General features: G+C 40.1%; 3 protein-coding genes and 1 long non-coding RNA gene across 12 annotated transcripts in view; 1 reads left to right on the top strand and 3 right to left on the bottom strand.

Annotated features, from left to right (window-relative positions):
- SLC10A7 (solute carrier family 10 member 7) overlaps positions 1–177868 on the bottom strand; it is a 185449-nt gene extending 7581 nt beyond the window's left edge. For 2 of the 4 annotated variants that reach the window (XM_067551942.1, XM_067551943.1), the window contains exons 1-11: positions 177740–177868; positions 175512–175594; positions 169455–169591; positions 165804–165879; positions 125495–125533; positions 57162–57197; positions 44605–44688; positions 29750–29915; positions 25827–25878; positions 24368–24441; positions 690–835 (exon numbers count right to left, since the gene is read on the bottom strand). In XM_067551942.1, coding sequence (XP_067408043.1) covers positions 690–835; positions 24368–24441; positions 25827–25878; positions 29750–29915; positions 44605–44688; positions 57162–57197; positions 125495–125533; positions 165804–165879; positions 169455–169591; positions 175512–175594; positions 177740–177839 — 993 coding nt within the window. In that variant the 5' untranslated portion in view covers positions 177840–177868. Of the gene's footprint in view, positions 1–689; positions 836–24367; positions 24442–25826; positions 25879–29749; positions 29916–44363; positions 44511–44604; positions 44689–57161; positions 57198–125494; positions 125534–165803; positions 165880–169454; positions 169592–175511; positions 175595–177739 lie in introns of those variants that run through there. The other 2 variants (XM_067551944.1, XM_067551945.1) reach the window with 2 other exon arrangements.
- A 64316-nt stretch (positions 177869–242184) lies between these two features.
- Positions 242185–243682, top strand: POU4F2 (POU class 4 homeobox 2). 2 transcript variants are annotated; one of them, XM_067551999.1, is made up of 3 exons: positions 242191–242264; positions 242364–242420; positions 242743–243682. In XM_067551999.1, the coding sequence occupies exons 1-3, from the start codon at positions 242191–242193 to the stop codon at positions 243680–243682; spliced, it is 1071 nt and encodes a 356-aa protein (XP_067408100.1). The 2 variants fall into 2 exon arrangements, with proteins under 2 accessions (XP_067408099.1, XP_067408100.1); XM_067551998.1 differs by having other exon boundaries at positions 242185–242412; positions 242741–243682.
- Positions 243683–278841: 35159 nt separating this feature from the next.
- TTC29 (tetratricopeptide repeat domain 29) lies at positions 278842–473115 on the bottom strand. Of its 2 annotated transcripts, none has more exons than XM_067551997.1 (13): positions 472870–473115; positions 471213–471249; positions 468780–468877; positions 466671–466754; positions 442974–443197; positions 408494–408679; positions 393205–393417; positions 389323–389408; positions 370319–370410; positions 363874–363997; positions 358891–359122; positions 280011–280086; positions 278842–279085 (listed from the first exon to the last, which is right to left on the bottom strand). In XM_067551997.1, coding segments are annotated over exons 3-13 (1410 nt in total). In that variant the 5' UTR covers positions 468872–468877; positions 471213–471249; positions 472870–473115; the 3' UTR covers positions 278842–279084. The 2 variants fall into 2 exon arrangements, with proteins under 2 accessions (XP_067408098.1, XP_067408097.1); XM_067551996.1 differs by lacking the exon at positions 472870–473115 and adding an exon at positions 472469–472780.
- Positions 473116–474069: 954 nt separating this feature from the next.
- On the bottom strand, positions 474070–576505 carry LOC137155620 (uncharacterized). Of its 4 annotated transcripts, XR_010920582.1 has the most exons (5): positions 482599–482677; positions 480438–480464; positions 480178–480228; positions 479758–479816; positions 474070–474347 (listed from the first exon to the last, which is right to left on the bottom strand). It is a non-coding gene; the product is annotated as an uncharacterized lncRNA (long non-coding RNA). The 4 variants fall into 4 exon arrangements; XR_010920584.1 differs by lacking the exons at positions 480438–480464; positions 482599–482677 and adding an exon at positions 576409–576505; XR_010920581.1 differs by lacking the exons at positions 480438–480464; positions 482599–482677 and adding an exon at positions 547598–547653.
- Between the last annotated feature and the right edge of the window lie 211 nt (positions 576506–576716).

Raw genomic sequence — 576716 nt, 5'->3', positions numbered from 1 at the left:
GATTTGACCCAGTGCTTGGAAATGAAAAACCTCTCTGTATCCTGCTACAATCCTATGAACCAGGCAATGCTATATTTTTGTTTTTAAAACTTGACATGAAATATTATTCATCCCCCTAGTAATCTGTATATTTTTCATAAATATAAAGGAAAACACAATATTAGAAAACAATGAAAGTTTAAGTCCTGGATGATTTAATTCATTGCATATAGAGCTCTCATTTAAAAAAAAAAAAAAAAAAAAAACCCAGCAGATGCACAGGATCTCAAAATGACAGATCTATGATATCCCTCCAGAAGAGAAATTCCAAAGCTAGCTTTATTTGATAGAGATTGGCTCATGCTACAAAGTTCAGACCCAATAAGGGTCCTTCTTTTGGGGGTTTTCTGAGCCAGGTATCTGGCTTGCTAATGAGCAAGGAAGCAGCTGCATAGGTCTGATCTGGATCTGAACTTCTGAAAATTCTGGGATATTTGAAGCCTGGGTTTTGGTTCAGTCCTATCATGAACATTAACACCATAAAACAAGAAAGGAACAAAGGACAACCCTAGCCCAGGATCTACAATAAGAGTATTGAAGGATTTCAGAGTTACATTTACTTACTGTTAATTTTTTCTTACATTAAAAAAATAGTATGCTAAAAATACTATAAAAAGTACTCTAATATGTCTGTACGAGCAATTTCTTACCTTCTGTCTAGAAACCATCCAAGATTTTATTGTTGGTACCAACACACTGCCAAGAAGAATCTGAGCTGGGTGATAGATAAGTAAGGGGACGGAAATTAAAGACAGGTGCTCATAGCCGGCAAATACTATCTTCAGCATTGGAATCCCTGTGGGCACAAAGACAGCAAACTTAGTCTCTGACTTTGCTCTTCATCTCAAGAATCACTGCAAAGCATTTTACAATTTACTAAGATTTCAACCGGACAAAAATAACATTTCTGCAAGAATGAAGACAGGGAAGTATCTTGTGAAAGACAAAACCCCCCACAAGAATACACAACAACTCCACTGCAGAGGACCCCTTCCGCTCTGGCAAAAGGGAAAGAGCCTCAGAATACTGGAAAGGCTTAAAACAGAAGTTCCCTAATTAAGTCGACTTCCAGTTATCCAGGTATTTACTTCAAACATGTCATTGTTCAAAATGTTTCTTTTAAGACACAGAGAATTATTACTACGTTCCATGAAGCAGGGGTGCAGGCAGAATGTGTAACTATCAGTGCCTTGTTTGGGCCATATAGAGGATCATACATGAAAGTACCAACTATTTCTTAGGACAGCCTTGAGAATTCATCCCATTTTATCCCTGATTGAAATGTCACTCCAGTGCACTCGTACTGTGGCCTCCATCCTTCCAGACAAGGTGGGCTGGACAGATCTTTTTTCTGATTCCATCTATGTGGCTACTTAGCTGGCCAAAGGGTCACTACTGAGCTGGCGAGACTTCTTCACTTCCACCATCTGATGGCTTGGATCCACTAAAATGACCACTTCTAAAAACCATTAACCTCCCCCCTCATTCATGGATTCTTCGTCTTATTGTCCTCCCAGACCAAGTGCTGTCCCCCCCACCCCCCAGTTAGGCAGCACAAAACCTACTTGCCCCACATTCACAGCTCCAGCTAATCCTGCTCCATGCATGACACTCAAATCCAAAGACGCTGCCCAAACCCATCCTTGTTCATGATGTCTCCACAGCACTCCTCAGGAGCTCTTTTTAATCCACATGATCAGTTACTTTACATAAAATCACTAATACTGGTTCTGATCCTCTAAGCCCATACTCATACTAGTAGTCTTTACTTATGTGAGTATTTCCAGTGAAAAACCACTAACATAATAAGGATCTGCAGGACTGGGTCCAATATTATTAAACAAACACCTTCAAACAACATTATAGGTCTTTCATCAACCCAAAAAGGAAAAGCATTTAAAGTTGGTTTTGTTGTGCCATATCTCAATCAAAAGGATGTGAGTCTTGTTAGAATTCTGAAAGGTAGGAGGATTCATGGTAACTTGCAGTGGAAAGAGAGCTCGCCAAGGTGCATGCACTTTCCTGATCTTTCAAGGGCTTTCTGGGATTAATAAATACACTATATTTCGATAGACAACATATGATGGATACTTGCATTGCTAAGGAGTATAATTTGCTACACATGTCCACCATGCTGTTTTTTGCACACTGATAACAGTTTTATTGCCTAACAATTTGCCATCCAAAACTTTAACCTTGTTGAAGCATTAAAAAAAAAGATTTATGGTTCTCTAAATACAAGAAAGCAATGTGGAAAATGTCTTTATTGGTGAACGTACTATATTCATGTTAATAATAATAATTCTGTACATAGCATTTAGGTAGCACATTTTCATCCAGAGATCTGAATGCACTTTACGAAGGTGAATAAGTCCATTATTCCATATTTACATATGGAGAAACTGAAACAGAGAGCTTTAATGACTAGCCTAAGGTCACACAAGAAACTAACAACAGAAGCAGGACTAGAACCAACATTCCCTGACTCCCAACGTTTTCCCAGATCCAAAGTGACTGACATGTTCTTCAAAGTTCTGGGCTGAGAACAAACATGAGAAATTTTAGCCTAAAAGTTAATTGTTTGGGGGAAAGTTATAAGTCAGTAAAAAAAGGAAGAAAAATGAAGGCTGTCCTCCATACCTACAAAATATTATAAGTAATATGACAATATACTTAGACTGTTGGGTACTAAGTGATCCTTAATTCACGGATTGTTTAGACACATGTCACAACAGTAGCTCTTTGTGAGACATTAATGTGCAATTAGAGTAAAGTTCCATAATTTATCAAGAAAAGCTGACTGTGGGGCGGGGAGGAGAGCAAATATTCAGGTAAGCATTAATTAAGAAAAAATCCTGTTCATTTTTTACGCAGCTCCCGCTTACTGCAAACCCAACTGTTGCCAGCTTTAAAACGTTTGTAGTAAACATGGCATTGGGGAGTAACACAGATTGAATGCTCAGAAACTCACGTCAGTAATGGTGAAAACGAAGTGTGGGCAGTTTGGCTTTTCACTGACTAAAAATACTCCCTAAATTTAAAAAAATGTGGTGAAATACAAATGTGCGTGTGTAATGTGCCAAGGAAGGTTACTTACCTCATAACTGTTGTTCTTCGAGATGTATTGCTCATGTCCATTCTAATTTAGGTGCACATGCATGCCACATACACTGGTGCTGGAAGCTTTTCTTCTAGCGGTACCCATACGGCTGGCTCTAGCGCTCTCTGCAGCGGCACGTGTATGCACTCGTATATAGGGTGCTGCCGGCCCCCCTCCCTTCCAGTTGCTTTTTCCGGACAGAGGATGGGTTGTGGAATGGACACAAGCAACACATATCTAAGAACAACAGTTATGAGGTAAGTAACTGTTCTTTCTTCTTGAGTGCTTGCTCGTGTCCATTCTGATTTAGGTGACTCACCAGCTGTGTCTCTGGAGGTGGGCAGGAGTTCATGGTCATGAAGATTGCAGTACCACTCTGCCAAACCCCACATTGTCCCGAGATTTCTGTGTGATGGCATAGTGGGACGTGAAGGTATGTATGGACGACCATGTAGCGGCCCGACAAATATCCTGAATAGGCACATGTGCCAGGAAAGCCACTGAAGATGCCTATGCCCTTGTGGAATGAGCTGACAGGGACGCTGGAGGCATGACTCCGGCTTGTTCATAAAAGGTGCAAATGCAGACTATAATCCAGGACAATATTCGCTGCGAGGAGACTGGTTTGCCCTTCTTCCTATCATCAATCACTACGAAGAGTCGCGTGGAGTTGTGGAATGGTCTGGTCTTATCGATGTAGAAGGCTAGAGCCCTCTTTACAACGTGTGAGTGCAGGCCCCTTTCTTCACTAGAGCTGTGAGGCTTAGGGTAGAATACTGGCAGGAAGATGTCTTGATTAACATGAAAGTGGGAAATGACCTTCGGGAGGAATGCAGGATGAGGGCGGAGCTGGACCCTGCCCTTGAAGAACACCATAAGACGGCTCTGAGGTCAGGGCCTTAACCTCCAACACCCTGCGTGCAGAAGTGATTGCTACTAGAAAAGCCACCTTCCAGGACAAGTGTGTGAGCAAGCAGGAGGCCAACAGTTCTGAAGTCCTGGAGCAGTGATCCGGGACAGGTTAAGGTTCAGGTCTCAGCGGGCAACCGGCTCTCTAATCTGAGGGAAAAGCCTTTCCAGCCTTTTAAGGAATCTAGTCATCTCATGGGAGAAAAGATTTGCCCTGTATCGGTGGATGAAACGCCGATATTGCTGCCAGGTGAACTTTTACCGATAAAAAGGCTAAGCCTTCCTACTTTAAACGAAGCAAATAGTCCAGGATCACCTGTATAGGAAACTTCGTCGGCGATACATTCTGATAGGTCGCCCAGCAGGTGAAGCGCTTCCACTTTGGTATGTAAGACGCCCTGGTGGAAGGCTTCCTACTTTCCAGCAGCATTCTCTGGACCTGGGTTGAACAGTGGTGCTCTTCCCTGTTCAGCCGTGCAGCAGCCACGCTGTCAGATGCAGACAGGCTAGGTCCAGGTGAAGTACGACCCCTGTCCTGGGAAATGAGGTCCGGGTGCAGCAGCAGAGACCAAGGACGAGCCACCGAGAGATCCAACAGCATCCCGAACCAGTGCTGGCGAGGCCACTCCAGGGCTATCAGAATGCTTCATGCTTTGTCCCTCTTGACTTTCACCAGAACGCTGTGCACAAGAGGTATCGGGGGAAACATGTACACGAGACCCCTCAATCACGAGAGGAGGAAAGCGTCCATCAGGGAGCCGTCCTCCAACCCCAGGAGACAGCAGAAGCGGACACATTTTCTGTTTTCCCTGGTGGCAAACAGGTCCACCGAGGGAGCTTCCCACCTTTGGAAGATGCACTTGGCCACCTCCTGGTGGAGTGATCACTCATGGTGAGAGCGAAATGACCTGCTCAAATGATCTGCTAAGGTATTCTTCAGCCCCAGCAGATGGACCGCTTTGAGGTGGATGTTGTGCTCCATGCAGAAGTCCTAGAGACGTATGGCTTCCCGACACAGGGCTGATGATCTGGCTCCGCCTTGCTTGTTGATATAGTACACTGCCATTGTGTTGTCTGTGGGGACCCACACCACCTTGTTGGACAGATGTGGCAGAAATACCTTGCAGGCCGGCCAGATGGCCCTGAACTCCTTGACATTTATATGAACAGTTAACTCCTCCCTGGTCCGTAGACCTTGAGTTCTGAGGGCACGAAGGTGAGCTCCCCACGCCACATCCGAGGCATCTGAGACCAGGGACAGCGTCAGTCTTGGGGCCACGAATGGTATTTTTGCTAACACCTGACGATGGTTCGTCCACCATGACAGGGAGGTTAGTATGTGGGGGAGGGGGGAATTGTGAGAACCCTGTCCAGGGAGTATTTTGATGGGGAATATACTGTGGCCAGCCACATTTGAAGTGGCCAAAATGCAGGGTTGCGTGGCAGACCACATAGATACAAGCCACCATATGTCCCAGGAGGCTGAGACATACCCTCGCCGTGGTAATTGGGTGGCCCCGTAGGCTGGCTATAAGCTCCGTCATAGCTTGAAATCTGGTGTCGGGCAATAGTGCTTTGGCTTGGAGAGAGTCCAGGACCGCCCCCACGAACTCTATTCTCTGAACAGGCGTAAGTAACTATTTCTGTTTGTTTATTAACAAGCCCAGCGACTGACACATGTCTCTCGTGATTCATGTGTCGCGACAGACCTGTTTCCTTGGGCAGCCTCTGATGAACCAATCATCCAGGGAACAACTGCACTCCCCTGCACCTGAGGTAGGCCGCTACTACTGCCATACATTTGGTAAAAACGTGTAGGAGCAGTAGAAAGGCCGAATGACAGAACCGCAAATTAGTAATCTCGCATACCCACTGTAAACCACAGGAACCTCCTGGGGCCTGGGAAGACAGCGATATAAAAATTAGTGTCCTTTAAATCGAGGGCGGCGAACCAGTCACCTGGATCCAGAGAAGAAATGATGGCTGCTAGGGAGACCATGCCAAACTTTAGCTATTTGAGGAACTTGTTTAGGGCTCTTAAATCTAATATGGGTCTCAGGCATCCTTTTTGCTTTTGGGATCAGGAAATATCGTGAGTAGAATCCTTTGCCCCTCAAATTCTGAGGAACCTCCTCCACCGTTCCTATCTGCAGGAGGGCTTGTACCTCCTGCACAGGGAGTTGCTCCTGAGAGGGGTCCCTGAAGAGGGACGGGAAAGGAGGATGGGAGGGAGAGATTGAGATGAACTGAAGGGTGTAGCCAGTAGCCACCGTGTTCAACACCCAACGGTCTGACGTAATGGCCATCCAGGCTGGGAGAAAAAGAGGCAAGGCAGGAGGAGAACAGACGGGAAACTGATCTCGGGTATAAAGTGGTCGGTCGCCTTCGGGTGCACCTTCAAAAGCATCTCTTTCTGCCCAACGGATGGTGACTCAGGCCTGGTTTTGAGGTAGATGCCGGCGAATTGCCTCAGTGACGTTTGTCGCCTCTGTTTCTCTTACTATAGGTCTCCCCTCTGGACTGGCCTCTGAAGTGCTGCTACTGTGAGCGCCGTGTCTCCTTGATGAGGACTGGGTATAAAGGCCCAACGAGTGCAACGTGGCCATAGAAACCTTCAGACCATGCAGCTTGGAGTTGGTCTGATCCGTGAACAGAGCAGTGCCATCGAATGGAACGTCCTGGATGAACTGCTGGACTTCCATTGAGAGACCAGACTACTGCAGCCACGAAGCCTTCCTCATAGACACCGTGGAGGCCATTGCCCATGCTGCCGAGTCTGCCGCATCTGAGGCTGCCTGCAGGGTGGCCCTGACCTCAGTCTTACCCTCCTCCAGGATGGCCTCGAACTCTTGTTTGGAGAACTGGGGGAGGGAGTCAGTAAGCTTCTTGAGTGATTGCCAGATGTTAAAATTATATTGCCTCAGCAACACCTGCTGGTTAGATACCCTTAGCTGTAGGCTTGCTACTGAATACATTTTCCTGATGAATAAGTCCATTTTCTTTGCCTCTTTGTTCTTTGGAGTGGAACTCATTTGCCCCTGCCTGTCACACTCATTAGCCGCTGCGACCACCAGTGAGCCCGGAGATGGGTGAATATATAGCTGTTCGAAACCCTTAGCAGACACATAGTACTTTTTCTCTGCCTGCTTGGACATGGGGGCCAGAGATGCCAGGGTTTGCCACAAAGCCTTAGCCAGCTTCACTAACCCCTCATGCACCAGGAGGGCCACCCTGGAAGGGACTGCGGACACTAAGACACCAAAGAGCTCATCCACGGGTTCTTTAAGCTCCTCTGTCTTAAGGCCCAGGTTAGCAGCCACCCTTTTCAGCAGGTCTTGACGTGACCTATAATCATCCAGTGGGCAGCGTGTGAGAGGCCCGCTACTGCCTCGTCTGGGGAGGACGAGGAAGAGGAGGCCGGTAGCTGGGGGGCCGCTGGCACCTCTTCCCTAGTCGGGGTGGTCACTAACAGACTTCCCGACAGCGACTGTCCATGCTCCGAGTCGACATCCAAGGCCAGTGCTGAGGCGGGTCTTTTAAAGAGTCCCGGCACCGAAGTTCCTATATATGAGAGTGGGTAGGGCATTGTGGAATGGGGGAACCCCTAAGGGTTCCAGTATTGGCAAGGTCCAGTTCATTGTCCTTGAGGCCATCCCCCCATATGAGGCAGCATGAGGAAGACTGAGAGGGGCTTTGCAGCCTGCCTCTTTGGGGGGACTATAACTTCCTCCCCAAATCTGAGGAAGTATATCCCGGTGACCACAGGGTGCCGATGCCGCCCGCTTCTCCACGTCTCTGTTCCAGTGTTAGGGAGCAGTATCCAGAACTGGAGCGTCGGCCACACCCCGATCATGATTTGTCTTTCGGCTTCCTGTAAGGACTTAAGCGGTGCTGGGGCTCCAGTGACCTGCTCGTGCTGGCGATTCACAATGCTACAGACTTGGCGAACTTCGGGGTTCTGAAGATCGATACCGATGCTCGGCAGATCAGTGCCGATGCTCCAGGGATCAGTGCCTAGTGTCTGGCGACCGTCAGCCCGAACCTGATTTGTCCTGGTATGGTTCCAGTGACTGGTGCCGAGAACCCAAAGAGAGCCTCGAGGTTGGTGAACAGCGACCAGTTGACTGGGGATGAGGCAGTTGCACTGATGTTGGTGTCCCTTTCAACCAACCCCCGGCTGGGACGTTTACACCTCAGTGAGTAGGCCTATCCTCTCCAGGTGTAGGAGGCGCCAGCATGGCCAACGGGTCCTTCATTGCCTGGAATGCCTCAGGTGTGGAAGGTCCAAATAGGTGGCGTGGGCCTCTGTTGCTCCCTGGAGTCGGTGGCGGTGCGGGTGCCGGGCTTGTTGCCCATCTGGGCAGGGACTCCTTCTGAGCTGACTCTGGCTTCCCTGAAGTTTTCTTAGCCAGCTTCGGTGCGGGCGAGCACTCCCTCTCTTGAGTGTGCTTTCTTTTGGCACTTCTTCGGCACTGGGGATGTTGAGCGATGCCGGGTCGACTTCGACGCCGGAGGAGCACTTTTTAATGATGCTGCGATACTTGGTCCCAAGTCCGATCTCAGCTCTGACACTGGTCAGAGTGCCGCCTCCATCAGAAGAGCCTTAAGTCTTACGTCCCAGTCCTTCTTAGTTCACGGGTGAAAGCTCCTATAGATCTTATACTTCACGGAGGGGTGTGCCTCTCCCAAGCACCTTAAACAGCTCTGACGCGGATTGCTCAGTGGCATAGGCTTCTTGCAAGAAGCACAGGGCTTAAACTGTGGGGAATGGGACATGCCCCAACCCTGGGAACTTACTTATTAACTAACAGAGTAACTACTAAACAACTAATTTCAAACTATATACACTAGGAAAGCTAGAAACCACTAGGAAAACGGAGACTTGCGAGAGCAAGAGAGTTGTTCCAGCACTGTCACAGGTGGTAAGAAGGAACTGGAAGGGAGGGGGACCGGCAGCACCCTATATACAAGCGCATACGCATGCCTCTGCAGAGGGCACTACAGTCAGCCCTATGGGTACCACTAACGGAAAAACTTCTGGCACCAGTGCATGTGGCGCACACACACACCTAAATCAGAATGGACATGAGCAAGCACTCGAAGAAGAAATACTCAAAATGCCTTCAGTCCCAGTAAGAATCAAGCTGTAGAATGAAGCAGTCAGAATCAAGCTGTAGCTATTCTATGTAAAACATAGCCATTGATAAAAACAAAACTATTCAAAGATATTACTATGTACCAGGTAACAAAATCCTGCAAACTCTTAATTAGGAAAAAAAAACACACACTTTTTAAGGTTCAAGAGAAGAAAAGCTCAAATTGGAAACCTGTTGTGTTATATTGTTTTGCCCTCCTATTACCAAGAGCCATTCTGGCTCCCTTCGTTTAAACCTGTGACCCTCACGTCCCTTCCTGTTTTTTCATTAGTTGTCCCAAGCACTCAGTTGCGTTCCAGGCTCAGTGGCTCCTCCCCTTAGGCTGGGGGAGGGGCCTTTAGCAGTGGGCAGGCGTTCCTGGTTTGCAAACAGACCAAGAGCCAAATTGGTTTCTTTTTTAAATGTTGCAAAACAAACAACCAAACAAAGAGAGACCCCATCTCAATTCCTGGACTCAGCATGCTAAGTTTCAGCCTACAACGTATTGTTATGGTGAAGTTGTGAACTGCTGTTCACTAAGTTGGAACAGAAACACTAACTGAAACAGTAGTGACATGAGCAGGTGCTGCCATAACAAAAATAGTAAAGAGAAGGGGATGAATTTAAATCTTTCAGATGGATAGCAAGGAATGAAGGTGCTAAGCAAAAAGGATCTGGTTAGCTTTATTTTGGTCTGTCCGCTCCTGTTTTGCTCATCACTTAAAGCATGCTACTACTGATTCTAATGTAATAAGATAGCTTCAGCAAGATTAAACTAGTTCAGTATAAATTTGCACAGCATCAGAGCACACACATTAAAAAAAAACCCTGTTAGACACCTCTGGATTTTGTTAGCCTATGTGCAAATCCTACTTGATGGTTTAAAAGTTGTTGTAATCCTATATGCATTGAGTGGAGGATTTTATTTATTTATTTATTTTAAGAGTTATTGGGCCAGATTTTTCCTCAATCCAGTGGTAATCTGACTGACTTCACTGGCATTAGTCCTGATTTACACTGCTATCAGAGGGAAGGAAATCAGGCCTGTCCTTTATTTTTTGCTGGGATTTTAGATTCTTTTGTGGCTTGGCTGTATGAGCTCCATGATGTAAAACGGAGGTGGCCAAATATTCTGAAAGACACATGGTCAGGTACACACCCATTCACCTCCAAGGAAAGAGGGAGCCCTGGGGCCTGGTTAGATGAGGAAACTGTACCTCACAGGATTGGGAGATGAAAAGCAGAAAGATGGAACACCAAGGATTGTCCAAAAAATATCCTGGGGGAAAAAATAATGAAGAAACACCTAGACACCCGGTCTTTCTTTCCAGCTGGATTTTCCTTTGTTCTCCCTCTCCTGTGTGCTCTCATTGTTCCTGTGTTTCCTCTCAGTCTTTGGTTTCTGTATTCCCATGGGCTCTCCTTTTCTCTTCTTCTGGTCCTTGATGTTCTCCTTTCCCCCTAACCTTTCTGTTCCCGCATACTCTCTTTTCTTCCTTTTCTCCGTTCTTGCCCTTTTAACCAGTGTTCTTCTGCTGCACATGAGGGTCCCATTCAGCAGTGACAATCAGGTATAATTCCATTGCAGACAATGGTGTTCCACCTGTGTAAACAGGCCTTACGAGAGGACAGCCAGGCTAGTGGCTCTGGAGTCCTATTTTTTCCCTGATGTTTCTGCTCTTTTCCTATGTGTTCTACTATTCTTTCACTACTAACATTAAAGCATGTTGTGACAGAGTGTTAGGGACTTCAAGCTAACTCAGCTCTCTGGTCACTAAAAGCACTAGCTATTTCTCTTCTGGAGTGGATTTAATTGGGGGGGATTGGTGGTCAATGGCTTAATTAGACAGGAGGCTTAGGAGCTAATGAGAGCAATCAACCATCAGCTGGGAAGTTAAAAGGACAAGAAGGAAGCACAAGAGAGGCTGGCAGAGACCAGGGGATATAGGATCTCAGGACAGTGTGATCTTACGCTTTCCCGCCCCAGAGAGCGGCTTAAGGAAGAAGTTTACTTTCAGTTGTACGTGGTTACACAAAGCTGTATTGTGAATTGGTGGAAGGGACCTAATAAATAACATGGTGGGGACAGAAGCGTTCACCCTGGTTTGTGGTGTTTCAGCAGGTGGAAAAGGTAGCCTGTTACTATGTGGAGTAGATGTTAGTAGGAGAAAAGCTGCTTGCCCAACCTTCTTGGCTATCGACATGGCCAACAATAACAGTGGGGGTAGCTACACACAAGGCTACTGACTGGGTGTGTCAGAAAAGCTCTTTGTGCTTCCCTCAACTATGTAGGTATGCTGAGTAGGTCCCAAGATTGTAGTTTGGCCAGCCCTGATCTAAGGCTATTGCTTCCCTAGTACTAACTCAACTGAAATCCATTTATCCCTCCCCCAACCTTGCACCTAGTGTAACCTCACACATCTTTCCCTTCCTCTCTCTCTCCCCCCTAGTTACTTTCACATTTTCTAGTCTCCTTTATACAAAGCCCTATGAAAATATCATGCTGCACTTCGTTACATTTAGTTAACTGTAAAATAAAAAAAATAAAAAAAGTCCTACAAGATTTGAAGGTATTTTAAAGCAAATTTAAATATAGGGCTCTTTTCATCTAGCTATCATTGCAGTCATATAAATGAAGCAAATTAATTTTAATGCTCCAAGGTACTGATTCTGTGTCACCATGGTTGACAGGATCCAACCAGACTTTATGAGATGGCATTTGACTTTATGGAAGTGAGCACTATGCACGCATTTACAATTTTACAGGGACTTTAAGCTGTCATGCTGAAAAATGTTTATAAAACATTAATCAAAAAGTGCCTCTTTAATACAATGCATTGTCTGAAAGATGTTAGAAGGCACATATTGTAAATGGATTCTTTTTCTGACTAAAGTAATTTCTACCAAAAGCATTTCCCCACTGCTGTAGAAGTACACAGTGTGGATAGATAAAGAGCACTTTCTCAGCACATTACTACCTGATCCAAACACTTGGGAAATCACTAATGTACAGCATGCCATATTTCCATGTCACACATGACACATTTGTCTAAAATTACCCAACAGAGTTTGACATTGCAGCATATTCCATAGCAGAGCTTTCAACTGACATCTGCCAAGTAAGAACTTCAAGTAAGAGCTTTCTTCTTCTAACAAGCAAGAAAGAGTTTTCTTTTATCCTATACCCATGATGGAAAGGATAAAACAATAAGCACTAGAGCTCAGTTTTTCTATTTTAATATGTTTATTTTATGCTCCCTGAATTTGTAAGCTTCCTCAGCACTGTTTCATCGCTTGCTCTTTTTTATAGTACTGCTATGATTTGAGAGAACTTAATATAACATTTTATTACTATCAAAATATGGGCTATTATCCTTCAGCCCTAAACCCGAATTATTGCTAGCAGTTGTAGTTATTTTTTCTATTGTTTAGTTTTTTCCCCTTAAATGTCTGTATAACAATGTCTGTATATCTTAAAACTTTATCACTCATATTACTGAGCCACATTCCAATTCACTTGTGCAGTGCACATATGAGAAACTGCAGGATTTTTACTTAGAGAAACATATTTGGAACAACAGAAAGAGAATACCACTGAAAGCATGGACACACAAACCATTCAGAAGATCAGAGGGAAAAATAAATACCACAAAAGCAATGAAAATCATTAGAATACAGTCCTTGGTCTATGGATTTGTAGTATTCTATACTACTTATCTATACATTTCAAATGAGTCAATTACCATGGTATCTAAGAGTCATATGCAAGAAACAAGACATTACTAAGGTATGAATACTACTAGCTTCTCTGTCCCTTTTTAAGTTATATTGTCTTTCTGCAGGATTACTTTGGTGGTAGAGGAGGGCTGCCAGGCTATTTAGGAAATACCTGCGCAGAGAGGTGAGTCTTGCATTGAGCTCTGAATGAGAAAGGCAAAACACCAGCTCAGTTGGATTGCCAGTGGCAGGGAGTTCCATATCCAGGACCCTACCGCTAAGAACACACTGTCAAACAGCTTCTGAGAATTCCCCTGGTGGTTTTGCCAGCCACATCATCCCTGCTATGGCCATATTCTCAGAGGGTTGCAGAGAGAGAGGTAGTCATGGATATGAGTAGGTTCTAACCTATTTAGGATTTAGAAGACGAGAAAAAAGCTGTTAAAGCAGACAAGGACTTGGATGGGGAGCTGTTGTTGAGCACAGAGCCCTGCTGATGTACTCTGATCAATCTGTCTTGTTCAGGGGAGATATTGCATGTTGTGCCAGATGGAGCTTTCATCTGGTCTTCCTGGTTATCCAAGGCAGAACACGTTGCAATAGTTTAGCTTTGAAGTGACAAAGGATATATTACTACAGCTAGGTCTGTGTCCTAGAAGAAGGATCACAAACTTCCGGTTAGCTGTAGATGGAAGAAGGTGTTTCTGGACACTGTTTTTTTAAGACCCCAAGACTGCACACCACTTTGATGACATGAGCAGATGCCTCATAGCAGATGCACTCATGGAGTTTGCCAATTCCTTGACATTCTTTGCCCTCCTCACTAGTGTCACTTCTGCCTTCCTAGAACCAAGCTTCAGCCAACGACTCTTCACCCAAGAACTTATTTCTTTCAGATACTGGGGCAGCTGAGTGAGAACGAGAGTCCGCTGCCAATGAAGACATATAGAATTGGTTGCCATCTGCATAGTGTTGGCATGTCAGCTTATAGAGTCTTATGATCTCTTACAGTGACATGACAAATGTGTTAAATGGAAAAGGGAAAGGACTGAGTTTTGTGGGACTCTGCAAATCAGAGCATCTGGGGAGAAACAGCAGATGTTCATCACTGCCTCCTATCATCTTAGTGATGTTCCATCAACTATGTCCAGATTTGTAGCCTGGCCAGCAGCATTTTATGGCTGAATGTATCAAAGGTGGCTGACAATCCTAGAAGTATTAATGTGGGTACTTTTCCTCTGCCTATGGGCATCAGAAGATCCTCCATCTGTGGAATTAACGCTTTCTTGGTGCCATATCCAAGTCTGAAGCCTGACTGGGATGAGTCCAGGATGTTTATGGGAGATCAGATGCAGCTGGGGTTATTTTGCCGCTGCCTTCTTGATAGCATCTAAATGCTGCTGAAAGAAACCCTTTCTTAAAGTATTATAAGAGATAAGGGATTCAGTACATTTTCAGATCTCAATTCAGTTTCAAGAATGGGGAAGGAAGAGGGACAAACTGATGCAACAGCAAAAGGAAAAAAACGTCTAAGGAGGAAGATGCACAAGGAAATGGTGAGAGATTAAAGGAACTTGGTGGGACAACATGAGAAAGTCCCAAATGGGGGACAGCCCTTCTTCAGCTGGAAGTTTTGGCAGGCCTCCATTTATCCAAATGAACAAAACGTTTTACTTGTACACTTTGCATTGAAGAAAGGAAAATGGCCTAGATTCACAAAGATGCTCAGGAGCCGTGACACTCAGCTTTGCGGAACCTAACTTTTAGATGCCTGGAAAATGATAGGAACAACACTGAGCCTGAGTTAGTGCCTAACTGGGGAGAGAGAGGTGCCTTAGACTGCAATTTACAAAAAACAACATACCGGATTCCCTGTTCAAATCCCTTCTCCTCCTCAGCTGGAGAGGGAATTTGAACTGGGGGAGTAACCTAACCCCCAGGCTAAAAGTTGTGAGGGAAGGTCCTCTCCCTCCCTGCCCTCCCCTCTCCCTCACTGTCTTGTGTGAACCTGTCTGAGGGCCTGATCTGGTACCGGATCAGGCCCCACACGAGTTATGCAGGTAAACATCTGACTTGCCTGGTTTGTGAATTGTTCTGGGATTTAGGTGGGAGATAGGTGCTTGAACTTGTCCAGAAGCAGAAACATAGAAGCAGAGGAAACTTCTCACTGTGAAATCTTAGGTGGCTGAGTGCGTTTAGGCACCTACAGGATTCAGCAGGAGTTTTGTGAATAGCAGTGGTGCCTAAAGCTGGGATTTAGATACCTAAATTTGGACAATGTTTCTAGAGCATTCAAAATAGAGCTCTCGCATGTGACTTGGTGCCTGTTACCTCCTTTGAAAGCATAGCACTGCTGGAATACAGTTGAATCACTGAATAACCATCAACATATTATATTGACCTCAAAGTTACTTAGGGATACAGAATCACTTTTTGAAATTCAGTCCTGTCTGTGTGACTCATTCCAGTTGCAAGAGACTCAATGGGTCTGTGATACATATAAAGGAGAAGGAGGAGGAAGATTAATGAAGAATGAGACAGATATTTCTTTTGTCACGAACACTAAAAGAAAAGATAGAGAAAAGCTAGTGCCCTAGGCATGCTTTTACTAATTTTAGTTTTTAGTTGTTCAGGTCACTGGTTCACCTTGTTCATATTACCACAGAAATTAGAGACTCTGAAATGTAAAATGTAGTTACCAAGAAACAGTACATCTTCAGCTATCAAAGATTTAAGTAAATAAAAATGTAAGAGGGGGAAAAAAAGAAAACGTTCAGTTTGATCTATTTATGGTTTTTCAATGGGTGTGTTCATATTGGAAGTGATGTTTAATGAGTGAGCTGAGCAATCTCACCAAATGCTAACAATGAAACATTAAACACCAACAATTGAAGACTGTTGTCTTAAGACTCAAGAACGCCTTAACCTGTCTGACAATATTGTAGTACTAATTAGTTAACAGGGCATTCAAGAATGAATCAAACCACCATAAATCTTATCTTAAACACTAGCTTAGCTCTCAAATGGGACCACAGCACATGCATGGCAATGGGGCAGCTGATCTTAGTCTACTTCAGGGACTTTTTACTGCCTGTATATCAAGTTATAGTTCATACAGACAATACATACAGAGGTTTGTCTTGTACTTCATTACTAACATCAAAGCTATTGAGTTTTGTGTATTCAGTGACTGCAGAAACACCCTTTTTAAATCTATATTTCTAGTAGTCAATGCTTTTATGGAACAGAGCCACAGCAGGGCCTCAGATACTATGGTGATAAATGGAAGGATGCACAGAGAGATAGACAACATCCTAAAGATTGAAAATTTTATTAATTTGTTCTTTCCTTGAACACAATTATTCTTTTCAGTGCAGCTGATGCTGGGATCTGTGGTGGCATCAAAATTTTGGCTAAGTGAATTTCATTTAACATATTAAAATAGATATTATGGAAATACTTCTATGCATTATTCCTATTGTATTTGAATACATGCAAGAAATAAAACCCACAGTGATTATGTTCAAACTTCGTTCACGTCGTCATCTAGTTTGAGTGTGTTTTTGAGTACTTCCCTACTTATGCATCAATGAAAGTGAAATCATAGATATATAAACTAAACATCTTCTCTCTCCTCTTCCCTCCTTTATGATGTTTTTAGGCCATGAAAATGTCAGATACGAGAATCTGAAAACATTGGCAACAACTGTGTTTTTAATTTTCTTTTCAGCTTTTTTTTTGGACAACAAAGGAGGGTGCTGATGAAAAAAACAAAGGACAAAAAGATGTACTTTCCCCATCACTTGGACACAGACTTGGAGGCAAGAGTAGTCTATCCACAACAGAGAGAAATACTGTCCTATGTCTCTTTTCCACTCTAACACTCTGAGAATTAGGACAGTGATTAGGTAGGCAGCTCAGAGAGTTATCCCTTTCCAACCTCCCAGCAATGCTCCTTCTTCAAGGTTGCTACTTTTTCCAAGTTTTTTTTTTTTTTTTTTAAATCCTTGCACCCACAGCTCCAGAAGCTTCTGAAGTCAGCAGCTGAGACTAGCAGCCAGACGGTGCATTGAGAACAGCCCATGTAGATGTGACACTCTCACGGAGACTCAACAACATCTTCAATACTCTCAAGCTTTAGTATAGGTGACATTCGCAGCTTCTGCCAGCTTGGGATAAAGGGATCTTGAGTCATGTCCAAACTCAGATCTCCCCAAGGGTAACCTGTCAGTTATCTGCTGAGTATAACATAGTCTCTTAAAGTAGATAAATTAACTGTTTTTGGTGCAGAGAGAGGGTTGGGAGGGTTCTTATGTCATTATCATTTTACAGCTGGGGGGGTGTGGAATTTTTTTTATTATTATTATTATAAAGAGGTATGAGCTTGCTGTCATTAAAAATATGCAATCTGGTTTTTAGTGTCCGATCCAATTAAATGTACATCTGGTAAGACACACAACCAAATAAATAATTGGAAAGCTGCAACTCTGAAATGACAATTGTTATTCATCGATCTCTTTTTGCAAGTCGAGATTGAGAGATGTAAACTTCAAGTGAATGAGATCTCCTGGGTGAGATTCTTCAGTTCAAACACAGTAAACAACTGTTGTTCTCTGATGCACATTTTAGTACTGCTGGAGGCAAACTTTCTAAATATTAATAAAAAACCTACTACTGGCAGAGTGTACAGATGAATAGGAAGCACCGGGAAACAAGCCGGTGCTGGATTTCTTGCCCACATTCAAAGTCTAATAAAAAGAGCATATGTTTCAGGTCACATAAGAAGGGAGATCCCCTAATTTCCTACGAAGTTCCCCTTTCAGAATCATAAGAGATAAAAATTCAGTAAACCAAAATAGAGGAGGCATGCAATACCATGAATCTCATGTCAAACACAACAACAGAAGTGCTGTGTCCAAGTTCCACTAAGACTCATTTAGACATTTCTTTATTTGAATTACATCTACTAGCAGATTATCTTCCTGACTATATGATCCCACTGTAGCCCCTTTGTGCTGTTCCTGTGGTGCAAAGAGGCCACAAAGCTGACTTAAATAGCCAGCAGGTGGAGCTGATGGGAGAAAAGGTGATGTCAGAACATTGCTACTCCTTGAGGGTGTCACTAACTGGCACATGTAAAAGCAGGGCTGAGTCTGCTTTAATTTGTGCCTGGGCCCCATATGTCTTCTTGCCTGTTGTATTCTGTCACACTGAAATATACGGTAAATGTTCATTTCATATGTCAATCAAACTCCCAGAGGCTAGCCTGGCAAGCCAGAGGGCGCTTCACTTCATTTCAACAATAATAGATTAAAATATAAAACTATGATGTGTGTAAAAAACATACATGAACATGGGTCCAGAGTCACTGGCTGGGCTAGAGGGTGCAGAGCCCTTGTGATGGAAGTTTGGCTGAAAGAAAAAGTTGCAAAGCATCCACAACTTCAGCTGGACTAGGGTGTGTGTGTAGGGGGCTGGACAGCTAAATAAATGGGCAGGGCTGACCAGCAAAGTTGGTGTGATGATGGATGTGCTGATTCACCACATGCCAGCAAAGAACTTTATGCCTGATGTTGTGGCTAAAACTGCCTGCCATTCCTTGGGAATAACCCCTTCTGGGTGAGTAAGAATGCTGTACCCTCCTGCAAACTGCTGGCGCTATTTGGGGGGTGAAGGAGGGAGGGTGCAGAGGCTTATGTAGGAGGAAAACATTTAAGCTATCTCCAGCCCAGAAGCCTTGAAAATGGATTTGGTTTTGGTCTGTCCCCCCCAGTGGAGTAACACCTTGAAAGCATTGGCAAGTCCCAACCATCAAGTTCTGTCTCCCCTCAGAGTCTAGCAAGAAAGGAAGGTGGCCACTGGTTTTGGATAACGATGACTTGGTAAACAATATTGTCCTCAAGTACATATTTGGTAGAGAAACAAACAAGGCAGGGTGGGATGGTGAAGCGAATAAGTAGCCAGTCCAAAAAACTGACTGGTTATGCAAGGAGGTCTACATGTCTTCTAGTTAGACTAAGATAGTCCCTTCCTTCCTTGAAAATATTTTAACTTTTTTAGGAGACAACAAAAGGACTGGTTGGTCAGCCAGCCATGGAAAGGGAGGAGAGTCTATGAAAGGAGCACCAAAAAGGGAGTAACTTTATTCGGCTCCTTAATTACAGCAATGTAACTTGAGAGTGATTTCAATTACAAGAACAGAACTGTCTACAGGTAGTAGGAGCCTCTGTACATGAATTGGAGCCCTGGTACTGTCCTCTTGCTCCTGGCTCTCCTTTCCAACTCAGGCACTGTAAGACCCTCTAGCCCTAATCTTCTGGAATATGTGCCACCTTCCAATCACCCTGCTTCTCCCTCAAAGTAACTGTGGGTGGCAAGGGGTGAGGCACAAAAACTTTAAAAAAAAATTTTAAAACTGACCCAGGAACATAGATTTGAATTTGAAGAACCCACACTAACAGTAGGCATTTTATCCTTGCTATCAGCTTTTCATAGTTGTTTGCCTCTCAACATACCAGTTAGAAGGCCAGGAGATTTCTTACACAATCAAGGAAGGAAGATAGAGCTGGGAATGACTGAGCTATATTAATAGTCCTTGTGAGATGTCATACTTATCTAGGAATTCAGAAGCAAAAATGTATTCAACAGGACCCCTATGATCCTAACAATTATGGTGGAAATTTGGAGTACACGCTGGTCCAGATACAGCCTCCAGCCATCTGTTCCTTCAAATGCCATCCCCCTATCAACAAGAATCATCTCTCTCTTATGTAGGTTTCACCTAGATCCCTTTCTCAATCAGGTTAGATGAAAAGGAGATATAAAACTAAATAGCAGCAGCAAGTGGACGATAATGCAGCCTAAAATGCTGCCTCTTAGTCTTCATGTAAATATTGAACAAAAGGGGTAACAAGATGGCTCCTCCATAACCCCACACACAAAGGCCGCCGGAGAACATCAGCAACTGCACAGCATTACTCTTTAGGAACTCTATGTGAGAAGTCAATGGAACCACTCACATGCTTAAAAGTTAGGCACGTGCCTTACTATCTTGCTGAATCAAGACCACAGAGCACAATCCTGAAGTCAATGGGAGCAGAGAGCATTCAGCACCATGCAGGAAGTGCTCATTATTCCTGCTGGGTCAACCTCATATCTAATGGGTCAGCAATGGTTGATTATCCAAATTCACTCTGAGCTGAAACTTCACAATATTTCTGGTTTCACTGGGTTTCTTTTCTCTTATGCACTAATTACAAGAAGCCTTATTTTATTGCAGCCTGTAATCTATAATATGAATCCAATCTTTTGGCCTTTTTATATTTAAAGTATCTAGATTCTCATTGTAAAAAAAATAGGCAAATGCACCAGCATGCTACCTTATTTTTAAATTGTCTGAACACAGATTGTTCACTCTGCACTGAAGCAATAAAACAGTATATCCATTTTTATTAAAAAACAAAACAAAAAACAAAACAGGAAAACCCTCAAATGAAATTAAACCACAAACATTTCAAGTACAATTGACCAAAATAAATATACTGTTTCCTCCTAGGAATATATATGTAAACTGAAAAACTTAATTGGGTTTATTTAAGAATCTAAAAATCCATTGCATTATTGCCACCTAAATGAGAAAATGTACACTGCATTGAAAACAAAATCCTAATTCCATAAGGGACTTTTTAACAATCCTTTGTCAATCATATCTGCTATGCTGATGTTTTGCACCTGTGATAGCCAGAGTAGGTAGCAGTTATTTATTTTTGGATGGATAAAATACCTATAGATTATAGTTATGCAAATATTATGAAGGTTTAAATTAAAAACTGAATTAATGGTGAGTCTGCATTTTTATTTTTTTAAGTGGCAACTTGTAGCTAGTAATTCCCTTTCTATAAAAGATACAATAATCTCTCACACTAGCCAGAGACTATGTATAAGTGCAGGCAACAAACCCTGCAGTATTGTTTTAGATGAACCATACTGATCGCTCTGTACTTCCTTCAGGCCTCCTCTTTCTTGCTGAACGAACTCCAGGGAATGGCATCATGTCGGGCTTTCCAGATGGATTATGTGAAGCCATAGCTCAATGTCATTTTCAATAGCAAGACTCATAATTAAAGGTCAAATAGTCACTTCATCTGCAATCAATCAATAGAAGAAGTACTAATACTAAGTACTAATCAATCATTGGCAAATGCACTAATAAAAGCCATGAATCAAATGTCTGCATGTGTGTGTACTCAAATGTACTTTGTATATATGGGGAAAGGGAGAGAAAGAACAAAGTGAGGGGGAATATGCCAGAGGGAGTCATGGGTACCGCATTTATCTTCACTATTTGTAAGTTTATATCCCTAATTCACTAGTTAAATGAAATACAAATAAATATGTTTTGTGTGCCAACATGATGTATACTATTTAGAAACCACTGAAAGGCCCATTAATATTAAGAAATATTAATCAGTTTATGATATTGAATGAAAAATATAAGGGACCTAGTCAGTGTAATTCATCCTTACACATACATGCCCTGTGCCCTGATCTTTGAGGAAAAACAGGTGTGTCAGCTGTTCAATATATAAAATAAACCCCAGCTTATGGGGACAGCACTTGTCTGAGTGTAGAGTGAGCAATTTTTCATGAATTCAGCAGTGGAAGTGGCAGTTGGCCTCATGAGCCTGCACTGTGTGAGAATTAGTTGGTTTCATAATATGGTGTAGGAGCGATACCCTATAAAAGTATTCTTGTGCCTCCCCTATTACCACTTCTAAAGCTTTAAAGCTGTCCTCTCTTCCTCCTCCTCAGTTGGTTCCATTCTAAAATCCCCAGGGAATGGACAAGAAGTACCTACAGGAGCTTCACATGTCAAGCCGACAGAAACTAATTTCAAGCCCCAAAATAAAACTACTGCTGTAGGAAGTCACTTATATACTACCAGTTGCTTAGTGGCCCAGTCTTGAAGGTAAAGGAAAACAATTGCCCACAATAGACTTGAAACAAGACCCTGAACTGCAGATACTCTGGTGATGGAGACAGAAGTACTTAAACATGAGTGCAGTTGTTGTTACACGGTTTACAGTAAATATTCCTTGTAAAATGAGATGGAACAACAAAATAGCATGGACATCTTCTGCCTGTTACTGTTCCCGCTAAAGTCAAAAGCAAAACTCTCATTGATTTCATTGGGAACAAGACTGGGTTTCTGAGATAAGTAAACAAGGATCTGGTATACTGAATTGTCAGTCAAGAAGAGTTTATTGTTATAAACACATTACCCCTGCAATGCTGCCAGAGACAGAGAGAGGAGCTTGGGATAACTTTATAATAAATGTTAATTGCATGGGTTAGAGACTCCTATTCATGCCATGAGCTTTGCAATTTTCTTATACTAAAGCTTTGTTATCCAGATCTTTCTGATCAACTCCATCCACTTATTTATTTACATATCTATACATTTTTATGCAGCTCCCTTTGCTGTGGTATCTGGACATGTTAGCAATAATTAACAGAAACAAAAATCCAGACTGAGAGGCAGCCAATAAGCAGTAATTGGCAACTGACAAGCAGTAGGCATGCTTACACACACGCACACACATTTCCCTCAGACTTGCTAACCATGGGCTCCAATGAACTGCCAAAAGGCTCACTTTCCACAAACAGGGGTGCTCCGTTCAGAATGACTTGGTTCTGGTCTCACAACAAAACTCCAGGAACCACCAACAAAAGCAATGGAACAGATCTTAAGAGCAAACATATAACAAAGGGTCAGATGCAATCTCTCAGGTAGCTGGGTGCTACACTATTCAGAACTTTAAACAGAGTAAACTAGTGCAAACACCCATTATCTGCCCATTGGGGTGGCAAACTTCAGCAAGAGGCACCAGCTGGAACTTCCAAATGCTCTTCAAGGGTAAACCCCAGTGAAGCAATCTACCCCGAAGCTGACAAAGGCTAACGTAACTGTGGCAAAGTTTACACCCAAGAGGAGGGGCTGCATATTCTGGCCAGCCACCACCACCACCTATCAACTTGCACACCTTCTTGCCTGTGCTAGTTACGTTTATTAGTAGAGAGGAATTATATGAGTGCTGGAGCAAACAGATCCAAAGAGTCCTGAAGTTTTAGCTGCCTCCTGTTTTCCCACATCTGTTGCACGTGCACAGAGAGCACTACAAAATGCAACCATAACCAAAAGCACTTAGCTGTTTTAGGAAGAACAGTTAATTTTACTTCAGCAGCTGCTAGGAACTAGGAAGCAGATAGTTTCAGGGAGAAAATAAAAATAAAAAAAAGTGGATTGACTCACAAGCTTGTGGGGAAAAGGATGGCAAGAAGGAGCACTGATTCAGGGTACCCAGTTGTAATTCAGGTGGGGCTATGCTGGAGGGTTTAGCATGAGGACAACTAGTGATAGAGGAACACAGATTCCTCATTTTTTCTGGGTGAAAGCAATCCCCTTGAGACTTCTCATGTTTAAGTACCTATTGCAGCTATTTTATTTGCACAGCACTTATATGGGTGTGTGCAGTCTACACACAATCATATTTTCAAGAAAAAATTAAAATAATTGTATATTCTTAGGTAGATGAAATGGCCTTTGTTGTGTTATGGCTCAGTGGTATCCTAGGTCTGTGTGTAACTTGCTATAATCAGACATGTTGTACTGTGCTATTACTTATATGGAAAAGGAGTCACGTGTACTGTACATGATCTGAAATTATACTCAAAGCAATGCAAACTGATTTTATTAAAAATGAATTCAAAGTACCAAGACAGTTTAAAAGAAATCAAAATAAATACTTTCTGTAGATAAAAATGTAACTGTAGAAATGCTACTCAGTGGTTAAGACGATGGATACCATTCCTTCTAATATAGCCAACTCCATTTAATAACTAAAGTTTTATCTTTGACAGCTACAGGCTTGAAAAGGTTCATACTCCATTACATGTGCTGTATTTCATCAAACAAACATTTTCCAGTTTTGGAAAGAAATGAGAAAACATACAGCTACCAATAGTCCCACTGATTGATCAGCAGAAGATAACAGGAATAGGAATGGAGCACTATCATGCCGCTCTAAACATAAATATTTGTATGTCATAAGTTTCCATCAGACCATGATTGTGATCGCTAAGTAATTTTAAATGAAATATTTTTCAATAATGTTTTTGATGATGAATTGTAATAAATAAAACTCACAGTCCAAAGATGCTGCAGACTTAAGATAAATACAATAAAGCTGCTAAAACTAAGCAGAAAACAGAACTGTCCTCAGTGATCTATTTCTGTGCAAAACCGTTATCATTAATATACCACTATTATTACTGTGCCATTTCCATACGTGTCACACTGAAGCAAATACTACTTGGATTTAAAAAACAACTTTTTTCAGTAAAGCGAACTATAATGATTACTGTGATTGCACTGAAAAGCTAAACTTGATCTCTCATAATGACTTACCCAGGGTGAGGGATTTATGTGTGGAACAAAAAATGATAGCCACTGTGTCTGCTGGTGTGAAACCAGAGTTATTCCTAGAAAAGAAAGTATTAATGATCTCTTTTAGTAAAAGTCTGCTTAAAACATCACTGATCAAATGTACTACTTTAAGCACCCATACGCATGTTCATAACACTTTGATCAGCTCTATTGACAGAAATAATTCTACCCACAAGTGCACAGCAATGTTTGTTTTTAAATAGATTTTTTTTCTCAGTTGTGGCAAATTCTCTAATGGATAAATTCCAACAATTTAAATCCATCCAAGGTTACTTCTACATACACTGGGTATCACATTGGCAGCCAATTCCCCTTTGTAAAAACTGACCAACAGACAATTTATTTTCTTAGTGCATGATGCTATATTTATCATTCAAATAGTATATTGAAATTGGACTACAATAGCTATATGTAAAGAGATATAGGATACACTTTTATCTATTGAGAGAGAAGCTGGATTTGAGGTTTATAGGATAAAATTAAGGCCAAGAAGTTTGGAAAAGTGACCAACAGAGGCATGTTATTGCCCAGTAGAGGTCATATATTCAATCCAAATGGGAGACAGCTTTTCCTGAAACTCCAGATACATATTTATTATACCGTTTAAGCGGCATCCTACCCAAGGCTTTGTAAAAATGGCATTGTGCGGTTCTACAACTGGGGCAGTTCCTTGGTCCAGGAAAGATCCAACAATACAAAAGACACTTAAAACTGCCCTAAAGGATCATTTAGGATTCCCCTCTCACAGGGGAATACCCTAGAGGCATAAAAGTAGCATAGCTGGCTCTATGCCACATGCACCCTCCTCTCCCCATTTCCCTGGAGGTGGTGTTTGGGGCAGGGGTATGGCCAGTGTATGCTGTACTCTAGCGATCACCAATCAGCAGAACAGTGCCTTAGGGACTGCTTCAGACAGCAGAACTTAGAGCAGGACTGTGGCTGCTCTAACTCGTACCAGTGACCAGTTCAACTCCCAGCTGGTGCCAGAAATAGAAAAGATGGGAAGATGATTTGCCACCATTTTGCCACCTCTGCCACCTCAGCTGCACCAAGCTTGAGCTCCCCAAAGTCCACTGCCAAAAGAATTTCCATATTAAATCTGCTCAATTTATAAAAGGCTCTGCAGGACAAATTATACCTTCTGTTACACCCATGCAAATCCACTGCCTTCAATAGGAGTAACTGATTGGGACTTGATTAACAATTCTGTAGAAAATGCACAAGTAGGTATAGAATCCAGCTCCTTCTCTCTTAGCTGTGTTGCCTCTGCAATGTTCACTGGGGAGATGCAGCAAAAGCATCAAGAATTAGAACGAAGTCGCCCCTGTTTTGGAAACGTGCCCCTAAATGTATGCACAAATAAATGTACACATACAACCCCTACTGTACATCTCTACACAAAACATTGTAATCTACTTACCTTGTAGAAAAGAGGAAAGTTAGAAGCATGAAGCTCAGCTGAACAGAAAAGACTGAAAGAGAAACAAGTTTAGATTTAAGTTTACATGGTTAAAAATAAAGTTCATGTAAGCCTCTGTACTGTATGCTGTGTACACATCATTAACACCTGCATAAAGGGTCAACACACACACACATCTGATGGGTGGGCCAAATATACACATCTTAGGGATGGGCCAAAAGACTCAGTGAAATTTGATCCAGTCAAAAACATGGGCATTTGAAGGCTTGCAAAAAGGGCAATTATTTCCAAAGAAGCAACGGACATCACAATGTCTGAGGAAGCATTTCTAAAGCATGAGCTATTACTATAGTTATGGCAACACTTCCAGAAGTACTGCCTCTGAATAAGGTACTTCTTGACATGATGTCTCATTGACAAAGAATAAAGAAGTTGATTGGTGAATGCTATGCATCCATTTATAAAGCGATGCAGTGCTTTATGGGAGTGATGACATAGTGCAATCCTCTGAGACACTTTAGGTGCCAAATATTTTAATTTAGCCCATCTCTACTTAACAGATTGCAAAAATGATGTGTAAGTATGAATACTGCAGACACAAACATGCACATGCTCTGGTGTATACTGCCCTCTTGATAGAATGTTTGTACTTTCCATAGTTATTAACAAGCGTTATGAGAATCCTATATAAATATGTTTGCATTCCTATTGGAAAAAAGCCAATTCCTGAACCAAGTTGTGTACATGGCCTAAAACCCTCAGCAGTTGTTCAGCATAGCAGAACTTTGCAGGTATGGACATTTTTGAGAGTCCTGAGGGTGACCATCCTCTTAGCTAGCTTATTTAGTGCTTGTGTAGCAGCCCAATCCCCAAGCATGGAATCTGAGGCCACATCCCACCCAAATGCTATATAAGAAACGGGATGGTAGGGAAAGGCAACAATTAGCCTTCCCAGACATCTCAGTATGTGTGTGGGGGAATCGGGCTGGCTGTGTGACATTTGAAGAAAATTAATGATACGTGTGGTCATGCAGGCTAATTGAGTGCATCTACCTCAATGTGGGACTGCAGCAACTACAAGGGGGAGAATAGGACTGGTGAGAGACAAGACTAGGATCTGCAGAGAACTTTTAGGACAAGGAGAAAGCTGTTTTACATTTACTAAAAATCTGGTACAGATCCCCTCCCATGCAAAGCCTGGATATGTGATGACCATGATGAATACAAGGTAAGGCAAGGCAATAGTTTGGCCCTATCTCCAGTTTATAACTGGGCAGTACTATTGGCATGACATATTAAACCAAGATTGAAAGAATCTCTTAACTATCAATGACATTTTCCATTTATTATGAGAATTTCCTGAGATGAACAAACTACAATTTTTGTATCACAATTAATTTAGTACTTACTTCATAAACTAAGGAAGCAATCCACTGTTACTGAATTGTAAATACATTTTCCTTTGGCATAAATGCATTCATTTAACATTCATAGAAAACACATCCTTTCTGTAGTAGCTATACAGAAATGAACACTGCATGTTGCTACCAATTATCTGTTATGCATACTTTACTGAGGTTAGAATATTAACATATATGTTACCATAAAACAGTAATCTGGAGAATAATAAATACAATTTCCTCTTAAATATTGTGGGCTAAATTCACCACTGAAATAACATGGCACACAGCCAATGACTCCAATGCAGTCGTACAGACTATTCTACTTGCAGTCAATTTCATTCATCCATCTCATCAACTTTCCTTATTTTTCAATTTCCTAAAGCATGTCTTTATTTCTAAAGTGTTTATCTTTAACAAATTATAGATCTGCAAGAGTCAATGTGTACATTAATGTCTTTGCTAAGGAATTTTAGTTATGCACATTGGAATTGAATAAATATAGGACAGGCAAAAAATAAATTAAGTTGGATGATTTTCAAAATTTCATGAAACACAACGTTATACTGGAAGTTGTTCTTTGTACTGAATGTGGCACAAACAGACCAATCTTTCAAAACATTACTGTAAATAACAAAAAACGCAATGGAAGCAACTGGACCGCATGAACAGCTCCAGCCAGAAAGCACAATTTGCAAAGCGGCTTTGCCTGTTTCTCACACTAGCTGTTAGGCTGCCAGAGTAACATGAGCTTCTTTTATTCAAAGTTTCTTTTTTAATTTCTTTACATTTTAACTGAGAATTTATAGTGTTTTCTCCTGTATTTGCTCAGATTTGTGCATGGAAGTTGCAAGTATAATCATCGGGGGAGAATACTCCTCTTGGCATGCATACCTTTCATCTGAATACTTTTTGGTTTTGTATTTCTTTCTCAGCAATTTTGAAAAAGTTCATTAGATGTACATTCTCTTTATTTATTCTCACTTTACGATATCAATTCTGCAGTTTATAAGCATTTTATCATGTTGCATTAGTAATAAATACACAGATTAGACAAGGATTTATCTAAAAATCCCACAGCAAATGCAGCAGTTTTTACTAAATTCAGACTAATTGTTCAATTAAGTGATGGACTGTTTTTGAATTGAGTGCTTTTAAATACAAAGACAAGTTACGTAATTATTAATTTCTTTATAGATGTGATAGTTTTTTCTGTTTCCTTAGAACGAGTGAAAAAATATTTCCTTTTTGTATGTCAGGTGACAGACTATCTAAAGACCTTATACACTTCTGCAACCAAGGATGCAAGCTGGAATGTGGTCAATGGCAAAACTCCTTCTGATGTCAGTGGGGCAGAATTTCACTCACTGTATCAAGGACACCTATATACTAGAAGAAGGTGACTCAATGGTTTTAGACTAAACAGGGTTTTTGATCCAAAGTGCTGGCATTGGGAAATCCAAGTTACAGCCCCCTGCACTAATATGGGCTGTTTATCTGTGCACCGGGGGGAGGGGGTATGGGGAGGGGAAAGGAGCAGATTATGTCTATTGGGAAGGCAAATGATGCTTGAACACCCCTGCCTTTCCCTGGGATTTCTGACAGAGGAGGGGAGTTTTTAAGCTGCATTCAGGACTCCAGAGGAGCCCTATTAACACAGGAATCCTGAATCAGTGGACCTTGGAGTCTGGGCCACATGCCTTTCCCAGCCAGTGCTGCCCATTTTTAAGGTTGCACTAGCTGGCTACAGCTCCCCTGGTGGAATAGGACAGTGAGTGCTTTGTGTTAATGTGATGCTCTCTCAGGGCAAATTTCCACTGGCAGGGGGCCTCTGCTAAAGAAAAACAGTACAGACCTTAGTGTGCATGAAGTATTTAAAATGAATAATTAAATAACAACAGTGAGTGTGTGGGGCGGTGATAGGGGATTCTCCTGTTTTGGTTCTTAATGATCGTGTAATGTATTGTTCTCTTAAATATATTATTTAAATCTGATGAATAAAATAAAGGGCATCTAAAATGTGTAGTTTCTAACAAATTACTTCAAACACAGAAAATGTATCATCCCTTAAAACAAGGTTTGTAGTACTGCAAGGAAAGTAAAAACCAGCTTTTTATAAGTTATTAAAATAATTTTCTGTCAGTAATAGTTCCAACTGGAATCTACACTTCCAGTGAGGGGCGCCAAATCAAAACACGAACAGTCCTTTGATAGCTACAATTTCAACCCGATGGACATTACATTGGAAAACTTATTACTTACTACTTTAGAATGGAAATGCTACTTTGAGCAATCTCAAGTGTACATAACAGCAGGGTTCATACTTTTATGAGTGCCGTTGCTTGCTTAACATCCTAAAAGACATTTTTCCGATCTCTTGCTTGCAAGATACTTTAAAAGTACAAAAATCTAGCCCCACGGCCGTTAAATGTTATTTCTTTCTTTTTTCTTTCCAGCACACACTGTTCATTGCACACAAGAGACTAATAAGTGAAAAAAGGGATACTTTGAAACAGAACTTACTTATGAACACTATTATAATCAAGCTAAATTTATCAAGGTCAATATTTGGATTGGAGAAAGTGTCACAGAATGTTGTATAGATGATCATCAGGAGCACACAGCTGCTGATAGCACCAAATGGAGGCTTCTTCCTCTCAAGCCAATCCTTAATGTGTCTTCGGACAATCTGAAACACAGAAATCAACAGGTTGCCTCTTTTCAAAGATGCAAGAAGCCCAGTTGGGCATCACAAAATGAATCTGACAGCGGAAAGACATAAAGAGAAAAGAATAATTCGGATGATGGCCACAGAGGATTTCAAAGCTTCTCTGCCACACAACTCTTCTTCTGGGGAATTTAACATTTGTAGTGCAACTTCCACTGGGCATCCATAATGAGAGTATGTTTTCAAGTACATTCAAATCCATCCTTAATCATGCCAAATGTTCTTTGCTGGCTGTCACTGAGACATGCCCATTAAGCCTCCCCAAAGTTTATCTCCTCTGCTGATACTAATGGATGTATGTAATTATCACAGTCCCCTTTGCATCAACAGACAATTCCAAGCGCAACTTTGGGAATCTTAAAAATCTGACATCTTCAGGAATTTCATGACGGTAGATAATCGAAAGTGATCCATGGAACATTTTAATATTTAAATAGCTAGCAATGCACCAGAAGTTTTTAATTAAATTATAACTCATGCTTGAAAAGCAAAAGTGCATGTGTTGTGGGAGTTTAAATAATTCAAACTCTGAATATCTAGAGTTTTTGTAAATCTAAAGACAAATGCCATTTGCATGCTTTTAGAATACCAGAATTAACACATGAAAATGAACAAACCTACAGTGCTTCGTGTAACTTTTCTACTTTTAGGAAATTGAATCTGAAATTGTTTTGCAAGATTTTGTTTTAGAAACAAGTTTAAAAGTGAAAGTAACTTAAATTTTAAAATGATGTCAAATTGGACTGCACTGAGCATCTGTAGGGACAACATATCCATCTAAGCTTTATATGGTGACCTGCTTTTATTTTTTGCTTTATTTTACATGGTTTGAAAAACTTTAAAGTATCATACAGCAGCGACTTGTGTTAATTTTTCAACAATCCCTCTGTATTATCTGATTTCTCATGAGATCTCCCTACAGTCTGTTACCACAATCTTTCAGAAATTATAATGCAAGATCCTGGGGCATAAGGTGCTAAAGGTGTCGTATTACCTTCCCATAGTGAGACCATTGATAAACATCACTATTATTAACTTAACAATACAGAACATTTTAGAGGCATTCAAGATACAAATCAAAGCATCAGCACAGGTCCTTTTCACAAACTAGCAGCTAGGACTGGTGGATCATTTTTAGCTCTGTCAGTCCCTATCACTGGGTGCTTCAGATCTCTCAGTAAGGAAAGTCGTATAAAAAACTACCTATCTAGTGACTTTGGAAAGCAAATCTGATCAATTACATGCAGGACATAGGTTAAGAATTTTGAAGATGAAGCACAGGAATGCTTAGGTAATTAAAGATGGAGATCTCAAGATGTTTCTAAAATTTCTGCTTACATAAAAGAGACTACTTCTGGGAAACCATACGATAAAATGCTCAAAGACTTATTCACAACTCACAAACTTTGAATTTTATGCCTGTCATATGTAAAAGAGGGACCACAGCCCAATACTATGGCTATGCTTTTGGAAGTGCTGAAGAAGATCTTAATGGTAGGACATACAGAATTCCTGTTATCAAACCCTTTTAAAGCCCCTGTATAGGGATGACCATTGTTCTGAAGCTGATGGATGTGAGATATAAAACTTCAATGGAACTATATTGTGAAACAGATCAAGTCAAAAGCATCCTAATCTTTCCAGTCCTGGAACCCAATATGCAGAGGCAAGGTCTTTGACCTCTAACATGAGTCCTTGCAAAAGAAATACGCAAGTTTCCCCTAAGCTAAGGATTCACTTTTGGGGGAAAGAAAAGCTACTGAAGACCACGTACATATTATTTGAACTGGATAACTCTGACCTGGACCATGATAAGAGGGCACACTGAAAAAAGATAAGTCATGGTTACTAACTACACAATATACAGTTCTTATAGATTGCATTTATTGCTAAAACAACAGCAGAGGCTCTTTACTAAACTAGAACCAAAGTATGTTTGAGATTATTATGTTACATATGCAATCATTTAATATGTATATTAGACAAATATGGAAGAAATAAGGAAGAAAAAATACAATTACAAATCCAGAATATTTTCCCAGTAAATCATCTATTGTGTCAGCTGAAATTTCCATTGTGACTCTTCTAACCTTCCACGATTCTCTTCTTGGAATGGTCAGCAATTGTTTTGAGTGAACAAAACCAAGAGACAGTATTGGACTTTTCAATACATTTATTTATAAAATAGAACTGATAAGGCCTACAGGGCTAAATCCCGGCTTTAACAATTGCAGTTTCCCTCATCTAAACAGAGTAGCTAGGACCACTTTAAGAAATATAAACTCTAACTACATTAGATCAAATGTGTTAAGCCTCTCCTCACACATAGCCAGAGACTTCTACTGCTTCTCTCCCCCTCATCCCTTGTATTAATTTACAAGCAAAAATACAATTTCAAAAGCAGATTTAAAGGGTCCCATCTGATATTGTTGGTTTGGAAGGAATTGACATTTTTAAGATTATTTGAAGAGAGAAGGAGCATATACTTAGTCACTAAAGATGTCAGCAAACCTCCGCTAGATTTTCCACCGGGGAGCTCACTTCAATTAGTTGAATTAGACCAAAAACTCATATACAGTATTTAGTCATGTTCTCCAAAGTGCCTATTTTCAGTGCAAGAGTGTTTTTAATGCTTTGACTTAGAAAGCTCAATTTTTGAAGCCTCACTTTAAAACCTAAAATCCGGCAGGATTTAAAAAAAATAAGATTTTTACCAAAATAACTGCTCCCCCAAATGAACAAAAAGAGCAGCAGAGCCAGCCAGCCAACCTGGCAGATTGATAGTGATAGAGCTTTTCAGGCAGAATATCTAAGATGGGTTGAAATGCTATGACCAATGTGTGTTGAACCGATTAAATAAAGAATTCTGGAAGTAAATTAGAACCTATGTTAAAAGAAAATGTCTAAGAACAAAAACAAAGCCAACACAGAGATTTCTTCAAGTCTTGGCCTGCACTAATATCAGCAGATTCAGACACCATCATCATAGGCCACCTGAACCTCAGTGATGGTTTCAGAGGTGGGACAATTGGTCAAGGAAGTGTCTGAGCTAATACTCTCATGGACAAATGAGCTTACAGCCTGGAATAGAAATGTGAGGCAATGACATCCATAATAAATGGCCTAGACAAGCATGTTGATGGAAAGAAGTGGAAAGGACGGGGCTTTGTAGAGGTAAAACCCCACTTCTCCATATTAAAGGAAAATTCCCCACAAATAAAAATCTTAATTAAAGGCAGCATCTTGTTAAAGGAAAAAAGAGCAGGGATATTTGAGAATCAAATCCCATTGTGGAACATAAAATTGTTTGGCTTCCTTGCAGGCAGAGAGTTATCACATCCCTTCCTTTTTACAAGAAAACGAGTGGCCAAGTAACTTGCCAAACCTTAAAGAAAACACATTCCACACTGGAATGTATCATAGGATCCCTACATGAGATTGCAGTGGCAGTCTCAGAAGAGATGCTGGTCTTGATCCTGAAACCCTTACTCCTGCCTGTAAAACCGTGGAACCACTTATGTGAGTAGGACTGGATCCTGCAGATCAGAGGAGCTGTGAAGATTTTATCCAGATTTAACTCCAACCCCAAAGAGCAGGAGGAGGGAATTCTTGAGGCTTAAACAGTCATTTATAGATGAAGGCACGGTGGTGGGGCTCTAGCTGCCTGGCCAAACTGCAGTTCATGAAAAAAAGAAAAAAGAAAAACGTGTAGTTTTGGGGATATTAAATGCAAAGTTCCCACTTAAAAAGATTAAAAAGCACGATGTGAATGTTGCTGAAGAATCTACTGAAAAATTAGAAGATAAAACAAGATGTATGGCTTTAGCTGATCATACTACTTCGTTAGTGACTTAAAGCCACTCAAAGTTCTGAGAGCAGGTGCCTTTCCCAGTTTACTCTAAAAAACAGACCCATACTAGAACTGAGTTCAAATACACCCCCTTTCTAGGGTTCAGTTTTGTTAACACAAAAATTAACACAACACATTTCAACAGAAATCTTTTCCTCAGGCTTGACAGCTCCTAGGATTTCTCCTTCCAGACTGCTCAGCCCATACCCTTAGATTCTCTCTTTAGACAGCTATTCCCACATCCCTTATACCCTAATGGGCTAAGAGGTAAACTACTTCTGTGAGTTAGGACATATGTTATGGTGTGTGGTTCCTGCTGTTCCTTCATATTCCCCAGCAGGAACTGCACCTGCCACTCAATACAATGCCTCGCATAAACACTACCTGCCAATTACACATTAATACTTTGAAATGGCAGAAGAATCCATCATATACGTGGACTTTATGTTTTTTTATTGTGATTAGCAGTTCCTTACAGTTACAGCATATATTTAGTGAGATCTGTTAGTGAAATGCAGCTAAACTCTCCCTTCTCACAAGTGGAGGGCATACAAGATAACATATGAATAATTGTCTTACTCAGGAACGTTTTATGTGACTCATTAATGTTTGTTATTAATTGAAGTTAATTAGATATAGTATTTTTTCACATTATATAGGCAGGGGTGCTGGAACAAAATTTGTTTACAGTGGGGGTGCTGAGAGCCATTGAACCAAACTATAAACACTGTATATAATGGAATCCACTTCTAGGGGTTCTGCCACACACCCCGACTTGTTCCACCACCGACGTATACAGAAATGGAGCCTTCCTTGACGTTTGTAATACACTCTGAAAACTTTGCACAATAGGCCTCATTAACAAGTACATATATCTATAACTTTAAGATGTTTAAAACCTAATCAATAAAAGAAACTGGGGAAATGGCTATATAGTCATAAAACATTTTCCATATGTATGTACCTAATGTTTCAGCAGTTACAGTTTCACACAAAGCAGAATGTACCTTCTATTTATATCCAGTGCTCTGGGATTGATTTGTTCTTTTAAAGATCGTTTTAACCACATATCCTGCTTTAAACCTTCTAAAATGTCTCGACCTTGACCCCTCAACTGAGAGTATGGGTCATTATTCCCTTGTGTCTTACCAAGTAATATTGGATCATCGTTAGCCCCAAATCCAGTAGATGATTTTTCTTCTTGCTCACTTTCTTTCTTTTAAACCTAGGATTCCTCATTCTGAATTTTGTGTCAGTATAACCATTATTCAATATAATTAATAAATAAGAGGATCGTAATTTTGCATTACACTATGTGTTCTTTGCCTTCAAAAGCTCGTTTCAAAGAAAAAAAGATACTGTACAACAGTCCAATAATCTCACCACACATTCCCTTACAAGGTGAAGGTAACGAAGTTGGGAATAGGCAACAAATATTGGGGACTACATGCATGAAGGCACCGAATTCAGAGAGGCAGAAGATAATAAACTAAATTAGTAAGAAGGGACCAAGAAGGAAAGCAGATGGAAATGAGCGAATATATGCAGATAGAAGTGAGATTATGTAGGGTCCAGAAGTGTGAATGTGATGCAACTCCTTCATGTGTAATATATATAAGCGCACCCTCTCCGCCCCACGGTCTAGACCCTTCCCCCATTATTTTAGTATCTTTGTTTGCAACTTTTATCCATATAGATGGGCCCTTACTTCAGTGCAGAGTTCCATTCACTTCAATGGGACCCAAAGCAGAACCCTTCACAGGATCAGAATCTTTGTCTATATAGCAAATATTTGTGTTAATTCCTGTGTATTACTACACAAGCCACAGCCTTGTCCATCCTCTGGACTGTGCAGCAATTCATTAATTCTTGCAGCCTATAGAATTTTTTTAAAATATCAGTTGAGTCGCTTGCCTTTATTAGAGAGTTCAAATTCTGATTTAATGTCTTAGCCTAAAAATGGATGAAGAGAAATACTAACTGCTTCCCATCCTTCCTTTAATCTGAGGAGAAAAGGAGAAAATGTTTACCAGGCTCTTGGTTTTTTTTTTTTTTTTTTAAATCTCCTGGATACTTTAAATCACTTTTTTTTTTTTTTTTTAATATTATGTGCATCAATTTACTTTCATATGTTAGCTCTCAGTCAAACTTTCTCAAGGCAAGTCAAGATACTATTTTCCATGTAGTTTGGGCCCCATGGAACTCATTTAAAAATGACCTACTAAAATTTTGAGTAATTTAAAACTGCCATTTTCATAAAATTAGAAAGCAACTACATTTGGAAACAACATATACAAACACTCCTATGATATTTTATGGGTAAGTATATAATTTGTTATGACTTTGTTTGCATTTCTGTGGAGAATTTGTTCTGTTCTTTGTTAAAGGTAAGTGTCAGAAGAAAGTGAATCATGGTCTGAATCTGTCATCTCAATTTTCTGCAACCGCTTTTCAGTAGTGTTGATCTCCCAGAACATCATTCCTCATTCCTGCAACTCACCTGAAGCTTGGTTATAAAAAGTAAGGCTACTTCCATGTGGATTTAAGTTACAACTATATAATCTACTTGATAGACCGTTCCTTCAGATGAAAGTTTCTCTAACAGTTGTTTTATTTTCCATTTTAATCCATTTTTATTTTAAAATTAGATTACATTTAATTTACATTTGTCATCACATATGCTTTGTGCCACTTCACTAGTTACAGTACACACCATTTCCTTACCATTATATTTAAAAGTATTCATAGTCCAAATTTCACTGCTAAGATTTCTATTTTCAGTTCCATTGGTAGCACATGTATCAATACAGCATCCTTTTAAATTTCTCTTTAGAAATACACATTCTATGTGTTGGCAGAGCTACTGCTGAATAGTTTGAACAAGGATGCAGAAGATATTCTACAAGTGGAGGATTTTGGAACTATCACAAATCTTTTTGGTTGACTAGATTCCATGAAACATTACAGTACTTACACAACTAACCTCATTCTATAGATTTGGGGAAAAGTATTGCTGGAATCATAGCATTAATTTTAGCTGTAGTTAAGGTCCATTTAATGCAATGTGCCCACTTTATGCTGGCAGACAAATCACTGATAGGCCAACTGAAGAACATATAGATGATAATGTACAGACATGATTTTTATTATTTATTCATAGAAAACAGTGAGTTTTGGTGTGCTACTTTGAAGAATATTCAAACTAGTAGAATATAATGAAAGCACAGTGAAAATTCTATTTAATTAACATTTAATCACAAATCACTCTAATATAAAAACATAAAATAAAAGTCTGTCATAAGCACTTAGGTGTAAAGAAAGGAGAAGATCTGCAGAATGGGGAAGGAAATACTGCAACAGCAGTCGTGTTTCTGTTATCTATCATTTTTGGATGGAAAAAAAATGGAACAAAGAAACAATGATCTTTGGCCAAACTCCCCAAACTGAAAGACAAGATGAAACGGCTTGAGGATTGATTTAAACTCTACTTTGCTGTGTAAAAGTATTTTTACCACCCACTGTAAAGACGACAAAAATTATCCTGACATATCAATGTAGCTCATGAATAACAACCTTCAATAACCAGATCAAATGCAGTATAACACTATTAGATTGACCAGAATATATAAGAACTTCAAGACACTTAACATATATATAAATATTGTTATCGCTAACAGATCTCATAAAGCAGATATTCTCCTACCCCCTATATGTGTATGCAATAGGGGCCACAAATCTCAGATGTTATAAATTACTGTTCTTCAAGACAAATAAAATAAACAATATTAAACTAATATTGCCAATTAATTATAATACACACACACATGGTACAGAGCTGTGAACTACTGACTATGTTTGCTATAGCTCCAGAGGACTGGACCAATGTGAGCTCCATTGGAAGATCTAGGCTCTCATGATGATTTCATTAAAATATTGCCAAAAGATGACTAGCATAGTCCAGTTTTCCAGTCACCAGTGCTTCGTGCCTTAATATGAGGATTGCCAAACCTGTACACTCAATGTTATTTGCTTAACATCAGGAACAAAATACAACTTTAATAGGTTTTGAAAATCCAGCCTCAATTACTGTTATTTAAAATAAGCAGCTATTTAGTGAGCCTTGTTTGTTAACCCATGTACACTTCGGTCCAAACTTTCAAAAGGCTTCCAATTTGTGCACGAGACTGCACTGTGCACCAAATGGTCATCTGTGATTATTTTTCACGGTCTTCATTGCCCACAGATATGCATTCTTTTGACCTTCAAAATGGATTATAGTAATTTTACATTTACATTTTTTAACGTTACAGTGCAGTTAGTGGTCTATACGGGTGCTTGATTACTTAGCATTAGAGTTGGCCGGCAACTAGAATTCCTGTTCCACAGGAAATTCCAAAACAATTTTTTTTAATGTTCCAAAAAAGAATGAAAAAAGAAATGTCAAAATCTCCACAGCACAGGAATTCCAAAATGTCATTTTGACTTTTTCTAACCAACATTTCATTTGGACCTCCTCCAAAATATTTCCAACGCTTCCCTGAACCACACCAGCCTGCCAGACAAGGAGATGCTGGAAGCCTTCAGGGATCCTGGAAGCACCAATTCTGGGGCAGACCACTTGATGCCAGGAGCATGTAAGTCCTGGCAACATGTCTACACAGCCCACGGCAGCAAGCCTCCCAGCCCAGGTTGACAGATTTGACTTAGTGGGTCTCATGCTACTGTTTTAAAAATAGCTATGTAGACAGCACCTAGAAGTTGCAGCTCAGGTTGGGACTGTGGCTCTGAAGCCTAAGGAGGTTGGGCTTCAGAGCCCAAGCTCCAGCCTGAGCCACACTGCCTATGAAGCGCAGCAGGAGAGCTGAGAGGAAACCAGGCTAGCAGGCAGAGATCCATAGCAAATGAGCCCGGTGATATAGTCACGCTCTACACAACATTTCAATTTTGATGAATCAGCATTTTCCAATGGAAAAATACTTGGTCGGAAAATTTCTGATGCACTCCACTTAGCACTGGTTTCCCATTGATTTCTGGGTGCAATTCAAAGTGTTGGTATTGGGATATCAAATCTTACTACATTTGTTTTTTGGTCCTGACTACCTAAGACTGCATCTCTCCTTATGTATTCTCCCAGTTAACATTAGTATACACTAATTCCTTTAACTACTGTTACATCTTGGGGTTTGTTTGTTTTTTTAAATTAAGTGTGAATAAAAATATATATCAACCAAAACCAGCCACCACAAACTAATACGGGTGGTGAGCAAAACACACAAATAGATAGCCTGAAGGCCAAGACAAACAACCTGTTTAATTTCGCCTATTAATAGGCATCTGTCAACAACCACTGTGAACCTTAGTGGCTTTCTGATCACCTAGAGAACTTCTTGTTTTCAAACCTGTTCCTTCTGCAATAGCTTGTTCAGTTGCTGATATAGATCCACTATCTGGATGGAGCCTTTGTTTGCAGCTCTTTGCATTTTTCATTGTCGATGGCTGGATGGGCGTGTTTTACTTCTGTCTGTAGAATTCTGCACGTCTTTAAAAAACAGGGAACTAGAATCCTACTTGGTTTTGGTTACATATACTCTGATCTTCCTGAGCGACTGATCCTCAAGGTTTATAATATATGGTCTTGGTGTGGACAATACAGTGGACATGTTGGCAGGTTTCCAGCCACATTTTGCTTGAAATCTAATCTGTCTCTTTGCAAGGAGGTTGACTATTTGTTATTTGTGTTGTAGTTTATCATCTGTTCTAGCTTCCTGCCATACAGCTTTTTTGTAACTTCTCCAGGGTTGTCTTTCTCCCTATCAATTTCTGAGCTAATAAAGCATCAAGAGGCGTGTTGCAGTATTTTAATAATGTTACAGACAGATCCATGGATCCAATCAGGACACTCCCCACTTTTTTTAATTTATTTTTTTAAATTATTTTTTAAACACAGTACTTATTTAGGCTTTGGTCTTATATAAAAATCCATACCAAAAGGTGCTGATCCAACTGTCTGGGCACCCCTGACATACATTTAAAAAACACAACAACATACAAGATAGAAAGTGAAAATCAACCTAAGTAGCAACATTTCTTCCTCCCACCCCTAATTTGATCACCTGTCACATCATCAATACAACTGAAACTTTACCACTAAAATAAACAAACAAATCAAACACTCTCAACAGCCTCAGTCCTTCACCAATGATTGCTCAAACAGATGGGATTCGCAGCATGTCCAGAAGAAGATCAACAAATCTCAGCTATCCAAGCCTTTTCTGGGGCAGAGCTTTCTAAGGGAAAGTGGCCATTTTGGATAATGGTCTGTCAGCACCCCTCCTTCCTTTTATAATGAAGGGGATCAAGCCCAAGGCCTCTGCAGATCACAACTGTGGCAGTATGACTTGGGGAGAGAGGCAATCTCTCAAACAGGCAGGTTCCAAGCTTGCTTTTTTTAAATCAAGTTCTTCAAGCTGCTAAGTGTACTAATTTTTCTGCTAACTTGTTTTATTATGTGGAGTAAGGGCTTGAGGCGGTGGGCTTAAACTGATAAATTAAAAATAATTGCCAAAATGTGCCACTTCTGAATTGTGGGGTATCATCTTTTAATTCATCTGGAATTCCATGGTGAGCACAGGGTGATGTACAATGTGTGACTATATTGTTACTCTGTGTGTCGTGCAATCATTCAATTAAAAAGAACAGCAGTCCACAAACAAGAGGTAATCTTTCTCATTTAATTCAAAACAGCTCAGTCAGTCTCAGATGAAGGGCAATTAAGAACATCAGAGGGTGTAAGTGGTTTCTTGCATTCTGTTTCCTGCAATTATTGCAGGTTCTATGCTTGGATACATTACTTTCAATAATAGCACTAGTGCTTATCTAGAATAGGAACACCTTTGTCTCTGTTCCTACATTTTTCAGGAGTGAGATGGGCAATCTGGATTATACTTAACATTTCCATGACACCATGTTCTCCATACAGATCCCATCAAATGTAGTAACTTTATTTCTACAGTCCCAATAAGGTCTTGTGCTTAGAAGCACTTGGGCTATTTTTGTTGGCCTTTCATCTATAATTACTATCTCAAGCATTTGTAAGATAGGCTTATTTTGTGTTTCTTGTCTGAGCTTGTCAAATTTGTTTTGGAAATGGGTAGTACTTGAGTCACATTTACTTAAAATTCCTCTTCCTAAAGCATTTTGCTTTTACTGTTTAATGGCGCTCTTGAAAGTATGTCAGCCATAAATAAAACCCAGTTCTTGCAATAATTTTTGTTTTACCTGGTTATCAGTTTTAACACAAATAATATGGTATTTAAGTACTCTGATCTCTAATTAGTTCATCTGTTTACTGCTCTAATTCACATGACTTAGCTTTATTACACAGGTCTGAAATAAATGCTCAGTCTTCTTATCTGGCAGGTGGTTTCTTGTAATACAATGCCTCTTCCCTGAGTAATATTTATTTGGATCCACGTATTTTTGAAATTTTTAATGACTTTGTCTAGCACTTTGCAATCCTCTAAGGACTCCTACCAAAATGTCTCTAAGCCTGCCACATGTAGCCGTGTGGAGGATTTCTCCCTATTTAGTTTTGCCGAAATACCACTTACTTCCAAGCACATTTGCAATAGTGAAATCCCCTCTTTCAATTTTCTGCCAGGGACCCTGCAGGACTGATGGATTCATGACATTTTGCTTGCTCCATTTCTACCAAAGATTTAGTTTAATTTTAACAACATGTAAAGAAGGTCTGACACACAGGAATGCTGGTAAAAGATCCCCAATTCAAAAAAGCACTTATGCGTCTGCTCAACTTTAAGCAGTCAAGAAATGTAATAGACTTCAAAGGTTTGATTCTCATGCTTAAAGTTAAGTATCTGCTTATGTACTTCCCTGAATCAGGGCCTATGTCCTGACTTCTGTCATGTGATATGGTCAGGGTGACAAAAAGTTATACCTGTGTCACATGGCAGGGGATCAGTATTCCTCGAGTCCAGTGGCTATTGTTACCATGTGAGTCCTACAAGATCTTAACTGCTTCTAATGAGAATACTTCCATAGAACCTTTTAATGTGTACTACATGCTAGCCTTAAAATTCAGTTAATGTTTGTAAAATGATTTAATATTACAAGTGTCTACATGGCAAGTTACTGTGCAGCAAGCCAGAGTGTGAATCTACAGCACACCAGCTTGCCAAACAGCAATGCCCCAGGTGGACACTGCTACAGTATACTTGAAGCCCCAGAGTGTGGCTTGGCAAACTACGCTTTCAAGTGGTAGCATACCAAGCTGCACTCTGGGACTCTCACTGCACTGTAGCAGTGTCCACACAGGATGTTACTGTGCAGCAAGCTAATACGCTGCAGATTCACACCCTTGCTTCTTGGGCAAGGACTTGCTGCGTACACAAGCCCTTATAGTTTAAATTGCCTAAGACTTTCCATTAGAAGGTCCCGTTTTCACTTGCTTTTATTTTTGCCACACTAACTGTTTGGGTTGATATTTTCCAGGCCTCAGGCTGAATTTTTTTTGGAAAACTGCAGCCAAAATGGTTCAGCCATTTCTGAGACTAAAATTAGGGGAAACTGTGTTATATTGGCCATGTTTGTTTATTTATTTTTACCACTGTTTTATAGAGAAGTTCTAATGCCTCCATACTTCTAGAGCAAGGCCTTGAAACTTGGCAGGAGGGACACCCTGGTATTTGGGTGTCTCGGTGAAAGTCTGCTCAAATTTTATAAGCCTTAAAAAAAAAATCACACTTTGCACATGCTCAGCAGAGGTTTGTTAGAGGGTGTAAAAAGATTCCACCTGCATACTCTTTTCACACACAGCTCCTACATGCCGACTGGATTACACATGCATCACCCAACACAGCAACTAAATATGCTCCATCCCTTGGCTGTAAAGGCTGAATAGCACTTACCCCATAGTTGGCCCTCCCAGCTGCTAGAATTGCTGTGGTGCTATGCATCAGAAGTGAGAGACAAATGTCTCTTGTGCTCTCAATGGCCCCCTTCCCCTCCCAACTAGAACCCAGGTAACATGAAGGAAGAAGAGGAAGTAGTCTTATTCAAATGCAAAGGGGTACGGAGCAGAGGGCAATGGTGATGGAACAGGAGCTGAGGAGTGTAGGAGCAGAAGGGTCTATAACCACTACAGCATGCTCCTCTCCCAAACTTGGAGCTGACCCTAGGATTCCTCAGTCTCAACATCCCTTTGATCGCCAGAAAATAGCTGTGTATTCCAATGGCAAAGTGTGTCGCTCATCCCCCATCCTAGTTCACACAGAGGATAATTGCCTATTACTGTCACCAGATAATTAGTTAGCTCAACTGGTAGAGCTCTGTGTTGTAGATCTAAGGGTCTGAACCCTGCTGATGATCCATGTGGGGGCCATCAGTATGGTTCCACATGATGAAATTTTCTGTTTTTTCAGTTTGCTTTTTTGAAAACATAGGAAATTATATAAAATAATACATTCAAAGAAAGTTAAGGTTGCAAAGTCAAGCACTCAAAAGTTAGGAGATGCCTGTGCACAGGATGGACAGTGTTAAGGAAATGAACTAGAATTGTGTAGCATATATGGCTGTTTTCTGTAAGACTCTTGTCCATGTTTGTTGCTGAAGTTGGAAAGTTTATAGTGAAAGACGGCAGGGGATTGCAGGAAAAGAAAAGATAGTCTCATGAATATCACTTCGGAGAACTGGATTCTCTCTCTGCCTTTAAGCACAGTTCCCATGTGATGCTGGGCAAGTAACTTGAATCGAACTTTTCACAGGTGGCCATGTTCTTCATGTTCTTATTTTTCTTGGTGTCCAGGAATGAGGCACCAGTGGCCAGATTTGTAACAGGGCTGAGTTCTCAGAATTGCAGCTGAAGTTAATGGGAGTTGTGCTTTGAATGCATAAAGTGCTATAAAAGTGGTAAGTACTCTGAAAAAAATCAGCCTCTTTGGGTACTAAAAAACTCAAGTGCCTCAGTTCCCCATCTGTAAAATGGAGATAAAACCTCCCTATCTCACAGGGCTGTTTTAAAGATTCATTAATGTTTGTGAAGCACTCAGATACTACAATGACAAGTATAATAAAAAAAGCACAGGAGGAAATTAATTCTGTATTCAGTGCAAAGTTAAATCGTATGCTGTAAATACGGCAGGAGCCACACACTGAATGATGAGGCTAAAATGAAATATTGAACAGTTGCTCATTCACTGAGCACCATCCATCCTGTGCTCTGAATAAGGCAGAGGTTCTCTGGAAAAAAATTATATGTGATCACATAATTAAAGATTGTATTATAATGCATACACAAAAGGGCAACCTTAGTTCTGGCATTTCCTAACTTTTGAGTGCCTGACTTTACTACCTTCACGTTCTTTTAATGTAGGATTTTTTTTTAAATTAACATAATTAGTACAGTAGTAGACATTACACAGGGAGAACTTTTTCCATCATTCAGGTAAAGGGCACATGACAAAAGAACTATACAGTATTCTCAAAGGTCATTTTGCATGGGGCTGCAAGTTTCTCAATCGGGGCTGCTGTTGTTTCCCCACTTTATTATTTACAAACTCTTTTCTCAATATGCAATAGTATATGTCTGTGGTAGTGAGGGTCAGATGCTCAATCTCAACATAGATCAATGTGGCTCCAGGGAGTGCTGTAGTGTCTTCTCTATGATATTAGACTCCACTATCCTGAGGCTGTGTGGAAGCACACTATGTTGACAGTTTATCTTTAAGACACCCCTCTATCTTATTCTTAAAAAATTAAATTGCATATTTAAAAGAGACATACCTGTCCAATAATAAGAGGAACTACAACAGTCATAAACAGCTGTGAGAATATAGATGAAAAAGGCACAGAGGAGGATGATCCAAGCTACAAAATAAAAATTAAAAAAAAATGTTAATATTGATCCTTTCCTTAACATCTGTTTTGAACTCGGTAAAGTTCTGCAATATTTACTTAAATTGACTGATGTCCTAATGTATAATTTTACTTATGTGTGTACACACACACACACACACACACACACACACACACACACACACACACACACACACACACACACACACACACACACACACACACACACACACACACACACACACACACACACACACACACGGGTGTAACTGTTAAGTCCCATTAATACACATGGTATACCACAAGTTACAAAATTAAGAATGGTCTTTGCCTGAAAAGTTTATAATCTAAAACTTCAATCCTGCCAATATTTATCTACACATTTAATCCAAAATAAGATCGGGTGTCAATTTAAAGCGGATTAATTATGCCTGATTAATTCCATGTATGGATGCTCTTATTCTTGAATAAGAGTGCCTTATTCTGAATTAGTTTAATCTACTTCTAATTTGGAATAAGGCATTCTTATTCTGGAGTAAGAGCATCCACACATGAAGTTAACCAGTGATTCCTTCTACCTCAGCCTATTTGGATATGGAACAGACCCCTACTGTGGCACACACTGGGTATGCATGAGTCCTGGTCAGCTGCTCCACCTGTGACCCCACGTGGGACTGCAGTATCAGGGAGAATCTTGCCTGAACATTTTCCAAATGGGGGAATTCATTCTTTTTGCACATGAACCTTTCAACCTCCAATTTTAAGCAAATGTAAAAGGGAGTGGTAGACGCCTGGTTCCTTGCAGAAACTCCAACACAGAATAACCAAAACCTCATCACACAGTTCACAGCCTCCAGGTTGGATCTGCTCATCTAATGATCCCTGTAACAACTTTTGAAGCATTAAAAAGGTTCATAGATTTTCAAACCCTATTTCGACACCACTTTTGGGCTGGGGAGTTAAAAGCATTAACTACTGTATGTTTAAAGATACTTTTTCAAGTGAAAACAAAGATTTTAAAACTTTAAAAGTAACTTCTGGGATTCCCCCCATAGAAGAGTAAATCAAAATGGGTGGTCAGGAATCCGGGACCGTTCGCTTTGTTTCCTGAGGCTATAATACTTTTACAGTGACAACACTGTGTGTAGAACTATTCACTGACTTATCTGAATGTTTGAAAGTTTTATGTCAATTACACATATAATCACATTCCAAGTCAAGAATCAAAAGGTGTCTGACAACAGAAAATATTGCTGAAAAAGACAGCCATTTAGACACCAATATCTCTTCAAACTATTATTTCAAATGTAGCATTTCCTAGCACAGAATCTGCATTTTAAAGCAATATCAAGCTTCAGATTAAAAGCTGTTGTGGACTCATCAGCACAGATGTCAAGTTTTTTTAAGAAAAGGAAATTGAATTATAGATGGCGAGGGATGGGAGACAGAGAGCCATATCACAAACAAATTTTTTTGTTTCTGAGAAACAAAACTGTTTTATACAAAGCAATGATCTTTCAAATCAGAGTTTTAAAAGTATGACTCTTTCACCACAAATGTTAATAATCACCTTGACACCTGGCGCATGCACCTGGCTGGCTCTGTCTTGTGTCCTAATGCCTTTTTCTCCTAGATAGTTACAGTGCCAGCCTTCCCTCCCCCACTCAAGGTGCTGCCATTATTCCTTCCTCAAAGATAGACTCCTGGTTTCTTGTTTCCCTTTCCCGTTGTACGATGATGTTACCAGTGGGCTATATTTTATCACTGTCAAGTATCAGAAGCCTACAAGCTTAAATACAACAGGCCAGATCTTCAGCTGGTGTAAACTATCAAGTGACAAGTGAATCTCAGATGATTCAGATTCTGACTTCAGGTGATGCTTAGCTAAACCTTATCAAAACTATCCACACATATGTAGTATGCAAAATTAGATTGGAAATCTCACAAGAACACATTCCCTTGTGTAATCACCATCACTTGCTGCTTCCAGTCTTTACTGTACTTTGGCACTTGTGGTCTCATCTAGTAACAGAGAACTAACTAAAATGAAAAAAACAAACAAACCCTGAAATAAGGAGCTAGTCAAACTTTTCCAAATCTTGAAAGTCAAATGTTCTTTTTGAGTGATGGGCTAAGATTTGGTTCAGTTCTTATTTTAACCAATCTAGTTCATCCTATTTGTTGTGATGAAACAGGATTTAAAAGACAAAAAACAACACAAAAACATTCACCTTTAAACTAATAGCATTACATTATGTAAAACTCTTGTTAATGGTACAGTAACTGGATGTATACTCTCCTTAACATCATAATCCCAACATCTAAGAATGAGCTGCCTTTTCTTTTCTTTTTTAATTTTGAGAAAGGCAAATAGAAGGAACATTTCTTAAACAACTTTAGGAATAGAATAATATCAATCACATATTTATAGTTGTAAAAACTTGACTGGATTTTCTTATCATTTATGTAATAAGTTAAATGGAAAATAAATTGTGGAGATAAAGTTTAGCATTTAATGACATCTCATCACAAGTTACTAGTCCAATATTTTGAAAAAAGGACTTGTCAGTGTATTTTGTTTTAAAACATTAATTATTTATCCCTGCATGTGATTTTTATTTAATGGACATCTTGTTTACATGTACTGTATAGCCTGTGCTCGTCTGGATATCTATGTTTGAACATGGTGCTCATTAATAGCACAGGCTCATAGCACTAACTAGAATCCGACGTGGGGGCCCAATTTGAGTAGTCCCTATTCACTTAAGTAGCCCCATTGACTTCAACAGGACAACTCATATGAGTAAGGAATAAGCACATGAATAAGGGTTTGCAGGGTTAGGCCATAGTGGGAGCTAGTTCCAGACAGGTTTCTCCACACAATCCTATCGCTGTGAAGTACTTAAATTTGACCTGCAATGCACCTGCTTCTCCAGCCCTAGACCTCTCTGCTCCGGAGACTGCCAATTTTAACACCACCTGTCAAATTATTTAGTGGGTTTGTTTATAGTAGAGTTCACAGTAGAGACACTGACTGATCCTGAAGTGAAAGGATATATTTAACTTTTGTTGTAGAAAGAAATCCTCCTGGCATGAAAATGAGAACACTCTGCACTTCCAATCCTATCCTACCTCCACATGCCAGCTGGTCAATCTTCTTTTTTTCTGGCTGTGAGGGCAGATAGCACAGCTTGGGTATCCTCCCCAAGGAAGAGGTTGCATCCACAACTGCCACAAACTCCGAAGAAACACCTCCTACCAGTCGGACCAAATTACAATCCAACGCCACATTTGCTGCCCATGTTTAGTCCCCTTCAGAGGCATTCTGTGCTCTCCTGTACAGCATTTCTCTCTGCTTAGCATGCTTTTCCAGGCTGTGTCCTCATACTCTACTAAGTCTACTGCTAGCCAGCTTGAGCCTTCTCCCTTGCTATGCATCCTGACAATCTGCTCAAGCCTGACCAAAGATAACAAGGGTGGCAAAAGTGGTAAAGAAGACATGACTGACTGGAAGGGTCATTAGCTTTTGTAGTGTGTGGTTTTATATTTAAGCTTCTCTTCTGCCCCAGAGGTCCCATCCACCATCACTCTCTCATCTAATGATGCTTTTTTTCTGGCTGCCAGCCTCATTACACAAGGAAAGAAGAGGATAGTGCAACAGTGGATAGGAGAGGGATGTGGCCAGTTAAGCATGGTAGACAAAGAACAAGATTTATCACCTGGACTAACCCCTGCATCCTCTAGCCCCTTCCCTACCCCTAACCTGCCCTAAGTGTTGTGATTTGTATTTTATATCACAGTGGTGGAGTTGAGCAAACACCTGGCACATGGAAACATTTTCACGTTAAAAATACAAGGCGTGCTCTGGCTCTGAGATGGAGGGAGTCTTGTGCTTCTCTACAGGAATTACACTGACAGGTGCCAAAGGGAGTCTCATCTAGACTTCCTTGGCTGGATTATGGATGGGATGTAGGGATTAGCATGTGTATGTGTTGTTTAAAAGCAGAAGGAATTCCTGAGCCTCTATCTGGGACACAAAGGACCCCCCCACCAGAAAAAAAAAGCAAAAATAAATCCTTTCACATCAAAAATGAAACATTTCTAATAGACGCCCCAGTTTCCCCCACCACATATAGATATTTTTATGGCATTTATAGGATGCTACAAAATCCTAAATGTGTTTCAGCAAGAACACAGTACGGGCAACAGTACTAGTCAACAACAAAAGAAAGCCCAGAATAACCATCTTTTCCCTCTCTTTGGAATGCAGACTGGTTTGGCCTTATGTCTGACTATGTGACTGGGGCATGGAGGGCCAAAAAGCAAAAAGAACAATGCCCAAACTGGTCTGCAAACTGCTCTGGCAGGTCACATTGTATTCACCCCTTCTCCACTGCTTCATAGGTGTCAAAGGCACTTTGTGGTAAAGAATAGCCTGGATGCCTATAAGGCAGCTGGAAAAAAAGGAGGAAAAGTCGTAGTTTCCTCCAAAAGGGAAAACTGCTGCATAAGATGATGACAGGTCAGCCCTCACATGCTGAAGCCTTCAGCAGCACTGGCACTACTAGCCACCAGTAGGAGAGAAGCCAGGAGTTACCAATGGGACCAGAGCTACCAGTTGCAGAGGAACATCCCTGGAAGGGGAGAACCAGACAGCTGAGAAGGGGGAAAGACTGCCACACAGCAGGGGCACTGACGATAAGGGGATTAGGTGGCAGAAAGAAGGGTTCAACGCAGTTTTCATTTTATAGAACAGTATTACTATTTCTTTTCCTTGAAGAGGTAACCTTGATACTGATTGCTGAGTTTGACAAGTTATTCATGGTCCTCTCTCCCTACCCCATCAAGACACTCAGGGCTGGTCTTCAGTCAGTCACATGGTCCCTGGATTGGTAAAGACTAAAGATGAGTTCACATGCCCTAAACCTATTGCTCCAATTTATCTCCAGACTCAGAGACTGTTATCCAAACTAGAAAATCCTACCTTGTTTGACCCCTCCTCACCCCATAAAAGCCCCTACTGTAGTAAACTGTGGTCAGTCCCTAAATTCTAGCAGGGCTCAGCTGCAACACAACAAATGTTGAACTCATGTGGGCTGTTGATACTGTCCAAGTGTTGATACTCTAGAGAGACTACAGTTTGAAATACGGCTTCAAAGAGCAAGGAGAGAAGTATTTGACACTCATTGTCAAACATGTCAAAATTTTCTAGTGCAGGAGGATAAGCACTGCATCAGATCATAGTCAGGGCCTGAAACTTCAATTTTTAAATTAAAATTAAAGCTTTACTTCTGCAAAAAAAACCCAAAAAACCCCAGATAATCGAAGCCCACAGGTAGATCCTAGACTCAGATGAATGTGCTATAGAAAAAGCGTTGCTAATTTTGAATAATTAAGCAGTGATATATTTTATACAACATTTTTATGGTTGTTTTGATAACTCTTAAAAATTAAGGGAGAAAGTGTATTCACAATGCTGTCAGCTAAAAAGTGCTGGCCTTTGTGGTGCAGTGTGCAGACTCCTGCAATATTCTGTGAGTTTTCTCTTTAGAGGCATATGTATCCTATCAGCAATAAAGGCCATTTTAGCTTAATAAGGCAGAAAACATCTTTAAAAGACATGGAGAGTCTTTTAAAATGATATCTGGTATACAATTACAAAAGCAGAGCCAAGTGGAAGAGAAAGCCCTCCACATAAGTTTTACAGATTTTAGATTCCTCTATCTTTGCATAAGAATGGTTACTTACCTTGTAACTGTTGTTCTTCAAGATGTGTTGTTCATGCCCATTCCACAACCCACCCTCTATCCTGTCTCTATCCTCTATCTCTGTCGGAGTTCTGGCAAGAAGGAACTGAGAGGGAGGGCGGTCGGCAGTGACATATATGCGAGCGCATACTAGCGCCCTCTGCAGCGGCGCGCTAGAGCCAGTCCTATGGCTATCGCTGGGGGAAAATCTTCCGGCACAGGAGCATGTGGTGCGCGCACACACCTACATTCAGAATGGACATGAGCAACACATCTCAAAGAACAACAGTTATGAGGTAAGTAACCGTTCTTTCTTCTTCGAGTGCTTTGTCGTGTGCATTCTGAATGTAGGTGTGTGCGCGTGCCACATGCACCAGTGCCTGAAGTATTTCACCTAGCAGTACCCGTAGGGCCGGCTCTTTTCCAGGCTCTCTCTGGCTTCTTTGAGGTTTTCTTAGCCGGCTTTGGTGCTGGTGAGTGCTCCCTCTCCAAGTGTGCCTTATTCTGGCGCTTCTTTGGCACCGGGGATGATGAACGGTGACGACGGAGCTCCGATGCCGGCGGAGCACTTTTCAACGAGGCCACGGTACTCAGTTCTGAGTCCGATCTTGGCTCTGACACCGGTCTGAGCGCTGCTTCCATCAGAAAGGCCTTGAATCTTATATCTCAGTCCTTCCTGGTTCTTGGGCGAAAGCTCTTACAAATCTGGCACTTCACAGAGAGATGGGCTTCCCCCAAGCACCTCAGACAGCTCTGATGCGAGTCACTCAGTGGCATAGGCTTCTTACAAGAAGCGCAGGGCTTGAATCCTGGGCATGCCCCGACCCTGGGAGTATCCTAGCTACAAACCTAGCTAAGTACTAACTAAATAACAACTTTATAGAACTTTGAAACTATATACATTGGTACTGGATAGAACAGAAAACCACACGGAGACTTGCGAGAGCAAGAGAGTCGTTCCAGCACCATCATGGGAGGTAAGAAGGAACTGAGAGGGAGAGGGGCCAGCAGCGTCATATATGTGAGCACATACATGTGCTGCTGCACAGGGTACATGAGCCGGCCCTCCAGGTACCACTAGGGGAAAAATTTCCGGCACCAGTGCATATGGTGTGCACACACATCTACATTCAGAATGGACATGAGAAAGCGCTTGAAGAAGAATTTGCAATTATGTATGTGTGTATTAGTGGGTGGGAATCTCTATTGTTCTGTGCACCTCTCTCATCCTCCCAAAAAAAGTATAATGTAAAGCCATCAAAAGTTAGTCTGACATAAAGGCACAGAGAGTTTGATCTGAAGCGCACTGAAGTCAACAGAAAGATTTCCATTGATTACTTTGGATCAGGCCCATAGTACCCACTATCCTTAGTGATTAAGGAGGAGGCTAATACTATATACATAAGAGATATTATAAACAACAAGACAAAGAAAATGGTGCACTTTAAATCATTCAGATGAAAGAATTGATCTGTAAACAGTTAATGCAATATATAGACTTCTCTACTCCCTATAATCAACCTTTTGTCACACACCAGTGGCTTACATTAGCCACAACTTCCTTAACAATTTCTGTGTCTTCACAGAATAATATATTATTTAGCAATTCATTCTTCAGTTAACTGTCAATCAGCCTTCAGTTGCTAAGAACTCACAAAAAAATGAAGGTGTGTGTGTGTTCTATGATACTGGAAAAGGGGAGATATTTTACCAGGAAAAAGTAAAGTGCAAAGAAATCCAGATTGTTTTCCTGAAAATCTGAGAAATCCAGCATTTTGAGGAACAGTAGTTTCATTTAAAGACTGCTAACCTACAGCAAATGCTAGAAGATAATAAAACGTTAATATTTATGGCAATATCTAGTTTCATTTATGTTCGTTTTCAGGAGTCCTTTCCTCCAAGATGTTTAAGCTGAAGTTTTCTCCCCTTTACTAAGCCTAGATTCTTTCAGTATTTCTAGTATTTGTAGCATCACTATTCACAAGCACAACATCAAAATGACTGATATAAAATACAGAACTTAGGGGGGAAAAAATCACTGAATAAATCAAGCAGAAGGAGCAAGCTGATTAGGAAGCAGAAAAGCTTCTATTTCAGCACCTCTATCATGATAATCACCTTTGATAGAATGGCAAATATAGAAGTAGTACATGACAGTTACATGGAGTTTTGCTAAGTATATTTTCACAAATGTACATGCTAGGGCTTTTAGCATTCCATGTTTAAGTGGTGTTGTAGGCACACTTTGAAGACTGAAGTACACAAGAATGTAAAATACATACTTAGCCCAACATTTCTTTGGTGACTTCAGTAAAGATACATAGACTCATACATCTCTGTATTTGTTACTTTGTTATCCAACCAACTATCTTCCAACAATTAAAGAGTACCTAGCTCCTGTTCATTCACAACTGTGGTAATAAATGCAAGACTACAGCAGAGTTGTAATAGAATATAAAAAAGCGCAAAAAGTAAAAGTAATTTTTTTGCTTTGATACACATTAAAATGATCTGTTATACTGTGGTACCAAATATATTGTGATTAATCAGTTATGTTTTATTATGTCAGCACCAGTGCAACACTGTAGCAAAGTGAAATCTCAGAGCTATATTGTGTTCTACCCCTGAATAGGGGCATAAAAGCAGGGAAAATATAAGAAGCCTCTCACTTCAGCATAACTGCACATCCATCAAGGGCAAGACCAGAGAAGATAGTGGTGATAGCCCTGAGAGGAGGGGCAGAACCATGGTCATACAGAACACGGCACTTGTGGCATGACAGCTATGTTCTCCTTGTTCCCATGGGAGCTCCAAAAGACTGTTTCCCTGAAGCATCCAACTCTTCCCCAACCTGGGGCAGTACTTTCAGTGCACATTCCAGCCCTTAACAAAGATATAGACACATATATATACATACAGCACACTCATGCTATATTTATGATGTTGTATTTTAAGGAGACACAGGAGTGATGATGTGGTTAGAATTGTTCCTGGGTGTTGTGCTCTTGCAAGTTCTGTCTTTCAGATGAGACATAAAAACACTGGTGCTGACAAGTTGAGGTTATTAAAGAGATCACAGCACTATTACCTTCACAGCATGATGTTACAATTTGTTTAACTGTCTTTTATTAATGTAAATACACCCAGATGCTTTGGCAATGGCAACATATTTTTAGAATTCAAATGATAAACATTCACAAGAGTATAGGTGTTAGCCTTAGTGTTCCAGCCAAATTATAACTTGAGGGCTTAATTCTTGCACCCTTACTTAGGTTAAGTAGAACTGTACACTGCAAGTAAAAAAAACCTAGTCAACAAATACAATGCTAATCAACTTGAATGGGGATGCCAGATTTGGGATCCAAGTAATTACATTCTGCTTACCTAAATTATCTATGCGGTTTCTCTAGATATTGTTCATCACTTCCTAACACAAACTGTCATTCATCATTATTGTGTGCTATTAAAATTTGCTCTGTTTCACCAGAGAGAAGGTGGCAGTTATTTCAATATTCACAGCAAATATTCACAGAATGATTATTATAAATGTAACATCATTACTGCTACTGGGAAAAGTACATAAATTAGTTGAAAACAGAGAACAAAGTCCTAGGATAATCGTAAACATAAGGTAGTGCTCCATACCCAAATGATTGGACAAAGCCTGGGGAATTAAACTATGAACTCTCTAAATTTGACTTTGTGGCAATTATTTGTCATTAGTAGAGAAATTCCCCCAAAAAGATTTCTTCTAGTCTATGAAAATTCCTAGCTTACTTTTTTTCTCAATTATTTTTTAAAAAACAGCTTAAAAACCTGGCTCTTCAGTTTAAAAATCTTGATTATTGTGCTGTCACTATGGGTTTCACTTCAATATCTAACCTGACAAGGAGGGCAGGACCTTGTTGTGTATGCTCTAGTATATAGGGTCCCATATGGCATATTCCCATGTTAACTTGCAACCAATGGCTCTTAGTGTACTTTATGTTTCAACCCTTTTCTGCTCATCACATATATGAATGCAAATGTGAATATCAATTATGTATAGTTTATGGTACACTGCCCATTTATAATATCATCCTTGGGAATCCAACACACTAGATGTTTAAAATTACAGTTATAATGAGGACAATAACACTGGGGTTTAATGCAGCTGGAAGCCAAGGTTCAATAGCTTCCTAATACAGCGATAATCAGTGACGCTTATGAGGATTGATATCCTTTAAAATCTAACAAAGATACCTGCAAAGGTAAAGTCTGCTAACTTAGGGTACAACATATGAAGTTCCATAAAATCAGCCATCAAATCTCAGACCATTTTACTCAATAAACATTATATAACATAAGTTTGGTAACAGAAGTATTCTTTTCAGAAAATGTGACTGACAATGTTACATTTAACACCATTCATTTAGGGGAATAAATTATTTGCAAGAAATGTATAATTTATTACAAGCTTTCACTCTTCTTCCGTTTGTGTACTTCAGCATGTCTTTAACAACGTGGTTAAAATGATTCATGTTTACATTAATAGACATTTACAAACAAAGAAAGCAATTCAAAACATATATACTATCAGAAATTAGCAAAGGGCACATGGGGAAAAATTTAAACCATGACCACCAAGGGCCAAGCTATCTAGAGAAAACAAAGGACAGGTTAATGAATAGTAATTTATTTGTAATCTGGTAGAACACAGAAAGTGTTAGGACACTGCTTACATATACAAGCCCTTCCTTAAAGAGCTTACGGTAGTTTTGTAAATATTATTACTATAATATAGTATTCTAATTACAGTATTACTACTCTGTTGGAGCATGGCCATGGCTTTGTTAACACTAGTGAGCATCATAGGCTGATCCAAAGCTCAATGAAGTGCTTTTGAAAACCATTCAGTGCCCACTGAAGTCAACATAAAGACTAGCAGTGTTGGTTTAACTCTGCTCCCTTGGTGTTGCGTGTTTTTGAAAATTCTATCCCAAGTTAATAAAATACCAAGGGGCAAATCATCCCTTGTTACACACAAGTCTTTTTTACATCAATAAATCCCACAGAATCATGGCTCAAGTTTTGGACACTGTGAAAATTGAAGAAGTTGCAGCTTTTGCATATTTTCCTCACACACATACTTGGTTTAGACTTTTGTTAAGAAGAGAATTAGACTATTCTTTTTGTTCAGAATGGCAAACAGCTCAGAGTGATATAAATAGTAGTAGAGTAAATAATATGTAGTTAAGTGGCACTGTATTACAGTAGTATCTTCAGAACTGACAGGAAGTGCACAAGTCCACTCTATAGCTCCCATTTCTTCTTGCACATTAGAGACTTTTACCACTTGCTACAAGATGGAATAAAAGTGCAAACTTTTACGGGCTGACCACTAGCTGGCTGGAGCATTTTGTTATCTGATCTTTTATTTGCCCATAAAGAGATGTCACTGACATAAATCAGGCCTTTATCTTGTTTCAAAAGTTGTACTATTGAAAAATAAAATAAATTTCAGTTTTACAAAAAATGCACCTTTCCCCAGGTTCTGTCTCAAAAATATCCTATCTCAGTCGGGGTACAAGGGTTCAAGACTTCAGTTAGAAAGCAAAAAACATGCCCAGGTTCAAGGTGATAAAACAAAAGTTTTGTCTTTTTAAAACGGGATTTTCGTTTTGTAACTCCACCCCTCTGTATATTGCCATATACTAGGGAGAGCAGAAGAGGGACAGACAATGAAGAGAGCAGACCATCCAGAAACAGTTCCTTCCATCTTTCTTATAAGGAAATCAGATCAACTCTTTGTCTGTGAACAGGAGTCTTTCCTGACCTATACTAGAACACAGTTCACACACCATGAGTCCACACTTACAACCCCTTCCGGGGGTTTGATTTTCATAATACAGAAATTAACAGTAAGACAACAAAATTCAACTTAAACAGTCGCTACAGGCTTGGCCACTCCTCAGGATTGCTCAGCCCACATCCTATATCTCGTCTCTCCAGAAAGCAACATACCTCAGTGGTTCAGTAAAACCCATGTACCCTGTTGCCAGCAGGATCAACACCTGCTAACTGATATAAGGTATTTTAGGGGAACACCGGCAGCCTGTTACAGGGCCACTCACTGTGTAATGACTAACACACACCACTGGGAACCATGAACTGTAAGTAGCCAAGGCCCTGATTGATGACACACTACTGAGCAAGACTTGAACAAACAAGAGTCAACAAGATCCTTGTTAGTGGTGCCCAATGGCTTCAGTAATTTGTCATCCCCTTTCCAACCTCTCACACACCTCTAACACAAAAATACCCATAGGTTTTAGTTGCTTAAATGTAAGGCTGCATTTACCTGGCCAAGCCATCAACTGGTGTCAGGCTCATTTTTGGCTCATTAGGAACCCATGCAACCCCAGCATATGCTACAAGATAGCTCTCCTATTGGGGTAAGCATCTTGTCATTGCAAACATTTGTGTTTGGCTCAGCGTGTCTGATAGCATATGCTCTTGTAATACTGTCAGATGAGCAGGCTTACATTCTCTTATAAAAGGAAGCAGTGGGCACTGTGTTTGCTGTGACATTTTTATTTACTACTAGCTTGGAAGAAATTTGTCCCAAATACTGACCACAACCCCTTTTGAGTATCAAAACAGTGTGAAATCAATTAAACTTTTGCTTTAAAGTATATTATTTACTAAGTGGTAAATTACTTTAAAAAAGGGATTAAGTCTTAATATCAAAATACTCACAAAAAGCAGCAGTAGCAGTGGAGTTATTACGATACCCTGGAAGAAATAAAAGATAATAATTTATTAGCCAGGAAAACAGAATCTTCTCTTTGTCATCTTAAACCCTGATGCATGGAAATACATAGATTTTGTTAAATTAAGGTGAGGCTAAATGATAAAGAAAGGAGAAGTTTAGCTTTATTGCTTACTGTATAGATTCTTTAGCAGCTGTATAGGAATAATTTCTACTCACTGTAGTCAGAAGTATAAATGATAATCCTTAAACCTAATTAGCTCTCCTTTTTAGACTGAGCTCTTTCTTTCTCAAAACATACATGATATAGAAGTTCAGACCAGTATCCGGTATAAATTTCCCACCAATGTGTTGTACTCTAACTTTGTTAAGCTGCCCCTGTCAGGAAGACAGGTGGTTCAGTCCCATGCTGCCTAATTCGTGGTCCTCTCTTGAGGAAAGGCTCCATCAGCTGTGATGAATTAGGTGTCCTGATTTTGTAATGTAAACTAATATCTCCTAGGAAATGAGCTGAGATCTCAAAACTCATTTCACTTGATTAGACTACATGGGTCTCAGTGGAGGAAGGCAAGTCTTTCATCTAATTTAGTCACACAGGACCACCTCAGCTCTCCACATCCCCCAGGCAGAGACAGACAAAAGACTTTTTCTTCGCTGACAGGGAACAGGCTGATGATTGGATAAAATACAAGATCTTAAGTTTCATGAAAGCAAATCTTAAAATGAATTGTTAGGGTTGGAAGTTAACATGATAAGCTTCACTTTCATAGCTACAAGGGGTACTTCTCCCTCACCTCTCCATCATACTTAAATATTTTGTCATGATTTACTAAAAGCAACCTATCGTTTAATGCATTTTCATACACAAATCCCACTTAGAACTTCTTTTGTAAACTAAGATTATTTTCCTTCCCAATATTTATCAGATATCATCATTCCATTAATGAGACCTACTCACAAACGCGAAATATATTTTCCAAGGGCAATATGCCAACTCACTTATACAAATCTAGAATAATAGCTGAAACCAAGAATAGGTGGAAAAACTAAGTGAAAAAACACGTTAAAAGCAGTGCTTCCTTTTTTATTTTATTTTTTTAAAATCATAATGCAGCTTTACTCTGGCTCTTCAAAGCTGCTAAAATCCAATATAAAACTCTCTCTTTATGTGATGTATTTGTATTGCAGCGGCGTCGACAGGCCCCAAGCAGGAGAAACCATTGAGACACTTAGGAACAAACAGGAAGACACAGATCTTGCTCTGAAGTGTCTTCTTTAAAATAAGATGCAACAAGTGAGAAAAAACAAGAGGGGAGAAAGGACAAGGAAGAGAGTAATAAGGCTAACTGTACAAGTTGAAAGTTTCACATAATTTTAAAGTATTTCTTAAAATAAATAAATAATAGATTCTATTCTTGATGGCCTCTCAATCCAGCCATCATTTTGTTAGCTGACTCCTTGTGAGTGTCCCAGCAGAGGTGGATCCTGGAAAGACAGCCATCAGTGTCCCTCAGGATTACTTCAGGGATGACATTCCGTGTGTGAGGAGCAGCGTGGAAGAAAATGCAGCAATGTTTGTGGGAGAAGTAGATAAATGGATGTCAAGGATGCCAACATTTGTGGGGGCATGAAGCAGCAGGTGGGGAGCGTGGGATGCCATAAGAGCTGAGCAGATATTATGCAAAGTAGTTGTTACAACACCTAAAACGATAGGCTATTGAGAACAATCTTATAGGTAGGGAATGTAATGCAGTCATTCCATTATAGTAACACACTCCAGAGTTTCATTAGACTGTTGAATATAAGGGTTAGATCTCAATCTTCCCCTCTGCCTGCTAACAAATACTTTGCACTGCTGAAGTTGTGCTAAGTAGCTTTGAGAAACATCTCGCGCCACCCTTGACAAGCCTCCAGTGCTTGGGTCCAGAAGTGGGCATCATAGAGCCAGCTATGCTGACTCTATACCCCCTGTGATTCCCTTATGCCAGGGGAAGTCTCATTTAGGAAAAATGTAAGGAGCAGTTAAATTACTGTCCTTCTGGTCAGTCTGGGTAGGAGTGGTCCTTCCTTTTCACTTACTCAACTGTGCTCTTCAGGACAGGGCCCGAATCTTCCTATGGGTTTGCACAATACCTAGTGTAATAGGGTCCTTTGGGTGCTACCACAATACTATTGCTGCTGCTAATTCTAAACAGGCACTGTGTAAATAAAAATGACCTCTTTTATAATAATGTAAAGGTGGTGGTGGAGCTGGAGTACATGTCATTGATTCCTAACTGACTGCTTTGTTGAAAAACTGGCTCCCAAAAGGTAATTCTAGCAATTCTTAGGGTAAGTTTTATGACCAGCTCTGGTGATCTTAATAAATTCAGGAATGAGGTACACGTGGTTCCTATATCATCAATATTTATAGAGTCAGTTTCTGCCTTCAGTTCTACACAACTGAAACCCAAGGAAGTTCAGGGGAGCCACACACAATTATCTGAGGGGGTAACTGGCCCATAGTATTGATGGTAACCTTTTACTTAGATAAATAATGTCAGTTCCCGCACACACAAAGATTTAAATTAAAACTATGGACATTTCAGTTCAAACCATGGATCTTTTCATTAAGCAGCTCTCCATAATCCAAGTTCATAACCCAACAGTATGATATTTCTGAATCCATATCTATCACAGAATGAGAAATTAATGTGTGCCAATCTAAAAGCTACTGGTAAAGATTAAAGACAAAGGTTTCAGTTTAGGAGATAAAACCAAAACATTGTTTCATTCCAGAATAAGCAATTCAAAGAACAATAGGAAAGTAATAGCTATTCAGTACTATCCAATTTATATGTTACTCTACTGAAATGCTAATAGGTTGAATCAGAGACAGACATACCCTAAGTACAGGATTTGAACTATAATCTTAAATGGCTGTAGCACCAGTTACTGAATGCCACAAAGGAAACTAAAAAGGGAAATATCTCATTTCTAGTCCACTGCACACAAACACTGCCAAGAAGAAAAATCTAAATTTGACTACTCTTTTTCCTACCTCACTTTCTGAGCAAGTGCTGTCAAGCACATAGTGTATGGAGATAAACAGATTGTAGATTAGCACTTCCAGGAGAAGCTGAGCATCTGCCCTTGTGGATGCAAGGTCATTACACAGTTTTAGCATCCTCAAAGTTAGGGTGGAATGTTAAGCTCTCTCTCTGCAGCCCATAATGGAGTCTAAGTTGTAAAGTGACTGCCGTTTGCTATTTGCAGAAAAACTTTCAAGAAATCCATTTACACCTCTGATGTGAAACACTGACTGAATATATTTCAATGATTTTAGTGGGAGGGATGGGGGAAGGAATCACAGCCTGACCTGAAACACTGACACAGTACGATTCTGCATAGAACGGGTCACATTAGAAACCTGTAAATGCACTTCTCTCTACAGTAAGGATCACAAGACATGCCACAGTTAAGAGAGCTAGGTATATTTATTTATTTTTTTAAACAGAAAACAGGTACCAAGAGATTCATTTTACCATAGTTCCATTGCAAAGAAAATGTTCAAAAAGATTACACTGGTTTTCTATATATGCTTCCTCCAGCATAGCATGGTTGGATAGCAAGAGGAAATAGCATAAAGGATTGGCTTTGATGGCTAATCATTAGGAAACAAATATTGTTAATGGTTATATAAGGTGGGCCAGGCTTGTGCAGAAAGAATTGGTAGGCGTCCAGCTTGGCTTAACAAAGAAGTCTTTGGTGAACTTAAACGCAAAAAGAAGCTTACAAGAAGTGGAAGCTTGGTCAGATGACTAGGGAGGATTATATAAACTATATATGCTTCCTCCAGCATAGCATTACCCCATCTTGGTTACTGGAAGAGGTTTTCTTCTCTGACAGAACGTGTATATTCAATACATGGAATTGGCTGCAAAACTGGATAGCAAGAGGAAATAGCATAAAGGATTGGCTTTGATGGCTAATCATTAGGAAACAAATATTGTTAATGGTTATATAAGGTGGGCCAGGCTGCAGGGAGGCATCTGGTGGAAGTGATGTAGGGCATTACCATAGTGAGGCAATGAGTCAGACAGACTATTTTTAGATCTCTTTATCCATGAATTTGCCATGTAATTTTTCGCCATCATTACAGGCAGTCAGCGACACCTGAATGTGGGGACTATCACTCAACAAACTTGTCTTTGCACCTAGTCTTTAATTTGTCTTCAGAAACAGCACTGAAAAGAACAAAATTATTGGTAAACAAAGCTTTGATCCAAGAAAGCACTTAATACATGTGTAGCTCCATTGACTTCAATGGGTCTATGTATGCATAAAGTGCTTAAGTGCTTTGCTAGGATGAGGTATAACAGGATTAAAAATGGAAATGTCTTGTCTCTGACCACAGCGTCATTTTATTCAATGTACAGTACTGTTGAATGGTCAGTATTTCCATTAGTATGGAGTAGGTTAATGAAAACAGCTGTGTGTTGGAGCCAACTTTGTTGGCAATCTCAGCAGAGACCAATGACTGAAAGAGCTTGGAAACTGAATTACTGCATCCTCAACTCTCTAGAATGTCCTTTCAGGTCTGGATTAAGGCATACATTTGTTTGTCAAGGCAGTGTGGGAAAACCAGCAATGAATTTCTCAATCCACAGAACATGGACAGAAACACGTTAGATGCAATCTGGCACCATTTAAGGAAATTTATTACACCTGGCCACCAAAACAAAACAAAACAAAATGAACTTGCCCTTGTATATATTTATTTGGTTTTCTACAGTTTAAAAAAAGGACAATATCCAAGGCCCTAGGCATTCATGACACACACTCCCAAAACCCCCACAAAAATTAAAAGTGGCACAGCAGCCTAATCCTCAAAAATAAGAGAGTCCCCTCACACACATGAAACGCTGAACTCTTCCCTCACACCCAGATCGAACTCCTATCAAACCTCACCCTCCATAGAAACCAGAGCAAATAAATATGGCTCTCTGGGAGTTCTAAAGGTAAAAGGCCAAGGCTGGAACTTATTCAAGAACTGAGGGCCCTTCATGGAGTACAATCTACCGCCTGCCCCTGTCTTAAAACCAGGGGGATCCAACCTGAGCTCCTCTGCTGATCCCATTGCAATGCAATGGAGTAGGGAAAAAGATGGTGTGATCACGTCTTAAATTCCATATGGAAACCAATAGGCAGCTAGGACAGAACATGAAGCACCAGTGACAGGTGTTGTCACGGTAAAACACCACATGCTAGGTATGCTGCCATGTACTGCACCGGTTGAAATTTCTGAATTGGCTTTAAGCATACCCCATGTCGGACTGCACAGCAGTAATCCAGTCTTGTAGTGACAAAGGCAGGGATCAGTAAGAAGGTCTGCACCCAAAAGAAATGAGTGCATAATCTGTTAGCTAGAAGCAAAGAGTAAAAACTCTTCCGAGGCTCTGCTGCTATATGATCATCCTACATCCAATGCAGACCCCAAACTGTGATCATGAGTTACAAATGGTGGGTATGAACCTTCAGTTAAATGTGGAGAAGTCACCCCCACCATATCTTCTGGTTCCTTCCTCTAATTTATCTGCATCACGTCTGGGGGTCAGGTGCAACAGAGAAAAAGTGGGGTTTTCCGAAGTGTCCAGCATTCCCACAGAAATCAGGGGTAAAAAAACTTTGATCACCCTAATTTATGTATTTATTGGCTCATGTCTACAAAATGCTTTGGTCTGCAAACTCCAAATTATTTATGTTTTGTTGTCCTTGCTAAATTCCTAGGGGAAGGGGGAACTGAAGAGGAGGATTTTGAGTGGAGTAATTAGTAAAGTATATACAACATACAAAAAATATGTAAAAAGAACCTTATTTAGGCTACAGTCAAGCTCTTGAAAATTAAGTAATGCCAGATCACAGTTGCTTGTGCGACCTTAAGTCTGCCCTCTTGTGTGTCCATCCTGTGCACTGAAGAAAACAGAGGTTTAATGGAAAAAATTGTACATGATCATGTAATTAATGACTGTATCACAATGCAGAGACGCAAGAGGAATGAGTTAAGGCAACTGTAAATCTGGCATCTCCTAACTTCTGAGTGTTAAACCATTTTTAAAAATGGTTTCAAACATGTTAGTGAAATCGCTTGTAAAATCGGTTTAATACATCTATCTGTGAAATGGTCGAATCAGAAGTATGTCTGAGACTATTCTTGTGGGGATCAAACACAACGTTTTTACAGTGTTTAAAATTTGTGTAGCATGCATACAACTATGCATACATACAACCAGAATTTAAAGATAACTGTGGGGACGGGATTTTGGTACTGAACCAGGTCACCAACTTCTACATTAACATTTAAATGTTTCCTGCTTTCAATCAACATGCTAATTTCCCCACCTGTATTACTTCACAGATTCAAATCAAAATAGCTCCTTCTGATGTCTCCATTGCATCAGTCATTGCTCCCCCTTTGTAACTTCAAAGAGCCCATGCTTTTTTCTCCCTGTATATCTCTGCATTTGATGCATAATCACCTTTATTTTCCTTCTTTGTTTTCCAAGTTTATTACTTTCAGTATTTTCCCGAGTTACATACTAAAGGTTTTTAACATTCCCCTTCCACACATTTTTTCATTAGCTATTTAAAAGGAATGTGTTTGCTGAATTTAGAAATACTCAGTTTTGTTTTGGGAGTTAAGGGTAAAGCATTTAACTTATTTGCATATCATATTGTTTTATTCCAAAAGATTATTATGAACAGAGAGAAAAATAAATGCTTTATGAACTGACAACTTTTAGGGTAGTAAGTTGATCCAACTCCTCCACAATTAATATATCAAAATTTGAATACATGTGTGAATTGAATTTTATGCTCTTTTCAAAAATTGATATGCACGTAGTTTTCTGCAAAGGCTACAGCAATAAACACATACTTCACATTATCAGGACACCAAATTAAAAACGAATCTAAAAATATGCAACTATGCATATTCCTATATCAATTATATATAGCAAGTATGACACAGGCAACGGCAACTTTCCAAAGAGACTGATGTTTGGATTTTAATGACTGGATTGTAAAATTAGAGGTGCAATCTTGAGACAGCCGTCACTTTATTAGAGGGGACGTAATCTGCCAGGTTTAATTTCAGGCTGTGGGATTATGCCCTGGGCATGCAATCCCAATCAGATGTTGCACAATTTTTCATCCCCTGGGACAGCACACTGCAGTCTCCTCTGGGGAGGGGAAAGGATCATTAATATTACTATTCACATCAGATGCTGAAAGCACTACTAACATTAGATGGCAGACACTGATAGTGCTTCTATCATTTAATGACAGTTACTAGCTTTAGACACTAGATGTTATTTCTCCCACCAATTATTCACATGAAGCCCAAGTGCAGTCAACAGTGTTGTGAGAGACTGGTCAGAATTTGGCCCAGAACTGCTGGCCAGCATTTACAAGATGCACTTGGAAGCATAATGTGAGAAAGAAAAAAAATACTGTTAGTAGTTCAGGTTAACACTGGTACATTGATCAAGGGTTTGGTCTCTACTAGTAAAGCCAGAAAAGAGATAAAAGGTCTCCTAAAATGAGTTTGAGGAAAAAAGGTTTTAGTATGGTATGCCAACCAGCCAATGTGAGAATATAAACAGGGTATTTCAGAAATTTAAAACATAATGTGCCCAGTTTCCCAGCAGAGGGCATCATCTACACTCTAGAAATCCTTCTCTTGTACAGTGATAGTTTAAAACCCATGCCAGTAAGAAGCCTGAAGTTTAAAAATAAAGATGGAGTATCAACTTCTGTATATTTCTGAAGCTGATATTTTAGTGGTGTTCTGCCGTAGTCAGAATGACACACACAAAACAAAATGGTCCAAATCTGAATAAGAAGGGGAAGTTGATGTTCATTTCATATGTTTAGCATCAGTTAATATTCAAGATTGAATTTCAGATTTAGATTGTTAAAATAAAACAATGTAGGTCTGAAATTCAAGCTCTAATGTTAACATATTGAAGCATAACATTGAATTTTAGAGTTTCAGTTTAAAAAAAGAAAAGGATAAAATGTTATGTTTCAGGCAGCATGAATATTGAGAGAGTGACTGATAGTAGCACCAATCCTATGCTGTGATGGAGCCATTTTACACAGTTCTGCTAGTGCACAGCTGCTTAAAGCCAAATATCCAGTAGGAGGAGGATCTTCCAGCAGAGTACAGCCAGCAAAACAGTTCCTACAGCCAGTATATGGGATGTTGCTAAAGGAAAGAGATCCTGGTTAAATTTTCCCTGCACTTTGGCAATCTCCTGTTGCCATAGTGGCCCCTTAGTTCCACTGGCAGCTAGTGTAAATTAGTGTCCTTCACACTCACAGCTGGACCAGGATTGGAGCCACACTGTATATACAAACCTACTCCCTCCACTGGTTCTCCCTTGAACACCACATTAAGTTTAAATTTCTTGTCTTCACCTTCAATGCACTATACAATTCTGCCCGGCCTACATTTCTGACGGTTTCCTACCACCCTCTGCCAACCAGCCTCAACACCGCTTTCGTTTCCTCCTGCTTCTTCCCTCTGTGAATTTTTTTCCCTATTCCCGCTTGTACCTCGGCTGCCCTCATTGCCAGCTCTCAGAAAACCCTGTTCTTATTCAAACACTTTTTTGTGTAGTGCCCATACAGAATGAGTTTATTATAATTATATATGGCTAGCTTAGAGACTGTATTTATGTACCACCAATCCTGAAGTACAGAACACAGAAAGTCATTATGGATGAGAAAGAAAGAAATCTCTCAATTATCCCAGCCTACGGATTTTGCAGTGGGATCTGTCTTCTATCATTTAGCCTCTGATCCTCCAAGTTCTTCCATGCAGGTGGACCCTTGTACCCACACAGAGCCTCAATGATTTCAGTGGGGCACTCCACAGGTGCAGGGGGTCCACATGCACAAAGCAGCTTGCAGGATATGGGGTCTTCGATTGCCAACTCAAGGGCTGTCTGTTTCTCTGTATTGTGTACAAGTATTTAAATAATGTATAATAGCAAAACAATAAGCAACATACAGTGATGCAGAAGAAAATTAGGAACAAAATCTAAAATCCTGCTTTACTTGGAAGTGTCCTGTATTGCCTGATAAATCCTATTTTAAATTAATATCACAGTGTGATATTAAAACCAAAATGCAATTCCCAGCACCTTATCAATCACAAAATCATTACGTTAACAAGAAATGATTGTACACTAGGTGGTGCTGTGGGATCTTCCAGAACAACCAGTTCCTCCTAAGAGAAGTTTTTGCTGTTAAACTAGTCTGATTGTTGATTCCATATTTTGAAATTTATATAAAACAGTGTTAAGTCACTTCCAAGAGGTAACAAAAGCAATACAGGAATGAAAAAGATATGCTGAAAAAAAATGTCATGTTGGCAGATATTCCTTTTCTGGCAAATGAAATTTAACCCTCTTCCAGAATGTTTTCACATCACTCCCTCCCAAAAGAGAGAAAACAGCTTTCCTAATCTAATGATCACTGTAATTCAGTCTCCATAACAATTTAAACGATAATTCATACATATGAAATATTTGCTTATTAGCTGTGCTTAACTAAAATGAAGGTTATTGACAGGGTACCAATGAAAAGATTTTAGCAAATTAAAGTTGAACTGTCATTGAACTTTAATTAGCGTGTGCATGTGTGCAAAAAAACAACAAAAACAATCTCCCCACATATACACTTAGGAGAAAAGGTTTGTGAAAAATCATTTAACTGCAAAGGAAAAAATAAGCGTAATCCCAAAATTGAATCTATTTGCTTCTTTGTGAAACCTGCTCTTTATGAATGGAAAACAGTTCCAGTATTAATCATTCAGAAAGGTTCATCAATGTATTAACCAACGCACATTTCATTCGATTCATTCTATTATCAAGATGTATTATATTCAGACAGATAGAAAAGAAAAAAGAATCCTGTTTTCCTAAAGTCAAGAATTTTAATTATGCTAAGAATGAAACATTCCACAACCCTGTGAATGTGGCAGAAAATAAGCTATATTCAGATTATGGATGGAGAAGTATCATATCAATAGAAGAACTCAAAACCTTGATTCACCAGTCATGGATACAGGACACTACTTTAGCATTGTAAATGTCTCTTGATCACTTATTATCCAGAAATACTATCTAAGATAAAGCATTAGAGCACTGACATAATTACACGCACATTCACTGAGTGGAGCCCACATGTATGTGTGTTGTTGTCACAGAAACAGAGAATAATATAATTTATATATTAATTTATAATTGTTCCAAAAACAGACTAGACAGTTCATGTCAATTTTCTCAGGAAAAACTATCTGAAGCCCAAACTGCACCAATGAAGGGCTCAAACTAAAATACCATTAAGGAGGGGCTCATTGGAAGGTGATGAGTGCCCTCAAAACCCACTGGAGTGGATGGCATTCAGCACCTTTCAGAATCATGTCCAAAGTTTGCTAGAAACTTAAGCCAATGCTAATTAGTTTGTGAGTGATAAATCCATTTTGAGCTCACCCACATAGTCTTCTGCAACGATAAGTGCTCTAAACTGGTTAACAAAATGTATGACAAAGTTCACTTTGTTTGTTTTCCAGAATCTCCTATGAGGAGAAGTTATGATTTCCTTTCATAACTGGGCAATTCACAGATTTAAAAAACAAACAAACCCAAAACCTCAGTATAGTAATCCATATTGCTTGTGCTCTGTGCTGCCTGCCAGGCCCCAAGTCATCAATAATGAATAGAAATGTACAGCTACAGCAGTAGCCTGTGTCATGGGCTTGTCAGGGATTTCTGAAAAGGAACAAAAACACAGGTTTGCCATTTGACTGTATCTTCTTTAGCAAACACAGAACAGGAAAAAACAACAAAGGGGAAATTTGGAAAGGGAAAATATGATTAACCCATTAAGAACTAATTGAAACTTTCCTACACAAAACAAACAAAACTTCTTTGCCTGTAATCTGACCAATACTCTAGTAACTGTGGAATAGGCCTGGGAATCCAACAACAACAGTGTTCATTTTTGGGTGGAAAGATCAGTGTCGTTTTAAGACAATGAAAATATAGAGGAGTACACAAATGCACCATGCTTTATATGCAATCTACTACACGGAGGAAATAAATGCAATTTTCTTTTCCTAGAAAATCCAACAAATTCAGTCTTTAAAATAAAATCTTTTCTAAAGAAGAACCTTAATGTGTGTAAAAACACATAAAGCAATTAAAAGCAACAGTATTATTAACTGATCTACAAGCTGTAATAAATTTGAGAAGCTAGTCACTGTTTAAAAATAGATTTGGCTATTTTATCTCTTGTATTTCTTTCCAATTTTCCTAAACACATTTCCATAAATGCTGTGACTCTAGCATTATGAGAGTGATTATCTCATATTTTACAACCAGCACACACCAGCTGGTACACTACCAATCTATCCCCCTGGGAGGATGGGTGGGGGATAACAAAATTTCTACAGCAGGCACACAAACTAAATTTATTGAAATCCCAATGCAAATCCAAACCTTTGTTGCTTTCTGCACCTGAGTAAATTCCAGAAGATGTCTCACACTGTTTTCATAATGTTAACCTTAGTAGTCCCTGAGCTACTGTACTAGGTGGGTAAACATTCTCCATTTCCTGTGAGGTGCCAAACAAGGTTTAAGAAGCTACATAAGAGTCCTGTTTTCAAAGAGCTTCAAAGTAGTCTATTTTTGAAAGGAATGGAAATATATAAACACATACTTTAAAGTCATGTAACTGTGCATGAAATGCAATATGTTTCACTTCAAATTATGCTGCCATGTCCTGCTTTCTAGGTGAAAACATGAAATGAAGCAGCTAAATAGCAGTACATTTTCAGTAGCCTAATCAGTGCTCTGACCTAATGCCATCTTGTGTTGCCTTTTGCATTAATGGTTAATATAAGATATTATGCAGCTAAACTCTGCATAAATTGATAAACAAGAAGAAAGGTGTTGTTAATGATTTTGGGTAAGAAAGGGAAGAAAACTAAATTTCCTTATATCAGAAACAGCTGGCATAAAAAAAGCATGAATGAGAAACTATGGCATATTAAAGCAAACACCCACGCCCAAAGAAATATGATTTTGTTTAGATTAATTAGGTCTTTTCTCAAATTGTAGATCAGGATCATTTTATTAGTGAACAAATATCCTCATCCTGTCTAAAGTTTCTAAACTGTTTTACAGCAGATAAATAAGCCATTTCTCAAGTCTAACTCCAAATGTATTTTAGCAAACAGGGGTAGACTCAAACATCAAACTGATTGCTATTTATTTCAGTAATCCTACAAACAAAAACTGCTTCTTTCCTCTCTGCTTCATGTTTTCTTGATAGAATCATAGAATTGGAAGGGACCTCAGGAGGTCATCTAGTCCAACCCCCTGCTCAAAACAGAACTAACCTCAGCTAAATAATCCCAGCGAGGGTTTTGTCAAGCCGCAGCTTAAACACCTCTAAAGATGGAGACTCCACCACCTCCCTAGGTAACCCATTCCAGTGCTCCACCACCCTCCTAGTGAAAATTTTTTTCCTAACTTTAGACCTCCCCCACTGCAACTTGAGACCGTTAATGAATTAGCCCACCCATCTAGCATACTGTCTCAATACAGGCCCAGCAAATTTTAAATATCCTCATGTCAGAGAGTACCTTTCTGAATAACTGTAACAGCAATGTACTCTCAGCAATTTGAAACACACGCAAAAAGGTGTATTACCTGCTCCATACACACAAGTAATTCATGTAACCTTAAAGGAGAGTTTTTCATTCATATCTGGTGAGGAACAGGGACCAAAAAAAAAAAAAGCTAAAAAAAAAAGCAAAGCCCATTACTTTGCCAACAATGCCATATATTTATTAAGTCAGGTAAGAAAGAACAGGATGCTGGATATCTACCTCAGTTATGTGCATTGTTTTGGGAGGGCCTGTTTCCCACTATACATCAATGGAAAACTCGTTTATGGTACTATGGACCTATATATTTCACATACTTACTTGTTCAAGTAAATGTTTTCAAAATATAGATCATCCATTCAATCAACCCATTATATAGAATAGCTTCTCCCTCACCCAGCGTCCCATATCTCTCATTCCATCTCACCATGAAAACAGATAAACCTTGCAGCAAAACACTGAAAGTCAACAAACAGGGGCTTTATCATACCAAAGGAGTAAACTCCAGAACTGAACCTCTCATGTAAAATGCCCTGCCACCAGCAGCTTCTCTTTTAAACCTGTTGACTGTTATCTTGAATACTTCCACTGGATGCATGCATGGAGGTATCAGACAAGGAGAAAGGTGGTCCCTCAGCCATTTAGGCTGTTCTGTGTGTTGCAGATTGTTGAAGTCTCTCAAAGCACAGAGATTTCGCCAGAAATGCACCACACGTTGCCCTCATTTGGAACTGAGTTCTGAATAACTCTTACCAGGCATTTGGCTTTGAGTTTCAATTTTCTTTCCTGACTGAGCTGCTCAAACTTGCCGTTAGGAGGAACTGACTTTTCCTCTACCTAAACCTTAAATGGCTTGCCCTGAAACCTGGATCTTTGATTCAATAACATAAGAGAACATTTCCAGAGGGGGAAATTGTTACAGAAAATAAAGAAAATTCCTAGATGTAGGAGAGCAGAGCAGAGAGACTGCATGTCTGGGTGGAAGTGTATAAAGAGAAAATGCTTCCCTGCATCTCCCACAAGAAAGGCTTTTTGATTAGAACTTCCCAATGTCAAGATGGTATCTTGAGCTTTAGAAGGTGCTTCTTTTCTTAAAAAGAAGGAAATAGTGGAATGACTTTTGTTCTGGGAATTCTATCTTCCTTTTTTCAGGGCAATAGTCCTCTGTCTGTCCTACTCCTTTAGGAGATCTAGGTGCTCTAGCTATCTGTCTTCTTACTCCCTCCCCAGCCCCATACTTGAGGAACCACTGTAGGGATGAATTGCTGAAAATACTGCTCTGGAGATTCTTACCTGGAGTTATCGTTTGTGTGCTTACATTTCAAAAGCCATAGCCCTCTGCATACAAATCAATTAAACTCTATGCCCCTGCCTGCAAGCTTGGGCACACTTCTTTTGAGAGTGAGTAAAATTAATGAAGCAAATGACATGTGGCACACACAGTCATAGTACCATCTGAATTCCCCTTAACTAGATGTATGACGCATGTCCTAAGGCACTCAGGGCAAGGCTGAATTTTATTGAGGATTCCTAGGATTTTCTAACCAACAAGAGCATTTACTTGCCCCTATCTTTGTGTTCATCACTATTCATAAGCCACTTGATCCGCTACACAGCAGACTGTAAACTCTGCAGGATCCACTGAATGTATCACATCCTTTTATCTGCCTAGAGGCTACGTTTTTCAGACATGGTAACAAGTTTGTGCCCATTCCAAAATAATATGCAAATAAAACTAATTTTACTGCATTTGATATTAGAGAAATCAGGTTCTGTTACCTAATGACAATCAAGTATCACCTTCACCTACGGGTTGTTTGTTTCCACTTTGAAAATTACAAACATTATGTAACAGATTTTACTCAGTACTCGCTGTTAATGACTAATAGTTATCCTGTAGCTGGAAGGTTTAACCTACATACATGCCACTCGTGGTCCAAACATGGTGTTGGGGACCACTGCGCTGCTGCTGGTGTTCTCTCTCAGATCAGCTGTAAAACTCAGGTCTTGGCTTCTTGCATATGAAAAGTGCCATGGGACTTTTTAATCGGGATGAGTTTTTGTCCCAGCATTATGGTCAAATTCTAATTTGATGTAGGTAATTATATCCTGCCTCTTACAATTCAAGATGCAATTTCAACAGGACACAGTATTATTCTTGATTCTGTGTCCTAAATCTGAAACTTTGTTGCATGCTATTTAACATTTGTCATGATTTGCCCTGGAGATGGCTGCATGATGGTAATGAGAAAAGTGACTTTGTTTTTTATATAAATACATTTATCTAATTACACTTTTTGAAATCTATTTACCTATTATACTACTTATATAAAATACATTGTACAATACATACATTTTATAAAGTGCTTTGAGATCCCCTTTGGATGAAAGACACTCTTTAAACACTAGAAGAGTTCCAGAGGGGTAGCCGTGTTAGTCTGTATACAGCAAAAAAAAAAAAAAAGAGAGTTCTGTAGCACTTTAAAGACTAACAAATTTAATTTCAGCAGGCATAAGCTTTCGTGGGCTTCAGCCCACTTCCAACTGCATCTGAGGAAGTGAGCTGAAGCCCACAAAAGCTTATGCCTGCTGAAATTAAATTTGTTAGTCTTTAAAGTGCTACAGAACTCTCGTTTTTTCTTTAAACACTAGGATGTTAAAATGAAAGACCCTATTTAGATGCAATGTCTTAATTAATGCGTCTTTTCTATAGTAAAACGAAGTGGGTCAGACACGATATACATCATAAGCCTAGTTAGATATGAAGGGGAGAAAATCAGTATGTGGGTAAACAATAGTGTTTCTAGCTTCTTCTGGGTTTTTTCCTGGTGATGTGAATTTGTGTATATTTTAAGAGAACCATAATTTATTTATTTTTATTAATTGTTTTACATGAAGCATAAACAAATTGTCTCCCTTCAAAGTTGCATGCTCTGGAATGAGCTCCCAGAGAGTTTTACAATTTTTAGAAGCCTACAAGATCGTTCCACAAGATTTAACTCTGCAAAAATTGTAAACATGAGATATTTTTGAAATATTATATTTAAACCTGTTTTAATTTTAATATTAAATCTACTTTGCTGTTTTACCTAAAGCCAAATCTTTTCATTACTGATTGCCTGAATTGTCTGTCTGATTTCAGGGAGAAAAAAAAAGTCTGGGTAAACATTTTTGTTCTTTTCTAGGGGAAGCACGATTTTATTCTTTCTGATAGTATAGTTTAAAACACGAACTCAAAACAAGAAAATGTACATGTAAAATCTCAGTAAAGATGTGGACTGAAGCTTTATTCTGTTTGGTTTCAAATGCAGACTACCCTCTTTTGAAAGAGCCTGGGGAACCAGAAAGAGAAGAAAGAAAACTGTCCCCATGTGTCTGACAGCCTGAAAAGCAGAAACAGCTGCTTAAATCATGAGCTACTTGTCAAGTGGGTTTAAGAGCAAGGTGTCCAGTGTGCATTTCACAAGTACAGTAGGTGTCACTGCAGTTTATGGGTGATAAAACAGAATATATTCATCAAAAGAGGCATTAGTTAAAAATATATACATACACACACATCACACATATGTACAATCATAGTTAGAATTTAACGTCAGTATTATAATTAATCGCATTGGAAGAGAATGGTCTACCATTATATTCAGTTTTATGTCCATGGTCATTTAAGAATTCTTGCCCTTCATGGGCCCAACCCAGCAGCTGCTGAGCATCCTCAACTCTTATAGACAAAAGGAATTGAAAGCACTTAGCACCTTGCAGAAAGTGTCCTTAATGATAAGTGGCTTTAGTTGTATGGATCTGAACTAAAAGATTAGGCTCTTGACTCACATTTTTTGAATTTTGCCTATTCATATCCAGTGACTTATGGTGCAAACAAAATATTGCCATTTTTAAAAATTTCTGTCTCAACATGTTTGTTCCTTCCCTTCCCCCCCCCCATCTTCTTCAAGCTTTTCTCTTTTGGCATTCCTCTTCTTTCCCCCTCTTCAAAATCTGTCTCCTTTAAAGATTTTATTGATAAAAGAAAGAATGCTCCATGGTCCAAATTCCAATGGCCCCCACATGGACTTTATTTCATGCTAGGTGCAGCAAGACATCAAAACACTCCACTATTTTTTGGTCATGATATTTTCCCCTTCTCTAAACCTGTAAGAAACTCTTGTTTATTGTTGAGATCAGGAAACTCCCCCAATCCTCATTACCAACAGCAATACTGAAAAATGAAATCTGAGCTTGTCTCCAGCCTGTTTCCTCAGATCGTGAGCTGTGATGATGATTTGCAAACATCTGACATGGCCATTTATCCAACAAGTGTAGAGCTTCAAGATGAACATTTCCAGATTTGACAAGTAATTGCCATATTAAATACTGCATATGTACATTTTTCAGAAGTTGATGGCCCATCTGTAGAGTACTTATCACAATCAGCAATTACCATTCTGGAGAAGTGACTTTTCCTTCCAAGAGTAATAACATCTGCTTACATAAAGGGATATTTTGGCACACTGTCAAGGTCTTCTTTCTTCTGCCCTGCTGTCAATGCGCTAATCAGATATGCATAGCACCTACACAACTCCAGCATACTGCAGGTGATTACCCTTTCCACTAATCAAGGGAGTCTTTTGAACCTGAGAAACCTACAGTATACCACACTTGTTTCTTTAGCCCTCAGATTTCCTATATGCTCATTTCTAAGGAATTCACTGAACACTGGTTACCTTAAGCTACTCCTTCAATGAACACATTTAGACCCTTCCAAACTAAATGATTTTTGAGCATTTGTTTTGAGCTGAATTTAAAGGCACCTTTTAAACTTATGAATTATCAGTGTTCCAGCTAAAGAGTAACCCTGTTCATTTTTCCCACCAGTAGTTGATAAAATAAAATATTCCCCAAATGTTTTCTTCACATTTGTTTATACATGAAAATCAATCATCTTTAAAAAAAAAAAAATCCAACTAATTATACCTGTGAGTTATTAAGACAAGTAACCTGTGCTTTAAAAAAAAAAACACCTGCTCCAATAAACATCTATGGTTTGACAAACAGCAAAAAATACAGCTGATTTAATAAATGAGTGCTCAATCAATGATGCATTGAGGCACATGACAAAAGCAAGTCAAAATCCATTACATTCAAGAACCTCCTTTAAATTCCAGTTCAATGCACTGACCCTGTTGCTCAATGCTAAAGACTTTACAAGGTATTCAGAAACATTCAGAAAAGCTTTTGTTTTGGCATTCACTCAGCTGCACCTCACAATTAACACCGCCAGACTCCTTTCTAATCAATTATTTATTAAGATTACTAGCATATCTTTTGAGCGCCTTAACTTCGCATCAGAAGTGTGTGAGGGATGACACATGCATGTGTACTTTACAGAATAAAAGGCAGACTCTAAGCAGGTTTTAACGCTAAATGAGAACAAGGCTAAAAGAAGTGAAATCAACACTTTTAGTCAAAGTTGAGCTTCAGGCGAGCTGCAGGCAGTGCACAGCATGAGAGAATTTGGCTCCAGAAAGTGCCCATGTGTTGACAGCTGAATAAGAGTTTGAAGGCTTAATGGTAAGAAATGTTCCGTCAGTGATAATGTTACATGTTACTTTATTTACTGGGTTTGCTACTCATCTTCAACAATTCTGACAATCAATCAATGACCCAAATCATCTCTGTGAGGGTTTTATCATTAATTATCAAAATGCATTTATTATCAATATTACCATGGCTAATATTTATCCCAGCCACAATGAAAAAAGGAGGAAATAATTTTGAACGGAAACCCAGAAGCACAACTGTGCTAGATATTTAAGGATGCAGGAAATATGGAATGATGCCCAGATTAAAAAAAAAGATACCAACTAATTAGTGCTTTTCCTGCACAACTATTACTACAACTTAATATATTTACGAGGCAAGTTATTAATTTGAGTTGTGGTAGAACCTAGGGCTCCAATGTACTAAGCACTGTATATACAGATAATGAAAAGATGGTTCCTGCCCCAAAGAGCTTTCAGTCTAATGTGACCAGAGACAACAGATGAGGATAACCGCAGGGAAACAGTGAGACTATCATGATTACTGTAATAAGTAATCTACACACATTAAGGCCCTGATTCTACAAAGACATATGCACATCCCTTACTAAACTTTTGAGTTCAATGGGACTGCTCACATAGCATAAACCTAAGCACATGCATAAATCTTTGTAGGATCAGGGTCTAGCTGATTAGTCATTATCAAGTGTTTGGTGTGTATGTGTGTGTGTGTACACACAGGCAAATTCTAAGGAGAGCTTTGAAGGAAGATGATGCAAGGTAAAAAATTTTAAAGTGCCTAAGTCACTTAGTCCTAAGTCCTGTTGAAAGTCGGTGGCACCTAAGTCACTTAGGGCCAAATTTTCAAAGGTATTTAGGTGCCTAAAGATGCAGATAAGCACCTAGTTGCATTTTCAAAAGCGACTCAGCAAGTTCAGTGCCTAACTCCTATTATGCACTTAAATAATTTGGAAAATCTGGCCTAAGGCACTTTTGAAAATTGTACCCATAGGGGCTATGTGGATTTTTACAGAGTGCTCCTCCCATGCATAATGTACATTTAAACACTATCATTACATTAACGAACTCAGGCTGTGGCCTGCACTGCTGTAAGCTCTCTATTGTAGCTGCTTTAAGTCAACAGGCGAGACCTCTCTCATTGGCATAATAAATCAACCGCCAATGAGCACCAAGAAGCTCTCCCGCTGATATAGCGCTGTCCACACCAGCGCTTAAGTCGGTATAACTTGTGTCGCTCAGGGGAGTGGCTTATTCACACTCCGGAGTGACATAAGTTATACAGACATATGTGATAATGTAGACATAGCCTAAGACTTATTATTGTATACATTTTAAATGGAGGATAGAAGTATCAAGCACAGCACTGGAGCTCTAGAGGTTAAAGGACCCCACATTTATCAGACCTGCTTGATTGTCTGCAGCTCCGCTCTAGCTGTAGGACCTATGATACCTACGGCCAGATTTCTCGAGCCATGGTGGAGAAGGGCTATGAATGGGATACGCTGCAGTGCTGAGCTAAAATCAAGGAGCTACCCGAAGGCCAGGGAAGCAAACTGTTACTCTGGTTCAGAGCCAAAGAGCTGCCACTTCTGTAAGGAGCTGGAAGCCATCCTCAGCTGTGACCACATTTCCACCCCCAAGACATGCGTGGATACCTCTGCGGCCCCAGGACCAGCGGACACCGGAATCAATCCCAACAAAGAAGTGGTTGATGAGGAAGTGGACTTGGAGGATGACGCGAGCCGGGTACCTGTTCATTTGGTGAGGTGGGGAGTCAGGAGCTCTTTCCGACCCCGGAAGGTTGCAGCCAGTCCCAGTCCTGCAGCTTTAGCGTGCCAGATGCAGGAAAGGGGTGCTCAGGTAGGTCATTTTTTTTAATTGGATGCTGCTTGTGTATGTGAGGTAAAATTGTCCTTTGGTTTTTGCATTATAGAGGTGTTAAAGGGATAGAAATGCATAACAGTAGATGCGTTTTCATGTGCTTCCCATCCCCCTCTTCAGCTAGGCAGTGCAGGGGAGAAGCGTGTTCATGCACGCCGAGATTTCATAGGAATCATCAAGAGAGATCTCAAGAAAGCTTTCCTGGAGGTACTCCTGAATCCGCTAAGGAAGTTTCCTTGGCAGAGCAGCTTTGTTCCTTCCACTGTTGAAGGAAACTTTGCTGTGCCAGTTGGCAACGACTTGTACAGGAACCAAAGCAGCACACAGGCAAGCAGCATAGGGACCTGGTTTGAAGCTGCTCACATGGAGGAAATGCACCCTAGCATTCCTGCTTACTCTGAGTGGTGAGATATCGGCTTCTAGGGCCATCCACCTATGGAAAATGGTGGCACAATTTACCATTTTATCCCTCTCGACCTGCATCAAGATCCCAAACCTTCCATCCATAACCTCTCCCCCAGGTTTATGGCCCCGTCCAACCTCCTGGGAAAAACTTACCATGCCCTGCTTCACTGTGGAACTCTGCACTTACGAGGGGACAGTAAGACAGGTATATTTAACAGTAATGCATCAATGCTGTAATTGCACTCACAATAATGCTACTGTTCATTGTTTATTGTGTTTCTACAGATGTGGCCTTGGCAGTCAAACATCCAACACCCACTGAACAGCTGCGGCTGATTAAAAAAATGCTCAGAGGAGCAAAGAGATGTTCCAAGAATTCCTCCACTCCTCTGAGGGGGATAAGAAAGAAAAAAAGGGCATGGAGACATGGATCGCCAGGACAGAAAGGAAAACCAGGAGTGAGCAATGGCAGGTCATGAGCGTATGATAAAAGCCATGGAGGAGCAAATGGAGCTGCTGAAGCTGCAGACTGAAATCATGCGTGCTCGCCCCCTCCTTGCAGCCAATACAGAACTGCTATCCGCACCCTCCACAGACTATATCCACACATGCCTACCAAAGTCCCGGCCCATCTTGGTATCCTCTTCAGTCCACCCCTTCAGACAGATACCAGAACGATAGCTGGACTTACACTCAATTGTGATAGCTCATACTGCCCCTCACCGCTTTCTCCCCTCCAGTTCCATTTTTGTGTTTGTTGTCAATTACTGTTATTTAATAAAGACATAACATTTGAAGAGTATGTACTCTTTATTTGTCTCTTGCACACGCTGGTTACACCTCTCATTGATACACACTGCAAGCTGGATAGCAGTCAGCATGACACACTACTGTTTACAAAGACAGCTTATTGGGGCTCATCGTCAAAGAGTACTTCAAGGCCTCTCCGATTCGAATGGACCCCCATTGTGCTCCTCTAACTGCCCTGGCATTAGACTGCTCATAGGGGCAAACTTTTCACCCTTAGCTTCACATAAATTATGGAACACACAGCAGGCAGCTATAACCATGGGAATATTGTCCTCATTGAGGTCTATCTAGCCTACCATAAAGGCACCTCCAGTGAGCCTTTAATCTGTCAAATGTACATTCAACAGTCATTCGGCACCTGCTGAACCTGTTATTGAAACATTCCTTGCTGCTATACAGGTTACCCATATAAAGATTCATGATCCATGGTATTAATGAGTAGGCTGGATCTTCCAGGATCACTATGGGCATTTCAACATCCCCCCTTGGAATCTTTTGGTCTGGAAAGAAAGTCCTTGCTTGCAGCTTTCTGTACAGACCAGTGTTCCTGAAGATGCGTGCGTCATGCACCTTCCCTGACCAACCCGCGCTGATGTTGGTGAAATGCCCCCGGTGATTCACAGGCACCTGCAGTACCATAAAGAAGTACATCTTTCTGTTTATGTACTCCGTCGCAAGATGGTCTGGGGCCAAAATTGGGATATTCATGCCCTCTATCGCCTTGCCACAGTTAGGGAATCCCATCGCTTCGAAGCTATCCGCTATTTCACAAGCATTGTGCAGAGTCACAGTCCTTCGTAACAGGATGAGATTAGTGGCCCTGCACACCTGTGAAAACACAAAGCCAACGGTGGACTTCCCTACTTCAAACTGATTAGCGACTGACCAGTAGCAGTCTGGAGTGGCCAGCTTCCACACAGCGATCGTCGCACGTTTTCCACCGAGAGAGCAGCTCTCATTCTGATGTCCTTGCACCACTGGGCAGGAGTAAACTCCACACAGAGTTCCACGAAGGTGGCTTTGCACATTTGAAAATTCTGCAGCCACTGCTCCACCCCAGACCTGTATAACAATGTGATCCCACCATTCAGTGCTTGTCTCATGTGCCCAAAAGCGGTGGTTCACAGTGTGCAGATGCTCAGTGAATGCAAACAGTAATGCGGTGCTCTTCATTTGCATGAGGTCTGGCACCTCTGATTCTTATTTCGATCGGGCAGTCATGATATACTGCGCAACCAGCCGCGATGTGTTCAGAACACTGACAGCAACAGTGGAGAGCACTGCTGGATCCATCCTTTCAGACAGAGATGGCGGGCACTCAGGAAACCGAGGCCATTGAAATGCAGTCGGAAACCCATGGAATGATGGGACAGAAATCACTGCATCATGGGATGTAGAGCCTGCACCCATGATGCACTGCAGCCCAAATGACTTCCCACAACTCCTAGTGGCACAAAGTGGTGAGTTACACAGGGGGATAGCTGTCCACACTGCAGCGACACACTGAGTGCTGTGTTTATAGGCGCAAGTGCTGTAATTACAGTGTTTTTTTGATGACCGCTTTAACTTGCATCGACAAAACTTTCTAGTGTAGATAAGGCCTCAGAATCATGGACTGAGTAAAGACATAAGATTTCACTCATTACAACAATCTGTAACCCACTAACTCTCCTTTGGCCTATAACTGCAGAGTTGTTAACTGCCCACTTCACCTTTAGTCTTAACTCCTTACGCTAAACAACCTGTTCCTTGTATTTAGCTGTGACACTGAGTACCTTTCCAAGACCTGATGAAAAGCTCTGAGTAAGCTTAAAAGCTTTGTCTCTTTCACCAACAGAAGTTAGTCCAATAAAAGGTATTACCTTACCCACCTTATCATTCTAATATCCTGGGACCAACATGGCTACAACAACTTTGCAAACACCTATTCAGTATATACATTAATTAGTAAGGTCTTTATCCTTCAAACACCAATTACCCTGATTTGACCTGAAACCAATGGGACTTCTTTATAACAGTAAGCAGTAGACTTGATAGTATGCAGGAACAGGTGTCAGTTTTGTAATGGAAAATATCTGTGTAGTTTTTAAATGAAAATTCACCATTCCTTCACAAATCTTTACAGCAATATTTCTATGAGAATCTAACGTACTAAAACTGAGCATCTTGTATTTCAGAAAAAAGAAAAACTTCATTGGGAATTTTCTACAATCAGGTCTGTGGGGATTTTGCATTTAGAATAAGGCCTGAACACAAGTTGGAGCTTTGTAATGGAAAACACTATGGGAAATATGAACTACAACGTATGGTTTATCTTTTACTGGAGCTCATAGAATCTGCCCATTAGGCCTATTTCAGTGATAATTCTCATAAGTTTTCATTTTCAAATTCAGCAACATCTGCAAAAGAGATTAAATGATACTGCTAAACACACAGATGCTCTCTAATTGTGTATGCAACTGTGTCATCAGTGTGCATCTGAAAATGCTAAAAACAAGCAGTATCAGTAGCTGATTACCACATCCAATAAAAAATCAAATAAGGTAGAGCAAGGAATGCGTCACAAAAAGGTAGATGGAAAAATGTTAAACTGCCAACCAATTTAGGGAAGATAAAAACAATCTACAAAACAATTTCCTTTTTTTTTTTTTTTTTTTAAAACACATTTAATAAACTTTGGGTCAGAGTAAACAAAATACAAGAAGCTAAAAGAAAGTTTTTTAAAAATCAATTAAAATGAAGTCACAGGGAATGGCAGAAAATTGTTTCTGGCAGTTATTTGATATAATGTGGTTAATATTTGTAGTCAAGCAAATTAACACAATTTTGCCACTGTAGATTTACAGTCACACAATGTATAATGTCCAGGGATTTGTTCTAAAAGTCAAAGCAATATATTTTTAGTGCACAAAAACAGTCATTTACTCACCAGATCTACACACCATAAATAACTCAAAACTCCTAAAAATGGCTGAAATGTGTGTCTGTAGGTCTGAAATTAACTTGTTAATGGGTTCATTCTTAAATCCCATCCGGTCATATTCTACTCCTGGAGACTAACTTTGAAGCTCTTAGATAGAAACCTATCTGCTTATTTATCCATCTGTATCAATAGATATGCTTTTATTTCATATCTGCCTGCCTATCTGTATAATTTGTATGGTGCCACACTGCTATTGATTGAAGGAAATTCAGGCAAGGCAGTGTCAGCTTTTATTCCTATAGGGAAACCACTGAGCTGAATGGCAAGGCACTTAAGGTCAAATCAGGATTCATCTCGCTATTTTGCTATGTTAAAATTGTATGGAACAAAGGGAAGAAATGGTAGCCTTTGCAGGCACACAAAATAAACAGCAGCACGTCGACTTTTTGCTTTTCACCTTCTGTCTAGGGCTTGACACTAAACATTGGCAGGGAAATTCTTCTTTTTGCACCTTCTTCGCATATTACATTAATTTATTTAATTTTGATGAGGGGAACTGCATTTTCTTAATTACTTCTTGATTCATTTTTTGCTCTCTCCTCCCTGTGCCACAAAATAATCACAGAGAAAGCTGCTATACACAAACAGTGGTACCAGAAACACCTTTTGGGTCACCTAGCTGCCTATTTATCAATCCAGTGTGCTTTCACAAGTTATTAACTTCTCATCTGGTCCTTTTACTTCTGAAGCGGCTACAATTCTAGGCCTAAATTCTCACTTAAGGTTTGCTCACATAGACTTCATACGAAGAGATGAAGTTAAAACAAAAAGGGGCATATCTTTACAACTGTGGGTTTTGTTTGCATACTCCATTTCATTTTGGTGGTGAACACTGCAGATGGGCAAGCCAGTCTGTGCTTTACTTGTGCAGAGGAGTGCATAGGAAAGAAGATGGGGGACTTGTTACATCCAGAGGTCACTTTCATTTACAGTATCCACAGAGTATTTCAGTCTGTATTTGGAATGAGTAATGAATATCAGACTTGGGTCTCTGCCTGTTGCTGGTGGAGCGAGGAGTTGAGTAAAGATGAGAACTTCTGCTTGTGCTAGCTGGCATTTGATGGAACATCCGCAAGGAACAGCAGAGTTTCTAGCTCTGCAGACTACTTCAAGAAATATTCTCCCTCTGGTGCGGAGTCCTCTGCCTCCAAAGCCCCAGTTCACTAGAATGGCTGGGGTGTGGGGAAGCCCACAGGTCTTTCTGGTTCTCTGTTACGGGGCTTGTACATGCCAGGAATCTGCCAAACTGGATCAAACTGCAGCCACATAATGGTGATGGCACTGTAGTGCAAGGTTGTCCCTATTTGCACTGACATGGCTTTTTTGTGTACATCCGTGAGGATTTGGTCCCAATAACCTTAGAACTATGCGTAAGTTTGTTAATACTTAACATAAAGGCAGCCAAAAATGCTGAATAACTATGAAGCAAGTAACAGGTCATTAGGACAAAGCCCTGGCTGGGATGATTTAGTTGGGGTTGGTCCTGATTTGAGCAGAGGATTGGACTAGATAACCTCCTGAGGTCCTTTCCAACCCCAATCTTCTATGAGTCTATGATAAGCAATACAAAGCTTGAATAACTCATAGAAGCCAGAAGAATTTACAGAAAAAAAGATTGTGCCTGATAGTACATTATGATGGCAAGAAAGGGTCTGTTATAGTGTCTCTGGAGTTCTGTATGTGAAAAGGCTACCTGTTGACAAAAGTCATTTTTAAAAACCACATCCCTTTACTTGTATTACCACTAAACATTTTAGATTATTAAAACCCAGAATTTTCTAAGTCTACTTTAGTTCAACTACTTGTATTTTTGGTTTATTTGCTGCAGTTCTCTCAGTTTGGATGAGAAAAACAGACTAGTTACTTTCACTTATATTTACAGTCCATTTTTAGATCAATTTCACCTTTAAGTTCTCATGCATTAACACAATGATACAACATTTGGGTTCACAAACAAAAACACAGAAGAGGAATGCATATTTGTTTATGAAAATGTTTCCATTTGAACTAAAAATATTAATGGAAACGCTTTGTAAATTCTCCCTCTGTTTACATAAAACTTTTTTTTTTTTCAATCTCCCCTCTAACACACAGCTTCATGCCCTGAAAGAAAAAAAAAAGTTCTTCTAAACCTTATCTATATAAAGAAATACTGACAGCATAGTGAAAAGTTTAACAATGATTTTTATTATCATTGCCCTCAGTTATTTCTTATTTTTCTTGCTATTGTTAGGTGAAAGAAACCTATAATGGCTGATGGCTCTGGGATAAAAGCAAATGTGTTTGCATTGCACATGGAAGGCTTCTAATAATGTTTCATCAGCACAGAGCACATGGATAGCTCTTTTGTACCAACTCTAAGAAACATCATGAACTAACATCATTAAATTAAGATCCAGTGACTAACAATTTCATATCTTAACTGGTTAACATTCTGTTTTCATGGAGCAACATAATTTAGTAAACAATGATGCACACAACCTTTCATACAATGTTAACAGGTGGCACAGTATTTCCCTTTGATGTTTGCTGTGAAGTATGATTCAAAGAGGCTGTTTAGTTATTCTCTGTTGCATCTGTACTTTTCTCTTATATCAACTATTACATTAAAAAAAATAAAACAAACAAACAGGGTTTAACCTTATGGGATAAATTGTCAAATGGTACACACAAATTTTCAGAAGCATGTGCATGCATCTTGTGCATTTATTTTAATATGTAGCCATTCTTTGACTGATGGAAAATGTGAGTTGCGCACAAAAACTATTTGCAAGTCAAGAGATACTGCTGAATGAAGCAGGCGATTTTCAAAAGGCACAAAGGGCAGTTAGGCACCTAGCTTTCACTGAATAGGAGTTGAACGCCTATGCCTTTGAAAATCTACCTCTAAATTAGCTACTTTGTAATTATGGAGTTGAGAGGAGGTTGCTTATTATCATATTTTTTAAAATAAGTATTTTAAACAAATGAGGCAATTGTGATTATAACTCATAAGACATTGCTCGTTTCTAAAAGATGATAAAACAGTAATAAAGAAGAAGGGAACACACAGCCTCCGAACTGATGAAAAATAATAAAAGGAAAAGAAACATGAAACAACGTGACAGAATTAGGTATACATCAGTAAGTTTTATTTCACTGCAAGTGAAAATTGGTAAGGAGTTTACTGAGGAAATCTATTCTGTCTCTTTGAAGGGCCACCACATAAAATATATACAGAGTGATCACATGATTCAACACTAATAGCCAAGAATAATGGACATGCAAATCAGAATTCAATTACCTTGACTTGACTGGCTAAGACAGAAAAGATCAAAATGACCTTTGAAATGTTAAATATGGAGCCAGGAAGGTGGGGGACACTTCCAGAACTAGATGGGTGAGACTGCTAACAGAATGAAGGTCGATCATCATTTTATAGGGATTAGAGTCTATTTCAATATCTTCCATATCTAGAAAGTAAAGTCTCCTTCCTGACTATTAGATCAGACCAGCCTGAAACACTATTCCTTTCCCTTCTATCTTCAAGGAAGATATGCACAGTTCCCAAACCTGTTCTCTTTCAAGCCCTGATTCAAAGTTTCTCTCAGAGATATTTGAATTAATCATCTAAGCCGGGTGAAATTACTTCAACATTTCCACAAAATACCATTTGATCAGCTGTATTGTCTGGATGAAATTTCTTCCTCCCCGCTTTCCCGCCACTGTTACTGAGGTAAAGTGAGACCATCATACTGAGCTTCTCAAGTATTCAGATGAGGTATGTCACACAATTTTCATTTTTACAACAGAAGCATCATTATTGTAGGTGATTTGGGCCAAGGGGGTCACAGCATACTTTCCTCCATACTGGTCACTTTCCAATCAGAAGATTTAGTTCTAAATTTAATCAGCGCTAAGTCATCAGCAAGGGACTAGATAGCACCACACAAACTGCTGCTGCAGATACTGCTACTGCAGCTGTTTCTCTCTGCTGTAACTACATAACTAACTTGTGTCACCGATGTACATACACAGTGCACCTATTGGTAAGTATTATTTATGTGTTTCCATAGCAAGATGCTTCAGCCTCAGAAAGAGATTAATCAGTGTTTTTAAAAATCTATAATCTGATATCTATATTATAAGAATGACCAAGTTCTGCTGTCAGATATACATGTGTATCTCCCACTAAAATCAATGGAAGTCATTGATCACATCCAAAGGCAGAATTTGCCTGATCACATATTACAAACACTTTCTTGGGAAAATGTGAGAACAGTTCTCCAGTATCTAACTGTTGGTCTTATGCCAATAAAGTACAGACAATTACTGCAGTACTTCTTTCAACCTCTTGAACAAAGTACATTAGAACTGTTTGATCAAACCTTTTAGTGCAATATCTCATCAATTTGTATTCATTATTTATCATCATGCCTTTTGCCCTAGCAAAATCTGAGTCTTTTCCCTATTAAATGACATAATAAAGCACAGACTTTTCTATCTTAACTGTTCCCTGAATTGCATATGGAGGACCACGGACGGCCAACAAGTAATTCAAAGAATGACTAAATGAATGAATATCTTCATCTTTTAAAAGTGCTTTTCTTGTCTGTCATTGTAGCTAGCTCTCTCATCTCAAATCCTACCTGTACAATTAAAAGTTAGAGTAAGAATATTATCAAAGTAAGTTAAAAGAAATAATGGCAAACTGTCATATTAATTAACATTATACTGTAAAAGAGTTCCTACTGTCTGCATCAGAAATACCAATAAGCTTGCTTTAAAAAGAGATATAGTCAACTTAAACAAGTCAAATAAAAGTGTGACTTTTTAAAAAATTTACTATTATAAGCAACTCATTTGATTACTGTGATTGGAAGAGATTGAAAAATACCTTCTTTTTTTAGTTTGTTTGGTCTGTGTATTTGATAGCCCATTTGTGTATAGTCATTTAGTCAGTTTCCCATTTTATTTGTGGACCTGTCACACAGCAACAGGAAATGGATAAAAAAATTTGTTTTTTAAATTGGAGAATATGATTTGACCAGCTATAAAATGACAGGGGACTCAGGGGCAGGAGTAGAAACTTATTTTTATTCTTTGTATTATGGTAATACCACAGGGATCTCATGAGACAAGACTCAGATGTGTGAGGCACTTACGCACTATTATTAAACAGACAGTCCCTTCACCCAAAGGATTAATAATCTGGACTACAACCAGATACTAGATAGATAAAACCACAACAAGAAAAGTTATGTTAACACAACAGACACTATTTTATCTGATGTTTAGGTAGCCTTAGTTTATCCAGACAACTCCCACTTCTGCGACTGAGGGGACAGTCTGAACCCCCGTTTCTCTCACCCTGACTCCAGGATCAGTTCTTTGGTCCCTCTAAATTCTTTGGTCTATCCTGTGCCTTCTGAACCTGGTCACACTGGTTTACGTGCCCCATCAAAGGAGGTTGGGGATAGACTTTGCAGCAGTTGCTCTCTGCCTTGTCTTTTGAGTTCTGGTGAATGGTGGATATAAAAGAAGGTGATTATCTGCTCTCCTGTCCATGTGCCACTCAGCTCATGGCAATCACTACCCAGGCCCAGGGGGTTTAGAAGCATGTCAGATTCAGCAGTTAAATCCAATGACAACAGACCGGTGTCTGTCCAGAGAGCAGGATAGGGCCAGATTGTGACAAGCCTGAAGGGACCACCAGATCATGTATTCTGACCTCCTGCGCATCACAGGTCACTAAACCACACTGTTATCCCTGTAATAAAACCAATAACCTGGATTAAAGTACTAAAGCTCTCCAGAGATTAAACTATTGTGTGCCACGGGCAGACATGTCTTCCACTTCAGCTCTAGCAATAATTATATTCAACTCAAACAGCAAGACACAACACACACATTGTCAATGGGTTACACAAGTATTTGTGAGACAGCAGTGGAACACTGGACATCCGGATTCCTGCTCAGGGAGCAGATTGTGGTCTAGTGGTTACAGACAGAATAGCCATATTTAATCAACTCCACCCCGCCTGGGTCGTCCAAAGACACTGAGCCCAGGGCTTCTGCATGTAAAACATGAAACTCTACCACTTGAACTAAAGCACCAGATATCTTGGCACAAAAGTAGTAGCAAAATCAAATGTCTAAATGTGGCCTAGCTGTTAGAGGAAGAGCCTGAGCCAGACTGAGCTAGTGTGGGCTACCCAAGCACCTTATTTGACAGGTTCTTTCTGAAAGATTGTGTGGCAAGGTGGAAGAGACTTGGTTTTTTTGCATTAGAGACCTTGGGGTGTATTCCTAGGTTGGCCTGAGATGATCTGGTACAAGTACCCAATCACCTTATCAGTGAAATTGGGGAATGATGGTTATAATAGAATAGTAATTATAAAGGTGTTGTAAAGAGCACATAAATATTTACCATAGTCAAAAGCAGGGACTAGAAATCATGGTCTCTGGGCTTGTAGCTTAGTGCATCTTCCAGTAGGCTACAAGTGTTTCTCTTGCTGTTTTTGCATTCCAAGGATGCATGAAGGCTGTAGCTTTCCACATCATCAAAAGGCTGGAAGAAGCAACAGTCAAAGTTCTGTTACTTGTGATAAATTTGCAAGTTAGTAACACTCGGGATGGGATGCAAAGTGAAATGGTAAGTGAAAGACTAAGTGGGTGAGGGGGAAGAGAAAGTTTAAATTGTCCCCTGCCACAAAATGTCAGTCTAACCATTCAGCTACCATTAACTGACTCTTGAGGGGTAACAGCTAAATGGGAGTTTGTTCAATACACTAAATTATTTTTTTATTTAAAAAAAGTGAGTTAAAAGAGACTATTATACAAACTTGCTGCTGAAATGGAAGCTGAGTGTCTGTGGCACAAGAAGGGGAAGTAAAAGTCCAATTAATCCAGAGAGAGGGAAAAATAGAGGACACATTTATAACGAGGCCTGGCCAAACTTTTTTCACTAAAGATTTTTCCAATTAAAAAATGATTTTTACATTAACAAAAATCCTTTTTGCATAAAAAATTCACTTTATTCAAACATTCTGATGGAAAAATTCAGAATAAAACACGTGGTTAAATTTCAGTTTTTTAAACTGAAAAAAAATTAGTTTTTATCTATTTGGTTTCCTTGCTTCATTCTCCACCCTGTATTTTTACTTTCTTTTCCAGTGGAGGAAGAAAAAGAGGAAGAAAAAGGTGAGCAAAAATCAAAAATTGAAATATTTTGGTTTCTGAAAACAAAAACAAAATTTGATTTAAAGTTTAAATTGGTTTCATCTGAAATTTTTCATGGAAATTAATTTATATTTTTATAGAGCTCCATTTATCACTTTCTCTCAACTATTTCCTCTTAGCTTTCTCATAATGGAAGAATATGTTCTCAGAACTTTTTTTTAAAGTAAAATTAAGTGCAAAGATGAATGAGCTATAGCAAAAAGCCCCATCCTATAAGCCTAAGAGAAAACTGACAAAATACAACATGACTTTCCCTCTCCCCTTGACTTACCTTTCCTGCTCTTCCCTTTTACCCTTTTGTCCCTTACAATTCTCTCTTCCTTCTCCCTGGTCATAGATGCAGAAGCTTTTTGTCTGCTTTCCTCCTCTAACCTCTGCACTTGCTCCAGTGACCCCACCCCATTTCTTGATTTCCCTGGCGCCCACTCTCAACCCCTATCTTACTCTTCTCCTTAATCTCTCTCTCTCCTGTGGCTCTTTCAATTCCCATCTTTCCCCTCTTAAAAGCTTCCCCACTCTTAACCCCACTTCCCTCTCCCACTACTGCTCCATTGCCCTTCTAACTTTCATCTCTTAGCTCACTGAACATGCTGTCTACAATTACAGTGTGAAGTTCCTCTCCTTCTATTCTATCCTAGACCCTTCTCCAGTCTGACTTCCACTTCTTGCATTCATCTGAAATCACTCTCGCAAAAGTCTATAGTAAGCTCTTTTTACCGTAATCTCTCAACCTATACTCCAGCCTCATCTTCCTTGACCTGTCACAGTTGGCTTCAACACAGTCAACCATGCTCCTCTTCTTGAAATCTTGTCATCCGTTGGCTTATGTAACTGTCTTCTCCTGGTCTTCTATCTGCTTCTTTAATTACTCCCTCACTTTGTTCTTCAGAGGATCCTTCTCATCCCCTCTTCCACCTTCCTGTGGGGAGCTCCTCAACACTCTGTCCTTGGTTTCTTTTTCCTCTTCCTCTACACCTTCTCTCAATGGATAATCTCATTCACAAACAAATTATACTACATCTCTAGGCGGACAATTCACAGAACTACTTGTCTACTCCAGGTCTGTTCTTCTTTTGTTCAAATTAAAATCTCAGCTTGTCTCTCTGACACATTCTCCTGGATGTCTAGCCTTCAGCTCAAGCTCAACATGGCTAAAACAGAGCTTTCAATCTTCCCTTTCAAGCTCATTCTGCTATCTCCTCTCTCAATCACTGTGGACACCACCACCATCCTGCCTGTCACTTCGACCTGTAACCTGGATGTCATCTTTGACTCAGCCCTCTCTTTAGGACCTCATATCCAGGCTATGTTTAAGACTTGCAGATTCTTTGTGCACAGTTCCTCTAAGATACAGCCTTTCCTATCCATCCACACAGTTAAAACTCTCATCCATGTTCTTATAATCTCACCTCTCAACTACTGCAGCGTTTTTTTCTCTGGTCTTGACAAAGGCAGTCTTGCCCTGATCATATCCATTCAGAATGCTGTGGCAAAGATAATTTTCCTAGCCACTCACTTTGACCATATCACCATCTTTGAATCCTCCGCTGTCTCCCTCTTCTGTATTGTATCTAACATAAGCTTCCTTTCTTCATTTTCAAGGCCCTTCACGACCTAGCCCCACCCTATCGTTCCTCTCTCATTCAATATCAAAAGTTCAGCTCCCATCTCTGATCAGTCCACGATGCCAGCGTCCATCGCCCTCTTGTTAAATTTTCAAACAAGCTCCTTCATACTTTCATGTTGCCTCTCAGGCTTGGACTCTCAAGTCATTGAGTAATACTATCTAGTTTTTACAAGAAAAAGGGGGACAAAAATATCCTCCTCCTATTAGTGGCACTGTGGACCATAACCTTTCACTTTCTCCCAAATTGCTACATGCATGGCTTGAATATGAAGGAAGAGAAGGTGGAACCCTACATGCAAGAGTCAGAGTTTAAGGCCTGAAGAGACCATTAGATCATCTAATCTGACCGCCTGTATACCACAGGCCACCAACACTATCCAGCATCTGCGCATCAGATGAAAAGCAAGCACTCATTACTACCATCCAACTTCGCACAGAAAAAGGAACAAATTTACTGAAGGGCCTTTCTAGCAACTCCTGACAGACTCAAGCATCAACTACTAACACCACTAGAAAAAAGTCTCGACACAAGATTCTTCCTGTCACTTAAATAAAGAATTACATATGTAAGAAAATCTGTTATTTAATTTTATTTATACTAGTATTTGCTGTTTAAATTAATTCTAAAGTCTTCCGAAATCCTTTGAATAATAGCCAAACAGAAGTGGCTATAGCCCTTACAGGGGAGAATAAAGCAGGACATATTATATGCACCTTTATGATATGGGGATTGGGAGGAGAAATAATGGTTTTCCCACTATAAATCTTAATTCCAATTATCAGTTCAGTTCAATAATTTACACATTTGAAATTTGCAATTCTGTATGAAAATTTCAGAACAGAAGAGCTACCACTGATGCCAACACATTTGGAAGGAAATAATATTAGGTTTCTGAGCCTGATTGTACTTTGCAAAGGCAGTGACAAACACAATTCGAAGAGTAGTTTTGTGTTATTACATAAGACAAATGCAGTCTGACATCATCACTCTAATAAAAATTAAATTGCAATGAAAAAAGAACAAGATCTATCAACAGACTTGATTTCAGAAATAAAAGTCGTTGCAAAATGATATCCAGCCAACTAAGTGTTAGAGACATGGATTCTACATAGCTATACTTTAGCAGTTTCATCAAATAGTTGGTGAGTTGTCAAAGACGTGGGGGAAGGGGAGATATTATATAAAGTGCAAATGAAGTCCTCTCTTGTGAAAGTCAATACATCATCTTAAGCTGAGAAAAAGGTCCCTCAACATCCCTAACTACAATCAGTAATTGTCATTAAAAGCTCTCATTATACAGAGTAAGTGTAATTAGAGCATCTTGCCCTCACAGGGTGCAGCACAGAAAGAATGCTGGAGGGGTTCATAAATTAGTGCCAAATCAGTCTCCTTCTATCTACCATGCAATCTGTTGTGAGAGAGAAAAACTGTATTTACACACATCAAGTCAAAAGCCCACTGGCCCCTACAAAATTAGCCTAAACACTAACTGCAGTTATTTGAGGGACTCCCTATTTCATTATGTCTTAGAAATAAAAGGGATAAAGTTTGCCATCAATAACACTGAACGTATCTGCTGAACCCTGCAGATTCCAAGGCATTAATAATTCAAAATCTTGTGGGATTTTTGTCATGGTGGAGACTTGTCTGCAAACGGAGCTCAGGGGATGTTCAATATGATCTATTCCAGTATACACACACAATTGCTACATTCATCATGATGCAGGAAAAACATGATTCTTTCTTAAAGATTTCAGTTTTCTTTTCTTTTCTTTTTTTCCTTTTTTTCTTGTTCACACAATAAAACCTCTGAGCATCTAATAAAAATCCCAGGCCCTAAATATATATTGTCATTTAAATCTTACTATATAGGTTTATCCATCTCTCCATGTTCTCCTCTCTAAATCACTCTCATGCACATGATTTTGATTTTTATCTTCACATCATAAAGTGCAACTGGAATGTGTGCAAACGAGTTGGCTGACAGATGTCTTGGCTATACAATGTGGCACACTACTTTCTTGCAAGGGCAAAATTAATAATTCTGCATATAAAACAGATAGTTAGGTGTACAATTAATGGATTACTGTGCGTAAATACCTTTTTGCACATAACATGGTCTTTGATGTGCACAATGCGTGTGACTTTTTTGAGAAGTTTGTCTAGCTCTCACAATGCAAATTTTAAAATCATTCCAAAAACATCTCTAGCAACACTTTTTACAACATAATCATATACCAATATCAATAACTCAGGTATGCATGGCTGGGTCTAAATCATAGTTTCTGGGAGGCAAAAGAACTTCCCTACAAAGCTAAGGAACCATGCAATGCACTGTAGTTCTTCATTGCTCCAGTGAAGTTCCTCAACTACTTTTAATTATCTAAAACTAAATCTCAGTTTTAGAAATAATTCAGTAAAAGGATAAATAAGTGATCAGAAAGAGAATTTTAGACTGAGTTCACAATATATGGTTCAGCGTTTTATCTTTAATGCTGAATTTTTTTTTTTAAACCATGATTTAAAACAATCCATATAAAAACGTGGAGGATAGTCTCCATATATTTTACAAAATTACTGTATGAGTAGCCAAGAAACAGACTGCCTTTGAGTTCAGTTCAAGAGATTTATCATATAATGTCAAAAAAGCACAATTATTTTTCCTCGAGAGGGAAATTTACAACAGAATCAACATAGGAAGACTAACTCAAAAGTTCATCTTTGAAGCAGTAGCTGCTCTGTGGTTAGTAAACTGAAATGTTATGTTCATATTTAATATTAAACATACTGTATTATTGCATCTCACAAAACCATTCTCAAACTACACTAACTCCAACTGCTTGAAAAACAATTTTTAAAAAGTCTCATGCTTTAAATGCTAAAGGAATAGCATTTCTGGTTATGTTAAACAGGTACCTGTTCTGCTCTCACACATAGGTAAAACAGTCAGGTGGGGGTGGTTATGGAAGGTTTCAAGGGACCTGAAAATAATTTTAGCCGCAAACAACAACATAAACTACATCAATTTTACATACACTTAGCATAAGACTCTCACATAATGTATCTTAAGTCAAGTGGAGTTAGCAACATAATTGTGCTGTTGATGCTTTAGTTTACCATAATAATTTTAATTTAGAGATCTAAAACAGAGCAGACAAAAAGCACAGATTAGCTTGTCACTAAATAACTATTGAATATTATGCACTGCAACAATTTGTGATGCAATAAACACACCAGACCTCTTTGTACCAGTGTTCTGAGGGGTTGGTTTTCACCTGGATCTTAGACTGGTTGTTCCTATTCTGCCAGATCTTTATAAGCAAGGAAGAGGGATGGTGTCATTAGTATTCTGCGTGGGGGTAGGCAGAGAGGAGGACCGCTGATATAAATATATTATGATTTCTTTATGCAGGTCAGTGATATTAAACAAGCTGACCATACTTCTAGAAGCTGAGGAAGTGATACACAAGGACCAAAGAGTAGCAGCAGGTTCTGCCTAGTGAGCCCAAACTCCAGCTAGGCCCAATAAATAAATAAATAGCAGCAGAGTAAAACCCACAGGTGTACTTTTATTAATTGTGTAATTAAACTAATCAATTAGATAAGATTTATGGAACACATTGAAGTTTTATTATTTTGTCAGCTCCCTAAGTGCTGTTATTAAATCCAGTTCATACTTTGTCTTGTATATAAATCTACCTACTAGAAGAGGGACAATGATGTTGGCCTAACATATGCAGCTTATAAATTAATTCAGATGGTAATTTCTTGTTGGGTCTAATTTTACAAATTAGACTACTCTAAAAGGAGTGATTTGTTCCTTTTGCGCTGACTAGAGTAGTTTTGTTCTGCAAACAAGAACTAAAAATGGATGCAGTTTGTTTCTCAGAGTCAATGATCAAATTTAAAATTTATCAAAAATGCTATATATGTATTAAAGAGATAAGGTGAATGAGGTAATATCTTTTACTGGACCAATTTCTGCTGGTGAAAGAGAGAAGTTTCTGAGCTTCACAGAGCTCTTCTTCAGGTCTGGGAAAGGTAACCAGAGTGTCATAGCTAAATAAAAGGTGGAACAGATTATTAAGCATAAAAAGCTAACATATGTTGCAAGAAACCATTCAAAATGAAGTGGGTAATACCCATGCAGTCACAGGACAAAGGAGAGTTAGTGGGTTACTGATGGTTGTAATGAGACATAAAATCAGTATCTCTACTGAGTCTATGATTTCCGGTGTCTAGCAGAGTTATAAATTCCAGTTTCCAGGCTTGTATTTTGAAGGTATTGAGCCGTTTTCTTTTGAGGAGAAGGACTTGGGGCTCACATACAAAGTTATCGCTTCACAGAAAGTGTTCACCTAAGGGTGATATGGTGTTTTTCTCCTTTATAGTTTTTCTGTGCAATTTAATTCAAGAGCTTAGTGATTGTCTGGTGTCACCCACATAACTGTTCAGGGGTTTTTGATGCACTGGATGAGGTGTCACTGTGCCTCAGTGGGTCACAGCTAAGGATGTCAGGTTCAGGACAAACTGCTGAGAAACCCACCCCAGCCTGGTGGTTCTTCTTCCTTAAGATATATCAAGCCAGCAGCAAAAGCAAGCTTGTGTCTCACCGCACTGGTTAACCAGAAGTCAGAAACGCAGTCTCCTTAGGGATCCCAGCCCTTGTTTTACCACCCAGACACTAGACTTTATGATGAGTGGTTATTGAAAACCAATTTAATCAACCAAAGGGTTCTTCTGATCCCAAGAGATCAGCCACACAGCCAGGTTGATATATAAAACTCAGATCTTACCCAATAATCATGCTGCTGCCAATCCTTTAGTATCTAATATCTAAATGTTTGTTTATAGGAAAAAGAAATGAGAGAGATAAAACGGTCACAGATCACATACACTACAATACCACATACATACAATCATTGCAAAGTTCTTGGATCAGGTTTGTAGCAATGGTGGAATAAAGTGCCAATTTGCAAAGTCTCTGGAAATTACCCAAACAGCTTGGGGGTCATCAGTCCTTGTTCAGAGCTTCCTTGTTAGAAATCCAGTCCAGAGAAATGAAGCAGGAAATGAAGACAAAATGGAGATGGCGAAGCTGCCTTATATACCTTTGTTCTCCCATGTGGGTGGATGCTTTTAGCCTTAGCTTGTGGAAGTTTACAGACACAAGATGGCGTGTAGGGTCACAGAAGCAAGTCACATGCCCTCGCATGCTTTGACAAGTGATAGGAACAGCCATTATCCATATTCTGGCTAAAACATTTACAGGAAGGCTCACCGGGTGGGGAGAGGCTCTTTGATGGTCTACTGTGCAAGCTAAGTGTCCTTTAATGGGCCATTAACTTGCATAGTCAATCCACAATGGGCTGTCTGACTTCAATATAGATTTTACCTGATGGGTGTTACTCAGGAATAAAGCAGATATGTAGGGTGCCAGTACAAAACCAATATTTATAACTTCAGATACAAAATAATACCTTCAAATACAAAATGATATATGCACATAAACAGGATAATCATACTCAGCAAATCATAAATTTTCCATTGACACCTTACATGACATACTTTGCGTAAGTTTTGTTGCAACTATATAACAGTAGCAATGATGATATACATGGCTATATTTCAAAACATACAACATCATGAGGCATGCCACATGTTCTGATAGGCATGTGTATGATCCATGGATCTTGAAACATGTTTTTTGTGGGAGGTATTGATCATTGCAGCAGTGGAGATATTGATGCAGATTTTGTATCTATTCTTATGGCAGGGTATAGTGCTGCTTTGAGTTGGTGGATGTTGGTCTGTAGGGAGCTTGCTTCTGATGATGAACTTGGTGAGGCTGGGGGGCAATTTGAAGGCCAGAAGAGTCGGTAAAGATTTCTTTCAGGATGTTGTCTCCATCAACTATAGGTTTTAATTCTTTGATGATACCCCATATGGGTTCCAGTGTGGAGTGGTAGGTGACAAGTAGGTTTTGTGATCATTGTTCCCCCTCTCCCCCGTATTAAAGCAGTTTTTCTCAGGGACATAGGCTGCCTTGTTCTATCACATGATATACTTCTCTGGTAGAGTGTCCTTGTTTGGTGAATGTGGTTTTAAGTACGATAAGGTGGGTATTCTGGATTTTCTCCTCAGAGCATATTAGGTGGTATTTGAGTGCCTGGCTGTAGATAACAGATTTCTTGGTGTGTCTGGGGTGGTAGCTGGATTGTGGTGATCTAAGGATTTCTTACATATAGTTGTATGAACCAGAGGGTTCCACTGTTGAAACGGATTGTGGTGCCAAGGAAGCTGATGCAAGTTTGTGAGTGCTCTAAAAAGTGAGTATGATGGTTGTTGAAGCTGTGGTGGAAATCTGTATCTCATGCCTATCACATGTGCTCTAACACATTCAGTGCATCAAATGCCCCCAAACAGTTATGTGGATGAAATTAGACAATCATTACACTCTCAAATGAACTCACACAGAAAAATAATAAAAGAAAAAAACATCCTGGCACCTCTGGGTGAACAATTTTCACGAAACGATCACTCCATATCTGAGCTCTCAGTCCTTCTCCTCAAGGGAAACCTGCATAACAACTTCAAAAGTCAAGCCCAGGAGCTTAAATTCATAACTCTGCTAGACACCAAAAATCATGGACTCAGTAGAGACACTGGTTTTATGTTGCATTACAACAATCTGTAACCCATTAACTCTCCTTTGTCCCATGACTGCAGAGGCATTAATTGCCCACTTCATTCTGAATGGTTTCTTGCAACATGTGTAAGCTTTTTATGCTTAACAATCTGTTCCACCTCATATTTAGTTATGACATGCTGATTACTTTCTCACAACCCTGAAGAAGAGCTCTGTAGAGCTCGAAAACTTGTCTTTTTTGCCAACAGAAATGAGTCCAATAAAGGATATTACCTCACCCACCTTGTCTCTCTTATATCCTGAGACCAATCTGGATACAACAACACTGCAGTATACATATTAAGACTAGACTAAACTAGACATTTGCACCATCATCCTGTTGATCATTGAATTAAACTTGTTAGGCATGTATGTACCAAGCAATCTTCCCAGAGGAGCAGCAGCCACCCTCAGATATTTTGGTTTATATATGGGTCTTCCGATAATTGTGTCCAGCTGTCCTGCCTTTTCCCCTTGTGCTCCTGTGGGTACCCCACTGGATCGTAGCATCTCCATGCTTAGGGACACTGCTTTCTTTTATAATGGAGAGAAATTATGATCTTGAGGGTCTTGTATTGAGTTCAAAAACTCTGTAGGGCCTGTCTCTGGAAGCCACTCTGTAGTAGCCAGAGAAGCAAAGTGGGCATTGCAGCGGAGTGGTTTCCACCATCCAAAGCTAAAGATCAGGCTGAGAAAAGAAGAGCAGACTGGTGGAAGAGAACTTGGAGAGTTCAGAGGGGATCAGAGGGAGGAGAAGAGGAGTTCTGGGCAAACTGGTGACCCTTATAGGGCTCACAGTAATAAAAATGTAAGGCTCTCTGACAACAAAATGGCACAAAATACAATACAATGTGCTGTTTTGGGTAAGGTGCTTCATAACTTTCACATCTTCACAACACGTCAATAATCTGTATATTATTCTCTAAATTCATTTTAGTATGATGGATTAGCAGTACCACACAACAGTATTGTGCTTGTTCGCTTTGACTCCTACGGTATACTCTGGTATACTCCTATGTAGTTAAAGCATTTTGAAAAGTCCACCCAAGTGAACTTCATTGTTGTTATTCTTATTAATAAATACTTTGTATTGTGTACACAAATAACATTGGCACCGGATTTCTGTTTTGCGAAGAGTTGTTCTGTGTTTTTATACACAGTGTCCTCCTTTAGCAAAGCCACCTGCAATGGCCTCTTGTCATATAACAACTTGCCTGGGTTAATGATTTTCTGCACTAGCACTTTCACTTCCTTGTGACACAAACAGATCTCCTTCTCCTTTGCTTGTCAGAGCTTAGGCCAATGTCAGTCAGACCTTGGATTGGGATGATAACCAAGAGGAGTGAATCCTGGCACTGTATTCTTGGTGTTACTTTGGATTCTTTAGTCAGATTAATACATAATTTCCCCCCAAAAACTAACTTGCTCCTTTTAAAAAGAGAGGGATTCTGAATTCTAATATCTTAACATGTCAAGGGAAAACTCACAAAGTGCTCAATTTCAGATCTAACATCCACACTAATGCCAGACCTATTTCCGTACAGTATCAGAAGAACATATGATATAGTGTTTTAAGTATATAGGATACATAGTGTGTTTCCTGCATTAAGTGGAAAATAAAATAATGCATTTTATATGACATTCTGAATACAATTTAGTAGTGCTGCTGCTATCACCTGTAATATGTCACATACTAATGTGTTTTTGAAGGAATTAGCACATGTATGGCAGCAGAAGCTAAAAATCAAATTTAGTTAAGTACAAAGCAAAATATATCTGAATGGCTGTGTTATATTATATAGGTCTTATTTTTGCATGATGGGTAAAATGATAGGTCAGAATTTCAAAGCTTGTGCAAGCAGGAACTTGTTTCTGTACGCACATGCATCCAGGAGTGCAAGCAGCACACGTGCATGCATAGGATTTTCAAGGGAATGGCCTAAGTTTATGTAAAGAGCATGTATTTTGAAAGACAGATGTACAAAAATGGATAGGACAGAAGATGCAGCTTTGGAAATAGGCCCACACTGCCTATTTTCACAATTTTGCAGGCCATACTTAGGTTAAAGCTAGATGTGGTTTTGGAAGGCACAGGAGAAGATGGCCTTGAAACGGCCTATAACCTTTTCTGCTCAAGAAGCTGCAGCTGGGGGCCAGGGGAGAGAAGTGTGGTAAAGACAGTCAAGCAGGATGTAGGTCCCTTTGTGGGAGACAGTACAGCTCAGCCCCATCTACCCTGCCACACATGTAGCAGTGCTTTCCAAGGGCATATGATTATTGGGTGGAAGGGACTAGTGGCCTTTAAAATGACATGAAAGGATAAGCTTGCATTTTTATTCTTTTGAGGTTTAGGGATAACTTTGCAGTGGCTTAAGTGTAATAAAATATTGTATTATTTTTGTAAGCTGTTGGAATTCTTTGATAAAAGTTCTACAATTAGTCAGTAAATCTTTGTTTAGTTAAAATGAATTGAGTCCAGCCTATTATTTATGGCAAGTTTCAGCAGAACTGAGACCAGCTGAGTATTTCTCATTTGCTCTCTGGCTATGTTAAGACTTGGGGACAGGAAGGCCACAGAGCTAAACACTGAAGCCCCTTTTCCAAAATCAATGAGTTGCATATGTACTCAGTCAATATCTGGGCATGTCTAGAGCATGGACACCCTTTTTATAGATCTCACATTCAACCTTTCTGTGCACACATGCAGAGGTCTTTTGAAAACAGCCACAATTCTGGACAACTCCTATTTAAACACAGCAGGATGACGACCATGAAGCAGTAAAGGAAACTTGCATCACTGCATGTGGCTTCAACCCTTGGCCTCCATAGCTAAAAAATGGTAGCTATGGTCATTTGGACCTTCTGCTAATAGAATATCAGTGTATCCTTTCATATAATAGTATGGCCAGTGTACAAAGAATACCATGCAGCTGACTTCAATTATCATGTGATATAGCATCTCCCACTCCTGAGCAAGGTAATTAAAGAGCTAGTAAGGAATAGTTTCCAAATTTGGCTGAACTCCGTCAATATCTTTTACCCTTCCCAACACAATTTTAGACCTGGTTATGGCACAGAGAGGGTGCCGGTTGTACAAGCAGACAAGCTCCTCTTTGCCACAAACGACAAGAAAATATCCATACTTGTCCTTCTCATGTGCTCAGCTGTTTTCAAAACAATTAATCATTAAATGCTGTTGCTATGTCACAGTGAGCTAGACGGAGTCTACAGAAGTACACTGACTGGCTGATATCCTTCTTTTTTGACTTATCTCCCAGAGTCACTATGGGCAAGCACACCTCTGCATCCAGGGCACTAACCTAGCAAGATCTGCAAGACTTCATCGCTGAACTTCGTTATTCAGTATCTGTGTATAGCCATAGGGGGAGAAAGTCAGACAGCAGAAACTAAAATGTTAACAGTATGAGAAGATACTAGCTCTATATTGCTTTAACTTCCAAAACAGATAGCACCATCCTAAAGCTGTCCACGAGTGTAAGTAAAGTCAGACTGAATAAAATAAAGCTCATTAAAACTTCATCCATGTCAGAAAGTATTTTTCATGGGAAAAGAAAATATTTCAACGAACACCATAACATCTCATATTGAGGGCTTCCAATGGGCATGTATCTTGAGCCCTTCTGAGCTCCTCAGTGTTACTGGATATTAAGAGAGCTACTGCCAACAAAAATGCATTTCCCACCTCTGCCTGTCCAAGAAACTGCAGAAAAACCTCCATCTTGTACAGGGTGCAACAGCACAACAGCTCAGCAACACTAACTGCTGCAATCACATCCCTCAATTCCCCTGTAATGGCTTCTCACCAAATTCAAAGTCCTGATCCTGATTTTCAAAACCCTAACTGGGCTGTTCCTGAAGACCACTTCTCAGTCAGAGTTAAATTCCTGCCATGACAATTGTCTCAGACACTGCAGGAAGATAAGATAAAACACCAGGAATGTGGTTTAAACTAGACTGCACCTTTATTAAGTAACACACCATGAACTACTCCGTAATACTCAGCCAGTGCAGATCATCCCCCCTTGTAATCTCTTCCACCCGGTGGTGGGTTGCTTGTGGGTCAGTCCCTCACCCAGTTCAAATGGTCTCAGCCGACTGCTGAGCCATCACCCCTGCTCATACAAGGGTTGAGGGGATGAGGAAAGGGTTAATTCTCCATTGTTCCAGATATTAGGAGCCATAATCCCATTCCCCACCTTCTTTAGGAGATGCCTTCCCCTAATCCACTTCCCATTCTGGTTTATCAGGGAGCCAGCCCCTTACAGAATGAGTACCTGTGCTGGACACCTGTCAAGTTCTGATGATGAATTTTACAACCTGACCTGCCCACCAGGTCCCTAGGCTGCTGAGAGGAAGGCAAAAAACGAAACCTGCACTATCCAGCTCACTCTCTGCCCTCCAAAAATGACTAGCATGATGCCCACAACAAAGCCCCCAAATCCCAGTCCTACTCTAATCCCAAGGGGAGAGCTCTTCACAATTAACAAACTACCTGTCTTCACTTTCAAGGCCCTTCACAACCTATCCCCATCCTACCTATCATCTCTGAAGCCATACCAAAAGGTCAACCCTCAGTCTGTCTTGTTAAAGCTGTTCCACTTTGGATGAAAATACTTGAAAATAGTCATTGGAGCAGAGAAAAAGAGAGAATGACTCTACAGCCTAGTGGTTAAGGCACTGAACCAAGAGGTGGGAGACCCAAATTCATGTCACTTCTCCAATGATGATTTAATTATTTATTCATGGTGGAACAGCTTCTACAGGTCAGACTGAGAAGGGGCCACACCAGAATATCCCAGAGCCCAGTGGTTAGGACATGCTCCTGCAATATGGGAGAACAAAGTTCAAATCCCTGCTTAGAGGAAACTGAACCTGGCTCTCCCACCTCCAAGGTGAGTGCCCTAACCACTGGGGTAAAATTTTTAAGGAAAGTAGCGCCACGTGCTCATCCTCTAGCCCTTCATTTCCTTTTATGTTAAAAATGGCCCAGAAATGAAACAGTTCATTTTTGGTCAAATGAAATATTTGTCTTATTTTACAGTTCATCTTTTTTTTTTTTGAATATTCATATTTGTTTGGGTCAAAACTAATTTTTTGTCAGTTTTTTGGAGCTACCAGCAAACTGAAAAATCAATTATTCACCCAGCTCTACTTCTAACAAAGATGCCTTTTATTTAAAAAGTGGGGGCAGGAGGGAATAAATACACCAAGGAAATATATATTTGATGAAAAATGATGCAATCCAGGACACTAAATGTTAAGGATGACACCTAATTTACCAACTTGGGCCTCTTTCACAAAAGTTTTAGTGAAGGATCAAATATCCTCATTAACAACATTTTCCAGCTTTTGCTGATTTGTGCAGCAACACAACTAATATTTAGACACCTTTGCCTATATGGATTTTATATACACAAATGTATATTTGTGCTGTACATCTATATAACATGCCAATATTGCATAAGCATATGCACGGTGTATAAATCTATAATATACATATATCTAGATGTGATATCTGTTCATTTACTGGAATTAAATTTACAAAATGAAGTAAACTCTGCTTACTTGTTGTCAAATGCAAATAAAAGAAACAGGGAAAAATAGTTTAAATGCAAAAAGCGCCTTTTCCCTAACTGCTGAACAATCTCACATAATAAAATTAATAATTTAACTATCTGAAACTTCACATGCCGTCCGGACTGGGAAACTAGAGAAGTGTGCTGCTTGCCCGGAGCTAGGATTACAGATGTGACGGAGAGACTGCCAAAACTTATCAAGTCCTCAGATCGCTACCCCTTCCTACTTCTCCACGTGGGCACCAATGACACTGCCAAGAATGATCTTGAGCGGATCAGTGCGGACTATGTGGCTCTGGGAAAAGAGATAAAGGAGTTTGAAGCGCAAGTGGTGTTCTCATCCATCCTCCCTGTTCAGGGAAAAGGCCCAGGTAGGGACCGTTGCATTGTGGAAGTAAATGCGTGGTTATGCAGGTGGTGTCGAAGAGAGGGCTTTGGATTCTTCGATCATGGAATGCTGTTCCAGGAAGAAGGATTACTAGGAAGAGACGGGATTCATCTAACGAAGACAGGGAAGAGTATCTTCGCAGACAGGCTGGCTAACCTAGTGAGGAGGGCTTTAAACTAGTTTCGACGGGGGACAGGGACCTAAGCCTGAAGGTAAGGGGGGGAAGAGGGACGCCACAAGGAAGCAGAAGGAGAAGGGTGCAGCAGGGGAGGCCTCCTGATTCATACTGTGAAAGTAGGCCAATCGGCTACTTATCTCAAGTGCCTATACACAAATGCAAGAAGCCTGGGAAACAAGCAGGAGGAACTGGAAGTCCTGGCACAGTCAAGAAACTTCGACATGATTGGAATAACTGAGACTTGGTGGAATAACTCTCACGATTGGAGCACTGTCATGGATGGGTATAAACTGTTCAAGAAGGACAGGCAGGGGCGAAAGGGGGGAGGAGTTGCACTGTATGTAAGAGAGCACTATGACTGCTCTGAGCTCCAGTATGAAACTGGAGATAAGTCAGTTGAGTGTCTCTGGGTTAAGCTTAGAAGCAAGAACAATAAGTGTGATGTCGTGGTGGGTGTCTGTTACAGACCACCAGACCAGGAGGATGAGGTAGATGAGGCTTTCTTTACTCAACTAGGGAAAGTTTCCAGTTCACAGGACCTGATTCTCATGGGGGACTTCAATCATGCTGACATCTGCTGGAAGAGCAATACAACAGAGCACAAACAATCCAGGAAGTTTTTGGAGAGTGTCGCTGACAATTTCCTGGTGCAAGTGCTGGAGCAACCAACTAGAGGCCGTGCTTCTCTTGACCTGCTGCTCACAAACAGGGAAGATTTGGTAGGGGAAATAGAAGTGGGTGGCAACCTAGGCAGCAGGGACCATGAGATGGTCGAGTTCAGGATCCTGACAAAAGGAAGAAAGGAGAACAGCAGGATATGGACCATGGACTTCAGAAAAGCGGACTTTGACTCCCTCAGGGAACTGATGGTCAGGATTCCCTGGGAGGCTAATATGAGGGGGAAAGGAACCCAAGAGAGCTGGCTGTATTTTAAAGAGACCTTATTGAGGGCACAGGAGCAAACCATCCCGATGTGCAGAAAGAATAGCAAATATGATAGGTGTCCAGCTTGGCTTAACAAAGATGTCCTTGGCGAACTTAAACGCAAAAAAGAAGCTTACAAGAAGTGGAAGCTTGGTCAGATGACTAGGGAGGATTATAAAAACACTGCTCGAACATGCAGGAATGAAATCAGGAAGGCCAAAGCGCAATTGGAGTTGCAACTAGCACGGGACGTGAAGGGGAACAAAAAGGGTTTTCTACAGGCATGTTGCCAACAAGAGGAAGATTCGGGAAAGTGTAGGCCCCTTAGAGAATGAGGGAGGCGACCTAGTGACGGAGGATGTGGAGAAAGCTGAGGTACTCAATGCTTTTTTTGCCTCTGTCTTCACAGACAAGATCAGCTCCCAGACTGCTGTACTGGGTGGCACAGAATGGGAAGGAGGCGAACATCCCGCAGTGCTGAAGGAACGGGTCCAAGACTATTTAGAGGGCTTAGACATACACAAGTCCATGGGGCCGGATGCAATGCACCCGAGGGTGCTGAGGGAATTGGCTGAGGTGATTTAGAGCCATTGGCTATTATCTCTGAAAGCTCGTGGCAACAGGGGGAGGTCCCTGAGGACTGGAAAAAAGCAAATATAGTGCCCATCTTCAAAAAAAGGGAGGAAAGAGGATACAGGGAATTACAGACCGGTCAGCCTCACCTCAATCCCTGGAAAAATCATGGAGCAGGTCCTTAAGGAATCCATTTTAAGGCACTTGGAAGAGAGGAAGGTGATCAGGAACAGTCAACACGGATTCACCAAGGGAAAGTCATGCCTGACGAACCTGATTTCTTTCTATGATGAGGTGACTGGCTCTGTGGATGTAGGGAAGGCGGTGGATGTGATATACCTTGACTTTAGCAAAGCTTTTGATACTGTCTCTCACAGTATTCTTATCAGCAAGTTAAAGAAGTATTGGTTGGATGAATGGACTATAAAATGGATAGAGAACTGGCTAGAGCATAGGGCTCAACGAGTAGTGATCAATGGCTCCATGTCTAGCTGGCAACCGGTCACAAGCGGAGTTCCCCAGGGGTTGGTCCTGGGGCCGGTTTTGTTCAACATCTTTATTAATGATCTGGAGGGTGGGGTAGATTGCACCCTCAGCAAGTTTGCGGACGACACTAAGCTGGGGGAGTGGTAGATACCCTGCAAGGTAGGGATAGGATACAGAGTGACCTAAACAAACTGGAGGATTGGGCCAAAAGAAATCTCATGAGGTTCAACAAAGATAAGTGAAGAGTCCTCCACTTAGGAAGGAAGAATCCCATGCACAGCTATAGACTGGGGACCGACGAGCTGGGCAGCAGCTCTGCAGAAAAGGACCTGGGGGTAACAGTGGATAAAAAGCTGGATATGAGTCAGCAGTGTGCCCTGGTTGTCAAGAAGGCTAATAGAATATTGGGCTGCATTAGGAGGGGCATTGCCAGCAGGTCACAGGAAGTGATTATTCCCCTCTATTCGGCATTGGTGAGGCCGCATTTAGAATATTGTGTCCAGTTTTGGGCCCCCCACTACAAAAAGGATGTGGACAAGTTGGAGAGAGTCCAGCGGAGGGCAACAAAAATGATTAGGGGGCTGGAGCACAGGACTTATGAGGAGAGGCTGAGGGAACTGGGCTTGTTTAGTCTGCAAAAGAGAAGAGTGAGGGGGATTTGATAGCGGCCTTTAACTACCTGAAAGAGGGTTCCAGGGAGGATGGGGCTAGGCTGTTCTCGGTGGTGGCAGATGACAGAACAAGGAGCAACGGTCTCAAGTTGCAGGGGGAGGTCTAGGTTGGACATTAGGAAAAAGTTTTTCACTAGGAGGGTGATGAAGCACTGGAATGGGTTACCTAGGGAGGTGGTGGAATCTCCATCCTTGGAGGTTTTTAAGCTGAGGCTTGACAAAGCCCTGGCTGAGATGATATAGCTGAGGTTAGTCCTGCTTTGAGCAGGGGGTTGGACTAGATGACCTCCTGAGGTCCCTTCCAACTCTAATATTCTATGATTCTATGATTCTAAGTGCACTGCAAGCAGATCAGTGGCATTTTCACTTCAAATTTGTAGAGTCTTTAGTCAATACAGTTAATCTGAATTTCTAACACCTGTTTCAGTCAGCTGAGAAGTGCAATGATGTCTGTAAAATCTTCTTTCATCTTTATACTGTCCATCTAACAAAATGTATACGATGGCAGATAATTATTTTGCTTATAAAAGGATATGAAACTATTCACACATTTTTTGATAATTTCTTGAAAGACATTTTCATATGCTTGAAATTCCATGTAAAACAAGGTTACTTACCAGTAACTGATGTTCTTTGAGATGTGTTGCTTATGTCCATTCCACTATAGGTGTGTGCACGCCTCTGTGAACAGCTACCGGAACTTTTTTACCCTTAGCAGATCCCATAGGGCCAGCTCCAGCGCCCCCTGGAGTCCCGCGCACATGCCGCAGTATATTAGGCACTGCCGGCCCTACGTCCCCTCAGTCCCTTCTTTCCGCCAACTCCGGCAGCGGGGGGTTGTGGAATGGACATGAGCAACACATCTTAAAGAACAAGTAACCTTGTTTTCTTCTTCGAGTGCTTGCTCATGTCCATTCCACTATAGGTGACTAACAAGCAGTACCTTGGAGGTGGGCCGGAGCTAGCGGTGAGCTGCCTGCAGCCTAGCTCTGCTGAAGCCCACATCTTCCCGCGCCCGTTGGACAGAGGCGTGGTGGGACGTGAAGGTATGTACTGCCAATCTGGCAGCTGCTCTGCAGATGCCCTGCCCCGGCACTTCCACTAGGAAGGCTGTAGATGGAGCTTGAGCTCTGTTGAGTGAGCTGTGGTGGCACCCGGAAGCGGCACCTCCACCTGCTCGTAGCCGAACGCGATGCAGGAAGTTATTCACAAGGAAAATGCGCCGGGCGGAGACCGGTGAACCTTTCATCCAGTTGGCTGCTGCGACGAAGAGCTGCATCGCTCTCCGGAACAGCCTCGTACATCTGATGTAGAAGCCAAGGCTCCTCTCACGCCTTCTCTTCTCCTCCAAACCGTGTGGTTCGGGGAAAACACAGGGAGAATATATGTTGGTCACAATGAAACTGGAAAAACACCTTGGGCCAGAAGGCCCAGTGCGGTCTCAACTGAACCTTATCTTATAGACTACAGTATGAGGGGGGAGCTCCGAGGTCAGAGCCCTGATCCTGTATACCTTCCTTGATGGACCGTGGTCCCCCGTCCCCCCTCTGGGAAACCTCTTAGGCCTCCATACAGCCATTGGGGTGACCATTGCCTCTGAGGCCATCTGCCTGGAGCTCTGGCACCTTTCGTTGGTGGTGGCTCCCCCAGGTACTACATCCCCAAAGGGACACTGAGGCTCCATCAAAAGACCATGACTGGGGCTGCCCCAAAGGCTCTCACTGTGCAGTACCATCGCTCCAGAGAGCATCCCCTCAAAGTTGACGACCTTGACTACCAGTTTTGTCATGGATGCTGCGGGCGAAGCAGGCGTACGGACAATTCTCCGGCGAGTTGGGCTGACCCAAATGACATCCCAGTACCGAGTATGACCCGTCCATGCCCAGGGTAGCCAACTGATAATGCCAAGGTAGGACAGGCTGTAAAAGGACAGCAGATTCTCCCAGCACTGGTGGATGGCACTGAAGCCAGGCTTCCCAACCAGCCACAAACTGCACTTCTGAATCCCCACAGAAGCCAGTATACAAACAACACAGCCCCCTTTACTGCATTTCAGCTCCAGGCTCCGAAATCAGCACTAGGTCCAGTAAAGAGACCAGTTATTTAAACTCTATGCTCTTTACTCAAAAGGTTCCCTCTGACCCCAAGGGGTCAGCCACAGCACCAGTTCAATATTAGTTTGGATCTTACCTAAAATATCACACTGCCAGCCAATCCTTTGGTAACTAAAATTAAAGGTTTATTGTAAAAAGAAAGAAATAAACCACAAGAGAAATGTTAAAGGGTCAAAGCAAATCAGATACATACAAATGATTAAAAGTCCATATACATCAGGTTTCTGGAAGAAATGTGGAGTTGCAGGCTTGTACAGTTCCCTCTGGTACACATCCAGTACCTGGATGGGTCTAAGTCCTTTGGTTCAGTTGCACAATGAATTGATCCAGAGGTAGGTATGTGTCTGCAGCTGGACAGGAGCATAGACAAAATGGTTTCTCTGGTTTGATCTTATATACCCTCCGTCTTTGGCCATGCGGCCTGTGAAAACTTACAGGAGCTAAAATGGAGTCCAGAGACACATAGGCCAGTAGTCCAGAGTCACATGGGACAGTCCTGGTGCTTCATCAGGCTTCCTGTGGAATTTCACAGGAACCAAAATGGAGTCCAGAGTCACATGAGCAGGTTCTGGTGACTCATTGGTGATGCTGGCTTCTCCCCCTGGGCCCCTTGCACCTGGGAATGTCTTAATGGGCCATTAAGCAGGCTATTGTTCTTCAGCCATCCTGTCTGAGATGCCACTCAGACAGCACACTTTGAAATACAGATATATCAAATATATCTATAACTTCCATTTCACACCTCACACATGAACATAAGTATTATCATCTTACTTAGCATATTATAACCTTCCTAACAGTACCTGATATGGCATATCTCACATGAATTAATAAGATTTTGACATATTGATGTCAAACAATATAACCAATGCTCTCCCCGGCATCTACCCAGCATAGTCCATACTACCAAAGTCCACCGAGGACTTTGCGCTTTGCATGCATCTTGGCGCTGAGTCAAACTCTGGTGACCGGGCTCTGCCTGGCCTCGGTGCAGGGCGAACTCCTCGGTGCCGAGTCTGTCTCCGGCCACCGAGTTTGGTGCAGCCTCGGCGCGGGGGCAAACTCCTCAGTGCCGAGGTCTCCGGCAACCGGGTTTGGCACTGCCCAGAGAATTCCTCGGTACCGAGACTGTCTCTGGTGACCGGGATCAGTGCCGCATCCTTGTGGGCGAACTCTTCATTGCCAGAGCAGTGGGATGGACTTCCCAGTGCCAGGGGGTTGAGACCAGTGTTGGGTGGGCGACTTTGCCCTCTGCCTTGATGCAGGTCGGTCTGGCAACCGCGGTCTGGCAACCGTGACCTGGGATAACTTTTAGGGGAGCGTTCCTGCTCTACCCTACGAAACCGGTCTGCAGGAGATCTTTCTCCCCATACCGGGGATCTCCTGAGCCATTCAAGAGGTCCCACCGCAGCTTCCCCCGTAACACCAGCCCCTTCTCTCTCATGGAGCTATGGGCAGCAGTGGCGTATGCAAGGCCAACAAGGCTCTTGCCGCCCAATGGCCACCAAAGTCGACTGTGCTGGTAGGTGCCGAGAGGCTCTCCCACTCCCCGAGTCAAGGGAGGCTCCCTGGCTGGAGACGGTGGCTCAGGCAGCAGGTCTCCGTGATCCGACCTCAGTACGGATTGGTGCTCCACCCCGCCTGTGTCGACGGTGCGGGGGAGTATCCACGCTCCGAGCGCTGATTCCGTCCATTCACGGTGCTGAGTCAGGTCGGTGCCAACGGTGCCCTCTGCACCAACAGCACGCTGGGTACCGCAGCGGAGTGGGTTGGCTCAGAGCCGGCTCGGGGGCTCCATGAGCCAGGCTTTCAGGCAGATTTTCTGGAGGTCTGAAAGCCCTACCAATCCGTTCTTCTCCTTACGAAGGGCTTTCACCCCCACGCTTCAGGCAGTGAGGATCACTTAGCGGGAAAGTCTTCCCGCTGGAAGCACACGGCTTGAAGCCATAAGACCAGATCATACCTAGCTCCCAGTAAAGTCTCAGCTAGACTATCTCAAAGTCTCTAACTACCACTACAACAGTTATTAATCTAACTAACTAACTAATACAAAAAAATCATTGCTTAGAGTTCAAAACACAGGGAATTAAGCTCTTCCAATGCAAGCGCAGGCAGTTTCAGTAACCGTCATGGGTGGAAAGAAGGAACTGAGAGGGCGTAGGGCCGGCAGAGCCTCATATACTGCGGGATATGAGCGGGACTCCAGGGGGCACTGGAGCTGGCCCTACGGGATCTGCTAAGAGGAAAAAATTCCAGTAACCATGCATGGAACTGTGCACACACCTATAGTGGAATGGACATGAGCAAGCACTCGAAGAAGAAATGAAAGTTTTTGTTTTGTTTTGTTTTTTTAATTCGGGCTCTCATTATTAATGCTATCTAATCCTATGTAATATATTTTCCTTTCAAAAAGTTAACATTAATTTTACATATAGTAGCAAAAATGATGCAAAAACTACAGTGCAATTAATTAGTAAGGCCAGACAGAGTGTGCATTAATGGACCATTAGTGAATAGCCTCCTGCCTCCCAATGCATCTGAGGCAAACGGGCAGAATCACTTTCACCAACCAATAAGTGCACCAATAGTTCATTAGAGCATACTTATTGCTATTGCAATAGGGAACAGATAACAGATATTTAAACAGATATTTTTAAGGTTATGAGGTGGATAATATTAAAACAATCTTTCCCTGATTGGGTTTTGCATGGGTATAAACCAAATACTTCAGTGGTGGAATATCCTTCCCAAGCCTTTTTCACCAAGCCTCCTGCCCTCAACCCATTCAAATCTCTCTGCAAACTCACTTCTGTCATCTCATCTACATAATGCTTGTGTGAAGAACAAGAGGGGTATGGGAAAGGAAAAAAGAAATAGGGAAGAAAAATTAATCTGTCAAGATGTTCAAAAGCTTTACTAAGAAACAGTCATTGTACTTCCTCTCTCCTTCCCCACTTGTTTTATGGCCATGTTGAGTTTAGATTGTACGTTTTTCAGGGCAGGGACCATATCTTTACTTGACTTTGGAATTATCATTTTTTGGTGCTAGAGAAAAAAATGACAATGAAAGGTAAAGCACAAGTGTATTGGTAATTCTAAACGAAATCTCCCGAAAATAGCCCAGTGAAACTCAAAATGTAGGAAAAAAAATCGAGAAAAAAAAGAGAGAAAAGAATCAGTGATACACGAAATAGGAAGAAACAGCATCTTTGCAAAGGTGCATTGATTCTCAACTATAACAAAAGGTTTGAATATGGACTTGCTTTGGACAACAGAATACATTTATTGTTGGGATTATGCAGATTAAAGAAAGCAAGAACGCTATTATGTTTATATGGAACCTTTTCAGAGACATTTTATATTCAAGGTCAAAACACAACAGAGTAAGGCCCCATCCAGCAAAATAAGCACATGCTTAACTTTAAGCATGTAAACAACCCCATTGACTTCAATGGGACTACTCATAAGTGATTTGCTGGTTCAAGACCTAAACCGGGGGTACCCAAGCTACGGCCCCGTGGGCTGCATTCGGCTCTCCAACACATTTTGACTGGCTCGCTCCCCCCTCCCAGCCCCGCCTCTCTCCCATGTGGGCCCAGCAGCGCCCTGGCCGTAGCCATGCTGCTCCAGCCCACCATAAGAGCAAGAGGGAGGGAAGTGGCCCTGGCAGCTGAAAGTTTGGGGACCCCTGACCTAAACTAGTGCCCACTGATCGCATAGGCTGAAGCCTCAAGGAAGTGACTTCACAAGAGCATTTACTGTGAAGTTCGCCTAGTATCCTGAAAAAGAAGATACTTTGTGAGAAAACAAAAAATTATATCAAGTACAATTTCTAAATTACCCTAACCTAAACACAGAAATGCTTTTTTTAGGCTTTCATATATTTTCTTTCATCTTTCTTTTTATTCATAGATACATTTATCATCTTTATTGAAAGAATGGGAGAATATAATAAAGTAGTAGAGTAGTGCTTTGTAATAAATTATTGAGCCTATCAGAGCTCAGGAATTGTAATTTCTGTGTGGTCCTGTTTTGCATGAAATATTCAATTTTTCTTAGGTTCATAGATTTTAAGGCCAGAAGGGACCATTGTGATCATCTAATCTGACCTTCTGAGTAACACAGGGTATAAAATTTCACCCAGTAGTTCCTGCATCAAGCCCTTATCTTGTGGTTGAGATAGAGCATATAAAACATGATAACTATAGCTAGGAAAGCCTCCAGATTGCTAAATGTACTGACTTCTAATGGCATGTCTACACTGGAATAAAAGACCTTCAGCATGGCAATGGCTGGCTGGGGTCAGCTGCATCGGGCTCAGCCTGCAGGGCTAAAAATTACTGTGTAGATGTTCGGGCTCAGGCTCCAGCACTCTCCACCCTCCAGGAGTCCCAGAGCTCAGGCTCCAACCATGGCCTGAACATCTATACAGCAATTTTACAGCCCCACAACCCAAGTCAGCTGACCCAGGCCAGCCACAGATGTTTAATTGCTGCAAAGACATATCCTAAGAGTATACTTTTTATGAATTTATAAATTTCCAATTAAATACCTGCTCCAGGCCCTCACCACAATAGTGTTGAAAGATCACTTTTCATAATAATCATAGAATCATTAACAAAGACATTCTCTCCTCTCCCTCACAATAACGGATACCCAGGATGGTATTTGCTCCCAAATGTGAGCCATGGCGGTTGAAAGTTATAGGTGGTTTTGACATTGTGAAAAAACCTTTTTTTTGTGGGGAAGGGGGAAGAATGGAGGCTCTTAGCACCCATACAAGTACATGCCCTTCAAAAAAAATTAGTAAACTTTTGTACACTAAAGCTATAATCACCTTTTCATCATGCTTTCCTAAGATTGACTTTTTAAAAGGTCAGCAATAATAGGTAATATGAATTTCCAAAAGACATGCCAGTTCCCTGACAACCCTCTCTTGACTGCCAGTTTGGTTAAGGACTTTGGGGAAGCTTCTGATTTAACTTCCAGTGTTTCCATAAAGACAAACATTTGTCACCTTGACAGCAAGGTGAAAGGTTTGGAGCTAGCATGTTTATAGAACAGTGGCGTCCTTTTTCCTTCTATCCTTAGGGACCTCTGATTTTTGAACAGGCATTAGCAGAGCAGATAAGGATGAACCCCCCCCCAAAAAAACTGAACTGGACTTAGACAACACAAGCATGGCTCTAAATAGTTCCGGGGCAACATCAAAAAGACTTAAAGCATATCTGATTTTTCTCCCCCAAAGATTCAACTTAAAGTAATGGAAGTTTAGCATAGCATCTAATACTATATTATTTATATCAGCAAGATTGTTTGTAAGGGCCTGTAATGACACATGTATGTGTTTTATATAAACCTCTAATTTCTGAATTCATCCACCACTGTCTGTGGAACCCAACATCTGTGGCAGATGTAGAATATAGGCAAGCAAATTCACAACCTCCATTATGGGTCAGTGCAGTCAACTCCACAAAATACAAATCTGTCTTTCAACACAAAATCAAAACTGAGGTAAAAAACTAACTCCTTACTACACTAATGCTAAGCCCAGGATTTCAAAAATCAAAACCAAAAATATTTAAAAATTTTCTATTCAAATAGAAATAGGGGGGCTTGGGGATTTCTCCATTTCCTCCCCCCAACCCTTTCCATAAAAGGAGGGAAAGACGAGGGGGGGAAAGGGGAAAAAAGAGGTGGGAAACCAAAATATCAATTTTTTTTCATTTTGATTTGAATCTAAACAATTTTTCATACAGATTCTGAATGAAAATTTTCTTTTCATTTTTTAAAATGAAAACAAAATATCCATAATTAATTAATTAATTTAATGTTGGAAAAAATGTTTCTCAATTTTTTTTTTTTCCAGAAAATACTCATCCTCTTTTGTCCAGCCATAGCTGTAACTTAACTTTTATACCACACACACAGCCCTACTGGAATGCACCTCTGCTTGAAGCACTAAAGAAAATTTCAGAAAGGGCAGAACAAAGAACAAATTATCCCTTAGACCTTTTTGTCGCCTTTCTTGTCCTTCCATCTAAACAGCCTCATGGTGCAAAGATCTAATAAAATCAAATATTCTTTTTTCCTAAACCCATCTGTATGTAAGCAACAAAGCAATGATTATTTTCAAGATTCTATATAATTCCCAATCCTCTACCTCCCACCCCCTCCTCGAACAAGTAGCTAATCTATAAACCCTGCTATAAACACCACAGTAGACACATTCACACCTTCACTTTCGAGGCACTTTTGGAAGTAAAGTAAGACATCTTTCTGATTAAAGCTTTAACCAAGATACTCCTAAAGGCAGAATTACCACTGGATTTCTCTTAGTGATGGACCTTTACATTGACGCTGCAGTAAAATCCCCTCCATTTTTTGGTTCTTACATATGTATTTTAAATTCTGCCAAACAACTTATTTTTTGTGTTTAATAATAAGCCTGATCAAAATTTGTGAGCCTAAATTATCATCCTGTTTGAAATAAAGTGTCCATCTATTTTCCTGAATAATCATTAAAAACCCACGCTGCTGATCTGTAGTGGGTATCTGATATATCAGATTGTTGTGAACTGTATGCAAATTCCTTCTTAGTTTGTTTCCGCAAAACCTGACCAATAACAAGCTTTAAAATAAACCAAAAATACCCTGAAATTAAATTTGAAGAAATTAAATAAAAATTGTTCCTTTGATAAAAAATGTTGCTACTTTCACAGTAAAAGGGGCAGTATGCTGCTTGAGAAAATTTTGAAAAATGCAGTGCAAATATGTTCAAGCTGATGAATTTTTCAATTTATGACAAAAGTAATCTTTATATTACAAACTGATTTTAAACCGAATTTGTATGTACATACTAATATGATTTGCATGCTAATCCAGTAAATTTCTTGGTAATATAATAATATTAACACATCTATGTCTCCCCCTCCAGATGTTCTCAAGACAACAGCTACCATGAGTACATAACCTCATGCCTTTATTGTTTAGTAAAGTCTGGAAATCAAGCTTTCCATATCATCTCTCTAAAACCTATTTTCACAACAGATCTTTATTTTGTTCAAAACCACAGAGTTTTGGCTGTACCATAGTCAATCCTAAAATAGCTTTTAGTTACTGTTTCTTCACCACACTTCTAACTTCTCCTTATACCACCTGGTATGTGATCAGAGGGAATACACCAACTTTTTAATTTTAACATACTGTAAATGTTCAATTCTATTTGCTGCCCTATCCCTTCTTTTTATTCTACAATTTATAGATGTTCATCAGATTGGAAAATTAAACCAGGATGATCTGTCAATTAGAGCAATATCCTGGCAACAGCCACATTGAAGTCTGCCTGTGAAATTTCTCCCGTAACTTTCTTGTAATTTCTCCCGTAATTTCTCCTGATTTTGTTAACTCAAGCAATACTATTGCAGTTATTCTCTGCTATGGGGTTTCACTGAGAACTTGATATTCAGAAGGCCAGAAAATAGGAGGGAAAAAATCAAATTTCCTAGGTCAAGAAATAAATGTTGGAGCAAATGTCCCCAAAGTACTTGTCACAAGCTAGAGGGTTTCTTGCTAATTTTCAATAGTCCGACAAGTATCTAACTCAGGTGGGCCCAGTAAATCAACATGTCTACCAGTGACCTAAATGCAAATCTTCTTAGGTTATGACAGAGCGAAGATCCTGGGTGAAGTCATAGTGGCAGGAAGGAAGTGCCATTTGGTAGAAGCTGCCAGCCCTTTTAATTTGGCCTGCTGGGCCCTGATTGTCTGCCACATGCTCCCAGCCCTTCTAGCCACGGGAGAACCAAGTCACTGGTTCCATCACTGGTTGGCCCTGGAAGGCCTTAATAGGCAATCCCAGATGTCCAAAAGTTACTGCCCTTCTTTTCTTAAAAGGTGCTTCCTCAGGTCAGCTGGCCAGAGCACCAGGGTCTCCAGCGATGGGCAAAGAATGCCTGGTATACCCCATCACGGTACCACACAAAGAAAAAGCACTAGAAGGGGTTACTGACCAAAAGATATACGGACAGAATCCTGACTACAATTAACACACTTACCTACTGCATGAGAGAAATGGGGCAACACAAATGGAAATATCTTGAAAGACTTTATATATATAAAAAAAAAAAGATGATTGAGTAGCTTTGCACTGCAAAGACAACATGAAGAGAGTCATGCCATGGTCTTTTCCCCACCATCATTAACAAAACTGTTTAAGAGGAACTGGCAACTCAAGCCACATAAAATGAAGACAGATGAATGAAGTCATTGACAAGTATAAAAATCTAAGAGGAAAACTAAAAACCCAATAGGACTAGTCTAGGATCTACTTTATTTATAAATATTTGACTGTGGAGAACTCGAACAACTTTCAAGTAGATTAAAAATAGATAAAATCCATAAAAGTAATTATTGAAAAGCAAAGCTTTATTTTAAATAGCCTTATTATTAAAATGTTAGACAGAAAGAAGATTCAGATGATAAATGAAATATAAACTCTCCTTGTGCCAACAATCAGCCAGTTTATTTTCTTGTAAGGAAAAGTGGGTCTTCAAGAGGGACTCAAATGCAGAGAGAGGTGACCTTGTGAACCAGCTCAGGATGTGCACAGTGGAAGAAAACAGACATTTCTAGGATGATACGGATGCCAGGCAGTCAAGGTTGGTTTCATTGGTGGAGTGGTGACAGTGGGGCAGGGGTGACAAGACAAGAGGCAAAGACAGGTAAAACTGGGAGGGGCAGAATCCTGCAGGGCCTTAACAGAAGAGAAAATAAACTTGAATTTGATTCAGTGAAGGGTTGACAAAATGCTTGACGTGATCAGCTCAACAGGCAAGCAGGAACATCTAAAATATTTTAAAAGCAACTATTTGCATGGACTAGAGGGGGGAGCATGGGTGTCAGGGAAGCCAGAGAGAGGAAATTATAAAGTCAAGGTGGGAAAACATGAGGGACTGAATAGTAGTTTTAGCTGTAAGAACAGAAAGAAATGCACAGATCCTACAAGGTTTTGGAATGGTAACGTCTGAATGCAAGCTGGATGTGGGCAGCAAGAGAGGAAAAAGAGGCAGATGATCTAAAAGGTCATGGGCTTAGTGTGACAGGAAGAATGATGGCATTATTACTAGTGAGAGAAAATTAAGAGGTGTGGAGAGCGCTTTTGTTGCTTGGGAGGACTTTCTTACATCAGTCACAGTTGCATATGCAGTGATCCTCTTCTTGGCTACAGAGTGCCTGATTCACAGATTGTCCCTGGAAGTTATTCTGCCCTTGATTGCACTTATAGAGACGATCGAAGTCAGAGACAGAAAAGACCTACTTGGACATCTCCATGACCATGTAGGCTTGTTTCTGCAGTACTCCTCTAGTATTTTGTCCAGTCTTGTTTTAAAAGTTCCATGTGTGGAGTCTTCCAGAGTTTCACAAGGGAGACTATTCTACAGCACAGTCTAATGCAATTTAATGCCTGGGAGCTTTTCCTGATATTCAGTCTAAATTTCCCCTTTATTAATTCCATCCCCTTGCTTCTAGTTAAAAGTGAACCAGCCTATATAAATCCTCCCCATTGTCATTACACTCAAATATTTGCAGGCCATTATGTCTCCCACATACTCCTCATTCAGCCAACTACACAAAAATAGCACCTTCCATCTGTCCTCATAAATTGATCCTTCCAACTCTCCCCCCCAACCCCCGCAAACTATTTTCATTGCTCTTCTTTGAACTATTTGTCGATATCTTTCTAATAATGAGGTGCTAAGAAATTAACACAATATGTCAGCTGTTATTGAACCAGTGCTTTACAGACAGGAACGATCTCCATTCTGATATGAAATATGATGCTTCTACATATCCAGCAAAAAAAAGATTGCCTGCATTTTGGCTCTGTCACATTGTAAATTCACATCTAATTTGCAGTCTGCCATTATGCCTGCTAAATCTCTTTCAACATTACTGGCTTTGCAGGTTTCTCCTGCACAATATGTTTTAGGGGTTTTTTCCTCCAAAAATGTATCAGACTGTATTTTTCAAAATTAAATCTCACTTGGTTGTTTTCATTCTTTGTCTATACCTCCTTATAGATCCCTTTATATTATTTCTCTGGACTCATTAATGTTTGCAGCTCCTCCCAATTTAGAATCATCTGCAAATTTCATTAATGTGTGGCTTTACTCCCTCTTCTGGATTATTAGCAACAATGAATATTACTAGACCTAATACTAGTCACTGACATAGGCTGCTAAAAACTTTCCCAAAACTCAGTTATGGCCTTTCAGTCAGTTTTTACTGCATGTGAAAGTGTTCTTATCCAAGCCAAATGGAAGTAATTTTGAGCATAAGGTTTAATAAGATACCATACCCATGTTTCATTAAAATCCAAATATACATCACCCAACTTCTCTTGATCCACTAATTCTGTCAAGTATTAAAACACAAAAATCAGTCTCAGATGTGGTTAGTTTGTTTTTTTAATAAACCCAGGTTATTTATTGTTAATGGTTTCATTTTTCATTAGTCAATTGATGTTCAGTGTATTTTCCTTTTGCTATTGCTTTACTTTAAAAAAAATTACAAGGAATAGAAGTTGGATTTATAAGACAGTAATTGCCAGAACCACTCTCCTCTCAATTTCTGTCTTCCTTTCTGTCTGTCTGTTTCTTTCTTGAAGATAAACAGTACATTTGTACAACCCTAAAAACAATGTCATTATTACTCAGCGAGAGGTTTGGGCACAATGCAGCACCTCACCACACAGCTAGAACTGGAATCAGAGATGCACACCCGCTTTTCCTCAGTCTGCAATGGCTGCTTCTCCTCCTTCTCCCATTTCCACTAGGAGTAATGGGGTACGTGAATTAGCATCATTCACAGCCTCTTGCAGCAATGTGAGCATCCTGTTTTCATTTTTGACTGTTTTATAACTGATGCCCATTCTTGCCTATTCCCCTAATGTAAGTGCAGAGTTAATTATAAGTAAAAATACATAATAAATAGAACTAATCCTCTGCATATATATTTTTAATCTGAGAATTTCAAAGCACTGGATGATGTCGACATTCCATTGCGCTTTTAGCTCAATCCACCAAAAATCAAACAAGAGCAATCATGGTAAAAGAGGATTGAACGCTATTTCCAGGATACAGAAAAGTTACAGTGAGACAACTTAAATGGCTCGCAAGCAAATTTAACTTCCGTGGAATCCAAACCTTGTGTGCCTTATACATAATATGTGGTCCAAGGATTCTCCACTGCAGAGACCTGGCCTCGGCTCCCTAATGAAAAAAACAACAAACCCACCTTCTGAGGTTGAGGCGGCTTCCCAAGTGGCTGATTAACAGGAAGAGCTTCCTGAGGGTTCTGTGAGCTGCAGGAATCAAATTCAGAACACAGTCCAGCAGCATCATTGTGCTGCTTCACAGAGAAAAAAGAGCCGACTTCTGAGAATGCAGTGGCACACTATAAAGCAGCAGCAGCAGCTATACTTTGAAATTAACAAGTATGAATCTAGAATTCAGCACCTGTAGTGAACAGGCTTTCTGGCAAGTTCTTCTTGCAAGCAGCTAGGAAAAAAGCAAGTCCCAAAAGACTTGTGTTCCCCTTTTACACTGCATGAAGTTACAATAAGGGAAACAAGTATACAAACAAGTATTTTTCCGTTTTCTGGACATTTTTTAAAATGTAAAAAAAAAATTCAAATAAAAGAAAATACACACACCATCTGCTAAAACGTAATAAAATAAATTAATTCAGTCAATTGGTTAGTTCCACACTGCTGGATTTCTTTAAATAGTAATGAAATCATTGCTAAAAAAATCCATCATTATTAAAATAAAAAAAAGTTGGCTCAGCCTACCAAAATTTAATTTGTTAGTTGCTGGTCATCCCCGTAATTAAATCTATGTCACAAATTTGCAAGAAAAATGGACACTATGACTAATGCATTTACTTGCTGCACAAGTCCTGTCAAGCTGTGTAAAGCATTATGCTGCTAAAACTGAGTAGATAAGAATTCCATACATTTTTATTAACTAACAAAGATTATTGTGGGTGTAGGAGGCTACATTTTTACATACACTTCCAATTAAAATCTGAATTTAAAATACAATTATAAAAAATAGTGGCCTTGATTTGACCAGCTAAATTGCTGCCCTAAAAATAAAATAATGTGGGTGTTCATATTCAAGCAAGAAGAACAAATTCTGTTCACTTAAACAAAGATGGTTAAGTCCTGGGCCTTTTACCCATACTTGATTTATGTGAGGAAGATTTTTGCACTGATGGAGCATCAGTAGGGGTAGGGGCTATTCTTCACTCTGACATACTTCACCCAGGACACATGCCCTCATTTTCCCATAAGCTGCAATATAGAAATAGTTCAGTATAGGCTAGTCCAAGACAGAGTCGTAGGAGTTTCAACTAAGACTTTCATTTTTAGGTGGCCATTTCACTCGTTTATTCAGGGATCTGAAGGCTCCAGATCAGAGCCCTCAAGTTCCTTTATATTCCTAATTTTATGTCTCCTACTGCCAAGGATTCAGGATTCAGCCACAATTCTTTGGTCCAAGAGAATATATGACTGGTCCTTTGAAGCCTCTCATCGGTCCCAAAAAGGGATCACCACTGAGTGACGCAAGACAGTCCCTCACTTCAAGTGCTGAACACTACCCCCTACACAGCTTTCCAACCCATTGGCTCAAGAGGAAGGGAGTAGAAGAGGAAGAAGGGAATGACTAACCAACCTGGGTTCTACTGTGGCAGTGCAGAGTATTGTATGAAGCCACTCTCTCCACTAATATTTAAGTATCCTCTCCCTTTCACACATATATGGCATTACACTGTGACTGAAAAACAGAGAACCAAATTCAGCTCTGATCTGAGCAGGTGCATCTCCACTGAAGTCAATGAAATTGCCTCTGCACAAGCTCTGGATGTAGCTCTGGCCCAGGTTCTGGAGACAATTTTAAAGCCAAGAAGGAATATGGCTGTCCTCTGCTGATGCTTCAAGATAAACAAATCTGAATAATCACCTGTATGGCAAGAGGGCAGAATACTGGAGGAACATAAAATAGGACACAATCTCCTGTGGTACGAACTCCCAAATCAGTTATTAGCAGTCACATTACAAGTTCCAAATCTACCAAGCTTCTTTATGTACTGGGTGCCACAGCTAACCCAGAGAGATTCATTATGATCACACAAATGTGTTCCATCAAACTTCTAACAAATCTCAGCCAGAGTTATCAGATGTGGTACACAGCTTTGCCATTTATTGGTGTATTCCAGTAGGCACAACTGAAAATAACTAACTAACTAGGTGCAACAAATCCAGTCAGCCAAATCTATATGTATGATTTTTGTCATCCAGATTTAAACCGAGTTCTTTAGGTAAGCCTAGAGTACTTCAGTTCATTTTAAAAAAATACTAGAAAAGCAATTTCTAATCACATGTGGTGATCTGGTTTCAGCAGTTAATAATTATTAATGACACAACCTTCAGAAATGTAACAGAGGTGCTTATGTATCATGCTGAGGGGCTCAGTATAAGAACCTAGATAGATGTTTGAACTTTTAGACTATTTCCACTGTAAATCACCAACTTCTTTAGTTCAAAAAGTGTGCTTTTCTTTTAGATGTTGGAGCAATAAGCAGCAATGCTGTTGAACTCAACGGCAAAGCTATTGCAATACATTTGCATACTTTATAGTAGCAACCACTCTGATAACCAACCACTCTGTATTACTAAAATGCTATCAGATTTTATTAAAACCCTATCAAGGGGGAAAACTCGAATCACTTATTATGCTCCACAATTATTGCAAACCAAACTGTTAAAATGAGAGGAGGAGATAATGATATTAACTTCCTAACTTAAAGCAATCCTCTGTGGCATGATTCTAAAATATTCTCATGGTCTGAAATTTATGTAAATTGAATTCATCTATCATTAGTTATTACCAGTCTAGCTACATAAAAAAAAACAGTTTTCTGTAACAATTAGTTCTTTAAAACACTGTTTTAATTAGACCTGGGACATTATTAAACTAGCTATGAATATGTACAGTATCATTTTGCACATCCTGCTGCATGTAAATCTACAGGACTTTTTTGTTGGGGGGGGAGAGGAGGGAGGAAAGAAGTTGGTTCGGGGCACTGTTTTTCAAACTTTCCTCCCCAACAAAAGCATCTGGAGCTACTTGATCTAAGAACATGATGGCCCATCAAAACAGCCTTTCAAATTCTATTATTTGAATACCAAAACCTTGTTATTACGCCTGTAACAGGGGCCCTGCTCCACCCGTCTTCTTCCCCGCAGAAACGGCACACAGTCCTCCCGGTGTGGTCTCAGTGAAGTTTTATTTCAAGTCTTCTTCACCAATATCACCACAGTCCCCCATGCTCCACCTATTTACAGTGCTTGAAAAGGTTTAGGCCCTCTTAGCAGGACCTGAGGGGAACAGATGTCTCCCTACTCTGAGCCCTCTCTGTGACTAGCCCCAACTAACCCTGTTCCTCTCTTCTCGCCTCTCTTGCACTTCTTTCCTGTGCCTCTTTTATCAGTCCTGGGCTGATGGAGCCAATTGAGTTCATTACCCCCAATCAGCTTCTCCTGGGGCACTAATTAGCCAGCCTCTAACTGATCAGAGTGCAGGATCACCTGCTCATTCCCTGCACACACACACGCACACGCACACGCACACACACACACACACACACACACACACACACGTCAGGTCACATTTTAATATTCTAACATCATTAAGTTGAGAACTTTCCTACAAATCAGTACTTTTCACCACACATAGTGTATTTAGGAGAAAAACTTCCCAAAGTTCATGTACAATCCTTTTAGAGGAGTTAGAAGTCCAAGTAGCTACCCAAAAATATCAAAGTAAATCTTTCAAAATGAGAATTCTTCCAGACTTTTACAAGCAGCCTATGTTTAGTCTAATGACTAACTCCACAACGTGCAGCTTGTGGGCAGACTGCTCCACCACACAGAACCCCACTCACTTTGCCAGAGCTACATATGAATACAGCAATCTGCCTGTGTGCTACAAGCTTCAGGATTGGAGCCACAGTGAGCCAAATTCTGACCTTAATTATGCTCTTCCAGATCTTCCCGCTTCATTTTTAACAAGCATATACTGATATGCCTTACAGTATGTAAGTCTGTAAATACATTACTGTATATAGAAAACACATTGTCTGATACATAGCTTTAGTTATCTGTTTATATATCAATATCATGTTTGTACTTTGGAGGCATTTTGAGGTCAAGATTTCCAAAACAGAAGCATAATTCTAGGTATCCAAAGTCCATATTTAGGCACAAAGATAAGTCATCTGATTTTCAAAGGTGCTGAGCATTCAGTAGCTTCCACAGACTTTTTAAAATTAGGCCACTAATATTTACATGCCTAATTACAGATTTTTGAAAATCTCACCCTAAATGTTAGCAGAAAGCATCCATATTATGGATCTGATTACACATTGGTATAAATCAGGAGCAACTCCCCTGAAGGCAATAGGCATTCACCAGTATAAAAAGAAGCAAGATTGGAATCTAGCTACATGTGGCCCCACTTCTGCAAAAATCCTCTTTAATGGGACTAGTCACCTGATTAAAATTAAATATGTATATAAATGCTTACAAGATCACAACCCTTTCAGTTATATTATATGCACTTACTATATGTGACTTATTAATATATCATGCACATACACTCACCCATACACAATCACATTTTCAAACAGTAACAATATATTATACAGAAGTGAGAAATTAGGTAATCACTCATTTAGGGAAATTCAAAAATAATATTAGAAATATTAGAAATTATAATAATAATATTAAAAATTATAAAACTAAGTTCTATACTAGTACATTTGTGTCAATGGGGTAATATGCATGTATATGAGGTCAGAATTTGGTCTCGCTTCTATAACCAACATCTGTTTAAAATGTATTTTTAATTTGAGTGTAGAATTCTTAATATTCTTTTAAAATGTTAAATCAGTCTAATAATGAATTATATTATGGTGTCTTAGGGTCCAATCAAACTTCTAATGATGTCAATAGGCTACAAATGGCTTAAATGAGCTCTCAATTAGGCTCTTTGTGAACTCAAAGTTCTCCACTGCAGAGGAGATGGGAACTGCAGGGAATTTAGGTCTCTAGATAAAGAAAGAGAAATGTGACTATTTAAACGTTACTTTGACAAAAAGATTCCAAAAACCATGGAGCAGAGGTTTTTGTTTGTTTGTTTTTAAAAAGAACAGCATTACTAGATCCCTACTAACCCAAAAGGAGGGGAAACATTTGGAAGTTGACGTTTTAGATTTTAACAGTGGGTACATATACACACTACATATCGTCTTTAGCTAACTCTAAAACACATCCAATTGTAGAAACACTGTACACAACTGCAGATCTCAGCATCACTATCACTCTCTTTGCAGTGTGTTTTTCTATATACATATGGTTATATATATTTACACAGATACACTCTTAAAAAACCTTTTTTACATGTTTGATAAACAAACAGTTTCATCTCTGTAATCCCAATTTCACCTACATATTTTATATTAATAGTTTTGCTTTTCATTCAGTTCACACATCAGATTAGTTCTCTATTTGGTAAGGAGAGATTGGAACTGAAAACACATACTTTTAAGTATTTACATATTTTAGCAAAAACCTAAGTAAAGTAAAATCAATGATTAACTATACAACTCAATCAGGGAATCAATCTCATCAGTTTATATCATAGGATAAAAAAATAACCTATGTATGATACTCTCCACTGTGTCTCTTTCAACAACACATCAATACAAAATCTCTCTCCTTTCTTCATAAATACATTTATTTATTAGAAAAACAAATTTGCTTGGCCTTCTTTTCAGTTAGTTTTCTGACATTTTAGAGACCAATATGCCCACAAATATTGCTTTGTTTTTTAAAAGGAACAGCTTGTTTGATTGTTTCCTTGTTTCTAGTTATTTCAGTCTGATCCTCAGGGACACAAAGTAGAGTAGCTTTGCTGACAGTAAAATATGCTAAACAAATGACATGTCACTGAGTAAATTAGCATCTCCTTTCTGACCAGCCAGGTCAGGTTTTCTTTTCAAAGTCTATGGCCCCTTGATAGAACATAATGATTATCTAATAAACTTCCTTAGAAAAAAAATCAATATATTGACACCCATCTCTGAAACGTCTGCCTGCTAATAGATTCTGTTAGCCCATTATGGAGAAAATTAAGATATACTTAAGCATAATTTATTTACATTGATCAAAGATTATTCATTCACTAATTTTCTTCAGAATCTCATTCAATGAAAAGAAACAGCAGTATTTCTAGTTAATTAAAGAAGGGGTGAAAGAAATACTAAAATTATTCAGTTCTTTACCAGTTTAACTAAATGACTAGCTGTACAAATTGTAATATAAAAAATACAAAGTTATAGCACTAGGTGTAACCATTGCATTACTTACCAAAAAACTTCCAAAGGCTGAGTTAAATATAGCAGCTGCCTAGAGAGAGACAAAACAAGAAAATATCACTCAATAAAAATAACCATAGCAAAAGAACAGAATGCTATTCTCCCTCCCAACAAGTCTTCACCCCCTCCAAATACACACTCACCTGATTAAACAAACTTAGCCATTGCTTATAAAAATTGCCAGTGGCCTGTAGCTTATGAGTTCCAGCCTATCAGCTTATAAATAATGAACTGTACAAAGCAAGCAAGCAAACAAGATTGCTGCCGTATCTTATATTTTACACAATTATAATGGGTACCAAAATAATCCCCAACAGTGCCAGGCAATCTCAGTTTCACCAATTTTGCTATAATTCACGGACAAGAATTTTACATTATCGACCTAGTCATTTAAAAAAACCAAAACTCTTAAAGGGACCCAGGAGGAAAAGGAAGCTCTAATTATGTTGGACTAAAACAGACATATTTTAATAGCCCCCCTTACTAATTTTTCAGCACAGTATCTTAATGGGGCAAGCAACCTAAGCAGTTATGAACAATCACTTACTGACAGATGCAGAAGTTTCTATAAAATGAGCAATAAACTGCAAATAGAAATAATGTACTAAAAACAGAATAATACAGTTAACTTTGAGGCCAAAATGTCCAAGCATTACGTACAACTTAAGAGGCTTTGTAAGTAAGAAAACAAACAACTAATAATGACTTTAGAAGCCTTTTTGCTTACCTAAATATCCAGGAAAAATAAGATAGCAATATTAGCTCCTAATCTTAAATCACTGAATTCCATGAAGTTAAAACATAGGTCATGAAAAGCTTCCACAATTACCAAGAAAGGAAAGAAACTCTTGTATAGCATCCAGCCTGATGATAAAAAGCCATGAGACAAGTTATAAGGGACTGGGAAGGGTGGGGCGAGAACCTACCATTAAATGAAGATTCTACAGCAAAGTCAAATTAATCAACATGGACTTTTTCAGCCATAGTAACAAGTGGACACTAGCGACTTTACCAAGTTTGAATAAAGTCCAAATCCAGGCTAAGAGCTGTATCTGAACTTGCCTTCTGCTCCATAAGAGGATGCAATGAGAGTGAATGAGTAATGAGATCTTTGGCTCTAGAGAGCTTAGCTTTCTTATTCAAGTTCATAATTAATTCAAAGCTTTGATAATTTCATTAGATTCCTCCTCTGCTGGCCCTATCAATAAAAGATGGTACTGGACTGCAGCTCCTTGGTGGCCCAAACACAAAAACAAGCGCAGACCGGGAAACCTTTGCTTACTTGCTTGCTAACAGGGACAATGGCATATGGCACTGCACGTTGCACAGGGAGCATCTGAATAGATACAGCTAAATAAAACATTATAGTTGACAGTTGTAAACTACGGCACCACATTTTAACACCTCTTCCTCATCAGCATTTCTCTTTTGAACATAAAAAGGAGGCATAAGTCCAAATGGGTTTTCTTGGCAGAGATCACAGTGAAAGCAAGAATGAGCACTGTTTGTTACTAATTCTTCAACAAGTGTGAATTAAATCACGCTTTTTATCCCACATTTTGAAACTTTGAGATTGGTATTTTCATATGAAGAAATATAGATTACATATGTACAATGCACACGTGTGTGCATACACACATACATCATAACTACTGAATACATTGGGTATCTTTTGTGTATAACCTTTCTAGCTCACTATGATCACTATTAAGAACGAATCAACTTTATCAAATCCCTCCGTATTTCTTGGAAACGTGACATTCTCTGACTGTATGTATTTGATCACGTCAAGCTGGTGAGGCTCAGGGAGCACCTTTTTAATACATTCAGCCTCTGAACCAATGAAGGAGAATCTCATTTCATTTGTTTTTGTTTTTTAAACAAAAAAGCAAACTTCTAACCCTTTTTCTTGCAAAATTAACCTTCAAAACAGACTAATGTCAACTGATTGCCAGATATGAAAGGAAGAAACAGCTGGGCTCTGCTTCTGCACCAGAAGGCTGGGAGGAAACAAAGATCCCCCGCATTTCCCATCACATACACTGAAATGCAACCATCTCACTTTACATAAAATGTGTGTATTTCAAAAAATAATTTCATTAACCCTCCCCAGAATCCATAGACTGGCCCGGCCCTCATTGGTGGGATCATGGTCCAAATAACTGCTCAGCCAAAATGCTAAGGCCCACGAACTGAACCACTCACTCAGGCAACTGCTATCTTGCAGGTGAGCCTGCTATGCCACAGCAGCTAGTGCAAAAGAAACACCCGTCCTGAATCGTCCACTAGGAATCTTTGAATTTTCCTGCTGGGCACTCCCACAATGCATGAGGAGAATGACAGAAGCTGTACTGAGTGGCAGTCCTGCTGCTCACTTTTATGTCCATGAACACCTGCCCTGCCCTGCCCCAGAGCCTGAAGAACTGGTTCTAGGAGAGAATCTTGGAGCCCTATTTCTATCCCCTTCCTGACCAAGCCCCCCGGCCTGAAAAGACGTCCAACCCAAGAACCAAAAGAGGGACTCATTCCATAACTGGCCTCACAAAAAATCACCAAAGACGACTTGCTCTCCATCCAACCAACCACCGCCCAGGCAATGGCTACAACATGATCTGCCTGCAATACTTCTTCCAGCAGTATACCCTCATAGTAGCAGCTGTGATGGCAATCGGAACACCTAAAGACTGGCAAGCCCCCAGAGGAGCCTCCAGAAAGAGATAGGGAGAAGAAAATATGGTAGGGAGAGTTAGGAGTGGAAGGATTGAAGGATTGGGGGTGAGAGGAGAAGAGTATGAAATCCATGCTTGTTCTGTGTTGTTTTTAAAGCTGTATCACCAGGGGAAGGAAATTTTTTGAGGAAGTATCTTGTTAAAATTTTGGCAGCACCTCCCTACACTGGAAATGTTCTGATGCTGTCTTGATTAAAGGTGATCTTTTCAAAAGCACCTAAACGAAGTAGGCGTCCCACTCTCATTGACTTGCAATGGGTGCTGGGCAAGTGCAGTATTCCTGGATGTAAGTTAATATCCGCTTTTCTATGGTAACCACTTTGACCAGGAATCTATTATATAAACATGTAATAGACTCTGCCCCTAGGAGGTCCTGACAGATGCAAAGTATTTAGAAACTGACGATCATTTTTACAGTGATCCAAATGGTGATATGTATTTTTTACTGAAGGATAATAGAGTGGATGTGCAATAGACTATTCCAACACGTACTCATACTACTGTGATCAATTCCTGCAGCAACCCCAGCATTGACAAATAATTTTTTTTTTAAAAAGCACAAAGGTATGCTATTTTCAATTTTGAGACTAGATACCCACGTGTATGAGAGTTTTGAGGATCAGATCCAGTATGAAAATGTCTTAGCTCAACATGATACAAAAATTAAACAAAAGTACATTTCAATTGTTTTAAGGTGTAATTAAATGTAGTTATATACTAAAACCCAGTAGCTTGATACAGATTATATACCATCTACTGATCAGCTATTGACCTACTAGCAAAAAAATGCTGAAACTACTTATTAAATAAAGCATTTGTGTCTGTTTAAAATAAGGAAAAGTTCATGGAATATCAACTGATTGCAAATTCAAATAAAATCTGTCTGAAACAACTACTTCTAATGAATGGAAGTATTCAATGAATAAAGAAGCATGACCTAGCAGCAATCTGCAGATCTATGTTTACTCTCGGCTCTTCTGAACACTTCCTGCGTGACCCCTGAAATTAACCATTTTGTGTCTCAATTTCCCCTCTGTAAAGGGGAAACACCCCCACAGTGTGTTGTCAAAATTAATTCATTGTTTGAAAAGCATTTTAAAATCCTTAGATGGTGCAAATAAAGGTTAGTTTATTAGACACGATATAAATACAACATATTCACTGTCTGCTTCAAATGCGTCTTAGTTGTGATCACATAACTTTTTAACACTATTTGTTAGCAATAGAAAGCTCTGTGTCAAATCAACAGCAAGATACTTTCAAATGTACAAGCCATCTATTTAAACACTAAGTCAAACCATGTGCAAAAGTGTTCTATTTTGATATTAAATTCTATTTTATTTTACTCTGCCTCTAAATTTTAACTATATTACATATTTCGTACTGATGATGCAGAACTGCACTGTAGAAATTGTCACGAGGTTTAGGCTGCCTGGAGGGAACAGCTGGGGTCTTGGGAAATTTGGGAATTAGCTCTATGTTCCTACAACAAAGATCAGGAATGAAATAGTTTAAAATGTTGACATCAAACTGCCAAACTTAGGTTTCAGAATTCATACCCCAAAGGAGATGGGTGTTAACAGCTTTATTAGTGCTATTGCTTTTTATCTGCTACTGCAGATAAATGGAGAACAACTCTGCGCAGGACTTATACATCATTCGTTTTTTAAAAGATTGTTTTCCAACAAAAGGACTAGAAGGATTTTATATATAAAGACTTTTGATTTTTAGAGCACAATTCTGCAGCAAGAGGTAGATTCCACAGCAAATTCTGCAGATGCAGAACAATGAAATTTAAAGGGCCAAGTGACTCATAACTAAGTGGGATTCAGCCCTAACAATCACACATGGGCACTATGGGCCTCACAGTACAAAGAACAAAATATAGTCCCAGCTCCGAAGAGCTCACACCTTAATTTAAGACTTGGCACAATGAAGGAAGTAACAAAAGTTGGGAGAGATTGGGGAAAGCTGTAATATTATGTGGTTACTCAGCAGAGACTGGAGCACATTGTATTGTGGTGTAACCTTTACTTTTGTGTTAATATAATGGATGTTGTTGACCCATTTCTTATAGGCTTTTGCAGTAGAAGAGAATCTTAAGGGGGGATTTGAATGAGGTGAACAAAGTTGCTTGGTAGGCCAGCTCAAGAAGGGAATTTTATCTACACACAGGGAACAACATGAAAAAAAGGCAAGGACACGATGGTGGAAGACACAGATAAACAGGGTCAAGACTTGTCTGAATGGGCTGGCAATGTTCCTTTAAATTACCACTTCAACCTACTGTTTAAAAATAAAAATATCTTGACTCTATGTTGATCTTTATGGTTACCATAGCTTAACTCTTAGCCACTGTTTCCATTAATAAAATGATACAATTTTGTAGCAAGCTGTTAGCCACAGGTCTGTTACTGCAAGAAGAATATAAATATACTTGATATGTTTAATCTATTTGTTGCTGTTCATAACTATTCATTTGAATTCAGACAGAAAAAAATATATGTTCAAATTCCAGGTTGTAGGTGCTAAATTGAATCAGGTGTCCTCTCCTCTTAAGAAAATTAAGTTGCTTTTGTGCAAGAGAGTTTTAATGAGAACAGAACCTACCGACATTGATAAATGGGAATGACACCAGAGAGAGCATGTAAGCAGGACAATATGTGCATGTTACAGTCTTACAGCCTATTTTTCACTGACTATCCTGAATGACTTCGCTGTTTCTTAAGGGGCCTATTAATCTCAAATTTAGTTATTACACAACATTTATTTGAACATATATTCTGTGGATATGACAGTTAATAAAGGAAATCTTTTACAAGCTATATTTTTACATATTGTTCCAACTACAGTTTCCCGTCACTCTATTGTACTGATGGAATAACCCAGTTATGATGCAGCTTTAAAAAAGGCACATATATTCAGATTATTTTCTACGCATACAGAGACTCTTAAATTACTGTTAAAATGAATATAAAAATCCTGTTACAAAATGGCAAAAATAAAAGAAGATGGTGCTAACTACTCAACAAAACCTCCAGATGAACAAGTATCCCTCAAAGGCAAAGCAAATGCTTTTTAATATTTCAACATCGTTTTTTAAAAAATTAACAGGGGCCAGATTCTGCCCTTGGAGATGCAGATGCAAATCACATTCAATTCAGTGGGAGCTGTACATGTGCATCTTAAGGCAGAGTTTGGCCCCAGGTGTATAATTTCTTACTAGTAGTTCTTGCAAAAGTATTTAGCCACAATAAAGCAAGTTTTAATGGAGCCCAATTTTATATGAAGGACAAAAAAAATCTTAGGGAAAGAGACATACGGTTTCAAAACTGACAATAAAATCATTGTATTACTGCCATTTTTGATAAAAAATGGTATTACAAGGTTTTTCCCTACACACACTCTCTCTAGCCTTCTCCACCCCCAACTAAAAATGTCACAGGAGTTCTTACTTTATAATTTTTGACCCAGTACCATGTAATTCGTGGATTTCTACAGCAGAGGGGCACTGAATTCTGGGGCAGAGTTTCTTGATTACAAAAACGTTCAACCACTATCAGTTTTATGAAAATACTAAAAAATGTCTCACAAAATGCAACTGTAACAAATCTATATTGCTTATTTGCTTTGCAAGACAGGAATGCCACCCAAAGCATGCTGTCTTCTAAAACAACACAACATTGATCGCAGAACATGAAGCTGTGCATGATGAAGATTTGTTCGGCATTGGAAGAGGTTCTCATCAATTACTTATAAGTCTGTGCTACTCCACCCATAGGTTTTGTGCCAAAACAAGTGGAGGGTTTTACCAAATGATGCATTGTTGCTAACCACATAGTTCTTTGTGTAGAAATCATGCTTTTCCACTAGCTCAGATTCCCACACTGGTGGTTCCTTGAAATAATCACAGGCCTTTTTCAGTAAAACCTGCTTCTTCCTGCAAAGCTGTTTGACTAGGCCCCTATCTGCAAGATCCAAAATTCATCACATGGCCTTCTCTTCTACAACCTATTTCAAACAACTCTGCCATGCCAGATTTGGAAAGGTTTTAGTTCCCTAGACTGACAGCTGAGAAGTAATGTATCCAGAACTGGTGTATATATCTTTCACCAGAGGACTCAAATTATTTCCACAATATTTCCAGTCATCAGGAAACAGCTGAACCTTGGAGCATTTCAATATCATGTTGGTGTGTTGGAGCTCCAGAATCTGCAGAATTGGCAGCAGAGTGAAAACCAATCCTGTGTAACATTATTAAAGGGTTTTTATAGAAAGAATAACACCAGCCACTAAACATCCGTGCATGTAAACTATCTGCAGATCTTATTTGTGATTCACTTTTGTTAGTGACTGAAGACTTATTAGCTCAGTAGGCCAGGCAATAGCTGTAGCACCAAAACAAATGGACTGCTAAATGATGATTTAATAAAAAGACCCAGCTGAACAATGGTGTATAAGTTACTCTGACAACCAAAGGCTTTAGTCTAGTCAAACATTTTATATTTGTAAGAGACTTTCTCTATTTAAAAAATTACCTCAGAAGGTATCCTCAAAAGGATACCGAGCAATAACAACCTCCCAACCATACTTTTATTTAAGTTCAAATTTTCTGAGATCTTAAGCTGTGATAAAAATACTTAAAGGTCTTGTCCCCAGATCCTCCTGAAGACACATCATCCATAACATGATTAGAGGTCTAGTTAAACAATGCATCCTTCAACTCCAAAGAGTATTACTTTCCTGCTGCAGTGAAATGAAAGAACAAGGCCACTTTTTAAAACGTGCCCTTTTGCATTAACTCAAATGTTGTGTCTATACCAGTATTTCTCTACAAATACCCCACTGTCATACTACAGTTCAACTCTACCATTGGGAATGCTACTGTACAGCGTGCCAGGCATTTTAGCACTAGCTCACCAAAGCTTGCTCAGCACAGGATTAGATGGCATTGTGGTTAATTTGCTGAGTCTGATTTACAGCGGCACTCCCACAATTACTATCACTGGCAGAGTTGCACTGGTGGCAATGCAATGGTGGGAAATTTGGAGACAATCACTAGTGTACAGAAGGTCATAGAATGTAGTTTTTGCTTAATTACCTGCTTTATAAAATAAAAAGGTCAAATGAGCCAGTGAACAGATCCACGAGCCCTAACCTCTAGGGTGTGTTAGAATTTGTCAGAGGTCACAACTGAAATATATTAAGAGATTTCTATCTAGTCCCAGGTACAGTAGATGTCTGTTCATGTCACAGAACCAACACTAATTTGGCACAATTGTCCTTTTTTCAAGTGGCTTGAGGGAAAGCTCTAAAACAGTGCTGACTTGTACTGGTGGCCCCCTCAGTTTATGAGTCCAGCCAAAGCTCTGCACTCTCTGTAATACCATGAAAAAAAATTACATGCAAAAGCCCTTGCTTTCCAATAATACCAACAAGGCCAATACCACCACTTGAGGGACCGGGAGAGAAATGTATGTATATAATTTTACAATTTGAAAGGTGCTCCAGTGTTGCTGTGATAAGCATAGTACTGTATATTTAGGTTACATTAGCTAGAAAGAAAGCTATTCATGAAGTGTTAGATTATGGTTTTATATAGCACCTTTGCTACACCAAGTATCTCAAAGCATTTTACAAAGTAATGAGTTAAGCAGTAGAAGTACAATGACTGTAGGCAAATGGAATAACCATTTGCTCTCAATAATAGCTCTCTCTCAGTCTTGGGCACGGGAACCTGTTTCATTAAGAGAGAAAAGACTGGGCTAAAACACTGCCATTACCTTACCTTCACTCTCTTCTTGATAAATGCCAAAAAATCTTTTAACTTTTAGTTATACATCTATTCCAAATAGACAAGAGAGTCCTCAATTTTATCCACTAATCTAAATCCACATTGAGCTGCAAATGTCACCAATCAATATCAGCCAAATCTTGGTTGGGGACTGGAACTCATAGCCTCCTTGGTTAGCAATAACAGTACTATAATTTTTTTCCTTTATAATTAAAAAAATATTTTCTCTTATTAAATAAGTTTATACAACAAAGTTTAAAATCTTGCTTTCTTAAACCCAGTACATTTAGATCTCTAATACCAAACAAAATTCTAAAAGAAACTAGCTCAATAAAAACGCGTGAGGAGGAGCATAAACTCCTACCATACAGTTTCATTCACATCCTTTTGAAGGGAGTGGGAACCTGCTCCTCTCTGAAGAGTTGCCATGGTATTTGTCCCAAGGAACCTGGAAGCCTCAGTGTGGATTTTGCTCAGTAGAGCTTACATGAGAATTTCCACTAAAACCCACAAACACAACATCTGCACAGAACATGTGTCCAACTCACTCAGCTTTTATAGATTCCATCTACAGCGGAGCTGGCTGAAAATAGGTGTTTTCATCCTATGAGAAATTCCATTTTTTCAACATTTGTTTTAGCCCCAATTTGGGGCAAAATGACAACATTTTGAAATTTTTCATGGAACAGAAATTTCTTTAAAAAAATTTATTTTAAAACATCAAAACATTTTATTTCAGTTTGTTGAAACAAATTGATAAGTTTAATTTTGTTTTGACACTGAACTACACCCACTTAAGTTGCTATGGTGCCTCCTGGGAGTTGTTTGAGTGCCTCATTTCCCCATTCTCGTCTATGGACCAGGCTCCCCAGTCAGTCTACATGTCCCATGATGGAACTCCCATGACATACTTAGGCAATTCAACCAGAAGGGAAACTGCAGTGCATAGTCCAGTTGCAGGCAGCAAGCACACAAAGGAGAATGAGGACATGAGGTACACAAACTACAGTGGCAGCTGAGGTAGATGCAGATTAATGTCAAAGTGATCTGAAATAAAACATTTCAATTCCGTTCAACAAACTGAAAAGTTTTGATTTGGGTCAATCTCACTTGAAATTAAACATTTTATTTAGATCTTCTTAACAGAAAAGTGAAAAATTTCTGCAAAATCTAAAATTTTCCTGTGGATGTTTTGGGAAAAATGTCTATGGAAAAATTCCCAACTAGTTCTAATCTACACAGAGCCGGGATTTAATTTTCTTATATCTAACATCCAATCATTGAAGGCACTGCCAAAATTAGAAAGCACTTCAGCAAACTTTGGTCAGTTCCTCTGTGCCTCAGTTTCACCATTTATAAAATGGGCATACTACTTCTTTTCTATGTCACAGGAACGTTGTGAAGATAAATTTATTGATGTTTGTGAGGATCAGACAGTCCAGTCAAGAGCTCCATTACAGAACTCTGAGAAAATTAATAATTTTGTATTCGGTGCAGCATTTAAATATTTATGCAGTAAATAAGGCAAGGGCAACACACTGAATGATGAGAATAAAAATATCTATTGAGTAACTGCCCATTTAGCAAGCATCCCGTGAATGAGACAAGGTTACTGTAAAAAAAAAAAATAGCATGTGATCATGTAATTAAAAACTATTATACTACACAGGCACAATGGGGCAAAAATAACAATTGCCCATGCAACCTTCAATCTGGCATTTCCTAACTCTGGAGTGCACATCTATATAAAAATACACAGACTCAAAAATACCCTTCCATTAAAAGAACATTTAAGATCACAAAGTCAAGCACTCAAAAGTTGCAACAGCCAATGGCTTTTCTGTATAGCTTTATGTCCTGAGTCCAAAGAGGAAATAACTTCTTTTTAATAACATGGAATTGTCATGTATGTCACCCTGGCGTCGGGGAATATAACTGGAGGGCAGGAAGGAAGGGCTGGTTACATTTTAGCAAATTAATATTCAATAGCAACAAAATTCCCATAGTATGCTGCTTGCAGAATATTTAAAAAAAAGTTAGCTAGACACAAAGTAACTTTTCTTTTAAACTATTTTAATTAAAATATTAATACAAACATGCACAGAAATACAGAAATGCAAGATAAATTTACAGAATATAAGTCATGTATCAGAAAAATGTATATCTGACATGTTAGCTTTCTTTCGTAAAAAGTGATAACATGGTAAAAAGTGGGGCTTTTTAAAGTTAATAATTTCTTTGAGTACTCTGCTATTTTGTGTATTTTAGGGTGTACTAGAAGAGCGAGAAAAATTTATGAAATTCCATCTGGTTGGAATTTTGAACGGAAGTTTGCCATGTATCAATAAGGGGAATGGGGCACACTCTTCCTAACAAGAGTTTGCATAATATAGCCAATGAAACCAAAAATTGGCTGTTTTCAGCAGTACCAATCAGATTATTCTGATCTCTCAGTCACACACACACTTGTTCCAGGACTGAGTCACCATTTAGGAGATTCCAAATGCTGGAAAGATTCAAAGAAAATATCACTGGATAGTCACCACAGAGTCAACACAAAATTCAATTTGCTTCCTATGCCATAAAAAATGTATCTATATCTTACTATTACTGAAGTATCAACAAAATCAGAATGATGTACTTTCCTACAATATGTAAAAAATCATATCACTGCTGTAAGCTACAGTATAGGAATACAGTGGCAGAGTATGAAACCGTAATCAAAGTCCTGAAAAATACACCACTGTCAGCACTGTACACCGGTACCAGTGTATTATAGCACCTTGGTTCAAAATAAATCAACATAAATGCCTGCTTTGGTAAGTACTTCAAATTCAGCATGCATCAGCATTAGGAGGAGTGATGCTCAAAGAAATGAATCAGAAAATAAAGGGGTGGGTTATAAACAACAATTTAATTAGCAGATTTATACTACACATTTTCTAATAAACTTTTTATCTGCACCTATATGAAAACCCTCCTACAGACTTGCTTCCTTCATTTACATATCTGTGTGGGCCTGTTCTTTTTTCTTCCAAGCCCCTTTGCCCTTTCAATCATGAAGCATATTACTCCACTGTCAGTGCAAAGCAGTTACTAACAACAGGGAACCCAGCTGGGATAGGAAGAGGGCAGCAGGCTCATGCATTAACATAATAATCCAACTGTGTTCCCATAGGCCCTTAGGGCAGACAGCATATTAGGTAGGCCTCCTGTGCAGACCCTAGTGGAAGCTGCCTTATCACCTGCCTATCAACCTGTGGCAGTTACAGCCAATTCAATAGCACCAACTCCTGCCAAGCTGTGGTGCCCAATTACTTTACTACAAAAGACAGAAATCCATTTTTCTATGTCTATTTTATATACCTGATACATTTCCTTATTTATGATTTGAATATACATTTCTGCATCCTTTCCAGGGGACTGACTTATTACCTTTTAACTTTTGAAAGTCTAGGTGTCTAAAGGACATAGTGCTGCAGCCAGCAGAAATAAGACCTTGAAACAAAATTTCAAATACAAAGCACAGCTTTGAAATGTAACTTTCAGCCCCATATTTCCTGCCGATTTCCCAATGAACAAAAGGGGTGGTGGTGGTGTGTGTGTGTGTGTGTGTGTGTGAGTGAGTGTGAGTGTGAGTGTGAGTGTGAGTGTGAGTGTGAGTGTGGGGGGAAGCAAAATGTATGTATTGACCATTTCTTTTCAGCAAATAAAACAGGCTCAATAGTTTTTACATTTGCTACATCTGATGGCTTTCAGCAGCACAGCAATTTTAACATCATCTATGGTCCAAACTATGCTCTGAGGTATATGGCATGGCTACAGCTGGATAAGATATGGCCCTATCTCACGTTTCATGTGTGCACATATACACGTTAGGAATTTCTGTGAACGGCTACTTCAAACAAAAGATTTTTAAAAGACCACATGATTTATTGAAGGTTTTGCTTAAGACTGCACTCACCCTCTTTACCTTGACCTACACATTTGCTCTTCCTAGATCTACGAAAAAATTACCAGAATATATCTTTAAATAAACGGACCAAATTAAAATACTCCTCTTTCTGTGCTCCATAAGTTAAGCAGGTCTTCAAATGCATTATATAGTGTATTTAAACACTATTCTATTACAAACACTTTTGGTTTACTGTGTGTGTACTCTTTTTAACAAGCCATAGCACATATCAAATAGGGACAGGACAAGTGTGCAAGCCATTTAAAGGTATTAGTTATTACATATTACACAATGTGATCTTATAAAGTACTAGAAAGACATTTTGAATTCTAATTCAACTCAATTGATGAAACATTACAGTCTTCCTTCTGAACATATTTCCCTTATTTCCCCCTTACTAAAGGTACAGTGTCAAAGGTGTCTAACAGACACTTAATTTTATACTAATAAAATAACGTTTTGGGGACTGTGCAAAACCATGATAAGTACTAGTTCTATCAAAGACACGCTAGTCTTCACTAATAGAGTATTTTCAAGAGAAGCTTTCTGAAGCAATTTTTAGATTTTAATTTTTTATATATATATATTTCATTGGTTTTCATCCTTCATAGAAAGGAAAGGTTTTAAAAAGGATATGCATGTAGCAATAACATCCCAGAGAATAAACATATTAAAGAGTGCCATTACATTTTAACAAATCCTAACATAACAGGCTCAGCATTACCAATAATCCTCTATTACACTAAACAGTAGTAACTAAAACTAACCCTTATAAGAATGTTGACATTCTATACAATTGTAATTCATTTTCAAAATAGTACAGAGATTCATGTCTACCAATTTAGCCATAATAATCCACTAAAAAATGTGTAGCCATCAAAGTTGGGAAGGTGTGCTTCAGTCAGCAATAGCTCCATGTATTGAATCTATATATTTTAGATTGTACATTTCTTATAAGCTCAGGTCCTTAACCCATGTGTTTGTAAGACACCATGAAAATGTAAGGGGCTGCAAAAATAATAAATATCATCTGGAATTAACACAGGCAAGAATCTTCCCTTCAATAGCCTCAACTTCACACTAGTATTAGATAGGGTTGCCAATACTGGTTGGATGTATTCCTGGAGGTTTCATCACATTACATAATCTTTAATTAAAGATTAATCTCCAGTACAATCTTGGAGAATTTGCAACCCTAGTATTAGCCTTTGTAATGCATTCTGGGGATCTTTAATACAAAATTATATGAAAAATTCTTCAAGTAAAATGAGCTAGTTCATTGTCCTTCCAAACCTCAGAAATTTCTAAAAACAAGAACAACCCCTTCCCTAAATCCTCCCCACGTCTGTATTACACACTGATTTAAAAGCATATACAAAAATAGTGATCTCAGAAACAAATCTTTGTACACATATGAAACAGCATGCTTAACACTCCTATACTGCTGAAGGTCCTATAGTCTCCTCATTTGACATAATGCATTAAGGCACAAATCCAGAGTCCAGCACCAACCCCACAAAGCCAGACCATGTGTGGAAGAAACGGAAAGTGGAAGGGTACTGAGGAATTGACCCTAGGCTGCAGAGATACTCTACAGAGCTTACTCTAGCCAAATGGGGTCCTTGAACAGCCCTACCATATTACTTAGGGGAAAGAGAGCATTATGACTTTTCTGCAGAATTAGTTAGAACGGTAAATAGAGGTTTGCTCCTTCATAATCTCTATAAATAGAAATAGCACTGAGTAGCAGCAAATATGGAAAGAAAAATTAGGAAAAGGAATGGATGTGTGTTGAAAACTGATAGATTTGAAAAAACTCCCTGGAATGAACATCACTTTCCAAGGGAATAGTTCTCATTAATTTTCCTGCTCTCTGAGTTCTATTCTAAAAAAAGGCAAAAAAGTCCACAAATAAAACTTATCATAAGTTACATAAGATGCACATTACAGCAAAAAAGAAAATGATGTCTGGCAAGAGGCTCAGTTGAGTAAAAATCCATATTAATATAAACTTACAGTTTTAGCAGAATTTACATTAAATTAATATCACTCTTAAAACCGTATTACTTTGGTCAAAATATTAAATTTTCTATTTCTTATTTTTTCAGCAGAACTGTATTTTTTTTATAACTGTTCTATTGTAGAAACAGTAGCTCCCTACAGACAGATCTCCAGGGGACCAGGGACATGCTGTATATTATATATGTTTGCTATTTTCATATGGATTTAAACTCTATTTCCTTGGCTTCTGAGTAGTATTATGCATTTTCTATTGGTTTTATACTTTTAAGGTCACTAAATTCAACAGGAGATATTCCATAAACGTCTCCAAGACCAAATTTAGAACAGAAATGTCCATCAGCCAACACAAAAGGAAAATTGGGGTGTTAGCTTCATATGAAAGTAGTGCTCATCTAGTCAAGATGATTTTTAACCAATGAACATTCCCTACATTACTGAAAGAGCCAAGGCTGTAAAAGGGCAAAAATGAATACAAATGATGTAGTTCATCTCCCACTCCTGGTGTCAAAAATTTAATTTATTGAGAGATCAAAATCACCTACAGTATTAGGAGAATGCAGTCAGTTGGTCTACTTGGACCATTTTAATTTAGATCACAACTCAATCAAATTGAATGGGTCCATATCTTTCCCCCTTCCAAAACTTACTGGAATCCCACTAGCAAGATTCCCCTGTCCTAATCCTTCACATAATTCCCATGTTCATAATATTATTCTTATATATTTTATCATCATATAATGCCGAGATTACATCACTTAGTCCCTCTCTGTATCAGTGCAAGTTATTCCCTACACGTATTAATGTTTTCCATCACTTCCCTTGAGGGATTCTCTCACAGACTCCCAAAGCTCGTCAGGAAGGTTATTTTCATATTCAGACCAAATTTTCCCTTTAGTATTTTCATCCCATTACTCCTTGTTAAAATCTCTTTTTGTGGTAACTAAATTGCCTCTTTCATTTTTATAACCTTCAAATGTTATATCCCTCTTCTACTCTCCAAGCATCACTTAACCAAGATTTGTATATCTGGATCTTTATATATGTGTTTAATCTTCTCTCATAAAATTGGTCTCTTTAGCCCCTAATTTCTGTTATTCTTCTGCAAGTTTTCCCAAATTTTTCAATTCTCTCCTCTTAATTAAGTTCCCAGAAGTGAACATAAAACCTACATGCACTTGCATTGGACTATCCTGCAATGTGATGCTGCTGAATACATAGCACAAATTTTCCTTAGCCTTTACCAATATATTTTAAATATATTCTCTGTCTTATTCACCCAAATAATAAAGTGGCCAAGCCTCTTGAAACTCTACCTTCCTGTAAGTTCAAAAAAAGAATTCTTCACTAGGTTTCTTGGTTTACCAACTTCTGTTCTTTTTGTTACTCATCATGGCAACCCTAGAGGGCTCCAAGACTCCAAACTTTATCGTTTCCAATCACAGCTGATGTCACCAACTCCATCAGTTTCAGAATTCAAGAATGATCAAGTACTGGTTTAAGAGCCAGCCCATTCCAAAACTCCACTCCAAAACACAATGCCACATTTGTCAGAGACGGGTAGATCTTCTAGTCTGTAAAGCTAGTTATAGACATTTTTCTTTGCTACTTTCAGTGCCTCTGAGATTCATTCCCTTGCCAAGTGCATGGCAAAGGAGTTTGGGGCAAGTGGAAAGGTCACACACTGAATTTTCAGCCTTGCAGATGTAAGCCTCAAGCCAATCACTTCACAGGATCCCCCAGATTTGTCTGTACTGGTCTTGCCTGGGACCATAAGTAGCTACAGATTGCTACAAACACTGTAGCACCTCCCAATGGGTGGGGATAGAAGAGAGGAGGAAGACTCAAAACCAAAAGACAAACATTTAAACAAAAAGTGCAGATAGTTGAGCAATAATTTCATACTATCACATTCATAAAGGACCAGGAGTCAAAATGGTCAATGAAAAGGATTTCTTCAGTTGAGAGTAACGAGCCCAAGGAACCAAATAGCAAAGCAAGCAGTTCTGTGGCACAATGTCACCAAGCTTCTTGTTCAAACTTCCATTTTTGCCTGTTTTCTCCTGTGTGTCTGGATTTGAGTGGTGGAGAGGGAGTGGGAAAAAGAGGAAAAGCAGTCAAATGGGTGCAATCAACAGCAGCTGGTGTTTATGCTGTTGGATGGAGATGTCGGGCACATATGTGCAAAGAGTGAAAATGTAAACACAAGATATTCTTCTAGTAGACTCTGCCTATTTGGCTTTGTTCTCGAATACTATATTAGAGAGAATGAGAGAGATTGTCAAGTTTGAAACAGATAAATCAATTCTGTCCTTTAAATTACTCCAGGGATCTTTTCTTCATAGCTAAAAATGCCTAGTCATTCAAAAATGTCCCTTAGAATTGTTAAACGTGTAATATAGGCAATAAATTGCAAACACATTTTCAGTGTGACCAGAAACTCCCCTGCCCCCTAGTCCCAGTATTTACAGTACATTAACATTACCTTCCCCTAAATAAAGTGAAACTGTAGCAGTGAAACCACAGAAAATAAGTCACATACTCTTGTCCTTGATCACAATAGTTTATTACTTGAAAGCTAAGAAATGGTGTTGAGGCTTTAATTCTGCATGACAGGTAACATTTTTACTGAATAAAATAAACAATGTTTTGTTCTTCATCTTGATATTTTCATCTGGATGCTAACACACAGATGGTTACAGTCAGACTTCTCTCTCTCCCCCCAGGAGCAATCCCACTCTAAAAGCATTACAAGAATTCAGAGCTAGCACTCATCCTAAAATAATACAGACCCAGATTTTATATAACTCAAACAGGTGTTGATCACTAAAAAATGTTAATTAGCATTAGGAATATCTATGTGGGGAAAAAACAGTGATGTGCAGATATCCAGCCTCTGGGATTTGATCTGAATTCATTTTAGACTATGAGGCAATGATCTAAAACCTGTACTGAGCCAACTTAATCATTGTCACCTGCATTGGCTCATGGATGGCATAGTAATTTTTTTAAACACTAACTTACAGTGCTTTTAAACTAAAATATGATTATATTTTATATCCAAAGAAGTTGTAGTCATAAAAATTTTAGGCTGCATAATTTTGCCAACATATGTAATGTAAGCTTCTACACTTGCTAATTCTACTAAAAATAACAAAATATTTGTATCAGACAGAACTGCACTCATACTTAAATTTAACCAACAAAAGGGCTGATTAGGGATACAAATTTTCTCAGACTCTTAATAATGGGAAAGACACATAGTATGTACCCATAAGTAATTCTCAGGTATCTTTGATCTTCAGCCCCAAGCAATTATTGTTGCCTACCATACCCTGGCCTCTGGGACTCTGGCAGAACCAGACATCTGGCTACTTTGTTGTTTTAGACTAATCTCATCCCATGAGAGCTCAGGAAATGACACCAGGCAAGGAGTGTCCTGGCAAGGGAAAAAAACATTACAGTATCAGCAGATTCTTTGAGTGGACTAGAGTATCAAGACTGTCTTCAAATTTCTACAGGGGCCTTTTGGGCTGCTCTGTGGTTCAGTTTCGCTTTACAACAACAAAGGGGAATGCATATTAGATCTTTAAAGACTATCAATCACCTTTAAGAATTCACTGAGTGATAATAGTGGAAAGAGTACAAGGAAAAAAACAAAAACAAAGGATGAGTAATTTAATCAAGATTTTATTGAATGATCAACTGAAATACACACGATTGAATAATTCTTGTATTTTTATGTGTGTACACACACACACACACACACACACACACACACTCCAACTCTTCTTCCTTTTGTTTGGCTGGCTTTCAAGGGTTTTAACATTGCTGATTTGACTGGCAGCTATCATTAAAGTACACCTCTGTTTTATTGCTATGATAACCAATAATACTGTAGTGCCAGATTCACCATCATTAGATCAGAAGCTATGTAATTTACAATGCTTTGGGCCCACAGAGGCAGATGGATTGGCACAGGCACCAGTCCCAAGGTGTGATCCATTCATCCCCATCCCAAGGAACGTTTTCCGTGAGTAGAAGGCAGTTTTATTTTAGGGCTGGGGCTCCATAGCATCCGACAAGTAGATACTGTCTGGAAGAAGTGATGAATCAGCAGGTACTCCAACCTGCATGATCCCCATCCTTGCCCAACTGGTGGGTATTGTTGGATGTGGCTCCTCAGGCCAAGGGTTGTTGCGGCCAGCTTGCACCTCACTTCTAGCAGATTTTCCATTGTGAGGAGCTAATAGACTGATTGCACCAGCAAAATGCATTGGGCTCCTTCCCTCAACACCCTTCTCTGAGCTCTGGTCCTGCATTGAGAACGACACAGACTCAGAGGTCCCAGACAGTCGATTCTCAATGCCCAGATTTGGAAAAAGAACAAACCAAGGGGCCCAGACCTGGAGGATAAATATTTTGAAATTTTTGTTTTTCTGAAAGCAATAAGCATCTGTTTGTCATACAGTACCATGACCATTATCTTAGTTACACAATCTGAAAGACCCATCATGTTTAAAAGGGTTAGAGGAAAAAACAAAAAACAACCACATACCAACACTAGCACTTTTTGCCTTTTCTACTGTTTCAAAATGTTATCTTGATTTTATTCCTGCCTCCAGCAAATAGAAAAAAAAAAAAAAAAAAAAAAGGAAGTACTCTAAAGAAAGTCTGCAAGCTAAAACATTATCTCCAATCCTACCTATGTTCCACAGTTGCAGCCTATATTATTTAACTTTGTTTCTTTTTATTTTATTTTAAAGATGCAGTTGCTTTCTGAAAATCTTCGAACAAATTCCGTAAACCATCCACCTATATCAGAATTGACTCTTAGCTACATAAGTGTTAAGACAGATGCCTGAGAAACAATATAGATGGAAATAGTTTGAGAATCCTGAACTAAATCTTAGTGTGTACCACATCTTCAGAGACAAATTATCTCTGATATCTCCCTTTCATTCCTAGTCACATATACTGAAAGGGAAAGCAGCCTGACCACAAATTCCCTGTGTCATTCACAGAAATTACTTAAATAGAAAAGTATTAGGAAATCATTTTAATGCATTTTCAACTGTCTTTTAATGCAATTTAACCACTGTAAACAATGCAGTGTAAATTCAGTGCAGGAGAATGCAGAGCAACATGTACCTGACTAACTCTTTGAAGAATAAAGGAAACACCAGTTGAAGCTATTAATTATGATTAATCCACACTACCATATTACAAACCCATACCATACTTCCAAACAAAGAAATCATCGATTGCTGCACAATCCAAACTACAGTGTTACTGGCCCAGAAAAGGCACAGTGAGTGAAACCATAGGACAATATAATATTTGAAAAACAGTATGCCATCATATAATTAGAACTGTATCATAATGAATAGAATAATGTACACACAATGAGCAGAGCTAAGATTCCATGCGGAACTTAAATCTTGGCATTTCTTGATTTCTGAATGCTTAACCATGCAACTTGTTATCATCTTGCTGCAGGTTTTATTAATGGAATTTCCTGTTCACTCCATATTTTAAGAGAAACATCTAGCCCCCCCCCCCAATAATATGGAGCTATTTGGCTAGATACTAGCAGAATATCTTATCCCTCACACCTTACACTGTAGGTGGGATGAAGCTCCATCTCTGGTATCTTAGGAAGCTCCACTCCTCCCAAACTTGAGAGATGTGCAGCTTCTACCTTACAAGATGACAGTGAATGCTATATATTAGCTATATTAGCTATATATGCATGTATAACGTAGCCTTAGTTGCACATGTTTAGAAGAAACCTGAATGCAAAAATGCATGGCAAGTGTAGGTTCTGATCCTTCAAAAACTTACATAACTTTACACACTGCAAGCAGCCCCATTGACTTCAACAGATGACTCACAGTACTTAAAGGTAAGCACGTGCCTAAGTCTTTGCTGGATCACGAACTTAATGCCACCCCAATGTCTTAGACATCTACACTGTGGACTTATTTTCAAAAAGTCACATGCAATCATCACAATAAGGTGTTTTCACAAGCAAATGCCCTGTTATTTTATTTATTGATTTATGCACTCTGATATTAATTTCTTATTAGTGTACACTGTAAAAACAGCTACACATGCAAGGATCAGTCTCAAACTAACCCTCAAAATGATCATAACAATATCATCCTCAGAAGTCTCTCTTTCCCAAAGCTTGGAAAAGATGGGCATTACAGCAAAACTGGAAGGCAAATTAATCCAGACTCTGGAACATCAAATGCAACAGTGAATTCCAAAGGCAAGGAAGGGTGTTAAAATAAAATGCTTTGCCAACAGCTCTATCATGTTTTTACAAAGAGAAGAATCATCTTCTACTCATCTCATCTGTGGCAGCATGGCACAGAGAGAGACAAGGTCTCAGCCATTCGGGGCATTAAAGGTTAAAGCCAACATCTTTAATTCCTCCAGAAACCTCATCAAACTGGGCTGTCACTACGCAAAAGAATAAATGGACACAAATCAGACATAATAATGGTAACATCCATAAACCAGTTGGAGAGCACTTCAATCTCCCAGGACACTCTGTAGCTGACTTGAAAGTTGCCATACTTCTACAAAAAAACTTCAAAAACAGACTTTAATGAGAAACTTGACACAATCAAACTGGGTCTGAACAGGGACTTGGAATGGTTGTCTCATTACAAGAAGTAATTGTCACTGTTCACACATTCTCATCTCCTAATCAATGATTGTGAATAGGCCTCATCTACTCTAACTGAATGGACTTTGCTAACACCTATCCTCCCCATTGTTGTTCCTTATCCTTGAATGTGTGTGTGTATATATATATATATTTTATATATATATATTTTATATATATATATATACACACACACACACACACACACACACACACACACCCCCTATTTGATTTCTGTTTCTTGCATCTGAAGAAGTGGGTTGCAGCCTATGAAAGCTTATGCCTGCAGAAATTAAAATTGTTAGTCTTTAAAGTGCTAAAGGACTCTCGTTGTTTTTGCTGTATACAGACTAACACGGCTACCCCTCTGGAACTTTTCACTTTTTTTTAATAAGTCAGGGCCCTAAAACATTAATGAAGAATTACAAAATAATTAAAAATAAATGTTTTAAGTGGCAGAAGTGTTAATCTGATTGGGGAACCTTTAACCCAGTTCCCAATGCTAGACACTCTAGGTTCTCTCCCTGATTTAAACAAGCTATCTATGTATTATTTGTATAATTTTTCAGACAATTTGTTATCCTTGATATTGAACTAGAACTGAGTATTGCCTCATGATTCACTGCTGAATCTGTATGTGAATATATTTTCATTTACCTCCAAGGTGTCTGAACAGAAAACAGCTGTAAATCACTTGGGGTGAAATACAAAAGCACCCTCTCCTTAAATGCAGCAAAACTGTAGCCTATCTTCATTGGGGTTTGGGATTTAGGAAGCGATACACAGGACAACGTCATACATTTTCCATGTTGCAGAGCTACATTTGTTGCAAAACTTGTATTTAACTTATTTTTCATCTCATAGTCAAGCAATTGTTCAAGCTATAAATCAGTTTTTACTGTATATGCCCGCAGAATTGCATAATTATTGGGAGAGATTAACTTGTCTCCTGAAGAACAACATACAACAGGAAAAGCTTTGAGATAACGCGTAATAATGTTCTTAAGACTGAGTCTATAATAAAGTCACTTAAACCACAGATAAGGCTCTCCTATAAAATCTATTGCATGAGCTACAGTGAAATCTTGACTTCTTTTGCCATTGTAAGCAATATAGAGATACTGTAGAGTCCTTGAATTTTGCATATTTGTAAACTAAATTTGTTTGTAAAAATGTCAGCAATTAATGGGTGAGAATACAATGCTGTGTTAAAAAATATTTACCATTTTGTGTCAACAGGACACTTTGCAATAAGGAGACTAGCAAGGCCAATTGGTGTTTATTAAATCAGGGTCTGCAAACCCAGTAGGCCTAATCTTCTTTACACTGCTTTTACCGTAATGTAACTGCTTTGACTTCAATGGAATTACTTCTGTTTTATATTACCGCTAATGAGAAGAGAATCAGGCCCTTAGCTCCTAGGTACCGCTAAGTAGCACAGATGACCGCTTCTCTTGCACGTAGCAGCTAGTATCTGCCAATTAACAGGAAACCCAATACAACAATTGCTTATTAGAGCAGTGTCACACACACCACAGTAGATTACAGTATACAATATAGGATAAAACCCAACACAATGAAATTTCTTTTTCCTCCTCCTCCTCCCACTAGATTCAAAAACAACCAGAAGTTTGAAACATAAGGGAACTCTTACAAGAAGTTGCTTATTTTGGCATATACCATATTATCAGCATTAATTTCCAAAAAAGATGATTTAAAAACATGAGAGTCTAAAAAATAAAATAACTACCCACCAATACAATCTGAGACGGAAGCTGCATTCCTCAGAGATACTGTATGTTAGGTTAGTACATGCAGGGAGTGAGATGCTTGAATAGATAAAGCTTTGTCTTAAGTAATGGAGGCAGAGGATATTGCTGAGAGTAAGCAGTTTGGGATGCAGGGAGATAGACTTCACTACAGATTTTAATCATGTTGTATATTGTAATCTGGAAAAAGGATTCCAAAGTAATATGCTAAAACTGGCTGACAAACATGGAAGAGCATAATCAGTACAAAGCTGGAAGGCAATTAAATTCAGGATGGTCTTTATAAACAAGGTAACATGTTTATTTAATGAGTGTAGTGAATTATACAGACAAAAAGCACAAAAAAGAAGAAAACAATTTAAAAAAAAATCACAAAACTCTCTATCCTGTTAATACAATCGAATTTTCATACACACTGCAGCCAAAAATCAAAGTTCAGTTCCCACTCGCTCAAGTGCAACTCAGCTTCCCCAGACAAGTCATATTTTGATTATGTATATGTCATTAACATGTAAACTTTCATTCAGTGTGGCTGAATCATGGTTAATGTGGAAACCATTAACTCCAAAGTTTTCTTTTTTTGTGCATGTAAAATATTAACTACAAAATTGCATTGATGTAGGGTTTTGAATGTAAATGTCTAGATTTAAAAAAAAAAAAAAAAACAATAAAATGGTGAAACAAATTAAAACAGAGAAATGCAGATGCTTGTCGGGCACTTTGCCATTATTTGTAGATGAGGGGGATTTCAGCATCTGGGAAGAGCCTGGACACTTCTCAGTTGGGACTATCAGGGGGGTTTGAAAAGCCAGAGTAGTGAGTTGAGGTCTTGTTAGTTAAGGGGTCACAATGGGAGACTTTATGAAGCAAAAGTGGTGGTGAATGACTCTTTCTTTTCAGTAGGGACTCATACATAGCATATTCAAAGCCCTTTGTTTTGTTTTATTTTGTTTAAAATTTCCCAGCGATTTAGCAGTGTTTATTACAAAAGTTAATTAACAGGTAAAAATCTGTACAAAAGATTAACTTCACAGTTTTCTGGCTAAACATCGAGGTTAATAAATATTGGGGAAAGGAGGACAGGAAAAAAACACACAGCAAAAAGAATATTGAAAGTAAACGCAGATGAATGCTGTTTCATGCCCTGTACATTAACATAAAGTACACATATGAACACACGTGTGCATCTTCCACAACAGTGTCTTAAATCAATAGACGGCTTTGCATTTACATTTAGAGTAATTTATTAACAAATACTTGTAGGTAATATAATGTACTGGATTTTCTTAATATAATCAGTATTTTCATGTACTTGAGTGGTCCAAAATTTGGGTGAAAAATCAATAACCAAATAACAGCTTCTGTAAAACCTGAACATTTTTTGGTAAGCATCAATAAAATTGAAAACAAAGGGACTTAAGCATATTGTAATATTGAATACTGTTCTGTGTACACCAAACAAACAGAACCCATTGTCCAGATCTTATCGCACTAGTGAGAATCAGGAATAGTTTTTTGCATTCAAGAAGAGTTATACTTATGTAAAAACATCATGAGAGGAGAATCAGGTCCTATGGAAATAATCTATATAAGAAGTACACATAGGAACGTGATAGCATTTGTAGGTCACAAGTGTTTGTAAGTAGAGCAAAGTCCTCCCAGACTTGTACCTTAAGCAAGCTGAGCTGCTGGTTGAAAATAAATTGTATAATATATGGGCTATGGAGTTAATTATTAAAACAGATACCTTAGAGAACACACAAAAAATCTAGCTCGATAAATATATATGACGCCATTAGGGCAATGAAACTATAAATATATGAGACCAGGATCTTTTTAAAAAAAGAGAGAGCACACATGACCCTTAGAAAAAAATTATATGATATGATATTTTGCAAATAGCATGTGATGATGTAATTTTAAGAAAAAGTATCAAAAGATATCCATAAGAACAGAGCTACAGTTTTATGGGCAACCTTAACTTTTTCAATTTTGGATGCTTAACAATCCAACAGTACTTCCTCTTACAGATTTGCTCATGCAAGATTTTTCCTTGTAAACATGTTTGTTTTGAAACAAAATATTTTGCTCGAAGTAGGAAGATCCTGATAGCCCACACTTCCTTTCCAAGGCAGATAGAGCTTTCCACAGTTCCCATTATAAACCTGCTTCCTTTTAGCCTATATTTGAAAAGAAATTAAAATAGTCCTATTAAAAATACAAGTACTTAACATTTGTATCTGTCATATGAAGCGCACCCCAAAGCAAATATCCTTGTTTTAATATTGTGTGAAGAATTTAAAAGAACAGTCAATTTGGCCCAGAATTTGAATTGTGTGTAAACAAGCTATTTATAAATAAAACCACAGGAGTTATTGCCTTCTTGCAAATCCAGTGCCCTCTGCAGTAGAGGCAGAGAACAGGAAGGCTCCCCCAAGGCTGCCTGTTGTTATGGTATTACAATTGGCACCTCATTACCCAATCTCAGCACTTTCTAAAAGGGAGGGGATTGGCTATTAGGCAGCCCTCCTAACAAGGAAGAGCTGTCATTGGTCAGCAGTGCCCAAAAAACACTCCTGGAAAATGATTGTTGAACAAGACACAAACTACTGAGCAGATGTCAACGGCACTCAGACATCACTGGGTGGGTGCTGTGACAGGCATGGCAATTTCTGCAATATTCTGGACAAACCTTATTGAATTAATCTTATGTATCATTGCAGGCCAGGGACAGTATGTAATTCCATAGGGGAGGGGACCATAGCCTTCCAGAAAACTAACAATAGTGGAGGGTGGTTAGCCAAATTCACTCAGATTTTAACACTTCCAGAGAGCTACCATCACTTAGAGACAAGTGTGCGAATAGGACTCCCCATGACAGAACATCAAACATATCACCACCTACTGCCCAATTTATAAATATGAAGGAGGAATCAATGCAATATATTCTGCCACTCCTGATGTAGCCATCTGGCTCGATCAACTTCAGGTGAAACTGTTCCAGAGGGGTAGCCGTGTTAGTCTGTATACAGTCTGTCTTTAAAGTGCCACAGATCTCTTGTTGTTTCAGGTGAAATTGTAGTTGCTGCTCTATACCAAACATACGAAAAAAGAAAAGGAGGAGACAGGCTCGCATATACTGGTTCAAACTGGAGTCCCCAGGAACTAACAGACAAAGAAAGGATTGTAGGATAAATAGCCTGAGTTGACTCAAAGCCTTCTTTCTGATCCAGCAAATGGACAGGACCTCTGGTCCAAGAGGGAACCCCAGTCCTTCCTGGGAATGGTTGGAAGGATTTGGCTCAGTCTGCGTCCTTGTTTTGAATGAAAGCTGGTATGAACATGTGACAGACAAACCCCTGGGTGGGGTATGAAGGACTGTTCACCGACCAAAACCCTTGTTGGCAGTAGGGAGGTGATCTCTGATAAGCTTATTAGCATGTGTGTAGGTTCTTTTATATGTTTCTCTGTAATGCTTTTATCTTAAGAATAAATATGCTTGCTTAGGAAGAGCTGTGTGGTAGTTCATCTGCGCAATTACACTGCTTATGGTCTCTGAGGAGAGAAGTGAAGCAGGCCTGCTTAGGCAGTCTGTCTTTTCCTGGGGATATCACAGCATAGTGAGAACTGTGCAGCCTGGAAATACCCCAGTCAGGAGGGAGAGAGAGAGACAGTTCTTCACCCAAGAGAGATGATTGCTGAGGAAGCTAGAGTGAGTGCCCTTGCTGGACCACAGAGTAGTAGTACAAGTGCAGGTTGCCTTGATCTGTGACAGGTGCATCATAGATAGTTTGGAAAACATATACAAGTCTATTGGATAACTGGACAAATAAAGACAGGTCTAGTGGACAGAACTCTAGAATGGGAGACAGGAGATTTAGGTTCTATTCCCAGCTCTGCCACTGACCTGCTACATGACCTTGAGCAAGTCCCTTTACCTCCCTGAACCTGCTTCCCTTCCAACCTTTTGTCTCTCTCATCAATTCAATTAGCAAGCACTTCAGTGCAGGGATGGTCTCACACTGTGTATGTGTCCTTTGATTAGCACAATAGAGTTTTAATTATCTAGGTTCTAAGTGCTATTTAACAAATGAATTGTAATAGAAAAGGTATTACAGATTAAACATCCTCTAAAAAGGTGCACGCTATGAAAAAATTGAGATAGCTGTAAAATAATGAATTCTTTTTTTTAAATAAAGTCCTTAAAGTCATCACAGAATGAATGTCTTCCTTACTCAGGAAAATTTGGACTAAAACCAGAGCAGATTTTGATCTTCAATATTAGTGAATGCAAATACCCCACCAATAATATAAAAACCTCTGTGAATGTTTCATGTCCCAGTGTTATGTCTGAGGAATAACTTTTTAGACTGAATTATGTCTTCCATGAACTTGATCTTTCACCCCTAGTGAAAATTCTCTTATAACTATAATTTTAAAGTTCATGATGTGAGGTTTCATTTGCTTTCTAAGCAGAGATAAAACCTTTCTGAAATAGACCCAGGTCATGGCAGAGAGACTATGACTTAGAGTTCACTACATGTAATAATTTACTTTGGCCTATGGGACTCTCAGCGATATCCTTTGAAAAGATTTTGGATTTGAATACATAGCTGCAACTGAGACCATAACATTTATACAATGTTGATTTTTTTATACTATGAATAGCAAGCAAACTAAATTAAACACTTATAAAACATAACAATATCATGAACAAGATCTATTTATGTGTAGACATTCACATCACTTTTATACATTAAAAACTTAATGATAAAGAATTCCGCTTTAATAAATAAATGATTATAAAAAACCCAACTCCACACATTTTTGCTGGATTCAAAATTTTTATGTAAGAAGAAACATATGTAAATGGCCAAATTAATCTCTGAAAACATACCACTGTTCTGGATTCATTAGCTCAAATAGATTTCAAGGGTTGGGGTATTTTTTAGTTTGTAGGTCACATAATTACTAGAAATTGAGGCGCTTGTGGCTGCTGCTTTCTCTCTTCCTGATACATCACCTGCCAACTTTTTGCTTGCTTGCTAACTCTAGTTCTTATCCTAATATTCTCTTTTTGTACAAAACATTCTGAACTAAAGTTCTTTCTTCAGTATCTATTTCCAAATGCAAGCAACTTCTCTTGGAGCTGCATGCACACAGCTGAGCACAAGGTATAACTCTCTGCTATTGCCACACTAAAGATACACATTTCCCATCTATCCATGTTAGCCTATATCAAGTATGGAAGCAAATGGAGGTGGCGGGGCAGGAGAGAGAGGCTTAGTGTTTGGGTCCTGCATTGCAGAAAAGGTGCAATGCAGAAGCAAACACCTGAAAAAGTCTCCACTGCCCAACTTAGTACTCTGCCACCGCAATCTTAAGCATGATGAAGGATCGCCAAAGGCTACAGGGCCATTACTTCAGCAAATCCCTATATAGTTTACCAGCATTTCTAATGCGGAGGTCAAGATTTTAGGGTCCTATTTTTGAAAAGGTTAGGCTTCTAAGTCAGAGGGCCAATTTAAAAACTGTTGAGGCACCAACTCTAGTCATTTATTGCTGCTGGATGCTAAGCAATTCTGAAAATCAACCTACTAATTTAGGAGGCTAAATCAGGAAAAAAATCTCTTGATTTTGAGAATCTTGATCTGTAAAGAAAAAATGGGTTTGTGCCCTTTTTCGCTTTTTTATAATAAAGGAGGCCTAGAAGGTTTTTTCTGCTTTTTTACTTAACAAATTCAGGATTCATTTACTCTATTTTTCTTGTAAGTCTTTATGGATGACTGAGAACTGAGATGGTAGGGTTATGACATCATAAATACCAAGGAAATGAACCATTTTGGTTAAGGCAATGATGATTTTATTTTTAACCCAAATAATTAAATCAGTTCAACCCTTAGCACAGATGCAATTCTACTGATATACAAGTACTTATACAGGAATATCTTATAGTAAGCACCTTTACAGCAATATAACAGTGCCTATTCAGAGGAGAGGAGGGGTTTGCACCATTTTAAATATACTGATATAGTTAAAACAGTACAACTTTTGTATGTTGAGAAGGCTGTAGTCACACTGTTTGAGATTCTGTTTATTTGTCTTTAAAAACACCCCACCTATTTATCTCAAACATTTGACAAACAGCTGAAAAAAAAGCTAAAGTATTTTAGGCCTTCTTTCATATGTCATAAACAAAAACAAAAACAAAACAAAAAAGGAAAGAAATATTTTTTATTTCTTTTGCAGGTACCCTGGAAAGGTAATAGTCAAATAAACCAAAAACCTAATTTAATAAAGATCACACAAGCATTAATTTGATTAAATCAGAAACCAAACTTGCAATCTCAAAACAAAAAAAGATTTAAGGAAAATGAACAACATGACCATTTAATTCCCCAACCTAAATCTCACATTTTCAATCCTTTATATTTTACTAGTCAGTCAGCAATTTATCCATTAAGTCAGCTACAAATATTGTGAAGTGATAAAAAATACTTTCCTAATACACACAGAGACACTCAATTTGCACTTTTGATAAAAAAGAACAAACTAAAAACAATTAACAGAAGTAACCAAAACCGCAAAATTACAACTGTTAGTCATTGTTCAGAGATCACATACTTCAAGAAGGACAATACTTTCTCCTTGACTGAATTAACTAAAGATATTTTCACTGTACTAATTACAGGGCATATTATCTTCTCACTATGTGTGTCCAACTCCCATTAACTTTAATGGCTTACAATTCAAGCGGAGAAAATAATCTTGACTGTTTATATGCCTGCAATGTTCTATATACCCTCATTCAGGTAAAGTCATCTATTTTCAAAAGAAGAAAGATTAATACCTGTTTGGCTCTGGATTAATGCTTGTTTTTGTTTAAGCAAGAGAAAACAAGAGTTTATTTACAAGTCTAACAAAAGTTAACTATAACTTTACAATAATAAAACCTAATATCTGCAATCAGCCACTCCTCAATCATATTAACTAGTACCTTATTCTGCAAGTGGTCCCACTGATGTCTATGTTCATGGGTAATGAGACTGAGGTCAAGAGATCTCCTTTTTTGTTCAATGCACAAACTGGAGGATGCTCAAGGAATGAGGCAAGGTTGTGCAGTTTCTATTCTGCTTTAATATATGTTTAACATCAAAACTTCAGTGTATAAAGATTAAATATTATGTTTAATAATACATTTAAACTTCATGGCAAGCTTAATGTCATGCCATCCCCACAGAGAAGGGCCAGAAACATGGCATCAGCTGCTATTATAGGAGCATGCACATCTTTTGAGCATTCTATAGCACTGTATGATGCTGCCCAAGTATTTCACAATTGCCCCCAGCTCAGCGTCCCATACAATAGGCTCATACTGTTGTAACATGGAGCTGGAGGCTGCTTGATGGTAACGGCCAGGGACTTAAGTTTATTATTGATCACCTGCCTGAAAGCTCAGAGTTAAATCACAGGGGGATTGTTAAGGAACCTAGGAAAGGTAAAACAATGGTCTAGACATGGAACATTCCCCTCAAACAATAGCCAGGTTTACAGCCATATTAAGAATTCCTCAGCCCCAACACTAGCAACAGGACTATTTGCCAAGGCTGAGAATCTGGTGTTCCAAAGACAGTGGTCTGATAAACATGCCTCTGATAGAAAGGGAGGACAGAGTGGTCAGAGAGGCTGGCCAGCCAGGAGTCTGTGTAAAGGATGATAGTCAGACTAAGGGTACATCTGCACTTTGAGCCAGAGGCATTATTTTCAGCTCGAGGAGACATACCCAGGCAGTTCTGATCAAGCTGGTGTGCTCAAAATAGAAGGCAGCTGCTGTAGCAGGAACGGTGGAAGGGCCTACCCATTCCAAGCACAATCCTGTCTGAGATGCTAGGAACGTATTTGGGGCGGCTAATCCCCTCACTGCTCACACGGGCATGGCTATTCTATTTTTAGTGAACTAGCTTGATCACAGCTAACACATGTGCGTCTCCTCAAGCTGGAATTTACACCTTCAGCTCAGACTGCTGACATACCCCAGAGAGACAGAAAAAGACAGCAGGACAAGTTGCAAGACAGGTAGGCTATTTCTCAAACTCAAACTCTCAAACAAGCCAAACCCACCTGAGCTATGGAGAGAGAGGCTAAACTTAGCCAAGGGAATACATTACAGGCCTCTTTATTTTAAACCTACTTCGCTTGGGCTTTGTTTTGAAGACGCTATTTCTATATCATTACAAATGTAAGCTTCACAGGTTTCCAGAGAGAAATGCGTTACATGATCCAACCCCCGTTGGCCCTGCTGAATTAGTCACAGTTGGTACCCAGGGACTATAGTCCAGGTCCTGATCTAAGAGTGGGTAAACCACAGAATTGCACTGCAGGAGACGCAAGAGGCCAAAGCCTGACGGTTGCAAGGAAGCACTCAGAGAGATCTCAAGAAGGGACAGGGGTGCAGCTAGTTCAGTAGTTGTAACATCAGGCATTTCCATTGTAAACCCCTGTTTTCAATCACGTAGGCTCAGATTTTTCAAATGTAATTAAGCATTGCTGCAACTCAGCATTGCAATGCCACACTGATTTAGAAGCCTAAATCGCATGAGTGCAGCAATGCCTAAATACCTTTAACAATCTGGGCCTTATGACCTTCTGAAACTTTCACCTTTAGATTGAAAATTTCCAATTGTGGTTGAAAGCTTGTCCAAAAACGGTTCAGTCATTTTTGAGTAAAGGGAAGTGAAGAAATACTTTTCTCTATTAATAATAAAATTTCTGCAACCTCATTTTTCAACAGCTTGGGATATGAAGTTGAAATTTGGCAAGGCAATAGCCCTGAAGGAAAAGCATCCTTTAGTGTTCTAATGAAAAGTGGTTTTGATTTAACCAAATAATGCGCCTTTTAAAAATCTTTTGCTGTGCATGAGCAATAGATTTTGCACACCCTTCCTTACTATGCTCACAAGCCACGCAGCTAAGGAGGTTCACACAACATATAAATGTGTGGCTAACTGCTGTGTACTTATAAATGTAGTTAAATTGCACACGGGCTGTAGGGCTGTCTAAATTATGTCAAGGGCCTCAACATCTCCTGGAGCAGCACACCTATCCCTTCACCCTCCCCCCCCCCCAGAAACAGAATCTCACTCTAAGTGACTGATATTGTCTCTTTTTGCTCCAGTCATCTATTTGCTGTATCCACCTGTTATCTACAGTCTAATATTTAGATTGTAAATTCTTTGGGGCAAGGACTCTGTTATATATTTGCACAGTGCCCAGTATACAATAGGACCTGTGTCTCAGTGCTCTACTACACAAGAAATGAAATGAAATAAATGAGCTGAAAAAAGGTTCCCAGAGAGAAGCACAGGAGGGGAACTCAATTATGTCTTTTCCTCAGCCCAAATGTACTTTATAAGATACTTTTTAAGGTGCACTGGAATTGAGGGAAGGCTCCTGTGCACGTTAAAAAGGGTACAGGGAAAATCCCTACTCTAATACACCTTAGGTCTGCAGCTGGGGAAGGCATAAATTAACATCCCCATCTCTATCTTTTGTGAGAGAAGTGCTTTCCTGAAGACTTGACAAAATGAGCAGCAAAGAGGCTTCTTCCAGCAGATACCCAGGGCATTCTGAGGGCATACAGGTAAATAGTAAAAAAGATGAAAGCTTAGATAAGAGTTCTAAGGCCAGTTTTCCAAGACTGATGCCTGCAGTTAATAAATCAAAATGGTCTGCTTTTCATAGGTGATGGTCACCCACAATTCCCACTGAATTCAATAGGGTTTGGGATTCACAACATTTTGGCATAAGCCCATAAAGGTGTGGATTTTAAAAAACATTCCGTGTTGGCTTAACTCTGCTCCAACTGGCTTAAGGGCAATGCTAAATGCTTTTGAAAATCGTACATGTAATGTATTGGACTCTATATTGTGCCTTTGAAAAACTGGGAGTTTAAATTAAGCCCTCATTTATTTCTTCCCACAGATCAATCAATAAAGTTTAATAATCAGAGTTTAAGCTAAACACACAAATATACAAATGCAAAATAGACAACTATGTATGTTAACTGGAATTCATGTGTAAATATCCATTTGCATGCACAATTCCCCTGTCTGCATATTATGTCAGTACCTGGTAAATAAGAGGCTAATAAGGAAACAAGGTCGGAGTTAAGTTTCTGTGATTAATCAGAAACCTTCTAAGAGACCAAAAGCTAAGAGCAGGAATAAATGGTCAATTTTCAACTTTTCACAACTTTTAACAGGGGCATTCCTTGGATCGGTACTAGAACGATTGCTGTTAAATAAGAACAAACCGTATGGGAGAAAAAATTGCAGATGTCAACATTTTTTTCTTTCGTCAAGACTTGAGAAGACTGTGAGGCACTTTAGAGGCATCTAACAGAGCAGGTGACTGATACACACTGTGGCAGATGACGTTCACATTGTAAGTAACACTTTGGACTACTCCTATGCACTGATGGGTACAAACAAACCACCCAGGGAAAGATAACTGAGTTTCAGTCTGACAGTAAAATAAAAAAAATCTGCTCAAAGCAAAGCAGTGGTCAAAAAAGTAAACATATTAGGATATATAGAAAATAATACCAGACCACAATAGATGGACTGCTTCTCCGTAACGATAAGGCCACTCCCATATGTATACCCATAGCATGTGCTCACAGTTATTTCTCTGCATGTATATAAGTACAGTGCAGCTTAACTATAGATTTTTCTCAAATGCAGCCCTTCAGGACTAGTCTTGCCCTCTTGCTGACCCCACTCCTGTCCCCACATGTGCCAAAACATGAAAAATATCCATTAATACATACTATAACTTCCCGGTTATAGCTACATTTTCATAACATCTTAGGCAAGATCACCTGAACACCTAACATATAGTCACAAAAGGCTTATATTAGAGAGAAAAGCCAATCACTGCAATATGCGTATCTCCTGTAAAGATCTTGTGTCATAATATTAGTGTACCCACATAGTGGTACAGAGAAAGAAACAAACCATTAAGGCTTGCACTTTCTTTTAAATTCATAGCATTTTGTTTTTAAAAGGTTAATGTACAGATGCACAGTCCAAAGAAGCTTTCTGACATTTTTACAAAAATCAATATCTTTCTTCTGACTTTACAGTAGTTAGGTTTCAATTTTTTGTTTGTTTGTTTTAATAAAAACAGGAATTTTCCAGTATTTGCCAGTGTGATAACTCCCATGCAGTTCATTTTAAAATATTAGTTAAAACCATTAGATTTTAATTTATTTGTACATACATGGTTATTCACCCTTCAATTCCTTTCCTGAAATGCTATTTGCGTGCCTTTCATTTTCCAGTTTGGTTTAATCTTTTATACATCCTTAAATATACAAATTTAAAAAATCAATTTTAGTACTTTCCCCAAATATCTTGGTCCTGGAATACACTTCTTAGCTTTTTCATTCATTCAAAGTATTTCATTCTTTTATATTTTCAAGTACCCTGTCTTGCATATACAGCATCTGATTTTGGAAGAAGCATGTCCAGAATATACAGATCCAGGAGGACCATACAAAAATAAGAGGTCAACTTGACTAAAATTAAGGTGTTATTTAGACTACAGTTTTTTTAATTAACTGTCAAAATAAAAACAAAACAAAAAAAAAATCACTTCTACGATTTCCTTTTGTGAAGTAGTAAAGGGTCATTCTTCCATAACACAAATTGTCTGATGTGATTTATCTGCGCAATACTATCCTTGCGCTTGTGTAGTAAATTACACTTTTCAAAATATGTCATTAAGCTGCCCATAAAAGTCATTTCAAATTGTTTTTTCAAAAAAAATATGATAGACTTACAAATCTAATTTTCAGACTCTTTTTTTCAAAGAAAGGACTATATTTGCTCTCTACCAAACAAATTTTAATAATATTTTACGCTTCTAAAGAATCTTCCATCTGAAGATCTCAAAGCTTTTTTATGAATTTGCAACACCCTGTAATGTTGGTAACATTGATCGTCCCCATTTTACAGAAGCAGAGAGAAACTTAGGGCCAGAGTAGTAGGAGCCTATAGATGCAGCTAATCATCTTGTATGATTTACAAAAGTGCCTGGGCTTTACAAAAAAAAAATCAGTGGGAGTTAAGTTCCTTGGTGCTTCTGAAAATTCCATTATGCACCTATTCTGCATCTTTAGGTACCTAAATATATTTAATAGTCTGGCCCTTAGCAGTTTACCCAAGGTCATACAGGGAGTCTGGCATGTTGGCCAGACTGGAATCTGAAAATAGCTCTCTCTTTCAATCCTTTGTTTTTATTGCATGACCATTGTTTTCTAGTACTTCTCCAGAATGAAGAGAGTTCCTAAAAATTATTAATGGTACAGCCAGACAGTGTGAAAAACATCTCAAATTAAAAATTAGACCGTGATGGCTCATTTTCACAATACCCTTGTAAATATCTTGTATTTATTTTTTGCCAGCATTCATGTGAGCAGAGTTTTGTTCCTACATGCAACACATTTACATTAAATGAATTTCAGGCTTGTACCTGAAATTGGTTTTCCAAACAAACTAAATGTATTGGTGACAAAAGCAGTGGACGTTATATAATTTTGTTTGTAGTGTCAGTGCATAGAGGAAGATGATAGAAGAAAGGGAAATGAGTGAGGAGGACAAATGGAGGGAGGAAACAAAAGCAGAGAGAGGGTTGACAGGATGACCCAGTCATCAAGATGTGTGTGACCTCTGTCAAAGGGAGATGAGCTGAGGTATATATGAGGATGGGTTGACACTGTGGATCCTCCCAACTGCCCCACTAGATATGAATTGGGGGGACCTTTAGAAAAAGCTACTCTTCCTAGTCAGCAACAGGTGCAGCATCTCCTGAATCAGGAAGAGAAAAAACTGCCATTATAGTGACTACATCTCCTACATCTAATATCTGCAGAGAGAGAACAGTTACTCTCTTTTCTTGAAACCCTCAAGGATCTTTTATCCATCTATAGCCTAGCTGTTTGCCCTTTACCCTATCCAACAGGCATCTTAAATGTTTCATATATATTAATCTCCTCCCGTTTTTCTTCTCTGATACTCACAAATACATAAACTGTCAATATCTTCCTCATCAAATACTCAAGTGAAGGGAACAACTCTTCCAACATTTTCTTTGCAGTAAGCAATAGTGTTACTCTGCCACCCTATTAATGGTCTCCCTGGATTCACCCTTCTGCCAGCCTCTAAACTCCAGTATATTTTAATATTTTATTATTGGTCTTTGATTCCTAGACATTTACACTCACTTTTTCTCTTTTGCTCTTTAAACACCCTTTTTGTATTTTCTCCATCTCTCTCTTACACAGTGGCAGGTTTATTGCTCCCTGAAGTTTTTTTTTGAGCTCTACTTTTGCTCCCAAATATCTTAAACAAGTTGCCATTCATTCACAAATTGGAGTGGAGTCTAAGATGTTGGTTTTGACCTACAAAACCCTAAATGGTTTGAGGCCATCTACCTGAAAGACTGCCTCCCCCATATCATAATGCACAGTTGCAACCAGCAGAGGTCCTCAAGTGTGATTCCCCCCTCACTATAAAAGGCTGGAAGAGGGTTCCAACTGCTCTGACTCTCAAAGTCCAAAATAGCCCCAGTTTGTTGATTTTCTAGGCTTTCTGCAAAGCTAATCTGTTTGAGCAGGCATTGTGGATGGCAAAAGCAGTCGAGTGCAATGGAAGTTTTATGCTGTACGGGTCACCTGTTTGGTGACCAACTGATGTGTGCAGGAGAGAAAATAGAGAAGCGTTACTGCTCTGGATGGTTTTCTGTTCAGCAACATCTGAATCGTTGTGTTCTTAAATGTACATCAAGGGCACCCAGTGCATTGGTGGGCATTCTTTGGTGTAGAGTTTCTTTAGAAGAAAAGAGAAACACACACAGAAATATCGGCAGGTCTTATAGTTTTATAAATGTCAATTTATGCTGCTAAATAAATTCCTCGTTTTACTAACTCTGGATTTTTAATTTTCCTGGTTTTGGACCCATAACCACAGTACAGCTGAAATTTAGAAACAATGAACACACTTCAATTAGTTACTCAAACTACCCTTAAGATTAAAACCATTTACCTTATTCAACAAAAGTATGCCCTCTAGCACATGCTGATTTAAAAATAGATCCTCATAAAATTAACGAAGAATCCTCCCTCTATCTTCATAATTTCATGACCAAGTTTTCTAATGATTATGTTGCAAAATCTCAAGTTATCCCAGTGGCTCCTAGCCTAATGGTGCTAGTGATTGCTTCAAGCATTTCAGCAAATACTTATTCACTCTTCTCTAGACCTAAAAATAATAAAAATATAGCATTTAGCTAATGCTTTTCTTATCTAGTGCTTTTCCATCAGCAGAGCTCAAAGTGCTTCACAAAGGAGGTAAGCCTCATCTCCATTTTTTTTACCGATGATGATACTGTGGCACCAAGCAGTGAAGTGAATTGCCCAAAGTCACCCAGCAGGCCTGTGGCAAAGATGGGACTGGACCCCAGGTCTCCTGTGTCCCAGTTGAGTGCTCTGTCCACCAGGCCACAGTAATATTTCCTCTAAAGACTTATGGTTCTTTTTCTCCTCAGTACTTGAATCCAGACTGAGACTCAATAAAGCCTGCTATTTCAAACAAGGCATCTCTACTCACCACTTCACATTTCTTGCTAACATACTGAAACCATCCACCATCCCCTCTGTTCTCTTATAAAATCTACTGAAGAGCTCCAAATCTCTAACTCAGTAAAAGCCACTAAACCATGTAAGAAAAAGAAGAATCAGTACTTGAGGAGGCAACAGTAGGCTAGGAGTGATGATAGTCATCAATCACTATCACAATGAAGCACTTAGCTTCATTTTGCTTCAGGTATTAAACACAACTTCACAAATCAGAAGTGATTTCAGTGACAGAGAAAATACATTGTTTTGCCTATGTTAAAAAATTCTCATAACCATTCAGTTGAGAAGCTCTAGAACAGTGTTTCTTAACCTGGGGTTTTAGAGGGGTCGCAAGTGCAGAGCTGGTATTGGGGGTGGCAAGAAAGGCAATTGCCTGGAGCCACAGGGGCGCCATGAAACTAAGTTACATGCCTCAGCCCCGTGGGGGTGGGACTCAGGCTTCAGGGTTACAGTAGTTTGGAAAGGTTAAGAACCACTGCTCTAGAACCTCCATGCTTTGGAGCAAGGGATTGAAATTTGGCAGGGGGTGTTGCCCTGGTATCAGTCATGTGCCTTTTGCTGTTCCCATAAGGGAAAAGAACCTGAATCTGGCCAAGAGATAAGCCACACACACACCAAAAAAAAAATCTCTATTTCCACATGCTCACTAGTAACTTGTTAGAATTTGGCAGATAAATTCTCTATCGATTCCATCTGTATTGAGCATGCTCCAGTCCAGAGCTGGAGGGGCTTTACAGAAGTTTCCCTGCAATTGCTATTTGCAGCAGCTGGGTGGCAGCTGCAGTATGGAGACTGTCTCTCCTGGGCTGTCAGTGTTCCCACTGTTGGCGTCCAGGAAGTCTGGAGGAGGATACACCCTGACTTGAATGCAGATAAGAGACAAGAGCTGGACATGGTGAGGAGGAAGGTGAGGGAACAGACTGGGACAATGAGCCTGGGAAGAAGACTGGAACCAGGAGCTAGTGAGGGAAATTAGTATTGAGATGAGAAGTCTGAATTGGGGTGGAGACTAAGACTAGCCAGGCAAAGAGACAAGAAGCGAGGGAGGCAGGTAGAGATGACAGACAGGGACAGCCTGGAGGGGACACAGCAGAAAGGGTCAGGCTTGGGGGGACAGAGGCAGAATTACATATGACCACTATACCACACTCCCCTCCAAAGCCAAGTATGGAACCAAGACACCCAAGCCTCACCAATCCGGATATCAGAAAATGTGTGAGAAACCCACTGGCAAAGCATATGTCTCCTCTCTCTCTAGCCTGGTTCACACAAAGGATGACAATCTAGTATTGCTATCAAGTGGCTGAGGACCTAAAGTTCTAACCCTCATAACAATATGTCAGTATAATGATACAAGATGGAACTTCTGTTTTACCAGCTTGCTTTTAAAAAACAAAAACAAAAAACAAAAACACAACACCTAGGAAATTACATTGAAAACCAGACCTTAAGAACACTATTAAAGTTGCAAAGTACCCAAAAGTTAGGAAATGCCAGAATTAAGATTGCTATGAAAAATAAGGTCATAGGTGTCAAACTGGGCACCTAAAATTAGTTCTAGAGCTTCTCAATTGATATTTTTCAGTTTAATCTCTCTAGTCCAGATTTTTAAAGCTATTTAGGCATTGCTGTGCTCAGCGTCACAATGTCTAACTGATTTAGGAGCCTACATCTCACCTTCAGAAAGGTGATAGGCACTTGAGTCTAAATCCAATACACTGTCTATGGTATTTGGACTCCTAAGTGCATAAATCCCTTTGGAAAATGAGAATTAGAGTCCCATAAAAATCTGGGCCTCAATTCCTCCATCTGTAAAATGGAGATAATACTCCTCCACCAATCTCAGAGGGGTGTTATGAAAATAAACTCGTTAATATAAGTGAAGCACTCAAATACTATAGTGATGAGTATTCAGAAAAGCCAAAGAAGACATTAATGATTTTGACTTCAGAGCAGGGTTTGAATAGTGTGCAGTAAATGAGGAGGGAAAAGAAGTTCTGAACAGCTACCCATTCAGTGAGCACTGTCCATTATGTGCACTGAATGAGGTAGGACTCCTGTGGAGAAAAAACAGTATGTGATCATATAATTAAAGACTGCTTCCTACTGCATACACACAAGGGGACTGAATTAAAGTTGTCGATACAACCTTATTCTGGCATTTCCTAACTTCTGAGCCCTTGACATTGCAACTCTGATAATGGTCTTTTAACATAGTTTTTTTGTGTGTAATAATTATTTGTATTGTTAATGCCTCAGGATCCTAAATAGGGCTTAGGGCCTCATAATAATAGGCATTGTACAAACAACTACAAGACATTGTCCATGCCCCAGAGAGCTCACTATCTAAGATTCAGACAATATACAACAGATGAATAAATATACAAACTGGTTGAGAAGGGAGCAATACAACATAACAAAAGAAAGATAGATGCATTTATATCACTTTGTAGCAACAGTGGTCTCAGTAGTTTGCCAGCATGTTAACAGGATGTTTACGGGTTAAATTTACATTTGTCTTTTTTCATACCAATGCTTTAACTTTGAACATCTCTATTTCACCAGACTGTACATTTTAGCATGATTTTGGTTACAGAAAAGCTCTTTGTATAAATAAACTTACAAAAAATAAAATCAATTGTGAATAAAATAAAAACTCACCTCATTTCCACCAACAGCTTTGGTTAAAATCACTGCAGAAGACACAGGAGGCGGCATGCAGCCTACCGTCTGCAAACTAAACAAAAAAGGAAATGCAATATTCACTGCAAGTCACTAGCACTAAACAACCAACAAAGCTGAACAGAAGTGATATTCATCACAAGCTCAACTGTCTAATGGTTAGAGCATGTCACTCGGAAACAAGACTTTTACGTATTCTGTTATCATCCATGCCACTATGATCATCCCTGCTCTGTGATTTTGAATAAATCAGTTAACCTCTTAGTGACTCTGTTTCCCCATCTGTACCATGGAGATCATAATGCTTACAATTCAAAAAAGTGTTATGAGTCTTGAATTATTTATGTGTGTAAAGTGCTTTGAAATACCACATCTATTAGAGAAGGAAACTGCAGCGGATGGAAAGCAACTTTATCTGGATCCAGACATGCAAGGTGTTGAGTGCCTCCTTTGAGGTGGTGAACAGTCTGGCTAGTTGATGGTGTCTCCCCCATTCCCCCCGTCCAAAAAGGCAGACAAGCACATGGTGATATTGATGCCCTATCCTCCACATTTTTTTGATTTAATTAAATCTCTTTTAATATTATTAGTTCATGGAGCTCCTCACCTGAAAAAATAAAGGGCAAAAAGGGGTGGGTTAAAATAGAAGTTATCAAGAGAGATTTGAAATGCACGTGTGTCCATTTCTAATTGATAGAAAAGGGATTTCTGCAATATGGAAAGAGAAAGCCTCAGTGAAGATGTGTGAGCCACTTCAAAAATAAGATATTACATTTGCAATGGGATTTTTTAAATCACTCTACTGACATATTTCTAAATACCCTTTATAACAATATTCATCTATAGAAAAGCATGTTGTATGCTAAATGGAAAATATTTCTAACAGCATGTACATCAAATGCATATCAAAACATGTTTATTAAAATAATAGCCTGCAAACTATCATATTATTTAATATGAGCTATATGCAACACATCAAGTTAGCACACTAGCACTAGCCAATTACTTCTACCAGATAATGGAGATATTCCATTAGATTAGGCAGTAGAAGCCTGTGTGTGGTCTTGAGTTCAAATCCTGATGATGACCCATACATACTTGCCAATGTGTTACCACTATTTGATTATTAAGAAACCCTGAAGTCACCTGCTTCAGATATGCAATGAACACTACCACATACTAGATCTCTGAAGCTTGCATCCCAAAGCCTTATTTTTGTAAATGGCTGATGGTGCAAAAGATGAACATAGGCAGGCATTCAGTTGCTTCTTCAGGTCACTCATAATATTCAGGAGAATCAATCATTAACTAATTACAGAAGCAACGCAGGAAACCAACTTCAGGCTTGATCGTTGTACTTTTTAGGCATAGCCTTGTGCTGAAAGCAGTGCAGAGCCACACAGTCCCAGAGAGAGCACTAGGAGGTACTCTACCAGAGGAGGCAGAATGCCTCTGGGAGTTCATGGGAATACAGCAGCAACAAATCCACTATTTCACTTCATTGTGAGCAGATCTTGCCAGCCCCTGACCCTCGCTCCGCTGGGTAGTGTGTGAAAAAGAAGTCCTGGCCCCACCTCCTCCTACCCCTGTCCATCTTGACTGGGGATACTTTAGTGTCTCTGGAGAGCAGGGATAAAGCCATCAAAGCGTTCCACAAAACAGAGGCAGTAGTTCAGCCTAGCCCTTAAGCAGACTGTGCAAGAGGTTGCATCCTCCCCTAACCCACCCTCAATTGCCCACATAAGCGCAAGGCAGAATCTGATCCAAAATCACCTAACATTTAAAAGGCCCTCCATTTTATCCAATTTGTTTGTTTAAATAATGACCAAACTCAGTGGCTCTGGTTTCCCCTACTCTCCCTGTCCTGTACGCTTTGCAAAGGGCCTACAGCTCCCACAGAGTTTTCCCCTTCTGCAGCATACAGCTTTCCCCTTCCCTTGCATACAACTGCTGCTTGACTGTCGAGCATTCTGAAGAGCAGTATTCACAAAGAAAGCACCCTTTTAAAATAATTTTCCATTACTTCTCTATCATGAGCATTCTTTGTGTGAAACCCCCATACAATAGGCCAGTTGTAATAAAAGATAAAACACTGTCAAAACAGAAATGACCGTCAGAATGATTTTATGAGTATTTGTGAAGCATTTTTAAGCTTCCCAAAAAGCACATTTGCTCAGTAGTTCCCTGTGTAAAAATGGCCGTAAGTGTGAATGTGAAGGGGAAAAATGGTGTTTAGGAGTTGTATCTGTATACCACTGTGTATTAAGATAAGACTGCATCCCTTAAGAACTAAACAAAAGTGGCAGGAAAAGTGTCATTAAAAAAAAGAGAATGGGGATGGCAATGTAGAGTGTGAGAAGAGAGGAATCAAAACTCCTTGCACTTCGCAGTCTAGCAGCTGAGACTGTTCTGCGTTAGGACTGACTTTTGACAGGCTATGACAATGAGGAAGCCTGTCACTGGTCTTGCAGGTGCAAAACATTTGCACAATTTGTAATTGTTTTTATGCTTCACCAAGTCTAAATTAATTCTGATATACTGGCATGCTTCTACTCCAACTGATCTACTGACATTATGAGAAACAGCACTAACATTTCCTAAATGATGTTTTGTGGTCTCAAATTTAATGTCACTTGTAACATGTGCACCACTTCACACTTAGAAAAGTAGAACTGTCTGGAGAAATACTTTTGGGGAAAAACAAAAAAGCAACAGTTCTATTTTAGGACCTGAACTTGAAGAAAACAAAACAAAACACACACACGCGCACACGCACGAGCAGCTTTACACCTAAAATATTTAGATGGGGGATTGTCCTAATGCAACATCACACTACTGGAACAATGGGATTTCGTTCCAGTGGATGGAGAAGCACCACTCTCTAGTTACAACTGGGATATTTCTAACACAATAGGTTATATTTATATTTTAACTACACAGCAAAGCCTGATGGTTCTTGCCATCTATGTTTGATTTTGATGCGTCTCTATGTTAGGATTTTCTGTACTATTCATTATTATATCATCTATTGTGTCCCTTTGTATCTGTTGTAAACATTTGTTTGGAGATTAGAGAAATTAATTTAAGAGAAATACCTATTATTTTCATGATCAGAGCCACTACTTATTTCACCACTTCAAAGAAAAAAAGATTTGTTCCAACATAAAAACTCTAATATTCTTTTTTCATAACTTAGCAGAACTAATATTGAACAATTAACTGGATGTGTACAGTGTGATGCTGAATACACAAAATATTTTTAAAAAGCACAATATATGGCATGTGTTTTACATGCATTCATAGATTTAAGCTTCTTTCCAGCAATCATTTTCTTTTTTTCCATACTTCTTGAAATCTAGCATAGCAGCTTCAACAAACGGCTTGTCAAAGAGAAAGCTGATCTGTTGCAAGTTCCCTACTTACGAAATTAGCTGACAAGCCTTTCTAAACATGAGACCATGATTCTAAAAGGATAATCTTGTGTGTACTGCTTTTTCAATAGCAAGTGTCAAAGCATGAAAGTACACAGTGAAATCTCTTCATTATATAACTGTTAAATACATATTACTTGTAGAGCAGCCCTTAAGAAATAGCCATAAATATATTTCACTCTAATACACTTATACATACCCTTTTAAAAGCCATTCATTTATAGGTGTGACTGATAATACTTGAAGAAAAAGCCATATTGCTGCTGGGAAGAACACAAGTGTAAAGATCTGGACAAAAAGGTGTAGTTTCACATGCATCAAAGCACTTGTCAGTTCCTGCAAAACAAGGAGAGAGGAAGCTGCGGTCATAACAGTGAAGGTAGGTTCACTTATGTGTAGTTTAGGGTTACCTTTATAGTAAGACAAAAATGCAGGCATCTCTTTTAAGTCTTTTAGAAGTCTATTCTCCTCTTCAATAAGCAAGTCCCATTAACGCTAAGACTCTGTCTACTATAGGGTCTTTTGTCAAAAAATTTCCCACTGTTGCCAACACCAATACAGTTCCCATCATGGTAGTTTAGTGCAGAAAGGTCTCTAGCTCTGTCACCCTTTCAAGAACTGTGTTGATTAGGCTGACAGTCTGTCTACACTAAGGCGGGATCTCACTGTTAATACCACAAGGGAGGTGAACTAATGTTATCAACTGGGAGAAAGTTTTAAAAATTTCTCTAGTCTAAACAGAACCAACAATAGTGTAAGTCTCCTGCTTGCCAATGAAAAAGGACCTTACACTGTAGAAAGAATTACAGGTATGCTTTCTGTATCAAAGAGTTAAAATTCAGGAAGCAAATTAATTCAATGTCGTTTTTTACTTCTTCAGCATCGCAGAAACGCTTACCAACTAACATTATACCCCAGAATCACTGACAGCAAATTTGTTATATTAAGATGGGGAAAAGCTACACAGAAAGAAAGCTGAGGCTGTAATAAATTAACAAAAGCAAGAAAATTCAGAGAAACCAGGAGCAAAATTCAGCTGGATGTGGGAAAAATAAATAAGACTTTGCTATTACACAGCACCTTCCATCAGAGGATCTCAAAGCACTTCACAAGGATGGCTAAGGATTATTACATATTTTCCTCGTAACCGTGTGTCTCTTTGCATTAGTATTCTTGTTGTACAAAAATACGCTTAGTAGTTTTTGTGTACACACTTCCTTTTATACAAAAAAAAGTCTTGTGGTCAGATCAACTCCTTCTGAGTGTAATAAATCTGAATGGAAAAGTATGAAGGATCAACCTAACTTATTTAGCTTTCTCTCTCAGAAGAACACTGCAGTCCTTTTGTCAGTGTGTTTACTTAACTGATGTCTAACGTAACTCTCATGAGAAAGCTCATTTGTTAGATTTCTTCAGGTATCTTAAGTTAGATATGCCAGACACATAAAAATATGCAGAAAGTGTAGTTCAATGCATATGCACAGTGGTCACTTTTTAAAATGTAAACTTTTGTCAGCTCGCAGCAGACACTTTTCCAAACAGATTAAGTAGTAAGTGCCTGTTGACATTTTTAATTTTAAAATTTAGCCAACTTAGAAAAGAGGCAAGCTTTAAATAAAGCAAACAAACAAGCTTTAAGAACCACACTAAGGTAAAATAATGCATCTTTATCTACCCAATCTCCCACTGAAAAAAATAAAGGTTTTAGAAGTATAAGGGATTCAGCATCAGATCCTTGTAATGTATTTTTGCTTTCTCTTAACAAAAGTGTCTCCCCCAAACCTGACTTTAAAAAAAAAAATCCTCATTTGATCTGAAAATCAGCCCCCTTGGCCCTTTAAAAGGTGTTTTCAGGAAGTCACATAGCCCTGAAAACAGGGGTTTATAATTTACACTTTCACAATATTACCACAAAAGATACAATATATTCATTTTGTGTTTAAACATAGAAGACCTTTAAGAAATGAAGATATTTAAAAAAAATAAAAAATCTTCAATAAGACTAATGGCAGCCTATAGAAGAGGACCTCTTTATCCATGAGACACTGATCTCCGTGCAGTGTAATTTGTGAAGATGCATTAGAATAGAATCTTCTTAACCAGCACCGCATATCAACTACTGCACTACAAATAGACTCCTCACAGTACAATACTAGATCATCTTTTCTTCAACAAGGAGAACAAAGATGAATAGAGGGTTTACCACAAACAAAAGAAAGAATTTTTTTAAATTACCAGATGCAGGGAGAGAATACAGGAGGTGATTAAAGTATAATTATTTTAAAGGCAAAATTAAAGGCAAGATTTTTTTTTAAAAGCTATTACATATGATAAAATCCCAAATAGTCAGAGTAAGAGAATTATCTGACACGTTTGTACATTCCATCTTATTTCTTGCCAGATCCAAAAAGTTCTGTCTCACTGCAAATTATTCACTAGGCCAGTCCAAGATCCCTAGTGGGATCTGGATAGCAATGTCACATTCACCCTATAATCAGTCAGGAGACTGGAGCCAATCTATATGGATAGGGTGAGCTCCATTCTTTATTTCAGTATTGTACAGTTGTCAATAGTTTTCTTTTCCATTATCTTATATCTCTTGAGAAATGCCCTATAAGGAACTATAATGAAAACTGAGCAATATAAAAAAAACCCACCCTTACAAAGGATACATTTTGGATCATATTGTCTCACTCACGGTCATGGTTGCAAAGGAAGGGAGTGAACAAGGAGCCTCGACCCTTTTGTATGCCCCACAAAAAGGTGTGTCAGAATTGCACTTGCCAAAATGCAGAGATGGGCAGGGTAAAGTGCCAAACCACAGCCCCATCCCTCCCTGCACAAGCCAACAGAGAAGGCTATGCAATCTCCCCCAACATATCAGGACATTCAGGGTGTTTCTGTGCCTCCCAAGCTTCCACAGCTCCCATAGCTCCACCCTAAGCTCTAATTAGGCCAGTGAGCGTAAAATGGCCTTTGTGGTTTCAATACACACACATAGCAAAACCCTTTTCAATGGCCCTATACAGCTGTAGACTTTAAACAGACATTCAAGAACATGATTTCAAGTTATAGGTCTGTGGGGACTTAGCAAAGGGAATTCTTTCAAAGGCCAAATTAGTCAATAAACTGAAAGTTGAATGGGCGTGATGGTGAAGTACGGGCAAATATTCTGCTCATGTGACGTGACCAAAGACTTATTACTAAAACTATAAAATTATCTCTGCCATTTATGGTAATTCATGTTTCTGTAAACATAACCAAGATGCTTTTTGTGTGTGCATAAACAGAGCTATACCAGTAAGTTGTCCACTGCTTTGTAAACAACTTCCACATTTACAATAGCATTGTTAAACACAAACTCTCTTTTCCTGAGGACACTGACTCCAGATAAATCTTTAAAAAACCCAGCATATTTCAGTTTATAAACCAAAATAAAAATCTGCAAGTGTGAATGTTTTGTTGGTTGCTAACATAAAATTTGTACAGATTTTGCAGAATATACTGAATGCTTGCTCCATTAAAATGAACAAATGTAAAAACACCATGATGCCAATATATACACATGCACACAGTCAAGAACTGATAAAAACAAAAAAGAAAAATAACTTGCACTGCAATTCAACATAATACTGTAACATTAAAATATTAATTGATTAAGACCTATACTTTCGGATTATACCTCACTCTTCTCAAAACACAGAAGGATACACTACAGAACTAATAAGACATGCCCCATTGCATCTCAATGCTAAAATAATCCACCATTCCAAGAATTTTTCATGAATATTTTAGAATTTAATAGCTACTAGAAACAATAGTTCAAATTTCCTCTTCTTTCTCTTTCTTCTCCTGCCATCATCACAGCAGAGAGACTTTTATAAGTGCTGCTTATTGATGGGACATGGACCCAAGTACAAATAATTGTGAACCTTTACCAATAATTTGAGATCAGATAAATGGGTCTGAATACAACCTACCATACAAGCTTAAGGCTTGGTCTACACAACAGCGTTAGGTTGATGTATGCTGCCTTGCGTCAACCTAACTAAGCAAGCATCTACACTAAAATTTTGCTCCCGCTGACATAACTGCCCTGCTATGCCAGCTTAATAACTCTATCTCCACCAGCAGCGTAGAGTTAAGGTTGAGATCGATGTAGGGTCAGTGTAGACACTGCACTACATACGTCAACTGTTGCTGGCTTTCAGAAGCCATCCCACAATGCCCCACACTGACGGCATAATCAATACAAGCGGTCTTGGTTAGGATGCTCACTGCCGACATAAGGAACGTAGTGTGGACATGCAAAAGCGATTTAATTACTGCCATGTCTGTATGCTAACATAACGTAGGTCAACATACTTCTGTAGGTAGACGTGCCCTAATTCATGTTTATAAATTGCTTTGAGATCCTTGGGTGAAATGATGCCATATCCAAAACTGGGCTTGAAAAGTTCATTAGGGGTTTAACTTGCCAAGCACTAAACCTACCAGACGAAGGTAAGATTAAAAAAATGTTGGGGTGGGGTGGGTGCCTCACCAGCCAGATCCAGGAGCCAAACCCCTCTGCCGTCCTTACTCGCTGGCATGTCTACCACAGTACTGTCTCTGAACCAGGCATGGGGCTCCATCTCCCTTATCAGCTTACAGTTAGCAGTTGTTTTATGAATTTGAAGCTTCAAGACTTCAAATTACCAAAAGGAAAGAGGACCTTTCCATTTCTTTGCATTCCAGGAATTCCTGGCTGCTGGGAGAAGAGAACTCCACTACACTACCACTTCTCAGCCACTGTTTTTGGGTCTTCTTCACGTGATCAACTTCAGTGCTAGTTTCTGTTAGTATCAATTGGTTTTCCATGTGGAAGGATGAAAATGACATGACTCTTGACAGTTTCACTGATGACCACAGGCTTCTGAAATAGCTCCCAGCCCCACCGTCAATTCTCATGGTTTTGCCCAGTTATGGCAGCAGTGAAATTAATAACTTTGGTCGGCCTCATTGCAGCTATCTGATTGCACATTCAGGGTGGCATTAGTTCAGACATGGCCCCATTTGGAAGGTTGTCGTCACAACCATAAGTCTGTTCACTTTTAAAAAAATGAAAGTTTAAATTCTGCAGAATTCAGTAATATATCTTGGCTCAATAGTCAAGACAAGCTTCCCACTTAAAGGTGAGTAAATAAGTAGATTTGTCAAACCCTAGCACTAAGTATTAGCCAAATTATTAGCCAAATTTCATTATTGCTTTGCAGCTAACTAAACTGCTTACTTAAGTAGGTGAATTAGGAGCTATTTAAGTTATCCTCTTAAGTAACAGATCAAATCAGTCAAGAAAGTGAAAAGGAACAGAGAGGCTGGACTGGCAGAGAACTGCAAAGGCTCTCTTTAAAGTAGGGCCACTTGAGATGCGCTGGTAGACAAATTTGACAGAAAACTGATCCATCCCTCCATCCAGTCACCAAAGCTTTTAAGGCAACTAGGCACCATTTCCTTTCCTTAAGGTACAGGAGACTTATTTCCCCACCAATTTTTCTTTTCTGAAAAATAAAGTGGAAGTAAGAATTAAAACAGTCTCAGGCACCACTGTCGCACTGCTGAGTGAGGCAGCAGAGTCATAGCACAAATGCAGCCATATGCCTTTGAAGTTCAGCATTCAACCAAGCACAGCTGAATACAAAAGAACCTAAGAAACTGTTCCCAACCCATAGTCAGGCCATGCAGCTGTAGAGAAACTCTTCTGTAACCACTATTCCAGGCAATAAAAAGGGGTAGCAGCTGCTACACCCCTTAGGTGTCCACCTCTGCAGCAGTTTGAAGCCACTGGATCCTCAAAAGCATGGACTGACCCTATAGCTACTTGCTCCACCAGCCCCATTTGGGGATGATGCTAACCCCTCTGCATTGTTTTTAAGAGGCCTGTAGGCTCCATTTACACCCTTTTAATCTCAATCTCCACAGAGACCTACTGTGCGATTTCTACAGCAATAAAGGGTCTTTTGCAGACCCTCCACAGGTGAGTGAATTTCACTTAGTATGCCCTGCTCCTCTCCTCTTCCTGCCCTGTGGAATTGTTTTTAAACAAACTAATTATGTACACATGTAACTTTCACATGGTTCCATTTTTGTTGGTTCTACAAAATCAACAAAAACTTATCAGTAATTTGATGAGTTTAACTACATTCAGGCATGTTGAAGAGCAGCCGGAACTTTTAAAATAAAATGAGAAGAACCAATGAGAATGTATTTACAGTACCTCAGTTTTTAATGAGAGTCCACTGTTAAAGAATATAGCTGAAACAGCAATGTATGTTATGGTAATTTCTGGCTTCAGTGGTCCTGAAAAAACAAACACAAAAACAAAGTGAACCACTGAAGGAGATGACACTACAAAAAGATATAATACACCAATGTAATTAAATATTTCAGAATGTAAAGAAATATTTGGAGTTCTTTTGCTCATTAGTCTGTTTTAAAAGACTAAGTTTTGCTATTTAAGTGAATGTCATACTTATTTTAAAACAAAAACAAACAAGACTAATTAAGACTAATAGTGATTAGGCATGATATAGTGAAAAGTATGCCTATGTAACCAATACCTGTTTGTTACATGAGGCAGATTATGCCTTGCCTTAATTCAGAAATATTAAGTGGTGAGGGGCAACAAGGAGCCTTCCCCCACCTTTGGGCTGCACACATATGGGTCAGTCAGAACTGCAACGTGTACCAGCCAGCAGGCCTGGCTGGCTGGACAGTGGAAATCAAGCTGCACCCCTCCCCCCAAGTGCTCCCTGGGGCATTGTAGTGCCACGTAATCCCCAACACAGACTTGCATCATATTGGCACACACAAGCCGTACATGATTTCTAAACATACTAAGGAGGTCCCAATCCAGCAGTCAGATCTGCGTGGTCAGACCCCTCCACCTCCAAATGAACCCCACTGAATCATCTTACATGGACACTATACAAAAATTAATAAGAAGTTTCTATAACTGAATCTACCCCAGGGTAACGAAAAGGTATTAGTAACCAATACCTTATGAAGAGGAACGTCTAAATCAGCAAGTGAGTCTACTTGGGATATTCAAGAAATATATCATTTTGATTAAAAAGTACATGTAGCAAAACTCAAAGCATAGCGCATATAACTATGAGGATAGGGCTATAGCTTCCATAAATCTAGTAGATTCCTCTCAGTTGCCACCTGCTGATCTAAATTTCAAAGTTATTTGGGGAAAACTCTCAGAATAAATATTCTGCTGCCATTGAAACACATGAAACACAGGATGTGGGTGTCACAGAAACAAATATAAGAATTAGGAAGGATTTCAGTCCAGTGTCTCCAAATAAATGGTTTTTAAAATCTATTATGTTTTGATATTTGAACAAAAACATGAGCCCTGTTTGATGTTTAAGCATTGCATTTCTCATTAAAGTTTGCACACTGAAGGTAAACAATAACATGCAATTGCATAAACTCTACATATTTCAAAGTTTCAACATTGTTAGCTTTTATTTGACATTGACACCTCAGTGGCTATATTAAGGTTTTAGATTATGACTGAGGCTTAAGATACAGTCCATACATATTAATATTTACTGATGATTTTCTATATAAAGAAGGAATTTAACTTTTTTTTTAATTGCACTAGCAAGACTGGATTCCCCACATTTGAAACATATCCTGTATAAGATGATCTGCTATCGTTTACAACTTGGGATTGAGTAAACATTATTTCACCAGTTCTTAGGGAATTGCCAAGGGTCACTCATTTGGAAGTAAGTTCTTTAATTCTGGACTCATTTTAGGTCGTTCTTAAAGTGTCTCCTCTCTCTTGTGATGAGGGATTCTACAGTGTTCATTTCACTGAGATAGTGATAACCTCACTCATTTTGTTAAACTTCTCTTCAAGTTTGACAGCTGTAGAAAAATCAACCTTTCCTGACTGAGCAGGGCTGTGCTGGCGGCTAGCACTGTCTCGCCATTCAATTCCAGCACACGGAAGTCGGGCCCGGGAGGTCTCAGTGCAACGTGTCAGTGAGTGCCCTGGAGCCTCAATGAAACCCTGTGTTGGGGGGCAGCAGCAGCCTGAACGCCACGGCCCATAACGCGCGCACCGAAACGCCCGCCTGGGGTGGGATTTTTACGCAGTAAATGGAAGCAAAGGCCAGGTTGGGAGCAGGGTTTGGCTGAGCAAGGCTACATTTCTGGGGCAACGTGATGCTGTGCCTTGAAAGGGACCCCGGAGCCCGGCTCTCCGGTTGTTCTGCTTCACCCCCTACAAGGGATCTGCAGCAAGGGCAGCTTCCCCGCTCAGCCCCTGCCTTGTCTGCAAACAAACCAGCGGAGCGGGGGCTGCACTGGGACCCCTCCCCGGCGCACCGCAAGCCCCCTTTCCATGCCTCCTGCCCGCTCCCCCTCGCAGTAGCTGGGCTCGCGTGGCCTCAGGCACCGGCTGGGCTGGGAAGTGACCAGACTTACCCCCTTTCGCCCCCACGGCGGGCTCCAGTTTAGCCACGGCGATGACCAGCGCGATGCCGAGAATGAACCATTCTTTCCTGCTCCTCTCCAGCAGCCCCATGCTGGGCCGGGCGCGGGACGGGGCGCCCCGCGCTTCCCTGGGGCCCCTCCTGGCCGGCGAGGGCGGCGGCGGCGGCGGCTCTGCTGCACAGGGCGGGCGGGCGGGCGCGCGGCAGGGCCGGCTCGGAGTCGGAGCGGGGCAGCCGCGGCGGGCAGCAGCCGGGAGTGGGATCCAGTGACAGGGAGAGTCCCAGCGAGAGCCGCCATCTCTACCACGCGCCTGCTAATAGACCCGCACCAGCTCCCGCCGCAGCCCCTCGCGGCAACTGCGGGGCCGGGCGGCTCCGGGAAAACGCCGGCCGGCCGGCGGCCGGGCACCGCGCGGGCTCACGAACGGCCGGGCTCCTGCAGCGGCCGCTGCTGCCGGCCGGGCACCGTATTACGCGACCAGCCCCGCCGGCGGCCGCTCCGCTCCGCTCGCTCAGGCAGGCCCCGGCTGCAGCCCGGCCAGCGCGCCGGGAGCGCCGAGCAGCTGCGGCCAGCCGCGCCTACCGCCTGGGCTGGGAGCAGCCAGCCAGGGAACGGGAAGCCCCTTCCCGGCGGCGGGGCCGGGGCCGGGACCGGTGCCTGGGCGCTAGGCAGCGATTCGGGGGCTGCGCGCTTTTTTGATACATTACAATGTGGTCCGCGTGACGCCCGGCGTCTGACGTGCGAGCTGGGGGGAGGGGTGACTCGGGTTGTTCGGCCTCGGGGCGGACAGGCAGAGCCGGCGGGGAGGAGCGCGCGCGCGCGCTTCTCAAGTGCAGCTGTGTGGGGAAGTGACTGGGCGCGCGGGGCTCGCCGCTTCCGCGGGAGCAGCGTCAGGGGCACAGGCACAGCGGCAGCACGTGCGCGAGACTCCCCCGGCCTTCCTTGGCAGAGCAAGCGGGCGCGGTTGCAACGGGAGGCTGGTTGGGCGGTTGCTGGAAGGACTCCTGTCTTTGTTGGTGGCAGGGGATGTAGAAAACCCCCGTGTGCGGAGCAGACTAGGCTGTATCAGCAATGGTGTGTGTGGGTGCTGAATGGGGGACAAATAATTTTTGGCAAAGAAGGAAGTCTCAGGCTCCAAAAATTGATCAAATGTAAGAGTGAATTACCCTACAAAGTATGAAAGAGACCTTGATCCACGGGTCTTTCTGGGCTCTTTCAACTACACAGCAAGAAGAGCATGGATCCCTCCTGTAGCCACTAATTGCCTGGACGGCTACACCAGCCAAAACTCCCAGCACGAAGTTTCAGTGTTTGTCACCTCCAGGTTCTACCATCACAGCAAGCTTTTCTGCAACCAGGAGACCAGAATTAGGGCCTTCCAAAAGAGGTTTAACCAGTTGCTGCTTCTGGTCAACTGGGGGTATGTCTACACTGCCAAGTGAAGTTGATTTATTTTAAATCGACTTTCACCTGCTGAATTTTAGAAGCTGAAGGAGCGTGATCACACCACACTCATTGCGTCGCGGTATTGCGTCCCCAGTAGCCACACTTGGGTTGACAAAGCAGTGCACCATGAGTAGCTATCCCACAGTGCAACTAGACGCACAGGCTTTTGGGAAAGTTGTCGTCCTCCCATGATGCAACATGCTCTCTCCCACTCTCCTCTTGTCCCAAACAAACGAACAAATGCTTTTTCGTGCCATTTTTGTAAACCCTTCAGTCTCTGTTGCACGCACGCCATTGCCGGAGAGACATGGAGCCCGTTCGGCTCTGCACTATCGTGGCGTCGCAAACACCTCATGACATATCCTGCAGTATTTTCAAGGCCAAGACAGGACCCACAGCGTGGAAAATTGCAATGTTACTGAGGCTGCTCTGCTACAAGCCATAGAGTGAAACAATTTCTATTTGCTGCAGGCTGTCATGCAACATCTTCAATTGGTGGAGAGCCGGTTCTGGTCCTGGGAAACAAGGACTGACTGGTGGGACTGCATCGTTATGAAGGTGTGGGATGATGATCAGTGACTGCAGAACTTTTGTATGCGAAAGGCCACTTTGCGCAGCGCTGTCCCCAGCCCTGAAGCACATGAATACTCATCTGAGACCTGCTATGACAGTGGAGAAGCGAGTGGCCATCGCTTTGTGGAACGTAACAACCCCAGACTGATACTGGTCAGCTGGGAATCAATTTGGAGTTGGTAAATCCACCGTGGGAGCTGCTGTGATGCAAGTGTGTGGGGCCATTAATAGACTTTGGGAAACATGCAGGATATAGTGGATGGGTTTGCCGCAATGGGATTCCCAAACTGTGGGGGGGGAAAGATGGCACACATATCCCTATCTTAGCACCAAACCACCTTGCCACAGTGTACATAAACTGGAAGGGATACTTCTCAATGGTGTTGCAGGCCCTTGTGGATCACAGGGGGGTTTCATCGTCATCAGTGTGGGGTGGTCTGAAAAGGTGCATGATGTGCACATCTTTAGGAACTCAGGTCTGTTAAAAAGATGCAGGGGGGCACTTTCTTCCCTGACTAAAAAATAAATATTGGCAATGTTTAAATGCCAATAGTGATCCTAGGGGATCCTGCCTACCCCTTGCTCCCCCGGCTAATGAAGCCCTATACTGGGCACCTGGACAGCGAGAAGGAGCATTTCAATAATGGGCTCAGCAAGTGCAGAATGGTGGCGGAATGTGCATTTGGCAGCTTAAAGGCAAGATGGCGCAGCTTGCTCACTAGATTAGACCTCAATGAAAGCAACATCCCAACTGTTATCTCTGTCTGCTGTGTGTTCCATAATGTTTGTGAAACAAAGGAGGAAAAGTTCCCCCAGGTTGGGTCATGGAGGCTGATAGGCTGGCCACTAATTTTGAGCAGCCAGATTCCAATGCTACACTAAGAGCCAACCATGGAGCACTGTGCCTCGGGGAACCATTGAAAACCCATTTTGGAATGAACCGCAGTAATGTACATCTCTGTCAGTACTGTGCCTTCCCATCCCTCACCCTCGCACCATTGGCCACAATCTTCTTTCCCCACCGACAATCCCCAAGCTGTCAATGAATAAAGAGAAATGTTTTTTAAAGCAGTACAGTTTTATTCGTGACCCGTTTCAGTGGGAGGAAAGGAAGATAATTTAACGTTCTCATCAGGCTGTTTGGCCATTCAGAGCAAAGTATGACTATTTAGACAGCAAAGCACGCACATTCCCAGTTCTTAAAGGGGTTGTTCTCTCTTTCTGCTCCCCTCCGCTAGCATGGAGTGGAGCATATACTGCACCCTGCTAAACCTCCTCCTAGAGCGCTTGGGGGTGGGAGCTGGTAAGAAAGTGCTTGTTGGTTGAGCGTTTTGGAGGGGCTGTAGAGGGAGTCTGGTAGAGCTCCAGAAAGAGCAATGACAGGACAGATACCTCAGCATGTCAGACTGATCCCTCATAATACACAACCTCTTCTGTTGCGTTGCATGCTCCTGTGCTGATTTTCTGTGTTCCATGTCCATGTTTAGTTTCTCTGGCAAGGACATCCTCCAGGCTCTGAGCTCTGTGTCAGTAGCCATGGAAGCATTCATTAGTTTGTTGAACATGTCATGCTGAGTTTTTTTTTCTTCTTTCTAATCTGGGAAAGGCGCTCTGTGGGAGTGCAAGATGGGGTGAAGACCGAAGTGTCCACTATAAGGCAAGCAAAGCACAAAGTTGCCATTGTTAGCTGACCCCATGGAGTAAAAGAAATGTTGCAATGTAAACAGAACTTCCTTTCATATTCACAAGGCAAAGCCAGACCTGCATACCAATTTGTACCTATCACACGGGTCGGAGTGGCATTCCAGACATGGTAAGCAAAGGGCCTTAGCATCCATTACAGGGAAGTCTGTATAGCACTAAATTCCCTAATCCACACATAACCAAGAAGAAGGATCATTGGGCTCCCCATTACTATCCCAAATACCAGTTTGGGAGGAGGTGGTAAAAAGGGATTGGAGAAGGGTGTGGGTGAAGTGTCACTGGAGGAAAAAAAAAGGGGGGCACCATAACGCGCATACCAGACCCATACCAACAATATCATGGTTAGGAATTGTCTGTGTAGGGGTCCAGGGACACCGTCCACAGCAGGGGAATAACACGCAGTGATTATATTGGTTGGGTACTGTAAACTTTCACCATCTTCCCTAAGCAACCATGTGTGATACCAGTCTCCTGAGGGTAACACAGGCGGAAAGGAAAGATTTCCTGCAAGTATCGGGGTACAGGCCTGGCCCTTATGCTGCTACGCTGTGTTCTGCAATGATGTCTGCTCATTTAATAGCAGAGTGGCAGGAAAAAGTGTCCTACATGGTGGAAGAAATAAGGCTGTCCTCCTCAGAAACCTTCTGCAAAGGATTGCAGAGTACTTCCATAAAAGTTTCCTGGAGATATCCACGAAGGATTCTCACAGTAACCGTCTTCTGAAGTGGACCAATACCCAGAAAGCCCAACCCCACAAAAGCACAAACTCCTTTTTTCCCACAAATAAGAAGCTGGACTGGGGACATAACCACAGAAATGCAATTTGCTATACACACTCACCAGATGTGCCTTCCCCGACATCTTGGTCTGTAACACTGTCCCATGCTTGGCTGTGCTGCGCTGGGGTAACGAACAGGTCCTGGCTCTCTGGGAGAATGAATATCCTACTCTCCTGCCCCCTGTTCTCCTCATCCTCCTTGTCCACAGAGTCCTCCTCATTTATCCCGGACTGGGATTCTTAGGAGCTATCAATGCTGTGTGGTAGCACAGTGGTGGGGTCACCATCAAGAATCACATGCAGCTCCTCGTAAAAGCAGCACATCTTTGGTAATGAGCCAGAACAACTGTTCACCTCTCTAGTTTTCTGATATGCCTGCCTCAGCTCTGATTTTATCGCAGCACTGCTGCGTATCTCTATTATGGCCCTTTTCCACCATACCACGCGATATCTTCTCATAGATATCTAAATTTCTTTTGCTGTCTCGGAGCTGAGCCAGAACAGACTCTTCTCTACACAGGGTGATGAGATCCAAGACTTCAGGTTGACTCCAGGCTGGAGCGCGTTTGGGGCATGCAGTTGCCATGAGCAGTTCAGTTACAAAGCTCTCTCCACACTGAACAAACAGGAAATGGGAATTCAAAATTTCCCAGGACTTGAGGGGCTATTTCCTGTTTACATGGAGTGCAAATGTCCAGCGTGGTCACAACAGAGCACTATGGGATACCTCCCAGAGGCCAATGACATTAATTTACGTTGCGCTCTGCCTGGGCTGACGCTCATTCAACCCATAGAATTCGACTTCAGCACTACGCCACTTGCAGAGGTGGTTTTATTAAGTCGAATTTTACCACAATTTAGGTCAGCAGAACTGACATGCCTGTGGAGACGCATACTTTAGGTGGTCAATGTAAGCCACATTATGTCAACCTCCATTGTCAGTGTAGACCATATGTGTATCACCTCACTTACTGGGCCAACTTGTAGAATGGTTGATCCCAGTTTGCTTCTGAAAGCCACTGAACTGACCCCATACAATGTATAATATTTACTGTTTGTTATGGTTTATATGACAATAGGAATAGCATAGAAAAATACATCAGCCAGTCTCATCACACAGCAAATATAGATATATTTTGTTCTTAGGTTTATGATCATAGTTATGATTTTTGTAATTTTTTTTAGATATCACTGAGACAGTTTGTGAAACATAAAGCTTGTAAGGCATGTAGACTATGCTTTATTTTGCAGGAGGGTTGTTCACAATGAAAAGAAAAATGTCAAACTGTACCAGGGAGACTAGATTCTCTATTCAGATGATTACTGGGTGTTACTGGTGTGTAGTTTGGAGTAGGCTATGTATGCATGGATTGAGATAATCTCCTCCACATTAGCATAAAAATGTTTTCGTCTGTCTACATATTACCCTGCGCCTACAAAGTACTTTCCTGAGAATCCAAGTGCTCTGATGGATCTAAATAGGTAAAGGCCTAACGGCCACAAACCTTGTCTGTATTGGCCTTGATCTTGCAATGTGATCTGGACAAGTGTAGTTCTCAGTAGGACTCCAGCTCACAAAAAGTGGACTGCAGGCACAGGAATCTATACATTTCTTGCTGGAGCAGGGCTTTCGATTGTAAACTCTTTGGGACTGTGTTTTCCTTTGTGTCCTGTACAGCACCAAGCGCTATAGGTCCTTGCCAAACAAGGATGTTTTTTCCTTAATGCTGAAGTTCTCCTGGGTGAAATCTGGTTCTCTTTCATTAATGATCCTGTGTTTACATGTAGTCAAATTATAGAGAGAAAAAAAAGATTTATTATTATAAGTCAGTTAAATGATGTGATAAAACCATTTATGGTAGATTCATCATCATTGCCTTCAAGTTTATCCACGTATTGCTACCGTTGCATCACCACAAAAAGCAGATTCCATGTCTCACTCTGAACTGATTCTAAGACTTCTGCCCTGGCTCCAGGAAAAGGAACACTTACTAAAGCCAACTTAATCTTTTGTGATTTATCCTGTTTTATTATGTATGAATGCCTACTGAATTAGCTTACTTCCAGACTTAGAAAAATATATATGATTCTCTTCTGGTCTTTAGCTGAAAGTCAGTGGGCTTATTTTAATGTTAAATAAATCTCCATTAAAACAGTATCATAAAAATCTGATTCTGGTGCTCGACCTGCACTTTCAATTTTCTATTCCTCTCTTGTATCAACCTCCCTGATGGATTCATTAGTCCAGTCTCAGACTGGGCATGACCCCCTTCCTCTAAATCACATTAGCAAGGAAATGATAAAGTATGAAACATTTTATCATTGCAACTGCTCACACCAGTACTTTCATAGAGCCCTTGTTCAGTGGTGTTTTAAGCACTCAACAGTTCCTGATACCTGATTTTTAAGTGTTTTGGTAAGTTTATGCTGCACATTCTCCATGGGTGTATTCAGGCTTTAAAGAATAGTTGGACCATATACTTTTTGCTTACCATTACTCAGGAAATAAATGTTTTCTGTTTGTAGCTCACAACTCAGTTCTGATCTCACCTTCTTAAGTGTGTATTGCCAGGTTCCTTGTATAATTTACTGTATATTTAAGTGCATATGCTATAGCTGAATTTTCAGAATATATAGGGCTGCATCTTCTCCCACCCCATAAAGAGAGCTAGACCATGCTTGTTGCCTACCGCTCCTGGCTGGGAACAATGTCCCAGATGCCTGGGCTCATCATCCTTCCGCCCCAGCCGGGAGTAGGGTCCCAGTCGCCTGGGCTCAGTGCCCCTCCTTCCCAGTTAGGAGAAGGGTCCCAGCTGCCCAGGCGCGTCGTGACTCCACTCCCAAGGGAGAGCTGAAAGCAGGGGGTGGGGGCGGCCAGGCTCCTGGTGTGGAGCGGAGAGCGAGGACCCGGGGGGCAGCAGGGCTCCCAATGGAGAGCCCAGGCACCAGCCCCAGCCAGGAACATGGGTGGCAGCATGGCTTGGAGCAGCCACCCAGCTGGGGAGCTGGCTTTCTTGTCAATTTCACGGCTCCAGTGGGTCCCTGAAATTGATGACATTGAATGACAGCCAACTGCCAATGTAAGTAACAGCCGTGTCCATACAAACAAACACTGCGTTGCCCTGACTACACCTACATAAGCCTTACTCCTCTTGTGGAGGTTGAGTTATTATGTCGGTGTGGTAGGGCACTTACCGTAAGTTGCCGGGAGCAAGGCTGTAGTATGTACACTGACATAATTAGGTCTACATAAGTTGTGAGCTATAGTGAGTGAAACTCAGTGCCAAAGCTTCCTTCACAACATAATTGTAATTCATCCTCAGATCAGGTCCATGGTATTGCATTAGGCAACCTTCATTCTGGCATTTTCTAAGCCTGGAGTGCTTGACTTTGCAACTATAATAATGTTCATTTAACAGCTTTTTTTTTTTTTTTTTGGGGTATCACGTCCTACGTTTTAAAAACCGGAAACTAAGAAAAACCTTCCATGATGTAATATATTGGCACCCACATAGCTCATGTGAAGAGTTGGAATCTTTAGATCCACCGCACCGACCTGTGTCACGCAAGCTAATGAAGTAACTTATTGCTGTATTTCAGAAAGATTCTAGCCTGACAAAGAAAAAAACCCCACAATTTTCATTCAATTCTTTGTTTATTTTTCAATCTAGTCCCCCTTGACATCTATGCATTTGTCCCAATGCAGCTGCAGCTTGGCTGTGCCCATCTTATCAAAGTCCTTGTCCTGCATGTCCAGAAACTCAACTGCTGTGATCACTTCATTATCATCATTGAAACTCTTCTTGCAAAGGTCTTCCTTCAACTTAGGAAACAGATAGCAGTCTGAGGGAGCCAAATCTGGGGAAGCAGCTGAAAGCCACATTTGGTTGCTGTGGTCACTGCAACTTGGATGTGTGGGGTGATGCACTGGCCTGGAGGAGCACTTCTCCTTGTCTCATCTTGCCACAGCACTTTCTCATGCCGAAGTCTTCACTGAGGATGGTGTGAACTGACCCAGTGCTGATGCCCTCTGTTTCAGCTACGTGCCTGAGTGTTGATCTTGTCATTCATCACCATCTTGTAGACTGCATCAACTTTTTCTGATGTGATGGCCTCTCTGGAGTATCCTGACTTTGGCTCGTCTTCAGTACTGATTCTCCCTCACTTAATTTCAGTAGCCCAGTTTTTTATTGTGGCAAATAAAGGGGCATCATCCCCAGTGTCACCACCGTGTCCTTGTAGATCTCCTTTGTGGCCAAGCCTTATTTATGGCAGCATTTGATCACTGCTCTGATTTCATTCTTCTCCATTTTTCAAATCTTCAGTGACTGACTCAGTTCGACAGGTCCTTGTTACATTCTGCACAAATGAAAAAATGGCTGCTAACAAAAAAGTTCAAAGTACCAGTACATTGATCTGTGAAACCTGTTGGGCCCCAGCATAACATTAAATAGGTCAGGCTAGACACTTTCTGAACCCTCGTAATAGGTTGTCCTCTTTCAGTGGACCCGTGCTAGCAGGGGATGAGACACACCTTGGCAGTGAGTTTTCCAGATACTTGCTGGGAGCAAAGGAATGGTGAGACTCTGGGATATTTTTATTCCAGGCTCTGGAAGGGAGTTTTCTGGGGTGAGCACAGACTCTTTTGCCTATTCCCCCCAGGCATGACTATATGTGCCTATCCCCTCCTACCATCTATTGCCCTGATCTTTTCTCCTCTTCACTCATCCTCCTCACCTCGCTCGTCCTAGTCTCCATTCCTGAGGTTTGTCCTTTCAGCTCCTTTAGCCAACAAGTCTTAGTCTCACAGCTCTGGAATCCCAGTCCCAGTCTCCCTCCCCATCATACCCAGTTCCCCCCACAAACTCCCAATGCCTTGTCCCCAGTCTCCTTGCTCAGCCTGTCCAAGTCCCATGCCCCATTCCTGGTTTCTCAGCCAATCTCTCTCGCCAACCCTGGCATCCAGTCATGTCTCATGTCCCCACCTATAGTCTCCATCCCTCCATCTATATTCTCCATCCCCACTGGATCCAGTCCCAATCTCCCTCCCAGGGCTTCTCATCCCATCTCATGGTCTTCTCTCCTGGCTCCTTGACCCACTCTTCCCTCCAACTGCAGACCCAGTTTCCCTCTCTCCACATCTCACCAGCCTCCAGTCTGGTTTCCCTGCACATACCCCTTGTCTCAATCTACTCCCTCCACCTCACGTCTGACTTTTGTCCCTTCTGAATTTGAATCAGGCAGGCTCCTCCTCTATACTGCCTAGGCATCAGCAGGAGGAAGGTGGGAGGGGGGGGAGGTGGCAGAGGGTCACTGAAAGCGTTGTGCAAAAAGAAGCACTCGGGACTGTTTCAAGGGGAAAAGGCAGTATGCCGCATTTATTACCAGAAACTAAATTAAGAACTATCTTAAGCCTATGCACACACGCGCGCGCGCGCCCGAACACACCAGGAAACGTTCTGTAGTTATATAGCTACCAGTCCTGATCGTGGCTTGAGGTTGTAGCTTGGGTCCGTTGCTGGAGTTCGTGGCTTGTGGCAGCTACCTGGCCAGGGAAGCTGGGCACAAGGAGAGCAGGGTCTTTGTCGGGCACGCACCAACGCTCTTCTTTGATGGTGTGCAGAACGTTACTCCCACCCCCACAAGCCTTGCAATCTCACCCAGTCTTTTATAGGTTTTTGACTTCGGTGCAAACTTATGAGTTTGGCTGTGTTGCGTCACTTCTCTGTGACCGTTGATTGCCAGACAATAGTAGATGTGACTTTCAGCTCGTTCTTGGTGTCTTGATTAAGTTTGTTCTTTTGTTTTCTGGGGTGGATTCTTCTTTTGCTTTTTAGGGATGTGTTCGCACTCTTCAGCCGTTAGGGTGGACTCCACACTTCATCAGGACAAGCTGGCAGTTTGGGTCTGATTCACATGTACATACACCCTCCATTCACACCTTGTTCAAATACGGTTACCTATTCATCTAAAAGTTTAGAAAGAGTTTTGTACAAGATGGAATACATTTGGTCAAAATGGGGTTTTACATTTACAATATGGAGTATGGCTGAGAGGAGTTCAAATGTTACAGACAGAATTGTGAGATGGTGAGTATACATTCTGGGTATGAAAGGTTGGAAACAACTTTAATAATAATACCATATAGAGGTTGACACAAATAAGGGTATGAATGAACAAAGCTATGAATGAATCTATGAACAAAGCTATGAATGAATCTACAGGGTTACAATTTTATTCCTACAAAAGCAGAGGAGAGAGACAGTCTCTCTACACTCAGTTCAGGTGCCCAGACCCAGACCCGGCACAACCTGCAGCAGACCAGAGAGTTTGCACTCTGGGTAGAGCCTGCTCATTGCAGACAGAATCTTTGGGGAATTAAACTGCTAAAATTTAGGAGGACTCTACTGAGCATATACCAACGATGATTTTTCAAAGATTTATAACTTGGTTAAATTTGGGCAGATTTTCAGGGAGATGGAAAAAGGCATGCCCCTGACACAAAGGCCACCCTTTTGCCAAATTTTAAGTCCTTGCTTAAAAGCCTGGGGCTTTAGAGCTTCTCAAAGAAAAGGTTACCAGCATTTAGCATGGGCAAAACAATCTATTTCCCCCCCTTTTCAGAAATGACTGAACCATTTTGGCTGAAATAAAAAAAAAAAAAAAATCAACCTGTGGTAGACACCTGGTGTGGAAAATTATAGCCTACATGTTTAAAGTTTGCCAGAACTATAAGCTACTGAAACAGGGTCTTATAATGAGATGTGTTAAGCTCCTTAATAAGATGCAATGCAACTTAGCTCAACCTATAATAATTACATAATTAAAATCCTAATACTTTTATGTCTAGCCACTAAACTTTCTTGTCATTGTTTTTTTAAAACAGTCTGTAGACTGCTTCCACTTAAACTTCATTTGTGCATTTGCAAAGGGGTGTGCAGGTAAGTATGGTTGATGGAACTGGCACATGCAAAACCCAGCAAATTCATACTTGAGATGTGCATGCACAGTTGCTAGCACATGCTACAAATGAGAGCCAATTATTCAATGTTGGCCTTCAATTCCATTGATAATTTTCATAACATGCTTAGAGGGTCTGATTTGCCACTATTGTACTCCAGTCTTATGCTTCATTGACATCATTGATGAAAGCAGGCCGCTTGTGAACACTTTTTCTTGTCTATGTATGCTAAAACTCAGTTTACTCATTGTCATGGCTTAGACGCAATCTCTTCTGTGCGTGCTATGCAGACTTTTGTAAAAGTAAAGAAGTGGGATGCTGTCCCTTTCAAAATCTTGCAAGCATTTCAATTGGCTGAATGCCTTTGACTCTGAGGGTATGTCTATACTGATGGCGGAAAAGTCACCGCCATCAAATTGATCTTTCTGGACCCTCTCAATCGATCAGGAAGTCGACACAGTAAATCCACCCCCTCAAGTGGTGTAGAGCTGCGTCGACGGGAACGCGGTTCCCATCGGTGCAGTGAAGATGGCACGCAGAAGGGAAGCACAGCGGTCGATGGGAGTTATGCAAGCTACTCTGCAGACTAGCATGCATAACTCCCGTCATCTGCCGCTGAATTTCCAGGTAAGTGTAGACCAGGGCTAAGTTGCAAGGCTAAATACCCAAGGACTGCATTGAAAGTTTAGAGGTGTGAATTAATATACGTCAGTTTATCTATAAATGACGTTAAGTTACTCAGACTTCTACAGTTTATAGTTTACTTTTGTTACATTGGGCCCAATCTTGCAAATAGGCAATGATGGAACCCCCATTAAAATCCGTGGGACCTTTGGCAGGATTGGCCCCAAAGTACAGTAATACAATACTAACACATGCCTTTCTGTAGGATATATTTTGAAACTGTCTTTTGAGACAGTTTGCATGATATGTCGCTGTTTTAGATTGGTCCTATGGAACAATAAAAAATCTCTATAGCCAAAAAGTTTTCCGTTCCTGAATTCAGCCCTGAACTTACTAATATCCTGCAAGTTAGTCTTAAAAGACAAGACACAGGCCTGTTGAAACTGGGACTGGCCTACACAGTGTAGAATGGGAGACTGTTTAAAAACAAAGAAATGAATGTTTCATTCACGTCTTCTGGCTTTGCTTAAAAACAGAAATAGGATCACACAAAGCACTGGCTACGAGAAAATACCCACTGAATAATTGCTGGGCGTAAAATACACAGCAATATCAGAAACTGCAGAGCTGGAACTCATATGCAAACTTGACATTATCAGACTAGGCCTGAATAGAGACTGGGAGTGGCTAGCCCACTACAAATAATAATGTTCCCTCTTTTGGCATTCACACCTTCTCATCAACTGTTGTGAATGGGATTCATCCATCCTGATTGAATTATCTCGTTTACACTTGCCCTCCTCACTATGATGTAACTCACCTTTCCTTGCACGTGAATATATACTTACCTAACTGAAGTTTCCACTTCCTGCATCTGACAAAGTGGGTTTCTGCCCATGAAAGCTTATGCCCAAATAAATTTGTTAATCTTTAAGGTCCCACAGAACTCTCACTGTTTTGCTGAAAACAGACTAACATGGCAATATCAGAGAAGATCAATAAGGTAAAGAGAAGAATAAGCTAGCTTAGTATTGAGTATCGGATTCAGAATGATTAAGAAAAGGATGCTAAATAGCCAGGTATCAGTCATTTTTATCATATTTCATGCAAGTAAATTTTTCAGAATATATCATTCTTTATGGAACCAGTTGCTGAGACTGGGAAGAAAAAGGGTAGGCTATGAGGTGCAATAACAAGTCTGATACCAGTAACCAAAAAGCACCGAAGAGGGTCAACTTTTTGTCTATGCCAAATAAAGCAATATACATTAATTTTCACAAGAGACCATCAGATTGCTTTGTCTAAAATCTTGTTCCTAGAAGATCTGAACTTTGGGAAACTCTAGTCATGTGTTAGAACTTGCCAATTGCTGAATTATATCACCAACATGGATCTGTATCTGCTGCCCATTTTATAGATTTTGGATGTTAGGATCTATGCAGGTTTTTACACTGCATGTGCAGAGATGTTTTTATAGATTGAGTCCATAACTTAGCACAAAATATTTGTCAGTGTTTGTTTTCTAATCTAAAATCTGTTTCCCAGTTCTTACTATGTTGGTTGGTATGTGGGTCTAAGTAAAATAAAGCACATTTTAGTCACTGACCTTTGATATTATATGGCTAGATCAACTTTACCCGAAGAATGGGGCCAGGGAGGAGGAAAACTCCAAGAAGGTATCATTCAAGGAGTGGTGCTGTAATTTTCTATGTTCTGCAAGACAGCATTATCATGCCTAATATACCTTGTGTACATCTGTAGGTATATTGTCCGTTATACCATACAAATATTACAGGATAAATCTGGGTATGGCTTAGACACAGCACACAAGTGAAAACTGTATAATGTCTCTCAATTTTCACATTACTAACCTTCAAACTTGTTCAATTTTTTTCTGTATGAGAATGTGTGATACACTTGAAAGACTTCCAGCTGCTTTTTCCTGCCTCTACATGCCTCTCCCACCTCCTTCTGCATGATCCAATAACATCATGAGACGTATAGTTACGTGGAACCAAATCCCGCTTGCTTGACTCACTCAAGGAGTTCTACTGAAGTCAACAGGACTATGTGCATATGGTGAACAGGGTTTGGTCAACAGTAACCATTCTGCATATTTAAAAGATAAAGCAACAGAATGCACTGTTCTGGTTTTAATAATGTGAACATCCAATATAGGTAGTTCTTAAGTCATGTCTAGAAGTTGGCTCCCTCTGCAGCACATTCAGCCTCTTAATTTCTCTTTCTTTTGTGTATTCAGCCTCTCACCTGCATGACACATCTTGATGTCTAATAACTACACAATTAGATGTTTTTAGTGAATGTGCTGGGATTTTTAAGTTCTACGGTAATGGATGTCATCTGATTATGCATTTAGACAGCAGAGATTTCAGTATAAAGGAAAGCGGATCACAAGATAAAGAGAGTTTAAACGAGAGGAAGAGAAGGTATTAAATTATTTAACTTGAGAAGAACAAAGATAGTCAAAAAGAACAAGATAAAGAGAGGTGTTAATTATAGAGAAGTTGAGGAGGGAAAGTGGAAATATATGGAAGACAGTTTACAACACATTTATATTTTTCACAGTCACTTAATGGCATGATCTCAGATATTCTCAACAGTTGAAAGAGATTGCTATAGTGTTAACATTAGTTAACTGGTTTTATTTAAGGAAATGGAGTTCACTGCTTTATATATTTGTAAGGACTATCCTGCTTGTTAAGACTGGGTATTATAACAAGTCTTGGGACAATTGCAAGAGTTACTAGTGCATTATTCCAATGGTAGTAGAAATTAGAACAGTACTTAAGTGTGTGCTTAAGTCCCATTGATGTCAATAGGACATCAGCACATGCTCAAGTGTTGTCCTGAATAGAGGATGTTCTCCTGAATCAGGACTATACAGATGATTCTAGATTTCATGGTTCTGTATCTTATTGTCTTTGTTTCTGTTCTGGTATCTTCTTCACAAATACACAGACAGTTTTTTTGTCTGTAATAGGAATGACCATCTTACTACCTACAAATAGAAAGCAAGATTCACCTTACACTATAGAATATAAAGAGAGTCTGCGATATGGTTAAATATTTGTAGGTTGGCCTTTCCCCAGAAGTAAATGTCGTCTGGTGAGTTAGTCCATTTTTAAAGCTATATTTTTAGTACGTGGCTGACTATTAAAGGGAAGTACAATGACAATTTATGGTTAATTTCTGTGGTTAAACCAACTGAAAAAACGCTATTTTACATATAATTTACCTTACAATTTTGAAAGCTTCCCACCTTATTCATGCATTCAAACTCATCTTCATTCCCTACATCACAAACTGCAGAATCAAACAAGATTTCTGGCTGAGAAATGTCAGAAGAACGGTAGCTCTTATTGAGACACCAGCCCCATTCACAAATTAAGGTCCTCATCATATGGATGTAAGGGACTACTCACATGAATCCCTCTGTAGGATTAGGGCCTAACTATGAAGATATTGAAACTGAGCTACTTTTAAGAAGTAATTGGAAAAATTTTAACATGTATTCCTGTTCCTAAATAGTTACTTAGCTAAGTCATAACTAAAATCAACAATGTTCATTAAAACCCATCCACATACAGTATGTCACTTGTCCAAACTGATTGATTCCTCAGGCTATATTTCTGAAGTATGATCCTTAAACATACACATATTTAACTATATCAGACTGTACTGGTACTCTGTAGTATGAGATGAATAATAGTCATCCAATATTTCCATTTAGTTTGTAATAGGATCAATCCTGGCACCTGTAAAAAAATTACTTGTGTATTTGAAAGCCAACACAAAGAAAAATGCTATATGAAAAATAAAAACCAATGTCTTATTATCCTGTTGATCCATATAATTCCCATTAATGAAAGTTACAATTTATTGATGACAAAATAGTTTCCTGGTTAAGGTTAATAAACAAACATATTTGGGCTAAGTTGCAAAATGCACAGAGATAAACCCATTCCTGCTTGATGAATTGGAAACTCAGGACAGCATTCAGCACACAAGCATTTATGCTGCCCTTTTGCCATGCAGATGTCGTTGAGAATTTCTCAGTCTTTTTGATCCCAAAATACTTTAGAAATTATGATTCACAAATACACAAAATTATATATGCACAGAAATCACTTCACCCACTGGTGAAATGTAGCCAACTTTGAAGTGCAGCAGCCATTTAACAGCAAACGGCAACATTACTACAGTTTGGGCCAAGAGATTAAGAATAGCATAGCCATCAAACCTACAGATAGAATTTAGTCAGACAAAATGTGATTGCTCAAACAGGTATTTGGACTGAATGTTGGGGCTAATAGCTCTGCACTTGCAAAAAAGGACAACTGATTTTTACAGTGGGATTGTGACACTGTATGGAGCCACTATGCCCTGGTGGGTGTTCCAGACGGATTGTGCCTCAGGAAGCAAAATCTTTCTCTAGCTCCCTGGAGCATAGAGAATACACACACATTCTAGCTAGGTATTTATGTGGCATTCATCACCCGAGTGTCTTATGCCCTCTGGATAGCAGAGCTTTTTCTTTATGTGCAGCTAGCCACTCTATAGGCTTGTATGGAGTGGCAGGACCATAACCCCGTCCCCTACTTGTTCCCTTTGGGGTATTTTGCTCTTTAGGGATGCAAAAACATCAAAGTAAAAAAGGGCTGATGTACCTTTCCTTTGCGTGGAGAGCATAAGCAAGGGAAGGCTCCTTGTGTGTCCTTCCAACACCTGTCCTAGAGCCAGGAATGAGCTGGCCTTTAAAGAATAAAAGTGGTCAGGACCTCTGTTTTGCCTACCTTCAGAAACACTACCCACTAACACGGTAGATCGCATGGAAGGTATTCAGTACTGACTTAATGGGGAAAGTACCACTTTATAGCTGTCATCACTTCTTACAGCACCTCAGTTTTCCTTAGAGGTTCTCTGACCCAAGGCCAATTCCTATTTAGCGAATGAAGAGGTCACAATCTGGGATGACATTGCTGACTCCGACATCAAAACATTTAGCTAATGAAAATTTTTGTGCAATAGTCTTGTGTTTTAGAGAAAGAATGTAAAGGCAAAAAAACACAATTTTGTTTTGCTGGGCCAGTTAGCAGGGTCCATTCTTTCTTATAGTTAATAAAATGCAGTTTTAAAATCCCTATTAGCATGAGACTCTTTGGCCCCAACCAGTAGCCCCCTCCAAGACAGCACACTAAATAGAGCAATATAAGGAAGATTACATTACCAGTGCCTGTGCTGTAATTGTTGTTTGCATTTATAGGACCTCAGACTATAGAACTATCAACATACTCTGAAATTTTGATTTTTTTTTAAACACGTAAAGGCAATCAGCAGAATTATTTATGACTGAAATAAGTTACAGCCTTCCTTAACTGCTATTTGAAAATGAAAGAGAAAAAATAAATGACTTTTTATCAAGCAAAGAAATGTGAAAATGTAAAATAGCTTGTTGGATGATTTCCACAATAAATCACAAAGCTGGGTTCAGTCTGCTAAATAACGACTTTTCAAAGGTAATACTCTACCTCCTCTTATATCCTTTCCCCTTCCAGCTTACAGAGATAACCTTTTTACATACACAGTATATTGAAATCACACTAATATTTTAACAGTTATGAACATAAGAAAACCTGGTCTACTCACATACAGTATATTCTAATTTCAACACATAAGGATTTCTGCACATGGACATTTTAACAGGGGTAGGTGAGTTGTGGGTGTGTTCAAACTTTTTGTTACCACGTGAAAGTAATTAACCAGCCACAATGGGCTATACAAATTCTATAATCGATTCAGGCAGAAAGGGACTAACGATCAGGCCTGCAGATAGGCAGCAGTCAGTTCAGCCATGCAATGCCTGCCAAAAAAGTTAAGCTTGGAGGGAATAATCGAAAGAGAAACAGAACCAAAAGAGAGGAAGTAGGCTTCAGAGAGAGGTTTCCTTGATAGAGGAAGGATTTGTCTTTTAAGCCTGGAAGGAACTGGATGCCAGGAGTCAGAGATCTACAGCCTAGCTGACAGAGAGTGGGAGTATCGGGGCTTCCCTGAGGAGAAGGAAACCTCAGAGTACAAATTTTTAGTCCACTCAGCCATCTGGGCCAGATTACTCCCTCTGATTTTAATATACCAAACTGTCTGAAAGTTCAGGTGAATGGGAGAGATTCCCCAGGCTGCCCTGAAGAGAAGGAAAAACCCAGAGGTCTTGCTGAAACCAATCAGTCTATGCTCGGCTTGTGGTGTTGACTTATTGACTGTTCCCGACCCCACACCATGGCATCATCTTTTCTGACTGTGCTCTGGCCATTCAGCCCTCTCCTACTGTGACTTCTGTATATCAACATAAACAACTAGAGAACAGAAAAGATAGGTTTCATAGGAAGTTTGTGCCTGCAAAACCCTTGATTTGTGTACACAATCAGGTTATTTTATGTGCAGATAGGTAGGTAGGCAAGCATACAGTTACCTGTTTGGCGCACACATTTTTCCTGGAGTAGCCATACATCTGCTTTAGAAAATGTGGCCTGAAGATCAAGGGACAAATCCTTGCCTCACATGGCAAAACTCCTTTTGGTTTCAATGCCAAATTTTGGCCTCATGTGAATGTATACAAATTTCACAAGATATGAGAGCTGTGCGTAAATTCCCACTCATCAGTATAAGAATATGCCCCACTGTACTGATGGAACCAACTAATTTTTCTTTTACTTTATCCAAAATGCTCTTTCTATATTAGAGTAGTATCCAGAAGCACAGATCAGATGCAGGGTTTCTTTGTGCTAGATGGTGTGCAAACAGAAATAGAACAGTCCATGTCCTAGAAAGATATGTGAGCTTGTCCATTTGTATGGGTCTCTATCTGCTAGTGTTTGTGGAATCTTCCCCTACAGTTTCACTGTAAGTGGAAAGCTGTCTCAGAAAATTAAAGACCAAGAAGAGAGTAGTTAGGAATGGATGATAAGCTATTAGGAAACACAGTAAATAATGAGAAAAATGCACCCAGAAAGGGAGAGATCATTTAAAGGCTATTAAATGACAAATCAACTTCAGTGCAGTTATTATACCTGTAAATACAGAAATATGATGATGTCGACAACTCTTCATCACACAATCTGGGGCATTAATAAATGATGAAGAATAAAGAAAAATAAGAAAGCCAGCACTCTTTGTGCCGAGCCATATCACATGAGGACACAGGAATAAAGCTGAACTAAAACAAAGGACATGATTGCATACTGCTACTGAGTGATGAGTTCAAAAACAACACAAAAACAAAAACACAGCTCCAAAGGCTGTCTGTGTACATTATAAACAAAAAGAAATAATGACAACTTTTTGTTATATTAATCAAATCCAAACCATGGCAGTTGGCACTATTTAATGAAAGATTTGGGTGTAATTATTACTCCAGAGGAAATATAAAGCCCAAGATGCTAAATGTGAACAAGGGCCTAAATCCTGCCTAGGAGACCCTGTGGTGCTTGGAGGACCAAGAGAAGGCTGTTTCACAAATCCACATTGCACCTCTGTGGACTTGTTTTGCTTGCATCTGGTGACATCTGCCCCAATCATGGACTTCCTCTTATCCCACGACTTCTCTCCTCCCACACCGTCCCCATCATCCCCTCTGCCCCACCAGTCCTGTTTCCGCTCTTGTACCCTCCATCTCCCTGCTCTTTCAGGAATGCCTGTTCTCTCTCTCTAAGAAAGTCATTGCCCTCCACAAAATGTTCATCTTCTTTTCTCTTCATCTCCTGACTCTCAGAGATTTAGAATACCCCTCTTTTCAGCCACTCTGTCATACAGTGGCCTCCTTCTCCCACTCCCCTCACCCTGAGTCGTCCTTCAAAGAGAAAGAGAATCATGAATTATTCAGACAAGTAATTTTCCTTTCTTCCCTCAAAACACACAATAGTCTGACCAACATTGAAGAAACCCACTATGGATACATTGTTCTAGCCAGCTACTGCCCATGTCAAATCTTCTCTTCTTGAGCAAGCTCATAGAAAAGCTAGCCAAAGGCCAACTACAAGCTCATCTTACTGAAGCTAATATTCTAGACTTGACACAATCCTGATTCAGGTGAGGACATGGAACTGAAACCATTTTAGTGGCACTGATGGATGGTGTCCTCCTGTCAATGGATAGAGAGGGCAGACATCCACTTTCTTCCTCCTGGACCTTCCTGTAATATTCCACGCTGTTGACCATGAGATACTGCTATCTCACTTGAGAAATCTGGCAGGGGTCCAGAGTAATGTGCTAAAATAGTTTGAGTCTTCCTGGAGAGAGACACTCAATGAGTAGCGATGGGAAACTCCACCTCTAACACTCAACCTTCTCCCATGGAGTTCCACAAGCTCTCTCCAGTCCTTTTCAACATCTACCACTAGTGAACTGGTCAAGCCCCATGGACTCAAATGCCAGCAATATGATACACAGCGCTACCTATCCTTCGCCACGTACCACCACACCAATACCACAAAGGTGGCCCAGTGCTTGGATGAGATCAGTTCATGGATGATGAACAGCTAGCTGAACCCAAGGAAGACAGAGGCAATTCTGGTGGGCAGAGGAAAGTATTCTAAAGAACTTGCTGCCACAGTATAATCTCCATTGGCTGAAGATACTGTCAGAGTTCAGGACAACTGTACCTGTATTTCCCTTCTGTGGTCCAGCCAGGGCACCTTCTTTCAGGCTCCTGGCTTCCCAGCTGTCACCTCTTTTGGTGACAAAAATACTCAAGGTAGTTAATTTCAAAGCAGACTGTGAAGAGTTACAAAGGGATCTCACTAAACTGGGTGATTGGATGACAAAATGGCAGATGACATTCAGTGTTGATAAATGCAAAGTAAAGCACATCGGAAAAAATAATCCCAAATTATACATATGGTATGATAGGATCTAAATTAGTAGTTACCACTCAAGAAAGATCTAGGAATCATCATGTATAGTTCTCTGAAAACATCCACTCAATGTGTAGTGGCAGTCAAAGAAGCTAAAAGAATGTTAGGAAGCATTAGGAAAGGGACAGATAATAAAATGGAAACTATCAGAATGACATGATATAAATCTGTGGTACATCCATATCTTGAATACTGCATGCAGTTCTGGTCACCCCATCTCTAAAAAGATATATTGGAGTTGAAAATGTGCAGAAAAGGGCAACAAAAATGATTAGGGATATGGAACAGCTTCCATACGAAGGGAGATTAAAAAGACTGGGACTTTCATCTGAGAAAAGTGATGACAAAGAGGGGATATGACAGAGGTCTATAAAATCATGAATAGTGTGGAGAAAGTGGATAGGGATATATTATTTATCACTTCACATAGTACAAGAACTAGGGGTCACTTGTTGAAATTAATAGGCAGCAGGTTTAAAACAACCATAGGGAAATACTTCATACAATGCATAGTCAACCTGTGGAACTGTTTGTCAAGGAATGTTTGAAGGCCAAAAGTATAACTGGGTTAAAAAAATTAGATAAGTTCATGGAGGATAGATCCACCAATGGCTATGAGCCAAGATGGTCAGGGATGCAACCGTATGCTCTGCGTGTTCCTAAACCTATGTTACCCTGGATTTGAACTGTGTGTTACTCCAGAAGTTGTTCAAGCTAGTAGCAGCCATATTGTGTGCATCCAGCCACCAACAATTAATAAACTAGGACACCTCATAGTTAACGGTTAATTTGAACAAGCAGGGCTTCTAGATGCCAGGTCAGTGCAGGCTGGCAGTTTGTGTTAATCAGATTGGGAGGAGGAGAGAAAAGACTCAACAATTTGAGACTAAAAGAAAACAAGTGGACAGGAACCTTGAATGTAGGTGCCTTTGATACAGAAGCTTATTATGACTAAAATTGTTAAGAATGTGTTGTTAATAAGTAGTTACTGAAGTTAGGAGAGGTGATGACCCAGTAGAGGTCACTATGATCTATGTGTTTTGTAATAGTTAGTATAAAAAGACTAGATAATAGAATGTACTTTGGAGCAGTTCTCTAAAGTTATTCTGAGAGATTTTTTCTGACACCTTTACTCCCGAGCGGGGAAGCATCTGGCCATCACTGATCTGCTGCAATTACTCAACACCCTTCCAGATTCTAGGTAAGTAATTGGGATGCTCTAAATCTATTGCTTATGTCTGTGTGTGCTTAAATCTAATAAATAATAGTTTTAGACAAGAGCACGCTTGCTTGTATTAATCTACATCAGCCGGAAGTGCTATGATCTCATTGGTTTATTCCTGAAACCGCCTGGAGTGACACAGTTAAGTTATCACTGCTGTGGGTTCTGAAAACTCTGGTAACACCTCCAACTGCCGGAAGCTGGAACTGGACAGGAGAGGATGGATCGCTCAAAATTGCCTATGTTCTGTTCATTCCCTCTGAAGCATCTGGCACTGGCCACTGTCAGAGACAGGATACTGGGCTAGATGGACCATTGATCCCTTCCCTGCCCCCTCTCTCTCCAAAGACTATGAACAGCATGCTGCCCAAAGTTATAAGTTATCACAAGCTCTTCCTAAGCAAGCACATTTATTCTTAAGGTGAAAACATTACAGAAAAAACATATTAAAAACAGTAAAAGAAGGTACATGCACGCTAATAAACTTACCAGAGATCACCCCCAAATCTAGCAAGGGCTTTGGTAAGTGATCAGCCCTTCAAACCCCATACAAGGATTTTTCTGTGGTTACTAGTTCATAACAGCTTTTGCTCAGAACAAGAATACCCATGAACAAGTCAGTTTCTCTTTAATACAATTTTGGCCTTTGATCTTCAGATTCTGGGAGCAGATAATCAACAGACAATGTTTCTCTCCTCAGAACATAGCTTCAAAAGGCTGAGTCTGGAGGTGGGAATTTGCATTTACATTCCCCCAGGTATTTTCTAGGAAACCCACTTAGCTTTGTTTATCTAAAAAGGTCCTATTCGTGGGGCACAATGTTTAAAAGTCCTTTGAAGCTTATAACACTTCCCAAGATTTACCTTAGTCATGTCTCCCCCATGGAGAAAGTTACATACAATCCCACAGTGATACATACATTTTGATTTTTTTAATACAATGGATTCCAAAGCTACTTAAACATAATTCAATAAGTTTTTTCAAGGATATTGAGGGAATTGCCCTGTCTGTCACAGATACATACTGACAGTTAGTCATTTCAGTCCTTAGTCTAGAGTACTGCTAGATTTCTCACTGATGCTGAGCTCTCACATAGCAGCATCTCCAAGTAATGCTTTCGACCATATCTGCTTGGCTAAGAGACTCTGTCCTATCCTGATGGACTAAGATGTGGCCTCAGCTATTCATTCCTTCCTAACTTCTCAGCTGGCTTACAGCAATGCAGTATATCTGGGCATGAAACCTTCAACACTTAGGAAACTCCAACTAGTACAGAAAGATGCAACACAGCTTCTCAGCAACACAGGCAACTGCAAATACATCAGATTTTCCTCTGCTCTCTACACTGGTTTCCCATAGACTATCAGATTAAGTTCAAGGTCTCAGTCGTTATCGTCAAAGCTCTCCATGGCGTGGGCTGAGGATATCTAAAAGACCTTTCTGTGATGAAGACTGTGGTTGACAGCTACATTCCTCTGCCATTTTGGAATTCTCAACAATAAAAATAAAGCTTGTCTATGCAGGAGAAAGAATTTTTTTTTTGGGGGGGGGGGGGGGGGGCAATCTGAGACCGAACTAAGGACCATCACAAAGCTCACCACTTTCTGCTCCAAGTACAAAGCACATTTCTTTCATCCTGTTTTTGCTAATATAAACCCATAACCACAGGTATGTTTATATTAAAAAGAAAACAAACAGAGAAATAAATAAAACCCTCCCACAAAACTCTCTCCCACAAAAAAACAAAACAAAAAAACAAAGCACACTATCAAACCAAGACACTCCATTGCACATGCTTTTCCATCTAGGAAGATGACAAGAGAATAAACAACACATAACAGACATGTAGTCATACTGCTTAATGCTCTATTGGAAAGGGAGATGCTACAATGATGAGCGTGGTGTAAGAACCTTTATAAAATACTGGCATAGAATAGACTATGATGGAAACACTGAACTTCTCTTCTGCTTCTTTCAATCTCTTCCTCCTTCCCCTGCTGCTAATTTATTTTCTTCATTTGAACAGCACTGCCAGTCTCTTCTCTCCTCTACCTCTCCACACTAAAGTCATCTACCACCCTTCCCAAATTGAACTCTAGCTCTCCATCCTTATGCAAAAACCCTCCACTGTCATCCTTGGTGAGATCAGCTGTCATACTGGTGACCCATCTGATCTCCTTGCCTTGCACCTCTTCTTTGGACCTGCAGACCCAGCTCTAATGCTCACCAAACAGCTACTCACTTCATCTGGTCTTCATCAAACACTGTTCCTTCATCATCTCAGATCTTTCAGTATTGCCCAGCCATCCCACATGCAACTGGCCACCCAATCATTCCATCACTTCCTGTCTATCAATGCTGACAGCTTCCCTTCTGCTCTCATCTCCTATTCACTGCTTGCTCTTCAGCTGACTCAGTCATTGACTCCCTCTACTCTGCACTTTCCACCAACAGGATTCCTTTGCCCGCCATTATTGCAATGTTTGGCATACAAACTCCCAAGCCTTGGCTCAACCTTACCATCCATTTTCTCTCTCAACTCCTGTTCTTGTGCAGTTGAGTACCTATAGCAGAAGTCCGCCATGATGCTGACCCTTACTACAAATTCCTACAGCTGTCATTTTACTAGCTAAGAAGCACCACCTTTGTATTCTCACTGAATCCCATACCCACAGCTGCCTTTTTACCTCATTCAGCTCACTCCATAAGCTCTCCTGCCCTTTCTGACGCCTCTGTTCAGGATCTTGCTGACTTCTTCACAGAGAAAATTTAAAAGAAACAACAAGATGTCTCTTCCCTACCCTCCCTTTTTTAGCCCCCAGCTCCTTCCCGCTTTCCTCTCCATCATTGAAACAAACATCTTTCTGTTCTCCTCCTCTGGCCCCTCCACCTGTGGCAGTGACCTCATCCCATCTTCTGATCTCCTTGACTCTGTCACCTTCTCTTCTCCCCCATTTCCCAGTTCATTCACCTCTCAATAAAAGCATGCTTTTGTCTCTCCAACCTTAAAACACCTACCCTCAACTCCACTTGTTTGTCCAACAACTGATTCATTTCCTTCTCCCCTTCATAGAATCATAGTACTGTAGGGCAGGAAGAAACATTAAGAGATCATCTAATCCACTCCACTGTGCTGAGGCAGGATGAAGAAAACCTAGACTATCCCTAACAGGTATTTGTCTAATCTGTTCTTAAAAACTTCCAGTGAGTAGAATTCCACATCCTCTACTGGAAGCCTATTCTATTATCTAACTATCCATGTAGTTAGAAAGTTTTTCCTAATATCTAAACTAAATCTCCCTAGCTGCAGATTCAGCCCATTACTTTTTGTTCCATGTTCAGTGGACATGGAGAAAATTGATCACAGTCCTCTTTATAACAGTGCTTAACATACTGGAAGACCATTATCAGGTCTTCCCCCATTTTCTTTTCTCAAAACTAAACGTCCCGATTTTTTGAACCTTTCCTCATTGGTCAGGTTTTCTAAAACTTTTATCATTTTTGTTGCTCTCCTCTGGACAATCTCCAATTTGTCCCCATCTTCCCTAAAGTGTGACACCCAGAACTGGACACAGTACTCCAGCTGAGGCCTCACAAGTGCCACGTAGAATGGGACAGTTACCTCCTTACCTTACATACAACACTCCCCACAACCTGTGTCAGTCAGTCACTATGAATAAGATATCTTCCCTGCCAGTCAGGCCCATAACCTGGGCATTGTCTTTGACTGAGCCCTCTCTCTAGACCCACACATCCACCTTAAGTCTAGATCTAAATCTTGCCTCTTTTTCCTAAATATTTTTCTAAGATCTGTCCATTCCTCTCCAGCCACACAACTAAATCCCTCATCATCTCATACACTGATTACCACAATGTTCTCCATCCCAAAGCACTGCTGCAAAAGATAATTTTCCTGGCTTGTGCATCAAGCATGTCACCCCCCCCCCCCCTTTTGCATCCTTCGAATGGACTTCTCCAATACATCAAACACAAACTACTCAAGTTCACTTTTAAGGCTCTTTATGCTCTATCTGCACCCTACCAACCATTCCCTATATGCTATCAACCCTTGCTTCCACTCCACCAATGATGTTAGCTTTGTTTGTCCATTTGCCAAATTTTCCAACAAGTACCTTTGTGCCTCTCCCATGCCACCTCTTATGCATGGAAGGAGCATTCTTCAGAAATCCACAAAGCCACCACATTGTCCTACTTCAAATCACTACTTACAACACACCAATGTTATGAGGCCTACAAAAAACTTGACACTAGTTAGACAAGTTGGCGTGCTGGGACTGCTGCTTATCGCACCATTCATAAGAGTCTCATTAGTGCGCTTCCGACATCTGTATGTTGTATCCATCTGTTATTTCTTCTCATACTTAGATTGGAAGATCTTCAGGGCAAGGACCATCTTTTTATTATGAGTTTATACAGTACCTACAACAATGGGTCTGGTCCCATAGGCATTACTGCAATATGAAAGAAAAATGTGAATACTTATTCTAGCTGAAACATGTCAACATTTAAAAACATAATGGGTAAAGGAAATATTTTCTTCTACACACACCACACATACCCTATTAGCATCTTGAGCCTGATGCTCTGAACCCTCTCTCCTGGAAGTAGCCCTTACTCATGTGAGTATTACCACTGAAGTCAATAATACAGTTCATATAGAAGTTTGCAGGATTGGTTCAAGTCTGCAACATCAGGCCAGTTATCTAAAACTTTGCTGCTTTTCTTTTCACATACTGCTAGAGAGAACAATATGTTTGAGTAGCCCTCCATGACGTAGTTATCCAGATACCAAGGAAATGGACTACAAGATTGTTCTACTTACGTTTTTCTACTTACGTTTTTAACTCCAGCCTAGTTCAATTTCTATCAACTGTCCAAATTGATTAAATAGATTCCTATTTGTGGTTTATTCAAAACATTGATTTAGTTGAAAATCCATTTTTCTCAGCTAAGGAAATTTGAAGAAACCAATCAGTTCCTGTGCATAGATTAAATATGCATCCAAAAATGCAATAGTTTAACATTAAGGAACACAATTTTACAGGCTACACCTGATATTTAAAAATAATAGCTTTTAGTAGTTTCCACAGCTTTTATCTATTATCTTTACATAAGAAGGTCAAATAAAGCCAATATAGTCTAAGAAGTGAAGAATAATTTCTATTGTAAAATATGCCCTCCAACATTAAAATTAATCAGCACTTTTAGTAATTCAAAAACCTTTGCAAGGAATAAGAGGCAAGCTTTTCAGAAATGCCGACTGGACTAAAGAGCCCAACTCCCTTAGGTGCTTTTGCAAATCTCACCTGAAATAATTGTGTGTCAGCATTCACTGCTTTTGGGGGGAAAAAATATCTAACAAATAATGAAAGAAATGATATGTCTAGAGTCTCAGAACACCAATTTTAGCTTTTAATTGATGTAGTATAAAACTTGTAGAGAAACTCACACCAGTAGTATTAACAGGGATACACTCTATGAAAGAACATTTTGCTATCAAAAACAAACAGGTCTTGCCCAGCTTAAAGAGGAAGAATGGGAACATATGAACAAAGGTTTCTATCATACACGAGTCCTCTTTCAGTGCTCATTAGATTCCTCTGTGTCCTAATCCTTGCTCTGAGCAGTGTCTCAGATTGTGGCAACTAATCTGACCACTGATATCTGATCCCAGACAGTACATGATTTCCCATCAACAGTGATGAGCTCTGCTCTGTAGAAAACAGACATTTCCACTGCTTTGTTCACAATGACAAAGTCCCTTCTCTCAATCTGCATGGCAGGATTGAGAGCCAAGGAAAATAGCACTTTGGTCTCTTGGAATTCTATTTATAGGAGGTGTAGGAAGGAAAATTCTGCTTTCCTCTGGTAAGAGGGCGAGTTATGATAGTACTTCCTCCCTAGCGGTGTTTATGAGGTTTTTCTCATAGAAATACAATAGACCTTTTCCTCAAGTAGAATAGAGAGAAATAAAAATCCTGATTCAGAACTTATTGGCACAGATTATTTCAAAAGAAAGTGTTCTATAAAGTGTTCTAGAAAGTATTCTATAAGCAGAAAATATCTTGTTTGGAGATAATTTTCTCCAGGGTTCGTTGGACCAAAAAGTCCTCTGGCTGAGTGTTAGCAGGTACAACTGGTGTCATGGTGCTGTAAAAAGTCTCTGATTAAAAGAATCCAGAATAATGACTTTTATTGGGAAGTGTATGGCATTTTCATATTCACTATCCTTTAAGGAAATACTTGCTTTCCAGTATTCAGTGAAAGAAAGAAACTAAAGGAGACCTTAACATTTGATTGAGCAGGACCCCTTAAGTTCATACTTCCACTTTGGCCCTGCCTCTCCCTCTTTCTGTTTCTTGGGAAATAGTCCACAAATGGTGTGTTATTGTACATGTATCACAACTATTTATCCACAGACAGGTAACACATCATGGACACAAATTTATTTTTCTTCTGTCCAGCAGCTATCTGTATATAGTAAGCTTCATGTGAGTCACACTGCAATAATCACTGCTTATATACAAGATCCCTTGTGTACCGTATATTAACGTCTGGCTGGTAATTTAATGACACCTCCAGGCATAAACAAAAGTTTATTAAAACAGCAAGTAAAATGTTCATCAATACTGGCCTGTGTTTTTGCTTTTCTGTTAAGCATTCCAAAATAGAGCACCCTGCCTTTTTATGCAAAAATGAAAGCTACTGGTTTATTGAGTCAACAGTAAGTAATATCGTTTTGCACAAGTTGCATCTCATTGCTCGAGGCCACGCTATATGTTTAATTTATATTTACAAATCCTTTAATTTCTGATCATCTTTAACAATGACAGCAAAAATTGTTTTTATTGATTATTGGAAAATATGTACAATTCAAGAAAGCAGCAGAGTGCAAAAACTGAATGAATGCAGGCCAGAATAAAGTTACTTGTCCATTCTCAGACAGGAAGCTACATGACATATATACTCTACATTACAGGAGGTATTTGACAATATCCATTATAGTTAAACTCTAGTTGTACTCTGAAAAGTGACTGTGTAAAAATGAGAGAGACAAGGTAGGTGAGGTAATATCTTTTATTGGACCAACTTCTATTGGTGGAAGTGCAAGCTTTTGAGTTTCACAGAACTTTTCATCAGGGCTGGTAACCAGAGTGTCTTACTTTCCCCAGATCTGAAGAAGAGCTCTGTGAAGCTCAAAAGCCAGTTCCTACCACCAACAGAAGTTGGCCCAATAAAAGATACTTCCTCATCTACTTTATCTCTATCATATTCTAAGACCAACATGGCTACACCACTGCAAATGTAAAAAATGGCATTCTCAGATACATATGTTTATCATCTCAGTGATTCCACATCAGATTCACTCCGTCTAGAAACTCATGTTGGAATTTGAAAGTCAAATAGATTTCTGTCTTTTATCACAACCAATACCCTGATCTAACTAAGATACAGTAATATATAGGTACAATTGAAGTATACACCTCAGTTTACTGGTGATGTTGCATAAGAAGGAAAAGAATCCAGATAGATTTTCAGATGTTGGGTTAAATAACTTGTAAATAGAAAAAATTTGATCTAGAGTCATTTACAGACAAATGCAGAACCCTATTTTTACAGTCTCTTTTCAGAATACAACCAGACCATAAGATTACAAAAATGTTTCTGTTATAACACAATACTCACTGGATATCTGCTAGAAGCCCTGCTAAGTTTGTCACATTACTACACATTCTGCCTGGCTTGACCAAGGGACTCAAGCACATACAGAGGCTGCTGCTCTTCATCCCCAGCTGGGACAATTTACAAGAAAAAGAGTGTAAACGTCTCACAGGAAAATCTCCCAAAGTAACTCCAGGGCAGGAGAAAATCCTGGGTGCAAATAAATAATAAAAAGTTAGGGTGTCTCCACAATTTTGGCTGCATTCTATAATACCATGCATATTTTAAGTTTTCATTACAAAATATTTCCCCCGTTGTAAAAATATAGCACAATATAAGCTGATTTGGTATTGCCTTATTAATTTAGCACTGCAAAAAGAGGTAAAAATTGTCTTTGCTCATTTATGCTCTATAATGGGGCAGGGTGATCTCTTTGTTCTGTGTTTGTATAGCACTTAGCACAATGGGGTAATGGTCCATGACCGAGTCGCGAGGTGTTATGCTAATACAAACAATAAATAATAGTAAATTAGGCATGAAATGTGTTTGTCTTAGATATGTTAGAACAAATAATCTTGTAATTTCTGCTATTTCCTTCTTCAGGATTAGAGAACTGTATTCAAAACTTTGAGCCCCCATTTCAAAGGATAGGGGTCTTAAATCTTTCACAAACATTTTTATATCAAATTTTTGGCTCAGGTTAAATCTCAGGTCTGGAAATGCAAAAAGTTAAGGTTCCTACAGCAACACTAATTCAGTCATGGTACACATGTGGTATTTCGTATTTCTATAATTTAACATATTACTGTTCATCATAAAATGTATAACACAACATTCAGGCATACCAGGATTATTTATGTGAGCAAGAGTTTGAAGGATTTGGCCCAGGACTTGCAAAGCAGCCAAATTAACATTAAAATTGGAGCCTTAGGGTCTGATGCTAAAATGCATGCCTGAAATCTGTGTGGATCTCAAGGGATCTTCTGGATGGGGAGGGAGAATTCCTCTTCTTCAGATCATTCCATCAGAGAGAACAACATGAGAGGAATCTCTGAGGGTTTTCCCCCCAGGTTTTTTCCATGGGGGGTTATTCTTCCTCTGTCCCTGTTCACTAAAAGGTGGTGTTTCCTCTTATCTATAAACATTATTGATAGTTGTATTTGTAGTCTTTAGAAAGCATTTCTGAAGATCATACTATCTATGTAACCCCCTCCCCTCATCTTGTCTCCCCTTCAGGGCCACCTTTGAATTGAGCTGTGCATGTAGTAGGCCAAATTCTGGAGCTAATTCAACAATGCACTTAAGCACATGTTCAGCTTGAAGTTCTGTTGAAGTCAATGGAGGATTTATTACATCTTTAAGTACTTGCTGAATTGGGGCCTTTGTCCTTATACATGCACTTAACTTCCATTAACTCAGAAAGAGTTGTCTGCACAACCTGGAAGGCAAAATTTGTGCCACTGTCTTTTGCATTCCAGAAGTTGGAGAGACTGAGAGATGTTGGTCAGAGAGCCTGCAAGTTTTGCATATTCATACTGTTCACAGTTGTTAAGCATTTGAAAATTCAGGTAATGAGCATACAATACTCTGGCTGCCTTTGTATTACTTGGGGGTTTGCTATTCTAGTAATACCTCTACAGAAACCATTCTATCAAGTCAATTTTTTTCCCCTCAAATTGAATTAGCACTTGTACATTGAAGTTTTCAACATCACCCATAAGATTTTTAGACTTGTCAAAAGAATCTGCACAGTCTCTAACCATGAATAAAAATGATTTCAGATATCATCTTTATTTCAAGTTTTATTTCATGGGATTAATTTAATTGATTGTACTGGTGACTTGTTAAGTAGTTGCTGTGACAAATAGATGGTTGGCAGTTCCATTGAAAGAACATGGATACTTGTTTTAATCAGATTTCAATTCAGCATGGGGGGAGAGGGGAACAACTGTTGTGTTTTTCAGAGCAACATCACAGCCCTAGATTACAAGAAATTTTTGATAGCAACAGCAGTTGGATTTCAGTCACTTTTTTCTCTTTTGGTTTATTTTCCTCAAATAGATTTTTATTACTGGATTTCTATATTATATGCAAAATAAACAGATTTTGAATGATAAGGCTGTACAGTTTTTTATTATTTGGATATTTATACCAACTATGCAGGATTATCTCCCTGTCTGATACCACCAGAACCCATGCTGATGGAATTATAGCCCTCTGACCCCTATAAATCACATCTACTTTGCAATGGAGCAGATTCTAATCTAATTTTAATTGGTGTAAATCAAGGCTAACTCCACTGATTTCGGTCAAGTTATTCCTGTTTTACACTGAAGTAACAGACCAGAATTTGGATCTGTAATTGTAAATAAAACATACAATGCAATAACCTCCTCTGATGTTAATGCAATTTTTATTTCTCTGAAATTCTTTTTAAAAGAAAATAGGAAGATCAGTAAGAAATATAAGAGGGGCCAATGTTCACAAAGAAATTCAAGAACAATTACTAATATCCTTATCACAAACTATAGACTTCCTGGGCCTGATTCTCCTCTCACTTACACTGTTGTAAAGCCACTGAAGTCAATGAAGGTACAGTGATGTAAAGCTGGTATATAAGCCAGAGGAGAATCAGGCTGCTTCATTCAGACAGACAATTACTTCTATACATCTCAATAAATTCACAGGTGGAAATAAAAATCAACTACCAACATCCCTGGTATGTGCACAGAAGCTCCATTCAGAGCAGCGTGTGCAGGATATCAATGAAATATTAATGGACAACAGCTTACTGATGTTTCCAAGCAGGAAAAAAGTCACATAAATAAGAACTGTTATGCCAGACATATGCCCATCTTTTCATTCCTCTTTAATCTCACCATTTTTTTTCCTTTTTAAAGTTATAATTGAAATCAATATATGCACATGTACCTGCTGATAGTGGTTGGAGAATTACAAAATAATATATTTGCCTGGTAATCTCAATTGGAGCCTATCAGAAAGAAGGTAGGGAAAAGTCTGCCTAACCTTGACACCTCAGACCTGGGCAGCTGGTGGGGGATAAAGCCAAATGAAAGTAGGCATAGGCCTGCAGGAAGAGGCTGATAGATATTTCAGGGCAACCAAATATGATGTCATAATAGTTTGCCCACAGCTGGGAATGCCCAGACAGGTGCATTTGTTGAGGGTTGGGAGCCAGCTGCAAGGTGTGGCCCCTCAGTTACTCTTAGAGGAAAGGAGAGAAGGAGACCCCAGACCCACAACACAAAAGAGGGCTGATTACTAGTTTAACTTATATTAGAAGCCAGGGGATGGTGAGACTTTGAGACATCTTTGCTCCAGCCTGAAGGAAGGGAATGTTTAATTATTGCTGTGGGATTTGTTAGGTTTTGTTTTATTTGTTACTCTTGTTTCCCCTGTCTTTTCCTTTTGTCTCTGGTTCCTGCCCTGACTTCTTTTTCCAATTTAACCTTACCCTTTCCCAGAATAGAATATTTATTTTTTCTTACAATTAGTTGGTCCTTATATAATGTTAATGTCCTAGAAGCTGTTAATTTATTCATGCAAGCAGTAGGTGGAGAAATTAAGAAGACCAGTCATCACAAGTTGCTGAATAAATCCGATATCTTTAGCCCCAGTAAGAAAGCTAATTATAAAAATACAAAACAGGAAGAAAATTCAGAGCCACAATGGCCATATGCACATTAAAATGGAATCTCAAGTCAACCCATTTTGAAAATATTTTCATAATATTCATCAGAGCAAGGGTAAAATCCTGACTCATTGACTTCAATAGGGCCAGGATTTCACCCCTTGTATTTCAGCTTCTTTTTCAGGAAAGTACAACTCACATTTAAAATATGAATTTTAATATAAAATTCTCACTACCCAAGAAAGTTATTTAATAAATCAATACCATTTTCCTCTGAAGGTACCCCAGATTCTGAATAACTGTATCCGTAAGAAAATGGTTACGCCTTATTACAAAGCAACTAAACAGCAAAAATCAATATGATATTTTTTAAGGATTTTTAATTGCATGGCTGGCTTAAAGTAGCCCTTTACTTATTTATTCATGGCAGTAAGTTATTCCAAGTTTCTCAAATTGGCTTGTAATTTGTGGCCCATGTCTGTTAGTGGACACTAATTTTTTATTTTTAAAGAGAAACATAAAACTTCAAATCAGTTTTGAAGTCCCAGTGGGTTCCAGGAGATTTCCATTTCATATAATGCAGAATTTAGAGAGAAAGAAATGTAAACCAATTTGGGTATATGAGATTGGGCAGACCATTGTTGTGGTAAAGCGTGTAGCAAGCTTTGCTCTGGTTTGAAAGGACTAGCTATATCTAGAATTATGTTAATGATCTGTTAGATGGGTTTTTTCATTTTTATATTTTGTTGCAACTATGCATTATGTGCAATAGGAACTTTTAATTCACACACAGAGCAGAGATATGAATTTGTTTTCAATAACGTTTCTGCTTTCCCCATGGTTTGAAACATATAATTTCCCCTTGGTATGCTGTTGTGTAGACTGCTTCAAACAAGTCTAATATGCTTCTTTTTTAGACAGAACCTTTGTTTGTAAATATCTGAGGGAGCTAAATTTTTGTTGTTCACGCTTGTTACAGAAAATTCCTGCCGAAGAAACTGCTCAAGTTAAAACACTGTAAAAACAGCTTGTTTTCAAGCAGTCTGTTTCCAAGAGACAAGATGTACTGCTTATGAAAACAACATGACTTGTATCAAATATGTTTATGGAAAATAGCAATAAAGAAATATCTTGACAGAATAATGATGACCACCCACAAGCCAGGCACTTAAAAGGCTCAGTTCATATGCTGGAAGATTAAAAAATAGACACAAATAATAGCATAGTGCCACACTTTTCCCCTTCCTGTTAAGTTGTCAGATGGAAAACATGCATACCAGCTACACACCAAAGGAAAAATAAGACAATAAGAATACAGGTGGATGTCAAGTAAGAGGACCTAAAAAGTTGGGACATCACACAGCCAGTTGTCATAACTTCTAAACAGATACTGCACTAAGAGAGGTGCAGTAAGCAAAATATGATATGGGCCTGATTTTGCTCTCACATACCCTGGTGTAACTCCATTGATTTCTATGGATCTTTTCCTGATTTACACCAGTATAAGAAAAGAATCTGCCCTTAACCTTTTAGATATATGGAAAAAGGGGAAAATTAAAATCCTTTTTTGTTAAGTAGTGGTGGCTGACATTAATTTGGCTGGGTAATTTATTTTCAGGTTAATAACTGTCCTCTTGCCAGCAGTCACCTATTTTAGTGGAGGCAAAAGTCTGAAATGAGGCATTGTTGCAAAGAAAGCATTAATATGATGAGAAAGATAATAGTGTATCACAAACTGCATGTAACCATACAATATGACTCTGTTACATATACATGAGGTGGACAGGTCACCTAATTGCAGCTCCAATTTTCCAACCCAGTTAATTGAATTTCTGGCAATTTTGGTGATAAAGTCACACAGACTTATTGTCCTGGGTAACTTCAAGACCACATACATGTAAATTATTCTGGATTAATTCAGGGTTTCCTTGCAGCCATGACAACCATGGGAATACTGAACTCATAATGGATTCTCCATTCATAACTGCTTCTACTCTGCGTGGGTTTTTGGTGAAGAGGTGAGAATGACATTTTTGGCACGGTCTTGTCATCACCTTCATTAGGATCCGTTTCATTGGTTTGGGGACTGGGTGGACCTTATTGGATTTCAGACTTCTCCAAGGGCCTGATCCAAAGCCTACTGAAGTCAATGTGACTCTTTCCATCGACTTCCTTAGATTTTGGATCAGGCCATAAGGAATAAATCGCTCACCCAGCTAATGGTTCACTGTATCAATGAGTTACTAGGATGCTCACAGCCATTGATACTTATTCCTAAGTGTCTTGTCTCTATAGGTACATCTATACTGCACACTCCTTTTGGCGGCATGCAGAATACATATGCTACACTGTTCCCTCCCTTCACTTCCCCCCCAGCACAAGTATAAATAACAGTACAGATGGTGAGGCACTGCTTAGGTAAGTAGAGAAAAGACACACCTGAATCCTGTGGATATTTACCCTACACAGCTCTATGTACACCCAGGCTGTGCCTTCTGCATCTACACTGCTATTTTTAGCCGTGTAATGTCCCATTCCTCACTGCTGAAATCTTTCCCTGCAGTAGGGAACTGCCAAAGCCTTTCCCTGCCATGAGAAGCTACTGGAATCTTTCCATGCTGCAGGAAAAGACTTTGGCAGCAAGGAAGGGCTCCAGCAGCTACCCGCTGCCACACTCCTGCCAGAGCCTTTCACTGACATGTCCAGCTATACACCACAGTGTGGACACAGCAGGCTTTTCGCTGCAGCGTGTAGCTACACATATACGACATGCTACCACAAGCGGTGTGCAGTGTGAAGATAGCTTAGATTGCAGATCGTCAGTCTAGCTCCTTAAATCTAGGGGGAAAGCAGGCAATTTTTCTACCCTATGTAGGTGAGGGTAGTATCCAACTATCAGCTTTAAATCCCATTGGGAATTCCATAGGACACAACATAGAACAATTTTATTTTTATATTATTCCCCTTGCTAGAGCACCGAATGAGATACCAAGAACATATACTAAATACAACCAATTATAGTCTACTCTCTTAAAATGCAACCACATACCATCAATTGGGGGGGGGGGGGGCCAACAGTGGCTATTCTAAAAGCACCTTTGGAAAGAGAAAAAGAAAAAAGATTTTAAGAAGCCAGGAAGGGTGAAATGAGACTGTTTTGGGGGTCAGTGAGTTTCAGAAGGCAATTGCCTGCAAACTTCAGACACAAGAAGTCTAATTCATCCTTGGCATACACATTGAAGCCAACGGGTTCACACTGGGGAAAACTTGGCCAACAGGGTGACTGATACACAGATAACTGTCAATATAAGGCCCACGCAGCAGGTCTCAAATGTAGCTAGTACCACCCACCTTTTAGGACTTTAAAAATCAATACTGCCAATGGAAAGTCAAGCTACAGTTTTATGGACAACAGATGTAAAGAATGTTTGATGGGCCTAACGTGCTCTCCTGAAATCAAACCAATGAGTAATTGTGCAGCCACATCCTGAATCAACTCATACAATAGAGCAGCCTTATTCGTTATTGATAGAATATTTAGCTATTCAAAAAACTTGCAGACTTATTTTTTGCAGTGATCTTTCCAATGAACGAAGAGACCAAGAAAGTGCATTATTATTCACAGGATAAGCACAAGAGCTGTTTTCAGTCATATAATAGAATCAGATGAAGAAAAAAAAATTATTAAATTATCATTATGTCATGTACCTGCTAATGTACACACAGAGGGCCACATGCATGCTAGTTCCAGAGGGGGAGCCGTGTTAGTCTGTATACAGCAAAAACAACGAGAGTTCTGTAGCACTTTAAAGACTAACAAATTTAATTTCAGCAGGCATAAGCTTTCGTGAGCTTCAGCTCACTTCCTTTCTACCAACTGCATCTGAGGAAGTGAGCTGAAGCTCACGAAAGCTTATGCCTGCTGAAATTAAATTTGCTAGTCTTTAAAGTGCTACGGAACTCTCATTGTTTATGCATGCTAGTTGTAAATCTACAGATTAATTTAGCACATGATCAGCAATTAAATGGTTTGTTATATTAGCCTTTCAACTAGATGCAGATCATGAAAGAAGATCATGATCAGTACCAACATTGAAGAAGGAGGTAGGGTGAAGTCAGTTCATCTCTTAATGGACTTGATTCACCCTTCCTGAAGATTTGAAGGCCTGATAGAAAGTGTAAGCAGGGAAAGTTTATAGGTGAAATCCTGGCCCTATTGAAATAAATGGAAAATTCCCATTAACTTCAGTGGGGTGAGAATTTCACCATGATTTTGGATTGCAGTACAATGCAGAAAAATCTTGAGTTGGCAACTTGAGTAAAACCTATAGGGGAACCTGGGGCTGCTAACCCAAGTTAGAAGCATAGTTGCTGTGTCTTTACTGCAATTTTGACTAGAGTTAAGAACAGACCTTTTTTCTGCAGTGTGGATATATCTTTAGAGACCTAGCGGGAAGGTAACAGAAGAGAACATGAAAAATTTTACATCTGTAAGTAGTAAGAGAAGAATAAAAGAAAAAGAAAAAAAAGGAGAGAGGAAAAATAAGTTATGCTGTATCTTATTTGTTTTTCTAAATTGCAATAAAAGAATTTCCCTTTTCGTTATTCAGGTTGCAGTATAAGCAGTTCTAAAACTTTGAATTTATATTTCAGATTATTGAACAAGGTTAGAATGTGATTGGCAGTAACAATGGCTTTGTTTGATAATACAGCTAATACAGTCATGTCCTGAATATGCATTGTTTGCTTAGCTTTGTTTTTAAAGGTGAGAACTTGAAAAGTTTGCCTTAGTTCAACAGCAATGCCACTTTGTAAAAAATGCCACTTTGTAAAAAAAAACATGTAATACCTAGCACTTTTCATCAGAAGATCTGAAAGCACCATACAAAGGAGAGTTAGCATCAATAGCAACATTTTACAGATACGGAAGACGAGATCCACAGAGATTATTTGGCTCCTGCCACAGTAGATGTATGTGCCCTTCATTGTGCTTTACTCAACATTCTGAATTCACTGCTTGGGACCCAATTCTGCACCAAGTCAATTGACTGTCACCATTTTAAATGAGATCAGGAACAGATTCTTACTCAAGAAAAGCTCTCATTGGATGTCAATGGACATCCATATAAATTTTACCTGAGTAAGGAATAAATAAAGGAGTGCAGAGTAAGGATTTAAAGTTAGATATTTCTCCAGAGATGACTGTGAATGTTTAAAGGTGGGAGAACATCAACTTTATGTCAAAAATAAACCACCATTTTTACACCATATTTTTATATAAGTAGCACAAAAAATGGAGACATATGGTAAACCAAAAGGCAGAATGTGATCAAGTCTGTAAACCACAATATGAAAATTTTGAACATATTGACATGTTACCCTACAAAACCATATGGATTATTAATAGGAAAGTAGCTTGAGCTGAATATATGCATTTCATCAAATCTCTGCTTGGTATAGAAGATGCTTCATGGGCTGAAGCTGTTTTGATCACATTGAGGTTATATTACGTTTCCTTCGAGGACAAGGGCAATTAATTTATAGATAAAAATGAACTCTTCCTCACCTACACTGAAGAAATGCTTTATGTGGGCCTCTCAGCTAGGGAAGTTGTAGAAAGATCCACCTCCATTTACAGTGGCATAAAGGTACTTTTTGTGTGTGTATATAGCACTCACATTTCAGAAGTTCTAACATTCAACATGTTTCTTATTTTCTCAGCTAATTTCTCTCTCTCTTCTAAAGTTAAATAGCCTAGAATTCACTCACTGCAAACTGTGACTTATTTTAGTAAGAGCTGTTTCATGTTTTCATCTGGGTTAGAGTCATCTTGGAGGCTTGCAAAATACACAAAGTTCTAAAGATACAAGAGTCTAAAGAATCTTGAAGAAATGTTAGGTTCTAAAGAAAACATGCCAGAAGCAAAGGGAGCTTGGCAGTGCAGAAGCGTCACCTAAAATAGCTTCTAAAATACTGCACATTTTTAAGTTTAAACATAGTTACATTAGACAGAGTTAGAGTAAACATAAAATTAGAACTCTTTGTGCATTTTCATGTTTTGACAAACTTCCAAGTCTGATGGGATATTTTGATGAGAGAAACCATACGAAACGTGTTGCTAATTATTTATACATCTCTCCAAAGGCTCAGCACTTTTACTTGTACGTCTTACCCCTCTTGCCTATCCACTCTCTGAACCAGTTTTATAGCCTTGAACTATAGACCCCTGAAAATGGTAGGTTAATAAACCAAACTAACTTGCAGTGACTAGTAATATTGACTGATCAGATGTGTGTAAAAGAAGTTTCTTAAAAGATAAAGTTTCCTTTTTTTTTTTAAAGAAAAAAAATTGTAATGAAGTCTTATTTGTATTATAACTGTATCTAGCGATCCTGGTCAGAATCAGGACCTAATTGTGCTCAACGCTGTACAAACACATAGTAAGGAGACAGCCCCTCCCCTGAAGGCACCTATTTCTGTATCTTTTGCAACTCCCTTTTCCCACATACAGCTTCACTGAAGGCTCAGGGCTACACACAGGGACAAGAGTCCACCTGCACCGAACCTACTATAAACACTTTAAAGTGTGAGCAACTCTATGCATATGAGTAGTCCCATTTTGTTACTCACATGCGTTAGTGTGTGCAGGCCTAAACTGAGATGAGATGTAACAGTGAGCCTCGTCTACCCAGGGAAATTAACCAGCATTGCTAAGAGGAATAATTTTTCTGCTATAGCTATGCCAGTATAACTCCCCCATGTATTCTATTCTGGAATAAAAGTGACTTTATTTCAGAAAAATTGCTCACAGCAATAGAGGATGGGGTGGAGGTTGTGTGTGTATAAGGGGTTCCCAAAGAGGGACCTCTGTCTGTGAAGGTTTCAGATCTCCCCTTTTCTCACATAGGCAAAAAGTTAACCAGCAAATCTCTGGGTCTTATCTACCCAGGGAGATGGTACTTTGCTTTCAGCCTTATCCATACTGTACACTGACCACAAGTTGCCACAAGCTGAATAATCAGACCTTTCCTAATATTACATTTTAAAAGTCTTACTGCTTATAGCCAAACTGTGCCTCCCACAATGCTGCGACACAGATCTCTTGCTGATTTGGTCCAACAAGAAATATCCCTTCCTGATCCTGAGAGACAATCGTTCAGGTCCATAGCATCCAAACCACCCTCAGCACTTCACTACAACTATGGGGAGGAAGTGTGAGGCAGCTAGCAGGTGCAAGATGTTTTTGAAAAGCTCGGGGGCAGTTTAAATATGCTGTGGGGCTGGAGCCACGAGAACCTGGCTAGTCCATTCCCCCACCTCCAGCCAATGAGAAGGTGGCAGACCCGAAGTAGGTGAGCAGCCCTCTACCAGCCATGTGCTTTCACATAAATGGCCCCCTATCCCCTATGCTGTTTACATAGATGCTGCTGCATAGCTCTGACCCCTGCTACTTTGGCTTGCCTCCTGGGAAAAAGGATGACCCTAGCTGAGAGCCCTCCCCTCCATGTGCAGCAAAAATGATACACAACATTCCCAGCATGGGTCTCACAACCCTGAGATTAAGAGTCTGATGCTCTACTGACTGAGCTAGCTCATCTGACTGTATAACTTGTATTAATGTGTCTTTAAAGATATAAACACAGAGCGATCCAAATTTTGGTCAGGTAAAGACTGAACAAAAGAAAGACAGGCAAAATGAAAGGTTTAGAAGTTTTGTGGAGTTTTATCCAAAATAAAATATTGTTCCCCTGGCTTCCCTTTACTTACGAGACTCATCTGCTGATTGGGACCAGCAAGGACAAATTCTGCTTTGATTTCAGAAGAGCTGGTAAAGAGAACACAAAATTTCAAATAAATTTTTCATTAATTTATGGCTCCCAGGTATTCAATTTTTACTATAAGGTGTACTTGAGTTGGAAGGAACTAATGTTGATCTCATCATTGGCTACATGATTTTATTTTTGACTGGAGCTGCCAAGTATTATTGAAATATTGATACCTGAACATATGCTAACATATTTTTCAAGTTTTGATACATATGTATGTGAGTTAACATATTACAGAAGAACTAATATATGTGAATTTATAGTTATGTATGAGGGAGAAAAGAAGGCAGAATGACTTTTTAAAAGCGCATATTTGTGTGTGTGTGTGTATTTAACACACACACATTCTATTTTTTCATAATGCGAGTGTTGTTTATTTTCTGTTACGATCTATTCTACAAAACAAAATTATTATTATTAATTTATGCCCATGGACTGCCACCCTTCAAAACCAGTTCTGCCTTTGTTACTCAGGCAAAACTCTCATTGTGAGGCTGCTCTTGAAATTCTGTGTCAGGCCTTCAGTTTTCAATTTACTGGCTTATGGTTGGTTTTTGACATACACTTAACATGACATGTAGGTTTGGGTCCATGAATTTTCCTCATTTTTTAAAATGAAAATTAAATTTTTCTTACAGATTTGGAAGGTTATTCTCCTCTTCCTCCCCCCTCCCACCGCAAAGTGACTTTAAGTTGTTGGAAAGAGAATGTTACTGATATACTGAATTTAACTTGATTGAGAACCTGTGATATTGCCCTGCCAATATCTAACACTGGATACATTTATGTACTGTTTTTTTCAAAACAGACATAACATTAAAAAAAAAACTCTTTTCAATGGATACCACCACAGGGTTAGAAAAAGAATGGTTACTTACCTTGTAACTGTTGTTCTTCGAGATGTGTTGCTCATATCCATTCCCAATTTAGGTGTGTTTGCACACCACATGCACCGGTGCCAGAAAACCTTTTCCCCTAGTGGTATCCATACAAGCCAGCTCTAGCACCCACTGCAGCAAAGTGCACATGCACCTGCATATAGGTGCCGCTGGCTTCTCCTCCCACTCAGTTCCTTCTTGTCGGGACTCCAATTGAGGGGAAGGAGGGCGGGTGTGGAATGGACATGAGCAACACATTTTGAAGAACAACAGTTACAAGGTAAGTAACCATTCTTTTTTGAGTGCTTGCTCATGTCCATTCCCAATTTAGGTGACTCACCAGCAGTGTCTCCGGAGGTGGGCAGGAGTTCATGGACATGACACTTAAAGCACCGATCTACCAAAGCCAGCATCATCTTGAGCTTGCTGCGTCAAGGCATAGTGGGACGCAAAGGTATGTACCAATGACCAGGTAGCTGCCCTGCAGATGTGCTTGATGGGGACATATGCCTGGAAGGCTGCAGATAATGCCTGCACTCTCATTGAGGGGCTGTCAAGGACATCGGAGGCACAACGCTGGCCTACTCATAACAGGCTTGAATGTAGGCCATGATCCACTTCGAGATACGCTGTGAGGAAACTGGCAGTCCCTTCATCCGGTCCACAATTGCCACAAAGAGTTGTGCTGAACGACAAAAAGGTTTGACTCTGTCAAAGTAAAACACCAGGGCCACTACAGACCTTGACAGACTTCTATATTCTCACCGTTCTGACTATAAAATCATGTTTAAGATTTGGGTTACTTCCAGTAAAGTTATTCTATGGGGGCTCCCATCTCTTCAGTTTCTCCTTCCATCCACAAATCCTGGCCATCTCTTCTCTCTCTCGTTGACATTCCCTTTCCTCATTTCACTTTACTCCTGCCCCACCCATGGCTGTGAGGAGAGAGACAGTTGATTTTACTTATGTAACTGATGGTAGGGTAGGTGAGAAAAGGAAAGATAGTTGGGTCTTTTCTCAGAGTGGAGAGCACACTGATCTTTGGTAGGCAAAGTCATCAGAGCACTGATCAGCACACTCAGACAGTGGACCCGTCTCACATTGAGAGAATTCAAGCGCCTCTCTTTGCTGGAGCTGTGAGGTTTGGGACAAAAGAGTGGTAGGAAAATGTCCTGGTTAAGATGAAAATGAGACACTACCTTAGGCAAAAAGGCCAGGTGTGGACATAGTTGGGCCTTGTCCTTATAAAACACAATGTAGGGTGGTTCCGAAGTTAATGCCCAGATCTCCTAAACTCTCTTGGCGGATGTAATAGCCACCAGGAAGGCGACCTTCCAGGACAGGTATGTAAGGGAGTGTAGGACGGGCTCCTGCCCGGTCCAGTCCTGGCGGCCCTTCCGCGGGCCCAGGCTCAGAGGAAGGCCACTGCGCCTTCCTACACAACAGGGGAATGTTATTCTTTTAGGCTTTTGCCCCGGCCCTCAGGCAGGGTGGGCGAGCAAGGAGTCTTTCGCCCCGGCCCTCAGGCAGGGCGGGCGAGCAAGGAGTCTTTCGCCCGGCCCTCAGGCAGGGCGGGCGAGCAAGGAGTCTTTGGCCCGGCCCTCAGGCAGGGCGGGCGAGCAAGGAGTCTTTCGCCCCGGCCCCCAGGCAGGGCGGGCGAGCAAGGAGTCTTTTCGCCCCGGCCCCCAGGCAGGGCGGGCGAGCAAGGAGTCTTTTCGCCGGCAGGGCGGGCGAGCAAGGAGTCTTTTCGCCCCGGCCCCCAGGCAGGGCGGGCGAGCAAGGAGTCTTTTCGCCCCGGCCCCCAGGCAGGGCGGGCGAGCAAGGAGTCTTTTCGCCCCGGCCCCCAGGCAGGGCGGGCGAGCAAGGAGTCTTTTCGCCCCGGCCCCCAGGCAGGGCGGGCGAGCAAGGAGTCTTTTTGCCCCAGCCCCCAGGCAGGGCGGGCGAGCAAGGAGTCTTTTCGCCCCAGCCCCCAGGCAGGGCGGGCGAGCAAGGAGTCTTTCGCCCCGGCCCTCAAGCAGGGCGGGCGAGCGAGGAGCAGTGGCTCGAGTTTAGCGGGCGGCAGAGGCTGATTCCCTGTTGGGGATTGGCAAGGATCAGGGGGGAGGGGACGCAGGCCCACCCAACTCCACTGCGTCCCAGCCCAGGGCCCTAGCAGTGGCACGGGTGTTGCCACTCACTCGGCGGGGCTCCCGCCGCAACACGCCGACGGGGCGTTACCCCTCGTACAGCCACGCCTCTGGCTGTCCCTGGGCTCCTTCCTCCCCTGGTTCCCCAGTACCTATGTCCGTTGGTTCCTCGGGGTCGTCGGGGTACACTGCACGGGGTAGTCCAGTCAGTCCTTCCGCGTCCACGGGGGGCAGACTGGGAAGCTCCTCAGCGAGGGGCAGGTCCTCCAGATCGCAGGGTTGTGGATATGGTTCCGCCTCCGGCAACTCCTCCAGGTCGGATCCCGCCTCCTGGGGTTGGGCGTCTGGCAGCTCCTCCAGGTCCGGACCAGCTTCTGGGCGGAACTCCCAGCCCTCTGGTTCAGGTGGCTCATCCCAGCCGCTGCGGGCCTGAGGCTGGGCCCGGCGCCTCGGGCCTGGAGACCTCGGCCAGTCCAGAGGGCCTGGAGGCCCAACCCAGGCCTTAGAGGCGGGTCGCCGGGGCCGCAAGGCCAGGAGGGGGTTACCTGCGGCAGTAGTCTGGCGAGGTTCAGCCCCTTTCCGCAGCCGGCGAGGCAGCGCGTCTGTCTCCGCCGGCAGCCTTCTCCCATCTGAGCTGCAGGGCCTACTTTTTATAGCTGCCGCCCTCCCTAAGGCTCCGCCCCCTGCTGTCGGGTTGGCCGCCCGGCAGGACCTATCGGGGCCCAGTAGTCTGGTTGCCGGGCAGACTGGGCTGCCGGCAAGTCTAGAGTCTGATTGGGCGCCTGCGGCCCTTCCGCGGGCCCAGGCTCAGAGGAAGGCCACTGCGCCTTCCTACAGGGAGCATGAGGCCATGGGTTCAAAGGGTGGTCCACTGAGTCTGGAGAGGACCATGTTCAAGTCCCACTGAGGAGAAGGCTCCCTTATAGATGGGAAAAGCCTTTCTAGTCCTTTAAGAAACCTAGTCATCATATCATGCAAAAAGACAGTTCTACCTTCCACCAGAGGGTGGAAAGCAGATATGGCGGCTGCATGAACCTTGATTGATGAGAAGGCCAATCTCCCTTGTTTCAGATGGAGCAGATACTCCAAAATTGTTGGGATCGATGCTTCTGTCAGGGACACACCACGTTCGGTCGCCCAGCCGGTGAAGTGCTTCCATATAGCTGATCTGTTCGATGGCTTCCTGCTTTCCAAGGTCACATGCTGAACTTGGGTTGAGCAGGCCTGTTCCTCCCGGCTCAGACACGGAGCATCCATGCCGTCAGATGAAGGGAGGTCAGCTCTGGGTGAACCTTGATCTTGAGACAGGAGGTCTGGTCACAGCAGCAGGGTCCAATGCTTGGGTTCCGCCAGCTCTAAAAGCATCCCGAACCAATGTTGTCGAGGCCATTCTGGTGCTACAAGGATGACCCATGCTTTGTCTCTCTTCACTTTCAGGAGGACTTTGTGGATCAGAGGTATTGGCAGGAAGGCACACAGGAGGCTCCCTGACCAGGAGAGGAGAAAAGCGTCGGTGATGGAGCCTGCACTGAGTCCCTGATGGGAATAGAAGCGATGGTACTTCCTGTTGGCCCTGGTTGCAAAGAGGCCCACTTGAGTATTGCCCCATCTTTGGAAGATGCGAGTCACTACCTCCAGATGGAGGGACCACTCATGGTGAGAGTAGAAGGACCTGCTGAGACGGTCCGCCAAAGAGTTGTTGACCCCTGGGAGATGAATTGTTATTGGGTGAATATTGTGACTGATGCAAAAGTCCCAGAAGTGCATGGCCTCTTCACACAGGGCTGGGGACTGTGTCTGTTGATATAGTACATGGAGGCCATATTGTCCATGAGAATCTGTACCATCTTGTTGGCAAGATGTGGTAGAAAAACTGCACAGGCTAGATGAATTGCCCTGAGCTCTTTAATATTGATGTGTAACTGCAGTTCCACCGAGGCCCAAGTGCCTTAGGTCTTCAGAGAACCAATGTGAGCTCCTCATCCCAGGTCTGAGGCATCGGAAATCAGCGTTTCCAATGGCTGGGGCACTTTGTAGGGCATTCCTGAGAGGACATGACCTGGACTCGACCACAATACCAGGGAGGTAAGTATTTTTGGGGGACGGTGAGTATCCTGTCCAGGTGGTGCCTGGCCGGAGAATACACTGATGCCAACCACTTCTGGAGGGGTATGAGGTGTAGTCTGGCCTGATGAACCACATAGGTGCAGTCTGCCATGTGGCCCAGGACATTGAGGCATACACTTGCTGTTGTGAGGGGGTGAGCTGAAATGCGGGTTATAATATCTGTCATTGCCAGGAATCTTTCCTCTGGAAGGAATGCTCTGGCCCTGGATGAGTCCAGAATCGCTCCGATAAATTCTATTCTTTGCACAGGGGCTAATATAGATTTTTGTTTGTTTATTAGGAGGCCTAGCACCTGACATATGCTTTGGGTGATTGTGATACTGGCCTGAACCTGAGACCTTGACCTGCCCCTGATGAGCCTGTCATCCAGGTAGGGAAACACCTGCACTCCCCTCCTCCTGAGGTAGGCTGCTACCACCGACATGCACTTGGTGAAAACCCTTGGCTCAGTCAAGAGGCCAAAAGGGAGCACAGTGAATTGGTAATGGTGGTCTCCTACCATAAACCCGAGGAACCTCCTGTGACCAGGGAAGATTGCAATGTGAAAGTAGGCGTCCTTTAAATCGAGAGCAGCAGATCAGTCGCTGGGATCCAGAGAGGAAATGAGGGTGGCTAGGGAGACCATATGAAATTTCAGCTTTCTGAGATACTTGTCGAGGTGCCTTAAGTCCAGAATAGGCCTCAGCTCTCGCTTTGCCTTTGGTATCAAGAAGTAACAGGAGTAAAAACCTCAACCCCGTAGGTCTCTGGGAACCTCTTTCACCGCACCCACCTGCAAGAGTGCTTGCACCTCCTGTTCGAGGAGTTGCTTGTGAGAGGGGTCCCTGAAGAGGGACAGGGTGGATGGGTGGGAAGGCAGAAGTGAGGCAAACTGGAGGGTATAACCAATAGCCACCATGCTGAGCACCTATCGATCCGATGTTACGGTAGCCCAAGCTGGGAGAAAATGGGCTAAATGAGAAGAAAACAGAAGGAGGGTTGGATCCATGGGTAGAACTGGTAGGTCGCTCTTGGGTGCATCTTCAAAAGGCCTGCTTTCCGCCCCCATTATGGCGGCTAGAGCCCAGCTGGCAGATGACGAGTGGCCCTGGTGCCTTTTGTGACCTTTGTTCTTCTTCTTATAGGAGTCTCTGCGGGGGTGATCTCCAGACCACTTTTCATGCTGGGGTTTGAAGTGCCTCCTAGAAGAAGATGGTGTATAAAGGCCAAGGGACCTCAGAGTAGCCCTCGAGTCCTTCATGCCATGCAGCCTGGAGTCTGTCTGCTCAGCAAAGAGAGCTGTTCCATCGAAGGGGAGGTCCTGAATAGACTGCTGGACCTCTGATAGGAGACCCAAAGATTGCAGCCATGACAGCCGTCTCATAGATATCACCGAGGCCATCATCCTGGCTGCAGAGTCCACTGTATCAGAAGCTACTTGCAGAGGTGCCCTGATGACTGATCTCCCCTTTTCCAAGTTGGCCTCGAACTCCTGTTTGGAGGAGGGGGACAATGAATCAGCTAACTTGTCCAGTGACTGCCAGATATTAAAGTGATATCTTCCAAGCAGCGCCTGTTGGTCCGCTGCTCGCAGCTGTAGGCTGGCTGTGAAATAAATCTTTCAGACAAACAAGCTGAGTCTTTTTGCGTCTTTATCCTTAGAGGTCGAGTTGACTTTCCCCTGTCTGTCCCTTTCATTGGTGGCTGTGACCACCAGGAATCCCAGCGTGGGGTGGGTGTAAAGATATTCAAACCCTTTTGCCGTACATAATATTTCCTTTCTGCCCTCTTAGATGTGGGAGGCAGGGAGGCCAGGGTTTGCCACAGTGCCTTGGCTAATTTAACAACCCCTTCATGTACCGGGAGATCCACTCTACTGGGAGCTGCCAAGGCCAATATCAATTGGCTCGTCCCGCTCCTCTATTTTGAGGCCCAAGTTGGAGGCGACCTTTTTCTATAGGTCCTGGTGCACCTTAAAATTGTCCATTGGCACTGCAGATGAGGATCCCATGACTGCCTTGTATGGCAAATGATGAGGAAGAGCTAAGGGAGGGATCTCTGCTCTGGACAGGGTGGAACTCCTGGAACCTGAGGTGTGTGAACCTTCGTGGTCCAAGTCCATGTCCAGGTGTGGTACCACACTTTGAGGAATGGAAGACCGACGTTCCTCTCATGGAACTGGCCTGCGGAATCCCAGAGGGAACCCCCCATTAGTACGGCTATGGTCCAAGCCATTGACCTTGTGGCCATGCCCCATTGGCAGCACCACAGGGAAACCGAGCACCAGAGCCAGGAGTTGTCTGGTTTGGACAACCTCCTCACTGTCCGAGGGTGAGGTGCTGCTGTCCAATGGCCAGGGTGGTGCCATCTCCGAATATCTTGCGGTGCCGTGCAAAACGTGTTGATGCACCAGCACCGGTGAGAGCCCAAATGATGGGTGTGACAGGACCAGCTCTTTTCCTTGGGTTTCCTATATGGACTAGGCGAGTGGAATCGCAGTGCTGGGGAAACACACCATGATTCCGGCAACCTGTGTCACTCCATGGCTCCATAACAGTGCTCCGCTCGGTGCCAGTCCTCCGGAGATCGGCAGTGGGATCCCGATCTGGCGGTATCTTGACCTGAAGAGCATGGTCTCGACTCCGGGGACTGCCTGTGCACTGGTGAACGGTCCCCATTTCAGGCGAGTCTTCTTTGACCTCTTCTTTGGAACCAGGCAAGGAGATCAGTGCTGAGAGGAGGTAGAGGGTGCCAGAGGGGCACTGCGCGGCAAGGCCGTCGTGCTCAATGTCGTGTTTGACCTGCCAGGCTCTGATACCGGACTAAAAACTGAATCCATCGGAATGGCCCAGAGACGGATATCCTGGTCTTTCTTAGTCTGCGGGAGAAAGTCTTTACAGATTTTACACCTCTTGCAGACGTGAGCTTTCCCAGACACTTTACACATCTTTGATGAGGGTTGCTCCTTGGCACAGGCTTTTCACACAAAGTGCAGGGTTTAAATCCCGGGGAGTGGGGCATGCCACGACTCTGGGATTTGAACAATTAACAAACTAGAACTAACTGTAACCAAACAAGTAACTATATACACTAAAACAATGAATAAACCACTAGATTTAGCAAAGAAAAACTTTCAAAGGCAAGAGACGTTCCAGCACCGTTACTGGCGGCAAGAAAGAACTGAGAGGGAGGGTGAGCCGGCGGCACCTACATGTGGGCGCATGTGCATGCCACTGCAGGGGGCGCTAGAGCCAGCTTGTACGGGTACCACTAGGGGAAAAAGTTTTCCAGCACCAGTGCATGTGGTGTGCACACACCTAAATTGGGAATGGACATGAGCAGGTACTCGAAGAAGAACCACCTATCTAAACTTTTAAAGGGATTAAAGACACCAAGCCAGCCCCAGTTGTCTTTTTTGTTTTTAATATGAACATTTAAATGTCTGAGGCAGATTCTGCTATTAAACCAGTGCACTTCAAAGGAGTTGCTCCAACTTTAAAATGGCTTAAGAGCAGAAACAGGCCACACATCTTTATTTGAATTAACATCTCCACACCCTTTACCTACTTTGGATTTTTTTTTTGTACATGTAAAATAATTTTGATTAGATTAAAGTTGACATAACAGACCGTAGTGTTTCCTGAAATACTATCACCATCTATCATGTCATTCACATTGCACGTGCACACTAAAAATCTCTTTCAAGAGTTAACTAAAAAGATATTGTATAGGTGTAGGAGTTATTCTTCAATCCTCAAAATATCATCCATTTTTATCAGGCTGCATTATGGATTATTTCCTGGTCATGTGGCTCAGTTTTACAAATCAAAGCTGCTTTTGAAAACGGGCTCCCTAACTAAGACTCTGTATGGCACACATCAGTCCAGACTGAGCTTTTATGGTTATGTCATCAACCTTTGAAAAGATGGGTATGCTAACACAGCCTTACCTTCAACATAGTGAAAAGGGAAACCATATGTAGATAACCCATCTCTGCTACAAATTGACCACATGAACACTAAGCACTAAGTTCTATAGAAAACATATTTTATCTATATTTTGTTACAAGATCAAAGAGGCAGGAGCATCACAGGGCAGCCATATCTCCTTCCATTTCCTCTCCAGCACTACACAAAATAAAGTTTTTTCTTTTCAATCTACTAATACAATTCTGAAATAAACAGAAACCTTGTAACACTAGACCACAGCCTGCTTCACTTGTGCAGAGAATAACCTCCCCCCCCTTCCCCCTTTTTCTCTTGCTCTTTAGTACATAAAACAGCTGGGCCTGGTTGGCTGATGAGCTCCAGCTGCCTTGACCTCCCAAATGCTTAACCCTTGCCTGTCTGATCTCTGAGTCTTGGAAACAAGCATGGGGAAAGAAGGTTTTTTGAGTCTGACCATTTGCAGCTGGTCCTAGGCCCAGTGTCCTTCAGTATGCAGACGGAGTATACTCACAAGGTGTTTGTGGTTCCAGATGTTTTGTCACTCCTCTAACTCAAAAATGGCTTTCTTTTAGGAAACAGAATTTGTTGTGCTTTCAGTCTTCATTGTGGTCCAATCCATTAATAATATGTATCTGTGTTAGAAACAGGTTTCGATGTCTAAATTAACAGTGATGGGTTAGCATTAATTTAAGCATATTCTCCTTCCTCACTCTGAAACCTACCTGAGAGGAGGTTGCATGAGCAGCCATGAGCACAGAAATCTATGGGATCCAGATGGATCCTTGGGGGTATACTGGTACCAGGGACTGCGGACCTTGCTATTTCCAGGAGGAGGCAAAACCTCACTCCCCCTCACAGTATTGCTAAAGCAACTAGCAGTTTCTAGTACCACGTATGCGATTAACCCATACAGATCTTGTCTAGACTAGGAAAAAAGGTGTTTTTAAAAAACGTGTTAGCTAATATGTTTTAATTAAGAGCAGTTAACATGTGTTAGCATTTAATATAGACAGGTTTTAACACCTTTAAAAACACGTTAGCTGGCCCAGGTCAGGTCCTGAATTCAAAGCTATAAGCTAACATATTTTTAAAGCATCTTTTCCTGGAGAAGGCCATATAGACTCCTGAGAAATATTTTCAAAGGTGCCTTAGTGATTCAGAAGACTAAGTCCTTTTGAAAATCAATGGCATTTAGGCACATTTGAAAATGTTACCTCAGTAGCACCAGTGTACATTAACAAGTTTACTAGGTGCATATCTGATAGCGCTTCCTAGCCTAGACAAGAAAAAAAGGGGTTTTATTTATTTGAGTTAGCTATATCAAGGCAGTCTAGAATCAAGTCCCACCAGATAACATGAATTTAAAGTGTTAGCATGTAAAAAAAAAAAAAAAAAAGATTTTGGTGCTAAATGGTATTTAAAATGGGGTATCTTAAACTAACTTAAATTAAAAACATGACCTATCTAGACATACCTTCAATGACAAATCCCTTTGGTCCTGATTCAACAAGCATATGCTTCAGTACATCCCTATTCAGCACAGCACTTAAAGTTAAACATGTACTTAAGCTTTTCTGAATCATGGTCTCTGTGCAAATATTTTTTTCAGAATTGGTTTGTTTTGTGGGTCAGATGGCTAACAAACTCAGAAACATAAGTTCATCTTTGGTGTCATTTCTCCCCTTTATTATTTCTTCTTCATTTTCTTTATGTTTCTGGTTTTCTGATATGTTGTCTGGACTGGATTTATCTGTTATCTGTTGTAATCACCAAACCATTTCAATAGGCCTGATCCTACAGGCAAAACTCCTATAGACTCTTTTACATGATTGCCTTCAGGGTAGAGATTTGCCTGCATCAGGTGTTTGCTTTCCAAAACAATCTTATAAACAATACTAATATAATTGTAATAAGTTATAATGAACTTCAGCTTTTTCTTTTATGGAATGTTCATATGACTTATTATTTCCTGCTTTGATTTCATTATGTTACCATTCTTCAAAACTTAATATTTCATTCATAAAAAAATGAGTAGAATATATGAGGGGATCTACACACATTCATTGCATGCAGTGATTTGCTTTTGTGTCCATAGGTAGAATGTATCCTTACCTGGTTTTCAACAAAGAATATATGAGTATTTTAATGATTTGTGATTAGCTTTAAAACTCAGATATGCAGATCCCTATCACCATATATTGGGGAAAAACACTGTACTGGTGCACACACACAGACACCTGTTTTAAAAGAATAAGACAGCATATTCTGGATTCATTTTAAAGGAGAACAAGCCTATTTATATGAGAACAGATATGTGCTCAAAGGCCCCAATCCTGCAATAAGAGGTCCTTCAGCATGCATCTCCTTGCAGGCCTGGAGTCTTAGTGTGCAAGTATGACAGCCAGATCAACAAAATAAATCGTAATTTGTAATGACTCTTTCAGGTCAGTGATGTCATGAACGATGCAGGCCTTAGGGAAACAAAGTCTCATCCTGGGAGTTGCTGAACACCAAGCAGCTATTGGGTTGAATGCCAAGAGGTGCAAAATAGGGCTGGTTAAAAAAGTTCAGTCTTAAGGATTTTTTAATAGAAAACTAGTATTTCAGCACAATTGAGTTTTTTGTTTTTGTTTTTTGTTTTTCAAAATAGTCTGCAAAATGACTGGGAATTTTAAAATTTTCATTACAAAAGAGAACACATGAAAACTTCTATTTCAGTGGACTGTGTTCCCGAGCTGGACTACATCTTCTCTGATACAGCATGGCCAGAGGTATTTTCACAATACAGCATGGTGACTCTGCAAGATGGGAGACTATGGTGCATCATGGGAGATGTAGTTAGTAAGCCTAGTTCTTAGAGGAGAATGTAGGTAAGAAGCATCCAAACTACAACACCCATGAAACTTGGCGAAATTCCTAAATAAAAAGTTTCTGTGCTAAATTGGAAGTTTTGGGCCAAAAAAATTGTTTTCAGACCCTTTTTTTGTTCATATGTTTGTATGTTTTCAAAAGCAAGTTTTCAGCTTTTGATTTGCCAGCAAAAACTCAACATTTTCCATGGAAAATTTTTTTTGGACCACCTCTAGTGTGGAACACTTGCCGCTCTCAGTGATTTCACTGGAAATTGTGGATGCTGAAGAACAGGAAGCCTTAAAATGTCCCATCTCCACTTGATAGATGGTGAAAATGAAGTATAGAGAAGTGAGTTAACTTGCTCAACATCACAGAGGAAGTATGCAGCACAGTCTAGGACAGAAACCAGATCATCTGACTCACTGTTCTGTGATTTAACCTCTAGACAATATTTTCTCTTTTCATGATAGAGTGTACTTGAATTATGACTCACAGTACATTGTATAGATTCATAAAATGATATTCCCTCTTAATCATATGCTGTGATCAGCGATGAAATAGTTGATATGTTGACATTTAAATTTTCATCAATAGGCATCTGAGTTGTGATGATTCAGAACTATTGTTTCAGCTTCTCTGAAGGCTTGGGCAGACATCTCTATATCATTTACATTCAGGTCATATTTGGAAGATTTTGTTCACAAACATAAGGGCTAGGAATTTTTCCTTTTAAGAAAATGAAAACTGAGATTCTGGATTAGAAGATGTTACCTTGAAAGAGGTGGTGGTATGTTACATTGCCATGTATCTCTCATTCCTTGCAATCTGAGCCCTGAAGCAAGCACACAAGAACTCAACAATAGTGACATTTACAAATAAAAAATAGATATTATGACCATTAAGAGACACATTCTAAATTTGTCATGATTTGCATCTGAGGGACCTCCGCACTTAACTATTCTTCTACCGCTAATGCCATGTTCCAAAGAGTTCTCAAGTTCAGATTCACTTGTCTCCAAAATTTGTGATGGTAGATGTCCAAAAGGACAACAGCAGACATCCTTGAGGAGTGTGGATAAGTGACTTAATACCATCTTTCCCTCTCCCTGATTCTGGGGATTGCTGGGGCCCAAACCAGCTCCAGGTGCAAGTTAGAGCAACCTCAGGACTGCTTTAACTTGCATTAATAGATAATGGCCCCAGGACCACCAAAGCACATCACATTGAGCCCCCGCCCCTAGCTTATCCCAGAAAACTATTCACACTCATGTGGGCTAGAAGGTACTTATGTAGGTCTTATATTAAGGGAATCTTCAACTGCCACCATGAGGCAGTTATACATACCTTTGTATTATGAGGGAAGCACAAAGAGAACATAAGACGAGTGGAGTATCTGATCTGAGAAGATTTGGAGGCAATTTGAAGAACATAAGGTAAGACATTCCGCTGACATAATTTATACTCCTCAAATGTGTAACCAATAGGAAATTATCTGACTGAATGTGTTTTTAACCATCTTTCAAATGAGTCAGAGATACAAATGCAAATCTTTCATTCAGGCTGTCCCTATAGGATTGTAGTTAAAATTGCAATAATCCATTTGTGATAGTAAGCATTATTATAGGTATAGCGCTTTCATTCTAAAGGGGCCTTTTCAAATGTGTATAACTTCCTCAAACTTTTACCTTTTGGCTGATATGTGGCAGGTTGTTCTCAACCAGGGAGTGTTGTTTTGGGAAAGTTTGTAGGAAAATGGTCCAGCCAATATCAAGACTGAAGAGAGTAAAAAAAAAATACAATTTTACTATTGTAAAAATTGGTGAAACCTTCTTTTGAAAAGCTCTAGCTAAGAAGGTGGTAGAAATTTGAAATTTGGCAGAGAAATAGTCTTTGGGATACAGTCTTGCCTTTGCATGATCCAGGGAATAATCAATGTTTTTCTGAATTATAATAGTTTAAAAAATACCTTGTGCATAAGCCCTGCCTTTTGTTATATTTACAGTCTGCCAACACTCCAGTGGTACTGTATGTGTGTAATATGAGTGGAAAATGTCCACTGAATAGATGCCATCTCAATGTTCTATTGGCTTTGCACAAGGTATACATAAGAAAGTTGAGTGTAATTTCATGCTTACTATATAAATGCGTGTGGAATATGAACTGTTATGGTACTTATGCAAGAGGAAGGGAAAATGAGATCAGGTCCCATTCTATATATTTAAAATAAGCAAGAATGGAGTCATAATAAGATCTACACTCTGATTTTTAATATTATAAAAAAATATATATATATATGAAGACCAGAAACTCTTTATCTCAGGCAGAAGATTGGGCAAGGGAGGGATATCTATGTTCTGGTATATGTAAAGTGAGACTCATGTTCAAATTTCTTACCTTTTGTATAGGCTCCTGCATATTTCTTTTCATCATTAATAATAGCTTTATGTCTGTGACATCTTTATCTCTGAAAAATAGCAGTGAAGTTTGCTTTCATACAGTGTCTAGATATCTCTGCAAATAACAAATAAGATAAATACAACCAAAAATGTGAGGGGAGGGGGTTGTTACATTTAAGGATGTATTAAGGATTTATTCCCTGAGAAATAAAAACAATACAATAGAAACCGGAATAAGGATGGGTGAATTTAGAACCTTCACACAAAGATTTTTGAGAAAGTTCAAGACAGTGATGTATGCGAAGCCACTGAATGGCTTGATATGGAAAACCACCTAATAAATAAATAAATAAATAAATAAATAAAATAGAGTAATTATCGGTTTGTCTGGTGCTAAACAGCTATGCAGAAAGAAAAGGTCTCTGTCCCTTTGATCTAAGATTCAGACCTTGCCATGACGATGGTACAGTTCCTGACCTGCCCAGAACTGTGTTGAGATCAACAGAACTTCACAGAAGCATAGGTGGCTGCCTGCATGGCTCCCCATGCAGAAATAGGGCCTACATTAAATATCAAATATAACAGACCAAGCAGGTTGAGGCCAGACTAATGTAAACCAATGAAAGTCCTCATTTTCCTCTCCATACATACCAGAACCATCCTCCACACAGGGACAAACATCCCACCCACTAGCTCCCACCTTCCATGCTGGAAAGGAAATTTGGAGACTTCATATTCTGCATATGTACAGATGGGAACCTAAGCAACATACATCAAGGAGAGAGGAGAGCCAGCATAAACCTGCCAACATGCAGTCCTTGCTTAGTTTCTGATTAGCAGTCAGCTCACATACTTTTCACACTAAGAATATTCAGCCTTCTTTGTCTAAAGTGTTGAGTGGTTATGAATAGTAAGGATAGACTATCCGTAATTATTTTTAAATTATTAATGGTTTTGTTAGATCCCTTCACTTTTACATTACATTTCTGTTAATGTAAGTTAAATCAAAATGTACTTCAGTTTCCAGGCAGCTCCCAAATGTATTTTTCATTCTTTCATAACATTACTTCAAGTTCTATGATAAAGTTCTATGATACTTTATGATAAAGTTTTCTTCTGAACAGTCGTCATCCTAATACTAATGAACTCAAAGGATATCTGGTTGTGTAGACCCTCATCTGACAAGCTGGACACTACATTAAAGGGCCATTATTGCACTTCCAGTAAATATACCAACTGCGGCTCTACAAACCTTAATAATAAAAAGGAATGTGGTGGGACATCCGGGATATTATCAAACACTAGGGAAAAGTTTAACAAAGCAGCTACTTACTTTATTGGCACTTTCTATTAAGCTTGTGGGACTGGAGTTGTCCTTCCAGGTACCCCTGATCAGAAAATCTTTGCACAGCATTTAATTTAAGAAAATTATCACTTGGACTGAAAAGAACTAAAGAAATAACTAAAATAAAATTTTAAAAAAATGGGGGGGGGGCTTCTTTAATCAATGTTTCCTTCACCAGGTGAATGACACTTTTGATAGTGCAAAATCTCCATGAGAAATGTTCTAGTCTGATACCTACTTGGATCCTATTTTCAGTAAGGGTAATCAGCTAACACAGGCTTACAAATAAATGTATAACTGTAAACACACACACTTAAAAGAGAGCAGGCCAAGAGCAGATTCATGAAGGTTACAGTTGCAAATAAAGAGCGCAGAGCTCAGTGCCATAATCAGCAATGTAAATGCAAATACAAATATTGGACTGTGGGTGTGAAGGAGAGAGACAGACAGACAGAACTACAGAGTTAAATGCATGCATTCAGTACCAACTCTACTAAAAATGCCTGGATAAATTATGCAGAGGGATTTCTTTCAAGTAATTAAGTTTCGATTTCTTGCATTTGTTTTAGTGCCAGGAAGCACAAGGCGCCATGGATTGCAAAAGTCTTCATTGATTGTTCCTTGCCTTAAGTTTGATTTCGTGACTTGACTTAACTTTCAAAAAGGGTAAACACGCCGGCTCTGGAGAAGTTAGAGCTGTAGCTCTCTGCCAAACAACCCCTGCCGGGGGCTCAGAAAGAGAGAGACCTGAGGACAGTCTCCATCGTGTGAACCAGTGCGGGATAGGTGGGAGAGCAGGGCTGTCGGGTTGAACGTCTCCCTGAGGCTCAGTCTAAGGCAGTGAAACACGAGTTTGGTCCCAAAGTGTAAATCCCTTTCTGGACAGTTTCGCTTTCGGTAGCGTTGGGGAGATGATGGGGAGACAGGGCCCTGGACCGGTGGAGTTTAGGAGCGCTTCTCCATTGTGAAATGCCAGTCCTGGGTGGGGTGGGGTGGGGTGAGGGGCATCATGCTTGCCAGGCCATCATCAGAGATGCCAGCGATCAGCGAGACTCGTCCGACACAAGGAGCCACCTTCTTCCCCTAGGTGCAGGAAGACGGATCGAATGATTGAGCGGGCCTGAGCTCCAGCCCTTAATACAAACCCCCGGGCGAGAGAGAGAGCTTTAAAGGCATAGAGCTCACCAGCACGCCCGGCCTATGGAGGGGAACAGAGACCAGAACGGAAATAAGGGGGAGGGAAGGCTTCGCTTTTTATTAAAGACACCCCCGCCCCCAGCCCAGCGTGTGGCGCAGAGAGAGATGCATTCCTTTCTCAAGGGCTGCAGAGCCGTCTCCAGAAGAGAAAAGGATGCTGCTTTATCCCTGTAGAGCACAAGGGAAAGCTTCGCCATGGACCCAGAGCATCAGCACCATCCTCACAGGGGCAGATTTTCGCTGTTAATTAGGACTCGACAGCCTCACCGAAAGCTGCTGTGTTTTCAGGTTATATTAACCCCAGACACTGACTGAGGGGCAGCTTGTGTGTGAATACATCAGCAGCAGGCCAAAGGGTTGCCGTTTGATGTCTAGCAGTAGAGACATGCTGCATGGATCCGGGACTACAATTCATGAGCCGGGCTCGCCTCTCGCGCCGGTGTTGCAGAGGTGTAACGTCGCTGGTTTTCACCTGTGTCAGAGCCAGCCCCCAAGCCGTGCAAGGGATAGAACTGTTTCCTGTACAGAAGCGGCCTGTCTAATTGTTCTACAGTTATTTCGGCATCTTATGCAAATAAGGCAAATGGACCAAACAGAAATAACCCCGGTGATTTCAGTGGTCAACAAACCACAGGCTGCTGTTCGGCGATCCCTTTAAATAAACCCTGGGTCCGAAACAGCTGCCCCGGGGAAGTTTATATGGGACTAAATCGATCTGGGAGAATCTCCTTCCCTGACAACAGCGTGGGAGCACATTCTGACCTCGGCGTGAACTGGCCCCGGCATTTGCCGGCGGTATCTTGCAGAAGCCTTCATTGCTTGCTCTGCACCCGGGCTAGTTCGTCGTGCGTTTGTGTTACTTCCCAGCTCAGCAGTGAAGAAAAGTGCGCCAACCGGTCTGCCCTGTCCAGGGTCCTGAAGGCAGCGTTTGCCAGGCTTGGTTTCTCTTGCTCACTTCCACGTGAACGGTCGTCACTTCGAAATTGAACCACAGCACTCCTGCTAAGAGTTCTCAGCGTTAAGGGAACAGACCCAATGTGTTCCGTTTACTAGATCACCCGAGACCGCATTGGTTAGCAAGGTGTGAGCACCGTCCTTTTCTCCATACTAAAAACATGAACATAAAATCGAAGTGCAAAAACAAAAAAAGTGTGAACGAGACAATAAAGCAAGAGTGAACAGCTGCGTTTTCAATAAATAAATACGGTAGTGATAGCCAAACTCTGTTCTGTGCTTAAAAGAAGGGTAGAGTTTCCTTAAAGTATATACTGCATCTTAATGGATTAAAAATTCATACAACGCATTAGGTTCAGTAAAATATGAATGCATTGCTTTAAATTTTAATCATAAATCAGAACATGGATCCATGAGAGGCGACAGTGATTTCTCCCCAGCTGTCTGCGTGGGTCAGGATATGAAAGGGGGCTCTAATTTTAAGTAGGCAGTCCATGTGTGTGCAAAGCCTGCTGGAAGACTAATGGCATCTGAAGGCTTGCGAGTGCAGCCTCGCACTTTCACCAGCAGCTTTGTCATTGCTTGAAACAGGTACATTTTATATGTCTGCATCTGGCTGAGGGCAGAGGCAGAATTTACAGGCAGACAAAGAGGCCGGCACGTTTAGGATCACCCAGTGCAGTCAGGCCTTTGATATGGCCCTCTAGCATCCACTTCTCTTTTAAGCTTGTGAATTTGTCCTCGTGCATTTATTGACATAAGCCTCTTCATTATTATTAATTATTAATATAATAATTAATATTAATAATCATGCATTCATTAGGCTAGGGATGTTCGCCCAGTTAGACTCTACCAGTCGCCTCCACCTTTCCTACTAAACTTCCTCTTATTTTTCCTTTTTAGAGGTCCTGGCATCGTTGCTTCAGTGCTGTTGTTAAACAGAGTGGCACCAGTCAGAAGAAAGAGAATAAATCTTAACTGTAGTACGATATCGTTCCTCTTCTGAATACGTTGGTATTCTGGACGCTTCTGTAATGAGCAGGAGCTTGCAAAGTGCTGGGAAGAACCGCATTTTGTTTACACGAGGCAGTTCTATGCGCTGCTTTTCAATTGTCACATTGCAGGAGTAAAGGAAGAATTGGAACTGTGCAACTTGAATGTTTGTTTGTTGGTTGGTTGGTTGGTTGGTTTAATAAAACATACTTGTTTTCCTATGAGTTAGTGAAGACTGACGCATACATGGGAATTATTACACAAAGATAAACACATTTAATGCCACCTTAATAAATACGTTGTTACAGACAGAGTAGGGTGTTCCTTGTAAATAAGTGAAAGCTGAAGACGGCTGTAAATTAAAAACATGAATATAGTGAGATCTTTTCGGCCCGTCTCGGAGACTGCTGGGTTTAAATAAATTTGGTCAATTAATATCGCACCAAACAAAGTTTGCCTAGCTGTTTCACCAGTTTTCTCTTTATTTAATGGATATTTTAGGATATCTTATTTACCAGATGAAGTGGTGATAAGTGTTTAGCATTTTGGTGATCAGTTGTCAGTTGCTATTAAAATCAAAATTAATTCATATTAAGATATGCATTCTCAATTCTCCCATGTGACAGCATACATTAAAACAACTATTGCAAGTAATTAAACTCAATGCAAGGAGGTTAAATTTATGTTTTTTAAAGATTGTTTGAATCAAAGTTCAGTTAAAAGTGTTGAATTAAAGTCCTTGTTCTAGTAATGCTCATTTCAAATGGATTCATTTTTACTTTAAATCTACGCATTTTGGAAAGTAAGGTGTTTTCCCGTTAATTTGTTTTCCCTTTAAAACTCATCGTAAAGCCAAAATGAAATGTAAAAGGTTGTTTGGGAGGTTGAAGCTGTAACACAAGAATGGTGAAATGAAACTTAATGACTCAGGTGCATGGACGTATAAAGGCACCTTTCTGCCAACTGTTTCCTGTCACGGGCATTCAGTTCTTTCTTGTAAACTTTACACAATATTCAATGAAAGTACAAAAATGTTATCTATGGATTTTTATTAGGCATCTGAGATGCTCAATAGTTTCGACTAATTAGACAAACCCAGAGCCTTTTGAAGATTAAGCAAATTGGACAACCCTTGTTAATTAGAACATAATTTAAAGTTCGAAATGATATCACTCATGAAGTAGCCTAATTAGTATGACGATATGTTAATAGTCTGCTGAGACACGAAGCGCGGAGATTTGGCATGAACTCCTTAAAGGCTTGCAAGAAAATTCTCCTTCCTATGTGGTCATTAATAAAAGATTTCTATAGACTTCAGCCTTTCAACGGTGACATACAATTTATAGTACACACAATGCATTAGCCCATAGTGCTGCTCAATTTTTTTACTATTATGAAAACTAATAAATTCGTCAAGCTGAATTAAGCATACAAATCAGATGAGGCATAACAGATTACATATTGAAGTGCTGTGTCTCCCGAGCCTAAATGAAATTTCAATCTAATAATTCCTTCCTGGCCCGGCTATAATTTGTTTAGAGATGTTGTTCTACTTCTTTCCAAGCGCTATTCGCACCATAATTAAATGATACTCAAGCTTTTAACTTTGATTTATTTCATTTCTCTGAGCTGGCGACAGTGAGAGCTGATACAGTGTAATTTTTTTGATTTCCTTTAAAATTACCAGGTCTACTGTTTAAGAGAGAAATTAAACACCTAAGCACTTATTTGAATCTCCTGGTGCAAACAGAAATTCATTGAAATAAACCCGTCCACATTAAATAAAAGGGACTTTTTATTTATTTTAAAGGGGAAGGTAAACAGGAAGTTGGAAGTACATATGAGTGGGTGCGGTGGTTGGTTTTTAATCCCAAATCCCAGATTGGTACAATGGCGAGTACCCAGTGTCTTCTGGTGGTATCTGGAGGAGTCAGGCAGCAGGGGAAAGGTGCAGACAGAGGGATTAGATGCTTCTCACGGCTTGTTTTGGTAATGTAGGGCCAGATCCTGCTCCAATTTGAAGTCAGTGCTAAAAGTCCCGGTGTCTCCAGCGGGAGCATCCTGGGCCCCTTCTGGACCCGCATGGTAAAGGGCTGCAACAACATATGGGAAAGCAAGGTGGGAACTCCAGTTCCAGCTCGCCACAGGCTCTGCCCGCTTCGGCTCCTGCACCCGATTCCTCCTGCACCAGCTCCTGCACCTGCTACCTCCAGCTAGCTAACAGCTAGCTCCTGCATGCTCCCCCATGCCCTGGCACCAGCTCCTTCCAACACCAGACCCTCGTCTGCACCAGCTCCCTGCTTCTCCTGAACCAGCTCCAGGACACTCTCCCTCCAGCCCCGGCTCCTGCACCCACTCAGGCGCCCTGCGCGCTCGGCTAAAGCTAACGAGACCGCAGAAGTGCAACAAACAAAGGTCTGAGGAGCGGGGCGGGGGAGGAGGCAGCACCTTGTTTTCAGGGAATAAAAGTGCGTCCGCTTCAGAGAGAAGCGGCTGGGCACAAAGTGCTGCCAAAGTGCCTGCGTGACAGGATAAAAATAGGAACAAGCGGCGCTGGAAATGAAGATAAGTGGATCTTGTGCCAGCCTGTCTGTGTTGGGGGGGGGGGGTCCACCTACTGCATCTGCGCAATGCACTCTCCCTTGGGCACCCCTCCCTCTTTTATTGTGGCTAATGAAGAAGAATAATCCGAAACGAAAGGTTTTCAAATGGATCCGCACCGGGGAGGGGAATACCCCCATTATACACCTCCCCCACCCGCATCAGGTATCCCCACACACAGCTACCCCCCCACACACGTCAGGTATCCCCACACACAGCTCCCCCCACGTCAGGTATCCCCACACACAGCTACCCCCCCCACACACGTCAGGTATCCCCACACACAGCTCCCCCCCCCACACACAGCTACCCCCCCCACACGTCAGGTATCCCCACACACAGTGCCCCTATCTATATCATGTATCCCCACACACAGCTACCCCCCCACACACGTCAGGTATCCCCACACACAGCTCCCCCCCACACACGTCAGGTATCCCCACACACAGCTCCCCCCCACATCAGGTATCCCCACACACAGGTCCCCCCACACACATCAGGTATCCCCACACACAGCGCCCCCTCTATATCATGTATCCCCTCACACAGCCTCCCCCACCCACCCCCACATCAGGTATCCCCATAAACAGCTTCCCCCACCCACTAAAAAACCCACACACGCCCCATGCACACGAACACATATATCATGTATACACATTGTGTACATGCATCCCATTCACACACTCCCTACAAACTCACATCGTGCACACTCCATACACACCTCCCCCCTCCACACTCTGCACTTACCCACACTCAGATAGAGCTCCCCCCTCCCCCCGTCCATATACACACCCTCTCTCTCCATATACACACCCACACACGCTCTCCCTCACCCTTCCCCCCGCCATACACCCTTTAGCTCACCACCCCCTCCCCGGATTCCCAGCTCCCCCCCCCCCACCCCCCTCCACCACAGTTAAATATTTCCCCACGCACGCTCGCAGGACGCATGCGCCCACCTAGCGCCTGCCTCGCCTCCGTCCAATGGGCGAAGAGCGGCGAGAAACAGAGGGAGAGAGAAAGCCTCACAAGCCAGTTCCAGCGATGTCTCTTCTGCACAAGGCACCTGCCGGGCCAAGGTGCGCGGCCGCCGGAGCCGAGGCAGCAGCAGCAGCAGCAGCAGCAGCAGAACAATAGGGCGCCGGACTCCCGCCCGCCTCCTCCAGCGGCGCCGGGCCGGGCCGGGCCGGGGGGCTGAGAGCAGGGCGAGGGCCAGGCGCAGGCTAGGGAGGCGAGCGGGGCGCGCTCCGCGCGGGGGGCTGGTTTGCAGCTCGGCGGCCGGGAGAAGGGGCTGAGCCCGGGGGGCTGCTGGGGGTGGGTGGGGGAGAGCGGGGAGCGGGCGCGGGGCAGGGAGCCGGGGAGAGAGGGCTGGGGGGGTGGGCGGCCAGCGAGGCAGGAGGGGAGGGAGGCGGAGAGGGACCCGGCAGGCGGCCCGAGCAGTGGGGGGAGTTAGCAAGAGGCAGAGCCGAGGTGGGGAGAGCGAAGCCCGGCGACTGGAGGGGCGGTCTGCGGCGGGGCTGAGCCCGGCGGCGGGAGGACGGCGAGCAAAGCCCCCGGCGTCCCCGCGCCACCTTCACTCTCCGCAGCCTCAACTTCCCGCCTCCTCCCCGCGCCCCCACCCCCACCCCACGACCGCCAGCGAGGATGATGATGATGTCGCTGAACAGCAAGCAGCCCTTCAGCATGCCCCACGGCAGCCTGCACGAGCCCAAGTACTCGGCGCTGCACACCGCCTCCCCCTGCACGTCCGCCGCCGCCGCCCCCTCGGCCAGCTCCCCCAGCAACGCCAGCAGCGGGGCCGGCAGGAGCAGCGGCAGCAGCAGCAACGGCTCCTCGGAGGCGATGAGGCGAGCCTGCCTTCCAACCCCGCCGGTAGGCACGTCCCGCAGCAGCGCCCGCTTGCAGGCACCTTCCCCGCCGCCCCCCGGACCTGCACGATCACGGTTTTATTCACGCCCGCCCAGCAAATCACCCGGCACCCCCCGGCTCTCTCCCGCCTTATGCATTCCGCGGCGCTTGCCTTTCCTATTAATTTTTATGCCCTGGGATGGTGCATGTGCCTGGCGCGGTGCGGGGTCCCTCTCTCCGCCTCTCCTCTCGCTCTTCTGCGGTGCTGGGGATGTGCTCCTGGCACAGAGGCGTGCGGAGGGAGGGCGATCCCCTGTTGACAGTAATGTGTGCCTTCTATTTGCAATTGCAGAGCAATATATTCGGCGGTCTGGATGAGAGTTTGCTGGCCCGCGCCGAAGCCCTGGCGGCGGTGGATATAGTTTCCCAGTCCAAGAGCCACCACCATCACCCGCCTCATCACAGCCCCTTCAAGCCGGACGCTACTTACCACAACATGAACACCATCCCTTGCACCTCTGCTGCCTCCTCTTCTTCGGTGCCCATTTCCCACCCGTCAGCCCTGTCCGGCACTCACCACCACCACCACCACCATCACCACCACCACCACCAGCCTCACCAGGCTTTGGAAGGGGAGCTTTTAGACCACATCTCTCCAGGGCTGGCGCTAGGAGCCATGACGGGACCCGACGGCTCGGTGGTCTCCACGCCAGCCCACGCTCCTCACATGGCCAGCATGAACCCTATGCACCAGGCGGCTCTCAGCATGGCCCATGCCCACGGGCTGCCCTCTCACATGGGATGCATGAGCGACGTGGATGCAGATCCCCGGGATTTGGAAGCTTTTGCAGAGAGGTTCAAGCAGAGGAGGATCAAGCTCGGAGTGACCCAGGCGGATGTGGGATCTGCCCTGGCCAACTTGAAGATCCCCGGGGTAGGCTCACTGAGCCAAAGCACTATTTGCAGATTTGAGTCCCTTACCTTATCCCACAATAACATGATCGCCCTCAAACCCATCCTGCAAGCCTGGCTGGAAGAAGCAGAGAAATCTCACCGGGAGAAGCTCACCAAACCAGAGCTCTTCAACGGATCAGAGAAGAAGAGAAAGCGCACTTCAATTGCTGCACCTGAGAAGAGGTCCTTGGAAGCCTATTTTGCCATCCAGCCGCGTCCTTCCTCGGAAAAAATAGCTGCCATCGCAGAGAAACTGGACCTCAAGAAGAACGTGGTCCGGGTGTGGTTCTGTAATCAGAGACAGAAACAGAAACGAATGAAATATTCCGCTGGGATTTAAAGTCTGTGGGGGCTTTTTTTAATTAAAAAAAAATCGGCAACAAGACGCATTTTAATATTTCTCTATAGTGTGAGAGAGAGACAAATACAGAGAGAGACAGACAGACAGAAAGACCGACAGAGAAAGAGAGAAACACAGAGAGAGACTGTCAAACAAGAAGTAAATTGTCAAGTTTAGGAAAGTTCCCTTTGGAGAGAACCCCTGCTTGTTCAGAATGACCCAGTAGCAGAGACTGACTTTTTGAAGGCAGATAAGAAATTCTTTTTAAAGGACCGAAGACGTATCAAGTAAGATTTGTTTTTATTCTTAAAGACATCACCTATGTTCAAATTTAAAAGTACACTTTGCAACTATTTTACAGAAAATAAATTGACTCGAAACTGAAACTTTAATCCAGAGTTGAGGCTAATACCGTGAGAGAGACATCTCAAAAGTATTTTGATTTAAAAAAAAAGATGGCAGGTTTTTCTGCGTTTACACTGCATATTATAAATATATATATATTTTTACTGTGGTTATTATCTTTTCCTTCGCTGAAGTTATAATGCTTAGGGGAAGAACTGATCCTGCTGTGTTCACTGATCTTTAAAAGCTATTATTAGATTACTGCCAAACAACCCCTTGTAAATTATTAATTTTATCTCTCCAGCAACTTCATTCTGTGCTCATTCTAATTAATTACACCTCTTGAATCTAAGTCTTGAGAAAAGTTGTTTTTTTAAAAAGTAGGGATAGTGAAAATCAAATATTTTGTGTTTGGTAGGATTTACGAACTTCAGCTTTTTCCTTCTTATTAAAAAAAAATCCCTTTTGGCCATCTGTAAATTGTCACCTGAAACGAAGACATTTCTCTAGCAAGTATTCTTATTTGTAAGGCGTTGGCACTCAATAATAGATGTCCTACATTATTTGTGTAGACTGATTCACTGTCCGAGGTATTTGTTTACTGCGTTACATATTTAATGGGGATTCCCATATTGTCCCCACCACACACTTCTAAAGCGAGTGAAGAAGTGGCTGAATAGGTGACAGTGTGGCGTTTTGTTGTTTCGGGTTTCTTTTCATTACAATATTTGTCCTTCTAGATTTCTAAGCTATATGACAACTGTGTTCAGACCTGCTAGCTTTTTCTTTCCTTTAATTGCAATACTTTTACACTGAGGAGAATCTTTTTTGGAGGTTTGTTTGTGGAAAAGCCAAATTTAATGTAGAGAGAGAGAGAGAGTACACTCTTGTAAATTCACATTATTTGGTACAATTCTTTTGAGGAAAACCGAAAGGTACTTGAATTCTGGTACCTTTATGTACGGTAAATATTTCATTCGAATGGACGCACATATAGATATATTCTTACAGATTTCGCTGTATTGCTGTTCTATTTGAGACTATTTGAAGTCTTAAGTTCTGTATATGATACAAGTTTGTTGTTTTTTGTTAATAGAAGTTTATTTATGACAGTAATGTATTAAGTTATTTTAAAAATGTTGTTGAATTGTCTTTCATTAAAAAAGATTTTAACGTTTTATTGGGAAAGTATGCTTGCTGTTTTTTTTCATTAAAAGTCTGCTACTGAATGGAAATTGCTTCCACATCTCATATATTTTGAAGCTGAAGTGGGAAGACTATTTTGATTTTTTTAAAATGGTTTTTACTGCTCCTGCCAGCCACTCATTTCAGGCTGGGCGGTAGCTGGATTATCTTTATATGTCTGATCTGGTATTTATCAAAAGGAAAGTGAACTCATTACTTGATTTTTTTGTGGGGGTAGGGGGCAGAGGGAGTAACCCCTGAGCCGATAGTGTGCTTGTGTTTGCTACCCTGTCAGAAGGCAAAACACACACCTTTATACACACCGCTGATGGCCAAGGATGTGCTAACTGTTCCTTCCCAGCCAGCAGCACAGAGGATCTGTGTGGCCAGCAATATCCAGCTAAATAGTTTGCTAACTGCACGGTAGTGTTTACTAAGCAAGGACCGTGGAAAGGAAGCTGGGGAGGCCTGGAGATGGCTATTCAATTAGCCTGTCTTCTTAGCTGGGCTCTGGGAGTGATGACGAGGGCAGGCTGGGTCCCAGGAGCTCAACGCCACCGCCGCAGTGCCAAGCACACGAGCAGCGCGAGCAAGAGACAGACACACACACACACACACACACAGGAGGAGGAGGAAGGGACTGCCTACTTACCTACCGGCATTTCCTGTGGCATTTGCCCTGGACCAAAGGCGTTCGAGGAGGAGATTAAAATGTGGCGCCATTATGCCACTTGCTTATTGGCTACTCCAGATCGATAGTGCTAGTGCACAAAGGCAACAGGAAAAGTCACCGTAGTAATAGAACTACTTTCAAATTAAGATTATGGACTGGCCTGGTGACACGCGTTTACACGCAGCCGTGCGCACCGAGTTTCAGCACCCGCCATGTGGACAGGCATAGGAATTTTAAAATGCCCGAGGGGACTAGCAGGGGGAAAGAGCAGATATACGTATAGGGCCGCCTATTTGAGAAGCAGCCACGGGTTGTCCTGGACCAAGAGCTTTTCTGGTTTAGCTGGACAAATTAAAAGGTGACGCGATGAAAAGATAATACCGGGGGTGCTATGTAAACACTCTGCTCGCCTGTTCTGCCGAGAACTACTATAGCGCTGGGAAAGGGCTGTGTCATATTCTTCACGTGTCAGACAGATGTGTGGATTGGCAACCTTGTTGCCCATGGAGCTGCGCTCTTGGTGTAGAGCCAGCCGAATACACGGCGATGCTGGGGCTGTGGCCCTGGCGTTTCGCCTCGCAGATGTAGGGGCTGGGGGTTCTCGGTTGTGATGTCGCTAACACGGAGAAAAGGACGCACAAAACCAACCGCGACGGTAAAAGAAAGTCTCTGCAAGTGCCAGGCCACTACTCGCTGTCTGTGGGCGGAGGGGGGTGGGGGGGTGCGAAGGGGCAGTTTGTACATAAGGGGATCTGGGCGACGCCTCTGGCTGTAAAATCGGAGCGAGCTGAAATAGACACTCTCTGTCTTCCCCGCTCACCCTTACGTTATGGCGGCAGGGCTTCTCTTCACGCCGACCTTGCTTTCAGCACCAAGGATAGCACCCCTGGGCTCTGTCCGGCCCAGGGGCTGCCTCCTCCGGCCCAGGCAGCCAAGAAACCCCGCTGGAAAGAAAGGGAGAGAGAGATGGACTTGAGGGGGGCCGAGGAGTGGGGGAGGAGGGAAGCTTCCTGCTTCAGGGCCTCAGCAAATTAAACGAAATATTACTTCACCCTAGACAAATCCTTCCATTTAGCGTTACTGGGGCGCGGAGGGGGATGCTGGGAATCGCCCTATGAATTCGTCTTACAAATAACAGTTTTTTAGAAGTACAAAACTTGACGTCAGGGGAGGCAGCTAAATGTAGCAAGGAAACCAATTGCTCTTTTGAATAAAAACCATTGCTTTTGCTTTACAGATATGGCAGAGTATCGCTTAGGCTAGAGAGCTGCCCTGGGAATGGATGTAGTCAAGGGTTAACAGCACAAATTGTTACAATGAGTCCAGTAAGTTAAAATCGCACCATTTTCCACCTCAGAGTTTGCCGAGTCTTTTCCAGCACGCTAGTAAATCTCTTTCTGCTCTCTGTTCTGTGAGGATTTTATGATTTAAAGGCATGATAAAGCGCTAGATTCGGTAAACAGATGCCTTTAAAAAAAACTTTGAAAGTGACATCAACATATTTTAAAGATCTGGATTCATTTTCTGTCATTGACTTGCCTATGGTTCCACTTGACGCAACATTTATTTGTGACACAGAAAACTAAAACACACAACAAGTAATTTTACAAAGACCAGATTCTTTGGCATTCATAAGAGACAGAAAAAAAATCCAAACCCGAAAAAGTACACAATCTTCAAATTGTTGTTACATATTCAGTTTTCTCTCCAATGATCACACAGAGATTTTGCGTTAAAAATACCCTGAACACGCCGAGGGTGATAACTGATCGCCTGATATTACTGCATGTCAGTGGTGTATCAATCAAACCAATCGGTATCGCATGACTCAGTTTCTGAAATGTTTGCCAGGCCCCAGGACTGAAGGAACTCCAGTTACACAGCCTGATATGTTTTAGCTATGTACAGTGTATTACAGAGTCGGAGAAAAGGAGGAATCGCAGATTTCAGACCTTGCTTTCTTCAGTTCCTCACTTTTCTTTAGATTAAAGAGTCGCACAGCGTAGTCGCTACAGTTGTGTCTTGTCAATGATAATGTTTCATGTTTTTCAGTTTCCACAGCACAGTGATAAAAAACGGAGGGGGGGGGGGGCCGGGCGCGGACTGTCAACTAACGTGCAAACTACGGTGGTGATTTGCCCTATCGATACGCAGGGTTACAACGTTTCATCTAAATATCTCTTTGTTCTCTAGTTTTATAAAGCTACATATATTATCAATCTCTTGAAAGTGCAGTTCTCTTATTTGGTAACCGCGGTGTTTTGGGTTTTAAAAACACTAAAATGCACGAGGAGATTGATTTAAAATGTGTGGCGATCTGAAGGTGTAAAGTAGTTATTTTGAAGTCCCTAAGGAGGGAACATGTATTTAGACGAGCTAAACAAACACGATATTGCAATGGATAAAAGTAATCTGGCAAACGGCTTTTACACCGTGTACGCAAAGAGACTGTCATTTTCGTAGAACAATTTCAACGGTGAAATAAAGCAACATGATTTCTCCCCTTTAAACTGCTGATCAGGGAATATGTACATGTCTTTGCTTAACAAAAGAAAACAATCCTTTTATTTTCCTAAGCTACAATCTTCCTGCGCCCACTTAACTGGAGTGAAATAAAGCAATGTTTTGCAGCTTCTCCAATGAAGTTCACGTTTCCCAGTGTGATGGAAGTATATTGATGACTTTGAAGTTGCTTTGTTAATAATGCTTGTGTCTCTACGAAGGGAGGGGGGCTAAAGAATACTCTGTGAGCTTCTCATATACCTGGAAAAAGAGGATTTTTTTTAAAAAAAAGGGAGAGAGAGAGAACAGCTAACAAATAAATAAACAAATACCTAGAAAGGTCCACGCTGTCACTTAGCTATTGCAGAAAAGGAGTGACTCGGATAATTAAAATCACCAGAAGGGCAGAATTTGTCAATAGGCGTGTGCATTACAATGAGTAGTCTCTGAACTTCCGCTTTGCCCTCTTAAATGAGCCGTTCACTTAAAGGCTATTATGGGTGAATTAATAAATTACACAGCGAATTATTAAATCCAGATAATTACAAGGAATAAGTAAGTAATCATTCGTTAGCTCAGCTAATTACTGTGGGTCAGAGCGAGCTGGAATGTGAAATCCTCCTCGGGAATTGAAATTAACTTTGCCCAGTGAGTCTCTCTGCTTGACATACCTAGTCTGTAGGCACATGGCAGCTCCCCTGTGAACCAGTCTTCCTATTTAACTTGTAGAGAATGGAAATAAAATTAAGTGGCGATGTGATAATAGGAAGCTGCTTAGAAAGCAAACGCTGTGGCTTTTATTTTTTTTACCTTTTGCTGCCTGGAGACAAAGCTTTCTGGTCGCCATAATAATAAAAAAAAAAATCCTGCAATTAGACTAATGCCGAATAAGTCTGTCCCACACATGCAGATTAATAACAAATCAAGAGAAATGAGACAGGGAGCAAGAAGTCTGAGCTCCAGCAAAACGTAATAAAGGTACAAGAAAAAGCCTCTCTTTTTTCCAACAGCAATACAGAAGGGCTGCCCGGCCTGAGGAAGGTTGGAGGAATCAGTGTGCTTTGTTTTTCAGATAATAAGCTTTCATCTCTTAACTGTGGAATCCTAATTAGAGGAGCGTTGTCTCTTCTGTTGATCTTTCGCCAGATCTCGCCGAGAGAGAATGTCATTTCCCCCCATTTACCATCACTTTCCATTTTGTATTCAAGTGGGATCTTCCTAGACAGCAAATGCAGATGTAGAGAAGCTTATACTTCCCTATATGGGGTTTACACATATAAAAGAAACAGCTCTTCGCGTATGGAAAAAAATGTACGCTTCTTTTTTTATCAATTGCAATTAGGTGGACAGTCTTTTTCCTCTTGCCTTGCTCCAGTCTGGGATGATAATTAAAATTTAATGAAGCCTGGGACTAGCACAGCTCTGTCTGGGGACTATGGAATAGAATATTTTAACTGTACATTTACACCAAGTGTCTGGCTTCAAAGACGTGACTGCTTTTAATCTCGAATTAGAAAACCACAGACCTGAAATTAAATATTAGACACCCTCGGCTCCCCTGCCTTTCTGGAATACTGTCACGATTGTGTTTTCCGCCACTGCTCCATAACATAGGCATATATTTCAGGTCTCCAATTACATTTTCGTTAATAATAGATGGCTTTGATAGGGTGCAGGATATTTCTGATTTTGGATTTAAAAAAAAATCGGGTTAATGCAATATTAATTGGCTGTAGCTGTTATAAAACCGCGCAGTGTTTCTCAGGAACAAATCGATGAGGCTGGGCTGTGAAAGCAAAGGCAAACGCTCTGCTTGAGGTATAACTTCATTTTCAAACACTCCCCACGCTTTAGGTGAGTACAGATTGTCAGTTCTGTTTGTGGTCTTGATCAGATGCCTATTCGTGGCAGAAAGAGCCAGCGCAAACGGCTGTAGATTGGATATGAATAAAGTATCTGAGACGTGGGGGAAAAGAACTGGAGTTTCTCAACCCTTTGCTATATGCAGGAACATTCATCACAGCAAATTCCCCTACCAAAGAACAAACTATCCACTACTGAAAAATAGCAGCCCTGGAACTGGTGCATAAATAAGACAGAGCCGCATCAAAAACGTCTGTGTCGGCTAAGTATCTTGCTATCATTTTATCATTTAAAACCATGTCTTCCTAGAGACCCTGTGAAAATCAGTCATCAAGAAATTAGGGGCTATTTTAGTCCATTGTATTTTAATAATCGGGGCTATTTAAATTCTAATATGGTTCCACCATTTGCTCCCAGGAAATGCTCTTGAGAACTGGACCCATAAATTATTCTTAAAAATTCCCAAGCTACACCAGGCTTCCAGATTCTGGGGATGCGGGGGAGGGGGCTAGGGAGGAGGGACTGCGAGTTAATCTGCTCTCTGCCCCCTTAAACGTTTCCCAAGCAACATTAAGCACGTTTTGAGTGGCAAAGTTTACAAAACATTCCGTCGGGGTGGAGGAACGGAGGCGTTTAAACTGGTCTCTGTCTTAAAGGCAGCGTCTTTAAATGCCTTCCCAGCAGAGTCTCATACAATGATCACAGTCTCGTGAAACTACCCAGGTAAATAACGTTTTATTCTAACTATCTGACTTCCCCGTCTGTGGATGCAACTAAAATATTTGCAGCTAAAGGTTGATGTACAGGAGAAAACTGCCCTGAGCGTGCACGGGAAAGGCGAAGTGCTTCCTTTTGAAGCTAAGAACGGTAGATAGATACAAATGAACAGATCGTTTCCCTTCTAGGTTTCGCTTTCTACAAATTTAATTCGTCCTGTGAAAAAACGCGGGAGGCGGGGTGGGGGGAGCAGTCGCTTCTTAACCTGACTGGTTGCTTTCATGCGCCACCGATGCATCTCTATGGCTTTTGCAAAGCAGTAGCAGAAGTTTTCATTGCCTGTAAAATCCCTCCGTTAGGCTGGTTTGAAATTATGAACAAAAATCTCAGGGATTGCGTAGGCAAGAGGAGAGAGAGAGAATCACATAGGGCTGATCCAGCCCCAGTAAAGACAATGGTACTCTTTCCACTGATTTCAATTACGCAGCATAAAGGCATAAAAATGTACCATCGGCCAGCTTCCCCACTTACTGCAGTGGGAGTTTTGTCTGAGGAAGGACTGCAGGATCTGGCCCCGTATGATATTAATGTGGTTGAGTAATTAACGTCTCCCGAACACTCTCCGCAGCTCTGTTATTTTCTGGGGGCTAGATCCATTACTCTAGCTGTCACTTGTTGGAGAGAAGGTGCCCTTTTGCAGCCCCACTTTGTCATCTCTCCTCGTCGAGTTGAATGCCGAGGGAATGTTTCTTTAAATAAATCCCGACCCACACTCGCTTAGATACCATGGGGGGAAACGTTCTGGGCTGTGTGTGTTGAGTTGAAATCTGTTTAAACAACGTTGGATCTGACATACTCCGATTTTGTAAAGTGATTATAATATTGCATTTTATATTAAATGCTTTCTCCTTGCATTCCTCACTTTATTTTGTGTCACTGGACAGAATATAGACGTAATAGGCCGATGAAGAATGAATGCATTTGGAAAATACTTTAAACGTGATAGTTACATTAAAATAGCATATTACAGAAATATCTTAAAATAGCACATTATAACTATTGGCACATATTTCCTCCCAGCCTACTTTTAGCTTTAAAAACGTTTCTGTGGGTAGTGAAAGGACAACGTCAAACTCAAACAATACCATGAAACATATTTCATAGGAACTGCAGAATATGCGTTATTCTGCATTTGATTGAAATAACTATAGATTTAAAAACACACTCCGAATGCGATGATCTAATCAATCAATCAATCAATCATTAAAGCTCATGAAGAAATACATTGCTCAGATTTGTAGAAAGTTGGCATACAGAAATGCACTTGTCTCGGAGCTGAAAAGAAGCTCTTTGTAAAATCTAACATCAGTTATTGGAATTCCTGTTGCCACCATCCCAAGCAACATAGTTCTGAAGGTGCATGTTGAAAGTCAGATCTAGCGCAGGTCAATCAACTTTACCTCACCATTGGCATAGGGTTGTCTCGCTCGTCTTGTCACACATTAGTCCCGTTCTTTGGGCACCACGTGACTAAACCAATCTCTTCAAGCATTTATAATCCCAGGGAATTGAAGAAGTGTGAAAGCAGAGTGCTATGTGCTCGTATTAAACCCTGAACAACGTTGACAAATGGATTTAGAAGGACTTCTATAAAGCAAGCTAAACATCTAGATTGATCGAAATCACAACCTAGCAGTTAGGTAATAGCTCATCTGTGATTTCTGATACCAGCAAACGAGGCAGATCTTATTTCTATTTCCCTTATGAGCTAAATCCAGTTTATCTCAATCACCCGAGAAGTGCCAATGAAGGTAAGTAACTGACTAGGGACCCCATACAACGCCACTGGACCCCGAAGGGAGTGTTACCATTGACTTCAGTGAATGCAGGATCAGGCCCTAAGTGCTGGAAGTAAATGTACCTGGCTAGTTTAGAGCTACGGACACAGGAAGGTTCCTTCAACTTTAGAATTCGCAAAGAAAAACTCCTAACAATATAATCGTTTCATCCAGTTAGTGAAGCTTTTGCCTTATATGCAAATGACTCAGCCCACGAAACAAACGTGTCATGAGTCCGCTTTTTTAATACATTTTCTTGCAAGTGAAATTGCTTATTTACTCTATGCACTTTTGTATATCTGGACATTTAAAAAATAAACATTAGTGACAAGCACTTAGAATAACAAACCTTCTTGCTTGACAACCACTGGCTCTCCATTTGGTCCAGGGAGGTTTCAGAGCCATCTTTCACAGCACTTTTAAGAAACGTGCCAAGGCACCTTAATACAGAAAAAGAAGCAAACCTGGTTACTGCTAAGTTGCAAAAGTACAGTGTGTGTTGACACTTAAAGTTCTAACGTTTAAATTAATTAAAACTTATCAAAATGCACCACCAAGGGTCTACATAAGAGCTAACGTGCTTCTTTTTTGCAACCTCAAATATTTTAGTTCAAACACTTTTTAATTAGTACATTGCTAGACGCTTGTATGCAGAATACATTTCTTGGTTTACCTCCCTTGCATAATGTTATTGACTTCCCCACGCGCCTTGTAACTGCAGGCACTGCATGTATAATATCTGATAGAAATACTTTGTGGAGGAGGGATCTGAGGTAATGGGCCCCCCCTTAAGTTCATCCAGAGAGACTAAGCTTGCGCGTTGTAAAGCTGTATACCCTCCGGAACAGGGGTAAGCACGCAACCTTATCTCTCGACTCATTATCACAGTCATTCAAATCTAGAAGTTAATAAGAACCAGTTTAGATTTTAATAAAACCCCAGGTAGCTCCGCCTCGTAGAGTTCCCACCACGTTTTCTGCTCTGTTTTGTCAAAACAATTAGTATTAAAGCACTGTATGCTGATAAAGCCATGTCAGTAATTATTCTTTATAACGTGCAAAAATTGGATCTAAACACAAAGACATTCAATGGGAAGTTAACTGTCACTTTGGTCTGATGTTGAAGAGCGTGGGAAGAACTTGGTGTTGCATGCTCCATTTAGACCCTTTGTAGTGAAACAGCATTAAGAATCAAAGCTATAGAATTAAGGTATTGTATACCTGTGAAAGTCAACATAAATAACCTGGAGAGTTTGTCTTTTCCCAAATGTATACAGTGTTATGGAGACTTAACAGGACTAGAGTTCACTTAGGGTTTTTTGTTTTTTACAATCACATCAGTCTTTATTTCCATAAGTGGACTCAACTGAAACCATTGCAAAAGACAGCACTTTCGGAACTGAAAAAACACAGAGAATAGACACATTTCTGGGCGTTTGGCGTCGTGCATTTTATGTTTCATACAAGGGCAGGGCGAGACCGTCATAACTCAGTTGCCACTTACCGTTCTTTCTGCACAAGGCTCCCAATAGGAATAAACACCCGCATAATGAGCAATTACATATTGTAGATGTGAGAGAGAGACTGTGTGTGCATGCGTGCGAGAGAGACGGCGTTTTACTGCTGAAGGGTTCCATTCATTGTCACACAGGTGGGGTGACTACAGCCTTTATTAACGGTGGAAAGAAGTTGCCGCAGAGCCGCATCGTCCCCGTGCAAGTGAAAGAGTTTTTGTCACCGTTAATAGTGCCTATATTGAGGCTTTTGAATGATTTCATGCAAAAAAAAACCCTTTTTCAGCACGCCAGTCCCTCTCTAAAAATGGCACGACTCCAGAAAGAAGCTCCATCAAGAAATCTCTGCAGTGCTTCTTGCTGCAAAAAGAGCTGGAGTAGATAGGCCACCTGCAAGGGTACACATTTACTATCCAATTCGGGATGTGGCACTGAGCTATAAGGTCCTTCCTCCCACACCGTCCCAGGTGCAGCACTACCAGACACATGCGAGAGATGGAAAGGCGCCTGCAGTCAATGGGTGAACTACAGATATTCCCTACTTCCTACAGCAGAAGGTTTTGAAAGACAAGAGGCAGCCGGCATCTCCCCCGAGTTCCAGCATCTTTCCCACTATTGGTTGTTATTGGTAAGCCTGAACGTTAGTACAACCTGGACCTGCTTAAAAGCAGGCTCGAGCAATCTTAAACTCTTGGGGTTTGAGGCTGTCAGAGCAGCTCCAAGTGTCCCAGTATCTTTGCCCCCCATGTATCGACTTGTCATCATGCCCATGGCCGAGGGCGCAGGCTCGGGCTGGGGGCAGAGCCCGTGCAGGTAACACAGCCTGACCGTGCTGAAGGAGTGCTTTGGGTCAGGCTGACCATTGACCGCAGTCTGCTATTGGAACCGCAAAGAGCAAGGGGCGGACCGACAGGCAAAGAACCGCCCCCTCGGGCCTGGACGCGTTGCTGAGATCGGCTGGAACGCGAGTTCCTTTTCTGGGAGGCGGGGCAAGAGCTCAGCATGTTGCTGACGCCATTGCACGCTGAACAGACCGACTTTGAAACCTACCACACGCTCAGAAAACGTGCCAAGCCTTCTAGGAGTCAGGAGTAAAGGGTGTGGTCTGGGAAATGACACTCCAATAGCCTGGGTTCCTGCTGAAGGACTTGGCCAGAACTGTGTGTTGGAGGCTATTAAACAGCAGAAGGCAGCTCTCAGGGCACTGCTCTTGTTTTTATTTGTAACGGAAAAGTATAACACGAAAGCGAATTAACACAGTCCGCTATACATAGGAGAGCCAGAGATGTAACCGCACGGGGATAAATTCCCTTGAAATTGCTTCACGGTTTTATAGGGTAGTATTCATCTGTGTGTGTGTGTGTGTGTGTGACACACACACACACACACACACACAGAGGTATTGCACACACAGAAGAGAAATACAAAATTGATCTCCGTTTAGGGTCGCACACCTAAAACTGTAGAGTGGCTGGAGAAGCCCTTACCCCCCTCTGTGTATCAGTATCTGTCTATACTCTGCCTAGCTACCCGCCAATCGCATTGTCTCCGTGTAGATGTAATATTTACTACTAAAACAGTGTATGACTTTTAGCTGGAAATGCCATGAGTTGTCTGCCCAGTTCTGCTGCAGATCCATTAATCATATCCACAAGGATTGCCAACATGGCAGGGCTCGCTTCGCCTTTCAGTTTATACAGAACAGAATCATTTACATAAAGTCCTTAAGGCAAATAACTGTTGGGGCTCTAATTTATATCTGATCGAAAATTAGCCGTCATTATGCGCTCCATTAGCAGCGTCTTTAATGTGCTTCTAAGCACCATTTGTCAAGCGGCTTGTTAATATCCTTCAAGTCTTTAAAGTTGAGAGCTCATTAAAGAGTGCGCTCTGTTATTGATGTAATTTAGATGAGTTTGGAAGAGCAAGTACGCCATGCCTTGAATGGACAACCTACAAGAGCAAGGCGAGGGGCTCGCTTTAGTTACAAAGGATTTCTTAAAGCACTCATCTTACCCAGCCCCTGAGTCACGACGAGCACCCTATGTGCTGGGTCTACATTGAAGACACTGTTCCTCATACATAAGATGGCTACAAGGCATATATAAATCTCCATTGTCTGGCACACGCTTCCTCTCCTTGCTGAAGGATTGATTCTTTCTCTAGTGTGTACGGGTGATGGCTGTGTTGTTGGATTTCGGAGGAGGGCTTCCTGGCCCCGCTTACCGCTCACTCTAGAGGGACAGTGCCTAGGCTTGCACCTCCTCTAGTTCTTGAGTTTGGGGGGTTTGTTTTTGCATCACCGCCCTCTTGTTTTCTCCCAGTTAACAAGGAGAGATGATGTGAATCGCAACCCTCAGCTCTGAGTGGGGGGAGGGACATCCTACACAGCTGAACCTAATTTGACTGAGGTACAGTAAATCCGCTTAATTATGTACATATTATTACGTTATCTATCAACCATTCCATCAGAAGAACATAAAGACCAGTAAATTACCTGTTATTTATCTAAAAAAAAAAATCCATATAGTCTGTCGTCTTCTTTCTGGAGGAGATTATGTTAGTGTAACACAATAAAGCAAAAACCCATTAGCACAGGCAGAAAATTGTGAGTGCAACAAGCATATCACTAGCAGGGCTAAACAACAAATCTACATTTGCAGCCGGCTGCCCTTGATGTGTTTGTATTAAGCACACGGCCTTAGCCCGGCACTTCGATCGTTTATTTCAGGAATGTATTGAACTGCAAGAAATTAGGCTTTTGCAAACTTTTCGTCTCTCTCTCTATATTATACTTGATAAAGGAAGCTAAATACATCACTAGCTGCCATCTGTACGTACTCTCTCCCCTAAATGATAGAATCTAGAGGAAGCCTTTTCAAAATTACAAGAATGAATGGAAAATAACGAAAAAAAGGCTTTAAAAAATCTACCTTTCTCCCCATTGAGTGAGAATCTGGAGTTTGTTTTACTTAACCAGATGAAAACAAGGGGGGAGGGGGGAAGGAGGGACAGGAAACCTGGAATCCATCACAACAAACTGCAGCTTTTTCTCCAACATTTGGTGGTGATGTGATTCAGTTTGCAAAGTCCCCCACCCTCCCATCCCGGGCCCAAGACAAAGGAATAATCAGACCTTCCACATTTGGCTGAAGATTCTGTTTTTTAACCACCCGCCCCAAAGAGTTCATTTCGGGGGGGGGGGGAAGAGGAAGATATAATAAGATCAATTTAAGGACATATTGAGGTCATATAACAGCACAAATATTCTCAAGTGCTCTGTATAATAGGCAGTGGGGATTTTGGGCAGTTTTATTGTTGGTAGGATCCTCATCTCCACTGGTTTTTACGGGATTCCTCCAGGCTAAAGTAATAAAGCGAGTAATTAGAATGCTAAAGACAGATGTAAATAACAGGAATGAGACAGCGGTGACAGATGAGTGGCTGGGTCAGGAGCCCAGTTGGTAGAAATGACACCGCTCTTTCTATGCCAGTGGCCTAAGGCGACAAAACTGGGGACAGGCTGGGCAAAATTACATTCAAGAGCAGCAGGGAGAGGGGACCAGACGCGCGCCTATTCAGCCTGCCCCATTGTTTCAACGCGAGAGCTTTTCTCCCACCAACCCCATCACCGCAGGAATTAGAGCAGCGTTTTCCCTTTTATGATCTTTCCAAAGACTTCAGAGAAACGTGTCCTGCTTTGCTGAGCAGACCCTCCCTCGCTCTCTGCCATCACATGAGGCTGAAGCAGCACGGTTGCACACGACATGCGTCGTCTGGGGCTCTTTCATGGGGGGGATCCGCTTCTTAAAGGGTGACTGAGTCACCCTCATTCCTAAGTGCGGCGCTTTGATGTGTGGAAAAGATTCTGCAAACGCAGCGCGTCATGTTGCCTCTGTTTCCCCCTGATATGTTTGAAAAGACGTCGGTTAGTAAACGCACTCGAGTTCAAAAAGAGAAGGGGAAAAAAAAATCCAAGCCAGAGTCGCACGTTGGACTGTGCTCTAGACTGGCTTTCATTAGCTCCCAGCTGCAAAGAGCAATCATCTGTGGAGAGAAGGGGGGTGTGTGTTGGGGAGAGGAGGAGGTTGTGGAGGGGGGATTTTTCCTCCCCAGGAAGAAAGAAAGCAAGCCAGGCTGGAAAATAATGGTGTGGGGGGTGGATGGGTCCCTTACCCTCTGAGTGCAGCTGAGCAAAACTCCACAAACAGACAAATCTACACACAAACCCATCCACACAAGATCAAATATGTTAAACTTACCCACAAAGCCAGAACCAAAGGGATATTAATCATACCAAACGATCCAAGGGACATGTTCCAATCATATCACACAATCCAACAGACATTTCTTCTGCCACTAATTAAGGTTTCTTTTTTGTTTTGTTAGTATCCAGTCACTATTTTCGGGGGAGGGGTGTGTGTAGTTGCCACAGAAAGGGACAAATACAGAATAAATGAAAAGCACCTCTTGGCAGGAATACAATACAATAACTGGATCCAGGCTCTTAGCAGAGGTAGGTTCAGGCAGCTGAAGATGCATAAGCCCTTACCTTCCTGTCCCACCCTGCTATCCAGTGTGCTAAGGTCCCTGAGTTTCCCCCTGTCGTTAACTCAGCACAGAGAGGCCTGCTTTACATGAATTGCAAATCACATCCAGGCCACCACTTGAAACATGAAACTAAGCTCTCTGTCAAAAGGTGACATGGTCACGGTGGTCATAGTACGAGGAAGGGGTCTAGCAGTTAGGAGACAGGAGTGGCCTAAGAAGCATCAATTTCCATTCTTGGTCCTGCCACTCATTTGCTGTGTGACCTCAGACAAATTTCTTAAATTCTCTGGGGTTCAATTTCCTCCTGTGTAGCAGGCCAGTTACTTTGCAGAGAGGTGAGAAAGAAAGCTTTGAGAACATCACATGAAAGATACTCTAGGATAGGGGTTCTCAAACTTTTTTTTTGCTGGGACCCTTTTTGAAAATATTTCAGGCTGTGACGACCCTCCCAACACAAGTGATGGCCCCCCCCACCCATGCCATCCTTACCGGCATGCACGGGGGCTGACAACTCGCGACCCCCCCAAAATAACCTCAGGACCCCCTGAGGGGTCACAACCCCCAGTTTGAGACTCTGTGCTCCGGGAAGATACATTCTCATAGTGGGTGAGCAGAAGTTAGACAGACACTAAGAACCACATTTTCAAAGGTTATAGCCTAGAGTCCATACACAAAAGTGTAACCACAGTTGTGCATATAGCCACTGCCAACAAGCACAAATGAAGGAAAGGGACAAGCTGGGTGATTAACTAGAAATTTGCATGTACATGTACTTGACTGGTATGTCTATATATCTGATGTGCATGTGCAAATGTGATAACTGGGTATGCAATCATTTTTTGCATGAGCACTGCCAGACCCTATTTTTGAAAATTTGTCATTAACTGGTGGAAAGCCCTTTTTTTGATGTTTTCTGTTGGAAGTCCCACTATGTTATCTTTGCCTTTGGCATGGGATTTTTTTGAGGGTAAGGATAAAGGAATGAGTAGGGACGGGGAAATGTAACAGCTTGGACGAAGTGCCTTGCATTTTTATTTTGTATAAAAGCATCTTTATTTTTATCTAACAAAGACATTAAAAAGCTTCAAGTGTCAAAATTCAAATACCATCTGAGCAAATCAAAACCAAGCCAGATGGTGGTTGAAGGCCTAGTGAAAGGTCTGGTTGAACAACTACAACATTTTATAGCAGCAGCACTTTCAACGCTGTCACAATTGATACCGAGTCTTTTCATGTCACTAAACACCATTTCACTTTCCTGCTCTATTTTGGGGAGTGAAATGGAACTTAAAGTGACAAATTAGCCTTGGGCTGGCTGCCTATCCTGTGGTAAATTTAACCCTAATGAATTTCTTAGGCCTAGTCTACACTAGATAATTAGGTCAGCATAAATGTGTTGCTCAGGGATGTGAAAAATCCACACCCGAGTGCTGTAATTAAACCAGCCTAAATCCCTGTGTAGACAGCGCTAGATTGACAGGAGAATTCTTCCATTAACCTAGCTACCACCTCTTGGGAAGATGGATTACCTTCGGCACAGGTAATGTCCATACTGATGTGCTACAGCAGTACAACTGCAGGGCTGCAGCTGTGCCACTGCAGTGTATCAAGTGTAGACAAGCCTTTATTTGTAGTGGTAAGAACAATAGTTCTGATCAAATTGGTCATAAAAATAAACTAAACTAGGAGTTAAACGGTGCATAGGGATTGGGTTAGTCTTGCTAATGGAGGCAAATTTCATCCCAAATTAAGAGATGGAGACATCTTGTGGGAATGGAGAAAATAGTAAAGGGATATACTTTTTATGGCATTTAAATTAGGTATGTCAGTCTTATTTGTAAAATTTACTTTATTTTCTGATTGCTTTTCATCTTTAAGAAAACAGATCATCCCATCCTGTTTATTATTTTTAAAAAGGCCTTTAAGAAGATTCTAGTAAATATGGTTGGTGCCTTGGCTATTTGAATCTTTCACTTTCTTACACTTAGATACTTTCTGTGAAGAAAAAGAATACCACAAACCCTCATTTATGGCTCTTGGTTAACTGACGTCTTCATGGACAGTAGACCAGATTAACTCAAAAGGTATAATGTGATGATGCTTAGTGTTTGTTGCTCAACACTTAAACAAATGTCCTTTACCAACTGACTTTGAATCTCCTTGAATAGTTGCAGGAAGATTAGCTGAATTTCTGTATTTAATAAAAAGACATCTGTCTGCTCCAAATCCGTTGCTGAATCCAGAAAAATAGAGATAAATTGAAACCAGTACCAGGATGCTGGCCACACTGCTCGAGATCTTTATTTTCTTCCCTCCCCCCCAATATTTTAGAAGTGAATTTGTTGAATTAACAACCCTAAAAATTACAGTCTTCTATTTATCAACCAAACAAGTATGGCAGGGGTAGAATTAGTGTACCAGCACTGACCTGGAAGGATCACATCATGAAGACAGGTGGACAGTTCAAGCTCTTTAACCCATGTGATTCACGGCTTTTTGGTTGAGACTTCCAACAAAAGGCAAGTGACAGTTTTGTGGTGTTGACACTTGCCTTCTAGGAACTGATACCCTCATGTCATTCCATAGGGATCCTCATCTATTCATTATTAAGACTTGTCACTTAGGTTCTGAGCTACATTTGAACAAATGACCGAGATGTGAAAGATACCACAGCCCATTGCCAATCTATTGAGCCAGCCAGTCCTCCCTTGAACTAGCTATCTTCAACATACATATCTTGAAACACCTGGTGAGTAAGAGCTATGCCAATACTGAAATTCAGTAATTATCACTTGAACTTTTTTGTCAAAAGTAGAAAATTGAAACCATTATCTATTATCTCATTATCTATTAATTCTTATTTTTCAAAATTACCTTTTTCTTAACCATTTAATGAATCTAGATACAATAGAACCTCAGAATTATGAACACCAGAGTTACGAACTGACCAGTCAGTCACACACCTCATTTGGAACCAGAATTACCAATCAGGCGGCAACAGAGACACACACGCACACACAAAAAAAGCAAATACTGTACAATGCTGTGTTAAATGTAAACTACTAAAAAAATAAAGGGAAAGCCGCATCCTTCTTCTGCATAGTAAAGTTTCAAAGCTGTATTAAGTCAATGTTCAGTTGTAAAGAACAACCATAACGTTTTGTTCCGAGTTACGAACATTTCAGAGTTACAAACAACCTCCATTCCTGAAGTGTTTGTAACTCTGAGGTTCTACTGTAATTGAAGGTGCTCAGACACCACAGTGATGAGCATTAAGAACCTAGATACATAGACCAGTACGACTATTAGAATGCAGTGACAGGATTTTACTTAGAAAGTTGGCACAATGTTTTTGTGTAATAAGCAGTGATTTGTAAGCCACAGTTCTGCAATTGGTATCGTACATGATACTCATAGACGTGTGGTTGTGATTCTTACTGCACTGTCTCAAAACAGTCTCATTTTGAACACTTTGAACCAGACATTATCTTATTGCGGCATATTTTTGTATATGACATTTTCATTTTTTTGCGAAACACATCGGCTACAAGGTGTTTAATGCCAGCATAGACACGCGTTCTATTTAAGGAAAACGTGTTGTCCAAATTTCAACAGCTGTGCATGTGAAAGCCTCGTTTTACTTGTCGTGCAGGCTGTAGCCACAGAAGGGCAACAAATTACAAAAGAAACAGTACAGGAAAGGAAGAAAATGTGTCACAGGTAAATAACATTCTGTTTAATATTGTGCTTTGCTGTACCTATTTTTTAAGGATAGTCTTTAGAGGTCTGCAATTTGTTCTGTCTATCTATGGGACGTATATTGTCCCCGTTACTATCGCATTTGAGCACTTCACAATCTATACTGATTTTACTTCACTGCAGCCCTGTGAGGCTGGGAACTGCTATTAGCCCCATTTAATAGATGGGACACAGACTCAGAGAGACAAAGTGACCCAAGGTCACACAGGAAGCCTGTGGCACAGCAAGCAACTGAGCCGAACTCTCTCGAGTCCTAGGGAGTCCTAACTACTGGACCATCCTCTCTTTTCTTCATTTGTTTGCTGATATCTCCATAGAGCTGACCTAGGCGATTGGTTTGGAACTTCTTACTCTCTGTGTCATTTGAGTATAGCATACTAAATAGGTACCCAATCCAGCTTCCACTGGAGTCAATGGAAAGATTTCCATTGACCACTGGGAGCTGGACTGGGCCTTGTGGCCTTTAGTTATGTTTTAAACCAAAATTCAGTGGTGAGTTTTGCCTTAAAAAAAAATACAATGTGGTCCTAGGAATTAATGCAAAAGACAGATTGAAGATTGCTAGGCAATCTTCCAAATGCTGTGTCAAATTCTGGTCTCAGTTATGCTGGTACAAATCTGGAGCAACTCCAGTTTAAAGGATTTACTCCAGATTTACATCTGTGTAACTGAGACCAGAGTCTGGCTCACAAGTAGAAAAACCTTAAAGTTGCTTCCTTGTCAAAGCAAAAGCTAACATAGTCCCTTTTCTCACATTGCAGAACTCTCCTGTGCTTTGTATAAAGAGTCTTTTTGCACAATATACAATAGTTTCAAACTATTGGTATCAAAGTCAGGAAGCCTTTTCTTTTACATTAGCATTCTAAAAAGTTACCAGCATTACAACATTTCACTTTTAAAACTGATCTCAAGCCCCAAACCAATTATTAAGCCACCTGAACAACAGAAAATGCTCAGGTGAATGTTTAAAGTGCTATGGAGGTTCATTCATAACATTCTACTGTCAGCCATACGACTGGCAGCAGTTTCTGTTACAACAGTTCTAATTCTGTCTAGATGGCTGCTACTTACTGGGGCAGGGCCGACTTGCTCCTGCCTCTTTTCAAGCCCACAAATAGCTCAGAAATCTTCTGCTGGTAAGACACCCTGTGCAGTTTCTTTACATTGTTCATTTCCACAGCTCTTACACACTGTCCATCCAGCCTTACACCTACTCTGAGGAAGCCCTCAACTTGTGAGGTAAGCAGAGGAGATCTTGATCAAGTGCTCTCACTTTCCTGCTTCCCCCTTCTCAATTTCTTCCTGTGCCTTTTGTATCATCTGCCTAATGGGCTAGTTAGCCTCTTAGTTCTCCTCAGCTCATCCCCCCATCCATCAAGTAGGTACAGCTTTTTTAATGAGGTCTACTTTAGAGTAATTAACTGGAGTTGCAGTGACCAGAGTGATGGCTCTGCTGCTGTTGCCCAGCCCTCTGTCACACTTACACTATTTGATGCTGGTTTTGATGAAGGAGAAGCCACAGTATGAAGACCGACACTAAACCAAACAGTCAGATTTTACATAGTGCAACTGATATTTCATTTTTGTAATAAACATTTTGCTGCTTCTCTCAGGAATGCCTTATATTCATAAAGATCTGCCTTGTCGAAACAACAAATAAATAAAAATGTGTTTGTCTTCATCACATTAACGTTTTGAGTTTACTCATTTAAATCATAATGGCAAATAAGCGTTTTACTAAACTGAAAAGGCATTCAAATCTACTGAATAAATAGCACACACTGGGAAACCCGAATCAGAAGTTCCTTTTTCACATATAGAAGAATCAATATATTTAACCAAATCTGCTTATAATCATCTCTATAATCCAATAGCAATGAATACACCTAATTCCACCTAAGTGGACAAGCATTTACTCCCCTCCTCCTACCCATATATTCCTATTTTCTGCTACAAGAAAATTTTCTCTGCCACACATGCCAAAGAGCTCTCAGTCAGGATAACTGGGCTTCTCTTCTAGCTCTAGAGACAGATCATCTTATGAACCTTAGGGACAGTTGACCCACTTTGTAAAGTGGGTATATTTTTCACCTGCAACAAATAGGATCTTTCTTCAGTACTGTTCAAGTTATGTAAAGAGAAACAAAACCCATTTGCTTCAAACGGGCACTCTGAAATATCTAAAGGAAATAAACATCTCAAAGCATGACTAAAATGAGCAATATGGCAATTAACCTTCTGTACTCTCAAAACCAGTCTCCTGCATGAATACATCGGGTACTGCTTTCTTTGAATCAATTAAAGAGATTAAGCCCTTGATCCAGCAAAGCGGTGAAGCACATGATTAAGTGTTCTATTGGATCGAGGCCTAAAAGTGAGCAAGTAGAATGGATCAGAAATTGAAAAGCAGTACTTTATTTTGACATGTACCTCAGTTGAGTCGGGAGGTATTTAATATCCATGTTTGTTTGGTTTTGGTGTGGCAGAACACGTGTTCCATGACATAAAGAGCAACATTGCCATATGGTGTTGGGTGCATAGGCAACTTTCTATAAGCAAAGAGCCTGCGTGCAACATACCGCTGATCTCCCTTACACCACAGATTGCTGCAACCCCAGCAGTATCATGGCCCTATGTCTAAAAGCCAGGTATATTGCCCTGCTAGGCTGCATAACAGAGAAGCACCCTGATGCTGAAAACACTGATTGGGCACAAAATTGCAAGTTTGTTACAGATCTAATCTAAATACACAAAGCCATTGTGTCTTTAAATTAATACTGCTGTAAGGTGCTCGTTTGTATTATTTTGGATCATATGTGTGATATTATGACATTATTGCTAAATAGTATTAGGGATAATCCATTATTGAACAATATTTCAGATGATTTGGATCTTGATCTTTTAGCAGCTATTAGTTGAACACTAACCATGTACTTCTGAAGTGCAGATCTACTAACCTGGCCCACAGCCAGCTGCAGAATAAAATCCAGGTTTCTGAAGGGCAGAATCTGGTAGGTGTTTGACTGTCCTTATTTTCAATGTCATTTTTGGCTTAAACATTTTCATTTTTTTTCCAGAGGGCAATAACGTAGCTTTTAGGAACCAACTAAGTTTATACCAAAATTTAATTAGAATTAGGCTAGGAAACTCACCTGAAATTTTGACTATCAACTGCTATAGCCTTCCTTCATTTGTTAACCTTACCTACATACTAATGTAGATGTCATATGTATCTGAAATAAAGATATATAATCATATGATGCACTAAGAAATATTAGAAAGACACACATCACTGTGGTAGAAGTAGTTACTGGAGGCTGTATCAACACAATCCAAATTTTATTGTGTCAAGAGTTTCAGACAATGGAAACCTGAGAAAAAATGGAGTTCTTTGGTAAGCAAGTGAACATTTCTCATGGAGGTATGCCCTACCTTTGGCTAACCAAGAGTTCCAGGAAATCACAGAATTGGCTGGCCCAAGGCTATGCAGAATATATGATCACACATGACACCCCGAGGCAGGTCACGTGATAGATGATGTGAATCAGCTTCTGTAGAATCTAAGCTTACTTAAAAGAAATGAGGAGAGTCTGAATGAATGAGTGAAAGAGAATGGATGAGGAGAGAGAAAAATAGAGAGAGGAGCAGAAAGCAGAGTGCGTGAATGGGGATACTGACAGAAGAGAAAGTGAATGAATGGGGAAAGAGAAAGAGGTCAGAGGAGGGGAGTCTGTCTTAAAGTCTCATCTCTACTCTGGTTTTAGACTCTCTCTGTCTCTAAAAGACATTTCAGTACCCTCCATGGCACCGCTCGTAGTCTCTAGAGATTCTGGGTGACTAAAATAACTTTCCATTTGCACTGCACAAATAACAACAGCTTCTAGAGCATTTTAAATTGAAAAGGTAAACAGACAGCGATGCTGCAAACTAAATAGTGGGACATTATTTGATTTAAATACCAGGTGATTTCAGAAAGTGTGAAAAAAGTAGAATGACATTTCTGAAAACTTGCCCCAGAAAATGATCAGTGAGCAAACAGTCAAAATCATTGAGATTACTTCTGAAGAAATGTGTGGCTGTCACTTAGGAATCTGAAAAATCAGGTAGAAATGATAAAGTTATTATATAAAAACTGAACTATGGAAGAGGCACAATAATTTATTTTGTATATTTATTTTTCATGCAAACAGAAAATAATGTACATATATAAATAAAAAATTATACTGGGTAAAAATAATAGAACCGCAGTGTTGCCAAGTTGCACAATTTTATTGCCCGTTTTGCAATATTTGGGACTGTTCTTAAAGCCCTAGCTTTTGAAGTCAAGAGGTTAATAATAGAGGCTCAATTTAAATGTATACTCCAAATTAAAAAATTAAGGGGACCAAAAAAGTGCCACCATGGCTAAACAACAAAGTAAAAGAAGCACTTTGAGGCATCCTTTAAAAAGTGGAAGTTAAATTCTATTGAGGAAAATAGAAAGGCGCATAAACTCTGGCAAGTGAAGTGTAAAAATGTAATAAGGAAGACCAAAAAAGAATGTGAAGAACAGCTAGCCAAAGACTCAAAAAGTAACAGCACAATTTTTTTAAAGTACATCGGAAGCAGGAAGCTAAACAACCAATGGTGCCACTGGACGATCGAGATGCTAAAGGGGCACCCAAGAAAGGCTATTGCGGAAAAACAAAATGAATTCCTTGCATCAGTCTTCACAGCTGAGGATGTGAGGGAGATACCCAAACCTGAGCCATTCTTTTTAGGTGACAAATCTGAGATACTGTCCCAGATTGAGGCGGCATTAGAGGAGGTTTTGAAACAAATTAATAAATTAAACAGTAATAAGTCACCAGGACCAGATTGCAGTCATTCAAGAGTTCTGAAGGAACTCAAATGTGAAATTGCAGAACTACTAACTGTGGTATGTAACATATCATTTAAATCAGCTTCTGTACCAGATGTCTGGAGGATAGTTAATGTGATGTCAATTTTTATAAAAAGCTCCAGAGGCGATTCCAGCAATTACAAACTGGTAAGCCTAACTTCAGTACCAGGCAAATTGGCTGAAACTACAATAAAGAAGAGAATTATCAGACACATAGATGAACATGATTTGTTGGGGGAAGAATCAACATGGGAAATCATGCCTCAGGAATCTACTAGATTTCTTTGAGGGGGTCAACAAGCATGTGGACAAGGATGATCCAGTGGATATAATGTACTTAGGTTTTCAGAAAGCCCTTGACAAGGTCTCCTAAGGCTTTTAAGCAAAATAAACTGTCATTGGGTAAGAGGGAAGATCATCTACTGGTTCAGTATCTGATTGAAAGATAGGAAGCAAATGGTAGGAATAAATGGTCAGTTTTCAGAATGGAGAGAGGTAAATAGTGGTCTCCCCCAGGAGTCTGTACTGGGACCAGTACTGTTCAACATATTCATAAATAATCTGGAAAAAGAGGTAAACAGTCAGGAGGCAAAATTTGCAGATGATACAAAACTACTCAAGATAGTTAAGTCCAAAGCAGACTGCGAAGAGTTACAAAGGGATCTTAAAAACTGGGTGATTGGACAACTAAATGGCAGATGACCTTCAGTGTTGATAAATGCAAAGTAATGCACATTGGAAAACATAATCCCAACTATACATATAAAATGATGGGATCTAAATTAGCTGTTACCATCAAGAAAGAGATCTAGGAGTCATTGTGGCTAGTTCTCTGAAAACATTCACTTAATGTGCAGCAGCAGTCAAAAAAGCTACCAGAATGTTAGGAGTCATTAGGAAAGGGATAGCTAAAAAGACAGAAAATATCATATTGCCTCTTTATAAATCCATGGTATGCCCACATCTTGAATACTGTGTGCAGATCTGTTTACCCCATCAAAAAGATATATTGGAATCGGAAAAGATACAGAAAAGGGCAACAAAAATAACTAGGGGTATGGAAATCTTCCATATGAGAAGAGATTAATAAAACTGGGACTTTTCAGCTTGGAAAAGAGATGATTAAGGGGGATCTGATAATGTCTATATAATCATGACTGGTGTGGAGAAAGTAAATAAGGAACTTTTTATTTACTCCTTCTCATAACACAAGAAGTAGGAGTCATCAACTGAAATTAATAGGCAGCAGGTTTAAAACAAACAAAAGGAAATATTTCTTCACATAGCGCACAGACAACATGTGGAACTCCTTGCCAGAAGATGTTGTGAAGGCCAAGCCTATAACAGGATTCAAAAAAGAACTAGGTAAGTTCATGGAAGATAGGTCCATCAATGGCTATTAACCAGATGGGCAGGGATTGCTGTTTGCCTGAGATTGGGAATGGGCAAGGGGATGGATCACTTGATGATTACCTGTTCTATTCATTCCCTCTGAAGCACCTGGCATTGGCCACTGTCAAAAGACAGGATATTGGGCAGATGGATCACTGGGTAGATGGATCATTGGGGTCTCACAAGATTTTTGAACACTTGAGGTGGCATTACTGTATATGGTGAGTAAGTTGAAAGTACTTACAGGGCTATATCCACCATAAGTTCCTGTTAAGTAGAGTTGGCAGTAGAAAAGGGACTTAAAGTTTCCCTAACTTGGGGAGCTAAGGATTTACCCAGGATGGTGGAATCCTCAGATGTCACAGGTATAGATGGCTCTTTGCCTCTGTGGGGTGATGGATGCAGTGAGCTGACTCTGGCAATCTCCAGCTGCTGTATTTTGGCCCTGAGGCTGTTCTGAACTATGTTCGGTACAGGGCTGGTATAAAAATAATCCTGTGAAAGAGCAACTGGAAATATCTTCTTTGCAATTCTCCCTATCAGTAGTACTCAGAGTTCACTATGTGCAGCTGAGGATGCAGGCCTAGGTTTTATGTACTCTTTCAGCTGATGAAGACCACTATATATTCCTAGCATCTTGTTTATTAAAAAATAGTTAACTTCACTCTCACTCCCAGTCTTGAAGATATTTCACTCATATCCGATATTGGGAAACGTACAACAGGGGACTGCAATACCGAGTCAGAGGATATGATGGTGAGTTTAAACCCAACAGATTAAAAAGAAAGTTGTATTGTCTTGCTAATGGAATCCAGAAGCTCAATCCAAAAACAGCCAGTGATGTGGTGCAAGTAGGTCTGATTGAGCAAGGCAAAAACATCTCCATGAATATGAGTACACATTTTAAACTAACCAGTGTTAGCCACACTCACAGCTGGTTTGTGTTGCTTGTCATAATAATTTGAACCATCCAATTTACTGGCACACATGTTCATAGAAAGTGAATTTCAAAGCAGATTTCAGAATTTGCACTTACCCAATGAGGAAACAAACAACATGTGACTTATCTGACCAATCACAACCAACAACACAGCTCAACGCATTTATGATTATTATTAGGATTTTCACTTTTGTACTGAAATAGCACCTAGAAGCCCCCGTCAGTGATCCGGCCCCCACGCTATCAGCCATGAGATACACATTAACCAAAAAGGCTCTGCCCAAAGAGTTTACTATCTAAGATCATTACACCAAATGTAGAATATTTACAATCAATTAATATAGTAAAACAGTTTACAAATATCTTCAGCAAATACACTGTGACAACAAATACATTAATGGAAATGATGATCTGTTTGTAAATATTCCATGAGCAGAAAGAGAGACAAGTCACTGAATAAACTGCTCACTGTGAATAATTCTTTAGCTCAAGGTAGTTGCTACCATGATTTTTTTCCCTATGGTGTCACTCTATGCTCCATCTTTTATTCTCCCTCCCCTTATTACTTAATAAACCACAAATTAATGTCTCAGCAGCTTTGAAGTCTTATTCCAATTCAGGTTTCATATTATGGCCAGCAAAAGACTCTTCAAGGCTTTTCAGTGATACTTATTATCTGTCTGGAGTGGTAGCTAATGAGTCACGTGAGACAATCTGTGCTTGGGTTGACTGTATTGCTTTTGCAGCGCTCCAACCTTAGTGATGGATCTCAGGCATAGCAGTTTAAAGAACTACCAGTAGGTTGGCCTACAATTGTATTTTTAAGAAAGCGTTTGCTGGGTTATTGCTATTATGGAAGGCCACACAATTCACATATGAACATTTCAACTTTTTAAGATACCACAAAGGTGTCTGGTCTCCTCTTGATAAGTGCATGTAACTTTTATTCTCATTAGTGGGAATTATACATGAATATGGAGACCTCTCTCAGAGTGCTTAATATATGTTGGTAGAGAGCTCTCCAAGAACGTTAATGTAATGGGATGAATTAGAAATGCCATAAATTCTGACCCTTTTCCACTTAACTCTTATGGTCTCAAGCAGTTCTCCAGCTGCCTCCACCACATGTACTACAATGTTTGAATGAACTGTTGGTATTGCTCTCCCACAATGGAGTATGGGAAATACAAAATAAAAGCAAAGGCTCTTAATTCTTCAAAATATTCTAAAGTCACAAAGCGCCTGTGAGACTTTCATGTCTCAACACACATGAAGGCTTATTTTGATTCAGAACATAAAAACTAAAGCCGTCGCTGTTGCAGAGTTTAGAATCTGGGGTTGGAAACACAAGCCATGTTACACTGATCTGTCCGTATTATAAACATGGAATATTATTCTGTTTTAATTGTTACTGTGAGCCTTTCACTATTCTGCAGGGGCAAATCCAGTGGCCAATGCCTGGTTTATGTAGCTGGGCTGGGCTTTGCAGGACATAGCAGCCTGTGGGTTAACCTCTAATCAAGATGTACATAATGTGAAAGAAATTATATTAAAATAACTTCCTAGCCCATTACCTAGTAAAAACCTGGGGGCCTGACCATGCAGCTTTTATTCACTCTGAGGAGTATATATATGCTATAGTCCCAATGATTTAGAGCTACTCATGTTAATGCTTACCCTGGATAGTTAGACCTTGTACCACTAGCTAGATTTCCACCAGAGGCCCCATCAACTCAGAATTTGCGAGTGTGGTGGGGTAATTGTGTGTCCTCCCCTGAAGCAACCCTGATACCCAGCTCCATGGTGTTTAACCACAGGGTCTATGAGCTCAATTGTCCCAGCTTGTCTCAGCTGTTAAGATAAATCACAAAGAAGAAGGTGGTCTTTAAGATACTCAGGTTCTAAATCATAAAGCACTTTATAGTTTGAAACAAACACCATAACCATGACCTAGAAAGTGCATGACAACATCACCTGATAAACACTTGGAAGGGAGGGCTTTTGGAGGCTTATTCTTTGCAACCAGTCAAGTGCTGGGAAGCTGAAAGAATACCCTTACAAAATAAAACCATAGAAAATAGTCACAGTGTCCTCACTCTTTCAGAGAAGACAGATGTCCCACAATGTTGAGAGACTGCCCTAAAGGCCCTTCTGTGGGTTAATCCAATTCTAAGAAACTGCATATTTAAAAAAAATTGCATCTGTAATGAAACAAGGACAATATTCAGCTTTGGTGAATCAGATAGGCAGCTACACGGAGGCTGGAGAGACTCATTACAAATAACATGGGGGAGTTGGATGGTTTAGACGATTACATATCTGTGAGGACTGATGCCACATGAGACAGAACTTTTCACATCTCGGGGACTGAACAAGCAAGGTATTAGGTGACACGTGTATGGTGTTACACACCCTTGACTCTCACTTACTTTAGGACCAGGCTGTAGGGTCAGCAGTTCAACTCTGATGTAGGTCAGCAGTGCCTGAAAGCTGTTACAATCTGACAGTTGTTTGCCATTTCTCTGACATGAACTGGTAACCCCACTCTTGACCCTAGTGAAGAGATGCCCACATCACGCAAAATGTACTACTTAATAAATAGTTAGCAGTCTAAGCAGAAGGTTGGGGACTTTACTTGGACACTGAACTATCCTCTCACCTATGGAGGTTAACCCCTGCAGACCAGAATTGAGGCACATGGGAGTGGAATCTGGTACTTTCATTACCCACGAAGCAAGAAGCAAATGGAAGAATATTCTGGAATTAAATGGTAGACTTTCATTTAAAGGCACATCAGTGCTCTGTCTCCTACCTTCCCCCACCCAGTGGTAGCTGCATCTCCATTGAACCTTGTCTCTTTTGAAAGTTCATTTGGTGAGAAGTCTTTCTTGCTTTATATACTGTAATATTGAAACTAAATATTACAAATGTAAAGAAAGAAATTAATCTTCTAAGTACTAAACTCCTATGAAATCTGTTTTACAAACACTAATGTAGTCTCCTTTACAGCCAGTGTTCTGTATATCAGTCTCCAGAAGTATGGTGATGTCAACAGAAGATTTAAACATGGAGCTCTTCCTTAAAACCATTATTATTTTTTCAAATACTACACAAACCTTTCTATCAATCTGTCTATAGGCCAAAACATGTAAGTATAAGGATACATTAGCAAAACAGATACATATTTGTAAATACATTTTATATCCTCATTCTCTTGTTTGTGTTAGGAGTTTGTAGAAATGCTTAAATGGATTTCAGGACCAGGTGAAGTCCTTAATAAGTATCAGTCCTGGTACATTGATGAGTTTTAACCTTGGAGTGTAATGGTATGAATCTTACCTGACAAATAGTGTTGACTTTGAATATATCCTATACTTTGCATTTTATTTACAGATAAGATTATGTAGTTTCTTCCATTTGCTTCCTAGCAGTAACTTAAAAAGTGATATCAATAACCATCTAATCGCTCTCTCTCTCTCTAGATAATTATGTATAGTATTTCTACCACTACATTTATAGTGGACTACACTGAGATGAATAGATTCCTTCCAGAACAGAATGACCTTTCAAAAACTCAAACAGTAATTTTCAAAATGGCTTTACAGGTAAGTGGTGAAATATTGCAAATATCTAAAGTTAGAGGATACAACTTCTTAAATCACAGAACATTTTCTGTTTTAAAATGATAAACAGAATAATTTCAAACACACATTTTCTTCCCAGCCATGAACTATTGTTACTTAATGTCAGATGCCATTGGTTTTTATCCAAAACATTTTTTATTTAAAAACTTATTCAACAATGTGGAGTCATTGCCATGTCTTACAAACCTTGCTTTTAAAGACAAAAACGTTACCATTTAAAAAAAACCTCAGAACTGATTTGCTGAAATATTTTTGGCCAGTCTTGTTTTTTGAAACTACCTTGCACAACTAGAAGCTATGGACCAATCTGCTCTCATGTAAAGGAAGTAAATTCTACTGAAGCCAACCATTACTGTGTATTCTTGACACGTTGCAGCTGCAGGTGTCTTGTCACTGTGTACTTTGATTGTGAGGAGTTTTATTTCCTGAGCTTGATGTTTTAGGGGACTGTGGATTAGGTGCATTCTGGAAGAAGTTGGATGGAGGATTACAGTGATAACTGAACCAGACACAGCTGAGAATGACTGATTTCTAAATGGAGTAGTCTTCAGTGAAACTACAGTTTGTTGTCCTCCCTTTTAGGTAAGGAAATGAGAGACAGAGGCTCCATTATACTAATCTGAGTTATGATCTTATCAGATCTCATACGATATTCAAGGCCACATCTGGTCAATGCTTGGATGGGAGATCACCAAAGAAAACCTTGATGCTGGAGGAGTTGGTAATTCAATAAGTGGGACCATCCTTCCAAACAGTACTGAACCAGTGCTCCAACAGAGTGAAAGTAGGAATTGTGTTTTTAGAAGTGTCATTTTTATATTAAATGTTAAACTGAATCCTGACCATTGTCTGTAGACATCATATATCTCATGGTACTGTTTGCAAGAGTAGGGATGTTCATCACAGAATGCTGTCCAAATTCCAGTGTAGGGAATACATTCTGCTTACCTAACTTCCTCTGTTAATTTGAACTCGAAAAACAAGTCTTCATTTCCCCAACTAAAAAAAAATGTGAATTGTTGCTGGAGCAGGATGGTGGTTGCATTCTACCGTACAGGTGGTTGCATTTCACTGGTGGGTTAATTTATCCCACAGTGTCCTGACTCTTTTGAAAATCATTTTATATATATAATAAAAATTCCTTATTTTCATTCAAAGCTGTGTGGGGAAAAAGCACTGGCAAAAAAATGTGCTAAAGCTATTTTCTCATAGGTTGAATGCATGATCATTTTGTTACAAATGCCTATAAAAAGTGACACTGATGAAGTAACTGATGTAGACTGGCAAAAAGTAGTGATGTTTATAGATGCTAATTAGCACACTAGCATGGTAAAGTTTGGGAGACAGAAATAAATCACAAGAGCGAAGTATATCATGCTTTACAGTCCTTAGCATTTCTGGGAGCTATCACTTAAAAAGTAAACATTCAGTGTCTGGTGCACTGCTTGATAGTCTGTTTTTCTAAAACATAAGTGGGTTTTTTTCAATAGAAAAGTGCAAATTAAAATGCTTCACTTCTTAGGAAATGTTTTTGTTAAAAGCAGAATTAGACATTTGGAAATAGCACATGCCATTGCACCCTTAATTATAAAGTGCAGAGGTCGAGAGAGCTGTATAAAGGTTTTAATATTAAAGTAAAGTGATTTTCATCAATAAAACATTTATTTTACTTTTCTGATATTTTCAGCATCACATTAATAAGATTTGTATTGAAAGTTGTGAACTCTGTGGAAACAAGTGCCTCAAAGGAAATAATTATTTAGCATTTAATTTATAGTTCTATGGTTCTTGTTACCATTTATTAGAGAAATTTATGAGACTGTGTGCATATATTTATGTAGGAACTTTCTTGTAAAACTTCTCAGACCTCTGAAATGTATTCTCAGACTCTCAAAATGTATTCAAGTAACAATCTGGATGTTCATAGAGTAAAGATTTCTGGGCAAAAAATAAAATCTGTGTCAGATGTGTTATATATGTGTTGGGTATAGGCATCCTGACAAAAAAATGTGCAGATGGAGACAGAGATGTTGTATGTTTTGCAGAGCCTTAATAATCCTGTTGTCAGTTGTTCTTAACCAGTTACACAGACTGCAGCCCTGAACAGGGCCCAAGCATAATTTTTTCGGGCCCAGTACAAACTTGTAACACAGACCTCCTCCCACACACACACACCACAATCCCTCATCCCATACATACAAGCCTATGGGCCATGAAAAAAGTTTGAATTCTGAAATTACTGTTACATACTCTACATTTCTGAAAAATGCCCCCTCCTTTTCTATTTTTGTTTAACATAATGCCCAGCCTGAGAGTACTACAAGTTTGCTGACTATTTTGTAACTTTTTGGTCATTATAAAGGTATTATATCCTGTCAATGTCTTGATTTTTTTATTCTAATGGACTAATGCGACTACAAACATTTTATAATTAGGCCAATTAACTTTAAAGCTTTATTTTTCTGGCCTTTTTCATTGCAAAATCATGAATTAACCCCCCCAAAGTCAATTTCTCTTGCAAGTTCACACTCAATAGACAAGATAGCTAGGTGGCTTAACTGTTCTAGCCCTATTGTAGAACACCTGCAGTTTTTGACGAATACTAGCTTGCTGAAACTTCTTTCAACTTCTGCCACAGTCACTGGCAGCGTGCAAAAAATCCATAGGGCTATCCATACTTCACTGAAAATTAGTTGCAGTTGTTTTTTGTAAATCTCATTTAATAAGATAAGTGGGGGTAGTTCATATTCTTTTCCAAAATTAGACTTTAAGATTTTTTTCAGGTGCAACATTTCACAAGGAAAATTCTCAGAAAGATCTGTAGGATACTTGTGAAGTAGACATATAGAAGCTTCTTCTAGTTCCCCAGGCTCTAATGTCACATATTTTAGGACTAAATGGAATGTCAAACAAATGTTCTTGGTTGCTTTGAATCTGTGCTCTAATTCGCAGAGGACATTGTCCAAAGTTGCATCAAAAACATTCCTTCTGAATAAAGAGTCTGGTTTATTTTCAGTGATGGTAGAAGATGATTCCTCAGGCTCAGATGTTTCATCATGAAATCTTTTCTGTTTCATTCCTCTCTTGGTTAGCAATTGTGCCAAAATTCCCATGTCTTCTGCTACAAGAATATGGTTCCTGTAGAATTTTGGGCCACTGATTTCTAAGTTGTTTTATTTCTTCAATAATATCAGCAATGAGAGCTACCTCTGATTCAAGCGAGATTCCGCTGGCTTGTAAACTCTTGTTTCTGTCCTCAATACTTGAAAGAACTTTGTACCAGAAGCTAGCCATCAAAAGGCATAAAAATGAGCTGAACTACCTTTTCAGTGCTTCTACTTGTGATTGAGCTTCATGTGTCAAGTTTAATTCAAGAGCATATTCCAGTGCTTCCAGAATACCTGGAAGATGCTTTGTGAGTGGACAGAGAGAGTATCAGTACACGCACTCCAGCGTGTGTCTAACAGAGTGGAGTGAGCAGTGTATTCTATCTCTTATAATTTTCCACCTCACTGGGTTAGTCCTATAGCTTCTTTTAGTTCCCTTTCTTTTACCTCCTTAAGTTTCTGGCTGCCTGATTTGTATTTATAGCTACCACCAGACATGGCAGTATGGAGTGTGTGTGTGACTGTGAGTGAATTAGAGACTTACTCACATATATTTTGGGCCTGCAAATCCTACCAGAAGAAGCAGCAGCACTGGCTCCCACTGTCTTATGGTGCTTTGCTTTGCTCCTCCCACCAGCTGTCCCTCCCGCCTGTCGATGCACAAGGAACTCTGGGACTTGTAGTTCTTGATCTTGATATGCTAGACCATGTCACAGAAAGGAGCACAAATCTCTCTGTCTCTCAGTCTCAAACTACAAGTCCTAGTTTATCTGCACAAGCACACACTCTCTATTCTAGAGAAGGGCCTGGGCTGGGCCAGCAGGCCCAAAAACTCGCTGTTCAGAAGGTTGCTTAAGACTACTCTAACACTGCTTCTGATTGGCTCCAGCAAATCTCACAAGATCTGGACAATAGAGCCATAGATACAGGGAAATGAGTTTCTATAAATATCCTCAGGCATGATCTACAATTTAGCCTCAATTTTTTCCTCATGGTAATGGGAGTTGCAACCTGGGCCAGGCCTCCCAAGGCCTCCAGGTCCTGGTAAAGTGTACCCTTCCCCCCACATGCGGGGGCTCTGGCCCTGAAGAGAACTATTGGATAGAATTATTATTATGGCTAAGGCTCTCACTTCCTCAGGGACTGTCATAAAAATTGACCAAAGGACCTAATGGATCCTCCTTCAAACTCTGAACCTAGAAGGCTTTGTTGTTAAAGAAAAAAACCCCTTAATTATTTAGACTCATAAACCTTTGTTTACTTAGATTTGAAAGAACAAATTATCTGAAGATATGAGATTTATAATAGATTTCATCAATTTTTCCAAATAAAAGTTAAAGGATCCCCAATATTGTACTTTTACTACATTTCTCAAAAGGATAACCTCAATCTTCTATCCTCCTAGCTTGTATCCAGGTCAAGGGTTACAGCAGCTCTGTAGGAAACCTATTGAACTATGTCTACTAAGGATCATGAGAAGAACCTATTGACAAGAAGAATTTGGCCAACTCCAACTAGAATAAAATTCTCCAAACGGATTTCACTGTACTAAAGGAATGAGAGTTTTAGATTAATAGCAGGTTATTAGCTAAAATCAGTTTCAATGGATTTTAGTTTGTTTGATTACAAGAACAAACAGGGTGAACTTTAAAAAGGTGTCTTGTGTATAGCTTTGAATACATCAAATTCAGATTTTCAATATGAGAAAAAATGTCCATGTTAAATATATCTGTTTCATGGTTATGCTGGGTTATTGTCTTACTAGGAACGGTAAACAGCATTTCAAATGCCTTGTTTATAAAGGGCTTTCAAGACAGTTTAATAACTATGCTTAATCATAGTTAACACAAACCTAGTTGTGGCTGAAGCTGGTTAGGGCCAAACTATATTATAACCTAGATCTAAACCATGCTATACTGCACCAACCAGGTTGGATCTATTCTAACCATGTTAAAACCCAGTTGAGTCACAGCTGTTAAGCACTTTTGTTAAACTCAACTGAAGGCCCTATGTAAAAGCGGTCAAAATCTGAGTGTACTGTTACGGAAAAAGACAAAATGCTGGATTTTAATGTAAATTTAACATATATGTTTAGAGCCTGATCTTACAAGGTGCTGAGCATCCTCAGCTCCTACTCACATTTGACTTCCATGGGAGTCCAGGGTTCTCAGCACCTCACAGGGGTACACAGCACACTGTAGGATACTTTATGCAATAGGCAAATATACTAGTTTTCCTTTAATAATGCTACCATTCCATTTGTATTTTATTTCAAAATGCTGGCTAGTTAAGATAAAAACCTTTGTGACACATATTGAATCTGACACCAGTCATACAAGGATCTAAGGTTGCTGGGCCCTGGCACACCAACTCTGTGCTCCTATTTAAACTACAAGCTGAAACTGGACGTTTTTCTGAATGTTTTCTAGCAAGGATCTTGTTGTCTTCATCAAACAGGTTCAGAGCTTTTTCTTTGAGTGAGCTGGCATTCTCTGTAATGAAAAATAGCAAATTATGTGACTGTAAATTTCATGGAGTGTAAGTTTGGGATTTTTCTTTCTGGACTCAGCAGCTTGTTAATGGATTTGTTTCTGCCTCAAATGTTTATATCCCTAAAGTAAAAGGAGACTAACTAATCATCAATAAAAAATTGGTTGGATGCTAACAGCAAAAAAGTGCGAATTTATATCTTTGTCAGTTTAGTGAGAAGGCAAAATATTGTATTTGGACAGAGAAAAACAAAAAAGACATTCAAATAGCTTGTGGAAAGTCAGCATAAACTGTTTCCTTTGACATCACTGTGAGTTTTGCAAGATGGCACACAGATATGAGCTTATTGACTGATGCTTTGCAATTATGTTAAGAAAAGGAAAAACACCAGCTTGCCAAGAATTACCATATGATAACCTTTGCAAGAATTAAAGTAAGGAATGCTATTTTTAGCAATGCACTAAAAGAACAAACAACAGACACTTGAGTTAGCAAAATGTAAAGTATCTGCCAAAAGACATAAGTAAATAAAATATTTTTGGTTATGTAGCAGCTGGAAAGTTAGGAAACATACTAAAAATGAGAGATGTTTGTCTGTGAAAAAGAGGAAATAATAAGACTGAAATTGTAAACAATTTGGGTATAAAAGTGTCAAGCTAAAAGCAAATAACAGAACCAGACAGTATCAAAATCAGACTGTCACTAGCTGCAAGACATTTTCCAGATTGTGGTAACGTATGCCTTGCTGTTATGCGCTGAATAATAATTGCTTAATAAACTCAATCTAGCTGAATTATCTAAGGTTTCTTTAATTATTAAATAAATTCAAACTCCATAAAACATATTTTTATCATCAATTCTTTTTGATTGACAACTGATTATTAGGTAACAGGCCTATAGTATTTAGAATGGGGGCAAATACTGTACCAGAGGGGTTCTTGAACGGATGTCTGCAGAAGTTGTTCATGAGTCTCCAAAACACCACTGGTGTTTTCAGCGAGCTCTGTCAAGAAAAATGTCAATTAATGCTTTAGATATATGCTTTGCCTAGTAGCATTTAAGAAAATCTGAAGGCTTCTGTGAAAATCCTATAGTACAGTATATAGTAATAAGGGACAGAAACTCTTAGATCATAACATAAGAAGATGGCATGCACATCACTACATGGAATATAGGAAATGCAGAACTAATTTTTTACCCAAACTAAAGAAGTTAATGCACCCCTCTCCTTCGCATTATAATCATGAAGTTTAGAGAAATCATCGAGTCCCATCTCCATGTCAGTGCAAAGTTTGGAATTGATTCAAATCAGACAGAACAGCACCTCTGACTCAATAAAATGAAACTTTCAACATATACACTTTTGCTTACTATCTCTTCATAGAAGTACTGTATGCAACTCAAACTGAAATGACTGAATTTATGAAAAATATTATACAATGAAACTAAACCAGATTAAGCCTCACTTTGTGCCCAGGCAGTATGTCTATATTAGAGGTTTTCTCCAGTATTACTGAGACAATTTAGTTATTTCAGTTAAAATTTTCTCAAATAGACCAGGCCTAAATTATATCAGTTCAGATCCCTTTAGCAGCAGACTGGGCTAAGTAAGCCTCAGGGAATCTAACTGGGTATAAGGGAGTCTAATTTCACTGCTTTACACATCACCTCTGAATTTGGTCTTAGGAGTTCTGATTCCCAAAAGCAGCTGACAACACTGCATTTTAGGATGATGCTAATAAAGGCCCTGATACATCACTATGCAAAGCCATTTTTATGTTGGTGTAGCAGCACCACTGATTTCAGTGGAATCACAATGTTGTAAAACTAGTAACAGAGCAGTGACTACAGCCCAAAACGTGTGCATGTGTTTACATGTGGAAATACATATAAATGTCTGTGTCTATTATCTGTATCTACTTATCTTACATATATGGATATCTACACAAGTGGTGGAGATACCCACATGATAAATAAAGGAAGTATGCGTTAAATTGCATTTTTGTATACCTTTGAGCCTTTTGCCTGCACTCTTGTTCACTAATCTATTTCTAACATTCCAAACGTCTGAAAATCTTCAAAATACCACTAAAAGACTCCAGAACAGCCTGTCACAAATGTTTTTATTTCCCAACATCTTATCCCTTTAAACTCGGAAATAGTCAGCTCTGGACTAGGAACTGGTTCAAGGTCTTATACTGTATTTTGTGACCCATTAGAGCTATATATCATTGGAAAGCTAGGAATCCCACTGACGTACAGCTATTGTTTCTAGCCCTAGCTGAAATACTGTGACATTTTAAGTATGAAAAACCTATTTTAGATAATTTTTAGATGTTTCTAAAATTCATTAGAATTAAAGCTATAACTTTCTTTTTTCTTGAAAGCCTATACAGGTCAACTCCTAGGACTCATTCAATCCTGCTGTACAGGTGGAGGGACAAGAAATATGGCACTAATAAACTTTTAAATACCCTCTAAAACAATTTTCAAAATGGTTTTTTTCCCCCTGTAAAATATGTAACATAAATGGAGACACTGATTGTGGGGATTGGGCTAAATATTTTACTGGTAGTTGTACGGGATAATCTACACAACTCAGCCATGGCTTTCCCACTTGTGAACAATGAGGCTCTTTCATACTCATGCCAATAAATCATTTATACTGCACCATACCATCATGCACTCTCTCAGTCATTTGTGTGTTATAAATATGGACAGATAGATATACAGATGGACTGACGTGTTTGTGTGTATGCGCATATGTAATATATATATTATATACGTAAACCCCCTTTTTTTTTTTTTTTTTTTTTCAGATTTTACTGATTTTTTCCTAAACTTTCCTGGGTCTTACAAAAGCTATCATTTGGTTTTTACCTATTAAGTAGATGGGGTTTATGTTAACAGTAAATTAGTCTAAGTGTAAATGTGAGGCTGCCTGTTAAAGTAAGTCAATGAATGGAAGATACACATACGTGCATGCATGTGTGCATGTCAGCACTTGAGTCCTAAAAAAAGAAGTGCCAGAAGTCTCTGAATCAGATTTCCCATTTCAGAAGGAGAAATGGTGGCTTCACAAATTGTTGCTTTTTTTTGGTCCTTCCGTCCCCCCAGTATCAACCCCACTATTTACCCAGAAAACTGTGAAGTTAATTGATTGCACTGATTTTTATCCATTTAAAAATTTTTGTAACAACACCGACACATTCCCAGGAAATGTTAAGCAGAATTAAAAACTGAAAAAGAGGGGGGCCTCGTAATACAATAAGATGTTTCTGATTTATTATATTTGCTTCTTTACCAGTAATTATGATTACCGGGCCCAATTTTTAGAGCATCTCAGCTCCCAACAGGTCCCTTTGCCCTCAATAAGAGCTGCTAAGAGCTGAACACTCCCACTGAAGTCAATAGTAAAACTCCAGTTGATTTCTGTGAGGACAGGAGTTCACCCAAACTCCATGCATTCAGAAGCTTTTAGTGACAATGAAATGTAACATCTGTCTTTTAGGCTGTATACTCTGCAGGGCAGGAAAGTTCTTTATGTGTTGAAAGACTGTTGGCACTTAATGATAACCAATTAACTACTAATAAAATAAGAATTCTCAACAGCCCTAATGCCTGATGGGGGAATCTGGCCAAAAAGAAGAAAATATATTTTGAGGGGTAGGGAAGGGAAGGGAAGAGGAGAGAGTGCTATTTACAAAGAATTTTATGCAAATGTTTTTATTTCAGCAGACTTGTTTGCAGCTCTGCTTATTGGTAAAGAAACAAAACAAAATAAACCCCACATTAAAAAACAAGTAAAAAGCAACCCAGCAATTGGACTGCATTGGGATGGAAATAAACAAAGGTTGCTTGCATTTTGGTAGCTTTTGTTATTAATTTACATGAAGTGCTTAAAATATTCAAGTACAGTATGTCAAAGAAAAATAAACAATGGTGTTATTGTATTACCTATATATATACACACACACATATGCATAACAACTTATATACGTGGTGTTGTGTATGTGTGTGTGTGTGTGTGTATATATATATATATACATATTATATATATAAAAACAGCAGATGTTCCTGGTGTTTATATCTGAGTTCTTACCCCACTGCTACATGTTATACTTACAAAGCACTAATATAAGGCAACATACTGCAGTTTCTTTATACATTATTCCATTTGATACAATGTATTCCATCTAATTTGACTCAGTATTAGTACATATTGCATATTCTGTCAGCTATGTATGTAGTATAGGCTCTTCATTAAACTCTTTATAAAACTTACCTATCATAGGCTATAGTATATCATCAAGTTGGCTTAATCTAAATGATGAGATATTACCCATTATTTTCATCTAAAAATTTCTTGCCTTTTGAAAGGTCATGAAACTGTTTTTAGTTATAAACTGTAGAATGTTGTAGTGAGGCAGAAATAAAAATACTATACCAAATACCACCATCATCAGGAATGTATGTGTGTCTATACTTGCAGAAGATTTTCCAATTTTTTCTATCCCAATAAATCAAATTTAACTGAATGCGTTCTTTTTAAAAGAAGATTTGGTCTCCACTTTTAGACATGTATCAGGAGTGATATACTTGAAACAGAGGCAGTTATGGTTGGTGGTTTTATGAATATAAAGATTAATGAATTTGTATAATTTGGGCATGCAAAGCATTTTTATCAGGCACATTCTATTCAGAGAAAGCAGTAAACCGTATATAAGGGTTGTGTCAAAGTTTACTGAATAGGGCCCTTGATAGCTAATGTAACGTTTCTCCAACAAATCAAAGGTATTGTTCTATGCTCACATGAATATACAGTAGCCATTACCTTAAATTTAAAACTCACTATGAGCAGCAAACACACTGTGGGGATATGAAGGCCATATTGTATCAGTGGGGTCTGCAGAGATTTTCTTCATATGGCTTTGCCTTGTTGAAATATATGTTGCAGTTGAAAGCTAAAGGGATTACTTTTGAATAGTCATCACAAAGGTTGATTATATTCGTATATCATTTAGCTGGACCCTGCAGGCTATTATTCCATTAGCTATGCTGGCCCTGCACTGTCAAAAAGTTGATCATACAATGTAAAAATGCTATACATTCTCTTAAGCTATGTGAAGTGACTAAGAATCACACAGTAATCTGATAAGAGTACTGTATCCTTATACTGAAGGCAAAAGGTATTTAAAATAAATACCTGTAACTAATGCTGCAAAATGGAGGATAACTTGTCACGCTTGAAATAAATAGAACCCTGCATGGAAATGAAATTTGTATCCGCAGCCGATCCGCGATCCACAAAAATGGTCTGTGGATATCTGCGGATTTGCAGGGCTCTAGAAATAAACACATAATTCTGTTTACCATTTTAAATTGATGCTATGTAATTTTTACTAGGTTAACCATACCAGTGAACCAATATACAGTTATGAAACAGGTTGAAGTGTATTGTTTTTAATCTTACAAAAACATATAGCTGACTGGAGGAATTGTACCATAAGTCAGCTGGTTTTAATTTAAATATTTGCCCAAAATTGCATTTTTTAGTAAAAAAACGTTTGCTGATTAGGGTTTCTCTCTCTCTCGTACACACATATACACACTTCCACTGCTTAATAAAAAGGAGATTCTTTATCTGCAGTTTCCATTTTGTGGATGCTTTAATTTTATTTTATACTAAAACCTGAACATCACATGAGACTGAAAGCATCTTACTGTTCCGCCAGGCAGAGTAATCATGGAGTGTCTCAAGATTCTAACACAGCAAATGCTCCCACTGGGGAAACAATACAAATGAGTCAGGCTAGTGAATCACAGTATTTATTAATCATAGGTATTTTTAAGAGCCACATACAATAGAGATGAATTCTGAACATCAGAGATATTAGAAGGTGGGGTAGGGAAAGGGATGGGAAATTACCCAGCTGCATTTTAGAATAAGTTTGTGGCTGAATATTTACTTTAATACAGACAATTGTAGACCTGCCTGTGCATATTTCAGTCTTGGTGAACAGGCAGAAAAAGAGAAACAACAGAGTCAGCTCAGTTAACTTAGCTTTCAGATCCTCCTAGGCCAATTTGTTAAAAATAAATAAATAAATAAATACAAAACCCTTAGGGCTTCTGGCCTAATTAGGAAGGAGACACCTCTACTTTCATTAGACAAAGTTGTTTAATTTAGACTGTAAAAATGCTTTATTTGGTTCTCTTTTGAACTTATGTATTATACAAGGCAATGAATGAATCTTTATGAGTACAGATGGGAGCCCTAAAGAAATTACAGCAGGTATATTGTACAGGTAGGTTTATTTGATTAAAGGCTTAATGGTTGGGGGGCAAGTTTATGAATTGGAAGCAGGATTTATTTTATGTTCTTTTAAATGGAAATACTCTTGCGACCATGAAAACTGTAAAGAAAGTACAATTTTTTTTATTAGGATGGGAAGGCCTAATGAGATACAAATTTGTCCTTACTTGATAATTTCCTTTCCTCGCCTATGCATATCCAACGGTTCTCAGACAAGTTTTTCTCTTTCATGGTTGGGGCAGACATCAGACTTTTGGGCAACCTTGAAATCTTTCCAGATTTGATATCCTATAATCACCCTGAAAACTACACATCAGTGTATCATATAGTGAGATAACACCTTTGCATAATATACTTGCTGAACACTCAACTCTGAATGGGCTCTTCCTTAATATAGGTTGGACTGTTGACTACAGATAAACAAAGAAAGGAAATTACCAGATAAGAACAAGACCCCACAGTCTCCTTTGGATATTTTGGCATTAGAGGGAAAGGATGGTAGGAGTATGCAAACATAAATTAATGTTAGTGACATACTCAAAAACACTGATAGCTTCCAGGGGAACTTGTCCTTCCATAAAAAAGGATGCAGCCAGTTTACAGTTATTATCCTAATCTTCAACCTCCTTACACCTCACCCAAATTATTCTCCTAAAATAAGAATACGGCATCTTATCTGTGGCTAGATTCCACTCCACTCCAATACCTTCCCTTCCCCAAGTTTGGGGGAAGTCAAGAAAGGAATTTTTCAGATGTGAGATGGTTTGAAAAATGTCCCATTCTTTCATTATGTCAACATTTCCCAGCAGCACAAAGTAGTTCGAAAGCTGGGGACTCTCCTTTGTGCAGGGAAATCCCAGAAGGCATAGAGCTGGCTTATTTCCACTTCCCGGCAACCCTGAGGTAAAGGGTGTGTCAGAATAAGGGAGCATGGCTGGAGTGCTCTTATGCTCCCCAGATGGAAAAACAGTCCCTTTGGGGGCTGTTACAAGCCAGCACAACTTAAAGCAGACCTGAGGTTGCTCTCTAAATTGCAGTGGAAGCCAAACTGGTCTCGGGCAAGGGGTCAAAAAGGTGGCATGAAACCACTTTTGATCCCTCCCTGAACACAGCTTGGCCACAGCTGAAGATTTAGCCCAAATCAGAAAGATACCGTAAAAAACGCTTTTCTCATAGAACTTTACTCAAGAAGGTGTCTTTGAATCATTCTGAAGAGCTTCCTCTTCACATTTTGAAGATATTTACATTTGTTTTCACATGAATACAAAAGTATAGAAGGCATATACAGATTTTTTACAACTACATGAATTATGTGTGCATATATTATCTATGTAATGAATATTTTAAAAAATGTGAATAAATTATACCCATCTCAGAAAGGGGCAGAAAAGCAGCAAGAACTCCAAGAGTTTAGATAATACAATTATCAGAGCTTGTGTGGTAAGCATATAATTGCTGAATTCCTATGCAAAAGAATTGTTAACTTGTGATTGCTATGTATATTTCAAAACAAAACAATACACATCACATACCAGTATATAAATAAACTATAACATGGAAATCACAAACTAAGGTTAGAAATACAATTCTAGCACTACCTTAACACTCAATTCATGCCAAAACCAATAAATAGAAAAAGTCTTATTCACCATCCCCCAAATCACATTAACTCTGGTCCCGTAACAAAACACTCCAAGCTACTGCTAGTTGTAAACCAACTTTATGCATTTAATATGCAACTGTGTTTCAGAGCTGTGCATGAAACCTTTAATATCTCACTCTTAACTCATAAAATATTGTACTGAGTCTGGGCTTTTATACAACCATAAACAATTACATAAAAACATATAGAGGAACAATTCAAAACTACATTAATATCTTACAATCATCTTTTCTTACTGTGCAAAATAATTAGAGCTATATCATCAGGCGCAACCGGCCAAGACATTAAAAAATCACTAATGATTTCTGGGGTCAACTTTTGGATTCCCAGTGTGAGATGCCTTCAAGGTATTTGTTTATCAAAACTGCGGAGTACCCATGTTCTGAAAATCAGGCTCCTCTGAGGTGTATCTAGATGAAGAAGATCTCATTACTAATTCTTTTAACATTTGCTCTTGCTTAATTGTACTTTATTACCATCCTGAATTTCAAATGTAATGATAGAGCAACATAATTCAACATAAATTTTACAGAAATGTCCTTGATGTAATTTTCTTTTGCTTTTACATCTAGTACTCTGTATAGTCTCATTGAGAGTTTCCTAGTCTAGAAAAGTTATTCTATTGTTGGTTTTTAAAACATGGCTCTGCAGTTTGCTAGCCTACTACTCTTTTACAGTTATATATACTTCTGCCTTTTTGATGGCAGACACTTCTTCCTTTCAGCATGACTACTTTGCCCAGTGGCTTACAAACTGTTTGCCATCTGGGTATTTGGAGGACAGTATAAATTAGTGTTCTGCCTGGGAATTTATCGTCCAAGATATTAGTCAAAGGTATCTTCTGGTTTCAGAAATTGAAGCCAGTGAAATAATTTTTTTTTAACCAATGCATCTGCTACAAAAGTGAATGCCAGGGAGATTTTTTGGAAGCTTTATATCTTTTAAGGAGTCTTAGCCATCCATTCAGGTTAAGAAGGTGTGGAAGAAGCAGGTAGAAGACAATGATGCTTTCAAAGCAGAGGCAGAATCCCTACAATTGAACTTTACAGAAGAATCCATTTCCCTGTCTGTGAGTTCTTTGGGGAAGAAAGTTACCCTCTGCAGTGACCCACCTTTTCCTCTAAGATTCATGCATAGATTTCCCTCCTCTATGGAAGATGGACTCACCATCTACACAGCAATATCCTTCCAGAATCCACAAAGGACTCTTTGTGGGTCCAGACAGGCAGGATGTGCAGATCCTCCAACAGGCCTCACGGAGCTAAGGATAGAAAGGTAATATATATCTCTAAAGTTGTATTTCTTTCCCATGGAACCCCCCTAGAGATTCCTTTGAAGAGGGTTCTGGGGCATGGGGGTTGGACTAGATGACCTCCTGAGGTCCAACCCATATCTTCTATGATTCCATGATTCATGGGGAATCTACTAGTTATAGAAGCCTTGACAGAAGGAAACCAATGGAATTGTGCTGCCAAGAACCTGAAGGTGAGTACAGAAGAATCTGCCTCAACTCTCCCACTGATGACAGGCCTGTTTGTTAAATTTTCATACAAGTACCTAGATTCACAGATGCCAAGGCTAGATGGGATCATTGTGATCCTCTATTCTGACTTCCCATATAACAGGCTATAGCACTTTCCCTAAATTGTTGCTAGAGCATACCTTTTAGAAGATATTTAAATATGATTTTGATTTAAAAATTGCCTGTGATTGCCAAATTAAAAATTGCCAATGGTGGCACTAGAGAACCCATCACAACCTTGGTAAATTGTTCCAATGGCTAATTATTCTCATTGTTAAAAATATACACCTTATTTCCAGTCTGAATTTGTCTAGCTGCAACTTTCAGCCATTGGAACATGTTATACTTTTCTCTGCTAGATTGAAGAGCCCACTATTAAATTTGTTCCCTATGTAGATAGCCATCGACTGCAATCAAGTCACTCCTTAACCTTCTCTTTGTTAAGTTAAATAAATTGAGCTCTTTCTCCCATGCTGTCTCTTATGTATGGGAGGAGCTCTCTGTAAGCATCTGCAAACTATCTCATTATCCTCCTTCAAATCCCTCCTTAAAATTCTCCTTCTGCCTTAAAGCTTACAAAAAACTCGACAATACTTAGGCAGCTAGTGTACTGAGAACACTACTTCTCATTGTTTCCTTGTGATCTCTCTGTCTCCATCTATCGGTTATCTCTTGTCTTACACTTAGATGTAAATTTCATGGGGCAGAGACTTTCTTTTTGTTCTGTGTCTGTACAGTGCCTAGCACAATAGGGTCTTGGTCTATGACTTGGGGTCCTAGGTTTTGTAGTAATATAAATTATATATATATATAAAAATAATAATCAGAAATGCTGTGGGTAGGCCTTGCACCCTCCATCAGCCAGACAAAACAATAGGTAAGAATCGCTGCATGGTGAACTTTGTGGAGATTTCCACCTGTAAAATTCCCTGGCTCATGTTCCCACCAGACAGTGAAATTAGACCCAGTGCTTTTAATTAGACCTCACACTGCAGCATCTACTTAATTTGGTCTACTGATACAGCATAGAATTTTTGGGTTTATCTGTTTAGGCTTTTGAATTTAATGGGGCTTGTCTTCCAAATCATGGCTGAGGTAGATTGGTGGGACAGTGTGAGAAAGCCTGCATTGTCACAGCCCATCTTTTTTCTTTCTGTGGATAAAGAGAGGACTCCAGCCTTTAGGCCAGTCAATCCAGATCTTTTCGTGAGAAACACAAAAAAAAGATTACTTTGAAAAATGGAGATGAATGTTCTGTTTATTAGCAATCAGCATGTGACTTGGGAGTGACTTTAGAATGTTACAGTATTATAGAGATTTTTAAATACATGTAAGCAAGCGATAGAATTTAAAAATATTCCAGGCCATGTCCTCACCTGGTGTAATCTGGTGCAGCTCTACTGAAATCAATGGAGCTACTCCAGCTCAGGATCTGGCCCTCCATATTTTAAATTGTATTAATGAATTATTATCTATTTAAAATGCATTATTCTAATAATTTACATGTTCTTTGAATTATGCCATATAAATCACATTGTTTGCTCTAGAAACATCCACTAGCTGAATAGACATATTTACTTAATTTAAAATCAATTCCGATCCCTCACCACCAGTCCCATACTATGGTGAGACAATAGTATAGGAACCCATACAGAACAGATTTAATGTGACAGATGACTGATCATCCTGGCTGAGGAAAGAAAACCCCTGGGGTCCCGAGATGGGGGGACTGGCTGCTCTGGGACCCTCCTTCCACCTAGAAGTCACACAAAGATTGTGCCTGGGTGGACAGAGAATCAGTGGGAGGAGGAGAAACTTCTCCATCTCTAGCTGCTGCCATTGGTTAGGCTGTGGAAGGAGGAAGAGCTTGATTTGATTTCCCCTCCCTTTGGTGTATGTGAAAACTTCAGGGCACGCAGCTGCCATTCTGCTGCAGTTGCTGCCCCGGACCCTCTGCCCCATAGTAGTTTGAACTTGTATTTCCAAAATGCTGAAAGTCTGACCAGATCACCAGTTCTGGAGGTCAGGAAGGATTTTTCCCCTCAGGGCAATACTACTAGAGTATATCAGGACAAGAATGGCAGGATGTCTGGTGAGTTTTTTCACCTTCCTTGCAATATCTTAGTGACCTGGTTTTAGATTAATAAAGAGTAAGGACAGGAATTGTGAGCGAGTTTGTAATTTCCTTGCAACCAGTGAGGGCGAGAGCCTCAAAGGGGCCAGGTCCCAGAAGTAAACATGAGATCTAGGAGAAAATTCATGGACTTTATTTGCCAGAAGAAGGAAGGGAGACCTTAAGTCTTGACAGAGTAAAGTCTTGTGTATACTCCCTCCTCCTTGCAAGGAGAGGGCTAGTGGATTCAGAGCTGGGTTGAACTATAGGGATTAGTTGAAGGGGGCCAACTGTGAATATTTGTTATGTGCTGTTGAGGGCACCCTGGATTCAAATAAATGCATGGTATTTTTTGGGAGGTAGCCCTCCCTTAACGTTAATATAGTTACATTTTGAACTGGGCAAGAACTGGCATTTCTGGCACATGAAACTTTTCTCATTTCTGGAAAAAAGTTGTTTAGATTCAGAAAGAAAATCTGGAAATGCAAAATTTCCTATGGAATGTAAACTTCCTACCTCCTCTGTCTCTCAGGTAAGCTGCTGAGGAGCCTGGGCTCCCAGGGTTCCTGGGGAACCCACCACGTGAGCTGCCAGGGGGCTGGTTAGCTTGGGCTGTGAAGGAATGGCAGAGGTAGGTGTGAGCTGGCAAGAAACCAGGCATATTGCTATTGGAACTTTGTCTGGTTTACGTCAAAATTTTGTCATAATTGACATGTTCCTATGGAATGTTTTGATTTTCATGAATTGCCATTTTCTGATGGAAAACCAGTTTGTTGGAAAATTTCTGATCAGCCTTAGCTTCAGCTTTCTGCTTTAAAATCCATCCTGTGTCTGTTTCATTCTCCTTTATGTCCTGATCAAACCATAATCTAACCTCATCCTGAAACTCACAAGGCAAAAGAATGTTTAATTAAAGCTTCTTTAAAATACATCTGCTTCTACTTTGTGGTACACGTGTCTCCTAGCCAGACTTTTTACAGCAGCAGAAGGGATATTTCACAGAGACAGATCTTGCAAATTATCTCTCTCCCAGTTGCAGAGTCCCATACTGATCCCTGATCTGCAAACATATTTATTTATGTAAAATAAAACTAGCAAATTAACTTCCATTTTCTTCCAGGTCCAGTTTGGATTTTACCTAATGCCAGATTATGAACCAACTAACAAGAATAATTCAGAAACTGTGCAACACTGAAGAATTAAAATGCTAACCTCTGACAGTGCTCTTCCCGAGATGAGTGATGTTCCCTTGTGCTGAACTCTGTGGATTGCTTTAGTGCAAGGCTGGGCCAATGTACTCCGTAATATCAACAGCAGTATCTCTTACATGCATCTTAAGCAATCACGTAAATTCAGTATGCACAAAGGGAGAAAGGTAGGTCACAAGCAGGCCTGCCTAGCAGACAGAAATGAGTTAGCAAGCTTGGAAAGGTTTATTTGCCTGACTTCAACTCTCTCTGGTGAACTGCTTGCTGTGTCTCTATCTAATTCTTAATCTTTGCTTCTCTATTTAATTTCTGGCTGCTTTGGAGACCAGTTGTAATGTAGCAGTTAAAAAAAATATCCACATGTACTCATGGGCCTCCCTGAAGACCACTAACTTGACATGTAGGCCATGACAGCTGAGCTTGGACTAGTAAGAAACCTAATCCAGGGTTTCCATCATGTCAGTTGTTGCCTTTATTTCATTATACTTCGACTCAGCCCCTAATGGATTCAGCTTCATAAAGTCAGAAAAAGAGGAAAAGAAAGCAATTTATTCATGTTTCACTAGAGCTCACTGAAGACATGAAATTTCTCTAAAAATGCAAATCATTTTGTGCCACACAAGTGAGACTGGGCAGCTAAAGCTCTTAGAGGAAGGCTCTTTCCCAGAGCTAATGTTTTTATACCCAATGATTGAATAAATCGATTCCTTTATTATAACATCTCCTTCACTCTCTTTTTTCCCCTAGAAGAATGTAACCCAGGATACCAACGCATCATTTTTTTTATCACTAAGACAATTGATTATGCTTGTTAATTTTGTTTTTAATCCCAGACATATCAAAATAAACACCATAAACACATGTAGCAGAAATCAATATAGATTGTTCAGCATCAGGTTGGTAAAAGGAAGGATTTAGTAAGAATCCAAGATGTAAAATGCTAATGTACAAACTAAGCCCTTACTTATGCAATACGCCTTTATACAAGCTCAGTATAAACCTGGAAAACCTATTTCAGAAGAACAGAAATGATATACTTGTGCTGCATCAAAAATGACCCCATAAGACCTCCTTTACTGAGATAGCCAAGGTATTTAATGAGAACATATGTTTTTAAAAGATTTCTTGTCTTATGTCCAGTCATTCTTGTTAATTCATGGGACAACATACTGCAGATGGGCTTTTTTATGTTATATGAAGCAAAAATTACATTTAACAAGTGTGAGGTTGGTCATAAAAAATAAATAAAACTACACTCTTAAAAGCCAGAAAAATCACAAAGTGAGGCTATCAGTCATCCTTACAGAGCAAGGTGAGGACAATGTGAAATAAAACATACACATCTACACACAGACATTCCTAAAATGCCACTCATAATAGCTCTTGGCCATTATTTCACATACTCCATGGATACCCCTCTGCAACACAATCTTTCTTGCTTAAGGGGAAGCCTCACTTTTTTTTTTTGCTCATTGACCTCTATTTGCACAATAATGAAATTAGAAATTTTGAAGGTATTTTTAAGTTTCTGTGGCTTTGAAGGACTGGGAAGCAGGGGCAATTTTAATTTTTTGGTGTTTTAATCGCAAAGAAATGACTGGCTCAGAAAGGCAAGAGAGGAGTTCTGACAGCACAGGTGGCAATTGCACAGCACAGTGACTCAGTCCATCCATTTTAAAATATCAGATCATCATCTTGGAGAGCTAGGGACTGAATTAGGGGATTGAAATTGTAGGCCATTTAGTCACACAACTGGTAGATAGTGAATTTAGGGCCAAATTCTGCTCCTAATTATACTTGTGGCAATCTAGGCTAATTTCATTGACTTTAATGGAGTTGTTCAAATTGACAATGGTGTAACACAGTAGAATTTGTCCTATAATTATTATGAGAGGCTTTATTATTAAGAGGTCTATTCACATAACAATAATGACTGAAGATACTAGTAAAACAGGTACTGAGACAACAAAAATTCATACTATCCCAGTTACAGTAAGCCTGAAGGAGCCATCTTTGAAGGAATTCACATTAATCAAATCAATTCCTTCATTGTGCTTCACTCTTTCTTAACTAGAATATGGTAGGATATAAATCATTATGGTTATGGCAAACTCAAACCAGATTATTCTATTAGATTTTGGGCCAAAACTGTAAAACAGAAAGCAATTTATTGTGCCAGTAACTGTGTTGTCTTTGCTATTATTGTAATCATTGTTCAGTGAAAGATCTTTGCCTCACCATCCAACCTCTCTCATTCTACTTGATCCTACAATGAAGTCACAATCCTTTGATTATGACAAACTATTCTCTTACCATAGAATTATTCCATAGAAACTGCTTTGCAATTAAGTTTTGAAGATGAAAAGTGCTATACAAGTGTTAGTGCTAAATTTTACTACTCAGTTACACATTTAACATAATGTTGCTATCAATAAAATATCAGGTGGGGAGGAGAGCGGATGGATACTTGAGCGACTTCTCTTGTTCGAACAATAAATATTTCTGATAATTAACAAAAGTGGCAAAAAAAGTATTACAACATGAACAGTGTAATAAAAGATGTACTTGGACATTTTCTGTGCTGTCAGAGCTTTTTAAAAAAATGTTAGATCATATTTTTCACCCTCAATTCAAGCTACCTATAAAATGCAATATAATACATCAATTGTATTAAAAATAGGTTTGTACTTCTCTTCTAAAGATGTGATTTTTCAGAAAAAGAAATTGAAAAAACAACTTAAACCAGGTACACAGAAAATATATGCTAGCAGAATAAATTCCCCTAGTAGTTTTTTCCAGCAAGAGCATTAGCCTACCGCTTAGCTCGACTTCACAAGAGAAATAATCCCAAAGCCCCGAGCATATTTACTCCCTATCTGCATTAGTCAGTGATGTTGCAGGCTATGAGCCAAAGCCAGGAAAAAGTCTCACAAACTTTTAAGGAAACCTTATTCAAGGAGACTGAAGAGATCAAGAGAAAGTTAATAATAGATTTTTTGACACAATCCTGGTTCTAGAAAGGTTTGCCAAGATGATCACATTGCACCAAAGTTATTTGGATCTCACACTTAATTATGGAAAATGTCTTACCAATTCCTTTCTGCTCAACAGCTCTCTCACTCTGCACCTCATGGAGGCAGATCAAAGATTTGATGTTGCACACCCTGGCCACGCCCCCTTTTCTCTCACTTGCTGACAGGTGAGTTATTCCAAAGGTATGAAAATACTTGTATAATAATACTAACAAATACTCCTGAGGTAACAAACTATGCACAGTAGACAAAATGGTCACATTGGTATCTGACCTTTAGTTCATGAGCCATCTTGGGTGGGTGGAATTGTGGGAGATGTTGATAGCAGAAAGGAAATTATCAGAAGGAAATTTTCTGTTCTGCAGCCCAGTGTATCCCAGAATTCTGGACTTCTGGGAAGTAGTGAGCAGTGAATATATGTAGGGAGGGTTATGGAAGAAGTCAGCAGGAGAAAGAGAAAGATTTGATGAACAGGCAGAATTCTGACCCTGAAGTCGGAGGTTTGAAGGGATGACCTGTCAAGGCTCTCAATGTGAGTGGTAGAGAGTAGTATGACCACTGGCCTGGCTAGCCAGAGTGCTCTAAGAAACCTTTGTTATCTGGGGAGTTTCTGACAGGAAGCCTGTGAATCCTGAATACCACTAAGAGCAGATTCCTGACATGCTATGGTGCTGGGCTGAAGACCTTTCTCAATGCCTTCTTGGAGAAAATCCAAAGTGGATTTCTGGGATTGGCACCATGACATTGCACCAGCTGCTGAATCTGGATCAGATGGAGGAATATGCTTTTAGTATCAACATTAATCTAGAGACAAAAGCAAAGTCCTGATGTCTTTGGAGTACAGGCCCAGCAATACTAGTGCTTCCCTCTCAATAGCCAGGCTGTTAGTTGAAGCTGCTTTGGGTCTGGATGGAGAAAAGGACCCTGCAAGAGAATGTCCAATCTCCAAGGAAGCTGAAGCAGAGGCTCCAATTTCAGCTCTATTAGGTCTGAAAACCAAGGTCTCCTTGACTAATGGGGAGTTAACAGTGTTACTGTGGCCTGCTCTCACTTTACTTTCTGGACCACCTTCCCTAGGAGTGGGAAGGGTAAAGTTTAATGGAGGTCCTACAGCTGTCTATGTTATAAGACACCTGTCCCAATGGATCTGGGGTCTGTCTCCCTGGTGAAGTATTGTCTCTTTGCATTCATATAATTTGTGAACAGGTTGTCTGCAAGGAGACTGAATGTCTGCACAACTAGATTGAAGACCTCCTGATTTAGGCACCACTTGGAGTTGTTGACCCTGTGCCTGCTGAGCCAGTGTGCTTTTTGGTTCAAGTTCCCTTTTATGTGGATTGCTCATAATACGACTTGTTAGTGCACTTTACTGTGTGTGATAAGGAATCCGGGGTATGCCATAAAGTCTTTTCAATGAAGGCAATGAAGAAGATAAAGGGGGATGTGGGGCCCCGTGGGATCTGCTGTGATCCTGCTTGCTCCTGCAATAAAGGCTCCAACTGAACCAGTTCAGAGGAAGTAACTTCAGTATATGTCTCCAGTCTAGTTGGGTGAGGAAGTGAGATAGTGGGAGGATTCAGTGACTGTGTCCTGGAACGAGTTGGGGACTGAGTCCTTGAAGATCAAGAGAATGCCACTGAGAAAACAGACATAACATCTGTGGTCAGTAGGAAGTGGGCCACGAACCCCTATCTATACTGTGAGAACTGTACCAATCCCAGTACCAGTGGTGACCCCGAAGGTCTCAAGAACTTTTGAGCTCGGTGTCTGGATGAAGGAGAGCAGAAGATGATTCTGAACTTGAAGGAGGAACCTCCAAACAATTCGAAAGAATGAAGAAGCCATGGCTGAAGGACTTATCATGCGTCCATTTTCATTGGAAGTTTAGCATGTGGGCCACATCAGTACTAAAGAAGGCAGACCAGCAGGTGCCCTGGAGTACAGTCAGTGTCATAGAGGCAGCATTAACAATTGGTACTGGAATAAATGTTGCTACCAAAGTAGAGGCTGGTACCACATTCGTAGCTCCAGCCAGTCCCAGATCTGTAGAAGCCAACATGGACTCCAGGGCTAAGATGCAACTGGCACCAACAACGGATCCCTTGTTGCCGAGAGAGAGAGAGAGAGAGAGAGAGAGGTTTTTTCTCTGCAGCCTGATTGGGGAGGACAACTGCTGCAGCCCATATTGTGAGGCAATCAACCCAAATGTTCCAGGGATTGCAGAAAACATTGCCGTAGCTGTGGACTCCTGTATCACAGGTGAGTCCAGTACAGTGAGGCAGAGTAAATCTGTAGCTGTTTGAAAAGCCTGTGCTGTCAATATGATCAATACTGAGACCGATGTTGTCGGTACTGGACACAATGGCTGCCCCACAGATGGTACTGGAGTTGATGGTATGATGCCTCAATGATCTTGCCTCCATACCGGACAGCAGGTAGACAGCCCAGCTCTATCCTGAGTATTTGAGGAATTCTGGTGCCAGCCAGCACTCCTCTTAGAAGAGGATGATGAATCTCCCAGAGCGTTAGAGTTACTATGGTCAGTTTTATGAGTCCTCTTTCTCAGGAAAGGAGAGGATGGAGAATGGTTTCTTCTTCTTAGAGAAGAGTCAGACTCTCATGGTGGCACTGAAGGTTTCTGAGTAGCCTGGTGATCTGATCCCAGCACTGAAGCAGGTCCCATGGGTTGCAGCATCAGGTGCTGCTTCAGGTATAAGTCTCTAGCCACTTGCGTCCTCTTTTTGAAGGACTTGCAAATGGACCACTTCCTCTTAATATGCCCCTCTCCCAGGCACACTAAACAACTAGTATGGGGATCACTATCGGGGATGACTACCCCCCCCATGAGGGACAGTGCTTGAAATCTGATGAAGGCAAGAACAAACTATTAAACTAATCTGACACGAAGGCTACTACTAAGTATAAATATTAACTATATACAAAAAAACAAACAGAGAGAACACTCTGAGTTACAAGAAAAGAAAAATACCACACAGAACATTCTGGGAGGTGAGAATGAACCGAGAGGTGTTGGAGAAAGACCACTCTTAAATAGCCATATGACTATGAAAGCCAGAGGGCATGAGTGCCACCCCAATGTGTATTGCTAAACAAAGTTCTCCAGCTTCGGTGCACGGGGTGCATGCACACCTCAGTGGAATACATGTCTGGAACCACTTGAAAAAGAACTTTTCTTGAAGTTGTTTGTCTGCAAGAGATTCAGGGTCTGAGTTGTGGCTCTGTGTGCTGCAGCCTGGGATGGAGCTCTGCTCAGGATGTCATCAAGGGAGAGGTACAGGTGAGTACCCTGCAACCTCAGTCTAGCTATCAACACCGCCATCTTTGTAAAAACTCTTGGGCCTGAGGACAGGCCAAATGGGACTGTTTGGTCCTGATAATTCTTTCTGCTGTAAGCAAACCTCAGAAGTTTGTGGTGGCATGATCTGATGGGAATATGAAGTAAGTGTCTGCAAGATCCACTGATGTTAGGAAGTCCCCCGGGGACAGGGATGACACTGGAGAGGCAAGGGTCTTTATCTGAAATCTCATTTTCTTCATCCATTTGCTGAGCCTTTTGAGGTGGAGAATGGCTCAGATTCCCTCCTGTTCATTTTTGAACAATGAAGAATATGTAAGTGATCCCTGAAAACCCTTTATCACTCCACTATCCAGAAGATGAGATATTTTGTTCTGGATCTTGCACTTTACAGGATCATTGGAGATGGGAAACTGGATAAAGAATGGATGGGGTGTATCAGGAGAGTATTTCTGGCTCACTAGCTCCTTCACCCACTTGTCCATGGATGATGTGAACCATTCCTCTCGGAAAAGGGAAATTCTGCATCATAACTTCAGCTCTTGGTGGAGGCCTACGTGGTCTTTGTCATAAAGTGACTTTGGCAGGGGGGAGGGAGTGAGAGCTTCCTCTGGGCTTTCCCCCCAAACCTCAGCTCCATGACCTTTCTTCGGAAAATCTGTTGCCCCTTCGCGGCTGCCTCTGTGAGGGTGAAGGCTTACAGGAGCATCCCTGTTAGAAAGCAGGTCTGTATTGCCTCCTGAGGCTATTTAGAGTTGATGAGAGGTACAGCTTGGATTTTCCTGCATCGCCAGTCACCACATTATCTAGCTTTTCTCCAAAAAGGAGAGAACCTGTAAATTTGGCCAAGTATATGACCTGCTTGGAGTGCATATCCACCTTCCAGGGTCGGAACCATAAGTAGCATCTGGCTATTGAACTGGAGGCTATGGGCCTGGCCGAGAACCTCATCAAGGTGTCAGTTACAAATGCAGTTGCTAAGGAGATTTTTCTTTAAAACGGAGCCAAAATCAGGATGACCTCTGTTCTTTAGGGCTCTGAGATCTTCCAGCTGGGAAAGAGATGCCATTGCAAAGCAGGTAGCTGGTAGGGATGCTTTGAAGGTGATCACAGAGGCCTTAAAGTGATTCTTGAGAGTGGCATCCATTTTTCTATCTGTTTGGTCCTTAGGGTAGAACTCCCTTCTGAAGGAATAACTATATCTGTTGCTAGAAATGCTACAGTGGCATCTAACTGCGGTACCTCAGTGAAAGAGGCCTTTGATTCCTGTATCTTATAGAACCAGAGGTCATTTTTGTTAATAGTGCTTGCTCTTATCAGACTTGTTCTATTTGTCCCTGATCAAATCTTTGAAAGAGTGCAGGGGGATTGCAGCCTTAGGGAAGGATTTCGAGGGGAGAAATTTACTCTGAGGCTTGCTTTCAAAAGCCCATGTGGTTGGAATTGAATTGTGGACACAACCTTTCTGCACATGGCCTCAAACTTCTCAGGGAGAAAAAAACCTGTGTTGTGTTTCCCCTCAGTCCTGTTTGGATTCAGAGTCTGATAGTTCATTTTCCTCAGTGAAGGAGAGGGAGAAGGAAGAGGAGTCAGAGGACTTGTAGCCCTGTATTTTCTGTGCTTTTTCTTCCCCTTTTCCCATTTTTTGATTTCTCTGCTGTTTTTGCATGCTTTGTGAGTGTAGGAGCTCTGTTGTGACTTTGGAGAGGGCTTTTTTTTAGCTTGCTTTCCATAAGGCCTAAACCCTCTAGAAAGTTCTATCTGACTCCTCTCCCACTAGGTCTCATTCCTTCAAGGGAGTGGGACTCTGTATTAGAACCCTTTTGGTTGAATTGGGAAGAAAAGTGCTGTTTAAGAGTCCTTGTTCTTTCCCCAGGGCACTCAGACTCACTTGAAGACTTGGGGCTGGAGGAAGGAGGGGAATTTGAGGACCCACACACCTACCCTCTTTGTTCTCCAGGGGTCTCCTAGCCCTAAGACAGCATTAGGATTGGCTGGCTGGGTGCAGGCTGGGGTACAATTGACCCAGGAGAATCTTCCGAGCCCAGGAAGATTGCCTCACAAATGGCATACGACTTGGATTTGATCTGGTGCTTTCTTGGGTACTCTGCCATGTCTGTAGAGGGGGAGAGAATCTGGCAGGAAGACATTGCAACAGAGTCTCAGGCTGGATTAAACCATCAGACTGGTTAAATCTGACCCCAGGGAGGAGGAAAGAAGCCTGCAATATCAAAACTGCTCACCACTGCCCGAAAAAAGGGAAAAAACAGAAATAAAAGGAGCAGGAGCAGTGTAATTGCTAACTGACCGTTGCTGCAGAGGCAGAGAATCACTGCCATTGGTACTTGTGCTAGCTAGAATAAAGCCAGCTCAGCTCTACATGTGCTGCAGTCACACCTTTGACTGCAATGTACATACACTCTTAGAGAAACCCTAAATTTGCTCTTTGCAACCGGGCCAGCACTTAGCATCCCGAGCACCACTGATCCAAAAAGGCCATTGGAAGCCACCTTTGTGGTCTCCTCTCCCAAAGTTCCACCAGGCATCGAATGCACTGAGAACCAGGCTATTACCATAATCAGTTGCCATCGACTTCAGTGGGCTTTGGAACAGGCCCTAAGTATTTATCTTTTGTTGAATGGATACTTTATGCTAACAAATCCAACAGAAAAATAAAAAAATTTAATATTTAAAAATATAAGTTTGTTATTCCATTGCAATACTACTTAACAACATTTCAATGTAAATATGGCACAGATCAGTAGACAAAGCCTTTATCAGTATAAAAAGTTTACTTAATATCAGTGTAAAGTCACATCTTTTTTACCTTTACATTTCTGCATGGATTTTTCTGCTTTTTTAAAATTTAGGTCTTGGCTACAAAGCTGGAAATGATAGTGGTTAGTGAACTAGTGAAATTAGGATATCAGATAAGACAAGTGTGAAAGCTGAAAATTGAGAGGGAAAAGGCATTTTTAGTCATACTGTTTAAAACTATTTTTTGTTTTGTTAACAACTATTTAGCTTAAATGGCTAATGAAAACTTGAGAGAAAAGATAAAATACAATAAAAACCCCATAGAAAAAAATTCTTTGACTTCTCTCAGATCTTTTATTTTTGCTTGGATAAAATCTGAGAAGATACAAATCCTTCCTTCTTCATAAGATATTGATTTTTTGCTGCATTCAAAACGCACACTCAGTTTCAAAGAAACCCCTGCAGCTGGCTGAGTCAGGCTCTGGGGTTCAAGCTACAGGGCTCTTTCATCATTCTGAGCCCAGAAGTCTAAACTGCAATGAAACATAGCTGGCATACATAGCTGCTGTATAAACATACCCAAAGAACCCCAACATGATTCCACTGAATTGTTTCCTCCCATTTGTTTTCTCAAAGAGACCCAAAAACTTTCACCAGAGGTTAATCATTAATGAATGCAATGATGTTACCATGAGTCTTCAAGCAGCCTGGAACAGTGACTCAGGGGTATGAACTCCTTAATTATCTACTAATCTGATTGGAGTGTGAACGTTAAATCCAAATGATGACATAGCATTATACTGTTAACTATTTAATTGCTGATCATTTTAGCAGATGGAAAGGGCACAAAGCCCACAGCATTGGGATTTGAGAGTCCTTGCATGGAAGGAAATGCAGAAGAAAGAATAGAGTTGACTCCAAAAGACAGGTAAGGGAGGGGGATATAGTAAAAGCACCATGAGGAAGGAAGTGAAAGAAAGGGTAGAAACAGTGATGGACATAAAGAACAGAGAATTTTCTGACTGAGTGATGAATGAGACAATAATGTAGTTATTACCTAAAGGCCATACTCTACCAGTGATCTCTGTGCAAACTTCCCACTGATGTCAGTGGCATTCAGCTGTGCATTGTGGAGAGGTCACATTCCTGAATTTACACCCCAGCTCATAGACCACAACGGAATTTGGACTTCTCTGATTCTGACACCCCAGTAGCAGCCACTTGTAGTTTAGCTTGCCCAGGAAAGGTTTCTTTCAGCATATTTCTAATAGTGTCTCACTGTTCTCCACATCTTCCTGCAGTCTGTTTAAGTGCCTGTATGTGGTGTGCTAGGCTGTGGTTTTGAAAAGCCTAACTGAAACTATTTTCATTTGCTTGTAGGCAGAATGAAGATGGTTGCCCTTGTCTGGGGGTAGCATAAAGTGGAAATCCCCAGACCTCCCTGTTTTTGAGTGTTCTAAGTTATTTAAGGGAGGTTTGGTTGGTTAGCAAAACAGAGTTCTTCAGATGCTCTGTATCCTGCTCATCTACGGCAACTTATTGCTTGCTATTATACTCTTAAGAACATCTATCTTACATTATAGTAACTTAACTCGAAAGCTCCCAATGACAATCCAATCAGATTTTATTCTGATTGCAACTCTAATGGCAACATCTGCAATGTCAAAATCTCTGTGATATTTTCCTATAATGTAAATGCTGAAAGAATTCAAAGAATGGACAAGCAAATACATTTGGGCCAAATTCAGCTTTCATTAACACTAGCTTTATTTTACGGGGACTGCACAGCTGTAACAGAGGGTAGACCATAGTATGCAGGACATTTGTTCCTTTTTAGTTTGTGTTTTTAACTAAACAGCATGAGTAACAAGTAACCATAATTGGTTATGCCTTTAAAAATTAATTTACAGAAAATGGTGACATTTTGTACTATTGTAACAAGAAGCACCAAATTCTAGAGATGCGCTCAAGTTAAAAACTTGCATAAGAATCCTTCAAATTTTGGATTGTATGAAGTCTGGCATAACCTCATCTGTCTTAAATGCTATCATAAAGTTATGATTATTGTCTCAATTCTCTATGTTTGGTAATCTAAAACCATCAAATTAATTTTTATATTTTCAAGGAAATAATGGTTAACTAGCTTTCCTTCAAGAATTACTCAAACATGATGGTATTTGAATATTATTTTTTACACAATGATTGGTTATTTTTAATTTCATCTGTAAAACTTTATTATTTTTCTCAGTTATGCTAATGTGCAGGCATCAGGATGTTTTAATGCAAATATAATCCACACTACAGCATAACAGACCAGTCATAGAAAGGCTGGACATTGATCTAACACAATGCTGTCATTTCCCCCAAGAGACAGGGTATGGGACAACTATTTGAAAAGAGATCCTCTGCTTTATATATTGAGATTGGGAGCACACTGCTAGTTACTGTGCTGAAACTCCCAGCCCAACCATTGATGTTAAAAACAGAAGCACAGTCTCCTAGAGAGAGTGGCGTTTATAGGCTAGCCTTCAGCTTGTAGCTCATGTGCACCAGCCCTGGGGGAGGATAGTTTTTATAAATAAAATATTTGTGAACAGCAGTAGTCACAGCATTATTACAAACACCAAAAAAAGATATCAAAGGGCACTGTTACATGTGTTGAGCAACAAGTCTGTATCTTTGTCCCTGAATTGTTGAGTACTTCATATCATGATCGGAAAAAAAATGTTTTTAAGATAATAAAGGCAGTCACATTTGATGCAGAAACTATTTTAGAAATAAAACACAAGTGATGTAAGCTTAGTGCATATATTGTCATCAGCTTCACACAAATAATTCTTTTCTTTATATATTTTATATTCCTATGAGGTCATATTCTGAGCTCCTACTCAGGCCAAGGCTGGTGTGAGAGCTGGTGTGAGAGCACTTTTGGGAAGGAAATCTGCTCGTCTGGCAGTTCCATCGAAAACAGAGCGAGGTTGCATCTCCTTTCCCCAGAGAACAAGCTGCAGGGCTGTCCTAAAACTGGTCAAATCCCACAGCTGTCCATGCCACCACACCAGCTTTGACTCCCACATTCTCAGCATTGTGGTTCAGTGGAACCATGGTAGCAGCAGCCCTCAGAATGGTGTGTCAGGGCTGGGGAGGGAATCAGTGGGAAAGAATAAAAATCCAGGTTGTATTATTTTTTATGTGGTATCCGTGAATTGCTGGAAAGATGACAGTGTGCTTCCATCCTTCCTTCCTCCCTGGTCCATCCAGTCTCTGTCCCCTCCCTCATGGATCCATGGGGAAACTCCATGGGTGATGGGGGAAGATGCTTCCCCTTCTATGTGGGAAAGGCGAGATCGATATGGAAGGGTTCCCTCTATATGCACACAGGAGGAGTGGGGATAGCGTGGGTCTCACTCCTTCAGGATTTATGAGTTACAGCACTGAATTTAGCAAAATTAAACATTCACTCTTTTCTACACTGTCCCCTCCAACATCTAGGATATTATACTTACAGAAACCTATGTTTCAATGCACATGCAAAGCAATTCTGAAGATCACATATTTTCCTATACTGAAAAAAAAGAGGGATGGACTGGAAATAAGTAGAAAGGTACACAAAAGAAATGTACAGTAAGATACTACACAGCACATCAGATAGGAGTTCTGACAGAAACAGCAGTGGGAATGATGCAATATGCAGCCTTAGCTGTAAACAGCGTATTGCAGTGAGCTGTGCTGTGCACTGCTAATATACAGAGCACGGATAGGCTGAATTGCCCCACCTTACTGCTATCCATTTCCCACAGTCCCAGGTCCCAAAGATGCCATAAGCACAAACACAAATGCCCAGGTTGGTCTTGCTGGGTCTGATACATAATGGCAGTGGCTTGTCCTTGCTGGCAAAAAACAGTAGAATATAGTTGATACCTTATTGTGCGTAATCACCAAAGATGAGCACTATGCGCTGCACTGTCTTGTGATGAAAGTTTTGAGTTAATTTCCTCATTTTTTTCCTCATGTTAATGGAGACCTTCATGAATCCACCCTCTTGTGCAAAGATTTGGCCAACAGTTTTCAAATTTCCATCTTCCAAACTGAAGTTAGGCATACCAATTTCTATTTGGGCACCTCAATAAAAGTGACCTTACTTTTAAAGGTCCTGAGTACCAGTAGCTGTCCTGAATGCCAGTGAAGCTGCCTCTGCAAATGAGGCCAGTTTTATTGAGGTGCCTGCCACAAACAATCAAAGATGAAAACGTTGGCCTATGTTTATGACTAACATGCCAGTATTTTGATGCTATTCTTGTGTCATCAATTATATATATTTTTAAAAAGCATGGTTATTGCTCAGTCCATCCTCCAGTCATCATAAGATTTTCTAGAACAAATATATTCAAATAAGCTTTCAGTTCAGACTTTGTTCACCACATGCATAATCAGTGTTGAAATAAGAGCTGCACAGAACATTCATGGATTATATTATTAGAGGTGTGTGTGTGTGTGGCGGGGGGGGTCAAAGCTGCTTTGTATTCCTTTGGGTAGGATCTGGGAGTTGCAAGAGACTTGAGTTGAGCATTAGCCCTAAACAGGGTTGGTTTTATTTTTTATAGACTTGTGTCTGTTGTTCCCCTTTCACTTACTCTATCTTTGGTGTAGTGTAGTATACATAATTTAAATAATCAGGGAATGTCTCTGGGCTCAAAACCACTTGCTGGCTTATATTAGCTAATTAATGGTGATTTATCTGAGTTACTAATTTGAGTGCAGCTGATTGCCTTTAGGATTTTTGGGAACGTTATAAGAATTTTGATTATAACTATGTTTATTTGATGGGCAGTCTACTTAAAATACTTCTTTTAAAAAAATATTTGCCTGCCAGCAGATTTTTTTTTTCTTTTTACTATGCCAAACAAGCGACCTGGGTTGTTTTCTAGTTCAGATCGTGTATTCAGGTAGTCTGTTTATTCTTCTACTCAGTTTTATCTGTCTGTCTCCCTCTCATTTTCTCTTTTATATTAGGGTTTATTTGCCTAGCTTAAAAACAATGAGTGCTTGAAAAATAGCACTGATCTTGAACCCACAGAGCTTAATCATTTTCACAAAAACTAATATAGTAGATTCATTTTAGCCAAACTTCTCTGTCATGCTGGCCTGATTCCCAGGGCCTGAAAGTGTGAATTTAATGGTACAATGTCTGAGGTAGGAATATAATAGAAACCTCTCAGCAGTATATCTGTTGGATCAGTGTAATTTCTTTTTTCTCTATTGGTCTCAATGTCTCTTAAGGCAATCTACTCTGCAGATAGCAAAGGAAGCTAGCCTTCTCTTTCACTGTGATCCCAATGCTACTTATACTAAACAAAGAATCAACTCCCTAGATAAGGTATACTGTTAAATACATAATCCTTGAGGAAAGTTTACTCTATTAACAAGTTTATTCTTTTGCTGCACATTTAAGAGAATACTGTAGATTTTGGTTTGTTGCTCAGAAAATACATCATTTCATTTTGATTAATTATCATTGCTTTTTTACCTTTTGCGGACAAGAAGGTTTTTTCTTACCTCATGTTCAGGTATTAATATGAGGACTAATACATACTTTTAAAAGGTACTATTATGAGGACTATCGGTAAATGTGTATGCTTCTGTGCATATTTATAGCCGAGCATCCTATTCAGAATTACAGCAATTTACATCTTTGAAGCACTATATAAAACTTTAACTTGCATATTTAATAGATTCTACTGTGTACCTAATTTTCATCATTACTGAGTCTACTAGCAAGTATTTTTTTACATTGATTTCCTTCTAAAGCAACTTATGTCATCATCATCAAAGGAAACTGCTAAAATATGCACCCAACATAAATCTCTGTCCTCCCAGATTCTTCTTTGCATAATACATATGGACAAAATGTTGTCCACTACCAACAAAAAACAGAACTATGGTCCAAGTTCTTCAAATCTATGACAGGGATCGACATTGTTTGGGAGTTTGGGTCTATGTTTATAACTTAATGCCAACATTTTTGAACTTGGTGCTTACATTTGGGCATTTAATTCCATATCAAGACCCCTAAACAAAGTGGTGTGACTTGAGCTGTGGGTGCTAGGCATCTCTGAAAATCAGGCCACTTTCATTTAGGTGCGTACATATGGATTTAAGAGCCTAACAGACATCCAAGTTCAGAAAATTTGGCCTTAAGTTTTCAGTGAGCTCTTAAGTCTGGTCTTAAGTAATTCATGGTAAAAACCGTATAAATAAATAAATACTAAGCTCTTATAGCATTTCCATCTTTATATATCAAGCCAGTTTACAAAAACATGTAAGTGTTATCATCTTCATCTAACACATGGGAAAACAGAGGCACAGAGAGGTGAAATGAGTTGCCAAAAATCACACAGCAAGTCAGTGACAGAGGTGGGAATAAAATTCAGGTTTTCCACTGCACATTCCTCAGTGCCTTCTCACCTGGACTATGTTGCTATGTATGGACTGCTCTGATTGTTGCAAACTCTCATAACTTTTTTTTTTAAGCCTCATAATATTTGGTATTATTTTAAAGCCCCAGTCCATGATGTCATGAGATTATGTGAGAATCTTAGCTTGCATTTAATGCCTCTCCCTCCCCAACTTCTATTCCTCATGTTTGCGGGAAAAAGATGGAAATGTGACCCGAGTACACCTGAAAGGATAAGATTAATAAAAAAAGAAAAAGAGAAATGTCAGCAAATAAGAAGAATCCTAATTAATTTATTTTAAAAAAGATCATGATTTTTAAGACAGGCAATCTTATGATTTTGGGTCCTGACGCAAGATTTCTGAATGTTTGCACTTGGCAATACTGGAGCTACTGCAGAAGGCAACTGCCACCTAAGGACTCAGACTGGAGTGTGTTGTTGTGGGGCTACAAGACCAGTGCAGGATCCTTGCTGCAGCCAAGGGGATGGGAGATCAGCGCTCCTATCCCCCTAGTTGTTGCAGGGAGCATGGCAAAGCGCTTTTCCTGGGTCCATGGGTGCTTGAGTCCCTGCTGGAGCTAGAGGGAGGGGAGCACTGATTTCCCATCCCCCTGGCTGCAGAAGGGAACCACTGCCTAGGGACCCAGTTGGAGTGCACAGGGCTACAGGACACATGCAGTTTTCCTGCTGCAGTCAGGGGGATGGGAGATCAGCAAGGAGGCAGCCTCCTTGCTGAACTTTTCTGTCTGGCTGCAGTGAGGGGGAGGGGAGAAGGCGCTGCTGGTGGAGCAGCCAGGACCTACCATGCTTGAGGAGCAGCAAGACTCTAAAATCGGTACCTTACAGTTTGGCCTGCACTTAGCCACCCACTGTGACTGAACTGCCAGGCCATGTGCTTCAGTGTGTAGTGACAGTCACTGATCTACACTAGTGCTTTGTCTGAGTGTGTGTGACACACTGTGAGTAATTTGTAGGTGTAAAATAGGTGTAAAATGTAGGTGAATGTAAAAATGACCACAGTAGCATCAAAATGTTTACTTTAAATATGTAGTGATTTGTCGTCCTTAATGGTGTATATGTTAATACGTTTTGTATGAGTTAATAGACTGGTGGCCCTTCAGAATTGTAAAAATTATATTTGTGGTCCTCGAACCAAAAAGGTTGGGAACCATTGAGCTAGAACCTCATTCTCCATTTTTGGCAAAACATCTATACTTTTGAAAACACAATTCTAGGAAATCTCATGATCTCATTATAGATCAGTTCACGAGTAATGATCAGCAAGTTCAACAGGCTTATTTATTACAACAACGCAAATTCAACACACACTTCAGAGTCATAGTTATGGATCTCAGACTTATAAAATTTTACAACTCATAAAAGCTAGGAAATAGAAAATGAAAAGTACTTTTATTCACCTCATCTTAAGTTTAAGTACTATATGATTTAGATTGTTCGACCAAAAGCAGCAAGTAACTGAGTTTTGCTTAGGACATTTATAGTAATACAATGTGCAGTTGTACTTATCTGATAACTTTCTGATGTGTTTACTTACCTGGCAAGCAAAAAAGGTCTAACCCTTTCAGTGGCTAACTGACTGAGGAAAGAAACAGAGAAATTTAAAGATTGTGAGATACACAAGATGTCATTTTCTTTAAGTCATCATCACCACATACTAAAATGAGAGCTGATAGTGGAAGTCATATGCAATGATCTCAAAGGCTGCTGCACATACAGACTATACATTCAAAAAAGCAATTTTTCAATGTGCGTCCTATTATTTCTGGAGTATGGAAGATGAACTTTTCTATGTACACTCCCTGTTAACTCCCTGTTAAATTTTGTTCTAGAAACATTATACTGACTATTGAGATTAAATAGTATTTAGCTAGAGAGAATAGACATTATTAACATGTAGTTGACTGGGATGAATTTAACTATCTCCCCAACCCTTTCTTGACTGGTAACATAAGGGAGTTGGGATTCAGAATAGGGAAAAAGGAACTGAGCCAAAATTCCCATCTGTAGAATTTAATTTGCTTAGGCTTTGTTCATCAGAATAAAGTCATGCATTTAGACCTTGTCTAACACAACAAAGGTACGTTGACCTATGTTAGATCAACTTACAGCCACTGCATTAGTTACTGCAGTGGCTTATGTCCACTCTAGCCTTCTTGGGTCAGTGGTGCGCATCCTCGCCAGGAGCGCTTCTACTAACCTAAGAAGTCCACTGGCAGCATTTTGCCAGGAGCCTGGCTGCCCCACAGGCTGAGTTTTGTCGACAAAATTCTGTAGTGTAGGCCAGGCCAAAGACTCTTTGGTAATATTGAACACAGGATGCGCTTTAGAAATTAACTATCTAGAGTTAGAATGTATTAATCACTATGTTTCAAAAGGCCTTTTTTTTGGTGAGGAAACACTCCAATTCATATATACTGTCTTGTAAAATGTACTTATTAAAAACAGCATATCCCTGTAGCCCAGAGGGCTGACAGCTTCCTCCAAAGCTGCTCTAAGCTAACCTCCTGGGGCTACTCAAGAGTGATACAGCCTTCATCCTCTCCGATGGTGTCTGAATGTATCATACCTACAACATGCTCAACCCTCAGCTATCCTGAGAAATGTTATTCCTGAGATGGTTACTGAACTTAAGTTCTGTACCTAGCTGCAGTTTGCTAACCATAAAAAAAATCACCAATCATTTTAAAATATTGCATCATTTTATGACAGAATAAATGCATTGATTCAATGTATACGAGAATCCTTTTTTCCTCAGGTTCAGACACAGGTATCATTTGCTTCCATTACATCACTTGTGCTTGACTTTTTATCTCTAGATAATGAAAATATTACAAAGAAATAAGACAGCAATACCCTGAGTCTTATAAGTGAGTAAAGGAATGCTTGGAGACAGCACTGAAGAACAAAAATGTACTGAACAAATTCAGTTCAAAGAGGCTGATAATATCCTGAGGTACCACTAGAGCTTTTTTGTTGTTGTTGGTGTCTGCTAAAAGTGGCATAAAATCTGTAGAGATTTTTTTTCCCAAAAGACTATCTTTCTCTAGTTTACTAGACACACTGTTTTACTTTGCATGAACACCCTCTTTGACATTAAGTTCAGCCTTCAGGCTAGCACCACTTATCTCTCTTTATAAAAATTCTCATATTTGACTCTGTCATATTTTTTATGTCAGGTTGTAAACCTACTACCAACATTCTACAGGACAAAACATACAATCAAAGAATTGAAATGATTTCAGGAAGTGTTTGGGAAATATTGAATTCTATATATTTTTAACCTTCAAGTACAAGCAGTATGATCCTATTTCATTTTTCAAATAATGGGAATTTCAGAACTTTTAAGTACTTGCTACATATAGAGGCAAATAAACATGGAAAAATACTTAAACAACTTTAATATTAATTGAAATCACAATTTCAGAAAAAAAATGTACGCAACCCTGTGGCCAACTGGAAAAGCACGGTATAGTAATATACAAAAATCTGATTTTTTGTAACTGAAGAACCTTTCTCAATTTTGAAGTCTTGGCTAAAAAGTCTGAATGCAAATTATCAATATCAAATGATTCAACATATGGATCTCATGAATGTATAAAAATGTTGAATCACAAGAGAATTCTCTCATTTTCTACAAGCCAGTGGAAACAAACATTTCAGTTACAGTATGTGATCATCCTGTAGGTGCCTATTATTAGCAGCTCCTGGGAATCCAATACAATATTGTACTGGTAGATTTTACTTTCATGTTATGAACTAGTTTAGAAATCATCATTATGCAGAGCATTAAAACATACGGAAAAAATAAGACGACAAGACTGACTTGCAGCAACAGCACAGCAGGGAAGTTTCCTGAAGTGAACAAAGGACCATACAGTGGAATATAAGAAAAACTAATTCTCATCTCTAAACTACTGTTAATCACAACAGGCCTGCCCTTTAAACAGGGTCTCTGTGCCATTTATCCATTGTTCAGTCATTGAAATGACTTGTACTGGAGCTCTTCCCTAGGATTTGTCCCATTTATCAGCTTTGTTGCCATTATCAGAATACCAAGTGCTGCCCACTATAGATGGAGGACTGAGTAATTCCTGATAGCATAGGCAATGCTGTCTGTAGCCCCTTGCACATACGTGCCCCAGACAGAACTCATCTCATGAGAGGGTGAGAGGATTGATTGATACTGTGACTGAACTACTGATCTCTCTCTCTCTCTCTCTCTCTCTCTCCGGGTGAGGGTTCTGCTAAGAGAAAGAAGCACATAAAGAAAAACATTATTCAATGCATGCACACATATTCCTTACACATACATGCACCTGCACTGCCCATATGAGCTACAAGAAACCATTCATCTGAGGCTTCATGAGGATTGTGCTGAATCACTGCATTTCCCAGGCACTTGTCCATGTTTTCTCTCTGGCCATAGTTTGGGGTACTACTGGTTGCCTTCAGGTCCAGGCAGAGATGCGAGTGCTGCAGGCAGAATGGACTTTGCACCATTGAAACCCCAGCCCAGGTTCCATTGACAGGGAGTGAATCAACTCAGTATATTCACATTGTGTTTATTTGTGTATTTGTATTAGAAAATGTCTTCATTTGCTTAAAAGAGTGCTACTTAGTCACTCAACAGGGTGAAATTCACATAACTATGGTGTAGAGGGCCAGTGTTCAGGTCTCATTACTTAAGCCCTGTGGTGAGACTGCTAGAAGGAGTCACTGGTGCAGGAACGGCATGTGGGGATCTCTGCATTCCCTGCACACTGTGAAGGGTATCTTTGTGCTGGCAACACATTAGGCTAGCAAAGGGAAGGATTGGGGGCTGGGCCTGGAGGGAGGTGAAAGGATCTTTAATAATGAATATTCAGTGCATGTAACATGGAGAGGCTGGTTTGCTATTCCAGCCAGAGAGCAGCAGCCATTTGGGAGGGAGGGAGAATCTGCAAGAAATCTTGAACCCTGCTCACAGGTGGCAGCAAAATAGTGAATTTCACATTTCTCATCTCTATTGCCTTCACTAACATAAAATCTCATTACCTGGGCTTTATGCAAGTTAAATAAAGTTCATTCATATTGAAAAGAAATAAAGTATATTGTAAATATAGTGAGCATTGTTTATATCAGTACATCAGTATATGTCAGTCATCTGGGAATTTGCAACAATTTCCCCCTATTTATCTGAATACTTTCCTTTCTAGTTGTCTCAACTATTTATAATTACAACACCTTACTCTCATACAGAGCTTTTCATCAGTAGATTTCAAAGCGCTTTATAAAGGAGGTAAGCATCATTAATCCCATTTTATAGTTGGGGAAACTGAGGCACAAAGTGACATGACTTGCTGAAGGGCCAGGAAGTCAGTGGCTAAGCCAGAAATAAACCCAGTCCAGTCCCAGTTTTCTATCCACTAGGCCACACTATTTTCTCAGTGGTTGACTGACTCTCCTTTCACATCTTATCTGAGAGCATAACTGTTCCCTCTGTCTATACTTCTTAATGTCTCCATCCACTAGGATTATTATTTATCCCTGGAGATCAGTTCATACGTCATTTGATGTGAAAAATGTTATCAAAAGAAAGTTGTACTGTATATTGGTAACTCAGAATAGATCTACTCTTTTTGGCGGTGTCTACCTGTGCATGTTTTCCCCTAAAATTTCCCATTGTTTTAGCTCTTCCAGAAGTGGTATTTGTGGAAGTGCAATGCAGGCAGATGCTAATGGCCCCAGTGCTTTAACCAAAGCATTATCTAATTCTGCTAAGATCAGATTTAGGTGACATAATGTAAAAGCACTTCCAGTTGCCAGTGCTTTATCTAAAACTAGTGATTCCACCATTGCTACTGCTGGAAGAACTGATCCACTGGAAAACTTTAGGGATAAAAGGTTAGTGTAAATAAAGTCACAATGACACCAAAATAAAATATATCTACCTTAACAATTCTTATTTAGCAAGATTGTAACAATGAACTGTTTGCATCTTCCTCACCAAGGTGAAACACGGTAGTTAAATCTCAGAAACTATTTTTTCTGCTCCAAAATATGCATGAAAGAAGAAAAACAGTAAGCAAGGATGAAGCAAAAAGAAAGGCTTTAAATACTTTGATTGGTGAAGGCTTGTTAGAAAGAGTTAACTACTTACAGGATAAGGGTCCAATTCTTTTATCTTGATTTCAGTGGAACTATTCATATGAGCAGGAATTACTTATACGAGCAAAGATTACAGATGAGTCCCTATTTAATATATTGAATAACACATTTATGCTAACAAAAATAGGATAGAAAAGTTTTTGTGCAAAATTTAGATGTAACATGAAATGATGATGAAAGGCTTAAGTATTATTTTCCTCATTGTTTATATCAAGTTAGAACAAACAAATAAACCAAACAAAACAGAATTCAACTTTGCAAACCAAACAGAATTAAACTGTGAAATGCATCTGGTCTGTAATTGTTCCAAGAGAGAAAAAAGAAAAAACACAGAAAGCAAATTATATTTTAAAATCAAGAAAAAGACAGCTGCTGACAAAAAAAATGGTTGCTTTATACTGAACATAGATGATGCGCAAGCAAAATTCTCAATATATTATTACAAACTGTCTGAGAAAATCTGACCTGATTTCATAAGCCCAGCGAAAGCAAAACAAAGGAAAGGATGATATTTGTGGGCTTTTTCCTCTAGCACAACCATGCAAGCTGAGCTGTGAAACTGTGATGGAAATATTAGAGCTGTTGTGCCTGAAAAAACGCAGTGATCATTTCATTCTTCCTGTCTTTTAATGCTCCAGGGTTTTGGAGACGAATAGGAGCAATAAGTTCACTTTGCAGAATTAATGCTGTAATTCTTTATCATAAGAGTAGAGCATTACCTCAATCTGATTTTTCTACAAAATGGTTCAAAGTCTATTTTTAATGATGGCCCTAATTTGTTAACACCTTTTAAATTATTAATCCCCTTTATATTCAAGTAGTTATTGCATGTCATAACAATGTATCTATGCAGGGAAATTTAATAGTATTTTCTGCATGTCAAGAAAAGGCTTGTTCGGCAAAATGCTATTAAAACTGATAATGAGCTAAATATTTGCCATAGCAAACACCGAAATTACTATATCAATCAACATTGGGTTCTCTTATTCAATAAGCAAAATTTAACCGATTAACTTTGCCTAATTTTAAGCAGGAAAATGCTTGTTTTCAGGCACATCTTGCCCTTGACTTCATATCTTTATCATCTGGTAACTACATTTTGCTACCCAATTAAACCATTGTTTTTAACCAGATTCAGTAGCATATGCTTCCTATTCCTTTTTGAATGCACCTATATTATTAGATCCTGAACATGATTTCCACTGTACTGAATTTAGACTACATTTTAAAAACACACATACATCAAAGCAAAATGATAAGCAATTTTTTGAAGATTCCCTTCATATTAAAGAAAAGAAACTGAATTTAGAAAGAAGGCATGATGTAAAATAAAACCTTGTACTGCAAAGTTCTAACTCTTCAAATTTCCAGCTTCTCTATGGATTTTTGTACAGGGCAGGATACTTGTGTTGATAATGATATTCTATGAAAATAATTTGCAAAATATGAAAACTCTGCAGTAGCTTCACAATTTGACTTCAAATTTTCAGATGCAGGCACAGGGACGAAGGAGTCTCTTTCTGAGCATCTAAAGGAATGCATAAAGCTGAATGCTGATTTAATACTTAACACACTATTCAGCAACCAAACAGGCAACTTCCATCTCTGAATAGTACAAATAAGCTGAAATGCTTTATTGCATAAGATAAGAGGCTTGCCTCAACAGTGTCTGCCACTGTATGATGTTGTGTTCATGCATTATTGTGGCTGCATTCACAGCCTCAGTTGCTTTTGTCACAGAAAATTATTGTGTGATTAAGAGGGATTAAGTTGCACCCTCTATAGACTAAATTCAGTTGTGGAGGACATGTGCACAATTCCTAGTCACTTCAATCTCACCTCAGCCTGCTTACACCAGTGTTAAATTTGGCCTTAGATCACCACTTGCTAAAAGAAATGACCATAAATGTTCAAAAGTGGGGTACCAAATAATTCTAGTTACTGTATGGCAGTGGAGAAATGGGAAATGTTACAAAAGGGACACAGTTATGAAAAACACCCTGTATATAATTATTGTTTTGGGGTACCATAGGAGCACAAACATAAATGAAGAATGGGATTTTCTTTGCACGGTCCAAAATAAGGGCGGCATTGTCCTCCCACTGGAGTCAATGGGAAAGCTCACATTGACTTCGAGGAAACTGAGTCGAGCCCTAAACATACTTATTCTAGAAAGACAAATTGGATCTAAATGGTATGCATTCCCAATGTTGAGAAAAAAAGCTTGGGTATATTTAATAATACTGTACACAGGTGAACTTTTTCAAAAATAGCTCATCCTTAAAAACTATTCTTGATGTAATGCTGCAGAGATAATTTTCAACGGGAGTTGGCAGCCCTGCAAATGTCAGTTAAACAAGATAAGGCCGCCCGTAAAGGTTCCTAGTATTACATTTGTTAATAGGTTTAAACTTTCTTGTTGGCATAGTTCCTCACATTTTAATGAATTTTCTACCTTCTTTTCCATGCCATTTCACATACTGGCACCATACACTGCTGTGCAATAAAACATCCCGGTAGTAGAATACTGCTATTTTTTAAATTAGATGGGAGAGCTGTATTAAGCTATTTTCCCATTTAAGTTACATGAAAAGTGGACTAAAAAAAAATGACATAATTCCCCTTAGAATAATCCTGTTGAGTGTCTCATTATTTCAGTTTTCAAGGAAAAAATGATGCATTTTTCTATTGAACCAGATTTTATTCTTCATGGCAATTATTTTTATTAGTAGCGCAGGTTTTGAAGTGCAACTATCTTCTCCTTTCAAAACCTATGCAACTATACTGAATATACAGGTAATGGCCAGTACTGTTTTATGATTTACTTAGATTAACAGAATAGGCCCAATTTTTCAGTGACTAGGATTTCATCTACAATTGCTATTGCTCCGTACAATACGGGCAGACCATAAAGGGGTCAACACTCTTTTCTTTACATTCTGGTAATTGTGTTTATGAATAGTTCTTCTTTTTCTTCCATCTTACAAAACAAGATTCCTTATAGCAAGCATCATAAGCTCCACTATTAGGAAGTATAGCAGAGTTATAATCAGGCTCCATCCCTATAGGCCACCGAAATCCCAACAGAGCTAAAGATACATAAATGCATATAGCAAAGCAAGTATAAGGGAACTTGAATGGAGCCAGGTAGGATAAGAGAAAAGGAAGGATAACAAAATACACAACTGCCGATGAATAATTTTACCTTATTCTATGCCCCCTTTTCTCCTATCCCAAGCACAAGATTCCATACCGCAAAAGGAAAGAGAAGCAGAGATGCAAGTGACGGTGAATATAAAAAGATAGCTTTCCATAAGTGCAGCTTGGAGAACTCTATATCTAAAATTAACCCTGTAATATGATATTAGTCTAGACAGTAACAAGGGATAAAAAATGAGGCAACAAAGACTATGTAGCAGCTAGAGCTGATAAAAAAATCTGAACATATTTGTTGATATTTTTTAAATCAAAAATGAATTTTTTGACAATTTATTTTGTCCAGCTGGTCAACATTTATTGAGTCAAAAAACCTGAACATTTTCTCTGTAACTGGTCAACCCCTTTCCCACCAAAATTGTGTGTTTTTTCCTGTCAAAAATACATTTTTAATGAAAAATTTAATAAAAAATATTAATTTTTTAAAACCAGCTTTGATTAGCAGCCCTCCATGCATCAACTGTACATATATCAGATTAGCGTTAGAACATCAACAAATAGCCATTGAAGTATGAGGAGGGGAACTTTTTTTACTTCTTTTAGGACACAGTCTTTCAATCTATCAAGTAATGATTAACTTTGAAATTCTTAAACTTTTGTTTTATCCATGGAGGCTGACAGACTCTAAGACAAAAAAACACAGTCTAGTTTAAATAAAATGCAATAGCCTTCTTAATATCTAGACTATGACATTCACTATACAGTACTCAGGACTTCTAAGGCCAGGAAAAAAAATGTTTTGTCTTTAACTAAATCTGACTGCAGTGCTGTGTTGGCCCCTCCCCCTCACATCTTCAAAGACAACTGCTTGAGAATTTCGATGGTTGGAGAAACATTGTTTGTTGGCTGGAGAAGCACCTGTACTCCAGGAAAACTAATTCAAAACTCAAGCAAAAGAAGGTTAATAATTGACAAACCTATATAATTTCAAGCACAGCAACAGGCAAAAAACCAGTAACAAAGTGTGGCTGCCCCTGGATTGGTGGATAGTACCATCATGAGACAGCAAAATATCCTCTCTCTCAAAAAAGAATCCATCCATCAATCTGGAGAACTCACTGTTGGAACAAAACAAACCATACAGAAATGACAGGAGTGGATAGAAGAAAATCAAACAGATAGCCACTTTTTGTGGAGTTAAAGAATGTATGGAAGACCAAGCATCAGCACTACAACTCTCTCCATAGGATGCTCTATTTCTTTCTTTCTAATTAAGAAGGCACCATTACCCATAAAGAGTGAGCTGTGACTCCTGGAGAAAGATGCGTGTTGGATATAATTTGTGTGTGTTTTATTAATAATTTGATATATTTAAAGATTGTTGCTTTTGATGTTTTCTTCCCTTTCTTGCAATTTCTTTTCAGGACAGATATAGCATCTGACTTTCTTCATAAGTGTTATTCACGTAAGAGATTAGAATCTTGCAAACTTCCCGTATGTATAGAAGCTTTTCTGTTGGGTGCACCAGACTGGGAAAGAAGAAAGCTAAGGTTATATCTTAGACCTGGTCTACACTTGAGAGTTTTGTCGACAAAAGTCACCTTCTGTCGACAAAACAATCCAGGTGTAAACACTGAAACAACCCTTTTGTTGACAAAACTGCCCTTTTTTATCAAAAAAATAAAACCACCTGACAAAAGGCGAAGGGCTTTTGTTGGCAGAAGTAAGGTGACACAGTATCAGTGTAGACACTGTGTCCACTTAGAGCGATGGAGGGGCTGTCATACTTGTCAATTTCAATGCTCTGCTAGAGGCTGCCATCCCGGGACACTGGCAAGCCGCGAGCGGGCTCGCAGCCAGTTGGCAGACACCCGGGGTTTGCTGGCATCCCAGGTGCCAGCGGGGCTGCAGCCGCCTGCGTCTGGGCTCACAGCCGGTCGGCTGCAGCCCTGCTGGTAGCCCGATTGGCAAGCCATGGGCAGCTGCTGCCCGGTTGCAACCCCTGGTGCAGGCAGCTGCAGCTCTGCTGGTAGCCGGGGCTTGGGCGGCTGCCACCTTGCTCCTGGCTGTGAGCTGGGACTGGGCAAGCTGGTGGGGGGACTGCAGCTGGCTCCTGCCTGAGAGCTGGGAAGTCCCTGAGCCCTGGCTGGGATTGGTAGTGGTGGGGGGCAGCTGGGAGCCTGTGGGCTCCCTGCAGGGAGCTGAAAGATGGCTCTCAGCCCCCCTCACACTTCCCCGTAGGTCGGTGGATGCACTCCACCGACTCAAGGATAGCAATGTGGACATCAGCCACCATTGCGGTGGCTGAAAGTTGACATATCTTATGTTGACAAATTTCTGTAGTGTAGACATAGCCTTCGTTAAGCTGGAAAGAGAAATTCCATTTAGGAATGAAATTTGATGCAGTTTTGATAACTACTTTGTTAAGGAACTACTGCAGATTAGGCTTTCTGTGATAAAGAGCTCCAAGATCAGAAATAGGCCTTTGTTAAGACGACATAGTTAACAAGACTGGATTAAAAGAAAATAACAATTAACACTTGATAAGGGCTCAAAAGATGACTGATCAGGGCCTGTAGAACTCTATTTTGATTCCATGAACCTCAAAGGGCTGACAAAACAGGAATCACTAATGCTTTTTAAGAATCAAGAGACATGAACATGCATAGCAGAGTTGTAATTTTAATTAATTACAAATATGAAGCTAAGTGCTAAACTCTGAACACGGAGGAAACTATAGCTTACACTTTTTTTTGAAACCTCATAGCAAGTACTCCACAACGGACAAAAAAGAAGAACCCACAGATGGAATGATTTTATCAGACCTGCACTATGAGAATAAATATCCTCATCATGAGAGGTCAAAAGGGTTTCTTCACATCTGACTGCATTTGGTAAAGCAACCATTAGATGAATACCTTTAGAAGATGAATTCAGAAATCTAGATTGTTCCCTTCTTTGGACATGCATTGGAAGTTAGGAGCATTGAATCATGCAAGATGTCAAGGACCTAGAATCATGATGCTTTCAGAACTCCCCAGCATGTAGGGAGAATATAATCACGATTATCCCAATTAAATAGGAGTATGTGTTCCCCTCTATGCTAGCTAAGTACACTTGCTGGTGTGTGGGGACATGATTCTGCCTCCTCCCTGCCACCTTTGGAGTGGATACTACTGCTAGTGCTGCAGTGCCATATAGTCTTTGTGTTCAACTGAGTGCAAAGGATCGCATTATAAGTAGCCCATAGTTGGAAAACAGCATCAAGTCAGAAAAGCTCCTTCTGCTCCTTTGACACTCTCACAGTGGCCTGTCACACTCACATCCATAAGAAACAACTATATCTCATGAGTGACACTGGCATACCAGGTGCCAGCTAATGCCAAGGCCCTAAGCCTCAACTGAACCCTGACCAAAACATAGTTGGAAAATAGTCTGGCTCACTTATGTGTTAGCACTGCTAACAAAGATGTTACGTTTATAAGAATGCAATAGTGTGTAGACAATATGAAATGTTGTAGATGCTGTATGTAGTAATCTCACTTATAACATCAGTACCCGATGCTATAAAGTTATATTAAGTGTTTGCATTGTAAACCTTTGTAACTGTGTAAGTCACCAACAGTCAGAAAAGCAGCATTATCAAGTATGAAATACTAGTTTGTCATAGGAGATGTTATCTCCCGCCCAACGAAGGAAGGCCCATAGACACCAGACAAACCATTGTGGATCATCAGACAACAAAAGACTTTGCTGATTGCTCCCTCCCACACCCATGAAGAGGAGACATGCATGTGGACTCATTCTATCTGCTTGAACTCTGAGGGAGCGCAATACAAATCCCTGACAAGGAGAAACTGTATCTTTATGCTGCTTGGACTCCGAGGGGCAAGGACCACTAAGCATAAGCAAAAGATCCTCAGTGCTTGGCTCGGTTTAGTCTTCAGCTTACTTATTACAGAAGCTTCTACCCGCTTTTGGAACCTAAGACTGTAGCTCATTTGTGTGCGTGTGTATGTTTAGTTGCTTTAACCTTGTAAATAACTCTAATTTCTTTTTCTTAGTTAAAACATTTTAGTTAGTTTACTATATGACTGGCTACAAGCATTGTCTTTGATGTAGGACCTATGATGCAATTGACCCGGGGTAAGTGACTGGTCCTTTGGGACTGGCAGTAACCTGAATATTGTGATATTTGGTGTAAAGGACAATATATCACAAAGGCAAGCTTACCTAGCTGGCAAGATAGACCGGAGTTCCCAAGGGGACTGTCTATGACTCCATAGTTAGGTTATTAAAATGCCTGAGGAGTTTACGCTTGATACTTGGTTGGTGAAATCTCAGTATAGAATTCACCACCTGTTTGGTGTTTGTGTCCTGCTTCTTAACAGACTGCCTTGACATTGATATTCATGCTCTTGGGCCACTCCAGACAGCCTGACATCAAGATATATAATTTAATGCAGGACAGAGTCTTGCAATTGACTCTTTAGTAAGAAGAAACTGTGATTCTGCCAAATTCATGTTCCGTTTAAGCTATCAGTCTCTTTATTTAAATCCCTCCTGAAACCTCACTTCTTCCTTGACTACTCAAGAACAATTATTCACCCATTTCACTCCTTTATTTTTATACATATTTAGAAATAAAACCTAATTAACCCATCCTGATGCTAAACTCAGTAGTGTGTTACTGTATAGCTATAATCCCCAACCTTCCTCCTCCCTGATCACTCTCTACTGTCACCCACCACTCTACATTTAGATGATCAGATCTTTGGGGTAGGGACCATGTCTAGCTCTGACTTCTGTGTGGTGCCTGCCACACTTTGGGGTGCTATAAAATAGTAAGTAACAAATATATTTCACTCCGGTTAGTTCTTTCCAGGAAGGCCAGTTTATATCGATATTTTTACAGCATATCACAAAATTCCTTTCTTCATGTTTATATTTTTCATTCTAGGCCATCATATGCCAGGATGATGGAAAAAAGTCGAGATGAAGTTACCAAGGTGATTCAGGGTATTTCCAAATTAACTCCACAGGCTTTGGCGCTGAGAACTGATAAAACTGCCAGTTGTTCTTCCCACTTCCCCTAGCCTGCCTCAGATTCTCCTAATGGAAAAGTGCACTGGCATCTAGTCAAAGAAAGACTGAATTCATAAGCCTGTATTAAAATGAACCATTCAAAGTCTTATGCTCTTCAGAAATAAAGGCTTTAAAACCACTTCTTAAGAAGAGTATTCCTAGGTAGAAACTTTAAGTTGGCTTTGACTGTCCTATACAGATATTATTTTATGATGTTAAGGACTCAGCCACCTTCCCCTTTCCCCCAATTATTATACTGAACCTTTAAATAGCTTGGATTTCTAAATCTACTGTGATTTATCTCATTTTAGTTTTCTCTATCAGAAAATTCTATTTCTTAATTTTCACTGTGTGTTTTGTCCAGATCATTATTAATATTTATCAAAGTAAACCCTGGAACATGGCAGTAGGGGTTGGCTAGATAGATGGCTGCAGTTACTTAAAACATTTTTCCAACTACACTTGGGTAGAAGGGTGTGACCTTTTCTTTCCAATGCAGACCTCTGCATTTTTACCTTTGTCACCTCAAAACTAGACTGCAGTAATGTGCTCTTCATGACGCTGCCTATTCAGACTACTCGCAGGCTGAAGCTAGTGCAGAATGAGGTTTCCTACTTGCTGAGTGGTGTATAGCACAGGCAACATATAACACCAATATTCTGAGAGCTGGACTGTCTTCCATTGAGCTTTTAGGTGGAGTTCAAAGTGCTGGTTTGAACCTACTAAAGCTCATAATGGTTTGGGACCCAGTTACCTGAGAAATCGTCTTTCTCCTCACACCATATTGCCATAGTTGGATATCAGTGGAGCCACATGAGCTGGACCTCCATTGATATAAATGAAAGAGCTACTACTAAGATGTTCTCAGTGTGAAGTCTCTTAGCTCTGGAATTCACTTCCCTCTCTGGGTCACCTGAATGCAGAAGTGTTAATCTTCTGCCTCACTGCAAAACCCATCTGTTCTCACAGGCATTTATAGCAGCTTGGAGGGTCCATAAGCTAAGGATACTGGTGCCTGAAAAATGATTTAGGGGGAGGAGGAATATATGACTGAGTAGAACGTCTTTAGTTTTTCTGAGCGTGCCTATTTACTGGGTAAGCAACTTTCCATACAAATTCTCAAAATTACTGTAGTGAAAAATGTAGATTTTCTAAATGTATTTTAAATTTTGGGAAGTGACCTGAGCTCTGGAAAAGTGCCAGAGAAATAAAATAAATATCAGTGACAAACGTTTAGACTTTTTTTTACAAGTAAGATCAAATGAGAATTGAATTTAAATTAGCACACACTTATTTGTTAGTATTGACACAAGTTACCAACTTGAAACTTAAAAGATTTATCAGACATATTTAACCTGGCTAATTATAGCGAGCTTGAAAAAATGCTGGGAGTGGCATGATTTTTTAAAAATATGGCAACTGCATTTTGGGGAAAAGGAAAAATCTAATAACACATTCACAAACTGACAGCTGGAGCATCTCACACTATTGTCACTTGATTATTTTAATCTTAATGGATTCCACGTCACTTATCTCCAGGCCCTTATTCACTTTTTACATTGACATCAACATGAATTTGACTGAATAAGAATCTGAGGATTTGACCTTAAATACATCAAATAATGCGGGCTAACTTAGGGGTACAGGGCAGCAGCTAGACAAATAAGTGGTGCATATAGCAAGTTGCACAACAGTGCAGGGAGGAAATGGTCAAGAAAATAGGAAGAAACCCCTACTCTTACAGATGCAATGAGATTAATTATGTCCAGGAAGAGCAGACAGGATCATAGTTTTTAAAGTCTCTTCTGGAGACCCACACATACTAAATAGCATAGTACAATATGTATCTACCTCAGAAGGCTGATGGGCAAAGTTAATCCCGCTGTGATTTGAATCTGCGATTCCTAGGAGCCCTGGCATTCCTAAACCTATACTTAGCCACTATGGAATCAAAAAGTACTTTTAGGGAGTGGAGGAGGATGGAAGGAGAGGAAAAAGTATTTCTTCAGGGTCCCTCTGTGCTCTAGGATTCTCTTCCAAAATACTTCCGAAACACCTACACTCTAGCCAAGGCAGATTATCTATATAAAGCCTGTTAGCTGGTGGCAAGAGTTGCTTAAAAGTGACATAAGAAGTACTACTCACCAATGTTCCCAACTTCAGCTGGTTCAGCATGCAAGGGACTGAGCTTGAAACCTACATGCAGATCCTGTGTGTGGCAGTCAGCTCAAACCGTAAACTTTGAAGTATATTTTCCAAAAGTATGAGTAGGAAATAATTCTGATTAAACTGAGAAAAATAATACCCTGACTAAACACTTCCTACAAATAAACGACCAAAAATGCTGTTAAAAACATGCTCAGATGGATACCACATGCAATTAATTGCATGTGTGCATAATTTTGCAGGTATAACTTATGATCAGAGTTCAAAAGACCCAATGAAAGTCTCAACACTTGAGTACAATGAAGTCGGTATTTTACTGAAGTAGAAAAAATATCAAAATAAGACTTGCTTCATTTCTTGATTTATAGGTTAAAATATATTAATCACTGACTCTTTTTCCATGTCAATTTCTGACAGCTGTCAATATAGGGATTGATTTATTTATCTGAGCATCACAAATGTTACATTAGTATCGTCAGAGAAAGATCTTGACTGTGAGAGCTGCAGTTTCACTGCCCCAACTCAATTACTGCATTCTTGAACTGCAATGTATTCATTTGTGGGCACTGAGGTAGCCAGTGGGAGGGTATTGATTGGAGTATAATGTCATGTGTAGCAGGGAGAGTAAGATGAAAAGTGTTTTCTGCTTAATGGTTTCGTATTAAGTAGGTGGGAATGGGTTCTAATTAGCCAACAATTGCTGTGTTTCCCATTTTCCCTCCTCCTGTTGGTCACCAGCTGCTAATCTCTCTCTCTCTCTCTCTTTTTGTGTAGAGTTCATTGCTCACTGCAGTGAAAGCCTTTGTTTAAAAAAGAGGGCTCCCAGGGTCTCAGCTGCTGGGGTACAGCTTGCTGCCTGCAATGAGTAGCAACTGTCAGTTTATTTTATCTCAACCTTTTCATCATTCTGCTGAAACTGGTTGAGTGAAACCACCTGAGAGACCTGAGGATTCAGTACCTACAAGTCATTAGCCAGGACTGCTCAGTCTCTCCCCACACAGCAAGTCAACTGAATACTGCCTAAAATATAGTCCACTTTAACCCCATGTTTTCCTATGGACATATAAGAACTCTATATGCATCTTTTTGCTTCAGGAGCTTTATTGACAGAGATCATTCCTTTAATGTACTAGTAATAAGATTAGTGAGTAAATTATTTTCCAATGTTTCTCAATACCACCGCAAAATGTAATACAGTATAAACCCATTTATCCAAATTCCTCTAATCTGAAACTCCCTCATATACGAATCTAGGTTATGTCCCCCAACATGAATCTCATACCCAATAACTCCCCCAATTATTCAACTCCCCAATTTATCTGAATGGTTTTGAAGATATATTTTAGATAAAAGGGGTTGGACTGTACATACAATATACACACACTGGGTCAAATTCTGCTCTATTACACCTATGCAATCCAACTAAAATCAACCAGATTTTGTGGGTGTTAACTAAGAACAGAATTTGACCCACTATATTTTATACGTTTGCATTTTCCCCCTTTATTGTATAGGTAAGTGTGTGTATACACTGTAAAAGTATACACACAGTTACAGGTATATATGCATTACATCCCCACAAACATACCTATATTTATGGTTATGAGGGAGAAAGAAATGGTTTTATGTATTTATTTTCTTTTACCACAAAAAGAAGTGAAACTATATGAGTCAAACTCCAAAATTATCAAATTGAAAACGCTTTTCTGGTGATTATAATTATTATGATTGCAACAGGTTGCTTAACAGTATTAACAGTTTCACTTGCTTCCATATGAGCACAGTGTTTTCCTGCCACTTCTACGTTTTGAAATGGTAAGAAAACAGTTAAAATCTAATGTTTCAATCGGTTGATTAACCTAGGCTTCAGCAGACATTTCATATTAATATATTTGTTTTGGTATGAATGTAGTGTAGAATGTACATATTTGTACTATTTATTTCACTAGATACATGAGAATATATTAAATGATCTATATATTATGTTCAAACAAAACAAATGAACAGGATACACAACAGGTGATATCCAACAAAACTTAGTTAAGAAAATATGTTTTGATATTATTAATCTCAAAAGTCAAGCCACAAAGTGACTAATAGAGGTACTTGTTACAGATGATCTGCCCCACGGGAAGAGCACCCTTCAAACTGCTGTTGAACCGGCTGAATGCAGAGCTGGAGATCTGGGGTGAAAGCAGTTGATTCCACAATATCTTGAAGTGGCAGCTTTGCAAGTGTAGTGTGAGACAGGGCACACTGGTTCTCCAAGGGTTAACTCTACTCTATGGAATGAGGAGGCCACGCTCCCTCAACCCTGCTGGACATGATCTAGCTCAACGGTTCCCAATTTTTATGGCTTGAGGGCCACAAATATCATTTTTACAACCCTGAAGGGCCACCAGTCTATCAACTCATACAAAATGTATTGACGTACACGCCATTAAGGACTACAAATCACTACGTATTTAAAGTAAACATTTTGATGCTACTGTGGTCATTTTTACATTCACTATTTTACATCTACAAATTACTCACAGTATGTCTCACACTCACAGACAAAGCACTAGTGTAGATCAGTGACTGTCACTACACACTGAAGCATACGGCTAAGTCACTTTGCCATGCTCCCTGCAACAACCAGAGGGAGGGGAGTACTGATCTCCTGTCACCTTGGCTGTAGCAAGGAGCCTGCACTGGTTTTATAGCCGGCAGCAACACTCACTGCCTGAGTCCTTAGGTGGCAGTGGCTCCCTTCTGCAGCCAGTGGGAGGGGAGCGGCAGGCCTCTTTGAAAGACCCTGTGGACCATGTTTGGCCCCCGGGACACCAGTTGGGAACCATTGTGAAGACTGAGTATAAGAGGGAGCCAAGCAGCTCAGCTGGTGGTAGCTGCTGAAGGGGGAGGATGCAGATTATCGGCTTTCTCCCGGGAGCTGAGAGAGGCTCCAAACCCAGAGCTAAGGCTCACAGAGCCCCAGACGGACTCCAGGCTGTTGGATGAATCCAGAGAAGAGACCAAGCTGCCTGGAGTTGCACCGGCCAAGGACCCCAGAGCTCCCAGGGAATCATGGATCATCGCCACAGAAGACAAAGTAGGAAGTAGCCCAGAGCACTTAAACATTGCTACGGTGGGAGAATTGGGGAACCGGTCAGTGTCTTTCGGAAGGATCCCCACTGACTTGGTGGCAAGTACCCCTGCTACGGCCAGCGCCCTCAGCTGGGTCTCGGAGGAGCAGGGAGGGCCCGAACTCCCCTACCCTGGGTGCCACGGAACCCTAAGTGGCACCTCACTTCCCCAACGTGCCAATAATCCACATTATCCCACAGAGGTGGGCAACTTTATTGACTCCGGCCACTAGGTCGTGCTTCTTTGCTGACTCCAGCCACATTGACTTTGGCCAGTAAGCTGCACCCCCTGAGGCTAAGGGGGTTGAGGGACACAACCACAGGGCTAAAGTGACCCCTACCAGCCTGAAATGGGGAATGGGCACACTTGCCATGGTGACAACTTGGTGGAGAATGTGGGCAATGACCAGGATCTGCTGAAGAGATCCACAGGAGGGGAGAAGTGTAACCTACCACTTTCTTCTGTTTCCAATTCATCCTTCCTGCCTGTTTTTATTGTTGTTGCAACTGCCCCAAGGACAAGTAAGATAGAAATAGAGAAGATCCTGAAATGGCTGGCGGACCAACAACAGCAGTAACTGGCCCAACTGCAAGAACAGCAGTAACAGTTGCTGCAGGAAGCGTCGGTGCTATACCAGGCCCAGCAGGAATACTTGGTGCAGCAGATGGCAATACTGTTGCAGCCTACCATCCTTCTGGCCAGGCACACCTGTGGGCCAGGGGTTATGGGTGGCATGATGGGACCCCCGGCATGGCTAACCAAGATAGGACCCGTCAACGACCCCAGAGACATGGGCCAGGCGCAAGAGCGCAACCCGCACAGGTCCAAGATGGTAGTCTAGAATGGGGTTTCAGGCTTCTAAACAACTGGGGAAATGATAAGCAGGAGACACTCAGTAGGTCCACCCTCTAGTTGAGGGAAGAACAGCCCACAAGGTGGACCAGCAGTCATGGATCTAGAGTTACTGGTGAGAGTGGGTCAAGGGAGCTGTGATGAGATTGGACAGGAGGGACATTTCCATCGTGATTGCCCTTTCATAGACTGTAGCTAAGGCTAAACCTTAGCCAGGAGAGGAAGAGGGGCCCCGCTAAGCTCGTCATGACCTTGTGGGTGGAGTGCATCCCAGGGACAGCTCTTGTTGACTTGGGGTGTAGCCAAACACTGATCCAGACCAACCTGGTAGAGTCCCGTGGCCTGGCAGGAGCCCCGATTCTCCTGCAGTGCATCCACAGGGACACCCGAGCATACCCAGCTGCCTGGGTATAGCTGGCAGATGAACACCGAGAGGAGGTGTTCAGAGTTGGATTAGCCCAGATGTTGGCTTACCCCGTAGTATTGGTGTGAGACTGGCAGGAGTTCCACGGGATCATGTGCAGCCGGAGCCAGCGAGGGCCAGAAGGCCAGCTTCAGCTGCTGAAGGAGGGGTGTTTTGAGGCACAAGAAGGCGTGAATGATGCAGAGGACAGCCAAGCCCCCATGCTGGGCATCCCCCAGCAACCCTCTCTCAAAGGTGAAACATCTGCAGAGACCGACTCTGAATGTGTAAAGGCTGATAGGAATTTTCTGAGAGAACAGCAGGAAGATCAGACCCTGAGCCAGGCTTGGGAACAGGTAGCGATACCCAGTCCGGAAGAGGGCAGGGAATGACTGACCCCACAGAGCCCCCAATTTGAGGTATGTGATGACCAGTTATGTCCCATGGTGCGGGAATCCCAGATCCAGGAAGAACTCTGGCAACTATTGGTCCCTGGAATTACTGGAAAGATTTGCTATGGCTAGCCCACTTCATACCCTGGGCAGGGCATATGGGGAGAGAGAAAACCCTACAGAGGGTGGCCCAATGATTCTTCTGGCCCAGCATCCACCAAGATGTATGGAACTTTTGCGCAGCCTGCCTAGAGTGCTAATGTAGTAGCCCAAAGGGAATACCAAAGGCCATTCTAGTTGCCCTCCCAATAGTAGGGGCTATCCTTTGAAAGGATTGGCCTAGATCTGATCTGACCCCCGGAAAAAAGTGGGTCTGGATGCCAGTACATACTGGTGGTGGTGGACTACGCAATCTGGTTCACTAAGGTGGTGGCACTGCGGAACACCAAGGCCTCCACCATAGTAGCTGAACTCTTAAAAATCTTCTTCCAGGTGGGGATACTCAGGGAGATCCTCACGGACCAAGGGCCGAATGTCTCATTGAAGCTAATGGCAGTGCTATGCCGACTGCTGGATACCTGGGCGCTGAAGACTTCCATGTATCATCCGCAGGTGAATGGCCTTATTGAGAGGTTCAATGGGATGTTGAAAGCCATGCTGCGGAAGTTTGTGGAAGATGACCCACGTCAATGGGACGAACTGTTACCAACCCCGTTATTCGCAGTGCAGGAGGTTCCCCAGGCCTCAACAGGCTTCTCCCCTTTTGAGCTACTGTACGAGTGACAGCCCTGGTGATTCTCGACTTCCTGAAGGAGACCTGGGAGGAGTAAGAGACCCGGATCATGAGGTCAGTTCCATATATACTCCAAAAGCTCAGGGTGTTCACCTGGGGAAACCTACTCCAGGCCCAATAGAACCAAACCCGCTATTACAACTGAGGGGCGAGGCTGTGTACCTTCAAACCAGGGGATAGTGTCTTGCTCCTGATGCCCTCCACAGAATCGAAGCTGCTTGTCAAATGACAGGGGCCATTTGAGGTGGTCAGATGGGTGGGGGCTGTAGATTATGAAATTCATTTACCAGGGAGGCGAAAGGAAGTCTGGACCTACCATGTGAATCTGCTAAAGGCATGGAAGGCCCAGGAGGGTCTAATTATTGCCCCTTACCTCCCAGAACCAGAGGTTGGCCTGCTGGCCAGTGAGCCTATTGAACCCATATCCGTTACAATCAGATCTGAGTTAGACCCAAGGCAATGGGAGGCACTACTACAACTAGTGCAGGCTCTCCACACTGTACTGTCAGCCCACCTGGGATGGACCCAGCTAGTGAGTCACCACATAGCCATTATTCCTGGCCAGAAGGTCTGCGATCACCATTGACCGCTCTTGAAGATGTGGTACATGGTCCATAAAGAATCACGGAGTGAGTGGTCGAGTCCAATTGTGCTGGTCCTGAAAACAGAATGGAGTGTACAGTTCTGTATAGACTTCTGGAAAGTGAACACGATCTTGCAGCTCGATGCCTACCTCATACCTTGGGTCAACAAACTACTCAAATGGTTGGGCGCAGTCAACTCATCTCAACATTAGACTTGATTGGTATTGGCAAATACCACTGACCCCTGCCTCTCGAGAGAAGACCACCTTTTCTACCCCCCTTTGGGCTATACCATTTCATCACCATGCCCTTCAGTCTACATGGGGCTGCAGTGACCTTCCAGTGGCTCATGGACCAGGTATTACAACCCCACACCAATATGACACCACCTACATAGATGATATAGTGGTGAACAACCCCATCTGGGAGAAGCAGGGCTTATGGCAACCTGGCCAAATGTCATCTTGAGCAACACAAAGTGACTTACCTGGAATATATGGTGGGGCAAGGGACACTATGGCCCATTGTGGACAAGGTACAAGTGCTGCGAGAATACCCAACACCCAGGAGAAAGAAACAGGTACAACATTTTCTAGGTCTGGCAGGATATTATTGCTGCTTTATGCCAGACTTTGCAACCCTGGCCACCCCCTTACTTGACCTAACCAAGGGCTCCCAACCTCAGAAGGTCCAATGGTCAGAGGAGTGCAAGGAGGCCTTTCAGGATCTGAAAGACTGATTGACCAAGGAATTTATCCTATTCCACCTCGACTTTGCCAAACCCTTCATCCTGCAGACAGATGCATCAAACGTGGGGATAGGGTTGTTCCAAGAGGTGACAGAGAAAAGCACCCAATCTTCCACTTAAGCAGGAAGTTGTTCCTCCACGAACAGAAGTACTCAACTATAGAAAAAGAGGCTCTTATGGTAAAATCTTGGGCAACACAAGATACCCTGAGATTTTAGCTGCTGGGGAACCCTTTCCAGTTGGTCAATGATCACGAGCCCCTTAGATAGCTCTACAGCATGAAAGAGACCAACAACTGGGTGATGAAGTGATATCTCTCCTTACAGCCCTATGACTTCCAAGTCATTCATCGACCAGGTAAAGCCCATGCAAATGTGGACTTTTTCTCCTGGGCAGGAGGAGATGATGGGGAAGGGGAACCACTGCCGGACACCCTCTTGAGGGGGAGGGTGTGTGACGGGGCTCACTTGCCGCACACTGGTTCTCCAAAGGTTAACTCTATACCGTGGGCCAAAGAGGCCATGCCTCTTCCACCCTACTGGGCATGCTCCAGCTGGAGACTGTTTATAAGAGGGAGCCAAGTAGCTCAATTGGGGATGGCTGCTGAAGGGGGAGGCTTCGACAGGCTCCAAACCCAGAGCTAAGGCACACAGAGCCTCAGGCGGATTCCAGGCTGTTTGACGAACCCAGAAAAGGGACTGAGCTGCCAGGATTTGCACTGATTGAGGACCTCAGAGGTCCTGGGGAATCGTGGATCATCACCACAGAAGACAAGATAGGAAATAGCCCAGGGGATTTAAATATCATTACGGTGGGAGTATTAGGGAACCGGTCAGCATGTTTCCGGAAGATCCCTACTGACTCAGTGGTAAGTACCCCTGCCACTGCCAGGGCTGGGGCTCAGAGAAGCAGGGAGGGGGCCCAACCCCCCAAATCCCAGGCGCCACACACCCTTAAGTGCCAATAGGTGACATTTTCCCTATTGATTCCGGCCATTTGGCCACACTTCCCTGCGCACCAGTGCCCTCCTACCAGTTCCGGCCACTAGGCCTTGCTGCCCTGCACATCGGGGCCAATATATTGCCTCTGACCACGGGCCACACTGCCCTGAGGAAAAAGGCAGCCATATTGACTCTGGCCATTAGGTCATACAGTTTGGAGAGAGAAAACAATCACGGTGACTTTGACCATTAAGCTGCACCCTCTGAGGCTAAGGGGGTCAGGACCCAAAGCTATGGGGCTATTGCGACCCCTACCCACTCCAAATGGGGAATGGGAATGCTTACCCTGGTGACATAGTGGAAGAAAAACAGAGGGATACAGCAGTAGGGATTGGGTAAGAGTGGGAGAGATCAGATGCAGCAGCAGGATGGGGGAAATGAAAATCTCCTGTCCCCACTCCCACTGAGTCCTGATATGTATCAAATTTTGCTGATTGCTTTGATTTCTTCCAACTGTTGGGGTGTAATCCTCAAGGCCTTTCAATGAGTTGCATCCCATAAACTGAGAAACACTAATTATGGGAATTTTTTTTTAAACCGGTTCTCTGTTGTTCAGGTGCAATTTTATGTCTGCAAATGATTGTGCGCACAAATACTACCATTTAGATGCCTAAAACTTAATTTGTAGGTGCAGATAGTTAGACCTGGTCCACGCTAGAAAATTAAGTCTGCTTGACTGCGTTGCTTAGGGATGTAAAAAATTCACACACTTGAGCAATGTAGCTAAGCCGACCTGAGTCTACACGGAGACTGTGGTAGTTCAATGGAAGAATTTTTCTGGTGACCTAGTTACAACCTCTCGAGGAGGTAGACTAACTATGCCGCTGGAAGAATCTCTCCTGTTGGCATAGGCAGTGTCTACGTTGAAGCACCACAGCAGTAGAGTTGTTATGCTGTAGTATTTCAAGTGTAGACAAGTCCTTAGATATCTAAAGGGACACACTGATGCCCACATGAGCTGTAGGTAAAAAATAAAATTGCAGATGCAGAATTGCACACTCAGCAATGAAGGTCCATGTCAGTGCTGGCTTGAGTGGGGGGGGGGGCATTTAGCATCAGTATGGCAGAATCATGATAATGCGTGTGAGGTACATCATGTCGGGTACCATTAGAAAGAATATATTGTGCTGAGTAAGATACTAATACTTATGTTCAGGTATTATATGTAAAATTAAAGTTATGGATGTATTGATATTTCTGTATGTCAATTTGGGCTGGCTGAGACACACCCCAGACAGAGAGGCAGCAAGACAATAGCCTGCTTAATGGCCCATTGAGGCACTCACAGATGGGAGGGGCCCAAGCACACCTGAAGAGTCATCAGGATCAGCCCATGTGACTCTGGACCCCAGTTTGGTTCTTGTGACCGTCCACAGGCCGCATGGCCGGGGGAGGGGGTTTATAAGATCAGACCACGGAATCCATTTGGTCTTTGCTCCTGTCCAATCTGTAGACACACACCTATCTCTGGATCAATTCATCTTGCAACTGAACTGAAGGACCTAGACCCATCCAGGTACTGGATGTGATCCAAAGGGAACTATACAAGCCTGCAAATCCACATTTCTTCCAGAAACCTGATGTATATGGACTTTTAATCATTTGTATATCTGTGATTTACTTTAACCCTTTAACATTTCTCTCATGGTTTATTTCTTTTTTCTTACAATAAACCTTTAGCGTTTGGTACTAAAGGATTGCCTGGCAGTGTGATATTTTAGGTAAGATCCAAACTTATATTGATCTGGTGCTGTGGCTGACCCCTTGGGGTCAGGGGGAACCTTTTTAGTAAAGAGCATAGAGTTCTAGTAACTGGCCTCTTTGCTGGACCTAGTGCTGATTTGGGAGCCAGGAACTGGAATGCAGTAAAGGCGGCTGTGGGCATGTGGACTGGCTTCTTAATATCCAGTGTGGGGAAATCAGAAGCAGTTCGTGGCTGGTTGGGAAGCCTGGCTTCAGTGTCACCCACCAGCGCGGGGAGAATCTGCTCTCCTTTTGCAGCCTGCTCTGACCTTGGCATTATCAGTTGGCTACCCTGGGCACGGATGGGTCACAGTCCAGTCTGAAAATCAATCTCCCATATGTAGTTTTTTTGGCCTAAGAATAATGGGCCTAATCATAAATGATGTTGAGCCCTTGCATTTCCTGCTTACTTCAGTGAGTTGCTCAAGATTAGTGTAGGCTGGTGCCATGGTCCAACCATGGTGTCGCGACCCTTCCTCGGGCCCAGGCTCCGAGGAAGGCCACAGCACCTTGGTCTAGGGGAATAAGCTTAGCAAATCACAAGTCTTTAGCCCTGGCCCCAGGCGGGGCGGGCTGCTCTCGCAGTCTGTAGCCCCCTGGCCCTCCCGTAGGGCAGGGCTGGTAAGGAGTCTGGTGCCCCGGCCCTCAGATAGGGCGGAGCAGGCGAAGGCATCTATAGCCCCCGGCCTTCCAATAGGCGGGGCTAGAAAGCGGCTTGGTGCCCCTGGCCCTCAGGCAGGGTGGGACAGGGAAGCAGTTTATAGCCTTCAGTCTGAAGACCGGGCAGGGCTGGTGAGGCAGTCAATAGCCCCCGGCCCTTCAGCGGGCGAGGCAAGTGAAATAGTCTGGGGCCCCCAGCCTTGCAGGCAGGCAGGGCTAGTAAAGCTCAGTATCCTTGGTTAGACAAGTTCCGAGAAAGCCAACCACTCCACTGCATCCCAGCCCAGGGCCCTATCAGTGGCAAAGCAGCTTGCCACTGAGTCAGCGGGGATCCAGTTGCAACATGCTGACTGGTTTGGCCACTGCCTCAGCCACTCTCTAGTCGGCTGTCCCTGGGTTACTTCTTCCCACCCAGTCCCTGGGTACCTGCATCCAGGTGTTTCCCTCTAGGTCGCTGGGGTAGATGGCGAGAGGGAGTCCCCCCAATCCCTCACCATCGACTGGTGGCAGGTCCAGGAACTCCTCAGGGTCATCAGCGGAAGGCAGCTCGTCCACGTCACAGGCTCCTAGGGGGTCCTCCGGCACCCCAGGCTCAGTCCGCTCTTGTGGGTCCCTGACCTTGGGCAGCTCCTCCAGGTCAGGGTTGGCCCCAGGGGATTTCTCCCACCTAGTCTTGGGTAACTGCTCCCAGCTACTAGTGTCCGGTGGCCCTCTCCAGTTACTCGGGCTCAGCGGCCCTCTCTAGTCACTTGGGCCCAGCGGTCCCATCCAGTCATTAGGGTCTGGCAGCCCTTTCCAGTCACTCGGGCCCAGCAATCTGGGCAGGCTTTGGAGGCTCCGGTCGGTGGGGCAGTTGCTCTCAACAGCCACAGGGCCTGGGTCAGGCCTAGACCACAGCCTCTGGGAGGACATGTCTGCCTCCGGCAGCAGCTTCCCCCTGAGCTTCTGGGCCAGCCTTTTAACTGGCCCTTACTGTCTTGGCTCTGCCCCTTTTCTCCCGGGTTGTTTAGCCTGCAGAGCCTTGTTCTGTCCCGCAGGGGCATCACAACCCTTCCTTGGGCCCAGGCTCCAAAGAGAGTCACAGCGCCTTGCTACAATTAGGTCCTACTTTACCTAGAACCTCTTTGAATAATTTTAGTAATTATTGTATTTGGGAATTTCTCAAAGTAACAAAATTCATATGAAGATGAATTTTGTTAAATATTGTTACAATTGGGGAAGAATAAAAGCATACTATTCCACCAGCTAAGAACTATCTTTCTAGTTTAAATCATCCCCTTCCCCTCAGTTACTCTACCTTGTGTTTATTTAATAACCTCCATGTTGTAGTTTAAGTGTGCCCAGCAGAATTGACATCTTTCTGAATCTTTTTTTGTAAAAAGGTGCTGCAACCATTCATTCTGAATTCTTCCCTTAATTGCAATTTATCTCCCTTCCCCTATTTTCTATATGAATACTAAAACATTACCTAGAGTTCACATCTTCCACATTTAATATTTTATACTTTTCAATTAAATACTTTGTCTTTTTCACACTAACTTATTTTTTAGCTTCTTTGTCCTTCTTTTCATGTGCTCAGTCTACAACTTTTTCCTCATATGTGGGTTAGTTTTGCTGCCCTTACTAAGTCTATGGTATATAATGGGATTTCTCACCTGAGTCAGGACTGCAGGAGGTGACTAAGAACCCTGTCTTGTAAATTTTTCTATACATGTGAGTAATCTTTACCTACATGACAAGTTTCTACTTCAGTCAGAGTAAAATTCTGAAGAATTGGGTCCTCTGTAAACAAACTGTACTAAGTAGCTTCTTTTCTTTGACCGCTCCTTCTTTCAATAACACCATCAAAATCACATATTTAACAATACAGAACAAGAAAAATACCCTTGCTATAGAATAGGGGAGGAAGACAGAAAGCAATGCATTAATTATAATAAAAGATGCCACTAACTATAGATTAATAGTTTAAAGCTGTATTGTGCTTTTACTCATATATAGCAGAACTTTCATTTTTTGCAGCTGCAGTCAAAAAGATGCCAGAAAACAAAGGCACTGATCCTGTAGTTGATAGCCTGCGGGCAGATTGCTGCACCAATGTGGAGCCCCACTGACTTTCAACAGGGCTCCATGTGAACACAATATAATCTGTCTGCCCTCTACTATCAATAGTAGGATAGGAGCCTAAATATTCAAAAAGATGAACTTGTGTTACAGAAGAAAAACAACAGTTAATTGATTCTGCACTTACATTCACATAAGCTTTAAAAATATGTAGCAGGGGATGTTTTGTATCAAAGATAATACTACAGGCTTAAATAAGTGAATGAGAACAACTAGATGAGCCTGGGGGCACAGTCATCTCTTCAAGCATGCACTTGGATTTTCAGCATAATTAGTCATCTAATTGCATACCTAAATGTAGTCAATCCAGTTGCACAAGTAATTAAGATTTATTTAAATAGCACTTGAATGCTTTATTTGCAATTTTTATAAAATAAAACTATGCGGAGATTTGTCTGATTTTAAAACCAATTTGAATTTTTCCTATGTAGCCTACAATTTGCATTTTTACAAAATTTACAAGATATAGAGAACAGTGCCAAAAAACACAAACAAAATATATACAGAAAAATGATAGTTCTGCACTTGATTCTTAAAGAACTTAGCCACACTACCGCAGGCACAAATGTGCAATCAGATGTGTAAATTGGGTATTTAGCCATTTGTGTGTACAATTACCTGAATTAAATTCACAACTGCAATAACTGCAACATACACTGAAGCTTTGATGTAGCAAGGTACTTACGAATATATCTAAATAACGCCCTGAATAGTCCTATTGACTTCTGTAGAAGTACTTGGGGTGCCTAAAGTAAGGGCTTGTCTACATGGGGAATTCATGGGGAAGCTTGTGACAGATTCAGATTCAGAGAAGGAGCTCTTTTTTTATTCCACCTTCCTTGTTTCTACTTCTTCCAGAGTACATGACCCAGAAGGAGAATCTCCAAACAGGGGCAAGGGAGTGGAAATGAAGAGAATGGGGGAGGGTGGAGAGACTCCTTCAATAGTGGGGAGAGAACAGAAAGAGGGACAAAAAAGAATCCCTAAAGAGGTGGGTGGGAGAACAGAAAGAGAGAAGGAAGAATCCGCCAGGAAGAAGTGGAGAATGAGAGAAGGGGGTGAGGAAGAAGAACAAAGAGAAGAGAAGGGAGGAGAACAGAGAGAGAGGGAGGGGAGACAAAGGGATCCCAAAGAAGGAAGAAAGAATAAAAGGTGGGAGGATCCTAAAAAGGAAGAACAGAGAAAAGGAAGAGGGCAGGAGAAAGGGGATAAACAATCAGCCAGGCGGTGGAGAACACAGAGAGGTATAATAAGGAAGAACCCACAGTGACAGAAGAGTGAATCCCTAACTGGTATAGTGGGGTTGAGAAAAATATTATAAGTGGTGGAGGAGTTACGGAAAAACTGGAAAATTCACAAAATGCTCAGGGGTAAGGATGCTCTTGGAGGGGAATAAAAAGAAAGGTAAATTAACAGACAGAGGGAATGAGGCTTTGTAAATTCAGCCACCTTTTTAAGACATTTTAAAAGATAATTAAAGATGGTATCTGACTTTCTTAAAGAGGCTCATCCTATAGTTGGACAAAGCATTTGAACTTTTTACTCCCAACCTATGGACTCTTAACAGAAATGGTAATTTGACCCTTAAAACAGAACAAGTTCAAAACCATGGTGTAGAGGTAAGTAGAACCATAAGTTCTGTATCTAAAGTAGTAATTACCCTGGAGAGTAACTTTGGGGAAAAGAGCAGAGTGAGGCCCATATCCTTTGGATGGAGACACTGGGGGACACCACTTTGAGGGCAGTGTTGTCTAGCACATTTATATATTTGGCTTATCAAAGGAACCTAAAAGATATAACTAGGCCTGGAAGGAGTCTCAAAAAAACCAAGTGAATTCTTTCTCTGTGATGTTGTGTAGCAGGGGATAAGAATGAGGAGAAACTGGGAGAGAAAGGAGTAAGGTATTGTCTATACTGACTGTTACAAAGCCTTGTGTGCCTGTCTATATGAACTTATGGAGAGTGTTAGATGAGAGCTACTATGCAAGGCTTTTCTTTTTTCTTTTCTTTCTCCAATTAAAGTTAAGATGTTTTTGGTTAGGAAGGTGTTGCAAAGGAGTAGTATTTCCATATTAGCCTAAAGAGACCTCAACAGAACTGAAAATCTGGATCCAAATATGTGCACAGTTTTTTGTTCATGTACGCAAGGAACTCGTTTTTGATAGAAGTGCTGACTATATAAAGCTACGATAAAGGTTCTGATGAAGTACTGTAGTTTGAACACCTCTTCCAACAACTTTGCCACAAGAAAGAGCAGATTACTTGTTCAGGAAACCATTTTCTGCTGATCCAGAAAGCTTGTCTGAGGACGTGTGTTTGGAGATCATTGATATTCAGCACACTGCCTCTCTAAAACTAATTTATTGTGAGATCTAAAAGAGAAGTCTCTAAAAGTATGCAGGAAAACACCCTACCTGCTTCTTGGATAGGAAGGGTTTTATATGGATAAGAACATCCACAGTTACATTAGATGGGATAAAAATAAAATTTTATAAGGTAAATAAAACCATCATGCTTCAATGCATGAACCAATACTAACTGACAAGGTTTAGGAGGAAACTTCCTCTATGGGTAAATTATTCCATAATTGCACATTATGGGGTTCTTTGCACCTTCCTCTGAGCATCTGGTACTGGCCACTGTCAGATATATGAAACTGAACTAGATGAGCCACTGGTATGATCCAGTGTTGTGATTCCTATGTTTATTAATGCTTACAGCAATCAAGGAGAGAATTTCACCATCTATTTGCTATAGAGAAGCAGTATATTGAATATCAATGATCCCCAGCTGCGCTCTCTCAGACAAGCTTTCTGGAATAGCAGAAAACAGTTCCCTGAACAAGTCATCCTGAGCTTTCATGTGGCAAAACTGTTGAAGTCGTGTTCAAACAATATCATCAGAGCCTTCATTATATCCTCATATACTGCATAGTTGGCACTTCTATCCTCCCTGATCATGTATGTCATGCAACTTCCTTATCATTCTCCATTCTCTCCTCTACACCTGCTTCTTCCTGCTGTCTCTGCAATCATGACCCTTACCCTCTACTATCTAAACTAAATCTGTTACTGTGCAAGTCTAATACAATACAATTTTAGGATACAAGCAAACCCATAAAAACTTATTTTATCTAATGCTCCCTCATATTTGTCCCTCATATGCCTTATAGTTCTGTGTGTCAAGGCGAGCTGTATTTCACTTAGTTTGTGACTAGTTTGTGTCTTTAATATTTTTATACTGGGTCACATTTATGTATACAAATATTAACTAACCGTGGTTAATTGGGACTTTTGAAATTAAAAGGCAAGATCTGCTATAATGTAGTAAGCATCAGTACTAATACACATGAGAAGTAGGAAGAAGATTCATGCATGGCCACAAGCTATGACAGTCAATAATGGTTAGAAAAAATAAATTGATCTGCAAATTCCTAATCTAAGGGCTTGTTCACACTTACCCGGAAATTCGGCGGCAGTCGACAGGAGTTACGCAAACTATGCAGAGTAGTGTGCGTAACTCCTGTCGACTCCTTCTGCGCGCTGCTCACATTGCGCTGAGCCGATGGGAAAAGCGTTCCCGTCGGCTCAGCGCTACGCTAGTTGAGGAGGTGGACTTATTAAGTCGACTGCCTCATCGACTGAGTGGGTCTCACTGACCGCTCAATCGATCATGAAAGATCGATCTGACGGCGGCGATTTTGCCACCGCCAGTGTAAACATAGCCTAAGAGATTATGTAATTTTATTGCTGCATCATTGATCCTCCTTCAGCCTAGCTCCTAATGTTCGTTTCCTCTCATTGAAAGTGAAATGATGCATTCATACAGTGTTGGGTTACCAGGAAGTGCCTGACCAAGTACTGAATTTAAAAGAGTTCAATGAACCCTGAAACAAGTAGCGAGTATCTATGTAGGTGATTTAGTAAGGAGAATAGTAGCATTGGTTCCTTCTTGCTATTACAAGTTGCTTTGGTAGGAAAAGGGCAAAAGACCTTAAACGATCCAGGATTTTAAAGAAAAATCTATTCACATCATGAAACATTGTGTGTCCCACAGTGGTCACAACATACAGGTATAGGAATTTGACATACACAAATCATTTTTTAAAAAGAGTCTAAAAATTTGTTAGCAATGGTTGCAATAAATCTTCACACCTTCTGTAACCATAACCCCAACTGACACACCTTTTACAGTGGCCTTCTGGACTCCCGGGTTCATGCTACAGCAATATTTCTTGATACAAAAGGAAAGACGTGAGCAGCTGCCTTCCTACCAGAGACTTGCAATTCCTAAGATGATGAACTGGAACCAATTCACCGCCAAACCTTTTAATTCTTCCTACTGATTTTCCTGAACTGATATATTTTGACATTCTTAACTATACTATTTTTGCCCAGAAGTAAGCAGTCAGTCGGACTTTTTGAATCTACAAATCCCATAGAAATGTATAGAAGCTCTCCTTTGAATTCCAACAGGAGAAACTGAAGTATTTGAACTACTTTTGGGAACATGTTGAATAACCACCCAGTCTTAGGTGGCTCTGGCATAGGTACAGCCTTAGAGTTCAGTATTTGGTTAGGCACTTGCTTGTAACCCAACGGTGCACGTCACTGTATGAATGCATCATTTCACTTTCAATGAAATTTTCTCAAGAAATCTGAATACAAAATTGTACCCATCTCTAATGTCCTTTCCAGTTCTCTTTATTTCTGACCACAGTTGAGATACATTAAGAAAAATTCTCTACTTTCTCAATTTCTGTAATACCTTCTTCTAATATAAAATCATAATTAATAATGTAGGGTTTGACCTAGCATCCATTTAAGTCACTGGAACCATTGACTTCAATGGGCATCATATCAGGCCCTTACATTGCATTGTAAACATATACCATATAAAATACACTTCACAGTAAAAAGACAAGGCCCTGAAGATCCCTTGCGCACGCGCACACGCACGCACGCACTCTCTCTCTCTCTCTTCAGGATTGTCCATAATATTCCAAGAATCCATGCTGTTTTGCAGCTTATGATAACTATGCACTTTTCTTGGTTTTGATGCTAGATTTATCATTCTATATTTTTTAACGGTGAATAGAGAAGGATCCAGATTTTTGTCTGTTCAAGTCAATCCAGTTGTACTGCCATCCACTCTTCCATTGCCAATTCATCCAATTACATACTTTTAATGACATTCACTTAATTGCATGTTACTTCATGCAGTTCAGGAATATATATTCTATCAAAAGGTATATTAAAAGAATATGTTAAGGTTGCATGGTTAAGCATTCAAGTCAGACAATGCCAAGTTAAGCCTGCATATGCAACTTTAAATATTCTTCCTGTGCATATTAATTACAATATAGTTTTTAAATGATAAACTAATTATCAAATAATGCAATATATAAATACAATCCTTTTCTTAAACTTTACATATGTATGCAAAGTCTTGTATTACCTCCTTCTCCGGTACACAGAATCCATGAAAATAATGTATATACAAGACATTCAGTGAATGAGGCAATGCTCATGCAGACCCCCAACCCAATCAGTATGTACCATACAAGTTGTATATTTAAAAAATGAACACTTTAAAAAAGGTACAGTGAATGAAGTAGGACTTTCATGTATTGGACTTCTGTTCATGGCTCATTGTCCACTTTCAAGATGCATAGAGATTGACCTTTTCCTCATTCACTAAAAATCTTCAGTAAATTTTTGTCTACATAGATAACTTATGTGCAAGAGCAATGTACCCTACCTGCTCTCTGAGTTAAACGATCACCGTTTAAAATACTGTTATCAGTGATAAATATTTACTGTGCATACATAATGTGAGATTTATATGCACAATCAAAACAAATTTTCACAAGAACACTCAGCCATTTCTGATGGTATATTGTGGAATAATGGTTTTATTAGCACTCATTTGAGAGGACAGCCATAAGTTATTAATGGAGGGAAAGAATACATTTGTAATGTTAGAAGTATTCCTGGAAGAAATGAATTAGTACACTTTAGAGAAGGCTAGGTGGCTAAAGGTGCAAATTCAATTCAGTTTATCACATGGTTGTATGAATTAGGCCACTGTTGCCTAAATAAAGGAATTTACTACATGGATGCCACCACCACATAATTGTTCATAAACTACATGATGGCATGGTGGAACAGTATATAAAGATTTCATCAGAGCTCATCTGGGAAGAACTTTGACCTGCATATTTCACTTGTGGCTTTGCCATTCATAAGTAATGAAGTCATCCCAAATGAATTTCAAAGCCATGAATTAGTTATGTAAATAACTCTAAATGAAGTCCGGAGAAACCCTTATGATATACCACATCAGCTATTTTGTTTAAGCCACATATTTTAGAGAAAAACTGCTGTAAAAATGTTTTAGAGAATTTTTTATACATTACTTTTTGTGTATTCCTCATTTGCTCAAACGAAAAAGCTACCATACTACTTTCTATTATGATTCTAAGTATAAAGGCACAAAAAGAGACACATTATAATTTATATATCTTGAAAACTTCAAAAGGAGAGAAATTGCATATTTGGGAGCATGATTACCAACATTTTGGGTGGTATATTCCAAACTAAATTTCAGCCGTTGTGTGTGGGTGCATTTGTGTTTTCAAGTGGCATTTGTTTCAAAGATGTTGAGAGATATGGAATGTTAGAAATATTCTTGACTGAGTTAGAAAGTGACAGTCAAAGGCACAAGATAATGCAATTGATCATAATTTTCTGCAATTTATGGCATGGATGTGATGATCAAATATGTGATATGCTGTGTTTATATTTATCTGCCACCCATGTATAGGCATGGCAGAATTAAATTTTTATTTTCGTATAATTTTGGCAGATAATATTAATGTTTATTTTAAGCTTTTATATTTTTATCAATTGAAATTTTCAAAGTTCTGCAAAAAAATGGGTTTTAAGCAATTTTTAGATATTTATTTAAATTTTTAGTTGAGGGAAATTATTGGGAGAGAGAGAACAATTATTTAATGTCAGATATTGAGATTCAAAAGCTTCACGACTGTTAAAAGTCAACATAACATCAAAATATACAAAGTAAATATCTTTAAATCAAACTAAAGTCTCAAGAAGCATTTCTGTTACTTTGCCTATATGTAGATTTTGATCATCATCAATGGAAATATTTTTTTCTTTGTTTGTGTGTTTAGGGTGAAAACATTGACAGGCATTAGACAAAAGTCTAATGCTTCCAAGCCTATTTAATTATAACATTATATACAAAATCTATGTTAAAAGAATGTTAAGATTGCAAAGTTAAACACTCAAAAATCATGAAATCCCCAATTAAAGTTGTTCATACTTAATTCAGCCCATGTGCATATTCATTATGATACAGTCTTTAATTACATAATCACATACTATTTTTGCCACAGGACCTGTTTCATTCAATGTACAGGATGGATGGTGCTCACTGAATGTATAGTTATTTAATATTTCTTTTCATACTCATCATTCAGTGTGTGGCCCCAGACCTTATTTATTTCACACAATGCAAACCCTGCAATTAGTACAAAATTATTAATTTCCTTATTTCCTCGTGGGCTTTTCTATGGTGCTCTCCCCATAATACTTGAGTAAGCTAAAAATATTAATCTTTGCAACACCTATGCCCTCTTCTGTTGCTATCCCTTATTCCACAGCTCCAGTTTTTACTCCTGTTCCTCCAACTCTGCTCTTCATGCCTTCTTTGCATTCAAATCAATCTGCCTCCCTTCTTCTTCTCCTTGCTGCCTGCCAGGTGCCAGAAGGGAGAACATGGAGTGTACAGGAGAGAGTGGTTCTCAGGTTCTGGTGCCTGTCACCAGAGCAGCCCCGGGCAGCTGGGATGAACAATAGTAAGGAAAGGCCTACTCAGTCCTAGGATGCTTCAGGATGAAGCACGCTCAGTGGGGATGGAGCATGTACAGTCTGATTGCATGTAGACGGTGTGCGGGAATGGAGCATGCTCATTTCAGATGGACTCTTCAGAGAATTTAGCTGTCATCAGCATGTGACAACTGTATCTTTTCAGGGGTTTATAATTTGGCCAAATTTGAGAAGATTCTCATGGGGACAGAAGAAAGTCACATCCCTGACACAGGAGGGCACCCTTGCCAAATTCTAATCGCTTGTCCAAAGCATGGAGACACTATAGCTTCTCAATGGAACTGGTGTAAGGATATTTTTAATATGGTGGAAAATATATTTTCCTTTGTTCTTGGAAATGTCTGGATCACTGTAGCTGAAACACTGGGGGGAAAGAGAGGGAAGAGGTGAGCCTGATGCATGGAAAATTTCAGCCCAAACAGTTAAATTTGGTAAAGTTATAGGCGTCTGAAAAGAAATGGTTACTCAACTTTTTTTGTAACTGTTAGTCTTGGAGATGTGTTGTACATATGCATTCCACTATAGGATTCTTTTCTCAGCCCAGACCCATCCAGGCAGTATGAGTGCCCTCTGCTGCCTCTCATCACTGTGCACAGGTATAAAGAACAGAGCCGCCTCCCACCTCCACTCAGCTCCTTTCTACCGGACAGATTCCGATAGAGAGGGGAAGAAGAGGGTTATGTAATGGACATGTGCCACACATCTCGAAGAACAACAGTTACAGAAAAAGGTTGATAATTGTTTCTTCTCCTTTGAGTGACTGCATATGTCCATTTTGCTGTAGGTGACTCAAAAACAGTTTGAACTGTAGGTGGGCTTGCAATCTACTTGAACAGGGATTGCAGAACCACCTGTCCAAATCTAGCACTGTCTCTAGACTGATGAGAGGTGACTTAGTGAGAGGCTAATGTATGGACTGATGACTATGATGCTGCCTTACAAATGGGCATGTGAGCATGATGGGCATGTGAGCCAGAAAGGCTGCAGAAGCTGTCTGAGGCCTGGTCAAATGGGCCAACACTCTACTTGGTGATGAGACATCAGCCAGTCAGTAGAATAAACAGATACAGTTGAAAATCCAAGTAGAGGTACCTTGGGAGGACACTGGATGGTCTTTATTCCATCTGCAAACACAATGATCAGTTGTGATGTAGACTTAAATGAACTAGTCTAATCTAGGTAAAAAGTCAAATTTCTTCTAACATCTAGAGTATGAAGCTTTTCTTCACTTTTATTCAAATTAGGCTTTGGAAAGAAAGTCAGTAAATAAATTGCTTGTTTAATGTGAAAACTGGAAACCACCTAGTCAGGACCTCAAGGTGAAGTCAAAGATAAACCTTGTCTCTAAAGAAGATCTTATATGAAGGTTCTGATACTCAAGTGCACAATTGCCCCACTCTTCTGGTCAATGAAACAGCAACAAAAAAAAGTCACCTTCATAGAAAGTTTTGATAGAAAACAGGTTCCCAGTGGCTCAAAGGGGGACTCATTAACTTCACTAGAACAAAATTTAAGTTGCAGGGGGGCATTGGGGTATGTACCCGTAGATAGAATTTGTCCGAACTCTTCAGAAACCTGGTGGACAGAGGATTAGAAAAAAAGTGAGTGGTTATCCACTGGAGGGTTCAAAACTGAGATAGCTGCTAGTTGGACTCTGATGGAACTAGTGTTTCTGAAACAACAAGTGTTAACTACAAGTCAGATATATTTTGAATAGGAGCCCAAGTCAGGGAAACATCTTTCTGTCTGGATCAAATGGAGAATATTTTCCATTTAGTAAGGTAAGTTGTCCTAGTTGAAGACTTCTTAAGAAGAATCCAGGCTGTCAGGTGGAGGGCCTATTGTTTGGGATGAAGGAGGCAGCCATGGTCCTGGTTGATCATATCTGTATCCCATAGGAGTGATAGTCGTAGTCTGATCAATAGGGCAAGTCTGACCAATAGGGCTATTAAAGGCAAGAACCAATATTGATGAGGCCACATGGGGGTTATAAGGATAAGATAAGCATGTGTTTTTTTTGTTTTTGTTTTTGTTTTAATTATTACTTTGGACAAGTCCTTGGGTAAGAATGAAATTGGAGGGAAGTCATATAGTAGGCTTTTTATCCATGGTAGCAGGAAAGCATCTGTCAATGAACCTGGTCTGTGGCCCACTTGGGAACAAAAAAGATAATATTTTTGTTTGTTTTTGTTGTGAATAGATCCACTTGAGGAGTCCACCTTAGCTGGAAAATGGACCTGGTTACATCTGGACAAAGGCACTACTTGTGGTGACTTGTGAATGATCTGCTTAGATGACCTGACAGAGAATTCTGAATCCCTGGAACGTAAGCAGCTTTCAGACCGATGGAACTGGCAATTCAGAAATTCCGAAGCAGAATCACCTCTTGGCATAATTTCATTGACTGGACCCACTTTTTTGTTTATATAAACATGGCTGCTGTGTTGTCTGTGAGCACCAAGAGATTCTGCCCCTTTGTGTATGGAAGGAATTCCATGCAAATCAAATGGATGGCTTGAAACTCCCTCACATTTATATTGAGCTTTAGATTGTTGATAGACCAAAGACCTTATGTATGTAAGGGACCTAAGTTAACTCCCCAATTTCAAGTTGACACTCCTGAAATAGGGTGAGTGTCTGTTGTGGAGGAGCAAGCATTTGAGGGTTTTGTTCACCAGTACAGGAGGATAAGACCTGAGTAGGCACTTGAACCCCAAGTCCATAAGATAACATCCTGGTAAATACACCAACGCGGCCACCATTATAGTTTCCTGAAGTGCAGCCTGGCATGCTGCACCATGTAAGTGCATTCCACGATGCAATCTAGAAGCTTGAGGCAGTATCACAGTGACAGGATGCACCTTTAAATCTAGAGCAATGGCTTGCATTGTTTGGGATCTCAGCCATGTCAGGAAAGTCTTGGTCTTTGTAGGATCCAGAATTACCCCAATAAATTCTATTCTCTGAACAGGAGTCAGGGTAGATTTCTCCACACTGATTAGGACCCCCAATGTGTTGAAGGTGGACTGTATAGTGATCACACTGGACAGTATCTGAGACCTGGACTAACCGTTTGCTAGCCAATCATCTAGGTAAGGGAACTACATGGACTCCTGATGTTTGCAGGAATGCCGCTACCACAGTCATGTACTTTGTGAACATGGAAGGAGCTGCTGACAGACCAAAAGGCAACACTTTGAATTGGTAATGGGATCCATTGGCCACAAACCTGGAGAATTTTCAATGGCTCTGGTGAACTGTCACATGAAAATAAGCACCTTTTAATTGAAGGCAGCATACCAGTCCCTGGGAACTAGGAAAGGGGTAACAGAAGCTAGAGTGACCATCCAGAATTTTATTTTCTTTAGGAACTTGTTTAGCTCTCCTACATCTAAAATAGGTCTGAGACTGCCCTCCCTCTTCACTTTCAGAATTAGGAAGTATCAGGAATAAAATCCCTTTTCCCTGAGCTACATAGGAACTTCTTCCAAGGCCCCCACAAAAAGGAGCAACTGGACCTCCTGAAGTATAACGTTCTTGTGAGAGTGGTCCCTGAAAAGGGACAGGGAAAGGGAGTGGGAAGGAGGCATATAAACAAATTGAAGGGTGCATCCCAGTTTCACCGTGCTTAGGATCCACTGATCCATAGTTATGTGGGACCACACTCTTAGGAAGTGGGACAGGTGGTTGGCAAATAGTGGGGTAGAGAAAGATGGAACTCTGGGGAATGATAGACCACTTTCAACTAACAGGTCAAAATGATTGTTTAGGGGGCCCAGGTTGCTTAGATGAACCAGCAACTGCAGAAGACGAGAAGGTGGAGGATGCCCCTTCTAACATCTGCCCCTCTTTCTGGACAGTTTCTGGGTATGAGACATGAAAGGTAGAAATTGTGGGGAATCTGTGAGTGGAATAGCTTTGTTTTTGTCGCCGTTGTATAAATATACAGAGACTTAAGGGTCCCCCTTAAATCCCTAAGATTATGTAGCATCTCAGCAACCTTTCTGGAAAAAAGTAAGTTGTCTTCAAATGGGAGGTCTTGGATGGTTTGTTGAACCTCTGGGGGAACACCTGATGACTGCAGCTATGAGGAGCACTGATAGCTCAAGCCATAGAGTCCACTGCATCTAGACCTGTCTGCAAGGACATTCTAGCAACTAACTTGCCCTCCTCCATCAAGGGAAATGGTGGAACTAAGAAGTGATAATAAGGAAATAAGAAAGCTTGGTCTGATAATAGCATACAAGTATGGCATAAAAACACCATAAGTTGGTTCGATTTTTATCAGTAAATGTCGGCATACATCAATTTCACCATACACACCCACAAACCAATGGAAAAATATTTGAATCAATAACAGAAATTTACAAATAGGCAAAGTAAAAAATGCTGCTTGAGAACTTAAGAGTTTTATTTAAGGATATTTACTTTGAATATTTTGACATGGGATGTCGACAATTTGTGTTTTAACCATTATAAAAAGTTTACCTTTTTTAATCTCAACCTCTACTTTTATTAACTAATTATTGTCTTATCACTCTGTTGTTTAACCCCCCAAAATTTCCAGCAACTGTGAAAATTTACAATTGATAAAATAAAAATGCTTACAACCCATAGTTTTGCAGAACTGTGACAATTAAACTCAATAAAAATATTAAATGCTTAAAAATCTACATCAGTATCTGCCAAAATTATTTAAAAAAAAAAAAAAAAAATAGATTTCTGCCAAGCTTAACCATAGAGCATGTTTTATAATTACACTTGTCAGAGTTGCTGAGGCCAAAACATAAATGCAAAAAAATCTGAAATTAATCTCTTTACCTAGCCTGCCTAGGAAGCAATACCTTCACTGGACTGGCAGTCACTGCCCATTTGGAGTGTACCTGGCAGTGAGCAGACCGAGTTCTTGTACAAATAGGATGGATAATTTGTTTGAATAACTGATTTTTTTTTAAAAATGTTGAAAATGTTACACTATTGCATACAGTAATAGCTTTGAGGTACAAACCATCAGTCATATCATTAAGCTGACTTCATGAGTCAGTTTAAAGATATGACTGATGGCTTGAACTTCAGAGCTATTACTGTATGCTGTAACATAACATGTTTGAAAATCTGTTTTTGGCTAACCATTTTTAAAAAAGGTTTTACATATTTGCTTCCAGTATCATAAATTAGATGTGAACAGCTGCTGCTAACATACATTATTTGTTCATTACAATGGATTAATATTCCTTTTTTATAAGTATTTTTGCTTACATTAGTGTTTTTTCCCTGCAGACTTAGGTTTTTGTTTTAAATTGGTGATTCACTTTACAGTCTCAATGTTATCATTACAACTTGAAGAGCTACCCATTTCATTTACATTACCATGTAAAAATCCATGAGAAGACCCTAAATTCTCAGAATCTACTTATTTTCCATGACCAAACATTAACTGTTTAGAATTTGTAGAAATTGACTATTCAGTCTCTGTGCCAGATCCCAGCAGGTGGAAATTGGTATAGCTTTACAGATTAATAATAAATAATGTCATTATAAATCTATTCATTTCCCATTTGTCAGCAAGGATTTGAAATTTTCAAATTCAGACCTTAAGCTCACATGTCCAAAGGGGTAAGAGTTAAAGAACTAGGCAACACCTAAAGTTATGATCATTTCATGACTTCAATGGAGCTATGCTGGCTTACTCAAACAGAGGATCTGGCCATATGCTTCATAGTAAATTGCATCTTTCAACTTCTAAAACTTCTAGAAAATTAAAATCTGATTATTATAACTAAGCAGTCTAAGGGTTATGGGTCTTCTCAGGAGTTGCTACAGCTTTTTCCAGAATGGTAATTTAAATGAAGTTATTTCTTTAAAGCAAAATATAGAAAATAGCACCAGAAACAGATGAGAATGGGAAGAGCTCTTATTGCTTGCTTAGTTCATTCTGAAAGGTATAAAAATGTTTGAGGATAGTTGGAGAGTCTATGGTTTATGTTACCTAGAGACTAACATGATCTATGTGACATCTGCTTAGAAGATCACTGCCTGCTTTGTGAACCCATCGTATGCTTAAAGGTCTCTGATGGGAGCATAGTTTTTACAGCTTATCTATTTCATTTATTTGATCAGTCTGTTTTAAAATCACATTTACCTTTTCAACAAGACACAAGATGGAAAAGACAAATCTGGAAATTCCATACTAGTCAGATCTTCTCACGGTTGCAGCATAAGCATGTTATCTGAAAAGCTATTGCTCTCTGTAGTGATCTTTGGTTAGTGTTATATCAATAGCTTTCCTTTTTCATAAACAAAAGAGGGCAAATGGTCATGGGTTCAATCAATGATTGTTTTAGTTCTCTAAGTCTGTCCCAGAGAAAACTGTGATACTGAAGTATGAATATGAAAATGTAGGCATATATCACTTATTAATTTTCTGCTAAGAATTCAATAGGATACAGTCAAGTTTACTGAGGTATCCCTTTTTCCCAAATCTATAGGGCTGGATACAAAGTTTTCATAATTTCAGAGTACAGCATTAATTGTAATTAGTGTCATTTCAGGAAGGAGACAAGTCTGGAGATTATTTATTAAAAGACCTGAGAAATATTGTATCATCAGCCATGGTTAGTTCTACCATGATGTGAGAGACTGCTAGTTGTAGCACCCTGGTCACTTAAGTTGCTGCAGTAGAGAGAAGATTGTAGGCTTCATTGGAATCAATCAAGCAGTTACTGGTGGGGATTACTGACACTTGGTGGCAACTGTTGGGCTAATAAATTGATTGGTGGAGTAACGGGTAGATTTAGCATTGGGAGGAACAAGAAGTAATGGAGAAACTCAGAGGGTGAGCTGGGTGGAGAGGAAGCTGTGTGGAAGCTGCTCCTGCTGTATAATTATGCTGTCATGCCATGTTTGAACTGAGGATTAAAGATACACGTAGTGGAAAAGAAACAGTGTTTGTGAACAGACCACAAAATCCAACTAGGCAGCGCTGCTCACAGGGTAGTGTGAGAGGGACCCTGTGACACATGGGGACTTGCCCATGATCTTAACTCTCTTGGTCAAGATAAGGAGATGTGAGTTCAGGGGATCCAGACACAGTGGAGGAGATGCTGCATTGGGTAAGTGAACAACAAAAAGAGAAACAGAAGACCCAGCTGGCAGATAGGCAAACACTTCTGGGTTGGCTGGCAGAGCAGCAGTGGGCATTGGAGGAGTTTATCAAGGAGTAGTCTCAGGGTACAGCAGCAACTCCTGCAGATTGGTGAGTTCCACTGAGGGAACTGGAAATCAGGCAATTGGCCTTTGACTATGTAAATGGCCCCATGGTGTCACCCTGATGATTTTTTGCTAACTTTTGAGACAGTGGCTATCAGTGCTGAATGGGAGAAGGATGCTTGAGCGCTATGGCTAGCCCCTTATCTGACCAATGAGGGTCAGGAGGCTTATACGGCACTGAGTGAGCACCAAGCCAAAGACTATGATACACTGAAAACCACTATTCTGGACAGGGTGGGCCTGTCATCGGAAAAACACTGTCAAAAATTCAGAGTTACCAGATGGAATGACAGGATACGTCCCTAGGCTTTTGTGCAGAACTTATCTGACTCAGCCAGTTGGTGGTTGAGGCAAGACAGACAGGACATGGCGGTCATAAGGGACTCAATTATTTTTTAGCAGTTTATGCAGAGCCTCCCTGAGGTTATGAGAATTTGGGTCTTAAGTCATCAGCTGGAATCGCTAGAGAACACAGTAAAACTAACAAAGTAATACGTGGAAGCAGATTTTCCATGAATAGAGTTCTGTTCCCCTAGACAAGGAAGGAAGGAAGGAAGATTGAGGAACCGCCTTCATCAAAACCTGGGAAGGGGATGCAAGAGGCAAACAAGGGTGCTCCTAGTATTTGCTTAATGGTTTGTTACCAATGTGATTGAAAAAGGACATTTAAAGAAAAACTGCCCATACATGGACTGTGGGTTTACGGAGTTCTGTGGGCAGGTGGGCATAAAAGGCAGGCCTGGGATAATGACGGTTCCTACCAAAGTAGGCTGGAGAACCACATAGGGCATGGTGGATCGACAACTATGTGTTGCTTTGTATGGAGCACCTTGGTTAAACTGCACTGGCAACAGAAGGGGGAGACAATAACAATCCATGTGTACATGGGAAAAAGAATACTTATGCCATGGCAGTGATTCCAGTGGAAGGAGAAGGAAAATTTTAAGTGGCAGAGAGTGGGTGTGGTAAAGTTGTTGCATTATGCAGTGATGATAGGAATTGACTGGACTCCATCCCCCTTATATAAAAAGAGTGGAGGACAGAGAGGGAGAACCCAACAGTGGGGTCCTCAACGATAGGCCCTCTGGTAATCTTCCAGTGCGCTATGTAAAGACTGTAGACAACAAGCTCAGAGAGAATCAATATGCTGCAGGATCTGGAGGACCGGGGAGGGGACGTGGATCCATGTGATGGGGTGTACTCCCCACACCTGACCTGAGAGAATTAAATTAGGCCAGGTAGACCCAATCAGCCAATTAAACAGCAAACAAGGAGATTTAGGCTGTGTGGAGAGCCTTGCCTAGAAAGAAGCTAACCTGTGAGGAAACAGGCAGGGGCTTCCACAAAGCCAGAAGGCTGGCAAAGTGTAGAGAGGCTGCAGGAGTGACAGGGTCAGGGAGGCAGGCATGAGGAATGCCTGATGCCTTTTGAGTAGAAAGATTTTGAAGGACTCTAATCCAGAAGGGGAAACCACTTAGTGACCTAGCCAGTGGGCTGAGTCACAAAGAGAAAGCTGCAGCTCCTGGAGTGAGAGAGGGGCTGCAGAATGAGAAAAAGACAGAGAGTAACAAAGTGCAACTAAAGGAAGGGGCATCAGTGTGGCAGAGCTAATTCCCAGAACAGCTAGGAGGAGGCACTGTCCAATGGTGAGTCGAGTCACAGTTCAAGAAAGAAAGATCAGAGACACTTAGTACAGGAGGGCAGAGGCTTGGTCAACTGCTAGGAGGAGCAAGTCAGGGCAAGGCCCAGGATGAAAGAGATGCCAAGGATGGAGACAAGGGTCCTGATAAAGAGGCCTTGGCAAGTGAATTTACCTGAGCCCAAGGCAAGGTAAGTCAGGGCAAGAGGAATCTTGATATTGAGGCCCTGGAGAGACAACTTACTAGAACATATACAAGCCAGGGGAAAAGGAAACTAGAGGAAAGACCCATGGGATGCGACTGGTGTGATAACCTATGGGCAAAGATGGAAATGTGGGAGGAAAACTCCACCCTCTGTACTTCTTGTGGATGGAAGGTAGGAGACCCTCACTGGCAGCCCATGGAAGGCCAGTCTGAGAGGGACTAGGGAACCCCAACAGAACCTCAAACATATAAAGAGGTCAGGGCTCAGACTGGGAAGATTACCTCCTTGGGAGGCTGGAAAATATCTCAATTGAAATAAGGGGAGGAGGTATGTGACAGAGTGCTGGTTTGCTGAGAATGCTGCAGGCTTAACTGAAATTAGAGGGGGAGATATATGACATACCCTGGTCACTGAGGATGCTTCAGACTTAATTGGAATTGTTACTGGTGGGGTTACTGACACAACTGTTGGACTAATGAGGTAATTGGCTTAGCAATGAGATGATACAGAATTGGGAGAACAGGAAGTAATGGGTGAGCTCAGAGGGTGATCTGGATGGAGGAGAGAAAGCTGTGTGAAAGATTCCTCTTGTATACATGTGTTATGTCCTGCCATGTTTGGAAATGGAGGATTAAAAGTACCTGAGGTGTAAAAAGAAACAGATTGTGTATGTTTGTGAACAGGAGATCACAAACTGACTAGGTAGCGCTGCTCACAGGGTAGTGTGAGAAGGATGCTGTGACACATGGGTTACTTCTCGGGGTTTAACATGGGATCAAATGTAGATTTGAGTGTTTTCTGCCGCCACCGTATATACAAAACTTCTTATATATGCCTCTGTTAAAAGGTTAGTAAATAAGATGCCATTAAGTAACTCTCTTAGTGCTTGGGTCAAAAATTAACGTCAAATAAGAAAGGATATTGATATACTAATGAAGGAAGCATGTTTCTGTTCTCAGACAATCCCATCCCTGTTGTCTAAGATAACTTTGGTCAAAGTATCCATTTTATTCAAGAATTTTGAGGAAAGTTCAGTAACCAATGGTTCGACTTGTTAGGGTATTGAAATGACTGATGAAGAAAATGAATATTGATTGTAAGGTGTAGAGGACAAAGGAAAGGGAGATCTGGAAATTCTTGAGTGTCACAGTTAGTTAGTTTAGATAGATGGTTTAGACAGACAGACAGTGTCATAGTTCCTGAACAGCCCAACTAATCAGCACACTCAAGAACACAGAAGATACTAATTTTTAGCTACAGTTATGCCTACAGAACAGCTGGAAATAGAAACTTACAACTTGCTTTTAGAGGGCTCCCTGCACCCCTGCTTTCTTGTATTATATTTCTATGTGGATTAGGAACACCACTAAATGATATGCATAGATACTGGTATTGGATATGATGAGTGTCAATGCTTGAAACTGAAAGATGGTGAGTCTTATACTGAATTCATGCCAAAACTATGCTTTGCCAGACAAAGATATTAAAAAATGCATTGCCAGTACCATATACCGATTTGGCATGCAAAATGCAGAGAATGCTACAGATTGTGCTGACAGTGTGACATGATGTTTTCTTGGATGTAGTCTGGGTATCATGAGAGTAAGGTTGGAGACACTAATGAGAAAAAGAATACTGCCCTGGAAGAGCTGCTAAATATGCAGTAGTCACAAGATGCCTGGAGCTTTCTGGAATTTTGACATGAAAGCAGCGTAGTGTGAATTGGCCAGAGAAGCTTGAAGGAAAGGATTCAAGAAGGCAGAACTTGTTTCTTGAACCACACTTGTAAGAGAGTAAAGGAATTTTCAAATCATATTCAGTTGACTTCTGTCTGAAAGCTTGTTACCAGTGGGTGAATAAGAAGCGGGGATGTAAGGCTCAAACAAAACAAACACCTTTGCTACTTAAAGGTATCACTGGGATAACCTCAAAGAAAGAAAAGAAAAAAACATTGATATTTGACATCTACATGATCATAATGGACACAGAGACTAATCTCTGGACAGGGACCATCTACCTAAATGGATTTTTAAAGGAAATTGTAAAAGAAGCCAATAACATAGGTCTATCCTACTGGAAGATTCTTCTCTACCGAAGTGATCCTCCAAAGAACACTTACACCAGCTTTACACTTGTTTTCTGTTGGTGGTATATACAAAGTATCTGCTCTGTTCCCAACACCCTATTAGCACCAAGTTCTACATTTAGGAAGGAGGAGGGTCTCAAGCCAGATGGTAAACAAGGATCAGACCTTCAAAGCCTTCCAAAAGCAAGTTGTAGCTGAATAAACACAAATTACTGGTTCCCATAATATAAAATGATTGGCTTCTATCACTTTTAGTTAACCCTTAAAAGCAGCCAAAACAAGACCGGACATTTTTTAAATAAATAGTTGCAGTCTGAGGAGTTGGGGAAGACAATGAATCTATGTTGCTGTTGTGAACTCTAATTAGGAAGTAGTTCCTCTTCCGCGCAAATATCTTTCTTGTAGCTGACTTCTTGCGTTCCACTGAAAACTGTGCCTCTTTGTCAGAGCATTCCAGAACCACATTAAGAGGTGCCAAGATACATACTGTCAGAAGGAGTAAGTCTGGAGCTCTGTGGGGAATCTGACCTTACCTCTGAGATAGAAGGCCTGGCAACAAAGAGGCTGGTTCTTATGGCATGGTCAGGAGAGTGGAAGATCAGAATTGAGCAAACTCTCACTGATGCTAAGCAAATACTTTTCTCTGCTTTTCTGATAACTTGTAAGAATAAATGGAATCGAGGGATGGAAAATAACTGGTCCTGACTTAAGTCAAGAGGGGATATATCATCAGAGAACCTGGATGCCCACCAGCTCCTAACAATCCTAAGGACATTTGATGTTATAGAATCTATATGTGGAGAAAATCTATTAGGTCATTCAGTTAATTATGAAGATGCAGAATAGTTTCTTACTGTGCATTTTCTAGTGCTTGACCTTCCAGCAATACAGATCCACATTGGGGCTCTACCTGACTGCTATCTTCAAAGAGCACTGCAGCTGATTGTAAAGTTTTCAGATTGTCTGCAGGAGACTAGCTTCCTCCTATCAGATGAATAGGTATAAGAAAGTCATGATGAAGGATGCACCAATCCCACAGGGCTCTGTCTTCATAATACAATTTAAGTGAGAGTCCTATCCCTAATGGTTGAAATAATACACTGTTCTTGAATTCTATGTAAGAATTTATAGTACCTTATCTGAATATATTGAGTTGTGCATCAACGCCAAACACATGAAAACAGCTCTTAATGTCAAGCACACTGCATTAAGGTCCAATATACTGATGCAAACCCTGAGTTTCTCAGCTTTACACAAAATATTAAGATATTCTAGAGAGCTCTCCAGTATAGTCCAAGTGCTTATCACCACATCTGGAGAGTTTTAGGAGGAAAAGTTCTAAAGAATGTTTGAAGACGCTATCCATCAGATAAGGGAGTCTTGCACGTGATGATGATCAGCTGTTGACTTTTGCTTTGCAATTTGCACTCAACCAAGACTGTAGGTTTCTTACGATCAGCATGTGTAATGGATTTCCATGAATGCAAGAATCCATGAAACCTCAAAAAACAAATTAGCCTCTCCCCCCACATGACTGCAAATGTATAGAAGCAGTATTTCTTTGAATGTTTCAGCACTTTTGGAGCTGAAAGGCAGTAACCACTGAAGCATCTAGACTGGTCCCGAATATTAATTTCTATGTTTGGGTGAAGATGGACTTTATTGATTCCTAAGCAGGAAGCAGACTTTGTGTAGTGAAAAATTTTTTGGAAGAATGCCTCTCAGGCTGAAAGCACTAAACCAGTCCTGATAGAAGGCATGATAACTGCCAATGTTATCATATGAAAACTGAATCTTGAGGTGAACCTGTTCAGTACAAAGACCCTTTCCTTTTTGAGTCACAAATTTTCTAATTAAATCAGCGCCCTAAGAGTTCTGCAATTCCATAGAGTTTGCAGCAGAATCTACTATTTGCTCACTCCTTGCCATAGAATTGTGATCTAGAATCTAAGCTTTCACTCTAAAAAACCTCAGCATCTAGTCCACCTGGTTGCATATATAACTTTGAACATGTGAGCCAAGTGTAAATAGATATGCTGTTGCCTTCTTGGATCTGCAGACATCCTTAACATAGCTTAGAGGTTTGAACTGCCCTAATCATCTCAATGAGATGTATAGCTGAAACCTAATGATAATTTAATTGTTAACTCTTTCACTGCTGGTTATTTGAGCAGAAATATCCAATTACCTCACAGCATCCCACAATTCTTAGTTGCCTCCCATGCTGTCCCAGGTATCAACACCCCACTCTCTCCAATTTAGCTGACAAAATCTTCAGCAAGAAAACTCCTAACCAATTATTTTTATATGACAATTACTACAGAAACTACACTTAGCTGTCATAATTCTATTAAAGGGAAAAAGAGAACAAACAAGAAAACACAGAGAGAATGATCCTTTGCTTATGGGAATAAAAAGAAATGTAGGCATTCTCCTTTATAAATGGCACTTTTGCAGATCTAAACATTTACTGTAAGGGAGTATTATGCACTTTGTCACTATTGTCATTTCTTCCAAGATTATTCCAGGTGCACATTTTTCCAAGCATGGGCATCTGCAGCAGAAATTTTTACTGAGAATATACAGTAGACTTATCCTCAGTACAATATAGTAAGATAGCATCAGTGAGATTACTAGAGATATCAAGGAACTAGACAGACAATAATGTATTATCATTTTTTCTTTCATTAAAGAAGACAGAAGGAAATAAGAAAAACTAAAGAAAATTTAAACCGCAAAGGAAAGTTCCATCTCACTTCACTCATATTTACCCTATCTGATATGAGAAATTACACTAAGGAAATGAGGTAAAGCTCTTTTTTAAAGTTCCTTTGGTCAAGTGATACGCGTACCATGGCGCAAAGATGCCAAACAATCTGCTTGAGTGCCCAGGGTTATGTCCACTATGCTAGGGAGAACTCAGAAAATATTTCTTAGTCTTAATAGGAGAGTTTATATTTACTCTGTTCTTGTAAAAACAGACTACAGAGAAAATTGTTAAAATTCAGCTCATCATCTTTTGATTAACTGACATCACTTGTTTGCTTGTAATTGCAATGATTGGAAAAAACAGCATTGTGAATGTTAGCATTTGAAATAGATTACCATTATCTATTTTTTTTCTATGTATTGTTTAAACCTCTTAATTAAATTTTTAAAATAAGTGCACAGCGAAGTGAATCTAACCTCTATATAGTATCAGGGTAATCCAATAGGATTAAGCTCAGCAAATAATTTAATAAAACTCTACAAGAAAAATGACTTAACCATTAAGGACAATGCAGCACTAATGTGTTTCATAACCAATGTCTTACCAACTGTAAAAGGGTCAGTGCACATGTCACTTCTGTTCTCCTTCCATGCCAGCAGGTACTCAATACTGACGTGATCTGCAGCTTCTGTATGACTGTTAACTGCCACCATCATGTTATGAGCTTTTGCGATGCCATAATAAACCTTTGTTTCATCCACCAGGGGCAAGTGAGTTAGAGTTTTTGCTGCCTCAAAAGCCTGACTGAAATATCCACAGGCTTTGTAGTAGTTCCCCTATTAGGGAAGAGAAAATTAGGTTTTAATTTTTTTTTCAACTAGCACATTTTTAACCTAGTACTTCGTATTTCCTCCCTTCACAAAGAAGTCACAGCTGCTATTCCAGTCCACAGAATGATTCACTGTGTGTGATCTTGGAAAACTCACACCTCTCTGCCTCAGTTTCTTAATCTGTAAAATGCAGATAATATTACATACTTACCTGTCTCTCTGGGGAACTGTATTTATTAGTCCCTGTTCAAATAGCATTTTGACCATGTAAACCTCTATATAAATGGTAGGTATTATTTTTTATTAGAGCTGAGCCACTCAGTAACAGTAACCACAAATTCAGTAAGTTCAACATCCTTGGTAGAGGAAAGGTATGAAAAACTAGCATGGTGATACTAAAACTTAGAAACAGGGAAACAAGGAAGCTAGTCAAAACCCCTCCCATCAGAAGCATAGAAATTAAATGTTTAGCTTTAAGGAAATAATAATAGTGTCTAAGACAGCATGCACTCCTCTAAACAAAAAAGGGAAACAGGAAGGCAAGATGTAAACCCTTGTAGATAAATGGCAAGGTTAAAGAGATTATTCAAGACACAGATTTCCTTCAGAAAATGGAAATCAACAATAGCTGAGCCAATAAAAGGATCATAAACTACAGCATGCAACACATAAGAAGGAATTAGAAGGGCTATGATGGAATTTGAAGAGCAGATAGCTAAAAGGTATAAAAACAAATAAATAATTCTTTAAATGCATCAGAAACAGAAAGCCTGTGAGAGAATCCATGTGTCTGCACCACAGGGAGTAAAGGGAGCAATTAAAGAAAATAAGGATATTGCTGAGAAGGTAAATGTTTTTTTGCATCTATCTTCATCTATCTGCATGTTGGGGAGATGCCTACACTGGACCTATTCTTTTCTGGTGATAAAGACAAAGTACAATCTGAGATAGAGGAGTCAAAAGAAGAGATGCTGGAACAAGCTGACAATTTAAAAAGCATCATATCACTAGGCCCAGATGATATGCACCATAGAGTTTTTTAAGGAACCTGAAATTGAAGTGGCTGAGTTGCCACCAAATATATAGAATCTCTCATAAAATCAGATACTACAATAGAGGGTAGTAAGTGGTATATCTATGGTTTTAAAAAATAGCCTGCCGGAAGGTCCTGTACTAGCATCAGTGTTGTTTAATGTGTTTTTTAAAATTATCTGGAAAGGGGGGTGAATAAGGTGGCAAATTTGCAAAGGACACAAAATTATTTCAGTTTGTCAAGATCAGGGAAGACTGGGAGGAACTTCAGAAGGACCTAACTAAAGTAGGTGAATGGGCAACATGATGGCAAATGCAATTCAATGTTGAAAAATGCTAAGTAATGGACATTGGAGGATATAATTTGAAATACTTATAATGCTTAATGGGTTACAAATTAACTGTAACAGCTCAGGAAAAAGACCCACACATCATTGTGGACATCTCAGTGAAGACATCTGCTCAATGAGCATCAGTCTTAAAAAATAAAATATAATATAATAAAAAAAACAAAAAACAGTTAGGATGTATAAGGAATGGGATGGAAAATAATACTAAAACTATTACAGTGCCATTATATAAATAAATAGTATGCCCTCACTTGGAATACTGTGTTCAGTTCTATTTACTCCATCTCAAAAAAGATACAGCAGCAATAAAAGAGGTTCAGAGATATATCATGAGAATGACTAGGGCCATGGAAAAATTACCCTATGAAGAGAGAGTGAAAAAAAAAGAGCTGTCTACATTAGACAGGCGATAACCAAGATACAATATGATAAAAACACACCAAACAACAAATGGTACAGAAAAGAGAGATTGGAAAGGTCCTTGCTCATAATATAAAAACAAGGGGGGCATTTGATATAAGTGAAAGGCAGCAAATTCAAAACTAATAAAAGGAAATATTTTTTTCACACAGTGCACCCTGTGGAACTCACTTGCCACAAGATATCATGGAGGAAAGAGCTTAAGATTTAAAACAAAGATTGGACATTTAATATGAGTAACAACATTACCCCAAATTATAATAGTAAATATTTTTAAAATAGACAAATATTTTGGAAGGGATATAAATTATCAAGTGTCAGGTCATAAGCCAAACTTTAACAAGTGACATTAGACTGAAACCTTCTGGTTGGGGCAAATTATCGTATAACTGCCTAGTACAGGCTTCTTGTGCCTTCATCTGAAGCAGCTGAAACGGGACACTGTCAGAGACACAAGTACTAGATGGACAACAGATCTGACCCAGTATGGCAATTCCTATGTTCCTATTATTAGCAGCCATGGACGATTGTCCATGATGGGAAGCCAGCTTCCATCCCTCAAACCCCTGTGGAATTCTGCAGCCTTTGATGGGCACATTCTTCCTGGCTCAAGTCTTTTTCAGAGATATCAGCTGCTTGGCCCCTTCACTCTTAATTTGACTAAGTCCACCCCTGAAGATTTCAGTTGCCCTCTACAATTGTGGAATCTGATTAGTCTGTGGAGTTACAGAGGGCTTCCTGATGGCAAGGAGCCAGGGGTCAAGATGTAATTTTTTTTTATGCATACAAAAAACTTATGCACACGGTCAGCATTATAAAAACAAAAAGTGTATGTCAGATATTAAATATGTAGCTTAATGGGATATGATTTAAAAATCACTAGAAAAAATTATTCAGTGACAAAGTAGGCTCAATTGGCTCACATATTGAAGCAGATAGTTCTTTTCATTCACATAATCCAGAAAAATTTTCCTGTGGACAGTCCCCTCCTCAAATTTGTTGAGACTACACTAAGATTTAGAACCATCAGAACTTGTTTAGTCTGGCAGAAATCACTCATATTTATGCTAACAGCTAATACTAAACTAAGGCTAGTTAAACTACATGCTGTTTGATATAGTCCAATAAAATAAAACCCTATTTCCTATCAAGTAGAAAAATAAATTGCCATTGATATTTCAAGTAGTATGATTTCGAAAACTAAATACTAACAACAATAACCATAACAAGAAAAAGTAACACATCCCTTAAAAATGAATCATATGAAGAAGAGAACTCTGCAGAGCAGATATATGTAAGCTTTTTCTGAAGTATTTCAATAGGTGTGTGTGGCAGGAGACTTATACACTGAGTTTCAGAAAGACAGTGTGAAAAGAGACATCATTTAACACCCAAGTGTAATGCATTGAACTCTCATATACAAGTTTTTAGTTTTAAAGAACTCTTGACATATTTTTTAAATAATATATTTTACAAAATCCCCAAGAATATTTAAAAGTCATATTCCTTCTCTGTATTTCTTTTTATGATACCATGATTCAGTGCAGGGACCCCAATCAATTCCATAACAGTGAATTCTGATGTCACAAACAGAACTTAAGGAGAACATGAAGGAGGATGCTAATTCTTATAGAAGAGCATTTTGAATGCAGTTGGCAATCAGCAATGATGACAAAGGAATAGTATAAAATATAAATGTCAGTTAACCAAAATTTGAGTTAAAAATTTGGCAACACTTGCCTGAAATGTGGAGAGGAAATATTTAACTCTACTGATGATATAAACCTATTTTATTCTGACTTCCAGATCAACTAACCTACAAAAAAAGGTACCTTTTAAATATATTTCTTGTATAACTTGCAAATACTTTGGCTTTCAAATAATTTTTATAAAGGCAGAGTCTTCTACATTTTCATTCAGGAGCAAATCTTTAAGTGAGTATATCATAATACTAAGATCCCAGGTTAATTCAACAATTAAAGCGCAGACTTTGTTTCATTGCTTAAGCAACACCACAGGACAGTAACCTTTGCACTGGGAATTCTGTATCAAATAAAACATAAAAGTAAGGAGGCATTTGAGGGTTGCAATTTCTAAGGTGGACATACAGACTGTAGAATAAATTAAAAGAACGTTACTTAGGTTGCCAAATCAAGCATTAAAGTTAGGAAATGCCACATTTATGGTTGCCGCACACCTGTAGAACTCCTCCATTTTTTCAGTAATATGGTAGCCTTTGCTCAGACATGCTCTTAGTAATTTGAAATTTCATTTTCAATATTTATATAGAATTTATTCATGCTAAAAGTGCTTTCCTACCTTCGCATTTTCCAACTAGCGTGGCTGAGCAAGATGAGTACAATTTTCTTTTATTAATCATTATTTCAACATGATTCGACATATCATTTCAACTTCAAAAATGTTTTAAAAACAGTTGCTGTCAAATACTTTTTTTCTGAATACTGTGTTGGATTTGATTCAACATTAGGAGTGCAAGGTGGGTGTAACTACCCTATCCCCTGCATGGGCAGCTGCACTGGCATAGGCTTTTATCACATAGAAAGAAAGGTAACCGGTGTCTTCATTTGCAGTTTAACCAAAGAAGGGCAGTTTTAAGAATCAGGCAGAATTCAAAAGGAAGCTTGTCTAAGAGATACGTTAAATTAGCACATTTCATGGGTACTCTAGTCTGGCCTTGCCCACCTCTGTCTATTTTCTGGGTTGCACAGGCCAAACCAAAGCTGCCATGCAGAATGGAGGGCAGAGTGGGATGGAAAAAAGAGCTTGTACGACTGATACACTCCCCTGGAAGACTTTCTGCTACTGGAAGTCACTTCCTGAATTATGCTGACAGAGCCACATTGCAAAGCAGAGACATTCTCTCATATAAGAGCAAAAGATTTTGATCCTGAATTACAATCAACTGATGTCATCATCATTATAATTAATACTTACTTTTTCATTGTAAATATCTCCAAGGGAAATACATGCATCCACTAGGCTTTGGCTTAGGTGAGCACTTTTCGCAACTGTCGCAAACTTTTCCAAGTACTCAATAGCCTCAGTCACTTTTCCCTGACTGAAACAAACAAGAAAGGTTGCTATTACATTTTTATCGAGATTGTTTCTTTATTCACTGCAATAGACTATAGTTGAGAATCTGTTATTGCTTCCCATATCAGCCTTATTTTAAAGTAGTCTAGAAACTGTATTCACTAATTTGCTTTGGGGTGAAATTTGGAACCCGATTCTGTACTCATTTGCACATGTGCTACACTTCTATGGAAGCCTGTAGAGTATTTAACTACAAGGGACAGAATTAGTCCTCTATACACAGTGAGAAAAAATACTTTTTCATAAATTTCCAGAATATTGTGGTATTATTTTTAGTACCAAGAATGAAAAAACAGCTAGATTATTCTTTACAAGGTTTTTCTGAGTTTCCAGTACTCTAAAATGATGTTTTATTTAATCAGAATCAGATCATTCATTTTTGTAGATAGGTTGGATCTCACCTAGTGACCAAATTGATGGTACATGCCAAGGGAGAGGACTAAATATATTAGTTCATCGGTGAGAATCTTACTTTTGTATTTTTCTGCCCCTATTCACGGATGCCACTATTTGCTTTGGAATCCTTTCCCTTCTTGTACAGCAGCAACAATATAATGACACTAACACTGTAGACCATAGAGCTGATAGCGTCCTTCAGGATGTAATACTGCTGTTTGGCTGTGTAGACCAAGGGTTGCTGGAATCATACAGGCTACCCTATAAAGTGTGGATTACAGGTGCCACCTCCAGTTCCCCTTGAGACACAGGCTACCTGAGGTCACTCCCAATCTAGGATGAAAATTGGCTAACGACTCTGACAATAATATTTGCACATATCATTTTTAATAAAGCTGGCCATATTAACAATATAGTATCTCTGCCCTCTAGGCCAGATGCTCGAGTTTGCTTGTGAGTGAAGCACTGCACTCTTTTTCTCTTTAAGGCTGAATGTCACTGCAGCTGACCTCAATATAAGCCATGAACCCAAGTCTCTAACGTAGTCGTGCAGCATGCTATATGTCAAGTCACCAAGACAGCCAAAAAACATCCAGTCCCTAATTTAGAAACTCACAAATTGAAGTTCCTGTAAGTGATGAAAAATTGTGATATATTTTCATATTATTTTAAAACACCTTTAAATCATAGTCCTGCAACAAATGACTGGCTGAGGCTTATTTAAACTAAATATTTTAATATAAACCATATTAGGGATACATTTCCAGAATTTGGTGGTGCTATGTCTACTACAGTTCCTTAATTGGCTTATGCAAACAGAGTATTCAGAAAAGTCAAGTTCCTGACACGGAACAGGAAAAACAGTGAAGCCTTGATGCAAATCTTTAATATAGCTGTGACCACCTCTAGATAAATGGAGTCTGCTGCAATATTGCAACAGGCTACCAAAACATCCAGAATTTAACAGGTGCTTAAAATGTTCAAGTGTATTTATCAAAATTATTAAATGACCATATTTAAACAACAGTAGAATATGAAATGTACTGAATTGTAAACATTTGTTCAATGTCAAAAGGTTTCTGAATTTTAGAATTAGAAACATATTCGGAAACCTATCTTTCTTCCAAGGGGAGAAAATCAAACATTTCTACACAGAAGCATGCCACATGATTTATATAAGTTAAAGGACAAGGTTAAAGTGTTAGACAAATATTAATTCCAGTTTTTCTAGTTTTCTATATGCAGTGCACAGGTGCAACTTGAACAGCATATTATATGGTATAATCATTAAATCCATTCAACCAGACCTTAGAGAGTTAAAAACATATATTCTGAGGAAAAGAACTCCTCGGTCCAAAGAATGAGAATGAAACAGTGCAGAATATTTGTGTATCAAGGTGATTCCAGTTTCCAACTGGGAAAACAGGACCGTTAACACCCACATCCCTTGACAACTGTCCAATTATGTATATCACACTTGGCCTACTGTTTGCAGTAGAAGTAATCAATAAAGGATGTGGTTGAGTGAACATAGATTTTGGTTGAACCAATGCATGAAAACTTAATCATTTACTCAGAGTGGAGAAATCAAATAGAGCAGAGATGAAACAGCCACTAAGGGGTTTGTTGATTGTGCCACCAAGTTTGTGGGTTAGAGGCTGAAAGTAATAAGGCAAATGGAATCAGTGACAGGAGAAAATGTAAAAAGGTTTGTTTAATCTCATGAATTAATAGAAATGTTTTGATGTATTTTCAGTCATTTTTGGATATTTCACATCAAAGATCTTGTGTTCCATTTATAGAAAATATGAAAATTACTAGGGCATATAATTTGTCTCAAGGAAAAAAGAAATTAATTTGATATATAACAAAAAGGTAATTCACACAGTTAGAACTTCATTTATGCCAGCTAGCAACAAACTCTACTATTAGATGGTAGAAGAGTCTTCCAAAGGAAGTTATAGAAGCACTATAGCTTGAGACATTTAAAACCAGTCCAGACAAAACACTACAAAATATTCTGTCTGAAACAACCTTGCACTAGACAGTAAGATGCATCTGATAATGTAATAAATAGGTCTTATCCATCTCAAACATCTAATATTTTATGGTTCTTTCAAAAAGGCATATTTTTCAAAATTTCTACATACTTTGAATAACTATATAATTTCTGCTTCCTAAGATATTGCCTTCCTATTCTTGCGAGATATACAGCTTTTTTACGACATTGGCATTCATGACTCCATAGGGCAGTTATGGTTGCTTCAGAAAAAGGTATTACATACCTGTAGTAATTTTGTTTTCACAATTTAGGCTAAAGGGGCCAATGGAATTTTATCTATGTTAGACATTATGGAGGCCCAAACCTTTTGTGATATTCCTCAAGACAATCTTGCAAGGATGGCTGAATCTGATATACAAACCCAGTGTCCACAAAAAGTTACTCTTTACTACAGTGGACACTGCCAGAGATTATCTAGAACGTGATGCCTTACACCAAACTGTTCCTCAAATAAGGATAGGCTTAGATACCTCCAATCAGGGTTCAGTAGCACATTTGATCACATTCTTTGGAAGCCTTAGTAGCCCAAACTCCATATAAAATTGAAAAAATACATGGGACAACAGGCTGGTTCTCAAATGCTTTTTCCTATGGATCAGAGAGCAATCAGTGCAGATTCTCACAGACACTGCAGTTATGATGTATTACCTGAATGGACAGAGAAGCTTGTTCAACTCTGTTGTGTTAAGTGGCAATCTGTGGAATGATGCATTCAAAATGAGGAGACTCTATTCTGGTATAAAAACCCCTCAGCCAGCAACCTGGGTGAGAAGGTTGTGAATCATGATGAGAAGTTATTCAAACTCTCACTGGCTCATCCAGTATTTTCCCAGTGAAATCATCCAAACACGGACGTGTTCATTACAGGTCAGAACAATAAACATCCAAGTTCTGTGTGAGAGTGAATGTGTATCACATGCTTTTTTTTTTTTTACATAGGGGAAAGCGCTCCTTTATACCTTTCTTTCATTTCCTCTCATCCTCACAATACTAAGGAAGATTCAACAAAACAGATCCAGAGTGATCTTTGTGATGATCATCTGGGCTGGGCAGAACTGGTTCTTTGCATTTTTGACTCTCATTTACTCTTCACCCAGTTGTGATATCTTGTCTGAGCAGAATAGGGTAATGCTCTCAAATCACTTCTACTTACAGTATGGCAACCAGATTTCTAAGATCAAGTTATCGTATGCTTGTCCAAAGAGATCCAGGCTGTTCTGTTAGAGTTTGTCAGCCGTCCACTAGGAAGTGTTATGTGGCCAAATGGAACCAGTTTAAAATGTTTACTTAATATAAAGACCTGAACCCATTTTCATGGCCAGTTCAAGTTATTTTAGGATTTCTCTAGTTTCTGATGGCATTAAGGCTATCCTTGGCTACCACTGAAGTCTACTTAGCTTTTATAGCTGCCTACCATATTACTGTGAAAGTGATCATGGAATGTAACCTTCCCCTCTTTGAACATTTATTAAAGGAATGTTACAGACTTGTGTACTTTCCCATCTGGCATTCTGCTGAACCTTGGCACTTGTGGTGCTACCCAAACTCATAGAAGAGCCCTTTTAAGTTCATGGATCTTGTGATCTGTACCATCTCTTGGTAAAGTTTTCATTCTTCATGGCCATTACATCAGCCAGAAGAGCTTGGAATTGTAGGCCCTGATGATCAGCTCACTTTATACTACATTTCACATAGACAATATGATATGTAGCTTTTGCCCACAATTTTTGCCAAAAACAGTAACAGAGTTTCACTTCAGTCTATATCAATGTCTGTATTTTCCCCAGAGCTCCCATAGGCATACTGGGGAGAGGAAGGCACATACCATGAACGATAAAGGAGCTTTTAGTTACTATTTAGACAGAACTAAGTAGTTAAGAAAGTCAGACTACTTATGGACTTTGGAGAAATATCTACCAGTGAAGACATCTCAGCTCAAAGGCTATTTAAGTGGATAAGACCATGCATCCAGTCATGCTATAACCTACCTAATGTTTATGCACCAAATGTCTTGGGACAGACTCAGGGAGGAAGATAGCAGCCTCAATGGCAAGAATCCACAATGTGCCATTATCTTAAAGCTGTATATCTGTTACATCTGTTACTTGAAGTTCAGTTCACACTTTCATGAATCACTATTCTCTCAATACTACATCAAGAGCTGATGCTGGTTTCAGGAGAGCAACGCTACAGTCATTGTTCAGTTAGCAGGACTTCGCAGTTCACCTTAGGGAGTCAGTGCGAGCTGGTCTCCTACAGTGGAGCTCTATGGAGACATGGGTAAAATTTTCAAAAGCACCTAAAAGACTTAGACTTCTAAGTCTCACTGACTTTCAATGAGTCTAAGGACAGTCTAAGCTGTGCAGCTGCGGCCTCTGTAGCTCTTCATTGAAGATGCTACTATGCTAGTAGGAGAGCTTCTCCTGTCAGCGTAGTTAATCCACCTTTGCAAAAGGTGGTAGCTATGTCTATGGGAGAAGCTCTCAGTCGACATAACACAGTCTACACCAAGGGTTAGATTGGTTTACCTATGTTGCTCAGGGGTGTGGATTTTTCACATCCCTGAAAGATGTAGTTATACTGATGTAAGTTTGTAGTGTAGACCTGTTCTTAGGCTAAGTGTTCAAGTCACTTTTGAAAATGAGCCTAAGGCCTTAAATTTCTCAGGTGCTTTAATTTTTTTTTTTACCACGTCACTAAAAAGATAAAGGATTTACTTAATAGTAACTCTGTCCCCCAAGTGTATTGCCTTCACAGAGCCACAGAATGATACTCTCTCCTCCCCTCTACCTCAGAGGATTTCTGGCAGTAAAAGAAGTGTTAGAGATAAGTCTGGCTGAGGTAAGTCTGGCAGCAAGATTTAGATGGCACAATGGTAAAAAAACAAGTGGACAGTCAACTCTAGCTCTCCCATTGTTGCTCAGAATGGTGGCACTGCACTGGTGATAGAGAAACAGTGGGGGAATTTATCAAAGTGCTCATTGTAGACAAGGCTGGTACCTTTGTATGGCAACCAGGATGAGAAAGGAAATGCCAGTTGTGTCTGTCTTGTCAGCCCACTTCTCAGTCCCAGTCCTATACAGGTGCTCTCTTTTCCTAAAGGCTGATTTGTCCAGATATTGCTGATGTCTCAGAACAGTATGTCATTCTACAGTATACATGGTATATCCTGTAATACCTAAGCACAACAGGATGACTCAAGGACAATCCATAAATCTTAACTTTGAATGTCCTAGCTTTTATTGATCATATGCATTATATTATTTTGTATCAATGATTTTTGTAAACATTCTAATTTCAAATTAATCCATCTGACAGATGCTTTTAAGGCTCAAAATGCTGGATTGAAACAATAGGGAATTACAGGAATTATATTTGCAGTAAATTATTTACCTATTAGTGCTCAAAACACAAATGTCTCAATGGAAAAAGTGAGATAGAACAATACATGGAAACTTCTTTTAAGAAGAGTTCTAGAAAGGTTACACTGAGGCACACTTACAAAACTTTTTTAAGCTTTCTATTTTTTAACCTATAAAATATGATTGGATTTCTATCTTTCAGCAAAGTCTTTTTCTAGCTTTTTGAAAATATAAAAACAAACAAACAAAGACAGTAGATTATGGTAAGGAAAAGCTTTGTTCATGCACTTTTAAAAAACTGTGCTGGTTTAAAATAACTTACGATGAAAGGGTCACTTACTGGAAGAAGGGCACTGCTTAAAATTTAAGCAGTCAAGTAATGGGAAGCGACAGACCTCTAACAATTTAAGTCTTTTACAGTTGAATGAATTTGCACTGACAGCAAGACAAGGATGTGCTAACCTACCTTACCAGGACCTTGGCTATAGCTTGATATGCTTTACCTAGGCCAACAATATCACACAGTTCTGTGGAGATTTCTTTGTAGGTGTTCAGATTCTGTGAGGCAGTAAAAAACAAACAAAAAATATGTAACATCAAACATTTCTGCTTTTGATTTAGACTCAATCTGTCCATACAAGAGGGAAAGATGTTTTCATATCAATACATGCAATTTTTACTATCTACAGAGTGCTACTTTTTATTACTATTTTATTTTTGTATATGCAACAATTATAAATAATAAACATAAGGATGTCCAATTTACATAAATCACTATTTTGGCATTATAGAAAACCAAACAAATATGACGTGATTTACAAAATAATTTGCTTATCCATAATTTAATAGATTATAGAAGCTGTGCATATTTTTAAGGAAATCTATCAGTCAATATCTTAAGACAGCATTCTCTGCATTCATATGTGATATATTTTGATAAGATAGAAAATATGCATTTCAGTGTTTCTTTAAAACACTATGAGAACTCTGCTTTTGGTACAGTTCTGAATGATATAGGAAACTGAATAACTTGTAGCTTGTACATTTAAGCTAGGGTTAATCAGAAAAGATTATTGTAGATCATTTTATTACATGCACTACTAATTATTCCAGCACACAAGCAGTTTGTTAATACTTGTTTGGAATGTACTCCATTAACGTGACCTCTTCTATAATCAAAGGATTACAGTCGCCACAGATAAACATATGATCTTAATTTAATTTAACATTGACATCATCTGTATTGCATAATTTCCCTTTTCATCCATTTTTTTTCCAATGGGGATGAGGAGGGAATGCATATAAAATGAAATCCCATTCTTTCCTCCCTCACTCTTTGTTCCTTGACCCAACCTATTACACACATGAGGACACAGGAAATCTCCAAAGACTATCTATGGAAATCCTTTTTGCACATTTCCAGGAAAGGATTAGTGAATGTCATTTATGAGACTGAAGGGGGATGGGAGGTGTAAAGGGACATATGACAGGAACTTACCTATGCCATGATGCCTGTCTAGGGCAGTTTATGTTGTGGGAAGGAAATGGCACTTTGTATTAAGAGCTCATCTCTCTTCATCTGATAAAGTAGAGGGTTCAAAAAAGAACAACATCTGTGTGCCAAGCATCAGTGAGCATGGATTTCAGCACTCCTATTACTGCTTCCACCACTCAGATTTCTTGTTGTCTACTGTGCATGACTGGTACATGCCTGGGTATGGGTAGCTGATCCAACCCTCTGTGGATTCTCATTCTATTTTTGAGTCATCTAAACTATGTACGCACTGAAAAACAACATTTGCCGATGTGAATTCTGCACTATTTCCTCTTCAGTACCTCATCAACAAAGTTTCATTCTTCATATTCAGCAGCAGTATTACTTCCTGTGTTTTGAAGGTCATTGTGAATTGAAGCACTGAAGCAAATGAGATGTCAAAAAGAGAATAGATGACACTGGTCATAAGGCCTCATAGCACCAGCCTGGAACTCTCTCTTGACTGTCTGCAAGTTCAAATTAAAGTCTTCAGCAGTGCTGGATTAAAGAATTTTGCGGCCCTGTGCACTATGGCAATTGGGAGCCCTCCTACCTTCCCTGTCTCTTGATGAGTGGGAGGTCCTGAGGGGCTGCTGAGAGTGAGCCCACCCCACACTCACCCCTCAAAAGCTCCTGTCCCATGGGGCTGGCCTGGCTCCCCACTTTAGCCTGTTGGCTCTCAATACAATGTGCAAGCAGGGCCCGCCCCCACTATGTCCCATCCCAGCCTGCCCCCTTCCTGGCCAAGGATTGTGGTTTTGGAGGTGGCGGAGAGAAAGGTCCTCCCCAGTGGTCCTGGGGCTCCCTCAGATGGGGCCCTGTGCAAGTGCATTGCATGTACATTAGTTAATCCAGGCCTGGACTTCAAAGCCTCAATAAGTCTTTCTAAGAATCCAGCTTGAGGCACAGTCATGGATGGTATTAAAGTCTCCTAACAGTACCAATGTCCAAGATTTAAAGAAATAGTTCTCAATTTTGTAATTAACTCAGTTCCCCTTGCAGTATTTGTGCATATATCAGACATTCTGCCACATGCACATGAGGATGTTTCCAAAAGTATTCCATACCGGGCTGAAACCACTCCTGGTTTAAGCAGGCCTCTGCAAGCATAAATCAGGGTATGTCTTCACTCACGGCGGCACACTCGGCACCACAGGATTGACTCTTCAGAATCGATTGAGTGGAAGTGGAGACCCGCTCAATTGATCTGGAAGTCAATTCAATAAATCCACCACAGCAAAAAGATTAAAGCTGCGTCGACGGGAGACCATTTCCCATCAGCACAGCGTAGTCAGGACGCTGTGCTATTTAGAATTTAGGAAATTGATGGGAGATATGCAAGCTACTCAACATAGTTTGTGTGTCTCCCATTGACTGCCGCTGAATTTTGCAGCAAGTGTAGACCAGGCCTCAGAGTGCAGGCTTCTTGTGGCCAAAATTTTCGAAGGAAGACTGCTTAGGTGTGAGGAGGCTACCACTTTCATTCTAACAAAGAGGTCCAGCAGCCTGAAAAGTAGGCAGTACTGTCCAGGCAGGAGGCATGGCCAGAGTGGCTGGGGCAATGAACTGACTTACTGCATCCCTGCTGCAACTAGGCTACAGTGTAGCTATCAAAAGAAAGCTGCTAACCCTAGGTAGAAACCCTTAGAGAAGACAGAGATGGTAACACCACTTGCCCTCCACAGAGAATGGTTTTCCCTCCTTGGGTGCTGAAGCCTTTGCTTGCACAAGGCAATGCAATGGGCATCTCTCAGGACTCATTATTCTCAAATGCCCCCCTTTTGAGGGATGTCACTTATTTTGGTCCCAAATTACCTACATTCCACACAAATCTGGTATCCTGTCACTTATATTGTTGAAAACTATTAAACCTATCTGAAATAAAGACTTACGAAACTGAGGTTACAGAAAGAGCTATTTATACTAAAGGAACTAATCCTGTCGAATTTTAATTTTCCTGTCTGAATAGGTTTTTCCTCAGCTGGTGGTATAGCTCCTCTGAAGCTAATTGATACCAGCTGAGGATCTGGCCAATTGTGTTCCACATTTGGGACTTGGCAAGTTGAGAAGTATATCTGCCCTAATAGGATGAATTTGGCCCACTCTCTTGTAACTCTTTTACAAAACAGGATACTTAAGTGATAGATCTGATTGGAGTACACAATCCCAAATTACACATAAAAGAGCTGCAGCAAAATAAAGCAAATAAATCAAACATGAACTGGGGAAAATCTTGGTGTACAAGACCAAACTATATATACTGCATGTGTCCACCTCAGACTGTTCCTCCAACTTCAGCCACTGCAGACCTACAACACAATGAGGTGTATTCTCAAAGGAGAGGAGATGTGGAATTGTCCCTGTATGCTCTGTTTGACCAGTGTTCACTCATGTGGAAGATGTGAATGGAGCCTGAGAATCTCATCTATTGTCAAGGTTTCACCTACAGCTGCTGGGAAGGGAGTATTGGGTATGGCAAGAAAATACCACTACAACAGACCTGATCCATCAGGAGGGAGTCTCTAGTATAAGCAGAGGATGAGGGGGAAAGGGCTGAGCCCACTACTACTAATGGCTACTGATAGTGGGCAAGCATGAGGAAGGGTCAAACACTAGAAAAGGAGATGAGGTAGGCATTTGGAGGAGTGGACAGTGTTTTCCTTGTCTTTAGATATTTACACATCTGCTCAGACCTAGAGAAATTCACACTATCCTTCCTCATGCAAATTGTTCCATCACTTGACAGTAGCTTATTTGTAGGAATCAGGTCAAGGAAGTATTTTCCTTGCTATCTACTTTTTTGTGTGTGTGTGCTGGATTTCTGCTTTTTTTTTTCTTTATTGAATTCAGTGCTTGTATTAGGCAACAGGCTGCTACTTTGGGAAAATGAAGTTCTGTTTTGTTACTGAATGGGTAACAAAGGGACGACAGAGCAAGTTTCACATACCCTCTGCCAGTGTCTCAATTTGGCCTGGATGAGTCACCTGTAGCTTGGCATATTGTGCCAAGTTCAACTTTAGGCTCTTATTCAGCGAAGCTCTGAAGCATATGCCTAAGTATGATGCAGAATAGTCAAGTGTTTAAAATTAAACATGCACTTAAGTGCTTTGCTTCATCAATGATTTAAATAACAGCATAAAGCAACGGTCCCAAAACTGTGGGGTGCATGGAGCAACATTTGGGGAGTGCAGCCAGGCCTGGGCCAGCCCCCATGGGGGCAGGAAGGGGATGCCACCTAGCCCCCCTCTGCCCTGCACTCTTCTCCAGGCCCAGCAGTGGCCTCAGACCCCGGTTGCTGCACCTGGCCTCCAGTGCCCACCGTGGGCCCGCTTGTAGTCTTGGCCCATGGCCCTGACCACAGTGAGAAAACACTCTAGCTGGAGGAAATAAAAAGGCAGAGATCTTCAGTGTGAGATAGAAAGGCTGTGGGGATGAGTAGTTCTGATCTAGGCATCTTAGGAGCAGCCAAGCCTGGAGAGAAAGCTTGGACTTGATTTTACATTATCTTCTTATTAATATATTTGTGTGAAAGTCAAATCCCAAAATGGGGATGAGTTTTGACCCTACACACTGCATGTGAACTGTGTTTTACAACAGGTTGGGAAAGTTTCCTATTCATACCTATGTTTTCCGTAAATTTAAAATTATCTTTGAACTTGAACTTTCCTTCCCTATATAATTTCCTCCACAACACTGCCTGACTATACTATTGTCTTAATTCCATCTTTGTTGAAGTCTTCATCTTCTTTCAGTTTCAACTATTGCAGTTTTCTGACATCTCCAAATCCTAGTTGTCAAAGCTCCGTAATGTACAGAATGCTGTAAGTCGCTTTCATTTATGTCCAAAAAAAAAAGTGACATCTCTTTATTCTCAAAGAACTCACTTCAGTACAAAAATCATACTCCTGGATTTTGGCACTCCAGGGGCTTAGTCTGGCCAACTTTACAGAGTTTGTCTGTTAGTTTCTCTTCCCCTTCTGCTGCATCTGGGTGTCTAGCTCCACCTTCATCTTTGCACAATCTGGCCATTGTTGGTGTGAGAACTACCTCTGTCCTCTAACTACTGCCCTCTTTGGTGCTGTCTCATCATCTTTCCAGCTGTTTTCAATCTCATTTGCAAACATCTTTACACTTTTGCTTATATTTCCATTTTCTCTCATCCTCTTCTTTCATCTTGTTATTTTAATTTGTAATTGTATCATTTAATCTTTCTAAAATGTGTTAGGATACGGTACATATGAAAGAGATTATAAACATAAAATTTTATACTGTACTGCACTGTTGAATAGTAAATGTGTGCTCTTCTAGAATAGCATGCCACAGTATCAAGCCTCAAGGCTAGGATTTTTTAAAACAGCAGACTGCAAGTGAATATCAAACTCTTACCAAAATAATCACTGGACATAGACTTATGTCAAGATATAGGACAGGATAAAGATTTAAGTGAACAGCATTTCTGTTTAGAAGGGCTGGTTCTGAGAACAACATCTCTTTTCCTGGGTCATAGCAGATCTGTTATGGCTGAAATTCACTTTGGTGCAGAAAGCAAGCTCAGTCTATATATCACTTAAATCCTCAAAACAGGACTTAAGTGGTGCATAGCCCTTGGGATAACCCTCTGGACAAAGTGGTGAATTTTGATCCTTTGCCAAAATATAATGTTACTTATGGTTGTATATTTGAGAGAGAAGAAGGCACATCATAATGCATTTGAATCACTTTTGTCTATCTTTAATTCTGCATCAACAGGAAAGCTTGTAATTTATAAACAAGTTTCTTGCTTAATACTAAAGCACCAAATATACTAAAACTGCAAAACTGTTCAAACACCACCCATATATTCTTATGCTTCAAAGAATAAACCATACTGAAATTATTCACTAAGTATTATATTACTAAAATATACCCTCCTAAATTTAGAAGTTGTAAGTACATATAAGTTGAGTGATTTTAGCCACTTGAACCTTATTGACATCAGTGAAAACTTGTATGGTTAAAACACCATACAATCCTTTGAATATTTAGGAATTTATGTTTCAGGTCTCCCCATCCCAATAACAGTCCATAACACTAGGCACTGTGGGAGAGATCCGTTGCTCAGTTACTCCAATTTTACATCCGTGTGACCCCACTGATTTCAGTGGAATCCCAATAATGTAAAACAGATGTACCGTATTAGAGCACTGGAGTATCTCTCTTATAATACCTCAATAGGTATATCTTGAGGATCCTCACATAAGGAAGAAGACAGTGTAGGAATTTGATATGAACATATGGTGATAAAGGATACAAAAGTGAGACTCTAAGGTGAGAATTTATGTTGGAAAAATGGCTATCCATGTTAACAAAAGATTACTGCTGCTATCAATATTTTATCATTTTGTGCTGGCAAAAAAAAATGACAGGACGATACTAATTTATACTACTATATAACTTTAAAAACAAAAAATGCAGTTCTGCTTCCAAATCTGCACTTTAAATTGTTGTCAAATTCTATTGGAAATACATTTATTTTGATTTCTGACAATCTAACCCTGTTTAGCCATTTCACAGTCGGTGAGCTGTAAAGATGTTTCTGCCTCATTTACAGTTCTTGAACATGATTCGGACAATCAACCGCAACATTAGTCAAAGAGATCACTAGCTAATGATTTCTGACAAGCACTGCAGTAAGAGGCTAAGACTCAGACTGGGCAGCAGCATCTGAGGATATTTTACTGGAGCCAACAATAGGTGCTGGTAGACAGATGATGCAATGTGCACTTAATGCCTTTCATGCACTTCCAGAAAAAGCACGTAATTCTGACATGCCAGTAAACAGAATCTTTTTCTAGACATATAATGAGTTAAAATAAAGAGACACTAGTGCTACAGATGTTTTAATCTGCAATTCAGTAAGATCACTACAAAACAGGTCAAAGAAATGCATATTCTGTTGATTTTTTTTTTTTTTTTTTTTTTATTTTATTTTAAGAGTAGCTCACACTATTACTGTATTTAAAAACACTGTCTCAGATCATAGGAAGGAAAATTTGCCAAAGAGTCCGTCCTGGAGTTTTCTTTAATTTCCTCTGTTTTGGGGTGGGGTTTGAGCCCCCCACAGAAGAAAAGGGAGCTGGTGCCCAAATACTTCGGAGGTGACAACGTCTTCCAAAGGCAGTGTAACCAAAACAGAGGACTTGTGCCTTCACATTTGCTCTGAGGCCTTCTTCTGCAGCTGCTCCTACAATCCCATTAAAGCGGAGGTTACACATGACAGAAGTACTCTACAGGAAAGTTACTACAGCCCAAAGCTGCATCCATTTTTCTTCAGATTCCCAGGGGGTTGGGAGTGGCATATGTCCTTCTGACCTTGGTTTGCACACTTCTTATGCATGAGACACCTTCTGAATGTGGATCAGCAGGATATAAACTATCTCATTGTACTGAGCAAGCAAGCAAGCTTGCTCTTTTTATTTTATTTACTAAGTATAGTTCTAATATTTCATTTTCAATATTATTTTTCTGTTTTCTGGAGCCAATCTTGTGATCATTCTTCTGCTTTTACCCATTCCCTACTCATGTACATTTTTTTTTTATGTAAATCAGTTTCACCTATCAGTTTTTACATTACACTCATCACTATGGTTCAAGTGTCTACATACCTACAGGCCTACCTGAGTAAGGTCTAAGCAAATGTGAGTATGCAGTTCATGATGTTGCCCCTGCCGAATAGAACTGCAGTGTGGGAGAACACAAATGGCAAACATGTACTTATTATGGTAGTGCCCACAGACCCAATCAGAATCAAGGCCCCATTCTGCAAGACACTGTACAAACATGTATGAAGATACAGTACTTGCCCCAAATAATTTACAATCTATCACCCAAATCCTGAAAACAGTTAGGTATGTGAGTAATGTAAAGCATATGAGTGTTCCAAATGACCAACATCCATATGTGCTTGCAGCATTAATGACTTGGAAAGAAGAATATTCCACAAATCTCTTGCTGATGCACATAAGGTATATTTTAAATAATGTATATTATTATATGTATATATTTTGGCAGAATGGATTCAAATTGATAGCATGTAATTACAAGCAATTTAGTATTAAAACTTATTTCAAGGGGTAATGTAAAACTCCCCCTGACTTCAATGGGGCCAGGATTTCACTTCATAGGCTTAGCATTTTTTGCATCCGGGCCTTAATGACACAAAAATTTTATTAGATGATTAAAGAAAGATTAATTATGGTGGACTTTTCCCCTCTAATATTTTGTTGTTGATACTCCTCCTTATGCTTCTTTCTTCATGAGTACTACTATTCCTTGTCATAACTTTCTGCACTGGCATCAGTACTAACAGTAACTCTTAATTCCGACTCTTTATTTCTACAATGGATGTATCAGTTCAGAAGCAATGCCTTCATTTTATCCACTCCCTTACTATACCTCATATAAGGCCTGACTCAATACAAAAATATTCCAACCAGTTCCCTTAGTGCAGAAGTCTATGCAAGCCTCAAAAAACCCAGACATTCTAGTAGAGTATTTTTGTACTAATATGAAATCTTCACTGAGCCATTACTGTGGCAAAGGTTGTTGTAATCCTAATTTAGAACTGGAATGTAATGTTTTCAAAACCAGCCAGTCTGGACATATTTCTTCAAAATAAAACATGGTATAACAGTCTGGAGGGAAGAAGCTTTATCTGTTATCCTTTAACACTGACATAAGAGGAAAAAACAATTTATGTATCCTTTCCATCCTGACAGATGTGACAATGGCTACAAACACTATGCCTGCCAAGAGCTTTTATCAAGTATGTTATAACAACTAGTAATAAGTGTAAATAATAAATGGCTACGATCTTATGGGAAAGAGTGGCAATACTAAACAATTTTTGGTGCTTGCTGATAGGGGTCTGCTAGTCTTGGAATTCCCTGGCTTCCCAGTAGACTTTTGGCCTGACAATAAACAACAGTTTAATACTTTATCTAATCCCAGCCAGGAGGTGAGTTCAACAGCAAGCTTTTGCAGATGTTCACATCCAATAATTTATCCATAATTGATGAAACAGGGAGGTCAGATGTAATGGTTGCTACTATTCCAGCAACAAATAAATGGTTATTGACAAAACAAGCCAGTGTGGCGCTGAGTGCTGAGCAGTGACAAGCATGAAACAGTGCTGAGACAGAGGTAGTGATAAGAATACAGCCCTTCATCTTGAGCTTTCCTGAATATGATGTGTGGCGTAAGGGCCATGCTGACACATAAGCAGATGGAGGTGACTTGTAAAGGAAAAATGAGATTCCTCAAGTACATAAAAGACGAAGTCAGACAGAGGTGGAGAAGGAAACAGTCAGAGAGGGGCGGACAAGACTGGGGACTTGGGTAAGTACAAATGCATGAACTGTTCAGAAATGCCTTTGTAGAGCAACACTGTGATCCAGATGTCTGAATTGCTTTTATCACACTGCTGTGTCAACACTAATATACCTGGCTGTCAAATTGCTGTAGCCTTCTAAGACCCTAATATCATAGCATATGCATGTGCATGCTTCAGTACCCATAACTTCTTACTCCTGAGCTTCTATCAATATTCTGTTTAACGCTTGCTTATATCTTTATTTCGATCCATAAAAATATTTTTATTCACTAAAAACCTTTCTAAATAAACAACAAAACAAAAATATACAAAATTGTACTGTATAGACAGAAAAAAAAATCTGGAGATAAGCTAGGAAAGTATTTTTTTTAATTTAAAATGCAGTTTAAAGAATCACATTTATTTGTGCAGATATGAAAGTTAAAGGCAAAGTTTTAATTCAATGGGAAACCTTGTATTTTTGTAAATCTTAACCTATGTAAAAATATAGTAAATGGATTAATAGACTTCATTTTTATTGACTGAATAAAACTTGAGTCATTTACATGCAAATAAACAGTTTAAATCAATCCTGTGCATCCATTTCAATGCTAAAAGATAATTTTTTTTTTTACAATGTTTACGGTGTAATAATCTACTATGAAAAACAGTAGAATGAAATGGTGGCTATTATTGCTATATGTAGTCATAAAAAGATTTCAGATAGAAATATTTTAAATATTAATATTACTAAAATCACTTAAAGCACTAAGGAATGTTAAATCGATTTATTTAGATGTACAATTTACTTCACACTTTGCTACCAATTCTTTTGATCAGCTTTAAAATAATATATAAACTGAAAGTAAAACAGCAAAACAAACTGCTGCTAGCAATGCCACAGCAAGCTCTAGATTTCATAATATAAACTGGCATATTGCAATGTTCTAGCTTTTCAAGTTATTCATCTGGATAACAGGATAAATGTTTAAATTCCTTAAGCATAGACAGGAGACCTCCCCTCATTTTTATATCGCTGTTATGGTTCCAGTCCAGCAAAGTATTTAAGCATGTGCTTAATTTTAAATACATGAGTAATCCCACTGAACTCAGTGGGACTACTCTCTTCCTGAAATTTAAACCCATGCCTAAATAAATGAATTACTGGATTGGGGCCTGATTTATAACAATTTAAGAAACTAATCATTATAACAGTTTGTTCATATTCAATTATAATGTTCTTTTAAAATGCCTGCTCTTTTTATGTTAACTATATGTGCTATGGAAAATGTTTGAAACCAAACTGAAAAAGCCTCCAAAGAATTTGACTATACTTGCATTTCATTAAGAAATTGAAATCTGTCTTTTTTCATGAAAATCCACATATTTTGAAGTTTTCACATAAAAACGTCATTTTCAGTTAAACAAAGATGGATTTGCAACAAAAATGTACAAATTCCTGGGGTTTGCATGATTTTGGTGCAAATCCTCCATTTCTCAAAACATGCAAAAAGCTCAGCTTTTGTGGGTATCTAATCATCTGAAAAATAAACTGTACAATTTTTCACAAAAAGATTTCCAGATTTTTCACAACCCTACACATCAAACTTCTCACACTTCTTTTTAATAAAAAGAGTAAGCACCGATCAACCCATAATGTAAATTCCCTCTTACATAACTTCGTCTTTAATTTTACTCTTTTATTCTAGGAGAATGACACAGATTGAAACAGTGAATGGAAATGAAAGGGGGGGGGGAGGTAATTTTTAATTAACTGTGTCAGAGAACAGTTTCACCATAACTGTCAAAAATGTGCATTTAATGTACCCATTTTGACCCCTAGAAGGAAATGACTGAGGTTTCAAAATCCTCAAATAGAATAAGAGGGCTTAATTGTGGCTTTAAACTGCCATAAGCTCTGTGCAAGGGGCATGGTGTTAGAGGCACTCACAATCTGGGTCCTGGCTCTCACCTTACTATTAGGAGATGGGGAAAATGTAATCTGCACCAGCCTTATACTTATTAATGATTACATCTCCTGCTGCACCAACTCAGTTGCACTGGCTGACGTATAGGGTTTGTCTTCACTGCAAATAAAAGGCAAGTTCTTAACCTGGGTTAGCTAAACTGCATTAGGTAACTTGGGTTGAAATAGCAGTGAAGACATGGCATGGAAGTAAGAGGGCTCCATATACTTCCTCACTCCCTTACACATCAGAGTAGATGGAGGTATGATTATGCCCTCAATGATTAAACCCTGTAGACAGTTTGAGATTACAGCTATGTGAGCCTTCTGCAAGGAAACCGAAAACCAAGTAAAACTGCTAGCTTCATGTTCAAACGTGAAAGCTAAACCAGCTACATTTTGTGCAAATTATTTGGATCGCAGAGAATCTTTCACTGATTCTCAAGAACAAATTTTTATTATTTATTATTTCAATTTTAGTAGCACAAAGGAGTGCAGCTATGGTTCTTTGCCTAAACTTCACATCATTATTGTACATAAGGATTTTGACTGTCAAGTTTTATTATGAAAGTGTGTGAAACATGCACACAAAGAATTAATGGCTATGTGAAGACAGCAATCATAAGCAATGCATAAAGGTTAATGAAACTTGATGGTTTTATTTTGAGGTTCACCTATGGAACACTAGTTATGGAAATGTAAAGCAAAACTGCATAGATGTGACACACACAAATAACAAAACCAGCAAGTTTCTCACATTATCTAATATACAGAATTACTCAAAGTAAGTCTTTTAGACTTCCTGACACCTGTTCATCATGCCAATTCCCTGACACAAATTCCCCAACAACAGATACTGATGACCATGTAAACTTGTTTATGCTGAAAGGTTGATTTATTTTAAATTAATCTATCAGGAGAGGTGGCCAAGGCTACAGCTCATCTTCTTTTTAATCTTCTGGGGAAGGAAGAGGTGGGGAAATTGGGGTTTAAGTGATAAAAACCGAGAACTAAAAGAGACATGAGTCTCCTTCTCTCGGGAAGCAATCCTGAGACAAAAAAGTCAGACTATGAACACTCAGACGGGCTGTTTACAAATGCTATTATTTTCTGCTGTATCAAAGCTTTTCAACAGCATGATAATATTCTGATTTAGTAATATGCTTTCAGTATGTTCTATTTTTTCATGTTTCCCATGGCATATGATTTTTATGTTAATTCTAATTCTCTTTAAGAGCATCACTTTTAAGGGGGTTTCCCTTCAGAGTGTATTTGGGGCATATTACCCAAGAGAAATCCAGTCCATTAGTGATGGAGCTATTCTAACACCATTTGCTGAGCAAACAGGAAAGCATTTTAACCACAGACCCCAAAGGAAAACCACTGTTTTGCTCCAAGACAAACTAAGTGAGGGATGGTATCGCTAAGATGCAAATTTGGGTGTCATACAGGGAAGGAAAAAACTGTCATATTTTAGAGAAAGGATACTCTATTCAGTTCCACTCCATGCTAAATCAACTATCTTTTCCCATCCCTCTTCAGGGATCCTTGTAATGAAAAACTTCTAAGAGATGAAGATGCCTCTCTAAAACAAAGCAATTGACAAAATCCCTCATGATACTGGTTAATGCCTAGCACCATCCAAATCCAAATTAGAAAGTTAGGTCTTCTTTCCATATGAAGATTGGAGGAAGCTGAACAAATTAATTGAATGCTCAGGTTTCATGTGATGACCCTAGCAACAATCATCCCTTCCCTGAAGTTGTAGGACTGGTTCAAGATTCTCTGCCAGAGAGATTCATAATTACTCATTTCAATCAGGGTAACACAGAAAAGATTTTCTGTGGGCACTGATCACAATCAATACAAGTGCTCACATTTCATTTTGCTACAGATCCTCAAATCTTGAGCAAATTCCTGGCAATGATGGCACACCTCATAAATGTATAAACCTTGAAACCGTATCAATATTTAGACAATGGGCTTAATCCCAGATCTACACAAAGAGTCGCTTCTTCACCATATATACTGTATTCCTGAGTTAGCACCAATCAGAAGTCCTCCTTCACTCAGATGCAAAGGTTCTTGCCCCTCACAAACATATACACTCCAGAGGAGCAACACAACTGCTTTCCCTTAAAGATTTATGGACATTCAAAAACAATAAGAATGCAGAGTGTAGGTATGATCTGATCTGATCTAACATTTCTAGGCTCTGGTCTTCTGCGTACAATGTGACTCCATTTGCCAAATGGAAGGTGAGGCCCCTACAATTTTGATTAAGTATCAATTACAGGAACTGGAAAGGACAGACTACAACACAACCACTGCTGATAATACTTCAGCAAGTTCAAAACTCCTTCATGCAGTGGACAGTACCTTGTAATTTCCTTTGGGAGTCCCAGTTTGCTAAGCATCTCTATCTGTAATGATAGGAATGGATATCTCAAACCTAGATTTAGGAAAATATCTAGACAAAACTTGACTTACAGCTCAGACGTTTCATCAATATACTGGAGATTCAAGCAAAATGGGTGGCAGCAAAATAATTTCTTACTTGCTGCCAGGGGTCAGTGGTACAGACAGTAGCAGACAACACAGAGGCAGTGTATTATCTTGAATGTCAAGAGAAAGCAGTTCATTCCTTTCAAGGTAAAATGACTGAGAATGGTGCATACCTAATCAGGTGTATCTTGTGAAACTTCCACCTAGCAGGTAAAAATCTTGCAGATTCCATGGTGATGAGCATGACATAAATTACTAGAAAGATGTATTATATAGCAGTCTATACATTAATTTGAGGGCCACCTGCCTCACAGTATGTATCTGCTTATATTCTAGTTGGTTGTGTGAGCTGAAGTGAAATTTTCAGTTCGTTCTAATACACAACTTAGTGTACCATACTACTTTGGGAATTTTCTTTGATTACTTTAATGGAGTCATTTCAGACATTAAGAGGATTTAGGGTCATAGAGTTTAAGGAGAGAGGAACCATAGATCATCTAGTTTGAAGTCCTCTATAATACAATCCACCAATACCACCCAGCACCCACATGCACCACCAACCAAAATACATCCAAAGTATTATAACCCACAAGAGACTTTATTATTGTGTGCCACAGACAGAGAACAGGAGTTACTCAGGTGCCCAGTGCTCGAGGAACTGATTAAATGAGATAAACTCATATAATCCTGGCAAGTGACCTGCACCCATATGCTGCAGAGGAAGGCAAAAAAATAACAACCCCTCTAAGGTCACTGCCAATCTGACCTGAGGAAAAACTCCTTCCTGACTCAATACAGAGTGATCAGTCAGACCCTGAACATGTGACAAGAACCAGCCAGGCAAGCACCTAAGAGACAGAATGCTCAGTGACACCTCAGAGCCCTGGTCCATCCTGCCCAATGTCCCATCTCCAAACATAGCCATCCCTGATGCTTTGGAAGAAGAAATTTAAAAAACCCTCCTAGAATACACTGGAGGGGGAAAATCCTTCCTGACCCCTGCTGGTGACTAGCTGAAACCCTGAAGCATCAGCTTTAAGAACATAAGTAATTGGTGCATTATAAGTTTTGATAATGCATGGGTATGATATTACACCATAAATTATCATGTTTCTCTTTGCATGTGTCCCAATATTATTGTGAATTTAAACATACTCTACATGGACTATATAACTTAATACCCATTTTATAAGGACTTTATTTCTGAGTGATCCCTATTGCGAATGCTTAGACAAGATATATAGGTAGTGATTTTCAAGGGGAATTAAGATAAGGTAGTTAGGCATGCAACTCTAGTTGAAAGCCATGTTAGGTGCCTAACTTCAGACATAAAATCTACATTAACATAAAAAACCCCATATAAAATATTCAATAAGATACTTTTCCATATACAAGATTTCTAATGATATGAAAATATTTGTAACAAATATTTGATTAGCAATACAATTTTGAAGAGAAGCATCTATAGCAAGTCCTACTGTCATGTCAGTCTAGACAGCAACCAACTAACCTTTTTATGGCAAAATGTGTGTCATTCTATGACAAAATCCATAGTAGACTTTTATATTTCAGATATTTATACTTTTTTCCAAACACGACCAAAAGTAATTAGACACAATTACAAATCAGACCTCGCTTGACACACAAAAATACCACAAAAATGTTAAGTAAAGTTAAGTCTTAATCTTGCAAAGACGTCCACACATATTTAACTCTGTACATTTGAATGGTTCCACTCATCTCAGGTAGGGTCTACACTACAGAGTTAGGTTGAGGCAAGGCAGCTTATAGAGTTAAGTCGACGTAAACGTCTACACCAAAATATCGCTCTCACTGATGTAATTTGCCAACTACACCGACTTACTAACTCCCGCTGCACCATAGGTATAGCACTTAGGTCGATGTAGTTAGGTCAACACAGTATCAGTGTAGACACTGCATTGCTTACATTGACTGCTGCTGCCTTTTGGAAGCCATCCTACAATACCCCACACAGAGTTAAATCGGTGCAAGCACTCCAGGGAAGGATGCACACCGTTGACACAAAGAGCGTAGTGTGGACTTGCAAAAGTGATTTAATTACTATGGTGGCTGTACATCGAGGTAATTTAGGTCGACATAATTTTGTAGTGTAGACTTGCCCTCAGTCTTTGCAAAACTGAGGTTACACATATCAAATAAATAATTTATCAACAATTAGTCTGGTTATATACTATGTGCTTAGCAATACAAAATTCTATTCACTGAAAACGTTCCACTTTCTAGACAAAGTGGCTATATTTTTGATATAACAGACTCTAGCTTAATTACCTTTTAATTACTGTGTTAGATAATGAATATTTTGAACATATGCTTCTCCACTTTGTTAGAAGAGACAATGAAAGAGAAACAAGTTTATATGCATACTGGTGCGTGTGCATGTTGGGGGGAGGGAGTGACACACTAAATAGCAAAAGGAACCAAATGGCAACAATTGGAGGAAATGGTATCTGTAACAGCTGCTCTTTTTAGATTCCCCTAGAAGAAGACTGCCTGAGGTGGGCCACAGCACAAAAGGATAACGAAGATGAAAACTCTGATGCAAAGCAGGAAAATAACTGCTGAGACCCCTGAGTCTACACTCGAATAGTCCCAAGCTGAGTGGCAAGACCTCTTTAGCATGCTACAGAAGCTGGTGATGAACTACACATTACCATGAGGCAAACTGGCTCCTAGCAGAATTGTCTGTATGTTATGTGTAATGATAACCAGCAGTCCTCTGGGAACAGGATGCAACGATTTCATCTCTGTAAGCATCTGAGCTCCCCTTGGATACAGAGACCATTAAACTGAGAACAGAAGGGTAAATTTTAGGCAATGATTTCTAATTGGAGAGTAAAGAAAACTTGTGCTCAACGGCACTGAAACCACTGATATTTTACTGCTGTATATATTGATCACAGCTGATGATGAAAAGAATGCACAAAATTAAATACTACCTATTTCTTTTCTTATTCTCATAATGCAGTACGTATTTTTTGAGCGGAAACTAACTTATTTCTAAATTCAAGTCTTCTCTGTATGTACAGAGAATTGATCTCAATTCTATGCAACATTCATAAGTTAAACTATTTAAGATGTTGAGTTTAATTAGCACACAAGTGATGAAAATATTAATAACCTACAGCGTAAGTAAGGATACTTAAACTATTTTATGATCCACCCTAGTGAATCCCATTTACATTCTGTCCTGCATAGAGTATTTCAGATTTAACAAAAAAGGCAAATTTTGTTTTCCACCATCTGTCAGTTGGTTTTATTTGTTGATTAAAAACTATCATAAAACACAAACTAATATGTAAAGCTGAGCATCTTAACTGAAAGAACAAAAATATTATTCCACTCTGATATGGCAAGGTCCCAGCATCCTCCAAAAAAGCAATTATTTATTTTAACCCATGATCAAGAAGCCTCAATTTAGTAAATGATCATTCATTCTTTAACCTTCCTTTTTAAAAGAAAAAATAATGCAAGAGACGGTGATGAGGAAACTCTGCCTGACAATACCATGATCTTCAGATATGCTTGGACTGCTTTCAAGTATGGTTTTGGCCTTTGAATGAAATTAATTCTGTGCTAGTCTTGTTGGTCCAGGATCCCCTCTTGGTCATAAAAAAAATCAATTGTCCATGCAGACTTCTTTAGCTCTATTACCTGCCTTTCTGCTCATCATTCCCACAGGCCTTTGTCTTCTCAGACAACTGCTAGTGAAGCAGCAGGAAGGAAAGAAAACTTGGAGTATTTGTGGTCAAAAACTTGTGACATGCAGAGATTTCAGCACAAGAAATTATAGTCTGATCTATTATGCCATAATCCTGGAAAAGGCCAAAAGATCCTTCTTTCTCCTTTGCCATTGCAACCATTAAACCTCACTCTGTTAAGTATTCTGGACCATAAACTGCTCTCTCAATCTGGAATGCCTTCCTTCAACTTCAGAACCCAGAACATCTGACTGAGAGGATTTATCAGCCTATTCACACAGATCATCTGTGGCATCAGGGATGGCTTTATGAATATCAGAACCCATAATAGGACAAATAATGTAACATCATCCTCGTTTACACAGTTCAATCAATCTGCATCAAAGGAAATCCAAGAAGCACTGAAGAATCATGAAAAAGATAGTCGAGAGCTTCCGGAACATCAAATGACAAATTATCAACACCACCTTTGAAGAGGGAAATCCACCATCAACTTTAAAGCACACAGTAAACCAGCAGATACTGAAGAAATCATTGCTCAACTCAACAATTTCAATTACCATTCAGTTTCCAATGTTCAATTTCTGAGCAAGTTAATAAAATAGACTAGTGAAGAGCTCTTTTCATGAAACATGTTCACTGCTAGAACACTGGATTCCTTCAGCTGAGTTTAAAGCTTTGGCATGCACAGAGATGGCCCTGGTCGTGTTGATGAATGAGCTTTTGTTTGCCCGTGGACAGGACATAACATATCCATACTCATACTACTGGATCTTCCCATGACATTGTTACTGTTGATCATGGAATGCTGCCATATTTCCCTAGAGATACAGCAGTGATTGGCAGGGGCATACTGGGTTGTCACTGATCTTTCCTCTAAAACTAATCCAAGAGGGCAGAGATGTACTACTGGTCCTGTCCTTTCAGAGTTCTTATATGTAGAACTCTTCCCCATCCTATTCACCATCTGTGGGAAGCTGCTGGGGGAAAACATCAGATGAAGAACTTGTTGGATTCAGGTGTCAGCCATACACCAACGATGCCAGTTCTATCCCTCCTTTCCATCAAGGAGGAACAGCACCTCTCCCACTCTCTTGACGTTTTGAAAAGTTCAACTCTTTCACTTCATCCAGGTGCTGATGACATGGAGAGGAATGCACATGTATCCAGGGAAAATATTCCCACTGATATTTCATACAGACTATTGTAGTAAAACCGTAAAATAAATAGTAAATAATAATAAAAAAAACCCTGTCCTCCCTAAAAATAGCAGATCAAAATCTACCTTTATTTAAGGTCACTAAATAGTAAAAGCAAGGTAATTGCTTCAGGAAAAATTATAAAATACATGTGAAGAAACGTTAAGTAAACTCACTATTATTGCTGTCTGTTCTTCTCCAGCAGAATGATAGGCTAAACCTAAACAATAGGCAGCTTCTCCTTTCATCTTCTTATCACCTCCTAAAGGGGAGGAGTTAGGTTATAATTACTCTTCTAGTTCTAAACAAATTACACTACTACTGACTGTGCTTGAAAATAATGTACATGTAGTTTTTAATAGCATATTAAATTTTTCCTTACAACTTGTCGTTTATCTATCTCTTTCCAAACATTGACTGACGTTTTCCATGTTTATCTAGAGCATTTACACTCAATTAAGAAAAGCCACACACACAGGAAGTACAAATGTCTTCATGAGACAGAGCATATAGTTTGTCATGCTATAAGATTCTCTATTATGAACTGTTTGCCACTACCTCTCCAATGAGGGTCACAAAACACCCTACATTTAGAGGATCAATACAGTATCTCCATACACTTATTTAGCTTCATATAAATAGAAACTTGGTGCAGCAGAAGAAGTCAAGGAGTCAGTTACCATTCCCTGATTCTCAGGGTGAAGTTCCACACTGGCATAGGCTTGAGCAGCTGGAAAGCTGCTGTAACCTATACGAGCTGGTAATGGTCCCAGGAAACGCTACACAAGTGGTGGACAATTGAAGTACAGCGCATTCTAGATACGCTTCTTTTCCAGCCTTCCTTATTCCAGAGATTGGGGGTGGCATATGAGTTAGGCAAACTAATTTGGCCCCACCGAGAGCTCCCACAAGCTAAGGAAATTCTCGGTTGGCCAAATCTGACTGCTTTCTGGGCTCTTTGTGCTGCTCCGGCAAAAGAAACCTGGCATGTACATTTAATATTCTAATGTATATAAATAATTTACAAACATTTATTTATATAATTTTTACAAAATTCATCCATCCAGAGTTCAGGGATATATACAAAAATTGAATAGTAAAGCATACAAACTGGAATCAATGTCCAACACATAAAACCTTCTTTTCATCACCCAATACTACCTATTCACATATAAAAGCCTACAAAATTATCTTTGAAAAGTGTCCCTAAAGTCAACAAATTCACAAATCTTGTACCAGGATAAACATCTACACATGAAAAAGAAAGTTTATTTACATGTAACTGATGTTCTCTTAATATATTGTCTCTACAGAGCCAAACTCATGGAAGTTTGCGTTTAGGCTCCAAGAGTCTTGAACTTTTTGAAAATCATAATTGCTGAGCCTATGAGGACACCCGCCTAGTCACAAATTGAACACACCTTGTAAAATTATAAGAGCAGGCAGTCCCAAACCTTCTGTTCTTTTCCCTAAGAAGATTTCACAGAGGCAGGGAAGGAGGATGAGCAAATATGTTTCTACAGAGGAAATAAACACAAAACCTTTCTTTTTTCTTCAAGAATGGTCTCTGCAGAGCCTGATCTTGAAAGACTTCTTAACAGTCTCTGGTCCAGATTCAGCAAAGCACATAACTACAGACTTAACCTCAGATTGAATACTCAATAAAAATGGACTTAAGCATCAGCTTAAATTTAAGCATGTACTTAAACATTTGCTGAATCAGGGCCTCTCTGAGGAAGAGAGAGGGCTTTTGAACAGAGACTAAAGGACTGTCTTTCTGAAATGAGCATCTGATCTAGTTTAAATATCTACAGAATAATGGTGAGTAAAGTTATGAATTGCAGAGCCCCCACAAGTTTCAAAGACATGTCTCAGACAAGCTGTAGTTAGCAGCTATCTTAGCTTTTGTGGCAAGAGCTCTAAGACCATCTGGTAGTGAATAATGGACATTTCAATTGGCTGGCAATTCTGAATAATTGGAAAAAAGTTATTTTGGATCGACCCATAAAATAAATTTTTCAAAATTTTCAGCAAATTGGTATGTTTAAAAAACGTGTTAAGATTTTGAGCATTTTTTAAGTTTCTAAATTAAACAAAATTAAAGGAAATTTAAAAACAAAAACATTTTTTTTTAAACTAGAAAAATTTGATGAAATCAACATAAATTTGTGAAATGGTTAGGTATTGCTGAATCTGTATTTTTCAAAAAAAAAGTTTTGATCAAAAATTTTGTGCAGCTGTAATTGGGTCATCTGCCTGGTGGTCTCAATGCAGAGTCAGATCCACTTTGATAATCTCTTAACAATTATCTTGAACTTCTCCCCAAAAACAACTAATGAGAAGCATGATACAGGAAAAGGGTTCATTTTGTGGTAGGGTATATACCTGCTCTCAACAGTTATTACTTTAAATAGTTTTGGAACTCACAATATTGAATCACATGCTTCCAGGAGTGGGGTTCTGAAGAAGCAACTCTCAAAAGAGAACCATTAGCTTCTGTGTTGAAAAAGAAGTAGGATAGATTGCCTAAGGACCAAATCCAAAGAAAGAAGGAACCACCCAATCAACATTCAGACAAATGCACTCAGAAAAGACATGTTCAAAAAGACTGGTATGGAATGAATGGAAACTACAGACCCAGGGTTTAGTAAATTTTAAAAAACATTTTGTTTTATCCTCAAAAAATTATATTGTGGGAGTGCAATATAGATTTTTAAGCTGGTATTTTTAAATATTCAACTTTTGAACAGCATAAACAAGTTTTAACAACATTAGATCTTCATAAACAGTAAAACTAAAGAGAAACAATTCAATATTGTTTTAATAATGAATAGCACAGTTAATGCTTAATTCTATATATTTTATACTGTTCTGTATATTGCACAGAACAAACAATTTTATTTTACTGTAACAAACTTTATTGTACAAGACTAAACACACAGGGAGAATATTTTTTATTTTGCCACTCTCTCTGGCTATAGCTTGATTTAAGCAGTTCCATTTACTCCTTAGGGACTGACTGATTGATCAATACTTGTGTATATTTCTTAACACTCAGTTTAAAATTTCTCTCATGATAAATTTAAAACTACTAATGTGTATTAACCATAATTCTTATGCAAAAAGCTCTTATTAAAGGAATACCACAAAGTTAGTATAACAATGTGTTACTCCCCCTCCCTACCATAACTACTAATTAGATATAGGTGATATTGTACAATATCTTCTATTCTAATTCTGGGAAATACATAACATCATTTTTTTCTTCTGAACAAAGAAATCTGTAGATGTTGGAATCTAATGGCATCTTCCAACAGATAAGCATTATTAAGATAACCCAAAACCAGAAAAATAATCTGTACTTTTAAAAAAAAAAATCAACTGTGATGGCTCATATTCCCCTTTTTTACACCATCTCATATATAGTGCTGCCCCATGAATAAATAGCTGCTTTACAACTATTCAGCATCTGACATCATATATTCAAATGCAATCCTAATCCTTCCACAAGCTTTTGAATCCTTACTACAGATTGTCAAAGCACTAAGACTGTCATGTTAGCCGTCATATAAAGCATTTCCTGAACTTTAAGTTTTAAAACTATTTTCAATATTTCAGATACACTTGAAAGGCTGCGATAGGAAAACAAATAGTCTTGTTTCCATAATTAATTAACTGTTATGCCGAATGAAACAGCAGTGATCTGCCTGATAACATTACACAGGAAATGACAAATCAACAGTGGCTAACCTACAAAAAAATCTCAACTTCTGTAAATGACCTTACTTCTGATGATGGTTTCATTGTTTTACAACACTATACTCCCAGAAGACTGCATTTTTGGAGATAAAGCTTTCAAGAAACTAATGGATTCCTTGCTGTCAGCAAGAAGGCACTTCTGTTTTACAGTGAGATTTGGAAGTATATTGATGGCATTTGTCTTTGAATTTCATAGGAAATAATCACTCAAACACTTGACGATTTTTACCTTACTCCTGGGAAAATCAGAGCCTGTACATTAAAGAAAGGAATGTGAGAGAGTGTTATTTTCCACCCACCTTCTTTTGCCATTTCAAAAGCTTTTATTAGAGTTTTGATGGCCTGTTGGTGTTCTTTATTTTCTAGCATTTTGTCTGCTAGTAATGTGTAAATTCTCCAGAGATGCTCACAGGCCAGTGAGTTGTAAGTATGGCCTGTCTCATCCTTCCACATCCGCCCCATTGTCAGTTGATGGAATGTTTCGTAATGCTCTGCAGCTTTCATGAACTGACCTGAAAAGCACAAGTCATTAATAAATATAAGTTGTGTATTTAACAAAATATTCCAAAACATTTTGCATATAATAATTTTCTTATAAAAGTAGGTGTTTCTAACTTTACTTCAAATAAACATCAACCAATAACAATAAAAATATGAATAATGGAGAAATATTCCACATCTTACAGGTATCAGTAAATCATTCTTATCTTCAATTCACAGCTTGTTACTCAAACTACTTACTAAGGCTTGGTCTACACTTACCTCCGTGATTCGGCGGCAGTCGACGGGAGTTACACAAAGTACGCAAAGAACTTGCGTAACTCCTGTCGACTGCTGTGCTTCTCTTCTGCACGCCGTCTTCACTGCACTGTGTCACTTGCGGGGGTGGATTAATAATATCGACTTCTGGATCGACTGAGCGGGTCTTCACTGACCGCTCAGTCAATCCAGATAAATCGATCTGACGGCGGCAACTTTGCCTCCATCAGTGTAGACATAGCCTTTGTTACTTACTAATAAATGTAGTTTTTGAGCATATTGCCTTCCACAATGTTGGGAAGGAGAAGTCATCAGAATCTTCTAGAAAGTAGATACCATGCATATATCCTTGTGGGTATGATATTTTAAAAATCATGTATGTGTAAAAGACCACAGTCCAGAACCCATGCTGAAAGCTTCTGAAGGAGTAAGAAAGGAGTAGAGGGTGGAGCTTTTCAAATATATTCTAAGATCTTCAGTTACTGAAACATTGATAAGGTAAACACAAGTTTGAAGATAAAGTCTAATCCATTTCAACAATCTGTGTGGATTTTCTCCATTACCGGACTTACTGCCATATGCACATGCAGCCTAGTAGACTTATAATGAATTTAGTCCTTGGGCTCAATGGGTAGTGATTAATGGCTCGATGTCTAGCTGGCAGCCGGTAACAAGTGGAATGTCCCAGGGGTCGGTCCTGGGGCCGGTTTTGTTCAACATCTTCATTAATGATCTGGAGGATGGGGCAGATTGCACCCTCAGCAAGTTTGCAGATGACACTAAGCCAGGGGGAATGGTAGATACCCTGGAAGGTAGGGATAGGATACAGAGTGACCTAGACAAATTGGAGGACTGGGCCAAAATAAATCTGATGAGGTTCAACAAGGAAAAGTGCAGAGTCCTGCACTTAGGATGGAAGAATCCCATGCACAGCTACAGACTGGAGACTGACGGGCTAGGCAGCAGTTCTGCAGAAAAGGACCTGGGGCTTACAGTGGATAAGAAGACGGATATGAGTCAGCAGCGTGCCCTGGTTGCTAAGAAGGCTAACAGCATATTGGACTGCATTAGAAGGAGCATTGCCAGCAGATCGAGGAAAGTGTTTATTCCCCTCTATTCGGCATTGGTGGGGCCGCATTTGGAGTATTGTATCCAGTTTTGGGCATCCCACTACAAAAAGGATGTGGACAAGTTAGAGAGAGTGCAGCGGAGGGCAACAAAAATGATTAGGGGGCTGGAGCACAAGACTTATGAGGAGAGGGTGGGGGAACTAGGTTTGTTTAGTCTGCAAAAGAGAAGAATGAGGGAGGATTTGATAGCAGCCTTTAACTACTTGGAAGGGTGTTCCAGGGAGGATGAAGCTAGGCTGTTCTCAATGGTATAGATGACAGAACAAGGAGCAATGGTCTCAAGTTGCAGTGGGGGAGGTCTAGGTTGAATATTAGGAAAAAGTTTTTCACTAGGAGAGTGGTGAAGCACTGGAATGGGTTACCCAGGGAGGTGCTGGAATCTCCATCTTTACAGGATTTTAAGCTGCGGCTTGACAAAGCCCTGGCTGGGATGATTTAACTGAGGTTAGTTCTGCTTTGAGCAGGGGGTTGGACTAGATAACCTCCTGAGGTCCCTTCCAACTCTAATCTTCTATGATTCTAAGATAGTAATTTAAAGCCTCCTTAACTTCTAATTTATGCAGACTAGCTTTCCCTGGGTAAAGAGTGGATTTAGGAAAAATGCTAGGAGACAGGTAGACTGGTTCAGAAGGAGCTTTAAGGTCATTTTAGTAAAGAATTTACGGTTTGGACAACATAGCATCAGATACCTGTGAATGCTGTGTAACAAGGGTCAGTCATCAGGGCTTGCTCCTCATTAAGTCTTCTGATTGAAGTTATTGCCATAACAACATTGTATTCAAAGACAGATGGTAATGGGGACAATGTTCAAGAAGTTCAAATATGGAATTCCAGCAGCTTTGTTAAAGCAATCGAAGTCCCACATAAACAATTGTTCATAGACAGGCAGGAAGATATGTACTAGCTCTTTCAAAAACTTCAACTGTTGAATGTGTGAAAACTGAAAATCAGAAGATGCTAAATTGATCCAGCTTCAAAATGAAGTTTAACTGTGATTACAATCAATCCACAGAATGTGACAATCAACAGATAGCCTAATATTACAAGTGCTGTGACAGACAGAGGAAGACTTACTAAAGACCTATAACCATACCTATCTTCCATTTCAAAGCATGAGTTTTCCTTGAGGAAACTTTACAACATCCATTACAATCTGGTGTACTGCTCAGAGACAGTCCAAGTCAAAAGCTAACATGATCCACACATTAAGCTGCTAGGTTCAGAGATTTTGGATTTGGATGGAGAAGTGTCCTTAGTTCTGGGACAGACAACTATGAAGATGAATTGGAGCTCTGATTATAGAGTTTTATCCACTTGGCTACTCTTTGGCACAGCTCACTCCCGTTTTTGTTTTCCCCCCCCCCCCAACTCCATGAACAAATGGCTTGGACTTCTGAGTCTTTCCAGATAATAATGCAAAGCTTTTTTGCCATTCAATTTATGTAACCTAATTTCTCCATATGTATTTATGGCAGACATATGGTTTCATTCAGGTGAAACTAAAAAAAAAAAAAAGAACATCTTAAGGAGAAATATTTTCTAGTGACAGGAAGAGGTGAGAAACAGTCATCCAGGGATCTGGATGTTGAAGGTACATCTAATGTATTTGTTCCTCCTCTGAGATGTTATTTCTTAGATGGACAGATTCAGGTGAACTTCCAGATTCAACATACTTTTCTATAGACTGTTTAGGAGGCTTGGAGCTATACAATATGATGGTTCTGTTCTCTCAAGCACCCTCATTTTTGAGGGATTCCCTTGAGAGCATTCCCGACCGAGTGGAAAATGAAGTAATATATTCCCATGTCCTAGGGTCTTTTGACCTAGCCATAAGGGCCCTGTCCTGATATCCTTGTTGCCAGAACTCAGTGAAGACTCTTTAAAGGGCAATCCATCTACATCAAACTGCAAAACACAGATGTAGCCTGTGATTTCAGATATCATTCAGATGGAATTAGGTGATGAGCCGAAACAGACAGTGGGTGGGACCTTCAAGAATATTTTGTAGTAAGGAAAGGGTGTCACATCCTATATACCTACCTCAGATTCACAGGAGGAAAAATGATTGCGTCCAGACAACCTATATCACACATTTTCAAAATGTTACACAGGAAATTATTTACTTAATTTCCATTGTTACAATTAACAAAGGTAGCTGCATGTCTAATTTCCCCAAGCAATGTGCTCAGAAATTATCCCTATGTGTCCTAAACTTGAATTTTGAGAAATACTGATACTTCCTCTCATTTAATCTAATGAGTCAAAACCAGAAATGTAATTCTTACAAAATATATAGCACTACTACAAAAATGTTATAATTTAATGTGGCCCGAGGACAAAAGCATCAAAAAGCTATCAGTAATCAATTCATCTTAATAACAGAAATGAAGTGGTATAACTATGTATCTTTTACAGTAGGAGACCCATTCTAAACAATTATATTCATACAAAGCATCACTCATCCTCTAAATGAATTAAATATTATAAATCATTGCTATTTTCATTCTAACTAGATATATACACACATTAAGGTTTGTGTTATAATTTTTCAATAGAAGGAAAGTGCACTGTTTGAATAAAACTATTTGAAGAGTATGATTTTACCTAAAGCCCACCAAAAAAAAAGAGAATCCATCCATTCATTTAAAGAACAAAAGTCAATATAATGTAAACTTAAAAGCATGGAAGACAAACATTTTATATTTCTGAATATTATCCAAGTTTTCCTTTATAACTCCCCTTTTTACAAAATGCTCCAAAAGTTGTGTATGTGTGTTATGTCACAGTAGATATCTTAGACAAATATTAACCAAAGAAGGATGTATATGATCACTACCATTTTCCTCTTTTTTTTTTTAAAGTAGAAAGATTGACTAGATATTAACACAAATGGGCTTAAATGTGAAGCTGCCATAAAAGCAGGCACATAAATGTAATTCTCCCAACCGCTATTTTGATGCACATTTTTGATTCCATGAATATTTTATGAAATGGCCAGACTAAAGCCATATAACATTCCTGCATTACTGATGCTTGCGCCCGTAAGCTACAAACATTAGAGGCATGATTGAGTGCATTAAAATGAACTCATTCAGCAGTGCATTGATTACTTGAAGGAGGAAAAAAAAGGAAGAGTTACTCCCACTTAAGAAAATAGCACAGAAATCTGAAGTTTTCAATACAGAAATTAAAGATAGCAAATTTTAATAATGTGATATTTAATAAATAAATAAAGTGTGAATCTGTCTAGAGCTTTGTACATATAGAAATGACATTAATTAGGTGAGATGTTAATTAGGTGCAAAGATTGCTTTCAGTATTGTTCAAGTAATTTAGTGTGTCACAGTAAGATGCACTGATTGACCTGTTCTAGCTCCATCCCTCAGCAATATTGAGAGTGCCTAATTATTTCCTTTTCTATCAGCTTGTACATTTACCAATGAAAATAATGCAGTATAAACAACTGCATGAAAAAAATTGGCAGGTCTATAATGCACATTTCTTCAGCAATACTAGTACAAGAAGAAAGCACATTTAGTTCTAAACTGTAAACATTTCTTGAGAACTTTAAAAAAATATTCCACTTGAGTTTAAAAGAACAACCTAAAGGAACAATAAAGCTGTTTGTATATTATATATTGTGTTTTAATCTAAAACCAGTGGACATCTTTTGTAATAAGTTATTATACAGTACAATGTACACATAAAATCTGCTAGAAGCAATATTTAATGGTAGCAAAAAAAGAAAAATGTTATGCCACTTTTAATAGATATTGGCTTCCATTTCAATTTAACTGCTTGAACTATTGATATTACTTTTAGTTTCCTACATTCAATTATGATAATTATGGTAGCACTATTCATGCTGAAATAGTTAAGGATTTGTCACAGTTTCCAATATAATCCACTATTTACAGAGGCTTTATAAATCTTCAGCGGAGATTTGCTGGAAGATGAAATAAACAGCATACAAAATGATAAAACAAGACCTTAATTTAGCAAATAGATAGGCTAGACCAGACTCCTGAGGCAAAGTGGATTGTATTGAAGTCAGTGGGACTCCTCACAAACTCCATAATCCCCAGAGTACAGGAAGAAAAAGGACTTCCTATGGTCAAAGGACATTAATCTCGAGAGAGAGCCAAAAGCTTTGTGAGAGCAGAAGCGGCAGCCTGGAGGCCTGAGTGTGGCAACAGAGGGAAGACTGGGCAACAAGCAGCCTGGAAGCTGGAACTGGAAGACTGAGACTCTTATTAGGCAGCAATAACCACAGCGGAGGGATTCTGGGCAGCAGCCTGCAAGGACGATGATGTGGAGGGATTGCGAGACTCATATTTATACCACAGAACTGAACTATCCTTCAGAGCTGGTTTAGGAACTATTGGTTTAATCTTTTGTGTTTTAATTTAAAGTCATTGTTCCGATGGTCTATGCACCCTTTTGTTTCTGACACCCCCAGTAAAGGAATCATGTGTTGCAAAAAAAAAAAAAAAAAAAGAGTTTATGGGAACCCAACAATTTAGGGTTGTCTCCAGTCCCATATTATAAGGGATATCCTCTATTTAAATAAAAACGTGCCTCTCCTGCACTAAATCAATACGGGATGCCTTTTATCCTGTATTTCAACCAAGAAGTGCAGCTGATTTGCAATTTGATCTGACACACAGGATTGCTAAACTGCACACTACTCAACTTTGGCCTGGCTGCCCCTCCGTCACGCCTTAAAAGTTGAAAATAAATGATTGCCTTAACTCTAACAATCTTAGCAACAATGGTAGAGATCGAGAAAAAAGTATTCAACTGACAGTGAAGCCATTCCCACTGGCCATCAGTTTCATTGAGAAGGCATATCTAGAAGCAGTGTCTCCTCTGTCAGTTACTAAGAGGAAACCCTGCCTTCAGAAAAGTGTATATAATATGGTGAGCACTGAAGGCTCAGCTGCAGTAGTCTGAGACCTTGTGAAGCTTTGAAGCAAAAAATCTGTTTCTGAGCAGGCAGCTTTGAATGAACCTTCGTTTCAATACTACTCATTAAGCAGTAAATAATTAAAATACCCTGGAAAATACAGGTAAAATACAAGCAGCAATGTCAGTAACAGACATGAAAGAGAAGAGAGGGAAAATGAATTTAGAAAAAGCAATGAAATAATTCATATGAAGTTTTAATAAAGTTTCATTTGCAATCTTGTTTAAAGATATATCAGACTTTAGGGATGAAACCTAATTACATTTTTATTCCAAGTTCTACTCAAAGACCTTGGACTTTGAATCTTTAACATAGATCAAACATGGTTTAATTTACTTGTGACTATCAATACATTAAAAAGATCTCTTCATTAAATGCTATAGTTTTACGAACATGTGCATAAAGCAGACAGAGCAATACTAGATGCAACAAAAATGTTAACAATTAACATAGAAAAATTAAGGATATATATTTTAATTCATTTGAATTATAGCAAGTTTTTAAAATATTTAATTCACTTTGCCTAAGTTTAAAAAGTTTCTAATAAATTAGTTTCTACAGTTCAATTTAATTTTTAAAATATAAAATAACTAAAAAAGTTTTTGAACTAATCTCAGGAAATCTGTCTGAAATAAAAACTTATAACCCCAAAGGCCTGAAGAAACAAAAATAAGACTGTTTTTGTCTAAGCCATAAAGCTTTTATGGAACATGTAAATTATAATGATTAGAATTTGCACTAATGCATTACTGTGACTGACTTGAAGATGTTTTCACTACAAAATATGAATAGGATTAATCATCTCCTCTCCCTAAGAATTCTACTAAAACTAACTCTCCCTAATGCGAAAATCAGATCTATTTATCTTTTAAGATTAGAAATGTAAAGAATAAGCTTATATTATTGTAATGCTAAGCATTTTGATTTTTTAATTATTTTTTTAACAGCACTCCTTTGGGCGTATCTGCTGGAGCGCCTGATTCAAAACATTCACAGAGCCTGCTAGTATTTTTTCCCAGTTACAAAAATAAACATTAATAAGATGTACTATATTTTTCTATAATTCAATTTGCAATTTTCTCCTTCATGCTGTATGTTCAGGAGTTACTCTCAGATTTTATTAGATTGTATTAATTTGAATTGAAAATACACAATCTCTGTTACATCAATTCAATCTGGTAACTGTCAGTTCAATATCAATAACAATATATTATTTCTATGTAATAATGTGATGTCCTTTATCTGGAAACTACATCCCGCATTTGGATGGGGATAGACTCAATTATCTAATAAGCCTTTTCAATCTGTCAAGTCTTCAGATCTGTCAATATGGATTTATAGGTGCTTCCCTCTGGCCATTGACTGGCAGGGAAAAACAGCAGCATCTGAAGACCTTTTCTCCTACTGTACTACTACTTAAACCTCTTATGTTACTCTTCAGTCAAGCACTTCCTTAGATAGCTGACATTATATTCTCATGCAACTAGAACAATAAAACAGTTTTTGTATAAAATAATGCAGCGGTAGAATAATTTAGAAACAGTGGGGTTTTTTATATGATTACATAAAATCAATGTAAAGGCAGTGTTCCAAATGATCAGATTCGAGAAGCAAAACTCTATTTTACATGAAGGAAAAGTTAATTTTCTGCCTCTTGGATCCTTTGATGTAGAGTCAATGATCTTGAATATGAATCTAAAGACAGGAGTTAGTAGTATTTTTTGACTGACTCTCCAAGATATTTGTGGGATCTGCCAGAGTCACTAAATGAAACCCATAATGTTTAGAAAGGCGTGAAGTGGTCCTCAGATCTCACCTACTAGTAGTGCTCCTCTTTTTTGCTCAAAATGGGCTTTAATTACTAATCTCAGAAAGTTTCCTTCCCAGTTGTAATCTAGGGAAATGCACTTTGTAAATCATCCAGTTATGAAATATGTGGAAACTCTTTTTCCTGTTTTGCTTCCCTAAACTAACCTTCCAGCCAACATAATAGTATCTCGTTCCCAGTGGATATTAATTTTTTTAAAATAAAGATCAAAAGACTAAAACACATGCTACATGGAAAATTTCCCATAAAATACAATTGCCAGTGTATTGTTCAATGAAGAGAATAATGATAAAGAAAATTTCAAATAGTCATATTTCTCTATAATCAAATTGTGAACTATAAGAATATTTAAGAACTAAACATATTGCATGTGAGCTCGATTACTGTATTTCTTAAAGGCTTACAAATTAGAAAGCTTTATATTATTTTCCAGTTACAACACCCAAGATTATAAAAGCCTGCAAAACACTACACTCACCATCACTTCAAATATTACAAGTGCAATAGTTGCCATTAAAAGGTTAGTATTTGTGTCATATCTGAGATTACCTGTTTTTCTCCTTTATTTAGAAAAGGAGGTATTCCTTATACCTAGAGCTGGTTGAAAAATTTTTGATGGAACAGTTTTCCATGGGAGAATGTTTACTTGATGAAAAAGAAGGGTTTCACAAAAGCCTTTCAATTTCATCAACATTTTGTACAGGAAACTGAAATAAAACATTTAATTTCAATAAGGTTGAAATGATTCATTTTGATTTTATCACTGCAATTTTCAAGTTTTATAATATTACATAATATACAAGACAACTTGTATATTATATTGGAAATTATAACAAAAGTCAAAATGATAAAATCAAAATTAAATGTTTCATTTTGCAAAAAATATCCAAATTTTTGACTTTTCATTCCAATTCAGAATGAAACCAAATTTCAAAATCTCAGAATTTCCTGTGGAATGAAAATTCCATTTTTCAACTGGCCCTAATGATAACTGTGTGGGAACTATTGGCAAATGTTTCTTTTTAGTGACTTATTTTGTCTATCAAAAACAGTGTAAAAGTGAATATTTCTGAATTCACTGTTCATTGTTTTAAGACTGAGGACAAAATCATATACCTTCTCAAAGTGTAAGAGAAATTCCAGAAACTATTTTCCACAGAATATTCTTTCTGATCTTTTTAAACTTCACATTTAAAACAAAGGGATATTAGAAGTGTTGACAGATCCATTTTTTTCTTAATATCAAGACATCCCTTGAAAGTCAATCCAAATCACTACATTGTATAGAAATTTTTGGGGGAAAAAAAAAGGCATTTTTGCATTCTAAAAATGTGCCTAGTCATTAAATATCAATTTTAAAAGGAAAACATGCTAAAAACTAAAACTATTTTAAAACTAAAACAGAGATGTAAATCAGAACAACAAGGACCAGATTTGAATACCCAACAGGACTACTTGGAGAGTAAACTACTATTCATCATAAAAGTGGAAGAATCTGGCCCTAAACTAGTTTGCAGCAGCACCAGCAGCATTTGGCATTCTCTGAATTTTATCAGATATCTATTATTTGTATATGGGTGGCACCTAGGAACCCCAGTCATGGACCAGGACTCCACTGTGCTAAGTGCAAAAAATGATGGTCCCTACCAGAAAGAGCATATTGCCTTTCACAACCCCTGGAGTTGCTGCACCACATTGGCCTGGAACCACTAAAAGTAGTTTACCTAGCTGAGGTAGGTTACACTGTTGTTACACTGGCACCGAGACTTTCTATAGAAAAGCCAAACTGACCTGTCCATCTGTTCAGTATATGGAAATACCAATTAGAAATGGAGATAAAAGGAGAGAGTCTATGTTCTGTGACCGAATTATGATCAAGTGTAAAAGTGCTCTAGCATATACAGGGTTACCAGGTTCCTGGCTGTTGCATTGCTAATCTAGGCAGAATGATAAAAGGAAAGGAGAAACTGATATAAAAGATGCTATCACTGAGGATGGGTATGTCCTCCTTCCTCCCAGAGATATGAAATTGGAAAGGACACGGATGGTTAGTACCCAGCAATTTGAATTGATTTGTTATGGCTTTGAGTTTTGTTTTTGGAAATAAAGCAAGCCCTGAAAAATGGAATCTTTTCTCCTATTGTACTAGGAAGCTATAATTTTTGTTTCCTTCTCAACTTGCAAGTCTGCACACCGGCTTATAACAATATATTTGGAAAACTCCAGATACTGGCTAAGCTGTGGACCCCTGTATCCACGATGAATGGTTTGCAGTGAATGAGGAATGTGGAAAATATTATTATTTAACAGTTGCTGCATTCACTGTGCACTGAAATTCAGCATTCTGCAGCAGGCCCAGCACAAGACCTCAGCACCAAAATCATTTCTTTGTGCTCCCCCAATGGTTTGTTTTATCCATCAGCTGTCTCTCATTTTATACTTAGATTGTCAACTCTTCAGGGCAGTGCTCAACTTTTTGTACAGTACATAGCACAATGGAATCTTGATCTTTATTTGGGGGGTTCTCAGCATTACTGGAATACAAATAAAAAATAGGGCAAATTTGCTATATTGGCCTGGTGCTGGCCATTTGCACTGGGGGTGAAGTTCACCCTGAATGAATTTAGCGTCCTGCAAGGGAAAAATAGTATGTGAGCATGTAATTAAAAAAACGCCTCATAACGTCTATGTACAAGGGGACAACTTGCATGTGTAACTTTAACTTTGGTATTTCATTACTTTTGAATGCTTCACTTTGCAACATTAACTTTCTTCTAATGCATTTTTTTTATTTGAACATAAATTATTTTTGCTTGCAGGCATAGCAATTGGGGAGATCCCGTTTAGAACTGTGCAGATAAACTGTGCATAGATACTCCTATGAGCCTCTCTCAATAATGCTTACAATATAAATAAAATTATGAATGTTTTATTGACAAAAACTGGCCATAATCAAGTCAAATACCAAATTAATCATTTCTTATTGACGGATTAAATGGGATTCACTGGGAACAAGATGGCAACATTTGATTGTAATATGTTACAGAACAACAAGGTGTTAGGATCCAATCTTAAAGTATCATTCCGTGACTACACCTAGTAATAAGATACATAAACATCAAGGGCTTGATGCAAAGCCCACCGACATCAATGGGAATCTTTCCACTGAGTTCAATAGGTCTTGGATCAAACCACTAAACCAGTTTTAATGTTGATCTAGGATAGGATAGGATAGATACAAAATAAGAATCCATGGCCTAAATCTAGGTGGTCAAGGCACTGTTGCACAGCAAGTTTGACCTAAGTTATATGGCAAAGAGTCTGCATTCTGTGGCACTCCAGTGCAGCAGACTGTAGATTCTGCAGCACTTCAGATAAATAAAACAACTGAGATTTTTACTGAATTAAATATACTTAATTCTGTCTCAGTGTGAGGGGAGTAGACTCGATGACCACTGAGGTCCTTTCCAGCCCTACATTTGTATGATACTATGATTTCATAGAACACACAACACACAGTCAACCTGTGGAAGACATTGGTAGGAGATGTTGCAAAGTCCAAAACTTAATTGGGTTAAAAAAAGAATTAGATAAATTCATAGAGGATAGGTCCATCAGTGGCTTTTAGCCAAGATGGTCAGGGATGCAACCCCATGTCTTGGGTGTCCCTAAGCCTTTGATTGCCTGATCAAAGTGATCATCAGATTGGATGACCGGGGTTGGATCACATGATAATTGCAGTTCCGTTCATTCCCTCTTAAGCATCTGTCATTGGCTACTGTTGGGAAACAGGATACTGGGCTAGATGGACTATTGGTCTGACCCAGTATGTCTTATGTTATGTTTTAACAAAACGTGGTATGGGAAATGAAAATACAGTGTGACAACAACTGTCCTTTCTTAGGGTAAGAGTCAACCATGATGCACAAAACCTTATTTACCTGGCTGGAATGGAATCCATCCTGTAACCTGTGACTCAATGATGAAAAACTGCACAAAATGAGACACCGCTTTTTCAATATGTATACAAATTACAACTATAGAGGAAATAATGATTAACTGAACTAATAAAATTATTTTAAAAACTGTTTACTATGTACCTTGTCAAGGAAGACAAGCTCAAAGAGCCCTGTGGTGCTCAGAATAAACATGATCATACTGAGCCTTACTTTGTGATTTTTGTACCTTAATCCTTGCATTACTGGCTTCAAATATACAATATTTCATATTACAACTAAAATAATTGTATCAGTGAAATTAATGTAACTATATTGATATAGACCAGCTGAGAATATGGTATTCAAATACATTTATGTAATGCATCATAAAGGAAGGAAATTTTAAAGAGAGTTTATGCAGTAGGTGCATAAGTGAGCCACACTCAACGAGAGCCTTTGAAGGTATAAATAATTAGAAACTTTCTTTTATGCTCCTTCTTAAAACAACTTTATTTTTTAATATCTGAAGGACTAGATGAAGAGGCTTAAAAAAACCCTAACAGTTCGAACCATCTTATTCTAACTGACAGTTGACCTAATTAGGTGTTTCTCACTCCAAATTAATTACCTGGTCATCATTGGCTACATTTGGATCAAGTATTTCATCCAGATGAAAACTGGATTCTGTGTAAACTATAGAATCTGGACCCTGCTACTGAAGAGGGTCTCATGACTTGCCCCAATTGTACACTATAATATACATCAGCTCACAACCCAGGTGATTGCTGCTGGCACTATTAAAAATAATGTGACTAATCTCCCACACATACATACTAAGTGACAAGATGAAGGAAGAAAGCCCCAATCAGAGCCATCCCCAAAAACCTTCTACTCCATTAGCCTTCTTCCTCAGTCCCCACCCTTTTTTAACCTAACAGTTTAAAACCTCTTCCTGCAATCCCATTGTCTTCTCTGCATTCCCTCTTTGAGTCTCTCTACAATATATATGGTTTATGCTAGAGGTGTCTGTCTTGAAGACACTGGACAGGCAGGATAAAAGGGCAAACCTTCCTACGCAGAGTTCCTCCTCCATACAAATCTAGTTTCACTTTTAGAAACCTAGGAAATTCCTTAGGAAAAAACTAAGTTATGAGAATATTGCAGTTGTATGATTAAGCACTTTAAAGTCAGAACATTACATTAAACCTAGTTATATGCTTGATCTTGCAGTGACTGCATTCTTGTTCATTTGTATTTGATAATCTTTAATTATATGAGGATCTGGGGGTTACACTGGATCACAAATTGAATAAGAGTCAACAATATGATACTGTGGCAAAAAAAGCAAAAGTTATTCTGGGATATGTTAACAGTAGTGTCATAAGTAACACAAGGAGGTAATTGTCCCACTTTACTCGGCACTGGTAAAGCCTAAAATAGAATGATGAGTCCTGTTTTGAGCATCACACTTTAAGAAAGATGTAAACAAAGTGGAGAGAGTGCATAGGAGAACATCAACAAAAAAACCTCAAGAGGTTTAGAAAACATGATTTATGAAGAAAGGTTGAAAGAATTGGGCTTGTTTAGTCTAGAGAAGTAGACTTTACCCGAGGGGTAACATGATAAGTCTTCAGATATGTAAAAGGTTATTATAAAGAGGATGATGATGAATTGTTCTCCACAGCCACCGAGGGTAGATCAAGATGTAAATGGTTTAGTTTGCAACAAGGGAGATTCATGTTAGATATTAGGAAAGTCTATCTAGCTATAAAGATAGTTAAGCACTAGAACAGGTTACGTAGGGAGGTTGTGGAATTCCCATCATTGGAGATTTTTAAGAACACATTAGACAACTACTTGTCAAGGATGGTCTAAGTATACTTAATGCTGTCTCAGTGTAAGGGGATGGACTAGATGACTGTATGAGGTCTCTTCCAACATGACATTTCTATTATTCTATTTATCAAATAACACAATTTAACATCACACAGATATCTCAAATATTTTCTTCAAATATACCTCTGAATTTTTTTAACAAATTAACTTCTGCCATACCTGTGGGGCCCCCCCCCCCTTTTTTTTTTTCCTGTTAACATTGGAATGATTGAGTTTTACCAGAAAATTTTTTTTGTGGAAAGTATTTTTCAAATTTATATACACAAAGATTCATGCCAGAAGTGCCTGCTTGTTCATAAATTCAGAGAAAAGAAACAATACATTGTTACTTACATGGTCAGTCACATTGAAGCAATATATCTCAAAGTCTGAATATCTGTGGTCAATCCATAAAGTAAATATATTCAAACAACAAATACATTTGAAGAAATCATAAACAGCTCAAGTTCATTTAGCAAGTAGAAACAGAAGCTAAATTTGAACAAATTACCTGTGGAGAAAAATTTGCTCATTGTTTTTCCTTTCCAGTATTAAGCAGGATTTCTATAGAGAAATCTCTTTCATACACAGCCCATCTTAAAAACCCAAACCTTTTTGCCATGAAAATTAACACAATTTTTAAAATGTGGCAATGAGTTAATTGTTGCTTATATTAACATACTTTCTCATTGATTTCACAGGCTCACAGTCTGGGACAACATCAGCCAGTGAGAAGTTGAATAATCAGCATGTGATGAAAGGAGGTAATCTCAAGCAAGGGAATGTCCTTGTTTATAAAGAAATGATTTTTCTGTTCCTATGTCTTGTTTTCAGATTGAATGAGAACCTTCAAGCAACAACTGGTATATCAATGGGGTGCAAAATTCTGTCTTTGCCGATGAACTGTTCAATATGTAGATTTGCTGATCTAAAAATTTAAATTATGACAACTTCACAAACTCGCAGATATTTTAGCATCAAATAATATAGTATGGTATAATGTTGTGCGGAGTAATTAGATACAGAAGAACAAAATTTAACTGTGTGAAAATGGAAATACATTTTGATATAATAATATAAACTATTACTTACCTTGTTCCTCATTGAGGAGGCCCATATTTGCATGTGCTTCAGCCTCTTTTTTCCCACCATCGATTTTGATCAGCTGAGCAGTGCGAAAACATTGTTCATAAAAGTAATTCCTTAACCATTTCTCCTCAGGGTTGTTGAAGCAGTAGGCCAAATTAAGTTGGTTACTGTATACCTCCTCATAGTACTCTTAAAATGTTAAAAAAAAAAAAAAAATTTACAGCTCAGTCAAAACAATGGAATATTAACTTTCAAGATGATAAGCTTGTTTGATAAAATCAGATATATTTTCACACAGTGGTAGTTAATGCATAATAAACATATCAGTTAAAATGATGTTTACCGTGCACCATTCATCTACATACAGTTAAGCTCTCTTAAATGAATACCCAATTAAACAAATATAAACTAAGGAAAAGGGATAAACTGTCAAATAAAAGCAAAACTGAAAAATGAATTGTGGCAGGAATACAAATAAATGAATATTATTTTCTGTATACAAGACCAAAATATATTTAATGAAATTATGTAAAATCAGTACCTGTTACCGAAATGGCACACTAGAAAACATAACACATTGCTATGCAGGTGTCAGAGTTTGGATCAGTACACTCCCACTAAAGGAGAAGGGAGTGCTTTTTATGACTCAAACAATTTCCACTGATTGAGACTGCTAAGGCATTGACAGGATTCAGAATGGGTCTGAGCCTGAAAGAGAATCACTATCTATGTCTAAGGATATGTATACACTAGGGTGACCAGATAGCAATTGTGAAAAATCGGGATGAGGGGTGGGGGTAATGGGTGGCTATATAAGGCCTGAATATTGGTACAGTCCTTAGAAAATCGGGACATCTGGTCACTCTAGCGTACATTGCAATTAGACACTCGTGGCTGGTCCACACCAGCTGACTTGGGCTAAGGGGCTGTTTAATTGCAGTGTAGACTTTTCAAGGGCCCTCCCACCTTGCAGAGTCCTAGAGCTAAGGCTTCAGCCTTAACCTGTACGTCTATTCTACAATTAAACAGTCCTGAAGACCAAGCCCTGTGAGCCTGAGTCCACTCGCATGGGCCAGCCCCGGGATTTTAATTGCAGCGTAAACATACTTTTAGCAGTTATGGTGAAGGAGGTAAAAGGAAAACAAGGAAACCAATAACACCTACTTGAAAAAATCCTCCAAACACATTTATTCTAACTAATTTTTACTATTTACATAGCCATTTTAAGCACTACAAGTAAAAAGGAATAATTAAAAAGGCTAATAGTTTTCATGTACCTTTCTATTTTCTTAGAAACTGTGTTACAAATTAATGGCAAGACTGAAACTTTATATCTTGCTGTGGGTAAGAGAGAGAGCATAGAGGTGCTGCCCACAAAGTAGCACTGGAAAGTAAATGAGACTCAAATCCCAAATCCACGTGCTTAAAAGGAGAAAACCGTCTGCTCTTGCTCTTTATCAATAGTAGATTACTTCCTAATGGCATGCTGGGAGATGGGAGGACCAGTTAAGGGCTCCATCCACTCTCCACCCACCTGCGAAAGTAAGCATCAAGTAGCAGCCCCAGAGAGTATGTTTTCTCCACATGTACAAACCAACAATACGTCATAATCTTGCCCTAAAATTTATAAGCATACTGCAAATGTAATTCATTGTTCAGCTTCTCAGCAACCTAAGTAGTAGCACATTGGACACCTTATGAAGCTTAATTAAACTGTTGCTAGCTGCAAGTCCAAAATCCAAGGAGTGTTAATATATTATCAAATGTATTATTTATTGCTGAAAGTTACAGCTTATATGAAATAGGAGAGATTTCCCATCAAAAAAAGAGTACATTTAAAAATCACAAGAGATTATCCCAATGCTCTGCTGAATTGGGTTAATGATCTGGTGTTTAGAAGCATCAGACTGAAGAACTTTGACGATAATTACCACATTGTCTCCCCTTACAGGGGGTTTGAAGCACCTATTCTCTCATGGGCTCAGAGGGTCTACAGAAGTAACTAGCAGAACATATAACCCTTCAGTCTAATTTACAGATGCAAAAATATTGGGTCAAATTTAATTCTGACATAAGGCAATGAATATGTCTCCACTTAAGCCAGAGATGAATTTGGACAATTGACTAAAATGCTATTGTAATTTTGATTGATATATTGTTTATACGGTTGTGACTGAGGGTCTACACTGCGGTGTGAAGTTGATTTCATTTCAGTTGACTTTCACCCACCAAATTTACAAAGTCGGAGGACTGTGATAACACCACATGCATTGCATCAGGTGTTTGCATCCCTGCCAGCCACGCTTGTGTTGATAATCAAAGCAGTGCACCGTGGGTAGCTATCCCACAGTGCAACTACCCGCAGTGCCTTTTGGGAAGGTTGATGTCCTCTCATGATGTAACCTGCTCTCTCCCCCTCCTTGTTCAAAACAGATAAACATTTTTTTGCACCATTTTTCGAAACCCGTCTCTGCTGTGAGCATGCCATTGCCGGACTGGCATGGAGCCCATTTAGCTGTGCACTATCATTGTGAGCATCACAAATACCTCATGACTTATCCTGCAATATTTTCAAGGCTGAGACAGGAGTCGTAGCGCAGAAAATTGTGATGTTACTGAAGCCGCCCTGCTACAAGCCATACAGTGAAACAATTCCCATTTGCTGCAGGCTGTCACGTAACATCTTCAATCAGTGGAGTGCCAGGAAACAAGCACAGACTGGTAGGATCACATTGTTATTGAAGGTGTGGCTGTAGAACTTTTGTATGTGAAAGGCCACTTTCACTGAATTTTGTGCAGAGCTGTCCCCAGCCCTGAAATGCATAAATACTTGTTTGAGACCTGCTGTGACAGTGGCCACTTGCTGCTCCATCACTCTGTGAAAGCTAGCAACCCCAGACTGCTACCGGTCAGTTGGGAATCAATTCAGAGTCAGTAAATCCATCGTGGGAACTGCTGTGATGCAAGCGTGCCAGGTCATTAATAGACTTCTGCTTGTGCAGGACATAGTGGACGGGTTTGCCGCAATGGGGTTCCCAAACTGTGGCGAGGCAATAGATGGCACACATATCCCTATCTTAGCACTGGACCACCTTGCCACTGAGTACATAAACTGAAAGGGATATGTCTCAATGGTGTTGCAGGCCCTGGTGGATCACAGGGAACGTTTCACCGACATCAGTGTGGGGTGGTCTGGAAAGGTGCATGATGCGCGCATCTTTAGGAACTTAAGTCTATTAAAAAAGATGCAGGAAAGCACTCTCTTCCCTGACCAAAAAATAAATATTGGCAATGTTGAAATGCCAATATTGATCCTTGGGGATCCTGCCTTCCCCTTACTCCCCTAGCTAATGAAAAGCCCTATACCGGGCACCTGGACAGCAAGAAAGAGCGTTTCAATAATAGGCTCAGCAAGTGCAGAATGGTGGTGGAATGTGCATTTGGCCACTTAAAGGCAAGATGCCGCAGTTTGCTCACCAGGTTAGACCTCAGTGAATGCAACATCCCAACTGTTATCTCTGCCTGCTGTGTGTTCCATAATGTGTGTGAAACAAAGGTGGATAAGTTCCCACAGGGTTGGGTCATGGAGGCTGATAGGCTGGCTTCAAATTTTGAGCAGCCAGATTCCAGTGCAATGCTAAGAGCCAACCTGGAGCACTGCACCTCAGGGAAGCATTGAAAACTCATTTTTGCAATGAACTGCAGTAATGTATGTCTCTGTCAGTGCTATGCCTTCCCTTCCAATTCCCCACCCTTGCACCATCGGTCCCCTCACCTTCTTTTCCTGATGACAATCCCCGAGCTCTCAATGAACAAAGAATAATGTTTTTTAAACTAGTACAGTTTTATTGGTAATCCGTTAAAAAGGGGAAAAGGAAGATAATTTAACATTCTCATAAGGCTACTTGGCTATCCAGAGCAACACGTGACTGTGTGAACAGCAAAGCACGCACATTCCCAGTTCTTAAAGGGGCCGTCACCTCTTTCTGCTCCCCCCATCAGCGTAGAGTGGAACACGTACTGCACCCTGCTCAACCTCCTCCTAGAGTGCTTGGGAGTGAGGGCTGGTAAGAAACAGCTTGTTGGTTGAGCATTTTGGAGGGGCTGCAGAGGGAATCTGTCCTGCTACTGCTCTTCCTGGAGCTCTATCAGATGCCTCAGCATGTCAAACTGATCCCTCATAACACGCTCCTGCTCACGCACTGATTTTCAGTTTTCCATGTCCATGTTTAGTTTCTCTGACAATGACATCATCCAAGCTCTGAGCTCTGTGTCAGGAGCTGTGGAGGCATTCATTAGTTCATTGAACATGTCATCCCGAGTTTTTTTTTTTCGCTTTCTAATATGGGAAAGGCGCTCTGTGGGAGTAGAAGCTGGGGTGAAAGCCGAGGTGTCTACTGTAAGATAAGCAAAGCACAAAGTTGCCATTGTTAGCTGGACCCATGAAGGAAGAGAAATGTTACAATGTAAAAAGAACTCCCTTTCATATTCACAAGGTAAAGTCAGACCTGCATAACAATCAGTACCTATTGCACAGGTAAGAGTGCCGTTCCAGATATGGTAAGTAAGTGGCCCTTGCATCCATTATAGGGAAGTCTCTGTAGCACTAAATTCCCCACTCCACACTTAACCAAGGAGAAAGATCATTGGGATACCCTTTACCATGCCAAAGACCAGTTTGGGAGGAGTGGTCTAAAGGGATTGGAGGAAGGTGTGGGTGAAGTGTCGCTGGAGAAAACATAGGGGCACCCGTTCTCGGACTCCCAACATCCATGCCAACAATATCATGGCTAGGAATTGTCTGTGTGTTGGGGCCCAGGACACCATCCACGGCAGTGACTATATTGTTTGGATACTGTAAACGTGCACCATCTTCCCTAGGTGATCATGTGTGATAATAGTCTCCTGAGGGTAACACAGGTGGAAAGGGAAGATTTACTGCAAACATTGGGGTACAGACCTGGCCCTTATACTGCTATGCTGTATTCTGCAATGATGTCTGCTCATTTTATAGCAGAGTGGCAGGAAAAAAAGTGTCCTACCATGGTAGAAGAAATAAGGCTGTCCTCCCCAGAAACCTGCTGCAAAGGATTGCAGAGTACTTACATGAAAATTTCCTGGAGATGTCCACAGAGGATTATAGGTGCATCCCTGTGCACATAAATAGTCTGTTCCGGGGGTAACTGTCTGCTGAAGTGTACCAACACCCAGGAAGCCCCATCCCCACAAAAACACAAACTCCTTTTTTCCCACAAATAAGAAGCTGGACTGGGGACTTAACCACAAAAATGCAATTTGCTATACACACTCACCAGTGACTTGGCATCTTGGTCACTAACACTGCCCTGTCTCCAGATGGGCTGCTCTGGGGTAATGAACAGGTCCTGGCTCCTAGGGAGAATGGATACTCTATTCTCCTGCCCCCTGTTCTCCTCATCCTCCTCACCCACAGAGTCCTCTTCATTCATCCTGGACTAGTATTCTTCGGAGGTATCAATGCTGCATGGTGGAACAGTGGTGAAGTCACCACTGAGAATTGCATGCAGCTCCTCATAAAAGCGGCATGTCTTTGGTGACAAGTCAGAACGACTGTTCGCCTCCCTAGTTTTCTGATATGCCTGCCTCAGCTCTTTGATTTTAATGTGGCACAGCTGCACGTCCCTGTTGTGGCCCTTCTCCACCATGCCATGCAATATCTTCTCATAGATATCTAAATTTCTTTTGCTGGCTCGGAGCTGAGCCAGAACAGACTCTTCACCCCTCAGGCTGTTTCCTCTGCACATGGTCATGGTGCAGCAGAGTGCAAATGTCCAGAGCACTCAAAACAGACCATTATGGGATACCTCCTGGAGACCAATGATGTTGATTTACATTGCACTCTGCCTACACTGACGCTCATTCGACCCATAGAATTTGACTTAAGAGCTATGCGGTTTGCGGAGATGGTTTTATTAAGTCAAATTTTACCACCATTTAGGCCATTTAGAACTGACATGCCAGTGGAGACGCATATTGTATGTGGTCAACGTAAGCCGCATTAGGTTGACCTACATTGTGAGTGTAGAACAGACCCCAGTAAAGGCCTAGGAACATGTTCTTAGAGGGGTTAAGACAGATCTCACAGCAGGGAGACAAAGTGGGTGAGATAGTATCTTCTATTGGATCAACTTCTGATGGTGACAAAGACAAGCTTTTGAGCCACACAGAGAAGAGCTCTGTATGGCTTGTCACCAACAGAAGTTGGTCCAATAAAAGATATTACTTCACCCACCTTGTCTCGCTAATATCCTGGGATCAACACAGCTATAATAACACAGCTATAATAATCTCACAGCAGGACAGACAGTGTTTGTTGAGAGAAACTGTTGGCTAGCTGAAGGTGTGAACACAGCTATTTTGCAAGTTTTGCTGTTGTTTTTAGAGTTGATTACGTTTTGTGCTCAAAGCAAAGACAGGATCTACATGCAGGAGTAGGAACAGATACCCTGAGCCTGCATTCATTTCTCTCTCTCTCAACAAGGAAAATACCAACTCTTGGGTGAAATCTTGGCCCCACTGAAGTCAATGGAAAAAATCCCATTGATTTCAATGGGGTCAGGATTTCACTCCTGGAGCCCAGTCTTTCCTTACTGCTTACAAACCTGGATACCACATCAACATATTTTTAAATTCTATGTTGAAGCCTTCATAATATCTGATCTAACAGGGAAACTCCAGCTACAATGTATTTTTTCTAAAGAAACTCTAGGGGAAAACAAAAAAAGTCAAAATTCTGTACAGAACAAATATCTGGATTGCAAATGATAACTTTCATATCAGTCAGTTGGGCTGTCTGAACAAAACATTATCAGTGATTGTTCTGAAGAGTATCCTGCAGAAAATTTACAGCTCCTCCCTTCAGTTCTAACCAAGAAGAGAGATCATTTCCACAGCCTTACCATTTTTACCTCTTTCATTTCAAAATCAAAATTTGAATGATATATTTCTTAATATAAAGTACTCAAAGCACATTGTACTATCTTATGACAGGATTAAGTTCTTTACTACCACAAGTGAACTTTGATGAAGCACTTCAGCAAGTCGCGTATACCAGAAGCCTTTTTATTCTGTTCATGTATGCTATTCCCTGTTCTGACTTTTCCTAAGTATTTCATAGCTCTTCATCTTTCTTGCCATCTTTGACACATTTAACTAGTGCTTTAACTTCTCCCATTTTTTATCTGATCCTGGCCAATTTGAGTAACGTGAGCGGATTTTTCCTTGTTTAATGTTTTCTGAAGCCATTATGAACTCTTTTCTTCCACTCTTCCTGCCCATACATTTTTCTTTTGACAATTAAACCCTCTTCCCTTCCCTTAAGCAATTCTGTCCTCTTGTTAATTCAAGTTAAGTTAGCCTTCTCCATTTGTTTGTTTTCTCAGAAAATTAATTGTTCATGTTTCTCATGTCCATTCTTACATTCCACGTTTTCTGTCCTAAGATTCCATAATCAACTTTCCCTTAAAATACACAGAATTTTCATTTGAAGACTCTTCTGTGTTATTTTCTTTGGGCCAAAAAATTCTGCAAGTCTGAATGATCTTTTTAGCACTTGTAACTCACTGCTTCTCTTTTTATTCTTCTGATAGATTCATTTGATTTTTGGTTACCACAAATAAGCTTCTTGTGCCTTTTGTTGTGTTCATTCCCAATCATTTTGTTTCCTCACTTAATATTTTACTCTAATTTTTGTTGCAATAATGTGAGGCAAATTCAGTTGCAGTGTCCAGTATTTTCTTCTATTCTTGAATAAAGAACTATTAAGCTCCATGTAATTGATAAAGATTTTAGTCATTTCAACTAGAAATGGTCAAGTTGTAATAATTTGCTTAATTGACACTATAGATTAGAGAAACCAATAATAAAAAGTAATCTAAAGTGGCCATTATTTTTTTCTGACCAATGATCATACATTGTGTGGTATAAAAGTTGTATTGCGACGTTTTATGTAGGAGATACCGATATATGTACTAAATTATGCAATGTTGCATTATTACTCCAGGACAAAGATATTCAAATTTCACAGTGCAAGACTGAACTTAATGCTTGTTACTGGCAAAAGCCCATTCTTTGAATAGATAAACAGCAAAAAATGTGTGATGAGCAGTTAAACTAAATAATATTACAAGTAAATTTACTAACACTTCCAAGAGGATATGCATACAAATGTCAACACACAAAAAAAGACGGTTACTTATCTTGTAACTGTTGTTCTTCGAGATGTGTTGCTCCTGTCCATTCCATTGTAGGTACGTGTGCACAGTTAACAGAAATTTTTTCTCCTGAGCAGATCCCATAGGGCCTGCTTCGGTGCCCCCTGCAGGCCCACACACACAGCACGGTATATGAGACACTGTCAGCCCTATGCCCCCTCGGTTCCTTTTTGCCGTCAACTCCGACAGCAGGGACCCGGGGGGGGGGGGGGGGAGGGAGGAGGGTCATGGAATGGACATGAGCAACACATCTCAAAGAATAACAGTTACAAGGTAAATAACCGTCTTTTCTTCTTTGAGTGCTTGCTCATGTCCATTCCATTGTAGGTGACTTGCAAGCAGTACCTTGGAAGTGGGCTCGGAGTTCATAGGTTGGTTGACTAACACTGCCATACCAAATCTGGCATCATCCCTAGCCTGTTGCACAATAGCATAGTGGGAGGTAAAGGTATGAACCGACGACCATGTAGCAGCTTTGCATATGTCTTGCATGGGCACCTGCACCAAGAATGCTGCAGAAGACGCCTGCACGCTGGTGGAGTGAGCTGTGATGTTGCCCAGAAGTGGAACTTTTGCCTGCTCATAGCAGAAGTGTATGCAGGCGGTTATCCAGGAGGAGATTCATTGCAACGAGACAGGTAAGCCTTTCATCCTTTCAGCCACCGCAATGAACAGGTGCGGGGACTTATGGAACAGCTTCGTACTCTCCAAGTAGAAAGCCAGGGCTCTGCATACAACCAGCATATGCCATCTTTTCCTCCCTGGAAGCGTGCGGTTTCGGGAAAAACACTGACAGGAAAAATGTCCTGGTTGGTGTGGAATTGTGAGACCACCTTGGGCAGGAAGGTCAGGTGAGATTTATAAAAAATCATATAGGGCGGGGCTCTGAGGTGAGAGCCCTGATTTCAAACACCCTCCTAGCCGATGTGATAGCTACTAGGAAGGCCACCTTCCATGACAGTAGCAGAAGTGGGCAAGCTGCCAGACGCTCAAATGGCACCCCTGTGAGTCTAGAGAGGACCAAATTCAGGTCCCGGGGGGAGGATGGGATCCCTGACCTGAGGATAGAGCTTGCCATCATGGCATGAGAAAAAACAGATCTCCCATGAATCGGGCCATGGAAGGCTGAGATGGCAGCCAGATGTACGGTTAGCGAAGCCTCAAGTCTGAGGTGCAACGGGTAGTCTAGGACCACCTGGATCAGCACTGGTGGGGCGTAATCTGACGTGCTGTGGCCCAGCAAGTAAACCTCTTCCACTTGGCCAAATATGATTACCTCGTGGAGGGCTTCCTGCTACTTCCTGCACCTGAGAGGAGCAAACTTGTTCCTCCAAGCTCAGCCATTCAGCTTCCATGCTGTCAGGTAGAGGGACTCCAGGTCTGGGTGCAGGTGTCCTGGTCTTGGGAAAGTAGGTCGTGCCACCTTGGTAGCTCCAGGGGAGGGATGACCGACAGCTCTAGAAGCATCATGAACCAGTGCTGCCTGGGCCACACAGGAGCAGTAAGGATGACCCCCTCGCTTTGTCTTTCTTGATCTTTAATAGGATCTTGTGTATTAACGGAATGGGAGGGAAGGTGTACAGCAACCCCCCCACCATCCTGACCAGGGAATGAGGAAAGCATCTGACATGGCCCCCTCATCCTGCCCCTGAAAGGAGCAGAACTGGCTGCACTTTTTGTTGAAATTGGAGGTGAAGAGATCCACTTGGGGAAACCCCCACCTCCGGAAGATCATGTCAGCGACTGACGGGTGGAGAGACCTGATAAGCCGGTCCACTGTGGCATTCTTGATACCAGGGAGGAGGAGAGGCCACCAGGTGAAAATTGTGGCTCATCGCCAGATTCCAGAGACCCACCGCCTCCAGACAGAGGGCTGAGGGATGAGTCCCCGCCCTCTCTGTTGATATAGTACATCGTGTTGGTGTTACCCGTCAGGACCTGAATCACCTTGCCCTTCTAGAAGGGAAGGAACATCGTGCATGCTAACCGGATTGCTCAGACATTTATGTGGAGCCCCCGATCCTCTTCTGACCAGGTCCCCTAGGTACTGTAACCGGAGCTGATGTGTGCCCCCCATCTCAGGTCCGAAGCATTTGACACTAGAGTCATTGTGAGGCCCCCGTCTACAAAGGGTATTCCCTCCATCACCGTCCGAGGGTCTAACCACCACTTTAGGGAGGCCAGAAACTGTGTGGGCACCGTGACAACCCTGTTCACAGGGTGCCTGCTCAGGACATAAGCTGAGGCCAGCCATAGCTGCAGCGGTCTGAGCATCAGGCAGGCATGGCAGAGCATATAAGTGCATGCTGCCATATGGCCCAGCAGCTGCATGCAGACTCAGGCCATTGTAAGGGGGAAGGCCTGGAGGTTCCTGATTAGGCCGGACATAGCCTTGAACCGAGCCTGTGGCAGGAACGTTCTGGCCTGCGTCGAGTCGAGTACTGCCCCAATAAACTCTATCCCTTATACAGGCACCAGAGTAGACTTCTGCTCATTTACTAGCAGGGCCAGCCAGTGACAGGTGGCTCGCACGAGGTCCCGACTGGCTTGGACCTGAGCCCTTGACCTGCCTCTAATCAACAAATCATCCAGATATGGGTAGATCTGTACCCGTCGACTCCTGAGATATGCAGCCACCACTGCCATGTACTTTGTGAACACCCTCTAGGCAGATGATAGGCCAAACGGGAGGGCTGTAAACTGGTAGTGGGAACCCCCCCACCACAAATCTGAGAAACCTTCTGTGACCTGGAAAAAATGATATACGAAATATGCATCCTTCAACTCGAGGGCAGCATACCAGCCTCCTGGATCCAGGGAGGGGATAATAGACACCAGAAAAACCATGAAAAAATTTTGCCTTCTGATGTACCTATTTAGGCCTCACAGGTCCAGGATCGGTCTGAGTCCCCCTTTGGCCTTCAGAATGAGGAAATATCGGGAGTAGAAACCTTATCCTTGTGGAGACAAAAATCGCATAGTGGCGTCTGCAGCGCCATGTGCACTGGCCCCCCCGTGGATAAAGAGGCAGCCTAGGGAGTGTTGACTCAGCAGCACGAGCCGCATGTACCTGTCTCCTTATAAGGAAATGAAGTGACCTCACCTGCTGGTGCGTGGTCAGCAACTGCTCGGGATAATTGTAATCACCTGGTTGGCTGGTTCATACCTGCCCCGGAAATCAGGAGCATCTGGTTGGCTAAACTCCAAGCCATGACCTTAGAAGGTCATGCAGCAAATAGCAACCAATGGGGCTGCTGACCAGGGGAAACTATAAAAGTTCAAACCCAGGTGGCAGAAGGCAGAGAAGGAATTGAATCCACGCGGCATCCTGCATATCTCCTGGTCGTGTCGGCTTGGCGGGCTGACGCATCTTCCCCAGCCTGCTTCGCTGTGAACTGATCACTCACAGTGGCTCTCTCCCATCTGCAGTATCTAAAGCAAAGGGCAACTGAATTTGGCCAGCGTGGTATACCTGTATATAATGTTTGTGAGTATGGATTAACTGTTTTCTGTTGTGTTTGTCTTGTAACTTCTTTGGGGAACTCCAAAACCGGGCACCCTAGTGTCACATGCTGTCAGCCATGCATAGATCCAGGAGAGATCACAAAACGCTAAAGTCTTGGGTGGCGCATTATGTCCTTTCACGCACGGAATTCTCCTGCCCTTTGCTATCACTGTGTGCTGTGCAATTGCTTGCTGTGAAACTGTTTATTATAGAAATAGAACTGTTTTATTATAAGGATAGGATTGTTTATTGTAAAATAAAGGGTTTATTGATTAAGCAAACCCCTAGAATCATCACTGTCTCGCTAACCCCCCCATCCCAAACCAAACCTATCAGAGAGTTTTTCTCTCCGTTTCCACAGTCCTCTTATATCCAGTGAGACCACCTCTACAGCTCCCAGTATGAGAAGATTGCACACCTCTTTTAAGAAGAGTTGCTCATGAGAGAAGTCCCGGAAGAGGGACAGGGACGGGAAGGAGAGGAAAATTGGAGGATATAATCCTCTAGTGGTGCCCAGGACCCAGCAGTCTGATGTTATATGGGCCCAGGCTGGGAGGAAAGGAGCAAGACGGTTCAGGAAAGGTGGGGATGCAGGATCCAAATGCGAGGCTGGAATGCTCTCCTCGTGCACACCATCAAAATGAGTGCCGCTGACCGCCTGAGCATCAGGTGACCTGCCTGCACTGCCTAACGTTCCTCTCTCTCTCTCTCCCCCCCCACATAGGTCTTGAAGCACTGTGCCTGGGTTGCTGCTGCTGCTGGCTCTGCTGGGGCCGAAATTGCCTCCTGGAAGCTTGCAGCATGTACAGACCCACGAGCAGAGTTGCCTGTGAATCTTCAAAACCATGGAGCTTCGCATCTGCCTGCTCTAAGAAGAGTGCAGCCCTGTCAAACAGCAGGTTCTGTAGGGACTGCTGCACCTCCTGGGAGAGACCAGACGACTGGAGCCACGAGCAATGGCACATGGAGATCCCCAAGGCCATTGCCCTTGCTGCTGAGTCGGCTGCATCTGAAGCAGCCCGGACGGGCTGGCCAGTGCCCTGCCCTGCTCCAAACTTGTGGAGAAGTCTTGGGCCTGATCCAGAGGTGTGGGACTCCATCAAGCATTTTGGGGAAACCATAAGTTATAATTATACCTCCCTAACAACGCCTGTTGGTTGATGACGCAGAACTGCAGCCTGGCAGTAGAATACATTTTTCTCCCATACAAGTCCAGTTTCTTGCTGTCCTTGTTTTTGAGGGTTGAGCCAGATTGTCCTTGCCTGTCCCTTTCATTTGCTGCCTCCACCACTAGGAAGCACGGCGCAGGATGGGTGAACAAGTATTCAAACCCTTTCACAGGAATGTAATACTTTTTCTCCGCCCTCTTCGAGGTCAGGGGCAGGAAGGATGGAGTCTGTCAGACACCCTTGGCCAAGTTCATGCACCGGCAGGGCAAGCCGGGATGGCACCACCGCAGCCACTACATTACCAGGTTGTTTGTCTGTTCCTGCAGCTCTTCCGCTTCTAGTGAAAGGTTGGAGGCCACCCTTTTTAAGAGATCCTGCTGCACCCGGAAATCATCCAGGGGAGCCAATGGGCCTGCCACCAGTGCCTTGTCTGGGGAGGAAAAGGATGACTGACCCGGTGCCTGTGGGACTGGCACTTCTGCTGAGTGTGCAGGTGTACCCTCCATATGGTCTGACTCCTCCCCTAATTCAAAGTCATGGGCCTCTGCCGGCGGTGCTGGGGCCCCGATTGCTTCCCTGATGAAACAGGGAGTTCAGTCCCGAGGTCACCTGTGACCCTCGCAGGTTCCAGTACTGCCACTGGGGTGGTTAGGCATGGACCTTGTCCTTCAGGTCAAGGAGGCTGGGTGGGGGAAGCTGCTAGGTCCTTCCCCCCTAGAATCGCCAGACCCTCCTGCCGGTGACCAGCATTGCCCAGAGCTCAACCGTCTCCCCATCTCACACAACTGAGGGGAGGATCAACGGTATCTGCATCTCCTATCCCGTCGCTCCTTTGACCGACATCTTGGGGATGGGGATTATGAATCCAGTGACTGGCTGTGTTGCTGCCTGGACCGACTCGGCAAGGAGGACCACCCGCAGTAAGAGGAAGAGTGGGAGCAGCATCTGAGTGACCAGGAGCCCCTTGGTATTGAAGCTTCTGGTTCTTCCCTGGGCAAGTGCTGCAATACCATTGACCGGGTTCTGTGCCGCCCGTGCACGGGCAAACTCATTGGTGCCCGTGACCTAGAATGGTGCCAGGCTCCAGATAGGGAGCGTCTGCTCAATACCGAGTGGGACCCGCATCGACTCATCGATGCCGCTGCCCTCAGTGCCAGCAATCGTGAGTGACGCTTCGGGCTGTCTGGGCTCCTCCGGTACCGGTGCTCCATCCCCGGAGACCACCTCAGTGCTGGGGAATGCGCCCCAGGGGATTGGTCTCTCGGCAGGATCATTCTCCACCACGGTGACCCACTTTGTGGAGAGGTGCATCAGGGGTCTGGTGAGGTGTGCAGCGACTGGGGGTGGAACCCATCTGAGGTTTTCCCCTTGATGCGTGTGCCCTACTCCTTGCCCTTTCAGTCCAGGCCAACAGGTCAGCTGCTACCTGAAGAGCCTCTGGCATTGACAGCACCACGAGGCGTAGCAGTCCCCTTCTGCTCTCCAGAGTCAGTGGTGCTCTGTGAAGGGGCTCACCGCCTCAGGCGAAACCTGCCCCTGCATTGGCTGCTTGACGCACTGGCTCTGAGCTGCCCCAGAGCTCAACCCCGCATCCTTCGCCTTCTCCTGCACAGGGGAGCCGTCATCTGCTGGATGCTGTTTCCTAGGCTTCTTCCTCTGTGGTGAAGAGGAAACCCGGTGCCACGATGGAGTTGGTACCGGCGAAGCACTCTGCACCGACCTGGTGCTTGGTGCCAAAAGGGAGCAGGACGGCTCCGACACCTGTCTCAGGGCCATTAACAAGGCCTTCAGATGGATATCTCGGTCCTTTTGAGTCTGGTCTGAACGCCTTGACAAATGCCACATCTGCCTTTCGATGAGACTCCCTTTATAAACAATCTTTGTGGGGGTTGCTAATCGGGAAGGTCTTCCCGCAGGATTTACAAGGCTTAAAGCCCGGAGATTAGGGCATACCCTGACGCTGGGTGGAGGTCCCTAACGGTACTACCTTATCTACTACTACAACAGTGACTAACAAATATCTAACTACTTATAACAACAAAGGCTATAGCTAAGAGGCACTTGCCGAAGCAAGCAAGAACGCAGTTCCATTAACTGTCAGTGGCGGAAAGAAGGAACTGAGGGGGCGTAGGGCCAGCAGCGCCTCATATACCTCATATTCCATGCTGTAACCATGCACGGGGCGCGCAAGCACCTACAAGGGAATGGACATGAGCAAGCACTTGAAGAACCACCACATTTTATATAAATAGAATCATAGAAATGCACGGTTGCAAGGGAATTCAGGAGGTCATCTAGTCCCTGTCTCCCTCCCTCCCACCCTGTGCTGAGGATTAAGTATATCTATACTATCCATGAGAGATGTCTGTCTAACCTGTTCTTAAAAACCTCCAATGATGGGGATTCCACAGCCTCCCTTGGTAATCTATTCCAGTACTTAACTATCCTTATTGTTAGAAAGTTTTCCCTAATATCTAACCTAAATTTCATTGTTGCAGATTAAACTCATTACTTCTTGTCCTACTTTCAGTGGAAATAGAGAACAATTGATCAGCGTCCTTTTTACATATTTGAAGACTTATCAGGTCCCCCCCAAGTCTTTTTTTTTCAAGCCTAAACATTCACAATTTTTAAAAAATCTTTCCTCATAGGTGAGGTTTTCTAAACTTCTTTTTAAAATCATTTTTGTTATTCTCCTCTGGACTCTCTCCAATTTGTCCACATTCTTCTTAAAGTGTGGTGCCCCAAAACTGGAGACAGGACTCCAGCTGAGGCCTCACGAGTGCCAAGTAGAGTGGAACATTTATCTCCTGTATATTACATACAACCGTCATGTTAATACTGTATACCCCAGAATTATATTAGCTTTCTTTGCAACTGCATTGCATTATTGCCACATATTCAATTTGTGACCCACTACAACTCCCAGGCCCATATCACACATTGGGCTTATTCACAGACAACTAACACAATCCCTGAGAACCATCCCATCCTGTGCACTGAATGAGGTACCTGGCACTGCAGCAGGCCCTGGCTGCCAAAATGAGCAATGGCAGGGACTGTCCTCAATACCTGCAGTCCTGGGCAAGCACATGCCCAGTACAGATGGAATCTTCAGAGAATATAACTGTCAAAGTAACAAATCTCTACCGAGCATTTGCAAACCACAATTTTTCAGGCTCTCATAACTTGGACAAATTTATGTGGACTTCATGGCAGCAGCAAAAGGCAGATCCCTTGTACTAGGACAGTCCCTTTGCCCCAAATTTCAAGTTCCTGCTCCAAAGCATGGAATGCTAGAGCTTCTCAGTGAAATGGTTATAAGAATTTTTTAACATGGGCAAAACAATGTATTTTACCCTAACTTTGTTCTGAGAAACTACTGAAAAGGTTTTGCTGAAACTTAAAAAAAAAATATTCCAGCCTGAAGCAGACACCTTGCATGGATATTTTAAGCCTAAATGTGTCCTACAATGCTCTTACACTCTGTTCTAGAAGTATTTTGTAGCATTTGTAAGGGAAGAGTGCTAGTATGTATGTTACTGGCATAGTGAAGAATCACTCAAAGAGGGCAGAGATAAAGTTGTGTTGTAGAGGTGGCATATACTTTAACTTCTAATTTTCATGATTTTCAAATGCTTGAGAATGGCTGGAAGGCATGCGGCACCAGTGGGTAACCTTACCTCAAAAACATAGTGTTTGGGTAACCACTTACACTAAATAAAAGTAATCAACTATGGATGTGCTGGCCCCTGAATAGCTGTGCTAGAGCACAGCCCTATGAGGTGAAGGTAAGCAAAGAGACAGAGCCTGTACCCTTCCAACCTCCATGTTTCCCAGCATTGCTACAACATCCACCACATTTCCCTTCATTGTTCTGACCCCAGTACCTCTGCATCAAAAGTTTTAAGACTCCAAATAGTTAAGAGAATAATAGATATCAGTAAACCCCTTGATCAAATGACCCAGCCACTTGCTTTCCTTTCATCACACTCAGTCCCATTGTTCAGAATAGGCTGAAGAAAATGAGTCATGATAACATTAATTTAACTGCTTACTTTCATCCATCTTCTCTCTATTTAATGAACACTAACTTCTTTGTGGATTTTAGTGAATTTAGAAAAGCCATCTCTTAAACAGGAATTGACTCTCACAAGATTAACTACCGGAGAGCTGCTGCTCAACTATAATAGGAGGCACTAGCAGCTCACCTATAATAGTCACAGCACTTACCTCTTTCAAAGTGTATTAGAAATGCATCCATAACATTGATGAATGCCGATTTGCAAAATATACATGCTTATACAAACACTGTGCAAAGAAAAATAGGGAAAGAACAGATTAAAGAATATGTAAATAAATTAGATGTATTCAAGTCAGCAAGGCATGATGAAAATCATCCTAGGGTGCTTAAGGAATTTGCTGAAACAATCTCAGAACCTTTAACAATTACCTTAGAGAACTCATGCAGGAGGGGATGAGGTCCCAGATGAATGGAGAAGGGCATTAATGACTGGGACAATGGAGTGGAGAATTTGATTATAAAACCTGTGGATGATTCCAATCTGGGCGGAGTTGCAAGCACTTGAGAACAGGATTAGAATTCAAAATGACCTTGACAAATTTGTCTGAAATCAACAGGATGAAATTCAACAAAGACAAGTGCAAAGTACTACACTTAGGAAGGAAAATCAAATGCAAAACTAAAAGCTGGAGAATAAATGGGTAGGTGATAAAACTACTGAAAAGAATCAGGGGTTATAGTGGATCACAAATTGAATGTGAGACAACGTGATACAGTAGCAAAAACAGCTAATATAATTCTAGGGTTAATTAACAAGAGTGTCATATGTAAAACATGGAAGGTGATTGACCTGCTCTACTCGGCAATGATAAGGCCTCATCTCGAGCATTCCGTCCAGTTCTGGGTGTCACACGCTAGGAATATATGGACAAATTGGAGAGAATACAGAGGAAAGCAACACATTTAATAAAGAATTTAGGAAATCCCACCTATGAAAACTGGGCATGTTTAGTCTTAAGAAAAGAAGACTGAGTAGGGACTTAACAATCTTCAGTTTTGTTAAGGGCTTTTATAGAGAGGACTGATCAATTGCGCTCTACATCCACTGAAAGCAGGACAAGAAATAATCTGCTCAATCTGTCGCAAGGGAGTTTTAGTTAGATATTAGGACAAACTTTCTAATTATAACGGTAATAAAATTCTGGAAAACGCTTCAAAGGTAGGCTGTGGGATTCCCATCACTGGAGGTTTTTTAAAAAAAGCTGGACAACACCCATCAGGGATGGTCTAGGTTTACTCAGTCCTGCCTCAATACAGGGCTTGATGATCTCTCAATGTCACTTGCAGACTTTTATTTCCATGATTTTAAAATGTTATTTAATTTTCATCAGAATTCTTTAAATGCTGCATTCTAGATTAAGGTTATTGTTGGCTGCATTCTATAATTAACATGATTAATGAACAACAAACATTTTCTATAATAGGGTTTCTAGATCCTACATATGTTAGCGGTGAAACGATATGTATTTAGATTTCTATTACTCTAAATGAAATACCATCCATCCCAATATCTGGGTGTTCTTGAGAACCTCCTCAAACACACTAAAACAGAGACACTCCAAAATTACCCCCATCTCACAGTATCCTCACATATGACTCCAAGGTTTCATGTGTCAATATCAAAACCTCATTTGAAGATGGACGCACAAGTCTGGGTATGTGGGGGATATTTTAATTAACAGTAAATACATTTATATGTACCCATGAGGAAGATACTCCATGAAGCATGATCTGAAAGTACACAACAAAAAGTAAATCTCTAAAATATGATAATCAAATGAGTAAAGAGTTTTAAGATTAAAAGGGGTTAATCAAAGTAACTTTCGTTCTCTGAAATTTGAATGCATTGTCTCCAAAGAGCTATGCTGATCCTTCTTCTTCATGCACAGAGTTCAAATTCTAAAGCTTCTGGAGGTAGAGAAGAATCAACAGGCAGTTAGAAGGGATGAGATGTTCATATCCTCAGTTTGCAGAATGTTGGGCTCAAAGAAAGTTTGCATGCCTAAAAAGCCCAATGCAGATACAAGTTTTCCAGGTCTTGGAGTGGGTGATAAGACCATGTGCTCTGCCTGTGCTTCTCCAGCATCGAGGCTGCAAGTGAGAGTCAAAACCAGACACAAGCTGTCTCTTGCATTTCTTTTCTCTCCCCTTTTATGTGTTTTGTTTTGTCTTCCTGAAAACAGGATCAGACTTTAATGCAGCAACAATGCCAGCTCCATCTCAACTAACTTCTTCTCTTTTCTCCATACGAACAGTTATTACCATCTTTAATATCATCTAAGAGACTGTTAAACAAGGCATTTTATCTTTTAAAAGCTCTCTCCAGCTAAAGGGAAAGGGAACTATGGATGTTGTTAAAATGACAGCCTTACTTAATACTTTATATTTCAAATGCTTTAAATGATTTTCCTTCTTTTCTTCATCTTTAATACATGGATAAAATGATGTTTAATGGTGTCTTTGCCATGGTACTAAACAGGCTGAGGTCTCTGCATACCAAACCTTGCACTTGACACTGTTTAATATTGGACAATGACAGGGTCTTGTTAACACCTTTGATGCTTTGCACCCATATATTCCATCTAATTACAACTGTACCAAAACTGTTGCTGCTGATCAAAAGAAGGTTGTTACAAATCTACCTTCGCTTCTCTTCTTCAAACAGACAGACTAGAATACTGACAAATGGAAAGGACAATGCTGCAAATACTAGTATTAGTCTGGGCAGCAGAGGAGGTGGCGGTGAAAACAAACAACCTAGGTGTGCTGGGAGAATCAGAGGGATGAGGAAGAGTAGTAGGATTTATTGCCAAGTAGCCCACAGAAATGGGCTACCTCAAGAGGCTGAAGAAATTGAGAAAGAGCTCCCTTTAGAACCTGAGAGAGAACAGCACCTCTGTTTGAGATGTCAGCTCCACAGCCAACCTGGAAAATTCACAGAACTCAGACCCTGATTGAGTCTCCGCTATAATGTCCAGATGGTGGTGCCATGGCAGGCAACTTAAGCTTTATGGTTCCTGAATCTTATAATCTCTTCCACTTCAGGGACACTTTTGAGAACTTGGGAACTGAAGGCCCCTCAGCACTTCTCTTTCTCGTGCCTTTGTGGAAGGCAGCTGAGAGTGGAACCAAAGCATCCTTTAAATGAGAACCTGCTTGAGGCTGAACACATGGTGCCAGAGGACTGGTTCTGACACCAATAGACTTTGCACCAAGGGAGTACTCACGTTGGCTTGCTCCAGTGAAACAAAGCTCTCTGATTCCAAGGGAATCTCCAACACCAAAACACCAATAGGTATCTGCTTAGTATCTGGATTTTAGATACCTGAGAAATTTCTGTCACCCATGAAGGGGTCCCTAGAAGCTGAAATTGGCCCGGGATGGCTCACTTCTTTGAGCTGTTATTCTTGATGCCAATGAGGCCTAAGTGTCTGCAGAAGACTTTGGTATTAGATCCCTGGACCTCTATCTGGTATAAACTTCTTTGTTACCAGGGATCATCCTCAATTTGCCTGGCTTTGAAGCTGAAAGTAACTTGCTATCTCTATTCATAGGGAAAGGGAGCTCAATGGATGTTGGATGCAGGAACTGGATTTATAAATCTCTTCAGTAAAAAAGGCATGGATTTCCACTGCCTATCAGTGCAGGCTCAATGTGTGTAGGTCTTTGACTCTGAGCAGCAATCTCAAGCACAGTGAGAACAAGCAGCAGGTATATATATACCACTGTCACAGAGTGACTGGTCCCTTTAGGAAGGAGATAGACCTCAGGGAGGAGTGGCTTTCTGGCTCCAATCCTGCTGTCAGGCACAGATTTCAGCCCTTCTCAGGTTCTGCTGATTCAATCTGTTCCCTTGAGGTCAGGGGATTGTACAGGCCCCCTTTTTGGGCCTGTGTTTGCTGCTTCCTTCCTGATCTTTTTCAGCAACAGCTCTCCTCTTTCAGCTTCCCCGCTTGCTGTCTCTCCCTTTATAAGGTACAGATGCCTTCCCTTAAGCCCAATGGGGATGCAGGTAATCAGTCACAAATGCAGTGGAGCTCATTCCCTCTTAAAGAGGACAATCATCCTGTGACAGCCAGCCTCTGGAAACAAGGAAGGTTGAATGATACATACCATTTAAATCTGTCCAAATCCTTGAAGGCCTGATCAGCCATGTCCAAAAGATTTGAGTATGTAGGTCCAGAACAAAAACTAACTCTTCAAAAGTAAATTTACTAACTATACAACACACTAGAAATTAACGGCATTTTGGCTTAAAACGACTCTGGGCATGGAGAAAAGGTCCTTGCAACTGGCTTTTGAAAGGAAGCAATTCAAATGGTTGGGGCCACATAGCCATTTTATAATCAGGCACTAACTGTTTGGTACCACAGGAGGGCATTGCTTTCCAGATGGCTTCTGAAGATCATTCTAGAAAAGGAAATAAGCAGAGGCCCATCTTAAACTAGTAGTAATATTCACATATATAAAAAATATTGGTCATTAAAAGATTTTTAAGTATAAGAATATAACACTACACATTATGTACTAATGATATCAAAGTAAAAAAACCCTGAAACATACCATAGGATACATAATATGCACAGACAAAAACACTATCAGAAAGGCAAAAATGGGAAAAGGAAAAGAAGAGTTGGAGTCAGTTGGGCAAAGAGCTCTAGATATAGATAGGTTGCCTTTAAACGCTCTTTGTTACAAAATTTCAAGGCAGTAATATTACGTAAAATTATGCAAATAACTTCAGGTAGCTGCCCCACAAATCCCAAGAGATGGAACTGACCTGAGGCTGACTATTGTTACTGCCGCAGCTTTGATTGAATGAACTTTAATGTGACCCTCCAGTGACTATCCTGCCAGTGAATAACAATGAGAAGTGCACAAAGACAACCATTTCTATATAACTGTCTCAGTCAGAAGCTGATCAAATGCATTGGTGTCACAAGAAAACACACACAAGGATTGACTTTCAAAAGACTTATTTTCTTATAGATTAAAAATCTTGGATTTTCAAATCTAGGAATTTACTGAGATTATTCTGACAATGACAAAGGCAGTATAGCTGATTCAGTCATAGTGAACTTTTATAATCCCATAAGGAAAAAATATTAGAAATTAGGTAACTACTAGAAAAAAATCTCCCACAGCATATTGTTATACCCCTCCATTTTTATAAAATATGTTCCTGCCATCAGGAAATAAAATATGTATTGTTTTATTATTTCATACTAGAATAGAAAACTAATACAATATTATCATTTCTCATCCAAAAACACTTATCAAATGGATCATGATAGTATCGGCCAAGTAGCGTGATATCACATGACTGGAAAGAGAAGGTTGAAAGAGTCAGACATGCAGTTGTGAAACAGCTCTTTCAATAAAGATAATGGTTGGGAGTGACAGTCAAGACAGCACTTGGATAAGGGTTCAAAATGGGGGTCCCATAAGGCCTATAAGAATTAAATTAAGGTCTTAGGATGGGGGAGGCTCCTGCATAGAGTGATAGACATGAATGACATCTTTTAGAAATTGTGAAACAGTGAAATGAGGGAACACTGTATGTTTGACCAGGAGAGTGCCAAGTTAAAATGGCAGCTAAATGTACTTTGACAGACTTGCTACCAACCTGATAGTTTGAACTGGAGGATGTAATCCAGAATTTTGGGGAAAGAATCATGCAATGGGCTCAGATTACAGCTGGTTGAAAGTTTTCTGATGAAATGATTTTCCACTGCAAAAGGCTGATTTGTCAAAAGCAAAACATTTCATGGGAACATGTCTATTTTAATTAATTTTTTTCTTGAAAGAAAAATTGACAGAAGTGTTTCTATAGAGTCAACCCTTTGGAACTGAATGTTTAAATTTGTCATTGCAAACTGACTTTTTGTTTCAATATTTTTAATATAAATTTTTAAAAAGTTAAAATAGGAACAAAACATTTTGATTAATCTGAAACTAATTTTTTCTGGAATACTGTTTCATAGGAAATTTTGAAAAAAAAATTCATGACATTTCAAAATGGAAAATTTTTTTAAAGATTGGATTTTCCCACAAAATGAAAAATCTAGCATTCATCAAGCTCTAGCTGAGATTTTGTTGTGAAGAAAAGAAGAAAAATCTCATCTTCTCTGTATCAGGCTGTCTTAAGCTTCTGTGGAACAATTTTGTCTGATGTGCTCAGCAAGACAACTTCCAAGTTGTTAGGTCAAAAAACTGGTCCTAATTTCTGGCAAACTGGGGAGAAAGATGAACAGCTGTGTGGATAGATACAGTAGAGATGTGCGCGAATACTGTCTGGCCCAGAAAAGGACTACAAGTATCACTGCAGTCACATCTTCCTTGGTTTTTCTTATGACTTTGGACACCAAGTGGATGGGAGAAAAAGCACAGAGAAGATCTTGAAACCAGTGGATGAGAAAAGCATCCTAGAGGGACCCTGGGCTTGGTACCTGCTCTGGAGCAGAAAAGGATGCATTTGTTGTTCTTGTTGGTGGCAGACAGACCTGTCACGGGGGAGCCTCATCTGTGGAATACAGGATTGAGAATGGAATACTTTAGCAACCACTCTTGGCTGGCAGAGTACCCATCTGCTGAGGTAATCCACCAGATGTTTCGTCCCGGTGGATGAAGGGCGATGGGTGTTATCCTAGGAAGAAGGCACCTTCTGACTCTTGATAGAACATGTTGCAGAGATGTTGTCTGCCAGTATCTGCACCGTGGTTCTTTTCAGGAGCAGTAGGAAGGCTCTGCAAGCCAGTCGAAACATCTGGAGTTCCAGCACATTAATACAGAGGAAGGACTTTTTCCAGAACCATATACCTTGAATTTCTAGATGCTTTAGATTGGGCTTCCAATCTGCTGTGGAGACATCTGTAGTCAGTGTCACCATGGGAGATGGGGTACAAAATTGTACACTTCTGCAGCCCGTCTGTGGGCTTCTGTCTGTCTAACCAGGGAAGATAATACAAGAGCTGAGACTGTGAAGTGAGTATCTATATGATGTCTGGTGGATTGGTAAACAGAGCTCAGCCAGCTTTGGAGAGGATAAAGGTCATTTGGCAAGAGGGATCATATAAGTGAATGATACCATGTGAATCATTTGAGAAAGATTCTTGCTGTTGTAGGATTCTGCCTTCTTGTATGTGATAGTCTGAAATCATTTCTAGAGAGATGAATGCCTTTACCAATTTGGAATCTAGAAGAGCCCCTCTATTCAATTGATTCTGGAGTGAGGTGTAGCTTGAAATTCATGCTCAGTCTTAAGGACTGGAACAGATTGAGCACTGTGGATAAGACACTGGATACCACTTGTGGGATTTCCCTCTCAAAAGCCATTTGTCCAAATACGGTACATGTGTATTCCTTCCTGTCTCAGATAGAGAGACAGTGGTCATGTCCCACTGTAAAACAGAGATATTTTCTGTAGGTTACATGTATCACTATATGAAAATAAGCTTTTTGAAGGTCAAGGTTGGGGGCAAGGATTAGAATTGAACAAAGCAGCCTACTCCTCCCTCTTACTACCACTACTCTGTGGTAGTAAAAGGGAGGAGAAGTGAGACTCCCCTCTTAAGAGTATAATGAGAAGGCTTCTGATGCTGAAAGAATGACATTCTCTAACTGAACTGTCCCTGGTATCGATGCATAAATCTCAGGATATCCCCACAGTTCTTTAGGTAGTGAAATGATTCATATGTGTGTGAGCTTTGAAAGGAAGATATTCTATAGTCATCTGGAGTTCTCTGGTAATCCTCGAGGACTGTGATCAGGATGACCTTTCTCATGTAGATAGCTGTGGCAATGGAATGGGCTGCTGTATCAGAGGCATCAAGGGCTGCTGATTGGAGCAAAGTTGCACTGTTAGTTGTCACCCTGAAATGATGGATCTCTGGTCAGCCCTTGCTTCCTGTGGGAGCTTGTCAAAGAATGGTGATAGGTCCTAGGTCAGGTAGCCATACTGAGTGACTAGTTGGCTATTAGCAGTTGAAGAGATACCAAGGAATAGGCCTTTCTTCCTGTGATGTCAAGACTCTTGAGGGCTTTCTCACTAGAAGTGGTTTTTCATGGTCTTCGGAGGAGAGTCACATATGAGTAGAAGTATTCAAATCTTTTTTGAAGGACCGGGTGTGTTTTCTCTACTCATTTTGATATTGGAGGTATAGAGGCTGGAGTCTGCCATAGGTCTTTTGCAGGCTCGAGGACTGTTTACTGGCATTGCCAATTTGTCTGGGAAATTAGAATGGATAATATCAAATAATTTATGTGCTTTCTCCTAGATTATAGATAATTCCAAAGTGCATGCTAGCCTTCCTAGCAACTCCTGAAAGGACTTGAGATCAAGAGGGAGTAATGAAGCAGATGTCACTGCCTCATCTGGTGAGGAGAAAGATACATCTTTAGGAGTAGTCAGCTGGAAGGGGTTAAGAAATTTCCTGTGGATCTTGGAGAGAGTCATCTTCTGATTTTTTCTTCTGACTCTGTGCCATCTCCTCAAGTTGTTTTCTCCCCATTCCCTTGGGAAGTCTAATTCCCTGAGTGGTCTAGTAAGAGAAATAACTGGTGAAGAGTGTCATGCTGATTGGACTGGGGGGAAAGGCGGGGGCGGTTGGTATATGGTTTAACATCAGTATGTCAAAATCATAACAATTCATGTAAGATATGCCATGTCAGGTACTGTTAGAAAGGCTATGATGTGCTAAGTAAGATGATGATGTTTATGTTCATGTGTTATATGTGAAATGGAAGGTATGGATATGTTTGATATATCAGCATTTCAAATTGTGCTGTCTGAGTAATGACTCAGACAGGATGGCTGCAAAACAATAGCCTGCTTATTGTTTTTGGCCCATTAAGACATTCCCAGGTGCAAGGGGCCCAGGGGAAGAAGTCAGGGATATACATGATAAGTCACCAGGACTTGCCCATGTGACTCTGGACTTCATTTTGGTTCCTGTGAAATTCCACAGGCAGCATGGCCATGGCCAGGAGGTATATAAGGCAGAGGCCTGGGGAATCCATTTGGACTTTTGTTCCTGTTCAGCTACAGACACATACCTGCCTCTGGATCAATTCACTTGCAACTGAACCAAAGGACTAAGACCCATCCAGATACTGGATGTATGCCAGAGGAACTGTACAAGCCTACAACTCCACAATTCTCCCAAAAACTTGATGTGTATGGACTTTCAAATCATTTGTATATATCTGATTACTTTTAGCCTTTAACATTTCTCTTATGGTTTCTTTCTTTCTTTTATAATAAACCATTAGTTTTAGTTACTAAAGGATTGGCTGGCAGCATGGTATTTTGGGTAAGATCCAAACTTATATTGATCTGGTACTGTGGCTGACCCTTTGGGGTCAGAGGGAACCTTTTTAGTAAAGAGCATAGAGTTTAACTAACTGGTCTCTTTACTGGACCTACTGACTGATTGGGAGCCGGAAACTGGAATGCAGTAAGGGGGTTGTGTGTATTAGTGAACTGGCTTCTTGATAACCGGTATGGGGGAATCAGAAGCACAGTTAGTGGCTGGTTGGGAAGTCGGACTTCAGTGCCAATCACCAGTGCTGGGAGAACCTGCTCTCCTTTTGCAGCCTGCCCTGACCTTGGCATTTTCAGGTGGCTGCCCTAGGCAAGGAAGGGTCACAAAGAGGATCTAGTTGTCTGTGGGAAGAATAAGAGGGAGAGCAGCTCCTAAAAGGTCTATAAAGGGCCCCAGAATGCCTAGTATGGCTAGGGTTGGAAAATAATAGGATAAGATTGAGAGACACTGAGGCTCAAGGAGATGTCAGCCAAGAAATATCATTATGTCTTGAGGTGTTTAGGAGCTCTGTACTGGAAACCTCAGGGAGGCTCCTAAAGCCTATTGGTGGTAACCCAGGAATTGATGTACTTGGGGAATCCCTGGGAAGAGAAAGTCACCTTGGCAGTGAGTGTTAGTCAGAAGAAAGGAAAGAGATTTTAAACTAGTAAAGGGCTGCCAACAGGGCAGAAATTTGTCACTAAGCAAACCTCACTAATTTAAGAGTTACAAATTGAATCAATGAAAGGGTGCTATGGCATACCAGGCAGACACCAATGAGTTCCATCTCAACTGCCATGACTAGTAAAAGAGAATTGAGAGGTTGTCAGTCTCTGTTAACTGTTCTTTCTGGTATTATTTCTATGTAACAGTAGAAATTAGGAAGAAATAAACCTCTTTAGAAAAAAAGCCCATACCATCCACAGCTTCTACAACCAAACCTTTTCTGAAGTTCAGATATCTTCACGTGTTTTAATTTTTTATTATTTTTAGTGCACAATCATTGTCTAGTTTCATACTAAATACCTCAAGCAACATGGTTATTGCAGTACATCTAAATCAGCTGAAGACACAAAGTTGAAATTTTACAGGAAAGCTTATCGTACTGTGCCAAAGTTTTTCAACAGTAAGTACTTCATAACTGTTAATACCTGTGTAGGAAGAGCGAAATATAAACTCCCAATAACAATGCATCATGTGCCCACTCTCCCTTCATTCATATTCTTTCTGGAAAGGCATTTTGTGAAGCCAACAAATACGAACATTGGCAAAAGCTGTCTCCACATTACTATGGAAGAAAAATATAAGTCTAAGCACAAATTCTGAATCTGTGTGTGTTATCTATCTTGCTCAACTGTAAACTTATCAAGGCAGGGACACGGTGATCTTTACAGTATAATTTGTATAACACCCAAATAATAAGTAAGCAAGTAAATAAATAAATAAAACTAAAAAATAGATGAGAGAGATTTGGGGAGTTGATTCAAATGAGTTAGTTAGCCTAAGTGGGGACTACATAGCCCAAAAGCATAAATGAACAAATAAGATAAAAGAAGATAGTGTCTGAAAAGCTGTTTAGAGGGTCAGCAACAAGCATAGTGTACGATCACTGCAACTACCCCTTAAAAGCCAGTCTTTTGGGCTCTATTTTTTTTTTAATTCTTTCTAGTGGGGAAAGGACTAAGACACAGAGTCACAGAGATGGGGTACTCTCCTTGGTATGCTTAAATTGCGTGTTGTTCACAAATTCCAGATCCAAGCAAAAAAATTGATTTCTTAAGTAAATTACCCCCCCTCCCCACATTAATAGCCAAATTATGACTAGACAGAGAAAAGAATGCAAGGAACTCTTTCCAGTCAGTGCTCCTATTTGGGGATTAGCCATAATTTGACTAGAAGATGTTGGGACCACAGCTAGCATTGCTGGCAGTGGAAGCAACACCTGAGAAGACATGTCTGAAAAGCGTTGGGCTATGGCCTCATATTCACTGCATATCACAACACTATGTGGGGGGTGCGGGGAGAGGGTGAGAGGGGATGTCTAGCTGTTCCTCCTCAAAGGCACAGTAACAACTGCTTACCAGCACATCTGAATGCACTAGTTCTGTCTTTCAAAGACACATGTCTCCAGGTACAACTGCTTAGGTGGTGCATTTCCTCCCTATTCTCAACACACTATTTGCTTGTCAACCATAATTTTGCCTTAAGTGAACTAACAATAATAGCATTTTCATAAGCATGTCAAAAGGCAAAGGTTTACAGCAAGTGCTATGTCACACAGAAAGGTTGCTCTGGCATTCATCTATCCTGTTTATTTATTACAAATGTACATTATAAAAACTTAAAATGGAGAGGCAGCCCAGATTTTTTGTTTTATTTCTGTAAGCAAACTTAGCAAAAAGATGTGGTAGGCCCACAGTACTTAGGATGAAGTCAGGGGAATAGTTGTAAACATGTCTACTTTCAAATTAGCAGCATCAACAAACTTGAAGCCTGTACTTTCTCTACTACACATATCACATATAGCTCTACCAGTTTCTGCTGGTGATTCTTATTTTCATTCAGGCCAAGATAAATCCCTGTCAGCTCTTTCTCCTACAAGTTGCAAGGGATAATAGTATCTCTCTTGTAACCCTTTTTTTAAATACTTAGGAGGTACTCAGATACTGAGGTGAAGGGGGCCAGATTCGATAACCAGCAAGACTCCCTTATGCATAGTACTACTTTGGTGGCTGATTTGGAGGAAGTGTCTTGCATTCTTGTAAGATCTGAAGGCCTATCATAATTTGCCAGTAAAAATGAAAAAGGGAAAATTCACTGACTGTGAGTAATGGTAAATGATCTATAAAAAATGTAACACTGGCAAAACATGCACTGATGCACGTCAATTTTTTATTCATGCAATAGGAACGGTAGAGCATTCTTCCATTCTTCTCGTAAAGATATGAAGAGCAAACAAGCTTGAAATGTATATTGATACTAACAGAAGCAATATAGAGAGGATGGAAGGTGAATCTGATAATGCCAGGGAACATGTTCTTTTATTAATGATGGTAACCAAACCGATAGATCAGAGTTATGCCACACTAACGACAACACCACAAACTGACTATGCAGAAGGCAGCAATAAGAATATCTGGTGAAAACAGGTGCTAAAAAGACACCAAAAATTAATTTGCCAAAAGTCAAAAAGAAAAAGCTGTTTGGCTTCTTCTGATGCTAATATCACAGCTTGCACCTTAACACTGCTCCTATATTAGTCTAAGCATGAGCAACATCATATGTTACATCACCAGAATCAGCGAGCTCTCTTCAGAGAAAGTATCCATTAGCTGTTTGGGATCACTACTCTCAGAACACTGAGGATCCATGCCATGTAGACTTGTTCATTTCAAAATGCTGATAAGTAAAATAAGAAATTTTGGTAACATGGGGACCACAGGAATGAGGAGACATTTTCTCACACGTTATGCTTGTGCTACTGTTGAAGAGATATAGCTACGACAGTTGATTAGCAGCACCTCAGACTTGAAATGAAATAAATAAGTTGCTGGCAAGGAAGAAGTTTTTCTGGTTTCCATCAGGCTAGACTCAGTTTTACCTAAACTATATGTCTATCATCAGCAATCTTGCAGCAGTCAGAAATACATCACCAGACAAGAGGAAAAATAAAGGATATGAAAAAACTAAACAACTATAATTACAAAACACTAAACAAAAACCATCACTATATCCAAAACCTAGAAAGCAACAAAAATGATTGCCCTTCCAGTACTGATTTGTACATATTGGACTTTCCCAAGCAGAAAATTCTTTCCCAGCAGTGTAGTACCCTGTTCTTACGATAACTTAGTGAAATGAAGAGTAACAAATTCTACTACTGAGATGTGGAAGATTTTTGTTATCAATACAATAGGTTAGCAATCAATCTGAGGGAATTATAAACTTCTGAATCTGGCAGCAGCAGCTCTTACTCCAGGACCACCATTAAGCAATAATATCATAAAATACAAATAGCCCATTCTACCTCAAACACAAGAAAGTGCCACCAGGGCTAAACAACAAAGTAAAAGAAGCAGTTAGAGGCAAAAAGGCATCCTTTAAAAAGTGAAAGTTAAATCCTATTGAGGAAAATAGAAAGGAGCATAAACTCTGGCAAGTGAAGTGTAAAAATATAATTAGGAGGCCAAAAAAGAATATGAAGAACAGCTAGCCAAAGACTCAAAAAATAACGGCAAAAAATTAGTACATCAGAAGCAGGAAGCCTGCTAAACAACAAGTGGGGCCACTGGATGATTGAGATGCTAAAGGAGCACTCAAGGAAGATAAGGTGATTGCAGAGAAACTAAATGAATTATTTGCATTGATCTTCACGGCTGAGGATGTGAGGGAGATTCCCAAACCTAAGCCATTCTTTTTAGGTGATAAATCTGAGGAACTGTCTGTTCCAGATTGAGGTGGCATTAGAGATGGTTTTGGATAAATTAAACAGTAATAAGTCACCAGGACCAGATGATATCCACTCAAGAGTTCTGAAGGAACTCAAATATGAAATTGCAGAACTACTAACTGTGGTATGTAACCTATAATTTAAAGCAGGTTCTGTTCCAGATGACTAGAGGATAGCTAATGTGATGCCAATTTTTAAAAAAGGCTCCAGAGGCAATTCCAGCAATTACAAGCCGGTAAGCCTATCTTCAGTACCTGGCAATTTGGTTGAAACTATAGTAAAGAACAGAATTATCAGACACAGATGAATATGATTTGCTGGGGAAGAGTCAACATGGTTTTTGTAAAGGGAAATCACGTCTCACCAATCTTTTAGAATTCTTTCGTGTGATCAACAAACATGTGGAAAAGGGTGATTCTGTAGATATAGTGTACTTGAATTTTCAGAAAGCTTTTGACAAGGTCCCTCACAAAGGTTCTTAAGCAAAAAGTAAGCAGTCATTGGATAAAAGGGAAGGTTTTCTCCCAGATCAGTAACTGCTTAAAAGATCGGAAACAAACAATAGGAATAAAAGGGCAGTTTTCAGACCATTTCAGTTTATGGAGAGAGATAAATAGTGGTGTCCCCCCGGGGTCTGTACTGGGACTAGTACTGTTCAACATATTCAAAAATGATCTGGAAAAAAGGGTAAAAAGTGAGTTAGCAAAATCTGCAGATGATACAAAACTACTCAAAATAGTTAAGTCCAAAGCAGACTGCAAAGAATTACAAAGGGATCTCACAAAACTGGGTGACTGGGCAACAAAATAGGAGATGAAATTCAATGTTGATAAATGCAAAGTAATGCACATTGGAAAACATAATCCCAACTATAGATATAAAATGATGAGGTTTAAATTAGATGTTACCCTTCAAGAAAGAGATTTTGGAGTCATTGTGGATAGTTCTCTGAAAACATCCACTCAATGAGCAGTGGCACTTAAAAAAACTAACAGAATGTTGGGAATCATTAGGAAAGGGATAGTTAAAAAGACAGAAAATATCATATTGCCTCTTATAAATCCATGGTACATCCACATCTTGAATACTGTGTTCAGATCTGGTTGCCCCATCCCAAAAAGATATATTGGAAAAGGTACAAAAAAGGGTAACAAAAATGATTGGGCGTATAGAAAAGCTTCCATATGAGGAGAGATTAATGAGACAACTAAGGGGGGATATGATAGAGGTCTATAAAATCATGACTGGTGTGGAGAGAGTGAATAAAGAAGTGCTATTTACTTCTCCTCAAAACACAAAAACTAGGGATCACCAAATATAAATAAGCAGTGAGTTTAAAATGAACAAAAGGAAGTATTTCTTCACACAATGCACAGTCAACCTGTGGAACTCCTTGCCAGAGGATGTTGTGAAGGCCAAGGGTTTCAAAAAAGAACTAGATAAGTTTATGGAGGATAGGTCCATCAATGGCTATTAGCCAGATGGGAAGGGATTGCTGTTTGCTAGAGATTGGGAATGGCCGACGGGATGGATCACTTGATGATTACCTGTTCTATTCATTCCCTCTGAAGCACCTGCACTGGCCACTGTCAGAAGACAGGATTCTTGGCTAGATGGACCATTGGTCTGAGTCAGTATGGCTGTTCTTATTTAGAATTAAAAAAGCATCTGGAATGTCTGATAGTAGTTGTGAAGCCAAAGGCTTCTTTAATCATGGGTTTATTCATTATTAAGATTTAGGAGCCAAGTTCACTTTCACTATCTTTGTATTTCATAAAGTGGTATTCATTTGATCCACAGCTCTGACCTTCTAAGATATAGTTAATTAATCCACTGCACGGGAAAATAACTTTTTGTGCAAGTGTTCCTGTTAACCAACATCATCTTGCAGCAATAGAGCAGAAATCACAATATGCACCATCCATTTATAGATGGTTTGCCACTTAAGAGATATTATCCAAATGGAACAGATAACAAGTCTTATATCCTATCTCAGCATGGGGGAGATGGACTACATGACCTCCTGAATCCCTTCCAGCCCTACATCTCTACGATTATATGGACAAATATCCAAACAATGTGGCTAAATGGCTATTAAAATTATATTTTACATACAAACTTGCATATATCTAAAACTAATTTTTCCCCCTCTTTGAAATCTTGGTTGGCTATAGTATTTTCAATTTTAGAAAATAATGTTATGCTTAGCTATGGTCCTTAAACATGCAACATCATATTAACTGTAGCAATACTAATATTTTGAAATACTCCATGCCTTTCCCACCTCCTCTAAAGATATAGCTCACACACTCTATAGGGTCAAAACTCATTTCCCTTCATGGAGTTTGATTTTGTTAATAAACAAATTAACTATACATCAACATAAAGCCAGTCTTCACCTTTATTCTTAGGCTTCATACTCAAAATCCCTATATCAGGACAGCCCAGGTGGGGAGGCTATTTCTTCACCTTGTATTCCATCAACCTGGAGGGCAGCTTTATGACATGAAGATCCCCATTCCAGGACAGTCCATTAACTCTTCTTTGTCTTAGGAAATAGGACTGGAAGATTTCCTGGGTCATCCAGTCCAGTCCCGTTATCACAGGCAACCACAATATATAATTTAATTTATAAATGTATCAAGCTCATCTTACTACTAGTTAAGTTGTTTATTCCACTATCCCACTGAAAGGCTGTTCCAGTACCATAGTCCAGTTCATAGCCACTGTGAAGTTTGTTGGCTATAATTACAATTAACTCAGGATAAATACAACTGCCTATAATTTGTTTGAAAAGTGAAAATATTGAACTACAAATAAATATTAAAAATAATCAAAGGTTCTTTGCTTTGCTCCTTAAAAAACAAAAAACAAACAAACAAAAAAGTTGCCATGTCTAAAATGTCAAGAAAGGATTTTCCACTTCAAAACCTTAGAAACCTTGTTTTAAGTTTTCCTATTCTAAATGATGAAAAATATAAACTGAAATTAGCAGAGTGTAATGGAAACTTTATAAAACAGGGTTCCTGTAAGATCTTCATCTACCTCAATTCCTAAAGATAAGAAAGAAAAACTTATTGAATGATTTAGTATTTACGGTAAAAGAATATATAAATAGAATAGCTTAGTAAATTTATTTTTAAGCAACAGCAAAAATATACAGTAATTCAAAGTTATGGCTTCAAAATACATTTTAATTCACAAATGACATATTACATCTGTGTATCATGTTGTACTTGACATATTCACAATCCATTTTTAAGTTACAAATTCAACTATATTTAACAGCATCTATGATTAAAACGATCAGATTTATAAAAAATTGCTAGCATAAAAGAATGTTTTAAAAGTTACATTTCTCTAGTAAAGTACAAAAACAGCTGTTAAAATCAATACATAAAACAAAAAAATAAAAAACTATGAACTAGGTTATAACTGAGATGTTATCAAGGCTATAAATATATCTCAAGATTTCTAGTGACATAATACACTCTAGATGCTCTTTCCCAGTTTATTTCACAGAACCTCTCACTGTATCTGTAGCATCGAAATTCAGAGATACCTATCATTTAGTCTATAAATACAGCTTAGATGACTAAGGCTGAAATGTGCTAAGATGCAGTAATGTTTCAAATTCATACATGAAACAATTTAAAATCTTCCCTCAGGCACTCACTGCTGCAGCTCCTGCTGTTCTGTTACCCACAATTCCCCCATTTACCTGCTCGTTGGGCTGCCTCAGCCTTGGTCAGGAAATGGTGAAGCTGATCCAGCTTATCAGGCTGCTCCTCCAGAGACTTCTGCTGCCATATGGCTGACCCAGGCCCTGCAGCCTCCCTCAAGGCATTCCACTTCTGTATCAAAGTGAAGAGCTCAGAGAAGGACTTGTGATAACCCTGTCGCAGCATGTCTATGCAGATGTTCTTCTTGTATGAATTCCTGTAACTGGGAATAAGAAATACTGATTTTAATCTTTTAAATCTGTATTACGTTCTCTATAACCCATCCTTCCGCCCCCCCACCCCCATAATTAAAGATACACAACTGTTTTCAAATGTAGACTTCTGAAGCCAACAAAGAAGACATTATATTTGAACCACTTAATCATGGTTATTTTACACAATTTTTGTAACTATTTCCTATACCACAGAACAGAATATAGTGACAGTGGGAATTGATAAGTACTTTTCTTGGAACTGCATTATAAATATAATGGCATTCTTCAACTGAAATCAATCAGGATGGTCAACTGAGTTAATCTACATAGAAAAAAAGGAGGTTCTGCCATTAGTTTACTGAAATATGATAGGTTCTTAATTTGCTTAAAAACAGTGATCAGGAAAAAAATAAGCACATATTGCATGTCAAAACAATGTACATGTTAAATAATTTTGCTGTTGGTAATGATGGATTAGTATTTGTTAGAAGCAGAATCATTACATATTATTTTGCCTCTGTGTGTCTGACTTCATCTGGGACTAGTTTAGTGATACAGAAGTTTCATAGTTTCTGCCTAATTTTAAAAGCAAATGACTTGTCCATAGAGATACAATGAAGAATTTATATCAAAGTTATTCCACTGATAAACAGGGGTAAGATATACATATTAAAAAAGAGATGCAGAATTAAATATTTTCAAGAGCGAATACATCTTTTGAGATATTATTTATGGACATAGTCCAAATACTTCTTTCAAATGGCATGAAACAATCTAGGGCCCAATACTAAAAGCCCTTGAAGCCAATGGGATGATGTGCATCATTAAGGACTTCTCTCATAAGTAATGGTTTGCAGGACTGAGGCCCTAGTGTTGAATAAAAATTGCTTCTCTATCCCACTAAAATGGCTAAACTCCAAATGTCTTTATTTTATTTTGTATTGTGCCACTGATGTTCCCAAACAATTTTTCCCATTAAAAGATTATCTTTTTACTGCCAATTTTTCAGATCCTACAAAAGAAAAAAACCCAGTTACTTACCCTCTATAACTGTTGTTCTTCAAGATGTGCTGCTCATGTTGATTCCAAGCAGATGTGCGCGTGCTGCATACACAGTCGTCGGAAGGTTTTTCCCCCAGCGGTACCCATTGGGTTGGTGTAGGCACCCCTGGGAGTGGCACTTCCATGGCGCTGCATATAGGGGCCTGCCGACCCACCGCCTCTCCAGTCCCTTCTTGCTGATCGGCTCTGACAAGGGGGATGAGTGGGTGGGTCTTGGAATGGACATGAGCAGCACATCTCAAAGAACAACAGTTACAGAAGGTAAGTAACTGTTTTTTCTTCTTCGAGTGCTTGCTCACATCGATTCCAAGCAGGTGATCCCTAAGCAGACCAATGGAGGAGGGGTCGGAACTCATGAGATTGCTGACTAGAGCGTCATCCCTGGCATGATGGGTAATGGCATAATGCAAAGTAAATGTGTATATAGAAGACCAGGTTGCAACCCTACAGATTTCCTGTGTGGAAATGTGAGTCAGGAACCCTGCTGATGAGGCCTGAGCCCTCCTGGAATGTGCTGTTAGAGCCAGGGCTGGCACCTTGGCTAGCTCGTAACATGCTTTTATACAAGAAGTAATCCAGGACGAAATCCTCTGAGAGGATACTGGGAGTCCTCTTATCCTATATGCTACAGCGATGAAAAGCTGATTCAATTTATGAAAAGGTTTAGTTCACTCTATATAAAATGTCAATGCCCATCTGACATCCAGGGAGTGGAGACTACGTTCCGTTACTGGCATGTGGCTTTGGAAAGAACACGGTCAAAAAAGTCTCCTGACTAGTGTGAAACTGAGACACCACCTTGGGCAGGAAAGTCCGGTGTGGATGCAGATGCATCTTATCCTTATGAAATACCGTATATGAAGGCTCCGAAGTCAACGCCTTGAGTTCAGACGCTCTCCTTGCTGAGGTAATAGCGACGAGGAAGGCTAACTTCCACAAGAGGTACAATAAGGAACATGAAGCTAAGGGCTCGAATGGAGGACCCATCAATTTACTGAGCACCAGGTTACGATCCCATGCTGGGATTGGACGATGTACTGGAGGGTAAAGTCTTTCTAAGTCCTTGAGGAAACAGGATACCATAGGGTTGGCAAATATCGAACAGTCCTCTCCTCCCAGGTAGAATGCGGAGATAGCGGCCAAGTGCACCTTCACAGATGCAACCGCCAAACCTAAATGCTTCAAGTGCAGTAGGTAGTCGAGTATAAGTGGCATCAGAGCCTGCACTGGAGGAGTACCTTTTTTGTACTGACCACATCGAGAAACTTTTCCATCTAGCTAAGTATGCCGCTCTGGTGGATGGCTTTCTACTACCAAGGAGAACCTCCTATACTTGCTCCAAACACTCTGCCTCCCTCGGGTTCAAACATGCACCTTCCATGCCATGAGATGAAGCAACTCTAGGCTGGGGTGATGCAGCTGACTGTGGTTCTTCGTGATCAGGTCCAGAACCAATGGCAGGGTGATCGGGGTGTTTATGGATAGCTGCAGCAGCACGTGTATCAGTGTTACCTGGGCCACGCTGGGGCTATAAATATAACCGAGGCCCTGTCTCTTCTGATTTTTAGGAAGACCTTGTGAACAAGAGGAAATGGTGGGAACACGTAGAATAGGTGGTGAACCCAGGAAAGGAGGAATGCAGCTGACATGGAACCAGGGCTGTGCAAAACTGGTGACACTTCCTGTTAAGACCGCGTCACTGAAGAGGTGTATGTGGGGAAACCCCCACCTCTGGAAAATGTTTCTTGCGATATCCGCGCGGAGAGACCACTCATGGGTATTGAAGGATGGCTGAGATGGTCTGCCAATTCATTTGGGGGAGCCGGGCATGTATGACCTTTCCAATTGTATGGAGCGGGCAATGCAGAAGTCCTAGAGTTTGATGTGCTCCCCCCATCTGTTCATATAGAACATTGCTGTGGTGTTCTCTGTCAACACTGACATCTCCTTCCCCGCCAGGTGAGACTAGAATGTCTGGCAGGCCAACCTAACCACCTGTAGTTCCCAGACATTTATGTGGAGCAACAGCTCCTCTGGGGACCAAAGGCCTTGAGTCCTAAGTTCGCTGAGATGTGCTTCCAACCCCAAGGCTGAAGTGTCCATAACCAGCATCAACGACGGCTGCAGCCAGAAAATGGGACCCCTTCGCCCACATCGGGGGTCGAGCCACTACTGAAGGGACTCTATAACCTGTGGTGTGAGAGAGACCATTCTGTCCAGACTGTCCCTGTGGGGTGATAGGCCGACACCAGCCACAACTGGAGAGGCCTGAGTTACAACCTCGTATGCTGAACCACATACATACAGGAGGCCATGTGGCCTAGAAGCATTAGGCAACTTTGAGCTGTAGTGGTAGGAAAGTTGCTGAAAGTCCTTATTATGGAGCCCATAGTCTGAAAATGAGACTCTGGCAGCAGAGCTCTGGCTTGTACAGAGTTCAGGAATGCCCCTATGAATTCTGTTCTTTGCATGGGCACTAGCATTGATTTGCTCACATTCAGCTGCAGACCCAGACTGAGGAAAGTCGCCCATATTAGGACAACTTGGGCATCTACCTGCTCCCTGGAGCAACCTTTGAACAGCCAATCGTCCAGATATGGGTATACTTGGACACCATGCCTCCTCAGGAATGCAGCAACCAGGGCCATGCATTTGGTAAAGACCCTTGGAACCACTGATAGGCCAAACAGGAGGACAGCGAATTGGTAGTGATTGTATCCTACTACGAACCTGAAAAACCTCCTGTGGGAGGGTATTATTGAGATATGGAAGTAAGCATCTTTTAGGTGGAAGGCAGCATACCAGTCCCCCGGAACCAGAAAGGGAATGATCGAGGCTAGGGAGACCATGCGGAATTTCCGTTTTCTTATGAACTTGTTGAGATTCCGCAGATTGAGGATAGCCGAGCCCCCCTTTTGCCTTCGGGATTAGGAAATATCTGGAGCAGAATCCATTTCCCCTTAGCTCCTGAGGCACCTCTTCTACCGCTCCAGTGCAAAGCAGCTCTTGCACCTCTCCTATGAGAAGTTGCTCGTGAGAGGGGTCCTTGAAGAGGAACGGGGGAGGGTGGGAGGGTAGGGCACAACAAAATTGGAGGGAGTATCCCACTTCTACCATGCGCAACACCCATTTGTCTGATGTTATTCGGGGCCAAGCATGGTAGAAATGGGATAATTGGTTGCAGAAAGGAGGGACAGGATTGGTAACTGTCCTAGAGTGTCATCCTCGGGCGCACCCTCAAAAGTTTTGTTTTGACCCTGGTGGTTGTTTTCCTGAGCCTTTGCCAGGGTTGGGCAGCTGGGGCATTTTGCGCCTGTTATTCGTACCCCTTTTCCTGGAAAAGTCCTGCCGAAGATGAAGTGGATAAAATCTCTGGCCGGACTGGGGCTTGAAGTGCTTCCTCTGTGTGGAAGGCGTAGGCAGCCCCATGGATTTCAAGGTTGCCCTAGAGACTGTTTGCTCCAAGAATAGCCCCGCTCCTTCAAAGGGGAGATCCTGGATGGTGGACTGGACCTCACGTGGGAGGCCTGACACCTGTAGCCAGGAATTTCTTCTCATGGCCAGTTCCGAAGCCATAGCTCTTGCTGCAGAGTCTGCCACATCTAACGTAGTGATGTCCTGGCTACCGCTTTTCCCTCTTCCACCATGGCTCCAAGCTCTGTTTTGGACTCAGCCGGAAGGTGGTCTTTAAACTTTGCCATTGTCCCACAATTTGAAGTTGTAACTGCTGAAAATGGCCTGTTGGCTGGCGATTCTCAGCTGTAGGCCCCAGTGGAGTATATTTTCCTCCCAAATAGGTCCAGTCTCTTAGGCTCTTTGTTTTAGGTGTTGGGTCCTACTGCCCCTGCCTTTACTTTTTGTTCACCGCAGACACAACGAGCAAACCAGGCTGAGGGTGAGTGAAAAGGTACTCATACCCATTTGAGGGAGCAAAATATTTCCTCTCTATCCCTTTTGCTGTAGGTAGGACAGAGGCTGGTGTCTGCCACTGTGTTTTTGTTGTTGACTGGGCCTTCTTAATCAGAGGCCGAGCTACCCTCGAGGGACCTTCTGGAGCCAAAATGTCCACCATTGGGTCTATGGACTCACAGACCTCCTCTGCCTGTAAATCCAAGTTTAGAGCGACCCTTCTCAAGAGCTCCTGGTGGGCCCTATTGTCCATGGGAATAATGATGGTTGATGTCCCCACAACTGCTTCATCAGGGAGGAAGAAGACGAGGCCCTGGGTCCCACCTTATCCTTGGGGATGTCCTGGCCCATAGGTTCCTCCCTATCCAGGACCTCTCTACAGGCGTCGGGTCCCACCTCAGTGCTGGACTCTTCCCCTTCGGCACAGTGCTTCACACCAACTTCCCCTGATGGCACCACCTCCCTGCATTCACTGGCCTCAGTGCTGTGTGGCATGGTTCTGTGCTCCAGGGTACCAACCACTTGGCTCTCTGAGGCAATTGAATGGGGGCCCTAGTCTGGGACCCTTGGGCTTTGTGGTACGCCCATGGGGTCCAGAAGGGCCATTGCTGGGGCACCTGCCACTGCATGGGCCAACGTCCAGCAGGGGGTCCTTGTCCCCTATCCTCCTTGTAGTACTGTCTCTCTGACCTGCACCTCCTTGAGGTACCAGAGTCTACCTCTGAGTCCGATGATCTAGACTCGGATCGCAGAGACGATGGTGGCGCCGAGATAGCTGCGGCCTTTGATTAGTGCCACGGTACAAGGAATCGGTGCCAATGTGAGAGTGATTGGTGCCAAGGAATGGGTGACCGGTGTGAAGGAGATGGCATCCGGTGCCGAGAAGCGGATGACCGGTGCCAAGGCACAGGCGACTGGTGCCACGGAGAGGGTGATCGGTGCCGAGGGTCATTGATCAGTGCCGAGGGGTCAGCAATCGCTGCCTGGGCGAAAGCGACCTGCGCTGCCTCTAGATGGTGCCACGACTAATGATGCCGGAGGTCTTGGGTCTGACACCTTCTCTCCTGAGATGGGGGGGACTGTTGTGCCATCAGGGCAATCAGATCCCACGCCGCCTCAAATGTATCCGGAGTGGAAGGGAGGTCCAGCTCTTCCACCTTGCTGTTCTTCGCCAGGGAGCCCACACTCACCAGGCTTGTGGCTGCCCTCTGCAGAGCTGCTGTCGACGGTTCCAGGGACTTTTGCACCAAATGCATCTACAGGAGCGACGGACCAGCTTCTTTGTCCTTAGGCTGCACAGTAGGCAAGCGCCCCCTGTCCACCCTGTGCTTTTTACAGGGCACTGGCAAATTGGAACGGTGCCGAACTGGCTTTGGCACTGGAGAGTGTTGGTGCTAAGGCTCCCTCTGCTCCGAGGTCTTCTTCGGTGCCGGGTCTCTAACAGACGCCGGGGCACTGTGCACTGATGCACCCGGTGCTGGGTCCTGGGGTTGCGGCCAAAGACCTGACTCCAGGAGGATTTGCTTTAGGCGTGCACTCCTCTACTTATGGCTCCTCAGTCAAAAACTTTTACAGATCCTGCAGCAGTCTGTCTGGTGCGACTCTCCTAAACACTTTAAGCAAGAATTGTGCATAGACTTGTGGCAGGATTCGCAGGGCTTGAAGCCTTGGGCCCGAGGCATACCCTGTCCCAGAAATGGGGAACCCCTTACAACTACTTCACACTTAACTATATAACTACAAACAGTGAGTAACTAACTATTTACAGAAACCGCTAAGAACAACACAGGGAATGCTTGGAGAAGCAAGAAGACTGAAGCTCCACTGATTGTAAAGGGCGGTAAGAAGGAACTGGAGAAGTGGCGCGTCGCCAGGACCCTATATACAGTGTCATGGAGGCACCAGTCCAGGGGGTGCCTACACTGACTCGACGGGTACCACTGGGGGAGAAGCCTTCCGACGACTGCATGTGGCACGCACACACCTGCTTGGAATTGACCAAGCACTCGAAGAAGAATAAGGAATTTTGAAAACAGATGTTTGCTGTACATTTAACAAATCAGGATGAGTTTCACTTTAAACAACTGAAAAATAAAAACAACAATCCTAGCCTAGAAACAACTCTTCTTTCTTTCCATTTCCCTATTCGGGGTTGGCGACTTTTATAGCCTTCTTCCAAAACTCATGATTGTACGCCAGGTTATGCTGCAGATTGTTCTCCCTGAGCCCTAGTGATATCCAGTCTCTGTACCGAGTCTTTAGTCTCTCTGTTGGTCATCTTCCATTGACCATCATTGCAACAGCCATCCTACTGACATAGCGCATACCAACCTAGCCTAACCTTCCTCAACTTGTCTTCAATTGGAGCAACCCACAGTAGGCCTCTTATACAACCTCATTTATTTTCTCATCAAGGGGTGTCCAACTATTTGACCATCTTCATTTCCATGGTGGAAAGTGTCCTGATTTCCATTTTTGTGGCTAGCCAAGTTTTTTTTCCATACATTACTACTGTAATTATTTTCCAGTTTTATATTAATGGAAATTATGCAAGCAACTTTTTAATTAGGTGTCAATGAAGCAACCAAGTTTTAAAATAAGCTTTAAGAGTCAATGATCTGTTTATATTATATTAATGCAATGAAAATAAAAGTCATTAATAAAAGGATCAGTTTTGCCATGGATGCAAGACAGACAACATTGATTTTCTTCTTAACATACTATATAGTATTTTAAATGAGTGAGAAGTATATAATATATACATACACACACAAACACATGCACGAGAAGGGAAGGGAAGTGAGGAATATCTTTTAAAACTGTAACTATGAAGGGAATTTCCAGTGGGCAGAATGTGCTGTTATTTTCTCAAACTGGAACATATAGTGTTTATAAATTATCAAATTCATTATCTACAACTTCAAAATGTTATTTAGATATTATACTTTACTGCCTAAAGCTTAATGCCCTAAAACAAGCTTTATTATATTTACGGAAGTAATTTTGTTTGTTTTTAACTAGTACCTCACTAAAACATGACTGTGGAGAGAGGGGAGAAGAAAACTCCCCTGACTTCAGTGGGAATAACAGTGAGTGTTAAATTAGTATACTTGAGTGCAGTGAAAGCAGTGGGGGGAGGAGGAGTGAATGTTAAAAGTCATTTAGGAAGTAGAAATAAGATAACTAGCCATCATTTTAGCAAATATATAAAATACATTTGTAACTAGTCAAAACATTATTCTGTTCATTTGTAGGTTTCATAGTAACTATTTGAACATGAGACCAGTATTTATAGAGTAGCATAAAACTGCCCCCACAAAACATGCTAATTTCATTAGACAAATGCATTTTACTTAAGGTCAAAGCACATTTTCCTCAAATGAGCAGTATCATTTGCAAACTAATTCACTTACATTCAGGAAGAAGTCAGTAGTGTAACTACAATTTGTATCACCAATTTTCTAGCAAAAAGCTATGCCAATTAACTAAAAGAAACTACTTAAAGAAACTAAATTACAGCTGAAGTGACCTCATTGTACTTAATACATAGTTCTTCTCAAGGGAAGATAATTGCATAACTATAAATTGCATCAATAACAAGCCTACCTACAGAAATAGCATTCCAACTACAGTATAATAAAAATAACTGTAGTTTATATGACAAAGTTACACTTAAAGATAGAGAGTACTGCATGGAGCAGTAAAATACTTGTGCCCCTTTAAGTTATTGTAAAATATTTATAAACCACAAGTAACTGATCATGCATAAATTATAATGGTCTTATATTCACATTGTGGGGATAAATTTTATTAATGTAATCTAAGGGATAATCTAACCATTAATTAGTACTGAAATTGTTTCAATTATCCACATGATTCCTGTTGAAAATGCCAGTGTACTTTTCCTGAAACAATGTAGTAAAGCATGTTACTTTTTAACATGGATGTATGGGGATGAGGAAGGCAATCTTCTGATTATATTTTAAAATGAATTAATAATCACTACCAACATTATTGTTTATCTCTCAGCATTTGTTTCCTTATAATATTATGTAGTGCATAGAAATAAATAGAAATATTAAATCAAATTGATCATGTTTTAAATAATTGACCATTAGTTATCAATTGACATAAAATATCCTGCACATAGTTCAGTGATTTTTTAAAACTACTTTTGAACTTTTACCTGATGATTCTGATTTTTTAATAAACAAATTTATGTTGACCCTCATGAATTTTACTGTATAGTAAGATGTTATTAGTCAACTATACAATTTATTTGTCTATATTTTATCAACTCTGATTTTAGGCTTCCTGTTAGCATTTAGGCCACTTCAAGACTCACTGAGAGTCAAGTAGAAAAAAAGATTGACCTTTCATTCTAACTGTAAAAACAAAGATTTTTCAATAAGTTGAATGGTCTCTGGGGGCATCTACTGGAAATTTGGCAAAACTGCAGTCAGATCATGTTAATCAAGCAAACTCCATCTGCAACAGCATACTACTGCAAAACAAAAGAAAAGTACAAACACTGGGGTAAAATACTCTGTGGGGATAAATGGGAATGACTCTACAGAAGTCAATAGAGCTGCACTTTCACATACGGATAGTGAATTTGACTACCGTTCTCAATGTCACACAAACAGAACGGCAGTCAAAAAATGCAAATACTGCATGCACTGCTGGGCAGGCTATGATACTATGTGGACTTCACACATTATATGCATGCCTTTTTTTTTATCAGATGTCACAAACTGCGTTTAATTGCAAACACTGTAATATGAAGATAAACATGGGCTTTTGCTTTCCTGGCAAATGATCAACACAGAAAAGGTGGGGGGTCGGGGCGAAACCAAACAAACAAACGATTTCAGAACTCATTTTTTAAAACGTGAATTTAAAGATTATTTTTACTATGTTTAGAACACAGATGTACATTTTAAAAGTTATTTTCCAAACAGTATTCTTATTTGCTTTTATTTTTAGACAATGTAGTTTATTTTAATTTTGTTGTTTTTGTTTCTCAATATATAAAGTTCACCAGAGTAAGGGCAGAATTCTTAACACAAATCCATACAATTCTTAGTCTACCCATCATCTGTCCATACATGCTTCGATCTCTGATTGATGGAAGCCTAATGTTGTCAATGGTTTGTCCATTTATGCAGGATAAGGAGAATACTGGCATTGAGATCCACCAAGTAGATCTGAATGGGAATTTTGTCCTTGGCCTGCTCTGGCAGTTATTGAAATGTAATATCTCATGGTGAAATTTTCCAAGTGTTGAACATTTGCAGAAGCTTCCAGTGATTTCTGAAAATTAGGCGATTACTTTGTATTAGTTGTTTATTTTTCATTAACATAGAATGATAGAAGGTTATTTTCATGCACCTTATGTTATCACACATATGGTAGCAGCTACAAAAAAACCTGATATGTAAACTTAACAGGCACTGCTACTGTTGTTATACAAAGTATTTTAGTAAGATTTCTGATTTACATTTACTGTTATAATCATTTTAACTTTCTTACATTGTATAGCTATTTATATCTCTTTCTCTATATAGACTCTTTTTTAAAAAGTTATTTAAAAGCACCTAAAGAGATGCTTCTGTAATGCTCACATGATGCAGAAGATCTGGCTTAAACCTACAAGCCTTTTCTGATCTGCCTGAACTAGAATAAAATCAGAAGTAACACCACTGAAGTTAATAAGTTGCACCACAGTTACAAACTCAAGGAAATTTGTAGTAAATGCCCCAAATCATGGTTTTTCTCTCGTTATTCTATTGTACATTTAAAAGAAATTAAACAATACATCATCCCAGATTTTTTGCTTTAACTTTCAAATATCCTTTCAGTAGACAATGTAAGTTAGACCGTTTCATATTTCTTAAACCTGTTTATGATTTATTTTACCTTTTGCATGTTAAGAGGCCAAGAGAATTATACTCGTATTAAAATAACCATATTTAAAAATATATTGTGGCAGAGCTACTTTTAATTGTTCTGATTTCCCTCAGCCTCACAACTTGTGTATTCAATCATCCCTCAGCAAAGTGGGTGAAAAATACTGCCATTCTCATTTGATAGCATTTCCATGTCATGCCTCATATATCTAAATATTTGGTATTTAATAAAATACCACAAGAAAATGTCAGATTATAATTTTTTAAACACTACTGTAGTTAGTAAAACACAGGATTACATGCAGTAAGAAATGATACAGTTTATTAAAAAGGCATTATAATAATTATGTAAAATTACTGCAAAATGTATTAATTATGTTGAATTCACCATATACACAGAAACTGATGAAATAACATTTCTATAAATAATAACTGAAATTTACAGATCGGCAAAGAAAGAAAAATGCCTTTTTTGAACTTGTTAGATTTTAATTTAAGAATATTTACTTTTTTATATTTTGACATCTGATGTTGACAATTTGTGTTTTAATTGTTATAAAGCTCTGACTTTTTAAATTTCAAATCTACTATCATTAAATAATTATTTCCACCCCCTTCATAATTTCCTGCAGTTATGGAAATTTAAGTAGATAAAATGCTTAAAAATAACCATTAATATTACCCATCAAAATTATTTAAAAAAAAAAAATAGAATTCTTCCAAGACTACTTATATTACATTTCTCACACCTAAATAGGGTTTCTTTCTTTGGCAGGCAAGATAATATCTTTGAATAAAGTTATTCAGATTAGTGTCCAAAATGCTATGGGGGGAAGGGAGGGAGGAGCAGGGAGGAAATCAAGATATTTTTGCTTATTATTAAAAATAAATTGTTAAAATACATCCAAAATTTACTTTAAATGTTTAAATACTCAGATATACTTTGAGATTTATGAAGCATAAGGTTTTGTCCATTTGTTTGAGTGTATACACTAACATACTTATGTGTAAATAATGAACATGACAAAACAGAACTGTTCCATTAACATTTTAGAAGTATATATCTTAAGTAATAATAATGAATGCTATTTGGAAAATGTATAAAACCAAAAGTACTGCACTGTTAAAATGTTCAGGATTCCACTCGTAAGAATCAAAAGAGAAAATTCCTATAAGTCAATTATAGGCAGATCCTAAGAATGAAGAATTCTGTAACGCACAGTGATGAACTGCTGCTAAAATAAAGGTACACTTTTAGCAGTGCATTCTTGAAGATACAAAAACTTGTCTAAATACCTAACCAAAAAGTAGAATTATTGCAGTAATTTAGTTTGACTGCCTATATATATATAAAAAACTGAAATATTTCACTGATTCAACAAGTATCTCAGACTATAATGCCTAAAGCCATGTCAGACTGGTATAAGAGCATGCACATATATACCCTTGCAAATGAAAGGATTGTTCATTTAGGCCCCAGTCCAGTAAAGCACTTAGTCATGTGCCTAACTTCAAGCATGCAGGTAGCCTCACTGACATCAGTTGGACTACCCACATGCTTAAAACTAAGTATATCGTATGTGCTTTGCTCAATTGAGGCTTTAAAGTGCCAGTGTGCCCCATATATTATCATTGAATGCTGGAACCTACCCAGCGTTATTTAACTATTACCAGAGAGCCTTGCCCCTTTCATCCTAGTTTAAAGACTGGCTGCTTAAATTATTTCCCAGTCATTAAATTCTTACTGGATAGTAATACTTTAAATTGTATAGTAATTCTCATTAAAAAGTAGATTTGAAAGTACAGTAGGTATCATTAAGTAGCAATAGATAATTAGTTTCCAAATCAGATTTTATAGTCAGCAATGTTGAGATTTAAAGTAATTGTGTCTTTTGTCGCAATTCAAATATGAAAGCTGAAATATCCTAACGTGAAAAATATGAATTCCCTCAACCAAAACACCAAGACTTCTGTAAAATGAACATTTTTTTTTTAAACAGGAAGATGAAAAAATGTGCCTATGAAACTGTACACATAATTAAAGAGACAGACCTTTATGTGGCATTAGCTCTGAAAGTTGTTAAAATAATGGTTTAGCCTTTTTTTTTTTTTTTTTTTTTTTAAAAAAAAAGCTTTGTTAGAGCAATTTTTTCAAAACGCCTATTTAACAGGATTTCTGAGTAAATAAGTTGAAAATAAATATACAACCATTTGGGAACAATTTTCAGTGTGGTAACACAGCATTAATCATCTGTTGTCTTATATTCTCTGCATCTTTGATGGCAAACATTTTTAGCTCAATCGTGCAATCAGGTATGAATTCATAACATGTCAGTGAGGATTCTTTAATGAATACATATATCTGCCTCTTTTCCTTTTGTTTAAAGCCACACTGCCACTTTAACATTACAAGAATAGAAGAGTTAATCAATTATAAACACCAAAGGATGACACTGAAGAAATGTTTTCAAATGAATATAACTCCTGTAATAATTAAGAATCATCAGTAACACAGATAAATGGAAATATACATTTAGAAATGTATTTTTGATAATTCTGTCCCTAAATATAAATGCTGTAAAAGCAGAACAATTAAAGATAGAAGTGACAAGCAAATGAAAATGTTCTTTGTGCATCTCAATGTGTATCAGTGATCTTTAGCTAATATTTCAACACTGTCAGAGAAAATGTTAATCTCTGCTACTGATCTTTGTTGATTTTTTAAATGGCAATTAGGCATTCACTACATCTTACATTCTTTTTAGAATTTGATGGGTTTTTTTCATTTTCCTGAAGTTCAATTATGTTCATTAATCAAAATTAATTCCAACTTGTGGTGTCGTATAGAAATTTTGTTATAGATCATCGTTTACCAAAATGCAGGATCTTTTAATTCGTCTATGTTAATAATATTGTATCTAGTGGACTGAGTACAAGGCTGGGAACCAGGAACTTCCAGGTTCTAGTCTGAACTACGTCTTTGACTTGCTGTGTGATTTTAGACAAGTCATTTAACCTCCCTATAGTTTTCTTTCACTATGTGTAAAATTGAACACTACCTATCATATTGACTAATATTGTCCCACTGTTTCCTTGTACTCCCCCAGCTGTCTGTATCCATCTATTTTCTTTTGTCTTAGATTGTAAGCTCTTTCAGGCAGACACTATAATAAAATAAAATAAAATAATAATAATAATATGTATGAAAAGGTATAATGGTAATATTACTTACCCATTACACCTCTTCGGGGGGGGGGAGAAGGGGGCGGTGCTGTGGATTAGTAAACTTTTGTAAAATGCTCTAAAAATGGAAAGCACTATATAAGTGCTAAGTATTTATCACATAGCTACTATTCAATTCCTACTCCCACAGTATTATTATATTTGTTTATAATCGCACCCTATCCCAAGATGCTCACATAGACAAGACAGAAGTGAAATGAAAGGGAAAACAAAGGACGACTTTTATACAAATCAAAATCACTGCAAGAATTATTAGAAAGTCTTAATTGTCTCAAGGCAAAATAGTCTTTTTATTCACCCTCTTTTTGTATATTATAGATTTATGCTTTACCTTTGCACACTGTTTCAAAAATAGAAGTCAATTGTGTTTACCTTGTATGTTTTCTTCACTACAAAATATTGTTGTACTACTGAGAAATGAAAGATCTAGAAAACTGTAAGACCAAACTTAGTAAAAACAACAAGTCATATAAAAAAGAAAAACTTCAGCTCACTATGTTCTTTTTTATTAAAGTATGTCATGTATTTTATCTTTGCAAGAGTTTGATGAGTTTTTGCAAGTAAAATTCTGTTTCGTCTACACTCACTAATAGTCATGAGAATCTGTAGTTTGCACCTTCCCATTAAAAATGTATTGTATTTTTTGAAATTATTCACCCCGCCTTTTATCCAGATCATGTCTTTGAAAGGAGGAAGTAGATAATAAATGGAATAATTCATGATTTCCCATTAAATATGAAACTTTCTTTTGCAGAGTTTAGAAAATGAAGTTCTACATAATGTACAGAAGTTGATTAGAACTTTTTTTAACCTTTTCAAGAAAAACCATTCACATTACACAACTGCACAGAGAAGTTTCTTCAGGAAAGGTAAACCATTCACTCCCCCCACAATTCTGTTCTTTAGATCATCACCTAATTACACTAAATCACATGTATGCCAGACCTGAAATTCAGAGATCACATTCATCTGACCAAAAAGGGTGTGTCTCTAAGTATGAAATTCTCTTTTTTGAAAGTTACTTGTCATGACTATGATTCAGTGTTTATTAAGTAAGATTATGAGGAATTATTCAGACAGAAAAAAATACATATTTAAACAACATTAATATTGTGAAAGCAATAGCAAGGAAATTTAAAATTTATCTATCAACTTAATGTATAACTTGTGCCATTTCTCTCTCCAGAAGCACCACATCGGAAGAGGGTTTAGGATATAGAGCCTTAACGCTGAATTTCTTTTGTTATGAAAGGATATCATTTTTGCTCACAAATTTTCATTTTCACTAAAAAGATTTTCAAAATATAGAAATAAAGAAAAAAGCCATTTAAAATGTAAATGAATTGACACAATAGGCCAATAATTCTCAAAACAGTGGGATACAACCCAAAAATGGGCCACAAGGAGGTTGGCAAAATGGGTCACATCTAATGGCTAACAGCAGCAAAAATCTTGCAGTAGCTTATATCCAGTAGGATCATGGGCAGGGGAGGAAAGGAGGAGTGCACTCCTGCCCCCTTTCTACTGCTGTGCCCCTCTTCACCCCTAACACAATTACATAGGAGCTTTCCTCTCCTCCTCTAGGCTCAGAAAGCAGGGAGGCAGCTTGGGGCAGTACTTCCCCATTCCTGGAGCTGAGCACTATGTAGTCAAGGAATACAGGGCACAAGAAAAGCACCATCACTAGATCCTACCCTGCATTTCAGCAGTCTCCTTCGTCCCCACTGAACAGCAGCAGCCCCACTCACTATACCCCAGCAGCACTATCCCACCTACATATCAGACTCCTCCTAAAACCTCCTGCCTACTCCAGCAGCAGCATCCCTCAGGAACCCCACCCTAGCAGCAGCAGCCCCCACCTACAGATTTTTGAATCCACACAAACCACAACATGGCACAAAAAAGATTCTGTAACACAAATCTTACAATCCTAAATTAATAATTCTGTGCATATTCAAAACATGAAGCGCCCGTGAGTAGCCTGAATCAGGGGAAAAAGATGGCAATACAATAAGCTCATTAACATGCAAACCCAAGTTAACTCTAGAAACAAAAGTAGAGGGCAAACAAATACCCACCCATTCAGGAACAGATAAGAAAGGTCAATAATCAATGCAACAAAGTCAATTATTGAGTCACCTTGCAGAGGAGATGCCAAGTAAGAAGTCTGGTTTCACCAAAAACAGAAGTAGAAATTCTCATTCTGCTGGTTTAAAAAGTTGCCTCATCAACACCTGAAGAGTTAGAGCCAAACATTACCGGGAAACACATGTTTGAAAACTGAACAATTTCAGTGTTCTAAACAAGTCAGTGCCATCACTGGTGGTCACTCCCCCACCTTTACCCCACCCACTAAGAAAACAAAGAGCTAGAACAATCCACTCTTTTGAACTGAGCAGGCAAAGCTAGTTGAGGAGTATCTCCTCCCTCCTGGCTCAGTAGCTCCTCTTCTTCCCACTGCTGGATTCTCCTGACCTTCCTGGCCCTGGCAGTCTTTCTAGTCAGGGCAGGGGGATTCTCCTGCAAGTGACTTCCTCCCTAATCTTTGCAAAGGCCCTCCTGGTGTCACCCCATTCCTAGAAGCAGTGAGAGAATGAGAAGGATAAGGGCAACCCATGTGTATGAGAGAGGGAGAGACAGACACACAGAGGCAGAAAGAAGCAGAGATTGGTGTGTGAGCTTGTGTGGAAGACAGAGACACCCCACAGAGGGAGAGAGACACTCTGTGTTGCAGGGATGGGAAAGAGGAGAGAGGATGCTAAGATACTTAGAGGAGAAGGAATGTAGTGAAAAGATTCAGAAAATAATTGATGGAATAAGTAGGAACATCTAAAAAAGAAAAGGAAAAATAAAAAGCTCAGATGCTTCCTCCAACCCTGTGTTGAATGCTACAATTTAACGTGGCAGTTTATTTGGTTACTGGGCCTTTTCTTCTTAAATCTGTACCTGTCTGAGGCATCAAGTCATCATTAGAATAGCAGACATGTGGATACTTAATATTCAGACCCCTTCTAAATTTTTCCAAAATATGATGTAGTGCCTGAAGAAAAGAAGAATCACCTTCAGACAGAAGACACTAACACAAGTTTTAAAATGGATTCCACATCCTTTTTGCTCTTTGACAAAGTAACTTGCCAGCTCCTGGGAGGTATTAGTGGCATTCAACTTTCCCAAGCTTTGTCTCTTCCGTCTCATTGGAAGCGTCCAACATTCCAACTTTCACTTATCAGTCAGTCTCTTGGGGTGCAACAACATGATTTGCAGCACCAAAAGAACAAAATCTCTGGAGCTTTGTCCAGGAAGATTTAGTGGAAAGATGTATCTTCACTCCAATTCATCAAAAAACACCTATTTCTATGGCTGTTGGATTAAACCAAAAATAAGTGTTTCCACATACTGGTAAACCAATCCACTGATGTATGACTGAGAGGATGAGAAATAGACCGAAAAACATCCAACTTCAAATTCTATTCCTCCAGGATCTGTTACTTCTTGCTGAGCCAATCAAGCAGATATTGTCTGTATCCTCCTAATGTGTTTCTGCCCAATGAAAAAAAGCACAAAAAGTAGGGTCCCAACTCTTGCTGAAAGCTTGCCTTTTGATATAGCACACCACTGTATTATTTTCACACACAATGCCAAAATATGAAGACCCCTAAACAATGGTTCCAAAATCAAGATACCTTAGTGCCTTAAGTTCCAACACATTAATATATGAGGAGGACTCTCAAGGAAACTATCTATTTGCCTGCAGAAAAAAGAATCAGGAAAGTGCTCTCAACCTCTGAAGGCTGGCATCTGTGACTCTATATATCTTTACTTTTGGGGAGTAAGCTCTAGAAACCGTAAGTTATTGTTTTCCACACAGGGACAACCATACTGCTAGTGGAATGAGCAGCAGGACCTCCAAGAATCAGAGATGCTTCAACTACACTGGAGAAACCTTGCAGAAACATCTGATGAAGTGATGTCTGGTGGACCAAGGGTATACAGGGTGCAAAGTAGCTTAATAATGGACCTTGTTTGTACTAGTTGAGATGACGAAGTCTTTGAGGCAAGATTGCGGGGTACAAAACCTGAGGATAAAAGATTTCCCAGTTTCTGTGTCCTGGTCTCTCCCTAAATGGAGTGACATCCTGGATGATTCTAAGTGGGATTTCTCCCAGTTTATTAAAAATTTATAATTCCAGAACCATAGAGAGATCATGTCACATACTCTGCTCATATTAATAGGTTATTCAGGGGAGGCTGGCCACCACCACCAGCATGACCTTCGTGAAGACCCTGGGGATGCCTCCAACACTATAAGAGAAATGTAGGGACTATGGCTACATAGGCTCTCAATTCTAATCTATTTAGCAGTTTTAGGATTTTGTACTGACTTGAATCACTCTAATAGATGAGCAACTGCCATCTAACATTGGCAAAGTGAGGTCCCTAATGGTTTCTGAAGTGTCTGCTCTTCTCCCACCTTTGGTGATGGCAAATTCTTCTTTGAATAACTTTTGTTTATTTTGGAGATGTGATAATTGTTGCTTTATCACTCTGGTTATAGTAGAAAAGATTTAGCAAAGAGGAAGGTCTTGCAGCATTGTCAAATTCTGGATTTGTCTAATTTCCTCAGAAGAGTCATTCCACAAATAGACCTCATTGGCTGAGACTGCTTTACCTCTTGCTTTCACATGCTTCATCCTGGGCTTTGTAGTCTATATTGTTAAAAAAAATCAACTGTCTTGGCAGCTCACTGATGAAGGTGTGGTCACCGATGTTGCTAGGAACTGATCTATTAATGGCTTTGTGAATCAGGCTCAAGGCTTTGCCCTGGCAGCCAAAGCAGACTGGGAGCCAATGGAGGAACTACAGCACAAGCTTACAACAGCATAACCCATGGAGGAGGAGAGCAGCCATGTTCTGCCTGAGACGCAACCTCCCTCCGCCATTCACTTTCAGGCATAGCATTTTTAACCTCACTATCACTGGGAGCTGGGTGGTGGGCCATAGTCTTGAGAAACAGAGACAACCAAGCAAAATATAACCTTTTCCCAAGCCTCAACATTATTATACGTCCTTTCCCTTCTTAGCAACACTCCCTTCCATTAAACCTCCCTATGTCATAATCATAATTTCAGAGAGAAAACCCAAAAGATCTCAGAGTTGCCCAAAGCAAGGTGAATAAAACTATTGAAGAAGCATTTTTAAGGTGTTGTTTTCATTTTGGTAAAGTTCTGAGCAGGGCTCAAAGATCAGGTATATAATGCAAGGCTAGCTCACCCTAATAGTGTTTCTCCATAATATTCTTTCTAAATTGTTTGGCAAAAAGGAGTTGATAACCACAGAAATTCCCTTATTTGGGAAGCATTCAAATTTTGCCCAGGGTATACTGACAATTAGAGAGAGTATAATTTTAAACAGATGTGTAATTTAGGAAGGTTTATCTTCACATAATGATCTCACACACATTATGTAACTCATCTTTATAAGAGCATCAAGTTGCTTAAAAGGACAATTTCAATTTAAAAATATGTTGTAAACAAACATCTCCTTATTTATGTTATTAACAACACACCAAACCAGTGGCTCTTTTTTCCATTATGGGATTCCCCTCAAGGATGTCCGTCCTGCCTAACCAGGAACTCCTCCCAATTATCAATATGGAAGGTGTAAGATGACTCTGACCCCTAGGTTGAGAACCCACACATTAGGGCAACCTTCACTCACAACAGCAAGCACATACTTCCATGAGTAGTACCCCTGACACTGGGTATGTCTATACTTCGAGCTGGAGGGAGGGCAAGCTGCCCAGAGTATGTGCCCATTTTCTGCCTGAGATTCAACCTCCCGCCACCATTCAATTTCAGGAACAGCATAGGCCCATACTTGGCAGCTATCCCATCCTGCCACCGCTACACTTTATGTTTAGTGCACTAGCTTGATGAGAGCTAGCGCAAATATGTCTCCTCAAGATGAGAATCACACTCCCAGTTCAAAGTGTAGACAGACCTGAGTGTTCTCCAGAAGGACTAAGAGCTCCACAGTTGGGACCTAGATAATTAAATGTTAAAGAACTTTAAAAATCCAGTTCACTTGTAACTGATTATGCTGTTTTTTTGGGTTTTTTTTTTTTTTTTTGTATTTCTCTCAGGTTGGACAATTAAATTCAAGAGAGTCAATTTTACTTTTTAAAAAAATTATTAATATAAGAGTCTTTCACTTTTAGGTTCTTAGTGTTGCTATGTTGGGGTTTCAAACTTGTTTACAAAAAAATTTTTTTTTCTTGTTTTAATTCTAGCAATATTTCTAGCAGGGCTAATTGTTTCAAAAACGTTTCATTTTACATCACTTAAAATTTGGACCAAATCTAATCTGATGATATCTTTTAAAATAATTTAAAATATGAACACTAGAGATTGGGTGGCAATGTATAACACCCTGTCCCTTTATTTCAATATAATATAAGATCCTAAGTAAAATAAATGTAATAATCCATGTTTAGGAGAGAAAAATTAATTACCTGACAAAATATAAATGTTTTCCTATAGCTTTTATAATAAAAAGTATCTGTAGTCTGTTGCACAATACAAAACACAAATTAAGTTCCATTTAGAGATATGGCAGCTCACTGATTTTAATTTTAAACCAGAACTCTCACATTTGATTTATTTACTTCTTTATATAACTAAATAAATGTAATAAAAATACACCTCAGCTCTGTAGTTCGTGTATTGTGTTAATATTCTTTTGACACTTCCATCTGGATGTACTAGGTACATAGGAAGCACAGATGAAATGTTTGTAGCAGTGAGGTTGTTACTTTCTTCTGAGTTACTATTATCTTTAGAATTTTAATGAATACTAAGAAAAATCAATATAACCATTTCAAAGATGTTCACACCTAACATACGAATAAAGATACACCCAATTAATTACACATGATATTTCACTTTTAATTCATTAAAAGACTTTGATAACTTTGAAAAGCAACACATTGTATAGCACTAATAAAACTGTTACTGTACTCCAGTGTGTCCCAGCACTAAAGCACAGATGGTACATTTCTCACTCCACTGTGGATTTCCTTGCTTTTCCTGCCTTACAAATTAAACACTCTTTTAGCATTCAAGGTTTATTTCCTACAGAAATTTCTTTGTTATGACTGAAAGTTGATCTCATCAAATTAGAGCTCTACAATATAGATACATAAGAGCTTTCCCAAAGTTGGACTGGCTTCATATCCGGACACAAAGAAGACAGTTCTTCTCCTGCATACTTGTGTGCTGGGGAGAGAGAAGCTAACCTTCCCCACTAAAAATAAAAGCCATTTTGCAACCACTGTTTACGTTTCAAACCTGTGGTAGCCCTCCAGAACTAGTGTCCCTCCCTCCCCCCTTCCATGTTGCTAGGATAATAATGGATGAAGACATGTTTCTCTCTGTGTAGACTCCCTGTATTCTGTTCCTCCTTCCCCTGCATATTGGAATCATATTAGCTCCATTTCATTCAAGGCCATCTGTACCCACACAGCTGTCCAGGGAGAGATTTGTTACTTATATAGGTCTAGATTGTGGCTGTGCCCAGAACCCCTAAGTAAGGGTAAACTGCAAGAGCAGTCCAGGAATTAGACTGCGATTTAGAAAGTGACAATTTGGTCCTGGTTCCTCTCTTTCCCCATTAGGGAAGTAATACAAATCAGCTCTTACACTTGACGCAGATGCCTTCACCATTTGTGCTAGCTAGCACAAAGACGTGGTGAAACAGGGTCAACCCAGTTCTGGTTCCTTCCCGCCCACATTGCTTCAGCAACGCAGAAAGGGAGAGAAAACCCCACAGAAGATGCTCTCCATCTCACATTGTGACCCATGATACATATAGCTCACACAGAAGGAATGGGGGCATCTTTATATCCCTCTACTCCTTTGTAATATATAAAGAAAAGGTCATAATCTGCCCCATAATTTAGATCCATTTGGTCCATCATCCTCCAGCAGCTTCACAATTCTAAAGAAAAGAACAAGTTTAACATAAACTGCTTTTCCAACACTTCCTTCCCAAGATATATTAGGATCTTTCCTACTGAAATATTAAAGAAGTTGAGCAACTCTTAAATCTATCATACTGCCACAGCTGTGGTAAACAGAGGCACTCAAACTGAATCCAAAATATTATAAAAGAGAGGGGGAATGCTGGCAGACCATTCTCTTTTAGGGCTCTAGGACTCTTGAATTTGTTACACCCCACTTCCTTGGTCAGAAATAGCATGAATTTGGGAGCCATGGCTAGTGTTCTCCCCTTCCATGTTGCTAGGCTAATAATGGATGAATACGTGTTTCTCCCCGTGTAGGCTCCCTGTATTCTACTCCTCCTCCCCCTGCACACTGGAACCATATTAGCTCTACTTCATTCAAGGCCATCTGTACCTCACAGTTGTCCGGGGAGAGATTTATTACTTATATAGGTTTAGATTGTGGCTGTGCCAGAATCCCTCAGGAGCAGTCCAGGGATCAGACTGTGATTTGCTCCAAGGCATGCTGCAAAAGACACCTATTTGCCAGGATGTGGAGACAGAGTTGAGAGTATGTTCCTGGAATGAAGAGGAGGAGACAGGAACTTTTTTGTATGCGGCTGGCTGGCCAAGCTCCTGTTGGATTGAGGGATTGTTTTAATGCTGATGGGTTTATGATGCAATATTAACAGTTAATTAACTTTGTACAGGCATCTTATTATTATTGAAATATAGTAATTCCCATTTTTTAGGATTCCTTCATTAATTCTGATGACACCAAATCCCAGATCTGTTAAAGCACTACAGAAAAATATCCAGTGTGTAGTCTTGTAACTTTTAAATGTAAATATTCTAGCAGTAAGAAATAAAAATGTATCTAGACTGCTTCCATTCATTAGCTTTTTAAAGAATAAATGGTGTATGAAATGCTGCATCTTAAAATCAGCATTTTGGCGTGGGGATTGACTAGATGTTAATGCAATATTACAAGACATTTATTTTTGTATACAAAATGTCAGACCCAAAGAGGATGTTTTCACTGAGCCTTTTCTTTTTTTTTTAATAAAATGATTTCAAATTTAATTACTGACAAAATCCTAACTATAATGTTGCAAATGTGATATAATCTTAGTAAATATGAGAATTAATAAATCCAAGGGATTAAATGCTTTGATAGACATAAAATCAGTAGAAGTGAAACATGGTTATTTAATATCCATTTTAATTTTTAAGTGCCAAGTTCCACTCAGAAAAGTGTAAGGCCTGGAGAACTTTAGGTTTCAATGAATATGATGACTAGAAACAAAGGAAACAATAAACTTACTGTATGTTAAAATGCCTCAAAAGGGCCATACTTACGCAGCAGCCTCTTGTTTTGACAACCCTTTGATATTCGTCGCCAAATAATGATCTATGGCATCTTTGTCTTTGATCAAATGAATCCTAAATTTAAATGAAAAAAAAATTAAAAGAAACACTCTGAGGTGCTAAAGGAGACGTCTGCAGCATGTATAATGTATTATCATTGCCAAGCAGAGACAGATAAATACTGAAATACTGACAAAGTAATGTATCAGACACATTTTATAAACACATACAAGTATCACATTAACTTTTTGGTCTGTAGCGATTCAAATCTTCATTTTTGCAAGGAAGCAGAGTTGGGTTTGGTGTTTAAGAACCCTATTATCCAATGGTTCTAAATACACTACAAAAAGTTCTTTGTTAGCTAACCTAGTGTTTAACACTCCCCCAGTCTCAAACTTTTTTCTAAAATGGAATTGTTACATTTTTGCCTTGATAGCATGGACTAAGCAAAGTGTCAAATCTGTTTTGTACTTGGTTCTTTTTAAAAAATAAATTTAGTCACACAGATTTTGCATAGTGTAATTTAGGCTCAGAGACAATTTTGTCTAACCAAAAATCTCAAGGGCATATCCTAATAGGTGACCTATTGCATTAAAGGCCTTGTCCAAAGCCTACTGAAGTCACCAAAAAGACTCCCATTGACTTCAATTTGTTCTGAATTATCCCTAAGTCATCTAGCTCTAGTCATTCTAAGTGAGCCCAACCATCCCGGCAAACCTATATGTTGATCTGAGGCTCACATCAACATTACTCCACCAAAAGGGCATCTACTACCACAAAAGAGGATTCTATGTATGGGGAGCTCCACTGCCACCTTCCCAACAGAGTACTCTACTGGGCAATTGCAGAGAGTCTGTGCTAGGTTGGCAGGAGGCTTCTTCCATCCCTTCCTCCCCCTATATCCATCCCATTCAGAATTCTCTGTTTGTTTAGAGGATGTTGGCAAGAACTGTCCCAAACAAGAGTTCTCTGCTAAATCAGGCAGGAGTCCTGCCAGTGGTGGTCTTCAGGCCCACTTGAGCCTCCCTACTCCTCAGCCCACTATATCTTGTTCTTGGTCTCTAAATGCTGTAGTCTGAGCCAGGAGGAACAAAAACCTCAGCCTTGATGCATCTCTCAATGCAAAGAGCTCTCTTTGTAGGACTTAAATAAACTGATTTGGGGCAGGTTACAGGTGGCTGCTTACTGTGACCCAACATTAATTGATTTATTTGGAGTGGGGGGCAGCATTATTTGTGATCTCCGTACTCAACCACTTGAAGACTAGGGTTTTCACACCCAAGCAGTGGGGAGCAACTAACCAATGGCAGACCAGATGCCTGGAGACATGACTTGGAAAGGGATGTGATTTGGGGCACTGGTCTATTTCAGTCTGGTGAGTAGGCTTAGTCCTTGAACTATCAAGTGTTGTGTAATTTTTATGCCAATTTGTATACATTATATTTTGAGAGAGATAGGGATGCTTCCCATACTAGAATCTAAATGATAAAGTCTTATTTTTTTAATTCAAAAGAGTACATTTTCAAAGAGGCAAATAAGGCTTAGCAATGAAACACCCACTAAGAGGAAAGAACTGTTTTGAAAATATAGGAGAAAGTGTATACCATGAATTTAGGAAAAAACGTATACCATGAATAGAAATTTATCATAATGCCAAAGAAAACTGATGGTAATAATCTCTCCTGCCTTTACATACTTCACTGATTGTCTGAAAGCTTTTCTTTAGTCTTTAAGCAGCATCTTGAAATGTCATTGAACTTCCTAAATTTTTTTTTACTGAAACTGCAGGCAACTTTGTGGAAAAGATTATGCCATTTCAAATATGGACATTTACAATACATTATATTTTAGATGACAAGAATATCATTTGGATTTTATTGTTCTGTCTTAAAAAGACAAGTGAGTTTGCACTTCCTATTGTCTTTTATTCGTTATGTACATGTAACTTTGCTAAAAGATTGTTTTCTTGTCTTAAACTCTTGTTTTTTTAAAATATCTCTATAACACAAACCATAATTTGTTTCCTCTTTAAGATACCTGATTAAAGCTATTTACAGCAAAAGTGTTAGTCTTCTGAAAGTAAATGAAAAACACACATACCTTGCAAGTTTTACTGAAGGGTAAACCATCTGGTCTATGAGGCTGGGATGTCCCTTTGGACACTGTATCAGCACAGGAGGCAAAGTACTCATTTTGAACTACCAAAAAAAAAACAACAACAACAAAAAAAAACCAATATACACACAGTATTTAAAATAGTGTCTTTCCAGTGACCAATGATCCCTTACCCTTCTTCAGTATTTACCTATCTACTGATTTTTTCCTTTTTGTTGCATAATATGTAAAATAAGGTCCCTATGCTGCAAAGACTTGCACATGTGATTAATGTACATATGTCTTTGCAGGATTGGGGCCTTGGTGTTATTGCACTGGGACATAACACCTGGGAGTGAGTCTGATCTCATTTATATTGGTTTTATATCTCTGTAACTGCATTAAGGTACTTCTGATTTAGATAGGTATAACTGAGGACAGAATCAAAGGGTTTTTTTAAGGGTCTATCTGGGCCCTCAAATGTCATTAGTATTTTATTAAACAGATTAAGTAAAATACAGAAATGATAAAACATGCCATGTATAATAATGATGCAACAGCAGATATTGTATTATCCTAGAAAATAAATAATAGTAGAAACAACCACTTAACTTTATAACCATAGGTAATGTTATATGAGCACACAATGTTATTTAGAACAAAACCAAAAAGCCCCATAGTTATATAGAGCAGTCTAGTTTGTCTTTTTGAAGTACATAAATGTTAACAGGACTTTTTTGTCACATAGAGCTACTGTGTTCTTTCCTCTCAAATACTCAGTCTATACTTCCCACCATTAAAGCTTCAGCTGCCAGTTCCTTCATTTTACACGTCTGTGATCTGAAGACGTTAGCAGCAGGAGCACCCTTACTTTTGAATTTGGTTTAATGTAGGTATTGCAAGACCTGCTGGCAGGTCCGAAGACACAAATTTTTAATGGGGGTGGATAACAGGATTTTAAAGGGGGAAAGAAAGTTAGCTATTTGTTACATTTATTCAATGGAAATTTACTATGTGTTACATGTCAGAAGTAGTTGATAGGTACCAATCAAAAGATACATCAAAAGGTAGCACAACCTATTTAAATTAGCCTTTCTGAAAAGCAAAGTCAATTTCATTGTTGCCAGTGAGCAATAGTACACAAAAACATTGCACTGCAGTTTCTAAAACGCATATTTTTTTTCTTTATCACTTAGAGTGGCATACCAATAAGGTAATGAAGGGCAAGGAAAGAGATACAGTACGGCACGTCATTAAGGAGCCTGGAGGTTTTAATGGGTATTGAATATTATTGATAAAATTTACAATTACATTTCATATCCCAAGACGAGATGCAAGGTATGTTTTAGTTTAATTTTTGTTTTGTTTTTTCATTTGTTTTTGCTTTTGTTTGTCTTCATATTTGTGGTGATTTATCTTATTTCCAAAACATAAGGATACCCTTTTTATGTAGTTTATAATTTATATATAAACAGGAGGGTATTGGTAATACATTTCATTGAAGCAATTTATGTTAATATTCCTTTAAGCTAATTTTGATGGTAATTTAAATGAGTGATATTCTCTCCAAATTTTACTTATTCTACGTTGTCCAAATTGTACCACACTTACTAATAGCAACCAGACTACCCACAGGATGAGGTGATATTCTGTAAAAGTAAGGGTAGCATAATTCAACTTTTAAATAGGGGCCAGATCTAACACTACTGAAGTCCATGGGAATCTTTCCACTGGTTTCAATGGGGAATAGACTGGATGCTAAGGGCCTGATCCAAAACCCACTGAAGTCAATAAGAAGGCTCCTATTGACTTTAATGGGCTTTGGAAGAATACCATAAGGCTGTAATGGAGCATATCACTTAAGCATGAAGTACATATTAAAATTAAGTAAGTGATCCTGGGGACATTAAATGAAATTAAAAGGTGGGAAATTCAAAGCCAATATAAAGAAATGCTTTTTCACACAACATGTGATTAAACTGTAAAGCTCATTGACTTGGGAAATTGTTGAAGCCAAAATTTAACAAGATTCAAAGAGGACTGGATAGTTATACAGATATTGAGAATATTCAGGGTCATCATAATTAATAACAAACATTTTGGAAGGGATATTAAACCTTGTGCTTCAGGGCTTAAGCCAATCGATATTAGATACCATGATGAGATTTGCGTACATGGGGGGGGGGGGGGAGCAGATTATCCCACATTCCTAGTATGGCATTCTTACTCCCTCCTCTGAAACACCTGATGCTGGCTACTTTAAGAGACAGGATACCGGAGTAGATAGACCTTGGGTCTGATCCAGTATGGCAATTCCCGTGTTCCTATGATTAAACGCTTTGCTGTCACAACAGGCACCCTAAAAATCAATCAGGTTAATGTTACAGGAATCTGGACTGGGAAGTGGCAGAGGAAAAGAGAATATAACTGAGCACTTACTGTTTTTTAGAAGGCACTTTATCCACTCCTAAGATGGCTAAAAATAAGGAAAACAAATTTATAGACTTTACAAAGTCCAAGTGAAGATATTAAATTCATTTACTCAATATAATGGCTAATTTACAGAATTTTCCATAATGCCATTTTGTTTCATCTACCTCCCTTCTAAAGCATGTTCCAAATCCACACACCATCATAACCAATCAGCTTTTGCAGCAATGGAGATCAAGACATTTTGTTGCCCTCAAATATTGACTTTAAGCTGTCTGAGCAGAGGCCATATCCCTTTTTGGCTGCAAAGCATAAATGTTTATGGTATTATACAAAAGGCCTGATTCTGCAACCTGATCCATGCAGGCAAACTCTTATGTTCATGATGAGTCTCTCAGAAGTTAATGGAACTCCACATGGGCACAGATCCTTCCACATGATCCAATTACAGGGCTGGATGTATTTATTATTAAATATATAGCTATAGCCATATAACCTTGAATCTATTATAGGGCCAACTGCATAAAATTAATACTTAATTATGAAATATGCAAGAGTAACAAAATGTCAGCATGACCAAAGATCAGGAACAAAGTGTCATGCTTCCATCCCTCTGTGCTGAATCAAGGATTTCAGGAAACAACATCCAATCAAGCATTTTCAGCCATGTCTATATTATGGAGTTATAGGGGGAAAATTCCCACCTCTGCTACAACTTTCAGCTGCTCAAAATGCTGGATGCCACTAGAACAGTGATAGCACCAGTAGGAATGTTTTCTGAAAATTTCCTAGTGAAGAGAAGGCCTTCCTGAGAACTGGTGCTGCCTCACCAACCACCCCATCAGGAGACGAGAAAAGAGAAAGACTAGTAGCAATCTGAAGAAAGGTATGTAGGTAAGAAAAGGGTGAAACAGAAATAGGAAGGATAAAGTGGAAGTGGCTTTGAGAGATGAGAATTAAACAAAGTGCTGGAGAGTAATGTATAAAACCACAGTTAAAAGAATTCACCAGGTGATACATCATTCTAATGTATAGCAAGGCTACAAAATAAAACGTTAGACAGTGGAGGATTCTTGCCATTCGCAAATTTTTGGATTTCTGCAAATTAGCTATCCGATGAACTGTGGGTAAAGGAAACCTTCTTATTAATCAATCGCAAATGTGTCTGGGACACACACGATTATTCTTTCTGTCCTTTAACTCCAGACCCTTTCAATGACTTGCTTATTTTTAAACAAGCTGGCCGTTTGCCAGGCACGGTGAACCTTGCGTGAAGCTGGGGAAGCCATTTGGAACTGCGAGGCGCGAAGTCAGCGGGGCTGGTTTCAGTCAGGCAGGACCCCGCTCTCCCGGGGCCGGGGCCGCTCCCCCCGGCTGCGGGCGCCGCACTTAACAGCAACAGGGCAACGAGCACTGGGAAAAGAGACACCGCCCCGCCCCGTGTAGCCAACCTGCTCTGAGCAGCAAGATCCCCGCCCACGCGAAGGGCTGGGGTTCCCCGCTGTGCGCCCGCTCCGGGAGGGAGGCAAACCAGAAACCCGCACAGGAATTAACTCCGCCCCCCGGAGCCCCCCCGACCAACCCCGCCTCGGGCCCCTCGCCGGCGGGGACCCCCCCCCGCCGCCGGCCCGGGACCCGGGGGCGATCCCACGTGGGCCCCGCTCACCCGCCGGCCGCAGCTGGTCGAGTCCCAGCAGGAGGGACGCCCGGAGCCGTCGCCATGGGAACCGGGGGCGGCGCCTGCGCCGAGGGAGGGGACGGGGCGAGCGGGGTGAAGAAGCCGGCGAGGGCGGAAAGCGATCTGAGCACGCGCAGTAACCGTGGTTGAGGTCCGGGCGTCGGGGCAATGACGTTCTGCCCTTGTCATCGCTCACCAACAAGCTGTCACTTCCCTGCTGCAAACGGGGGCAGACCTGGGCCGGTGGGTAGAATGCACCCACCGCAGGCGGGACAGGGGAGATAGGGAGGGGGTGGGGCTGAGAATGGGATCGAGGCTGTGCCAGCCAGCAGGAGAGGGGAGACCCCCAGGTAGGGAAGAGCCCTGGGGCTGAAGCCTGGGGTGAGCCAAGGGCAGGGGTTGCATAAATTGGGTGTAGGTGGGTGAGGGGCTTTATTTCCTGGTGGCACAAGAACAGCAGCTGCTCTGGGGCTGTGCCTTGGAGGTACAGCGTGGCCACCTGCCCCAAGACCAAGTAGCTCTTCCCTACCTGTCCGGCCCTACCAAATGCTTGGTCCATTCTAGTCAAGTGCGTGGCCACAGGATTTGAAAATCTGTCAGTGTCACGCTTTCAGATGTTTTTATCTGAAATTGCAGGGTGGTGTAAGTATGGGGGTCCTGGCCCCAAATAAGGTGGATTGGGGGAGGGGGGAGTCACAAACCTATTGGAGTGGTGGTGGCAGGATTGCCACTTTCACTTCTGAGCTGGGCTCTGAAGGCAGCAGCGAGGTGAGTCTGAGGGAGCTCCCCTGTGCTACTGGGAGCACCCCAGCCCAGCTAGAACTAGGAGGTAGGGGCCCTAGACTGGGGCACACCCAGCAGCACTGCAGGAGATCAGATTTCACCGGAAAGGGCCAATTGCACAGACCGTGATGCATTTTTCACAGCCATGAAATTGGTAGTGCCCTACCTATCTGAAATGATGTACCGCGTAGCTAAAGGAGGCTGGATTCTGTGAACGGTTAGTGCACACACATACACTACATAAGTCAATGTTAATGCTTTTTTTTGGTGTTGCCACGGTTTAAAGACCTGTCAATTCACAGAGCTGTGACATGACTGTATCTAGCCTCATAGTTTGTCTTAAGTGCTGCTCTCAGGGCTGGAGTGGTACTCCAGTTTTTAGTGTCTTGCACTAGAATTGGAGTTTCATTCTATTTGTTTATTTTAAAAGAAAAAAATTTTAAGCCATTGTCCTCAGAACATCTTTTACCTTCATTGTCATTGTGCAAATGAATATCATTGTGCTACTGCATATATGGCTTACACAGTAAACTCTGAGAATGGTCTTTCAAGCAGTTTTTCATCCACCTTATAGTAATGTTATCTAGGCCATATTTTCCTGAGTTGCTCATGAGAATGAAAGCCTTACTAAAGTCCAGATTTATCTTGTCAACTGCTTCCTCCCATCCACTGGGCTGGTTATCCTGTCAAAGAAGGAAGTGAGGTTAGGTTAGCAAGATTTGTTCTTGACAAATGGATGCTGGCTTTTGCTTATCACCTTATTATTCTCTATGTTTGAACAAATTGATTATTTAAAAAACAAACAAACCACAAACGAAGTAGTTTACTGCCCAAAAACTTAATTAGTGTAGTTAAGGTTGCCCAGTGTTGCCTTGTGCCATTCTGGAACATGGAGAGTGGTGAACCTTAAACCTCTGAAAACTAGGAAATACAAGGGCACACACAACCAACCCCTGCCATGCAAACTTAGGTCTCTTCCGTTTGAGCGTTGCCCAACAGACCAGTACAACACAGCTGGCATTCTACCCTGACAGATGCTACAGTGCACTTTGGGAACAGAGCACATGAACACTGTATAACAAAGTAATTCCTTTTTGCTCAAGCAGAGCTTGGATTTAGAGCCAGTTTAGCAGAGAGGAGCTATCTACACCTGACCTCCACACAAAGCTGAACCTACTCTACAGTACCCACCCCAGACTTGCAAAATGTTATTACCCCTTGCCCTGAGGATTGCTTCTGAGACATTGCCTTCACTTACCCCTCACTTAGTCAAGAGACCACTACCATGTATACCACCTGACCGATGACAGTTCTCATGGCAAGATGATGTCCTTGTGCACTTCTGCTGACACAGCCTACAGACTCAGCACTGAAATGAGGCATAATTGATCCTTTAAGGTACACATACACCTCTCCTCTATCAGAGTGACAATACTGCCAGCCTGCTCCAACTAATCCCTCCACCATTCAGTACAGCTACACTGAACACAGACAATGGCAGTTGGAGTGCATGCAGCTAAATACTGGAATTCAGATCTCTGGAACACAACACAACCAATGGCACAATCTTAATCCCTCATCCCATCTACATATTACGGCAACATTTATTGACCCATCCACACTAGCTATTGCCAGCTCCAGGGAGCAGAATTAAAGCAAATTTAAATCAAAACTGACATTGCAAGGACTAGCACATTGGGAAAAGGGGAGGAGTAGCAAATTCTAACAGGGAGACCCTCCTCTGGTAGAATTTGCTATCTCTGAACTAGGATATGGGCAAAGGTGCATGGTAGCAAATTCTGACAGGGAGCAGAACTTGCTGCTCTTGGACCTGGCAATGTGGAAAGATGTGGGGTAGCAAATTGTGACAGGGAAGCAAAAAATACTTAGACGTCAGTAACTGCTAGAAATAGAAAATTGTGCTGGAAGCAGTTTGTAACACTACAGTGGCACTCCAGCTCACTGTCCTGGCGGCCCCAGCTCTTTGCTGGGGCAAGAGCCACCCAGGGGCCCTCAGAGCTAGTTGTGATAAGTGTATGGCAGTTGCACACAGAGGGACTGCAATCTCAGGGTTGAGAGCTGAGGTCAGTGATACACCTTCTGCATGGCTTGGCTCCACAGTGGGAGCCACTCCAGCAGCTGCTGCAGAGTTTTGTCTTCCACTGGGGAAAAAATGAAATTTCTTGCCCTTATGCTCACCACAAAACCATCCCTAGCTGAAAGAAGGACAACCCAGTGCAGTGCTACCTTTCTGAGTCTGCAGGCAGACAGCACCAAAGCTGCTGCTCCTACTTTTGCCTGGCTGCTTCAGCCTCAGAGTGAAATTAACTTGGATAAGGGTTCATGGCTGCTAATTGGACTCCTCTAGGCAGGTGAAAAAGCCAGTCATGTCAGTCTCATTGCTATTGTTTTGGGACATAAGGAGCAGCAGCCAAAGCAGGCACTGGCACTATTCATGGGGGAGGAGAAACCAAATACGGCTGATGAGCTAAATGCTAAAGGTTTTGAAAAGGGAAGTGTTTGATAACTCAAAGCTGCCAGAGAAGAACATGGTTTTGAGTAACATTTTGAGGCACTCAAATTAGGGGATTGGAAACCCCAAAGGAGAAGGTTACAGTAGTTGAAATAAGAGAAGACCAAGACACACGAGAAGGTTTTAGCAGAAGGAATTGAAAGTGAAAGATAATTTCTGTGATGCCAGAAAGGAAGAACAGACAGCAGCATTTGGCAACAGCCTGAATGATAGAGGGGGCCAGGGAAGAAAGCAAATAGCCAATATGACATCACGGTTATAAAACTTCAGATTGAGGAGAATAGTGGATTTTCAACCATAATAAATAAGAGGATGAAGGCAGAGGGGAGAAGATAAATTCAGTTTATCACTGAGGAAGATTGTTGGATAAACATTTGAAGATGCAAGAGTTAAGAGGGAGAAACCACCCAGATGAGCTTATGCAGGGTTAAACTGAAAAAGGATGAGATGAGCACAGAGCTCTAGGGTGTGCAAATTTGCTGTAAAGACAAAATTCCTATTCTAATATCAGTGTCATACAACAATAGCTGTCTCTCAAACTAATAGACTAGTCCCTTTGTAATAGGCTGAAATCTCCATTCCCTGCTTTAGTGGGCATCGATCCTGCTAGTAAAGAGATAGGAGGGTTTTGCTGAATTGGAGGCAAATTACTCATTGTCCCAATTTCAGTTTAATATAACTGAGATAGGAGTGGCTCTCTGGAGGGAAAGGATCTAGGGTGTAAACTGAGCAATCCTGGGATAAGAAGCCTCAGAGCAGCTATGTGGGGGGAGAAGCCTGGAGCTGAACTTTTATTTTTTTTGTTCCTAAAACTAAACCCCATGAAGGGATGGACTGTTGATTAGACAAAGTGAAAGGGCTTTGGTTTAGAGAAGGTTGGCCAATGCACTGTCAAGGCATCCTTGAAAAAAGAATTGCCTCCTGAGTCTTGCTGGCTTAGATGAGATATAAATATAGTAGCACAATCATTCATCAGTCATTGCAAAAGGCTTTTGGCTTTGTATCCTCATTCACCAAAAGGTGGCCCAATTTAAAAGAGTTCTTCCACATACTTGCCTTCGGACAAAAGTGCAGTGCATAGCAACAAAACAGGCCTTGGCGTGGAATGCTGCATTTTGATCAGGACAGTCAGTCCACTTTTCATTGGCCTTACTGGCTGTACTTCTGTATTATTGGTGGCTGAAATCTGCCCCATTGCACGCAAACTACAGGAAATCCTTGAGATCTTGGCAAATTTCCCACAATTGGGCCTTTTGTTGGGCAAAGTTAGGGCAATCCTGCTTTAGAGCACCAACACTGCATTTAGCTGCTCTTCCTCCTTTAACAGTGTAGTGCTGATGATGGAGCAGATATATTATAATTGGCAGAATTCGATCTTTGTTTATATAATATCATCAGATAAGATCAGTTTACTGAATATTTTTAATATTTTAATCTATTTAACATTTCCATAGTTGTGGGAAGTTATGGGGTGGATCAAAATAATTATTTCATGACTGTAGACTTTGAGATTAAAGAAGTTAAAGTTTTATAACTGCTACAAAACAAATTGTCAACATCTCATGTCAAAATATACAAAATAAATGGCCTTAAATCAAAATCTGATAAGTTCTCAAGCAGCATTTTTCTTGCCTTGCCTATTGGTAAATTTCAATTATCAATGAAAATACTTTTTCCTTGGTTTGTATGTGTAGAGTGAAATTGGCGAAAATCTAATCCTTCCAAATTTAGTTATACAGTAGATTCCACTTATTAGCAACCCCTCGGTTGCCAGAAGCAAGTTGCCATTATCTGGCAGTTGCCGTTAAATGGAAGGCAGGTTTGCAAGACTGCAGTCAGGGAAGGAATCCTGCAACCTTAATGTAGGCAGGGCAGCAGCAGGAGGGGACCCCTGTATCCACACAGAATCCCACTGAAACTAAGGAGATACAGCCATGCAGAGTCCGTAGCAGGACCAGAGCCTTAACGTTATTTGTTGTTGGATTTAGAAAATGCTCCCTTCCTACTTGTTTCCAGTCTATTATAAAAACACAGCACCAAATGCTTCACAGAATTATTGCCAATAGTGTAAATGGGTGGACAGGCCACTGCACTGGGACTTCAAAGACATGGGTGCTATTACCCAGCTCTGCCACAAATCTGTCCTATACATCCCCTCGCAGACTTTGTTGTTGTGTCTATGGAGATGATAAACTTTTGGGGCCAGGTTTTGTTTCTTGTTAGGTGTTTGTACAGTGTCTAGCACAATGGGGACTTAGTCTCAGTTGCGGCCTTTAGGTACTACCATAATACAAAGTTTTAATAATTACTGTTATTAAATGTTCTATCAAAAGTCTTTAGCATAAATTTAAATTGCTTGTTTTATGAAATGATCAGCAATTTTGCAGGATAGGTTTAACTGCTCTGTAAGAATATCTGTTTACATGCATTAAGGTAAATGGAGTGGAGGAATATTGTGATCTTGCCAATGTAGAGATGAAATGAGTGCTCAAAAATAAACAAAGGTAGGCTGCCACTATTGATCAGAGGTGTTACCCAGGGTTCCTCAACCGAGTAACTTTTAGTCTCTGCGAGTCGGTATCAGGAAATAACCCAAAAGGAAACTCAATACCTCCCACCTGTTATATGGCTGACACAGACATCTCAAAACCAAATGGTTGTAACTTAAAGCTTTACTTAATGATCTCCAGCAATTCCCATTGGAATGCTTTTACCGAAGTCTTCACTTATAAGCCTTAAACACATACAAATAGGTGGTTAGAGTACCCCAAAACTTGATAGTTACCCCACAAGTCTGAGGTTGTCTGAGTGAATTGGTCACAGATTTCCAGTTGGCTGGTCCTTTTGTCTACGCCTAGAGATCTTTCCAAATGTGTCCTCGAAGTGATCCGCCTGACTCAGACTCGCTACCTCCCTCTTATCCCCCAAAAGTTAGACGTATCAATCAAAAGAATGTTACATAGCTGACCAAACAAATCAATCACTGGGCAGAAGCAAGAGTTACAGAGACGTCACAAAAAATATATTGTTAAGCAAACTGTCTTAAGCTGTTAGTCTGATAGCTAAATTTACCCATACCGACAATTTAAAAATATATCCAGACTTCCTTTTTTTTTTTTTTTTTTTAAACAGACATTTGCCCTAGCATATTCAGAGAGAGAGAGAGAACACATAGAACCAGACTCACTTCACTTGTTCACTGTCTACCACTCACTTCCTGTTTTGACTAGTGATGTTAAGTTCCTGCAAAGGCCTGAAAGTGGCTAAAAGCAGCAAGCAGAATTATTGATTGTCCATCCCCATAATTGGCAATGGCTTGGACAACTGGCTAGTTGCTAAAAAGCCCCTATAGAGAGGGATGAGTTGCATGCAATGTGTACACCTGTGTTCATGATCCCAAATAAATGTGGCATCCTCTGTATGTTGTTTTTTCCTCAGTCTGTTTTAGGTAACTATTTTTCTTCTTCTAACCAAGGAGATATATAAGATTAGCCTGTTAACGCTGACAATGTTCTTTCAGGCAGACAGTAAAGTTGTTTGTAAAAGAGATGGACTCTTACCTGTACAGCATTTTAGATGAGAACTTGAGTGAAAAAACAAGAGCTTGAGGCCTTCACACCTGCTTAGTTACAAAGAAAATTTGTGAGAGCTGAAAAAGATTCAAACAGCAGCCTAACATTTATTGGCAACATTCTGAAAAAAAAAATCTAGCTAAGTACTGTACAAGCAGTGATTTTACTCCATGTATTAGGGTCTCCTTCATTAAACATTTATAAGTCATTTTACTTGGAAGAATAATAAGAAAAAAATCTTATGGAGATATTAAGTTCAAAGGATCTCTCACTCCAAACAATATGTAACTTACAGGAGGCATGTCTTTAACACAAAGAATCAAAGCCAGTCAGTATCTATGTAGTGATATGGAGAGACTTTCTATGGCGAAGGATGAAACAAGCTTCCATTAAAAAACTGAATTTTACCTTTGCAACTGGCTTGGAAATTTGTTTGGCTGGAAAATCATCAAATTTACTCTAAAGAGAAAAAAAAAGAGTTTATTTTTGCAATGTTTGAACAAAAATTATTTCAAAGCTATTAACATTTTTTGTGTAGATAGTTTTGGGCTCAGTCCTGCTCCCATCCCTTTCAGTGGAAGTCATGGGACAATCCTGTAAGTATTGATGTGAGTGGGAGGAGTTCTGTTTGCTTGGGTTTTACTATTATTGATTGAGGTAGTTTTTACCTTGCAAAACTTTATGCATAAGGGTACCTGTAAAACACACAAGGACAAATTTTCAAATTCATTTGGGTAAGCAAAACTGTGTGTCCAACTATTTGCATGCTTAAGTACCTAATCTGGACATGAAATATTTACAGTATTTTGGCATTTACATTTACATTCATGTGTCATTTACATGCACAAAAAATATGCCTGCACATATTTAACTACCACATTTTGTGGTAGTTAATGTGTCTTGTCTGCAAATGCACAAGAGTTGAGGACTGATCAGAACCTTACATTTGGATACGCTCTGAATGATGCTTCTAATTTAATAGAGAAGTAGGCAGGAGCACACTTTATCATTATTAGTTATGTTTTTTTAAAACTTGTAGAGGAAAGCTTTTAGGCTTTAAAGTGCACAACAAGTAGTATCTGTACTGATACCTTCTTGTAGATATTAAAAATTATGGCAGCCCCATGAAGGATGTTCTGTCAGCTGTTAAAGTCTCTCAGAGTCACAGCTGCCAGTCATCATCAGAGTGGCTGCATAGCTGTAAGCATATTACTATATGATTTGCCTTGCAACAAGGGATTCACCCCTCCAAGGCAGTTAGCAAAACACTCAGCCATCACTTCATTCACAAACCTCCCACTGACAACAACTGGAATGCTGTCTGAAATGATGGTAAATTACAGATTAATAGTCACTCCAGTGATGAAAGGCACACCAGGCCTAGAGTGACTGTAGCAGCAATAATACTTCTTGACACTAAATAAAATGTACAGAAACATAGAAAAGTAAAGAGTCATTGCCCAGAAACATTTAAAGTGTTTTGCATTCCAGTTTTTTAACCTGAATTCCATACCCATCATATTAGCTTTCCTTTAAAACTGTCACAGACCTATCAGTTCTCAATATGGATTTTCTTTTGGTAAAATCGTTCCTTTACCCTCTATCTTTTCTTATCTTTCTTTCTGTGTGTCTCTCTCTCTCACACACACCCCTTTCTTACCTCTCTTCCCCAACAACTTTTATGTTTAAGTTAAGTTAAAATATACTAAATACAATAAAGAACTCTCCCCTCTGCTGTCACTTCATTCAGATGGAAGTTCACATCATATCATTACTTTTTCCTGACAGAATTAGGTATCACTCGCATAGACAGCCTCCTCCCTGTGCACAACGTTCAAAACTATCTTTTAGTGTTTTGGCAACTTGCATGGCACTGGGAGGAAGGAACACAGTTTGCAGCAGGAAAATGTTTGCAGGGGGCGCTAGGAAGCCAGTGTATGTGCACATGGTTTGAATGCTAGCTGCAGCATGTCTGTGAATAGTTTGGTTAATAAAGAGACAGTTTAGTTTTAGAAATGTGGAGCCCTCATGTTCTTATGCAGCATGCAGTACCTGAAACAAGTGCATTATTCAAAGTCAGAGTACATGCTACTGCTTCTGTTTCCATTAGAAACATGTAGGAGTTTGTGGGCAAAACTGTCAATAAGGGGCTCAGTCCTACAACATACTAAGCAGCCTCAATACACCCATGGACTTCAGTGTGAGCTGAGATTGCTGAGTAACTTGCTGAATCAGTCCTAAGGCCAGATGCAGCATGAAGGTAGCACCACAAGCTACAAGTGGAATGAAAAAATAAGGATTTCACAAATGGAAGGACTTTTGGAAAAGGTAATAATTAGCCATTTTGCCAAGTTAGGTGGCCCCAATCTTCCAGTCCATTTCAAGGAGGGTTCCATCAGATATGGTTGCAAACTTCTGGCGTACCCAAATGATCATTGCTTTTTCGACAGCAGTAAAGTGTAACTTGAATTTAAAAGTTCCCCAGTAAGAGCTATTTTTAATTTGAAAGACAAATGTGGTGCTTACACTAAACTTGCTAGTTTGCATCTGATTTTTTCTTTCATTGCTATTTTTTGTGAATATGTATCTAAATCTGAATAAGCAGCACCTTACTGATTAAAGATTTCTGCTCTTCTAATGTGGCACTTGCATTCTGTTCAACCACCCAATGTGTCTACAGTGTAGAAACCACTGTCAGGCTCTCTAGTCTTGCTGTTCGTTATATACATATTATGCTTCAATACACCTGATCAGTGTCAAGTCCCACAGCTGGCATGATAGGCTGAAGGAAGAGCCAAATATTTGTGAGAGAACTCAAGCCTCCAATACCTTTAGTTCAGCTTTTCGTTCCTTGTCATATTTCATCTCACCATCTCAACAGTTGTTTAGATGGAAGTCTTCCAAAACTGCATTAGAGTAAAATAATTAGACACCTTAAGATTCTCTTATCAACTTTCCTACTCCATCTGTTTATGCCAGTTAACCATTATAATGCAAAACTAAAGACAATTGGAGCTACGTTAGGCTAGTCTTACACATGCTGATGACCACTTATTCACACAAATTGTTCCCTTGACTTCAATGGAAAAACTCATGTGAAAGCTTGGCAACATGAGTAAGAGTGCACAATCTAGCCCTAAACAAACAGCTTAACAGGTTGTTATAGGAAAGAAGAGGGTAATTGTGTTTTCTCTGGTTATTTCAGTAAATGCTTCTCTCTGTTTCTGAAGACTATTTATCATGATTATTTAAGGATTTATGAAGAATGTGTCTTTTGGGGGTGAGAGGGGGGAACCAAACAATCTGCAAGAGAAATATTTCCTTGTTTTTCAGAAATGTGACATGTCCTCTGAAAAATTACACACTGCCCATGAGTAGTGAAAGTCAGTTCTGGATGTACCTCATCACTTTGTAGGCTTAGAAATGAAAGTTTTATACTATTAGGGTATGTCTACGCTGATGGTGGTAAAGTCCCCGCCGTCAGATCGACCTATCAGGATTGACTGAGCCGTCAGTGAAGACCCGCTCAGTCAATCCAGAAGTCAATGCAGTAAAACCACCCCTCAAGTGGCATAGCGCTGTGTCGATGGGAACGCAGTTCCTGCTGATGCAGTGCAGCGAAGACGCCGAGCAGAACGGAAGCACAGCAGTCAATGGGAGTTATGCAAGCTACTCTGCGTAGGAATTTTCCAGGGGGCACAGTCAGTCATTCCCAGCCCAGGAAAATCCTGAGATATTGTACTTTAAAGTTGTGGTTTTTAGGAATAATTCTTTGAGGTGTACTAAATGTATTAGTTATAATTTTCCTCTCCCTTTGAGCCCTGTGTAGTAGAATTCACAGAAACTAAGGCATCCCAATACATTTTTCAAAAACTCTCAGACATTTCTAAAGTAAGTTTTCTATGACCCATGTCACATACACAGGATAAAAGAGAGGGAGGAGTGGTATAAAGGTTTTATTAGCACTTACCTGAGATGGGTCTGCTTAACTCACTTGTGGCTCCATTACTCCTGAGTAATATAGCCATCCCAAACTCAGGCTGATAAAAACTTCATACCATACCACACCATTATATATCTGGTATATACTACTTTGTTTACAGAAAAACACCTCTAGAGAGTTTTTAAAACGTTCATTGGAAAACTTTTATAGCCCTTTACTTCTAAAACCAGACACCTTCATTATTATGAGTCCAACTATACGTGGCTCGGAAGGAATCATAAACACATCTGAAATAACCTAAAATACCTTTACTATACCTAAAAATGTCATGACTTTGAAATCCATAGACAAAACTTTAAAAATAGGAGGTTCAGTTTAGGGCTCCCAAGTCAATATTTAGGCACCTAAATAAATGACCTGATTTTCTGCTCTCATTTTTAAAACTCGATGAATGTCTAGAATCCTTTCATGGTAAAATGAGTGCTGGTCTCCATTGGGAAGCTAGGAATCTCTCCATTTGGTATAAAACTTTTGTTTCTAGTTCTGTTGAGGTGAAAGATACCAGTATTTAAAGTCGTGACATTTTTCTGTCTACAAGACCAGTCTTCAGTGCAGAACTGAATCTTGCCTGTCCTGGGTCTTTGGCAGGGGTAATATTTGAGAAGAGGAGGAGGAAACATTCTCTGGGAGGCTGATTTAAATAAAATGAAGCGTTCTTGAAGCTGCCCAGAGGATTAGACTGTCAGAATAAGTCAGGCAGAGATGGATTAGTAGGCAGAGAGCTGGTAAAGCAGTCAAAGGTGCATGATAAATAAATCAATCAATCACATAGCTCTGCAATTTATCAGACGCCTCCACAATTTATCCTGTTGATAGTACCTCTATATATGTGGTATGTGTGTGCACACCCATCTATGGGTCAATTTGTAAATACAGTGTTACATATAGATTTATATATGTGCGATGTGGTGTACAAACCCCACACTGGACAACAAAGGGTTAAAGGATTATTTTGGGCCCAGCCAGCCATGCCCCATCACACCTGCAGCAAATGCTCCATCTGGTGGAGGAATTAAAGAGAATGGAAGAGAGCAGACCTGCAGCCAGCAGCACAGCACAGCAGGAAGGCTGAAGCCTTGAACATGACTTCCCCTGAGGGAAGAGAGGACTCACCCCAGAAATAATCAGGCAGGGAAGTATTTCCCTCTCCCCCTCATGTGGACCCTGAACATTGGTAATCCTTTTTTATTTTCTTGGTTCTGACTCCCCCCAAGCAGGGGAAAGCCTCCCACTGAGCTGGTCTGGGGGGATATAGGAAGTGGCTCAGGGAGGGCAGCCTCAAGCAGTCTCACCAAATGCCCAAGTGAGCCCCAAAGGGCCTACCAACAAGCCCCCTGCCAGTCATGGCCCTGACCACTAGGCCACGTTTCCCAACCAACCCCCAAGTGAGGACTGTTACAGCATCATCTAGATGTTGATTTACTAAAACGTTTCTAATGTGATCACCTTACGTGCTTCAGCAACTTTTAACATTAAAAGTTTATTAGGAAAGGTTTATTTATAAAAGTTAATCACTTAACATGACTGATGCAGTTGGTCAATACTTAATCTATTTCATTGCTATTTCAATATCCACATGACATCCAGGTTAGCTTAATGAATTATGCAGAAAAGTCTAAATAAACTATTAAGAAATCAGAAGTCTACAAAGGTGCAGTTTGCTAAAGGATACAAAGGAACGCTGAATTCATATAGTCAGATCTCTCTCCCCGGAAGAGTCAGTGTTATCTTTCTTTCATGAGCACGAAAGACCTGGAGCGCCTGACTGCCTCAGGCAAGTGAGTTTGAAGGTCTCCTTTATGAGTGAATGAAAGATAATAATCAAAATCTAGGTCGAGCTGCTGTTTATTCTAGGGAGAGTTTTTTCTGAGGAAAATGTTTTTAACTTTGTCAGAATTTATATTAGTAACTGATTCAGACCATGTTATCTGATACTAGCCTTTGCAAACTGAGCTAAATTCTGCTCTGTGAGTTACATCAGTGGAATGCTGTAGTCGCTCCTAGGCATCCATTTGAGTCACCCAGCAATAAAGTCAGCACAGAAATTTTCTCACTATAGTTCATCAAAGTGCTACTGTGTTTTGTATATTCAGAATTCCAGGACAAAATTCAGCTCTGGTTTAAGTGGGCACAGCTCCCACGGATTGGTGGATAGCTGAGTTTGGCCCTCCAAGTTTAACCACTACAGATATTTCAAATAGGTCCATTTTCGATTATCTTCAGGCTACACTACATGGAAACATATCTGGAAGGCTGTAGATTTCTTGGTAAAGGAGGCTATGTTTACACTGGCGGCGGCAAATTCACCGCCACCAGATCGATCTTTCATGATCGATTGATTGAACAGGTCTCACTGACCGCTCAATGAGGGAGTCGACTGAATAAGTCCACCTCCTCAACTAGCTTAGTGCTGAGCCAATGTGAACAGCGCGCAGAAGCAGTTGATGGAAGTTACGCAAACTACTCAGATTAAATTATAACTTTAAACTATACTTTTTACTATAAATTATATTAAAACTGAACACATTTATATTATTTAATATATAAATAAACATTCTGGATGTTTTGTAAAGAATTAAAAACAAACAGGTCTTTATACCGTTGCAAAATGAGTATAGCTACAATCCTTTGTGTTCCATCAAATGTATTGCACAGCACTGCATTCCAGATGTTTTTATTAAACATAGTCTTGTGTTGGAACCAAGACCTTAAAGTCAAAACAGACACTATAAAATGTATTAAATAAATGATTATACAGGATTTCTCCCACACAATTCTCTGTTTGTAACAATGCACTAAGCCACATGACAAAAAATCATTTACATCAGAGAAATTAATAGCTAGGAAGAGGGCCAGTGGAGATTGCTAATGTTTATTTACATTGAAGGATTATTTTTTTCCAGTGATTTGGAACTATGAAGTTGTGCATGTAGCTGGTCTAGGTAACTAGACACTCTTATTACTGTCAATCTCTTCTTCCTTCTGCTATTCCCTCCTCGTGTTTGTAACTCTTACTGCCTCTTGTATTAATTAGACTGTAAGCAATTTGGGGCAGTGATGGTGTCTTGTTTGTACATTACTATGCCCAGTGGGAACCCAGTCCTGATTGAGACCTTTAGGCATGACTGCAATGCTAATAATAAATAATATTACCCCTTTTTTGGCTGGAGCTGTGAGCCAAAGTTCAGAGCCTTGCAAATTGGAAACATTAGAAACATTGTTTCCATTAGAAGGACAAATCGGTGGAGTGAGCTGCATCTTGGATGAAATCCATAAAGTCCCCTTTTGGCCCCGAGAAAAGCCTTATTGACAGCTTTTGGAGCTGAACACTGGAGGAATCTGAACAATAGGAGATAATTTTTTTGCTCACAGCTCTAAGCCTCATTCAACCCCAAAAGTTGTCTCTAAGGCAGTGTTTCTCAATTAAATTTGGCCACGGAACCCTTTTGAACTCGATAAATAATTGCGGAACCCCCCAAACTCTTAACAGTATTTTTACATATGGGCCAAAAAAAATGTCGAAATAAGCAAATTATATACAAACAACTAGGTTAGCGTTTCTCAATTAAATTACAGTTACACTCAATACCCACCGCCGAAAAATCCGGGACATCTTCCCTTTTTCGGCGGAGCGGAGATCAGCTGCTCTCGGCGGAGCAGAGAACCCCAACAGTGTTCCCGCGGAGAACCCCAACAGTGTTCCCGCGGAGAACCCCAATTGAGAAACACTGCTCTAAGGCTTTTCTCGGGGCCACGCTCCCAGCACTTGTTCACGTTTTCTGGTGCTTCCTTGCTATCTCCCCTCTCTGCTTCTCTGGTGGTTCTCCTGCCTTATGGAAACATGCGCCCCACTCCAACAAACAATACCCAGCAAAAACCCTCCTCCCATATAGTTCTCATTCCTGAGCAGACGCACATGTGCCTTTGTTTTGGGCAGTGATGTGTGCCTGCGTTTCGGTTTGAGGCCCTTATTGTTTCTTACATTTATCCCACATGAAGGGCAGCTATTACACTACCAGTTTCAGTGAGGTTAAAGCCAACCTATAACAATAATAATAATTACAGAGAAGAGAGGTTCTGTGAACCTCAAGAGATTTGGAATCTTCTTTCCAGCCAACTTCTAAAATGTAGTCAGTGACAGGCAAAGATTGCTTTTGTTGGTATGAACTCTGTAGCTGCGTATGGTTTTATGTTGTATATTAAGCTTAAGGAACAATGTTTAGTAGTCAGTTATTTACATTTAAACGTTTACCTGCTGAGCATCAAACACACTTGCAACATTATGAAACCTCACACGGCTTGTGTGAAACAGAACTTGGCAGAACAGTTTGCAGAAATATAACCAGTCATCATCTCACAATATCTTCAAAGACATTTAATGAATTGTACCTTTAGCCTGTATCCCTTTCCTTTTTTCTATCTTGCTAAAATACTGTAGCTCACACCCTTCAATTACAATGGCTCTGGGGCCTGAGTCAGAGTCAGTGCCAGATGTGAAATCTTGAGTTATTCCAATTTCAGCACAAAGTTCTTTCTCTGAATACTTCAGCAAGGAGATATAAGCTCCTTTAGCCTCATAAGGCTAAGAGGTACAAAACAGCTGGGGGTTTTTTTAGCACTTAGTAAACTTTCAAGGTGAAAAGTGCTATGCAAATTATAAAAAGTTTCTTGTGTTCATCTTCACAGTGGCTTTTAAAGCATAAGGTATTGAGATACAAGTGTTGCCTGGTACATTTGTGAGATTTTTGTTTCCTCAGTGTTATTTTGGCCAAGCATCTGATATACTAGATCGTTTGTTCTCAGCCGTCTGTACACAAGATACTGAAATTCTTATGGAGACTATTTCAACATTCCCTATAAGTGACATGAATATAAGCTTCTGTTATTAATTGTAGCTGATTAGCCACAAGGCAAATATTTAATTAAACCTTGAGAGACAATAAAGTTGCACATAAATTATCCATTTAAAAGCACATAGGTCTTTACATTTCATTAAATATAGTTTAACAAATAACCACACATCTTAAACTCAATCTGTGTTTGAACAGGTTTGAAGTGAGGAAATCCTCCAGCGGATTGTTGTTTATTTAGTAGTTTATTTCTTGATGCTTTTTGACTTGTATTTACTTAAACCCTTGTTCATGCCACTTTCCTGATTAGCAAGACTGTCAGTCAAGTCACAAGTGAACAATTGATTCAAAAATCTTTTCAAGTTATTTTAAAAAATTCTTACCAACATTCAGAAAGGCAATATTATGTAGCTAAATATTAAAGGTTCTGTTTTGATTTTTTTTAAAAACTACTTTGTTCTATAGAGCTTTGCTATAGGAAGATGTGTTTATTATTGCAAATGTTCACCTGAATCCTGGCATCCATGTTGGCTGGGGTAAACATGTATATGAGTATGGTCTTCAAATATGAGTACCAAGGTTCTCCCCTGTTCTTTACCCTCCCCTCTCCTTTTTTTAATTGCTTAAGAAAGTAATACAAGTCTTAACACCAGGCTCTCCTCTTCACACTGGCTATACACTTTACATGATTGTGTGAGTTGGAAGGAAATATTAGTGTGCATCAGTAGTGTCCATGGGGGCCCTTTGGGAGTATGGAGTTCACTCATTTCTTCTCAGGAATAAGGAATTTGGTTTAACTTAGTCTCCTCACTTTTTTTAAAAACACTACAACCACTGGTATATAGGGCACATGAAACTGGTTCATTAAGTAAACGAAGAGGTGGGAACAGCCTCAGAACACTCATATGATGCCTAAGCTCTGTCAGCATGTGATTTTATATTTATCAGTAGTGTCCATGGGGGCCCTTTGGGAGTATGGAGTTCACTCATTTCTTCTCAGGAATAAGGAATTTGGTTTAACTTAGTCTCCTCACTTTTTTTAAAAACACTACAACCACTGGTATATAGGGCACATGAAACTGGTTCATTAAGTAAATGAAGAGGTGGGAACAGCCTCAGAACACTCATATGATGCCTAAGCTCTGTCAGCATGTGATTTTATATGAATATATTATCCACCCATCACACTTTTGAGTAATATAAAATGAGGCACAATTATCACATGAATAGGTGGAAAAAAAAAAAACTTCAGTGTTGAATGGTGCTGCTGGTGCAGAAAGTCTATGCTACTTGCTCAGCAGTCCTAAGGAAGCATGCTACAACTATGATATGATTTGGAACAATCTTCTGTATCAGATCACTTCCCTAAGATGTTGTGTGGGAATAAAGAAAAACAAACATGAAATGGGCATGAGATTTCCTGGCATTTAATGTACATGTGTTTATTTCCTCTTTATATAAACTGTGCAGCTATTATGGAAAAATGTTTATGTCTGCTGCATATTTCAGTTATTGTCTAAAAATTAAAAAGGTCAAAAAACCAAAATCATGTCACTACTAAGGCAGGTGCAAAATGTCACTAAGCCACATTGCTTTTTGTTGCATTCCATCCCCATCTTTATCTGTCCCTTATCTGTCTAGGTAATCATATCAGAGCAGGATTTTGCCTTCCTACTTGCAAAGCATCTATCATCCAATTTTCAGAGTGCTGAGCAAATAGTTTCATTGACTGGGAGTTAGAAGAGCTCAGTATATTGCTAGTCCTATGCAAATAATTTATACTAATAAGACATTAAAACTAGAGCAGATTGAAGTTTTGATGACAAAAACATTCTATTTTCTCCAGCCAACTGTAGTTGAAATATACTGTTTATCCTTTTGTAAAAGCTGACTCAGTGCTACAGGAGTCAGTGAGGGGACCATCTGTCACATACCTGTAATTGTTAATCACTTGAATCCATGCAGATACTTGAAGTTCTGGAAAATGTGCTTAATTTTCCTAGAGCTGGGTGAATAAGTGATTTTTTCAGTTTACTGGCGGTTGTGAAATATTAAAGAAATCTGTGCCAGTCAAAACCGAAACGGACTTTTTTCAAAATTTTTAGCTAATTGAAAAAGTGTGAAATTTCAGGTTCAATTAAACATTTCATTTGACCTCATACACAATTTTTCATTTCAGATATTTTTAATAAAAGCAAAGGAATTGAAAACCAGGAAAGAGGAGGTGATAGTGTTTTTATAAACTTTTAGCCCAGAGGAGACAAGCACTGGTTTAAATCCTCTCTCTAGAGCAGGGATTTGAACCCAGCTCTCAAGTGAAAGCACTAACCACTGGGCTGTGGGGCACTCAATGGCTCCTGTAATTGTTGAAGCTGTTCCATTGTGTGTGTCTATATATTAGTCATTGGACTGGAACCCAAGTACTATCACACCCCCACCTCCCAAGTGAGTGCCCTAACCACGAGGCTGTAGAGCCATGCCCGATGACTATTAGGCATTTTATACAAAGTGGAACAGCTTCAACAGGAGAGATTGACAGCCCCACCCCAGAATAGCCAATAGTCTGATAAGGGCACTCACCTAGAAAGGGGGAGATCCAGGTTCCAGTATTTACTCAGGGAGGATTTGAACCTCTACCTCCCATATCCCAGGTGAGTTCCTAACCACTAGGATAATAGTTATAAGGGTGTGGCCTACTTACCCACCACCAGGTCTGTGAATGGTACCTAAAACTCCTTATGACTCTAGTCAGAAAAGTCAAAATGCTTCATTTGAATCTCATTGATTCCCCCTCCTTTTTCATTGCAGCATGAATGGTGTAGAGAAGGTGAATAAGGAAGTGTTATTTATCTCTTCACATAACACATAAGCCAGGAGTCCACCCAATGAAATTAATAGGCAGCAGGTTTAAAAACAAAAAGGAGGTACTTTACAGAACAGTCAGTCAGCCTGGGGAACTTATTGCCAGGGGATGTTGAAGGCCAAAAGCAGAACTTGGTTTAAAATAAGAATTAGATAAATTCATGGAGAATAGGTCCATCAGTGGCTATTAGCTGAGATAGTCATGGATGTAACCCCATGTTCTGGGTGTCCCTAAACCTCTGACTGCTGCACGACCAGGGATCATTTGATAAATTGCCCTGTTCTGTTCATACCCTCTGAAATATCTGGCACCAGCCTCTGCCAGAAGACAGCATACTGGACTAGATAGACCATTGGTCTGATCCCTATGGCCATTCCTATGTTCAATACAATTTGCCGAAATTGATGCCAATTTGCAAAATCTCAGTTAACCTGCATTTTTCAGTAAAAAAAATGTACTTCAAAAATTTTGCCTAGCTATAGTTCTTACTTTGTGTGGCTTATTGGTTTATGTCTGGCCCACTCATTCATCTGCTTTGTCACTGGAGAAGGGTGTTGTTCCCAACAAGCAATGTGTATCAGATATGGAATTGTATGTATGTAGTTGCACTGCTTTGGGCCAGATTCTGAAGTCTTTACTCAGAGTATGTCTAGACTGATGGTGGCAAATCTGCCACTGTTAGATCAATCTATCTGGATCGATTGAGCAGAAGTGAAGACCTGCTCAGTCGATCCGGAAGTCGATCTAGTAAAACCACCTCCAAAAACAGCGTAGCGTTGCATTGATGCATACACATTTCCTGTCGGCGCAGCATAGTGGAAACGGCACGTTAAATGGAAGTTATGAAGTCAACGGGAGTTACATAGCTTGCATAACTCCCATTGACTGCCTCCGACTTTTCTGGTAAGTACAGACCAGACCTTAGATGTTTTTGTGAAGAATCCTTCACACTGAAATCTAGAGAGGGCTGCTGGGGGCACTGTGGCAGCATGGAACCTTTATATGGATGGCCCTGGAATCTTCCAGATTTTGCAACAAGCCCTGTGACTTATTCCCCAACTGGTTTTTGAAAGAAAATATATATTCCAAAACCCAATAAAAACTAAGAACCAACTAGAAATCAATCATTAAATAAAAGTAAGCAGACAAAACCAAAAAGCTGAAATACAGATTTGCACAGGTACCTCTGAAATTAATGTAGGTTACTCCATTCATGTACAAAAATACTTAGGTAGCAAATGGAAAGTAGCTCATGTGACGGACACCACATTCATATATAATTGAAGAACCCGAGAGTAAGATGTTCAGGCACAGTAGAGAACTGATAAAAACAAGAGAATAGTATAAAACAGGATACAAACCTCTGGGGATTATAGAGAATAGTTAACAGGCTGAAAAACAAAATAACTACATCAAAAATTACCAAATGATACAAAAATAAAAACAATTGACCTGCTGAAGCCAAAGAATTGAGCAGAAGTACTACCTGAACACAAAGTCTCCAATGCAATTGTGCTATGCAAGCCAGTGATATCAGTTACATAGGCCCGATTTTCCTATTTATTACTGTAGAAAGAGAGGCAGCAAAGATCCATTTTGCATGGGTGTGGAGAGCACCAGCTCTGCAGCATGCTCCCCCACTTGCCAGTCCTGTAGAACTCCTTCACAAGGGCGCTACAGGTGTGACTCAAAGTCAGGTGAGGGTAGCACTTGGAAGGGGAAGAGCTGCTGTTTGTTGCATTATCTTCCTTTTACCCCATGTAAGATAACGTTGACTCAGTCAGCATTATCTTTCCTGGTTGCCCATCTATTCAGTAAAAACAAACGAGAGTTCTGTGGCACTTTAAAGACTAACAAATTTAATATTAATATTAAATATTAAATTTTTTAGTCTTTAAAGTGCCAAAAGAACTCTTGTTGTTTTTGCTGTATACAGACTAACACGGCTACCCCTCTAAAACTCTATTCAGTGTAACCTTTTCGGCGAGTGGGGGTTAAAGACAAGGATACCATGGGAGCAAACTGTTAGGGGAATAGAGATTGCAGCTGGGCAGATGCAGAGCCAAACACCAAAAGGCACTTCAGCCTGACACTAACTTTAATCAAAAGCTAAAACCTCAACTAACTCTTATTGTTTTACTCTTTTAAATGTTCACTTACTTGCTATAAGTCTATTTGTTTTAAAACCATTTCATCTGTTAATTTTACTCACTTTCAATATATTTGTAAGTATAAAAAGCCACACTGTGAAATGTAATATATCTACTTTCAATTGTAAAAGACACTGTCAAAAATGAAATAAGGTTTTCTTTAAAAATAATATGGAAGTTCTTCAGCTAGGGGTTGGCCCTGAGTGATTAAAGTGTGAATGGCTGAGCAATTGAGTTGAGTGTAGATGGGGAGAGTGATTGAACAATTGGTCTGAGTGAGAGATATCGAAACAGACAAAGAAAACACCAGCCTCACCTAAAACATTTGAGGGAAGAAGAAAGATAACAACTTTTACCATTCAAATGGCTGAAGAGGAGCCCACCCTAATAACTTTGGAGCCAGCCCATTTCAAAGGACAAAATTGCAAGAATGTGGGTGATTAAGAACCACACCAAGAATGCAGTTGCAGCATGACAGTGCAAAACCATAGACTTACAGGGGTCCTTTCCCTATAAAATTGGACAAGAAGATGAAGGCTGGAGGTTCGGGTCTACAACATCACACCATCCAGGAATACTGATGCGCATCGGCAGGACCTTGCTCCTCATCCTTGTGCTACAGTCACCTGGCCACTGACCATCACAAGCACCAAGAGGTTGGTAACTATAACATCTATGAGACCCCTATGTATGTTTGTCTGTCTCCCTGTCTGTGTATGCCTGTCTGTGTGTAAGTGTGAATAAAAGTACCAATTGAAACGTGTCTCTGTAATTGTAGTATTGATACAATGTTAATACTGTTTTCCAAGTGTTTAAATTAATACTTTTACTAAAGTAAAGAACAATATTGATGTTATTACAGTGTTGATACTTTTCTTTCTATTGATACTATTTACCAAATTTCTGTATTCACAATAAATGTGGCTTGTTGCCTTATCCCCTGAAAGGTTCCTGTGATATTTGTTATTTGGGTAACACCCAAACCCCTTCCCCAGAGTGAAGCAGGAACCTGTGTCAGATAATACTTGCACAGAGAGAAGCCCCTGGGTTTTATGAGGGATGATACCACAGAGAGTTTTTGTCTTCCCTGCACAGCCAAACTCCTTATTACTGAAACTGCATTGCCCAAATGCACAGTTAGTACACAGGGAGTTCCTCAGAATCAAAGAAATGGGAGATGTCTCCCTGGCTCAACTATCTTCAAAATCATATTGATTTTTCAGCCCCTTGTATCCTTGCACCACAAAAAGGGAGGGGATTATATCAATGTGTGTTTTCCTGGTGTTGACCTGTTAGTACAAGAAGTCTTTATAACTGGTTTGCCCTCATTATTTATGTCCTAACACTTTGTCTTTCTTATTTCTGTGATTCCAGCTTGCCAGAGATGCATTTTCACATAGTGGTCAAGGATCATCATGAGTTGCATGTTTTTCAGACAGATTCAGCTCACTATTGAACTTCATTCTTGTTCTCAAAAGAACTCAGCTGAAATTATATCTCAGTAACAAGATTCATTTGAGAGAGGGACTAAGGCTGGCTTCAGATTAATAGCTTGAGTCTGTTGCACCAGAAGTGGTAAAGATTTCAAGCTTTATTGAACTTTATTCAAGTAAAAAAAAAAATCTGCTCCTGCAGCACAAAGTAGCTATAATGCCATCTAACCCAGCCCCCTGGGGAATTTGGGTTTGGGTTTGCTTGAGCAGAATCCTTTCCCATACCTCTAGAGCCAGCCATAGGGGATTGGCCCAGGGACTGCCTATGCCTCAGCAAGCCCCAGCTGGCAGAACACCTGAAAGGACACCATCAGTTGGAAAAATGTAAAGCAACACTGAGTCTGGCTTCTCTAAGTTGCACCCAAGAACCAGCTTGGTGGCCCCAGGATTAAAGCTATCCTTCTTTCTGTCCCCAAGTGCTGAACATCTGTTGCAGTACAGGTTGGTAACTGCCTGTGTATTTGAAGGTCTCCTTAGTTAACAGCAGGAAATGAGCCAGGGAACAAGAACTTTCTGGAACAACTTTGAACTTTAAAAGGGGTTTGCAGACCTTTTGCTTTATTTATAAATGAAGCTGGTCTAATCAGACCTGCCAGGCTAGAATAAGACCATACTAACAACTTATTTCAAAATGCAGGGGGGGGGGGATTAATTTTAAAAGATAAGAGGAATACTGGGTTGCTACAGAGCCACTGAGTGGCAAGTTAGCATACAGAAGGCTGACTAACCCTGTTGATATTACATAATACTTTTTAACTGATTAACACCAACTTAACTTCATATAAATAGGAGGGGAGAGCCTCCTGATTCTGCCACTTTCACATCATTTCGATGGACCCTACGTGTGATTTATAGTATTAGATGTACTCTGAAAAGAGCCTTAATTTTCATGTGTACAAAAGCTTCAGTGATGGGTTTGCAAACTGTATTTACCTGTACAAATCAGCTAGTTGCAAAAAGTACTAGTGTTTCTGTAGTAATGATCCAAAACACTACATTTAACAATATCAAGATTACAATTTGAGGCAATTACTGTAGAATAATATATTTATATGGCACTTACCTACTTCACTCACTAAAACACAGTTTTGGCACATTTAAACTAAGATGTTGGCATGTAAAAATTCAGGTGCACAATTATAGGTGTGCAGATATAGAGACTGATCTGAACATTTGTCTCTAAATATCTAGAAATTTGACCTTTCTATACTCTGTTTATGCAACTGGATATGCGGTTTTAACACTGAATGATAACTAGAATAGTGCAAAAAAACAAACAAACAAACAAACAAACAAACAAACAAAACCACCAGAATATATACCCAAAAGGGTAAAGCAATCATCAATCTAAAGAGTGACAGATAACCTCTGGGAATGGCTGAACAGCCAGAACATATAATGAAGGTGAGAATATGTGGATATTTGCCTGTGCGCAGAACATTGAGTGGTGTATTATAGAAGTCTTCTTGCTCCTTGATGAACTTTCACATTATGCTGTCCAGTAAATAAATATTAGCTCAAATTGCTTTTGGCTGGCTGACACAAACCTCTAACATGCTTGCTGCACAGCTTTATATTCTTGTACTATTATTTTTATTTGATATTGTGACCCGTCCGTGCTTAGGGTAGCCACCTGAAAATGCCAACGTCAGGGGAGGCTGCAAAAGGAGAGCAGATTCTCCCAGCACTGGTGGCTGACACTGAAGTCAGACTTCCCACAAACAAGTGCTTCTGATTCCCAACACTGGTTGTCAAGAAGCCAAAACAAAAATATATACAGCCCTCTTTACTGCATTTCAGTCTCTGGCTCCCAATCAGCCACTAGGTCCAGTAAAGAGACCAGCTATTTAAACTCTATGCTCTTTACCAAAAAGGTTTTCTCCTGACCCCAAAGGGTCAGCCACAGTACCAGATCAATATAAGTTTGGATCTTACTCAAAATACCACGCTGCCAGCCAATCCTTTAGTAAATAAAACTAAAGGTTTATTATAAAAAGAAAGAAACAAAACTATAAGAGAAATGTTAGAGGATTAAAGCAATCAGACACATGCAATTGATTTGAAAGTCCATATTATATATCTATCTATCTCAGGTTTATAATAGAATTGTGGAGTTTGCAGGCTTGTATAGTCCTTCTGATGTACATCCAGTACCTGGATGGGTCTCAGTCCTTTGTTTCACAGCTTCAGGTCAGTTGCAGAAGAGTTGATCCAGACGTAGGGCTGAAGACTGAAGATAAAATGAATGTGGTGCAGCTGCCTTTAATGTCCTTTGGCCTTTGCCATGCTGCTTGTGGAAATTTACAGGAATAAGATGGAGTCCAGGGTCACATGAGCGACTGGTGACTCATCAAGTATATCCCTGGCTTCTCCCCCTGGGCCCATTGTACCTGTGAATTTCCTTAATGGGCCATTAGCAGGCTAGTGCTGCAACCATCCTGTCTGGGGTGTTGCCCAGAAACACAGTACAATATGAAACACAGATAAAATACAGCTCCATATCTTCCATTACACCCATAACCCATGAATATAATCATCATCATCTCACTTAGCAAATTATAGCCGCTGTAATGGTACCTGACATGGCATCTCACATGAATTATGATTCTGATGTATTGATGTAAAAAATATAAATGCCCCCCCAATCCAGCCAGCATGACAGATATTACAGCTGACATTGTAATATTAGTCATGTTAAAAGAGAATAATTTTATGTAGGGATGTATTTTTTATAAAACAATACTATGGGTAAAATCCTGGTCCCACTGCAGTTCGTGGGAGCTTTTATCCTAGATACTTTTAAAAATCTTACATGGTTTTTGGGATTTGGATCCGACCCAACGGCTCTATTTTTTGGTTGGGAATTGGACACAGCCATAATCTAAGAACGTCTGATCTTGTGATCTTTGTCACTTTATTTTGACATCTTTGACCAGCTTACTAGATTTTCTGCATCTTTGGATCTGAACCTGAATCAACCTAAATCTTAGCTCTGATTATATTTTGAGCCCAAACATCATGTTAAGCCTAATCTGATTCAGTCATCATAACTTCAGTCTGTATATGGGGTTACCCAATGAAATTAATGGGCAGCAGGTTTAAAACAAATGAAGAATTATTTCTTCACACAATGCACACAGTCAGTCAACCTATGGAACTCATTGCCAGGGGATGTTGTGAAAGTCAAAAGTATAACTGGGATCAAAAAAGAATTAGATAAGTTCATGGAGGATAGGTCCATCAATGGCTAAAAGTCAAAATGGTCAGGTATGCAACCCCATGCTTTGCATGTCCCTAAACCTTTGACTGCCAGAAACTAGAATGGAACAGGGAATGGATCATCTGATAAATTTCCCTGTTCAATTCACTCCTTCTGAAGCATCTGGCACTGGCCACTGTTGGAAGACAGGATGCTGAAGGCAAATCAAACACGACTATAATCAGGATCTCCTAAATCCTTGCTGAGGCTGACATGCATGACTATCATGTCTGGTTGTGGGCAATCTATTCCAGTCAGTGATGTACAAATATGCAATTGTTATGATCTTGTTTTCTATATATTGCACTGTTACAGTTCTAGGGCTCTGCTGTATGCAGCATTATCTACAATTTTGTGAGGGAGAGTTGGAGCATATTACAGTAGGAGAAAAGGTGGCTGTGGGCACATTTGTGCTTCAACAATCCTAGAACTGACAGGTAGTAGCTGCTCTAAATTATACTGACTAGAGTGCCTTAGGGACAGCTTTATCAGATGAGGCTCACCCCTCACACCTGCAGAATCCATCCTACATCAGAGGAATCCTCAAATGCTATATTAGGCTCTCTCAGTCTTTGTGTCGCTGAAGGGATACAAAAGGGATGGGAGCCAGAAAGCACAATCTGACTCAAAACAAAATTAACACTTTACTGGGTTTCCCTTAATTTAAAAGGAAATTATTCAGGCTGAAAATATAAGGTTGTTTTTTATATATGGAAAAATCAAAGTCACACAGTTAAATTATACTCAGTTATATTTACCAATTCATTTTGTTTTATGATATTGATTCAGAATGGAACATTTTATTGACCGATTTTCACTTCCAATGCCAGATATTTGGCAACACAGCTGGTAGAAAATCTGAAAAAAATATCAAATACATTTGAAAGTTTTTTTTATCATAGGTGACGCAAGACAGACAATAACCTGAGTGAATTTTATTGAATTAAATTACTTCTTATTGAATTAAGATTAATATATTTGGGGTACACTGCATTGGAAATGCAAATATTTAGGTACCATTTTGAGATTGTATGGAACTTCTTTAGCAGGAAGACCAAATTAATGTAATCTCTAGAAGGTATGAGGAAGCTCAAAAGTCTTTTTGGAATACGAATACAGTGGATTTTCTAGGCAGTACCTTGAGGTGAGCGGAATGAGTGCAAGTTCTCCTCCTCCAATGTTGATGTTTTGAAACTATGCCCTGGGAAGAGACTAATTGTATGCTAATTACCTGCTTCTGGGAACTCCAAGACCCATCATCAAAGAACAAAGACCCTGATCTGCATAGAAGGGTGGACTATACTTGTCATGATTGTGCTTGTTCTGAGCTGAAGTTATGATGAACTGTTAACCACAAGGACTCCCCTAGAATCAGGGTTTGAAGGACTCTTTTCCCAGAATCCATGGTAGGGTTGAGTTGATCTCTGGTAAGTTTATTAGCGTGTGTGTACATTCTATTGTTTTTACATCGGTTTTCTCTGGAATGCCTTTTAAAATTTAAGAATAAATGTGCTTGCTTACAAAGGGTTGGTAGGCAACATACATCTTTAGCAGTCACTCTTATCAGTCTGTGCAGAGAAAGCATCAGGTCTGTGTGGGCAGACTGTCTGCTAGGAAATACACTGCAAAGGCAGGGAACTGAGCAGCCTGGGAATACCCTCACTCAGAAGGGAGAGAAATGTGGGTTTCTACCAAGAATGGCAAGGGTAGGGCAGCTGGAGGCTGCAAGTGGGTACCCTTGCTGAACTAGTAAGTACAGTAAAGGTGGCAAAGTTTGGTCTTCTATAATTTCATTAAAAACCCCTTTCTATGTACACATTTTCTAGTAACATCATTGATGAAACAATGCAAATAGCTCCAAGCCCATGTCCATGCAACCCCTGTAATTTGTTTTGCCTTTTTATAATTATGTATAATTCATATTGCATTTGTGTTTGTGTCCATAATTGTAACTAGCACTTAAATTAATTACACTATAACCTCTTGAATCTATAGGGCAACTGTTGAGTTTTTTGTTAATATTTTAAAATCTTCTCTTTTTAATTTTTTTCCCTCCATGTCTTTGATATGTTGTTTCTTATCCTCCTTGTTTAGATTCTCTGTGGAATATTCTCAGAATAATCCTTCAGTTTTCTTTTATGACTGAAACTTTGCATTTTAATAGTGGTCTGGAGATATTTCACAGGGAAGAAACTATCAGTTTTAATAACAAGAAAGGAAAAATACCATAAATCTGCACTAACCACATAAACCTGAAGTCTCTGAGAGACTGATTAACATTGAGACTCTACACAGGTTTTTTCAATAATTAGAGGATGTGCTTGCATGGAGCCATGACTTCTCTGGCCTTGATGCCATTTCCCAGGGCAGACAGCAATTATTACAGCCTACAGTACATTTCCTACACTGCCTGCAGCCGTTGAAGATTTTTTGAAGTAAAGATCTCTTAATTTCACACAACCTTGTCATCAGGTTGGATTACCAACATGTTTTGATTATTATTTTCTTCAGCATGTGCTGCATCACCCGATAGCTGATTATTATTTTCTGTACCAGTTATTCCAGAGAGGGTTGAAAAGATCACAATCATATCTTTGATTACATTAACACAGCAGATGACAATTTTAGCTTATCAATGGGGCATCTTGCACCAAAGAGTTTTCGCTACTAGTGAGCTCGAGTGATAGCCCCCACTCAGTGGTCATAAGCTCTTTTTGCTGTATTAGCATATTTGTTCTCAAATTCCTTTTGCTTCCATGTTTCATAAATAGCAAATTAGTCATAAAGGTAGAGGGATGCTTCTTCTTCTTTATAACATCCTAACCTTACCCATACTGTCTGGCCACTTTAGCAACAGTTTATCATCTTAGCACAAACTGCATTTGTCAAAAGAGCAAGTCAAATAATCTTAGTATAAAGAAAATAAATTGTTAGTGGCTGTTAAATTGCTCTTTAATTGTTCAAGATGGACTGTGCCAAGGCTGCTACCAAAACAAAATCAGAACAATTGACTGGGCTGTATAAAATTTGGGACCCACTGTAGTGCACTAGAGACACTAGACCCAGCCAAAATAAACTGAACATTTAGAAAATTGTCTTACAAGATTTGCTCTGAACGATGGCGATTGTCACAGATGTTTCCCAGGGATTTGAATGCAAGGAATGGACTGTTCTATTTTGAGAAGAACCAGGCAATGAGAAGTGGAATATACACGTACAGATCAGTGAAGTAACTAGTGGTTGTTTACGAAAGGAATTATATGTAAAATGAGGATGGCTGTTCAGGGATAAAAGGACAAAGCATTTAAGTGCAATTGCTAAAGGAGAGAATGAATAGTGAACATCAGCATAGGTTGTATAGGGAATTAAGCAAATAGGAATGAGTTGAGAGAAAGATAAGAAGTTAGGGACTATGGAAGAAAGAATTGGAAGATGACAGGATGAACGTGAGAAAGAATTAAGAGAGAAGGAGGGAGACAAATAGGTGAGAAGTGGTCAAAAGGCATATGGAAAAGGAAGGAGGAGGAAAATGAGAAGAGCATGAAGCCAAGGGGTTTGCTGAGAAAAAGAATGAGGGGAAGTACACTTCAATTTCCAGAGTATAGGTGTCAGCATTCACAAATTACAATAACTGGAATGTTGAAAGAACCAGAGAGCTCAAGGAGTAAATGGGCATAGGAACTACCTCTTCACCTGTAGAGAGAGTCTCCCTAGGATAGGGTGGAGGTATCCTGGGCAGTTGCATTGTTGTTCTACCTGCTCACAGGATATAGACTTCAGTCCAGCACCATTCAAAGACACTACAATTTCACTCAGCATGTAAGAGGGAAAATAGATTTCCTGTTGGCATATCTGGACTGCTGAATACAGATTAACATTGGCTGACAAGACATATTTGGATATTAGGATGACCATCCCCTGCCAGAATGGTCTGCCGCCATTTCCACATCATTCTTTCTAAAAGGACTGGTGGGAAGGAGTAGCTCATAAAGGGAGAAAAGAGATTGTCCTAAGCCCTTTTGGGAATAGGAGAAGCCAGGACGAGGTGAAGAAGAGCCCTTCAGCTCAGCAGTACCCAAGCAGGATGCTATTTTTGCCTTCTCTGTAGAGATTAGAAAATTTGAGCAGCCAATGCTGGCTGGGTGAAGAGAGGGTCCCCTGAAATAACAGTGCTTAGTGCAGGTCTTTCCTGCCCTGCATTGCTGGAATTGAGAGAGGAGCAGCTGATGCTGTGAAAGAATTCATGGCTGGGGCTGAGAGATGAAGATTCCAAAGGCACCAGCAGCAGCAAGCCTCAGAAAGAGGAGGGGGGAAATGAAATTAGCGTTTAGGAGTCCAAACAGGAGAATGCTGGAGACAAATATCCCATGAATTTTGTCTATTGGCCTCCCCTATTATTCAATGACATGCTCAATGTCTTACAGGAGTTGAAGTGTTTTCACAAGTATTGCAGAGTCATGAAGACAGATCCTGTTCTCTTTTCAAACTCTCATGCACAGTACAAATTCTAAGGATCTAATACTTTTCTATTGCAAGCGGATGGAGCCTCATATGAATATGTCAGCCAAAATAATGGCTCAGGTCTCCAATGCTCCTAATCATATTGAAGTTAGACTGCTCACATGAGTAAGGATTGGGTCTCTAGGCTTTTTCATTGGTTTCTAGCCTCTTATTGGGACTGGTTAAAGCTCCAAAGTATGTCTTTATTGTATAAATGGAAAACATTTTGTCCACATATTAATAGTAATGTTCTGAGTATTACAACAGAATTATAGCAGAGGATAGGAACGAATTTGAAGTCTCAACCTGGGTTCCTATACTCCTGCCATCACCAATAGGACTCCTCAGCAAGAAGCCTCCCACTGTGTTAACTAAACACTTATTTTCAGTTTACAGAGAGTGCCAGTAAAATACAGCTCACCCATGTGAACTTTCAGATTGCTAAACTGAGAAAAAACTGCTCATGTCCTTTTAATTAAAAATCAATTGCAAAATAGCAAATGAACAACATTCAGATACATGGAGCCTGATTTTCAGTGGGCATAAGCCACTGTAGTTCCATTGAATAGGTTGATTTATGCCAGCTGGGAATCTGCCCCATAACCTACCTACATTTGTTTGCTCCTATTTTCATCACATGACCAGATGAAAACAAGATTTTGTAGATTTGGTCCCTTAGTAAAGAGGCTCAGAAAATGAGTTGCTTCATAGTTTGCTTAAGTCAAGTCATTTTTAGGAATTACTAATGTTTTGTTTCAAGACTGTTTGCAGTACACTTCCTTTTAGTAGTTTTGTAGTTATGGAGCTATTTAATAATCATTTGTGTGGAACAGTATTTAAGAAACTAATTAGTCCCTGTATATCATGTGTTTGTACACACAATCTGTGCAAGTCATTACCATACTATATTACTGCATCCAGGAGTTTAACAGAATTTAAAAAGGAAGTAGACATTTATATATAGATAACACCCACTGTTAGATTAGGTAATTAGGATTTTGTTGTAGAATTTTAAAATTTAAAAAGGGTTATAAATGCTATAAAACTGCTTCAATACATAAGGCAACAGAATGTGACAGGAGTCAGGAAGAAACACTGCAATGAGCAGATTATTGCATAATTCTCCATTATAAAAAAGTTCCTTCCCCTGTACTTTGAAGCAACTCTTACTGGTCACTGTCAGAGAGAGACAAGCTACCTGATTAGAAGGACCTCTGGCTGGATCTCACATGTCAGTTACTATAGATGTTTGTTATAACCTTAATTTTAAAAGAAGCCAAATGCAGTTAATATGCATTACTAAAATGATGGTACAGTTCAATTTTATTTGGTATAGCAAACTATCCCAAAATGCTTTACAGCTCTGGAGTTAGTTTTCAAGAGGATGGGATGCTGTAAAGTCGCAAAGACTGCACAGAGGTCAAGAATAATGAGGAAGGAGAGTGGTATCATCAGCAGTATAAAGAACAGGGGATGTTAGCAAAGAAAGAAACCACTCTCTATGTAGTTATGGTCAGATCAAGGACCAGACAAACTGATTACAGTATGTGTGTGAATTAAAATAGTAACAAATACACATTTTAAATAAATGTATTTACACACTGCTAGATGTAAACAGGGATTTACAATTGGTGGCATCATTGCTGGCCATGGTGTCACTCCTTCCTGAGCTGGGCAGATAGGCCAGCTGTCTACAAAAGGGAAAGCCGAACAATAGGCAACAAAAAGGTGTCAAAAGAAGAGATATTTTGATTCAGTGCCTGCAGAGAAACATCTGGAAGACCCCAGCTGCAGACAATGGAGAAGAAAAAATCCTCACCCTTTCTAAGAAAGAGTAAGACAACAGTGCCACAGAAAGACTAGTTTAGGCCTCTTGTCTCAAATATAAGATTTTATGTTTTGTCTTAATGCAAAAGTATACTCATAGGAATTTACTAAGTACTAAAAAATTTAACTGAAAATAAAGTTAAAATCCTCTCTGGCCCCACACAAACATGTATTCACTCTTTCCAAAAGTCACTTGGCAACAGGTCCTTGGTGTTGCAGATATGTTTGCTTTATAACTTCTACCCTATATTTGCTCAGTTTACCAAACGCAAGTTTTTAATCATATCACCACAGTACATCCTAACAGATGCAAAGCAATGTTTTTGGTTTCAGACATAATCCTCAACAATAGAAAACAAGATTTGTAGCCAAGAATGCATTTTGTTAGTGATGCTGTCAGAAGCACTAGAACACAGTTACCTTCTTGAAAGTGAAGTGGTGCTGCTAGCAGTCAACTCTTTTCTGAATTTCCTTTTTTAATGGATTGAGTCATCAGGACTGGCTATCACCCACAAATCTATACTGTATTGAAGCAAAGGAGTGAATGTGGCTGTGTCAAAGCCTTCTACATAAAAGGCTGCACATTACAATATTAGAGATCTGTGATGATTCAGTGTAAGTAATCAAAGGAATCCCCTTCCTTTGATTCACTTGTTTTGTGCTTTAAGACCCAAGGAACAAAATTACCATCCCAATTACAACTGATATCTTTGCTGTTGTCTCAGTGGAAAGGTCAACATTTGCCTCATCCTTAGAGGTGATCCTTGCAGAATGTGGGCATTTTGGGGCTATTTTGTTAAGATGCATGGAAAAGCCTATGCACTGCTGCCTACTTTGTACCTCTTATCATGAAGGCTTTTAGTTCCCAATGTAAATCAATCGAGTACTTTTCAAAACAAAATTCACAACAAACACCCCAATCTCTAGAATTTTTAGTGGCAAAAAATTAGCAGGTAAGAGAACACCTTATTTGGACTTTCAAAAATCTTTGACACAGTCCCTCAATTAGGCTATATTAAAGAAAACAAGTAAGAGATGAATGGAAAAGTTCTATCAGGGATTGGACATAACTAAAAGAAAATAAATGGTCACTATTAATCTTGGCAAAAGGTTAACAGCATGTACATCCAGAGTTCTGGACTAGGACTCTGTTGAATATATTTATTGCGGATCTGGAATGGAAGTGGAGGGGGATAAGGAAAAACAGTGAAGTAGGAAAATTTGTAGAGAACGTTATTTAGATGAGTTAAGTCTAGCAGAAATAGTGAGAAACTTCAGATGCACTTAGGCATACAGACAGCATGATGGCAGGTGACAATCACAGTTGGCAAATGTAAGGTAATGTACATTTGAACAACATTTGACCTACTCAGGATTGGCACTGCCAGTATACTGTGCTGCCTTTTGACCCGTCTTCCACTACCCCTTCCACTATATGCATGGTTGTGGAAACAGTATACTCCAGGAGGAGGGGAATTAATCTGGATAATTGGTTACTGAGGGGCAAGTCCAGAGAGGATGTCCTCTCTCATGTTCACTTCACACAATCTAGATCTCATTCTAAATAGCAGGAAGTCAACACTGCTCCCAACTCAAAGAATCAAGTTCACTGGGCCCTGGTAAACTATGAATTTGAGTATTTCTGCTGACCAAGCGATTCACTACCTATATTTGGAGCTGCGGTCGCAACCTTCAACTACAGCCTGAGTTTGCCTGAGGTTGCTAGGCTGTATTTACACAGCTAGTTCAATATGCCATGCTGTGCCTAGGTCCTCTTCAGATGTGGCTGAAGTTGGTCTAGGATCTGAATGGTCATCTTTTGGACAGACTGGTCCAACATCTTACACAGAACCTTGATGGATGGTTCAGGACAACGTGTGTCTGGGCGTTCCCTTTGCTTTATCTCAACCAACCAGGACTGTTGTCACCAATGCTTCCTTAATAGGTTAGAGTGCATCTGGGTTGCTGAAAGTTCAAGGCCCATCACTGGAACAGGAAACTTCTCTGCATATCAGTATCCCGAAGCTTCATGTCATCTACAATGCCTGTCAGACCTGTGAAGGTCACATTAAGGACTCAGCAATTCTCATACTCACTGAGAATACCATCACGATGTATCACGTGAACAAACAATGGGGAGCACATGCCGACATGCTGTGTCAGAAAGCAATCTGGCTCTGGCAGTTTTGCACTGGGGAGAACATTACCCCTGTGGCTGATCACTGAACTGGGATCCAGAATCATCTGTGGGTCACTTCAGTAGAAATGTCTCCCCAAATTTCATCCTGCATCTTTGCAGTTTGGGGCATGCCCATAAATCAGCCTGTTTGCCAACAGAGACAACAAGAAATGCTAGCTGTTTTGCTCCCAAGGGGGGTCTCAGTCTGGGCTCCTTGACTGATGCTTTTCACCTGAGCTGGAAGCCAGCAGTCCTGTATGCTTTTCCTCTAATTCCAATCATCTCACTGGTCATTCTCAAGCTGAAGTTGGATTGTGCCAAGCTCAGTCTCATTGCTCCAGAGTAGCGGAGACAAGGTTGCTTATCCAACCTCCTCATATTATCGATTCGGCCTCCCATACCCCGTCTTCATCCCGACCGCTTGACTTGGAATCAGTCAAGTTTTGCATCTAGTGCTCAATTCCCAGCATGGATGCTACATGGCTAGATGAGGAGGAGGAGGAAGAAGAAGGATGTTTGGAGGTGGTCCAGCAAGTCATGCTTAATAATAGCGAGCCCTTCACCAGAGGAACCTGTGCAGTTCTCAGTACGGGCTTTAGTCCAGAGACTTCATCCAAATCTAACTAGTATCCAGGACATCTTGGAGTATCTGTTAATCCTTCAGTCTTCTGGTCTTGCACTTAGTTCATTGAGAGTCCACTTGCTGATGATTTCAGTGTTTCTTCTGCCCATCCAGGGGAGGTTGGTGTTTTCAAACCCCCTGGCAGTAAAGTTCTTGAAAGGAGTCACTCATCTCCACCTGCCAGTGAAAGAGCCAATTCCTTTGTGGGACTTTCATAATATCTTAGCAACTCTTATGTGGCCTTAGTTTGACCCTCTGGCAACAACTTTTCTCCGATCTGTGTCAGAAAACTACCTTCCTTGTGGCAATAATGTCTGCAAGGAGGGTGGGTGAGATACAGGCTTTGATGGACACCATCCCATACATGCAGTTTTCTGAAGACAAAGTAATACTGCAGCTGCACCATAAGTTTTTATCCAAAGTGTTTTCTGTTTCATTTGAACCAAGCTATATTTACCAGTGTTTTCCTAAGCCACATTCAACCCCAGAGGAACAACATCGTCACACACTGGATGTCAAGCAATGGTTAGCTTTTTATCTAGATGAGATGAGGACCAGAAAGGTTTCATCCTCATCTCATTTGTGTGTCTCATATGCAGACCAAATGAAGGGTCAAGTGCTGTCTTCACAGACTATCTCCAGTTGGTAACTTCCTATACCATGCCAGCATACGAAATAGCCCAAGCTACGCCTCCTCAAAGGGTATGAGCTCATTCTACTGAGCCCAGGCAACAGCTACAGCATTCCTAAACATTCCTATATTGGACATTTGCAGGACTGCTGCTTGCTCCTCTGTGCATATTTCTACAAACCACTGTGCCATTACTGCTGCTTCCACCTTCTACAAGTAGTGCTTGAGAGTCACCCAGGGAGAGTGGGTCATGGAATACATGGCTACATTTATTCGAAGAAGAAAAACAGTGACCTACCTCTAACTGTTGTTCTTTGAGATGGGATACAGACAGGGCATTCCACGACTCTTCCTCAGTCCCCTCTGCATCAGAGTCTGTACGCCTGACATTTGATATGAAGGAACTGAGGGGGGTGGGTCAGCGCTGCCCTTACATAGCCATGAGCACTGCCCCTATGGGTACTGCTAGGCCAAGTTCTCTGGCTCTGGTGCACAGGGCAGGTAGACACCTAAATAGAATACATGTCTGCATCACATCTCAAAGAAAACAGGGATGAATACACAGGCAAAGCAAAGGGTTTTTTTAGAAGTTGAATATTGGTGGAAATACATTTCCTTTAGTATTCACCCACCTCTATTCTTGGACTAGAATTGTAAAGAGATTTAGAGAGCTTTTCTTTTTACCTTAAACCAGGGTTTGATTTTCACCATCCGGCCTCCTGCTTTTTGGGAGTTGGGTGGTGAACATTCCCCACTAAAGTTACATAACTGATGTAACGTAAAACTTTCTGTAGACTAGCATAACTTACCTTGCTGCAGAAAAAACAATCTCTGCCCTGTGCAATGCATTATTTTTATATGACTTAAGAGTATAAGAGCAGGGCTGGCTGAACATACATTGGGCAGCATCCTGCACTATGCATAAAGGACAGTGCAGCACATATACTCCCCCTGCTCTGACACAATCCTTCCTGGAAAATTCCGCCCAGGGACTGTGCAAAACCAATACCTTTTACTCAGGTTGTGCTTTCATGATACAAATGAGTCTCAAAATGTTTTCCATGTCACTGCCTCCTGCATTTAACAGAGGACCAAAATGACATTTAACCACTGACCTGTGTTTGTGGTAGTATGCAGCCACTCCATTTTTGGCAAAGCTGGAAAGAAAGTCTACTTCCTAGCACAAAGGGACATGTGCATGAAGGTGAGACACTGGGAACATGCAAACCATAGCTAAATTGGTAAATATAAAAGGAACCAAGATGTTCTTTCTGGGATCTTTGTCAAGTACTCTGGAAGGTGAAAAACGTGCTTATATTTTAAGTTTTACATTTAAAAATGGAGGAAGCATTGAAAAAAATGGAGCCTGCCTCCAAATTAGAGAAAATCCAAGCTATATTAAACATCCTAGGCAATAGAATCAACTGCAGTCTGATTTTCCCTCTTGTGTTGTAGTATTTTTGGTCAGGAGTCTACTTTAACTAATGAACAGGAATTTTGTAAGAGTCAGGTGGCCATGGTATGTTTGGGAAGAACATTCTCTGTGCACATTGTAAACATAAGTTTTCATATTTCAGAGCTTGTGAACTCATGCAAACCAGTTCTAACGTTGCTATTTAAACAAAAAAAATCCACAAGTCTTGCGATATTTCATCTTTTTCTTAAAGCCTCAGCTCCTATAGTCATGTGAGAATGTTTCACAGTTTTCATTAAAAAAAATCAAGTTCCTCACCCTTCTAGTTGCAGAGAAACTTGAAAACATGAACCCTAAAGGCTCAAAAATCAGAAGGCAAACGAAGAATCCCAAAATTGTCATTTTAAAGAGTCTCATGAATTGGGGGGGGGGGCCTGACTCAGAATTTTTGAACATTTAGGAAGCTCTTAGAACCAAATTTGAAAGGACTCAAAATTCTAATTGCAGGCTGACATTAAATAGAAGACTGCCAGAGGCCATCTTGATTTGACTGCATGCTGACAGAGTCTATTGTACCCATAGCTGTATATTGTTACATGAGAGCATTTTTCATTCTCTTTGTAGTCTTACCACTGAATGGTCCATAAATGTCCTTTATAAGAGAATTATATGTGGACATTGGTGGACCTCACGTAAAAATATGCAAATAAGATATCCAAATGTTACTCATTTGTTAATTTAATAAGCACCTAGTTGGCATGAGATATGAAAGCTTTCAGAATGCACATTAATGCAAGAGTTTGTCTCTGGCTGACATTTCCTATAGAACCTCTATGTCATTTAGGAAATATTTGTCATGATTGTATTAACATTTGGAAGAAAACCTCATTTTCCTAACAAAAATATTGGCTGCAGTTCTCTCCACCCACTACAATTAATCTAACTATGGGATAAGTTTAGAATGAACAGTCAACCTTAATGGAGAACGTGATAAAACCAACTTGAATATCATAAGGTGAAATCATCCCAGGCATGGGAGTTCCAAAATTGCTAGAATTGTGCTGCAGGCAGGGCAGCTAGTGGAGAGAATAGAAGTGGAAACCCACAGTCTTATACACAGCAGAGCTGAGTACCACAGCAGCTTTCAAACACGTGTGGTGGTATTTCTAGGGGTATGGCTTGTGGGTTCATGAACCACAGATCCACTGGCCAGAAAATCTCATATCTTCATACAGTGGGTACAAGCACCAACAGCATAAGGGTCACACACATGCCACTGTAGATTGGAGGGAAAATTCTGTCCCCTCAAATCCTCAGATTGGTCTTTCATGCAACATCAGTTCACCTGATTTTTGTGTGGGCACCCATGCTTTCACCAATAGTTCTGTTCCAAGAAGTTTCAAATTCGCAGTGCAGAAGTTTCAGTTCCTCAAAAAGCAATTCTTTCCATTCCCACACAAGACTAGAAATCTAGAATTTGCTCCGTCTGATTTTTCTCCACAGTAAAAATGGTCTGCATGCATTTCTTTCTCTGTCTCATGCCTTATTCCTACACTGTGTATAGTGTAAGTAAAAGTGTAGGTTTTTTTTCCATGTGGTATGCCTAATGAATGAATGCATTCCTGTGTGTATAATAGAGTGGAGTGTTCCGCGTAATGCCAATCATTCCCTTTGACTTTACCACCATAGTCAGGTTAATATTTCTCATTAATGAGTCTTTGCTCCCCCTCAGCCAAAGAGTAACTAAGAGATACCATTTAAATTCAAAGTTGCACAGGCAGATAAATTAGTCAACGCTGCATAACTTGTTCATGTTTTTGGTTGATTTATAGATTGTTATACCTAAGCAACACAAGAAATTAAATTTTTGCTTTAAATTTTGGTGGCACCATGTCTTTCACTATAGTGCATATTTATTAAAAATACTGTTGTGTGCATGTAGGTAGAACATATGTATACACATACCTATGGAAATAATGTATCAATGAATGTATGAAAAGTGTACATTAACTCAGTAAAATGCATAATGAAAACTGCATAACTGTCTTATATGCAATCCTGTGTTTTTATTTGATTTACTTTTTCAATATTTTCATATGTTAGAGCAAAGCATACTTCCAAATAAGAGTTTTAAAATTTGTTTTATGGAAAGGAATGAGGATTGTGTCAAAATAGCTATTTGATTTTGTAGACAAGGACATAACTGCTCTTTGCTGCATTCCATGATTTTTCTATCCTACCTTAAAGATCTATTAATATTCTGCAAATCTTTTTGCAATGGAGTTGCAGAATGCATTGGATTTCATGTGATATTTTAAAACCATGAACGTTATTTGCACCAAATCCTAATACAATTTAAGTCAATAATTAGAAAACTAATGAAACAATCAATAAATTCTTTCAAGACATTTCGGCTATAATTTGTTCTAAAAACATGATTTAATCAAGTCCACTCAGATTAGAATTCTATCAGCGCACAAACATTTGGAAACCCAATGAAAATGCAGTTGAATGCATCCAGTTAAATTACGTGAGAGGAAACAGTGAATACAGCTTTTTATAAAAGCCTTTCCCCTCAGGCCATTAACAGAAACGGGTTACTGACTGCTGATAACAGCCCATTTAATAGGGACTATTGCTATTACCAGTATTCAGTGGTTTATTGCTACATTTTGTTAAAGACATTAGGATGAACCAACTGTGCTGGAAAAAGTTATTCTTTTCCCTTGTGGTTAACAGCCATTTTTTCTTCCAGTTTAAATGTATTGGGTGTGCATTGCTGGGTATTATCTGTTCTCTCGTTGCTCTAAAATATGCTTTTCATTTACAATCAGGATTCAAATCAGAGTAAAGTTATAACATTCACTGTTGGTAATGTATAAATCGTGTAGAAAATACTAAGCAAATACTGGATTTAAGCTAGATGATCACCAGAATTTTAGCTGCCACTGAGTATTTATTCACAGAGCCAAATATATTATTTCTCCTTTCCTGTGATTAACTGTTCGCTGGAGAAGGCCTGAGCATTGCCAGATAGAAAATAAGCAAAGTTATAACTGATTTTATATAACTAACGTAATATGAGTTTGTGCACCAGGAAAGGTTTTTGATCAGTGTGTTTACTGCAATCTTTAGATAATACTACTTGCAAATGATCACAACTCAGTCTATAGAATTAACAAAGACAAGGTTTCCTTATTCTTTATGGAAAATACCTAGAAAGTTTAACTCTGAAATTAAAGTTCTATGGAGTTTCAAACATCTCTCTTTTGTTCTTTCAGCCAAACTCCATCTGAAATGGTATTTTGACAGCTTAGTAGTACAATTGATATAATTGAGTTAGAAAACCGATTACAAATATGCTATTTGCATGGAAAACATATTTTTCACTTTTATTCTATTCTTCCTACATCTTTTAATTTTTAAAAAAATAGATCAGAACATATCATTAGCCATGCTTCTTAGTGAACCTGACTTTTCTCAAGAAATTTACATCTTTCTCTCATTTTCTGTTAAGGTTTCTTACCCTGTTTTCTCACCTAAAGAATTATAATGAGGTAGAGTGAATGAGATCTATGGGGAAAGCAGTGGACCTAGAGACTAAAGGTAAAAGGATGATTGATGGTATAAAATTACCATAAAAGTACAATCAGGATCAGATTTTAAAATGAATTTTTAAGCAGCCTAAGAGATACTCTTTGATATGTAGTCTAGTGGAATGGATAATGTCTCATTCAGTGGATAAAGTTTCTCACTGTGTGACTTGAGCTTTTTCTGATCTTTCTGACTGGGAGTAAAATGGAACCAAAACCTAAAGTGATTTTTAATGCTGAAAATATCAAACACAATATTCTTAGTGTCAAAACCTGGGCATAGCAGGCGAGGAAAGAAAAATAAATAAGAAAATAATCATGTTGGTATTATATTGGATCAAATAAAGATGCTGTCCTCTCTTCCAGGCTCCCTCTTGATCTATATAAAAGTTATCTTAAAATATAATTGAGGAAAGGGTCAGGTCTTCATGTTGACATGCAAGAAAATACAAATATTTGAATAAAACTTAGAATTTAACTGTATGTGAATTTGTAAAGAGACATTATATACAACTTCACTGAAAAAATATTCAAAACACTGTCAGATATTAAAATGTTATTGGTTATATATTAAACAAAACATTCAATTCCTATTACATACTCTTACAACAAACTAGCAATTTATACACTCCTTTTGCATTCAGTAGCTCAGTAAAAAAATATGAATTTAGTAGGTCTCCAAAAGTGTGAACTATTTTATGAAACTATTGCATATTGTGTTCATATATTACTGTATGTGTACACATGTAAAATTGCATCTAATATTACAGTAAATGTAGCCAAATTTTAATTTTAAATGGATGTACCAAATTAAGAATAATTCATTTCATTCACAATATTGGTTCTTTAGCACTTGTTAATCTTAAATTTGGAAATAGTTTATGTTGTTGAGCTTTACTGATATAGCATCTATTAAAAAGATGTTTTATATTGTGAATTCATAGCTTTTCTTTCCCTGATTTTACTGTTTTGTATATTTGATCTAGAGAGTTTAATCAAAGGTAATGGATTTAAAAATGGGAATGGCTTTTTTTAAAGAAAGACACTATTTACAGTTCACAAATGTATATTTAATTTCCGTTATAAATTTGAGAGTATTCCATTTACTATTTGGAGTTGTTATTCTAGCTTTGTATCAGAGTATTAAAATTACCGTCAATATTTTAAATTAGCTTAACATTAAAAAAAAAAAAAATCTTTAAAATTTCCAAGTTGCTTCTTATGACAGTTTTCATTTTTCCCCCCTACTGACAGTTCCCATAATGACTTTAATCATACAGTCTGGAAATGGAGCAGGTTCCTGAAAGGCAACAAACTCACTGGTCAATGTCGGTGTCACTTTTCTGGGAGCAGGACTTTTTGAGCATCAAGGAACTAATTCTAACAGCCTGCTGGAGAAGTGTTAAGTGCATTAACTCCTTGTCAATCATATTTTTAGCATGCTGGCCAAATTATTATTATTTGGCTCAAGACATTCTATTGAACCTTATTTGTGTGGTATTCTTATCTGTGTACTTTATATGACTAATGATGATTGTTTATGGAGAGGTGCCTGTCCAATTATTTTTGAAGGAACACAAGAATGCAGAATGACTGGAAGCATCAGGTTTTTGCCAGAGAATGCCTCAGGTAAGAGGAGAATGGCTGGAGGCTATAAGGAATCACAAGAGACAAGTCAGAGTCGTAAATTGGGAAACTGACATATCTCATCTAATATACTTGCTAACTAGGCCTTTAAAAACCTTGACATTTAACGAAGTTTGTGGAAAAAAGTTATGGATTTTTGTCCTTTTCTATTGGCTATAACTCATTAATATGATGAACTGATGTGTTTATAATCATTACCAACATTAGCACACTAACATATGGGACCCCATTTAGAGAAGCAGTTAAGCACCTAATAACTGAGCCGTTGTTTAGGTAGGCTGTGCATTTTTTAAAGTCAAGTCAGTCAAAAATGATATTGCAAGTTATTTACCCTTTTGGTACTTCAATGTATGGAATGGCATGAAAGAATCCCCTTATTCAGCTGAGGCATTTAAATAATGCTTTGGAAGTCATGACCTGCTTGGAAATAGACTGGAATCTTTACAAAAAAAAGAAAGACGTTTCTGGTTTGTTGTTTAAATATAAAAACAAACTTTGCAGTAAATGCTACCTATTAACTCAGTCTGATTTAGACACTTCAGTGACCTATGGCAAAATCAACGTTGTCTCTATGCATTGATTTGTCAAAGGTAGGTTTTACTGTGATTAAAAACAGTGGCCTGATTCTGATCTTATTTACACAAATTGTATGTGGGTTATACTCCAGTAATTCTTGTGAAAGGAGAATTAGGCCAAATAATTCTGCAAAATACAACAAAACAGAAGAAGCTTAATGTCCTATGAAAAGGATAGCATGACTTCAAACAAAGGGTAGAGAAGGTACTTATAGCACAAGTATGATAGACTAAAATATTTTTACATTTTATGCTTAAGCTTTGCTATTATATGAACAGTTCATTTAAAACAGTGTGAAGCATGAGCAAGATTTACACATTTATGGAATCTCTAATTTTTCCAAAAAGGCAGCAGGCAGAATGAGGAACACACTACTCAGTAAGGAAGAAGCTATTCAGATGAGTGTTTCCCAGAGTTAGAGGCTAAAATTCAATGGGAAATGACATTTGGAGAACCACTTTGTACTTGAAAATAACTATGAGATCCTGCTGATTCTTTTGAATCGCCTACAAACCACTTATTCGAAACAAAAATCCCACTTTGGTCTCAACTTCTCAGCAACTATTTAATAGCACAATATTTTAGTTAATTCTCCAACTAAGAATGCATTAGTTCCTTTAATATATTTTAGAATATTAATAAATTATACTATGACATCTTGTAATGGGAGAAACAGTGACTGCTTTAGTGAAGGTTGTATAATGGTTTCCATTCTAATCTTATTTTCAGTAGTTCTGAACTTTCTGAAGCTTCCAGCTAACAGACTGAAGTTTTCTTACTTTAGGTCTCTGTCTGATGGAAATTGTTTTTGGAAAGTTTGAGCAAATATAGTTTCACCAGTTTTGAATTCATGTGAACAAACTATAGTCCAGTCTAAAAACAATTTTCTTTTATCCTGTGCAGTTCTACAGCCAAAGTGTAGAAGAAATCTGGCATTAAAGCATTTGAGGAAGAACACCTTTGAGTATTCTGAAAAAAGTGATTTTGATTTAACCCTGTTATGAGCTTTTGAAAAAATCTCAACCGAAGAACGTATGGTATATTTTGAATCAGTTTTTGAAAATTATGCAAAGTGAACAATTAAAGAAGGCTGCAGTGCAAGTGTCAGTATATTTGAATGGTACAGTTCATTTTTAACATGAAAAGCTTAGAGGAACCATATTGACAATACTTCCATTTTTACCTTGTAAAGTGTGCAGTATCACTCCTTAGGCTCTTTGCATTTTAAAAAGTTCCTTAAGTCTTAGCCACTTTGCATCTTCAGTACAGTCTCCACGGTGCAATTAAGTTAGACACAAATATTTGCAGTGTAGCCTTAACTGGTCACTAATGTATAATAATTATGAAGCAGTATTTTGGCTTTCCATGATCTTATAAAAAAAAGCAGGATTACTTTGCTCAGGACTCAGATAATCTGGGCCAGGACCAGGTATGTCTGTACTAAAATGCAATCACCATATTCTTAGGTCTAGGCTCATCTTTTAAAATTATTCTCCACAGCACTGTAATACAGACTTTCAGATGGGCTCATGCTCAGGTGACATTAATATTTATTACACCTTAGGTTGTTACCTAAATAATTGTTCAAGCCACCACCACCAGAAATTTACTCTAGGAAATTGAAATATAAAAGCCTGACATTCCAAATTGTTGCTTCCTCTCTCATCAACTGATGAATGTAGGAAAAATATGTTCTTTTGTTTTTCAGTAAAATCAGAGGATAACATCTGTCTGCATAAAGAGATGTTCTCAGAAAATTAAGGTATTCTTACATTAGCCTGATGCAAATTCAATTTTGTATTCAAGCAAATGTGCTTGTGCACATTTTATTTTCATTTCCCACAAGTATTCCAGCAAGTAAGTTTGCTGGCAGGAACTTTCACAGAAGTGACAAATGCATAAATGTCAGTATTTACATAGGGAATCTGACTACAAGTTTTTCCATTCACTCAATGGAGGGAATGAGTACAAGGTTACCTATGTATCCATTGGAAAGTGGCCATCACAACTCAAATATCAGTGAACTGCTTGCAGATAATTTGCAGGCCAAGAATAAATTTGGTAAATTGTTTAAAATAATGCACACGTATGAGAAAATTGTAAACTACTCACAAACATTACACAGAAAAACAATCTGATTTAATTTAAATTTGTTAAATTATTTACTACAAACTATTGGCTCAGGTGACTATAACAATAGCAGTAACCACAAAGAGTAAGCAACAGTGCACACAGACAATGGAAGGAAGCACAATAAAACATTTAGCAATGAACCCACACTCTGCTCAGCAAGTTATTACAAAAGCCTGGTCTCTGGAATGAAGGCAAGTCATATCAGTAGGTATGTGTTTTCATAGCAAACTTGGGAAACTTGGGATAAAAATACCATTAACTGAGCAAGACAAATACTCATGTCTCATCAAGACAAATTCAAGGTCTGGGGTCTGGCAACAGAAGGTGGGGAATTGAAAAGGAAGATGGGAAGTAGGGAGAGAAAGGGGCCCTGCTCTCTCTCCTCGGATTTCCATCAGCCACTAGCAGGGAAATGGCTGCTTCTTCACTGCAGCGGATGGCAGCAGTTGTTACAATGGAGACAAGAGAGGTATACTTGCTCTTTCCAATGAGCACAGTAGCTGGTGTGTGCGCATGCAGACGCAGAGAGGTGGAGGAAAAGCTAATTCCAGCTCTCTTTATGCTGAGTCACTTTGATTCTTCAGTGAAAATTTAGTTCCTTGAGGACACAGCAGTTCCTCTCCAAAAGGGAGCCTTTCAGTGGAACCTTGCCAGGCCACAGCCCATGTCAGCAGGAGAAGGGTTTACAATTTGGCTCCCTGGAGAATCATTTGCGGCTGAGGACCACGCTGTGGCTATAGTACCTCCATTCTTTAAAGAGCATTCCTTGAATATATAAGTATCTGCTATGTTTAAGTGTAGACAAAACCATTCATATTTTATTCAAACACGTTCTTTAAAATTGCTTTCACCTTTTGCTACTTTATAGTTTATAAGGATGTTATCATAATTTCTCTCTATTTGACTTTTTTATACCAGAAACAGCAAGACCATCAGGTTCTGACCTATTACCTATTAGGTGTTAAATGCCAACAGTGTCCAAGATGCTGAATATAAACAAAAGACAAGGTTCTTGCCACAAGAGATAAAAATCTAAATATCTAAATCTAAATCTAAAATCTAAATAGACAAAGCAAACAGCAGTGTATGACTGACTGAAGTCACCCCTGTATTCACACCCCACACACTATTGTAATAATCTTTGTACAAAATGCGCTTTGTGAGGAATCATTTGAAAACTAAGTCCACTGGTTAATATGGTGAAGTGTGTAGCAACATTATATGTAAAAATATGACCATAAAGTGAAATGTATTTGCCAGAGAAGTTTGGGGAGAGGATAAAGACAGACAAGTTAATGCCTCCAGCCAGGTATCAAAGTTTATTGGCAATCACCTGTCAAATGGTGATTCTTTGGCAATGAAGAGGGGCAGGAACAGAACAATCTGCATTTTAGCCAACAAAAACGTGGAACCTCTTTCACCATGAGATTCCATGTCTCTGTCCTCACAGTAGGAAGGCATTTTATCTAGGGGTAACCCTCAGGAAAATTAATTTCAAATGGTGACTGGACTATAAAAGTGAGGGACAAAGCTACCCTAGCTATTCTCTTTCACCTAAGAGGACAAAGGAACCAGCCCTTTGACTTGGGGGGAATCCTGGCCAGAGAATTTGGTCAACCTTGTTGATGGAAACATGTGATTAGGATTTTACCTTGAACCAAGTCTAGCTTATTAAATTTGTTAATAAAAAAGCATTTATTTCTCTTGTAACCATTTCTGACTTTACTGCCTTGTACTCACTTAAACTTGTTTCTTTTTTTTTTTAAATCAAAACTAATCCAATGCTGTGTTTAAACTGAATTGTTTGGTAATTCCAGTTAAAGTAGCAAACTCTTGAACATTAACCCCTTACAGGGGCAATGGACTTCTAATATCTGAACTGTCCAGGAGAGGGCTGGAGCATGCAGAACAAACATTTTTAGGGAACTTAGGGGCTGGGAGTGTGCTAGAGCCTGCAAGTGGTACCCCAGGCTGGTGAAAGCCAGAGTGTGTTTGGAATGTAGCTGGCAGGCTGCAGCTATACACAGACACTCAAGGTGTGACCTGCATGCTGTTAGTTAAGGGCCCAGGCAGGAGCTAGAGCAGCAGAGCATTGGGAGTCACCCAAGGTTGCAAGCTCCTCACTGGTCTGCACTGCACCCTGGAATGTGATAATGACTATATGTAAGTGTTCGTGTGTGTCACTTGGCATTACTGTTCCCTTTACACTTTGTGTAATGAACCATTAGTGGTGTGTGAAGGCCCATTTGACACCTGTAGGCAATTTAGTGCCTCATTTCACATGCACCATTCCTTTGAATAGCAATAGGAGTTCTATTATGGATTAAGGGCAGTATGTAGTCATAAATGGACAATTTCAAAACATCCTCATGCCCTCCTGGCTGCTAAAATAAAGTTAACAGGGGGCTCAACCTCCCTGCACTTTTTTCTGGTATATAGATGGATACATTTGTTTTCTGTTCCAGGTGCAGCAGCAATGCTTTGCCTTACATATTTGAGGACACTCATGTGCTCCTGTTCCTCATGCTCTCTATTTTCTGTAATGGAGAAGGGACCTTTATGTCTAGAGAAGGGACCACAGACAGGTGACTGGGGGAAGTTGCTGCTGCAGCCCTCAGGAAAACCTGGTTAAATGTATTTAGAAGGGAGCTCATCTTTCTTCCAGAAAGGGGAGAAGGAAAAGGGTCTCTTACTCCTCTAAATCCCACCAGTCCCTAAGAGTATTGGGGGGTTAAATTGCAAGTTGCTCTCCCCTCCTAGTTGGTGGGCATTAGAGCAAAAAAGATTCAAGGGAAAACACATTTCAAGTCTGGTGTAGAATGTTTTCAGCATTTTGATTTAGTTTGCAAATTGCCCTCTTCTGAATGTTCATGGACCATTACCTCTTCTCTTATAAATTTGAGCAACTTTTGATCTTAATCTCAGTTTTGCTGTGGGCCTTTTTCTGTAGGATGGACTTAACTAAAAACTGCAGATCTGGACACCCCAAAACTTTGGATCCAGCTTCAAACGTTGTTTCTTGGGTCCATCATCTCTTGTGTCAGTATTGTCTTACATCTCTTTTCTAACCTGATAAACTAGTAGGACAACAGCTCAAAAGAAAATATGTAGTGACAGCAGCAGTGAAATAAAAAGAAATGTTAATTGCTTTTGTTTTACTGTGCTCTACAGTTTATTGCTAAGCTCATTAAAGTTAACAAAAATAGTTGATAAAATATACATACAGTATTTCAGATGAATGTCTAAGTGTTTTTGCTGGAATGGGTTATGTCCAAGTCTTGCACCATAAAGTATGGTTAATAAAACCGCAGCACTAAACATTCATATCCTATGAGCATCTAAGTATTCTAATTGGGATGGGCTGCCTGTGTGGTTTTCAGATGGTCATTCTGTTCAACATGCATGCTTAGCACCATACGCTTAACAGCTGCTGACTTCAATGGGGCCTTTAATCCTACGCATGAATGTATCCTTTTCTGCTTTAAACTCCAAGGTTTATTTAATCAGATCTGAGACACATGCATCATGAGACATGAATGGAATAATTTTAGAAAAGGAACTGGAACATGAATTTAATTTTAATAAACTAACACTTGTGTTTTATAGCAAATACTTAGTTCAGCTTTGTGTCACGAGTGTTTATGAAAGTAAGGCAATGGAGCATACCTTGCACTGTAGGGAACAATCATACATGGGTAGGGAGATCAACAGAATGACCCAATGGGTCTTTTCCCATATTGAGCTTCAATGATTCTAGTTTTTGCTAATGGTTTCCTTTAGATGTGCACGTACAATGGTTACTATGAAAGGGACTGATCCTGCCCTACTGAAGTCAATGGGCCTTTTGCCTAAAATTGATTGAAATAAGTTACAAGTATATTATCTGAGCAACTTAGTCTTTTTTTCTGTTTGAAAATTGATCCTAATTTCTACAGGTGTATTAGTTATTCACAGATAGCTTGAGGCTAAATGTTGGTCTGTGTTGATATAGCATACTTGTTGAGGGAAAGAGAAGAGCAAACACAGGTACAAGTTACGCAGACTTAATCCCTCCCCCTGAAGTACTTAGACTCACCTCTGAATTTGGCCTTGAACTTCTCAGAAAAAGCAATACATTTCATTTGTGTGTGGTTTACAATTTTTCCTTTTTACTTTCTGTATTGTTTTTATACATATCTAAGCATAGAATAGGTGCTTTTAAACCATTTTGAAGTGCCTGAATTATTTTATGTATATGTTCCTTAAGAAGGCAGCATGGCCTAGTGGAGTCCCATAGTACTGGGCTGGGACTCTGAAGAGTTGGGTTCTATTCCTAACTCTGCCACTGGCCTGCTGCTGGTGAACCTTGAGCAAATCACATCACCTATCTGTAAAATGGGGATGATTATACTGATCTCTTTGTAAAGCACATTGAAATCTACTAATGACAAGCACTATACAAGAGTTAGTGCTTATTAATTATTATTAAAGAAATAAGTTACTAAGGACTACATTCTGAGATAGTTACTGGGGCTGGAACCATCCTCCACTGCAGTAAAACCCTTGGGATGGGACTCTGAAGAAAATCTCTGCAACCCTCTAAATAATTCATCTCTCCACTCTCTCTCCCCCACATTGGGATGTTGCCTCCATCAACATATGCTTTCCTTTCTCAGACAAACATATTTGTTGGGTTGTCAGATAACCCTGATTGGTCTTACAGCCCAACCAATCACCTGCAGCCATATTGCAATGCTGAAGACAATATGCACTATCTTCCTTTCCCATACTCGATAGCACTTTTTTCAGGGTGGTGCCTGCTACAGGTCACTTTGGAAGACTGAAGTGAATCAGCTCTACTTCTCATCCTTGGTGAGAATGCTGGGAGATTTGTCTTGCCCTCATGCATATGGTCATGCAGCAAATGTGTGCAATCAAGGTCCACTAACTCAAGACCATTGCATACCTCAGCATCATTGCATTCATTGACTACAGAGCCAGGGAGTAGCACAAGAGCTACTATGTCATCTCTTTGCCAGCCAAGGATCTCCCAGTGCTTTACACTGAGGGAGCAGCTCAAAGCCTCTAATTGCAGGGGAAGATTTAGCCTTAAATCTTTTTTGCTTGTAAGCATTGGAATATTCCTTTTCTGAACACCAACTAAACACCTAGACTCCTATTGACTGCATTAGGCTTTAAGGGAGCCAAGTTTCTGAATAGTCTTTGTCGTCATATATTGTACAACAATTGTTTCATGATTAGTATATCCCCATATTCTCTTCATCCACCATTAGCATTGAGTTGATCCAGCTCTTTTCAGGGGCTGCTATAATACATCAGTTTACCCCTTCAATCAGTAATACTTGAATAAATATAGAAGGTAGGATCACATGCGAATCAGAACGTCATACTGAAGACAATAGGACTACTCACAAGCTTAAAGTTATGCATGTGCTTAAATATCTGGCCCTGATTCAGGGCCAGAATCAGGATACTAGACTAGATAGACCGGTGGTCTGATGGAAATTTATATCTGAGCCCATCTGGATTGGGCAATTTACTTGATTTCATGGTTTTTGTATCCTCAATCTTTCAAAAACTGCCTCCTTCTAAAGCTGCACATCTGGCAGTGCTATTCTGCAGGTGAGAGAAGCAAGCTAAAAGATTTTTCCCCACTGTCTGGGGAAAAAGTATCTTGGGTGGTATTCAATTGTTTATAACCTGCAACTCTGTTTACAACCTTCAAGAGCTGATAATAAAAAAGGCATGGGAGAGAATTGGTTTGATTTTTCTGTTTTTGTTTCTGAGTTAACCTTTATATCTTCTTCATTCATAGCGCATATGCTAATAAACATGACAAATTATCTCCCTTTTCATAGAATATTTGTTTATGGACAAGCAGGTCTCTCCCCTAATTGTAGTGATGGATACAGGATTAACAAGCTTCCCTTTTTCTGCCACTGGGACATCTCCATTAATTTCATGCCTATTTTCCTGATTTGCTAATTCTTTCAGCAGTCTCTCAATTTTTTCATTCGTTGCTAATAAAGCAGCCAGAGAGCCATTTTAGCTGCGTCCCAAATTATATCTTTAATTACATCAAGAGTTCAAAGTAGTTTTTAATTACTTGTGCAGTTTTTTTTAATCTGCAATTAAATGTTTCCTAAAAAGGCAGTTAAGTCTTCACAACTTTCTCCCTGAGGTAAGATCTGTTGGTTTTGATACCATCATCTGATGTTATCTACACCTGACAGTAGGACATGGTATTTAAACTATCAAGAGTGACTCAAGTCAATCTCTGGAATGACCAGCAGGTAAATTTTCTTTCTAGGCATCAGTGAGGTTACTGTTATTTAACATCTTTTAGAGTTTCTTGCCAGTTGACTGTCCTTCTGTTCTGAGTTTAATTATCCCACTCTGTCACTGTGATTATAGGTATTAAAATCTCCTCCTATTATCTGACCCTTTCTGAATTCAGTTGTATTAGAATAAACTCCTCAAAAGAACATTGTTTGATTGATACTAGGGGCCATAGATCAATCCCAGGGAAGCTGTTTGCTCTCAGTATCCCTCTGATTAAATTAAAATTTGCATGTCAAGCCTTTTTAAACATTGTTAGTGAATAGCCTTTTTCATAGAGTTGTAAGCAGATTCCTTTCCCAATTTGCTTTTCAAACAGTTTACTCACTATGTAGAGTCCAAATGTACACGCCCCCTCTCCCACCCCTTACCTGGGGTTTGACTTTGTTAAAGAAAAAAGATCAGCTCAAATCTCCCCTGTTTGGTATTGCTAGAAGGACTCTCAGGACTATTCCATTCACACCCACTCCATAATCATGTCTATCTCCATTATATCCAGAGGGAGTAACAAGTCATCTGCCTGAATGAGGATTTATCTACATTTAAAATGCTGCTGTTTTAGCGCTTCAATGAAGATGCTACCTACAGGGCTCTCCCATCAGGTCAGGTAATCCCTGGCAGTCTACATTAGGGGTGAGGTTGGTTTACCTGCATTGCTCAGGGGTGTAGATTGTTCACATCCCTGAATGACAGTTATACTAACCTACTTTCCTAGTGTAGACCAGGCCTGAGTCAGCAGAACTCACTTAAACCCTTCCCAGGAACATCAACACCTGCTAATAGCATAGGGGTTTAAAGCAACCACTATTAGCCTATTATAGGAGCTCATCAGTGAACTACACTACAGAGTTAGGTCGACCTAGTAATGTTGCTCAGGAGAGTGACAAATCCACTCAGAGATGTAGTTAATCCAACCTAAGCCCCAGTGTAGACGCAGCTAGGCTGACAGAATACTTTCTTCAACCTAGCAACCACCTCTCAGAGAGGTGGATTTACTACAGCAACAGAAAAATCTCTTCCATCTCTGTAGTAAGCACCTACACTGCAGCTGTGCCACAGTTGCATTTCTTGTGTAGAAATGCCCAGTATCTGAGCAACTTAGGTACATTAATTTATCCTTAACAGCCCCTCCCTGTAAAATAGGGAATTATTTCTCTCTCCATTTACCAATGGGAATTGAAAGCACAAAAAAAGGTGGTGACTACCACGACTGGTCTGCATGACTTTGGGTAAGCTCGTACCACCCAAATATTCTAACTGAAATGATGCTGAGTTTGCAAATAAAATAGCATTCCCTCTTTTACAGCCAAGGTGAAGGAAAACTTATCTTATCCATCACTTCCCACCCCACTTATTTCGGAAAAAAAGGTCTCAAATCACAGATTTTGGAGATGGAGGACAGTATTTGTTAGGTTTGATATTTTTGTAGGGATATGGGAAAGGTAGTCACCTGAATGCTCAGGGGGCAACTAGAAATGGGATTTCATCTAATTAGTGGTGGTGGTGGGAGGGTCTGTGAACCTCCATTATGTGGACAGTCTGGTGACTGCTGTCATTGGCAGTCTAAATGGTTTTAAATCAGCAGTTGGTAGTTACACCAAGCATGGGTGGCAGAAGAAAGTCTGATAAGCTGTTAGAATCAATCAAAAGAGCCTGTCAGGGAAGGAAGATGCCTTCTCCTACTGTTGCTACAAGGCCCTTCCATTAGAATGTTGGAATTGTATCTAATGAATATAATAAATAGGGAGCAACTACACAGATAAAAGAACATGACTGGGAAGTCATTACTTTTGGGAACGACTGTTATCTTATTCCTGTACAAGGGACATTTTCAAGATTGTAAATTTACCCTGTCAATTCAAATGTATGTTTGTCCACAGAGGCAACTTTTTGAGCTGCTTAAACATGGTCTGTAGGTCCAAGTCTCACTCTACACAATAGTTCTCATTACACAGCACTTTATAGTTGGCTCTTAATCTGTGATATTACATGCTTTTCCATAGCATTTTCTATAATCTCCTGTAGTTTCAGCCAGGCTATGACAGATTTTGGACCATCTCTTTCACGGTTGAGATGGGCAGGACTACTAAATTGATGATACAATGGACTCTGGTGAATGGAGATAGTGACAGAAAATGGAGACCAGTATATTGAATATATGTACTTAGTACTAGCCCATATATTACTATTTTGTATTAGATAGAAGTGGGACACCGAAGTCAGCATTTCCTCAAGTCCCCTGGCCAGATTCTCCTGTATAGCCACTGCTGTGGGGATGAGCCTCTAAATGCATCTTCTGACCCTCTTGATTTTTATACCTTTTTTTTAAAAAAATTGTGAGCTTATTTTTATTACTGGTCAGAAGTGTCCTTGGAGTAACCCTCCTCTGATTGTCAGAAAGATGCAAAAGGTGCTCCCCATCAACTAAAATATTTTGGGGAATTTACCCCTTTCTTGCTTATCCCTGACTGCAGTTCTGATCTTGAAGTCAGTTTGGGGTGGTGGTTCTGGCAGAAGAAACCTATTGACAAACAGTAGGTCATTTTTACTTAGTAGCTGGAATCTACAGGTCTTACCAGACCAAGTTAGGTTTATGGTGAGCAGCTGAATATTTGATTGCTCTGAAGCCTTCAAGAAAGATGGGTCAAAGGGGCATAATAATAAACCTGCCCATAACAGCAAAGGAGAAGTGTTCTACTTAGTTATATCTTCACTGCAGCGTTAAATTAAAGTTAGCAACACTTGAGTTACTTCTCTCAAGTTAACATGGCTTGAGTGAGCGCATCCAGACTTTGGACACAAACGCGAGTATTTCAGTGTGGTACTGTACTCATTCATTTGTGGCACTAAGACTTCTGGGGTATAGCCCTTGGTTATTTGCACTGAAGTAAGCTGAGCTGCTGTGCGAAATTTTTTCCAAATTAATTGTGGGAGAACTTGCCTGTCCTTGCTGAGTATGTGGAGCGAATTGTGGGAAAGCATTGGAAGACTATCAGAGTCAAGAGGAGTGAGATTGTGTCCTCGCTACAGATGGCCACGTTTGCAGCTGGTGAGTTGTGCTCACTCAAGTTTTAGCCCGTACCCACTGGAAGACCAGCCAACTGTTAAAAATCATCACTGCACTCGAGTGAAACATGTGTATGTGTATTTGAGTTTGGGGCAATGCTCAAATTGTAACTCAAATTAGCTTTGAGCTGATTAGATTACATTGTCCAAGCTGTTTGGTGCTCACAGAACCTTTTATATGCTAAATCCTCAAATAGAAAGGAGACAGCAATTTCCTCTTGAACAGATAGAGAGAAAAGAATGGGAGTCTCCCAGTCACTCAACTGGTGTGGCTATCAAATCTTGAATCACAAGGATTAATTAGGCAAAGGTATACAAGTATCACTGGAGCAAACTCATCCTTGGGGTCACTTTACTGCAGTCAATAAGTGGACATGAAGGATGAATCTGGCTCATTAATTTAACCTTTGTATCTTTTACTGTAACTAACATTCAGTTATATGAACAAACAATAGATTTTTAAATGTGAGGAGGTTACAGTATAATCCTTTTTATTTTGTACTTTCTACAGTATGTTGTATGTTTTTGTTCTTATAAATAGTCTTAATATATGCATTAATGACTCATTCTCTTTGACCACATCATAAAATAGTGTATCTTCTAGTCTGACCTTTTAAAATATACTTAGACTCTAAGAGCATAAACAAGACAAAAAACACACTAGACAAACTGAGCCATTGTCAATTAACGGATTCCTTCAATAACCCAGTTTAACAAGTCAGTAAATCCCTAGATGAAACCACACACCAGGGTAAAGTCTTTTCCTAAAGATCAGCCTGCAGCTCTGAAGAACAACCTAGGGCTTTATCATTGCAGCAGTGGGACAGGATTTCAGAGCTGAGATACTTCCACTGAAAATGCCAAGCTACCTACCCACTCAGAGATTTAAGTAATGCTTAAGGTAAAAAGCAAAACAAAAAACCCACACATTCAAAGGCAGAGTTCAATAGCTCTAGTGAATGAAAACAAAATTATAGAAGGACTTGCAACCTGTTACGAGAAGTTAATAATTGCAATGTAATATAACTGGCAATAAAATGCAAGTTCAGGCCTTACCATCATGCCGAAATATAATTTTTTGTGCAATACAAGTAAGATTTCATCCTATTTCTATTTCTGTCTATGCTTCTCACGAACCACCAACTTCAGTTGCTTAAATCATATGTTAAGGTACCTCAAATTATTGGCTTCCCTCAACACTGGGCCACTTCTGTCAGTGGCTCATGGGTTTAGAAGAGTTTTAGGGAGAACCGAGAGGGTAAGATGTAGAGAAGGCTAAAATCAGTTGCAGCATTCAGAATTGAGTGGGAGGGAGAGACGATAGCGATGATATCACTCCATGCACTAAGAAAGACAGGAATGTTGGCTCCATTCACATTTCTCTTTGTAAATGATACTCCTTCAGTAAATAGATGCCATCATACACATGATCTTTCTGTTCTTTGTGGCAGATGAGGCTTCACCTTTTTAAATCTCACACATTGCAAATATTTGCTCATTACATATACATTTAACATCCTATTGGTTGCTTCTATTGCTACCAACAGGAGGGTATAAAGATACATTAAAGTTAGTGTAAATTAAAGGAGGCATTTCACACACAGGGCCTGATTCTGCTTCCCATTACAGCATTACAAATGAGAAGTAACTTCATTTACATCAGTGGTGTTAAAATGGATCTCAGAAGCAAGATTAGGTCCATGGGGCCTAATTCTCCACATCTTTGTACCTTGAAGTCATTTACCCTCATCAAAATCAGCGTATAGTGGGTTTAAATACAGAGAGGCATAGAAAACTGGACTTGGTCCTTACTGAGGGAAATAAGCATAATTTGGAGATGATTCACCTTTCTACGACACACCCCAGGCAAGTTGACACAATCAACACAAGTGAAAAGAAATTGCTGTGTATGTGTAAAACCTTTGGTCTATAAGGAAGAGCAGAAGGGGTCTGTATAGGCAGATTTACTTTCAGTCAGCAAAATGGAACAGTATGATTAGTCATGAGCCAATGGATCCAGACTTCAGTGACATAACTGCACTAATAGTCAAACTGCAGTTGTACTCAGATCACATCTAAATGATGATATATCTAACAAATCACAGTAAACACCACATCACAAAACCTCTACAGGTGGCTTCTTCTATCTTGTCTCCAGATAGAAAACTGAAAGTGCTCTGAAATTCTAATTGATATGTTTCTAAACAAACATCATGGCTAAACAGCAAAATGACATTAACATTGCCAGTGAAGACTTACAGAGTCTTCACCAGAATAGCAAAGCTAACTCTAGCCACACACCCAGCAAAAAAATGATTCTAATTCAAACAAAGAAAAGGGGGAAATCATTTGATACAGGCTGCCCTGTACTAAGGAGAAGCAGCAGGAGAACTCTCCAAATTAAAATGCTATCCTGTACAATGCCTACCATGACATACTGGAGAACTACAAATCAACTCCTGAGACAGTGATCAGAACACACAAAGGAAAAGTCAGCACATGGGAAGTAGTTTGAATTGCAATCTCACAAAAGTAGTGTGTCCCAAGAAAGTGTGGGCCTTGCTGGAAGAAAGATCCACTACTTATGCACAAATGCCAGATATAGAAAGGAGAGTAGTAAAAGGGAAGATAAATTTAATGCATCCAAAAAACACCAGAAAAAGAGCTGCACTGTAGCACACAAATCCTCACTTGGACCGTTCTGAACAGGTACTGTATTCTCTAAAGCATCTCTTGATGAGCTGGACACTTGTTTTTTTTAAAAAAAAAAAACACTAATCTGCAATAGGAACTGAAATTGTGCTACTGGTGCCATCGTGCAGTTGTGTTAGGAATCATGTCTGCAGGCTATAAATATCAGAAATCACAACTCACGCAGATAGTGTCTTCTATATCTAGAATCACAAAAATGCACAAAAGAAGGAACACACAGTCTGGCTTCTGATGGAAGACAAAGCCCAAGTTTTTATAGGTTTAACATTAAAGCTGGTCAGAAAACATTTCTGCCTGGAGGGAAATTGTGACATTTTGAAATTTGTTTCTTTTGGATTGGCAAGAAAATGCAAAACCATTTTTTAAAACAAATTGCTTTGTTTTGATGAATGTGACAGAGAGCTGAGATTGACAGGTGGGTCAGCACTCTGATCACTGGAGCCTCAATTAGTACCCCCAGTAACAGTTGATTGACTAATTAGCTAATAAGGAGAGGCTGGGGAGGCAAGGGACTAATTAATCCTCATATCACCAACCTGATAAAAAGTTAGGAACCAAGTTTTACAGAGAGGAGGACAGGGCTAGCTGAGCCTGGAATGAAAGAGTTCCCTAGAGAAAGGGAGGAGATCTCCTTTCCTCCTAGGGCCCTAGAAAAGAAGGGCTGAAAGAAGTAGAGGTTAAAACTGATGTTGCACTGTACTGGTGTTGGTGGGTGGGTATAGAAAAAAAATTACAGCCTGCAAATAAGAAGTGGGTCTGAGCAGTTTCTGGGTCATCAGAAGATGGGGACAGAGCATGGCCCTGTCACATTAAACTAAAAGCATTTCACTCCTATAAGGTTAAAACATTTTAATATTTTAAAAGATTGCTACATTTCTAGTATAATATAGATGTCTGAATGAAATTAAATGAAAGTCAAACCAACACTTTTCCATTGAAAATATCATTGAAACATGCATGTTCCTGCAAAACATTTCAATTTCAATGAAACTGCAATTTGATGGGAAACTGTTCTGTCCAAATTTTTTCAATCAACTCTGAGGCACGTTGATGTTCACTGTAAGAAATAGCTTCAAAAAACCAACCAACCAAGCAGTGCTCTGCACACTCTCTACCAACTCCAAGAGATGTTTGTACAGCACCTAGCACAATGGGGTCCTGGTCCATGACTGGGGATGCTAGGCGCTCTGGTAATACAAATAATTATAATCAGGTACTGACAAATTGGAGGTAATGTACTGTGATGGCAAATTCCCAGAAATGATAGAATAGTAACATCACAAAGCATTGTTCAAGTTAGTTGTGAGAGGAGTAAAGTAGAAATGTCTTCGCTGTTTAACATTAAAAATGTCGCATTACTTCAGATTCTAAGCACTCCTCCACACTAACTTCTCTACAGGATTATCCTTTCTTTGGGATGTCTCTTAGATTGACAGAAGTTGGAGCATCAGAATGAGCTCTCTGGAAAAGTGCACTAACATAACAAGTGCATCACTGCGATTGTTTATAATCACACAGAACTCCGAAACAAACAAAAGAACTGAGGAATCAGCCAAAAAAGAAAACTCCTACAGGAAACCCCTATAGAAGACTCTGGTGCCCATTTCCCTCCTTTATTCTGCAGCCAGCTGCTACAAGAGCACCTCAGGATGACGCTTCAATACAGCCATAAGAGATCTAGTGACAATGCCTTGTGACTATTTAGCACCATCTCACCTATACAAGAGAATTCATTTTATGAATGTAACAGATCATTCTTGAACATATAAAATGTAAATTGTGTGATATAACTAACTGTGCATTAACAAATTAGTGTCAGTCTGTGTTAACCTGTTTAAAATTGCTGCTTGAAACAAATATCACCTGTACAAATTGCTATTTATTTTGAATGAATTTGTGAAATAATAGTACTTTGCTATAATCAATAATGAGTTAAAGAACTGCATTTTATATAGGATATCATTTAAACCACTAGCCACCACATTGCTAGCAAGGGAAGGAAATCACTCAGATTAACCAGACATCAAAAGCATATTTTTTAAAAAATGCATTCAGCACAGGATGCCCTCAGTTACATCAGTGGTGCTATTTGACATGGATGAGGTATTGTGATGGAATTCACTCACCAGAGCAGCACCTTCTGCTGGTGGTCTCAGGCTCTCTCTCTCTCTCAGTCAGTGTGCCTCTCCTGGTGGCGCCTCTCCTGTTGTTGTTTCTGCCTGCAGACCAGCCTCAATTCAAGTCCCACAGTGTCCTCTTCATGACTCAGCCCTTTGACCATGACATCTTCTGTGTTTTTCCCCCACCCAGGGGAGGGGGAAGTATCTCCCAATTCTACAGTCCAGCCACTTCCCCAGAGGCAAGGATGGTGGGGAGACCAAGGCCCACCACTATAGACACTGTAGATAGCAACCTCCTACTATCTCTCCTTAACTTCTCCACCAGTGCTGCCTCAATTCCCCAGGCCACTTCCCTGGGACCCAGCACCTTCACCTCAGGGCCTCAAGCCTGAAAGTCCCAGCAGTCAGCCAGGAACTCTCTGGAGCTCTCCCCCTCCCAACTAGCAGCTGCCCTGGGTGGGGTGGGGTGGGGTGGGGTGAGGTGAGGTGAGGTGAGGTCTTCCTGCAGCCCTCTAGAAATCCAGTCCTCTCACTTAAGCTCCCTGGAGCAACTGACTTGCTCTGCCCTGCAGCTCCTCTTTATGTGAGCCCTCTGGGCCCTTATTGGCTGCTCTATTCAGCCTCTCACTGATTGGCTGCCCCCCTGCATAGCCTCACTAGGCTGCTTTTAACTCCTTCTCTGCCAGTGTGGGGCAGATACCCCACCACAGGTACAGACACTTTACTGCAGCAGGACAATCTAGTTTGGCTAATTGCAGTCTGAAGAGGAAAGAAAAACGGGGGGGGGGTCAAAGCAAATTTTAGCTCAGAGGAAGAGACAAAGAAGGACATGCATACAAATGGCCAGATTCTCTGGCTAGCTCTGGCTTCTCTGCTGCTCTGGTGAACTTGACATATCAGAGAGGGGAGAGGGAGACTCTTGGATGCAGAGGAAATGTAAGCGAGAAACAGGAAATAGACTAGGGAAACACAAGGAATTTGAAGTGAAAAAGGGAGACTGCAAAAGTCTCACAGACTTTAAGGTCAGAAGGGATCATTATGAAAGTCTAGTCTGACCTCCTGCACAACAAAGGCCACTGAACCTCCCCTACCCACTCCTGTAATAGACCCCTAATCTATGACTGAGTTCTTGAAGTCCAGCAAGTGACCCATGCCCCATGCCTAAGAGGAAGTCTGAGCATGAAAAGGAGGAAAAGAAGTCTTAGAGAAGGGGCAAGTTGTAAAGGAAGCAGAAGTGCAAGAGTCAAATTAAGAGAAAGCCTTCTTAGATACCCCATTTCTCTATTTTATTCATAGCACAAAAGAATGCAATTAGGAAGAGGGCAAGAGTGTTAATGAGAATTTTTTAAAAAGTTAATATTCACAGGGCACTATCATGGGACTTGAACCCAAACCTTTACACACAGAGCTACAATAGTAACACTAAACAGCTCGAATGGTTACATGCAGGATTCTGTGGACAATGCAATTGGGTCATCCTATAAATGGCCTCTTAGGTGGCCTCTTTTTCCATTTGGAGTATAATTGTGCTCTAGAATTAAAGTGGTCATTTTAAAAAGAACGCTAGAATAACCCTCAAAATGTGAGCAAAAGAAGGAGCTCTATCTCTTCCTGTAGGATAGGGCTGTGTAACTCTGAAATTCCTACCACATAATTCAGGAAGACTAATATATCTCACAGAATAACCACTTATAGGGAAGAAAGGAGAAAAAGAATTGGTGAGGGTGGAAGAAGAGGAGAAGAGAATAAAACTTCTGAAATATTTCCATCTTCCCATTCTCTAGCATTGTTCAGACTCATCTCAGTCTGGTTTCAGGGGAAAACCATGCCACCTTATGAGACACCATGCTAAGTCCTTCTGATTCACACCTTTTCTTGACTGATGTACTTGGGTGCTTGCTGGCTTATTGTGTGACATGATATTTGGGCAAACTTTTGCAGTACATTTTGAGAGACTATCAGTGATTGGTTGCTGACTTGAATGGAGTGTGGCTTCAAAGGCAGTAAATTACACTGAGTGCAAATAGTGCTCACGCAAAGAATCACCACAACCTATGAAATGATAGTTATGCAACATATAGAATCTAGCTGGACCACTTTACAACTACAAACGTGGAGTAACACAAAATATTTCCTCTGGGAGAAGCTAATGTTACTTTCCACTTCACATTACATGCAAGGGGGCATCTATAAAGTGTAAATATCTTCCAAGTGTGTTATTTACTTTGTCACATATATGTACGGGTCATAGAGGAGGTATCTGATTGTGGCAAGGCTAGGGTCCACACAGCTGGGTAGAAACTCAGCAGAAATCTCAAGCCACAACCACAGGCTCTCTAAAGAGCATGAAACATCCACCAAGCTTCCGGCCTGATTCCCCTTTGACCATCCTTATCTTTCATATATGCTTGAATAAGTCCTCTCCCACCCAGAACGCTTTGCCACTAACCTTTCAGGTCATTCTAGCATGTTTCCATTCTCAAGTCACATTCTTCCATGAGAGAATTATTTAAACAAGCCTAGATCTTCCAGAACTAGAATGGGATGGAAAAAATCTATGGTACTGCCAGTCAGAAGATTCTCTCTTCATTTTGGTGGAGGTTTCATGGTCTTTAGAGAGCCTGTGGTTGTTGCTGTCACTCTCTGCCACATACAGAGGCTTTTTTTTTATTGTCCCTGTCAGTTAGCAGCCCAAGGTTACTGCCAGCTCTCTGTCAGTGCTTTGATTTTTGTCAGCTATGGCCAGGTCCTTTTAGTTATCTGCTATCTTTTCAGCTTTGTTCAGTATGAGCTCTACTTGTCTACTAATTAGCTCTTTGGAGATTTCCCTTTTTAAAACTCACTATCACAGAGGACAGGAACCGTTCAAAAGTTTTGTGCTTCATAGAAATTCCATATTCATCCACATCCCATACAGCCATCTTTTTAAAATTAAAAGTGGCAGGTCAGGCCAATTTAAGGTATATAAGTAATGTAGCCTGTAAAAAGATACCTTCAGGTTCTTGATCAGGTATGTAGATGAATGACAGAAAAAGAAAAAGATTTTCATCCAAAGGACCAAGGTGTTCAAATTAAAAAGAAACTATCATTCTGTATAACACATTCACATTTTCTTTATCTTCTGGTGTGCAAATATTGTGCTAGCTGAATATAAAAGCAGCACAACTTTAGGGTACAAAAAAATACACTGTAACAACATCAAGAGTGGTCTTACATCAAGGAGGGCCCTGAGGATGTCTTTGTTGTCAACTTCAGAAGAAAAGAGAGGAACAGAAGAGGAAACTGGCAGAAGGAATAGATGCCAAAGAGAACTCAAAGGATTAGGTCCGGGTGAGGTGATCGGTATTCGAAAACAGTCTGCCTTCTGGCTCTGATCTAAGGGAATAGGCTGGCAGCAAAGCCAGAGGGCATAACAGCACAAACACACCTTCAGCACACTGCTGGAGGCTTGCCTCAGTGCCTTAAAAATTGTGCTAGTAATTAGAAATAAAGGTATATAGGAGCAGTAGGCAAAAGGGCTCTATTTATGAATAAAAGTCAGCTTTTTACATAATACCCTGTCTAGCTGTATCTTCCCCACCCACCCCCCTCCTCTTTTTGCCACTAAGTACATTTTTCTTGTGTAACTCACCAATGCTGTAAGTTGTGCCTACTTTGCACTTACATAGTGTTAATGCCTGGAAGATGAAAGTAAAAACCTTTGAATATATTAATGTTATAACACAGATGTCTTACTTTTTTATACTCTTTTTAGAAATATGGTGTGGTTAATAATGATGCAGATTGTGCTGGATGGATGAGCAGATGAAACAGGGGAATACAGATTAAATCAAAAATTCTTCAAAGCTTCTGTTTGCTTCATAATTTAACTTTTGTACTTGTCATGATAGTAGTAGCTAGGTGCAACCATGCATACTCACATTGTTCTAAAATATTCTGGTGAAAGAGAACAAACCTCATCTAAACAGCACTGCCACGCTTATTCTGGTAACTGCAAAAAAGAGTAATTAAAATATGGCTGGCAGCTCAACTCCATGGTTGTTAATAATTAGAGGTAAAGTTAAAACAAAAAAAGACAGGCAAAGGTTCTACAGCTAACAGCCAAGTATCTCGTCCTAGATATTAAGGCCAGAAGGGACCATTAGATCATCTAGCTTGCCCTCCTTTCACACTATACCTAGTTCGGTTTCAGCCACTGTGATTACAGCATCATGTTCTCAGCATCATGTTTCAGCCACATGTGATTGCAGCTCCCATGGCGACTCATTCTTAGCAAATATAGACAACTGTTCGTCCCTATTACTGTCAACCTTGTCTTGGCCAGCCTCCCTCCCTCCATTACATTATACAGCCACCTGTTGTGTCTTGTCCGTATTTGATTATAAACACTTTGGAGGAAGGACAGACTTTTATTTTGTGTGTGCAGAAAGATCAGCAAATGGGACCCTCATCCTGACCAGGCTCCCTGGGTGATATTCATATTATTTGTATTACAGTAAGTGTAAGAAAGGGGCCATCACAAAGGTACACCTGCCCCTTATACATACATTCCAGCTGTATACTGCTAAATATACTATTTTCCCTTGTGACACTTTGGAGTTCGCCCACACTAGTAAGGGGTTCTGTCACCGCCTGCCCTGTGCTTCTGACACCAGCAGCCTGCTCACAGCACAATGGCCTCACCCTGGGTTCCCCCAGCCTGGTCACTCCTTGCAGGGGGACACCAACAGCCCTTCCAGTCCCATGTCTCCCCAAAACCATCTCTCCTGCAGTGCCAGTCCCTCTCACTGGACCTTCTCAGAAGTGATCAAGTTCTTTGCCTCCAAAAAGGCAGACTACACACTAGCCTGTTAGTTTGGCTGAGGATTTTACATTGCTGTTTGGTACACAGTGCTGGTACACAGATGAGATAAAACAGTTAGAGGCTTATTAACAAAGAACAGATATTTAAATGATGATAAGAAAAGAAGAGACAGATATGGTTACAAATAAAACAAAACAAAACAGTCTTTCTAGTGACAAACTTATTTTCAGCGACAGTCTTTGTCTAAGCAGGTTTCTCACTTGTAGTCAGTTTCCAGCTATGCTTGATTCTTGGGCCAAGAGGATCCACTTTTCATGAACTCAAAGGGTGCCGCTCCCCTTCATTCCCTAGGTGATGGATACCCGAAAGTCTTTTTCCAGTTCCCTATTGTTTCACAGTTTATCGTTGTTTTCAAAATCAGTAAGTCTTTCTGGGGGCTCACTTTTCTATATCGACCAGGGAGCCAACACCATGTTAATTTTAGCAATCTCCTGTGATTTTACAATGCAAATGATCTTCCTGCAATCCCTGATATAAATTAATAGTCCATTGTTCTTGGCCAGACCTGTCTTGATTTGCAATTGAGCCAAAAAGGTGTCGGCCATTTTCTTTTGTCTGGAAAACACCTGTTCCCTTTGCTTGATCTGTTTACAGTCTCCAAACCTGATATCAGAGAGTATCCATAATTTCACATACAGCATTCTTACATACATTTCAAAGGGATACTAATGACCAGTATGATGTTAGTTTTCAAATGATATATTACAAGACACCTTTCAAATAATGATCATGACACCAGTTTGTGAGGTGTATGAGCTGGTCAGGCCAGCTAAGTTTTACTATTACATACAAGGGAGCCCTTTGCCCTCTGGCCCTGGGGTGCTCTTAGGGTCACCCTCCCCACCCCCCCTTTCAGCTAGTTTCAAAGCAGCATACTCTCCAAGTTGTAGTTTTAACTCCTCCTGTAACAACAAGCAATACTGACCTTCTGAAGACATATTCCCTCTCTTAATTTATCCCTCCCATTTGCTTGGAGTGCACAAACAGCTCCAAGAGTCCAGATACCAAGGTTGCATATGCTGGACACTGTGCCAGGCAAGTGAATTCTTTTGTGACTGGGTACTTGATATCAACTGACCCTTGATGGTAGCATACGGGGTTCCATATTAACATATTCACTTAACAGCGTTAGAGGCAGGCTGGTAGAACAAGGAGACCTGAAGATTCAGTGTGATGTACTACCTGGATACGGAGCTAATCCCAAAAATGGGTAGGCAATTCAGACCAAGATTCTAACTACTACAACACTAGCTGAGCTGGCTAATATTAGAGACTCTGTATGTTCAAAACCTCCAGGGCAATGGATGGGAACCTTAGCACCACACTACATGTTTGTCTCAGCCATTTCCAGGGCCCACCTATGTGAACACTAACATTTCACCTGGGAGAAAGAACAAGGAGAGCCCCTGTTGGTCCGTGACATCCACCCATTGTATCTTCGGGTCCAGAATAAGGATTAGGCATTCTAGGTCTGCGCTTAGGTCCAAAAATCCTGCAGTCATGTGACTGCATCCGAATTTCAGTTTTAATTTAATTAAAAATGTTTCTAGCTCATATGGGTGTGACCAAAGTGCAATCGATGCAGTGACAACTGCCTACGTTTGCAGAGAGCTGGCAGCAATATTTCTGGGAGGTATAAACCCCTCCATTCCTCTCAGAACTAGTGTTTTAAAGTGAAAAAAACACCTCAACAGCAGAGTGCAGTGAGCCTCTAGCAACAGCGGGGACCACTGCTCCCACTTTGAAAGGAGGGAGGCTCCTGCTGCTGTTCTTGAGGGGGAGAAGCCACTCTTGCTGCTGCCACTCCGGGTGTTCCCCCGCCTTCTCCTCGCCACCACCACTTCAAGTATTGTGAGGAGGATGGTCATGGCATGGGGTTGGGGCCACAGGGCAATGCATAGGTGGAACAGGGTTGAAAGGGGGTTCCAGGGAGGATGGGGCTAGGCTGTTCTCGGTGGTGGCAGATGACAGAACAAGGAGCAACGGTCTCAAGTTGCAGGGCGGGAGGTCTAGGTTGGACATTAGGAAAAAGTTTTTTACTAGGAGGGTGGTGAAGCACTGGAATGGGTTACCTAGGGAGGTGGTGGAATCTCCATCCTTAGAGGTTTTTAAGCTGAGGCTTGACAAAGCCCTGGCTGGGATGATATAGCTGAGGTTAGTCCTGCTTTGAGCAGGGGGTTGGACTAGATGACCTCCTGAGGTCCCTTCCAACTCTAATATTCTATGATTCTAACTACGGGAGGGGGCATTTCACTGTGTGCTTGGGGCATCATGTTGCTTTAATCCGGCCCTGTGTGGTAAAAAGTAATGGGCAAAGGCACAGGTACCAGGCTAGAGGTGTCACCTGGCATCATAATAATAGGAGGGTCCTGTTCCAAGGACACCAGTACTGTCTGTCACCACTACCTTCAGTCCCATCTGTAACAGCTGTTTGGACTTTCACTGTCCCTATAGTAAAAGGAAATGGCAACATTTGCTCCAGAGACATAAGACTTGCATTTGAAAACAAAGCTGAATTTTAAATATGAACGCCAATGCAATGTCTAGATGTTTGCTCACAATAGACTATCACTTTCGTTGCTACACTGGGAAAAATTACAATAGCCCAGTGGATAATATTTCATTTCTGTTGCTATGATGGCCATATCTGAAGTGTAATGTTTGCTGTTCACTGCAGGAATAATAGCTTGCTTTTAAGAGAGAAGAGGCATACAGAAGCATAACAAAATTTAACTTGATTTTTTTTTGTGTGTGGAAAGTTCACATATAGAACTTTATTAAAAAAGAACTACCATTCTCAAAAGAGAACTACAACTGAGGAATGAATCTTCAGAACACATCTTTCAGGTAAGTAAGTATTAACATCCCTTTCTTACAGAGTGGGAAGCCAAGCAAAAGTTTAGGCTAACCTTTTCTAAAGTGGCCTCTAATTTTTGGTGTCTGGGTTTTTAAGTGACCATCTGAGAAGTCTATTTCCCTCCTCTCCCCCAAAGGTGCTGAGCTCCCACATCTCCAACTAATATTAACGTGAGCTTGTCAGTGCTCAGCACCTCTCAAAATCAGGCCCATGATGCCTAAAGCTGGCAATCCAAAAATAAGGCACCCCAAATCAATGGCACTTCTTGAAAATTTGAAATTAGTCAAGGCCAAAAATGACAGGTTTGGAATTTGAATGTAGAATTTTCTTACTACTAGTCCTGTGTTTAGGCCACTAGGCATCCAACTGTTTCTCTAATTTATGCAAGTTTCCCAAGGCCCTATGAAAAACAGAAGAGTGGAATAAAAGGTGAAATGCATTCTCTATTTGAGGTTATTTAAAACCATTAGCATGAAACTGACTCCAGTCTTTTCCTCACTGGTACAACAAACCCACAATAAAAGGCCTGTGTTGCTCTCCAACAGCAACAAAGCTTATATGTTCAGAATCAAGTTAGAAAATGCTCTCAGGTAGCCTGTGCCCAAGCTAAGACAAAGGAGTTCAGATCCATTTGTATACACATTTGTGTATTAACACACTCTACTGGCCCACAGAAAACAAGACTTACCATAGTACCCATTTTAGGCATGTCTATGCTACATTTTTGGCACTGATGTGGCCGCCCCATTTTAGCTGCGTCTCTGCAAACCCCAAGTATAGACAGAATGGCCTAGTGTAAAAAGTGGCTTGAACTGGGGAAATCTGCACCAGTGGAAATCATGATTTCCACTAGCGTAACTCACTTACACTAGAGGGTTGCACTGCAGCTGCTATACAAGAACAAATACGCTGGGGCAACCCCCCTCCCCCCCCCCCACTACTGTAGGAAGGTCAAAGGGTGAACCAGATGCTGGTTTAACACTGTAAAAGTTGCTTTCTGAAATGATTTACCAGCAAGCAACACCAGCTGGGTGATCCTCTTCTCACTGCACAGTAATAAAAGCAAAAATAAAATTTCACAGCAGTTACCATATTCCCCTTTTTCTGCTTGGTTTCAAACACTTTCTGCCCTATGTTAAATCATTTTTTCATGTCCTTTTTTCTCTCCAAAATTAATTTTTTATTTAAAAAATAATGATGGCAGCTGTAGAAGATGAAGGGTTATCATGGCTGGAAGGGACAGCAGGAATTTGTGTGACTTGGGAGTTCTCCAAGTCACCATTTTCCCCCTCACCAAATAATCGAGCTACTTATAATTAATTATATGAATCCGTATAGTTTCAGACTCTGAATGTGTGATTAGTTCTTTGATAGGTTAAAAAGGGTGTTTCACCAGACTTGTTCTCAAAAAGTAAAGTGATACATTTGAAGTGGTTAAAAGAAGTCCCCCTGTAAATACAGTGTGTATATTTGACTGGTTTTTATTTTCTAAATCAGCTAAACCTCACTCATGTGGCACTGCAAAGCAGGAACTGTTTTCAGAGTTTTATCCCTGCTGACTTGGATAATAAGGGAGGGAGTTCTTCACGTTTTTCAGATGGCAGCAAGAAAAACTCAACAGTGATACTACATGGCCCATATGTCAGACTAAATAACACAACACAACTTTAAAGCCCAAGCCACCACTGTAGCCGCCTTCAAGTCCCTCCTTAAACCTCACCTCTGTCATAATGTTTACAGAAAACTGCGGTCTGATGATGGCTAGGCTGGCGGCGAGTTATTACTGCTAACAACTGGCTACAATTTGTGCACACAGCTAGTCTGTGATAAATCATCCAATTATTTGTTACCCCCATTCTTCCTATCTTGCTGGGCTGGCTAGCTTAGTTCATTCACTTGCTATTTCTCATTTTATAGGTTCTGATTATGCTACTGCATATGCATGGACAGACCCCAGTGCCCATGCAGAGCCCACTCACTTTGACAGGGTCCCCAAAGGCAGAGGGATCCACCTGTATGGAATCACTTCCACGAACCAGGCCTTAGATTATAAACACTTTGGGGCAGGGAGTGTCATTTACTATCTTTTTGTTAAGTGATTAGTAGTATAGAACCTGACCTAGCTGAGGCCTCTCAGTGCTACCGCATTATAACTGATTATTAATAATAATAACAACAAATCCTAAGACCCTTACTCACACAGTCCTGATTCAGCTAGTAGCACTACTCATTTGAGTAGGAATTGCAGAATCATCACTGAGCACAGGGCCTGCTGCTGCTCCCAGTGAAGTCTACAACAAACTCCCTTTGACTCAACAGTGCAAGAAAAGGCATTAACTTTTAAAATAAGTGGAATACCCCCTAGTAATAAGTTTTATTCCCCTTAGAATGTGTCAAGGAATTAAAGAGAGAGAGACTTTCAGGTCAGATCTAGCCCAAATCTATGTTATACTTACAAATGAAATAAACAGCATGATATTATTCAGGGGAACAAGGCAATACACCACGTTTATTGTGAATATAGAAATTTCAAAAAGCAATTGCCCACCTGCCCGCCCACGCACGCACGCGCGCACACGCACACACGCACACACACAAGTTCTGCAGGCAGAATATAATTACTAGCCTATGCGTTTGCTCGAGTCAATCTGCTGGTCAAACAGATTCAACACAAGGATGGAGCCAGGCCTCTGGCAGTCACAAATCTGATGCTCCTGGATGTTTGCAGAGCAAACCCAAATTCTCCATGTCCTTACTCCATTCTTATAGAGATCAGTTCCCATTTAGGTCTATGGATCTTTTGCACCTGGTGTGATTATCAATCACCTGTTATGTTGCAAACATGATGGCTTTCCGTTATCTCCTCGTTCCTGTTTCACACTTTGTCTTGTTCCTGTCCTTGGAGGTAGACTCCGTTTTGTTAGGGTTACTCTGTCTTTGTTCTTCGGCCATCTGGATTATAAAAGTTATTAAAACAAGAATCTTCACTCCCTCTTGTTGTCTGGGAGATTTAGAGTTGCTGCCTTTCCACTTTGTTATCACACACATACTCCATTCATTCCTCAATCATGCAAACTAATTTTTACATCAAAAGAAAACAAACTTAAAATAAAATTACAGCTTGCAAATTAAAACTGCATTCCAACCAAATAATATATACTAAGAAAGGGAAATTACAACTCTAATAAAGGAAGGATACTAACGTGGAATTAGCCATCAATATGGATTCCACTGACATGAAATAACAAAGGCCTGTAACAAAAGGCCTCCAAATATCTTCAAACAAATGCAATAAACAAACTCTCAAAATGTTACAGGCAGAATATTTCTTCCAGCAAGCGTAAACTTAATTGCAGAAACAGAGCCTCATGATGTTATAATCAGGGTTACTTAGCCACATTTGCCTCTTAGATAATAGAAATAAAACACAATATTTAGTCTTGGTCTACATCCATGTTTTGTAAAACTATACTTAACAAACCTTAAGTCCTATAGAAAAGCTTCCATTAATAAATGGACAGAACCCAGACACACACCTCCAACTTTTATAAACCTAATCCTATCAAGGCAGGAAGAGAAAGCAGTCTGGTAGAGAAAGAAAGATGATCAGGGGAGAGGAAGGAAGAAAGATGTAGTATGCAGAGAATGGTTGGGGCCCCAAGGGCAAACAAGAGAACAAAAGGAGAGGGGAACAACCAGATAAAAGCACATAATTCATGGGAGCTGCGCCAAGAGAAAAGAAAGAAGGAAATGAACAAATGGACAAAGTAAAAAAAGTTAGTATATTTGATTTAACATAGTCATATAGTTCCTATATATTATGCTCTTTCTCTGAAAGTGGAATAAGCAATCCAGGGGTGCTGATGTGTGTGTGACAGTTGAGTGTGAGGATAGAGTCATTGGGCTGAACGCTGGCAGAGGAGTAAAGTAAGGCATGCCAACGCTCATTGTTCCAAATGAAACATTTGCCAGTGGATTTTCAAAGACTTTTTAAATCCACAACGCTAATCCCTGTTTTGTCTTGTTTTAAACCCTGAATTAAAAGCAGTAAAAACAAGACATTTAAACCATTTTAAAAACATTGTTTTCTAACCTTCTCAATGACAAACTCAGTAATTGTCAGTTTTTATTTCACTAGGCAGGAGACACATCTGAATTTGAAATTACTGGAATATTTCCATTTGAAATGTGGCAAGAACATAGGTCTTACAATTTGAGAACAAAAACAACACACATAACCTGCACATCTGAGCAGAACAGGTTAGTGGTCTTCAAATACTTAAGGCTAAATCTGCAGAAACATACTGTTACACCGTCAGGATTATAATGTGAGATGAGCAAAATACAGTGTCATTCTTGTAGCCAATTCTCTGCTAAATGCCATTTGAAATAAGCAGCAAAACCAACAGTCAGATTTGGAAGGGCCTGGGGCTCTGGAGTAATATACAACCATTCAGGGCACTGCATGCAGCTTCCGTATAGAGACTGGACCCATATCCTGATGTGCTCTTGTATTATTATTTGAAATGTATTGAAACTTGGAGTGAGTATGTTGCAGTATTCCTTTTTTTGGTGTGCATTCCTCTCTGCAACATTTCTCCTGAAGTGATTCTGAACAGTTATTAAATGACGGCTGTTATGGCTTATCCATACTCAGCTGAGCAATGTTTTGCATTCTGATGTTTTGTTTCCTGGGTCTGTTGGTTCTTCAGATTATCCAGTTGTCATTCTATCCCGGTAGACCCTGCATGGCTTTCCTGCTGAATGCTAGGGTCTAAGAGAAGCAAAGGAACATGCTTGCATTTGGTCATAGTAGTAGCTGGGTGCCATAACCTAATGCAATTGCTGCCTTTTTAAAAATCCTAAAGAGCAGACGTAGCTGGAGCGGCCAGAGCAAAAGACACCATTTTCAGAACTGTACCTCTAGCTACCTCCAGCTTTGAAAATTCTACTAATTTCAAGAGCACTAAAATCCCAAATGTTCAACTGCCCTGCTGTCTACTCAGTTCTCCCTGCGCATCTCCTGTTTCTAGTCCTACACAGATATGAGACAGCATCCATTAAACCTAGCACTAATCCAGGACTGAAGAGCCCAGTTTGGGCCTCTGGCAGAGGTTGTTTTGTGAGAGAGTGTGGGGCAATGAGGAAATATTTCTCTGGCACTCAGTGGAACCACTCGTGCATAAAGTTAACATTTGGGGTGCATCAGACAACAAGTCACATAAAAGACTAGGAGAGAGGGATACAATCAAAATATGTACCATTTTATATACATTTAAAGAAGGTAAAAAATAAAGTCCTTGTCAGATATATGTGACTGCCCATCTACCTAGTCTCAGTAGTTGTCTAATTATAGTAGAACTCAGGAAAAAAGGTGGATTTTGAGGGGAAGATTTCAAAGAGGAAAGTGTCATTTCAGAGGTTTTGTTTGAACTTTATTTTGCTTAATGTAGAAGATGGATCACATCTGTGGACTCTATCTGCATGACATCCTGGTGATTAATATATATCTGTGCTGGCATCATGATCATATTGAACAATAAAATAACTCTGATTATTCACAAAATCAAACTTTTGGAAGATAATGATTTAAGGTCTTCCAAAGTTCACTTCTGGTGGAGTGCAACTTTAAAACATGGCTGACTCCTGAAGAATAGAGTAGAATATAAGTGGGAGAGAGCTATAATTAATAACCAAGCAAGATATGTAAAAATGCAACTTCTCTGTGCCATAAAAGCAATGAGCGTTCTACCTGGTCCCTTTTGGGCTAAGCTGTTTGATCAGCTTCCTTCAGTCTCTGCGGATGTCCTTATACTAGTCTAATTGAAGGACCCCTGTTCTCTTTTTATTTTTGCTCTATGAAAAATGCATTGGAGATGTCTTATAATGAACTTTGATATGGTGAAATGATAATAATGTCCTAATTATATATAAAAATGTAATTACACTTGCTACTATTATAGAAAAAACTCCCTTTATAATGAAGTGTTATGTTGGAAAAAAGATTTCATTATAGGTGGATTCTTTTACTTGTTAATTTGGCCTGTGATTCATCGCTTTAATATTAAAAAAATTATTTCTAAGTTACTTTTGATGTTTCTCATTTATGGTTCATTTCACTGCTCTGGCACCTCAAGATGCCAAAATTGCAAACCTATTTAAGAGATACTTAAAAATGCACCAGTTCTTTCTTTTAAAAGAGGAGGGGAAGGAGAGAGCAAGAGTCCTTGTTTCTTTAGTAAAAGTACTTGAACGGAATGTAGACCTGTAGGAAATATCCATGGTTGTATTCTCACTGACCACTTATTTTTTTCCTCAATGCCTTATTTAAAAACAGGCATTGTTCAATGTCTAAAATCATTAATGGAAGGGAGGATGATTAAAAAAAGATAGTTAGAAGGTGCAGTTTAATTAGGACATGAATTTAGTCAGTATCTCTTCCAAACATCTCTACAAAAAAATTCACTATGACCTCAGGTGTAATACATTAAAACTGAGGTGACCTCAGTTAGAAGGATACTATCCTTTCTGTCTCCTGAAAAAAGGGTAAATATGCTCTTGCATTTCAAGTGTATCTTTGAGATCCAGCGATCCCTCTGTGTATTACACTGTAATTTGCAGCTAATATATCCCAGTACTGAAGGGGAATCCAAAAGGGGCTGGATGGTGGAATAGATATTTCCCACTTTTTAAAGAGTCATACAGGTAATTTTTGGTGTTGGGTGAGAGGATTTCCTAATGCAAGGCAGCATGATCTAATGAACCCAACACAAGAATAGGTGTCAATAGATGGGAGTCCACAACCAACTCCAATAAATTTCATGTTCATTATAAAAGAGTCACAAAGTCACCACCTCCTAAGGTTAATTTTTATCAACAAAAGGGGTAATCAAAAATGACTTTACATAAACTCTTCAGGTATGACTGCTCCTCCAGGTTGCAGTCTAATGAGCTACACCTGCCCCATACAGTCAGTAGCTCCCTGCAAGGCTACAGTATTTGCTAACAGGCTGGGGAAGAAGGCAAATCCTGCTACCAAGTTAAAGTGGATTACAAAATAAAGTAATCTGTAGGCAAGACAAGACATCATATGTGGGTGCTTGCACTCTGCCATGCACTCAACTCTTGCCTTCTTCAAGTGCAGCCAGAAAGTTGAGTAAGCCTAGATTGTTGCCAGCAGAGATCCTCAGAGAGACACTAACATTTTGAGAGACAGATAGTCACAAAGAAGGAAAGTGCCTAGCATTTAAACCCAGATATGGTCATGTTTTTACTTTGCTGTTCGAGTAAAGCCAAATCCAGGCATTCTAACAATTTAACATAACACTGAAAGCCAAGTGTGCCTAAAAGCAAAAAACATACGTTGATTGAGAGCCCATATGCCTCTCTGTGTAATTTTATCAGTATTAGCCTTGAAGGTTGAGCCCTGTTCTTCTAGCTTCCTATTAAAGTCAACTGCAATTACTTACATCTTGTGGTGGGACAATCAGGATAGACATTTTAACCATAAGTTCTAATTAGTCCAAACAACCTGAAACCCATATAATTCTTAGCCTATGTGAGAATGTGCCATCTCCTCAGGAATAGGAAAGCAAAAATGGGAGAAAACAGAATAGGACCTAGGAGTACTCACCAACTAACACTCAGTTGCAAAATGGCCACTTTAGAAGTACAGCTGCTTGACTCTGCCAAGTGTAAAGGGCCAGCTCCCAAAGAAAGCATGATGGGGAAAAGTTTCTAGAATAGGGCAGTATTGCTCTAAGGAACCTTAGTAGGAAACAGGCAGTCAGAAAAGAGGTGTTCCTGGGAAAAAGGCCATTTCTTTGTGTTGTATGCTACATCCATATCACATTCCTCAGGCTGTTGCATTTTTTAATCCTTCACTTAGGATGTTACATTGCTATGTAAGATTATATCCTTTCTACTAAAAAAAAATCAAAATCTCAAAAATCCTTCCCACATGAAAAATAAAAAAATTAATATAGTGCAGAAGAAGAGGAGCATTCCAGGAATTATCAGGAATTATTTTATTTTTAGGTTCACATGATGTGTGTTATACCTTATGAATATAAGTATACCAACATCTTATTCTGATACTATAATACTTAGCAGCTATGTAGCATCCCATACCTTTAAACCACTTGTGACATGGGCTACCGGAGGGTGGTCTATTTACAAACCAGGAGGTGGGCGGGCGTTAGCCTAAGAATGAACAAGGCCCTGTTCCCCTAGCAGCTGCCCAAGGCTTCCTCCAGGCTGATTAGGGCCAGCTGAGGCCAGAGCCAGCTGAGCCCGATTAGGGTCAGCTGAGGCCCATTAAGCACTGCCTGGGAGCAGATATAAGCTCCCTGCCAGGCAAACAGGGTGCTCTTGGAGTTTGGAGAGCAGCAGGAAGCAGAGACTGTGAGTGGCAGGAGCTAGAGGAAAGCAAGGGGCTTGCCTGTTGGAGTGGCTACTGAGCCCCAATGAAGACCAGGGTAGGGAAGCAGCCCAGAGAGAAGACTTTACACAGTGCCTTATAGCAGCAGCCAGCCACTGCTGTCAACCAGGGTCTCTGGGCTGGTGTCCGAAGAAGAGGGTGGGCTTGGACATCCCCTACCCCAACCTTAGAACCTAAGGTCCTGAGGGCACTGTGTGGTCTGCAAAGGCCTAAAAGGAGACAAGGCAGAAGTGAGATGGCTGCCATCTTAAGACTGGTGGGAGCCCTGGGTGGCCATTTTGTGCCCACCACACTGAAAAAGCGCTTGGCCCACAGGAGCGCGAAGGCCACCCTACCACACACTGTATAAACATTATCAAATGAATTCTCACAGCCCAGTGAAGTATATCTTAGTATCTCCACTTCACTGACAGATTATGTTCTAAATTACACCAACATAAATTTAAATTAACTCCATGAAAGTCATTGCCATAAGTTTAGACATACTCTAAATTACATCAATGTGTAGAGCGCAGACACTGCATGCCTCCCTCGCATGGGTATAAATAACACTGTAGCCAGTGAGGCAGTCCTTAGAAGAGTAAAAGGCACCCCAGAACCTTATGGTATATATTCTGCATGGCTTCCCTGCACCCAAGCAGTGCCTCCCATGTCTACACTGCTGTTTTTAGGAGTGGAATGTCCTGCTGCCTCCCCACTGCTGGAGCATTTCCCTGCTGCAGGGAAAGACTCTCGCAATGGGGAAAAGTTATAGTGGCAGGTAGCTGCTGGAGCAAGCTCTGACACCTCCCTGTGGTGGGGACTTTCCCCACCACAGGAAAAGGTTCCAGGAGGAGGGACTCGGGGTGACAGTGAGGAAAGTCTCTGGCAGCATGTAGCTACAGACCGCAGCATGAACGCAGCCTGCTTGTCATTATGGTGTGTAGCTACATATACCCTACACGCTGCTGCAGTGTACACAAGGCCTGCAATCAGATTCTGGACTTGAGAATCTAAGAACGCTTGAGAGACATGCCCAAGTCTGCAGAGCAAAGGAGTTCAGACTAGATTATAACCATGATCCCATTTGGTTTTGTAAGCTATGAAACTATGAAAACTGGGTTTATGATGGAAAACTAGTTAAAGCCTTAATGATGGAAAAACTCAGTCCTTCCACAACAACTAAAAATAATAGGAATGTTTAACAGTTGCACAATGCTTTACACCAGAACACCCCTGTAGGTATAAGTATTATTACACAGAATAGAGCTGCACAGAAATTTTGATGAGGAGAGGTTTCCTTGAATGATTTTCATTACTACTGTTAAATCAGTTGCAACATCGCTCTTTTTTTCCTGTTAGATTAAAAACAAAATACAATACAAACTATTAAGGAAATGCTGGTCCCCCTTAATGAGTCCTCTATTACTATGGGCTACTTAATTCTTTATTCTGCTTCTAGATAGACACCAAGTGGTGGAGGCAGCCCTCACCCATCACCGTGTCTACCCACAGGTCCTTGTAGCATCTATGACACATATTCACAATGTACAGCCTGATGGTCCCCTAGGCAGGCCTGTTGGGCTACACTCCAAATAATTCAATAAAAAAAAAGATGTTCTACATTTCAAACTAACTTTATTGACTGATATTTCTGTTAGTTTGAGATACCAATGGTGATATATAAAGGGAGAATTTGTCCTATTAGCAAAGCCTAGGATAGGAGAGCAATCATCATGATTCTTGAGAGAAGGCACACCTTTGAAGGCTCTAAGATCCTTGCAGCCTTTAAAAATTTCATTCCTGGCTAGCCAGTTGCAAGATATTTCAAAAGCTTAAATTTCCCTTGATCAAAGGCACTCCTGAATAACACTATTATGTTCTCCTCCTTAAATTCTGTCTGCTTGGCAGTGTTGGTGAGGAATTCTGTAGTTTTCTCCTTCTTCTGCTAGAGAAGTGTACTACAGCATACAAAGCGAATGCATATCACTCCCTGAGAATGTCATAGGCTCGGTTGATGTCTCAGGATCTGACAGCCTGAAATAACATCTTCTGAAAAGTTGTTTGCTACCTATTCCATTATGGAATTTAGAAAATCAGACAGGCGAACATGGCCAGTAGCATGTAGATAACATGGCCATACAGTAATGCTGCTTTGTACTCATGTAAATTAAAAATGTTAGTTTAAGAATGGGATTGTGAAACAAATTTTCATCCCTGGTCTTGGAATTTGCTTCAATTTTTTAATCATATTGAGCTTTCAAAGGTGGGTGTGGGCCTGTTTGATGTAGACAATCAGCTACTTGCATGTGCAATTTGGGCAACTGGGCATCTAGTTATCAGATTTGTAATAGCAAGGGGATATGCAAAATTGGAGGCCAATTTGTGGCTTGTTGAAAATATGGCCCCTCACATGAGGTTGGTCCATAATGTGTCTGATCCCTTTTGATACTGTCTTTAGAAAAAAATAACTGTTGAAATAAATTAGTGAACTTTTTAAAGCAAACTTTTTATAAGTGAAATCTTTTCTGGAGTCAGATGCTTTCAATCTTATGGACACATACAGCAGAGGCAGCAGCAACACAAGCTTTCTTACTGTGTCTTGCCATATCCCTCACCCCTATTCTAGGGTTTGTTTTCATTTTGGTCTTTGTGATGATACTGCCAATAAGTGTGCCATTTATGGTAAAAACATTTGTCCACTGGGAACTCAGTCAAGACCTCCAATTTAAAAGTTACTTAAATTACTTTGTAGCCTTTCAAAAGAAAGTGACTTACAGTTACTATTGCCTTGAGCCAGATTTGTGTCATATGTCAGAATTAGTATCCCAGAGAAATCCCATTTCCTGTACACTGAACCATCTAGACACTCCTAGGTACAAAGTAAGAGTGTGTTATCATATTTTAAAAAATGTATTGCTTACTGATACTTTTTTATAGGAAATTCAAGAGAAAATATGGCAACGGATATTTGGAGTGAAATCCTGGCTTCACTGAAGTCATTGGAAGTTTCAATCATTCATTTCAATGGGGCCAGGATTTCACTCTTGGCATTTGTGCAAATAAACTTTTTTCTTTTTCCATAGTTTATAAACTATAAGGTCCAAAGAAATAAAATGCAATATATTGTTACATATGAAATGAAAAATAATTCAATCCTTTCCTCTTTCTTCTCAATCACATGGTATAGACAGCCCTGTATTTTGTTAAAAGAATTGTATTTCTCATATGGGTCTGAAGACACCCTTGAATCTATGAGTCATATGTAATTGATGCAGTGTTGACTTCCTGAGTATGCAGACAACCTGAAATGATAACTCTGAGAGGTTTGAACTGTTGTATTAATTTAGATGGACTAAATGAGCCAAAGATGTTAATATAATCCAGTCTCTAACATTAAACAGTTTTAAACAATCCAGGGTTTGGTGTTCAGAGACTTCGGTCTGCTTAGTACCATGGTACACACTGTTAAAATGTTTTAAACATTTCATTAAAAAATATAGAAAAGAAGGAAAAACAGTTAAAGCATTTGAAATGTAAAGTATTAAATAAGCATTTTATTTTAACATTTCTTGTTCCTTTTCTATTTAGCTGGAGAGAGTTTTAGAAGGAAAAAAAAAAAACCCTTTTCTGACAGTCTCTTAGGCCTGGTCTACCCCAGAAAATTAGATTGGTTTAACTACAGCAGTCAGGGGCATGAAAAATCTATGATGTAGCTAAGCCAATTTAAGTTGCCATGTAGAACGGGCTAGGTCAACAGAAGAATCCTTCCAACAACCTAATTACCGCCTCTTGGGGAGGTGGATTACCCACGCCAATGGGAGAATCCCTCTTGTAGGCCTAAATGTGTCTACACTGAAGCACTACAGTGGCGCAGCTGCGCTGCTGTCACATTTTAAGTGTAGACATACTGTTAGAGGGTATCAAAATTGTCCTTTTTAGAAAAAGAGAAGTGAGTTGAGATTAGATGAGCTGGAGCCGTTGCTGCTGTTAAAGTCCTTTAATCTCAAATGGTGGTTGGGATTCAGCTGGAGCTGGTAGGTTGATGATGTCATCTGGCTCCCTCTTTCTGATCTCATCTGGTCAGGACATTTCTTAAGATTAGGATGATGAAATCCAGGGGTCCCAGGAAATAGTGGGGATGTAGCTGTTCTTTTGAGTGTTCTTTTTTTTTTTCTTTTGAATTTTCCCACAAAATCTCTTTCTTTAAGGACCCAAAAAGGAATTGATGGGTGGAATAGCCCATCCTTCATTATTTTGTCAACTAATTAGGCATAATACCCAACATACCAATTCTGGCTCATTATCTTCTGGCTTCACTTCTGTTTTTAACAAGCATAATTTCAACACAATCCTTGAATCATATCAACTTGGCCTTTTTGTTTAGACTAATTCAGTTATTCTCTCTCTCTTTCATACCTTTTCCCATCAACATTTGCTATTATAGGTTATTGTAACATCTTATGAACTTTTACATACCTTTTACAGTTGAGTTCACAATTTAGGTAAATTTGTAGGCCTAACTGTCATATCAGAACTGTATCATTCATCTCAATGGAAAGTTAACTCTGATACCTTATCATGATAATGAGGACATTTACAGTTATTTACTGCTGGTCATTTTAGCAGAGACTTCCAGCTAGTGTTTTATCCCATAGTCTCAAACTGCCTGCCACATATTTTCAGGGGCCAAAAGTCCAACATGCTCCAATTTTCCACTGGTGACTCCTACCGTACAGTTATATGCTGACAATGCAAAAATGTGGAATACAATGAAAACTGAAAAGTGTGGGCCAGCTTAAAATAAATTGAATTTTATATGAAAATAAGTAATGCTCAGGCTACTGTATTATCATTATTATTGTTTGTTATTTATATTAATATAGGAGCACTTAGTGGCCTCAACCCAATCAGGGACCACTTGTACAAACATATAACAAGAAACAGTCCCGGCCCCAAAGAACTTACACTATACTGAATTTATTATTCATTACTATATTTAGTTCAAAAGCCCCATTTTTTAATTTTATATGGAGCTGCCAAAGAATACCTAGTCTGATGAACCCAATTTCCAGACTCCTGAGAATCCTACCACAAAATCCAGACTTTGTGACAGCTCAGTTTATTTATATAAAATATTACCAATAATGAAAAAAACAAATTAGAAACAGTAAGTTTGATGAAGGTAAATATTATAAATCAAGGACCAGCGAATGAATGAGAATCTTCCTCAGAGTCTGCATCTTGAAAGAGAAGCAACATCAACAATCATCAGGATGTATATTGATGTATGACAGAGCCTATAGTTCATCAGAAAATTGCAGTGTTTTTGCAAGCAGAACTGCTGTTGTTTATAGTAATCCAGGAGGCAATAACATTTTCTTAGAAATTTTTGCTAATTTTTTTAAGTGTATTTATTTTCAATTGCATATTTACCCAATTAAAATGTAGTTAATTGATTAAAGGTGAGACGGGGCTCATACAAATACCAATAAAGAAAACAATATCTTTTTTTTTTTTTTAAAGGAAGCATTTGTTGGAAAAGTCCAGTTGGTCAGAACCATTTCAAAGCATTATGTCAGTTTTCCAAACTCTTTTTCTTGTTACTAGTCAGATCGTCAATAAACCTGTAGCATATCTACCTGAAGGGTTTTCAGTCTTTATTTTATTTCTTTAAGCATAGGAAATACCATGCAAGAGCTAAGAAGTGCTAACCCTAATGGATTTATAGATTGCAGTTTAATGACACATTATGCAATGTGTAACATACAGTAGTGTTTACCCAAAGCATTTATCCTGCCAATTTTTTTAAACTTTTTTTTTACAAAACCCTTCTCCTTTCGTATACTACAACATCTTATTCAGTATAATGGCAGCTTGAGCCCTAGTCTTTGGGGAATATCTGGAAGACATTTTAGCATCTAATTCTTCAAGTACCTCATTAGGGTGATGAAAAGCACATGATGAAGGGGTAGTGCCATGTTTGAAGAGCTAGGGGTTCCTGTTGTCTTGAATTATTAACTAGTCATATTCAGTGGCCTGCCACTGTCTGCCAGCCTACAGCAGGTGGTACCCCATTGCCTTTCACTTGGAAAGCATCTGCTTGCTCTGAGCCTCCCCAGAGCTTGCTACAGTCATTTGTTCGATTTAAGACAGACACTGTCATTATTCTGTGTAGCACTTCACAGAAATATTTCCTACTAAATGCTTGAACCATCTGAGCAGCACGAAGCAGGCTTCAGGCTTCATTAATAATGCATCCATGCTTATCAATAGATTTAGACAACTAGTATTTAGAAGCTTCTTCAGAAGGAGTGGTTTTTTTTTTATTCACACCAGTTAGCTTCATTCTGTCAGTTCCTTGATGTAGACATTACATCCAACTGAGTTCTGAAAGCCAGAGGTGCTAAAATTGTATTTGAGCTGCTCCCTTGCTTTGGAGCACTGTTTGACTGATGTAACTCTTAAGATTATCCCCTCTGTTGCACTCTTCTTTTATATTTTTTTTTAATTTAAACTATAAAGAAAATTTGCAGTTATCTTACCTTAAAGTTCACTGCAGTATTGGCTTACATTCCCAACAGTTTAAGCTTCCACCAAAGCCTTTCTGGACTCAATTAATTAATAACATACAAAATAAAATAATAATTCATAAATATATTTGCACAGTAGTAGCCATACCCCTTACCACCAAAGCACTTAGGGAATAAGTGACTGTGCTGCAAAATAAAATCAGAGTACATAGAAAAAATAACAAAATGTTGCCCTGTTCAAATATAAATAAATGAAGAGTCCAATTTAATAAAGGGATAGAAAAGGAAAGTGATAAATATATTGCCAACTGTCATTTAAAAAAAACCACTCATACATGTCCTGGTTACAGGATAATCTGTGCTTACACTCTTTTTAGTCTCTCACAAACACTCTCCTCTGGTGATTGGTTTCACTATCTTCACACCTCTATGGGTGGAACCACACAGTTCTGCCACAGTTAGACTAGGTTTCTAATCTGCAGCCCCCTGTTTCTCAGCAATGTTAACCCCACAGGCCTAACTGCATTTGGCACTTGTAAGCCCTTGTCTTCCAGGAGCCTGTGACCAGAGAGCTGATTAAAGTGACTCAGAAAGAAGCTTTTTCAGAACAAAGCATTATTTATTTACCCAGAGGTACATAGCATGCAGAGAAAAGGGATAAAACAATAAAGGCCTGTACACATGGGTCTTACCCACTCCATAATCTTTCCTTGAAAGCTTTTGTAAGATTCCATCAGACTAGTTATCACCATTTCTGGGTTGGGAGAATCAGCCTGCTTACTGCAGTTTCTGTCTCTCTCTGTCAGAGACTCCTCTCCACCTGCTGCGGACAACCCACTCAACCTCCTTCCCCCACATCCTTTTCTAGGCCTAGGATGGTTCAGTATCCCCTTTGATTTTAGGCATAAATCTGGGAAGGGTAAACCTTACTAGGCTAGTTGGAACCAGGCTGCTGCATTCCCCAAAATAAATCATAGCTCTTTTCATTGGTCCCTTAGTAAGCCTGATGTTTGCCATTGTTTCATTTCCTGTTTGCTTCCCCTTAACTACAAACTCCTTTGATTTAACTCTATGCAATCAGGTAGGAAGATATCAAACCATTAAACAGAGGTGCATAAGGTATACATAAGAAATAATATACCCGACTCCCTCATTCTCTGCAATATAGCAGCTTTTAGTTTTTTCATTCCAAATATAGGGATGGATAAAATTTAATGGAATTCAGGGAAAATTACAAAGACAGGAATAAAAACTGATTAAGGATATAGTGCTGCTCCTAATAATTTTTATGATGCCTCATCAGCTCTTAAAACATCTGGATCATATTTCTCTACTATACTTGGGGCACACTCCAATTCTTATTAAAGTCAATGGGAGTCTTTTCTCTGACTTCAGTGGCAAATGATTGGGAGTGTGGGGATTGGACAACTATATTGCCAGGTGGGCTTGATCTAATGGATGAGGGCTTGAGCTGGCATCCACTGAAGTCATTCGTAAATTCTTATTGTCTTCAGTGGGGTAAGATATGGGCCTAATAAATGGAACAACAGTCAAGTCAGTTTTGTTAGCGTAAACACTGCAAGTGAGCCTGAGGCACAGATGAAGCTGCTGCTGTGCATACAGTAGAGGTTTCCTTTTCAAATATCTGCCAAGAGCAGTACATGCAGCACAACTGTGCAATGCCCCAAGGATAGAATTATAACATGGGAAATAAAGACATTGTTTTTTTTTAAAAAGAGAGAATATTTTATTCCAATTGTTATATGTAAATATCAGATATACTGTGGAAAAGGCAGGAAATTATTTCAACCATGACTGATCAGGGTCCTCTGAATTTAGTTGTATAAAAAAATTAAAATTTCCATGGTCTGACATCTTGTATTTACCTATAGAACAGCTCCACAACAGGCATGAGTACGCACTTTCCCACACCACCCTATCAATGTACTTCAACCTTGTTTTGGAAGGGCACCTCTTGGAGTGAGAAGGAAGTTCAGGATCTTTGTTGAGACTGCAAACAAGGTTCTGCTATGTGCCAGTAGTAATAGTAGTAGTTGTGATTTGGATCCCCATCCAGCACCAACAGTACCATGGACAGCCAACTCATTACAAATATTTTTAAAATTGTGATTTTTATCATAACTGTTTGGAAAGAGATTGTTGGGGGAGGTCTTCTGTTCTTGATGGGAAGAGAAAGGAAATGTAAGATTTTCAAAAGCCAGCAGTTAAAACAGGTAAAAAGGTATAATTGACCAAATGGACACTATTTACCTTTTGCTCTTTGAGATCTTCTGTGTTTTAATGTTAATCAACCACAGAAGACTTACCATCAGCCGATTTCTATTTAAATTAATGTTTTCTTTTGCTTCAAAGTCACTGACTGATTTATTTGCAATATCAAGGCAGCCAGGGTGTCTTATATTTTGTGAGTGTATAACTTCAGCATTCTTTTTATGATGCCTAGTATTATTGTGGGCACACATAGTGCACAGGGCTTTGAAAATTTGGCCCTAAACTGTCTTGAAATTAATTAATGCTGTGAGATCATTTTGTGGAAGGATGCAGACATGTAATAGTGGATAGTTATAAGCTAATATTCTTTATAAGGGAAGTCATGATGCCACAAAGATGACAACAGACCCATAGGTTATATAAATGATCTTTTACGAACCACTTTCAAGTTATAACTGTTTCAGGTATGGTGACATCAGAATTTACAAGAGCAAATCATAGCCCTGTAATTCAGAAGCATGAGGTGGGGGCGGTTTAGCATCTACTGTGGAACCATCTTCATGAAAAAATTTGTTTATTTGTGAGCTCTTATGAGATGTAAATTGCTATAAAAATGCTAAGTATTATTTAACAATAATTAATTAGCAATGGGTTAGTTAGAAGGAGAGTTGTGCAGGACTGGGAATCAATGCACTTGTGCTCATTTGTCTCAAGGGAAGAAATCCCCCCTACTACAATAACCTCTATTCAATGGGACTAAAATTTACCAGTGGTGTGAAGGACAAGCACAAGACCCTCTACACCATTTAAGCCTCCTGGGGATATGCGGCGTTTATAGGTAGGAAGGCCACACAGCAGAGAAATTCACAGAAACTACACCAGTGTGGATGGGCAAAGAAATCCATGAGATCCACTTGGTCCTTATCAACACAGTACTCCGTGGCCTGAGGCCAGGATGTCTTAGGGTATGTCTTCACTGCAGCTAGGGGTGACCCTCCCTGCCTGGATAGAAAGACTTGCACTATCAGGGCTTGAACTAGTTCACTAAAAGTAGCAGTATAGACATTGCAGCTCTTGAGCCTAGGAGGTCAGGTGGACATGACAGCCCAAGATCCAGTTCAAGCCGCAATAGCTACACTGTTATTTTTAGTATTCTAGCTTGAGCCCTGCTAGTGCAAGTTTGTCTAAACAGGCTGGGATGCTTACTCTCAATTGCAGTGTAGACATGTCCTAAAAGACCCTCTAAAGTTCCAGGATGAAGACTTTGGTCAGCACAGTGGCACTCTCAACAATAAAAGTAAAGTTTGCTTGTGCAGAAGACAGAACTTTCTCCAGGGGACATCTGAGATTGTGGAACTACCCCAAAAACTAAGGACCATCATAACCCCACAACTTTCTGCTCCAAACACAAAGCACATTTCTTTGACCTTGTTTTCCCAACATAAACTGATAGCAACAAATATATATATGGATATGTGATGTCTGTTTTTATATATATGTGAAAACCAAAAAACTACCAAAACAAGATACTCCACTACACACACAGGATTAGAGGAAAAAACCAACATGACAGATGTGTAGTCACATTACTTAATGCACGACTGGAAGGTTCTCACATACTATGGTGATGCGTGCATTATAAGAACCTATGTAGAATAGAATAGAAGTGCAAGAGCAAAGGCCACATGGACCATGCCTTGGCCCTGGGTTGGGGAATTTCACCTCCCCAGCCTATCTACACTTCTCTGGTATATAGCCTGATTACGCTTTTGTTCTGGTAAAGTGATTTCACCCTAAGGCAGTTATGCTTTTTCTGCTTACCCTCATATACAGATAACATCCTAATGTTTTACAATATCTTTTGCTCTCTTGCTTCACGTGCAGTTAAGAAAAAAGAATCCAATAAAATAAAACTATTTTAATAATTTTTAAAGAGGTTTTAAATGATACACACTTTATCAAGGTCGATGAAAATGACTTCAGTGTCAAAGGGCAAGAGGTTGCTAATAAATACAATAGTTGAGGAAAGTACTATTCTTGTCATGGAAAAAATGTATTCTGAGAGAAAAATACTTGTATAATTCATTTTTGAAAGCTATGGAGACTTCTCGGATGAGGAATGTAGTTATTAAAGGCAAAAGTACACACTATGTTGTAATGAAATGTTTGTGCTTCATGCTTCGTTAAATGGCTTGTGAGCCATCTGGGAAATTCCATTTCTCCCACACCAAGAAACAATGTTTATACATGGTAGTATCACTAGAGGGAGTGCATAGAGCAACACTGGAAAAGAAAACATATAATCTTTGACTTAAGTGTGGAAGTGAAAACACATCTCAGAACAAATACCTGTAAGCCTAACTGCTGGGATAGCAGAGTTTTTAGTTGTTCTTTTAGTACAAGAGGCAGAGTTCACAGGATCTGTTGAGTTGTACCTCAACACTTAGTACTGTAAAAATAAGTTAAAATAGAAACTTTCAACTGTCTGCTGCCAGACATGATTGGAAAACACTTGACAGTTTTGTGTACATATTATGTCCATTGGAAAAAAAATTGCTGTCAGATGAGATGCTGAATAGCTTAAAAATTCAGCGCACAGCTTGGAGTCTTCCAGAAGAATTCAAAGAACTGATAGGTTTTTGAATATGTGGATTATTTGTTCTATAATATTTTTAAAAGGGAAATATAGAAAACTTTTTTTTAAAAACAACATTTTGCATGAACTCCAAAAGCGACCCTGGACTGTGGGCATGATACCCAAAAGAAATGTGACATTCATGAACATTTATCAGTGCATCAATTGGGTAACAAACTCTGTTTTTATATTAGGGGCAATATCTTGAAATATTATCATTCATTGCACATGTTTTACTGTTTACGTTTGCTATGATCCAGTCTCTGTGTCAGATGTGCAGTCCACTGCAAAAGCTACACTGAAGACAAAAGAACGGATTCAGAAGAAACTGTCTCCTATCACGCCACCCCCCTGCCCCACAGAAAAAGAGCTGTTGAAGTACTCCATCTTCTGAAAAAGAATTTACCAGCGTGCTGTTGGCTATAGATCCAATAGTGTGTGTATATATAAAGAAAGCTGAAGTTTATCACTGCAGAAAATTACAGAAATAATGCTTTATATGAATCGCAGGAAATCTTTGTTTATCACATACTGTAGCCTATTAACTTTAATGGTTTTTTCCTAGAACTAGAATTTCAATGAGCTGATTTGAATATTGTAGTATAAAATAAAGATTAAAGTTTTTAAATGAATACTTTTTATTTTTATTGTCACAGAATTTTATTAGTTTTCCTAAAGTAATTACAATAATAAATAATTATCTAGGGCCAAATCGTCATCCCTTACTCAAGCAAACTTTCACAAAGTCAGTGGGAATTTGCCTAAGCAATGTCTGAGAGTGAGTGTGAGTTCAATTGTGTCAGTCGGATACACATTCAGAGGGGGGACCTTTCAGGTGTGCATCGAACCTCTGCTGTTTGGTTGGGTGGGTTCAGGTGCCTGCACAAAAACCTAGCCCTCTCACTCATCCCAGCAGAGGGCATTCTGCAGGTCTGAGGACCCAAACAGTGGGAGGATAAGTAGTGGGCTGCTGGAAGAAATAGGCAGTGCCAGATCAGGGCTAAGGGGGGGAATGTACATTATCCTCCCCCTACCATGCAGAGATCAGGGTGGAAAGATAACAAAGCCCCAGGTCGTGGGGTTCCTGAGGCAATCATCAACTTTGGAAACTCTGGCAGTGCGGTTCCTTGAAGTCACACTCCCAGGGAGTAAGGGTCTAGCAGGGGCACATTAGAGGCTGATCCCCCATGACCTATACTGATCTGCATACCTGGGGAGCCTGTTTCTCAGGTTGGAGGGGACAAATGCCAATAAATCTCCATGAGGAGACCCTCACAGAGATTTCCCCCACTTCAGCCCCCGTCTCCTCTGAGAGAGGGCATTTGATCTTAACAGGCCAAGTCTTGAGGTCCTTATTCCTTACTTACCTTTTGGTTCTCATTCTACACCCCATTGTCTCCAATTTAACTAATAATTTGCCCTGTGGAACTATATCAAATGCTTTACTGAAATCTAGGTAGATTAGATCTGCATTTCCTTTGTCTAGAAAATTGGTTATTTCCTCAGAGAGAGAGAGATTAGGTTGCTCTGGCATGATTTACCTTGTGTTAAACCAGGTTATATTTTATCCCAAGTACCATTTACATCTATATCCTAGATCTTTAATTACTCTCTCTTTCAAAATTTGTCCTAAGACCTCACATACAATGGAGGTCAATCTAACAGGTGTGTAGTTTCCTGCATCACTCTTTTTTCCTTTCTTTAATATAGATGCTACATTCACACTTTTCCAGTCATAGGGTATGACCACCCAAGTTTACAGATTCATTAAAAATCCTTGCTATTGAGCTTGCAATTTCATGTGCCAGTTCCTTTAATATTCATTCCCTCTCCACCGGTGACTTTCTGGGTGGGACATCCTATTACTGCTGCTAACTGTTGCTGCTCTGCCTGGCTTCTGCTGCTCGGGAGAGGGAAAGGGGAAGTAGTGTGGAGCTTTCCCCTCACACCATCCATCCCATGACCACGCCTGCTGCTGGCCTGCCTGTCTTCACACACCCACCTGGGGATTGCTGTAGTAGTTACTCTACACCAAGCGCACATGGGTGCACACTCCCCTTCGGACTTTCCTCCCCTCCTCCTCTCAGTTTGCATTGGGCTGGTGGGCCTCCTTCTCCTTCTCCTCCTCCCTTGCCAGCCCACTCCTCATGGTTTGCTATTCCCCATCTCATGTGGTCCCTTGCCCACTGGCAGTTTGCTGCTCCCCCATTCATCTAGCATGGATTCCCCTGACAGTTTGCTGCTCCCATCATCTTGTGGGGATCTGCCCACACAGTTTCCTCCCCCAGTCTCACATGGTCACCCTCCCCCTTGCTGTTCACTCCTCCTGTCTCAAGTGGTTCCTCCCCAGCCCCCTTTGCAGTTTACTGCTCCCTCTCATGGTTTGCTGCCTCCCGTCTTATGTGGTCCCCTTCCCCCTTGCAATTTACTGACCTCCCTCTCACTTGCAGGTTCCTGCCCTTCCCCTCTCCCATCTTGTACGGCCCCCTCATGTCCAGTTCTTTCCTATATTTTGTCACCTACTTTCCATGCCCCACCCAGGTTTTCCACCTCATTGTTTGTTCCCTGACTCCCCTGCCTACCTGGTCTTCCTTTCCCCATGCACCTGCACACTCCCTGTGCTTGTGATTTCCCCCACTTTTGTTTGATCCCCCACGCACTGCACCCCAACACCACTCCTATCTGTCCCTCATTCCCAGTGCAGCCAGAGGAGCCGATCTCTAAACACCAATACCTTTTGCCCCTATTTTGTTCTATCCCTACATTTTCTGACTGTGCCCTCCCTCCTTCCCCCCACACAGTCTACTGGGGAGGAGTAATTAGCTCATTTTACCATCCCCCATCCCCACCTTCCTTTATCTTCTACACCCTTTCCTTCTGGTGGTTGTTTCCATCAACTGACCTCAATGGTGGATGACAACCTACCCACAGGAAAAAATTCTGCCCTAGCAGCTTTGTCTGGGGGGGGGGGGGAAGGGAGTGAGGCTGAGGGAGGGGGATCCCCAGCCACCATTGTAGCACCATCTCAGCTTTCTCCCCCATCTACCTCTGCCAGGACCATCAGCACCTGCACTGGGGCAATGGCAGCAGTCACAGACTGGGACTCTGCTCCTAAGTCTCCTACCACCACCAAAGGAGCCACCTCAGTCAGCAGAAAGGGCCAGGGCAGGAAAAAGGGCAAGAACCACACCTGGAAGGCTCCTTCCACGGCGGCCATTGCTACTGCCATGGCCCTGCCATTGGCCGCAGTTCCCCCTCCTTCTGCCATCCCTTCCACCAGCTCTGGGGGTGCCCATCCTTCAGACCCTAGGGTGTACTCCCAGGGACCCTCAGTCCCACCCTACCCCCGGCTGTCCCATCACCATCTGCTCTGTCCACCACTGCCGCTGCCTCCTCGTCTTCCACCTACAGACACTGGGCCTCTTCCCCACCCTGCCCAGGAGGCACAGCATCCATTGCCTCCTGCCCAAGTGGCACAGTGTCCACTGGCTCCTGGCAGCAGCATTACCCCAAGTTGAAAACTATATGCAGACATTGGCATGGGTGATGGGGCCCTCAGTTACTGAGACAGCCTCCAAGCTATACAGGAAAGTTGTCTTCTTCATGGCACTTGAGGAGGCACCAGGAGGCAATGGAAAAGGGCATCTCAGTGGAGGCTTCTTTGTCCTCCTCAAATCTTTGGAGGACCTGGGTGTATGAGAGGAACTTACCTCTATCGCACCTTTCCTCTCCAACATTGGCCTTCTGCTCCCCCAGTCCACCTTGGGGAAATTGGTCTCTATGGTCTGCTCTCTCCCACTGGCCTGTAAGGACCTCACCTTCCATAAAATGCTTTCCTTCTGCAGGCAAGTCACCACTCCACAGCAACAGTGAGTGGTAGGGGAGCTTGGAGACCCCCTTCTTGGAGAGGGCCCTAACAAAGCTCCCTTTACTGGATCTACTACTCATCAGGAGAGGCTTGGTGCTTCCTCTAAATGACTTCAGGTCATGTACAAAGGGACAGTCCTTTGCCCTGGCAAGGAGGGATGCCAGATGTCCCCAACACCCCCATTCCTTCTTCTGTGCCATCTGACAGCCCTGCTTGGGTGGCAGGGGTGGCCCCCTTGTTGCGCCCAGCCAGACACTGCTAGTAGGCATTGGATGGGGTCCATGGAGGAAGGGGTCACAACAATGTCAGGAATGGGCCCATCACAGGGGGGAGACTACCTGTCCTTCTGTTGCCTCATCCTGCTTCCCCTTGTCCTGATCACATTGCCCTTACCCCATGAGCCCACCCCTGCTGGCCCACACTCAGACCCTGCTCTTACTTCTGAGGTGGCCCCTACTCTTTCCAGATGTCTGTCCCTCTTGAGGCTCAGGGCACAGTCTCTATCTTGTTGCCCGAGCCCAGCATTAGAGAGAGACCCCTTCCCGTGCATTTTGCCCTTGTGCCTGATGAAGAGGTGCCACAGCTGGTGGCTGACCAAGGAACCTAATCCCACTACTGCCCTCTCTCCTGCTACTGCACCCTGGGGCTGTCGTCTTCCCTTCCTTGAGGGGTGATCTCAGGAGATAATATTTGTGTTCCCCTTCTCTGCTTCACCAGGGTTGCTGTGCTCTCTCTACCATTCACTTCTGTCAGGAAGTGAGGCAGATCCTGTGGTGTAGATGGTGCTGCACCAGGTTTCTGTCTCAGCTGAGAGAGTGGCAACACACCTCTGCTTGAAGGCTGCGGGGATATTGATGGGGCCAGCTGGAGGATGACCAGGAATTCCTGGGCTCAGTTAAGGCTGTGGACCACTCCGGTGCTGAGCAGAGTTGAGGCTGTGGACCACTCCACTGCTGTGCCACAGGATGAGCTGTCCCAGTTCCTGGAGGACTCGCAAAGCTCCAACACCTCTGAAATTTTGGACCTGGATCTCAGTATTACAACTCAGCCAAATCTCCAGTTTAATAAAGTGTGTGCACGCATCTACATAAAGTTGTTCTCTTGCAATAGATTATCCTTTTACTTATTTTAGAAGGAACTTGTTTCACATTTGTTGCCTGAATCTATTACAGTATTTATGAAAACTTGTACATGGAATGTGACTAATGTGTTATATGTTAGTAACTACTTTGGTTAAGGAATAGGCATCTACAACCCATGGCATGTTTATATATCACATCCAATCTAGAGATGCATGTGACTGATCTATTTTGCCCAGAAGCTGAAACACATGAGGCAAGAGTGTATTTTGTTCTGAATCATGTATTGAACAGGTCTCCCTAACTAATCAGGAGGGATTAGAGAGGAGGGGGGAACCAACCCTGCAATCTAACCATGTTCTTCTTCCTTCTGTTACTGGGACATGCTGCAACATATTTCTTGCACTTTTCTAGCTGAAGCCTTTTTTCACTGATCATACTTAGAAGCCAGAATCCATAAGGACCTAAAGGGATTCATCAATAGAAAATATGTGAGGCAGCAGAATATAAACCTGTTGGCAAAGTGACATCCTAGCATCACTCTTCATTATGTAGGCCATAGTGGACAAAGGAAATTTATCTTGGCAAAGAATTAAAAACCTCGAGAGTAAGTTGATTTAATCACAGCAACATGGGATGAAACTGAATGTCTTTTGAGAGCCACAGGATGGAAGAAAAATACACCAACTGAATCACAATTTTAGGTATCAATGAACATTAGCTGCCAGGTTATATATTTATATATTGTCTAAACTCTATTATAGAAATGTTTCTGTATGTTTCTTTAAAAATGTATCAAGTCCCTGTTACAAAGCAATAATGGAGAATGTGGTCTATAAAACTACAGAAACTTATTTGATAGCAAGTGTGAATTAGTGTTTGAATATTTCTTAATGTTACCTTTGCAATCATATGTATTATAAAAGCAGAACCCTTTGCACTGCCGTAATTATAAGCGTTGGTGTTTCTAACACAAACCTAACTTTTCTCAGCAGTTCATAACGTAAATCTACCAGTGCTGAAAGTCGGTTCATTCTGTAATGTAAATTTTTATCAGTACTGGAGTTGGTTTAAATTGGTGCAGCCTACTTATTTTCAATTAAGAGAGGCACAAATGAAGAATGGTATCCTGGGGTAGGTTTAGATGGTTCTTGTGATCATTTAGCTAAAGAAGTTCCTTTTAAAATTATTTTTCAGGTGTTTAATCCACATTGTAAACTAACTGTTTTTTTTATATTTAAAGGCCCTGTAACAGGGTAGCTTGCCCTGCTGGAGAGTCTGGGGCTAAGCCAACCCTGATTATTGAATGAGTCCCACCTGGGGGGAATCAGGCAATGCATGCACAACACAATTTGGATGCTAAAGCCCAGCAAGCCGGAGGCTCCTGAGTGTTGAGGGGCAGGGATACCCTGACTGTCTGAGACTGATTGGCAGAGCCCTAGCGAGGGAGAGCTGGGTGATCAGATGGTGATGGAAAAAGAACCCTGGGGGTGAGAGAAAATGTGAAAGTTAAATGGGGTTTAGTTTGGGTCTATGAGTTGTAGTAAACTGATTCTGGTATTAAACTACCCCTCGGAGGAGAGGGTGGGGGGAATACTGTTAACCAGAGAAAGCTTCCGAGTTCTTAAAGGGTCCTGAAGAGGGGGAAAGCAGAGGGAGGAGGCCTGCAGAGACCCCCTTGGCCAGGAGGGGTGCTCAGTAAGCAGCAGTTCTGTTGTAAAGGTGAATTAAATAGATACTGAAAATAAAATAAAACGTCCAGATTCTGAACTGGCTTCCACTCAATGCAGTGATATAACAGCTTACTCCTGTTCCCATTTAAGTAAATGGCAACATTCCCATTGACTTCTGTTATGCAGAATCAGGACACAAATACAGACAGAACTAATGGCAGAATTTATGCCAACGGTATAGGAAAACAGTGGTATGTACAAATAGTTCTGTAGGTGCTAAAAATGTCCTCATCACACTTGCAAGGGAAAGGAGGTAAGATTAGGGGGAAAATTCCAGGTACTTGACACAAGCCCGTAATCCCAGTAGTATGCTGCCATCATGCCCAGTTTGTCACTCCCATAATCCTAACATTTAATGCCTACCTTGTGAGGTGCTCCCCTATTTCTCAGATAGGAAGTATATGTAAAATTCTACCTCACTGTGTGTGCTCTGAAAATTATTATTAACTTGTTAAATGGCTTGTTTGACATTTTATTAACCAATCATTGTAATTTATAATGAATTGTATTAATGGTCATTTATTTTCTTTTAAACTGATTTAAAAAACAGAAGGAATCACCAATAGCCTGTCCCACTGTGAATCCAAAGTGGGGGGAGCTAGAGCACTCTTCTAGGGCTGCATCGAGAAGACTGCAGGGGCTCATGCTCCTGCCAGCCAATCATGGCCTGATTTTGTGTTGGGCCATCTGGTTAGCTGTCCACTCCACATATAAGGAGGCCCAGGACAATTGGAAGGTGGGAACCAGGACCAGGAATCCCACTTCTGAAGGGAAAGTACTACTACATTTCCGCTTTCAGAGCATTGGGGCAAGGGTTGCTAGAAGATGTTAAAAGCAAATGAACAGATTTATGGTGCTTCTGACCTTCCGACCGTGCTGGTATGGTTTGATATGTTACTGCAGCACATATAGAAAGAAGCAAACTCTCCACAAGCTGATTAAGATTTCTCTTCACTGACTCTCTGCCCCCCAAAAAGTAAGACCTCAAACGTAGAAATTGTCCCAGGAATTTGGTGGGGTAATCTTACGGCATGTTGGCATTGGCAATGAATAGCTTGGCTCTCATGCCATTGATCAGTAGCTAATGGCATTTATTTCTTGCTAGGAAAATTCTCAAGCTAAATGGCTTTCAATTATGCAGAGGTAGTATTGTCTCCCAAATTTACTAACTTGGTGATGGAACAGGACAATTAAATGTATAAGTACAGATTGCCAGGGTTCATCTGGGGCTCAGTCTAAACCCATCTGCCAAGACTTCTGGCCAAAGAGGACAGCTCTTAAACAGAGATCTTCTAACTTCCACTCAGAATAAAGGGCAACCTGTAATCAGGAGACCAGCAATTCCTGCCCCCTAAGCAACAACTAGTTTTGTTTTCTTATTCTTGAATGATTTTGTGTTTCTCAGCAGTCATAGCCTACCTGCTGTTCAGTTCAATTATGTAAGGAGTATCCTCTTTACAACGTCTTTACAAGTGATAGACTTTAGACATGGACCTCTTCTGATTGGGGAGAGGGTCCTAGACAAAGGTAAGGTCATGTTGAACAAATGGTACAAAAAGGATGTCTGAGACACTTCTCTTTAGCATTAAGAAATCTTGAGTTCAGAGAAGTGGGAGAGAGAAAGTCAGCCAGACCAGGGAGATTTCTATTATTATTTTCTTTATTATTTATTTAGTCTATCAGGGTTTTTTTTTAATGCCTATGCAAAAGTGCTTGACAGCCTGAGAGCAGTTAAAGTTGCAGTCAATAAAAACATCACTCAGCAGCACAATACAAAAAGAAAAGTTCACGTTCCATCCAGTAAGCTCAACAGCAAAACTCCCTTCCCATTCCACCCAATACTCCTTACCTTCAGCTCTTCCCCAAAATCCTTTTCTTTTAAATATAATCCAGGGAATTTATATGAATTAATTCAGCACAAGGGGAGTTGAGCAACAAACTCTGGAAACCTTGCTTGGAGCAGCATAACAAGTCAATATCTTTTCCTTAAAGAACGTTAATGAGAGCAGGATCTTAGCTAATCAAGGGGATGTGTCTTTATCGATCCATTAAATCCACATCAGACTGTGCTCTTCAATTGTTAAAATAAGAATCAGAACTTTTGTGGTTTCACTGAACCTTACAACTCTTTGTGTATTTCCGTCACTGCTACTACTCTCCTAAAAGCGTTTGCCTTGACAACCCCTGCTGCTGGTGCCACCACACACTCTGAGGCAATAGGGCATACTCTGGGCCTTCAGATGCTAAAATGTGAAAAATCAATTTAATCCCCAGAAGACAGAACCATTAGTGCAGAAGGTGACTAAAAACTAGCAGTTGTTCTATGGCACCAAAGTCTTAAAAGAGAATCCTGCACACACACAAACAAGAACAGATGGGTTTACTTTGGAATAACATCCTGCACAATATCACTGCTCTAGAGCTCTGTGCCCCCCTGTACATAATTATTATTCTTCACTGGCAAGTCAAGAGTTTCTTGCCAAGCTTTCATTGGTTAATATGCATATAACAACACTATTAATTTGCACTTTTGTCTATCCTATTATTTCTCTGTCTTGACTTTGCTCTAATTTTTATCCCTCTACATGTTTAATAACTATTCAGCAAAATGAAAGATAATTTAAATTAGAGGCTGTTTCAGAGTATTACTGAATTTTGAAATGTTTACTAATATATAATTATGAATACATAAACATTATACACACACACACACACACACACACACACACACACACACACTTTATATATTACCATATATTTGTATAATTTGGGGCCTAATTCTGCAGCCCCTAGGCAAAAATCCTATTGAAGTCTATGAGATGTACCTGAATTAGGATTGCAGTATTAAGCCCTTAAGTGACATCTCATACTCCTATCTTGCCTTGATTATATGATCTATAGTGATTTTACATTATCTTTATTCAATAATAATAATTTATTCATTCAACTTCTAGACCACTATACACAGGCTCCCTCAGTCTCTACAATAGTAGGATCAATAAAAAGACTCCTTAAATTATTAAGGCAAACCAACATATCACAGAAGTATATCCTTCAATTTACAAATAGAAGACAAACAACATACCTAGCAAAAGAATGTTCACTTTGATAATGCTGAGATTCTAGGCCACTTTGTATAAACAGAACTTGAGAATTCATCAGTGTGATATACTTTGGCACTGGCTCTTTTCGTCAGTTTATTGTACTCTGGCTCTTTTTCCAAAGATTTTTCTTTTTCTTTGGTGTGTTATACAAACGTGTAGCCAAATGGCTGTGGCTGTTAAATATTTTCATTGTTTCTGCAAATTTTGTGACAATTCGCATTCAGAAACAAATACATCATGTGGTCATAAATAAATGTATCAGATCCAAATTGTAAAACCATCAAAAATATGGAATTTGGAGTTTTAGGATGTGTATATAGTAAGGGCTGGGATTCATGAATCCTAAGATACCTGACTCTTCCATTGACTTACTGTTTATCAGTATATTTCTTTCTAAAAGATATGTTGTAGTTCAAACACAAGTTTTTGGGCCAGATGCAGAAAGAAATCAGTAGGTGAAACTATGGTCTGTGTTGTACAAGAGGTCACATTAGATTATTAGAATAGTTCCTTCAGGCTTTAACATGTATTTGTATCTTGGTCCTAACAAATTAATATGTGTAAAAGGTTTTAAGATTTTTGGATAAAGCTGATATATACTGTCAATACTAAGTATTTTATCTATAATTTATACAATGTCATGGCACTGAAATCTAAGGAAAATGTTTATTCTTTCATCATTGTATGTTGTAAATTCATGGGATGACAGCAGTGTCTGCATGTTTCCTGACAGTAAATAAATTTCTTACCTATATTCCAAACTAGCAGGAACCACTATAATGATTTAGAGGACTCTGCATGCAAGGTACCAAACTACATTCAATTGTTATTCATGAATTGTCATCACACTACGCAATTCAGTCTTGTGCTTGTATATTTCCAGCTTTAAAAAAATCTTCTCTCATCCTCACTTTTGTAACCTCCTTTATCTTTCCTGCTTGGTTATTTTATCACAGTCTTTTTTCTCTTCATCTCTAATCTTTTGTCTCTTTCTTTCAATTCACTTACTACATATTAACCTGCATTGTTGGCTTAAAAGTACAGCTGAACTATCCTGGGGATTTTGCACTATATGATCACCATCAACATATTCTCCATCTGCCTCAGTCCTAATATACCACAGTGAGGAAGATATAGCAAATTGGAAGGCTTTTAGTATGAAAAATCGGCAATGCATATTAACAGTCTCCTATAAGATAAGAATGTTAAACTGTATCCTTTAATCATAGTAATAATGTGTTGATTGGGGAAAAGGATGGCTTAGTGGTTAAAGCATAGAAGTGGGAGTCAGGAAATGTAAGTTCTGTACCTGGTTCTTATACATACATCCTGTTTGGTCCTGTCTCTCAATTTACCCATTTGTAAAAAGAGGTTAATAATACCAACCTCCTTGACTGGGTGATGATTAATTCAGTTAATATTTGTAAAGTGCTTTGAAATCCTCAGCTACAAGGTGCTATAGAAGTGGAAAGTATTATTAGATGTACTATTTTAACACTAACATCCGGGGTTGAAGATCTAGTAAGCTGTAAGAAAGAAAAAAAGTAGAGGAGAGGAAATAGGAGGGATAGAAGAATGGATTAAAACAGAATATTTGAGCTTGAGCGTGACCATGGCCAACAGATTTTTGTTTGGCCGTAGAAATTAAATCTTCAGAATCTACATATTCACTGCTCGCTTGCAGCCTGAACAAACAACATACACAAGCATCTTTGTTAAAAACTAAATGTATTAGTTTTTATGGTTCAGATTATTCTCTGCTGTAACTCTGTGACATCAATGATGTAATGTCAGGAATGAATTTGGCCTTGTAGGCCTAGAAAGTGCTGATGCTGGGTTTTCAGAGGGTTTCACTTCCATGTACATATTTCCTAACTAATTTGTAGGATGCTTTACAAATCAATTAAGACAATTTACAAAAAGAAGAGAGTGACGTGTCACTCTATTAACAAGTTTGACACCATAATTTGTCTATACTGTCCTTTCACTGACAACAAGAAAACAAAAGAAAAAGAAAAAATGATATGGCTCTTCTGGGAGTGTCAAAAGTTGGTATTTTTATTGGTCTTTAACTTGAAAGCAATCCTTGTCAGAGTAATGACAAAGGTATCATAGAAATGATGCTTTTTATCTGCCTGACACTTAAATCAATGATCTACAAAACAAATCACCATATAGGTATTTTCAGAAATGAGCACCAAAATGATCCAGCCTGTCTACAAGTTACATTCATCTCTGACAGAGTAAGTTGCACTGTTTCTCTAGGCACTCACTCACAGCTGAAGCCTCTCTCTTTTGGCTGTTATAACATTGACCCTGCTTAGAGGGCAGAACTGAAGATGTTGTACGAATAGAAACTCTGAAATTGGTAGCCTTTCCCAAGGTGTGAGCTGAGTTAATGGGTGGCTCTCCTTTCTCTAGGGAGCAACTACACTCTCCCTCACTAGGACAAGTGACCTGTAGGAGAGGAGTCCAAGGCTAGAAGCTGTATTTTGTTATAAATGCCAGCTCAGATCATAACATGTTACTATGACTCACAGTGTTAATGACCAAAGTCTTCGATTTAAAAGTGGAGAGGAACAAAAAAAACGGAATGCACCAGACTAAAGATAAAATCCGTGAATCTTACACTTTATCTTCTAGGAGTGCATGCTTTATTTTAAAAACTGTTCCTTTTCCTTTGCTACCTTTCAAGGAATTATTAAAGTTGGCATCTAATATTCCTGTTTAAAAATTTATCAAGCCATTCATTTAATTAACAAATAAACCTTATCCTATAGTATCGGCATACATTTAAAACATGTTGGTGCAAATTATCATTCTTTGCACCAGGGCTGGGCAGCTTTAAGCTGTGTTGGGGGTTCTATAGGTATTCTTCAGCTTGCATTTTTGGGTGGTGCTAACCCACTTCATCTTCCTGCTGCAGGCAGAAGCTTGCAACTACTTTGTCTCACCACAAACATCCCCTCTGCTTTGGACCTTTTGTCTTGGAAATCACGGAATTAATCCTCGTGCTTCTGAAGCCCTAGAAGTGGGGAAAGTGGCTCCTTTAAGAGAAAGTAAAGATAAAAGAAGGAACAGAGGAAAAATTGAAAATTTAAAATACCATATTAAATAGAAAAACTGCCTGATGGCAAATTTTTAAATAAGAAAAATGTACAGTTTGTGAAGGAAAATATAAATGGAGTGAAGGAAAAGAGAAAAACAAAAGCAAAGGCAATAGTTAAATTACAGTAGCTTATTCTACTGATTGCTGTGTATACATTTTTTATATAGGACTATGGCAGAGGACTCATCCTCAAACACAGTCCTGAAGACCATAAACAAAACTCCTATTGACCTCAATGTACAATTTGTGTGAATAAACATGGAGGGGTCAGGCCCTATGTAAGATACTACAAATTATTTTTAAATTTATGCCAACAGGGAATAAGGTAAAGAATTTACTATGTTTAATATGAACACAATGATTTTTTATTTACTATTGATGTACATTTAAGATATTTAGTGTTTCTCCTGGGTTACTTGTTGACATTTTCAGAAACAATTTATTTGACCTATTTTGAGATAAAAAATTATGTTAAACTGGAGTTAAGGCTAAGAATATAAATTATTCATATAAAGTATAAAAAGATTACAAGGATGATGTAATTATCCCCAAACACGCATTATTTGTAGAGCTAGTTGGAATATAGGATTTCCCTATTCCTCCTCCCCACCCTTGAAAATTCAAAAAATTCACTTTGTTGACATTTTCAGAAGAAAATTGACTTTTCATGGAAGAAATGAAAAAAAAAAATGGTTTTCAGCCAAAGTGTTTTTGTAGAAAACCCAAAAATATTCTGCAGAAAAGACTTTTTTGCAGAAAAGTTTATTTAATTGAAAACCCAATTTTCTATTCAAAAACAGTTTTGACAACATTTTCAATCAGCCCTAATTATATGACTCTCTACCCTATCAGGGGCCACCATCTTAGTTGAGGGTACTATAACTGCACTCCTACTAGGACTAATAAGATGGTGGTAGATTTTTGAGAGGGCATCTCTGCTCAGGGGGACGGTGGCTTCAGTTCCCTTGAGAATAGGAAATGACAATCATTTTGAAAGAATGCAGTTTTGTAGACGTGTTGGTCCCAGGATATTAGAGAGAGGCTGGTAGGTGAGGTAATATCTTTCACTGAACCAACTTCTGTGGATAAGATTTCAGGTCTTCTGAAGAAGAGCTCTTTGTAAGCTTGAAAGTTTGTCTCTCTCGTCAACAAAAGTTGGTCCAATATGAGATTTTACCTCATCCACCTCGTTTCTCTAATTTTGAAAGAAGGCAGTCTTCCTGGAATTGTCTGCAGAAGAATATTACTTACTAGTTCCTGCTAGAGATTTTTATTTATGAAGAACAGTGGCAGACATTAGGAGCTCCAGCCCCTTTCCCAGCTGCATTGGGGGATACCTTCCTCTAAGCCCACTCCCAATTCCAGTTTATCAGGGAATTGGACCCTCTATAGAATGAGTACTTGCATTGGACTTCTGCTACAAAAAGGTGCCAGCCATTAGCTTGGTTGCCTCTCCTCTAACTTGAGCCAGGTTCCCAGATAGTTAACAGTTCCCTTCCTAACATTAGCTAGAAATATCCACTTCCCAATCAGAGAGGTGAATCCCATCCTTCCTGAGAAACTCAGGTACCAAATATGATACTTTGGTGGGTAATTACCAATCATTCATATTCCAGTTGTTTCATGCATCTTCTGGTCTTGGCAGCCCACAATGTCCTGGCAGCTACTTGCCATACCTCCCTCCCGCCTCCCCCTGCAGCATTTCAGACCAATTCACAGTCTCTCTCACTCACACACACTCACACACCACACACACACACACACCCCTACATTTGTGACACTGAGACATGGAGCTGGATCCTCAGGTAATATAAATCTTCACAGTTCCAGTGAAGTCATTGCAGCTACACAGATTAACATCATCTGAAGATCTGGCTCAATCTTGTGTTTTGATTGAAGGACCAGAAGCCAATTGTCTTCCCGTCTCTGGTTCTGTTTGGCCTCTCTGCCTCAGCTTCCCAATCACTAATGCAGATAATAACATGTACCAGTATTCAACTACCTCAGCTGTATTGTAAGGACTAATAAATTAATATTTCTAAACTGGTTTGAAGAGGAATAGTGTTTGTATAAATCCAAGTATTTGGATTATTATTATTAATCCTACCTTTTACTTCCTCTTCTGGGAAATGTTGGCATATCTCCAGAGTGAACATTGACTTGATAATAGTTACGGTAGAACCTCAGAGTTACTAATACCAGAGTTACGAACTGACCGGTCAACCACACACCTCATTTGGAATCAGAAGTACACAATCAGGCAGCAGCAGAGACCCAAAAAACCCGCAAATACAGCACAGTGCTGTACTGTGTTAAATATAAACTACTAAAAAAATAAAGGGAAAGTTTAAAAAAAGATTTGACAAGGTAAAGAAACTGTGTGTGCTTGTGCTTGTTTCATTTAAATTAAGATGGTTAAAAGCAGCATTTTTCTTCTGCATAGTAAAGTTTCAAAGCTGTATTAAGTCAACATTCAGTTGTAAACTTATGAAAGAACCACCATAACATTTTGTTCAGAGTTCAGGACTTTGCTCAATCATGTGTCTTGATTCAGGTATTGTGAAACACCCACCTCTTCTTTGTGGTGACACTGGCTTATTGCTCAGGAAACTTCCTCTCTGTTGTACACGGTCAGTGTGCTCCCCCGTAATGTTAAATAAGCATGTTTTAATACCCATTTAGAAATGTAGATGGGCCTTAATGTGTATGTTTAAGACTTCTATACTGATTTAATATTTTGGTTGTAGCCTCCTTTCTTGTCTTAAATATGCTTATTACTGCCTGCTTTACTGTCACTGGTGACCCCTATTTGATTCTCACAAGACATTTAAAAAGAAAGCAGTTTAGGGCAATGGGTCTTAATAATTTAAAATATTTGGTAACATAACACTTACAATGCACCATATGTTTCCAAATGAAGGTATTTTCAAGGTGAAAATTATTTTCTAATATAGCCTCCAATTCAGCAAAGTACTTAAATATATGCATAGCTTTAAGTACTTATTTATTTAAAAGACTGAAAACTCTCTAACCAGATGGATTGATATTTTGACTCTTAAAATTCATAGTCCTACACTGTTTTCAGTAGCTCTCAGTTGTACCATCTTCTTTTTTAGGACTTGGACTCAGATTTCTGTACATATTCACAATTGCACAGAACTCCTTAGCTGAAGTTAATAGCTGCTAGGGCAATCAGCCAAGTATCTTGTCTGACTCCATGTGCCAGCAATATTAGTCTCCTGTTTATTGTGCTTTTATCTATGTTTGTCTTCTAAGCTAAATGAATTTAAATTATGTTGTTCTCTTTTCTTACTTAGACTTCCTTAATTCTGTTTCCATCCTATATGACTTCCTATTGGAGCCTTTTTCTTTTCAATAAGAGAGTCATAAATAAAAGTAGATTGGAAAATGGAACACTTCTAGTAAAGCATGTTATGGCTAGAACACTGTAGATGAGAAGAGCTTAGATTTCCCAGCATTAGAAAGTAGGAATCAAAATGGATCTTTTACATTTTCATTTATTGTAAACAACAAACCTTTTTTTAAGTGTGCTTAAAAAAAATTACTGGTAAAGTTTATTTACTTGAATTGTACACTATTAAAGGCAATGCAAGAAAATCTAGACTAATCATCAAAGTAAGTCTAATAGACACATTCATATGTTCTAAACAAGTTTCCATAGAAGTCTTGGAAGCAGCTCCATACAGCTATACAGCAATGCCAGATAATAAACTACTGAAGCACCATGGTTTAGTCCACTTATATTGTCATGACTATAAACTTCTGTGGTTAATAGCTCATCCCACTACTCTCTTAATATGTGTGAATGGAAATTTCCTACCATTGAGTCTACAAGGTGCAGTGGATTATTGAACTAACCTTCCACTGCTGGAAACTTGGCTTACCTTGGCTGTAAGACTACTGGTGAAGCTTGGCCAGAAGAATGTTTGTAGAAAGCAAACACATGATAGAAGGAAACAATACTGAAGCAAATTCACGTAAAAATTTGAACAGAAATTAATGGAAGATATTTTCAAATATTCATTCAGCTTTGGTTGTCGAATTTACCATTACTTGCAATTTAATGTCTCATTTATTTTTTAAAATCCAAATGTTAAGAAAGGATCTTTGGGTAGAAATTAATTCAAATGTTTTAGGGCAGAAAACACAAGATACTGCACATCAGCCTACTGGAGAGTAAAGGGGATAAAGATTCTCTCTGTCCATACCTGTTACCTGAAGATATCAAGTGTGTGTCTGGAATCAAGCATCACAGTAATTGCTCTTCTCCAGAGTCAGCAGGAACTAAATTCAGCAGTGACATCTGTAGAATATAGAATAGGGATCAGTCCTTGTTAGCTTTGCATTTGACATGAGTGCCATGTTGAAAAAATGCAGGAGCATAAACTCTCCAGATGATAAAGAATGCCATCAACTCCCTTTCCCCAAATAGCTCTATGGCATCTCCTTCCAGGCATGATGATGAATCAGTAGCTGCCAGAACTGTTTCAGTGAAGAGTTCCAGTATTTCAGTGCT

Source organism: Emydura macquarii, unplaced genomic scaffold (genome assembly GCF_026122565.2).
Source record: "Emydura macquarii macquarii isolate MOO-44397 ecotype Brisbane River unplaced genomic scaffold, CSIRO-AGI_Emac_v2 contig_1363, whole genome shotgun sequence".
In the NCBI taxonomy this organism is placed as follows: Eukaryota; Metazoa; Chordata; order Testudines; family Chelidae; genus Emydura; species Emydura macquarii.
This window is presented reverse-complemented; position numbering and strand designations above follow the sequence as displayed.

Excerpts from the sequence above, each read along its gene's own strand:
- POU4F2 (XM_067551998.1), top strand. The coding sequence starts at position 242,185 with ATGATGATGATGTCGCTGAACAGCAAGCAGCCCTTCAGCATGCCCCAC. Across the intron at positions 242,413-242,740 it reads CCTGCCTTCCAACCCCGCCG|AGCAATATATTCGGCGGTCT; the intron begins GTAGGCACGTCC and ends TTGCAATTGCAG.
- TTC29 (XM_067551997.1), bottom strand. The coding sequence starts at position 468,871 with ATGAGTACTTTGCCTCCTGTGCTGATACAGTGTCCAAAGGGACATCCC. Across the intron at positions 443,198-466,670 it reads TCAAAACAAGAGGCTGCTGC|TTACAGGAATTCATACAAGA; the intron begins GTAAGTATGGCC and ends TCTTATTCCCAG. Across the intron at positions 363,998-370,318 it reads ATAGCCAAGGTCCTGGTAAG|TCAGGGAAAAGTGACTGAGG; the intron begins GTAGGTTAGCAC and ends TGTTTGTTTCAG.